This window comes from Phyllobates terribilis, unplaced genomic scaffold, assembly GCF_046119375.1.
Source record: "Phyllobates terribilis strain yellow unplaced genomic scaffold, ASM4611937v1 Scaffold_11__3_contigs__length_659146591, whole genome shotgun sequence".
Taxonomy (NCBI): domain Eukaryota; kingdom Metazoa; phylum Chordata; class Amphibia; order Anura; family Dendrobatidae; genus Phyllobates; species Phyllobates terribilis.
In genome coordinates this window covers 348,404,987-348,875,531 of record NW_027362771.1, presented here as the reverse complement: position 1 = coordinate 348,875,531, position 470,545 = coordinate 348,404,987, and the positions used below count along the sequence as shown (strand labels likewise).

General features: G+C 47.0%; 2 protein-coding genes across 5 annotated transcripts; one reads left to right on the top strand and one right to left on the bottom strand.

The window, feature by feature from the left end:
- Positions 1-40,628: 40,628 nt before the first annotated feature.
- Positions 40,629-269,075, bottom strand: LOC141166305 (long-chain fatty acid transport protein 2-like). Of its 3 annotated transcripts, none has more exons than XM_073652865.1 (11): positions 268,934-269,075; positions 219,336-219,814; positions 216,601-216,810; positions 212,075-212,233; positions 204,786-204,910; positions 204,407-204,601; positions 105,560-105,650; positions 92,473-92,671; positions 59,588-59,685; positions 47,424-47,554; positions 40,629-43,209 (listed from the first exon to the last, which is right to left on the bottom strand). In XM_073652865.1, exons 2-11 carry the CDS (start codon positions 219,811-219,813, stop codon positions 43,033-43,035), a joined length of 1,863 nt encoding a protein of 620 aa, XP_073508966.1. In that variant the 5' UTR covers position 219,814; positions 268,934-269,075; the 3' UTR covers positions 40,629-43,032. The 3 variants fall into 3 exon arrangements, with proteins under 3 accessions (XP_073508966.1, XP_073508968.1, XP_073508965.1); XM_073652867.1 differs by lacking the exon at positions 268,934-269,075 and adding an exon at positions 264,650-264,795; XM_073652864.1 differs by lacking the exon at positions 268,934-269,075 and adding an exon at positions 219,895-219,913.
- Positions 241,560-288,009, top strand: HYKK (hydroxylysine kinase). 2 transcript variants are annotated; one of them, XM_073652868.1, is made up of 5 exons: positions 241,560-241,845; positions 256,580-256,925; positions 264,603-264,745; positions 265,587-265,770; positions 286,824-288,009. In XM_073652868.1, the coding sequence occupies exons 2-5, from the start codon at positions 256,583-256,585 to the stop codon at positions 287,294-287,296; spliced, it is 1,143 nt and encodes a 380-aa protein (XP_073508969.1). In that variant the 5' UTR covers positions 241,560-241,845; positions 256,580-256,582; the 3' UTR covers positions 287,297-288,009. The 2 variants fall into 2 exon arrangements, with proteins under 2 accessions (XP_073508969.1, XP_073508970.1); XM_073652869.1 differs by lacking the exon at positions 241,560-241,845 and adding an exon at positions 241,875-241,984.
- The last annotated feature ends 182,536 nt before the right edge of the window (positions 288,010-470,545 follow it).

The window sequence follows — 470,545 nt, the reverse complement described above, 5'->3', positions numbered from 1 at the left end:
TCCAAACTTGCTACAACCCTTTTAAGAGAGGTATTTGAATAAAATATATAAATGATTGACCCACCATCACACCCTGTACATAGATTATGTCAAAATACTAATTTTAAATTACATGCTAAAAAAAAAACAACAATCCAGTGAAGAGTTCTGACATCCATACAGTGGCGTACCACCAATGGCGGCAGGCCACGCGACTGCTATGGGGCCAGTGAGCTGGGGGGGCCCCATAGCAGTCGCCCCCCTCCTGCACTCCCCGCTCAGCTGCTTGATTGCTGCCGCCCACCGGCACTGTCTTCAGGCATGGCCGCGCGCAGTCCGCTGTGCGGCTGTGTATTGTAGTAATGACACGGCAGGGGCGACACTGCGCCTTTAATTGTGCTTGTGTTGCCCCTGCCGTCATTACTAGCAGACACAGCCACACAGTGCACTGCACGCTACCATGCCTGAAAACAGTGCCAGGGGGCAGAGGCGGCAATCAAGCAGCGGAGCGGGGGGTGCAGGAGGGGGGCCCAGATGAAGAAGGGGTCCTGATGAAGGAAGGCCCTGATGAAGGAAGGCTCCAAGGGGGCCCTGATGAAGGCAGGCCCCGAGGGGGGCACTGATGAAGGGAGGCCCCGAGGGGGGCACTGATGAAGGGAGGCCCCGAGGGGGGTCCTGATGAAGGGAGTCCCCGAAGGGGGCCCTGATGAAGGGAGGCCCTGAGGGGGGCCCTGATGAAGTGCTGTCAATTAAGCAGTGCCGGTGGAGCAGGAGGGGGCCCTGATGAAGAGCTGGCAATCAAACACCACTGGAGGTCCTCCCTGTGGAGATGCTGGGGAAGCGGTGTGGGCCCTAATGGCGAGTGGGCCCCTCTGATGGTCCAGGGCCTGTGATGGCCATCAGACAAGCCGACGGCCCTGCACAGCTGGACAGGACACAGGCCAAGGGGCAGGTGAGTGAGGCTTGTCGCCAGGTTCCCCAATCCCCATATTAAATATATTTCTAATGTGTCTTGTGTGTATGTCAGTGTATATATATTTATGTCTGTTTTATGTGTTTTTAAGAATGTGTTCAAATATGTACGTATGTCTGTATGTGTACTTATCTGTGTATCTGTTTGTGTATGTGCATATCTGTGTACCATGTGCATATCTGCTTACCATGTGCGTGGATATCTGCTTACCGTGTGCGTGCATGTCTGCATACCGTGTGCGTGCATGTCTGCGTACCGTGTGCTTGCATGTCTGCTTACCGTGTGCTTGCCTGTCTGCTTACCATGTGCGTGCATGTCTGCTTACCATGTGCATGCATGTCTGCATATCATATGCGTGTATGTCTGCGTACCGTGTGTATGCATGTCTGCGTACTGTGTGTGCGTGCATATCTGCGTACTGTGTGTGCGCATGTCCACATACTGTGTGTGCATGTCCGCATACTGTGTGTGCATGTCTGCGTACTGTGTGTGTGTACATGTCTGCGTACTATGTGTGTGTGCGTGTCTGCGTACTGTGTGTGTGTCTGTGTACTGTGTGTGTGCGTGTCTGCGTACTGTGTGTGTGCGTGTCTGTGTAATGTGTGTGTGTGTGCGTGTCTGCGTACTGTGTGTGTGCATATCTGCATATATGAAGGATGAGGGGACAGCCTGGGCCCTGTGTTGTATACCTATATTTCTCCGCCGTATCTGTGCATCATGAATGTCGGTATGTATTAAAGGGCCCACTGAGACTCTTTCGCCCGGGGCCCACGAAAACCTGGAGTCGGCCCTGGTTGATAGCAATGATGGAGGAGGGAAAGTCATGTGACACTCTCTCTCCCATCATTCCTCCTCTGCGTCTGACGCAGCGGCGTGATGACGCTCCACGCTCTGTCAGACAGTGGAGCTTGCAGCTGCTGAGGTGATGACAGAGATGCGCTGCAGAGACTGAAGCAGCGGGGAACGAGGAGCGGTACGTATGTATTTATTTATAAATCAGTGAGTACTGATAAAACTGGAGGACTAGGTGCTGCATTTTACCCTATGGTGGAGGGAAGCTGCATTTTACCCTATGGGGGGCAGCATTATACTGCGTGCAGGACCATGGGGCGCATTATACTGTGTTGAGGACAATTGGGAGTGCATTATACTGCGTGGAGGACCATTGAGAGTGCATTATACTGTGTGGAGGACCATGGTGAATGCATTATACTGCATACAGGACCATGGAGAAAGCATTATACAGCGTAGATGACCATGGCAAGTGCATTATACTGCGTGGAGGACCATGGCGAGTGCATTATACTGTGTGGAGGACCATGGCGAGTGTCTTATACTGTGTTGAGGACCATGACGAGTGTCTTATACCGTGTGGAGGACCATGACGAGTGTCTTATACCATGTGGAGGACCATGGCGAGTGTCTTATACCGTGTGGAGGACCATGGCGAGTGCATTATACTGTGTGGAGGACCATGGCGAGTGCATTATACTGCATACAGGACCATGGGGAGAGCATTATACTGCGTGGAGGACCATGGGCAGTTCATTATACTGCGTGGAGGACCATGGCGAGTGCATTATAGTGTGTTGAGGACCATGGCGAGTGTCTTATACTGTGTTGAGGACCATGGCGAGTGTCTTATACTGTGTGGAGAACCATGGCGAGTGTCTTATACTGTGTGGAGGGCCATGGTGAGTGCATTATACTGTGTGGAGGACCATGGCGAGTGTCTTATACTGTGTGGAGGACCATGGCGAGTGCATTATACTGAGTGGAGGACCATAGTGAGTGAATTATACTGAGTGGAGGATCATGGCGAGTGCATTATACGGTATGGAGGATCATGACGAGTGCATTATACTGTGTGGAGGACCATGGCGAGTGCATTATACTCTGTGGAGAGGTGTGGGGCCATTATATTGTATGTAGGCCCATTATACTGCATGGAGGGCTGTGTGGGGGTCACAGTTGGGGGATCATACTGTGTTAGGGTCACTATACTTTGCCTTGGGAGTTGAGGTGGGGTACAATAGGGTCATACTGTGTTTGGGGACACTTTTGTTGGCATCACACTTTATGGGGCAATGAAAAAGGAATCTAGGACTTCAGCAGGATGAAAATTACTATGTAAAGGCTGGAAAGATGTGAGATCTGGTCTTCTGTGACCCCGACAATTATTTACTTTTTTTGGGGGGGGGGGGGGGCAATTAGAACTTCTGCCATGGGGCCCCATGATTCCTATGTACACCCCTGCATCCATATACACAGTATGGTGCCACCCGGTGGGTAAAGTGCACAGCAATGTTGTGCAGGTCCGTATAATGAGTTGAGTGCTGTTGATCACACATGCTCAGTCACTGTCCCTACATATTGTTCCTTTCATATTGATCTATAGATTGTGTGCCACCCCGGTCGGGCCGCTGCGATCACGATACTGGTGCATGGCGGTCCGAGTGCTGTTATGGTCCGACCGGGGGGGCGCGCCAGTCTTTATCAATTGTGGAGGTTAATAATATTTGTGTTGGGATGTTCGGCCAGGTGTGGCCGGGCACTGATGAAGATCCCTGGGAGTTAGGTGATGATGAGCAGTGCCAGATAATTAACCCTTCCCAACCAGGGCTGGCTCCCAGGGAAGTTGGAGCAGGAATGGCGCAGCAGAAAATAATCAGCTCTGGACAGGGTAATAGCCAGTTTGTACCTTTTACTGGAGTTTTTGCAAACAGTTTCAGAAGCTTCTGTACAATTCACATACAGGGTTTTGAACAGACCTGCATGGTGGGGTTCAGATTCTCTGCTGTGAGGTTGTGTAGCCTTCCTGCTGCTAATTATACCTCTGGTACATGATTCATTGGATCCCCAGGGGTCCAAGGTAAACAGTCACTGGATCTGTGATCCCTTCCAGCCAGCAGGCAACATGAATCCTGTCAGAACACTCACTTTCTCTTGCAGCAGTGTCTTTGATTCCATGCGGTTGCTGAGCTTCCGGGAAAAAACTTCACTGCTCGTTATATGAAGACCGAGCAGATTCATGGTTTAGCACAGACCCTGGAAGTCTCCATGCTCTAGCAACTGGACCCTTCCTCATGCAGCTTGTACATGCAGAGAGTACACTTCTCTCCCTAGCACAGGGAACTCCATGAGGCTACATCTTTCCTCACCAAAACTACAACTTCCACTACTAAAGCACTTTCTCCCCTCTCTGCGGGATCGTACACAACTTCCAGGTATGGCAAAAGTGCACAATCCTCCAGTAAGGGATCGGGTAACAATGTGTGATAACAGCAGACAACTTATCCCTCACCATTGCTGGCAATGCATATGAATTATATCACACATGCAGGTGTGGCACCCCAGGGGTCTGGTTTCCACAGTAACGGCAATGTTATGTCTGAGAGCAGGTGGGAGGTCTCTTGGTCAGGGATCCTGTGCATGCCACACCTCCTGCCCAGTCCTGGGAGGGGAAGAACTTCCCCTATATAAACCTAGGGCTGAGGCAGGGTTAGTGAGTAGAGAAGAAGTAGAGACAGAGAAGAGAAGCAGATATAGGAAAGAACATCAGGAGCTCTGTGGGAGCAGTACTACAAGGAGTCAGGGGCTGGCAGCTGCAGAGCTCGCCCTGACTGAGAAGTTATCACCGGACCCGGAGTCCGAGGCTGTGGGGACTAACTCCTATCCAGCAGCAGAAACCGACCGGCAGGGGATTGCAGGTCCTCTGGCCCAGAAACCCGAAGGCACGGTCACACGCGTGGGACCAGCACCGCCGTCGTGGAGCAGAAGCTACTAGAAGGCCCCGAGTCACCGGCCATACGGGTGAGCACCACACGGTACACTCAGGGACGTGGGCTACTTATACCTGCCTCTAGCAAGGTAGCCGGAAGAGTATCGTTAGTTTGGGAGGCCTACAACTCCGCCTGGCCAGGGGAGATCCCATCTGCTCAAGGACTGACCAGGCCCCAATCGCTAGCCAGTACTCCGGGAGGGTCTATCGTTGTCACCAGTAAAGACCCTGAACTACACCGTACCGTCTCTGAGTGGTTCCTGCTACCCCCATCATCCACGTCGGCTGCCCTGAGGCCATACCCCTCCCGTTGGGGGTTATACTATCACGCTGCACAATCCTACCACCGGCCTCAGCGGTCTGCCCTGCAGCAGCAGCTCCTTAGCTGTACTCAACGGGTGGCGTAGTCGTCCAACATCTACCGCTAATACAGCGCCACTTAGTCTGACTCCCTGGGCACGGACCGGATCACCGCCACGAGACTACAACCCTCAAGAGATCCGGCTCCGGGTAAGCTCCCGCGTGCGCAACGCAGCGCGACACAGGCCCAGGGGCGCGTCACAGGCATTTTGTAGCGCTATAGACATGGGCGCCACAATTGCAAGGCAGAAAGACATTACCATTGGCTGTTCTGCAGTGAACACGGGATTACTATGTAGACAACTATCTATAGGGACAGTGACTGCACATGTGTGATCAGCAGCACTAAGCTCATTATATTGACTTGCACAATGCTATACACTTTGAACATGAAGTGATGCTATACTATGTAAGAAAAAGTCAGAACTCTTCACTGGACCATTTTGTAACAACATGCAAACTGCAAATATTATTTTCTTTTATGATGCATACACTGGATGTAATATGTAATGATCCAACTCATTTAGACAAATCTGACAGGCCAGTGTATTCACGAGAAGAGATTTGCTTGTTTGTGCATTGCAAAGCTTTATCACAGCGATCAGAGTTCTGAAAGTGAAAGTCCCATAAAGGGACTAATTAAAAAAGTATCAGCTAAACATAAAAAAAAAAACAATATAAATCTGGTATCACTGTAATCATACTGAGCAGAAGAATAAAGTTGTTTAATCACTTATACCGTACGGGCAATGGTTTAAAAAATAAATAAAACCAATTCTTCACCTGCTGTTGATTTGTTCATTCTGCCTCCCAAAGGTTGCAGTAAGGTGCGGCTCACAATTATCTTGTGCTCTGCGCTGAGGTGTAAATCTCTGAAATACGTGATTCTGACAGAACCCCCGGCAGAAGATTACCTATAATGAGGCAGATGGAGACACTGTGGACGCAGTCTGGCCTATGTTCCGACGGTGTCCATATTTTTAGGCATTCATAAAAGTGTGATTGACCACAGTTTTGTGCACTTCTGAAAAGAAGGACAATGCTGAACAAAGGCCAGACGGAGTCCAGAGTAACTCTGCTGCCTCATTATACTGAATGGATCCCATGGGGGTTTCATCAGAATCACATCTCTCTGAGATTTAGATGGAAACCCCAAAGTAAGTGCTTAGCGTAGAGTGCAGGATAAATGTGATCCAAAATGTTATGTAAAATGTTTCCAACAAAAGCTTCAAATTAAAGAAAGCAAGTCCCCACTCAGGTCCGTCATCTGTAATCTATATAAGGGGCTTCCACGTTACTGGTACCACAAAGTCTCTGGAAAACCAAAGTGGCTCCTCACCCCCAAAAGAAATTCAGCAAATTCTGCGCTCCCAAATCCAAATGCTACACTCCTGTCTGAGCCCCACAGTGTGCCTAAACCACATTAAGAGTCCACATGTTTGGCATTTCTGTAGCGATGAGAACTTACATAATTTACCGGTACATGTCTCCAGAAGCATGAGCTGGGCATCATGTACTGGGCACTACAATATCAGATTTGCAATTTTCACTCAGCAACATCCACTGCTGCTTGTTTCTGGAAAACACCCATGGAGTCAAAGTCATCGCTACACCTGTAGATAAATTCCTATAGGGGTATAATTTCCATAATGGGGACACTTGAGGAGGGATTCTGATCTTCTAGCTCTCAGGGTATGTGCCCACGTTGCAGAAATGAAGCAGAAAATTTCTGCTTCATTTCCGCATGTCCTCTCCCGGAAAAACGCTTTCGGAATTTGGCAAGCGTTTTTCGCGCTTTTATGATGCGTTTGGGACATGCGGAATTGCCTTGCGTTTGCGTTTTTTATTGCATTGACAAGGCAATTCCGCATGCGTGTCCGCAAAATTAAAGGACATGCTGCGGATTTTTTGAGCGCAGCATAAACGCTGCGGAAAAATCCGCAGCATGGACATAGAAATTGCGGATTCTCATTGGGGACCATGGGGGATGGATTAACAAGCGTTTCACAAGCGTTTACGCTGCGGAAATTCCGCAGCATATACGCTTGTTAAACGCTACGTGGGCACATACCCTTAGGGACTCTGTATATGCAGTCCGCAAACTATTCTAGGAAAATCTGTGCTCCAGGAGGCAAATAGCACTCCATCCCTCTAGAGTCTCACTGTGTGGCTAACAAGTACTGTACAGACACATAAGGAGTATTTCCAGGTTCAGCAGAAATTATGTGACCAATTTTTGTGGCATTTTTACCCATTTCCCAGTGTGAAAATGTAAAATCTAAAACAAAATTTTTGTGGTAAAAATTAAATTATTTTTTCTTCACTGCCCAATGGTATAAAATTCTGTGACACATCCTTGGTGTCAGTGTGATCACTGCACCCCTAGATTAATTCATTGAGAGGTGTAGTTTGTAAAATGGGGTCACGTCTAGGGGTTCTGTTCTGGCACCTCAGGGGCTCTACCAGTAGGTCTTGGCACCCACAAACTATAACAGTAAAATCTGCACTGTAATATGGTGCTTCTTCCCTTTTGAGATTTGCACTGTGCCTGAAAAATAGTTCCCCATTACATGTAGTGTATTGGCGCACTCAGGCAAAATTGCACAACAAACTATTAGCCCTTATAAAAATTAAAAACTTGGGGCTAAAACAACATTTTAGTGGTAAAAATTAAATTATTCTTTCTTCACTGCCCAATGGTATAAAACTCTGTGAGTCACATGTGGTGTCAACATGCTCACTGCACCCCTAGATTAATTCATTTGGGGTGTAGTTTGTAAAATGAGGCCACCTTCTGTTCTGGTGCCTCAGAGTCTGTGCCAATGTGACACTCCTAATGTAACTGTTTAAACTGTCTTAACTTGAATTGAATTTATTGTATGTACATGTCCCCGCTTAATTGTAAAGTTCTGAGGAATATGTTGGCGCTATATAAATAAAAAATATTATTATTATGGCACCCTCAAACCATTCCAGCAAAATCTGAACTCCAATATGGCACTTCTTCCCTTCTAAGCATTTCACTGTGTCTCAAAAGTAGTGTTTGACCACATATTGGGTATCAGTGTACTCAGGAGAAATTGCACAACAAATTTTCAACACAACAAAGGACCATTTTCGTCTGCTATAGTTGTGAAAATTAAAAAAAAATTTGAGGCTAAAACATTTTTGTCGGAAAATAATTTTTTTTCATTTTCACAGTTCCATGTTGTAAAATTCTGTGAAGCACCTGGGGGTTCAAGGTGCTCACCATCCATCTAGATACATTCCTTGAGGGGCTCTGCAAACGCATCCGCTATGTATTCCAGACAATTTTGCTAACTAACATTTTTGTGGGAAAAAGAAAAATTTTCATTTTTTCCTTCCACATTGCTTTAGTTCCTGTGAAGAACCATGAAGGATTAATAAACTTCTTGAATGTGATTTTGAATACCTTGAGGGGTGCAATTTTTTGAAATGTTTTGAAAATTGTGCTGATGTATTAATGTGTTAAATGTTCTTTATTAAAGGGGTTTTCCCAGAACAAAAGTTCATTTTAATCAATAGATCTTGTAATGATAATAGCTTCCACAATTGAATGTATTTAAATAAAAAGTTCCTGTGCTGAGATAATCTTATAAATGTGCCCCTGCTGTGTACTGTGTAATGGCTGTGTCTGACCGTGCAGCAACATGGTCTGACCATACCACATCTCCTGGGCAGGGGAGGACGCAAAAGAGTATACAGACATTTCAGCAGGGGATCGCAAATGATTATTTCTTTGAAGTAAAACACTGTTTAAAAACAGGCAGTGAAATGTTTTACCTCACAAAAAGAATCTGCTGTGACCCCCTGCTGTAATTGACTCACCCCCTGGGCCGTGGGGCACTCGGATCCGGGCAGTAGGGGAACGATGGGAGTAGTAGTGGCAACCCGGCTCCGTGGCTCAGGGTGGTCAGGCCAGTGGTAGTCCGTTATGCGCTGATGATTATGTCCGACTACGCCACCCGTGGATTGCGGTTATTAGGAACCGCCGCTGCATGCAGACCGCTGGGGCTGATGAGGTGTGCAGCTAGGGTAGTGTGACTCCCCACGGGAAGAGTGCGGCCCCAGGGCAGTATAATGGATGGTGGGAGTGATGGTGGTGAGAGTCCCAGTACCGGTAGTGCTGGAGGCGCGAAGGAACACACAGACAACAGGTTGCAGTCCAGGGTCTTTACTAAGGCAGGTAAACTGACCCATAAACAGTCCCGGCTAGGAGGGGACCTGGATGTCTGAGAGCAATGGGGAAATTGGCCCTGGTCAGGGTGAGGGTGTAGGCCTACCGTGCTTTCTGTGCTCCTTCTGGCTATCTCCTCCTTATAGGGTAATAGCCCACGTTTCCGAGCTTTCCGTGTACTCTCACCTGTATGGCCTGCGACGTGGGTTCCTTTCTGCTCCCGGCCTGGTACGGCTTTACTGGTCCCTTCTGTTGTGGCAGAGCCTCCAGGCTTCTTAGGCCAAGGAATATACAGTCCCCTGCGGACTGGTTATCTTCTGTGGGATGTGGAATCCTCCCAGCCTCAGACACCAAAGTCTGGTAAATTAAGTCCTTTATCTGCCAGGACAGGCTCACTTCGCCTCTTGTCTCTGGCTTGTGGATCTCCTCCTGCCATACTTCCTCTTAGGTGCAATACAACTTTCTGTCACTGCTCTGCTCCGGGACACGTCTCAGTACTGAGACAGGTCATCCAGTTCTCCCTAACCCTGCCCCCAGCACCAGCTTTTATAGGGGCAGCCTGCTCCCCCTACTGGCCTGAGACAGGAGATACTGCATGCTAATGTTCCCCTGACTAGAGAACCTCCCCCTTGCTCTCAGACACAGCTTTATTACACTTGTGGCATCCAGGCCAGGGTGACACATTCCCCCCTAGTAAAATTTAGTACTCCGGGACTAAACAATAAACAAAGACAAAATACATGACTATAAAACATTATCAGGAAAGTGACGCACAGATTGAGTTCTTAAGGTCACAGTGTGGTCTGTGACCGGGTGTCCATATCACCAATACAACGGGGAGCCTTAACCAGGTGGGGGTCTGTCCTACCCCAAGTCCTTCACAGTCTTAGTTCATTCCTTGGTTAGGCTCCGAACGCAGTCCATACAAGGTCCCGGTTATAAAAAGTCCATAACCTGTGAGTTCTTACGGTAGCTGCAAGAAACTGAAACACAGAATTACCAAACATGCATGTAACTTGGCAAACATTTCAACATTTGGCAACACGGTTATTTACAATTTTAGTGCACTCTATATTCTCCAGCGAGCGGGTATCTGCCCCTTTGTGCTCCTGGTTGACCTCCTTAACCCACTGTCTGGTGGTGGACTGACCTGGCTTTCCCCACTAGCGTTAGGGGTACAGCTACCAGCTGGGTGTACAGGTAGGGCAGGCAGCTGTCTGCGGGTTCTTTGGCTTACCGCAGGCATGGCAGGCTCACTGTCAGCAGAGGGTTGATTCTCCTGGGCTGCTGATACAGGCTCTTCTGCCCCTGGAACCGCTTGCTCCTCTTCACCTTCCGGCTCTGGTGTTGGTTGTTGCTGTGCCGGTTGCAGGAAATGCAGGACGGGTACCACTATGGCATCATTTATTCGAGTCCAGGACTGAGGGAACTCTCCGAGAACGGTGCTGATCATTTCTTCCTTGTCCTCTGCGGGTTCAAGGTCACTCTGATCCTCTTCTGCACTACAGAGTTGCTCGGGGCACCTTTTGAGGTAGTCTCTGGAGACGGTACTAGTGGTTTCTCCTCCGTCCTTGGTGATCATGCACACCTTCGGGTTGTCGTGGTCAGACTGCAGTACGGTGTAGGGTTCCCTTTCCCACTGGTCGTCCAACTTATGTAGCCTTCTTTTTCGCTTTAGGACCTGCTCACCAGGTTCCAGGGTACCAGCAGGGGCGTGTTGGTTGAAGAGTTTTTCTTGCCTCTCTCTCACCTGGGCCAGGCTATTCTCCACACTCTCCTGTACCTTCTTGTACTGCAGTTGCCTTTCCCTATCCCAGTCTGCATCCGGGGAGGTGTCCTCAGGCGTTAGGACTCCCATCTCCAGGTCTACGGGCAGCTTACCTGGTCTGGCTCGCATCAGGTAAGCCGGGGTGCAGTTTGTAGCATTCACCGGGATATGGTTGTATAGGTCTATCAGGTCTGGCAGTTTTTCTGGCCACAGGCTGCGTTCCTCCAGGGGCAACATCTTCAGGAGGTCAATGACTATATTGTTCATTTTCTCACACATCCCGTTGGTTTGTGGGTGGTAAGGCGTTGTCCGAATCTTCTTACAGCCATAGAGGTTGCAGAACTCTTGGAAGATTTCAGCCTCGAACGCTGGACCCTGGTCTGTCAGGACCTGTTCTGGATACCCGTGTGGACAGCAGAAGCATTGTTGGAAGGCTCTGGCCGCTGTTTGGGCTGTCAAGTCTTTTACCGGGACCACCACGAGAAAACGGGAATAGTGGTCATTGATTGTCAGGGCGTAGATGTACCCTGACTGGCTTGGAGCCAACTTGACGTGGTCTAGAGCTACCAGCTCAAGAGGCTGCGTGGTGACGATGGGCCTCAAGGATGTCTTCTGGCTGGCACGGTCCTTCCTCCTTTGGTGACAAGGGCCACAGTCTCTGCACCACTTCTCTACAGCCCCTCTCATGCCGACCCAAAAGAACCGTCCTCTTAGCAGGAACTCCAGTTTCTTCCAACCGAAGTGCCCCGCTCTGTCATGGTAAGCCCCCAGGACCATAGCTGCATCCCGCCTTGGGACCACGACTTGCCAGGTCAGCTCGTGCGTCCGGTGGTTGACAATCCTTCTGCACAGCTTGCCTTCGTAGAGGAACAGCTTGCTCTTATCTTTCCATAGCTGCTTGGCTTCCTCTGGAGCATCCGGATCCATGCGGGCGTCTTCCTGGGTCAGCAGATCTTTCACTAGGCGGATGGCAGGGTCACTATCTTGGGTCTCGGCCCAGCTGTGGTGAGGTAGGGGATTGATCATCACGGTTGTTAGATCCTCCTCCTTCACGCGGTGGGAGTATTGAGCGGCTCCATACCGGTGAAACGCGGGGAGTTCTACCTCCTCCAGCTCTTCTGGGTCTTCGTCACCTTCAGGTAAGTGAGGCATCCTCGATAGGGCGTCAGAGTTGGCATTGGTTTTGCCGGCCCGGTACTTGATCACGAAGTCATAGTTGGAGAGACGGGCCATCCACCGCTGTTCTAGGGCACCCAGTCTTGCATTGTCCTGGTGTGTCAATGGGTTGTTGTCCGTGTACACGGTGAACTTTGCGGAGGCCAGGTAATGCTTGAAGCGTTCTGTCACGGCCCACACCACCGCCAAGAATTCTAGCTTGAAGGAGCTGTAATTCTCTGGGTTCCTCTCGGTGGGCCTCAGCTTCCGGCTGGCGTACGCGATCACCCTTTCTCTGCCCTGCTGGTTTTGGGACAGTACTGCTCCCAGTCCCACATTACTGGCGTCCATGTGGAGAATAAAAGGCTGACCATAATCAGGGTAGGCCAGGATCTCATCCCCCGTGAGGGCCATCTTCAACTGGCGGAAGGACTCCTCTTCCGGTTTATCCCACTTGAAGGGCGGCTTTTGGCTCCTGGACTTAGAATGTCCGATTAGGAGGTCCTGCATAGAGGCTGCCATCCTAGTGAACCCGGGGATGAACCTTCGGTAGTAGCCTACCAATCCGAGAAACTGTCTCACCTCTTTGATGTTCGAGGGGCTTGGCCAGCTCTTGATTGCCGTGACCTTGTCAGGGTCGGGGGCCACTCCTTCCGCGCTTACCACGTGCCCTAGGTACTGGACCTTTGGTTTCAGCAGGTGACACTTCGATGGTTTCACCTTCAGGCCATAGCCTGCCAGGGCTTCGAACACCTCGGCCAGGTGCTTTAGATGGCCCTCGTAGGTTTTCTAATAGACGATCACGTCGTCCAGGTAAAGGAGGACCGTCTCGAAGTTTCGGTGCCCTAGACAGCATTCCATCAGCCGCTGGAAGGTCCCTGGTGCGTTGCAGAGCCCGAAAGGCATACAGTTGAACTCGCTCAGTCCCATCGGGGTGGTGAAGGCGGTCTTCTCCTTGTCAGCCTCTGCCACAGGAACCTGCCAGTACCCGCTAGTAAGGTCCAAAGTAGAAAAGAAGTTAGCTGATTTTAGTGCAGCTAAAGACTCCTCTATTCTAGGCAGCGGGTATGCGTCTTTATGGGTGATACGGTTGATTTGTCTATAGTCTACGCACATTCTCATGGTGCCGTCCTTCTTTTTCACCAGAACCAAGGGGGCTGCCCAGGGGCTACAGCTATCTCTAATGACCCCAGCTTCTTTCATTTCTTTTAGCATGCCCTTTGCGTTCTGATAATGTGCAGGGGGTACAGGTCTGTGTCTTTCTTTTATCGGTGGGTGGCTCCTTGTGGGGATGTGGTGTTCTATCCCCTTTACTCTGCCGAAGTCTAGTGGGTGCTTACTAAAGACTCTCTCGTACTCCTGTACCACCCGGTAGACTCCTTGTTTTTGGTGCAGGGGAGTGGAGTCCGCACCCACATGGAGTTTCTGGCACCAGTCCTCCTTTTGTTTCTGAGAGCCATTACCCTCCGCCTGTGGAGATGGAGGCAAGGGTTCCACGGCCCTGATAGCTTTGTGTTCGACAACAAACAGTTTGGCGAGTGTAGCGTACCTGGGTAAGTGTACTTCCCTCTCCCCAATGTTGAGGATGCGGACGGGCACCCTCCCATGACGGACATCAACCACCCCCCGGGCTGTCAAAATGGTGGGCCTGCTGTCTGAGTACACGGGTTCTACCATGGCTTGGTAGTCTCTACCTCTCAACCCGATTGCAGTCCGACACCAGATCATCATTTCACTTTTGGGAGGCATGGAAATGGGGAATGGGTCACTCAGTCTTACGCTACCGATCTCACCACCAGACAGTTCTACCTGCTGCCTTCTCATCAGGGCTTTTATCTCCTTGTTGAGGACTCTCTGTTGGCTGGAACTAGCATTCACCGCCACCTGTTGTAGAATTACAATTACCTCTGAAAGACAATTTTCAATCACGTTAGTACCCACAGTTATTTTAGAGTGACTTTCACGACGGTCAATGTCCACAATAATCACTCCCTGTGCCGGCAGTTCAACTTTACCGATTTTAATGGTCATCTCCTTGAACACCATCTGCGGCACGGGTAAGCCATTACTGGCGATGATGCTCAAGTTACTGTCTGGATACCGTGTGATATCAGCATCAGTCCAATACTGCTTAAAAAGTACATAAGGGATAGTGGTTACTTGCAACCCAGTATCCAGCAAGGCGCTCACGGGGATACCGTCCAGCACCACGGGTAAAACCGGGCGCCCCCCAACGTACTTATTACGCCAATTATAAGGGCCTGGTGATCTTATGCCTGGGGGTTGGCCCTCTGCCCCAGGTTGGACCCGTTTAAATTACAGTACCTGGAAATGTGTCCAGGCTGGTTGCATTGGCGGCAAATGGGTTGTCCATCCTCTGCGTAGCGGTCTGTGGGCCTCCCTCGGAACGACGGGATCCTCCTCTGTCGACGCCATGGGACATCCTCCGGACTTGAAGCCAGATCGATGGGTCTTGACGGGTCCACTTGTAACGCCTGGACGGTCCTGGTCAACGCCGCGACGCTCCTGGTCAGCTCCTGGACTTGGTGGTGCAGATTTTTCGACGGGGCTTGGTTCAGGGCCTGTGCATCAGCCCCCACGGAGTCCATAGAGGAGGGCGCCGCCTCCTGGTGGTAGGTGAGAGCAGGGCGCCGGGGGTTTATAGCGCCACTTGTTGCGGATTCACGGAGCACCCTTATGGCCCTGTCCTTGAATTGGGCAAAGGTCAGATCAGGGTTCTGAAAGAACATGAGGCTCAGCTGGGTCCTGTGGGCGCTAGACAGCAGACCTTCTATAAACTGTTCTGTTAGTAGCTTATCCGTTTCCTGCACGCTGCCAGGGTCAGCTTGTTGGATGGCCCTCAAGGCTTCCTGCAAATTTAGGGCATAGTCTCTGATGCTGTCCTGTGCCCGCTGCTTACATCCTTAGAACCTCATTTTAATTTCAGCGGAGGTACGTGTGTCAAAGGTACCCCGCAGCCGGGCCAGAATACCCTTCACGGTCCTTTTCTCCTCAGTGGGCCATGATTTTACCTCCCTTTGGGCTGCGCCAGTTAACTGCCCTGTTAATATGCTGACCTTCTGTTCCTCTGTCAGGGGGTAGACTTGGAACAAACTGTACAGCCTTTCCTTAAAGTCAGTTAGGGCATGGGGCTCCCCTGAGTACTTGGGCAGCCAGGCCGCTCCAGGGATGTAGGGCAGGGAAAATGGCATCACCGCTGCTGCAGCTGCGTTGGTGGTAGTGGGCGCCTTTGTATCCGACATCTTCCTCCCCCCTAGTTAAGCGTGGCCTACCTTCCGACGATCCTCTTCTGTAGGCCGCGGCTCCGCTGCTGCTGCTCTGGACGAGGACCTTGCGTCGCATTCTGGTGACGTCAGCGTCGCTCCCTCTCCCTTCCAGGACCTTGCGCAGCGTCGGTGCGTGGGGCGGAGCTTCGGGTCTCGCGCGGTTTGGACGTCCACACCCCTCTTCTTCCCGCGCGGCGTCCTGAAGATGGCATCCGATAAACGGGTAAACGGCTGAAGATGGCGGGAACCGATGGAAGATGGCGGGAGACGGCTGGAAAAGGCGGGAAACGGCTCCGGACATCGGGAAACCTCTTTTCAGGTAAGTGCAAAGTCTTTTTCAGGCACGCAATACCCGTTTGTGGCGGGTTGGTTGCAATCCTGCCGACTACGCCAAAGCTGACTCACCCCCTGGGCCATGGGGCACTCGGATCCGGGCAGTAGGGGAACGATGGGAGTAGTAGTGGCAACCCGGCTCCGTGGCTCAGGGTGGTCAGGCCAGTGGTAGTCCGTTATGCGCTGATGATTTTGTCCGACTACGCCACCCGTGGATTGCGGTTATTAGGAACCGCCGCTGCATGCAGACCGCTGGGGCTGATGAGGTGTGCAGCTAGGGTAGTGTGACTCCCCACGGGAAGAGTGCGGCCCCAGGGCAGTATAATGGATGGTGGGAGTGATGGTGGTGAGAGTCCCAGTACCGGTAGTGCTGGAGGCGCGAAGGAGCACACAGACAACAGGTTGCAGTCCAGGGCCTTTACTAAAGCAGGTAAACTGACCTATAAACAGTCCCAGCTAGGAGGGGACCTGGATGTCTGAGAGCAATGGGGAAATTGGCCCTGGTCAGGGTGAGGGTGTAGGCCTAACGTGCTTTCTGTGCTCCTTCTGGCTATCTCCTCCTTATAGGGTAACAGCCCACGTTTCCGAGCTTTCCGTGTACTCTCGCCTGTATGGCCTGCGATGTGGGTTCCTTTCTGCTCCCGGCCTGGTACGGCTTTACTGGTCCCTTCTGTTGTGGCAGAGCCTCCAGGCTTCTTAGGCCAAGGAATATACAGTCCCCTGCGGACTGGTTATCTGTTGTGGGATGTGGAATCCTCCCAGCCTCAGACACCAAAGTCTGGTAAATTAAGTCCTTTATCTGCCAGGACAGGCTCACTTCGCCTCTTGTCTCTGGCTTGTGGCTCTCCTCCTGCCACACTTCCTCTTAGGTGCAATACAACTTTCTGTCCCTGCTCTGCTCCGGGACATGTCTCAGTACTGAGACAGGTCATCCAGTTCTCCCTAACCCTGCCCCCAGCACCAGCTTTTATAGGGGCAGCCTGCTCCCCCTACTGGCCTGAGACAGGAGGTACTGCATGCTAATGTTCCCCTGACTAGAGAACCTCCCCCTTGCTCTCAGACACAGCTTTATTACACTTGTGGCATCCAGTCCAGGGTGACACATAATGTCTGTATACTCTTTTGCTTCCTCCCCTGCCCAGGAGAGGTGGTATGATCAGACTGTGTTCCATACACGGTCAGACACAGACATTACACAATACACAGCAGGGACACATTTATAAGGCTAAGTGCCCACGATGCAGAAATGCTGCATATTTTTTCCGCATCTCCCTGGCAGGAAAAACGCATGGGGATTTTACATGCGTTTTTCCCGCCAGGTAGAAGCGTTTATCAAGCGTTTTTGCATGTATTTCTGCATGCGGGTTATCAAGCGCTTTTCCAAGCGATTTTAGCATCACTTGGAAAAGTGCTTGACGACTTGGTCACACTATATAAATCCATGCAACTGGCATGGATTTATATAGTGACCAAGTTAATAGTTAAAAAAAAGAATAAAAATGGTAAAAAATAAAAATAAAGATTATACTTACCTTCCGATGGCCCCCGGTGTTTTCTCCGCACCGTCCGGTCTGTTGTATGGGTCGCGGTGGTGTGAAAGGACCTGCGGTGACCGCTGACGTCGGCGGTCGCGTGACCTGTCACATGACTAAATGACGTCATGACAGGTCCTTTCACACCACCGCAACCCATACAACAGACCAGACGGAGCGGAGAAAACACCGGGGGCCATCAGAAGGTGAGTATAATCTTTATTTTTTGTTTTAAATTCTTTTTTTAACAGGCTCTATGGTACTTGGGTCTGGAGGAGAGTCTCCTCTTCTCCATACCCGGGTACCATCCACACATAGAATCGCATAATATCTGTATGTGCAAATGTGCTCACGCGGATATTATGTGTTTCAATGCAAGTCAATGGAGGCAATTACGCTGCGTGTCCGCAAAATTAATGGACATGCTGCGTATTTTTCCGCAATGATAATCAGCTGCGGAAATTTCCGCAGCATGTGCCCAGCACATGCGGATTATCATTGGGGACCATAGGGCACGTATTACCAAGCGTTTTTTTAAGTGTTTTTGCTGCGGAAATTCTTCGGCAAAAACGCTTGAAAAACGCATAGTGGGCACGCAGCCTAAGATTATCTTAGCTGAGGGATATTTTATTTCAACACATCCAATTGTGGAACTCCAAGATCTATTGATTAAAATTAACTTTTGTTCATGGGAAAACCCCTTTAAGTATTTTGTGTGACATAATTCTCTGGTTTAAGTGCATAAAAATTAAAATTTTAACAATTGCTAGAAGCGAGTCTTATCAAACAAATTTTACCACTATAATGAAGTACAATGTGTCACGAAAAAACAATCTCAGACTCACTGTGATCCGTTGAAGCATTCCAGAGTTATTACCTCATAAAGTGACAGTGGTCAGAATTTAAAAATTTGACCTGGTCATGAAGGTGAGAACCTTCTAAGCCATCTATTTAGGCATGCAGGTCATAGAAAGTTGAATAAAATGATACCTTGATATCTGTAATCCAATTTTTTATTCTGGAGTAATCCACATTTTAATTAAAGGGAATCTGTCAGCTGTTTTTTGCTATGTAATCTGATAGAAAAAAGAGAAAAATAGAAATGTGGCACCCTAGGTCTGGTCGCCACAGTGGCAGCAATGTCATGTCTGAGAGCAGGTGGGAGGTTCCCTGGTTGGGGACAATTAGCATGCAGCACCTCCTGCCTCAGTCCAAGGAGGGGAGAAACCTGCCCTTTATAAACTGGATCTGGGTCGGGGTTAGACAGTGAAGTTCCAGAGACAGGGACAGGTCAGCAGCAGGCTGAGGAGTCCCTGTAGGCAGAGGAGGAACACGAGGCCAGGAGGGGAGCTAGAAGAACTCATCCTGACTAGGGACTTGAAAAGCCGGACACTGGAGTCCGAGGATGTGAGGGTTATAAGCCCAGCAGCAGAAAACCACCACGCAGGGGACTTCAAGTCCTCTGGTCCAAGGAAGCCCGGAGGCTCAGCCACACGAGAGGGACCACTACTGCCCTGGAGGGGTGAGAAGTACGGAAGGCCCGAGTCGCCAGTCATACGGGTGAGAACAACACGGCACACTCAGAGACGTGGGCTACCACTACACTACAGCAGGATAGCCAAGAAAGAGTGAAGTCAGCACGGTAGGCCTACAAACTCCCCCTGACCAGCGGGATTTCCCAGTTGCTCTCAGACTGACCAGGCCTCCATTATTAACCTGTATTCTGGACGGGTCCCTTAATACCACCAACAGTAAAGACCCTGAATTGCATGACAGACTCCGTGTGGTTACTGCTGCTCCCACGCACCATCACCACCAACATCCCTATTTACTGCCCTGAGGCTATACTCCTCCCATGGGGAGTTATACTATCCTCTGCTGCACCCACAACACAAGCCTCAGTGGTCTGCCCTGCAGCGGCGGTTCACTCTGACCCAATCCACGGGTGGCGTAGTCGGACATTCAGCATATAGACTGCCATTTAGTTTGACCACCCTGAGCCATGGGACCGGGTCCCCGCCACGCAAGTGCTACAACCCCCAGCATCTACAAAAAGGCCCGGTTCCGGGTATCCCCACACACACACGGCCCAGGGGGCGCGTCAGAAACAAAATGTAATCTGATTGCAACATAATGTAGAGACTGAGTGCTTGATTCCTACAATGTACCTCTTACTGGACTGCTTGGTGTAGTTTTGATAGAATCCCTGTTTTGTCTGATGTAGTGGTAGCAGAGCTAAGACTTCTGGGCTATGAATAAACCCACACACGCCCCTGACTGGCAGCTTCTTGTGTACACTGTGAATTGTCATCAAATTGCTAATCAGTGGCGGGGACTGGGTTACATTGATTAGTCTGACTTGCCTGTACATGAGACCTAGTCATGTTGTGATAATCTCCTGCTGATAAAATACTGATTGTATTAAAACTACAGCACACGGCTTAATAAGACACACATCCAAGTAATCAGCTCCTACATTATGCTGCTCTCAGATTAAAAAGCAAAAAATCTATTGACAGGTTCCCTTTAATATGTAAATGAGCTGTTAAGATCTAAGGGCTGGACACAGATATCCCTGAAAATCTGCCTCTAGGACTTATTTTAAATAACAGGGTGTTACCAGTGTGAGACATGTAATGATAGTCTGCTCTCCTGATCTACATGTCTCACACTTGTAACTCCCTCTTTCATTTAAAATAAACTCTGGAAATAGATTCTAAGGGTGATCCATGCCTAGCCCATAGATCTTAACCATACATTTACATATTATGAAGAATGGGGATTACTCTGGAATAAAATATGGGATCGCAGATATCATTGTATTTAAAGAGGTGGTTCAAAGTCAAGCTAAATGTCATTCAAAATCTCTATCCATTCAGCGCCATAATGTAAGCTGTTTTCTAATATACTTCTATTACCGCAAAGGCTTAGATCACGGAGGTGACAAAGACTAGGTTGAGCACTCCTTTTTGAAGCATGGGGCAACATGGTGGGATGGAAAAATGGGCATTGAAGGGTAGGGGGAGGCAGTGGAGCAGGCACAGCAATGGGGTGACAGCATGAGAGCGATTACAGTAGAGAAGGGGGAGCTTGGGGAAAGTGATAGTGGAGAGGGGGCAGTGTAGGAGGATTGCAGAGTGGAGGTAGGCAGTGGGGAGAGGGAAAAGCATGGGGGTGGACACTAGTTTAGAGGCCATAAAAGGGGACATTAAAGATGTCATAATTCATAAGGGAGGTTGGTGTGGGGCATATAGTTTATAAGGGAGGACACTGAGGCAGTGAAGTGGTAGTAGTTTCTAAGGAAAGATAGTGTGTTAATTATGATTTATAAGGGAGGACAGTATGGCCGTTATAGTTTACTAGCTATTGAGCCCATTCTACGCCCGGGTGGCGAGCATTTTTATTGGTATATGGTCTCCCATGCTGGTATTTGTGCTTCCCAAATCCTGGTATTTGTGCTGCCCCCATCTTGGTATTTGTGCTGCCCCCATCCTGGTATTTGTGCTCTCCAATCCTGTTCCTCCATCCTGTTATGTGCTGCCCTCATCCCTATCCTTTTATGCATGGCACACCTCATCCCTATCCTGGTATGCATGGCACCCCTCACCCCCAATCCTGGTATGCATGGCACCCTTCATCCCTATCCTGGTATGCATGGCACCCCTCATCCCTATCCTGGTATGCATGGCACCCTTCATCCCTATCCTTTTATGCATGGCACCCCTCATCCCTATCCTGGTATGCATGGCACGCCTCATCCCTATCCTGGTATGCATGGCACGCCTCATCCCTATCCTGGTATGCATGGCACCCCTCACCCCCAATTCTGTATGCATGGCACCCCTCACCCCCAATCCTGGTATGCATGGTAGCCCTCACCCTCAATCCTTTTATGTATGGTACCCCTCATCCCCCAATCCTGGTATGTGTGGCCAGGGCCGGCTCCAGGTTTTTGTGGGCCCCGGGCGAAAGAGTTTCAGTGGGCCTCTTTAGCACATACCACAATTCATGATGCTCAGATACGGCGGAGAAATATAGTTATACAACACAGGGCCCAGCCTGCCACCTCATCCTTCACATATGCAAAGATGCACGCACACACACAGTACGCAGACATGCACACACACACAGTACGCAGACACGCACGCACACACACACAGTATGCACACACACACAGTATGCAGACACAGATGCACACACACAGTACGCACGCACACACACAATACGCAGACACGCACACACACAATACGCAGACACGCGCACACACAATACGCAGACACGCACACACATAATACGCAGACACGCACACACACACAATACGCAGACATACACACAATACGCAGACACACACAATACGCAGACATGCACATACAATACGCAGACACGCACATACAATACGCAGACATGCACACACACGCACACAATACGCAGACACGCACACAATGCGCAGACACGCACACACAGTGTACAAACATGTGCATGCACACGGTACGCAGGCATGCACACACATACACACATGAACATGGTACACAGATATACACACAATACGCAGACACGCACAGATACATACACATACATATTTGAACACATTCTTAAAAACACATATAAAACAGATATAAATATATATACACACAGAGGAGAGCCAGGCACTCAGAACACTTAGTGAGAAGAAAGAATTAATTATAAAACCGTCCGATAAAGGGGGTGCCATTGTGGTGATGGACTGCACTTATTATATGGCAGAGATCTATTCCCAATTAAAGGATAGGAACACATATACTCCGGTTACATATAATCCTACATTCGAAATAGCGAGATCTATAGCTAATTTGGTCGAACATTATGTGAATCTAGGAGTAATAGATACTAAATTGGGTGAATTTCTCATAAATCAATATCCAGTAACCCCGGTATTCTATACTCTACCTAAGGTGCATAAAAATTTACAGAGACCCCCAGGCAGACCTATCGTTGCATCTACTGACTCGGTGTTATCACCTCTTGCCATCACATTAGAGAGAATACTGAATCCATTTATTCCCCGGATTAATTGTTATCTAAAGGATACTAAAGATTTTTTACATTCCATACAGAAGATTGGACGAATTCCCCGGGGGAGTATTTTGGTAACACTAGATGTTAATAGTTTATACACTAGTATAGAACATGAGATAGGCATCCAATCGGTATCCGATTTTTTGGCAAAAGAAACTACTTTTACTGATAACCAGACTCAATTTTGTATTGATATTCTAACATTAATTCTTACAAAGAATTTTTTTCTGTTTGAGGATCAATTTTTTATTCAGAAGAGGGGAACAGCTATGGGGTCTAATGTGGCACCCCCATATGCCAACATCTTTATGGCCTATTTTGAGACTACTTTCGTCTATACCCACACTTTCTTTAAAAATTATGTCAGATATTGGAAACGATACTTGGATGATATCTTCTTAATCTAGTCGGGTGGTGAAGAGGAACTTTTTCTTTTCTTTGGAGATTTAAATACTTATCTTTCTGGCTTATGTTTTACGATCCACCATAATAAGTCTTCCATTACATTTTTGGATACATTGGTTACCTTAAATTCTAATGATACTCTTGATACCGATTTATATATGAAACCGACAGATAAAAATAGTCTTCTTCATTAATCAAGTTGTCATCCAAGACATATTAAAAAAGCCCTCCCTCGATCCCAACATTGCAGGATTGCTCGAATTGTTTCAGACGACTCTATTCGAACCACCAGATATGAAGAAATGAATCAGAAATTTAGAAACAGGGGCTATCCTGAGGATTTTCTAAAAATTATTACTCCCACTACTACAATGAGAGATAATGTACGGAGAATGGCATTTGTTAATACATACCATCCTTTCGGTAGAAAGGTTTTCCAATGTATCCTTTCCCACTGGCCAGTACTTCAGAGATCATATCCCACTATATCGGAATTTAAAAATCGACCTCTTCTCTGTAATAAACGTCCTCCTTATATTAGCAATCACTTGGTTAGGGCAGATGTGGGATCCAGTAAACCCAATATCATGCAACGTACCCTGGCCCCTACCCGGAATGGCACATTTCCATGCCTAAGTTGTCTTCAATGTTCAAATATAAATAAAGGAGATTCATTTACTCATCCTCGATCGGGGAAACGTTATTTCATTAAGGATCATTTCACTTGTGAATCCTCCTTTGTGGTATACTTGATAAAATGTCCATGCGGCCTCGGATATGTTGGGGAGACTACCCAACATATCCGAGACCGTATTTCCCAACATAAGTCCACAATTAGATGTGGCCGTACTTTGTTACCTATTCCGGACCATTTTATTTCTAGGGGGCATACAATTGCCAAATTAAAATACCAAATCATAGATATGGTTCCATTGTTACGTAGAGGGGGGAACCCGATTAAAAAACTTAAAGAACGTGAATCCTACTGGATTCACACTCTTCAAACTTTATCCCCCATGGGCCTTAATCGTGAGTACGATATTCATCATTAACTGATGTCTGGTGATTTAAATTTTGTCCATTATTACTATTACTATCATTATTATTGATATAAATTGACATTGGAATTCTCCATAAAATATTATTATGTATTATTTTTTATATATGAGTCTTTTTCAGACTATCCAGTAAAACGTCAACAGGTACAATATTTTCTTAATCTCATCAGTAGTGTTGAGCGATACCTTCCGATATCGGGAAATATCGGATCGGATTGGATCGGACCGATACCGAAAAAGTATCGGATATCGCCGATTCCGATACCGGAAACCAATGCAAGTCAATGGGACATAAATATCGGAATTAAAATAAACCCTTTCTTTCCTTGTAGGTTATTTCTACATGAAGGAAAACAACTAAGAATAATGTAGAATGTATTGGGGGAGGTGGGGGAGACAATAAAGGCATAGAGGTTTAGCCCAGTCAAATGGAATAGCAGGAATTAATATTTTTTTATTATGTTCTGAGTTACGGAAATATTAACTATGTTAAGTATTTTTATATTTTGTCAGATATTTATGTTTCACTACTTCCATGCTCTTCACCTTCTTTTTTACTTCTCCCACACTTTCTCCTTCATCATCCTCAGCATCTTTTTCATCCACTTCTTCTTCACCTTCTTCTTCTTCACCTTCTTCGTATTATTCTTTTTTTTACATTCTTCATATTCTACTTCTTCATCTTCTTCATATTCTTCTTCTTCATCATATTCTTATTTGTGACAGGCATTCCTGTAGTTGTTATCTATAAAAGGTTGGACATTACACCTTTCGTTCTGCCCGTCACAAAAGATTTACAACAGGATTTGTCCGCGTTCAGTTTGGCCTGCAGCAGCAGGTCTTTTCCAGGGGCACCACGAGGAGGAACGGACTCACCCCCATACACTGCTTAGTCATCTTCTGCTTATAATTTAGATATTATCTTTTGCTCTGATTTTTAGTCTTATGCTTAATGTTCTTCCGCTTTTTGTTCTGCAGCTTCTTGTATTTCTGCTTCTTGGTTTTCTGTCTCTTGTTTTTCTGTATCTTGGTGCTTGTCTTCTCTTCTTTGTCTTCTTGGTCAACTTCTTCAGGGTCATCTTCTTGGTCTTCTTCGGGGTGGTCTTCAGGGTCGTCGTCTTCGGGGGTCCTCGTCTTCGGGGTCCTCGTCTTCTTCGGGTTGGTCTTCTGGGTCCTCGTCTTCGGGGTCCTCGTCTTCTTCGGGGTGGTCTTCAGGGTCCTCGTCTTCTTCGGGGTGGTCTTCAGGGTCCTCGTCTTCTTCGGGGTGGTCTTCAGGGTCCTCGTCTTCAGGGTCATTGTCTTCGGGGTCCTCGTCTTCTTAGGGTTGGTCTTCAGGGTCCTCGTCTTCAGGGTCCTCGTCAGGGAGATCCAGAGTGATTACCAAGAACCATTTCAAAAAGCTTGAACTTGGAAATGTAGCAGAAGGTACAAGAAAGCTGAGGAACTACCGAGGACCAGCTGACGGTACTGGAACCCGGATGGATAGCAGAAGGTACAAGAGCCAATGGAACTACCGAGGACCAGCTGATGTTACTGGAACTCGGTTACTAAGCAGGAGGTACCTGTGCCAGAAAGCACTACCAAGGACCAGCAGACGTTGGTGGAACTTGGATACCGAGAAGGAGGCACCTAATCCAAAGGCACTGCCGAGAACCAGCTGACGGTACTGGAACCCGGATGGGTAGCAGAAGGTACAAGAGCCAATGGAACTACCGAGGACCAGCTGATGTTACTGGAACCCGGATGGGTAGCAGAAGGTACAAGAGCCAATGGAACTACCGAGGACCAGCTGATGTTACTGGAACTCGGTTACTAAGCAGGAGGTACCTGTGCCAGAAAGCACTACCAAGGACCAGCAGACGTTGGTGGAACTTGGATACCGAGAAGGAGGCACCTAATCCAAAGGCACTGCCGAGAACCAGCTGACGGTACTGGAACCCGGATGGGTAGCAGAAGGTACCCATGTAAAAAAAAAGTTCAAGGCCGCGAGCCGGCCGCAGTTACCAAAACCCACAGTCCTACAGAGGGTGCTTGTCCTATTGGCACTATGGAACCAGCCTTCATTGCCAGATCCCGCAGCCCACATAGGAGTCACCTAAACTGCAGGCACCATAGAGTCGGCTAACCCGACCGCAACACGACAGGACAACGCATTGGAGGCAAAGTGACGTTGACACTACCCGGAAACAGCTGGCGTGCTGGAACCAGGCTGGGCAGGAGGGAGTACCCGTGCCAAAGACACTGCCGAGAACCAGCTGACGGTACTGGAACCCGGATGGGTAGCAGAAGATACAAGAGCAAATGGAACTACCGAGGACCAGCTGACGGTACTGGAACCCGGATGGGTAGCAGAAGGTACAAGAGCCAATGGAACTACCGAGGACCAGCTGATGTTACTGGAACTCGGTTACTAAGCAGGAGGTACCTGTGCCAGAAAGCACTACCAAGGACCAGCAGACGTTGGTGGAACTTGGATACCGAGAAGGAGGCACCTAATCCAAAGGCACTGCCGAGAACCAGCTGACGGTACTGGAACCCGGATGGGTAGCAGAAGGTACCCATGTAAAAAAAAAGTTCAAGGCCGCGAGCCGGCCGCAGTTACCAAAACCCACAGTCCTACAGAGGGTGCTTGTCCTATTGGCACTATGGAACCAGCCTTCATTGCCAGATCCCGCAGCCCACATAGGAGTCACCTAAACTGCAGGCACCATAGAGTCGGCTAACCCGACCGCAACACGACAGGACAACGCATTGGAGGCAAAGTGACGTTGACACTACCCGGAAACAGCTGGCGTGCTGGAACCAGGCTGGGCAGGAGGGAGTACCCGTGCCAAAGACACTGCCGAGAACCAGCTGACGGTACTGGAACCCGGATGGGTAGCAGAAGATACAAGAGCAAATGGAACTACCGAGGACCAGCTGACGGTACTGGAACCCGGATGGGTAGCAGAAGGTACAAGAGCCAATGGAACTACCGAGGACCAGCTGATGTTACTGGAACTCGGTTACTAAGCAGGAGGTACCTGTGCCAGAAAGCACTACCAAGGACCAGCAGACGTTGGTGGAACTTGGATACCGAGAAGGAGGCACCTAATCCAAAGGCACTGCCGAGAACCAGCTGACGGTACTGGAACCCGGATGGGTAGCAGAAGGTACCCATGTAAAAAAAAAGTTCAAGGCCGCGAGCCGGCCGCAGTTACCAAAACCCACAGTCCTACAGAGGGTGCTTGTCCTATTGGCACTATGGAACCAGCCTTCATTGCCAGATCCCGCAGCCCACATAGGAGTCACCTAAACTGCAGGCACCATAGAGTCGGCTAACCCGACCGCAACATGACAGGACAACGCATTGGAGGCAAAGTGACGTTGACACTACCCGGAAACAGCTGGCGTGCTGGAACCAGGCTGGGCAGGAGGGAGTACCCGTGCCAAAGACACTGCCGAGAACCAGCTGACGGTACTGGAACCCGGATGGGTAGCAGAAGATACAAGAGCAAATGGAACTACCGAGGACCAGCTGACGGTACTGGAACCCGGATGGGTAGCAGAAGGTACAAGAGCCAATGGAACTACCGAGGACCAGCTGATGTTACTGGAACTCGGTTACTAAGCAGGAGGTACCTGTGCCAGAAAGCACTACCAAGGACCAGCAGACGTTGGTGGAACTTGGATACCGAGAAGGAGGCACCTAATCCAAAGGCACTGCCGAGAACCAGCTGACGGTACTGGAACCCGGATGGGTAGCAGAAGGTACCCATGTAAAAAAAAAGTTCAAGGCCGCGAGCCGGCCGCAGTTACCAAAACCCACAGTCCTACAGAGGGTGCTTGTCCTATTGGCACTATGGAACCAGCCTTCATTGCCAGATCCCGCAGCCCACATAGGAGTCACCTAAACTGCAGGCACCATAGAGTCGGCTAACCCGACCGCAACACGACAGGACAACGCATTGGAGGCAAAGTGACGTTGACACTACCCGGAAACAGCTGGCGTGCTGGAACCAGGCTGGGCAGGAGGGAGTACCCGTGCCAAAGACACTGCCGAGAACCAGCTGACGGTACTGGAACCCGGATGGGTAGCAGAAGATACAAGAGCAAATGGAACTACCGAGGACCAGCTGACGGTACTGGAACCCGGATGGGTAGCAGAAGGTACAAGAGCCAATGGAACTACCGAGGACCAGCTGATGTTACTGGAACTCGGTTACTAAGCAGGAGGTACCTGTGCCAGAAAGCACTACCAAGGACCAGCAGACGTTGGTGGAACTTGGATACCGAGAAGGAGGCACCTAATCCAAAGGCACTGCCGAGAACCAGCTGACGGTACTGGAACCCGGATGGGTAGCAGAAGGTACCCATGTAAAAAAAAAGTTCAAGGCCGCGAGCCGGCCGCAGTTACCAAAACCCACAGTCCTACAGAGGGTGCTTGTCCTATTGGCACTATGGAACCAGCCTTCATTGCCAGATCCCGCAGCCCACATAGGAGTCACCTAAACTGCAGGCACCATAGAGTCGGCTAACCCGACCGCAACACGACAGGACAACGCATTGGAGGCAAAGTGACGTTGACACTACCCGGAAACAGCTGGCGTGCTGGAACCAGGCTGGGCAGGAGGGAGTACCCGTGCCAAAGACACTGCCGAGAACCAGCTGACGGTACTGGAACCCGGATGGGTAGCAGAAGGTACAAGAGCCAATGGAACTGCCGAGAACCAGCTGGCGGTGCTGGAGCCCAGGGTAAATACTAAAAACAGAAGAGCCAGAGGTGTATTTGGAGGAGGTTTTAAATCCGTACTACAGTGGATGTGGACAAAGCAGGAGAATTTGCCGGACACACAGCTGGGGATCAGCTGACGTTACTGAATCCCAATAACACTGGAGCAAGCGTTGACTGTGCAGACGGCACTTCTGAGCAGCAACTAGCGGTATTGGAACCCAGGGTAAATACTAAAAACGGAGGAGCCAGAGGTGTAATTGGAGCAAGTTTTAAATAAGTAGCACAGTGAATATGGACAGAGCAGGAGAAATTGCCGTGAACACAGCAGGGGAACAGCTGACGTTACTGAACCCCAATAACATGGTAGCAAGTGTTGACTGTGCAGACGGCACTTCCGAGCGCCAACTGGCGGTGCTGGAGCCCAGGGATAAGAATGAAAACAGAGGAGCCAGAGGTGTAATTCGAGCAACTTTAAAATGTGTAGTACAGTGGATGTGGACAAAGCAGGAGAAATTGCCGTCCGCACAGCAGGAGAACAGCTGACGTTACTGAACCCCAATAACACGGCAGCAAGTGTTGACTGTGCAGACGGCACTTCCGAGCGCCAACTGGCGGTGCTGGAGCCCAGGGATAAGAATGAAAACAGAGGAGCCAGAGGTGTAATTCGAGCAACTTTAAAATGTGTAGTACAGTGGATTTGGACAAAGCAGGAGAAATTGCCGTCCGCACAGCAGGAGAACAGCTGACGTTACTGAACCCCAATAACACGGCAGCAAGTGTTGACTGTGCAGACGGCACTTCCGTGCGCCAACTGGCGGTGTTGGAGCTCAGGGATAATACTGAAAACAGAGGAGCCAGAGGTGTAATTGGAGCAACTTTAAAATCTGTAGTAGTGAGAATGTGGACAGAGCAGGAGAAATTGCCGTCCGCACAGCAGGGGAACAGCTGACGTTACTGAACCCCAATAACATGGTAGCAAGTGTTGACTGTGCAGACAGCACTTCCGAGCGCCAACTGGCGGTGCTGGAGCCCAGGGATAAGAATGAAAACAGAGGAGCCAGAGGAGTAATTGGAGCAACTTTAAAATGTGTAGTACAGTGGATGTGGACAAATCAGGAGAAATTGCCGTCCGCACAGCAGGAGAACAGCTGACGTTACTGAACCCCAATAACACGGCAGCAAGTGTTGACTGTGCAGACGGCACTTCCGAGCGCCAACTGGCGGTGCTGGAGCCCAGGGATAAGAATGAAAACAGAGGAGCCAGAGGTGTAATTGGAGCAACTTTAAAATCTGTAGTAGTGAGAATGTGGACAGAGCAGGAGAAATTGCCGTCCGCACAGCAGGGGAACAGCTGACGTTACTGAACCCCAATAACATGGTAGCAAGTGTTGACTGTGCAGACAGCACTTCCGAGCGCCAACTGGCGGTGCTGGAGCCCAGGGATAAGAATGAAAACAGAGGAGCCAGAGGTGTAATTGGAGCAACTTTAAAATCTGTAGTAGTGAGAATGTGGACAGAGCAGGAGAAATTGCCGTCCGCACAGCAGGGGAACAGCTGACGTTACTGAACCCCAATAACACGGCAGCAAGTGTTGACTGTGCAGACAGCACTTCCGAGCGCCAACTGGCGGTGTTGGAGCCCAGGGTAAATACTAAAAACGGAGGAGCCAGAGGTGTAATTGGAGCAAGTTTTAAATAAGTAGCACAGTGAATATGGACAGAGCAGGAGAAATTGCCGTGAACACAGCAGGGGAACAGCTGACGTTACTGAACCCCAATAACATGGTAGCAAGTGTTGACTGTGCAGACGGCACTTCCGAGCGCCAACTGGCGGTGCTGGAGCCCAGGGATAAGAATGAAAACAGAGGAGCCAGAGGTGTAATTCGAGCAACTTTAAAATGTGTAGTACAGTGGATGTGGACAAAGCAGGAGAAATTGCCGTCCGCACAGCAGGAGAACAGCTGACGTTACTGAACCCCAATAACACGGCAGCAAGTGTTGACTGTGCAGACGGCACTTCCGAGCGCCAACTGGCGGTGTTGGAGCTCAGGGATAATACTGAAAACAGAGGAGCCAGAGGTGTAATTGGAGCAACTTTAAAATCTGTAGTAGTGAGAATGTGGACAGAGCAGGAGAAATTGCCGTCCGCACAGCAGGGGAACAGCTGACGTTACTGAACCCCAATAACATGGTAGCAAGTGTTGACTGTGCAGACAGCACTTCCGAGCGCCAACTGGCGGTGCTGGAGCCCAGGGATAAGAATGAAAACAGAGGAGCCAGAGGAGTAATTGGAGCAACTTTAAAATGTGTAGTACAGTGGATGTGGACAAATCAGGAGAAATTGCCGTCCGCACAGCAGGAGAACAGCTGACGTTACTGAACCCCAATAACACGGCAGCAAGTGTTGACTGTGCAGACGGCACTTCCGAGCGCCAACTGGCGGTGTTGGAGCTCAGGGATTACAGTTCAGGTGGTAGAAACATGAACAGAACAGGAGACCTGGATACTGTTGCCAACCAATTATTTATTCTGGAAGAGGACTGGCAAATTCATGAGAGATCCAGGCCTTGTTCATTTTGAGAAAAGTAAGCCGGTCAACGTTATCGGAGGATAGTCGCATGCGACGGTCTGTTAGTACACCACCTGCGGCACTAAAGACGCGTTCCGATAATACACTAGCAGCAGGGCAAGCTAGCACCTCCAGTGCATACTGACTAAGCTCTGGCCATGTATCCAGCTTACAGACCCAAAACTTGAAGGGAGAAGAGCCGTCTGGGAGTACACTAAGAGGGCAAGACATGTAGTCTGTCACCATCTGACGGAAACGTTGCCTCCTGCTGACTGGAGCTGTCTGTGATGGTGTAGACATTTGTGGCGGCGGGGACACAAAACTTTGCCACATTTCGGCCATACTGGTCTTGCCTTGTGCTGAGGCGCTGCTTCTGCTCCCTCTTTGTGCAGAGCTTCCTCCACTGCCTCGACGCACTGAGCTGCTTTGTAAAGCACTAGCAGCACTGCTCTCGGTTGGAATGGAGAACATGATGGAATGCACCAGTGCGTCTTGGTACTCCCGCATTTTACGCTCCCGGTTCAATGGTGTTATGAGGCTTTGTAAGTTGTCCCGGTAGCGAGGATCTAGGAGGGTGGACACCCAATAATCAGCCGTGTTGAGAATGTGGGCGATGCGGCGGTCGTTTCTGAGGCACTGCAGCATGAAATCAACCATGTGCTGCAGACTGCCAACTGGCCAAGAAACGCTGTCCCCTGCTTGAGGCGTGATCTCTGCCTGCTCTGCATCACCCCACCCTCGCTCTAGATACTGACTACTAGAGCATTGTGTACCTCCCTCCTCTGGACAGATGTCTTCCTCATCCATTGACTCCTCCTCATCCTCCTCACAAAGTGTCCCCTGCCTAGGCCTTTGTGAGGAACCACGTTGCGCAGACTGTAGAGAAGCAGATGGCATTTGTGACTCCTCATCCTCCACCTCTTCCAAAACCTCGTCCCTTAGTGCTTGCAGTGTTTTTTCAAGCAGGCAGATAAGGGGGATAGTCATGCTGACTAGTGCATCATCTGCACTCGCCATCCGCGTGGAATAATCGAAGGCACGCAAAACGTGGCAAATGTCCTTCATAGAGGCCCACTCAGTGGTGGTGAAGTGTGAACGGCGCGCACTGCGACTTGTTTGCGCCTGCTGCAGCTGGTACTCCATTACTGCTGCCTGCTGCTCACACAACCTCTCCAACATATGTAACGTTGAATTCCACCTGGTGGGTAGGTCACATATGATGCGATGTTCCGGAAGACATAATCGGCGCTGCAGAGCTGCAATGCGTGATCTTGCATTGCTGGAACGCCGCAAGTGAGCGCACTCTATGCGGACCTTGTGAAGCAGTGCATCAAGATCCGGATAGTCCCTCAAAAAACTCTGCACGACCAAGTTGAGCACATGTGCCAGACATGGGATGTGAGTGAGGTTGCCTAGGCCCAGAGCTGCCACCAGATTTCGGCCATTGTCACACACTACCATGCCTGGCTGGAGATTCGCTGGCACAAACCACACGTCACTCTGCTGCTTGATGGCATTCCAGAGCTCCTGCGCTGTGTGGCTTCGATTCCCCAAAGAAATTAATTTTAATACGGCCTGTTGACGTTTGGCCACGGCTGTGCTCATATCGGTCATCATAACAGGTAACCGTTCACGGGTCGATGTGGAGGTAGACCGTGACGGCTCCTGCAGCGCTGATTCAGAGGAACTGGAGTATGAGGAGGAGTCAATGTGTACAGACTGGATTCCTGCAATCCTTGGAGTTGGCAGAACACGTACAGCGCCACTCTCAAGATCTGTACCCGGCTCCACAACATTTACCCAATGGGCAGTGAGGGAAAGGTATCGTCCCTGTCCATGCTTACTGGTCCACGCATCAGTGGTCAGCTGGACCTTGCTACTGACGGCGTTTTGTAGCGCATGTTTAATTTTTCCCTCCACATGATGTTGCAGGGCAGGGACGGCTTGCCTGCTGAAATAAAAGCGGCTGGGCACGTTGTATTGTGGGACTGCCAATGCCATAAAGTTACGGAATGTGTCAGTCTCCACCAGCCTGAATGATAGCATTTCAAGGGCCAGTAGTTTAGCAATGCCAGCATTCAGAGCCTGTGCTCGGGGGTGGTTTGCCGAGTATGGGCGCCTTTTCTCCCATGCCTGTGCTAACGATGGCTGTAGACTGGCCTGGGAGTGTGAGGATGACTGGGAAAGTGGTGCTGTGGGTGGAATTACACTGTGTCTCTGTACAACAGTGCCAGAGATTCTTCCATGGCGATCCTGTGAGGAAGCCGAACCAGCTGTGTGTGAGCTGGAGGAAGAGGCTACAACACGAGCTGAAGAGGTGGTAGGTGGCGCTGTAGGTTGGCCTAGGTCTTCAGTGTGTTTGTGTAACTCCACCACGTGCTTGGTCCGCACATGTTTCCACATATTTGTGGTATTAAGGTTGCTGACACTTTTCCCTCTTTTCACCTTCTGATTACACAGCTTGCATTTGACAAAGCAAATGTCATCTGCAACTGTGTCAAAAAAGGACCAGGCACTGCAAGTCTTGGGAGCGCCCGCTTTGGATTTTGGAAGAGCCATGCTCCTAATGGGTGCCGAAGTGGAGGCTACAGGCAACCAAGTCTGCCCCCTCCCTCTCCCTCCTTTTTGGGCCGTTCGGGGAATCTCTTCCTCAGAGCTGCTCCCACCACCTTCCTGTCCCTCACGCCATGATGGGTCAAGGACCTCATCATCTACACCACCCTCTTCAAACAACTGCTTCTCCTGGGTAGTCTCGACAGCACAGTACGCACCAGAAAGTGGCACCTGAGTCTCATCATCAGATGCGTACTGAGGTGTGCTGCTGACCATAGGCACTGGCCCACCCGCCTCTTCAGATTCAGAGAGACAAAACGGTTGCGCATCACTGCATACTACCTCTTCTTCAAATTCTCGAATTCTGCTTGGCTGGCCCCCTCTTTCCAAGCCAAGAGATTCAGAGAACAGAAGTAGAGATGGCTCCTGTCCAGGGCTCTCTGACTGCCTGGGCAATTTGGCAGGTGGTGAAGAGACAGATGGGTGCTCTTCAGTGCTCAGGACCTGAGAGGATCTGGAACTAATTGAAGTCGATGCGTTAGCTGCCATCCATCCGACAACGGCTTCAATTTGGTCCTCGCGCAGCAGTGGGGTACGGCTAGCTCCTACAAAGCTGCGCATAAAGGACTGTTCCCTGGTAAAACTGGGGGATGCTGAGTCACTGGTGCCCGCAGCAGGCACAGAATCCCCACGTCCTCTCCCTGCAGGCACAGAATCCTCACGTCCTCTCCCTGCAGAAACTCCACGCCCACGCCCACGACCACGACCACATGCCTTACTCCCTGCCTTCTTCATCTTGGTAGACTGATAAAGATAGGCAGAAAAGTACTAAGGGCTTAGTGTGCTTATTCCTGAACAGCTGCTAACAGGTATAAGAAACACTAATTTTATAAAGTGTGGACTAGACTTTAATATGAGCTAATGTGGCCTACACAACTGTAAAGTGGAGTGTTTGGTGAACTTTATTTAGGTTTTTTTTGTCACAAAAAGACACTGGATGTGCCTAAAGATGTAATAACGATAGTATCACAAACTTTTTGTAGCTATTACAATGTAGGAAGGTAACCTACAATGCAATAGATGAGGCTGCAAAAAATAGGCTAATACTAATCTGGCTGGGGCTGCAGGGCCCAATGCTGCAGAAAGGCTCCTCTATCTACTCCTATATAGTGTGTTTGGAATCAATTTAGCTGAATACGGATGGAACCACCACACTAATAGGAGATATCAGGAAAAATTATGAATTGGCAATAAAGGACAATGTATGAGGCAGTGACACACACTGAGTGCACTACAACCAGACGGGGTTGAAGCACACACTACAGGGTGAGCTGCACTCACACACCAGACCTTGCAGACAGCGGTGAACAGTACAGATGCAGAGCACTGTGCACTAGTGCTGCAAGACGGAAAAAAATTTCTCTATCTACTCCTATATAGTGTGTTTGGAACCAATTTAGCTGAATACAGATGGAACCACCACACTAATAGGAGATATCAGGAAAAATTATGAATTGGCAAAAAAGGACAATGTATGAGGCAGTGACACACACTGAGTGCACTACAACCAGACTTGGCTGAAGCACACACTACAGGGTGAGCTGCACTCACACACACAGACCTTGCAGATAGCGGTGAACAGCACAGGGAACTGTGCACTAGCACTGCAAGGCACAGTGATTTAGAAAGTAGCTTGGGTAAAGCAGTATAGAGCAAATAGGTAGCTAAAACTGTCCCTCAGAACAACAGCGTCCTATCCCTAACTGAATTCACAGCAGAGTGAGCTCAAAATGGCGGCGGTGGCTTTTATAGTGCATCATGACATCATTTCAGCAGCCAATCACAGCCATGCCATTAGTTAAGATGCCTACATGCCTAACAGGATGTGCCCACACTTCTTAGGATCCTCATTGGCTGAATAAAATGAAAATGTCTCATTGCATTATGGGAACTTCCGATTCCGGTATACGATATTGCAATAGTATCGGAATTAAGTATCGGAATTCCGATACCGCGAATATCGGCCGATACCCGATATTTCAGTATCGGAATGCTCAACACTACTCATCAGGTATAATTTATCCCTGTCATGTTTCCTTTCCTTTTTTTCCCCGTTTTTTCCTTTTTTCTTTTCTCTTTTTCCCTTTTCCTTTTTCATTCTTTCCTTCTGTCCTTGTCTTTATCTATCCCTTTAATTCTATTCTTCTTATTTTTGTCTTTATTTCTCCCCTCTGTCTCCCTCTGATATACCTTTCCATCTCTATGTACTCTTGTTCTGGAATTACTTTGGTCTCTGCTCACGGCGATAGCGCTATTTCCTATACATGCTACTGCACGTGCGCTATATTTATCGGCTTTCCTCGGCTTTTTTCGCCTTCTTTCGTTGCAAATCGGCCCGCGCATGCGCACTAACCTTTCTTCTATTCGTCCACGCACCGGAAATGACTACACACGCCCACCTCAAAGCGCGCACTTATAGCGGTGAGAACATGGGCTCATACAGCGGCATTCTTTGGATCGCACACTTGTGCTACGGGACCCTACTACCACCAGGTAATGCCCCACTAAGATATACCTTATATTTGTTCTATATATTTATTCTATATACTTGCACATCTTCTGTCTTTACTCTTACTTCTGGATATTACCTTTTTTTCTTAAACCTGGGAATAATGAATATCACTAATATTGGAGATAGTCTTTTATTCATATAGTAGTCCCCAATATTTTGTGGAGATATTGGAAATACCTTTATGAATTTTTATTCTTTGACTTTCCTAGGGATATCTGAGAGATCTTTAGAAGAATATTTTATGGAAGAATTATCTATTGATGAATTTTGGATTTTTCTGATGAATTTTTCTGGATAAAAATTTTTTTTTTGTTGATGGAAGCTTGATTGCTAGTTTTTGACCCCTATCCTTATTATTGTTGGTACTATATGATCCAGTAATATAACATAATGATATGAATGAATTAAATATTAAAGTCAATATTATATTTCTGAATTAATAGTACAACATTATATTGCTTGTATATTCCTTATTACATTGACATATTGTAAGCTGATGTTATACTATATGTAAGAAATATGTAAAAAATATGTAATGAATGGCTGAAAATAATTTTCCCTTGTTTTAAATGGTCTTTATGCAGGTCATTATGTCTTCTTGTGGTATATTGATTTCGCTTTTTGTTTTTTTGTTTTCTCTTTTGTATATATACAGATACCTTGAAAAAAGCCATTGTAGGCCGAAACGTTGATGCTATGTATCTGTATTCATGAGTCGTTTAATATGAATAATAAAAAATTCTAAATTGAAAAAATTCTTTACAAATCAAAAATTATTGAGTGCCAGAGTTATTATTAATTTCTTTGGATACTTTATTACTCCTGGCACCGTCTATAAGATAGTGAGCACCCAATCTGAAAATGTATATATACACACTGACATACACAGACATTCACATCATACATGCACACACACATAAGAAATATTTTTTATATGTGGATTGGGGAAGCTCTCTCACCGGCCCCCTGGCCAGTGTCCCATCCAGCTCCTCAGTCATGTGGCAGTGCAGGGCCTCAGGCGTGTCACATGGCCCTGGACCATCAGGGGGGCCAACTCGCCGTCAGGGCCTGGGCCGCTTCCCCGGCATCTGTGCAGGGCCGCCGGTGCTGTTCAAGCCCTGCTCTGCTTCATGCAGCAGCAGTGTGCGGTCAGTGTGCTGCTGCTCCACCAATCAGGCCTAGTGCTGTCACTTTCCAGACGTGGCCGCGCGCTGTGCGCTGTGCGGCTGTGTCTGGTAGTAATGACACGGCAGGTGCGACACACAAGCACAATTAAAGGCGCAGTGTCGCCCCTGTGTGTCATTACTACCAGACACAGCCTCACTGCGCACAGCGCGCGGCCATGTCTTGAAGGTGACAGCACTGGGCCTGATTGGTGGAGCAGCAGCACACTGACCGCACACTGCTGCTGCTGCATGAAGCAGAGCAAGGCTTGAACAGCACCGGCGGCCCTTGCAGATGCCGGGGAAGTGGCCTGGGCCCCGATAACGAGTGGGCCCCCCTGATGGTCCAGGGCCCCGGCACTTGCCCGGGTATGCCGGGTGCTGACGCCGGCCCTGTGTGTGGCCCCCTCATTCCCCAATCCTGGTATATGTGGCCCCCTCACCTCCCAATCATGGTATGCATGGTCCCCTCCCTCCCAATCCTGATATGTATGGTACCCCTCATCCCCCAATCCTGGTATGTGTGGCCTCCTCATCCCCCAATCCTGGTATGCATGGTCCCCTCACCCCCAATCCTGGTATGCATGGTCCCCTCATCCCCCAATCCTGGTATGCATGGCACCTCTCACCCTCCAATCCTAGTATGCATGGTACCCCTCACCCCTCAATCCTGGTATGTATGCTACCCCTCATCCCCCAATCCTGGTATGTGTGGCCCCCTCACCTCCCAATCCTGGTATGCATGGTACCCCTCACCTCTCAATCCTGGTATGTATGGTACCACTCATCCCCCAATCCTGGTATGCATGGCACCCCTCACCCCCCAATCCTGGTATGCATGGCCCCCCTCACCACCCAATCCTGGTATGCATGGCACCCCTCATCCCTTTCACACTGCACAAATACAAAAAAAAACCAATTATACTCACCTTTCTCCCCTGTGCTCCAGCGCTGCTGTGTCCTGTTCTGCCGGAGGCCGGAGGAGGAGTGCGGCGCCGGAGTACGCGCGTGCCCATACCGTGCTGTACGGCACCATTTTGCTGAAGACCCACTGCAAATGTGTCTTCGATAAAATGGCGCCGGATAGCGCTATGCGTATGCGCCGATTTCGACGCCTTCACTCCGCCCCAGGTCTCCGGCCAGAAGAGGGGCGCCACGGCAACGCTCTTCCCAGTCAGGTAAGTATGTAAGTATGGCGCTGGAGATTGCGGTATGCGTTCAGTGTCTACGCATACCGCAATCTCCGGTGCCATACACTCCTCTTACCTGTAACGGTTCCATGCGTTCTTCTCCAAGGCGTGTCGCGCTTGCGCAGTCTATAGAGGCTGTAGACAGAGGGACGCTTGTAGCTTTATATTATAGATAAGGGAGGATGGTCAGTGCCGCTTCTGCCATAAGGCGAGATGAGCATCTTTCCTCATGTGGCGTCTGAGGTGTCTAAAAGCTTAACGGAATAGATCAGGCTGTGTGGAGCAGGCTTAGGGATCTGCTCCACAAGTGGTGGGTGGATGACGGCTATGTTACACAGCCTACAACTCTCTCTAACTGCTGCTGTTAACTATCTTGTTTCCGCTGTCTCTCCCTGACAGCAGCATTTAAATTGAGCGGTCGCTGGTGCACACACACACCTGCTCCTCTCTTCCTCCCCGCTATACGACTGCTGTGTACCGACGGATTGTCATGAAGCTAAAAGAACCATAAAGCGGGGATTTACCCAAATTAGGCAGGATAGGTAAGCATGTAATATATATACTCATCTGATGGGGTTGTGTGGGAAACAACCACAATATGGCATCTAATATCAGCTGCTGCAGCATCCACAAGGATTCAACTTGCCAAGATACCAGGAAAATTGGATTTGATCTGCACTGCTGGATTAGCAGTCAAGGATCCAAGAAGCAAGGATTAATAAAAGTGGTTTATTGTCAACGCGTTTCATCAGACTCCTTCTTCCGGACAACCACATGTACCATTTATTATTTACTTCTTTCTTTTCTACAAGTTATTTATCCATTCATCTGCTCTTTGGACTCCATATCCCTTTTTCTTTCTTTCTGTATTTATTCTTTCTGCTCCACACATACAGTATTCATGCATACCTTTCCTGGTATCTTGATGGGTTGCCGTTGTCATGGCAGCTGGGTACATTCCGGGTAGATCCCGAGATCTCTTCTCCCAAGATCTCAATCTGTGATGCTCCGGCGGGCATTTTCCCGAAGCCCACCGCAGGGCTATGTATGGGAGAGGGAACCTCCACTCACCGCCAAATTCTTCTGAGAGAATGGGGCCCGCAGCATCGCCCCACTCCTGCTGCACTCACCGCCAATCTCCTGCATCTGTGACCCCGCTCCACCGATGCCGCTCCTACCTTCGCATTATAAGACGCACCCCCATTTTCCTCACAAATTTGGGGGGGAATAGTGTATCTTATAATCCAAAAAATACAGTGAATTGCAACTCTGAAAATTATAGTTTACATAATTAGATGTTCCATTTGTCGAGAGATTTATGTAGGGTGCACAATGCGCTAGTTGCAAATACGCATTAATGAACACCTTAATGACATGTCCAATACAGGTATCATTGACGTAAAAAAACATGTCAACATCAACATAAAACCAATGTAAAGTAGCAATGTACTAATAAAGTCAGTTCCAATTTAATGTAGGTTGTAAAGTATTATACATGGAGGGCAATAGTGCAGTATGCATTGTAATTGTGGTCCTCCTATGAAGCGGAGTGTGAGCCCAGCCTGAGCTTCACAGGAGGACTAAGAAGGTAGTCATGGAGTCTTTCAGCAGGCCCCTGATTGCCATGGTAAGTTACCCATCATCTCCCTACTACTGTGTCACTAGGGGCCAATGGGAGCTTGTGTGCAAGCGCATCTGTAAACAGGCCTTTAAATGCCACTGTTGCTAATTGACAGCAGCATTTAAATGGTTAACAGCAGCGTTTGGAGCGATCTCCGGCGCTGCTGTTAGAGAAAGATGCTAGCTTTATAGCAGTCTGAATCTACCGCATATGAAGCAGACTCAGCCCCTTAACCCTCTCCATACAACCCGCAGTGAGCTGTGATGAAAATGTATATGACAGGCCGTTAAGGTATACATAAATTAGGCACAATTCTCACCAAATACCAAGACAACTATATTTAGTGACAGACAACGCTCTCTATGAGAATAAATGAACCTTATTTTAAGGCTTTATTTCGTGTTAAGGCACAGATTATTTTTGAAAACCCACATAAGGAGGAAATTCCAAAATATTAAAAAAATATGTATAACAGCCCACAAATACCACTAAACTATAGAACCACCAAAATGTATTAAAAAGCAGGCAATAATAGTATCCACAATCACTTTATTACTTAACTTTATTCAGAACAATAGACTACAAAATATAAAACACAAAGGACATGATAAAAGATATATTATAAAAAAGAGGCGGGAGGGGGGTGCCATGATTGGAAGTTACAATATTAGATCCTTCAATTTATTAATAATAACAGAAGTTAAATGCACTGTACATGGAAATTGGTATAAATGCAAGATTAATAATGAATAAAGATCTTAATAGACATAATTATACATATCTAGTGACCAGTGACTGCTATTTGGTCACTAGACATTTATGTTTATATCTACTAATATATTTATTCATTATTACCAAATAATCTTGCATTTATACCGATTCCTATATACAGAGCACTTTCACATCTGTTATTATTAATAAATTGAATGATCTAGTATTGTAACTTCCAAACATGGCACATTCCTCCCACTCTTTTTTTATAATACATCTTTTATTGAGCCCTTTGCGGTTTACGTCTATTGTTTTCAATCAATTTAATTAATAAAGTGATTAGTATACTATTATAGCCTGCTTTTTAAATACATTTTGTTGGTTTTACAGCTTTTTTTAACCTGTAATTAATAGATTAAAACAATAGCCAGCAGAGGTGGAAGTAGCTTTTAGGTAAATTTTAATGTTTATCATAGCATTTGATTAATACAATTACTTTCGCATTATACCCCTGGAAATACTTTGTATTCAAAATCAAGCAATATTATCACTGCTTTTTAACCTACAACCCAAATATCTTTTTATTTATTTTCTAATTCTGATCTCTGAAGAACATTTTTATCATATGTTAGTTTCACAGCTGAAATGGAAAAAAAACCTCCATCCAGGTGTCGACCAGATGAACTTCGGCTACAGAAACAAATCATTTAATTATCATGCTTACTTATGTAATGGCAACATATTCTGCATTGTTTATATACATTTTCATCATGTTCCCCATTAGGCCTCACAATACTTTCCCTATCAGTATGTCTGAGGAGTGTAGGTGTAAAATGGAGTACTCAGAGGAAACCCACACAAACATGGGGAGAACATACAAACTCTTTTGAACCCAAGACCCCAGCACTGCAAAGCAACAGTACTAACCACTGAGCCACCAATGTGCTGCCTATATAAAATCAATTGGAGTTACAAAAACAGCGTAATGTAAAGCTATGTTGTTTCTCTAATTCTGGAATAACTCAGAGTTAGTCCTTGGCCCCACTATCAGTATTAGGTCAGTATTCGGTCAGTATTTTTTCTCAAGAGTGGAAGCCAAAACCAGGTGAGGAACAATCAGATAAAAGGTATAATAGAAACAAGTCACCAATTCTGTATTTATCACCCGCTCCTGGTTTTGGCTCCCACTCCTGAGAAAAATTACTGACCAAATACTGACTGTGGGGCCGTGGCCTTATGGAAACAGCATAGCTCATCTATATTTGGATTTTTCTGTAGCCTCCACCTGTGATTGGCACCTAGATGGAGTTACTCTTGTCTCCACCGCGAACGGCTAAGGTGGGAACAACCCTTTAATATTTGAAAAACTAAGCAGTTTTCATCAGTTTTCTGGAGTAAAACTGCTTAAAGGGTCTGTCCAGTCTTTTGGTAAAAGTCTGCAGTCACTCTATGTGACTGAAAACTTCTGAATCCTCCCAGCACGCAGACCACACACTGACCGGATTCTCCGGTGAGACCAGGTGGCCCCATAACTTCGAGTACATGATATGCATATATGCGGTCACAAGGAGACGAGCATGGTCTTGCTCAGTTCAATGATATTGAGCAAGAACGAGCACATGTAGTCGGAATGTGGCCGGAAGTATACAAATTGTCTACTTGTGTTCACATGACCGCCTGGTTTTGCCACAGACTTTGGAGAATCCTGATGATGTGCGGTGCAAACGCTTTGAGGATTCAGACTCTTTTAGCAAAAGATTAGATAACACCTTAAATTGTTGCCAATTTTTTTTTAAGTGGGTTGAGCTTAACAAGGAGGGAGCGTATATGATGGTGTATATTATGATAGAAATATACTCCAGTCCCTTGTTGTGGTGGTGCACAGCAGCTGAAAGATACTTCAAATTCATTAAGTGGTGCACGCCTGAATTTGGAGCATCTTTCTTCAGCGCACTCATTATGAAGACTGGAGTGTAAAATGCCTATATTGAGGATTCAGGGCTTAAATCTTTCTCCACAGTGAATACTAAAAGTTTTAGAAAACCCTTTCATCATTCTAAAGTTTAATTTTTTGTCCTAAAATATCATTGTAAGTCTTGAGATCCAGTAGCCTGTAGGTTCTATCGGTATCATCCAAGAAGTATAGTGGATCTTTAATACAGGACAGATTGAAGCCATCTTTGACCAGTCCCATTTTATATTGCTTGTAAGTGCCATTGACTGGTAAGGCATCCTGTAGGGTTAAACAAAGTGAAACATGTAGTTACAAGACAGCAGTGTCACATTCACTGAATAGATTATATGTAATAAATTAGTTCTTATAAGATTACAGTATGTTTTACAAACAATCCTTTTCTTCAAAGACAAGCATTTGTGATATTTTCCTGAATACCACTGCTTATAATAGAAGATTAAAGAAAATCTATTCCATGGATCTATTCTGAAAAATGAGTCTTCTTATGACATTATATAATATTTTCATTTGGTTTCCACATTTCATACAAATTTAAAACATTAAAACTTGGCAAAATTCCAATAGGTGAAAGGCTCATAACAGCATCATGATTGGGCTTTTACTGGTGCAGACCTAAGCCAACATAATCCCATCAGTCTTATTAGTGCCACTAACAGAGATAATTATTCTAAATTGAAAAGGAGCAGTTATCCATTCTGTTTCTTTTTACTAAATATTTATATTACTAAAAAAAAAGTCTGGAGCATCAATTATAAACAGATTGCATTGTGCCACTTCTACTTCCAAACATGTCGCACATACAGTGGGTACAGAAAGTATTCAGACCCCTTTAAATTTTTCACTCTTTGTTTCATTGCAGCCATTTGGTAATTTCTAAAAAGTTCATTTTTTTGTCATTAAATTACACTCTGCACCCCATCTTGACTGAAAAAACAGAAATGTAGACGTTTTTGCAATTTTAATAAAAGAGAAAAACTGAAATATCACATAATATCATAAGTATTCAGACCCTTTGCTCAGACGCTCATATTTAAGTCACATGCTGTCCATTTCCTTGTGATCCTCCTTGAGATGGTACTACTCCTTCATTGGAGTCCTGCTGTGTTTAATTAAACTGATAGGACTTGATTTGGAAAGGCACACACCTGTCTATATAAGACCTCAGAGCTCACACTGCATGTCAGACCAAATGAGAATCATGAGCTCAAAGGAACTGCCCAAGGAGCTCAGAGACAGAATTATGGCAAGACACAGATCTGGCCAAAGTTACAAAAGAGTTTCTGCATTACTCAAGGTTCCTAAGAGCACAGTGGCCTCCATAATCCTTAAATGGAAGAAGTTTGGGACCACTAGAAGTCTTCCTAGACCTGGCCGTCCAGCCAAACTGAGCATTCGTGGTAGAAGAGCCATGGTTGGAGAGGTAAAGAAGAACCTGAAGATCACTTTGGCTGAGCTCCAGAGATGCAGTAGGGAGATGGGAGAAAGTTCCACAAAGTCAACTATCACTGCAGCCCTCCACCAGTCGGGTCTTTATGGCAGAGTGGCCGGACGGAAGCCTCTCCTCAGTGAAAGCCCGCATAGAGTTTCCTCAAAAACACATGAAGGACTCCCAGACTATGAGAAATAAGATTCTCTGGTCTAATGAGATGAATATAGAACTTTTGGTGATAATTCTAAGCAATATGTGTGGAGAAAACCAGGCACTGCTCATCACCTGCCCAATACAATCCCAACAGTGAAACATGGTGGTGGCAGCATCATGCTATGGGGGTGTTTTTCAGCTGCAGGGACAGGACGACTGGTTGCATTTGAAGGAAACATGAATGCGGTCAAATACAGAGATATCTTGGATGAAAACCTCTTCCAGAGTGCTCAAGACCTCAGACTTGGCCAAAGGTTCACCTTCCAACAAGACAATGACCCTAAGCACACAGCTAAAATAACAAAGGAGAGTCTTCAGAACAACTCTGTGACCATTCTTGACTGGCCCAGCCAGAGCCCTGACCTAAACTAAATTGAGCATTTCTGGAGAGACTTGAAAATGGCTGTCCACCAACGTTCACCATCCAACCTGACGGAACTGGAGAGGATCTGCAAGGAAGAATGGCAGAGGATCCCCAAATCCAGGTGTGAAAAACTTGTTGCATCATTACCAAGAAGACTCATGGCTGTACTAGCTCAAAAGGGTGCTTCTACTCAATACTGAGCAAAGGGTCTGAATACTTATGACCATGTGATATTTCAGTTTTTCTTTTTTAATAAATTTGCAAAAATTTCTACATTTCTGTTTTTTTTTCAGTCAAGATGGGGTGCAGAGTGTACTTTAATGAGAAAAAAAATGAACTTTTTAGAATTTACCAAATGGCTGCAATTAAACAAAGAGTGAAAAATTTAAAGGGGTCTGAATACTTTCCACACCCACTGTATAACTTCATAGTTACATAGTTAGTTTGGTTGAACAAAGATCCATGTCCATCAAATTCAAACAAGAAATGTGAGAGGATAAAGAGAATGGAGCATTGGTATGACCATAATGTAGCATCCAGTCTGCCCTAAAAGAACATATTTTCCATCCCGATCCCACATGTTGATTGATGGAATCAAAATTCAGAATGTTACTGTCTCCTTCTCCATTATCCTGCAGACAGTAAGCCCGCAAGGGCAGTGCACTCTCCTTTCCGTACCAATCTACCATTGTTAGTTTGTTCACCGTATTTTATATTTGTATCTTGTATGTAGCCCCTTGTAATGTACAGCACTATGGAATCAATGCTGCTCTAAAAAGAAAAAAATAATATGTTATTTTCTTCTAAAGAAAAGCATCTAAACAATTTTTTAAACCATTGATGGTCCCAGAGATTAAGAGTTCTTATGGCCTGTCTCTTCTGGACAATGAACTTTTCTTTCCCCAAATGGAGGGAGTCCCCGCTTGATTTTTGAGAGGGGACATAAGGGAAAACATGACATCAGTAAAATAACATTAGATTAAGTGTGCCATTCACAGGATTGACGCTACACAAAAGGCATAACATCTATGTACTGTTATTATAGGAACTCAGAACCAAGAGGGGTATCACAAAGGCTACAAAAAGTGTAATTCCTGAAATCTCCATCTGGTGAGCTTCAAAGCTTGGTAAGATAGCTTGTGGCCAGGCTGGACATTTCTTATTTACTATAGGGAGAATGTGTGTGTGTTGGGGGGTGGAAGAAACAAGATATTTAATATGCAATGTGCTCACCCCGTATTAGCTCACATTCTAGTTACAAACCTATGATTTCAATAATACAATCTAGGCCATCATGGGAACTTGAGCCCAGGATCAGGCACTTAAAAGATGGGTTACACAATGGAAAAGTGTTCACATGTGGGGGTCAGCCTTAGCTGAATGTGATCCATAAACCATTTCTCCAACCCTCAAGGAAACAGAAGAATAACTTTAGATTGAAATTTTTGTGTATTTCTGAATTTTCTTCCTTTTTATTTTATACAGTAACTGTTTTGCTTATCTGTGTATCGCTTTATTTGTTTTCGTTTTATACCTTTTCTTGTAAGCACTGTATTTTTATATTAAAGCTTAAAACTTTAATATGTTTGGTCCTTTTATGCTCTAAAGAATCTATATCCTATCTGAGAGTGTGTGGTCTTTTGACCGTTGGACAGTAATATAGATTTCGGGGACTCATCACGCCATGAGTTTGATGAGTGAAGGCAGCGTGTTGTATATTCAGGGTATGTCGGCTGTGTTGGGGTGTGATTTATGTTCACTTTGCAGCCTAGAACAGAGGTTGAGTGCAGGATTGAGTAAGATGAGATAAATTGACCCTTTTAGTTGCACCCCACATCATGTGCTGAGAAGTGTGTATGTGACTGACGAATTAACATAAAACAGCTTTTTATCATATTTTTTGTATGGGTCATTTATGTACTAGTACAATTTAATTATGTCCCCACTTAGTCGTCTCTTCTCAAGACTAAATAATGTCATATTTCCTCAAAATGAAGATCCTCCATTCCCCTTATCAGTTTTGTGGCTCTTCTTTGTACTTTTTCTAGGTCCAAGGCATCCTTTCTATGAACTGGTGCCTTCAACTGAACTGAATATTCCAGGTGAGGTCACACTAACTCTTTGTAAAGTGGTAGTATTATGTTCCTGTAAATTTTGTTGAGCTTTATCAGTAACTGGTCATCATCTTTACCAATGTAAATGTAAATTGAGAGTGCCCCTAAATAGTCTGATACTGTTGGCACAGATTAGAAATTGCTAGACTCATCAGTTTGTCAGACATGTCCTATTGACAATGCGAATGGTCATTTGTTGTCAATTTATTAATACATTTCCAGTAGAAATAACAGAGGAACAACACAATGTAGAGTTCTGAGATGCTCCTGCAAGTATTTACTAAAATAGACAAATGAAGAGAGCTGACAATTTTTTCTTTAAAGGAGTGATTCACTTTTAAGATGGTCTTACCTGTATTCTTACAAACCGAGGTCTTGCATAATTGGGTAAATATTCAGTAACTTGTGAAAACAGTGCATCCCCATCGAACATTCTTCCTTCTTTAAGCTTGATGGAAACCATCCCAATCCTACCTTCATGATCTAGGACAGGAAAAATGTTAGCATAAACATTTATTTCCATGTGGCCTCTGAGTCGTGTAAGAATGTGAACAATGTGGAGGAATGAGTCATCATTGCTTAGTACAATGACCAGGAAAATGTATAAAGCTGCGCCATCTGTGGGTGATATCTACAAACCTCAGGATTGTTACCTAAAAACAGCTTGGGAGGAAAACGTAGACATGGAAAACACATCTTGCATTGCAACAGAGTTGTGTTACGACTCCAATTCCAAAAAAGTTGGGACGCTGTGTAAGATGTAAAAAAAACACAAAAATGCAAAGATTTGGAAATCTTTTATAGCCATATTTTATAACAACAGCACATAACATACTGTTCAGAAGGTAAAAATTAGACCTTTTCCATTTTATTTAAAAAAAATTACGACACGCGAAACGTGAGGAGGCCCAAGCGAAACGTGCGTTGGGGCTGCAGGTCTGGTGTCAAACAAGGGAAAATTATGGGTAAGAGTAATGGCAATAGATCTTGATATATTTTGAGCAGGATTTCTATTTATACACAGTGTTTCCATTGAGTACTGGGCAGAACTATTGATATGTATGGTCACTGGACTGATTCATTAACTTTTTTGTTACTAGTATACTGCTAATATAGATTTGGACATGTGATATTTATTATTTGCTGCTCATGCATTAGCACTTTCAGACTACCTTACTCCCCATGCCCCTTTTAAGTATGTGCTGCTAACCCCACTCCCTTAATACCTGAGTCTTGTTTCTAATCTTCTTGTCTGTATACCCGTACTATAGGTTACTGTTTATATTATGAATACCAATTAATAAAGAAATATTTTTTCAAACTGAAAGACTACTTTGGCTCCCTATCTTTAGTATTATATTCCATTACTGGAGTGTCTAGTCATTTTATGATGTCTGATATGTGAGGCAGACAAATATTTCTGCTATATACTATGTTTTCTGTTCCGATGTTATTGTTGCAACAGTTATGTTTCCTACATTTGTGTGACATGTGTCCGTTTTTGCTCTCAGACATCGCAATGAGCCATAGAGTTTAACTGAACCATACAGACATTGGATTTAAAAACGAATCCGTGTCTCCAGTCCAGGAAACTCATAGCACATTCTATTTTGCTGATAAGACTCAGCCATTAAAGTCTATGGAGATCAATGTTTATGTGCTGACCCCACTCCCTTAATACCTGAGTCTTGTTCCTAATCTTCTTTTCTGTATATCTGTACTATAAGTTACTGTTCATATTTTGAATATCAATTAAGAAAAAAATATTTTTTATACTGATATAATATTAAAGATAGAGTTCCAAAGTAGTCTAAGAAACATAACTGTATATAAAAAGAGCATGTTAGAAATGCAGAGTCTCTAAAAAGCAAAGACGGCCAGAGGGTCACTAATCTGTGAAGAACTGAGTCTAATAAGCGTGGAACAATTTAAAAAAAATGTTCCTTAACGTAAAATTGCAAACACTTTGAATATACCACCATCTATAGTACATAATGTCATTACAAGATTCAGAGATTCTGGAGAAATCCATGTGCACAAGGGACAAGGCCGATGGTTTATACTGGATGCTCGTGATCTACAACCCTCAGGCGGTACTGCATTAAAAACAGGTATTAATTGCTAGCGCAAATCACTGTGTGAGCTCAGGAATACTTTGAGATATCATTGATCTGTGAACGCTTTTCGCCGTGCAATCCACAAATGCAAGTTAAAGCTCTGTTATGCAATAAAGAAGGCATATATCAACACAATCCAAAAATTCTACCGTTTTCCAAAATGGAAAATTGTTTTGTGGTGAGATGAGTCAAAATGTGAAATTCTTCCGCTGTTAACTGGGGGCTCAAAGAGGAGAGCAACCAGCCAGCTTGATATCGCCGTACAGTTCAAGAGCCTGCATCTATGATGGTATGGGGTTGCATTAGTGCCTAGGGCATGGGCAGCTTATACATCTTGAAAGAGACTATCAATGTTGAGCATTATATAGAGGTTTTATAGCAACTTATCCTCCCATTCAAACAACATCTATTTCAGGAAAGGCCTTGTATATTTCATCAAGACAATGCTAAACCACATACTGCATCCATCACAATAGCATGGCTTCACAGAAGAAGAGTTCGGGAGATGAACTGGCCGCCTGCAGTCCAGGCCTTTGACCAACAGAAAATATTTGGTGCATTATGAAACAAAAAAACCACACAGAAGACCCAGGACTGTTGAGCGACTAGAATCCTACATCAGATAAGATAGGGGAACATTCCTCTCCCCAAACTCCAGCAATTGGTCTACTCACTTTCCAGACATTTACAAACCGTATGCCACACAATGGTAGACATGGCCCTGTTTCAACTTTTTTGAATTTGTTGCTACCATCAATTTCTAGATGAGTTAAGTTGTTTAGAATAAATGGAAAAATGTCTAACTTTCACCTTTTGGTCTGTGTTCTATGTGCTGTTGTGAATTAAATTGTGGCTATATTGAGTGTTCCAAATCATTCCATTTGTATTTTAATTACATTTTATTCAACTTTTTTGGAATTGGTGTTATACATGCAGTGTATATAATGAAAGACAATTTTTAATATCATTTTAACTGACTTGTAACTGTTGATGATTTGTTAGCCTATTTCCAAGGCACAAAGCAGTGTGCTATTGTAGCATCGGCATCTCTGCCTCCTGCCGGGCAGAGACGCCGTTCCCCTCACTGCCGCGGCCCCGGTCCAGCATCTTCCTGTTCTCCTGCTGCTGAGGCGCGCACTGCACGCAGCTTCCCGGGCACTGTGCTTAGGGCGCGCGCGCTCCCTCCCTCTTAAAGGGGCTGGCCGGAGGACTGCCCCTATATTTAGCACCTCCTCCAAAATGGAGGTGCCTGTGTGCTAGGTTGTTGTTTGTGTGCTAACACTCTCCTCAGCCCTCAGGTCCCTTGCCCGCCAGTCTGTCTAACAGTCCTGCCCGCCAGTCTGTCTATCAGCCGAGCCTGCCAGCCTACCTACCCGGAGAACCTGCCAGTTACCTGCCGTGCCCGCCAGCCTGCCTACCCGGAGCACCTGCCAGTTACCAGCCGTGCCCACCAGCCTGCCTAACCGGAGCACCTGCCAAGTTATCTGCCATACCCGCCTGCTCGTTTACCTGGAGTACCCGTCTGGCTATCTAAGCACAGAGGTTCCACCACCCGGATCCGTAACAGTTTGCACAGGCCATGGAATCCGGTGGCTCCCAGGCTTCTTTGCTCTCTGACTTGTACCAGGAGGTCTCTCGTCAGAGATCCCAGCAGGAGACTATCCTGTGCTATCTGCGGACAGTCAACTCCCGCCTGGACAAGCTGTCTACTCCGACGGTGTCCGTCTCTAATCGAGCGGCACCCACTCCGGCGGCACCTCTACCCTGTGGCGCTGTGGCAACCGGCTTTGGACCCCGGCTTTCTGCGCCTCCACGTTTCGATGGTGACCCTGTTCTATGTCGGGGCTTCATAAATCAGTGCACGCTGCACTTTGAACTTCTGGCACACCAGTTCGTCTCCGACTGGGCCAAGGTGGCATTCATCATGTCTCACCTCACCAGAGAGGCGTTGGTGTGGCTTAACCCTCTGTGGGAGAGAGGGGATCCTCTGGTGTCCAATTTCCAGGCTTTCCTCACGTCTTTCTGGAAGGTGTTCGATGAACCTGGATGAAGATCTTCTACTGCCTCCTCACTTCTCCGACTCCGTCAAGGGAGTCTTTCTGTGGGATGGTATGCCGTGCGTTTCTGCACCCTCGCATCTGAGCTGGCCTGGAATAATGAGGCACTGGTGTCCACCTTTTGGGAGGGCTTTTCTGGATGGATCAATGATGAGCTAGCTGGCCGAGACATACCTTCCACCCTGGACAACCTGGTGTCTTTAGCTCTTTAGCTACCCGGATCGACATCCACTTTCTGGAACGTGCTAAGGAGGCGACCCGGGAGAGAAGACTTCCGCGTCTCGCTCCAACCTTCCAAAGGCCTGTCTCGCAACCAGTAATCCCCCGGGTGTCTTCTCCAGAGCCAATGCAAATTGACCAAGCCAAGATGGTCAAGTCTCGCCAGGAGACATGCCGTGCTGAGGGGAGTTGCTTCTATTGCGGCAGTATAGAGCATCTGATCCGTTCCTGCCCGGAGAGACCGGGAAACTCCAGTGTCTAGGACCGCTCGGAGAGGTCATCCTAGGCAAGAGTTCTTCCTCTCCGTCCTTGATTCTGTCCGTTTCTGTGACCAGTGGTGAGACCTGTTTCTTCGAGACTGCCTTTCTGGATCCCAGAGCCGCAGGGAATCTCATTCAACAGGCCGTTGTGGAACGTTATCAGATTCCTACCATACATCTGGCTGAACCTTTGGCGGTTTCCTCAGTGGAGGCGAAACTTCTTCCGTAAACCACCTTGCTGGTCACTGAGCCTGTAACTCTTCAGGTGGGAATGCTGCACTCGGAGAAGATCTCCTTTCATGTGTTGTCCGGTCTCTCTCATCCCCTCTTGCTTGGGCTGCCCTGGTTACAGAGACATGAGCCCGTCCTGAATTGGAGATCTGGTGAAGTGCTCCGTTGGGGTCAGGAATGCCATGAATCCTGTCTGGTTCCGGTTCGTCCTGCTCGACCCCCGTCTACGCCGACTACCCTACCTGGCCTGCCGGCACCCTACTGGTCCTATGTGGACGTCTTTGACAAAAAGGAGGCTGAGACACTACCACCTCATAGGCGGTATTATTGCCCCATCGACCTAATACCTGGTGCTTCACCTCCTCATGGGCGAATCTACCCCATGTCGTTGGCCAAGACCCATGCTATGTCTGAGTACATTGAGGAGAATCTTGCTAGGGGATTTATGCGGAAATCCACCTCTCCAGCTGGAGCAGGATTCTTCTTTGTCAAGATGAAAGATGGCTCGCTTTGTCCTTGTATTGACTATAGGGGTCTAAACCAGATTACCATAAAAAATAAGTACCCCCTGCCTCTCATCTCGGAGTTGTTTGACCGCCTAAAAAGGCGCGAAGATCTTCACCAAGCTCGATCTTCGGGGGGCATACAATCTGGTCTGGATTCATCAGGGAGATGAGTGGAAGACGGCATTCAACACCCGGGATGGTCACTACGAATACCGCGTGATGCCCTTCGGTCTCTGTAATGCTCCAGCCGTCTTCCAGCAGCTAGTTAGTGACATCTTCCAAGATCTCCTGTATTCCTGCGTGGTGGTGTGCCTGGACGACATCTTGGTGTTCTCCCCGGATTTGCCCTCACACCGGAGGGATGTTCGTCAGGTTCTGCTGAGGCTCCGGAAGAATCGCCTGTATGGTAAATACGAGACATGCCTCTTTGAGCAGACCTCCTTGCCGTTTCTTGTTTACATCATTTCTGAGACCGGTCGGCGGATGGATCCAGAGAAGGTGTCTGCTGTCTTAAAGTAGCCCCGACCGGAGGGATTGAAGGCAATTCAACGGTTTCTGGGTTTCGCAACTATTACCTGTAACGGGTCTGGGAGGCGGAACCTCTGAGCAACTATACAAGGGGGCGGTCCTTGTAAGGAAGCGGGTGGCTCCCAGGGAAGACGGGCAGGTAATCACGGCAAGTGACAGGGACAGTCTCTGGGTAGAAGGGCAGGTAGTCACGGCAAGTGACAGGGACAGTCTCTGGGTAGAAGGGCAGGTAGTCACGGCAAGTGACAGGGACAGTCTCTGGGTAGAAGGACGGGTACTCACGGCAAGTGACAGGGACAGTCTCTTGGACAGGCAGGTGGTCACGGCTAGTGACGGCAGAGCCTCCAGGTAGGCTAGCAGGCAGGTAGCAGGTGAGCGCTCCTAGGTGAGCAGGCGAGAGTCTCTGGACAGGCAGGTGGTCACGGCAAGTGACGGCGGAGCCTCCAGGTAGGCTAGCAGGCAGGTAGCAGATGAGCGCTCCCAGGTGAGCAGACAGGAGTCTCTGGACAGGCAGGTGGTCACGGCAAGTGACGGCGGAGCCTCCAGGTAGGCTAGCAGGCAGGTAGCAGATGAGCGCTCCCAGGTGAGCAGACAAGAGTCTCTGGACAGGCAGGTGGTCACGGCAAGTGACGGCGGAGCCTCCAGGTAGGCTAGCAGGCAGGTAGCAGACGAGCGCTCCCAGGTGAGCGGGCAGGCTGGTCCATAGACAGACTGACAGGTGTCGGAAGGCAGACCGTCAGACCGCAGGCTTGTAAGCAGGTAAACGGATATCTGGCAGGTATCAAGCAGGAATCTTGCAGGTGACTGGCAGGTAACAGGCAGGAATCTGGCAGGTGACTGGCAGGTAACAGGCAGGAATCTGGCAGGTGACTGGCAGGTAACAGGCAGGAATCTGGCAGGTGACTGGCAGGTAACTGGAAACAGGACCTGAGGGCTGAAGCAGAGTGAAGGCTTTGCAACAACATTGCTCGGGCACCTCCATTTTGGAGGAGGTGCCTTATATATGGTGAAGTCCTCCGGCCATTGGCCGGGGACTCCTTAGGACGGCGCGCGCGGCCCCTTTAAGAGAGGGGGAGCACGCGCACGCCCTAAGCACCGTGGCCGGGAAGCAGCGCGCGCTGCCAGCAGAGCGGGAGGAAGACGCCGGGCACAGAGCGGAGAGGTGAGGGGAACAGCGTCCCTGCCTAGCAGGAGGCAGGGACTCCGACGCTACATTACCGTCTCTTCATTCCTCATTTTCCTCCCGGACTGCTCCCATCTCTGCTCTCACCCGAAAAGGAGCAAATCCTAGGGAGTGGTCTTCTGAGGAAGAGAAAGCCTTCGTCTCCCTAAAACAAGCTTTATCCTCCGCTCCAGTGCTACACCGTCCGGATTGCAACAAGCAGTTGTTCCTGGAGGTCGATGCCTCCTCCTCCAGGGCCGGAGCAGTGCTCACCCAGAAATCCTTATCCGGGAGAATGGTAACTTGCGGCTTCTTCTCCAAGCTCTTCTCCTCGTCCGAGCGCAATAGGAGATCGAGAGCTGCTGGCCATCAAATTAGCGCTGGAGGAGTGGTGCTACTTGCTGGAGGGGGCTCTGCACCCTGTGGTCATCTACACTGACCATAAAAACCTCGCTTATTTGCAGAATGCCCAAAGACTAAACCCGTGTCAGGCCAGATGGTCACTATTCTTTGCTCGATTCTGCTTTACTCTTCACTACCGCCCGGCAGACAAGAACATTAAAGCTGACGCACTATCCTGTTCATTTTTGTCTACCAACCAGGAGGAGGAGCCTCTATATAACATTGACCCCTCCAAATGAATGACTGTTGCTCCATTTGACCTGTCTCATCTACCTCCTTGTAAGACCTTTGTGGCGGTTCAGGATCGGAAGAAGGTTTTACTGTGGGGTCATTCGTCCAAACTGGCTGGTCACCCCGGCCAGAGGAAGACATTTCTTCTCATTGCCTGACATTATTAGTGGCCCACCCTGCGCAATGATGTTGCGGAATTTGTCCCGGCTTGTTCCTCTTGTGCCCGTAACAAGATACCTAGGCACCTCCCAGCCGGCTATCTTCTTCCTCTTCCCGTGCCTTCCGCTCCGTGGCAACATATTGCAATGAACTTCATCACGGATCTCCCTGTTTCGGCCGGTTGTACTGTCATTTGGGTGGTCGCTGACCGCTTTTCTAAGATGGCCCACTTCATTCCCCTGCCTGGTCTTCCGTCTGCACCGTTGCTGGCTAAGGACTTCATCCATTACATCTTCCGTCTTCACGGCCTACCCCACCACATTGTCTCGGATCGCGGAGTTCAATTCACTTTGCGCTTCTGGAGAGCCACGTGCAAGCTGCTGGATGTCTCCTTGGATTTTTCTTCGGCCTACCATCCTCAGTCCAATGGCCAAGTGGAACGCATCAATCAAATCCTCACCAGTTTTCTTCGACACTTTGTCAACGCTCACCATAGCGATTGGGTTGAACTCCTGCCCTGGGCCGAGTTTTCCTATAACAACCATGAGAGCGAGTTTTCTGCTAAAACTCCGTTTTTTTGTGGTCTACAGTCAACACCCCCAGATTCCGTTTCCGGTCTCCTCTTCAGTGGATAATCCTGCCGTGGAGTCTCTCATCAGCGAATTTTCTGCAATTTGGGAAGACACTAGATCTGCGCTTCTTCAGTCCTCGGAGCTGATGAAGAAGCTGATGGATCCGCCTCTATTCCGTCCGGGAGACAAGGTCTGGCTTTCTTCCAAATATGTTCATCTTAAGATACCATCTTACAAGTTGGGTCCACGATTCATTGGTCCGTTCGAGGATCTGAACCAAATTAATCCGGTGGCTTACAAGCTGAAACTCCCGGCCTCCTTACAAATTCCCAACTCCTTTCACGTGTCTCTCCTCAAACCGGTTGTCCTTAATTATTTCTCTGACGATCCAGGTACCACTCCAGCTCCAGTCTCCACTGAGGACATCTTTGAAGTAGAAAACATTTTGGCCACCAAGAGAGTAAGAGGAAAGACTTTCTTTCTTGTGGATTGGAAGGGGTTTGGCCTGAGGAGAGGTTTTGGGAGCCCAGGGAGAACATTCATGCCCCTCACCTTCATCGGTGTCTCTGCCTCTTGCCAGGCAGAGACGCCGTTCCCCTCACCGCCGCGGCGCCGGTCCGGCGTCTTCCTGTTCTCCTGCTGCTGAGGCGCGCACTGCGTGCAGCTTCCTGGGCACTGTGCTTAGGGCGCGTGCGCTCCCTCCCTCCCTCTTAAAGGGGCCTCACGCTGTCCTAAAGGGTCCCCGGCCAATGGCCGGAGGACTGCCACTATATCTAGCACCTCCTCCAAAATGGAGGTGCCTGTGCAAGGTTGTTGTTTGTGTGCTAACACTCTCCTCAGCCCTCAGGTCCCTTGCCCATTAGTCTAACAGTCCTGCCCACCAGTCTATCTATCAGCCGAGCCCGCCAACTTGCCTACCAGGAGCACCTGCCAGTTACCAGCTGTGCCCGCCAGCCTGCCTATCCGGAGCACCTGCCATTTACCTGCCATGCCCGCCAGCCTGCCTACCCGGAGCACCTGCCAAGTTACCTGCCATACCCGCCTACTCGTTTACCCGCAGTACCCGTCTGGCTATCCGCTTTACCCGCCTGCTTGTCTACCCGGATCACCCGCCAGCCTACCTGCCGTGCTCATCCGCTGTACCAGTCAGCTCCTGTCATCTGACCCGTGGGAGTCACCTGCTCTCACACAAGGTCGGTCCCAGAGTGGCACCTGGTTCACCTGCCCGGTCCCTCCCTGGTTCACGGAGTGGACTAAGCCGCCATGTGACCTGGGTCAGTCCGAGTAGGCACTTAGTTACGCCCCTCTGGTCCCTCCTTGCATCTAAGCACAGAGGGTCCACCACCCGGATCCGTAACAGCTATGCTTAACTGGTCGCTTGCAAAATACATTTATCATAATAAAAAACAATTATTGACATGGCAAAAACATTAAAATAAAATGCTTTATGCTCTTCTACATTTCAGAGTAGTCTACAATACCAACCCATTGTCACTGTGAGGTATAATACATATTGATAAGATGGCCACACACTGGACCTCATCTTCACCTGCCTCTGTTCCCTATCTAACCTCGCTAACTCACCTCTCCCCGTATCTGACCAGTACCTACTCACATTCTCTTCCCTCTCCTTTCTAAGTACACAATCCCCACTACACAAACTTGCACACCCTTGCAGAAATCTCAAACACCTTGATTTACACTCACTTTCAGAGTCCCTTCTCCCTCTTGCAGTCATAGGTTCCTTACACAATGCAGATGCTGCTGTCGCTTTATATAACACCACAACAGCTGCAGCTCTCGAATTGGTCGCTCCCCTCACACATACCAAAGCTCGCACATTCAACAGGCAACCCTGGCACACCAGCCTGACTAAAGAACTGAGGTGGGCTTCCATGATTGCTAACCAGAGCCCCTCACCAATTTCAAGTCCACACTCACTGCTGAAAAACAAACCTGCTTCTAATCTCTCATATCTTCCCTGTCTCACAACCCTAAACAGCTATTCAACACTTTCAATTCTCTCCTCCATCCCCAAGCACTTCCTCCCTCTCCTCTCATCTCAGCTGAAGACTTTGCCTCATTTTTCAAGCAGAACATTGACAAGATTGACAACATCAGAAAAAGTGTTGGCCTACAGTCCCCACAGCCCCTCCTCATAATTACTCATCCTTCTTCTTCCAAAACCAGCTTCTCCACTATTACAGAAGATAAACCTTCCGCTCTACTCTCCAGATCACATCATACCACCTGTGCGCTTGACCCGATCCCGTCCCATCTCATCCCATACCTCATCACAGTCTTCATCCCAACCCTAACCCCTCTCTTCAACCTATCATCAACAACAGGTGTCTACCCCTCATGCATTAAATATACCTTGATCACACCCATCCCAAAAAGCCCTCTCTTGACTCATCCTCTGTGTCTACCGCCCCATATCACTTCTCCATTACGCCTCAACACTACTGGAACAGCATGGCCATCTTGAACTGTCCTCCCACCTCTCCTCCGGCTTCCTCTTTCATAGGTTACAATCTGTCTTCCGACCGCATCATTCAACCAAACATGCCCTAACTAAAGTCACCAATGACCCACTAACTGCCAAAGCTAAACGACACTACTCTGTCCTCCTCCTCCTCCTTGATTTGTCCTCTGCCTTTAACACAGTAGACTATTCCCTCTTACTACAGATTCTCTCATCTCTTGGCATCACAGACTTGGCCCTATCTTGGATCTCTTCATACCTAACGGACAGGACATTCAGCATCTCCCATTCACACACCACCTCCTCATCTCACCCCCTATCTGTCAGTGTCCCCCAAGGTTCAGTTCTAGGACCTCTGCTCTTCTCCATATACACCTTCGGCCAAAGACAGCTCATAGAGTCCCACGGTTTTCAATATTATCTCTGTGCTGATGACACACAGATCTACCTCTCTGGATATCACCTCCATACTAACCAGAATCCCACAATGTATGTCAGCCATTTTATCCATTTTCTCCCCTTGATTACTAAAACTTAATATGGACAAAACTGAATTCATCATCTTTTTCCCTATCTCACTCAACCCCCCAACAGACCTATCCATCAAAGTCAATAGCTGCTCCCCCTTCTCAGTCCCACAAGCTCGCTGCCTTGGGGTTTTCCTTGACTCTGCTCTCTACTTCAAACATCATATCCAAGCCCTTTCCACCTCCTGCCGACTCCAACTCAAAAATATTTCCCGGATCCGTGCATTCCTTAACCATGAATCTGCAATAACACTAGTGCATGTCTTCCTCATCTCCCGCCTTGACTACTGCAACCTTCTACTCTGTGGCCTCCTTTCTAACACTCTCACGCTTCTCCAATCTATCCTAAACTCTGCTGCCCGACTAATCCACCTGTCCCCTCGCAATTCCCCGGCCTCTCCTCTCTGTCAATCCCTTCACTGGCTCCACATTGCTCAGACACTCCAGTTCAAAACCCTAACCATGGCATACAAAGCCATCCACAACCTGTCTCCTTCATACATCTGTGACCAAGTCTCCTGATACTTACCTGCATGCAACCTCTGATCCTCACAAGATCTCCTTCTCTACTCCCCTCTTATCTCCTCTTCCCACAATTGCATACAAGATTTCTCCCATGCATCCCCCCTACTCTGGAACTCTCTGCCCCAACATATCAGACTCTCGCCTACCGTGGATCACTTCAAAAGGAACCTGAAGACCTACCTCTTCCGACAAGCCTACAACCTGCAGTAACTCTCGTTCCACTATACAGCTGTATCACCAGCTCTCCTCTCACTTACTCTATCCTATCCCATCCTTTGTAGACTGTGAGCCCTCACAGACAGAGTCCTCTCTCCTCCTGTACCAGTCAGTGACTTGTATTATTCATGATTATTGTACTTGTTTTTTTTTATGTATACCCCTTTTCACATATAAAGCGCCATGGAATAAATGGTGCTACAAAATAAATAATTTATTTGTACGTTTATATATCCTAAACATGTTTAGTACTTTATTGTCTAGTTTAGATTGATGCTAAAATGATATAAAACTACGAAACTACATTTTTCTTACTCACAAGGCACTTCAACACCAAAAACATTGGCTACTTCAATGAAATCCAACATTGCCACAAAGTTTTCCACTTCTGTTGTTGCCACATTTTCACCTTTCCACCTGGAAAACAACATGTTATATCAACAGACGAAACTTAAAATTCAGTTATTCCTTGTGATCAGTCCACACCGATGATTTCTACTGTCATCTCTACTTTTTATGAATGTGATATGAGTCCTAATTTGGCACCTCTGGCCTTCGCATTTAATATGAATGGAGCTTGACACAAACAGCTTACTCCTGACAAATTGTCTAAGAAAATTAGATAAGAAAAACGAATCTTAGCCCCAACATCCTTGCATAGGTTCTAAACAGTGGACACATGAACAGTAGGCATTATTGAAACTATTGGATTAATAGAAGTCTTGGTACCAATGACAAAGTCAGAGCGAGATGGAAGATTCTTAAAAACAATTTCAGGGATCTAGGAAAGAAGCTTAAGTCCAGGATCCTTAAAGTGGTGTTTTTAGAAATACTACCTGTAACGGGTCTGGGAGGTGGATCCTCTGAGCAACTATACAAGGGGGCAGTCCTTGTAAGGAAGCGGGTGGATCCCAGGGAAGGCGGGCAGGTAGTCACGGCTAGTGACGGGGACAGTCTCTGGGTAGAAGGGCAGGAGGACACGGCAGGTGACGGGGACAGTCTCTGGGTAGAGGGGCAGAAGGTCACGGCAAGTGACGGGGACAGTCTCTTGACAGGCGGGTGGTCACGGCAAGTGACGGCAGAGCCTCCAGGTAGGCTAGCAGGCAGGTAGCAGGTGGACGCTCCCAGGTGAGCGGGCAAGAGTCTCTGGACAGGCAGGTGGTCACGGCACGTGACGGCAGAGCCTCCAGGTAGGCTAGCAGGCAGGTAGCAGGTGAGCGCTCCCAGGTGAGCGGGCAAGAGTCTCTGGACAGGCAGGTGGTCACAGCACGTGACGGCGGAGCCTACAGGTAGGCTAACAGGCAGGTAGCAGGTGAGCGCTCCCAGGTGAGCGGGCAAGAGTCTCTGAACAGGCAGGTGGTCACAGCATGTGATGGCGGAGCCTCCAGGTAGGCTAGCAGACAGGTAGTAGGTGAGCGCTCCCAGGTGAGCGGGCAGACTGATCCATAGACAGACTGGCAGGGCTGGTAGGCAGACTGTCGGACCGCAGATAGATAAGTAACAGGCAGGAATCTGGCAGGTGACTGGCAGGTGACTGGTAACGGGACCTGAGGGCTGAAGCAGAGTTGAAAGGCTTTGCAACAACATTGCTCGGGCACCTCCATTTTGGAGGAGGTGCCTTATATATGGGAGGTCCTCCGGCAATTGGCTGGGGACTCCTTAGGACGGCGCGCGCGGTCTCTTTAAGAGAGGGGGAGCGCGCTCGCCCTAAGCACACTGCCGGGGAAGGAGCGCGTGCCGGAAGCAGCGGGGAGAGAAGCGCTGGAGGACGCCGCGCCAGGAGCGGGGAGGTGAGAGGGACGGCGTCTCTGCCTAGTACGGGGCAGAGACGCCGATGCTACAGTACCCCCCCCCCTTTAGGTCCCCTCTTTTTTTGACCAGATAGAAATTTTTCAAGGAGAAGCGGGGCGTTGATGTTCTCCCTGGGTTCCCAAGTTCTCTCCTCAGGACCAAACCCCTTCCAATCTACCAGAAAAAAGGTCTTTCCTCTTACCCTCTTGGAGGCCAGAATACTTTCTACCTCAAAAACGTCATCAGCGGAAACCGGAGCAGGAGGGGCACCTGGATTATTGGAAAAAGAGTTAAAGACAACGGTTTGAGGAGAGATACGTGGAAGGAGTTGGGAATCCATAGGGTGGCCGGGAGTTTTAATTTGTAGGCCACAGGGTTAATTTGCCTGAGGACTTCGAAGGGACCGATGAATCGAGGGCCCAACTTGAAGGAGGGTACTTTGAGCCGCACATGTTTGGACGAGAGCCAAACCTTGTCTCCCGGACGGAATTGAGGCGGATCCAGACGTCTCTTATCAGCATATCTCTTCATCCGCTCAGAGGACAGAAGAAGAGCGGACCTGGTACTCTCCCAAATAGTAGAAAATTCGCTGACAAGAGACTCCGCAGCAGGGTTGTCCACAGAAACGGAGACAGGAAGTGGAATCCGGGGATGTTGGCCACCGACAATAAAGAACGGGGATTTGGAAGAGGATTCGCTCTCATGGTTATTGTAAGAGAATTCGGCCCATGGTAGGAATCATAGAATCATAGAATCATAGAATCATAGAATGGTAGAGTTGGAAGGGACCTCCTGGGTCATCTGGTCCAACCCCCTGCTCAAAGCAGGATTCACTAAATCATCTCAGACAGATGTCTGTCCAGCCTCTGTTTGAAGACGTCCATTGAAGGGGAACTCACCACCTCTCGTGGCAGCCTGTTCCACTCATTAATCACCCTAACTGTCAAAAAGTTTTTTCTAATATCTAATCTGTGTCTCCTCCCATTTAGTTTCATCCCATTGCTTCTAGTCTTTCCTTGTGCAAATGAGAATAAAGATGATCCTTCTACAATGTGACAGCCCTTGACATATTTGTAGACAGCTATTAAGTCTCCTCTCAGTCTTCTTTTTTGCAAGCTAAACATTCCCAAATCCTGCAACCGTTCCTCATAGGACATGGTTTGCAGACCAGTCACCATTCTGGTCGCTCTTCTCTGAACTTGCTCCAGTTTGTCTATGTCTTTTTTAAAATGTGGTGCCCAAAACTGTACACAGTATTCCAGATGAGGTCTGACCAAAGAGGAGTAAAGACCAATAATGACTTCACGTGATCTAGACTGTATGCTTCTGTTAATACATCCCAGAATTGTATTTGCCTTTTTTGCTGCTGCATCACACTGTTGACTCATGTTCAGTCTATGATCTATTAGTATACCTAAGTCTTTTTCACATGTACTGTTGTTTAGCTCTATTCCTCCCATTCTGTATATGCTTTTTTCATTTTTATTGCCCAGATGTAGTACTTTGCATTTTTCCCTGTTAAAAACCATTCTGTTGGTTGCTGCCCACTGCTCCAGTTTATTTAGGTCTTTTTGAATCCTCTCTCTCTCTTCTCTAGTATTAGCTATCCCTCCTAGCTTTGTGTCATCAGCAAATTTAATCAGTTTACCCTCAATTCCTTCATCTAAATCATTGATAAAGATGTTGAACAATACAGTTCCCAGGACGGAGCCCTGTGGTACCCCACTTGAGACATTCATCCAGCTGGATGTGAAGCCATTTATAATCACCCTTTGAGTCCGATCACTAAGCCAGTTATGAATCCACCTAACAGTTGCCTGGTCCATTGCATACTTGGTCATTTTTTCAATAAGGATGGTGTGAGATACTTTGTCAAATGCTTTGCTGAAGTCAAGATATACTATATCTACAGCATTTCCCTGATCCACCCAGTCAGTGATTCTGTCATAGAAGGAAATTAAGTTAGTCTGACATGACTTGTTAGTTATAAACCCATGCTGACTCTGGTTAATCACTTCATTCTTATCCAGGTACTTACATACATGTTGTTTAATAATTTGTTCAAAAATCTTTCCTGGTATAGAAGTCAGACTCACCGGCCTATAGTTCCCTGGGTCCACCTTCTTCCCCTTTTTGAAGATAGGAACAACATTTGCTCTTCTCCAGTCTTCTGGGACTTCTCCTGTTCTCCAAGAATTTTCAAAGATTATGGAGAGTGGTTCTAAAATTTCTTCTACGATCTCCTTCAGTACTCTGGGGTGTAATTCATCTGGACCTGGAGACTTGAACTCATTTATGTTAGCTAAATATTCCCTCACAATCTTTCTGTTTACAGATAACTTGGATTCTTCTATTCCTTTAAAAGGACAGTGAAGATCAGTTGATGTTACATTTTCTTTCTGAGAGAAAACAGATGCAAAATAGGAATTAAAAAGTTTGGCCTTCTCAACATCCTCTCTTACCATTTCTCCATTTTCATCCTGTAAAAATCCTATAGCATCTTTGACTTTTCTTTTACTTTTGACATACCCCCAAAATCCTTTTTTATTGCTTTTGACATCTCTTGCAAGCCTTAATTCATTGTCAGCTTTAGCTAACCTGATACATGCCCTGCAGGATCTGCAGACTGCATTATAATCTTCTTTAGATATGCCTCCCTCTTTCCATTTAATAAACATTTCTTTCTTTCTTTTTAGCATGTGTTTAAGTTCTGTGTTCATCCATCCTGGTTTCCTTAAATGCTTCCCATTCTTCCTACTTTTCGGGATTGTTAACGATTGTGCTTTGAGAATCTCATTTTTAAAAATTTCCCATCCTTCCTGGACATTTTTGTCCTTAAGGACATCCAGCCATTGGATCCCTCCTATTCTCTTTCTGAGTCTCTTAAAATCTGCCTTTCTAAAATCTAACCTTGAAGTTTGAGTCTTCACATGTCTTCCTCCTCTAGTTATCCAAAATTCTATAATAGCATGATCGCTGCCTCCTAGGGTCCCAGCCACTTTTACCTCCTCAACCATTTCCTCCTTGTTTATAAGGATTAGATCCAAAGTAGCAGATCCCCTTGTTTTCTCCCCTACCTTTTGGAAGATAAAGTTGTCAGCAAGAGAGGATAAGAATTTGCTTGACCTGTTAGTTTTACTTGAGAGAGATTCCCAACAAATGTCTGGATAGTTGAAATCTCCCATGACCACTACGTCATATTTTTTTGAGAACTTGGTCATTTGATACATAAAGAGTTGATCCATATCTTCAGCTTGCCCAGGTGGCCTGTAGTAAATGCCTACAATGGTGTCCTTTCCGTTGTTCTCTCCTTGTATTCTTACCCAAACAGTTTCCACAGAACTCCCAGTCTCTGAAGCTTCAATCTCTGTGCAGATATACGCTTTTCTAACATACAATGCGACACCTCCTCCTCGTTTATCAAGTCTGTTTCTTGCAAATAAGTTGTATCCTTTTAGCCTTTTATTCCAATCATGTGTATCGTCCCACCAAGTTTCAGTGATTCCAATGACATCATATTTCTTTTCCTGCGTTAGTAGTTCTAATTCTCCTTGTTTGTTGCCCATGCTTTGTGCATTTGTATAAAAACATTTTAGTTTGTGATTGGTTTCTCTTCCTCCCATATTTTTATTATTTAAATTGTTTTGTCTTTGTTCTTCCTTTCCACTTCCAGTAGCAGAGATCTCAATAGTATTTGTCAGCTGTATGGCTTTTTCTGGCCTTTTGCTTCCCTTCCCACATTGTTCTAGTTTAAAGCTCTCCTGATGAGTGCAGCAAGGCAATTTCCAAATACATGTTTTCCAGTCTTCGTAAGGTGCACCCCATCTCTAGCAAGTAGTCCATCGTATAGGTAATTCATTCCGTGATCCAGAAATCCAAATCCTTGTTGACGGCACCATCGACGTAGCCAGTTGTTCACCTGTAGAATCTTATTCCACCTCATTGTTCCATGGCCATCCACTGGGAGGATGGATGAGAAGACCACCTGCGCTCCCAATTCTTTCACTTTCTTGCCCAAGTCTTCAAAGTCACTGCAGATGGTTTCCAGGTCCTTTCTTGCGGTGTCATTTGTCCCCACATGTATTAGCAGGAATGGGTAGTGATCTGTAGGTCTGAAGAGTCTTGCTATCCTGTCAGACACATCTTTAATTTTTGCTCCTGGAAGACAGCACATTTCTCTTGAGGTTATGTCTGGTCTGCAGATAGCAGCCTCTGTTCCTCTTAACAGGGAATCCCCCATGACCACCACTCTCCGTTTTTTCTTCACAACATTCTTCTTTCTCCATCCAGGAGGATTCTGAGGGCTTACAAGGTTATTCATTGCTGGCAAAGTCTTATCTTGCTGTATTTCTTCATGGTTCTCCTGCGAGAGAGCCTGGTACTGGTTCCTGAGCAGTATAGGTGCTGACTGCCTCTCTATCCTCCTGCTTCTCTGGGTCACATGCTTCCATTCCTCTGTTTCCTCAGGTGCAGTTCGAATTTCTTCTCTTTCTGAATCATGAAGAGATAATTCTGCTCTGTCTAAGAACTCTTCACCTTCCTTAATGATTTTCAAGGTAGTTAACCTCTCTTCTAGATTTCGCAACTTTTCCTCCAACAGGGACACAAGCTTGCATTTCTGGCATGTGAAGTTTGGCTTTTCCACTGGCAAGTCTGTGAACATGTAGCAGGATATGCAGCTCACCAAATGGCTCCTGGACTCTTCCATGTTCTTACTGTTAATGTTCTGAAAACAGTGAAAAAAGCTTAAAAAAAAAGCTTACCGATGTCCTCTTTTCAGCTCCAACAGCCAAAATCCAGTGTTCTTTGAGCTCACGGAGACTCTTCCCTTACCCCAAAATGCAGTGGGAATATGCAAATTATCTCCTCAGGACTCCTCCCCTGGTTTACCGATGTCCTCTTTTCAGCTCCAACAGCCAAAATCCAGTGTTCTTTGAGCTCACGGAGACTCTTCACTTACCCCAAAATGCAGTGGGAATATGCAAATTATCTCCTCAGGACTCCTCCCCTGGTTTACCGATGTCCTCTTTTCAGCTCCAACAGCCAAAATCCAGTGTTCTTTGAGCTCACAGAGACTCTTCACTTACCCCAAAATGCAGTGGGAATATGCAAATTATCTCCTCAGGACTCCTCCCCTGGTTTACCGATGTCCTCTTTTCAGCTCCACCCAGTCCGAATGGTGTGCATTAACGAAGTGCCGCAGGTAACTGGTCAGGATCTGATTGATTCGCTCCACTTGACCATTGGACTGTGGGTGGTAAGCGGAGGAGAAGTCCAGGGTGATGTCTAACAGCTTACATGTTGCTCTCCAGAAGCGTGAGGTGAACTGAACCCCACAATCTGACACGATGTGGAGGGGCAGGCCATGGAGACCGAAGATGTGGTGGATAAAGTCTTTAGCCAGCTCGGGTGCAGATGGGAGACCAGGCAGGGGAATGAAGTGGGCCATCTTAGAAAAGCGGTCAGCGACAACCCAAATGACTGTACAACCGGCAGAAATAGGAAGATCGGTGATAAAGTCCATAGCAATGTGCTGCCAAGGAGCAGCAGGCACGGGAAGGGGCAGGAGATGGCCGGCTGGTAGATGTCTGGGAACTTCGTTACGGGCACAGGATGAGCAGGCCGCGACGAAGTTTACCACGTCCTTATGCAGGGTAGGCCACCAGTAATGCCGGGTAATGAGTTGGAAGGTCTTCTTTTGGCCAGCATGGCCAGCTAGTTTAGAAGAATGTCCCCAGCGAAGAACCCTCTCCCGATCTGGTACAGCTACAAACGTCTTACCGGGTGGGAGACGAGTCAGATCCAAGGGGGCCACATTCATCACCTTGGAGGAGTCGATGATGTGCGTAGGCTCTTCCTCTTGATCAGAGGACAGGAAGGACCGGGACAAGGCATCAGCTTTGACGTTCTTGTCCGCCGGAAGGAAATGAAGAATGAAGTCGAAGCGGGCAAAAAACAACGACCACCGGGCCTGGCGAGGATTGAGTCTCTGGGCATTTTGGAGATATGCCAGGTTTTTGTGATCCGTGTAGATAATTACCGGATAAAGGGCCCCTTCAAGCAGATAGCGCCACTCCCCCAGTGCCAATATGATGGCTAGCAATTCACGGTCTCCTATGGAGTAGTTGCGCTCAGACGAGGAGAAGATTTTGGAGAAGAAGCCGCAGGTTACCATTCTCCTGGTAGAAGATTTTGGGGTGAGTACCGCTCCGGCTCCGGAGGAGGAGGCATCAACCTCCAAGTAGAATTGTTTATTACAGTCCAGACGGTGCAGGACAGGAGCAGAGGCGAAGGCTTTCTTTAAGGAAAGGAAGGGCTCCTTGGCTTCAGGCGACCATATCTTGGGATTTGCCCCCTTACGGGTAAGCGCAGATATGGGAGCAGTCCGAGACGAGAAGTGTGGGATGAAAAGACGATAGTAATTAGCGAAGCCCAGGAATCGCTGTATCGCCTTCAAATCTTCAGGACGAGGCCATTTTAGAACGGAAGAGAGCTTCTCGGGATCCATTTGCAGACCTGTCTGAGAGATGACATAGCCCAAGAACGGTAGGGAGGTCTGGTTGAAGAGGCACTTCTCGTATTTGGCATAGAGGTGGTTCTGCTGAAGCCTAAGCAGGACCTGACGAACATCCCTTCGGTGTGTGGGGAGATCCGGAGAGAAGACCAAGATATCGTCCAGGTATACCACTACGCAGGAGTACAGGAGGTCACGGAAGATGTCGTTGACCAGCTCTTGAAAGACAGCGGGGGCGTTACAGAGACCAAAGGGCATCACAAGGTACTCATAGTGACCGTCCCGGGAATTGAATGCCGTCTTCCACTCGTCTCCTTGACAGATACGGACCAGGTTATATGCTCCTCGTAGATCCAGCTTGGAGAAGATCCTGGCGCCCTTGAGACGGTCAAACAATTCGGAGATGAGCGGCAGGGGGTATTTGTTTTTTACTGTAATGAGATTGAGTCCTCTGTAGTCAATACAGGGACGTAGCGAGCCGTCTTTCTTTTTGACAAAGAAGAATCTGGCTCCAGCCGGGGAGATAGATTTTCGGATAAATCCCCTAAATCCCCTAGCCAGATTCTCTTCAATGTACTCAGACATGGCCCGGGTCTCGGCTGCAGACAACGGGTAGATACGCCCACGGGGAGGAGTGGTGCCAGGTACCAGGTTGATCGGGCAGTCATATGGTCTATGGGGTGGCAACGTCTCTGCTTCCTTCTTACCGAAGACGTCCGCATAGGGCCAGTAAGTAGCCGGGAGACCTGGTAAATTAGCTGGAGTAAGCGGAGGGCGAGCTGGGCGGACCGGAACCAGGCAGGTCCTATGGCAGTCTGTACCCCATCGGAGTACTTCAACGGATCGCCAGTTCAATACGGGTTCGTGCGTCTGGAGCCAAGGTAGACCTAGCAACAAGGAGTGAGAAAGTCCGGACAGCACATGGAATAAGATTTCGTCAGAGTGCAGCATTCCCACCTGTAGGGTTATGGGTTCAGTGACGAGCAGGATGGTCTCCGAAAGAAGTCTTCCATCCACGGAGGGAATACAGTATCTCTCTACCAGAGACTGGGAGATGAGGTTTCCAGCAGCTCCAGAATCCAGGTGGGCGAGTTCAAAGTGACGGATTTCTCCCTAAGCAATAGAGACCGGTAAAGTCAGAGACGGAGAGGGCCTACTTTTGTCTAGGACGACCTCTCCGAGCGGTCCTAGACACTGGCGTTTCCCGGCTTTTCCGGGCAGGAACGGATGAAGTGCTCCATACTGCCACAATAGAAACAGCTTCCCTCGGCTCGGCGAGATTCTTGGCGAGATTTGACCATCTTGGTCTGGTCGATCTGCATCGGTTCAGGCGAGTGCGCCCGCGGAGTGACTGGTTGAGAGGCAGGTCTCAGGGAAGTAGGAGCAGAGCGAGAAAAGTCTTTCTCCCAGGCAGTCTCTTTGGCACGTTCTTGGAACCGGATGCCAATCCGGGTAGCTAGTGACACCAGGTCATCCAGAGTGGTAGGAATGTCCCGACCAGCTAACTCGTCCTTAATCCGACCGGAAAGACCCTCCCAGAAGACGGACACCAGAGCCTCATTTTCCCAGGCAAGCTCAGAAGCGAGGGTGCAGAACCGTATGGCATATTGGCCCACGGTGAGACTCCCTTGGTGGAGACGTAGCAGAGAGGAGGCAGAAGAGGTTTTCCGTCCAGGTTCATCGAAGACTTTCCGGAAAGCAGCGAGGAAAGACGGCAGGTCGGACACCAGGGGATCCCCTCTCTCCCACAGGGGATTTAGCCATGCCAGTGCCTCCCCAGTGAGATGGGACATGATGAAGGCCACCTTGGCCCGGTCGGAGATGAACTGGTATGCCAATAGCTCAAAGTGCAGGGTGCACTGGTTTATGAAACCCCGAGCTAAAGTAGGTTCGCCGGCAAAGCGTGGAGGTGCCAGAAGCCGAGGTCCATAGTCGGGTACCATGAAGGGACTGGATTGCGGTACCGCAGGAATGGGCACGGCTGGACCAGAGGTAGACAAAGACGAGTCACACAATGCGCCTAGACGAGAGTTAACGGACCGTAGATAGGACAGTACCACTTCCTGCTGAGTTTTCTGATGTAAGACTTCCTAGTGCAGATCGGAGATCTGGGGGCCACCGGGTTCCATGGCCCGAGCAAACTGTAACGGATCTGGGAGGTGGAACCTCTGAGCAACTATACAAGGGGGCAGTCCTTGTAAGGAAGTGGGTGGCTACCAGGGAAGGCGGGCAGGTAGTCACGGCTAGTGACGGGGACAGTCTCTGGGTAGAAGGGCAGGAGGACACGGCAGGTGACGGGGACAGTCTCTGGGTAGAGGGGCAGAAGGTCACGGCAAGTGACGGGGACAGTCTCTTGACAGGCGGGTGGTCACGGCAAGTGACGGCAGAGCCTCCAGGTAGGCTAGCAGGCAGGTAGCAGGTGGACGCTCCCAGGTGAGCGGGCAAGAGTCTCTGGACAGGCAGGTGGTCACGGCACGTGACGGCAGAGCCTCCAGGTAGGCTAGCAGGCAGGTAGCAGGTGAGCGCTCCCAGGTGAGCGGGCAAGAGTCTCTGGACAGGCAGGTGGTTACAGCACGTGACGGCGGAGCCTCCAGGTAGGCTAACAGGCAGGTAGCAGGTGAGCGCTCCCAGGTGAGCGGGCAAGAGTCTCTGGACAGGCAGGTGGTCACAGCACGTGACGGCGGAGCCTCCAGGTAGGCTAGCAGACAGGTAGTAGGTGAGCGCTCCCAGGTGAGCGGGCAGACTGATCCATAGACAGACTGGCAGGGCTGGTAGGCAGACTGTCGGACCGCAGATAGATAAGTAACTGGCAGGAATCTGGCAGGTGACTGGCAGGTAACTGGCAGGTAACTGGTAACGGGACCTGAGGGCTGAAGCAGAGTTGAAAGGCTTTGCAACAACATTGCTCGGGCACCTCCATTTTGGAGGAGGTGCCTTATATATGGGAGGTCCTCCGGCAATTGGCCGGGGACTCCTTAGGACGGCGCGCGCGGTCCCTTTAAGAGAGGGGGAGCGCGCGCGCGCCCTAAGCACACTGCCGGGGAAGGAGCGCGTGCCGGAAGCAGCGGGGAGAGAAGCGCTGGAGGACGCCGCGCCAGGAGCGGGGAGGTGAGAGGGACGGCGTCTCTGCCTAGTACGGGGCAGAGACGCCGATGCTACACTACCACTGCATGAGTATCACTAAGAAGACAGTGGGAGCTTAGGGAGTTAAGTGGCTTAGAAATCGGTGCAGGAAGGGTTTGAGTTCTGCGAGAATTGGGCTGACTTCTCTGTTGTCCACAGGTGATTTGGTTGCTTTTACCACTATGGGTACTGCAAATCCTTCTTAATTATCTGCTGCCAAATTAGTTATAATAATGTATGCACACAGTAAGAGAATCAAAACACTTGAATCTAGCTAGACCAAATGCAGAAGTTCTTCTAATTAGGAAGTACATAACATTTATAGCAAGTCTCTAGGAGTATTTCCAAGAGTGCGTAATATCTTTAATACAATTGGTTAGCCGCAATTATTGCCTTTTATGGTCAGAAGCAGAATATAAAGTAAGCTCCTTAAAAGTCATATAGCATAGGTGTGGTGCAGGAAGCCAACGCCATTTTGGATATCTCCATACAATATTGATATCCATAACACAGGCTCTACAACTGTGCAGCTGTGCTGTGTGAAAGAATGGTTAGACAACTGGAGGAGCTGTTAACCTTGGTTCTGGAGGCAGAGAGGGTGGTTGTGCTAAAAAACAGGATGGATAGAGCATACAGAGTGTAATACAGTAGGGGTTAATGACGATTTAGTGGGGGTAGGCACTAGCAAGGAAAGTAGGGAGCTGAGTAGAGATAATTGTATTAATAGTATTAAATGTCTGTTGGCAAATGCAAGAAGTCTTGCAAAGAAAATGAATGAATTGAAGACTCTAATGTCAGCCACAGATTACAACGTGGTGTGCATTACAGAAACTTGGCTGGAGGAAAGCCATGACTGGGTGACAATTGTGGAGGGTTACACCACAATCAGAAAGGACAGAAAAGACAAAAAAGGTGGAGGGGAGTATATTTTCATCGAATCCAACTTAAGACCTTTGCTCCATAAGGACTTTGGGAGAAGCTGCGACAATGTAGAGGCAGTATGGCTAAATATACATATGGATGGCAATAATGGTAAGCTGATAATTGGAGTTTACTATAAGCCTCCTAAAATAGCTGAATAGGTAGAGGATAAAATGCTGCAACTTATGGAAAAGGCGGCAAATAATATTAGGGTCCTTTTCGTGAGAGATTTTAATTATCCAGACATTGCGATTGTGAGCCCTCGCAGGCAGGGTCCTCTCTCCTCCTGTACCAGTCGGTGACTTGTTTTTGTTCAAACTATTGTACTGTATGCTTTTATCCACAATTCAAGACAATTTCATCTCTCAGTTGATGAACCAACCAGGAGAGATAATTTGCTGGATTTGAGACTGTTAAATAGACCAGGTACAATATCAGATATACAGATCTGTTAGCATTTGGGATGCAGCGACCTTAATATGGTGAGTATCAATGTAATATTCAATAAAATGTTACAAAGGGGAAATGCAAAAACCTGGAAGTTTAGAAAAGTTAAATTCACCTAATAATGGAAGATCTTGGTCAGGTAGACTGTGTTCTTCTTACACCAATTAGCATCCAATGCAGTCTTCCCATTGTAACTCCCTACCCACTCACACAATACTGAGAACACCCAGAAAACATACAGCAAACAATTTACATTTTCAGATGTATTTTTTCCCTCAGTAGGACCATTGTGCAGTTTATGGCCTATCAGTAAATCCATTCTTGAGTAACGACAGCCCCCAGCAGTCTGGTCAAAGCAGATTTTCTTTATTACCCGAAGTTGTTTCTGAATACACTGTATGATCATTTTCACTATAAGCTAAAAGACGTGTGAGTTGGTTTTACCTTAGTTCAAGATAGATGTGAGTAATTGGAATAATCACCTATGCTACCTGAACTCTGAGGGATGTATAGCAGAACCTTCAGAACTACAGAGCATTCTATCAGTAGTGTGGGCTGTTAGCGAAAAGTTTGCCATTATTTTCTTTTGGACAGAATTTGCAGTGTAGACAAACAACAATCCCATAATGGTGGGATGAAAACCCTTCTGTACTCCAGCTGTTACAAAACTACAACTCCTTGACTTGTCTACCAGGGCATGTTGGGATTTTTAGTTTGTCAACAGCTGGAGTGCTGAAGGTTGCTAACCTAGTCTAGGCTGGGAGCCTTAACAGCAGCAATGGATGGGCAGACTGAGCAAATTCAAGGATAAGTTATGGTACCGACCAGGGTGTACTAAGGGGGAAGGTGAGTACCCGACCCCAGCAACACAGGCCATGTGGAAGAATTTCATTTTACTTTCTGGATTCCTGTCCCAGTTACATTTTGTCAAATGGGCCTGATTTGAGAGCAGAGTGATTGAAGAAATCTGCCGGTTAAACCAGGCAAAGAAGATGCACTCTACAATCTACCACCTGTAGGGAAATAATAACAGGGGGCATCTCAGAGTTGCCTGATTACATCTCTTGAAAACCTTGTCAGACCAGAAGAGGGACAGGTAGTTAGACTACATTGCCGAACTGGTACGAGAGTACAACAACTCAGCGAATTCTGCCATTCGTTCTCTTCTTACTGTTATTTCGGAGAAATAGATGATGTCTGCTTGACATGAGGACGCCAGCATGCAGTAAGTGAAGAGTGGTCACCACAGATGTGTATGTAATGGTATGAAAGGGAGATATAGGAGTTTCATGACTTGGTAGGCAAGCAATTAGGCCTCTGTACTTTTACATTCAATCAGTAATTGAAAGAGTTGCCCTGCAGGTGGGAGACCAACAGCACCACTAGAAAGGCAGAACCCACCCCTCTGAAGCTGTATGGCAATGTAGTCTTCATTTACCAATGTTTTAAGTGAAACTTGCCAGCACCCAAAGGCCAATGCAGACCAATTATAGGAAAATGCACATTCACGAGAAGTGCACCAGAATCCACTACAATAAGCACTCCTACAGCAGAGATTACACCTGTGGATGAAGATTGGGGGGCAACACTCCAATAAAGAACCATAACCATTTGAGAGTTGGCAATAGTCTCCTGTGCCAAATGGAGGAGAGGAAGACCGAGATCCTGAGGAAGATGACCATTCTCATGTACGGCACTGACAGTGGCCTAAGTTTAGCAGGCTGATCTCCAAAGGTCACCAGATCCTTGGTCAGGGTGGCTATGTAAGGAAATGGATAGACTTGAATTGAGGCTGTCTGTGCTCTAACCTAAGGCTAACTATTTCCTTCCCTAGCCATCCTGACCATGGGTATGGTACCCTCTGGAGGGCAACCTGCCAAAATAAGGTCACTGTCTAGAATCAAAACTGACAGATTGCTAGATTCTTGGCCAGGATAACCATAGAAGGAGAATCAGCTTGAATAAGAAGTTAGTCAGTGGATAGAAATACACACAAGTGCAGGTCTCTGATGAGAGAGAAGTGAAGCAAAGCGGCTCAGTTGAAAGCTAGTGTACCTAATCAGCAAGGGGAGATTACTGAAGTCTCTGTGAAGCAGAGTAAGACCACGTGGTCCAGTACAAAACATTTTCAAAAATTCTCCAAAACTGGTAAAGCCAGTTCTTGTCAAACAAGAGGAGCCAGTGTGTACATGGCAAAAGGCACAGAGGTTGACTGCAAAGGTTGGTAGGACTCACAGAACATCATTGTGAACTTGGGCTCCAACGTTAATATTGTCTCTGTGTCCAGTTCAGGACGTGCCTTGAGCAGCTCTATCCCCGGCACTCTTCAAACTAACTGCACGCCTTACTGTTATATACATCATTAATGACCTAGAGACTGTGTAGAAACATATCTGGCTATGTGAAAAATTGCAATTTCCACTATACAAGTGTAGCACCCTGAGGATTCGGCTGCTACAGGGGTATTGCACCTCAACCCAGAGGTGTGATATTCCACTCCCGGGTAAGGATGGAGTGTGGAACTGAGCTCGGTAGGCTGCATGCACTACATACATCCCATTTCCGAGGAACAGGCCGACGGTACTCCCACTTAGAAATGTGCAGGTACGACCGAGTCTGTTCCTGGCTGGAGTGGGAGGGGGGTGGTACATCCCAAGTAGTGTAGGGGCAGATAGGGGGAGCAGCCTGGGTAAAGATAGGAGCTCATTGGGTGCTGGTCACCTGAGCTCACACATAGAGGGTGTATATAAGGTGGGCACCAACTAAGAACAGGGTCAGTTGCAGAGAGAAAGTCAGCGAGCAGAGGAGAAGAGAGACCCAGAGTGAGAGAGGAGCAAGAGAGACCCAGAGGGGGGAAACAGAAGAGAGGACTCTGAGACCCCAAATCCAATCCACGGGTGAAGAGCCGGCATCAGGGTACCGGAACCCAAGCTGGTGGGGGCAAAAACACACCCCAGCCAGAGACCGGAGGCCGTGGGCAGCGTCTGCCACGGCCACCCACCACATCCACCCCGAAGGCATACCACGTGGAGGGTCAGGGAACCCAAGGCCAAGGGTCTCCCAACAGAAGGCCCGAGGGAGCTGGACCTGGGTGGATCAATAGTGGGGACGGCCAGAGAAAGGACAGAAGGAGAGCTCAGGGTCACGCTCCGGACTTATTTGGGGGTTGGCTGGATCCAGAACCTGGTGGACGCAGCACGGCTCGGGAGGTCACTCGAAGCTGGAGTGACCGGAACATCAGCAGTGAGTAAACATCCTAAACTGCATAACCCGACTCTGTCTCTGATTGCCGTCTACACTGCATCACCACAACCCCCATCCTCTGCACCTGATCCCCCTGAGGCTATACCCCACCCGTTGGGGGTTATATCACCAAAGCTGCACCTACACCATCAGCCTCAGCGGACCCTGCTGCAGCGGCGGCCGTAGTGACCGCAATACAACGGGTGGCGTAGTCGACATTAAGAACTTATTAACATCTGTAGGACTGCCACATACAACTGAGTTTGACACCCTGGGCACGGACCGGGTCACAGCCACTCGGAAGACTACAACTCCCATCTGATCCGGCTCCGGATATTTCCCCTAAAGAATATGGCCCAGGGGGCGCGTCAACTTTGGCGTAGTCGGCAGGATTACGTGCCCGCAACAACCGGGTACTGCGTGCCTGAAGAAAAGAATGAGTTTACCTCAAAAAGAAGTCTCCTGCCGGTTCCGGAGGGTCCCCGCCATCGGACCCCATCACCAGTCGATTCCAGCCGGTTGTCCGCCATTAACCGCGTTTTCCCGCCATCTGCAGAGTTTCCCGCCACTGGGAAGCGATTCCCGCCATTTCCAAAGGTTTCCCGCCTTGGAAGAGCGGACGCCATTATGGGCGTGCCAGAGGGTGGCGAGAGGCCACCTCCCATCGTGGGCCAGGACCGAAAATGGCGCCAAAAGTGGAAACCGCCCCCACCAACAGAGACTGTGATGCTAGAGGTGTCTGTCAGTGTGAAAGAACTCCCCCTGGAGCTGACAGTCACCAAGTGGCCCCGGGACCGCCCTCGAGGTGGGAGGAGACGAAAGGAGAGAACAAAGATGGGTGCCGCCTGGAGCAGTCTAGAGCGAGCGCACCCGGAGGCAAGAAGCCTGGAGAAGAATATCGGAGGAGCTTACCCGGAGATGGCGAGAAAGCAGAGCAGCACCGGCCCGTTGGCCAGGAGCCTGTTAGAGACAGAGGAAGGAGAGCAGAGCAGCACCGGCCCGCTGGCCAGGAGCCTGCTGGAAACAACGACCCCACTAGGCCTAGTGGAGGTCCTAGCACAGCTCCCCCGAGACCGGGAGTGTGCACAGACCGCTCTGGAGGGCCTCGCAAGGAGGATGGCCCGGGTGCAGCGAGAGACGTTGGCGGAGTGGAGCCGTGAGATGGCCCAGCAGACCGAGACCTGTCAGCGGAGCACGCCACCCGAGACGAGGAGACAGACCGCCTCTGAGGATGGCGCGGGAGGATTGAAGGCCGGAGACGGCGCCGAGAAGGGAGCCGAACGAGTGGAGGCAGGTAAAGGGGACGTCTATACCCCAGACCGGGAAACCGCGTACCTGCCCCAGCTCCCCGTCGCAGAGCCCGAAGTCTATCCTGCCGTGCCCGTCGCTGCAACGTCACCGCCGCAGACTAGGCCTCAAACGGGAGCCGCGACCCCTGTGACGTCACACGCCTCGACCCCGAGCGTGACCAAGCAGGAAGTACCACCAGCCTGGTCGCAAGGCCTAGTACCCCCGGGCGCCGCAATACCAACAGCGCCCCCTACCTCCGCGGAGCCCCCGGCCTGGTCGCAGGGCCAAGTAGCCCAGGGTGCCGCCGTCCTTACGGTGCCCTTCACCTTCCAGATACCCCAGGCCTGGCCGCAAGGCCCGGGCAACCCGGGCGCTACCACCACCGCGCCCATAAGACCAAGAGTGCCGCATCTGGGAGAGGACCTGTACGCCCAGCATACGTGCCCGGATGGGCAGCCATTTATATGGCCACCGGAGTTCCACCATCCCCGACTCCGGAGAGAGAGACCCCTGGATGAACCCCTGATCCCGGCTCCAAAGCCCATAAAGAGGATCTCGCCCCCGCTAGCGGAAGCACAGTTTGAGTGGGACCCCACCGGAGAAGATCTAATGGGGTTCACTCAAGAGACTCGGGCAGCTGCAGCGGAGCGTGCTGAGTGCTGCCGCCAACAGCTCGAGGACTTCGAGAGGGAGCGGAGAGAGAGGCGGGTCCGGGAACAGCAAGCTCAAGTAAAGAGCGCGGAGCAGAAGAGCCGGGCCAGGAGAGACCCCCGTGCAGCGCATAGTCCCCGCACCACCGGGACTGTGATAAAGTTTAACCTGCAGCATGGGTGGGGCTTCATCCGAGACCACCACACCCGAGGCGACGTCTTTGTGACCAGAAGAGACGTGGAGTCCCATCTGCCGGAGGGGCACAGAGGTCGTGACCTTTACATCGGGGACGAGGTCACCTTTACCCGGCACAAGTGTGCCAAAGGACCTTACGCCCTCCATGTGCATCGCCTGACGGAGGAAGAGCTGCGGTGTGAGGAGGAAGAGCAAGAGGACCCGGACGGGTCTGAAACTAGAGCCAAAGGTAACCAAAAAGCAAGAGCAGGAGGACGCCGTCGCTAAGGACAGCGAAGCAGAAGCTGTATATAGTTGCCCGTCGGGGCACAGTAAACTGAAACCGTGAACTGAAACTGAAACTGAAACTGTTGTTGCTAATATAGTCCCCGTTGGGACCAGCAAGTGTGAACTGTTCACCCGTTTACCCTTAATCCCACTGACCGAGGACTGAGAGCGGTCATTCCTCCCCAATACCTGGCCGAGGACTGAGAGCGGCCACACTGTCCCTTGTATATAGTTGCGCGTCCTAAAGCGCCCCCTACCGGTTTTATAGGAAAACCAGTTTTCCAGAAAGACTGTCGCACTTTACCCGGTCACACGTTGCACAGTGACCGGAGGAGGAGCCAGAGGCGACGAGAATGTTTTATAATGTTTTATATATAAATAATGTTTTTATATGTTTTATATGTTTATGCAAAAAAAATTTGTATGTTTTTGGTGTTGTTTATGTCTTACAGCCCGAGGACGTGCTGTGGTTTACCAGGGGGGAATGTAGCACCCTGAGGATTCGGCTGCTACAGGGGTATTGCACCTCAACCCAGAGGTGTGATATTCCACTCCCGGGTAAGGATGGAGTGTGGAACTGAGCTCGGTAGGCTGCATGCACTACATACATCCCATTTCCGAGGAACAGGCCGACGGTACTCCCACTTAGAAATGTGCAGGTACGACCGACTCTGTTCCTGGCTGGAGTGGGAGGGGGGTGGTACATCCCAAGTAGTGTAGGGGCAGATAGGGGGAGCAGCCTGGGTAAAGATAGGAGCTCATTGGGTGCTGGTCACCTGAGCTCACACATAGAGGGTGTATATAAGGTGGGCACCAACTAAGAACAGGGTCAGTTGCAGAGAGAAAGTCAGCGAGCAGAGGAGAAGAGAGACCCAGAGTGAGAGAGGAGCAAGAGAGACCCAGAGGGGGGAAACAGAAGAGAGGACTCTGAGACCCCAAATCCAATCCACGGGTGAAGAGCCGGCATCAGGGTACCGGAACCCAAGCTGGTGGGGGCAAAAACACACCCCAGCCAGAGACCGGAGGCCGTGGGCAGCATCTGCCACGGCCACCCACCACATCCACCCCGAAGGCATACCACGTGGAGGGTCAGGGAACCCAAGGCCAAGGGTCTCCCAACAGGAGGCCCGAGGGAGCTGGACCTGGGTGGATCAATAGTGGGGACGGCCAGAGAAAGGACAGAAGGAGAGCTCAGGGTCACGCTCCGGACTTATTTGGGGGTTGGCTGGATCCAGAACCTGGTGGACGCAGCACGGCTCGGGAGGTCACTCGAAGCTGGAGTGACCGGAACATCAGCAGTGAGTAAACATCCTAAACTGCATAACCCGACTCTGTCTCTGATTGCCGTCTACACTGCATCACCACAACCCCCATCCTCTGCACCTGATCCCCCTGAGGCTATACCCCACCCGTTGGGGGTTATATCACCAAAGCTGCACCTACACCATCAGCCTCAGCGGACCCTGCTGCAGCGGCGGCCGTAGTGACCGCAATACAACGGGTGGCGTAGTCGACATTAAGAACTTATTAACATCTGTAGGACTGCCACATACAACTGAGTTTGACACCCTGGGCACGGACCGGGTCACAGCCACTCGGAAGACTACAACTCCCATCTGATCCGGCTCCGGATATTTCCCCTAAAGAATATGGCCCAGGGGGCGCGTCACAAGTTTAACTGGCAAATGACTCTTAAAAAATGCTAACTTTCACAACTTTTCCCAGTGTGCTTGTCAACCTTACCCAAGTGAGTATCAAGGTAATGCCTTCCTTGACAAGTGGAGTAAATTAATCCTGTATTTAAGCATGTTTATTAGTGTTGAGCGAACATGCTCGACACTGCTCGGTACTCGCCCGAGCCTCACGCTACTCGGGATGTTCGGCGAGCACCGAGCATTTCCGGGTTACTCGGGCGGGAGCTCGGGTCTCCGCCCTGCATGTTTGACGCTCTTTACAGAGCCAATGAAAATGCAGGGATTGCCAGCCAGTGACTGTAATGCCGCAGACATGTTGGTTGTGGGCATTACAGTGATTGGCTGGCCGCACAGCGTCACCTCGAGTATTTAAAACCGGGCGCCGCCATCTTGGACACAGTCGCTCCGGATCAGACAGTGTAGGGACAGCGCTGCTGATTTAGGGAGAGATATAAACTGCGAAATAGTTAGTGTAGGGTCTGTAAAGGCTGCCAGATCAAACAAACAGTCCTTCTCAGGACTAATATCCATCCCAGATATCAGGCAGGCAGGCTGTATAGGAGACGCAGTGGTTATACCAGCAAACGCTGCATTACAGTCCTGTGTGCTGCTCCTGTTGCTGAAATTGCTGGACTTAGCTCCAGGTCTCAGGGGACAGGAAAAATCCTTTTTTTTTTCATCTAAATCCTCTTTTTTTTTCCCTCCTTCACACTGTACAAATACCAGTCCTATTAACCTTTTGGTGTCCCCCCCCTCCCCAAAAAAAAGCATGTCTCTGATTTTTCAGACACAAATATATCTGTTGAAAATAGTCAGGTGTAGGCTAGAGAAACAGAAGTGTTGTTTTGCACTTCCACGGTTCAAACCTCTGTATTATCCACTTTTGGACCATTTGTATCTAAAAAAAAAACTGTTTGAGTGTGTCGCTCACTGTTCAGCCGCAAATATATCTATTTAACCCCTTAAGGACCAGAGCTTTTTCCGTTTTTGCTTTTTCGTTTTTTGCTCCCCTTGTTCCCAGAGCCATAGCGTTTTTATTTTTTAGTCAATATGGCCATGTGAGGGCTTATTTTTTGCGGGACGAGTTGTACTTTTCAACGCCATTACTAGTTTTACCATATCTTGTACGGGAAAACGGGAAAAAATTCCAAGTGCGGTAAAATTGCAAAAAAAGTACAATACCACAGTTGTTTTTTATTTAATTTTTTTACCACATTCACTGAATGCTAAAACTGACCTGCCATTCTTATTCTCCAGGTCATTATGAGTTCGTAGACACCAAACATGTATAGGTTCTTTTATATTTAAGTGGTGAAAAAAAATTCCAAAATTTGGTACAAAAAAAAAAAAATAGCGCCATTTTCCAAGACCTGTAGCGTCTCCATTTTTCGTGATCTGGGGCTGGGTGAGGGCTTATTTTTTGCGTGCGGGGCTGACGTTTTAATTGATAACATTTTGGGGTAGATCCGATGTTTTGATCGCCCATTATTGCATTTTATTGCAACTTTGCGGCGACCAAAAAACGTAATTCTGGCGTTTAGAATTTTTTTCTCGTTACGCCGTTTACCGATCGGATTAATTTTTTTTTTATATTGATAGATCGGGCGATTCTGAACGCGGCGATACCAAATATGTCTATGTAGGTTGTTTTTTTATATATTTTATTTTGAATGGGGCGAAAGGGGGGTGACTTAAACTTTTATATTTTTTAAATTTTTTTTATATTTTTAAAAACTTTTTTTTTTCACTTGTTGCTTGCTTCAATAGTCTCCATAGGAGACTAGAAGCAGCAACTATCCGATCGGCTCTGCTACATACAGGGGACCAGCAGATCCCCTGCATGCAGCAGAAATGGTCCTGTGCTATGAGCACCGACCACTAGGTGGCGCTCATAGCGACCAGATCATGACAACCACAGGCGTCTGCTGCAGACCCTGGGTTGCCATGCCCACCCATCGGTGACTCGCGATCACGTGACGGGGTCGCCGATGGGCGGGGCTTATGACGCGCTACCCGGAAGCGCGCGTTAAATGCCGCTGTCGGAGATTGACAGCGGCATTTAACATGTTAACAGCCGCAGGTGGATCGCGATTCCACCCGCGGCTGTTGCGGGCACATGTCAGCTGTAAGAATCAGCTGACATGTGCTCGGTTCAGTGAGGGCTCAGCGCAGCAGCCCTCACTGAACGGGGGGTACGCAAATGTGCGTACTAATACGGCATGGGTTGCAAAGGGGTTAAAAAAGTCTGGTATACCCCAGTAAACAATAGTAGTGTCTCCTGACTGTTGTGACACAAAAATATATCTGTTGAAAATAGTCTGGTGTAGGCCAGACTAATCCCAGTGTGGTTTTGCAGTTCCACCGGTCAAATCTCTGTACTATCCAGTTTTGGGCCTTTGGTATCTAAAAAAACACAGTTTGAGTGTGTCGCTCACTGTTCAGCCGCAAATCTATATATTTAAAAAAGTCTGGTATACCCCAGTAAACAATAACTGTGGTTTTGCCATCCCACGGTAAAAAATCTCTATTATTCAGGTTTTGGTAATTTTTACGTAAAGAAAAACAGTAGAGTCTCCTGACTGTTGTGACACAAAAATATATCTGTTGAAAATAGTCTGGTGTAGGCCAGACTAATCCCAGTGTGGTTTTGCAGTTCCACCGGTCAAATCTCTGTACTATCCAGTTTTGGGCCTTTGGTATCTAAAAAAACACAGTTTGAGTGTGTCGCTCACTGTTCAGCCGCAAATCTATATATTTAAAAAAGTCTGGTATACCCCAGTAAACAATAACTGTGGTTTTGCCATCCCACGGTAAAAAATCTCTATTATTCAGGTTTTGGTAATTTTTACGTAAAGAAAAACAGTAGTGTCTCCTGACTGTTGTGACACAAAAATATATCTGTTGAAAATAGTCTGGTGTAGGCCAGACAAATCCCAGTGTGGTTTTGCAGTTCCACCGGTCAAATCTCTGTACTATCCAGTTTTGGGCCTTTGGTATCTAAAAAAACACAGTTTGAGTGTGTCGCTCACTGTTCAGCCGCAAATCTATATATTTAAAAAAGTCTGGTATACCCCAGTAAACAATAACTGTGGTTTTGCCATCCCACGGTAAAAAATCTCTATTATTCAGGTTTTGGTATTTTTTACGTAAAGAAAAACAGTAGTGTCTCCTGACTGCTGTGACACAAAAATATATCTGTTGAAAATAGTCTGGTGTAGGCCAGACAAATCCCAGTGTGGTTTTGCAGTTCCATGGGTCAAATCTCTGTACTATCCAGTTTTGGGCCTTTGGTATCTAAAAAAACACAGTTTGAGTGTGTCGCTCACTGTTCAGCCGCAAATCTATATATTTAAAAAAGTCTGGTATACCCCAGTAAACAATAACTGTGGTTTTGCCATCCCATGGTAAAAAATCTCTATTATTCAGGTTTTGGTATTTTTTACGTAAAGAAAAACAGTAATAGTTTCTCCCTCATTGTTCAGATTGTTTAAAAGAGTCAGGTGTAGGCCAGAGAAATAGAACTGTGGTTTTCCTCTTCCACAGTTCTAATCTACTTTTTATTACCCTTTTTCCATTGATAGTGCAAGTGTAAGCTATTTTACTTCCTTTACAATGGGCAAGGCGCGTGGCAAGGGATGTGGAAGTGGACGTTCTGGTGATGGTTCGTGCAGAGGACGGGGCCGTGTCCAAGGTGAAAATGTGCCACAACCAACAGCCACATCTTCTCGCTCCCACTTCTTGACCAAATTACTAGGGAAGCACAGAACAACACCAGTATTGAGAACTGATCAGTGTGAACAGGTTATTAATTGGATAGCAGATAATACTTCCAGTTACCTGGGCACCACCACCTCCGGTCTGTCTTCCACCCGGTCAACTCTTAGTAGCGGTGAGTCTCGACCGCATACTCCTCCTCACCCTGATGCTCCTTCCTCCCACCATGCCGAGTGTCTTCAGACAGCAATTGATCCCACACTTGGACACTCTGAAGAGCTGTTCACTGGTCCATTTCCATATTTGTGCCCCTCACCTGATACGCTTGAAGTGGTGGAAGAGGAGATCCCATGTAGCGATGCCCAAATATTTGAACAGCCACGGCCACAGGAAGTCGACACTGGCAATTTGTTACAAGAGGTGGACGATGACAAGACACAATTGCCAGGAAGTGAGGAGGAGCATCGTGGTGCGCAAGTGGAAGAGGAGGAGGTGGTGGATGATCTAGTAACTGACCCAACGTGGCAGGAGGACATGCAGAGTGAGGCCAGCAGCACACAGGGGGAGGGAGGCAGAGTACCCCAACAGGCAGGAAGTAGCAGTGTGGTGGCCGCAGACAGAAGGCGGGCACCCGTTACCGGTAACACCAAAACGAGGGACGTTGCCAGTACAAGCGGTAGGTCTTCCAGAGTCTGGAATTTTTTTAAAGACTCTGCTGATAAACCCAAAAAGGCCATATGTTCCACCTGCCATGCCAGCATCAGCAGGGGTGACAAAACTACCAGCCTGACCACCACCAGCATGATCAGGCACATTGCAGCAAAGCACCCGACTTTGTGGGGCGAAACCCAGGGTCCACGACCAGTGTCAGCGGGTGTCACCACTGCTTCTTCCACTGTTGTGCGTGCAATAGAACCCCCTGTTGTGTGTGCAAGGCAATCCCCTGTCCATACTGCATGAAAAGATGCCCCCTCCTCTCAGTCTTCACTTGTTATGGCAGTTTGTCAACAAACAGCATCAACGTCCACGTCCCACCGCAGCGTTCAATTGTCCATATCCCAGACCTTTGAACGAAAGCGGAAATTCGCAGCTAACTCCCCACAGGCCACAGTCCTAAATTCGCACATTTCACGACTGCTTGCATTGGTACTCGGTCCCCAGCCGACACTATTCTGCCCGGTGTGCCATCCCCGCACTACACAAGCACGTGTCCCAAAGCATCTGCCGTGCCCTCTACAACGCAGTTACTGGGAGAGTCCACCTGACAACGGACACGTGGACAAGTGCTTGTGGCCAGGGACGGTACATCTCTCTGACGGCACACTGGGTAAACATAGTGGAAGCCGGGACCCAGTCGGACCTTGGGACGGAACACATCCTCCTCACACCGAGGATTGCGGGCCCTATGTCAGTCATAGTTGCCCCCACAGTGTACAGCTCCTGCACATCATCCTCCTCCTCCTCATGTTCAGCCTTCATCTCAGATACCACCACATCAGTTACAAGCTGGAAGCACTGCAGTACGGCCTCCGCCAAGCAGCAACAGGCTGTGCTGAAACTCATAAGCTTAGGTGATAAACCTCACACTGCTTGTGAGTTGTGGACAGCTGTGAAAGAGCAGGCAGATCTGTGGCTGAGACCGCTGAACCTACATCCCGGCATGGTCGTGTGTGACAATGGCCGTAACCTGGTGGCGGCTCTGAGGCGAGGTGAGATCACACACGTACCATGCCTTGCTCATGTGCTTAACCTTGTCGTTCAGCGGTTTCTTAAATCGGACCCCGAGTTGCCAGATCTGCTCGTCATAGTACGCCGCCTGTCAGCTCATTTTCGCAAGTCGGCTACAGCTTCCGCCGCCTTTGCTGTGTTGCAGCAGCGTTTGCAGCTTCTGGCACACCGACTGGTGTGTGATGTCCCCACACGTTGGAACTCTACCCTCCACATGTTGCAAAGGATTTGTGAGCAGAAGAGAGCAGTTGTGGAGTACCAGATGCAACAAGGCCGTCGATATTCAGGTCAGACTCCACACATAAGACCTCAGGAGTGGACCTGGATGTCTGACATATGTACCATCCTGACAAACTTTGAGGAGGCCACCAAGATGGTGAGTGGCGATGACGCCATCATTAGTGTCAGCATCCCACTTGTCTGTCTTTTGCAGCGCTCTCTGCAGAGAATTAAAGAGGAAGCATTGCAGCCAGAGTATGATGAGAAGGATCAAGAAGCCGTAGTGGCCGATTACACACAGCCCAGCCTCATCTCATCCCAACGTGCATTGGGGGACAATGAGGGAGAGGAGGAGGAGTAGGAGTAGGAGGAAGAACAGGAGCTGCTATCATGCGCTGTAGACAGTAGTACCTGTACAAGTGTCATACCGTCGGTTCAGCGTGGGTGGCCTGAGGACAGGGGGGAGGAGGAGGAGGAGGAGGAGGAGGAGAGCATGATCAGTCGTCATCTTGGTGAGGACACGGAAATCTTGCCCATTACCAGTCTGGCACGCATGGCTGACTTTATGTTACACTGCCTTAACCGTGACCCTCGCATTGTCAAAATGTTGGGTGACAGTCATTACTGGTTGGTGACACTTTTAGACCCCCGCTACAAGGAGACCTTTCACTCTCTTATTCCTGAGGTGGAGAGGTCTACAAAAATGGGGCAGTACCAGAAGTCCCTTGCTGCAGAACTCTTAAAAAAATTCCCATCTGAACACGCTAGCGGCAGAGGTCACAGTTCGTTGCCCAACCAAGGCGTACAGGCGAGAGAGATGCAACTCCAATCCAGCAGAGGCAGGGGAACACTGTCAACGTTCTGGGACAGATTTCTGACACCCGCACAGCTTACAGGCCCTGAGGCGTGGGGTACTCTCACAAGGAGTGGAAAGTTTCAAAAGATGGTGAGGGAGTACCTTGCCGACCGTACCAGCGTCCTCCGTGATTCCTCTGTGCCTTTTAATTATTGGGTATCCAAGCTGGACACTTGGAATGAACTCGCTCTGTACGCCTTGGAGGTCCTGGCCTGCCCTGCCGCTAGCGTGTTATCGGAGCGTGTTTTAGTGCCGCTGGGGGAATTATAACTGAAAAGCGCACTCGCCTGTCAACTGACAATGCTGACAAGCTGACCCTTATCAAAATGAACAAGGGCTGGATTGGGCCAGACTTCTCATCACCACCAAATGACAGCAGAGTAACATAAAGTTAAATCCACTGTGTTATTTCGGGAGGTGTATTCACATGCACCGCTTCACACCCACACATGGGTATACACTTCCTCATTTCGGCTGTTTTATGTTCTTCTCCTTATCCTCAGCTTCCACCACCACTATACCACCAGGGTGCCAGCATTGCAAGTTCCTCCGTCCTTATTTTTGTCAGCTTTTGCTTGGAAGGCATAAGCAAAGACTGTGGGAGACCCACTCCCCAATAATGGGACTTATGTTTGTAATATGCTGTACTGCATGGCTCTTGTAAGGGGCATTGAAAGTAGCTCCGTCCTAATTTTTGGAAGCTTTTGCTTGGAAGGCATAAGCAAATCCTATAGGAGACCCACTCCCCAATAATGGGACTTATGTTTGTAATATGCTGTACTGCATGGCTCTTGTAAGGGGCATTGCAAGTTGCTCCGTCCTAATTTTTGGAAGCTTTTGCTTGCAAGGCATAAGCAAATCCTATGGGAGACCCACTCCCCAATAATGGGACTTATGTTTGTAATATGCTGTACTGCATGGCTCTTGTAAGGGGCATTGCAAGTTGCTCCGTCCTAATTTTTGGAAGCTTTTGCTTGGAAGGCATAAGCAAATCCTATGGGAGACCCACTCCCCAATAATGGGACTTATGTTTGTAATATGCTGTACTGCATGGGTCTTGTAAGGAGCATTGCAAGTTGCTCCGTCCTAATTTTTGGACGCTTTTGCTTGGAAGGCATAAGCAAATACTATGGGAGACCCACTCCCCAATAATGGGACTTATGTTTGTAATATGCTGTACTGCATTGCTCTTGTAAGGGGCATTGCAAGTTGCTCCCTCCTAATTTTTGGAAGCTTTTGCTTGGAAGGCATAAGCAAATCCTATGGGAGACCCACTCCCCAATAATGGGACTTATGTTTGTAATATGCTGTACTGCATGGCTCTTGTAAGGGGCATTGCAAGTTGCTCCGTACTAATTTTTGGAAGCTTTTGCTTGGAAGGCATAAGCAAATCCTATGGGAGACCCACTCCCCAATAATGGGACTTATGTTTGTAATATGCTGTACAGTCATGGCCAAAAGTTTTGAGAATGACACCAAAATTATATTTTCACATGATCTGCTGGCCTCTGGTTTTTATTAGTGTTTGTCTGATGTTTATATCACATACAGAAATATAATTGTAATCATATTATGAGTACCAATAGGTTATATTGACAGTTAGAATGAGTTAATGCAGCAAGTCAATATTTGCAGTGTTGCCCCTTCTTCTTCAAGACCTCTGTAATTCTCCCTGGCATGCTCTCAATCAACTTTTGGACCAAATCCTGACTGATAGCAGTCCATTCTTGCATAATCAATGCTTGCATTTTGCCAGAATTTGTTGGTTTTTGTTTGTCCACCCGTCTCTTGATGATTGACCACAAGTTCTCAATGGGATTAAGATCTGGGGAGTTTCCAGGCCATGGACCCAAAATCTCTATTTTTTGTTCCATGAGCCATTTTGTTATCACCTTTGCTTTATGGCAAGGTGCTCCATCATGCTGGAAAAGGCATTTTTGGGCGCCAAACTGCTCTTGGACAGTTGGGAGAAGTTGCTCTTGGAGGACATTCTGGTACCATTCTTTATTCATGGCTGTGTTTTTAGGCAAGACTGTGAGTGAGCCGATTCCCTTGGCTGAGAAGCAACCCCACACATGAATGGTTTCAGGATGCTTTACAGTTGGCATGAGACAAGATTGGTGGTAGCGCTCACCTCTTCTTCTCCAAATAAGCTGTTTTCCAGATGTCCCAAACAATCGAAAAGGGGATTCATCAGAGAAAATGACTTTGCCCCAGTCCTCAGCAGTCCACTCCCTGTACCTTTTGCAGAATATCAGTCGGTCCCTGATGTTTTTTCTGGAGAGAAGAGGCTTCTTTGCTGCCCTCCTTGAAACCAGCCCTTGCTCAAAGAGTCTCCGCCTCACAGTGCGTGCAGAAGCACTCACACCAGCCTGCTGCCATTCCTGAGCAAGCTCGGCACTGCTGGTAGTCCGATCTCGCAGCTGAAACAGTTTTAAGATACGGTCCTGGCGCTTGCTGGTCTTTCTTGGGCGCCCTGGAGCCTTTTTGACAACAATGGAAGCTCTCTCCTTGAAGTTCTTGATGATGCGATAGATTGTTGACTGAGGTGCAATCTTTGTAGCTGCGATACTCTTCCCTGTTAGGCCATTTTTGTGCAGTGCAATGATCGCTGCACGTGTTTCTTTAGAGATAACCATGGTTAACTGAAGAGAAACAATGATACCAAGAACCAGCCTCCTTTTAAAGTGTCCAGTGATGTCATTCTTACTTAATCATGACTGATTGATCGCCAGCCCTGTCCTCATCAACACCCACACCTGTGTTAATGGATCAATCACTAAAACGATGTTAGCTGCTCCTTTTAAGGCAGGACTGCAATGATGTTGAAATGTGTTTTGGGGGTTAAAGTTCATTTTCTGGGCAAATATTGACTTTGCAAGTACAGTAATTGCTGTTAAGCTGATCACTCTTTGACATTCAGGAGTATATGCAAATTGCCATTACAAAAAATGAAGCAGTAAACGTTGGAAAAATTACTATTTGTCTCATTCTCAATACTTTTGGCCATGACTGTACTGCATGGTTCTTGTAAGGGGCATTGCAAGTTGCTCCGTCCTAATTTTTGGAAGCTTTTGCTTGGAAGGCATAAGCAAATACTATGGGAGACCCACTCCCCAATAATGGGACTTATGTTTTTAATATGCTGTACTGCATGGCTCTTGTAAGGGGCATTGCAAGTTGCTCCGTCCTAATTTTTGGAAGCTTTTGCTTGGAAGGCATAAGCAAATCCTATAGGAGACCCACTCCCCAATAATGTGACTTATGTTTGTAATATGCTGTACTGCACGGCTCTTGTAAGGTGCATTGCAAGTTGCTCCGTCCTAATTTTTGGAAGCTTTTGCTTGTAAGGCATAAGCAAATCCTATGGGAGACCCACTCCCCAATAATGGGACTTATGTTTGTAATATGCTGTACTGCATGGCTCTTGTAAGGGGCATTGCAAGTTGCTCCGTCCTAATTTTTGGAAGCTTTTGCTTGGAAGGCATAAGCAAATCCTATGGGAGACCCACTCCCCAATAATGGGACTTATGTTTGTAATATGCTGTACTGCATGGCTCTTGTAAGGGGCATTGCAAGTTGCTCCGTCCTAATTTTTGGAAGCTTTTGCTTGGAAGGCATAAGCAAATCCTATGGGAGACCCACTCCCCAATAATGGGACTTATGCTTGTAATATGCTGTACTGCATGGCTCTTGTAAGGGGCATTGCAGTTCCTCATAATTTTTGGAAAGCCTTCCATTCACTGCTTAGGCCAACAGTGCACAGGAGACCCAGTTGCTATAAATGGAAAAAAAGGTCTAGTTAAGGCCCTCTGACCTCCATGTCATTTCCAAGGGGCATTGGAGTGCCTCGAAATTTTTGGTAGGCATTGCACTCACTGTATGCCCTATAACTGTGTAGCCGAACCGCTCCTTTTGTTACAGAAACATATCCTACAAGACATATCTGGTTGACTGGCCTGATATTGATGTGAATGGTCCCTGTTCCTCCTGCTCTTTCTCCTTTGCCACTACCTCATCCATCATTTATCACCTGAAGCTTTGTTTTAACGGGAGTCATAGAACTTGGATAGTAGCAGGAAAACATCCACCAATCCTCGGAGCAGGTAGGATATGCGCCAAAACGCTGACCACCTCAGGCCTAGCCGCTACTACATACATGCGCTTGCATTCCAACAAAACAAAGCGGATGCTAACTTCTATCATCCTCATCATGCTCCTCATCTTGGCACTCTCAACTCCCCTGATGGAGAAGCCAGGGCCCACCGGAGGAGTCTGGTTGTCTAGTGGGCTCGCCCAATGCTGCCCTAAAGCAGGCCAGGCTAAGAAAAGTGTGGGAAAGGTTACCAGAACAAATAGGGGTGGCTGGGGACCGAGTACAGACACCCGGCCGCCCCCTGGAGGCTGGGGAGCAAGCGGGGACATCCGGCCACCGGGCGGCTGGGGACTGAGTATGGATACCAGGCCGCCGACGCAGCCATGGCGTGGTGGCCAGATTCCACCTCCACATGCCTAAAAGGCCCAATTTATAGTGCAAGCAAGCAAGCAGTATGGTATTGCAGCCTGGGGGTGGGTGGGTGGCAGGCTGCATACTTGCGCTTGCATTGCAATGAATGGGAGAAGTACAATTGAACACTGCCCTGGGACAAGGACTTGAACGGGGATAGTTACAAGTCTGCAACGACAGGTGCAGGGTGGGAGGCATCTTCGCATGTACCATGAACAGGGGGTTGGCATGCACACACTACAGCGGAATAGGCTCTCCTTCCCAGTAATTGCACTGGGGAGGGCACAGGTAATGTTTTGGTATACACGCTTAATCTTATGTATAAGGCACACCAGGACAAATAGGGGCGGCTGGGGACTGAGTATGGATACCTCGCTGCCGAAGCAGCCATGAGGTAGTGGCCAGCTTCGGCCTCCTCCAAACTAAAAGGCCCCATTTCAAGTGCAAGCTAACAGTATGGCATTGCAGTCTGGGGGTGGGTGGGTGGCAGGCTGCACACTTACACTTGCATTAAAAGAAAACAAAGCAGATGCTAACTTCTGTCATCATCATCATGCTCCTCACCTTGGCACTCTCAACACCCCTGATGGAGAAGCCAGGGCCCACCGGAGGAGTCTGGTTCTCTGGTGGGCTCGTCCAATGCTGCCCTAAAGCAGGACGGGCTAAGAAAAGTGTGTGGGGGGATGTTCCAAGGAGAAATAGGGGCGGCTGGGGACCGTTTATGGACACCCGGCTGCCCCCAGGCGGCTGGGAACCGTGTGTGGACACCCGGCCGCGGGGCGGCTGGGGACCGAGCATGGACACCCGGCCGCCGGGCGGCTGGGGACTGAGTATGGATTCCAGGCTGCCATGATGTGGTGGCCAGATTCCGCCTCCACATGCCTAAAAGGCCCAATTTCAAGTGCAAGCAAGCAAGCAGTATAGTATTGCAGCCTGGGGGTGGGTGGGTGGCAGGCTGCATACTTGCGCTTGTATTGCATGGAATGGGGGAGGTACAATTGAACACTGCCCTGGGACTAGAACTTGCACGGGGATAGTTGCAAGTCTGCATCTTCTGATGCGGCAAGGATCACTTATGATGGGCACACTTTTAGACAGTGACCTGGGTGTCAGAGATGCTTCCAGGGGTCTTCCCCATGCTGTCTTTTCAGCACTTTATGCCTGTGTCACACAGCACATGGCCAGATAAGGTTGTAAAATGTTAAAATGACATTTCCCAGTGAATGCATTTGTCACGGTTGAAATTAATACAAAAGTGCAAAAACGCATAAAAAATGCTACTTGTGAACATAGCCCAAGGTGTGGAGGAATATTTTTTTTTTGGTTATTTATTTTACCTTATACACAAGTCTTTACCCTGGAGAAGAAATTCCTTAACATATTTCACAGGAAAGAAGTTTCAGTTTCGTTTTTGAAAATTTTATTGTGAGCCCATAAAAGTGGCTTAATACCTCTGACCACGTTGTTGACAGCAGTGACCTGGGGGTCAGAAATGCTTCCTGGGGCGATCCCCATGCTGTCCCCATGTCATTTGAGCACTGTCACTATCGTTTTGGGCACTTGTTAGGCTTTTAAAAGACTGCCGGGGGTGCCACCGCAAAAATGCTCGGGTCTCCCATAGACTAACTTTGGGCTCGTTGCTCGGGTCGAGCACCCGAGTATCACGGCGAGCTTGGCCCGAGCTTCGAGCACCCGAGCATTTTAGTGCTCGATCAACACTAATGTTTATAAAAGGCTTTTCAGTGGCATTTTTAAATATAAAACATTTATTTCCCTTTGGCCTTTTTTGTTGCCTTTTTGAGTCAGTTATCAAAACACAGCATGCTTAGGTATGGTTTTGTTTTCTGACATTTTCCCATAGGCCTGTCTATAGAATTTTCAAAATGCCAGGAACAAAAGACAGAAAGCAAATAACGATTGAATTAAAAATTGTGTATAAAGGGAGCCCTATATGTTTAAACTGGACTAAATTATGGAATTGAACCAGTATTGATTAGAGACTCTAATATATATTTTATAGCGTCAAATTTATAAAAATATTTACCGAAATGTATCTCCTACACGATCCTGAAAGAAAATAAACCCTTCTTTGTCAACCATGATCAAATCTCCGGTGTTAAAATATGTATCTCCTTTTTCAAGAACATTGTGAAGTTTCTTCTTTTCTGTCTGGTTTCTTTTTCCTACATATCCAATGAATGGATTGCTGGTCAAATGTTTTCCAATCAGTAGTCCAGTCTCACCTAAGACACAGGGATAATATCAACCATTTAACAAATTTAATATAATCATTAAAAGGAAAACTTGGGGTAAATAGATAAACTGTTGTATGCATAGTGCAGGAATGAGGTGACAATACATGACACATCGAGGACAGCACATTGGCTCACTGCTTTGCAGCGCTGGGGTTCTGGGCTCAAATCCCACCAAGGACAACATCTGCAAGGAGTTACCTCTGGGTTCTCCAGTTTCCTCCCACACTCCAAAGACATACTGAAGGGGAATTTAGCTTGTGAACCCCAATAGGGACAGCGATGATAATGTCTGTAAATCGCTGTGGAATATGATGGCGCTATATACAGTAATTGATTAAAAAAAAAATTCTTTCCTTGATGTTTTTTGCACCATATCCCTAGATCTTGCGCAAGGCATAACACTCTACAGTATGTATAGTTCTGCTCGGAGTGTTAATATAATTCCAGTCTATCACGATATTAACAAAAAGCAAAGTAAGCAAATATCATGATTACCTTTATCATGATTTTTTTTGTATGACTATATATGTAGAGAGAAAGAGAGAGAGAGATTTTATTACACTAAAAAAGTCTTTTTTTAAATTTGGTTCGTGCAGCTATATTTTTACCCAACTTTTTTAATTTTTCCTTTGATGAAACTATGTGAGGGCTTTTTTCTTGCAGAATGAGTTCTGGGTTTTATTGGTAGAAATTTGATGAACATAAACATTTTTGATAAATTTTTATTTAATTTTTTTTTACAAGGTAACCGAAAAAGATCAATGCTAGCAATTTTTTTTAACAGCATTTACAGGTGCATCTCACTCAGGGCCGGCTCCAGGTTTTTGTGGACCCTGGGCAAAAGAGTCTCAGTGGGCCCCTTTAACACATACCACGATTCATGATGCACAGATACCGCAGATAATTATATATATAGTACAATGCCGAAGATTTCACTTCTTACATTACATGAGTGATATCTATTGTAAATTGTACAAAAGCTCAGAAGCCGGCGAATCCTCGCAGCGCACAGTGCAGACCGGACAGTATAGTCCTCCACACAGTATTATGGGCCCCATATATTGCTCCATACAGAATAATGACCCCACATAGTTCTCCGTACAGTATAATGGACATCACATAGTCCTCCATACAGTATTATGGGCTCCATATATTGCTCCATACAGAATAATGGACCCCATATGTTCGCTCTAAATTAAGTCATTTTTAGTGAGCGTGGAAGATATTGTCCTCCATTTAAAATGGGCAAGGCACGTGGCAAGGGACGGGGAACTGGACATGATGGTGATGGTGTATGCAGAGGTCGAGACCGTGGGCAAGCTGAAATTGTGCCACAACAAACACCCACATCTTCTCGCTCGACATTCCTGTCCCAATTAATAGGGGACCACAGAACACCACTATTGAACACAGAGCAGTGTGAAAAGGTTATTTGTTGGATAGCAGATAATGCTTCCACTCACTTAGCCACCACCACCACCACCTTGTCTTCCACACGGTCAAGTCTCAGTAGCTGTGAGTATGGATCGCATATTCCTCACCCTGAACCTCCTTCCTCCCACCATGCCGAGTGCCCAGAGACAACTGATCCCACACTTGGACACTCCGAAGAGCTGTTCATTTATAGATTCTGGCCTCTCCCCCGGTCCACTTGAAGCGGGGCAAGAGGAGATCGCATGTAGCGATGCCCAAATATTTGAGCAGCCACGGTCACACGAAGGCGACGGTGGGAAAGTGGTCCAAGAGGTGGACGATGATGAGACACAATTGCCAGAAAGTCAGGAGGAGGACAAGAGTGCGGAAGTGGAAGACGAGGTGGTGGATGATATAGTAACTGACCCAACCTGCCAGGAGGACATGCAGAGTGAGGAGAGCAGCAGACAGGGGTAGGGAGGCAGGAAGAAGCAGTGTGGTGGCTGCAGAAAGAAGGCAGACAACCGTTCCCTGTAACACCAACACGAAGGAAGTTGCCAGTACAACTGTTAGGTCTTCCCGAGTCTGGTTGTTTTTTAAAGACTCTGCCGATAACCCCAAAATGGCTATTTGCACCACCTGTCAGGCCAGCATCAACAGGGATGGAAAAACAACCAGCCTGACCACCACCAGCATGATCAGGCACATGGCAGCAAAGCACCCGACTTTGTAGGCCGAACCCCAGGGTCCAGGAACAGTGTTTGTGGGTGGTACCACTGCTTCTTCCACTGTTGTGCATGGAAGCCAATCCCCTGTCCATGGTGCATGAGAAGATGACTCCTGCCCTGCACCTGTCATTGCACACTCTCAAGTAGCTGCATCAGGAAGCACGTCCACGTCCTTGTCCCAGCGCAGCATTCAGTTGTCCATACCGCAGTCATTGGAACGCAAGCGCAAATACACAGCCAACGCCCCACAGGCCACACTACTAAATTCCCACATTTCGCGACTGCTTGCGCTAGAAATGTTGCTTTTTAGGCTCGTGGAGATGGAAGCATTCCGCAACCTGATGGCGGTGGCCGTTCCTCGGTACTCGGTCCCTAGACACCACTATTTCTCCCGGTGTGCCGTCCCCGCATTACACAAGCACGTGTCTCAAAACATTAGCCGTGTCCTCAACAACGCAGTTACCGGGAAAGTCCACCTAAGCACAGACACGTGGCAAGTGCTTGTGGGCAGGGATGGTACATCTCGCTGACGGCACACTGGGTTAACATAGTGGAAGCCGGGACCCCGTCGGACCTTGGGACGGAACATGTCCTCCCGACGCCAAGGATCGCAGGCCCTAGGTCAATCAGGGGTTGCCCCCATAGTCTACAGCTACTGCACCTCATCCTCCTCAGCTTCCTCCTCTTCTTCAGCCTCCATCTCCGAAATGACCACATCAGTCACAAGCTTGAAGCACTGCAGCACTGCCTAGGCCAAGCGGCAACAGACTGTGTTGAAGCTAATATGCTTAGGTGACAAACCGCACAATGCTGTGTTGTGGAAAGCTCTGAAAGAGCAGGCAGATCTGTGGCTCACACCGCTGAACCTACAGCCAGGCATGGTCATGTATGACAATGGCCGGAACTTGGTGGTGGCTCTGAGGCGAGGCGAGCTCACACACGTACCATGCCTGGCCCATGTGCTTAACTTCGTGGTTCAGCGATTTCTCAAATCCTACCCGAAGCTGCAGGATCTGCTTGTCAAAGTACGCTGCCTGTGTGCCCATTTTAAAAAGTCAGCTACAGCTTCCGCCGCCCTTTCCGTGCTTCAGCAGCGTTTGCAGCTTCCGGCTCACAGACTGGTGTGTGATGACCGCACGCGTTGGAACTCTACACTGCAGATGTTAGGAAGGATTTGTGTGCAGAAGAGGGCAGTTGTTGAGTACCAGCATCAACAAGGCCGTCGGTATTCAGTTCAGACTCCACACATAAGACCTCAGGAGTGGACATGCATGTCAGACATACAGTGGGTAAGGAAAGTATTCAGACCCCTTTAAATTTTTCATTCTTTGTTTCATTGCAGCCATTTGGTAAATTCTAAAAAGTTCATTTTTTTCTCATTAACCCCTTTACAACCCAAGGTGGTTTGCACGTTAATGACCAGGCCAATTTTTACAATTCTGACCACTGTCAATTTATGAGGTAATTACTCTGGAATGTTTCAACGGATCCCCCTGATTCTGAGATTGTTTTTTCATGACATATTGTACTTCATGATTGTGGTAAAATTTCTTCGCTATCACTTGCGTTTATTTGTGAAAAAAACGGAAATTTGGCGAAAATGTAGAAAATTTTGCAATTTTCAAAATTTTAATTTTTATGTCCTTAAATCAGAGAGATATGTCACACAAAATAATTAATAAATAACATTTCCCACATGTCTACTTTACATCAGCACAATTTTGGAATCAAAATTTTTTTTTAGGGACCACATCATATTTAAAATCACTTTGAGAGGTCTTTATGACAGAAAATACCCAAAAGTGACACCATTCTAAAAACTGCACCCCTCAAGGTACTCAAAACCACATTCAAGAACTTTATTAACCCTTCAGGTGCTTCACAGGAATTTTTGGAATGTGGAAGAAAAAAATTAACATTTAACTTATTTCACAAAAATGTTACTTTAGACCCAATTTTTTTTATTTTTGCAGGGGTAACAGGAAAAAATGGACCCCAAAATTTGTTGTGCAATTTCCCCTGGGCACGCAGATACCCCATATGTGGGGAAAAAACACTGTTTGGGCGCACGGCAGGGTTCGGAAGGGAAGGAGCACCATTTGACTCTTTGAATGTAAAATTTGCTTGAATAATTAGCGGACGCCATGTTGCATTTGGGGAGCCCCTGATGTGCCTAAACAGTGGAAACCCCCCACAAGTGACACCATTTTGGAAACTAGACCCCTCAGGCAACTTATCTAGATGTGTGGTGAGCACCTTGAACCCTCGGGTGCTTCACAGAAGTTTATAACATTGAGCCGTAAAAATAAAATTTTCACACTTTCCCACACTTTTGCATTTTCATAAGGGTACCAGGAGAAATTGCACCATGCAGTTTGTTGTGCAATTTCTCCTGAGTAAGCAGATACCCCATATGTGGGGGAAAACCACTGTTTGGGCGCGCGGCAGGGTTCGGAAGGGAAGGAGCGCCATTTGACTTTTTGAATGTAAAATTTGCTTGAATAATTAGCGGACGCCATGTTGCATTTGGAGAGCCCCTGATGTGCCTAAACAGTGGAAACCCCCCACAAGTGACACCATTTTGGAAACTAGACCCCTCAGGGAACTTATCTAGATGTGTGGTGAGCACCTTGAACCCCCAAGTCCTTATAACATGGAGCTGTGAAAATAAAAAAAATAAAACTTTTTCCACAAAAATTATGTTTGAGCCCCAATTTTTTTATTTTCACGAGGGTAAGAGGAGAAAATGGACCCCAAAAACTTTTTTGCAATTTCTCCTGAGTACGCCAATGCCCCATATGTGGGGAAAATACAGTGTTTGGGCACACGGCAGAGTTCAGAAGGGAAGGAGCAGAGTGTGACTTTTTGAACGCAAAATCGGCTGGAATAGAGGGCGGACGTCATGTCGCGTTTGGAGAGCCCCTGATGTGCCTAAATAGTGGAAACCCCCCACAAGTGACCCCATTTTGGAAACTACACCCCTCAAGGATTTTATCAAGGGGTATAGTTAACATTTTGAAGCCAGAGGTACGACACAGAATTTGATAATATTAGGTCATCATATTGAATAAGTTGTCATTAGTCTTGAGCGCAAGTGCTCACTATTTGAGTTTGCATCGGGTACTCAGGTATGCACAATGTATCACGGGTGCTCAAGTGAAATGCTCGAGTCCCCGCCCGCATGTTTCACGGTTATTAGACACCCCAAAAAAAACATGCGGGGATCGCTCGTGCATGGCAGGCAATCCCCGTGAGTTTTTTTGGCCGAGAAGCATATGGGGCGGAGACTCGAGCACCCGTGATACTCAATGCATACCCGAGCACCCGATGCAAACTCAAGTAGCGAGCACTTGCGTTCAACACTAGTTGCCATATCGTCACCTTTTATTTATCTATTTATTTTTTTACTTTTGAAAAAAAAACAACCCTAACCCCAACCCTAACCCTACCCCAGCCCAACCGTAACCCCAACCCTAACATTAGCACAACCCTAACCCCAACCCCAGCCCTAGCGTTTATTTTTTTCGCCGTTCCTAGTGCGGTATAAGTGATTAGACGACCTTATTCTTTGGGTCGGTGCGACTACAGAGATACCAGAATCATATCGGGTTTTTATGATGGACAGCTGTCACACACTAAAAGACACATATTTTGTAAAATCTAGTTTTTGCATCGCCATATTTTGAGAGCTATCATTTTTCCATATTTCGGCCGACAGAGTCATGTGACAGCTTGTTTTTTGCAGGATGAGTTGGCGTTTTTATTGGTGCCATTTTCAGGCACGTGACATTTTTTGATCGCTTTCTATTCCAGGTTTTGGGAGGCAGAATAAACAAAAACACAGTGGTACCACATTTATATCGTTTTTCTATGTTTTGGCGCTTTTACACAATAAAAGCTATTTTATAGAAAAAATTATTTTTTTGCATCGCTTTATTCTGAGAGCTATAACTTTTTTATTTTTCGGCTGATGGAGCTGTATGGCGTCTTGTTTTTTTGCGGGACAAGATGACGTTTTCAGCAGTACCATTTTTATTTATATTTGTCTTTTTGATCGCTTGTTATTCCATTTTTTGTTTGGCGGTATGATGATAAAGCATTGTTTTTTTCTTCGTTTTTTATTTTTATTTTTTACAGTGTTCACTGAAGGGGTTAACTAGTGGGACAATTTTATAGGTCAGGTCGTTCCGGACGTGGCGATACCAAATATGTGTACTTTTATTGTTTGTTTGTTTTTTTTCATAATAATATTTATTGATGGGTACATTATATTTTTATTTTTGGTGGGTTATTTATTTTTTTTTTTTTTTTAATATTTTGACAATTTTTTTTTTTTTTTCACTTTCTGACAGTTTTTTTTTTTGCTTTTTTACTTTGTCCCACTATTGGGACTTTCACTTTTTTTATTCTGATCGCCTGCATAGCATAGGGATGGAGCACCATCCCTGTGCCATGCAGGCAGTCAGCGCTGCACAGTGAGAAGATAGTTTGGTCATGTACTGCGCATGACCAAAAAATCTTCCTGCTGTCTCGTGACCAGGATGTTGTCATGACGACATCGGGTCGTCATGGCAACACCCGGGAAGCCGCGGAAGACAGCGCTGGAGGCCGGAAGAGGAGGTGAGTATTGCGATCACCTCCCCTTAGCCACCGCAGGTAAAATAACAAAGGAGTGTCTTCAGAACAACTCTGTGACCATTCTTGACTGGCCCAGCTATATCCCTGACCTAAACCCAATTGAGCATCTCTGGAGAGAACTAAAAATAGCTGTTCACCAACGTTCACCATCCAACCTGACGGAACTGGCGAGAATCTGCAAGGAAGAATGGCAGAGGATCCTCAAATCCAGGTGTGAAAAACTTGTTGCATCATTCCCAAGAAAACTCATGGCTGTACAAGCTCAAAAGGGTGCTTCTACTCAATACTGAGCAAAGGGTCTGAATACTTATGACCATGTGATATTTCAGTTTTTCTTTTTTAATAAATTTGCAAAAATTTCTACATTTCTGTTTTTTTTCAGTTAAGATGGGGTGCAGAGTGTACTTTAATGAGAAAAAAAATGAACTTTTTAGAATTTACCAAAAGGCATCAATGAAACAATGAGTGAAAAATTTAAAGGAGTCTGAATATTTTCCGTACCCACTGTATGTACCATCCTCCAAAACTTTGAGGACTCCACCAAGATGGTGATCGGCGATGACGCCATAATTAGCGTCACCATCCCGCTTCTCTGTCTTCTGAAACGCTCTCTGCTCACAATCAAAGAGGATGCATTGCAGGCGGAGCACGATGAGATGGAGCAAGGAACCATACAGGGTGATTACACATAGCCCAGCCTCATGTCATCCCAACGTGGATTGGGTGACAATGAGGAAGAGGAGGAGGAAGAACAGGAGCTAGTTTCATGTGCTATAGACGATACTACCTGCACAACTGTCATACCGTCTGTTCAGCGCGGATGGCCTGAGGACAGAGAGGAGGAGGAGGAGGAGAGCATGGTCACTCGTCCTTTTGATGAGGACACGTAAGTCTTGCCTGTTAGCAGTCAGGTACGCATGGCTGAGTTTATGTTACGCTGCCTTTCCCATGACCCTTGCGCTCTCAAAATTTTGGGTGACAGTCATTACTGGTTGGTGACACTTCTAGACCCACGCTACAAGGAGAACTTTATATCTCTTATAACAGAGATATAACAGGTCTACAAAAATGGGGCAGTACCAGAAGGCCATTGTTATGGAACTATTAAAAAAATTCCCATCTGAAACCGCTGGTGGCAGAGGTCACAGTTTTGTTGGACAACCAAAGACTACAGGCGAGAGAGACACAACTCCAATCCAGAAGAGGCAGGGGAACACTGTCAAAGTTCTGGGACAATTTTCTCAGCCCCTCCCATCGCACAAGCCCTGAGGCATGGGGTACTCTCACAAGGAGTGCAAAGTTTGGTAAGATGCTGAGGTAGTACCTTGCCAACCGTACCAACATCCTCTGTGCCTTATAATTATTGGGTATCCAAGGTGGATACGTGGAATGAACTGGCTCTCTACGACTTGGAGGTCCTGGCCTGCCCTGCCGCCAGCGTTTTATCATAGCGGGTTTTTAGTGCCCAGGTGGAATTATAACTGATAAGCGCATCCGCCTGTCAACTGAAAATGCTGACAAGCTGACTCTTATAAAAATGAACAATGACTGGATTGGGCCAAAATTCTCAACACCACCGAATGATAGCAGCGTAACATAAACTAAAATCCAGTGTCTTTTTTTTTTCTAATGGGAATATTTTTTTATGAGGCCCTCTAAGTCTCTTCCAAGGGGCATTAGAGTGCCTCCCAATTTTCGGCAGCCCTTGCATTCACTGCATAGGCCAGTGATGGCGAACCTTTTAGAGACCGAGTGCCCAAACTGCAACCCAAAACCCACCTATTTATTGCAAAGTGCCAACACGGCAATTTAACCTGAATACTGAGGTTTTAGTTTAGAACAAACAACTCATACCGAGAGCAGACGGGGGAAGCAGATTAAGCAGGCATATCAGAGAGCAGGCAGTGCCAACAGAGTAAGCAGGTATATCAGAGAGCAGGCAGGGCCAACAGAGTAAGCAGGTATATCAGAGAGCAGGCAGGGCCAACAGAGTAAGCAGGCATAATCAGAGAGAAGGCAAGGGCAACAGAGAACAGGCATATCATAGAACAGACAGGGGCCACTGAGAGCATGTATATCAGAGAGCAGGCAGGGTCAACAGAGAGCAGGCATATCAGAGAGCAGGCAGGGTCAACAGAGAGCAGGCATATCAGAGAGCAGGCAGGGGCAACAGAGAGCAGGCATATCAGAGACCAGGAAGGGGCAACAGAGAGCAGGCAGGGGCAACAGAGTAAGCAGGTATATCAGAGAGCAGGCAGGGCCAACAGAGTAAGCAGGTATACCAGAGAGCAGGCACGGCCAACAGAGTAAGCAGGTATATCAGGAGGCAGGGGTAACAGAGCAGAAGGCCAACAGGGAACTGACAGCGGCAACAGAGCAGGCATGGGCAACAGAGAACAGACTGGCAACAAAGCAGACAGGGGCAATAAAGCAGGCATAGGCAACAGAGAACAGGCAGAGGCAAAAGAGAACAGGCAGAGGCAACAGAGAACAGGCAGAGGCAAGAGAGAGCAGGCAGGAGCAAGAGAGGGCAAGCAAGCATATCAGAGAGCAAACAGGGGCAACAGAAAGCAGGCAGGGGTTTCAGAGATCAGGCAGGGGCAACAGAGATCAGGCAAGGGCAACAGAGATCAGGCAGGGGCAACAAAGAACAGGTGGGGTGACAGAGAACAGGTGAGGGTGACAGAGAACAGGCAAGGGCGACAGAGAACAGGCAAGGGCAACAGAGAACATGCAAGGGCAACAGAGCAGGCAGGAGAAACAGAGCAGGCGGCACGAAAGAGCAAGCAGGGTGACAGAGACAGAGAACAGGCAGGGGCAAGAGAGCAGACAGGCGAGAGAGAGCAGGCGGCGGCAACAGAGCAGGCGGGGGTGACAGAGCATGTGGGGGCGACAGAGAGCAGGCGTGGGCAACAGAGAACAGGCAGGGGCACCAGAGAACAGGCAGGGGCACCAGAGAAGACAGGCAACAGAGAACAGGCGAGGGGGACAGAGAACAGGCAAGGGCGACAGAACAGGCGGGGGCAACAGAGAACAGGCAAGGGCGACAGAACAGGCGGGGGTGACAGAGAGCAGGCGGGGGCGACAGAGAGTAGGCGGGGGCGACAGAGAGCAGGTGGGGGCAACAGAGCAGGCTGGGGCATCAGAGCTGGGGGGTGACAGAGAGCAGGAGTGGGCGATACAGGGCAGATGGGGGCAACAGAGAGCAGGAGGGGGTGACAGAGAGCAGGCGGGGCGACAGAGAGCAGGCGGGGGCGACAAAGAGCAGGTGGGGGACTAAATGCAGCCACAGACAGGAGCAGGGCACCAGACTGCAGATATAAAGAGCAGTAAAGTGCAGGCAGCTGGCAGAGGAGAGACAGTGGTAAATTGCAGAATCAAGAAAGAGCAGAGATAGCAGAAAGCCAGGTAGAGAGTGTGGAGAGAAAATAGAGAGCAGAGATAGAAAAGAGCAGAGGGTTAACAGGCATAACCCAGTGCCAGGCAGGGAGAGGTGCCGTAGTGCGATCCCCAGTGCAGAGCAGATCAGGTTACTGACAGGCAGTGGTTTCCGTGCGCACTGCAGGATGTATCTCCCCAGGCACCTGCTGCTCTTTTTGTCCTCAGTGGGCACCCGCCCCATCGTCCTCAGAGGTCATGTTCCACTGCTCGCAGTGCAGCCAGGAGCACCTGGCCGCTTGCCCCATAGCCTCCTCCCGCCCTGCTTGTGTGGAGCGGGTGCAGGCTCCGGCTCCATATGCACCCGGCTGGAGGGGAAATCATGCACTGGTGCACGGTGTACGCTGCACTGCCAAACTGTGCAGCTACCCTAGCCCCGGCACTGGTGCTGAGCCAATGGTGCGCCTGCCAACAGGGGCGGCTCTGCGTGCCCCCTGTGGCACGCGTGTCATAGGTTCGCCACCACTGGCATAGGCCAATACTATGGGAGACCCACTTCCTAATAATGGGAACATTTTTTCATGAGGCCCTGTACGTCTCTTCCAAGGGGCATTGGAATGCCTCCCAATTTTTGGCAGCCCTTGCATTCACTGCATAGGTGTTACGGGTCCGGGTGGTGGAACCTCTGTGCTTCGGTGCAAGGAGGGACCAGAGTGGCGTGACTAAGTGCCTACTCGGCCCAACCCAGGTCACACGGCGGCTTAGTCGACTCCGTGAACGAGGGAGGGACCGGGTAATAAACACAAATCAATAATAAATCAGATAAAACACAGTGGACCCACAACAGCAGAAGACATGGCTCCCCAAGCAATCACTGATTGTGGAAACTTCACACTAGACCTCAAGAAGCTTGGATTGTGTGATTCTCCGCTCTTCCTCCAGACTCTGGGACTTTGATTTCCAAATGAAAATTGGAACTCTGGGACTTCAAGCAGCTTGGATTGTGTGCCTCTCCGCTCTTCCTCCAGACTCTGGGACTTTGATTTCCAAATGAAAATTGGAACTCTGGGACCTTGTGGAGTGTGTTAATGACTGCCTTCTGGACATCTGTCAAGTCAGCAGTCTTCCCTATCATTGTGGAGCCTACTGAAACAGACTAAGGGACCTTATTAAGCGCTTAGGAAACCTTTGCAGGTGTTTTTTGTTAATTATTTTAATTTACTGAGATAATGAATATAATGAATTTTGTGTTTTCATTGGCTGTAAGCCATAATCATCAACATTAACAGAAATAAACACTTGAAATAGATCACTCTGTTTCTAATGACTCTATATAATATATGAGTTTCACTTTTTGCATTGAAGAACTGAAATAAATTAACTTTTTGATAATATTCTAATTTAGTGAGATGCACCTGTATATACGTAGAAGATAAATACTGTGACATTTTAATAGTTTGGATCCATCTAGATGCAGTAATGCTACATAATTATATTTTGTTTAGATTTTTTTAAACAAATATTTTTTAACAATACATGCCAAAGACATACTGGTAGGGAATTTAGATTGTGATCTCCAATAGGAACATTAGGGATGATAATGTCGGTAAAGCGCTGTGAAATATGATGACAGTATATAAAAACAATCAAATAAAGAAATAAAAGAAAATAAACAATTTTTAGGGATTTTTTTGTCACTGGTACAAAAAGTTGCAATAATTCTGTATTGAGTCCTGTTACCATTCTGTCAATGAGCCCTTGGCAAAGCAAAATAGTACTAAAATGGCAAATTTGAGAAAGGGACAAGCGGATGTGAAGCGTTCTTCACATGCATTTCCACATGTGGGTTGTCAAGCGCTTTCCAAGCGATTTTAGCATCACTTGGAAATTGCTTGACATCTAGGTCACACTATATAAATCCATGCAACCGGCATGGATTTATATAGTGTGACCGAAAGAATGGTAAAAAATAAAAAATAAATATTATACTTACCTTCTGATGGCCCCTGGTGTCTTTATTCGATGCGTCTCGGCTTGCTGGCAGCTCGCGGTACACTGAAAGGACCTGCCGACGTCAGCGGTCGCGTGACCCATCACATGACTAAATGACGTCATGGCAGGTCCTTGAGTCCACCGTGAGCTGCCGGCAAGCCAAGACAAAGACACCGGGGGGCCATCAGAAGGTAAGTATAATGTTTATTTTTTATTTTATTCTTTCTTTTTACAGGTTCTATGGTACCCGGGTCCGGAGGAGAATCTCCTCTTCTCCAAACCCGGGTACCATCCGCACATTGAAACGCATGGATTCCGCATGTACAGATGCAGTGATGCGAATTCCATGCGTTTCAATGCAAGTCAATGGCGGCGAAAACGCAGCGCTTCCGCAAGATAATTGGTAGTGCTGCGTATTTTTCCGCAATAATAATCCGCAGCGGAAATTTCCGCAGCATGTGCACAGCACATGCGGATTATCATTGGGGAACATGGCAGACCTTCTACCAAGCGTTTTTTAGGCGTTTCTGCAGCGTTTTTGCCGCTGCGGAAATGCTTAAAAAACGCATCGTGGGCACACAGCCTAACCCATTAAAGATAAAACCTACCTTTAGCATGTTATGACATAAAAAATACTATCTGTGCATATCAGACTTCATCGAAAAAATTGAGAAAAAATCATGCATCTTTGCTCCGTTTGCGCTTTTAAGTAGACAATTGTCCATACCTCTTGGTACTCTAATACAGCGTCCTGCAGAATCTCGAATTGCTTCATTTTTTTCCACATCAAATTTAACAACTTCAAAAGGCTGAAAAAGCTGAAAGAAAAACAATTGGGTCAATCAGACTTTACCATGCTGATTTGTAAAGCTTTATTATATCTCATATACTGAATAATATTACTCTTAATAATTAAAATTATTTTATTTTACCTTTTATTCCTAGCTTAAGATGTTAACTAGTGATGAGCGAGCACTAAAATGCTCGGGTACTCTTTGCTCGGGTTGAGCAAACTGGAATGCCTGATTGTTCGGTCCGAGTAAGGTGCCCAATGTAAGTCTAAGGGAAACTCGAGCATTTTTCCGGCCGTTCCCCCCCGGCGGTCTGCAGAGGGCCTAAAAATTGCCCAAATCGATGGGAACAGTGCTCAAATGACATAGGAACAGCATGGGGAAGACCCCTGGAAGTATTTCTGACTCCCAGGTCACTGCTGTCAACAACATTGTCAGAGGTATTACACCACTTTTACAGACTCACAATAAAACATGCAAAAACGAAACCAAAATGGATTTTCCTCGGAAATATGTTAAGGAACATCCTTTCTAGAGTAATGACTTATATATAAGGCAAAATAAATAACCATAAACAAAAAATGTTCCTCCACACCTTGGGCTATGTTTACACATAGTGTTTTTGATGCGTTTTTGCACTTTTGCATTGCTTTCAACCAAGACAAATGCATTCACTGGAAAATATCATTTTAACATTTTACCACCTTATCTGGCCATGTGGTGTGTGACACATCATCAGACACATGCATATAGTGCTGAAAAGACATGGGAACAGCATGGGGAAGACCCCTGGAAGCATCTGACTCCCAGGTCAGTGCCTAAGTGTGCCCATCATAAGTGATCCTTGGCGCATGCGAAGATGCCTCCCGCCATGCACCTGTCCTTGCAGGCTTGCAACAATCACTGTCCACGTCCTTGTCCCAGCACAGCGCTCAGTTGTCCCTACTAGAGATGAGCGTTGTTCTACTCGAACTGTTCGCCAATCTCAAATTCGAGCTGTTTTGGGCGGTGTTCGAGCCGTTCGGCGAACACGAACAATTTGATAAAAATTCGGCTGTTCGAGGTTATGTTCGATAACTGTTCGTGCACCAAAATCATAACTGGATTTTTTCTCAGTAATGATGAAAATTAATGTTAATACGCAGTTTGAGTGTACAGCGGGGTGGGGGGAGGGGCAGGGGATGGATCTCTGCAGGAACAATGAAGATCTCCATTTTTTTTTCTCTTTCCCGCATTTGCAGTGGGGAGGTGCAATCTGTCAGCCTATCAGCAGCGCACACACGGAGCGAAGTGCTTTTTTTCACACAAGCAAGGGCATGTGTCATTGGCAGTGTATGTCACATGTCCTTGCCCTATAAGACCAAGCCATTTTCCCCGTCGCCACCATTTTCTCACTGCTGCAGCTGCGTGTTAGACGGCACCGCTGTTGCTGTGTGCGCTATACCTTGTTAATTTCAAGCCAATTTTCGCACAAATATACAGATAGCTTGGGAGTAGGGAATAGTTGTGATTGCAGTCCTTTTAAGGACTAGGTTACAGCATTTCCTACGACTTTTATCAGGCAGGTCTGTGCTCTTAAATAGATAGGTTGTGGGAGTAAAGACTAAATGTAATTGGAGTCCTTTTCAGGACTAGGTTACATCAGTTCCTATCAGTTTTTGCCAGGCAGGTCTGTGCCAGTGCTGTGCAAGTTTTTTTCACAGCATTTGGCTGAATCTAGCAAAGCTAATCCTTTTTGGCCTATTGCAGAGTGTGTTAGTCAGTGGAGTAGCCTATCAGTGTTGCAAGATATACCACCTGTGTATAGAATACCAATTTTTTTACTGCACCTAGTGAAGTAAAATCTTTTGGGCATAGCATCATTCTATTAGTCCATCTATACTGACCTCCATCAGGTTGCAAATTAAAACTAATTTTTATCTGCATCTACAGTACCTCTGAAAAAATATTTGGGCTTCTAGCTGTGTGTGGGACTTGTTGTATTAGTCCATCTATACTGACCTCCATCAGGTTGCAAACTGAATATATTTTTTTCTGCATCTACCTCTGAAAAAATATTGGGCTTCTAGCTGTGTGTGGGTCTTGTTCTATTAATCCATCTATACTGACCTCCATCAGGTTGCAAACTGAATATAATTTTTTTCTGCATCTAGCTCTGAAAAAATATTTGGCCTTCTAGCAGTGTGTCGGACTTTCTCTATTAGTCCATCTATACTGACCTCCATCAGGTTGCAAATTAAAACTAATTTTTATCTGCATCTACAGTACCTCTGAAAAAATATTTGGGCTTCTAGCTGTGTGTGGGACTTGTTGTATTAGTCCATCTATACTGACCTCCATCAGGTTGCAAATTAAAACTAATTTTTATCTGCATCTACAGTACCTCTGAAAAAATATTTGGGCTTCTAGCTGTGTGTGGGACTTGTTGTATTAGTCCATCTATACTGACCTCCATCAGGTTGCAAACTGAATATATTTTTTTCTGCATCTACCTCTGAAAAAATATTTGGGCTTCTAGCTGTGTGTGGGACTTGTTGTATTAGTCCATCTATACTGACCTCCATCAGGTTGCAAACTGAATATATTTTTTTCTGCATCTACCTCTGAAAAAATATTGGGCTTCTAGCTGTGTGTGGGACTTGTTGTATTAGTCCATCTATACTGACCTCCATCAGGTTGCAAACTGAATATATTTTTTTCTGCATCTACCTCTGAAAAAATATTGGGCTTCTAGCTGTGTGTGGGTCTTGTTCTATTAATCCATCTATACTGACCTCCATCAGGTTGCAAACTGAATATAATTTTTTTCTGCATCTAGCTCTGAAAAAATATTTGGCCTTCTAGCAGTGTGTCGGACTTTCTCTATTAGTCCATCTATACTGACCTCCATCAGGTTGCAAATTAAAACTAATTTTTATCTGCATCTACAGTACCTCTGAAAAAATATTTGGGCTTCTAGCTGTGTGAGGGACTTGTTGTATTAGTCCATCTATACTGACCTCCATCAGGTTGCAAAATGAATATATTTTTTTCTGCATCTACCTCTGAAAAAATATTTGGGCTTCTAGCTGTGTGTGGGACTTGTTGTATTAGTCCATCTATACTGACCTCCATCAGGTTGCAAACTGAATATATTTTTTTCTGCATCTACCTCTGAAAAAATATTGGGCTTCTAGCTGTGTGTGGGACTTGTTGTATTAGTCCATCTATACTGACCTCCATCAGCTTGCAAACTGAATATATTTTTTTCTGCATCTACCTCTGAAAAAATATTGGGCTTCTAGCTGTGTGTGGGACTTGTTGTATTAGTCCATCTATACTGACCTCCATCAGGTTGCAAACTGAATATATTTTTTTCTGCATCTACCTCTGAAAAAATATTGGGCTTCTAGCTGTGTGTGGGTCTTGTTCTATTAATCCATCTATACTGACCTCCATCAGGTTGCAAACTGAATATAATTTTTTTCTGCATCTAGCTCTGAAAAAATATTTGGCCTTCTAGCAGTGTGTCGGACTTTCTCTATTAGTCCATCTATACTGACCTCCATCAGGTTGCAAATTAAAACTAATTTTTATCTGCATCTACAGTACCTCTGAAAAAATATTTGGGCTTCTAGCTGTGTGTGGGACTTGTTGTATTAGTCCATCTATACTGACCTCCATCAGGTTGCAAACTGAATATATTTTTTTCTGCATCTACCTCTGAAAAAATATTTGGGCTTCTAGCTGTGTGTGGGACTTGTTGTATTAGTCCATCTATACTGACCTCCATCAGGTTGCAAACTGAATATATTTTTTTCTGCATCTACCTCTGAAAAAATATTGGGCTTCTAGCTGTGTGTGGGACTTGTTGTATTAGTCCATCTATACTGACCTCCATCAGGTTGCAAACTGAATATATTTTTTTCTGCATCTACCTCTGAAAAAATATTGGGCTTCTAGCTGTGTGTGGGTCTTGTTCTATTAATCCATCTATACTGACCTCCATCAGGTTGCAAACTGAATATAATTTTTTTCTGCATCTAGCTCTGAAAAAATATTTGGCCTTCTAGCAGTGTGTCGGACTTTCTCTATTAGTCCATCTATACTGACCTCCATCAGGTTGCAAATTAAAACCAATTTTTATCTGCATCTACAGTACCTCTGAAAAAATATTTGGGCTTCTAGCTGTGTGTGGGACTTGTTGTATTAATCCATCTATACTGACCTCCATCAGGTTGCAAACTGAATATATTTTTTTCTGCATCTACCTCTGAAAAATATTTGGGCTTCTAGCTGTGTGTGGGACTTGTTGTATTAGTCCATCTATACTGACCTCCATCAGGTTGCAAACTGAATATATTTTTTTCTGCATCTACCTCTGAAAAAATATTGGGCTTCTAGCTGTGTGTGGGACTTGTTGTATTAGTCCATCTATACTGACCTCCATCAGGTTGCAAACTGAATATATTTTTTTCTGCATCTACCTCTGAAAAAATATTGGGCTTCTAGCTGTGTGTGGGTCTTGTTCTATTAATCCATCTATACTGACCTCCATCAGGTTGCAAACTGAATATAATTTTTTTCTGCATCTAGCTCTGAAAAAATATTTGGCCTTCTAGCAGTGTGTCGGACTTTCTCTATTAGTCCATCTATACTGACCTCCATCAGGTTGCAAATTAAAACTAATTTTTATCTGCATCTACAGTACCTCTGAAAAAATATTTGGGCTTCTAGCTGTGTGTGGGACTTGTTGTATTAGTCCATCTATACTGACCTCCATCAGGTTGCAAATTAAAAATAATTTTTATCTGCATCTACAGTACCTCTGAAAAAATATTTGGGCTTCTAGCTGTGTGTGGGACTTGTTGTATTAGTCCATCTATACTGACCTCCATCAGGTTGCAAACTGAATATATTTTTTTCTGCATCTACCTCTGAAAAAAAATTTGGGCTTCTAGCTGTGTGTGGGACTTGTTGTATTAGTCCATCTATACTGACCTCCATCAGGTTGCAAACTGAATATATTTTTTTCTGCATCTACCTCTGAAAAAATATTGGGCTTCTAGCTGTGTGTGGGTCTTGTTCTATTAATCCATCTATACTGACCTCCATCAGGTTGCAAACTGAATATAATTTTTTTCTGCATCTAGCTCTGAAAAAATATTTGGCCTTCTAGCAGTGTGTCGGACTTTCTCTATTAGTCCATCTATACTGACCTCCATCAGGTTGCAAATTAAAACTAATTTTTATCTGCATCTACAGTACCTCTGAAAAAATATTTGGGCTTCTAGCTGTGTGTGGGACTTGTTGTATTAGTCCATCTATACTGACCTCCATCAGGTTGCAAACTGAATTTATTTTTTTCTGCATCTACCTCTGAAAAAATATTGGGCTTCTAGCTGTGTGTGGGACTTGTTGTATTAGTCCATCTATACTGACCTCCATCAGGTTGCAAACTGAATATATTTTTTTCTGCATCTACCTCTGAAAAAATATTGGGCTTCTAGCTGTGTGTGGGTCTTGTTCTATTAATCCATCTATACAGACCTCCATCAGGTTGCAAACTGAATATAATTTTTTTCTGCATCTACCTCTGAAAAAATATTGGGCTTCTAGCTGTGTGTGGGACTTGTTGTATTAGTCCATCTATACTGACCTCCATCAGGTTGCAAATTGAATATAATTTTTTTCTGCATCTAACCCAGCCAATAGTTTTGGCCTAATACCACAGTTTGGCCACTCAGCTCTGCTCGGTTACCATCCATTGTTTTTTTGTGCAAACAACTCCAGAGTTGTGAATTAGTTAACCACCAAAATGAGTGGAAAAAGGCCTGCTGCTGGTGGAAAGGGGAATAGGCGTGTTGGGAAGGGGAAAAAAGGTTGTGTCCGTGGGGTAGGTGTTAAAGCAACAGTAACATCTGCAGAAGAAAGACCATCTTCCAGCCAAACTAAAATGTCTACTTCTTTTAGCGGACAATGTGATAAGATCCCTTTCTTACGGCCACGCCAATCGCTACAAATTCCAGATGAGGCACAAAAACAGCAGGTGCTTCAACGGATATCAAGTGCTCCTTTAAGTGGGCTCTCCTCCACATCAACTTCAACATCACAAATACTCCAGTCCTCAAAGGTGTCACCCAAATCGCACTTGCTTCCTCACAGCTCCCAAATCTCCAGCTGCCCGTCTGAGTATGAGGTAGAACAGATGGTTGAGTCTGCAGAGCTGTTTACTCATACTATAGCCTGGGAATCAGAGGTCGACTCCAGCGCTTCTGTGAATCCAGACGAGGAAATGATCTGCACTGATGCCCAGAATCTTTATGAGTCGGATCCAGGACCAGACGCAGAAGGTTCTGACCATAATGTAGACCCTCATTCCCAAACTGTAACTCCTGTTGGTGGAGACAATGAGGAAGACGATGATAAGACTCAAATACCTGATTGGAGCGACAACTTTAGTTTTTTGTCAGGGCAGGAACAGGTTGGCTCTGAGGACGACGGGTGTGATAACACACAGGGTGATGATGATGAGGTTGGAGATCCCACTTACTGTCAACCCACAGTCAGCCAAGAGATGAGGTCAGCAGAGGAGGTGGAGGAAGATGCTAGTGACGACGAGGTCAGGTTGCGCCTTCCTGGACAGAGACGTAGTACTGGAAGCACGTCAACAACTGCATCCTCAAACACAACTCTGCCTCTCACCACAAGTCGTGGTGGCTCTTCAGGTCGCATGGGTGCTAAGCCTTGCATAGCCTGGGCATTTTTTCAGATCGATAAAGATGACCCAACTCGTGTTATCTGAAACATTTGTCAGCAAAAGCTAAGTAGAGGCCAAAAAATACATAGTTTGAGTACTTCATGCATGAACCGGCACATGGACATGAAGCATAAGTTGCAGTGGGAAGCTCAGTGTGCTACAATGCGGCCTAGCCGGCCGGGCCAACCACCGTCTGCCATATCTTGTGCATCCGCGGCCTCTTCATCCTCTGTGACTGGGGGGACAGCAGTCACACCTGTTTTGGGGCGCAGACCTGCCACCTCTTTACCCGCAACAGCCAGCGTGATTGGCAGGTCATCATTTTCTTTGGAGGTGGTAACAGCAGCTGGTGTTGAGCGCTGTCCGACATCGATAGCACCACCTTTGGATCAAGGCAACCTAACATGTCCGCCTGCATCTTCCTCACAGACCGGCAGTTTGCCGGGGACACCCTTATCAACCCCGTCTAAGCACAATAGCCAGCCCTCGGTCCCTCAGATGTGGACAAGTAAAAGACCATTTCCTCCTAGCCATGAGAAAGCTAAGAGGTTGAATTTCACCATCTGCAAGCTCTTGGCTACAGAAATGCTGCCTTTCCGCCTGGTGGACACAGAGGATTTTCGAGACCTTATGTCCGTCGCAGTGCCCCAGTACCAGATGCCCAGTCGGCACTACTTCTCAAAGAAAGGTGTGCCTGCGCTCCACCAGCATGTCGCACACAACATCACCGCTTCTTTGAGAAACTCTGTGTGTGACAGGGTGCATTTCACCACAGACACTTGGACGAGTAGGCATGGACAGGGGCGTTAAATGTCGCTGACTGGGCACTGGGTAACTATGGTGACAGCAGGACAAGGGGCTGCTGTCCAAGTCTTGCCGTCCCCACGAGTTGTGCGTCAATCCTCTTTATGTCAAAGTTCCTCCACTGCTTCTGCCTCCTCAACCTCCTCTCGGTCTTCCACCTGCACCCAAAGCCTGTCTGGTCATGCCACAAGCTTTCTAACTGCGCAGAAGGGATCCTGCACACCTCCTTACTATGCTGGCAGTAGGGCTCAACGTCATCAGGCGGTTTTTACATTGAAATGTCTGGGAAATGTGAGTCACACAGCTGAGGAGTTGTGGTCAGCTCTGGAGAACCAATTTCATGAATGGTTGTCTCCACTGGACCTGAAACCAGGGAAGGCCGTGTGCGACAATGCTGCAAACCTGGGTGCGGCCCTTCGCCGGGGCAATGTCACACACGTGCCTTGTATGGCTCACGTGTTGAACCTGGTTGTCCAGCAATTTTTAGCCCACTATCCCAGACTAGATGGCCTTCTGCAGAGGGCACGGTCGCTGTGTGCTCACTTCCGCCGTTCGCATCCCGCAGCTCAGCGACTTACATCTCTACAGAAGTCGTTGGGCCTGCCACTTGACCGGCTAAAATGCGATGTGCCTACCCGGTGGAATTCAACTCTGCACATGTTGCAGCGACTGTGGCAGCACCGACAAGCCCTGGTGCAATACGTTCTGACGTATAGCCTGGGCCAACGAGATTCAGAGGTGGGGCAAATCACGCTGGAGGAGTGGTCTCAGATCAGGGACCTATGCACCCTTCTGCACAGTTTTGAAATGGCGACGAAGATGTTTAGTGCTGACGATGCCATTATCAGCATGACTATTCCAGTGATTTACATGCTGGAGCACATGTTAAACAGAATTCGGAGTCAGGTGGTGGCACAAGAGGAGGTGGAGGAAGTAGAGGAGGAGGAGTTGTATGCGGAAGGGCTAACATCTGCAAGGTCCAGACGGTCTGCAGCACCAAGGCGACAGGCATGTGAGGGTGGGGGAGATGGTTTTACCAGGGCGCATGGTAGCAGCCAAACTAGTGAGGAAGGTGCAGGAGCCCAGGAAGAAGTGGAGGATGAACTGATGGAAGACTCATCAGATGAGGGAGACCTTGATCACATTTCTGTTGTGCGAGGTTGGGGTTAGAGGACAGAGGAAGGAAGCATGATTGTTACCTCGCCACCAACACAACAGGGACTTGGTGCTCCTGGATGCGCAACACACATGAGTGCCTTCTTGCTGCACTACCTGCAACATGACCCTCGAATTGTGAGAATTAGAAATAATCCTGACTACTGGGTTGCCACACTGTTAGATCCCCGGTACAAAAGTAAATTTGCAGAAATTATTCCTGCCATAGAAAGGGATGCACGCATGCAGGAGTATCAGCAGAGACTGTTGCAGAATCTTACATGTGCTTTTCCACAAAATACCAGTGGTGCACGTAGTGAATCTCACAGTTCCAACTTGCCAACCGTGGGACCGTCAAGTGTTCAGCACTCAAACCGTAACAGAAACACAGTATCTGGTGGTAACATCAATTTTGCGGAATCATTTTACCACTTTTTTAGCCCATCCTTTGCAAGGCCACAGGAGACAAGAAGTCTGACACATAGTCAACGCCTAGAGACGATGGTACAGGAGTATCTCCAAGTAAACATTGAAGCCACGACTGTGTCACTGGACCCTTGCTCTTTTTGGGCTTCCAATCTGGATAAATGGCCGGAGCTAGCCACTTACGCCTTGGAGATCTTGTGATGCCCCGCAGCCAGCGTTCTGTCTGAACGTGTGTTCAGCGCTGCTGGTGGTGTGCTGACAGATAAGCGCACGCGGCTCTCCACTGATAATGTAGACAGACTCACGTTCATAAAGATGAACAAATCATGGATCCGAAATGACTTTTCTACCCCTGTGTCATCCTGGGGAGAGTAAAAGCTTGATGATTGTTTAAATCACCCTACCAACCGTTTTAAGCTTTCAAATTACTAATCATGTTTATCTGTATCTTGACTGGAAAATAATTTGGGCTTTGTAGCAGTGTGCAGCACTGATCCTATTAGGCCATCTATAATAAGCTCCACCAGATTTAAAATTAAAAATAATTTTTAGCTGCATCTAGCCCGGAAAATAATTTTGGGGCTCCGAGATGCGCAAGACACATAAGTGCCTTCTTGCTGCACTACCTGCAGCATGACCCTCATATTGTCAGAATTCGAAGTAATCATGACTACTGGGTTGCCACACTCTTAGATCCCCCAAACTTTTCGATCAACCTTTTCATTTTAATAAAGACCAAAAAAATGGTCATTTTTGAAATTATAAGCATTAGCAGGTTGTTAGAAACTGAAATCAAACAGTTTTCAACTCAAAACTTTATTCTAGGTGATGTTACATTTTCACATAGGACCCCTTGTTCGAAAGGAGCTTCTGAACTCTCTCGTCCATTGAATTTGTCAGGTTTAGGATGGTTTCTGCTTCAATTGTTTTGCATGAGGGCAGAATACCCTCCCAGAGCTGTTGCTTAGATGTGAACTGCCTCCCGCCATCATAGACACTCCTTTTAATGATGCTCCAAAGGTTCTGAATGGGGTAGAGGTCAGGGGAGCATGGGGGTCACACCATAAGTTTGTCCCCTTTTATGCCCATATCAGCCAGAGATGCAGATGTTTTATGTGCAGCATGAGATGGTGCATTATCATGCAGAAAAATGATCTTGCTGTGAAATACACGGTTCTTCTTCTTGAACCATGGCAGGAAGTGCTGTTTGAGAAAATCCACATACATTATGGAGTTCATCTTTAGCGCCTTCAGGGATCCTAAAGGGGCCGACAATCTCTCTCCCCATGATTCCAGCCCAAAACATTACTCCACCTCCTCCTTGTTGGCGCTGTAGCCGTGTTTGCGTGGGGTGTCCATCAACCAGCCATCCTCCACTCCATCCATCTGGACCATCGAGCACTGCACGGCACTCATCCGTGAACAAAACAGTTTTGAAATCAGTCTTCATGTAATGTTTGGCCCACTGGAGCCGTTTCTGCTTGTGTGAAGTGGATAGAGGAGGTCGACAGGATGGCGTATGCACAGCTGCAAACCTCTGAAGGACCCTGCATCTTGTTGTTCGGGGGACGTTGGAGGCACAAGCAGCTTCAAAAACTTGTCTGCTGCTATGACAAGGCTTTTTTGCCGCTGCTCTTTCAACCTGACGTAATTGCCTGTAGGAAAGAGTCCTCAATTTGCCCTTATCAGCACGCACACGTACTGTGAATCAGCTACATACTTCTTGATTGCCAAGACACTTCATCCTGATCATCGCACAATGTTGATTGTAGTCATGCCTTGACCTAAACACTCCACAATTTGTTGCTTCTCAGCAGCCGACACATCCTTTTTCTTTCCCATTTTGGCAGAAAATGTAGGCTGCTGAATAATGTGAGAGAGCCTTCTTAAGTAGTCTTGCCTTTCATTGGACACACCTGCCAAACTAATTAGCACTGGTGTCTGCAATTGCTTACAGTGATATAAAGAGCCCTGACACACATCACCATCAATGAGTTTAACTGACAAACAAACAAATTCTTCCCTTATCACTCCTAAACACTTTTTGCATAATAATTTGGAACACAGTGTACATGTGCTTTTCCACAAAACACCAGTGGTTCACGTAGTGAATCTTACAGTTCTAACTTGCCAACCGTGGTCTGTATGGAGTTGTTCAATAAAGGGCCCAAAATTAAGATAACATAGATGGGAGAGGTCTCTATGAATAGGAATTCCTAAGTATTTGATACCCTGTGAGGGCCAGGCAAAGGGAAAGTTGGACTGGATGGAATCCTATATGGATTTGGGGAGGGAGACATCGAGGGCCTCAGACTTCGCTGCATTGATTTTAAAATTTGACCATGTAACAAAGTGATCTATTTCAGCCATAACAGCATGGATGGATATATGTGATTGAGTGATATATACTAGGACATCATCAGCAAATAGAGAGAACTTGTACTCGGTGCCTCCCACCTCAATCCACCTAATATTGGGGTTATGGCGAATTGATGAGAGCAGGTGCTCCGTCACTAGGATGTATAAGAGAGGGGACAGAGAACATCCCTGCCTTGTCCCATTGGTGATTGTGAAAGGTGATGAAAATGTTCTGACGCGCCCCCTGGGCCTTGGGACACACGGAGCCGGACCCTTTTTGGTGGATGCTGGTGGTTGTAGTCTCCGTGGCGGCAACCCGGTTCCGTGGCTCAGGGCGGTCAAACCAGTGGCGGAACTATTTATGTGGTTTTGATGTTTAAATGTCCGACTACGCCACCCGTGGATTGCGGTCAGAGTGAACCGCCGCTCCAGGGCAGACCGCTGAGGCTGGTGTTGTGGGTGCAGCAGAGCGTAGCATAACTCCCCACGGGAGGAGTATAGCCTCAGGGCAGTGTATGCGGAGGATGGGGGTGATGGTGCAGGGCAGCAGCAGTAATGACACGGAGTCAGTGATGCAGTCCAGGGCCTTTACTCACAGTTCTTATTATCCAGACCACGTCTGCAGGTAACGGCTGCCCACGTCGTACTGTGCTCACCAGGTGAGGGGCTCAGACAACTCCCAGATAACTTTGGAGTGCTTCACAGGACCCCCTTTGTGTGTCCTTTGTCTGGCCTTTCTTACCAACCCTTCTGTCCGGCTGCCTCGGGCCTCCTCTTGGTAAACTTGGCGCCAGTTTCCCTGACCCTATGTGGTGCCTTCCTAGCGGGTGTAGCGAGGGGCTGCGCCACATAAAATGTCACAGCCTCCTGTTTCTAGCTGAGGGTCGTTTCCTGCCTCCACTAGTTTCGGGGACCGGTCTCCCCCTTTGGCCTGACCCCTCCACGCAGGTGGATTCTGGCGTGCGGTGGCGACTCGCCCGTCCGCACCCCTGAGATCCCTTCGTTCCTCGTTCCTGGAGCCTTCTCCGCTCCTCTTCCTTCCTTCTCCCTCTTCCAGGCATGGGCCTCTGTTACTAGGCCCGCCTCCGGAGCAGAGCTCATGCAGAGCCCCTGCTCCCTGCCACTTCTGCTCAGACTTCTCTGCACTGAACTAAGATGGTGCCCACCTTTTATACTCCCTTCTCAATGCACCCAGGAACTGCTTCCTCCCTGCTCCTGCACTACAGGGTTCCCCTTCCTCAGTGTTCCCTCCCCCCACTCCAGCCAGGGACAGGGACTGTCGTGCCCATCTCAGGGGCATATTGGTTGCCCTGCCCCACGGCAATGTGGTGTAATGCATGCAGGTGTCGGGTCCTGATCCACACTACATCCTTACCTGAGAGTGAGATATCACACCTCTGGGTGAGGTGCAATACCTCTGTAGCAACCGAGCCCTCAGGGTGCTACAGTTCCATTTATCTTCAGCCTAGGTGACGTATTGCGATACAGGGCCGTGATTTTGGCTATAAAAGGGTCCCCTAGACCCCTACCCCAAGCTTTTTAAGAGAATCATATATGGCGTGCCAGGAGACTCTATGGAATGCTTTCTCAGCATCCAACGAGAGTATCTAATTACAAATTTTTAACTGCATCTAGCCCAGGAAATACTTTGTGCCTAGTAGCAGTGTCTGCTAGTCAGCGGATTATCCCGGCTGTTAAGCAAGCTACACCACCTGTAGTTTGGACACTTAATTTTTTCAAAGGAAATGCTTCGGGACCACGGGATACTCAGTGAAGAGCATCAGGAGGCACCCCAAGGCATAGGGGCTGGGACTGGCAGTAGGATGCCTTGCGGTGGACAGCCGAGCTCGATCCTTATAAAAGCTTTTTAACTGCAGCAGCTTTAGTGGACGCTACTGGAGCTGGAATTACGCGGCTGCTGGCATGAGACTTGCCCTCCAATAGATCCTTGTAAATGGATTTAAAGTGTATTCATTCAAATTAGAGAGACAATTTAAATTAAAAAGCTTAGAGCTGCCTCCACCACAGGGGGGCTCGCTCGACCCACCAGCGGACAGGCACCAGTATTGGGAGAGGGGGGCTGGCCATCAGGGTTCACCGCGGCTCTGGCACAAACCCGGCGACACGGAGGTGGCACGGGCAGGAGCGGACTGGCCGTGTCGGCTTCTCACTTTTTGGATTTTAGAAGGGCATGACATGCCTATATCTGTGTCTCCCCCTCCTTTTACTCCTCCACCTCTTTTATTTTCGCATGACTATATGTACTTGTCACTTTTCCATGTGTTAGTTATGTCTTCTGAGCAGTTTGTCAGCTTTTGGACACCTTTGAAGGTGTTTTCTATGTGTTTCTATGTGTTTTTGTTTGCCTGCCATTGGTTTTAACGGTGTTCGAAGGTGTTCGACGAACAGTTCGACGAACAGTTCGGCGAACACACGGGTGTTCGACGAACCGAACCGAACTCGAACACTACGGGGGTGGCTCAACACTAGTCCCTACCCCATTCCTTGGAAAGTGAGCGCAAGTATGCAGCCAGCCACCCACCCACCCACAGGATGCAATACAATACTGGCAAATTTTTGAAAGCTGCTTGCACTTGAAATGTGGCCTTTTAGGCTCATGGAGGTGGAAACTGTCCACAACCTCATGGTGGCGGCCAGATGTCCATACTTGGTCTCCAGCCACCACTATTTGTCCCGGTGTCGTCTCCGCCTTTCACATGCACGGGTCCTACAACATTACCCGTGCCCTCCCCAGTGCACTTACTGGGAAGGACCGCCTAACTACAAACACGTGGACAATTGAATGTGGCCAGGGACGGTACGGAGCCAGTCCACAGCTTGTCGATGAGTTGTATTTCACCACAGCCATATTTTTTAGCTCGGTGAAAGGACTGACTTGGGAAACTGCATCTACTCCAGCTGTCATTTCTCTCAGGAAGTCCTCTAATGCTGGTTGTCGCATAAGCAATGGCAGCCCGTCCAACATCAGCTCGCACTTGGTGGTGTTTCGACACACAAACATCTTTCTTTGCCCTTTAATTTCATGACTACAGGGTTGGGCAATGGCCTGATCTGCAATGCGGTTTCAAAAATAACACGCATAAGCACGTACAATCCACATTAAAAAAGCAGCCATAGAGTGTCCGGGAACCTTCCCATACCAACACACTTTTCTTAGCCAGGGCTGCTTCTTGGCAGGTTTCGACAGGCCCACTAGAGAACCGGAGACTCCTCTGGTCGGCCCTGGCTTCTCCATCGGGAGAGTTTATAGTGCCGAGGTGAGGCTATGATGATGATAGAGGCCACCATCTGCTTAGTTTTCTGTTACTTGGAATGCAAGCGCAAGTATGCAGCCAGCCACCCACCCACAGGCCGCAATAGTAAACTGCCAGATTTCTGGGCAGCTGCTTGCACTTGAAATGTGGCCTTCTAGGCTCGTGGAGGCAGAAGCTTTTCACAACTTAATGGAGGCGGCGGTCGGGTGTCCATACTCGGTCCCCAGCCACCACTTTTTGTCCAGGTGTCGTCTCCGCCTTCCACAAGCATGGGTCCCACAACATTTCCTGTGCCCTTCCCAGTGCACTTACTGGGAGGGACCGCCTAACCACAAACACATGGTCAAGTGAATGTGGCCAGGGACAGCACGGAGCCAGTCCACAGCTTGTCGGTGAGTTGTATTTCACCACAGCCATATATTTTAGCTTGGTGAAAGGACTGACTTTTGGGAAACCGTATCTACTCCGGCTGTCATTTCTCCGTCACCAGGTTCCGCCCATTGTCAGACATGACATCAGGCTGCTGTATTACAGCTTTCAACAACTTTGCAGCGGTGGGTGGTTTGTTACCTAAGCATTAAGCATGTTATCTTCAGCACAGCCTGTTGCCGCTTGGCCAAGCCAGTGTTGCAGTGCTTTCAGCTTGTGACTGACGTGGTCTTTCGGAGATGGATGCCGAACTGAAGGAGGAGGTGCAGGAGCTGGACAATGTGATTACATTGAGGTTACATTGGCTACTCTGTTTTTTACACTAAAGAAAGATCCTATTGTGTTTTTTTACGTTATTTTTTAAGACAAATGCATTCACCGGAAAATGTCATTTTAACATTTTACAACCTTATCTGGTCATGTGGTGTGTGACACATCATCAGACACATCCTGTTTCATTTATGATGGAGGGACTCTGAAAGTCACAAACCTATTTTTATAGGGCTGCCCTTACTATTCTAAAAGGGCCGCTATTGTTAGAGAGCCATCAGCCTGCTATGCTTTGCTGTTCCCATTATTAACGAGTAGGTCTCCGATACTTTTATTGCGTATGCAGTGACTGCAAGGGCTAGCAAAAATTTGGAGGCACTTCAATGCCCCTTGCAAGAGACGTAAAGGTCAGAGAGCCTCCTAAAAACAATGTTCCCATTATTAGGAAGTGGGTCTCCCATAGTGTTTGCCTATGCAGTGAAGCAACGGCTGCCAAAAATTTGGAGGAACTCCTATGCCCCTTGCAAGAGACGTAGATGTGTTGATATGGTACATATGGTGGTGATATGGTGGTGGAGGATGAGGATGTGGAGAAGGAGTTGGACAAGAGCAAATAGACAAAATCAGGAAACATATACCTATGTCTGGGTGTGAAGACAGAGGTGCATGGGAATAGAGTTAGACCTCCCCAAAAAAAAGACACTGTATTTGAGTTTATGTTACGCTGCTTTCATTCAGTGGTGTTGAGAAGTCTGGCCCAATCCAGCCATTGTTCATTTTTATAAGATTCAGCCTGTCAGCATTTTTAGTTGACAGGTGAATGCACCTATCGGTTTTAATTCCACCGGCAGCACTAAAAACCTGCTCTGATAAAACACTAGCGGCACTGCAGGCCAGGACCTCCAAGGCATAGAGAGCCAGTTCATGCCTCGTGTCCAGCTTGGATACCCAATAATTGTAAGGCACAGAGGAATCACGAAGGATGTTGGTACGGTCGGTAAGGTACTCCCTCACTATCTTCCGAAACTTTGCACTTCTTGTGAGAGTACCCCCCACCTCAGGGCCTGTGCGATGGGAGGGTCTGAGAAAACTGTTCCAGAACTTTGACAGTGTTCCCCTGCCTCTGCTGTGACTTCTGCCACCAGCGTTTTAAGATGGGAATTTTTTCACTAATTCCGCAACAAGGGCCTTCTCATACTGCCCCATTTTATTAGGCCTGTCCTTTAAAGGAAAAAGGCACATAAAGGCCTCCCTGTAGCATGGGTCTAGAAGCGTCACCAACCAGTAATGACTGTCATTCAAAATTTGGACAACGTGAGGGTCACGGGAAAGGCAGCGTAAGATAAACTCAGCCATGTGTGCCAGACTTCAAAGAGGCAAGACTTCCGTGTCCTCACCAAGAGGACGACTGACCATGCTCTCCTCCTCCCTGTCCTCAGGCCATCCACGCTGAACAGACGGTATGGCAGTTGTGCAGGTAGTATCGTCTATAGCGCAGGAAACTAGCTCCTGTTCTTCCTCCTCCTCTGCCTCATTGTCACCCAATCCACATTGGGATGAGATGAGGCTGGGCTGTGTGTAATCACCCTGTATGTGTAAGGGGGAAGACCGGGGTGTAAGTACTTTCAGAGCAAGGGATCCGGAACTGCCGGGGCCGTGCCTCTGGTTGCAGGGGGAAGAGAGACTGCGAGCACAGGAGTCAGGTGACTGGGAAGCTGGGGGCGTGTCCAGAGTGAGAGCTGGAAGGTCAAGTGACCGAGAGACTGGGAGCATGGGTAGAGAGAGGGAGAGACGAGAACATTTGCACGGGAAAGCGGAGCTGGTCCCTGCTCAGCAAAGCAGTGTGAGAGGGTCCAGGCTCCTGGCTCCAGGACTGGAGCAAGAGCCGAGTGCAGTGGACCGGAGGAGTCAAGCCGACTAGAGAAGAGACGCAGGGTCGGTGGAGCCGGGCACGTGAGGTGCCGTGTTATGGACTAGGGGCTCAGCGGGTAAAACCAGAGACCACACGCTGCCGCCAGAAGACGGAGCATTGTTTGGGCAGGGAAGCGTGAAGAGATCAACACCGGCCTCAGCTGGCAACTGCCTTGTGGAGGAAAAGAATCAGCTAAGTGTAAAAACTGTCGTTTACAACCGGTTCGACTCTGCTATATCTAGTTAAACTGTGAACTGTCAGTTAAAGACTTTGACCTGCTACTTCCCTTGTTTTCCCCCATATTTTCCCCTGATACTCCCTGCGAGGAGATTTACCCTGTTATTATAAACTTCCCCTGTATTGGCTGCTCTGTGTTTCTGTGTCGCTGCATCTAAAGTACCCGTGTTACATTTGGCATAGTCGCCAGGATGCAGTCATTAGACACAGACACTGCAGAGAAGTCCATCCTGGGAGCCCCTAAATCTAGCTTGCCACTGGGGGCCATGCTCAGAAATCTCCTAAAGTTCACCGGGGACAATATGATGCTGTGGGACTGGATTGAGAGAGTTAGGAGTATGTTACGTATGCATCCGATGACCCCAGCTATGCAAGCCGAAATAGCCTTACTGGCCCTGGACGGCGAGGCCCGACAATCCGTGATGTACCGCCCTTCCCATGACCCGGATACTGTAGAAAAAGTGGTGCGGATACTGGAGGAGATGCATGGGGATCTCACCAATGTAGGAGAGCTGAGGATACAGCTGTTTCACCAAGTGCAGCAGGAGGGGGAGACTGTGACGCAATATGTTAATGCCTTACAGAGGGTGCATGCCTATATCACTAGAAAAGACGACATGGGGAATTTGGGAATGGGCCCCCCTGACGTGATCTCAAGGGACCAGTTTGTGGCAGGCCTCAGGGATGTGCAGCTGAAGCAGGCCTTGCGGGAGTGACTGCGCGCCAACCCACGTATGTCTTTTCTAGAAGTGGGGGCGGAGGCACGTGTGAGAGAGCAGGAGATGGGGGTGACGGCCCTGGCAGGGATGGTCCGGAGTAACGAGGTACCCACCCTGCCTGCAGCTGAACCAGAATGGGCTCGAGAGATGCGAAAGGAGATACAGGAGATGTGGGATGAATGGTCCAATCTCAAGAAGACCCCTGCCCCGACACCAGAGATACCCAGATTGATTGCTCCAGTTTTGGAAAGAATTGAATTCAGGACCACCCTGCAGGAGAGTTCCATAGGGGAGTGAGGCAGCCCTACACAGACAGAGACACAACCTGCTGGAAGTGTGGAGGCGCAGGACATTACGCCAGAGGCTGTACTAGCCGAGGGCGGCCCCTTTCGCGGCAGCCGTTAAACTAGCAGGCTCTGTATTTGGGGGACACAGCCCGGAGCCTGAGGAAGGGGAAAGAAAAAGAGGAAGTCCCAAGGAACTGGTTTCCACCAGCCCGACTGTCTGCGCCGAAATGAGCGGTCGGGCTGTTCACTGCCTGATTGACACGGGATCCCAGTTGACTATGATGACAGAAGCCTACTTCCAACAGCGATTTCCAGAGATAGCGCGGCCTGAATGAGGACCAGTAATTAGACTCACGGTAGCTAATCAATTACCCATCCCGGTCGCAGGGGTGCTGTGGATGAAGATCCGAGTGTGTGGAAAAGATGAGGGATAAAAAGGAGTCGCAGGAGGAACCGGAAGTGGACCCCCGATGACCCTCGGAATGAATGTGCTGAAAGAGATCGGGCAAATCCTGATTAGTGAGCCGAAGGAGATTCCTCTAGACCAGTGGGACCCGCGAACCCCCCAAAGGAGGATCTTTCAACAACTAATCCGAGCTGCCCAGGTTCAGGAGACGTCGAGTGAAGGGAAGATCCTGGGGAAAATAATAGTGCCAGGAGCTACGGTGATCACCTTACCGCCCGGACAAACTGTACTCATGTTTTCCGCACGGGCCTGCACACCTCTTGAGGGGGTCGAAGTTCAGGTAGAACCAACATCGATGGACAAAGTACCCCCCGGACTCTTGGTGGCTCGGACACTGGCCACCATTCGGGGTGGCAATGTAATAGTGCGGTGTGTTAATCTGGGCGAAGATGATCTGACACTCCCTCTGGGAATGCCAGAGAAGTTGGTGCGACCTGATGTGGTACAGCTGTCCGCTGTACGAGGAGACCCCTGGACTCTGACGGTGGGCAGTCCGTGGGCAGCCCCAATTGTCCTGGTCCGGAAGAAATATGGGACCCTGCGGTTCTGTGTGGACTATAGACGACTGAATGCCTGTACAGTACGGGACTCTTACCCACTACCCCGAATCGAAGAGTCCCTGTCGGCCTTAGGGAAGGCAAGATACATCTCCTCCCTGGATCTGGCCAGTGGGTTCTGGCAGGTGCCCGTGGCCGAACATGACCGTGCAAAGACGCGTTCATCTTACCCATGGGACTGTTCGAGTTCAATCGGATGCCCTTCGGCGTGACTAACGCCCCTGGGACGTTCCAGCATCTGAAGGAGAGGTGCCTGGGCGATTTAAACTTCGAGGCGACACTGATTTACCTTGATGACATAATTGTCTAGGATGACATAATTGTCTATGCCGCCACCTTCGAGGAGCACCTCCAGTGACTGAAGCAAGTACTGAGTCACCTACAGAGTCATGGCCTAAAGGTGAAGCCCCAGAAGTGCCACCTGTTCCGCAAACAGATCGAATACCTCGGTCATACTGTGTCCGGTGAAGGAGTCAGGCCCACCCAGGAAAAGGTGGCCGCGGTACAGGAGTGGCCTACCCCGAAGACAGTGAAGGACGTTCGGGCCTTCCTGGGACTTGCCGGGTACTACCGAAGATTCGTGAAGAACTTCACCCGCATAGCCAACCCATTGCTGGAGCTACTTAAGGGAGTGTCGGCAGGCTCCAAGAATCAAGCGATTCGGTGGGGAAGCAGCCAGGAAGAGGCCTTCCGTGCCCTAAAAATGGCCCTGACCGAGGCCCCAATACTTGCCTATGCGGATTTCTCCCAACCCTTCACACTCCACACTGATGGGAGCCTACATGGTCTGGGAGCCATGTTATCCCAAGTACAGGAGGGGAAAGAGCGCGTGATTGCATACGCCAGCCGCTCCCTTCACGACTCCGAGAAGAACCTGGATAATTATAGCTCTTTCAAATTAGAGTTGCTAGCTCTGGTTTGGGCAATGACCGAGAAGTTTGCAGAGTATTTGTCCGGGTCCGAAGTACTTGTAAGAACAGATAACAACCCGCTGGCCCACCTGGAGAATGCGAAATTGGGGGCCCTGGAGCAGCGGTGGGTGGCCCGCATGGCCAGGTACCGGTATAAGATTGCATACTGGCCTAAGGCAGAGAATACTCATGCCGACGCCCTCTCTAGAGTGACATATGATCATGACCGCGATGAAGATTTGGAGGCGGATGAGACCCCTAGTTTCCGAACTTTCATGGGACCGCTGGCCGCGGCGCCGGGACAGATCGGAGATACGTCGGAAGAACAAGTGCTAGGGCGGCCAAGAGATGACTGGATCCGACTTCAACAGACTGACAAAGAAGTTGCTCAATTACGTCAATGGGTGGCTTTGCAGCAAGTCCCCAGTCGAGAAGAGAGGAGTACCCTCTCCCCGGGAGCACTGAAGATGCTGGGACCATGGGAGAGACTGTGTTTGCGAGAAGGGCTGCTGTACCGACGGGTGCAGCTACTGCGATAGTTCGGGACCACCTGGCAAGTGGTGATCCCAGAGAAGATGGTCGGAGTAGTGGCTAAGGAGGCTCATGAACGAGGGGCTCACTTCGGACCAGAGAAGATGTTTCAGTGGTTGCAAAGACTGGTGTATCATCCCCGACTGCGAGCAACAATAGAAGACACTTGTCAAAGATGTCAGAGCTGTGAGCTGGTTAAGCCCCCGGAGCAGCGGGTCCCCATACAAACTATTGTGACTTCTGCCCCCTTGGAGGTGCTGATGATCGACTGTTTGACTGTTGGACCGGCGCATCTCGGGTATGAACATTGCCTGGTAATGACAGACCACTTCACAAAGTTTGCGGTAGTGACCCCGACCAGAGACCAGACCGCCGAGTCCGCTGCGCAGGCCAACTGCCGAGACTTCATTCGGGTGTACGGCTGCCCAAAGAGGATTCATTCCGATCAAGGCGCCTGCTTCCAAGGCCGGGTGATGGAAGAGCTGCACCGGTTGTACAAGATTGAGAAGTCACGGACTACTCCTTACCACCCTCAAGGAAATGGGGCCTGTGAACGCTTTAATCGGACACTGATCCAAATGCTCCGCACGTTGGAGGAAGATCGGAGGATACGGTGGAATGAGTTTGTGGCCGAGCTGGTGTGGGTCTACAACAACCGAGTGAATAGTACGACGGGGTTCACTCCTTATACCTTGCTGTTTGGGCGAAAGGGGCAAGAGATTACCGAGTTAGAGCTGGACCCCGAGGAGGACTACTCACGGATGGGGGTATCTTCCTGGGTTCGGGAACATCGGTATCGACTGCAGACCCTCCGATGGTTGGTACAACAAAAGTTTCAGGAGCTCAAACATCATGAGACAGTGCCTCTTCGAGGGACAGCTCTGAGGCCTGAGGAGTGGGTGTTTGTTCGGGACAGGCGGCCCCAGGGCAAATTCAGTAGGCGGTGGGAATGGACCCCGCACCGAGTGAAGGGCAGGATTGGCGCTGAAGGACCTGTGTATGAAGTTCAACCCGAGGGGGCTGAAAGAGCCCCTACCAGAGTGGTTCATCGTAGTATGCTGCGACCCTGTCTGTCTAAAGATGATGAGGATGGAGAAGAATCACCTGCTTCTAGAGAGGTTCCTGTCACAGTTGCCCCAAGTGACGATGTGGACGAAGAAGAGTTGTTGATTCTACCTCCGAGCCCCAGCACTCTATTACCTGCAGTGCCCAGTGCAGGCGGCAAGGGAACAACATCGGTTGAAGCCACCGGGCAGGCGGAGATTGGAAATCCGAGTGACCCTGCACCCCCCATCGGTCAGACTGAGTTACGCCGGTCAGAACAGACAACAGCAGGAGTGCCTCCTCACCATTACAAACAAGATCAATTCATATGGTACCGTATCGTCCAGGAAGTCCAAGAATGTGAACGTTTGATGAAGGAACTCTCGCCCGTGGAATAGCGAGTTAAAGGAGAGTGGGAGTGTAAGGGGGAAGACCGGGGTGTAAGTACTTTCAGAGCAAGGGATCCGGAACTGCCGGGGCCGTGCCTCTGGTTGCAAGGGGAAGACAGACTGCGAGCACAGGAGTCAGGTGACTGGGAAGCTGGGGGCGTGTCCAGAGTGAGAGCTAGGAGGTCAGGTGACCGAGAGACTGGGGGCGTGGGTAGAGAGAGGGAGAGATGAGGACATTTGCGTGGGAAAGCAGAGCTGGGTCCTGCTCAGCAGAGCAGTGTGAGAGGGTTCAGGCTCCTGGCTCCAGGACTGGAGCAAGAGCTGAGTGCAGTGGACCGGAGGAGTCAAGCCAACTAGAGAAGAGAGGCAGGGACGGTGGGGCCAGGCACGTGAGGTGCCGTGTTATGGACTAGTGGCTCAGCGGGTAAAACCGGAGACCGCCCGCTGCCGCCAGAAGACGGAGCATTGTTTGGGCGGGGAAGCCTGAAGTAATCAACACCGGCCTCAGCTGGCAACTGCCTTGTGAAGGAAAAGAGTCAGCTAAGTGTAAAAACTGTCGTTTACAACCGGTTCGACTTGAACTGTGAACTGTCAGTTAAAGACTTTGACCTGCTACTTCCCTTGTTTTCCCCCATATTTTCCCCTGATACTCCCTGCGAGGAGATTTACCCTGTTATTATAAACTTCCCCTGTATTGGCTGCTCTGTGTTTCTGTGTCGCTGCATCTAAAGTACCCGTGTTACATTTGGCATAGTCGGCAGGATGCAGTCGTTAGACACAGACACTGCAGAGAAGTCCATCCTGGGACTCCCTGCGAGGAGATTTACCCTGTTATTATAAACTTCCCCTGTTTATTAACCCTGTATTGGCTGCTCTGTGTTTCTGTGTTGCTGCATCTAAAGTACCCGTGTTACATATGGTTCCTTGCTCCATCTCATCATGCTCTGCCTGCAATGCATCCTCTTTAATTGAGAGCAGAGAGCGTTTCAGAAGACAGAGAAGCGGGATGATGATGCTAATTATGGCGTCATCGCCACTCACCATCTTGGTGGAGTCCTCAAAGTTTTGGAGGATGGTACATATGTCTGACATCCATGTTCACTCCTGAGGTCTTATGTGTGGAGTCTGACCTGAATACCGACGGCCTTGCTGATGCTGGTAGTCAACAACTGCCCTCTTCTGCTCACAAATCCTTCCCAACATCTGCAATGTAGAGATCCAATGCGTGGGGACACACCAGTCAGTGAGCCAGAAGCTGCAAATGCTGCTGAAGCACGGCAAGAGCGGTGGAAGCTGTAGCTGACTTTCTGAAATGGGCACACAGGCAGCATACTTTGACAAGCAGATCCGACAGATCCGGGTAGGTTTTGAGAAACTGCTGAACCATGAGGTTAAGCACATGGGCCAGGCATGGCACGTGTGTGAGCTTGTGAGCTCGCCTCAGAGCTGCCACCAGGATCCGGCCATTGCCACACACGACCATGCCTGGCTGTAGATTCAGCGGTGTTTGCCACAGATCTGCCTGCTCTTTCAGAGCTGTCCACAACTCTTCAGCATTGTGTGGTTTGTCACCTAAGCATATTAGCTTCAGCACAGCCTGTTGCCACTTGGCCGAGGCAGTGCTGCAATGCTTCCAGCTTGCAACTGATGTGGTCATTTCGAAGATGGATGCTGAAGAGGAGGAAGAGGTGCAGGAGCTGTAGAATGTGCGGGCAACCCTGATTGAACCTGGGCTTCCACTATGTTAACCCAGTTTACCGTCAGCGAGATGTACCGTCCCTGCCCACAAGCACTTGTCCACGTGTCCATGGTTAGGTGGACTTTCCCAGTAACTGAATTGTTGAGGGCACGGCCAATGTTGTGGGACACATGCTTGTGTAATGCAGGGACGGCACACCGGGAGAAATAGTGGCGGCTGGGGACTGAGTACTGAGGGACGGCCGCCTTCATCAGGTTGCGAAAAGCTCCCGTCTCCACGAGCCTAAAAGGCAACATTTTGAGCGCAAGCATTCGCGAAATGTGTGAACCTAGTAGTGTGCCCTGTGGAGCATTAGCTGTGTATTTTGCACTTGCGTTCCAAGGACTGAGGCAGGGACAACTGAACGCTGCGCTGCGACAAGGACGTGGACTTGCTTGCTGATGGTGCTAGTTGAGAGTGTTGCACGACAGGTGCAGGGCAGGAGGCATCTTGGCATGTGCCATGGACAGGGGATTGGCATGCACGTACAACAGTGGAACAAGCAGTGGTGTCACCCACAGACACTGTTGCTGGACCCTGGGGTTCGGCCCACTTAGTCGGGTGCTTTGCTGCCATATGCCTGATCTTGCTGGTGGTGGTCAGGCTTCTAGTTTTGCTACCCCTGCTGATGCTGGCCTGGCAGGTGGTGCAAATGGCCTTTTTGGGGTTATCGGCAGAGTCTTTAAGAAACAACCAGACTCGGGAACAACTAACAGTTGTACTGGCAACTTCCGTTGTGTTAATGTTACGGGGAACGATTGCCCACCTTCTGTCTGCGTCCACCACACTGCTTGTTCTTGCCTGTTGTGGTGCTACGCCTCCACCCCCCTGTGTGCTGCTGTCCTCGCTCTGCATGTCACCTTGCCAGGTTGGGTCAGTGACCTCATCGTCCACCATCTCATCTTCCACTTCCGCACCCTGGTCCTCCTCCTGACTTCCTGGCAATAGTGTCTCATCATCATCCACCTCTTGTGACAGTTTCCCACCGTCATCTTCGTGTGACCGTGGTGGCTGAAATTTTTGGGTATCGTTACATGCGATCTCCTCTTGCCCCACTTCAGGTGGACAGGGCGAGAGGCCCGAATCTATAAATGGAAAAGTGAACAGCTCTTCGGAGTGTCCAAGTGTGGGATCAGTTGTCTCTGGGCACCCGCCATGGTGAGAAGAAGGAGGATCAGGGTGAGGAATATGCGGTCCAGACTCACGGCTACTGAGACTTGACCGTGTGGAAGACAGGGTGGTGGTGGCTAAGTGACTGGAAGCATTATCTGCTATCCAACCAATAACCTTTTCACACTGCTCTGTGTTCAATAGTGGTGTTCTGCGGTCCCCTATTAATTGGAAGAGGAAGGTCGAGCGAGAAAATGTGGGTGTTTGTTGTGGCACAATTTCAGCTTGCCCACGGCCTCGGCCTCGTCCTCTGCATGCACCATCATCACCATCACATCCACTTCCCCGTCCCTTGCCACGCGCCTTGCCCATTTTAAATGGAGGACAATATTTTCCATGTGTAAAGATGTGTGGTTGTGGGTTGTAAGTAATCACCTAGGCAGATTAACGATGCAGCAATATTTTATTGATCACATCCATGGTAATAAGCAAATCCAGGTAAATGTCCAACAGGCAATTCTCTTAGTCCTCAAATTCCCAATCTGGGTTCAGTAGTTCCACTGACTTTGTATAAGGCCATACTCACTGTCTCCATCCTCTTCCTTCCATCCTTCCACCCAACTCTCCTAAAACATGTCTGTCCTTTCTTCCACTGGGCTCAGTCCCCTCCCAGGTCAGAAGTGATCACACCCTCCCCCTTAAACATTCACTGTTCACTCAACAATGAAGAATATTCTAGAAGCCTTCACCTGAGACTGCATGTAAGACCCCCTGTGATGACGGCTCCACTGTGTCTCAATCCAAACTCACCTAATGAGACCATTGGCTGTTGAAACAATGGACTCCTGAGATACAGATTAGTGGAATGCTGGACATTTTACAAGTAAATCTAGTGTACATACTGACAAGTTAGCAGAACTATATAAAACATGACAAGTAAATCACTAATAAAACACAATAATAATATTAACAAAAATGGTTGTCCGTTGCTGGAAAAGTATCATAGTCTTTAGAAAATGGGCAGCTCCTCACATACCTCCCCCACTTTTTCAGCACGGACACGAATGTAAGAGGTCTCGCCTTTATGAGAACAAAACTTTGTATCATCCAGTTTCCTCAAACCATATTCCATGTCGTCCTTGTGAATATACTCCACAGTCCCCATTCCACCCTGGTATATGTCAGTGTAATAGACATCTCCAGCTTCTCTCATATGGTCTTTCAGATCCTGCCAACTTCCCGATGGGGGAAGCCCGAAGACAAGGACTCTGTATTTAGCTCGCTGGATCAGGGGTCTGTCCTTTCCGTGGGGTCCTCCATATCCCCCCCCCTGATCCCCAGTTTGTCCTGGGAAACCCCACGCATGCCCAATGAGAACCAAACTTGTATCCATTGCTACCAACCCCAGAGTGCTGACACCCAGTTAGGGGGTGGTCACTTGGCGGCCTGGTAAAGGAAGCTCTGGGGGGACAGTATCTGGGCTGACCAGGGTGAGGGTAGATCCAGTGTCCCGAAGTCCCTGGGCCTCTTCCCTGATGTAATTTACCTCCCCCAGATTACATTCCTTCATTGTGACAGTCATGGCATTTTGTGTATTACTCACCACAGGTGGGGGGTTAGTCTGCAGATAGTGCCGCTCCCTCTCGGCTGAAGCAGTGAGAACCGGTCTTTGGCTTTGGCTTACGACATTGGCCCAGTGGCACACCAATCCTCGTCCTAGGTTGTGATGTGGGCTAGAACGTTCCCAGCATTCCCTGGCAAAGTGTCCCATGCGTCCACAGTTATGGCAGTTAAGCCTTCCTCGTCCCAACACGGGCCGTACTTGGGGGCTTGGGCAATCTCCCCCTTTGTGAAGTCAGAACTCCCTGCCGTTCCTCATCTGGCAGGTCCATGGGTCTCGATGGCCTCCCTGTAAAATCCTGTTCCTGACTCACTGGGGCTGTACTTCCACGTTGCCCTGGTCAATTAGCAGACCAATCATCAGCCAATCTTGCAGCCTCATCCAGGCTGAGTGGTTTTCTATCTGCCACCCATTCTTTCAAATTTCCTGGGATCTTTGACATAAATTGTTCCAACATAATTATATCCATTACATGTTCTGCTTCCTGAGCCCCCAGTCCTTCTATCCACCGAGTGCATGCCATACGTAGTGTGTTGGCAAACTCCCGATGTGTGTGTGCAGCGGGCTTGTCAGTCTCCCGAAACTTCCTCCGGTAGGTTTCCGGCGTGACGTCATACCTCTCTAGCAATGCACTGCGAATGGTAGAGTAACATCTCTGATCCACCGAAGACAAGTTATTAAAAGCTTCTCTTGCTTTTCCGGTCAGGCCAACACTCAAAAATCTGGGCCAGTCACGGACTGACACCTCATGCAGCAGGCAGAGGTTCTCAAATAACCGGAGATGGTCATCAATATCCGAGGTGTCCTCATTGAACGGTGGTATATCGCGGTACCTTAAAAATGTAGACCCCTCTCTCCTGTTATCCATTGTCCTCTGCACTGGGGCGGGTGGGGGTATCGCTACATGCACACCCAGCAATTTGTTTAACACTGCTGCCCGCTCCATCTCCGTGGCCCGCTCTCCTAGCGCGTCCAGCATCCTCCTCAACTCAGTCGGTCCATCCTCCGTCATCTCTTCTGCCAAGTCACCGCTCGGTAACTTTCCCTGGTATGCTCTCCAGAGATCGGTGATCCCACCGTGCCACCACTTGTAAAGATGTGCGGTTGTGGGTTGTAAGTAATCACCTAGGCAGATTAACGATGCAGCAATATTTTATTGATCACATCCATGGTAATAAGCAATTCCAGGTAAATGTCCAACAGGCAATTCTCTTAGTCTTCAAATTCCAAATCTGGGTTCAGTAGTTCCACTGGCTTTGTATAAGGCCATACTCACTGTCTCCATCCTCTTCCTTCCATCCTTCCACCCAACTCTCCTAAAACATGTCTGTCCTTTCTTCCACTGGGCTCAGTCCCCTCCTAGGTCAGAAGTGATCACACCCTCCCCCTTAAACATTCACTGCTCTCTCAACAATGAAGAATATTCTAGAAGCCTTCACCTAAGACTGCATGTAAGACCCCCTGTGGTGACGGCTCCACTGTGTCTCAATCCAAACTCACCTAATGAGACCATTGGCTGTTGAAACAATGGACTCCTGAGATACAGATTAGTGGAATGCTGGACATTTTTCAAGTGAATCTAGTGTACATACTGACAAGTTATCAGAACTATATAAAACATGACAAGTAAATCACTAATAAAACACAATAATAATATTAACAAAAATGGTGGTCCGTTGCTGGAAAAGTATCATAGTCTTTAGAAAATGGGCAGCTCCTCACACCATGTTCACTACAAATGGCTGGATTTGAACCGCAGTGATATGTGATACGTGTGACGGAAAGCCACAGTTTTAAATAGCTGGTCTGTAGGTTACTATTTTTCGCAGCGACGTTATGTCAATAACTTCACTGACACACTGCAGCAAAATTTAAATGGAGGCCAATATTTTCCACGTTCACTAAAAATATCTGAATTTTTATCGCTGTAATATGGAAAGAATCTGGCTGTATTCTGCTGTGGCAACAAGCAAATGGAGCAGAAAAACAGTGTTCTCTGGATTGATTTTTAACAAAATAAACAGGATTAAGATAAAAAAAATAATTATCCCTGGCCCCTAATACCTGCGGCTATTTGTAGAAATATCTGTAACCGAAGCAGCAGACAGAACTGGAATGGAGACTTGTGCTGTATTATACACTGCAGTCTGCCACATACACTACCTGCCTGCCTAGCTCGGATATATATATACAGTATATATTTATATATATATATGTTGTGGAATACCTAGACTAACAGGACGTTCAATGGACCCTCTTGCTATATGCACTGCAATCTCCTCACCATTTATGCAGTGGCAATCTTCTTCACTTACAGGCAACAGCATAAAGACTCCCTCTGGCGTGGCTATCTCCTCGTCCCTTGTGGACGGCTAAACTACACCTTCCAGGCAGATGTGCACCTTACTCACAGAAATAAGCCTCTTTTCTCATCTTTGTGGTGGCTGTCCTGGACCTCTCTCTTATTGGCAGTACTCATAAAAGATAGGCTGGTCTTCCTCTTATCCAGACATATCACTAGTAGTGATGAGTGAATTTGTTCGAAATCCAAACAACTTAAATTCGACACGAATATGGCACATTCGGTCGGATTCGTGAACGGAAAGGCGAATAAAATTTCTTAAATTTGGGAAAAAATCGGCAACGTTCGTTGAATAAATGTGGGAACGTGATTGCGGGGCAACTACAGCGTTTTTAACAGCTTTACTAGCATAGTGTTTGTGTATGATGAGTGGGGGGACGTGGTAGATGAGTGGGGGGGCTGGTAATAGCTCTGAACAGGTCAGATCAGCGGAGCGCTTGTAATTTTTTTTTCTTCCTGTAGGCGGTAACTTTAAGTCAGGAAAGCGTTGCTAGCCAATCAGAGCGCAGGAAGCATCCACACTGCCCAGACAAAAGGGTATCTGCAATTAGCTGCTGAAATCACATGTCCTCTCTAAATAAAAAGCGGCCATGTTCCCTCAGCACCATTTTATCCATGTCTCTGCTGGAGACAGATGCTGCTGAGTGTGCGCCTGTGTACTGAGAGATATTAGCTAGATAGATGGGCGCTTGTGTGTAAGTCAGATAGTGTAGATAAGTCCTCTGCTGTATACCTGTTCAATTGACCTTGCAGCACATTTTTTTTTCTTGTGCAATTACTGAGATTCAGACAGAAAGAGCAGGGCCCATGCCATAGAACAGTGTTGTGCACCAGTTGTATTGTGCTCCATGCAGAGGTATACCTTCAATCTATTTTTGCACTTGCTAATGTGATAAAGCAAGCAAGCCCTTGTAGGCCACTTTTTGATTTTGTGGGGTTGAAATTCAGCTATCTGCTGAGCTTCTGAGTGCAGAGCACAAAAACCTTTTTTTTTCATTTGCTAATGTGATAGTGCAAGCTGTGTTAGCCCAGTTTGTAATTTCTTTGGTGGGTGAACTTCAGCTGTATGCACAGTAAAACAAATATATTTTTTCTGTTGGCAGGCAGAGGCCACAAAAGTTTTTTTTCTGTCACAAACGTGTTACACTCTGCTATAAGCGACCTATTCCTTTAGTGGCAGTGAAATTCAGCTGTATGCAGAGCTCATGCAGAGTAAACAAATCTATTTTTTACTGTGACTAACGTGATACAGCAGGCTAGATCTGAGTTTGAAATATCTTGGAGCATATGTTCTATGTTATGGCCTCATCCACAGTCAAAAAATACTTTCTTCGATTCCTAACGTTATACAGCGGGGGATATCTCAGTTTGAATTAGTTTGGAGAATATCTCATATGTTATACAGGCCTCATCCACACTAAAAAAATACTTTCTTCTGTTACTAACATCATACACTAGGTACACTAGGGGACATCTCAGGGTGCCAAGAGAGGGTGGTTCACTGCGATCGAGGCAGGGTGGCGATACCAGAAAAACTGTTAGTGAAGGTGTTAGTGAAGGCGAAGAACAAATGGAAGAGGAAGAGATGATGGGCGAGCAACAATCAGAATATGAAAAGGATAATTATCCCCTCTCTGTTCGTGTTTGGCGGGAGGAGACGGAGGAAACAAGCATCAGTGTTACCCAGCCACCAACACAGCATGGGCTTGAACCTCATGAAAGAGCCCGACATACAGGTGCTTCTCACAAAATTAGAATATCATCAAAAAGTTAATTTATTTCAGTTCTTCAATACAAAAAGTGAAACTCATATATAATATAGAATCATGTCATTACAAACAGGGTAATCTATTTCAAGTGTTTATTTCTGTTAATGTTGATGATTATGGCTTACAGCCAATGAAAACACAAAAGTCATCTCAGTAAATTAGAACAGCTTGAAAAATGTTTTTAAAACCCGAAATGTTGGCCTACTGAAATGTACTGTATGTTCAGTAAATACACTCAATTCTTGGTTGGGGCTCATTTTGCATCAATTGCTGCATCAATGCAGCATGGCATGAAGGCGATCACCCAGTGGCACTGCTGAGGTGCTATGGAAGCCCAGGTTGCTTTGATAGCAGCCTTCAGCTCGTCTGCATTGTTGAGTCTGGTGTCTCTCATCTTCCTCTTGACAATACCCCATAGATTCTCTATGGGGTTAAAGTCAGGCGAGTTTGCTGGCCAATCAAGCACAGTGATACTGTTGTTTTTAAACCAGGTATTAGTACTTTTGGCAGAGTGGACAGGTGCCAAGTTCTGCTGGAGAATGAAATTTCTATCTCCAAAAAGCTTGGCGGCAGAGGGAAGCAAGAAGTGCTCTAAAATTTCCTGGTAGATTGCTGCGCTGATTTTCGTCTTGGTAAAACACAGTGGACCTACATCAGCAGATAACATGGCTCCCCAAACCATCACTGATTGTGGAAACTTCACACTAGACCTCAAGCAGCTTGGATTGTGTGCCTCTCCACTCTTCCTCCAGACTCTGGAAACTTGATTTCCAAATGAAAAGCAAAATTTACTTTCATCGAAAAAACAACACTTTTGGACCACTGAGCAACAGTCCAGGTCTTTTTCTCCTTGGCCCAGGTAAGACACTTCTGGCGTTGTCTATTGGTCATGAGAGGCTTGACACAAGGAATGCGACACTTGTAGCCCATGTCCTGGACACGTCTGTGTATGGTGGCTCTTGAAGCAATGACTCCAGCAGCAGTTCACTCCTTGTGAATCTCCCCCAAGTTTTTGAATGACCTTTTCTTAACAATCCTTTCAAGGCTGCGGTTATCTCGGTTGTTTGTGCTCCTTTTTCTACCACACTTTTCCTTCCACTCAACTTGCCATTAATATTCTTGGATACAGCACTCTGTGAACAGCCAGATTCTTTAGCAATGACCTTTTGTGGCTTACCCTCCTTGTGGAGTGTGTCAATGACTGCCTTCTGGACATCTGTCAAGTCAGGCAGAGACGCTGTGCCACTTACCGCCGCGCTCCCAGCCCAGCGTCCTCCGACGCCTCTGCCTCTGTAGCTGCCGGCACGCGCAGCTTCCCGGGCATTGTGCTTAGGGCGGGCGCACACGCACTCCCTCCCTCTTAAAGGGGCTGCGCGCGCCATCCTAAGGAGTTCCCGGCCAATGGCCGGAGGACCTCCCATATAAAGGGCACCTCCTCCAAAATGGAGGTGCCTATGCAAGGTTGTAGCTTTGTGTGTTATACTCTGCTTCAGCCCTCAGGTCCCGCTGCTAGCCTGACTACCAGTCCAGCCCGCCAGCCAGACTACAAGTCCAGCCCGCCAGCCTGACTACAAGTCCAGCCCACCAGCCTGACTACAAGTTCAGCCCACCAGCCTGACTACAAGTCCAGTCCGCCAGCCTGACTACAAGTCTAGTCCGCCAGTTTGTCTACTCTCCAGCCCTCCAGTCTGTCTAAAGTCCAGTCCGCCAGTCTGTCTATGGGCTCTGTCCACCTGCTTACCTAGAAGCACCTGCCTGTTACCTGCCGTGCCTACCAGCCAACCTACCTGGAGGCTCCTGCCCGTTACGTGCCGTGCCTGCCAGCTCGCTTACCTAGAAGCACCTGCCTGTTACCTGCCATGCCTACCAGCCAGACTACCTCGAGGCTCCTGCCTGTTACCTGCCGTGCCTGCCAGCCCGCTTACCTAGAAGCACCTGCCTGTTACCTGCCGTGTCTACCAGCCCGCCTACCTGGAGGCTCCTGCTTGTTACCTGCCGTGCCTGCCAGTCCGTCTGCCCGGATCACCCGTCAGCCTGCCTGCCGTGCTCATCTGCTGTACCGGTCAGTCCCTGCCTTCTGACCCGTGGGAGTCACCTGCTCTCATACAAGGTCAGTCCCCAGAGTAGCACCTGGTCCCTCTGCTCGGTCCTTCCCTGGTCACGGAGTCGATTGAGCCGCCGTACGACCTTGGTCGGTCCGAGTTGATACCTAGTTACGCCCCTCTGGTCCCTCCTTGCACCGCAGCACAGAGGTTCCACCACCCGGATCCGTAACAAGCAGTCTTCCCCGTGATTGTGGAGCCTACTGAAACAGATTAAAGGACTTTTTTAAATGCGTAGGAAGCCTTTGTAGGTGTTTTTTGTTAATTATTCAAATTTACTGAGATAATGACTTTTGTGTTTTCATTGACTGTAAGCCATAATCATCAACATTAACAGAAATAAACACTTGAAATATATCACTCTGTTTGTAATGACTCTATATAATATATGAGTTTCAGCTTTTGTATTGAAGAAGTGAAATAAATAAACTTTTTGATGATATTCTAATTTTGTGAGAAGCATCAGTATGAGTGCGTTCTTGCTGCACTATCTGTAACATGATCCCTGTATAGTTATGATTCGAAATAGTGCTGACTACTGGGTTGCCACCAGGGCCGGCGTCAGCACCCGGCGCACCCGGGCAAATGCCGGGGCCCTGAGCAGGCAGAGGGGCCCACTGGCGGTCGCGCACCCCGCTGGGCTATGGGCGGAGGAGAGCGGTGTCAGCGCCTGCCCTTCCCCCCGCTTGCTCAGGGCCCCGGCAGCCCGATACTTACCTCTCCCCGTGCCTCCGCAGATCCGCTGTCTTCCTGCTCTGCGCTCCCTGTGACGTCTCAGGTCAGAGGGCGCGGTGACGTCTTTACACCGCGCCTTCCCCTGAGTCGTCACAGGGAGCGCTGAGCGGGAAGACACCGACAACGCTGGAGTTCGGAGCCGAGCGGCGGGCAGCGGGCAGCAGGTAGCAGGTGAGGAGGAGGGAGGTGAGTATTTGATTTTTTTTTTAATGTATGGAGGCATGGGGCATTATAAAGAGGGGGGGGGCATCCTGCATGGGGCATTATATAGAGGGGGGGGGACAGCCTGCATGGGGCATTATAAAGAGAAGGGGGGGGGGACAGCCTGCATGGGGCATTATATAGAGGGGGGGGGACATCCTGCATGGGGCATTATATAGAGGGGGGGGACAGCCTGCATGGGGCATTATAAAGAGAAGGGGGGGGACATCCTGCATGGGGCATTATAAAGAGGGGGGGACATCCTGCATGGGGCATTATATAGAGGGGGGGACAGCCTGCATGGGGCATTATAAAGAGAAGGGGGGGGCATCCTGCATGGGGCATTATAAAGGGGGGGGACATCCTGCATGGGGCATTATATAGAGGGGGGGGACAGCCTGCATGGGGCTTTATAAAGAGAAGGGGGGGGCATCCTGCATGGGGCATTATAAAGGGGGGGGGGACATCCTGCATGGAGCATTATATAGAGGGGGGGGACAGCCTGCATGGGGCATTATAAAGAGAAGGGGGGGGCATCCTGCATGGGGCATTATAAAGGGGGGGGGACATCCTGCATGGGGCATTATAAAGGGGGGGGGCAGCCTGCATGGAGCATTATAAGGGGGGGCAGCCTGTATGGGGCATTGAGTCAGCATGGATTTGTAACTAACAAGTCATGTCAGACTAACTTAATTTCCTTCTATGACAGAATCACTGACTGGGTGGATCAGGGAAATGCTGTAGATATAGTATATCTTGACTTCAGCAAAGCATTTGACAAAGTATCTCACACCATCCTTATTGAAAAAATGACCAAGTATGCAATGGACCAGGCAACTGTTAGGTGGATTCATAACTGGCTTAGTGATCGGACTCAAAGGGTGGTTGTAAATGGCTTCACATCCAGCTGGATGAATGTCTCAAGTGGGGTACCACAGGGCTCCGTCCTGGGACCTGTATTGTTCAACATCTTTATCAATGATTTAGATGAAGGAATTGAGGGTAAACTGATTAAATTTGCTGATGACACAAAGCTAGGAGGGATAGCTAATACTAGAGAAGAGAGAGAGAGGATTCAAAAAGACCTAAATAAACTGGAGCAGTGGGCAGCAACCAACAGAATGGTTTTTAACAGGGAAAAATGCAAAGTACTACATCTGGGCAATAAAAATGAAAAAAGCATATACAGAATGGGAGGAATAGAGCTAAGCAACAGTACATGTGAAAAAGACTTAGGTATACTAATAGATCATAGACTGAACATGAGTCAACAGTGTGATGCAGCAGCAAAAAAGGCAAATACAATTCTGGGATGTATTAACAGAAGCATACAGTCTAGATCACGTGAAGTCATTATCGGTCTTTACTCCTCTTTGGTCAGACCTCATCTGGAATACTGTGTACAGTTTTGGGCACCACATTTTAAAAAAGACATAGACAAACTGGAGCAAGTTCAGAGAAGAGCGACCAGAATGGTGACTGGTCTGCAAACCATGTCCTATGAGGAACGGTTGCAGGATTTGGGAATGTTTAGCTTGCAAAAAAGAAGACTGAGAGGAGACTTAATAGCTGTCTACAAATATGTCAAGGGCTGTCACATTGTAGAAGGATCATCTTTATTCTCATTTGCACAAGGAAAGACTAGAAGCAATGGGATGAAACTAAATGGGAGGAGACACAGATTAGATATTAGAAAAAACTTTTTGACAGTTAGGGTGATTAGTGAGTGGAACAGGCTGCCACGAGAGGTGGTGAGTTCCCCTTCAATGGACGTCTTCAAACAGAGGCTGGACAGACATCTGTCTGAGATGATCTAGTGAATCCTGCTTTGAGCAGGGGGTTGGACCAGATGACCCAGGAGGTCCCTTCCAACTCTACCATTCTATGATTCTATGATTCTATGATTCTATGTGGGGGGTAACAGCCTGCATGGAGCATTAAAGGGGGGGGGGCCTGTATGGGGCATTATGTGGGGGGTAACAGCCTGCATGGAGCTTTAAAAGGGGGGGGGCTGTATGGGGCATTATGTGGGGGGTAACAGCCTGCATGCAGCATTATATGGGGGCCAGTATCCTGTATGGAGAGTTATAAGGGGACCGGTATCCTGTATGGAGCGTTATAAGGGGACCGGTATCCTGTATGGAGCATTATATAGGGGACCGGTATCCTGTATGGAGCATTATATGGGGGCCAGTATCCTGTATGGAGTTTTATTAGGGGACCAGTATCCTGTATGGAGCATTATATGGGGGCCAGTATCCTGTATGGAGCTTTATAAGGGGACCAGTATCCTGAATTGAGCGTTATATGGGGGCCGGTATTCTGTATGGAGCCTTATATGGGGGCCAGTATTGCATATGGAGCCTTATATGGAGGCCAGTATTCCGTATGGAGCCTTATATGGGGGCCAGTATTCCGTATGAAGCGTTATATGGGGGCCAGTATTCTGTGTGGAGCGTTATATGGGGGCCAGTATCCTGTATGGAGCATTATATAGGGGCCAGTATTCTGTGTGGAGCGTTATATGGGGGCCAGTATCCTGTATGAAGCGTTATATGGGGGCCAGTATTCCGTATGGAGCCTTATATGGGGGCCAGTATTCCGTATGGAGCCTTATATGGGGGCCAGTATTCTGTGTGGAGCGTTATATGGGGGCCAGTATTCTGTGTGGAGCGTTATATGGGGGCCAGTATCCTGTATGAAGCGTTATATGGGGGCCAGTATTCCGTGTGGAGCCTTGTATGGGGGCCAGTATTCTGTGTGGAGCGATTCACCGGTTTCTGAGCTATTGTGGAATTTACAATAGATATCACTCATGTAATGTAAGAAGTGAAATCTTTGCATTGTACTATATATATATTTCTCCGCTGTATCTCTGCATCATGAATCGTGGTATGTGTTAAAGGGGCCCACTGAGACTCTTTCGCCCGGGGCCCAGAAAAACCTGGAGCCGGCCCTGGTTGCCACTCTGTTAGATCCACGTTATAAGAGTAAATTTTGCCAGATGCTTCTCACCCTGGAAAGGGACCCGCGAATGCTGGAGTATCAAAACACGCTTTTACACAACCTTAAGATAGATTTTCCCCAAGCCAGCAGTGAGGCACACAGAGTTCATCGCAGCTCTACACTTCCAACCTCCAGCACGTCAATTTGTCAACGCCAAAATATTAGCAGCAGCAGTAGTGTAAGTGGCAGAAGCAATTTCTGTGAGTCCTTTCACAGATTTTTAGACTAGCTCGTGCACCTGCACAACAGAGTACAAATCTGGCACGAGGTGAACGACTGGAGAGGATGGTGCACTCCTGACTGCTGGGTTGGCTGTAGTGGAAGAGGTTTTGGTTCCTAATTCTACAATTTCTACTGTAGTGAAATTGATGCCACTTTGCTGGTGTCTGCCACTAATTTTTGGAAACATGAGAATCCTGATTGGGTCTCCATCTATTGGGTTGGCTGTAGTGGAAGAGGTTTTGGTCTCCATTATACTACTTCTAGCCTAGTGAAATTGATGCCACTTTGTTGGTGTTAGGCTCTAATTTAGGGAAATGTGAACACTCCTGGTTAGGTCTCCATCTCCTGGGTTGGCTGTAGTGGAAGAGGTTTTGGTCTCCATTCATTAGTATAGTTATACAGTAGTGAAATTAATTATTTGGTGCAGATATTGTTCTCCACAAGCAGGTACACAAACATAAACTCAAAATTGGCTTTCAATAAACCACCATCAGCCGCCCCATCAAACGCATCTCCTGCTTCTTCCTCCTCCTCTGTTACCATGCCAAATATTGTCACGCAGGTCTCCGACTGCAGAACCTACGGTTGTATATCCGCTCCAGTCAGGCTGAGTGATAGCCCGTCAGCTGTAACAGAAGCCGACATGCCTGCTGTGTTTGTTTCACTGAGCACACCATATGTTTTTTAATCCACTGTAACATCTCCACCTGCACCTCACGGTCTAGCAGTTTGTCTGTTTAACCATACTCCCCCTCTCTCAGCACTGCAGCCAGCCCTCAGTCCCGTAATTGTGGTCACGTAAAAGATTGTTTACTCCTACACATGACAAAGCTAAGAGGTTGAACTCCACTGTCTCCAATCTGTAGGCTACGGAAATGGTGGTCTTAGGCCCTAATTTTTTTAAATGTGAACAGTCCTGATTATGTCTCCATCTACTGGGTTGGCTGTACTGGAAGAGGTGTCGGTCCTAATTACATTATTTTTACTGTAGTGAAATTAATGCCACTTTGCTGGTGTCTGCCACTAATTTTTGGAAATATGGAGAATCCTGATTGGGTCTCCATCTATTGAGTTTGGCTGTAGTAGAAGAGGTTTCTGTCTCCATTAAACTACTTCTACTCTGGTGAAATTGATGCAACTTTGGTGGTGTTAGGCCCTAATTTAGGGAAATGTAAACACTTCTGATTGAGTGTCCATCTACTAGGTTGGCTGTACTGGAAGAGGTGTCTGTCATAATTACACTATTTCTACTGTAGTGTAATTAATGCCAGTTTGCTGGTGTCTGCCACTAATTTTTGGAAATGTGGAGAATCCTCATTGGGTCTCCATCTGTTGGGTTGGCAGTAGTGGGATGGTTGTCGGTCCCCATTATACTACTTCTACTCTAGTGAAATTGATGCCTCTTTGTTGGTGTTAGGCCCTAATTTAGGGAAATGTGAACACTCCTGGTTAGGTCTCCATCTACTGGGTTGGCTGTAGTGGAAGAGGTGTCGGTCCTAATTACACTATTTCTACTGTAATGTAATTAATGCCTCTTTGCTAGTGTCTGCCACTAATTTTTGGGTTTATTGGGTTTGGCTGTAGTGGAACAGGTTTCTATCTCCATTGAACTACTTCTACTCTGGAGAAATTGATGCCACTTTGGTGGTGTTAGGTCCTAATTTAGGGAAATGTAAACACTTCTGATTGAGTCTCCGTCTACTGGGTTGGCTGTACTGGAAGAGGTGTCAGTCCTAATTACACTATTTCTACTGTAGTGAAATTGATGGCACTTTGCTGGTGTCTGACACTAATTTTTGGAAATGTGGAGAATCCTGATTGGGTCTCCATCTATTGGGTTGACTGTAGTGGAAGAGCTTTTGGTCTCCATTATACTACTTCTACTCTAGTGACATTGATGGCACTTTGGTGGTTTTAGGCCCAATTGTTTTCAAATGTGAACACTCCTGATTGAGTCTCCATCTAATGATTTGGATGTAGGGGAAGAAGTGTTGGTCCTAATTATACTATTTTTACTGTAGTGAAATTGATGCCGATTTGGTGGTTTTAGGCCCAAATGTTTTCAAATGTGAACACTTCTGATTGGGTCTCCATCTACTGTGTTGGCTGTAGGGGAGGATGTCGTTCCTAATTCTACAATTTCTACTGTACTGAAATTGATGCCACTTTGCTGATGTTAGGCCTTAATTTAGGGAAAGATGAACACTCCAGGTTAGGTCTCCATCTCCTGGATTGGCTGTAGTGGAAGAGGTGTCGTTCCTAATTTCTACTGTACTGAAATTGATGCCACTTTTCTGGTGTCTGACACTCATTTTTGGAAATGTGGAGAATCCTGATTGGGTCTCCATCTGCTGGGTTGGCTGTAGTAAAAGAGTTGTCGGTCACCATTATACTAGTTCTACTCTACTGAAATTAATTCTTTGGTGCAGATATCTTTGTCACAGGGGTAAACAATGAGACACATGTTCCATATCAAAATTGGTTTTCTTAGTACCGTGGTATATAAAGCAGGGTATATTTCATCTTTTAATTCTTCGGTGCTGATATTGTTCTCCATACAGGGGTACACATTAGTAATGAGAGAGCACAAAATGTGCACAACTTAGTGGTTCAGCAGTTTCTCAAAACCTACCCAGATCTGCCAGAGCTGCTTGTGAAAGTACAACGCGTGTGTGCCCATTTCAGAAAGTCAGCTATAGTGTTATGATCTGCAACAAGTACTAAGGAAAGAAAGGGGAAAGCTATCCCTACAGTAAGACTAAGCTGAATCCCTACGATGTAGCGGGCTGCCTGTTCCTAGCGAACAGACCCAGCTTAGTCTTCGGCTAGTCTGAACGAAGACCTAAAGCATAAAGGGGAGGGGTCCCTAAAAGAACTAAGGACTGGAACAAAAATGGGATACCTCCTAAACAGAGAAGTTGTTGCAGAACACAAAAAGATAAACTGACAAAAAGGTACTAGAGGTCCCAGAAGGACCAAGCGAACTGACAGAGAAAGGCACAGAAGCACCTGGCTAGCAAAACAGTCAAACAACACTGAAGTCCAGCACAGCCAAAAGGGCAGAGCTGGAATATAAAGGCAGATGGTCACGTGACCGCAAAACACAAGATGGAAAAAACAAACAGGAGGGTTACAACAGTACCCCCTCTTTTATGAGGCTCCTTCGGATCCTCCAGGTCCAGGCCTATCCGGAAACCTCTTGTGGAAAGCTCTAACAAGCCTAGAAGCAGAGACATCATCCGCCCTTACCCAGGAGTTATCGTCGGGACCGAAACCCTTCCAGGAGACGAGATATTGTAATCTCCCTCTATGCCATCTAGAATTCAAGATACGAGAAATTTCATATTCGCCGTCTTCCACCAAAAAAGGAACTGTGACAGTGGCATCCCTATCTGATACATCAGCTTTTTTCAACAAGGAAACATGAAACACAGGATTAATCTTCCAGGAAGTAGGGACATCCAACCTAACCGCAGACGGGTTAAAAACCTGAAGCACTTTAAATGGACCCACAAACTTAGGACCCAGTTTTTTAGAGGGAATCCTCAACCGCAAGTTCCTTGAGGACAACCAAACCATGTCACCCACAGTAAACAAAACCTCCTTACGTTTCCTGTCAAAATACTTCTTGGACTTCTTGTTAGCCTCTTGAAGGTTGCAACGTGCATTAGTTCAAACTCTCTCCAAATCACAGGAAAAATTCTCCTCCTCCGGCACCGCCGACCCCAATTTGGAGAACGAACCAAAGGACGGATGTCTCCTAGTACAATAAAAAAAAGGAGAACACCGAGCTGAGGAGGATGTATGATTGTTAAGAGCAAATTCTGCGAGAGGCAGAAACTCAGACCGCACCTCTTGATTGTCCGCCACAAAACAACGCAAAAACTGTTCAACATCCTGGTTCTTTCTTTCAGTCTGTCCATTAGACTCAGGATGATACCCAGATGAAAATGACAAATGGACTCCCAACCTGTCACAAAAAACACGCCAAAAGCGAGCCACAAACTGAGGTCCTCTATCAGAAACAATATCTGTGGGAACGCCATGAAGTGTGACAATCTCCTTAACAAACGCCTTAGCGAGAGTCTTGGCACAGGGCAACTTAATGAATGGAACCAAATGACACATCTTACTAAAACGGTCCACGACCACCCAGATGACAGTAAAACCCTCGGACACAGGCAGATCAGTAATAAAATCCATTGTGAGATGCGTCCAAGGCGCACTAGGAACCTCCAGAGGGCAAAGCAACCCTGCAGCAGGAGTATGTGAAGCCTTTGACCTAGCACACACAGTACATTGACGCACCCACTTGATGACTTCTTTCTGCCATCCAGGCCACCAAAAACTGCGACTGATAAGTCTCTTAGTCTTAGAAATTCCTGGATGACCTGCCAACTGAGACTCATGACACTCCACAAACAAATCTCTCCTATAGGCTCTAGGCACGAACAACATCTCATGGGGAGTGTTAGATGGAGCACCATCTTCAGCTTTCAGAATCCCATTCTTCAAAATGGAGTCCAATGCAGCCACCACAACTCCTTTCTGTAAAATGCTCTCCTCCTCCTCGGCACCGACCGTAGGAGAGGAGCTGCGAGATAAAGCATCGACTTTAACATTCTTAGTACCAGGGATATAGGTAACAGAAAAATGAAATCGAGAAAAAAAAAGTGCCCACCTAACTTGACGGGCATTCAAGCGCTTGGCAGCATCCAGATAGATCAAATTCTTATGATCTGTGAAAACCTGAATAGGAAATCTAGCACCTTCCAAAAAATGACGCCAATGTTCAAACGCGAGTTTAATAGCCAGCAACTCCCGATTTCCAACATCATAATTCAGTTCGGTTTCCGAAATTTTTCTCGAAAAGAAGGCACAAGGATGTACTCCATCCTTGTTCTCCTGAGACAAAACTGCTCCGACCCCCACCGATGAAGCATCGACCTCGACCAAAAAAGGCTTGGTCTCATCAGGCTGAATAAGGATAGGGTCAGAACTGAACCTCTCTTTGAGATACTTAAATGCTTCAATGGCCTCCGTAGTCCACTGGACTGTATTCGCACCTTTCCTGGTGAGATCGGTTACAGGCTTAACAATTACAGAAAAATTCTTAATGAATTTCCTGTAATAATTGGCAAAACCCAAAAATCTCTGTATAGATTTCAAACCAATAGGCCTAGGCCATTCCTGAACAGCCTGAACCTTCACCGCGTCCATCTCAAAGCCCTCGCTGGAGACAATGTAGCCCAAAAAACTAAATTTCTGCACAGCGAACTCACATTTCTCCAGCTTAGCAAAGAGTGAATTATCACTCAATAACTGCAAAACTTCACGTACACTCTGCCAATGGGTCTCCAGATCTGGCGAATAAATCAAAATGTCATCTAAATACACAACCACATTCTTACCAATCAAAGGTCTCAGAATGTCATTAATAAGGTTCTGAAAAAATGCAGGTGCATTGGTAAGACCAAAAGGCATCACCAGATTCTCAAAATGACCTACAGGAGTGTTAAAAGCAGTTTTCCATTCATCACCTTCCTTCACTCGGAACAAATTGTATGCCCCCCCGGAGTTCAATCTTAGAGAACCACTTGGCCCCGACTAACTGGTTAAACAAGTCAGGAATTAACGGCAATGGGTAGGAATTGCGTACAGTAATCTTGTTAATTTTTACGAAAATCCAGACATGGACCTAAACCCCTGTCCTTTTTTTTAACAAAGAAAAATCCAACTGCCACAGGCGACTTAGAAGGTCTAATGTGACCAGCAGCCAGGTTAGTCTGTATGTACTCCTCCAAGGCCTTTCTTTCAGGGATAGTCAGATTAAACAAGCGACTCTTGGGAAGAGTAGCTCCAGGAACAAACTCAATGGCGCAATCATAATCCCTATGAGGAGGTAAAACTTGTGACTCCTCTTCTGAAAAAACCCTCCAAAAATCTTGAATAGGTACAGGTAATTCCCCTTTTTCCACAAACGCAACGCGACCATTACAACATTTATCATAGCACTTCGGACTCCAAACGCCTGAGTTCTGCCTCAGCAGATGAGATTCGATCAAGATCGTCATATAATAGACCAATAGCAGAAAAAAATTCTTCTATAGACCTTAAGCATGGATCATTAGGTTGGAGAAAAAAGGTCCACCCCTGTGGTTCATTGCGCAAAAGTGACATAATAAAACCAATGCGCTGTGATTCATTCCCAGAGGACCTTGGTCTCAAACGAAAATATAACAAACAAGAATTTTTAAAGGAAAAAAAATCTTGCTGTTTACCATAAAAAACATCAGGCAGTCCTACCTTCGGTTCCACAAAATGCGCTCCAGAACAGCTACTCACGTGTTGCTGGAGCTCGGCCACCTCCAGAGACAATCCCTGCAAGCGTTGAGCCAAAACTTGGATGGAAGCCAAACTGATCCCCGAATTTCTTTGCTTTAGATTTTTTTGGGCTGGACTTACGGTTATGATCTGCAACAAGTACTAAGGAAAGAAAGGGGAAAGCTATCCCTACAGTAAGACTAAGCTGAATCCCTACGATGTAGCGGGCTGCCTGTTCCTAGCGAACAGACCCACCTTAGTCTTTGGCTAGTCTGAACGAAGACCTAAAGCATAAAGGGGAGGGGACCCTAAAAGAACTAAGGACTGGAACAAAAATGGGACACCTCCTAAACAGAGAAGTTGTTGCAGAACACAAAAAGATAAACTGACAAAAAGGTACTAGAGGTCCCAGAAGGACCTGGCTAGCAAAACAGTCAAACAACACTGAAGTCCAGCACAGCCAAAAGGGCGGAGCTGGAATATAAAGGCAGATGGTCACGTGACCGCAAAACACAAGATGGAAAAAACAAACTGGAGGGTTCTAACATATAGTTTCCGCCACCCTGGCAGTGCTTCAGCACCGTTTGCAGCTTCCAGCTCATCGACTGTTGTGCGATGACACTACATGTTGGAAATCAACGTTACAGATCCTGGGAAGGATCTATGAGCAGCAGAGGGCAGTTCTTGAGTACCAGCTTCAACACGCCCATCGGCATTCAGGTCAGCCTCCACACATAAGAGCTGACGAGTGGGCATGGATGTCTGACATCTGTGCCATCCTCCACAACTTTGAGGACTCCACCAAGATGGTGAGCGGCGATGACGCCATAATTAGCATCACCATCCCACTTCTCTGTCTACTGAAATGCTCGGTGCTCACAATTAAAGAGGAGGCATTGCAGGCTCAGAAAGGAACTATGCAACCCAGCTTCATCTCATCTCAACGCGGATTGGGTGATAATGAGGAGGAGGAGAACATGGACACTCGTCCTCTTAGTGAGGACAGGGAACTCTTGGCTGTCTTGGAAGTCTTGAAACCCCTCTTTCAGTCCATGGGAAAGCTGTATGAGTTTCGCTTAATAACCTTCAGTGGCCTAAACCGTGGCTTTGCTTATGCACGTTATTTCTCAAAACACTTTGCCGATCAGGCCATTGTCCAACTCTGTAGTGATTAAATTCAATGTGTAAAGAAAGATCTTTGTCTGTGACTAAGCAACACCGAGAAGTGTGAGCTGATGTTGGATGGGCTGCCATTGCTTATGCAACAAGCTGCATTAGAGGACTTCCTGGGAGAAATGACAGCAGGAGTAGATACGGTTTCCCTCTATGCCAGTCCTTTCACCGAGCTAAAGAATATGGCTGTGGTGAAATACAACTCTCACCGAGAAGCAGTGTCGGACTGAAGAACATTGGGCCCACCAGAGGATTTGATTCTGAGGGACCACCTTTCTCCCCCACTAAAGAGCCCCATAGCAGCTGCAAGGTTTGCTCTATGAACTCTCCTGATGGAGAAGCCAGGACCCACCAGAGGATTCTCTGGTTCTCTGATGAGCCCGTCCAACCCTGCCAAGAAGCAGCCCTGGCTAAGAAAAGTCTGTGTGAAGGTTCCCGGACACTCTATGGCTGCTTTTTTACTGTGGACTGGCTCCAGCAATCCATAAAATTGCAATCTATAAGATCCCTTCACTGGCTCCCAATTGCCCAGCGTATCCAGTTCAAACTACTAATACTGACGTACAAAGCCATCCATAACCTTTCTTCTCCATACATCTCTGAACTAATCTCCCGATATATTCCCTTACGTAATCTCCGGTCCTCACAAGACCTCCTTCTCTCCACAATTATTTGTTCCTCACCCAATCGCCTCCAATACTTCTACCAAATATCCCCCATCCTCTGGAATTCTGTGCCTCCACACGTCCGATTAGCCACCACATTCGGATCCTTCAGACACAACCTCAAAACCCATCTCTTCAAGACAGCCTGTAGCCTGCCATTGCCTCACTGCCACCTCAACACCACCAGAGCTAATGCAAGTCCACAACATACTGTCTTCTTCCCCACCATTCTGTACAATGTATGGCCGCAAGTGCGGGGTCTATAAGACTTAAGATGCAATATGGCACCTTAGCAAAGCCCAGTTATGTTCTCCCTCTGATATCTAACAATAACAAACAGCTCATGCTGGAGAAACTTGCACCTACTGCCACTCAGTGTCTTCAGCTCCTTTGTGAGAAACTAATGTTTCCTCAGCCAGTCTACCAAATAAAATTCCTGAGGTACGAAAATTGTGGATGGTTTTGCTTCTGGTACTGGGTGCTAATACCAAACAGTGACATGCCATTCACTGGGTATTCCTGGCTGGTTGGAGACAATCTCATTCCCACAGAAAAGTACCAGCAAACTAAGGAATGATGCCTCTATCATCATGAAAGAGTTTTCTCATTGTCTAGTAGTCTGGTTTTTTATACTAAAGATCCTGCTCATTTTTATAGTTTTAAGTGAGCACGCAAAAACCATGGATTCTGCAGAAGCTCATCCAGGCCGGGATAGTGGCGGAGAAATTGCTGTACCATCAGGTTGAGGATGCGAGCCATGCAAGGCACGTGTGTGAGGTTGCCCTGAAGTAGGGCCGCTACTGGGTTTGCACCATTATCGCACATGGCCTTCCCTTTCTCCAGGTTCAGTGGAGACAGCCATTGCTCAAACTCGGCCTGGAGAGATGCCCACAACTCTTCAGCTGTATGACTGCGATCTGCAAGGCATACTAATATTAAGAATGCCTGATTGCGGTGAGCCGTGGTTGCGCAGTACGGAGGTGGGGGGGATTCTCTCTGTACTATTGGAACATGTGTCTCATTAAGGCAGAAGTTGAGGGCGCAGGTGGAGGCCCTAGAGGAGGTGGAGGATGTAGAAGCACTGGAGGAAGTGTTAGATACAGAGGTTTGTCCCGCAAGCTTTGGGGATTCCAAAACTTGCTGTCTAGTGACACCTTGATGTCTAGTGGTTTAGTTCTCCATCCCCTGGTGTGTATTTGTTTCATTCTCCAACCTTAGCTGTTTAGTAGTTTCATTCTCCAACCCCTGTTTTCTATTAGTTTAGTTCTCCATGTGCTGGTGTGTATTTGTTTCATTCTACAACCTTAGCTGTTTACTAGTTTAGTTTTCCAACCCCTGTTGTATATTAGTTTAGTTCTCCATGTTCTGGTGTATATTTATTTCTTTCTCCAACCCATCCATGCCCACCCCCAGGGGTTAACATCTGGATTCTTTTCGGACCCTACTTCGTCCAGGCCCGGATCAACCGAAAAAAATTTTGGGCATCGCTACACATGCTTTCCCCCTCTTGAGTCTGTGAAGCTTTGGATCAGACCTCTGATGGCCCGGAATAGAATGTGTGAACAGCTCTGCAGACTCGCCCATCTGTGCTTCCCCACAGTCAGTTGGCCAGTTGGAGAGTTGTGACGTGGGTGAAAACGAGGGTAATTGGGGTGCCGCCTCTGAGGACTGTACTGTGTGTGATGTTAAGGTGAGAGAAGAGGAGCAGAGGCCACTGGATACAACGCTTGTCATCTACTGGAGCACATGTTCTTCCTGCCCCTCATCTACAAGGCGTACCGCTGTGCGACTGCCAAAGAAAGGGAGTGGAGTCCAATAACAGAATTTTTCAAAATGCTGCACAATTGCTCACTGCAGTAAAACAAACCTACTTCTCATCTCTCATATCATAAGTGTCTCACAACCCTAAACAGCTATTCAGTACTTTCAAGTCCCTCCTCTGTCCACCAGCATCCCCTCCCTTTCCTCTCCTCTAATCTCAGCTAAAGACTTAGCCTCATTCTTCAATCAGAAGATTGACAACATAGGGCAAAGCTTTTGCTTAAAGTCCCAACAGCCCCTTCTCATAACGACTCAACTCTCCTCCTCCAAAACCAGCTTCTCCACCATCATGGAAGATCATCTTTACTCTCCAAATCACATCTCACCACCTGTGACCTTGACCCAATACCATCCCACCTCTTTCCAAATCATACCACAGTCTTCATCCCAAGCCTAATCCTCCTCTTCAACCTGTCACTAACAACTGGCATCTTCCCCTCATGATTCAAGCATACCTCGATCACACCCATCCTCCAAAACACCTCCCTTGACCCTATGTTTAGCTATCGCCTCATCTCACTTCTCCCCTATGACTCCAAACTACTGGATCAACATGTCTATTTGAATTACCCTCCTACCTCTCCTCCTGCTCCCTCTTTGACCGCTTACAATCTGGCTTCCGACCTCACCATTCCACTGAAACTGCCTGGACTAAAGTCACCAACGACCTACTAACTGCCAAATCCAAGCAAGACTATGCTGTCCTCCTCCTCCTAGACCAGTCATTTGCCTTCGACAGAGTAGACCATACCCTCTTACTACAGGCTCTCATCTCTCGGCATCACAGACTTGGCCCGGTCTTGGATCTTTTCATACCTAACCGACAGGACATTCAGTGTCGCCCACTGACACACCACCTGCTCGTCTTACCCTCTAGGTGTCGGTGTCATCCAAGGTTCAGTTCTAGGACCCAGGCTTTTCTCCATCTACACATTCGGCCTGGGACAGCTAATAGTCTCACGGCTTTCTGTATCACCTCTATGCTGATGACACACATATCTACCTCTGGACCTGATATCACCTCCTTACTAACCCAGTATCCCACAATGTGTGTCCTGTATTTCATCTTCTCTGCAAGATTTGTAAAAATGAACATGGATGAAACAGAATGCATCATCTTTCCACCATCTCATTCACCCCCCCCCCCAACTGACCTATCCATCAAAGTGAATCGCTGCCCACTCTCCCGAGTCCCGCAAGCTTGACTCTGATCTGTCCTTCAAACGTCAGATCCAAGCCCTTTCCACTTGCTGCTGACTCCAACTCCAAAGTATCTCGGGGATATGCACATTCCTCAACCATGAATCTAGAAAAACACCAGTGCACACCCTCATCATCTCCCGCCTCGAATACTACAAGCTCCTGCTCCGTGGCCTCCTTTCTACCACTCTCGCACCTTTCCAATCTATCCTAAATAGTGTTGAGCGAGCACTAAAATGCTCGGGTGTTCAAAGTTTGGGCCGAGCTCTCCGTGATACTCGGGTGCTCGACCCGAGCAACGAGCCCAATGTTAGTCTATGGGAGACCCGAGCATTTTTGGGGCTGCACCCCCGGCAGTCTGTAGAAAGCCTAAAAAGTGCCCAAAACGATAGTGACAGTGCTCAAAAGACATGTGGACAACATGGGCATCACCCCAGGAAACATTCCTGACCCCCAGGTCACTGCTGTCAACAACGTGGTCAGAGGTATTAAGCCACTTTAACGGGCTCACAATAAAACGTTCAAAAACGAAACTGAAACGGTTTTCCTGTGAAATATGTTAAGGAACTTCCTTTCCAGGGTAAAGACTTGTGTATAAGGTAAAATAAATAACCAAAAACAAAAATACTCCTCCACACCTTGGGCTATGTTCACAAGTAGCTTTTTTACGCGTTTTTGCTCTATTGTATTGCTTTCAACCGTGACAAATGCATTCACCGGGAAATGTCATTTTAACATTTTACAATCTTATCTGGCCATGTGCTGTGTGACACATGCATACAGTGCTGAAAAGACATGGGAACAGCATGGGGAAGACCCCTGGAAGCATCTCTGACACTCAGGTCACTGCCTAAAAGTGTGCCCATCAGAAGTGATGCTTTCCACATCAGAAGATGCAGACTTGCAACTATCCCCGTGCAAGTCGTTGTCCCAGGGCAGTGTTCAATTGTACCTCCCCCCATTCCTTGCAATGCAAGCGCAAGTATGCAGCCTGCCACCCACCCACCCCCAGGCTGCAATACCATACTGCTAGCTTGCTTGCACTTGAAATGGGGTCTTTTAGTTTGGAGGAGGCCGAAGCTGGCCACTACCTCATGGCTGCTTCGGCAGCGAGGTATACATACTCAGTCCCCAGCCGCCCAGTGGCCGGGTGTCCACACACGGTCCCCAGCCGCCTGGGGGCAGCCGGGTGTCCATAAATGGTCCCTAGCCGCCCCTATTTCTCCTTCAAACTTCCTCCACACTTTTCTTAGCCTGGCCTGCTTTAGGGCAGCATTGGATGAGCCCACCAGAGAACCAGACTCCTCCGGTGGGCCCTGGCTTCTCCATCAGGGGAGTTGAGAGTGCCAAGGTGAGGAGCATGATGCTGATGATAGAAGTTAGCATCTGCTTTGTTTTCTTGGAATGCAAGCGTAAGTGTGCAACCTGCCACCCACCCCCAGGCTGCAATACCATACTGCTAGCTTGCTTGCACTTGAAATTGGGCCTTTTAGGCATTTGGAGGCAGATGCCGGCCACCATGTCATGGCTGCGTTGGCGGCCTGGTATCCATACTCAGTCCCCAGCCGCCCGGCGGCCGGGTGTCCACGCTCGACCACCAGCCGCCCGGCGGCCGGGTCTCCACGCTCAGTCCCCAGCTGCCAGGGGGCGGCCAGGTGTCCACACTTGGTCCCCAGCTACCCCACAGCCGGGTGTCCACACACGGTCCCCAGCCGCCCCTATTTCTCCTGGGAACATCCCCCCACAATTTTCTTAGCCCAGCCTGCTTTAGGGGAGCATTGGATGAGCCCACCAGAGAACCAGACTCCTCCGGTGGGCCCTGGCTTCTCCATCAGGGTAGTTGAGAGTGCCTAGGTGAGGAGCATGATGATGATGATGATAGAAGTTAGCATCTGCTTTGTTTTCTTGGAATGCAAGCGCATGTATGTAGTAGCGGCTAGGCCTGAGGTGGTCAGCGTTTTGGCGCATATCCTACCTCCTCCGAGGATTGCTGGATGTTTTCCTGCTACTATCCCAGTTCTATGACTCCCGTTTAAACAAAGCTTCAGGTGATGAATGATGGATGAGGTGGTGGCAAAGGAGAAAGAGCAGGAGGAACAGGGACCATTCACATCAATATCAGGCCAGTCAACCACACATGTCTAGTAGGATATGTTTCTGTACCAAAAGGAGAGGTTCGGCTACACAGTTATAGGGCATGCAGTGAGTGCAATGCCTATCAAAAATTTCGAGGCACTCCAATGCCCCTTGGAAGTGACATGGAGGTCAGGGGGCCTTAACTAAACCGTTTTTTCCATTTATAGCAACTGGGTCTCCTGTGCACTGTTGGCCTAAGCAGTGAATGGAAGGCTTTCCCAAAATTATGAGGAACTGCAATGCCCCTTGAAACAGACGTGGATTACAGCATACTAAAAACCTTTTACCCATTATTGGGGAGTGGGTCTCCCTTAGTGTTCGCCTATGCATTGAAAAGGAAAAGCCGACTAAAATTAGGAGGAAATGCAGTGCCCGTTGGAAGAATGGTGGAGTTCGCAGTGGGATAAAAAGACAATATCAATGCCCCTTGAAAAAGTGGTGGAAGTCGCAGTAGCTTAACAAGACGGTTTTAATGCCCCTGGGAAAAGTGGTGGAGGTCGCAGTAGCTTAACAAGACGGTTTTAATGCCCATTTGAGAAGTGATGGAGGTCGCAGTAGCTTAACAAGACGGTTTTAATGCCCCTTGGAAGAGACGTGGAGGTCGCAGTGGAATAAAAAGACAATATCAATGCCCCTGGGAAAAGTTGTGGAGGTCGCATTAGCTTAACAAGACGGTTTTAATGCCCCTTGGAAAAGTGGTGGAGGTCGTAGTAGCTTAACAAGACGGTTTTAATGCCCCTTGGAAGAGACGTGGAGGTCACAGTAGCTTAACAAGATGATTTTAATGCCCCTTACAAGAGCCATGCAGTACAGCATATTAAAAACATTATTCCCATTATTGGGGAGTGGGTCTCCCATAGTCTTTGCCTATGCCTTCCAAGCAAAATCTGCCAAAAATTAGTACAGAGTAACTTGCAATACTGGCAACACGGACCACGGTCACCCTGGTGGTATAGTGGTGGTGGAGGCTGAGGATAAGGAGGCTGAGGATAAGGAGAAGAGCAAAAAAAAGCCGAAATGAGGAAGCGTATACCCATGTGTGGGTGTGAAGTGGTGCATGGGAATACACCTCCAAAAATAACACAGCGGATTTAACTTTATGTTACTCTGCTGTCATTTGGTGGTGATGAGAAGTCTGGCCCAATCCAGCCCTTGTTCATTTTGATAAGGGTCAGCTTGTCAGCATTGTCAGTTGACAGGCGAGTGTGCTTATCAGTTATAATTCCCCCAGCGGCACTAAAAACACGCTCCGATAACACGCTAGCGGCAGGGCAGGCCAGGACCTCCAAGGCATACAGAGCGAGCTCATTCCAAGTGTCCAGCTTGGATGCCCAATAAGTAAAAGGCACTGAGGAATCACGGAGGACGCTGGTACGGTCGGTAAGGTACTCCCTCACCATCTTTTGAAACTTTCCACTCCTTGTGAGAGTACCCCGCGCCTCAGGGCCTGTAAGCTGGGCGGGTCTCAGAAAACTGTCCAAGAATGTTGACAGTGTTCCCCTGCCTCTGCTAGATTGGAGTTGCGTCTCTCTCGCCTGTACGCCTTGGTTGGTCAACGAACTGTGACCTCTGCCGCTAGCTTGTTCAGATGGGAATTTTTTTAACAGTTCTGCAGCAAGGGCCTTCTGGTACTGCTCCATTTGTGTAGACCTCTCCACCTCTGGAATAAGAGAGTGAAAGTTCTTCTTGTAGCGGGGGTCTAAAAGTGTCACCAACCAGTAATGACTGTCACCCAACATTTTGGCAACGCGAGGGTCACGGTTACGGCAGCATAACGTAAAGTCAGCCATGCGTTCCAGACTGGTAACGGGCAAGATTTCCTCACCAAGATGACGTCTGACCATGCTCTCCTCCTCCTCCTCCCCCCTGTCCTCAGGCCACCCACGCTGAACCGACTGTATGACAGTTGTACAGGTACCACCGTCTACAGTGCATGATACCAGCTCCTGTTCTTCCTCCTCCTCCTCTCCCTCATTGTCCCCCAATGCACGTTGGGATGAGATGAGGCTGGGTTGTGTGTAATCGCCCATTACGGTTTCTTGATCCATCTCATCATACTCTGGCTGCAATGCCTCCTCTTTAATTCTCTGCAGAGAGCGTTGTAAAAGACAGACAAGTGGGATGCTGACGCTAATGATGGCGTCATCGCCACTCACCATTTGGTGGACTCCTCAAAGTTTGTCAGGATGGTACATATGTCAAACATCCAGGTCCACTCCTGAGGTCTTATGTGTGGAGTCTGACCTGAAAATCGACAGCCTTGTTGCAGCTAGTACTCCACAACTGCTCTCTTCTGCTCACAAACCCTTTGCAACATGTGGATGGTAGAGTTCCAACGTGTGGGGACATCACACACCAGTCGGTGTGTCGGAAGCTGCAAAGGCTGCTTGCAACACAGCAAGAGCGGCAGAAGCTGTAGCTGACTTGTGAAAATGAGCGGCGTACTTTGTCGAGCAGATCTGGCAACTCAGGGTATGATTTAAGAAACCGCTGAACCACGAGGTTAAGCACAATAGCCAGGCATGGTATGTGTGTGATCTCGCCTCGACTCAGAGCCGCCAACCAGGTTACGGCCATTGTCACACACGACCATGCCTGGATGTGGGTTCAGCGGTCTCAGCCACAGATCTGCCTGCTCTTTCACAGCTGTCCACAACTCACAAGCAGTGTGAGGTTTATCACCTAAGCTTATGAGCTTCAGCACAGCCTGTTGCCGCTTGGCTGAGGCAGTACTGCAGTGCTTTCAGCTTGTAACTGATATGGTGATATCTGAGATGGAGGCTGAACATGAGGAGGAGGATGAGGATGATGTGCAGGAGCTGTACACTGTGGGGGCAACTCTGACATAGGGCCCGCAATCCTCGGTGTGGGGAGGATGTGTTCCGTCCCAAGGTCCGACTGGGTATCGGTTTCAACTATGTTTACCCAGTGTGCCGTCAGGGAGATGTACCGTCCCTGGCCACAAGCACTTGTCCACGTGTCCGTTGTCAGGTGGATTCTCCCAGTAACTGCATTGCTGAGGACACGGCAGATGTTTTGGGACATGTGCTTGTGTAGTGCGGGAATGGCACACCAGGCAAAATAGTGACGCCTGGGGACCGAGTACCAAGGGATGGCCACCGCAATAAGGTTGCGGAAGGATTCCGTCTCCACCAGCCTAAAAGGCAGCATTTCCAACGCAAGCAGTCGTGAAATGTGCGAATTTAGGACTGTGGCCTGTGGGGCGTTGGCTGCGAATTTGCGCTTTCGTTCAAAGCTCTGGGATATGGACAATTGAACGCTGCAGTGGGACGTGGATGTTGATGCTGTTTCTTGAGAAACTGTCATAACAAGTGAAGACCGAGAGGAGGGGGCATCTTTGCATGCAGTATGGACAGGGAATTGCCTTGCACGCACAACACGGGGTTCTATTACACGCACAACAGCGGAAGAAGCAGTGGTGACACCCGCTGACATTGGTCGTGGACCCTGGGGTTCGCCCCACTAAGTCGGGTGCTTTGCTGCCATGTGCCTGATCATGCTGGTGGTGGTCAGGCTGGTAGTTTTGTCACCCCTGCTGATGATGGCATGGCAGGTGGTACAAATGGCCTTTTTGGGGTTATCAGCAGAGTCTTTAAAAAAATTCCAGACTCTGGAAGACCCACCGCTTGTACTGGCAACGTCCCTCATGTTGGTGTTACAAGGAACTGTTGCCCGCCTTCTGTGTGCGGCCACCAAACTGCTTCTTTCTGCCTGTTGGGGTACTCTGCCTCCCTCCCCCTGTGTGCTGCTGGCCTCGCTCTGCGTGTCCTCCTGCCACGTTGGGTCAGTTACTAGATCATCCACCACCTCCTCCTCTTCCACTTGCGCACCACGATCCTCCTCCTCACTTCGTGGCAATTGTGTCTCGTCATCGTCCACCTCTTGTGACAAATTGCCAGCGTCGACTTCCTCTGGCCGTGGCTGTTCAAATATTTGGGCAACGCTACATGGGATCTCCTCTTCCACCACTTCAAGCGGAGCAGGCGAGGGGCACAAATATGGAAATGGACCAGTGAACAGCTCTTCAGAGTGTCCAAGTGTGGGATCAGTTGCTGTCTGACGACACTCAGCATGGTGGGAGGAAGGAGCATCAGGGTGAGGAGGAGTATGCGGTTGAGACTCACGGCTACTAAAACTTGACCGTGTGGAAGACAGACCGGAGGTGGTGGTGGTGCCCAGGTGAGTGGAAGTATTATCTGCTATCCAATTAATAACCTGTTCGCACTGATCAGTTCGCAATACTGGTGTTGTAGTGTGCTTCCCTAGTAATTCGGTCAAGAAGTGGGAGCGAGAAGATGTGGCTGTTGGTTGTGGCACATTTTCACCTTGGCCACGGCCCCATCCTCTACACGCACCATCACCAGAACGTCCAGTTCCACGTCCCTTGCCATGCGCCTTGCCCATTGTAAATGAAGTAAAATAGCTTACACTCGCACTATCAATGGAAAAAGGGTAATAAAAAGGAGATTAGAACCGTGGAAGAGGAAAACCACAGTTCTATTTGTTTGACCTACACCAGAATATTTTAAACAGATATATTTGTGACTGAACAGACAGGGAGACACTATTACTGTTTTTTTTTACGTAAAACAGGCCAAAAGCTGGATAATACAGAGATTTGAACCGTGGAACTGCAAAACCACAGTTCTAATATACTGGCATATACCAGACTTTTCTAAATAGATATATTTGGGTCTGAACAGTCAGCGACACACTCAAACTGTTTTTTTTTATGTAAAAAAGACCCAAAAGTGGATAATACAGAGATTTGACCCGTGGAACTGCAAAACCACAGTTATAGTTATGTGGAGTACACCAAACTCTTTTAAACAGATATATTGGTGTCTGACCATTCAGGGAGACACTATTACTGTTTTTTTTTACGGCAAAAAACGCCAAAAACAGGATAATACAGAGATTTGACCCGTGGAACGGCAAAACCACAGTTCTATATTTCTGGCCTACACCAGACTCTTTTAAACAGATATATTGGTGTCTGACCAGTCAGGGAGACACTATTACAGTATTTTTTTACGTCAAAAAATGCCAAAAACAGGCTAATACAGAGATTAGACTCGTGGAACTGCAAAACCACAGTTCTATTTTTATGGCCTACACCAGACTCTTTTAAACAGATATATTGGTGTCTGACCAGTCAGGGAGACACTATTACTGTTTTTTTTACGGCAAAAAATTCCAAAAACAGGATAATACAGAGATTTGACCCGTGGAACGGCAAAACCACAGTTCTATATTTCTGGCCTCCACCAGACTCTTTTAAACAGATATATTGGTGTCTGACCAGTCAGGGAGACACTATTACAGGTTTTTTTTACGGCAAAAAATGCCAAAAACAGGATAATACAGAGATTTGACCCGTAGAACTGCACAACCACAGTTATAGTTATGTGGCGAACACCAGACTCTTTTAAACAGATATATTGGTCTCTGACCAGTCAGGGAGACACTATTACAGGTTTTTTTTAAGGCAAAAAATGCCAAAAACAGAATAATACAGAGATTTGACCCGTGGAACTGCAAAACCACAGTTCTATTTTTCTGGCCTACACCACACTCTTTTAAACAGATATATTGGTGTCTGACCTGTCAGGGAGACACTATTACAGTTTATTTTACGGCAAAAAATGCCAAAAACAGGATAATACAAAGATTTGACCCGTGGAATTGCAAAACCACAGTTCTATTTTTCTGGCCTACACCAGACTCTTTTAAACAGATATATTGGTGTCTGATCAGTCAGGGAGACACTATTTCAGTTTTTTCTTATGGCAAAAAATGCCAAATACAGGATAATACAGAGATTTGACCCATGGAACTGCAAAACCACAGTTCTATTTTTCTGGCCTACACCAGACTCTTTTAAACAGATATATTGGTGTCTGACCAGTCAGGTAGACACTATTACTATTTTTTTTTACAGCAAAAAATGCCAAAAACAGGATAATACAGAGATTTGACCCGTGGAACTGCAAAACCACAGTTCTATTTTTCCGGCCTACACCAGACTCTTTTAAACAGATATACTGGTGTCTGACCAGTCAGGGAGACACTATTACAGTTTTTTTTATGGCAAAAAATGCCAAAAACAGGATAATACAGAGATTTGACTCGTGGAACTGCAAAACCACAGTTCTATTTTTCTGGCCTACACCAGACTCTTTTGTTACGCTCACGCCCGGACTGACTGGCGTGAGCGTGATTCGTGATCCCACTGTACCATGAACCGAGGAGTGCCTGGAGGGGCGTAACTACAGTACAGACCAAAAGTTTGGACACACCTTCTCATTTAAAGATTTTTCTGTATTTTCATGACTATGAAAATTGTACATTCACACTGAAGGCATCAAAACTATGAATTAACACATGTGGAATTATATACTTAACAAAAAAGTGTGAAACAACTGAAAATATGTCTTATATTCTAGGTTCTTCAAAGTAGCCACCTTTTGCTTTGATGACTGCTTTGCACACTCTTGGCATTCTCTTGATGTGCTTCAAGAGGTAGTCACCGGAAATGGTTTTCACTTCACAGGTGTGCCCAGTCAGGCTTAATAAGTGGGATTTATTGCCTTATAAATGGGGTTGGGACCATCAGTTGTGTTGTGCAGAAGTCGGGTGGATACACAGCTGATAGTCCTACTTAATAGACTGTTAGAATTTGTATTATGGCAAGAAAAAAGCAGCTAAGTAAAGAAAAACGAGTGGCCATCATTACTTTAAGAAATGAAGGTCAGTCAGTGCGAAAAATTGGGAAAACTTTGAAAATGTCCCCAAGTGCAGTTGCAAAACCATAAAGCACTACAAAGAAACTGTCTCACATGAGGACCGCCCCAGGAAAGGAAGACCAAGAGTCACCTCTGCTTCTGAGGATAAGTTTATCCGAGTCACCAGCCTCAGAAATCTCAGGTTAACAGCAGCTCAGATTAGAGACCAGGTCAATGCCACACAGAGTTCTAGCAGCAGACACATCTCTTCATCAACTGTTAAGAGGAGACTTTGTGCAGCAGGCCTTCATGGTACAATAGCTGCTAGGAAACCACTGCTAAGGACAGGCAACAAGCAGAAGAGACTTGTTTGGGTTAAAGAACACAAGGAATGGACATTAGACCAGTGGAAATCTGTGCTTTGGTCTGATGAGTCCAAATTTGAGATCTTTGGTTCCAACCACCGTGTCTTTGTGCGACGCAGAAAAGGTGAACGGGTGGACTCTACATGCCTAGTTCCCACCGTGAAGCATGGAGGAGGAGGTGTGATGGTGTGGGGGTGCTTTGCTGGTGTCACTGTTGGGGATTTATTCAAAATTGAAGGCATACTGAACCAGCATGGCTACCACAGCATCTTGCAGGGGCATGCTATTCCATCCGGTTTGCGTTTAGTTGGACCATCATTTATTTTTCAACAGGACAATGACCCCAAACACACCTCCAGGCTGTGTAAGGGCTATTTGACCAAGAAGGAGAGTGATGGGGTGCTATGACAGATGACCTGGCCTCCACAGTCACCAGACCTGAACCCAATCGAGATGGTTTGGGGTGAGCTGGACCGCAGAGTGAAGGCAAAAGGGCCAACAAGTGCTAAGCATCTCTGGGAACTCCTTCAAGATTGTTGGAAGACCATTTTCGGTGACTACCTCTTGAAGCTCATCAAGAGAATGCCAAGAGTGTGCAAAGCAGTCATCAAAGCAAAAGGTGGCTACTTTGAAGAACCTAGAATATAAGACATATTTTCAGTTGTTTCACACTTTTTTGTTAAGTATATAATTCCACATGTGGTAATTCATAGTTTTGATGCCTTCAGTGTGAATGTACAATTTTCATAGTCATGAAAATACAGAAAAATCTTTAAATGAGAAGGTGTGTCCAAACTTTTGGTCTGTACTGTAGGTATCAACTCGGTCCGACCAAGGTCACACGGCGGCTCAGTCGACTCCGTGAACCAGTGAGGAATCGAGCAGAGGGACCAGGTGCTACTCCAGGTCAGACCCCTGTCACAGCTATTGACCCACACCGGGGAACGCAGGAACAGGCAGGTTAGGCTGGTATACAGACAGGTGGGTACTGGCTGACATGGCTGGTATGAAGACAGGTGGGTATTGGCAGGCACGGCTGGTATGAAGACAGGTGGGCACTGGCAGGCACGGCTGGTATGCAGACTGGCGGGTACTGGCAGGTAGGAATGCAGGTAGAATAGGGACCAGTTCAGACTGGGACACAGGAACGGAGCCGGAGGTGCGGTGGACAGCAGAGCAGAGCGAAACTGCAGATGCGGTGAACAAGCAGAGCAGAACCGCCGGAGCGGTGAGCAAACAGAGCAGGGCGAAATCGCAGATTTGGTGAACAAGCAGAGCGTAGCAAAACCGCAGGTGCGGAGAACAAGCAGAGCGGAGCAAAACTGCAGGCGCGGTGAACAAGCAGAGCGGAGCAAAACCGCAGGCGCGGTGAACAAGCAGAGCGGAGCAAAACCGCAGGAGCGATGAACAAGCAGAGCAGAGCAGAACCGCAGGTGCGGTAAACAAGAAAAGCAGAGCGGAACCGCCAGAGCGGTGAACAAGCAGAGCAGAATAGAACCGCAGGTGCGGTAAACAAGCGGAGCAGAGAGGAACCGCCGGAGCGGTGAACAAGCAAAGCGGAGCAAAACCGCAGGCACGGTGAACAAGCAGAGCGGAGCAAAACCGCAGGCGCGGAGAACAAGCAGAGAGGAGCAAAACCGCCGGAGCGGTGAACAAGCAGAGAGGAGCAGAACCGCAGGTGCGGTAAATAAGCGGAGCAGAGCGGAACCACCGGAGCGGTGAACAAGCAGAGCAGAACAGAGCAGAAGGTGAAGGCAGACAGGACAGGGCTCTGTTCACATGGAACAGACTGGAAAATACAGGAAGATGGTTAGAACACAGGAGGTAGATACGGAGGAAGGGAAAGGGGACAAGCAGAACCAGATACACACAAGGTACTTACAATGAAGTAGCGAGTGGACACAAAACTCACAAACAGAAGTACAGAGACAACGAGTTGGAGTTAGGTGCAGGTTCAGACACTGCAGGAAAAGGGAAGATTCGGACATAGAGACAAACAGGTAACGGGCTAGGACACTGTTCAGACAGCAACTGAACCGGGAACAAGATACAGGAATGAGCCTGGGAACTCAGCCCCCAGGGTGGCGGAAACAGACTAGAAGTCAGAGATACAGGTAGCGGCCCTGGGTACTCGGCCCCCAGTGTGGCGGACAGACTAGAGTCAGGACAAGACCTGGCAACTGGTTTAAGTATCCAGTGACTCACAGCAATAGGCTGGGGATGCATTAGGACTGTGCACACAGTAGCTATAAGAAACAAGCAGAAAGCCGCGCCAACCCCCTAAGCAATCAAACAAGAGACATGGACAGAGCAGGTACTGGAGCAAAGAGTGCAGCATGGACTGACAGGTAAGATTGCGGTCTTGCATGGTGGGAGGTGGTGCACTATGCAAGCACACCGCCAGGGATGTTACATCTTTTAAACAGATATATTGGTGTCTGACCAGTCAGGGAGACACTATTACTGTTTTTTTTACGGCAAAAAATGCCAAAAACAGGATAATACAGAGATGTGACCCGTAGAACTACAAAACCACAGTTATAGTTAAGTGGCGTACACCAGACTCTTTTAAACAGATATATTGGTGTCTGACCAGTCAGGGAGACACTATTACTGTTTTTTTTACGGCAAAAAATGCCCAAAACAGGATAATACAGAGATTTGACCCGTGGAACTGCAAAACCACAGTTCTATGTTTTCTGGCCTACACCAGAGTCTTTTAAACAGATATATTGGTGTCTGAACAGTCACAGACACACTCAATTTTTTTGGGGAGGGGGGGGGGAATACCAAAAGGTTAATAAGACGCATATTTGTACAGTCTGACTGAGGGGAAAAAAAATACAGGATTTAGATGAAAAAAAAAAAAAATTTTCCTGGCACCTGAGACCGGAGTGATAAGTCTAGCAATTTGACCAACAGGAGCACACAGGACTGTAATGCAGCGTTTGCTGGTATAACCACTGCGTCTCCTATACAGCCTGCATGCCTGCCTGATATCTGGGATGGATATTAGTCCTGAGAAGGACTGTTTGTTTGATTTGGCAGGCTTTAGAGACCCTATACTACCTATTTTGCACTATATATCTCTCCCTAACTCAGCAGCACTGATCCTACACTGGCTGATCTGGAGCGACTGTGTCCAAGATGGCAGCGCCCGGTTTTAAATACTCGAGGTGACGCTGTGCGGCCAGCCAATCACTGTAATGCCCACAAACAACATGGATGCGGCATTACAGTGACTGACTGACAATCCCTGCATGTTTATTGGCTCTGTAAAGAGCGCCAAACGTGCAGGGCGGAGACCCGAGCTCCGGCCCGAGTAACCCGGAAATGCTCGGTGCTCGCCGAACATCCCGAGTAGCGTGATGCTCGGGCGAGTAACGAGCAGTGTCGAGCATGCTCGCTCAACACTAATTCTAAACTGTGCTGGTTGATTAATCCACCTGTCATCCCACTATTCCCAGGCTTCTCCCCTCAGTCAATCCCCGTGGGGGTTTCTGTTGCCCAGAGACTCCAGTTGGAAAGCCTAACTTTGGAATACCAAGCCATCGAAAACCTGTCTCCTCCATACATGTGTGACCTAGTCTCCCTGTACTAGTTACCTGCATGCAACCTCTCATCCTTCCAAGATCTTCTTCTCTATTCCCTCTGATCTCTTCTTGTCACAATTGCATACAAGATTTGTCCGGTGCATCTCACCTACTGTGTAACGCTGTACCCCAACACATCAGACTGTGCAAACCTTGAAAAGAAAGCTAAAGACCCACTTCTTGTGACAAGTGTACAATCTGCGGTAAGCCTCACTCCAGCATACTGCTGCACGAATAGCTGTACCCTGACCTACTGTATCCTCACCCATCCCTTGTACATTGTTTGTGCGCCCTCGCGGGCTGGGTCATCTCTCCTCTTGTACCAGTCGGTGACCCCTTTTCACATGTAACGCCCAATGGAATAAATGTCGCTGTAATAATAATAATAATAATTATAGTACTTGTACTCTGGGTCAATTGATGGCACTTTCCTGGTGTCTACCCCTAATTTGATGTGTTTTGGCAGCTTTTGGGCCCATTTGAAAGTCTTGTGTATGCTTTTATTTGTCCCCCCATTGAATCCTATGTTGTTCGGAAATGTTCGTAGAATAAAATTGGTGAATGTCTAAATATTCGGCGAACATTTCCGAACCAAACATCAGAGAAAACTAAATCTGGCTACATTCGTGCAGCCAAGGGCAGCATGATTCGCGTGACAGGTACTTTTTAAGTCGGCTGCAACAGAGGTAATAGTAACCTTTAGCAATCAGCAAAAGGATAAATCAGTACTGGACAGTTCAAGAAATAACAGCAGGGTTTTTTTTTGTAAAAGTCCTCAATAAATCCTAGAAAGGGACAATTTGGAGAAACTTTATTTAGGTCATGTTTGAGGCATAACCTTATCAGGCATTGTTATGTGAGAGCAACGGTTAGGACTGGCTCACACAAGAGAATAACTCGGACGAGTGCTATCTGATATTTTATCAGATAGCACTTGGCTTAATGTTATACTATGCAGGAAGAAAAGAAACAAATCTCCAGTGTTGAAAACTACATGAAAGTAAATAAAACTTTTCCTTTATTTCTTCAATTAAAATGCATCATAGTTTGTACACCACAGAGGAGTGATCAAACTGACGAGTTTCGGCGGTTAAGCCTTAGTCTTGGTATATAGCATATCGACAACCAGCGTTCTTAAATATTCTGCACTGTCATGATCACATGTGAAAGTGAACCTATCACACAAAGTTCCTAATTATTAACCCTTGTTGACAACATAACAGAAAGAATGAACAGCAGGAGGGTTAATAATACATCTATAATAAAGATGCAATAAAAAAAAATATAATATTATGAATACTGTAGGATGAAATCTAGTGATGAGCGAGCATGCTCCTTAATCGAGATTTACGAGCATGCTCGGGTGTTTTTGGAGTATCTTCAGCGGTGCTTGGTGTTATGTTTTCGTCACTCAGTGCTCATGATTTGCGACTGTTTGACTGCTTTGATACATGTAAGGAATGCCTGTTTGCTAGGCATTCCTCACATGTATTAAAGCTGTCAAACAGTCACAAATCATGCACACAGAGAGACTTAAACATAACATTCCAGCACACCGAAGACACTCGGTCGCCGAAAGGATTAATAGAACACGCTCGCTCATCACTAATGAGATCCTGTCATACATTCATGGTTAAGTTTTGCTTACTGTCATGTTGCTTTCAATGCTGGAGATTTTTTTCTTTTCTTCCTGCAATTTACTCCTACCCACACCAGGGCGGCTTCTGGGCTGTGACTGTGTCATATCCAGATTTATCAATTATGGTGAGCTGACTTTTTCCCTTTTTGCAATGTTATACTATGGGGCATTGCAGATCTGTTATTTTTTTCTCATGCTGCTAGTGACTGCACAATTTGGCTCACATGCACCCATTCAAGTCTATGGGTGCATGTGAAACATCGGACTGCACTCGGATGTGAACCCGAGTGTAGTCCAACATCTGCTGACTCAGACAATGGACAAGATTGGTAGACCTAGACCTTTAGGAGGGGAGTACATGGCATTAACATGCATGTGCTTCTCTCCTAAAGCGTTTATTGGCGGGAATAGGTTTTCCCGCCTACGGGTTTCCCGCCGATTCCAGCCAGTCGGTGGGGCATCGCAGGGGAAGATTGTACTTCTCCCCTTTACGACACCAGCTGATAGGGCAGGTTGTTTGTAAACTAAAATAGGTTGGGGGGGATAAAATGGTTAGCAGTGCCGGGGAGCATGTCAGTCCTAGGTGCTGCTGTAAGATAAGTGCTGTCTTACCTGGAATAAAAGGCTTTACTGGAGGAGCTCCACAAGCATATTGGAGAGGAAGGTGCCCTGGCATGTGTAGAACCCTGAGGGCTCGGTTGCTACAGAGGTATTGCATCTCAACCAGATGTGTGATATCTCACTCTCAGGTAAGGATGGAGTGTGGATCAGGACCCCGACACCTGCATGCATTACACCACATTTCCGGGGGACAGGGTGACCGATATGCTCCAAGTAGAGCACGACAGTCCCTGTCCCTGGCTGGAGTGGGGGGAGGGAACACCGAGGAAGGGGGAACCCTGTAGTGCAGGAGCAGGGAGAGAGCAGTTCCTGGGTGCACCTAGAGGGAGGTATAATAGGTGGGCACCATCTTAGTTCAGTGTTCAGTCTGAGGGAAGAAGTGACAGAGCAGGGCCTCTATGGAGCTCTGCTCCAGAGGCGGGCCTAGCCTGTGAGGCCCAGCCAGCACTGAAAGAGCAAGGAGAGAGTAAGAGGAGAAGACAGGGAGCAGAGTCTCAGACTGGGCTCTGCTCCGCAGGCAGGCCTAAGAGAGAGGTCGGGGCCTGGAGGAAGCAGAAGGAAGGAGAAGGAAGGAAGAGGAGTGGAGGAGGCTCCAGGAACAAGGAAGGAAGGGACCCCAGGGGTGTGGACCGGCAAGTCGCCACCGCACGCCCGAATCTACCTGCATAGAAGGGTCAGGCCAAAGGGGGAGACCGGTCCCTTAAACTAGTGGAGGCGGGGAACTACCCTCAGCTAGGCTGAGGAGGCTGTGACATTTCATGTGGCACAGCCCCACGCTACACCCGTTAGGAAGGCACCACATAGGGTCAGGGAAACTGGCGCCAAGGTTTACCAGAGAAGGCCCGAGGCAGCCGGACAGAAGCGAGGTCACTGGCGGGGTAGGACAGGCCAGAGAAAGGACACACAAAGGGGGTCCTGTGAAACGCTCCAAAGTTATCTGGGAGTTGGCCGAGCCCCTCACCCGGTGAGCACAGTGCGACGCGGGAAGTTACAGCCGGCCGGAGTAACGTGGAGTAATGAACTGTGAGTAAAGACCCTGGACTGCATTACAGAGACTCTGAGTCATTATTCCCGCGCACCATCACCCCCATCATCCGCACTCACTGCCCTGAGGCTATACTTCTCCTGTGGGGAGTTATACTACACTCTGCTGCACCCACAACACCAGCCTCAGCGGTCTGCCCTGCAGCGGCGGTTCACTCTGACCGCAATCCACGGGTGGCGTAGTTGGACATTCAGTATATAGACCGCCATTTAGTTTGACCACCCTGAGCCACGGGACCGGGTCACCGCCACGGTGACTACAACCCCCAACATCTACAAAAAGGCCCGGTTCCGGATTCCCCACGCGGCCCAGGGGGCACGTCACATGCCTCCGTCGCTGGCTGGATGGATCGCTGGAAGATATGCCCAGGCCGAGCTCCACTGCGAGAATGATGAAAGGACCAGAAGCTCGGGAGGAGCAAGCCGCAGTAGACGAGCCGGAAGTCGCGATGACATCATCCGGTGGCGTGGCATGCGCACCGGCACCAGTAGTAAAAGGAGGAGGATTTTGTACTCCCCGTTGCTGGTGCGAGCCCAGAGGGCCCACGGGAGAGGGCGAGGATGCTGAGTTGCGGCGGACACCTCACCGGATAACAGGACCAGGCTGGCCTCAGTTGACCACCAGCTAGAGGGAAACATTGCTGGTCCTGATGATGCCAGTCAACAAGCTGGAGAGCCCGCAGTGAGGGATTTCTTCAGGCGAGACCAGACCCAGGGCCTTGCAGCTGAGGGCGGTGAGTATAGTCCTTCTGTTGCACAACACACATTTGAACAGCTGTCACACATGTTATCATCTCTTAGGGATTTACTGCAATCCCCTGCTGATGTTTCTAGGTCAGCTAGCCAGTGCTCTAGGGCCACAGGTGTAGCTGAAGTTTGGAGACACCTGGATAGTGGCCCAGAGACTGGTGGGGGGAGCAGGAGTCCATAGCAACCCCATTAGCATGAAGCTCTAAAGGGGTGGGTGAGGACTGTTACAAGGAAGCTCTTGTATGTCCAGTGTCACCTCTCAGGTATCACTTGCCCATAGCAGTTAAAGAGAAGATTTGGCATAATGAGTTAATGGATAACCTGTGTTTGCTTCCAGCCTCTAAGGAATTTTTGGTGAGGCTGGAAAAAGATGAGGATAGGCGTAGGCCTATACCAAGGTCTTTTAATAAATGACTGCAGGTCTTTTGTATTTACACCAGTGTTATGGGTGAGAAGTTTCCCAGTAAGTGTTCTGGTCTTTTTCAACACGTAGAAATAGTGTTGGAAGCTTATAATAATGTTGGTAGTTTGAGCTGGTATTTTTATTATGAAAAGCTATCAATATATCCATCCCTTAGATGGGGAGATAAGGATGTGGGTTTGTGGCTTAATTTAATGCTGCCAAACAAGCCTAACAATGTGCAGCTTTCTGTCCCAGCTCAAACTACGTTTAGGAAAGGTACATGCTTTGCGCTTAATGAGGCACAATGCAAGTGGCCGAATACTTGTAAATATAAGCACGAATGTTCCTTTTGTGGAGGCTCGCATCCTATGTCCAGATGTTTTAAAAAAGCAAGCTTATCAGGGCAACCTTCCACAAAAGAATACTTTAATAAAGGCATTGACTCCAGTAAATCTGGAGAAAATGCGGCCATGGCTAGAGCGGTACCCAAACTGCAAGATGGCCAAATTAATAATTGAGGGGTTCTCAGAGGGGTTTAGGATTCCCCATTTCTCAGGTAAAAGATGTACATGGGTAAAAAGTGGAGCTATACCCAGAGGTGATAGAGAAGAAATTGATGAAAGAATTAGCAGAAGGACGAGTGAGTGGCACCTTTAAGGAGCAGCCATTTTTGACTTTTCGTCTGTCACCTTTGAGCGTAGTTCCAAAAATGGAACCAAATTCATTTAGATTGATTCACCACTTGTCATATTTATATGGCTCTTCTATGAATGATAGCATTGACAATAGTTTAATTTCAGTCACATACACATCCTTTGATAAAGCTGCTGATGTAGTTAAACGTTTCGGGCCTGGGGCTTTAATGGCCAAGGCCGATATTGAATCAGCCTTCAGATTGTTGCCAATATAACCCCAGTGGTTTGAATTCTTTAGGTTTTCAGTTTAACGGGTTTTTCTATGTAGACAAATGTTTGCCTATGGGATGTTCAGTGTCTTGTTTTTACTTTGAGGCGTTTTCATCTTTTATTGAACGGGTTACGGTGCGGCAATGCACGAGAGGTGGTGTAGCTCATTATTTAGATGATTTTTTGTTTATAGGTCCATGTGATTCAGTGGGGTGTGATGAGCTTTTTTTTACCTTTCAGTTAATCTGTAATCAGTTTGGTATCCCATTGGCAAAGGAAAAGACAGTTTGTCCAACTAGTTGTATAGAGTATTTAGGTATAATGATAGACTTGTAGAGGCGAATTTCGCCTACCAATAGCAAAGATTGATAAATGTAGAGAAGCATTGCTATCAGTAAAATATTGGAATAAGGTGACAGTGAAGGAGGTCGAGTCGTTACTAGGGCTATTGGCATTCGCATCTAGAATAATGCCGATAGGCAGGGTATTTTGTAGGCATCTGGCAACGTATATTGCAGGAATTAGGAACCTGGGGTTTCATGTGCGGGTGTCCAGGGAGGTAAAAGAGGATTTAGAGGTTTGGTTAGAGTTCTTGGAGTCACTTAATGGTCAAGCACTGTGTCGTCATCATTTTATCACAGAGGAGGAGATGAATTTGTACAGGAATATAACCCCAGCGTTAGGTTTTGGTATTTTTTGGAATAGGAAATGGTGTGTGTGCAAATGGCATCAGATGTGGTGGAAAAATGGGGTATTGAATAATTTGGTTTTATTGGAATTGTTTACTATTCTAGTGGTGGCAGTGGTCTGGGGTAGGTAGCTAGAAAATAGGAATATCATTATTAAATCTAGCAGAAAAGGCGTAGTTTTTACTGTAAATTGTTTATCAAATAAATGTGGTTTGGTGGTGCTTTTATGTTTTTAAAATGGAGCATTTGGCTGAAAGCAAAACAGGTTGATAACAATTGTGCTTCAGTGGCTGTATAGCTTTCTTATTTTCAGTTCGAGAGGTTCTTCAGTCTCACCCCCAGCGCCCAAGAAATGGGAGAGGATTGTACGGAGTACCTCTGGGAAATAATTTAATCATGATAATGGAACTGTTGCAACAATCTATGGCTGGTTCAACATGCAAAGGTTATCTGGCTGCTTTGGTTTCATGTTCTAAATTTTGTATTAGTAAGAATTTAGATGTTAGTATGAGTTCTGAACAGACCGTTTTATTATTTACAGTAACTCTTTTTGACAAAGGGGTCGCATATTTCACAGTAGCAAAAACATTATCTGGTATATAATTTTTCATGAAGATTCTCAGTCAACGGCCATGTAATGATTATTTTCAGATCAAGCAGGTGTTAAAAGGTTATAAGAAAGAGAATTTCGTCTGTGACGGCAGATGCCCTGTTTCTCCAGAAATGTTGTTGAATTTATGTACAATTTCATTTTCATGCTGTTATGATAACTTTGAAGCCCTTTTGTTCTCCACAGCACCGGCACTATTGTTCTTTGGACCACTGCGCATATGAGAGCTATTGCCGAGGGGCAGAAAAGGTACAGAAGGTTTGGCTTTTTTTTGGCTAACACGTTGCATGAGAAAAAGATGCAGTAGTGATTTACATAGCCAAATCCAAAACTGATCAAGCTGGTAAAGGTACCTATTTAAAATTGCAATGTTTGGCCTGGAAAGGTATTTGTTCGGTCTACTTAGTTAAGAATTATATAGTGTTACGCCCTACAGGTGGAGATAAGTTTTTGCATCACCGGTCTGGTAAGCCTTTGACACACTTCCAATTTAGGATCATGCTGAATAGATGTTTGTCAAAATTAAATGTGGGTGGTAAATATTTTTCCACTCATCCCTTTAGGATTGGTGCTGCAACAGAAGCTGCCAGATTGGGGTTGAGTATTGAAATGGTTAAAAAGTTGGGGAGATGGGGATCAGGGTGTTATCAATTGTATATCAGAAAGTGATATAAACTAATTTTCCTTTTTTATAGTTTTCATAGGTGTCACAGTATGGATACTGGGATATTCATTTGTGCACTGGGCAGAGTGGAGAGCCCAGCAGCTGTGTTATGGTCCAAACAGTGGCATCCAGCCAATGGCGGCAGACCACGCGACTGCTATGGGGCCCGTGGCCGGAGGTGGCCCGTGAGCCGGCAGGGCCCCATAGCAGTCACCCCCCTTCTGCAACCCCCGCTCCGCTGTTTGATTGCCGCCGCCACTGTGTTCAGACATGGCCATGCACTGTGCGGCTGTGTCTTGTAGTAATGACGGCAGGGGCAACACTGCACCTTTAATTGTGCTTGTGTCGCCCCTGCTGCGTCATTACTACAAGACACAGCCGTACAACGCGCTGCGCGCGGCCATGCCTAACCACGGTGCCGGCGGGCGGCGGCAATCAAACAGCGGAGCGGGGGGGTGCAGGAGGGGGGCCCCGATGGAGGAGGGGGGCCCTGTTGAAGGGAGGCCCCAAGAGGGTCACTGTTGAAGGGAGACCCCGTGGGGGTCTTTGATTAAAGGAGGCCCCGGGGGGGCCCTGTTCAAGGGAGACCCCGTGGGGGTCCTTGATGAAATGAGGCCCTGTGAGGGGCCCTGATGAAGGGAGGGCCCGGGGGGGCCCTGTTGAAGGGAGGCCCCGTGGGGGGCCTTGATGAATGGAGGCCCCAAGGGGGGGCCCTGATGAAGTGCCGCGGTGTCCTCCCTCCGGAGATGCTGGGGAAGCGGTGTGGGCCCAACGGCGGGTGGGCCTCTCTGATGGTCCAGGGCCTGCGATGCCCATCAGATAAGCCGGCGGCCCTGCACAGCTGGACCGGACACAGGACAAGGGGCAGGTAAGTGAGGCTTGTCGACAGATTCCCCAATCCCCATATTAAATATATTTCTAATGTGTCTTGTGTGTATGTCAGTGTGTTTGACTGTGTAAATATATATATTTATGTCTGTTTTATGTGTTTTTAAGAATGTGTTCAAATATGTACGTATCTGTGTGCGTGCATGTCTGCGTACTGTGTGTGTGCATGTCCGCGTACTGTGTGTGTGCATGTCTGCGTACTGTGTGCGTGCGTGCATGTCTGCGTACTGTGTGCATGCGAGCATGTCTGCGTACTATGTGCGTGCGAGCATGTCTGCGTACTGTGTGTGTGCACGTCGGCATACTGTGCGTGCATGTCTGCATACTGTGTGTGTGTGCATGTGTGCGTGTCTGCGTACTTTGTGTGTGCGCGCATGTCTGCGTACTGTGTGTGTGTGCATGTCTGCGTACTGTGTGTGCGTGCATGTGTGCGCACTGTGTGTGTTCGAGCATGTCTGCGTGCATGCATGTCTGTGTACTGTGTGTGTGCATGCATGTCTGTGTACTGTGTGTGTGTATGCATGTCTGCGTGATGTGTGCGTATACGTGCATGTCTTCATACTGTGTTTGTGCGTGTACGTGCATGTCTGCATATGTGAAGGATGAGGTGGCAGGCTGGGCCCTGTGTTGTTTACCTATATTTCTCCACCGTATCTGTGCATCATGAATCGTGGTATGTATTAAAGGGGCCACTGAGACTCTTTCGCCCGGGGCCCACCAAAACCTGGAGCCGGCCCTGGTTGAAAGCAATGATGGAGGAGGGAACGTCATGTGACACTCCATCTCCCATCATTGCTCCTCTGCTTCTGACGCAGTGGCGTGATGACGCGCCATGCTGTGTCAGACAGTGGAGCTGGCAGCTGCTGTGGTGTTGAGAGAGACGCGCTGCAGAGACTGAAGCAGCGGGGAACAAGGAGCGGTAAGTATGTATTTATTTATTTATTTTTGTAAATCAGTGAGTACTGATAATACTGGAGGACTGGGGCTGCATTTTACCCTATGCTGGGGGCTGCCTTTAACCCTATGGTGGGGGCTGCCTTTAACCCTATGGTGGGCTGCATTATACTGCATACAGAACCATGGGGAGTTCATTATACTGTGTGGAGGACCATGGGGAGTGCATTATACTGTGTGGAGGACCACGGGGAGTGCATTATACTGTGTGGAGGACCATGTCGAGTGCATTATACTATGTGGAGGACCATGTCAAGCACATTATACTGTGTGGAGGACCAGGGGGAGTTCATTATACTGTGTGGAGGACCATGGGGAGTTCATTATACTGTGTGGAGGACCATGGGGAGTTAATTATACTGTGTGGAGGACCATGGGGAGTTTATTATACTGTGTGGAGGACCATGGGGAGTTCATTATACTGTGTGGAGGACCATGGGGAGTGCATTATACTGTGTGCAGGACCATGAGGAGTGCATTATACTGTGAAGGACCATAGGGAGTGCATTATACTGTGTAGAGGACCATGGCGAGTTTATTATACTGTGTGCAGGACCATGAAGAGTGCATTATACTGTGTGCAGGACCACGGGGAGTTCATTATACTGTGTGCAGGACCATGGGGAGTGCATTATACTGTGTGGAGGACCATGGCGAGTGCATTATACTGTTTGGAGGACCATGGCGAGTGCATTATACTGTGTGGAGGACCATGTTGAGTGCATTATACTGTGAGGAGGACCATAGCGAGTGCATTATACTGTATGGAGGACCATGGGGAGTGCATTATACTCAGGGGAGTGTGGAGAGGTGTGGGGGCCATTATACTGTATGTAGGCCCACTATACTGCATGGAAGGCTGTGTGGGGGTCACAGTTGGGGGATTATACTGTGTTGGGGTCACCATACTTTGCCCTGGGAGTTGAGGTGGGGTACAGTAGGCAGGGCTGTGGAGTCAGTAAGCCAAACCTCCGACTCCTCAATTTCCATGACACCGACTCCAACTGCGACTCCCTCATACATGTCTCATGTTTATGTGATAAATTTACTGTAGCACAGATTCATCTCCGCTAAAAGTCCAGACCCTTAGATCAGGAATAGGACAGACATTTATAGGACATTTCATAACTGTCCCAAATTCTTATGAAAAAAATATTCCACACAAACTACATTGAACTACTGTACCAAATTTATTATATATTTTAGGAGTCGGTCCATTTTATACCGGGGTATCATACTGTGTTAAGGGGGACACTTTTGTTGGCATCACATTTTATGGGGCTCTGAAAGAGGAATCTAGGAGTTCAGCAAGGAAGAAAATTGCTATGCAAAGGCTGGAAAGTTGTGAGATCTGCTCTTCTGTGCCCCCAACAATTAATTACATTTTTTTGGGGGGGGGGGGGGGCAATTAGAACTTCTGCTATGGGGCCCCATGATTCCTATGTACGCCCCTGGGTCCAAACCTTTCTTTGTCTGCTAATGTAAGAATTTGTTGGTTTAGGATTAAAAGACAAAGATGGGAGGGACTGTTGGAACAGGCTGCCCTGATGGGTGCAAAAGCTTTTTCCCCAGATGTAATCAACGTGCACCTAAGAGGAAACCATATTGGGAAGCTGGGTACAGTGGACTTATTGTTCCAGATGAAAAAGAGTCTTTTAAATCTAAAATTGTTTCATGGGGTTAAAATTATATTTTCTGAAATTGTACCCAGACTAGTTTGGGTTAAGTCTATGGATTTAAAGTTTTGCTAGAAGATACGCAAGAGAGTGAATAGGTCTATGAGTAAATTTATGCCATCTATTGGAGGTTTTTCAGTTCGGCACGTTGACTTGGAGGGAGGTTTGCCAGCAGGGCCGGCACCAGGTTTTTGTGGGCCCCGGGCGAAAGAGTCTCAGTTGGCCCCTTTAGCACATACCATGATTCATGATGCACAGATACGGCGGAGAAATATAGGTATACAACACAGGGCCCAGGCTGTCCCCTCATCCTTCACATATGCAGACATGCACACACACACACACACACACACACAGTACGCAGACATGCACACACACACAGTACGCACGCACACACACAGTACGCACACACAGTACGCAGACACGCACGCACACACACACACACAATACGCAGACACGCACACACACAATATGCAGACACGCACACACAGTACGCAGACATGCACGCACACACACAGTACGCAGACACGCACACACACACACACAGTACGCACGCACACACACAATACGCAGACACGCACACACACACAAAATACGCAGACACGCACACACACAATATGCAGACACGCACACACAATACGCAGACATGCACGCACACACACACAGTACGCAGACACGCACGCACACACAGTACGCAGACACACATAATACGCAGACACGCACACACACAATACGCAGACACGCACACACAATAAGCAGACACGCGCACACACAATATGCAGACACGCACACACAGAATATGCAGACACGCACACACACACAGTACGCAGACATGCACACACAGTACGCAAACACACACGCACACACACAGTATGCTCGCACACACACAGTATGCACACACGATACGCAGACACGCACACACAATACGCAGACACGCGCACACACAATACGCAGACATGCACACACACAATACGCAGACACGCACACACAATACGCAGACATGCACACACACACAATACGCAGACACGCACACACATAATACGCAGACACGCACACACAATACGCAGACACGCACACACACAATACGCAGACACGCACACACACAATATGCAGACATGCACACGCACACAATACGCAGACATGCACACGCACACAATACGCAGACACGCACACACAATACGCAGACATGCACACACACACAATACGCAGACACACACAATACGCAGACACACACACAATATACGCAGACACGCACACAATATACGCAGACACGCACACACAATACGAAGACATGCACACACAATACGAAGACACGCACACAATACGCAGACACGCACACAGTGCACAGGCATGCGCATGCACACGGTACGCAGGCATGCACACACATACACACATGAACATGGTACACAGATATACACACACAATACGCAGACACTCACACACATACACACATGAACATGGTACACAGATATACACACACAATACGCAGACACACACAGATACATACACATACATATTTGAACACATTCTTAAAAACACATATAAAACAGACATAAATATATATCATAGAATTGACGCGCCTCTGGGCCTGAGTCGCGCAGCGTTGTGCACGCGGGAGCCTACCCGGAGCCGGATCGGATAGGGGTAGTAGTCTCGTGGCGATGACCCGGTCCGTGCCCAGGGAGTCAGACTAAGTGGCGGTATATTAGCAGTAGATGTAGGACGACTACGCCACCCGTTGAATGCAGCTATGGAGCTGCCACTGCAGGGCAGACCGCTGAGGCCGGTGGAAGGATGGTGCAGCGTGGATGGTGTAACCCCCAACGGGAGGGGTATGGCCTCAGGGCAGCCGACGTGGATGATGGGGGTAGCAGGAACCACTCAGAGACGATGCGGTGTAGTTCAGGGTCTTTACTGGTGACAAAGATAGACCCTCCCGGAGTACTGGCTAGCGGTCGGGGCCTGGTCAGTCCTTGAGCAGATGGGATCCCCCTTGGCCAGGCGGAGTTGTAGGCCTCCCCAACTAATTGTACTCTTCTGGCTTCCTTGCTAGAGGCGGGTAAAGGTAGCCCACGTCCCTGAGTGTACCGTGTGGTGCTCACCCGTATGGCCGGTGACTCAGGGCCTTCTAGTGGCTTCCGCTCCACGACGGCGGTGCTGGTCCCACGCGTGTGACCGTGCCTTCGGGTTTCTTGGCCAGAGGACCTGAAATCCCCTGCCGGTCGGTTTCTGCTGCTGGGTCAGGGTTAATCCCCACAGCCTCGGACTCCGGGTCCGGTGGTAACTCTTCAATCAGGGCGAGCTCTTCAGCTGCCAGCCCCTGATTCCTTTTAGCACTGCTCCCACTGAGCTCCTGATCTTTCTTTCCTAAGCTGCTCCTCTTCTTCTCCCTAACCCTGCCTCAGCCCCAGTTTTATATAGGGGAAGTCCTTCCTCTCCCAGGACCGGGCAGGAGGTGTGGCATGAATAGGATTCCTGACCAAGAGACCTCCCACCTGCTCTCAGACATAACATTGCTATTACTGTGGAGACCAGACCCCTGGGGTGCCACATTCCCCCCTAGTGAAAGTTAGTACTCCGGGACTAAACATACTTTTGTAAACATAACAAGGTGCAAACAATAACATTCTGATAGAGACAACACATAAGGTGGTCACGGCGTGTCCGCAACCAGGTGTAACTTTTGAGGAAAACAAGGGTGTCCATTTCACCAACACAGGGAGACGTAACCAGGTAGGGGTCTGTCCTGCCCCGAGTCCTTAACAGTCTTTCAGTCCGTCCTGGGTTACGCTCCAACTATATGCACAAAGGATTCCCGGTAAATCCACCAAAGACTCCTATAAATAACTAGAAACACATAATTATACACAAGCAACAATAAACAGGTAAACATTAATGAAATAGCTTGAACATTTAGATCCTCCACCGTATGGGCAGCTGGCCTCTAGTGACCCTAGTGGACCTACGGAGCTGGTTGATTGGTCCTGAGCTACAGGGTATAGGAGCTGTCAAGGGTAAACTGGGCAGCCGTCTACGGACTCTTTGGCTCACTAGGGGTATGGCAGGCTCACTATAAGCAGAGGGTTGATTTTCCTGGTCTGCTTGTGTGGGGCCTTCTGCCTCCTGGACCGGCTGTTCTTCCAGTTCTACCTGTGTCTCCGTAGGCACTTGGGATGCTGGTTGGAGGAACGTGAGGACGGGTACCACAACAGCACCATTGACTTGAGTCCAAGACCGAGGGAAGTCTCCGAGCACAGTACTAACCATATCTTCCCTTTCCTCTACGGGTCGAGGGTCCTCTTGTTCCTCTTCAGGGTTCCGTAGCTGTTCGGGACACTTCTTTAGGTGATCCCGGGATACAATGGCTGTGGTTTCCCCTCCGTCTTTACTGATTGTACAGATCTTTGGGTTGTCGTGGCTTGAGGGCAGTACGGTGTACGGGTCCTTCTCCCATTGGTCGTCCAACTTGTGGAGCCGTCTTTTCCTCTTCAAGACCTGCTCTCCGGGCACCAGGGGAACAGCGGGAGCATACTGGTTGTAAGTTTTCTCTTGTCTTTCCCTAGCTTGACAGAGACTACGCTCCACGCTCTCCTGTACTTTTCGGTATTGCTGCTGCCTCTCTGTGTCCCAGTTGGCTTCTGGTGAAGTGTCCTCGGGTGTCAGGACTCCCATCTCCAGATCAACAGGAAGCTTACCAGGTCTTGCCCTCATTAGGTAAGCCGGGGTACAGTTGGTGGAACCTACAGGGATGTGGTTGTATAGGTCCACCAGGTCGGGCAGCTTCTCAGGCCACAGACTGCGTTCCTCCAGGGGCAATGTTTTCAAGAGATCTATCACCACCTGGTTCATTTTCTCACAAAGTCCATTAGTTTGCGGGTGATAGGGTGTTGTTCTTATCTTCCGGCATCCATACAGGGTGCAGAACTCCTGGAAGACCTCCGCTTCAAAGGCAGGCCCCTGGTCCGTCAGCACCTGCTCCGGGTATCCATGCGGACGGCAGAAGTGCTGCTGGAAGGCTCTAGCTGCTGTGTGAGCCGTTAAGTCCTTGACGGGGACTACAACCAAGAACCGGGAGTAGTGATCCACGATGGTTAACGCGTAGACGTAGCCACTTCTTCTTGGGGTCAGTTTTACATGATCCAAGGCTACCAGTTCCAACGGCTGTCTGGTGATGATGGACCGCAGGGGAGTCTTCTGGCTGGCACGGTCCCTCCTTCTTAAGTTGCATGGGCCACAGTCTCTGCACCACCTCTCGATGGTTCCTCTCATGCCTACCCAATGGAACCGCCCGCGCAGCAGGAACTCCAGCTTCTTCCATCCGAAATGCCCAGCTCCGTCGTGGTATGCCTCCATCACCATAGCTGCGTCTCTTCTTGGCACCACTACTTGCCAGATTAGTTCATGCGTCCGGGAGTTAACCATTCTGCGGCACAACTTTCCCTTGTAAAGGAACAGTCGACTCTTCTCAGCTCACAGTTGCTTGGCTTCCTCCGGAGCTTCTGGGTCAAGGCGTGCATCTGGCCGAGTCAGCATCTCCTTTACCAGACGGACGGCAGGGTCACTGTCTTGCGTCTCCACCCAGTTGTAATGAGGTAAGGGGTTGAACGTAGCGGTTTGCTTACTTCTTACACGGTGGGAATACTGGATAGTCCCATGACGGTGGAACGCGGGGAGCTCAACTTCTTCCAGTTCCTCTGAATCTTCCCCTACATCCGGTAGGTTTGGCATCCTGGACAGGGCGTCTGCGTTGGTATTGGAGCGTCCTGCCCGGTATTTGATTATAAACTCATAGTTGGACAAGCGGGCCATCCATCTCTGCTCTAGGGCACCGAGTCTTGCAGTGTCCAGGTGTTTCAACGGGTTGTTATCCGTGTACACGGTGAACCGGGAAGAAGCGAGGTAGTGCTTAAAGCGTTCGGTGACTGCCCACACCACTGCCAGGAACTCTAGCTTAAATGAGCTGTAATTCTCAGGGTTTCTTTCGGTGGGTCGCAGTTTTCGGCTGGCGTAAGCAATTACCCGTTCTTTCCCCTGCTGGATCTGGGATAGTACGGCTCCTAGCCCGATGTTACTGGCGTCGGTGTAGAGGATAAAGGGCTGGCTATAATCGGGGTACACCAGGATTTCATCCCCCGTGAGGGCCATCTTCAGCTGGCGGAAGGACTCTTCTTCCAACTTCTCCCATCTGAAGGGCGGCTTCTGGTTCTTGGCCTTCCTGGACTGGCCTATCAGGAGGTCCTGCATAGGAGCTGCCTTTTTGGTGAAACCGGGAATGAACCTTCGGTAGTAACCTACCAACCCGAGGAACTGCCTCACTTCCTTTACGCTGGAGGGGCTTGGCCATTCCTTAATTGCGGTGATCTTATCAGGGTCGGGAGCCACTCCGTCAGCACTCACCACGTGTCCCAGGTACTGCACCTTTGGCTTCAGGAGGTGACACTTGGAAGGTTTCACCTTTAGGCCGTAACTTGCCAGAGCTTCAAACACTTCCGCCAGGTGCTTCAGGTGGTCCTCGTAGGTCTTGGAGTAGACGATGACATCGTCCAGGTATAACAGGACAGTCTCAAAGTTCCGGTGTCCCAGACAGCACTCCATCAATCGCTGGAAGGTTCCTGGTGCGTTGCAGAGTCCAAACGGCATGCAGGTAAACTCGCTAAGTCCCATCGGGGTGGTGAATGCGGTCTTCTCCCGATCCGCCTCTGCTACAGGAACCTGCCAGTACCCGCTAGTGAGATCCAAGGTGGAGAAGAAGTTAGCAGATTTTAAAGCAGCCAAAGACTCCTCTATTCTTGGTAAGGGGTACGCATCTTTGTGTGTGATACGGTTAATTTTCCGGTAATCTACACACATTCTCATGGTGTTGTCTTTCTTTTTGACCAAGACTAGTGGAGCTGCCCAGGGGCTACAGCTATCCCTGATTACCCCAGCCTCCTTCATGTCTCTAAGCATCCCCTTGGCGTGTTGGTAGTGTGCAGGGGGTACGGGCCGATACCTCTCTTTTATGGGAGGATGGTCTCCCGTGGGGATGTGGTGTTCTACCCCCTTGACTCGCCCGAAATCTAACGGGTGTTTACTAAACACTCTCTCGTACTCTTGAACCACCCGGTAGACTCCCTGTTTCTGGTGGGAGGGAGTGGAGTCAGTACCCAAATGTAGTTGCTGACACCAATCCTCCATTATTTTCTCAGAGCCGTTACCTTCCTCCGGATGAGATGGAGGCAAGGGTTCCACAGACTGTATAGAATTTTGGTTGATAGTATATAATTTGGCTAGCGTAGCATACCGGGGCAGGTATACTTCCCTTTTCCCAATATTTATTATGCGAACGGGTACCCTCCCATGGCGTACATCAACTACCCCCCGGGCTGTCAAAATGGTGGGCCTACTGTCTGAGTAGACTGGCTCTACCATGGCCTGGTAATCTCTACCTCTCAGACCAATAGCTGCCCGGCACCAAATCATCATTTCACTTTTCGGGGGTATGGCAATAGGGAAAGGGTCACACATTCTTACGCTACCAATCTCACCGCCGGAGAGTTCCACTTGTTGCCGTCGCATCAGTGCCCGGATCTCTTTCTGGAGCACTCGCTGCTGGCTGGAGCTGGCGTTCTTGGCAACCTGCTGTAAAATGAAAATCACCTCTGCAAGACTATTTTCAATCACATTAGTTCCTAGAGTTATCTTTGGGTGACTCTCGCGCTTGTCAATGTCCACAATGATCAGTCCCTGTGCTGCCAGTTCGACTCTACCGATTTTAATGGTCATCTCTTTAAATCCGATCTGCGGCACGGGTTGACCATTGCTGGCAATGATACTCAAGTCGTCGTCAGGGTAGCGGGTTATATCCGAGTCATTCCAGTACTGCTTGAAGAGCACGTACGGGATGGTGGTGACCTGTGACCCGGTGTCCAGTAGGGCACTCATGGGAATGCCATCCAGTACCACAGGCAAGACTGGACGTCCTCCCACATATTTGTCGCGCCAGTTCGATGGGCCTGGTGATCTTTTTCCTGGGGGTTGGCCCTCTACCCCAGGTTGTGCCAGTTTAAAGGACAGTACCTTGCCATATGTCCGGGTTGATTGCAGCGGCGGCAGATGGGTTGTCCGTCCTCGTTGTATCGGTCGCTGGGTCTTCCTCTGGCCGGTGGGGTCCTCCTTGGTCGACGCCACGGGATATCCTCCGGTCCGGATGCCAGCTGGATCTTCCCTGGAGTGGAAACCTGTAAAGACTGCACAGTTCGGGTTAGCGCAGCAACGCTTTTAGCTAGCTCTTGGACCTGATGGTGCAGGTCTGGAGCCGGGTCATTGTTCAAAGCCTGCGCATCAGCCCCCACAGGCCCTGCCGACAAGGGCGCCGCCTCCTGGTGGTAAGTGATAGCTGGGCGCCTGTGGGTCACAACGCCACCCGGTGCCGGTTCTCGAAGCACCCGGATGGCTCTGTCCTTGAACTGTGCAAAGTCCAGATGAGGATCCTGTAAGGCTATGGCCCGCAACTGGGTTCGGTGGACATTGCAATATAGTCCCTCTATAAATTGTTCGGTCAACAGCCTGTCCTCGTTTCCCACGCTGTCGGGGTCGGTCTGCTTAATGGCTCTCAGGGCCTCTTGTAGGTTTAGTGCATAGTCCCTTATACTCTCATGTGCTCGCTGCTTGCACCCATAGAATTTAAGCTTAATCTCGGCTGAGGTGCGGGTATCAAAGGTGTCCCTCAGCCGGGTTAGTATCCCCGCGACAGTCCTCCTCCCAGGTGGCCAGGACTTTACCTCCCTTTGGGCTGCCCCGGTTAGTTGGGCCACCAGGATGCTCACTTTTTGCTCTTCTGTGAGGGGGTACACCTGGAAGAGGCTATCCAGCTTTTCTCTAAAGTCATTCAGGGTATGTGACTCCCCTGAGTATTGGGGTAGCCAGGCTGCTCCCGGGATATAGGGCATGGTGAAAGGCATGACTGCAGCAGCGCTGGCGCTGGCGGGGGTTGAGGCAGTGAAGCTCTCCTCCGTATCCGACATCTTCCTCTCCCCTAGTGGACCATGGCCTACCTTGCGATGATCCTCTTCCGTAGGCCGCGGCTCCGCAGTGGATCGTCAGGGTTGAGGACCTTCCGTCGCGCTCCTGTGACGTCAGCGTCTGCTGGGCTCCTTCCAGGACCTTACGCGACGTCTGGACGTGAGGCGGGGCTTCAGTTCTCACGCGCTTTTGGAGTCCACGCCGATCTTCTTCCCGCGCGGCGTCTTCAAGATGGCGTCCAACGGCGGGAAAACTCCACGGAAGGCGGGAAGAAGGCTGAAAATGGCGCCGGATGGCGGGAATCTTCACCGATGGCGGGAAGAAGGCTGAAGATGGCGCCGGATGGCGGGAATCTTCACCACAGGTAAGTTTAAAAGTCTCTTTTTTCAGGCACGCAGTACCCGGTGGTTGCGGGCACAGTATCCTGCCGACTACGCCAAAAGCTGACGCGCCCCTGGGCCTGAGTTGCGCAGCGTTGTGCACGCGGGAGCCTACCCGGAGCCGGATCGGATAGGGGTAGTAGTCTCGTGGCGATGACCCGGTCCGTGCCCAGGGAGTCAGACTAAGTGGCGGTATATTAGCAGTAGATGTAGGACGACTACGCCACCCGTTGAATGCAGCTATGGAGCTGCCACTGCAGGGCAGACCGCTGAGGCCGGTGGAAGGATGGTGCAGTGTGGATGGTGTAACCCCCAACGGGAGGGGTATGGCCTCAGGGCAGCCGACGTGGATGATGGGGGTAGCAGGAACCACTCAGAGACGATGCGGTGTAGTTCAGGGTCTTTACTGGTGACAAAGATAGACCCTCCCGGAGTACTGGCTAGCGGTCGGGGCCTGGTCAGTCCTTGAGCAGATGGGATCCCCCTTGGCCAGGCGGAGTTGTAGGCCTCCCCAACTAATTGTACTCTTCTGGCTTCCTTGCTAGAGGCGGGTAAAGGTAGCCCACGTCCCTGAGTGTACCGTGTGGTGCTCACCCGTATGGCCAGTGACTCGGGGCCTTCTAGTGGCTTCCGCTCCACGACGGCGGTGCTGGTCCCACGCGTGTGACCGTGCCTTCGGGTTTCTTGGCCAGAGGACCTGAAATCCCCTGCCGGTCGGTTTCTGCTGCTGGGTCAGGGTTAATCCCCACAGCCTCGGACTCCGGGTCCGGTGGTAACTCTTCAATCAGGGCGAGCTCTTCAGCTGCTAGCCCCTGATTCCTTTTAGCACTGCTCCCACTGAGCTCCTGATCTTTCTTTCCTAAGCTGCTCCTCTTCTTCTCCCTAACCCTGCCTCAGCCCCAGTTTTATATAGGGGAAGTCCTTCCCCTCCCAGGACCGGGCAGGAGGTGTGGCATGAATAGGATTCCTGACCAAGAGACCTCCCACCTGCTCTCAGACATAACATTGCTATTACTGTGGAGACCAGACCCCTGGGGTGCCACAGAATCATAGAATCATAGAATGGTAGAGTTGGAAGGGACCTCCTGGGTCATCTGGTCCAACCCCCTGCTCAAAGCAGGATTCACTAGATCATCTCAGACAGATGTCTGTCCAGCCTCTGTTTGAAGACGTCCATTGAAGGGGAACTCACCACCTCTCGTGGCAGCCTGTTCCACTCATTAATCACCCTAACTGTCAAAAAGTTTTTTCTAATATCTAATCTGTGTCTCCTCCCATTTAGTTTCATCCCATTGCTTCTAGTCTTTCCTTGTGCAAATGAGAATAAAGATGATCCTTCTACAATGTGACAGCCCTTGACATATTTGTAGACAGCTATTAGTCTCCTCTCAGTCTTCTTTTTTGCAAGCTAAACATTCCCAAATCCTGCAACCGTTCCTCATAGGACATGGTTTGCAGACCAGTCACCATTCTGGTCGCTCTTCTCTGAACTTGCTCCAGTTTGTCTATGTCTTTTTTAAAATGTGGTGCCCAAAACTGTACACAGTATTCCAGATGAGGTCTGACCAAAGAGGAGTAAAGACCGATAATGACTTCACGTGATCTAGACTGTATGCTTCTGTTAATACATCCCAGAATTGTATTTGCCTTTTTTGCTGCTGCATCACACTGTTGACTCATGTTCAGTCTATGATCTATTAGTATACCTAAGTCTTTTTCACATGTACTGTTGCTTAGCTCTATTCCTCCCATTCTGTATATGCTTTTTTCATTTTTATTGCCCAGATGTAGTACTTTGCATTTTTCCCTGTTAAAAACCATTCTGTTGGTTGCTGCCCACTGCTCCAGTTTATTTAGGTCTTTTTGAATCCTCTCTCTCTCTTCTCTAGTATTAGCTATCCCTCCTAGCTTTGTGTCATCAGCAAATTTAATCAGCTTACCCTCAATTCCTTCATCTAAATCATTGATAAAGATGTTGAACAATACAGGTCCCAGGACGGAGCCCTGAGGTACCCCACTTGAGACATTCATCCAGCTGGATGTGAAGCCATTTACAACCACCCTTTGAGTCCGATCACTAAGCCAGTTATGAATCCACCTAACAGTTGCCTGGTCCATTGCATACTTGGTCATTTTTTCAATAAGGATGGTGTGAGATACTTTGTCAAATGCTTTGCTGAAGTCAAGATATACTATATCTACAGCATTTCCCTGATCCACCCAGTCAGTGATTCTGTCATAGAAGGAAATTAAGTTAGTCTGACATGACTTGTTAGTTACAAACCCATGCTGACTCTGGTTAATCACTTCATTCTTATCCATGTACTTACATACATGTTGTTTAATAATTTGTTCAAAGATATACACAGTCATACACACTGACATAACATGCACAGACATTCACATCATACATGCACACACACATAAAAAATATTTTTTATATGGGGATTGGGGAAGCTCGCTCACCTGCCCCCTGGCCTGTGTCCCGTCCAGCTCCTCAGTCATGTGACAGTGCAGGGCCTCAGGCGTGTCACATGGCCCTGGACCATCAGGGGGGCCCACTCGCCGTCAGGGCCTGGGCCGCTTCCCCGGCATCTATGCAGGGCCGCCGGTGCTATTCAAGCCCTGCTCTGCTACATGCAGCAGCAGCAGTGTGCGGTCAGTGTGCTGCTGCTCAACCAATCAGGCCTAGTGCTGTCACTTTCCAGACATGGCCGCGCGCTGTGCGGCTGTGTCTGGTATTAATGACTCGGCAGGTGCGACACACAAGCACAATTAAAGGCGCAGTGTCGCCCCTGTGTGTCATTACTACCAGACACAGCCGCACTGCGCACAGCGCGCGGCCATGTCTTGAAAGTGACAGCACTGGGCCTGATTGGTGGAGCAGCAGCACACTGACCGCACACTGCTGCTGCTGCTTGAAGCAGAGCAGGGCTTGAACAGCACCGGCGGCCCTGCACAGATGCCAGGGAAGTGGCCCTGGCCCCGATAATGAGTGGGCCCCCCTGATGGCCCAGGGCCCCCGCACTTGCCCGAGTACGCCGGGTGCTGACGCCGGCCCTGTTTGCCAGGCCTATTCAGGAATGATTGTATTCACCTATCTGAAATAGGTAACAATATATTTAACCTGGATTTGCAAGCCATGGTAGAAATGGCCCTGGGTGGGACGGGGCCATGCTTGCCTAATTAATTTAGGCAAGATGGCCGGGTGGGGCTAGTCGTTTGGGGAACCAAACGGACAGCACGTAATATGAAAGGTAAACGGGCTTGAGCTTTGGCTAAGCTGCGGTTGGTTGTAGTTATTTTATTACATGAAGTTTTTGGTTTTACATGTATTAAACAATTGGTTAATAAAGGCGGTGGCCAAAATAAATTTTCCATCAATTCAACGTGTGTTTGTGTGTTCTTTGATTGGATTATAAGGGGTAAATATTGCTTTATTGTGTTTAATATGCATTGTAATGCCATGGTAGACCCAAACCTGTAGGAGGGGAGTACATGGCATTAACATGCATGTGCTTCTCTCCTAAAGGGTTAAATGGCGGGAATAGGTTATATGGCCTATGGGTTTCCCGTTATTCCGGCACGGGGCTAGAGTGCAGGATTGGCTGGCGATTCCAGTCAGTCGATGGGGCGTCGCAGGGGAAGATTGCCAAGAGTGTGCAAAGCAGTCATCAAAGCAAAAGGTGGCTACTTTGAAGAACCAAGAATATAAGACATATTTTCCGTTGTTTCACACTTTTTTGTTAAGTATATAATTCCACATGTGTTAATTCATAGTTTTGATGCCTTCAGTGTGAATGTACAATTTTCAAAGTCATGAAAATACCGCAAAATCTTTAAATGAGGTGTGTCCAAACTTTTGGTCTGTACTGTATATATTAGTAAGTGCCACAAAATCACATTTTTAACACATTTGGTAAAATAGTGATAAAGTGGCCAATCCATTGAAATGCTAAATAGCTTCACTAGAACCAAGGCAGAGTCTTAGGATAAAATTACATTTAACCCCTTACTTACCGGGGACGTATTAGTACGCATATCTGCGTACCGCCGGTTCAGTGAGGGCTCCGGCGCTGAGCCCTCACTGAACCGAGCACATGTCAGCTGATTCTTACAGCTGACATGTGCCCGCAACAGCCGCGGGTGGAATCGCGATCCACCCGCGGCTGTTAACCAGTTAAATGCTGCTGTCAATCTCCGACAGCAGCATTTAACGCGCGCTTCCGGGTAGCGCGTCATAAGCCCCGCCCACCGGCGACCCCGTCACGTGATCGCGGGTCGCCGATGGGCGTGCATGACAACCCAGGGTCTGCAGCAGACGCCTGTGGTTGTCATGATCTTGTCGCTATGAGCGCCACCTAGTGGTCGGCGCTCATAGCACAGGACCATTTCTGCTGCATGCAGGGGATCTGCTGGTCCCCTGTATGTAGCAGAGGCGATCGGACAGTTGCTGCTTCTAGTCTCCTATGGAGACTATAGAAGCATGCAAAAAGTAAAAAAAAAAAGTTTTTAAAAATAGAAAAAAAAATAAAAAAATATAAAAGTTTAAATCACCCCCCTTTCGCCCCATTCAAAATAAAATATATAAAAAAAAAACCCACATACACATATTTGGTATCGCCGCGTTCAGAATCGCCCGATCTATCAAAATAAAAAAAGAATTATTCCGATCGGTAAACGGCGTAGCGAGAAAAAAATTCTAAACGCCAGAATTACGTTTTTTGGTCGCCGCAAAATTGCAATAAAATGCAATAACGGGCGATCAAAACATCGGATCTACCCCAAATGTTATCAATAAAAACGTCAGCCTGGCACGCAAAAAATAAGCCATCAACCAGCCCCAGATCACGAAAAATGGAGACGCTACGGGTCTTAGAAAATGGCGCTATTTTTTTATTTTTTTTTTTACCAAATTTTGGAATTTTTTTTCACCACTTAAATATAAAAGAACCTATACATGTTTGGTGTCTATGAACTCGTAATGACCTGTAGAATAAGAAGGGCAGGTCAGTTTTAGCATTCAGTGAACATGGTAAAAAAAATAAATAAAAAACAACTGGGGTATTGCACTTTTTTTGCAATTTTACCGCACTTGGAATTTTTTTCCTGTTTTCCCGTACAGGATATGATAAAACTAGTAATGGCGTTGAAAAGTACAACTCGTCCCGCAAAAAATAAGCCCTCACATGGCCATATTGACCAAAAAATAAAAACGCTATGGCTCTGGGAACAAGGGGAGCAAAAACGAAAATGCAAAAACGGAAAATGCTCCGGGGCTTAAGGGGTTAAGGGATTCTTGTCAGCACAGAATGACTGTTCAAACTAAGCCCTGACGATTGGAGCTTCATGGCGGGGCCAATTAATTAAATGAACCTTCCTACCCGCTTGTTGTCCCTTTATCTGCACATCTCTCTTCAGTGATTGACAACTCTGGCTTCACAGGGCTAGAGAAGGGAGGAGATAGAGGGAAACTAAGTGGGAAGGTGTATATAAATGTTCAGCCCCGCCGTGAAGCACTGAGCACCTCCACTTGGTTTTAACTGTCATTCTGCGCTGACAGACTCCCTTTAACCAATTTCTGACATTGTGCGTAATAACACGTACCTGTGCCCTGGCTTTATTGACCAGGGACGCATTATTACGCACAGGCGATCAAGCCCGCACACTGGTGCTGCCGGTGTCAGCATTTAGACAGAAGTCCCTCTCTTGGATCGTAGACCCGGCTCAGTCAGCGCAGGGTCCCGATTGTTGCCTTGGTGACCCAATGTCGTCATGATGACATAAGGGTCACCAGGCGCCAGCAAGTTACTTTGATCATGTGCAGTGCATGATCAAAGTAACTTGTGTCTGCAGGGCTGACAGGTTATAATGTATAGCAGTTATCCTGCACTGTTATATATTATAACTGCGATCAGACTGCAGAAAGTGAAAGTATCATAGTGTGACTAAGTAAAAAAAGTGAAAAAAAAGTTGTAAAAATATATATAAAAAATATATATATATGAGAAAAAAACAAACAATAAAAGTACACATATTTGGTATTGCCGCATCTGGAATGACCTGACCTATAAAACTGTCCCATTAGTTCACCCCTTTAGAGAACACGGTAAAAAAAAACAAAAAAACTAAGCAAAAAACAGTGTTTTATCATCATACCTCCAAACAAAAAGTGGAATAAAATGCGATCCAAAAGGCAAATGTAAATAAAAACGGTACCGCTGAAAATGTCATCTTGTCCTGCAAAAAACAAGCTGCCATAGAGCTTCATCAGCCGAAAAATAAAAAACCTATAGCTCTCAGAATAAATCGATGCAAAAAAATTCTTTATGAAATAGTGAAAAAGCTCCAAAACATAAAAAAACTATATAAATGTGGTATCGCTGTAAATGTACTGACCCGAAGAATAAAGCTACCATATCAATTTTACCACACACGGAACGTCATAAAAAAAACAAAAAAACAATTCCTGAATTGTTGTTTTTTGTTTATTCTGTCTCCCAAAAATCGGAATAGAAAGCGATCAAAAAAGTCACGTGCCCGAAAATGGTACCAATAGAAACGTCAACTTGTCCCGCAAAAAGCAAGCCTTTCCATGACTCTGTCAGCCGAAATATGGCGATGCAAAAACAAAAGGGTTTTTAGTGTGTGACAGCTGGTAAACATAAAAACACGATATAAATTTGGTATCGCTGTAATCGCACCGACCCGAAGAATAAAGGTGTCTAATCACTTACACTGCATGAGGAACAGCGTAAAAAATAAATAAAAACAATTCTTCACCTGCTGCCGATTTTTTCATTCTGCCTCCCAAAGATCGCAGTAAGGTTCAGCGCACATTTATCCTGCGCTCTGCGCTGAGCGCTTAAACCGGGGTCTCCGTGTAAATCTCTGAAATACGTGATTCAGACTGAACCCCCGGCGGAAGATTCCCTGTAATGAGGCAGATGGAGGCACAGTGGACGCTGTCTGTCCTGTGAACCAATGGTGTCCATCTTTTTATTAGGCGTGCATAAAAGTGCCATATGCCAGTTTTGTGAACATCTGAAAAAAAAATACACTGCTAAACAGAGGCCAAACGGAGTCCAGAGTAACTCTGCTGCCTCATTATAATGAATGGATTCCATGAGATGTGTTAGGGTTAGGATTAGGTTTAGGATTAGGGTTTGGGTTGTGTTAGGGTTAAGATTGTGTTAGGGTTGTGTTATGGTTAGGGTTGTGTTAGGGTTAGCACTAGGTTTATGGTTAGGATTAGGGTTGTAATTTTTTCAAAAGTAAAAATAAAAAAATTGATGATTATAAGGCGACTAGTGTTGAGCGCAAGTGCTCACTACTTGAGTTTGCATCGGGGGCTCAGGTATGCACAGAGTTTCACAGGTGCTCGAGTTACATGCTTGAGGTCCCTGCCCCGCATGTTTCGCGGCTGTTATACAGCCAAAAAAACATGTGGGAATTGCCTGCCGTACACGAGCAATCCCCACATGTTTTTCTATTTGGCACATTAGGGGCTCTCCAAACGCGACATGACGTCCTCTCTTGATTCCAGCCAATTTTGCGCTCAAAAAGTCACACAGTGCTCCTTCCATTCTGAACCCTGCCATGCACCAAAACAGTGTTTTTTTTCCCCCACAAATGGGGTATTGGCATACTCAGGAGAAATTGCACAACAATTTTTGGGGTCCATTTTCTCCTCTTAACCTTGTAAAAATAAAACATTTGGGGCTAAAAGATTATTTTTGTGGAAAAAGTTTTATTTTTTTATTTTTACGGCTCAATTTTATAAACTTCTGTGAGGCATCTGGAGGTTCAAAGTGCTCACCACACGTCAGCTAATTATTCAAGCAAATTTTACATTCAAAGGCTATGTGCCCACGATGCAGAAATGCTCAGGATTTTTTCCTGAGCATTTCTGCATCTCCCTGGCACAAAAAAAACGCATGCGGATTGTACATGCGTTTTCCTGCCAGGGACATGCGGAAGTGAAGCGTTCTTCACTTGCATTTCCACATGCGGGTTGACAAGCGCTTTCCAAGCGATTTTAGCATCACTTGGAAAGTGCTTGTCAACTTGGTCACACTATATAAATCCATCCAAACAGCATGGATTTATATACTGTGACCGAAAAGAATGGTAAAAAATAAAAAAATAAATATATGCTTACCCTCTGATGGCCCCCGGTGTCTTGATTCCCTCCGTTCTCCCTTGCCGGCAGCGGTACACTGAAGGACCTGCCGACGTCAGCGTCGCGTGACCCGTCACATGACTATGACGTCAGCGCAGGTCCTTCAGTCCATCGCTAGCTGTCGGCAAGTGAAGACAAGGAGAGTGGGGGCCGCCAGAAGGTAAATATAATCTTTATTTTTTTATTTTATTCTTTTTTTCACAGTTTTCTATGGTACCCGGGTCCGGAGGAGAGTCTCCTCTCCTCTAGACCTGGGTACCATCCGCATATTAGAACGCGTGCATTCTGCATGTCCTTATCTAGTGAAGCGGAATGCACGCGTTCTAATGCAAGTCAATGGCGGCGAAAATGCAGCACTTCCGCAAAATAATTGGTAGTGCTGCGTTTTTTTCCGCAATGATAACCCGCAGCGGAAATTTCCGCAGCATGTGCACAGCACATGCGGATTATCATTGGGGAACATGGCAGGCCTTCTACCATGTGTTTTTTAAGCGTTTCTGCAGCGTTTTTGCCGCTGCGGAAACGCTTAAAAAATGCATCGTGGGCACACAGCCAAAAAGTCAAATGTGGTTTTGAGGGGTGCAGTTTTTAGAATGGTGTCACTTTTGGGTATTTTCTATCATATTTTCTGTCATAAAGGCCCCTCAAAGTCACTTCAAATGTAATGTGGTCCCTAAAAAAATGGTTTTGTAAATTTTGTTGGAAAAATGGGAAATCACTGGTCAACTTTTAACCTTTATAACTTCCTAACAAAAAATATTTTGGTTCCAAAATTGTGCTGATGTAAATTAGACATGTGGGAAATGTTATTTATTAACTATTTTGTGTGACATATCTCTCTGATTTAAGGCCATGAAAATTCAAACTTTGAAAATTGCAAAATTTTCAATATTTTCACCAAATTTCCAATTTTTCCACAAATAAATGCAAGTCATATCACTATCATAAAGTACAATATGTCACGAAAAAAAAATCTCAGAATCAGTGGGATCCATTGAAGTGTTCCAGAATTATTACTTCATAAAGTGAGACTGGTCAGAATTGTAAAAATTGGCCTCGTCATTAACGTGCAAACCACCTTCGGGGGTAAAGGGGTTAAGATTGGTGGTAGATAGTGTTGAGCGAGCACTAAAATGCTCGGGTGCTCGAAGCTCGGGCCGAGCTCGCCGTGATACTCGAGTGCTCGACCCGAGCAACGAGCCAAATGTTAGTCTATGGGAGACCCGAGCATTTTTGCGGCGGCACCCCCGGCAGTCTTTTAAAAGCCTAACAAGTGCCCAAAACGATAGTGACAGTGCTCAAATGACATGGGGACAGCATGGGGATTGCCCCAGGAAGCAATTATGACCCCCAGGTCACTGCTGTCAACAACGTGGTCATAGATATTAAGCCACTTTTAAGGGCTCACAATAAAACGTTCAAAAACTAAACTGAAACTGCTTTCCTGTGAAATATGTTAAGGAAGTTCCTTTCCAGGGTAAAGACTTGTGTATAAGGTAAAATAAATAACCAAAAAAAAAAAATACTCCTCCACACCTTGGGCTATGTTCACAAGTAGCATTTTTTATGCGTTTTTGCACTTTTGTATTGCTTTCAACTGTGACAAATGCATTCACTGGGAAATGTAATTTTAACATTTTACAATCTTATCTGGCCATGTGCTATGTGACACATGCATACAGTGCTGAAAAGACATGGGAACAGCATGGGGAAGACCCCTGGAAGCATCTCTGACACCCAGGTCACTGCCTAAAAGTGTGCCCTTCAGAAGTCATCCTTTCCGCATCAGAAGATGCAGACTTGCAACTATCCCCGTGCAATTTCTTGTCCCAGGGCACTGTTCATTTGTACCTCCCCAATTCCTTGCAATGCAAGCGCAAATATGCAGCCAACCACCCACCCACCCCCAGGCTGCAATAACATACTGCTTGCTTGCACTTGAAATTGGGCCTTTAAGGCATGTGGAGGCGGAATCTGGCCACCATGTCATGGCTGCGTTGGCGGTGGGCCCTGGCTTCTCCATCAGGGGAGTTGAGAGTGCCAAGGTGAGGAGCATGATGATGATGATAGAAGTAAGTATCTGCTTTGTTTTATTGGAATGCAAGCGTAAGTGTGCAACCTGCCACCCACCCCCAGGCTGCAATACCATACCGCTAGCTTGCTTGCACTTGAAATGGGGCCTTTTAGTTTGCAGGAGGCCGAAGCTGGCCACTACCTCATGGCTGCTTCGGCAGCGAGGTATCCATACGCAGTCCCCAGCCGCTCGGCGGCTGGGTCTCCACGCTCGGTCCCCAGCTGCAAGGGGGTGGCTGGGTGTCCATACTCGGTCCCCAGCCGCCCCGCGGCCGGGTGTCCACACACAGTCCCCAGCCGCCTGGGGGCGGCCGGTGTCCATAAACGGTCCCCAGCCGCCCCTATTTATCCTTCAAACTTCCCCCACACTTTTCTTAGCCCGGCCTGCTTTAGGGCAGCATTGGACGAGCCCACCAGAGAACCAGACTCCTCCGGTGGGCCCTGGCTTCTCCATCAGGGGAGTTGAGAGTGCCAAGGTGAGGAGCATGATGATGATGATGATACAAGTTAGCATCTGCTTTGTTTTCTTGGAATGCAAGCGTAAGTGTGCAGCCTGCCACCCACCCACCCCCAGACTGCAATACCATACTGCTTGCTTGCTTGCACTTGAAATTGGACCTTTTAGGCATGTGAAGGCAGAATCTGGCCACCACGTCATGGCTGCGTTGGCGGCCTGGAATCCATACTCAGTCCCCAGCCGCCTGGCGGCCGGGTGTCCACTCTCGGTCCCCAGCCGCCAGGGGGCGTCCGGGTGTCCATAAACGGTCCCCAGCCGCCCCTATTTCTCCTTGGAACATCCCCCCACATACTTTTCTTAGCCCGGCCTGTTTTAGGGCAGCATTGGACGAACCCACCAGAGAACCAGACTCCTCCGGTGGGTCCTGGCTTCTCCATCAGGGGAGTTGAGAGTGCCAAGGTGAGGAGCATGATGATGATGATACAAGTTAGCATCTGCTTTGTTTTCTTGGAATGCAAGAGCATGTATGTAGTAGCGGCTAGGCCTGAGGTGGTCAGCGTTTTGGCGCATATCCTACCTCCTCCGAGGATTGCTGGATGTTTTCCTGCTACTATCCCAGTTCTATGACTCCCGTTAAAACAAAGCTTCAGGTGATAAATGATGGATGAGGTAGTGGCAAAGGAGAAAGAGCAGGAGGAACAGGGACCATTCACATCAATATCAGGCCAGTCAACCAGATATGTCTTGTAGGATATGTTTCTGTAACAAAATGAGCGGTTCGGCTACACAGTTATAGGGCATACAGTGAGTGCAATGCCTACCAAAAATTTTGAGGCACTCCAATGCCCCTTGGAAATTACATGGAGGTCAGAGGGCCTTAACGAAACCGTTTTTTCCATTTATAGCAACTGGGTCTCCTGTACACTGTTGGCCTAAGCAGTGAATGGAAGGCTTTCCAAAAATTATGAGGAACTGCAATGCCCCTTGAAACAGACGTGGATTACAGCATACTAAAAACCTTCTATCCATTATTGGGGAGGGGGTCTCCCTTAGTTTTCGCCTTTTCGTTGAAAAGCAAAAGCTGACTAAAATTAGGAGGAAATGCAATGCCCGTTGGAAGAGTCGTGGAGGTTAGAGGTAATTAAAAACAACATTTCAATGCCCCTTGGAAGAGCTGTGGAGTTCAGAGTGGCTTAACAAGATGGTTTTAATGCCCCTCGGAAAAGACGTGGAGGTCCCAGTAGCTTAACAAGACGGTTTGAATGCCCCTTGGAAGAGACGTGGAGGTCCCAGTAGCTTAACAAGATGGTTTTAATGCCCCTCGGAAAAGTGGTGGAGGTCACAGTAGCTTAACAAGGCGCTTTTAATGCCCCTCGGAAAAGTGGTGGAGGTCCCAGTAGCTTAGCAAGACGCTTTTAATGCCCCTCAGAAGAGACATGGAGGTCCCAGTAGCTTGACAAGACGCTTTTAATGCCCCTCAAAAGAGACGTGGAGGTCCCAGTAGCTTAACAAGACGCTTTTAATGCCCCTCGGAAAAGTGGTGGAGGTCACAGTAGCTTAACAAGACGCCTTTAATGCCCCTCAGAAGAGACTTGGAGGTCCCAGTAGCTTAACAAGACGCTTTTAATGCCCCTCAGAAGAGACGTGGAGGTCCCAGTAGCTTAACAAGACGCTTTTAATGCCCCTCGGAAAAGTGGTGTTGGTCACAGTAGCTTAACAAGACGCTTTTAATGCCCCTCAGAAGAGACTTGGAGGTCCCAGTAGCTTAACAAGACGCTTTTAATGCCCCTCAGAAGAGACGTGGAGGTCCCAGTAGCTTAACAAGATGCTTTTAATGCCCCTCAGAAGAGACATGGAGGTCCCAGTAGCTTAACAAGATGCTTATAATGCCCCTCAGTAGAGACGTGGAGGTCCCAGTAGCTTAACAAGACGCTTTTAATGCCCCTCGGAAAAGTGGTGGAGGTCACAGTAGCTTAGCAAGAAGCTTTTAATGCCCCTCAGAAGAGACATGGAGGTCCCAGTAGCTTAACAAGACGCTTTTAATGCCCCTCAGAAGAGACGTGGAGGTCCCAGTAGCTTAACAAGACGCTTTTAATGCCCCTCGGAAAAGTGGTGGAGGTCACAGTAGCTTAACAAGACGCTTTTAATGCCCCTCAGAAGAGACATGGAGGACCCAGTAGCTTAACAAGACGCTTTTAATGCCCCTCAGAAGAGACGTTGAGGTCCCAGTAGCTTAACAAGACGCTTTTAATGCCCCTCAGAAGAGACGTGAAGGTCCCAGTAGCTTAACAAGACGCTTTTAATGCCCATCAGAAGAGACGTGGAGGTCCCAGTAGCATAACAAGACGCTTTTAATGCCCCTCGGAAAAGTGGTGGAGGTCACATTAGCTTAACAAGACGGTTTTAATGCCCCTCAAAAAACTGGTGGAGGTCCCAGTAGCTTAACAAGACGCTTTTAATGCCCCTCAGAAGAGACGTGGAGGTCCCAGTAGCTTAACAAGACGCTTTTAATGCCACTCGGAAAAGTGGTGGAGGTCACAGTAGCTTAACAAGACGCTTTTAATGCCCCTCAGAAGAGACGTGGAGGTCCCAGTAGCTTAACAAGATGCTTTTAATGCCCCTCGGAAAAGTGGTGGAGGTCACAGCAGCTTAACAAGACGCTTTTAATGCCCCTCAGAAGAGACTTGGAGGTCCCAGTAGCTTAACAAGACGCTTTTAATGCCCCTCAGAAGAGACGTGGAGGTCCCAGTAGCTTAACAAGACGCTTTTAATGCCCCTCAGAAGAGACATGGAGGTCCCAGTAGCTTAACAAGATGCTTTTAATGCCCCTCAGTAGAGACGTGGAGGCCCCAGTAGCTTAACAAGACGCTTTTAATGCCCCTCGGAAAAGTGGTGGAGGTCACAGTAGCTTAGCAAGACGCTTTTAATGCCCCTCAGAAGAGACATGGAGGTCCCAGTAGCTTAACAAGACGCTTTTAATGCCCCTCAGAAGAGACGTGGAGGTCCCAGTAGCTTAACAAGACGCTTTTAATGCCCCTCGGAAAAGTGGTGGAGGTCACAGTAGCTTAACAAGACGCTTTTAATGCCCCTCAGAAGAGACATGGAGGTCCCAGTAGCTTAACAAGACGCTTTTAATGACCCTCAGAAGAGACGTGGAGGTCACAGTAGCTTACAAAGACGCTTTTAATGCCCCTCGGAAAAGTGGTGGAGGTCACAGTAGCTTAACAGGACGCTTTTAATGCCCCTCTGAAGAGACGTGGAGGTCCCAGTAGCTTAACAAGACGCTTTTAATGCCCCTTACAAGAGCCATACAGTACAGCATCTTAAAAACATTATTCCCATTTTTGGGGAGTGTGTCTCCCATAGTATTTGCTTATGCCTTCCAAGCAAAAGCTGCCAAAAATTAGGACGGAGGAACTTGCAATGCCCCTTACAAGAGCCATGCAGTACAGCATATTACAAACTTTATTCCCATGATTGGGGAGTGGATCTCCCATAGTATTTGCTTATGCCTTCCAAGCAAAAGCTGCCAAAAATTAGGACGGAGGAACTTGCAATGCCCCTTACAAGAGCCATGCAGTACAGCATATTACAAACATTATTCCCATGATTGGGGAGTGGGTCTCCCATAGTATTTGCTTATGCCTTCCAAGCAAAAGCTGCCAAAAATTAGGACGGAGGAACTTGCAATGCCCCTTACAAGAGCCATACAGTACAGCATCTTAAAAATATTATTCCCATTATTGGGGAGCGGGTCTCCCACAGTCTTTGCTTATGCCTTCCAAGCAAAAGCTGACAAAAATAAGGACGGAGTAACTTTCAATAATGGCAACACGGACCGCGGTCACCCTGGTGGTATAGTGGTGGTGGAGGCTGAGGATAAGGAGAAGAGCATATAACAGCCGAAATGAGGAAGCGTATACCCATGTGTGGGTGTGAAGCGGTGTATGTGAATACACCTCCCGAAAAAACACAGTGGATTTGACTTTATGTTACTCTGCTGTCATTTGGTGGTGATGAGAAGTCTGGCCTAATCCAGCCCTTTTTCATTTTGATAAGGGTCAGCTTGTCAGCATTGTCAGTTGACAGGCGAGTGCGCTTATCAGTTATAATTCCCCCAGCGGCGCTAAAAACACGCTCCGATAACACACTAGCGGCAGGGCAGGCCAGGACCTCCAAGGCGTACAGAGCGAGTTCATTCCAAGTGTTCAGCTTGGATACCCAATAATTAAAAGGCACAGAGGAATCACGGAGGATGCTGGTACGGTCGGCAAGGTACTCCCTCACCATCTTTTGAAACTTTCCACTCCTTGTGAGAGTACCCCACGCCTCAGGGCCTGTAAGCTGGGCGGGTCTCAGAAAACTGTCCCGGAATGTTGACAGTGTTCCCCTGCCTCTGCTGGATTGGAGTTGCCTCTCGCTTGTACGCCTTGGTTGGTCAACGAACTGTGACCTCTGCCGCTAGCGTGTTCAGATGGGAATTTTTTTAACAGCAAGGGCCTTCTGGTACTGCCTCATTTTTGTAGACCTCTCCACCTCAGGAATAAGAGAGTGAAAGTTCTCCTTGTAGCGGGGGTCTAAAAGTGTCACCAACCAGTAATGACTGTCACCCAACATTTTGACAAAGAAAGAGTCACGGTTAAGGCAGCGTAACATAAAGTCAGCCATGCGTGCCAGACTAGTAACGGGCAAGACTTCCGTGTCCTCACCAAGATGACGACTGACCATGCTCTCCTCCTCCTCCTCCCTCCTGTCCTCAGGCCACCCACACTGAACCGAAGGTATGACAGTTGTACAGGTACTACCTTCTACAGCGCATGATACAAACTCCTGTTCTTCCTCCTCCTCCTCCTCCTCTCCCTCATTGTCCCCCAATGCACGTTGGGATGAGATGAGGCTGGGCTGTGTGTAATCGACCGCTATGGCTTCTTGATCCATCTCATCATACTCTGGCTGCAATGCCTCCTCTTTAATTCTCTGCAGAGAGCGTTGCAAAAGACAGACAAGTGGATTGCTGACGCTATTGATGGCATCATCGCCACTCACCATCTGGGTGGACTCCTCAAAGTTTGTCAAGACGGTACAGATGTCAGACATCCAGGTCCACTCCTGAGGTCTTATGTGTGGAGTCTGACCTGAATATCGACAGCCTTGTTACAGCTAGTACTCCACAACTGCTCTCTTCTGCTCACAAATCCTTTGCAACATGTGGAGGGCAGAGTTCCACCGTGTGGTGACATCACACACCAGTCGGTGTGACGGAAGCTGCAAACGCTGCTGCAACACAGCAAGGGAAGCTGTAGCCGACTTGGAAAATGAGCTGCCAGGCGGCGTACTTTGACGTGCAGATCTGGCAACTTGGGGTACGATTTAAGAAACCGCTGAACCACGAGGTTATGCACATGAGCCAGGCATGGTACGTGTGTGATCTCGCCTCGCCTCAGAGCCGCCACCGGGTTACGGCCATTGTCACACACGACCATGCCTGGATGTAGGTTCAGCGGTCTCAGCCACAGATCTGCCTGCTCTTTCACAGGTGTCCACAACTCACAAGCAGTGTGAGGTTTCTCACCTAAGCTTAGGAGTTTCAGCACAGCCTGTTGCCGCTTGGCGGAAGCAGTGCTGCAGTGCTTCCAGCTTGTAACTGATGTGGTGATATCTGAGATGGAGGCTGAACATGAGGAGGAGGAGGAGAAGGATGATGCTCAGGAGCTGTACATTGTGGGGGCAACTCTGACTGACATAGGGCCCGCAATCCTCAGTGTGGGGAGGATGTGTTCCGTCCCAAGGTCCGACTGGGTCCCGGCTTCCATTATGTTTACCCAGTGTGCAGTCAGGGAGATGTACCGTCCCTGGCCACAAGCACTTGTCCATGTGTCCGTTGTCAGGTGGACTCTCCCAGCAACTGCGTTGCTGAGGGCACGGCAGATGTTTTGGGACACGTGCTCGTGTAGTGCGGGGATGGCACACCGGGCAAAATAGTGTTGGCTGGGGACAGAGTACCGAGGGATGGCCACCGCCATAAGGTTGCGGAAGGATTCCGTCTCTACCAGCCTAAAAGGCAGCATTTCCAACGCAAGTAGTCGTGAAATGTGCGAATTTAGGACTGTGGCCTGTGAGGCGTTAGCTGCGAATTTCCGCTTTCGTTCAAAGGTCTGGGATATGGACAATTGAACACTGCAGTGGGACGTGGACGTTGATGCTGTTTCTTGAGAAACTGCCATAACAAGTGAAGATTGAGAGGAGGGGGCATCTTTGCATGCAGTATGGACATGGGATTGCCTTACACACACAACAGGGGGTTCTATTGCAGGCACAACAGTGGAAGAAGCAGTGGTGACACCCGCTGACACTGGTCGTGGACCCTGGGGTTCGCCCCACTAAGTCGGGTGCTTTGCTGCCATGTGCCTGATCATGTTGGTGGTGGTCAGGCTGGTAGTTTTGTCACCCCTGCTGATGATGGCATGGCAGGTGGTACAAATGGCCTTTTTGGGGTTATCAGCAGAGTCTTTAAAAAAATTCCAGACTCTGGAAGACCTACCGGTTGTACTGGCAACGTCCCTCGTGTTGGTGTAACGGGGAATGGTTGCCCGCCTTCTATGTGTGGCCACCACACTGCTTCTTCCTGCCTGTTGGGGTACTCTGCCTCGCTCCCCCTGTGTGCTGCTGGCCATACTTCTATTTCTCTGGCCTACACCAGACTATTTTCAACAGATATATTTGTGTCTGAAAAATCAGAGACACACTTTTTTTTTTGGTGGGGGGGGGGACACCAAAAGGTTAATAAGACGGGTATTTGTACAGTGTGAAGGAGGAAAAAAAAAGAGGATTTAGATGAAAAAAAAAGGATTTTTCCTGGCCCCCGAGACCTGGAGCTAAGTCCAGCAATTTCAGCAACAGGAGCACACAGGACTGTAATGCAGCGTTTGCTGGTATAACCACTGCGTCTCCTATACAACTTGCCTGCCTGCCTGCCTGCCTGATATCTGGGATGGATATTAGTCCTGAGAAGGACTGTTTGTTTGATCTGGCAGCCTTTACAGACCCAACACTAACTATTTTGCAGGATATATCTCTCCCTAACTCAGCAGCGCTGTCCCTACACTGTCTGATTCGGAGTGACTGTGTCCAAGATGGCGGCGCCCGGTTTGAAAAACTGGAGGTGACGCTGTGCGGCCAGTCAATCACTGTAATGCCCACAAACAACATGGCTGTGGCATTACAGTGACTGGCTGGCAATCCCTGCATGTTCATTGGCTCTGTAGAGAGCGCCAAACATGCAGGGCAGAGACCCGAGCTCCCGCCCGAGTAACCCGGAAATGTTGAGCGTGATGCTCGGGCAAGTACCGAGCAGTGTCGAGCATGCTCGCTCAACACTAATGGTAGAGTTTCTCCAATATTTTCACATTTTAAAACTAAATAAGATAAAATATTGCCAGGTCTTACCTTTAGGAAGCAGTTGTATCTGCCTATTGCACATTCTTTCTTGGAGTAGTTGAAAAAGAACACATTGCCTTCCGTTGCCCCATAAACTTCCATTACTCTAATTTTACCGAAACGATCATTGAACTGTTTCAAAACCTCAGGTCTCACACCATTGCCCAAAGCGAACCGTACACTGTGATCCTTGTCGTTGTCTTTCTAGAAAACCGAGAATGATAACGTAATGATAAAATAATGGATGTTCCTACCCAAAGTTTCACATTCACACACAATTCAAACAATTAAAACACATGTGCAGGTATTAAAAAGATGGCTATGTAGAGTGTAAGAAATTTAAACGATTAGGAATGGCTTTTAAAGTACTTAGCCAGACTTTACCTACCTTAGGAGTGTTACATAGATATCGAAGTATCTCCCCAATATATTGGATTGCTGTTACGTTGTATTTTCTGCAATCATCCCAGAACTGACTGGCTGAAAATTTTTTTCTTAGGGCACATACAGCTCCTAATTAAAAAAAAAGAATGAATGCATTTTATGTAGATAGACAATTATTGTATGAATTATAGTGTCAGCATATACTGCATATTGGAAAATTAACTTTGCTTAAGAGAACTGGTACAACTTTCCTCAGTCATTCAAATGTATTCCATGGTACCATGTTAAAAGACCACCATAATGCCTGGATGCTACATAGTTATTATGGAAACTTTCCTTCCTACTTTTCCTCTTTTTGGGGCTCTTCTGACTACAGAATAAACGAGGCAGAGGTAACCAGACTCAAAAAACCAGCAGAGTTTTCATTTTGGGATTCCAGACATATGTGCAACCCTAGATGCATGATAGAGCTGTTAGTAACTGCGTGATCATTTAAAGGGACCAGGGACTGTACTTACGTATTTTGCATTGTCTGTGACACAGCGTAGTTCAGAAATACAAAACTAAAATAACTTTATTCTATACTTCAATGGGCCTGATTCATCAAAGCTTTTACGCATAATAATAAAATGTTGGCGCAACTTGAGCTGCACTAAACTTTTGCGACTTTTGGCTTTGTCTTGGTGTTTTCGCCAAAGTGGGCAGGGTTGGGTCAGGAAGGGGCATGGCAACTGCTGCTCATGAAATTCATGACAAGTGGCGGTGTTCATTAAGCCACAAATCTTACCCCAGCAGTGACTGGAGTAGGATTTGCAGTGAGATGTATACAATGATGTACGCTACTCGTCCAACGCTCCTGAGTCATAAAGAGATGTACTCGTCTACATAAATCAGGAGCATCTGACTCAAGCATGTCTCCTCATCACAACATCGGTTTTGTTGAATCGGGTCCAATATCTGTCTCAGATGTGGAACATCAGCATCCCAATTAAAAAAACAATCTAGCAGTTGTCAATTATAATAAACACTACAGATGGGGACTCGAAGCAGCAAACAGACTCTATACAAAGATATGAACCAGGGCACGAAGAAACCGCAATCATTAGAGTTTATATCAATGTGAGGAAACTGTCACGCACTGTGTAGGAAAGACTAAGTGCAACACAAAGGGAAGAGGGAAGGGAGCCCAGACTCTATGGAAAAGGGGGGAGTGAAGAACTCTTAGGCTGATCTGAAATCACCCTGTCTCCCCTACCATCCATATATTGGTTCTTCACCGCCGCACAGGAACCTACCCCTGTATTTCCCTAGTGCTTGGCCCTGGCTAGGGAAGGGGGGGGTGTGCACTAGTCAGTCCCCACTAAACATTAAAGACAGCACGGTAAGCAGACACAGGTGAAAATAACTTAGCTTGAGTCGACTTCAGAGAGATAACACACATGTCCTCTTTGCTCCAGAGCAGAAGTAAGCAGACTGCACTTGCTCCAAGCTTTCACAAGGGAACATGTGAATATCACCGGTGCCTCCCTATTGCAGACAAAGTATTTAAGCACCCAGGCCACGGTGTTGATTAGCAAGAGGTAGGTAGCCACTGGGATCTATAGTGAAACAGATCTAAGAAGGTGTCTGTAATGCCAAACGAAGAGATCTCCTGCAACCAACAGCAGGGCGACTGTCTGTCACATCTGACACACACGTAACAGAAACAGAGATACATTTTCCATGTTTTTACAGAATGAAAAACTGCATGGCTTCATTCAGAATGGATGCGGTTTTACTACTCAAAAAGCTCCTACATTAAGCAGTTGTCTCCTAGTCTAATAAAAAAGAAACATGGTTGTGTATCCTGGCTCAAATGCAATAGTTTTTACAAACGTGGGGCTAAAAATTTTTATTTTCATGCTGCAAGTTTGTGGTTAAAACCACAGAAATTCATAAGACCATTGATAATAATAATATTTATAAAATAAATTTATCAGTTGTATTTCTTTGTATGTGGTTTCCCGCATTAACTGAGAAGGGTGTGATGTATCAATAAAATTGCCAGCTCGCCACACAAAAGAAAAACCAAGCCCTCACACTAAAATAGTAAAATAAAAAAATAATACATCTTTGGTTTCGCCATAATCATACTGACCTGAAGAATAATGATGCCTCAATTAACTGAGTAAAAATCAAACCCCCCAAAAATGGCTGAACTGCATTCACTGTTTCACGGCGCTTGAAGATATTTATTCCATACACTATATGGTAAGACAACAACTTGTCCTGCAAGCAACAAGCCCTCATATGTTTATGGAAAAATTAAAAAAAGTTATGGTTCTTTGAAAAAGGGGAGGAACAAATGAAAATGCAAAAACAAAAATTGGCTGAATCCTTAAGGGGTTAAAGTAGGCAAAACCTTAGGCTAAACCTTAGGATTAAAGGACCAGGGCCTCCCGACTTTTCCCCACAGATGACGTCGGGGAGAGAAGGAAAAGGGAAGAAGAAATTTAAAAGCATGATCCTTTTGTATCCAAGGGTGATCAACCATACCGCACAACTTTTGAAGACTAGAAAGAGGGACAAATCATGCGGTGCATGTAGCGCGCCATGGCATATTTTGATGATGCCCCTAGCCACACCCATTTACCATTTTTTTCTATCCTGGCAGGAGGAGATGTCAGAGAGGCGGTGGCAGTGAGGGACACTCGTTTGTAGATAGGATTCACAGGTCAAATAGACCTGTGAATCCTATTTGTCTATTGTGTCATATCAAGCTTCCTGATGAACCAACAGCATGGCGAAACGTGTCCAGGCATGGACAACTAGAGGCACATACAACTAATGATAAGTCATCTATATAATTTTTCTAACCACAGTGGACTCCCAGACAGTAAAATGTATGTGTCCTTTATGCATGCTCCTGTATCTAATTTATTTCTAGCATTTAATATATAACTTGAACAGGGTGGGCTAGGGAGAGCCACCGTTGAGTGGGGGTGCCATTTTGTTTATCCAGGGTGCCAACCTCAGCGCCTAAGCAGTATCAGCCCTAGTTGTTTTGCTAGGGACTTGCAGGTATTTGGATTTTGCCTGTGATACAGCTATATATTTTCTTGTAGGATATGTATATGATATCCATCAGTAATCTTTAGGCATACTAGACAGAATATCTATTTTTTATCTACATATTTCTGCACAGGATTTTTTTGGTGTTTTTTAACATTATTCAATAAAGTTATATTTTTAAGGGGTTTATAGTTTCACTTGTGACGCACTACTTCGCTGCTCGCTAGCCCACCCTGAGAGATGGGGGTACTCGGAGCCAGGTCAGGTGTTGGGGGTAGCAGTCTTGGCCTGGACCCGTTCCGTGCCCAGGGTCGTCACATTAAAAATAAGGGCTAGGAGGGACGGTGGTAATCGAGTGGATTAAATGACTACGCCACCTGTGGTTTCTGGTGATCCTCCACCAGCGCTGCATTCAGTCCTCTGAGGCGAGATGTCAGGGCAGCAGCAGATGGTACTACTCCCCACAGGCGGAGCAGGGCCTCAGGGCAGAAGAGACGGAATCAGGGGGAGTCGTAGTGAGTGGTGCGGTGTGGTGTCGCGCTGAAATAAGGGACCGGAGGCAATGGATGCAGTCTTCCAAGCTTTACTCACGTTGTTTGGTGTCAGCTGCAAGGCTTCTCCTTGCTCCTCACGGCGGGCTGCGGCCACCAGGAAGGGGTTCAGCACACTCCGGGTAGTTCGGGTGCAACAATCAGGACCCCTTTGCACCAGAGTGTTCCTAGACTTTCCCACTAGGTCCTCTCCTGTCCGTATGTGGTGCGTGTTACAAGGCTGGGTCTCCCTCTGGACTATGCACAGAACAAGGGTACGGGTTGCGACTCCGCTCCGTCCGTTACCTGGTGGGATCCTCTGAGCCTCCGGGCTTCTCTGACTAAGACTTAAAGTGACAGAGTCAGATATCGGGGGCCGGTACCCCTTTTGCAGCAGGAGTCCCTCTGACTAGGCCAGAATAGTGAGGACAGGTGGCGTATGCTGCTCCGTCTGCATCCCCCTGGGATCCTTTTGCCGGTGGAGCTAGTCTCCTCTGCTCCCCTCCAGGCCTTCTTAGGTAGGGACCTTGACCGGGTAGAGACAGCCGTTAACTCTAGCCCACTCCTCGCCTCAAGGCCAGAGGACGAGGACCGTGTATCCTCAATCAGCTGCAGGTTCACACAGAAAGCCACGTTCAGTGATGAAGATCACAATCAAAGACCATAAGCCTAAGATGGCCGTTTATTAAGAATGAATTTTGTGGTGTAACCTAAAGTGCGTCCTCCACCCTCACCCACTACATGGTTCCCCTATATTTTGGTTCCCCCCATCTCCTCTTATCCCGGCTGGGGCAGCACCCTGGTGCATATAAGCCCCCCCCTAGGTGGGAGAGGTGTAGTGTTGGATGGATGGCTGAGTCCTGAGAGGTGCTCCTTCCTTACCATGGAGAGGGGATATCACACCTCGGTCTGAGGTGCAGTACCCCTGTGGCGACTGAACCCTCAGCGGCGCCACACACTCAGTGAGGGACATTCAGCAGATGCCCAAAACTCCAGGGGTAGACCCAAATCCCGCTATATCTGGGATGTTTAGTATTAGAGATGAGTGGATTGATTCATGGGTTTCTGGTCCAGCAACCAGGTCAGTGGTATCTGGCACTTGGACAGGAGGTCGTGAATCTCTCACCTTCCGGTGTCTATAAAGCTGTGTTCACATGTTGCATAAATACTGTGTTTTTTGTTTTCTGCAGGTGTCTGCACCAAACTATACAATAATATTCTTCTCTGATTATTGCACTTCTGCTGCATTTTGTGACTTTTCTCCCTTATTTGATATATTTTTGGTGCAGATGTGAAGTCACATTTTTTAAGTGTTTTTTTATAGTACAAAAAAGCTTTGATTTTAAAAAAAAGTAACTGCAGTTTTTTTACATGCGTTTTTTTAGGCTCCACATAAAAGCCTCTAGAGAAAAAAAACCACTAAGGCTAAGTGCCCACGATGCAGAAATGCTCCGGATTTTTCCTGAGCGTTTCTGCATCTCCCTGGTAGAAAAAACGCATGCGGATTGTACATGCGGATTGTACATGTGTTTTTCCTGCCAGGGACATGCGGATGTGAAGCGTTCTTCACATGCATTTCCGCATTCGGGTTATCAAGCGCTTTTCCAAGCGATTTTAGCATCACTTGGAAAGTGCTTGACAATTTGGTCACACTATATAAATCCATGCAACCTGCATGGATTTATATAGTGTGAACCGAAAGAATGTTAAAAAATAAAAACTAAATATCATACTTACCTTCTGATGGCCCCCGGAGTCTTTATTCGATGCGTCTCGGCTTGCTGGCAGCTCGCGGTACACTGAAGGACCTGCCGACGTCAGCATCGCCTGACCGGTCACATGACTAAATGACGTCAGCGCAGGTCTTTGAGTCCACCGGGATCTGCCGGCAAGCCAAGACAAGCACACCGGAGGCCATCAGAAGGTAAATATAACATTTATTTTTCATTTTATTCTTTTTTTACAGGTTCTATGGTACCCGGGTCCGGAGGAGAGTCTCCTCCTCTACAGACCCGGGTACCATCCACACATTGAAACGCATGGAATGCGCATCTACAGATGCAGTGATGCGGAATCCATGCGTTCCAATGCAAGTCAATGGTGGCGAAAACGCAGCACTTCCGCAAAATAATTGGTAGTGCTGCGTTTTTTTCCGCAATGATAATCCGCAGCAGAAATTTCCGCAGCATGTGCACAGCACATGCGGATTATCATTGGGGAACATGGCAGACCTTCTACCAAGCGTTTTTTAAGCGTTTCTGCAGCGTTTTTGCCGCTGCGGAAACGCTTAAAAACCGCATCGTGGGCACACAGCCTAAAACTGCACAGCTTAGCAGCGTCTTTAGATGTACAGTTGGTGCAGTTTACATGAAATCGCATCCACTTTCCTTGTACAGTTAAACACAGAATTTCTGTGCAAAAAGAATGCAGCAAAAAAAACACACCATTAATGCTACATGTAAACATGAACTAAATATCCAAGCAAAGTGGATGTGATTTTATGAAATCTCCAGCCCTTGATTAGTCTAAAGACACTTTTGTAATGGTAATGTTCGGTTTGGGTACCTTTTTCTCTATAGGCTTCTATGTGGAGCTTTAAAAAAAACACATGTAAAAATAAAAATCACAGTTGCATTTTTAAGCACAGAATCAAAGCTTTTCTGTGTTATTAAACAAGGATTAAAAATGTGGCATCATATTTGCACTAAAAATGCATCAAATAATTGAGAAAACGCTTAAAAAAAAAAACAACAAAACATCTGAGAAGATTGTTATTGCATCATGTGGTGTGGACACACGCAGAAAACATACAGAAAAAAGGAGTATAAAAAACTCTGGGTTTAATAGAGAAAAAAAAATCAATCACGTCATTTTTTTACTCCATTAAGCGATCACCGAAAATAATCTGATCGCAGTGTTGTGCGGGTCATTATGATTACAGGGACACCAAATATGTCTGTTATTTGCTGATTTGTGATGTTTATTATTTTTTTAATTTAATTTTTGTAATTATTTTTCATTAAGTAATTTTATAGAAAGAAAAAAATCTTTTTATTTTTCCGCTAGAATACAGGTACATAGAAATATAGTGCTATGTACAGATGCATTTCTATGTGCCAGTATAATCTGTATACAAAATTCTCCCATTGATGTCATTGAAAGCTGTCGCTCTTAGCTTTCGCTGTTGCATGCAGGAAGAGGAGGAATAACGTTCATTTACTCCAGGGACCTGTGCTTTCTAATGCTATTAGATTGCAGAATAACCCTGTATCTGCTGGTTAATAGCGTTACCCGACGTGACAGGGAATGGATGAAACAAAGCTGCAAGTTCTCTGCTCCTTCCCGTTCATAATTGTCAATATCAAGGGAATAACTGGCCTGTAATAAAATCTGACTTGCGCTAATATCCCTAAATGCAGATCATGGCCAATGCAAAGCATCTATGCACTGACACCTCAGACTTTATTTGGACTATTCACTGCTCTGACATTAGAAACAGCAAACATATTCAAAGATTCAACAACACGCCCTTCCTGGGATACATGCCTCCCTCCTCTTCCTCTTTGGTTTGTATAAAAGGTTTAATAAAACACTTTTGAAATGACATTGGTATTTTATAGGCATTATTTCACCATCATCAGATTGGAATATACAAGGAGCATACTCTTCAGTGCGGTACAGAAAAATCACCATGTGAAATCAATATGCGTACCTGTCTGGATGCATCCTCGGAGTCCAACGAGCAGTCCAGCACTGTGGTATAGAGGCAATGTAATGTACAATACATCCTCACTTGTAAGTCCACATAGCAAGCCTATTAGGCCACTTCCGAAAACACGGTTCTGTGTTATCAGTGCAGCCTTCGGAAGCCCTTGAAAAAATAAACAGTATTTGACATTTCTCCTATTGCATGGAAATTAGGCGTGTCATAGTTTGTGATGAAATGAGGTGGAATCCTCCTTTAGTATAAGTCATGTGCAGTTTGCTGTGGAAGTACCTATAATACAACGTGTTATATTTGACTTTTGTAAAGGAAATCTGCCATCTGATTTATGCAGAGGGGAGCATAAAGTAGCGACAGAATCTCCAATTCCAGCAGGTATCACATCAGTCAGCTCAACTTTCATGTGGCCTGTGGTCAAAAATCAGCAGAGAGGAGCTCAGAAAAAGACAACTGCCTTTAAGTGAAAGGAATCTGTCAGGTGATTTGGGTGTAGTATCCTAATAGTATCCTGAAATAGGGCTCGGGCAGCCCTTTTATGATATTTAACTTTTATTACTGTATGTGGCCCCTTTGTGTTGCTGTAAGCGCTGGACAAATTTATTGTCTTGCACCGGAGATAGCATATGCAAATACTTAATGCAAATTCACCCCTTTCTCCCACCCCTAATCCCGCCCACCGGTCTCGGTGATTGGCCAAGCGTATAAATGCATAATGTATAGTCACCTCTTTCTCCACCCATAATCCCACCCACACCTCCCGGTGTCACTGATTCAGACCGCTGAATGCACTGCAATCTTCCTACTTGCCGTCTGCTCTCCTGACCTGAGTGACAGTGTGTATTTCAATGCAGCTGTCACTCTCAGGTCAGGAAAGCAGATGACCACTCAGAGGATTTCAATGTGATCCTTCAGCATAAGGCAGTGTGACTCAATGACACCAGCTTAGGGGTGGGTGGGATTATGGGCGGGGGAAGGGGTGAATATGAATTAAGCATTTACATGCTTGGCCAATCACCTAGACCAGCAAATGCATGGGCAGGATTATGGGTGCGTGAAGGGGTGAATATGCATTAGGTACTTACATATGCTTGACTTGCCGGCGCGAGACAATAAATTTGTCCGGCGCTTACAGCAACACAAGGGAGCCACGTAGAGAAATAAAAATTGCATATCCTGAAAGGGTTGCCCAAACCCTATTTCAGGATACTATAAGCATATTACACTCAAATAATTTGACAGATTCCCTTTAAACACATACGTGAAAAATTAATACCGGTGTCATCAGTGTTTTGCACCACTGCGTTATCAGTGTGTTCATTTATACTATCAGTTGTCATTAGTGTTTTTCATGGATGGATAAAGAAATAAATAAATTACAAAGCTTCTCCTATACTTTGCAATGTTAAACACGGACAGCACATAGATGCCTCTGTGTACTGTACGTGTTTTTCACAGACCCATAGACTTGAATTGACCCTTATCATCCATGCTGCCAGAAAAAAAATAGATATATCTATGTGTGTTTTGCACTGATACACAGTCCATGAAAAACACGGAAAATATGAACAGCACCACAGATTATAATGAGTACATGCTGTATCTATAAGGTTCAGACTGTCCTGTACCTGCCCCTGAAGACAATTGTAAAGTGTGTACTGTGAAATGTGGTTTCATTGCAGTGTAATATAAAATGTGAAATGCATAGAATGTTATAAGCTCTAATGCTGCTGTGTGGGTACTATATTGGTAATGCCTAAGTAACTCTGTACATTCAGTTCAGGTTCAGGGAAAGAATAGGATAAAAGTATTTTTGTAGCGATAGATAGGAACTTTAGGACCCAGTGTAGTTACAGATAGATTAAGATAGGCAGTGGTGGGCCTATTAGTGTGTTAGTACAGTGTTAATGTCAGAAAGTAATGCAAGCTGTGTGCTGGAATGTAGGTGAAAGGTTAGATCGTCCCAGCAACAGACTGCAGGAATAGATACAGTTAAATGTTTGGGACCAGCCCAGCATGGGAGGGAAAAAGGTCAAGCAAAAAGGGGAAGCATTTCCTGGTTTTAGTCAGACAATCAGACAGTGTTAGTATGTGAGGTTCGTGTCAAGTTCAGGTTGAAGTGACAGTGGGCTGGAGGTACATGGAGCAACTATCTTTCTGACAGCATGAGGTCATACCGAATTTCCTGCCAACATTCCTGTAACGTCCGGGGAATATGGCTCAAACTAGGCACTGGGAAGTGTGCCTTTTTCCATTCCATACAAAGGAAGCCGGAATGGGAAACGCGTGAGGGAAACGTATCGGATCTTGGGAGTTCTGTTGGGCCGGATAGGAAATCCCTGGGGTTGACAGTAGGATAAAGCATAGGGATAGTCCGAGCTGAATGTAAACAGAGGATTAAAATGTGCTGTATTGATGAAACTGGAACTGGAGGGTGCTCTGGTCGATACTGTGTGTTAAAGATTGTTGTATCTGAACTGTGCAGTAAAGTTACATTTGTTATAACGAACCGTATGTCCGCCGATGTGTGTGCGGCTGATCCTGGACCAAAGGACGTGGATGCCTAAAGTGGGTAAAAGTGAGTACACTGCGTTGTACACAGCACATCATTGATGGACTGGGACACTGTTTATTTGTGGGGTGCCAGAGTGTGGAGAAGCAGCAGCTCACCCATGTCTAGTGCCCTGGGCACCTTTCAACTCCATGAATAAAATGGATACAACACGTACGTGCGACACGGATGTCTGAATGAAGCCTTAGAATGATTTCACTGATGGATTTAGAAGTAATTCATTCTGTACCCTGACTGCACTGTGTTTTACTCCACCCTTCGTGGATCCAGGACCAACTCTCTGCCACTGCTCCCGGTGTTTGTTATTGTCTGCAGCACTGATGTGAAGTTGACAGCTCAGCAGCTCTGAACGACTTGTGTCATTCACTGGGTCAGAGCCGCTGAGCTCAGTTACTGTTTGCAGTACTGTCAAAGTGACGTCAGCGCCGCAGACAATAAAAGACACAGGGAGCAGAGACGGATTTTCACTGCAAGCCCCAGGAAAGGTGACTAAAGCACAGTTTATTGATTTTGTAAACAAACTACAGCTGGGGAAGAGGGGTTTACCAAAACCAGAAAACCCTCTCAAGTTAAAAAAAAGTGCAGATCCTTCATATGCATTCCACATGGGTTTTTAGTGTCACCTAGTGGCCCTTGACATAATTACTCGATACATTGTTTTGCCAACAGTTATGTTCTATTAACTCTTTTTACTGTATATTAATACTATGAATAACTATGAACTACTAATACTATGTATACGAGTCGAATCTATAACCGCAGTTACCTACAGCTATTGGTTAGTGAGAGTTTGCTGTAAATACATTTATACAGCTCCATTTGAGTTTAAAGGGATTTTACCACTAAATATATTTAACACCTATTCATAAGATATGTGATGAATGTCTGATCACTGGTGGTCTCATCACTGGGGCGACTATTGATCATGCCATTCACAGAAGTAAAGAAGAACAGGGCATTGGAAAATCTCTTGATCATGGGGGCCCCAGCAGTGTGACCTCCAGTGATCGACATTTATTTCCTTTTCAATTCTTTACCTAATTTTTATCACTAGCTAAATGAATTCGGATACACTTATCTCCCCACAGTGGAGATATAGCCACAAGAGGGTACCCTAAAGTAACAGGAATTGTTTTATTAAAGTTGGGGCACTTGTAGTAGGGGGGGTTCCACCACAAGGTGATTGTACCTGGAGCCCTTCTGAGTTATTCTTTCACTTATTTTGTGATGGCTGATTCACATGAACAACGAGCTACTATGAAATTTTATTCCCTTCTTGGGAAAAAAAAACACATCAGAAACTATTGTTGCGAGGCACCAATTAAGCTGCAAATCGTTTCATGCCCAATTCATCCGTTAAAATTCGCTGTCAGGATCTCCATGAAATCCCAGTCAACTCCACAAGTTTATCAATGCTCCGACTGCAATCTTGCAGAATGTCTTGACAATTTTTTTTTTTCGATCTATTGCTATTTCACCTCGTTTAGGCCATTTGCACACATTGAGTATTTGGTCAACAATTATGCAGTGTGCACGTGGCCTTAACGTGGAAGAACCATTACTAAACTTGTGTTTTAGGCTTGGGCTACATGGTGACATGCTCAGAAAAGTTGGGCACCAAAAACATATGTGCAACTCGTATGTGCCGTGCAGATTCTTTTGGGTACCTCCTCGTACTTATCAAGCCAGAAAACCACAGCTTCCCTAGACAGATACATGTATATTTTGGAATAATTTAATGGCAAATTTTGGACCTAAAACCTGAATAGTGAACATTCACCGTGATAAAGGCATTTAGAATATAGATAAAGCCCAGAGCTACAAGCTTTGTAACCAGTAAAAATAACTGCACTACTCTAACATGTAACATGCACTAGCAAAGAAGTGAAATAGCTGATTAATCCTTCAGGGGAAGAAAAGTCCCAGTTCTAAAAGGACAACTTACCTGAGGTTCCAGATGTGTAAATATACAAAGCTGGAGAATTTTGTGTAATGGCGGACCTATAAGATTCAGGAATGGGCTCTTCAGGGGCGGCGTCTATTTTGTCAAGTAAACTTTGAACCCCTTCAGTAGGTGAGTCTCTGCTCAGGTAGAACACCTGGACCCCATCTTCTATCAGAGCGGGCAGCACATCCTCCACAGCAGCCTTCAATTCTTCTCGTAAAAAATATATATATATTATGTAGCAGTTAATCTTTTATTTAATTCCAGACTAAAATAACCAACTTTTTAAATGATCCATGAATGCAAATGCTTCACATATACATATACAGTGTGTTGTTCATGAATTTTCAAGCGATAAACTTCATTTCATTCAATTTGTCAAGATTTCTACTTGGCTATTTGCACACAAGCTCTTTTCAGGTGGTTTCCACTGCAAGATCCACACATGGCAGATGCAGTCCTTATATATCAGTGCTATATTCATGCAGAATAAGGGTATGTGCCCAAGATCAGGAGCCGCAGCGGCCAGCTGTTACAGCATAGTGGATGTTATTTCTAGAAATCCCATGTCCACTATGCGTCTCCGTGCACCTGAGGACACAGACATGCGGCGCGTCTTTCAAGATCGCAGCGTGTCAATTTCTCTTGTGGAGTCGCTCGTCTCCGCAAGAGAAATAAGATCACTACAATGTATTGAATGTGTTGAATGTGTTGAATCTGCATGGATCAATGAACGCATGCGGATTCACCTGCGTTCATAAAACGCAAGTATTCTGCACCCAAAGCCCTGCCTGTCCGGATCGTGTGCACATACCCTAACAGAAAAAAATCCTTTGTATGCCTTCATATGATAGAGTCAGAGCCACTGAAATAAAGCAGGGGTCTCATGCATCTTTTCATAACAGGGATGAGGACATGAGCCTTTAGAGAATAAAATATGGTATTATGTTACCAATGCAGCTGTCTGTATGATTTTCTGAGCAGGATACAATTGTATGTTGGGCAGTAGAAATGCCAAGACAACCATGCGATGGCAAGAAAGTATCATGCACTGGTCTTATTTTAGTTAATAGGCTTTGTGCATAATACTAATGCAGCCACACCGCCCAGCTTGGGGTCATGTTCCTCTGTACTGGATTTGAAAGTCAGCTTGGGGAGTTATATCAGAGAGAACAATTAAGCTCTATGCCCCCACAAGGTAGATGTAGATCACTGAACCGCTGGCTGTACCATCTGCGATGGGAACCAGCCATTACTTATAGCTGGGCTCCTGCTGCTTCTGCCATTTTTTAGATGAAAAAAAACAAAGAAAGAAACATATTAAGCAACAGACATTTTGAATTGTTTCATCTGCAACAGCCTACACTATAATACTGTTATTTATCCCAATAAAACAGTGCCAAATGGCGGTGTTTGGCCCATGAAAAAAATGACCCTTACTGAGTACCACGTTTTTAATCTTGATTTCTTTTAGTGCTTCTTAAAGCCCTAAAGTTGCCATTTGAAATGACTTTAGTTTTGTGCCATGTCTATGATCTGCTTTTTTTCAACAACATTAAACAACTGAATGAACATCCTCCGAGCCCCGTGATTCCATAATTTTTGCCAGGGGTTGTATATATCCTGCCTACAACTTTTTAAATATTTATATTATATGATACCTGTTTTATGGGATTCCTTTGCTACTTCTCCTGTTTTTAATCTATTTTAAACATATGTATGAAATAAAGATGTTATAAGCAGCTATAATTCTTTTTTGATCGGATTGATGTTATTACTGAAGTACTGCATTTTGTAGGCCAGTTTTGAGTATCGGATTTTATTGTGTAGTAGTTGTAAAGTAAGTAAACACACATTTATCAAGCAGTTTACTGCAATTATTGGTGTAAACTAAGTGCCAAAAAGTAGCAAATTGCACACAAACTTGCAAAAAGATGCAAACTGCACAAAAGTTTCAATTTCTGTGCCATACTTTCCCACAACTTCTAAACAGATTTTTTAAACTTTACAATAGAAAATATTGCTAAATTTGGCAGAAATCTGGACCAGATTTATGAAGCTGTGTGCATTGACTATCAGGGCAGCTTCTTAAAAAAGTGGCAAAAAAAATTTTTTTTTGCCCACTCGCTTAGTGATATGAAAAAAAAACAACAGACTGAGCTTCATTTACCCTCCCAGGTTCAGAACTGTCTCTTGACTGCTGCCTTGATTTCTGTTGATCATTTTTTGCTGTTTGGTAACATCACATCTACGGCACTGCAGACAATCACTGAGTTCAACAGCTCAGCAAATGTGGATGACTCATTGATTGGCTGCAGTCGTGACCTGTCGACAACACTGCAGCCAATCACCCGACACCAGAGCAACAGCAGAGAGGCAGATCTGACTCCGCAGAGTGTAAGTAAAGCTCAATTTGTTATTTTTCATATCAGTAAGCCTGTGGACAATAGATAGGTGTAGGAGGATAACCCCATTAAACAATAAATTATATACCCCAAAATGATACTTTTGAAATTTATAACTCAAACAGCAAAAATATGACAACTTGGACAGAAAAATAAAAAGGTTTTGGTTCTTGTAATGTATTGGTAGAAAGACTAAATATAAAAATAAAACAAAATAGCTTTTTTCCTAAAGAACCAAAATAGGCAATTCCTAAAAAATACTGGAAATATATAAACACCAAACATAGTACAATTGTAACAGACAATGTATAGACAATGTATACGTCTCACCTGGAGCTGCAATCAGAATTTTAGCCCCACTGCACTGAAAGCAATGAAGAAAGGATTTTGTTCGTATGTTGTAGTTTAGACAAGCCATTGGCCACCCTAGTTTGGCTAGTGCTAACCAAAGCCAGATATATGCAGGTTCATTAGCCATATAGACGGCAACACAATTGTCACTTTTCTTATTTCCATACTGGCGTAAGGCCCATGCTGCTTGATTGCTTTTCAGATCTATGTCCTTGTACGAATAGGCCTGATCTTCGTATAAAATAAATGTCTTGTGAGGTCTTGTGGACACGTGCTGTAAAAAAACATCCAACACTCCAGGCGCAGAACGGTTCTGCACTGACGTTTCCATCTTCTTGAAATAATACATCATTTTTAAGAAGAACTTTAAGTCTTCCCACAGGTATACCGAGAATATCTTCCGAATTATATATACCCCTATAGGGAGTAAGCTGACTATCACCAGCATGAGATACATCCTGCAAAAGTAAGAGCAAAAGATTATCTTACTGCAAACTCATCAATGGATTTAAATATGGAACGAGTTTTCAGATCTTACATATCTTGTACTTTGTCCTCCAGTTCAACCAGTATTATCAAAGACCTATGGTTCAAGTCATACTAGTAACTGAAAATGTTTTCAATAATTAACCAAGCAAAAATGTGAAAAAAAGTTATTTTCTAAATAATTATAAAACTCTGTAGCTTCGTGGCCTGAATCAGTGTCAGACTGGGACTGAAATTCTGTGTACGTGTGTAATATAATTGTGCACTTGTGGATTTTGGCTGATCAGTACCACAAAAAAAGAAAGTGACCAGTATAATCATCACTCTGTGACTGATCAAAATCCAGTATACCAAGACCAATATTACCATAAATATCATTATACAAGTGACAAATAATACCACCCCATCACGACAACTTATTAGTACCACATAGTGACCAAATGATACCACCATTAATACCATAATTACCCATCAATAATACCAACATTTACAAAATCCACAATACCAGGATAGAAAACATCTCTTATATTGCAGTATTCATAATAAATAATACTTTCAGACAGAGGTGTACAGATTACGTTACTGTTATGGGGCCCGACAGTTGGGCGGACCCGGTGCCAGTCACCCTACATTTTTCATCACTACTCAGCTACAGCCTTCTGAGCTTGCATTGTGTGTATGCATAAGGTGTCAAAGGTCAGTAGCTGTGAGCAAGCTGCTCCATGTCGCCTTTGCACATTACAGGAAAATTGTGTCCCAGTCCCAATGTGCTGTCGTGTGTGTGTGGGGGGGTGTCACACTCATTTTTAGGCCTCCAGCCTCCGCTATGTTCTCTTTTTCCAGAGGTATATAGTGCCCTTTGCCGGTCAGCACTGACCCCAGTCATACTAGGTTGGGACCCCGGAACTGAGAGGTCAAATTCTTTTGGCCCATAGGCCAACACAAGAACGACTGCCCAACAGTCCATGGGCATGTTCCAACTCCTCATACACAGTATTTAAGTTTTACAAGTTCTCACCGGTCAAGCACCCAAAGCCTAGTTTCACATGAATCACTATCCTGCGCATTACTTAGATTAGCTGGTCATCTTGGTTAGGACCGTAGAACTCATGTCTGTCAAGGGGATACCGCAACAGAGAGGGGTCAGAAGATCCCGGCATCTGGTTACACGAACCCCTGCACTAATTAGAACTGCGTCACCATCCTATAAGCAGTGCAGGTTTTTCCTTGCTATGTTATTGCAAGGGTTAATCAGTTCTGTTTGTCTCCTGGAGTTCTCCATCCTGAATTGTTTCAGCTGTTCTGTGTTGGCCACTCTCCTCTGGTATATATACTCACAACTGGCACTTGGGAGTTGCCTGTGATAGTTTACCACTACCTGATTTGGAGTTGAATGAGAAGTTCAGTGTTTGGAGCAGGCATTTGGAGTGTTTATCAGAAGATTGCTGCATGGAGTTGTTTTGTGTGTTTTTAGACCTATCTGCTTCAATTTGGTTTGTCCCACCTATTCCTCTCATAATTCCCACTCTATTGTTTTGTGAGTGTATTTGTTAGATTGTAGTTTTCTTTTATCCCTGTCTGTTTCCCCCTGTCTGTCTAGTTTGTGTTATCCTATACACTTTTGTCCCACACTTCCCTGGGTGGGGGTGGGAACAGATAAGAGTTTATAGGAGCACAGTTTTATACGAGACCCCGGCATCTCCACCATCTGGGGTAATCCGGGCGACAGGGTTAGCCTACCGTTCCCCTAGCTCTAGGGACTGGGCAGGTGCCCATTGTCCCTTGCAACTACATGACTATATCCATTCAAGTCTAAGGTACTTTTAAATCATCGAACCTTAGGCCCGCAAAACAATGGCCCATCAGTCCATGGGCATAGTCCATTATCTTCAACTCGGCTAGGACATCGGGTCATCCATTCCCCCTCCCCAAACATTCGTCCTTGAAACAAGGACACAGTTCATAAAGTCCTGACCTTGCTGGAACATTGGGTTGTCCGTTTCCTCCCTTCCCCTTTTGTGAACAAAAGTCCCTTTAATTACACAGTGTTGCCTTTGTGTCTGGCTTGCCATTCTTTGGGGAAAAGTTCGTGGAGAAGTGAAGGGCAGAGTCCATAAGAGCAATGTGCACAATCCATAATGAGAAAAGGGTTTGAAACCCTTTAGCAGTTGGAGGGGGAGACACAAAAACTCCTCAGTGGTTCTGGCTAACACTGGGAATCCCGGTCGATGTTGTGTCTTCTGCCCACAGAAATGCTCAACTGTTCCTCCTCTTTTTTTCACCATGCACCGAGCACAACTTACAGAGCCAACCCTTTACTTCCAGTCACCATTTTTGGATAATGCGACCGTTCTTATACCCACGTTTCCTTGGCGCCAGACTTCCCCATGTATGTGGGGGAATAAGGACATGCAGACCATGGCCAGAGTACCTGGCGCTTCTGTCAGGCCAGAGGCCCTTATACTTGTTGTGGAAGACATGGTTCTGGAAACTGTCTCTCCACTACTCTTGCAAGAACGTTCCACTGGGCACAGGGGTATAGGACTCGGGGGTGTAGGAGCTCTTGCAGTGGGCATCTCCTGCAGTGGTTGGGTGGCCACATGATGGTTCACTTCCTCCGGTTGCGCCACCTGAGGGTTCTCTTCTGGCCACACAAGGGTCACCGCTTCCGCTTACCACCCCTGCTGCCTGTCCTCGTTTATGAAGCGAATGCAGTCCCCTTGTTGCAAAATGGACCTGGAACCGGCACTTACATACACTTGGCTACCGGTCAACCCTCCTGGACGAAGCCGTACCCTTTGCACCATCAAAGTACCGCACGCACCGACTTGTCATCCGGTCACAGACCTCTCCACCTCCGGGGCGCTCCAGCTGGGCCCTTATCCACTTCTCCCACCTTTTCTTCCCTTTGATAACTCTCGCCACCCACTTGGTCTTAGGGGGTCCAGGGCTGGGGCTTCTTCCATATACATTTGTGGTGAGAGGATGGGAGCTGTTTCTTGGACCGGTACATCTTTAGGGGCTTGTGTACTCACTGGCCGGGATGCAGATAGAGCCTTCGGCCACTCTGCCCTGCCATAGGGCCTTGGCCACACTGACACGGCCCCCTCCACTTTGGGATCCGGCTCTGGTCTCAGGACCTCTGCTGGGACCTTAGGTTCAATCAGCCCATTCGGTTTCACCTCCTTCTCTATCTGGGCCATACTCTGCTGCCTGTCTGACCATCCCGGTCCATCTCGGTCCATCATGTGATGCCATAGAACTAGCCATCTCTCTCTACAGGGAACCCGTAGCGCTCCATATCTTCCTGCTTCTTCTCCTCGTTCAGCAACAATGGCGCCGGCCCACTCTGCCGGGGGTTTACTTCTCTGCTGCTCCGCCTGTTCCTGGGATGGAGCTACTTTCGGCTCACCTGCCCGTTTCTAGAGAGTCTCAGCTCACTCTCCATTGGCTCACTTCAATGGGCATGGTTTCTTTTTATTCCACCATGCCCGTTGGGACCTGGTACCGCTCACTACTGGCCGACCTCTCCAGATAGGCCTCTTCCAAGGCCGGATGGATTTTCGCGCTCTTCTGATCTGCCAATGCCCACAATGGGCAGAGCTTCCTCTGCCTCGTGCGCCACCACCCGCCCTCTTGGGCTTAGCTGCCATTGCCATTTTTATTTTCAGAGAAACCTTCCCTGCATCCATCAAGTTTTCTTGATGCATGATTCTATCCTACCGACTATGCCAAATGTAAGGTGCTGGAGGGCGGTTGCCGTGGGCGAGCTGTTGCTAAATTTCACGCTGGCACTTTACAGGAAAATTATGTCCCAGTCCTCTGCCTCGTGCGCCACCACCCGCCCTCTTGGGCTTAGCTGCCATTGCCATTTTTATTTTCAGAGAAACCTTCCCCGCATCCATCAAGTTTTCTTGATGCATGATTCTATCCTACCGACTATGCCAAATGTAAGGTGCTGGAGGGCGGTTGCCGTGGGCGAGCTGTTGCTAAATTTCACCCTGGCACTTTACAGGAAAATCGTGTCCCAGTCCTAATTTTCTGTGATGTGTGTTGTGTGTCACATTCACTTGTAGGTCGCCGGTCTCCGCTGTCTTCAGGCCTCCATCTACAGGAGGCACCGCACATAAATCAGGGGACACCCAGTTAGTTTTAACACATACGTTTACTGGACAGTTCAAGTTCATCAGATTGTAACACACAGTATAGGGCACAACACTTCTTACTTCTTGTTTCCTTATTACACTACATTTTCAGCATTATTATCTGTTCCTCCTGGACTATCTGTACATCTACTGGTTCCATCAGCCCCATGGATTTCCCGTCCAGTTCCGCAGTACACCCAGGATCCATTACCTTCCCTACACGCGGTTCCATGTCCATATCCCCTGTACGCCAAAGGATATGTCAATCTTCATAGTACCTGTACCGTGCCTTGCGCTCCGGACGTTGCAGGAATGTCTGCAGCGAATTTAAGTAAGGCATCCCACTGCCATGAACGATAGATTCTTGCTTTCGCTATCAGGTTGGGACCTCGGAACTGAGAGTTCAAGTACTTTGGGTCCATGGGCCAATACAATTATTTACAAAACGTTGTTGGTGTCTTCAGGGGCAGGAACATGACCATAAAGTCTACCACTCTTACATGTGGACGTATGGCCTTTAGGGAGAGGGATGAGGGGAGAGTGGGGGAAATGTGCATCCAGCTATTTACAGGAGAGAGATGGAATAATGTGCATGCCGCTATTTACAGTGGAGAGACAGTATAATGTGCTTTCAGCTATTTACAGCGGTGAGAGGGGATAACTCGCATCCAGCTATTTACAGGAGAGAGAGGGGTTAATCTGAATCCAACTATTTATAGGGGAGAGAGGGGATAATGTACATCTAGCTATTTACAGTGAAGAGAGGGGATAATCTGCATCCAGCTATTTATAGAGGAGAGAGGGGATAATGTACATCCAGCTATTTACAGGGGAGAGAGGGGATAATGTGCATCCATCTACCGTATTTTTCGGACTATAAGACGCACCAGACCATAAAACGCACCTAGGTTTTAAAGGAGGAAAATAGAAAAAAAAATTAAGCAAAAAATGTGGTCATGATGCCCTGTTGGGAGGGGGTCTGCTGCTGTCGCTGTTGTAGGGGTAATGCCCCCAATTCTGTTAATATCCCCCATCCTGGTATATATGGCCCCCTTCTTCCTGTTATACGTAGCACTCATTCCCATCATGATATGCATGGCACCCCAAACCACCATCCTGGTATGTATGGCACCCCAATACCCCATCCTGGTATGCATGCCCCCCCCTCATCCCTCTTCCTGGTATGTATGGCACCCTTCATCCTGGTATGTATGCCCCCCCTCACACCCATCCTGGTACGTATGGCACCTTCATCCCTTTTCCTGGTACGTATGGTACCTTCATTCCTCTTCCTGGTATGTATGGCACTCTTGATCCCTGTATATATGGCCCCCCTCATCCTGGTTTGTATGGCACTCTTCATCCCTGCATGTATGGCCACCCTCTTCCCTCTAGGTATGGCCCCCCTCATCCATCTTCCTGGTATGTATGGCACCCTTTATCCCTGCATGTATGGCCCCCCTCATCCTGGTATGCTTGGTGCAAAGCATACCAGGATGAGGGGGGCCATACAAATAGGGATGAAGGGTGCCATACAGTGCCTGGTTTTCTCCACACATACAGTGCCTGGTTTTCTCCACACATACAGCTTAGAATTATCACCATAAAGTTCTATCTTCGTCTCATCAGACCAGAGAATCTTATTTCTCATAGTCTGGGAGTCCTTCATGTGTTTTTGAGCAAACTCTATGCAGGCTTTCATATGTCGTTGTTACGGGTCCGGGAGGTGGAACCTCTGTGCAGCGGTGCAAGGAGGGACCCAGAGGGGCGTAACTAAGTATCAACTCGGACCGACCCTGGTCATACGGCGGCTAACGACTCCGTGACCAGGGAGGGACCGAGCAGAGGGACCAGGTACTACTCTGGGGACGACCTTGTAAGGGAGCAGGTGACTCCCACGGTACAGATGGCAGGGACTGACCGGAATTGCAGATGGGCACAACAGGCAGGCTGGCGGGCAGAAGCCTCCAGGTAGGCTATCAGGTAGACACGGCAAGTGACGGCAGGAGTCTCTATTAAGGCTGGCAGGTGGTCAAGGCAAGTGACGGCAGGAGTCTAGGTAGGCTGGCAGGTGGTCACGGCAAGCAACGGTAGGAACCTCCGGGTAGGCTCGACAGGTGGTCACGGCAAGTGACGGCGGGTGCTTCCAGGTAAGCGGGCTGGCAAGCACGGCAGGTAACAGGCAGGTGCTTCCAGGTAAGCGGGCTGGCAGGCACGGCAGGTAACAGACAGGTAACAGGCAGGTAACAGGCAGGACTAGTCAGGCTAGCAGTGGGACCTGAGGGCTGAAGCATAGGTAAGTATACTGTGTGACAACTGTTGCTCGGGCACCTCCATTTTGGAGGAGGTGCCTTATATATGGGAGGTCCTCCGGCAATTGGCCGGGGACTCCTTAAGACAGGGCGCGCAGCCTCTTTAAGAGAGTGGGAGCGCGCGCGCTCCCTAAGCACAATGCCCGGGAAGCTGCGCGCGGCGGCAGCAGGAAGAGGAGCGCTGGAGGACGCCGAGTGGGGAGCGCGCGGAGCGAGGAGGTGAGAGGTACGGCGTCTCTGCCTGGCAGGGGGCAGAGACGCTGATGCTACAGTACCCCCCCCTTTACGCCCCCTCTTTTTTAGGCCAGAAAGAAATTTTTCAAGGAGAAGCGGGCATGAATGTTCTCCCTGGGTTCCCAAGTTCTCTCCTCTGGGCCAAACCCCTTCCAATCCACCAGAAAAAAGGTTTTTCCTCTTACCCTCTTGGTGGCCTGAATGTTCTCTACCTCAAAAACGTCCTCAGCGGAAACATGAGCAGGGGGAGTACCTGGATTGCTGAAAAAAGAATTAAACACAACTGGTTTGAGGAGAGATACATGGAAGGAGTTGGGAATCCTTAAGGTGGCCGGGAGTTTTAACTTGTAGGCCACTGGGTTGACTTGTTTGAGAACTTCAAATGGACCGATGAACTGAGGACCCAACTTGTCAGAGGGTATTTTGAGTCAGACATGATTGGAAGACAGCGAGACTTTATCTCCCAGGCGGAATTGAGGCAGATCCAGATGTCTCTTGTCAGCATGTTTCTTCATCCGCTCGGAGGACTGAAGAAGTGCGGACCTAGTATTTTCCCAAATGGTGGAGAATTCGCTGACAAGAGCCTCCGCGGCAGGGTTGTCCACAGAAGCGGAGATGGGAAACGGAATCCGGAGAAGTTGACCGTAGACCATGAAGAATGGGGCTTTAGAAGTAGATTCGCTCTCATGGTTGTTGTAGGAGAATTCGGCCCATGGTAGGAGCTCCACCCAATCGGTATGGTGAGCATTAACAAAGTGCCGGGGGTAGCTGGTAAGGATTTGGTTAATACGCTCCACTTGGCCATTGGACTGTGGATGGTAGGTGCAGGAAAAATCCAGGATGACATCCAGTAGCTTACAGGTAGCTCTCCAGAAATGTGAGGTGAACTGAACCCCTCGATCCGACACAATGTGGAGGGGTAGGCCATGGAGACGGAAGATATGATGGAAGAAATCCTTGGCCAGCTCCGATGCAGATGGGAGACCAGGCAGAGGGATGAAGTGGGCCATCTTAGAGAAGCGGTCGGCGACCACCCAAATGACTGTACAACCAGCAGAAACAGGGAGATCAGTAATAAAGTCCATGGCAATGTGCTGCCACGGGGCAGCAGGTACGGGAAGAGGCAGGAGGCGACCGGCTGGAAGATGTCTGGGAACTTTGTTGCGGGCACAGGGCGAACAGGCCGAGACGAAGTCTACCACATCCTTGCGCAGGGTAGGCCACCAGTAATGCCGGGTAATGAGTAGGAAGGTTTTCTTTTGGCCAGCATGGTAGGCTAGTTTAGATGAATGACCCCAGTGAAGAACCCTCTCACGATCTGGTACCGCTACAAACGTCTTACCGGGTGGAAGACGAGTCAGATCCAAGGGGGCCACGTTCATCACTTTGGAGGGGTCGATGATGTGCATAGGCTCCTCCTCGTGATCGGAGGACAGGAAGGATCGGAACAAGGCGTCGGCTTTGACATTCTTGTCCGCCGGGCGGAAGTGTAGGACGAAGTCGAAGCAGGCGAAGAACAAAGACCACCGGGCCTGACGCAGATTGAGTCTTCGGGCATTCTGGAGATATGCCAGGTTTTTGTGATCTGTATAAATGATCACCGGGTATAGAGCCCCTTCAAGTAGGTAACGCCACTCCTCCAGCGCCAATTTAATGGCTAACAGTTCTCGGTCTCCTATAGAGTAGTTGCGCTCAGACGAGGAGAAGAGTTTGGAGAAGAAGCCGCAGGTTACCATTCCCCCGGAAGAAGACTTTTGGGTGAGCACCGCTCCGGCTCTGGAGGAGGAAGCATCAACCTCCAGGTAGAACTGTTTGTTGCAGTCCGGACGGTGCAGCACTGGGGCAGAGGAGAAGGCTTGCTTTAAGGAAAGGAAGGCCTCCTCAGCTTCGGGCGACCATTCCTTAGGATTTTCTCCCTTATGGTGAGCGCAGATATGGGAGCAGTCCGGGAAGAGAAGTGCGGGATGAAGAGACGATAGTAGTTGGCGAAGCCCAGGAATCGCTGAATCGCCTTCAACCCCTCCGGACGGGGCCACTTTAGGACAGCAGAGAGCTTCTCAGGATCCATTCGTAGGCCTGTCTGGGAGATAACATAGCCCAGGAAAGGGAGAGAGGTCTGCTCGAAGAGCATAGAGGTGATTTTGCCTGAGCCTAAGGACCTGACGAACATCCCTCCGGTGTGTGGGAAGATCCAGAGAGAAGACCAAGATATCGTCCAGGTACACCACCATGCAAGAGTAAAGAAGATCACGGAAGATGTCGTTGACCAATTCTTGGAAGACGGCAGGAGCATTGCAGAGACCGAAGGGCATCACACGGTATTCATAGTGACCGTCCCGGCTATTGAATGCCGTCTTCCACTCGTCTCCTTGATGGATTCGGACCAGGTTATACGCCCCACATAGATCTAGCTTGGTAAAGATCCTAGCTCCCTTAATACGGTCAAACAACTCGGAGATGAGTGGCTGGGGGTATTTGTTCTTTACCATGATTTGGTTGAGTCCTCTATAGTCAATACAGGGGCGTAATGAACCATCTTTCTTCTTGACGAAGAAGAATCCGGCTCCAGCCGGGGAGGTAGATTTCCAGATGAATCCTGTGGCCAGATTCTCCTCGATGTACTCCGACATGGCCCGGGTTTCGGCCGACGACAACGGGTAAATACGTTCACGAGGTGGAGTGGCGCCGGGTACCAGGTTGATTGGGCAATCATATGGCCTATGAGGTGGCAGTGCCTCTGCTTCCTTTTTACCGAAGACATCTGCATAGGACCAGTAAGGTGCCGATAGACCGGGTAAATTAGCCGGGGTAGGTGGGCGACGAGCCGGGCGAACCGGAACCACGCAGGTCCTATGGCAATCCTGTCCCCACCGGAGTACTTCACCAGATTGCCAGTTCAGCACGGGTTCATGTGTCTGGAGCCAGGGTAGACCTAGCAATAGGGAGTGAGAGAGTCCGGACAGCACGTGGAAGGAGGACTTCTCAGAGTGCAGCATTCCCACCTGCAGGGTTATGGGTTCAGTGACGAGCAGGATGGTCACCGGAAGGAGTCTTCCATCCACGGAGGAGACTGACAATGGTTCAGCCAAAGGTTTGGTGGGAATCCGGTATCTCTCTACCAGGGACTGGGAAATGAGGTTTCCAGCAGCTCCAGAATCCAGGTGAGCAATTTCAAAGTGACGGTTCTCTCCCCAGGAGATAGAGACAGACAAAGTCAGGGACGGAGAGGGCTTACTTTTGCCTAGGACGACCTCTCCGAGCGGTCCTAGACACTGGAGTTTCCCGGTTTCTCCGGGCAGGAACGGATGAAGTGCTCCTTACTGCCACAATAGAAACAGCTCCCCTTGGCTCTGCGTGATTCTTGGCGAGATTTGACAATCTTGGTCTGGTCGATCTGCATAGGTTAGGGCGAGTGCGCCCGGGGAGTGACTGGTTGAGAGGCAGGTCTCTGGAAAGTAGGAGCAAGGCGAGGAAACTTTCTCTCCCAGGTAGTCTCTTTGGTACGTTCTTGGAACCGGATGTCAATCCGGGTAGCTAGTGACACCAGGTCATCCAGGGTGGTAGGAATGTCCCGACCGGCTAACTTGTCCTTAATCCGACTGGAAAGACCCTCCCAGAAGACGGACACCAGAGCCTCGTTATCCCAGGCAAGCTCAGAAGCGAGGGTACGGAACCGTATGGCATATTGGCCCACGGTGAGACTCTCTTGGCGGAGACGTAGCAGAGCGGAGGCTGAAGTGGATTTTCGTCCTGGCTCATCGTAGACTTTCCGGAAAGCAGCGAGGAAAGACGATAGGTCGGACACCAGGGGGTCCTCTCTCTCCCACAGGGGATTTAGCCATGCCAGTGCTTCCCCAGTGAGATGGGACATGATGAATGCCACCTTGGCCCGGTCGGAGATGAACTGATGTGCCAAGAGTTCAAAGTGCAGGGTGCACTGGTTTATGAAACCCCGAACTAGAGCGGGGTCGCCTCCAAAACGAGGAGGTGCAGAAAGCTGGGGGCCTGGGTTGGATGCCGTGGTATTGGTGGGCAGCGGCGCTGCTGGAGCGGGCGTTTCTCGACTTGGGGCGGACACAGGTGGTACAGACAGCGTGTCCAGGTGAGTGTTGACAGACCGCAGGTAGGTCAGGATGGTTTCCTGTTGGGATCTCTGATGAGAAACCTCCTGGTACAGGTCAGCAAGCGAAGGGGCCTGGGGGCCACCGGGTTCCATGGCCCGAGCAAACTGTTACGGGTCCGGGAGGTGGAACCTCTGTGCTGCGGTGCAAGGAGGGACCCAGAGGGGCGTAACTAAGTATGAACTCGGACCGACCCTTGTCGTACGGCGGCTAACGACTCCGTGACCAGGGAGGGACCGAGCAGAGGGACCAGGTGCTACTCTGGGGACGACCTTGTAAGGGAGCAGGTGACTCCCACGGTACAGATGGCAGGGACTGACCGGAATTGCAGATGGGCACAGCAGGCAAGCTGGCGGGCAGAAGCCTCCAGGTAGGCTATCAGGTAGACACGGCAAGTGACGGCAGGAGTCTCTAGGAAGGCTGGCAGGTGGTCACGGCAAGTGACGGCAGGAGTCTCTAGGTAGGCTGGCAGGTGGTCACGGCAAGCGACGGTAGGAGCCTCCGGGTAGGCTCGGCAGGTGGTCACGGAAAGTGACGGCGGGTGCTTCCAGGTAAGCGGGCTGGCAGGCACGGCAGGTAACAGGCAGGTAACAGGCAGGTGCTTCCAGGTAAGCGGGCTGGCAGGCACGGCAGGTAACAGGCAGGTAACAGGCAGATGCTTCCAGGTAAGTGGGCTGGCAGGCACGGCAGGTAACAGACAGGTAACAGGCAGGTAACAGGCAGGACTAGTCAGGCTAGCAATGGGACCTGAGGGCTGAAGCATAGGTAAGTATACTGTGCGACAACTGTTGCTCGGGCACCTCCATTTTGGAGGAGGTGCCTTATATATGGGAGGTCCTCTGGCAATTGGCCGGGAACTCCTTAGGACGGCGCGCGTGGCCCCTTTAAGAGAGAGGGAGCACGCGCACGCCCTAAGCACAGTGCCCGGGATGCTGCGCGCGCCAACAGCAGCAGGAAGAGGAGAGCTGGAGGACGCCGAGCGGGGAGCGCGGGGAGCGAGGAGGTGAGAGGGACGGCGTCTCTGCCTGGCAGGGGGCAAAGACGCCGATGCTACAGTCGTGCACTGAGGAGAGGCTTCCGTCAGGCCACATTGCCATAAAAGCCTGACTGGTGGAGGGCTGCAGTGATAGTTGACTTTGTGGAACTTTCTCCCGTCTCCCTACTGCACCTCTGGAGCTCAGCAACAGTGATCTTGGGGTTCTTCTTTACCTCTCTCACCAAGGGTCTTCTACCACGATTGCTCAGTTTGGCTGAACGGCCAGGTCTAGGAAGACTTCTGGTGGTCCCAAACTTCTTCCATTTAAGGATTGTGGAGGCCACCGTGCTCTTAGGAACCTTGAGTAATGCAGAAATTCTTTTGTAACCTTGGTCAGATCTGTGCCTTGCCACAATTCTGTCTCTGATCTCCTTGGGCAGTTCCTTTGAGCTCATGATTCTCATTTGATCTGACATGCAATGTGAGCTGTGAGGTCTTATATAGACAGTTGTGTGCCTTTCCAAATCAAGTCCTATCAGTTTAATTAAACACATCTGGACTCCAATGAAGGACTAGAACCATCTCAAGGATGATCACAAGCAAATGGACTGCATGTAACTTAAATTTGAGTGTCTGAGCAAAGGATCTGAATACTTCAGTTTTTCTTTTTTAATAAATTTGCAAAAATTTCTACATTTCTGTTTTTTTCAGTCAAGATGGGGTGCAGAGTGTACTTTAATGAGAAAAAAATGAACTTTTTAGAATTTACCAAATGGCTGCAATGAAGCAAAGAGTGAAAAATGTAAATGGGTTTGAATACTTTCTGTACCCACTGTACAGGGATGAAGGGTACCATACATACCAGGAGCCGCGCGGCAAGAACAGTGTGCCGGCTATTAAAGAAAATGAATATTCACTGCTCCCCATGCCCATGGGCATGGGAAGCAGTGAATATTCATTTTCATTAGTAGCGGGCACAGTGTAGGCAGCAGCAGAGGGCTCCTGCCTCCTGTGCCTCGCTATTTATGTGTATTGGACTGTAAGACGCACCCCCCACTTTCCTCCAAAATTTTGGAGGAAAAAAGTGTGTCTTGTAGTCCAAAAAATAAGGTATTTACAGGGGAGAGAGGGGATAACATGCATCCAGCTATTTACAGGGGAGAGACGGGATAAGGTGCATCGAGTTATTTCAGGGGAGAGAGGGAATAATGTGCATCCAGCTATTAACAAGGGATAGCAGGGATAATGTGCACCAACTATATACAGGGGGTATGGTGGTGATAATGTGCAGCCAGTAATTTACAAAGGGATTCGAAGGAAGATAATGTGCATCCTGGAATTTACAGGGGGTTAGGGAGGGGGATAATGTGCATTCAGCTATTTACAGGGGTGAGGGGAGATAATGTGCATTCAGCTATTTATAGGGGGAGAGGGATAATGTATATATCTAAACATGACTCTGCAAAATGTTATATACAAACACCTTAGGCTGATTGCTTTTCCAGCACCCTCCATATGTTTCCCCAACTCTATACAAACTTCATACAGCTTTAAATATCCATAGTATCCTAGACAGTAATAATGCCCCCTGGTTCCCCACACAATAAAAATGCACCTCTATGTGCTTCCATACAACACAGTTTTAGTGCCCCCTCTCTGCCTCCATATAGTAATAGTGTACCCTCTGTGTCTCCATGTGGTAACATTCTGCCACCAATGTACATAGGTGAGAAGTGTCTGAGGAATGTGAGCACGGCTCTGTGTACAAGCAATGGCACATTGTGTTACTCGCTATCCTTTCCTCCTATACTTGACCAGCTGCACATGGTAAACCCGGGAAGGATGATGTAGTGATGAACATTAACATATTTTATTCACAGTACCTTGTGAGATAAAGTAAGATGTCAGGGAATATGAAGGGATAAAGATGAGGTAGAACATGGAAGATGGAGGATAGGGAATATAGGTAACAGGAGAATCCTCTCCTCAGTCCTGATGCACGTGCTGCCAAGATGGCACTGATCACAAGAAAGGATATGAGGAAACAAGATAGGAGTAGTTGCAGAGAGAGAGGCATTATGGGAGATCACAACTATAATACATGAACAACATATTATAACAATGGCCCGTAGATGGCAGCAAAGGGCAACAAACACTGTTAATCATCATATCTATATGTGATAAATGAATGAATTAAGACATATAACATTAGGCTAATGTCCCTGTAATGGCTGAATGCCGATGAAGACAATTAGCTGAACGGTACAGGTAATATTGCCCCATTTAGTGACAGAACTCCCTCCATGCCTTCATATAGTAATCATGCCCCCATTGTGTCTCCATATAGTAATAATTTGTGGCTCTATATATTAATAGTGCACCCCTCCCCCTTAAATCCTTCCATGCCTTGCCACTTAATAATTTTCACGCAGCTTACTCTAGTGGGCTTTGGGTTCAAGACTGGCATATGACATGATGGTCTTGATAAACTCCCCACATTCTCTGTTTCTCCAGTTACTAGTTGCCATTTTTGAAAAAGTGACAGTAGAAAGGACAAAGCTACATTAGTAGTGGTCTTAATTAAACAATATCTGTAAGACCCCAAACTCAATTAAAGCTTATCAAATAATTATATAGAGGATTTAGTCCCTATTAAAATCAGCACCAAACTATACAATTTTTCTCTCACTTGTGCTGAAAATTATCTTTAGTCATTATGCAAATGAAAGTGCTTGATGCAACCTCGGGGCGATCAAGTGGTTATTGCACCATTCCACACCTCAATTACATTTCCTCACTGGCTCCCACTATCTATATTCACTCACGTGCCTAGAGCAAGCATTGCCTGAACAGAAAATTCCACTCCGACCATACTCAATGTCGATGTAGGAGCTGAGCGGATAAAGAGAAATGAAGAACCACATTACCAGGTCATTTCTACTGCATAATGAATACTGTAAAAACAAAACCCCCGAAACAATGATGGAATTGTGTGTTTTTTCACAGTTTTAACACACTAGGATTTTTTTCAATACATTGTATGGTAAAACGAACAATTCATCCGGCAAAAAACAAGTTCTCATATGTCAACGGAAAAATAAAAAAAATTAAAGCTCTTAGAAGAGGGAGAGGAAAAAAAAGAATGTGAAAACATAGAAACTTGCCCTGTCATGAAGATGTTTAATATCAGGATTATTCGGTCATTCTACTTGTAAAGCAATAGTGGAATTCATATACAGTATTCATTAAAGTACCACTACAGTGTTTGTTTTTTTCAGAGCAGGAGTGGCGCTTTAGGTGTAAGTCACCTGCCCCCAGTCATATACTCACCCACTGGTGTCTTTCCTGGTTTTCAGCACCACTCCGGTCCCACGGCGCCATCTTGTGAGCACAGCTTTCGACAGCCGTAAGTCAGAAGCTCCGCTCAGAGCTGTCAATACAAGTCAGTGAGAGCCAAAACGAGGCTCTCATAGACGTGTATTGAAAAGTGACCTCCGGCACACTCCAGCAGTATCTGGAGCGCACCGACAGGTCACTTTTCACAGGAGATAGACCTGAGCGGCGGGGAAACCGATGAAGATAGTGGAAGGTGAGTATATGACAGGGGCAGGGGACTTACATTTAAAGCACTGCTTTAATCATTGTGCTGCCATACTGTGTACAGTATGTATTGTGACAAAGTCGCTGATAGTGTGTCGGAAGGGAGATATGTTTCACTGAGGCTGTTAGCCTCAGTGATCTGAAACATGGAAGCTTCTCTTGCACATTAGGTGCAGAGAGGGCTAACGGCCCAAGTTTACAAGGGCATGTTTTTAGTGGATAGCGAAGTGCAGGGAGGGACGCCATCCACCATGTCTCCAATCTAGGGAGTGGTCTGTGCTTTAAATAGACAGCCTTTACACTCAGGTGTTGTTCAGTGTCTAGAGAAACCTGCTTCAGAGAGAAGCTCGCATGTGCTGTGCTGAACCATGTGTGCCTAATTCTGAGTGGCCTCTGAACAAATGGACTGTAGCCTGTGATGTCGCTGTTACTACTTTGCCTACCCTGCCTGCAGTGTGGACTATCAGCCCTGTGAGGGGCCACAGTCTTGTCCCGTGATCATTAATGGGGTACTGGTGGCAGGACTCCTGGACTCGGGGTGCTTGGTGACTCTCATAAGGGCCATGCTCCCACACCAGTTGATCCCCGGGAAAAACGTGGGTGTGCGGTGCATTCATGGGGACCCCAAGGATTACCCTATTGCCAGAGTGACTATACACACTGACTGTGGAGCTGAGTCCCATGAGGTTGGGGTAGTCAAGGATCTGTTTTACCCGGTGATAATAGGGTGGGACTTCAGACTGTTCTGGGACTTGTGGTGGAAAGCGAGGGTGCCAAGTGTCTCGACCGGGAGCAGGTTACACCATGATGCATCACCATCACAGTCAGAGACAGATGAGTACCCCCTGTGTGTCCTTGAGGGTGACAAAGATGAGATAGTGACCCCGGAGGTTCCGAATTTGGGTGTGTCTTGGGGGAACTTTGGTACTGCACAGATGCGGGATCTTACTTTGAAGTATGCCTTTGACAATGTATCCGTAACCAATGGGGTTACTGAAGAGAGGGGGGCTGACGCCAGGTTCCCATATTTCTCACTCAATGGGTAACTTCTTTATCGGGTCACTAACCCAAAAGGGGAAGTGATAGAACAGTTGGTGGTGCCGGGACCCTACAGATGTAAAGTGTTAGATCTGGCCCATTCTCACATCTTAGATCGGCATCCAAGGGTAGACAAGACTCGGGAGCGGGTCCTACAGAGGTTCTACTGGTCTGGATGTCACCGTGAAATTGTGAACTACTGTAGGTCCTGGGCCACCTGTTAGCTAACGGCTCCCGTATTCTATTTCCGGAGCCCCCTAGTATAGTTACCTATCATAGAGGTCCCATTTGATCGGATTGCCATGGACCTTGTCGGGCCCCTGGTGAAGTCCGCTTGGGGGCACCAATACATCCTCGTAGTATTGGACTATGCAACTCGGTATCCGGAAGCGGTACCATTGAGAAATTCCTCCGCCAGAAGTATCGCCAGAGAGCTGGTGCATATTTTCTCCCGGACGAGTCTGCCAAAGGAGATTCTGACAGACCAGGGAACTCCTTTTATGTTGAACTGGCAGAGAGATTCAACAAGACCTTGAAGTCGATGTTGAAGAAGGTCGTGGAGAAGGATGGGCGAGACTGGGATTGCCTACTGCCGTACAAGCTGTTCTCCATTAGGGAATTTCCCGAGAGCTCTACGGGGTTCTCACCATTTGAGCTACTATGCGGACGACACCCTCGGGGACTTCGGAACATAGCCAAGGAGACCTAGGAAATAGAGGTTACACCTCACCGAAGCATCATCGAGCATGTGGCCCAGATGCAGGACCGGATAGAGAGGGTGATTCATATCACGAAAAAGAGACTTCTACACGCACAAGAAGCCCAGGCGAGGGTCTACAATTGGGCCACAAGGCTGAGACAATTCAGTCCGGGAGACCGGGTGTTAGCGTTAGTACCCACGGTTGAGAATAAGTTTCTGGCTAAATGGCAAGGGCCATACAAGATGGTCGAGAAACTGAGTGAAGTTAATTACAAAGTCCACCAGCCGGGTAGAAGAAAGCCATACCAAATCTACCACATCAACTTGCTTAAGCAATGGCGTGACAGGGAACCGGTGGAAGCTATGTGTTTAGTGGCCAATCCTGAATCCAGGGTCGAGGACGTCACAGTGGCAGAGACACTATCATAACCCAAAAACAACAGTGCTGAGAGCTCCTGCAGAGAAACCGAGACCAGTTCTCAGAATTGCCTGGATTACGCAAGTTGTGGAGCATGAGATATTGACCGAACCGCATGTACGGGTGAACCAGAGACCGTATCGAATTCCTGAAGCCCGCTGCAAGGTGATCTCCAAGGAGGTGAGGAGAATGTTGAGCCTGGGCATTATTGAGGAGTCTAAGAGCATCTGGTCCAGCCTTATTGCTCTTGTACCCAAGCCGGACGGGGAATGGCGCTTCTGTAACAAATACAGGAAGCTAAATGAAGTGTCCAAGTTTGAAGCCTACCCTATGCCCCGGGTTGATTAACTTATTAAGAGGCTGGGGCCTGCCAGGTACACCACTACCCTGGACCTGACCAAAGGGTACTGGCAAATTCCCGGGTGCCAAGGAGAAAACAGCCTTCTCTACCCCCGTCAGGTGTTTTCAATACACTAGGATGCCGTTGGGACTACAGGTAGCCCCAGCTACCTTCCAAAGGGCCATGGACCGGATCCTAGGCTTACATAAGAAATACCTAGATGACATCGTGATTTTCAGCCCAGATTGGGGAACCCACCTACAGTAGGTCCAGGCAGTACTGGATGCCTTTAGAAATGCCTGGTTTACCATAAACCCAAGGAAATGCGCTATAGGAAGAGAAGAGGCGAAATACTTGGGCTACATTGTTGGAAGGGGCGAAATAAAACCGCAAATGAACAAGGTGGAGGCAATCCAGAATTGCCCGCAACCGGCCTCCAAGAAACAGGTATGGGCCTTTCTGGGAATCGTGGGCTATTATCAGCGATTTTTCAGAAATTTCGCCTCAATAGCGGCACCCCTAACCGACCTACTTAGAGGTACGAAGACGGCGATGGCCAAGTGGTCTTCTGAGGCGGAGATCGCGTTCCAAGAACTGAAGCGCACCCTGTGTAACCAGCCGGTCTTGATAGCGCCTGACTTCCATAAAGAGCTTGTGCTCCAGACGGATGCTTCAGCCATTGGCATAGGAGCTGTCTAACCCAAAGAGGTAAATGCGAAAAGAACTATGCAATTGTGGAAAAGTAGTGCCTTGCTGTCAAGTGTTCAGTTGATACCATTAGATACTACCTGTTAGGCTGCAAATTCAGACTGGTCTCAGACCATGCTCCCCTAAGATGAATGAGGGAAAGGATGGGGAAAAATGCCTGAGTGACCAGGTGGTTCATGGCCCCTAGGACTTTAGTTTTTTGGTGGAGCACAGGCCCGGGAAATTACATGCTAATGCAGATGCCCTGTCTAGAATTCCCTGTCTATCGAGTGAAGGTGCCAAAACTTTGGGCTTTGGGCAGAGGGGGGAATATGTGACTAAGTCACTGGTAGGGTGTCGAAAGGGAGATATGTTTCACTGAGGCTGTTAGTCTCAGTGATGCGAAACATGGAAGTTTCTCCTGCACTTTATGTGCAAAGAAGGTTAATGGCCCAGGTTTACAGGGGCATGTTTTTAGGGGATGGCGAAGTGCAGGGTGGGACGCCATCCACCATGTTTCCAATCCAGGGAGTGGTCTGGGCTTAAATAGCCAGCCTTTACACTCAGGTCTTGTTCAGTGTCTGGAGAAACCTGCTCCAGAGAGGAGCTCACATGTGCTGTGCTGGTCCGTGTGTGACTAATCCTGAGTGGCCAGACTCCAGCCGATTTATGGACTGTGTTACATCTTTGCATTTTGTCTTGCCGTTATGCCAAATGGGCCGTGTTAACTTTATGGACTCTAGGGTGATTTATGATGTTTAATAAATCAACCCGAAACTTGCATATAGCCAAGCTTTACCACAGTATATACATACGTGTACCACCACATTAGTTTAATACTAGAGGTGTCTCGTCATTATTTTATGTTTTTTAGTTTTGTGCATTGAGGGTTGTGAACCATTCCCAGTCTTCCTCCAAGTTTTAATTAGCGCTTAACCTGGATCCTTCCTCTTCCCCAGTTTACTTGAAGCCTGGTTAGGCACATATGTCTTGACTTGTAGGACTGACTTATCAAAGCATTTTCAACAGAATTCTGGTGTAAATTGCTTTGAATAGCCACAAAAATCAAAGCTTTTGGCATTTTCATATCAGTTTCTCACAGCTCCACCAAAATGTGTGGTGTGACTCCACAGCTGGTCTGATTCGTCATGAGCTCAGGCATTCCCTACCCCAGAAATGTTATTCCAGTCATGGACTGGAGTAATATTTCTAGTGTGGCACAAGGAGGCACATGCCACTCGTCAAACGCTCCCAATTCACTAACAGGCTTGTGCTTCTTAATGAATCAGAAGCATCTGACTCCAACACACCCCCTCATCAAGACTTGTGAGAAAATCACCCGTCTTGATTAATCGGGGTCATAAAGAGGTGAGACACTAGAATTAGGGTCCATCCAATGAGGTCTCCTTGTCACTGGTGGGTGGCTTATACACTTTTTGATTTAAAAAATGTTATCTACGTAACTCACATTTTTCAAGTGTATAGCAATAGTGAAATTCATGAATTTATTAATCGCAATGTGCTGATACATTTTGTTAGTATATACAGTTATTCTGACATTGATTTTCACAGTAATTATACCTGTCAAGTCTAACAAATCTATTGATTAGTAACCACAATTTATATTGTGAAATAGTCTAATTTACCGTAATTAATGCATAGACCGTTATACATGGACTGTCTGCGGGTCTCATGACCCAAACTTGACAGACTCATATGTGTTTATGAGGCTGTCAAGTTAAGTTTAGGAGACCCGCAGACAGTCCATGCGTCACGATCGGTGTTCTGTGTGGATGCAACATAATAGTCAACATTCTGCCATATTATTTATGAATCGTGACCGAATTCTATAATACTAATATTACAACATGAAATATACCCCCAACTTCCTTTACCTGTGTGTTCAGGGAAGCAAAACATCAAGGATTGACATTTATCTACTCTGCACGTAAGGCTGTGTTCACACTGAGTTTTTTGGAGTGAGTCTTCTCCAAAATTCTCAAAAAGTGCTTCAAAAACTTTTGGAAAACTTTTCCAATTAATTTTTATGGGAAATCCACTTTGCTGTTCATATAAGGAGCTTTTTTTTATTGTAGATTCTTTTTTTTTTCTTTTTACTGAAGTAGAAGTTTTGAAAAATGCCTGGGGAAAAAAGAAAGTGCAATGATACTGAAGGAAACCTCTCAAAACAAGGCACTTTCCAAACAATAGCCTGCAAAGAAAGCTCTAGGAAAAAAACTTGCTCAGTGAAAATTGGTATGAGCATGAACCGCAATGCACAGACTGACTGCAGCTCTCTTAACCCAAGTGTGACAGTCTCATAGAAATATACGAAGCGGTCACGCTCCAGTTGGGGGCCCCGTAGCCAGTCCGTGATTGAACCAAGATCCATGGACATCTGAATGAGCCCTTAGGCTACGTTCCCATGATGTGTACTTAGGGCATTTTTAATGTTGCAGATTTTCTGCAGTTTTTTTTTTTTTTTTGCACCGATTAGCTAAATTAGGTTACTTGTGTTTTTTTCACTGCATTTTTTTTTACATGAATTTTTATCAGATTATTTTTCAGCTGTTCATGTTTTTCACGGATAGCACTCATACCTATGACGGTCTATGGGGCTGTTCACGTCACATTTTTTCTCATGCAAAATCGCAGAGAATGTCTGATAGTCATCTGAGTGTCAGATCAAAATTGGCAATGCAAGTCTATGGATCAGTGAAAAAATCTGGCAGCATTCGGATGCCATCCATCTGATGTCCATTTTTCACTGACAGATAGGAGAAGGTGGGGAAACTTTTTCTTTTTTCATCAGTGAAAATAACTGATGAAAATCAATTGACTGCTGCGCCCTAGGTTGGCCTTATGGGAAATCTGCCCCTAAAGTGACTGCAGATTTTTATCCGAAGACCTGACAATCCCTTTAATTATATCTCGTATCCAGTCTATGTTGTTTTATCAATCTGATATCTATCTGAAAATATTAGGACAAAACTCACTTGCATATTTTAGGAAATACATTTGGTAATGGCTGATTTGTTCTCTGGTAGAATACATCTGTTTGTGCGTGGGGATAATGCCTGACCGCTTAGTGTGTTAATATCCAGAGGAATGTGCTGGATGGTATATGTGCTTTCTCAGGGAGGTTTGGCCTAAAGTTAAAGTCTAGTAGTGTTTCCTTCTTTGTCCAGTATACAGCGTTCAATTCTGCCGTATTGCTTGTAGGGAATCTGCAGCTGTTCTGCTTAAAGGGTTTTTTTTTTGGACAAGAACTCTTTTGTTATTGGATGCATGTAAGGCTCCGGCCCCCTACATCCAGCCACACACTTCTCCGCCGCAGACCCTCTGAATGTTTCCTTTTCAAGTCCTCGGAAAACTGTTTTTAATGTGTTTTTTTCCAGGCAGAGCGACTGACATTAAGCACTGACATTCCAGGTATTGTGTCTTATTACTATTCTAGGATTTTATAACATGGCACAAGAATTATCTGGTTAAACATTTACTGTAATTCCCCTTCCCTGCCCTGAATGTTCTTGGACATTGACATTCATTGACTGCTTTAACACTTGTTGTGGTAAGGCCTTTAGTTTTCACTACAGTCTTAATGAATGCATGATGTTTTGGCTTGTTGGCTACATTTTATGTGATTTGCACAAATATATATGTTGCATTTAGTATTATTGGTTAGCAATAAGTGACTGTGCACACAGCGTGACATGCACGCTAAGTGGTTTTGGACTTTGTGTAGCTGGAATAAATTCAGTAATAAGAAACTAAAGAAAAGAAGGATATAACAGGCACATAATTTCCAACAAGATTTATTCTGTATCTCTGAAAAGATGGGGGTTACTCACCGAATTGCAATAATCTCAGAAGGGGGTAAAAAGTGGTGGTATAGCGCAGTGAAAAGCAGTAAACTGTTGGAGATATAGCTCACATTAGGCCATATGTATGGCATTCTTATATATCTCCCCAGCCAGAAACTAACCCCGGTATGTCACTACCCGGTATGTCATTACCCGGTAATTTCCAGTTAGGAAGATATATAAGAATTCCAGACATATGGCCTAGTGTGCGCTATATCTCTAGCAGTTTACTGCTTTTCACAGCGCTATACCATCACTTTTTACCCCCATCTGAGAGGATTTCAATCCGGTGAGTAACCCCCATATTGTAGATATATTTTACCAAGGACTTCATTTCCTTTTTTCCTTTTTTTCTGTATTCTCATTGATTTCAGTGATTTATGCTATATTAAACCACAGGAGGTGGCTCACAATAGTTGTTTCAATGACTTCCCGATTAACTTTCTATATACATCTTTCATGATGAATTTAATATTATATGATATATAACGTATATAAGGATTAATTATTAGGGTATTGCCTATTATTGGATTAAAATAATACACTATTAATTTCCTAAATAAATAATGTAAGATAATTAATCATGTAAAAATATTTCTCTTTTTTCAGAGATACAGAATGAATCTTGTTGGAAATTAATATTATACTATGCATATCATGAAGAATTTCTGATTTATTGGTATATGATTGTATTTATTTTTGTTTGTGTTATAACATTTGAAAAAGGCCCAGATACATAGGGCCGAAACATCAGGTAAATTTTGGATTCCTTTATGAAACAATAAAAAGGAACTTGTTTTATCTGCATATTTTTGAGTGCCGAATATTTTGTATAATCAATATACGGAGTGAAACCCTTATTCGTGCACCGCCTCCAGAGTGCCATATATCCTAATTATTTTTAGATGATTAAAAAAAATGTAATTTTTAAAAAAGCGCTGTAGGTGGCATGCATGTCAAATGTGCATGCCACCTACAGCGCTTTTTTATACATGACATTTTTTGTTAATAAACTTTAGTTTTTAATCTACTTCTCTGGAATTAGTGCTGGATACACCCTTTTTTGCTGCTATCTTTCTAGACACAATATGTTCACATATCTCATACGTTTTTAGGGAGCTTTATGTAGACAGATTTTAATACATAACACAGGTTTTATTTCAATGTCCTAGAATAGATTTGTGCCAAGGCATGCATTGTTTGATTAAACAGTTTCTTTTTGCTTTTACTAAACTGTAGTTAGCGGCTAGGCCGATGTGATTTACACTGGATTCCTTCAGTTACATAACTACTTCCTGTGCCCTGTACTTCAGTACTTAGCAGTGCAGCTTGTAGATGGCCAGCTGAGAACTTGCTACAATGTATCCAGTGTGTACTCTGGGCTTGTATACATTTCACCTACATTGATACATGGTTGCAAACTAATAGGACAGAGATTTGTTCAACTCATGTATTTTATCCCATTCAGGAATGCAAACTCTGGAGCTATAAGGTTAGGTCGGAGTCTCTGACATCAGGGTGGGAACATTCTTGTTTGTGTTCAAACAGGAAATGTGTTTGTCGGTGATTGAGCAATAGACATACACACTACTTATACGGATTTGGTACTGTGTATTCTACACTTTCTGACATTATACTGTACAGTCATGGCCAAAAGTTTTGAGAATGACACTAAAATTATATTTTCACATGATCTGCTGGCCTCTGGTTTTTATTAGTGTTTGTCTGATGTTTATATCACATACAGAAATATAATTGCAATCATATTATGAGCACCAATAGGTTATATTGACAGTTAGAATGAGTTAATGCAGCAAGTCAATATTTGCAGTGTTGCCCCTTCTTCTTCAAGACCTCTGTAATTCTCCCTGGCATGCTCTCAATCAACTTTTGGACCAAATCCTGACTGATAGCAGTCCATTCTTGCATAATCAATGCTTGCATTTTGCCAGAATTTGTTGGTTTTTGTTTGTCCATCCGTCTCTAGATGATTGACCACAAGTTCTCAATGGGATTAAGATCTGGGGAGTTTCCAGGCCATGGACCCAAAATCTCTATGTTTTGTTCCATGAGCCATTTAGTTATCACCTTTGCTTTATGGCAAGGTGCTCCATCATGCTGGAAAAGGCATTGTTGGGCGCCAAGCTGCTCTTGGACGGTTGGGAGAAGTTGCTCTTGGAGGACATTCTGGTACCATTCTTTATTCATGGCTGTGTTTTTAGGCAAGACTGTGAGTGAGCCGATTCCCTTGGCTGAGAAGCAACCCCACACATGAATGGTTTCAGGATGCTTTACAGTTGGCATGAGACAAGACTGGTGGTAGCGCTCACCTCTTCTTCTCCGAATAAGCTGTTTTCCAGATGTCCCAAACAATCGAAAAGGGGATTCATCAGAGAAAATAACTTTGCCCCAGTCCTCAGCAGTCCACTCCCTGTACCTTTTGCAGAATATCAGTCGGTCCCTGATGTGTTTTCTGGAGAGAAGTGGCTTCTTTGCTGCCCTCCTTGAAACCAGCCCTTGCTCAAAGAGTCTCCGCCTCACAGTGCGTGCAGAAGCACTCACACCAGCCTGCTGCCATTCCTGAGCAAGCTCGGCACTGCTGGTAGTCCGATCCTGCAGCTGAAACAGTTTTAAGATACAGTCCTGGCGCTTGCTGGTCTTTCTTGGGCGCCCTGGAGCCTTTTTGACAACAATGGAAGCTCTCTCCTTGAAGTTCTTGATGATGCGATAGATTGTTGACTGAGGTGCAATCTTTGTAGCTGCGATACTCTTCCCTGTTAGGCCATTTTTGTGCAGTGCAATGATGGCTGCACGTGTTTCTTTAGAGATAACCATGGTTAACTGAAGAGAAACAATGATACCAAGAACCAGCCTCCTTTTAAAGTGTCCAGTGATGTCATTCTTACTTAATCATGACTGATTGTTTGCCAGCCCTGTCTTCATCAACACCCACACCTGTGTTAATGGATGAATCACTAAAACGATGTTAGCAGCTCCTTTTAAGGCAGGACTGCAATTATGTTGAAATGTGTTTTGGGGGTTAAAGTTCATTTTCTGGGCAAATATTGACTTTGCAAGCACAGTAATTTCTGTTAAGCTGATCACTCTTTGACATTCAGGAGTATATGCAAATTGCCATTACAAAAAATGAAGCAGTAAACTTTGGAAAAATTACTATTTGTCTCATTCTCAATACTTTTGGCCATGACTGTATATGGTCATTAGTGATGAGCGAGCGCTACAATGCTCGAGTGCTCTGTACTTGAGTCGAGCAGGTCGGACACTCGGATGGGCTCGACTTGAGTAACGAGTATAATGGAGGTCAATGGGAAATGCGATAATTTTTCCAGAAAACCCTAACAGGAGGGCTGGGGGGGTGTGGGCAGGAAAATCACTGAAATGGATGGAAACAGCGCTCAAGTGGAATAGGAAAAGCAAGGAAAAGGCAGCTGGACGCATGTCTGAATCCCAGGTCGCTGCTAGGAACAATGTTGTCAGAGTATCACGCTACTTTTACAGACTGACAATAAAACATAAAAAACCGAAGAGAAATGGATTTTACAAGAGAAAATGTTAGGAATCATTCTTTCCTATATAAAGATTTGTATATTAGGCAAAATGAAAAAGGAAAAAAAAAATATACCTCCTCCACCCCTTAATAGCCAGGTACAGGACCTACTAGGGACTGTGTAGTCTTTTGTCAGCATTATTATATGTACTGTTTACCATTATACCATATTGTCTGCTCACCTCTACCTGTTTAATCTCATATTGGTTGTTTAGGGATATACAGATTTTAAGTGATATAATGAAATATATGTTTTTCAGGAGGTTTATTTTTTGTCTTTAAGCTGTATTGGAGCACCTACTTGTACCATTATTTTATGTTAGTTATAATGGTAGGAAAATAACAAAGAATATTAGAAAGTTGATTACATTTTCAAAATGATCTTAATGGATTCATGTACATAAATAAAAACAAGTTTCAGTTAACCAGGGTTAAATATATCTATAAATCTGACTATATAGGAGAACATTGCTATATTATACTTACAACTTTCTTATGGAGCCAATTCCCATTCAGCTTTGCAATTTGATGGTTGATCTGCAGTGTCAGTGAGTCATTTAGACCTGGTTCAGATGTCCATATCAAAACTTGTGCCTTTCACATCTGCACATTGAGGATGCGCCTCACTCCATGAGCAGCTCAGCCTGCTTGCCAGCATAGCGGACGAGTGCAGTAACTGCCTGTTATTGACATGCACTAGCCTGGTCCGTAAATTGGACTACACTAGGACATGCTGCGATTTCTTTTCACACACACCATCAGTGAAAGGTTGTTGGTGTGCATCAGTATGCATTTATTTGACTGCATGCAGGGCCGGCTCCAGGTTTTTGTGGACCCCTTTAACACATACCACGATTCATGATGCACAGATGCGGCAGAGAAATATAGGTATAGTACAATGTCAAAGATTTCACTTCTTACATTACATGAGTGATATCTATTGTAAATTCTACAATAGCTCAGAAACCGTTGAATTCTCGAAGTGCTCCGTGCGTGACCTGGGGGGATTCAAAAGTCTGCAGTCACACAGAGTGACACTCAGAGTGACTGCAGACTTATCATTTTAGAACAGATAGTATAGTCCTCCATACAGTATGATGGGCACCACATAGTGCTCCATACAGTATTATGGGCACCACATAGTGCTCCATACAGTATAATGGGCCCCATATAATGCTCCATACAGTATAATGAGCCCCATATAATGCTTCATACATACAAAAAAATCAAATACTCATCTCTCCCCGCTCCCCCGCTGCTCCAGTGTCCTCAGCGTCTTCTGACCCTCTGCATTGCTTGGCACAGAGGGCATGCTGTAGTGACGTCATTGCACCCTCAACACTGAGACGTCACAGAGCTTTGACGCAGAGGGGGGATGATGGGAGAGGGAGCACCACCTGACGACTCCCTCTCCCATCATTGTTTTCAACTGTATCAGCATTGCCATAGCGTGCCACTGTCCACGATGCTGAGTGGGCCCCCTGTTTGTCCAGGGCCCCAGCACTTGCTCAGATGCGCTGGGTGGTGACGCCGGCCCACACTGCATGTACCAACACCCCACCGCCCATTCCAAACTCTCTGACAGTGAGTACTGAACATAACACAGGGTCCTCTCTCCTCCTATACCAGTCAGTATCTTGTATTGTTCAAGATTATTGTACTTGTTTTTGTTATGTACACCCCTTTTTCACACATAAAGCGTCATGGAATAAGCGGCGCTATAATAATAAATAATAATTAATACATACAAGTACTAGGGCACTCTTAATTTCATGGGCTGGATCCAGACAGTAAGAGAAAAGTGAGATGTGGTGGGAGGCTGACTTTCTTGTCATTCTCCTTTTCTCTCATTCACATTCCTCATCACAGTCCCTTTCCCCTGATGTGTGTGCTGCTCTGATCATGCTCTTAAGATAGGCAAGGAGGTGATTGATCCCAGGGTTGGAGGGCTGGCTGCAGGTTACTTGTGCCTTTGAACCTGTGACCCCGCAGCCAGGTGCAATAAATAAAGACAGCAAGAATGGTTTATAATCCGTCAGATTTTTCCAGGCTCAATCACCCTTCATAATGAGAGCATTCTGATCTATGGTTACAATGCCAAACATTGACAGTGTTCAAAACAAACTTATGAATACAATGCGAACCACAAACCCACAGACACTTAAAGTACACATTGAGTCCCCAAATCATTAAGACATGCATTCAAAGTTTCACATCAATAATCTGTCAGCAGCAGGAAACAAAACTGCAATTCCTCACTGCATAGTTATTACAAGCTCTGTTGTATAGGAGGCAGGAGAGTTGAGCTCTGCTAGCAATCAGCTATCACTTATGTAAAATCACACCCAGCTATACTGATATAAATAGCAGAAGATAAAAGAGGTCAGACAGGGAACTTTACAGGAGCAGAGAGAGCATAGAAATATATAAGGAGAATGATACTCTTAAATTATCTTCATGAAAACTCAGAGGTGGGGCTAGCTAGTCAGGAGCACACAGGAGAGGAAGGGGTCTGAAGCACTGAGGAGAAGCAAGTCCTGATGGTAAATGTAATTTTATTTGTGTAAGAATAGGACCACCCATTTTAAGGTGAATGCACAGAGGGGCAGATAGAGATGAAAAAAGACACAATGGTACAAGAAAGAAAATTTATGTTGGGCTATGTTTGTATACTAACAATACGTACTGTATGCATTTACTATGGTTTGTGAAAATTAATGTGAATGCGGAAATAAGAGTGCTTTCACATTGCGTTTAAGCACACACTCAGTGGCCCCGTCGGGGCATACGTCAAAACCCCCGCAAAACAGTATTCGGACGTATGCGCTGAAGGGGACATGGACTATAATGGTGTCGGCAGAGAAGTAGACTGTGTCTGGGTGTCCGCCTCCAGTAGGCGTACACGTCTGAAAATGATGCACAAGAGAGTGCCCGTTCACCCTTCCGGCACCATTATAGTTTATGCCACGACGGGGCCACCGAGCGTGTACGTAATGTGAAATCATCCTAACCCTTTAAAAGGTGCATGATATGTACACAGTATAACATGATCATTCTACATTGGATTCAGCATCATTATAAGGTTCTGTTTTATGTCTTTTATTGATTTTTTTTAAAGAAATTCTAAATGGCATTTTGCCTTCCTAAAAGAAATAGATATAAATAATAAAAGTCTGGCAGCCAACTTAACATTTTTCTTAGCAAGAAAAAAGACAAGTATTGTTCTGCAGCATTAAAATAAATTTATCTCCTGAGCATCAAATACTTGTTTAAGCATCAAGTAACCCAAAAAAAAATCAGAGGATGAGCAAGATCAATATTTACAATAAGAAAGCTTCAGTAATGGTTTGGCTCATTAAAAAAAGTTACATATTACTATAATAAAGGACCCTCTGAAAAGGAAAAGTTCAGTCAGGATAATACACTATGGTAGTACAACCAGAGAGTTGTGGTAAGTGACTTATACTCTGAATTGTCTCCGGTTACAAGTGATGTACCCCAAGGTTCAGTCCTAGGTCCACTATTATTCAAATTGTTTATTAATTTTATAGAAGATGGAATTAATAATATTGTTTCTATTTTTGCAAATGACACCAAACTATGTAGTATATTGTTGTCTATGGAAGACGTTCAAAAGTTACAAGCTGATTTGGACAAACTAAGTGTTTGGGCATCTGCTTGGCAGATGAGGTTTAATGTGGAGAAATGTAAAGTTATACACATGGGCACTGCGAGGAGCTGACCTTGTTCTAAAGACCATTGGACCAATGGACGTAGAGTGGAATCCGCGGTTCTAAGAGATGCAGACTTTTTCCAGCACGGAATACCAGCGGTTACCTCAATCTTATTGTTGTGTTCTATTACATATCTGCTTGCTGTATTTTATTAGAGATTTGCTTGCTCGTCAGTTCAGCCTCAGGAATCAATGGATCCGTTCAGTGACAATAAGCAAGACAGTAAGGAAGACGTGCAGGCTGGATCTTATGAATACGTAAGGCCAGACCTAAGATTGGTAATCAAGAAAAGCAATCATTCCATTGTTCTCCCAGTCACTAGTCCCATTATCTGGATGGGAGTATAGGACTCTGCGGAGCCGTCACTACAGGGGGGTCTCACATGCAGTCCCAGGTGATGGTTCGGCCTGAGAGAATACCTCCACTAATGCACAGTTAGCTTTGGGGAAGAGGGTATGAACACTTCTGCCCATTCAGGGGACTGATTCCAGGGAGGGAGAACAATAAGCCACGTGCTTAGTGAGGAGCAAGGATCTATTGCTGAGGTCCTGATGCCCCTGTATGGAAGGCCTATGGAGTCTGGCGATCGGTTGCTGGCTGGGCTGGATACACATGCTACGGTTGAGGCATCGGTAGTCTGGATTTGAGGAACTTTCTTAAGGACTGTTGCTGTGAGATACATGTGCTTTGGTTGTGTTAGCTGTCGTCTGGAGAAGCGTGGATTGTGACTACGGACTATTCTCTCTGAAGATACAAAATCTGTGGGCCAACCAAAAGTTGTGAGACAGGGACTATCAGCCCCAGGGAGGGGATCTTGTGGACTGGGGGCAATGTATTTTGGCCATCTACCACGGACGGAAGGAATAAAAAATTGTTGCATAGTTAACCTGCCTAGGTGATGATTACAACCCACAATCTCAGATCTTCACAGGCACTAATAATTTGAGGGCATCATATGTTTTAGGCATATTAAATTCAGGAGAATCACTTGTAGCGAAGGCTGTGGCTATACTTGTAGATCACAGACTAACAGCATACAATGTCAATCAGCTGCTTCTGAAGCCAGCAGGATACTGTTGTGAATTAAGAGAGGTATAAACTTGAGGGACAAGGAGGTAATACTACTTCTTTACAAAGGGTTAGTGCGACCTCATCTGGAATACACAGTTCAGTTCTGGGCACCAGTTCATAGAAAGGATGCCATGGAGCTTGAAAAAGGTAAAAGGAATAGCCCCACAAAACTGATTAGAGGCATGGACAATCTTAGTTATAAAGAGAGACTAAAAAAAATAATTTATTTAGTCTTGAGTAGTGAGAAGGGGCAGCACAACAAAGATACTTATGAACTCTTGCAGGGTCTGCACATTTACAGTATTTGAATGTGAGACTGGTTAATTTTATTTATTTATTTAACAGCCCTTGGCTGGATCTCACTTGATGGATAAACGATCTGTAGGAAGATTGATCTTATGTAAGACTAGATAGGTTCACCAGGGTCTTTTCCACCATTATCTTGATTGTATCAAGCCATCATATTGCTGAACTTCCTCTTCGCCTTGTTCCTTCTATTCTTCCGATCATGGTGTTCTTCTCCAGTGATTGCTCTCTTCGTATGTTGTGTCCAAAGTAAGTAAGTTGTAACTTGGTGATCCTTGCTTCAAGTGACATGACTGGCATGATATGCTCCAAAATTGATTTGTTTGTTCTCTTTGCCATCCATGGTATTGATTAAATTCTTCTCCAGCACCACATTTTGATGGCGTTGATTCTCTTTCTGTCTTGTTTCTTTATCGTCCAGGTTTCACATCCATATGTTACTGGTCAAAGTAGTTGTCCGATCAAAAGTGATAAGTCTGCAATCACTCTGTGGCACTGTGCGCTGCAGGGATTTCCCGGTTTCATACCCGGGACTGGAGGGTATGTATAAGTTATACATACAGTACAGACCAAAAGTTTGGACACACCTTCTCATTTAAAGATTTTTCTGTATTTTCATGACTTTGAAAATTGTACATTCACACTGAAGGCATCAAAACTATGAATTAACACATGTGGAATTATATACTTAACAAAAAAGTGTGAAACAACTGAAAATATGTCTTATATTCTAGGTTCTTCAAAGTAGCCACCTTTTGCTTTGATGACTGCTTTGCACACTCTTGGCATTCTCTTGATGAGCTTCAAGAGGTAGTCACCGGAAATGGTCTTCCAATAATCTTGAAGGAGTTCCCAGAGATGCTTAGCACTTGTTGGCCCTTTTGCCTTCACTCTGCGGTCCAGCTAACCTCAAACCATCTCGATTAGGTTCAGGTCTGGTGACTGTGGAGGCCAGGTCATCTGGCGTAGCATCCCATCACTCTCCTCCTTGGTCAAATAGCCATTACACAGCCTGGAGGTGTGTTTGGGGTCATTGTCCTGTTGAAAAATAAATGATGGTCCAACTAAACGCAAACCGGATGGAATAGCATGCCGCTGCAAGATGCTGTGGTAGCCATGCTGCTTCAGTATGCCTTCAATTTTGAATAAATCCCCAACAGTGTCACCGGCAAAGCACCCCCACACCTTCACACCTCCTCATCCATGCTTCACGGTGGGAACCAGGCATGTAGAGTCCATCCGTTCACCTTTTCTGCGTCGCACAAAGACACGGTGGTTGGAACCAAAGATCTCAAATTTGGACTCATCAGACCAAAGCACAGATTTCCACTGGTCTAATGTCCATTCCTTGTGTTCTTTAGCCCAAACAAGTCTCTTCTGCTTGTTGCCTGTCCTTAGCAGTGGTTTCCTAGCAGCTATTTTACCATGAAGGCCTGCTGCACAAAGTCTTCTCTTAACAGTTGTTGTAGAGATGTGTCTGCTGCTAGAACTCTGTGTGGCATTGACCTGGTCTCTAATCTGAGCTGCTGTTAACCTGCGATTTTTGAGACTGGTGACTTGGATAAACTTATCCTCAGAAGCAGAGGTGACTCTTGGTCTTCCTTTCCTGGGGCGGTCCTCATGTGAGACAGTTTCTTTGTAGCGCTTGATGGTTTTTGCAACTGCACTTGGGGACACTTTCAAAGTTTTCCCAATTTTTCACTTTGACTGACCCTCATTTCTTAAAGTAATGATGGCCACTCGTTTTTCTTTACTGAGCTGCTTTTTTCTTGCCATAATACAAATTCTAACAGTCTATTCAGTAGGACTATCAGCTGTGTATCCACCTGACTTCTGCACAACACAACTGATGGCCCCAACCCCATTTATAAGGCAAGAAATCCCACTTATTAAACCTGACAGGGCACACCTGTGAAGAGAAAACCATTTACGGTGACTACCTCTTGAAGCTCATCAAGAGAATGCCACAATTGTGCAAAGCAGTCATCAAAGCAAAAGGTGGCTACTTTGAAGAACCTAGAATATAAGACATATTTTCAGTTGTTTCACACTTTTTTGTTACAGTAAGTATATAATTCCACATGTGTTAATTCATAGTTTTGATGCCTTCAGTGTGAATGTACAATTTTCAAAGTCATGAAAATACAGAAAAATCTTTAAATGAGAAGGTGTGTCCAAACTTTTGGTCTGTACTGTACCTCAGGCCAGTCGGTGCCACCTCGCTCCGCACACTTGTATTGAGAGAGGCCACGCCTGCCTAGTGATGCAGACGGCCAGTGGGCACGTCTGACTAGAAGGCGCGGCCTCACTCAATACAAGTGTATGGAGAACGAGACAACGCCCACTGGCCGTGGATATGTATAACGCATACATACCCTCATGTCCCGAATCTGAAACCGACGATTCTCTGCCCCAATACGCTACTCCAAGGTTGTTGGAGGCCGCCATGGTGTCACGCATGGTGTGGGAAAGACTAGTGCAACACAGAGGGAAGAGGGAGAAGGAGTGGAGACCTCCTAGTCTGGACTAGTGTCACCCTGTCTCAACTACCATCCCTATATTGGCTATTTACCAATCGCTGCACGCGTGCCTCGCCCTGGCGTTCCCAGGCGTATATGGCTAAGGCTAGGGAAGGAATGAGATGAACAATAGTCGATCTCCACTAAACTCTATAGACAACAAGGGTAGACAAACAGGAGGGAATTGCTTAGCTTTAGAAAACTCCAAACAAATGCGCACACGGCCTCAAGCTCCAGAGAGGAACGAAGTTCTGCTCTTGTTAAAGCCTCACAAGTAGTAGGGAATATCGCTGGCACCGCCCTCTCAGACACACCAGGTATTTATACACCCAGGCCAGGGAGCTAATTAGCCAGAGGGGGGGTAGCCACTGGATCCTAGAGACAGCCAGCTTTTAAGAAGATGTCTGCAATGCCAAACGTAGAGATCTCCTGCAACCAACTGCAGGAGACTGTCTGTCACCTCTGACACACCTGTGACACATGGTCCTTGCTATCAGGGTGGACAGACACCTCAGGAAGAGATCAACTCCAATTCTGCCTCCTGTTGTGGAGGAGGTCATGCAGGTGATGTCGGAGGAACCCATGCATTTGGGGGGTGCATCCATTCACACTAGGTTGCTGTCACGGGTATATCAGGTTTGACAGACTGCCATTCTGGATCCAGCTGTAGAAGGTCTCTGCCCTTGGCTTTGCAGACTCCTTCTTGATTCTTTTATCTCTGTTGTTTAGTGGTATCCTTCTCTTGCTAGGACCTAGCAGTGATATCCACCTTCTGCTGCTAATTGACACACCCTTGCTTGATATATAAAAACCCTCAGCGTCTCCAGAGAGCCGCCGGTGATAGTACTATTTTCCCCTGCACAGGCATGGAGTACTAGCAGTCGGCTAGTTTCTTCTTGAAGTTTCTTGGTGTATTACTATCGTCTTCTCTGGTGTCTTCTCAAGCTAAGTGTTTCCCCTTGTCTGTTTTCCTTGTTTGTCTTTAGTTGCAGTGGGGGCTAACTAGTGCTCACCCCTTCCCGTCCCTACATAGGGCCTAGCTCTAGAGACAGTTAGGGATTAGGTATCCTGCTCGGCGACAGGTGCGGAACCTATGTAGGGACGGTAGGGGAGTCAGGGTGCTGTAACATCTGCCTAGGGGTCTCCACTCTCCCTTTCCCTAGTTGTTGGGCTTCCCCCCTTTTCCCATCGTTATACACTTGGTTCTCCCCTCATCTAGTGTGACAGTTGCCTGCGGTTCTCTGTGGGAAGGGGGCTTGTTTTTACTGTGGTTTTATGGATCATTACATCAATGTCTGTCCATCTCGTGTCAAACTTGCTATTCCATCACATAAGTCACATCCCCCTGGTTGTGTGGAGGGAGACGACCAGGGTGTGTACATTTCTTCCATTAATGCATCTTCGTATTCCATTTCTGATGACATAGTGGTGAGTGGGAAGGTTAAGACTGTTCCGGTTTTGGTGGATAGTGGTGCTGGAGTCAGTTTGGTGGATGATCGCTTTGCTCAGACCCATGGTCTTGTTTGTAGGGCACTAGCAAGATCCATTCCTATTTTTGCCATTGATTCCAATCCCTTTGGTCAGAGGAATTTGACCCAAGTTGTACATAATGTGAACTTGCTCATAGGGACTCTACATAGTGAGTTCCTGTCGTGCTACATCTTGGAAGGTCTGCCTGCACCCATTGTCATGGCCCTTCCCTGGCTGAAGAAACACAATCCAGTCATAAATTGGCAGTCCAGAGAAGTAGTCAGTTAGGGCAAATTGTGTGAAAACAGTTGTTTGGGTGCTACTATCTCTGCCGTCTTGGTGAAACCTACCCCTCCTTCTCCGGTGGAGGTAGCTAAGGTGCTACCAGAGAATAGGGGTGAGACTCTACCCATACCCCAGGTTTACTCTAGACCTCAGTGTCCTCCCGGGAGGATTGGTCAGGGGTGAATGTTACCACTGAGACTCCTAAGGGTAGGAGTTTTGTGACTAGGTGGGACACCTCCGATGTCGGTCCTGCAAGGCAAATACCATCTGGTTCCAAATGTATGAGTGGTAATAAATGTTCAGGTCTGGACCTGTGTGTGAATGAGTACGTGTAGGTGTCCACTAAAGCCATCAGGTGGAAGTATGCTTCAGGGACTCTGGGTTCTAGGGTGATAGGTCCATATAGGGTTACGGCCGTCCTCAGCCCTACGACCTTCCAGTTGGAGTTACCACCGGTGATGCTCCATAACTTATTCCACAGGTCGTCACTTAGGAGATTTGTCACGCCTCCGTAGCCTACGTCATTACCATCACCGTCGGTCTGCGTTGGCCGTAACCTTGAGGACCAAGGGTCTACGGAAGTGAATACTGGTGTTTCGTGATGTTCCTGCCAAAAGTTATTTCTGGTCTTGAGGGTCTTGAGGCCCCTCGTAGAAAGGGGGTACTGTCATGAATAATTTGGGGATTCATGGCAGCTCTGGGTATGTTGTAATTTAAAAGTAGGTTTTTCCCTTTGGTCCAGCAAAGGTTAATGTTAGTCTCTTGCTGGCAGCTTTTTGTTAGTGGTCAGCTGATGTTGGTTGGTGCCACTCCCACCTCCCTTTAAATAGACACATGATCTATCAGCTGACTGCCGGTTATAGTTCATTCTATGCTGACCTTTTTGAAGGAGACCGTGGAGAAGCTGTGGTGTTCGTTGCTGTTGCAGCAGTGACATTTTCTGTTGGAAAGCTAAGTGTATTTTATGTTGTTATCTTCCCATTGTTTGTCCTACCTTCCTCGTGTTGTCCTATTGTAGTGGTGAGACTAGTGTCTCGCCTGCCTGTGCACTAGCCAGGTTAAGTCCAGGGCCAGTGAGGGCTTAGGCACATGATCGCGCTTGGGGGGGGAGGACCCGTTTAGGGACGATAGGGGAGCTTAGGGACAGACACAAGTTCGTGTCAGGAGGTTTCCCTTCCCTCGTTCCCTACCGCTAGGGCCTTCCTCCCCCCTATATCATCCCGTTGTATCTGTGTGTTGTGCTGTCCACCAGACATCCCTTTGTCCGCCCTTGACATTAGCATAAAATTAGCTAAATTGTACACAATCTGTTAAACTATAATAATGACAGTTTATATTTTATTACTCTAGGAGATGACTTCTGAAAACGAGACTGGAAATTCACAAATCGCCAGCAAACCAGCTGTCAATGAAGAGCAGGCCATTAATTTGGTAGAGTCACTTTTTGGCCTAAAAGTATCCAAAGTAAAGCCTCTGCCAAGTTACGATGATCAGAACTTCTACATTCAGACCTGGGATGATAGGAGTACTACACAAAGAGAGTATGTTCTGAAGATCTTGAATGGTGAAGACAGCACGAATTCAGAGCTAGTTGAAGTGCAGACGTGTGCCATGAAATTTTTGCATGATGAAGGTCTTCCTACACCAAATGCTCTGTTCACAAAATCTGGTGCCATCATGTCTCTAGAGGCTATTGGTGAGAAATTTCTTCATTCAGTAGTAGTGATTGTACCCAAGTGACCATAACTAAATGCAAATCACGGTAAAAAGATCATAATCAAAATGGTAGAATTGGGACCCATGTCCTAGAACTATAAATTACATATTAATGCATCTTAACATGTATAACAAACTACAAGACAATAAGGCTTATCAGCAGGGAGCGCAAACAACTGCTGATCTGGAGAATTTATGAGGACATCTCTTCATCTACCTATCAGAAGTCAATGTGTTCACAGACCACATTAGTCTACAGCAGGGATGCACAAGCTGTGTGGTATCCAGCAGTCCAGTAGATCGTTGATAAATTGTTGATATCAGACAACCTCTTTAAGGCCAAGTTCACACATTCAGTATTTGGTCAGTATTTTACATCAGTATTTGTAAGCCAAAATCAGGAGTGGGTGATAAATACAGAAGTGGTGACGTGTTTCTATTATACTTTACCGCTGATTGTTCCACTCCTGGTTTTGGCTTACACATACTGAGGTAAAATACTGACCAAATACTGATAGTGGGGCCATAGCCTAAGCCTTAGGCCACGGCCCCACTGCCAGTATTCGGTCAGTGGGAGGGTGGGAGAGTGGGAGCCAAAACCAGATGAAGAACAATCAGAGAAAAGGTATAATAGTGTAACACGGGTACTTTAGATGCAGTGACACAGAAACACAGAGCAGCCAATACGGGGTTAATAGACAGGGGAGGTTTATGATAACAGGGTCAACCTCCAGGCAGGGAGTAACAGGGGAAAATATGGGGGAAAAACAAGGGAAGTAGCAGTTTCACAGTTTAACTAGATGTAGCAGAGTCGAACTGGTTGTAATCGACAGTTTTTTCACTTAACTGACTCTTGCTCCTTACAAGGCAGTTGTCAGCTGATGCCGGTGTTGATTTCTTCAGGGGTCCCGGCGCAAACAATGCTCCGTCTTCTGGCGGCAGCGGGCGGTTTTACCCTCTGAGCCCCTAGTCCATAACATGGCACCTCACATGCTCGGCTCCACGGACCCTGCATCTCTTCTCCCTCTAGTCGGCTTGACTCCTCCGGTCCACTGCACTCGGATCTTGCTCCAAGTACTGTAGCCAGGACCCTGGACCCTCTCACACTGCTCTGCTGAGCAGGACCCAGCTCCACTTTTCCGCGCAAACGTCCTCGTCTCTTCCTCTCTCTAGCCACGCTACCACTTCCCCGGTCACCTGACCTCCCAGCTCTCAATCTGGACATGCCCCCAGCTTCCCAGTCACCTGACTCCTGTGCTAGCAGTCTGTCTTCCCCCTGCAACCAGAGGCATGGCCCCGGCAGTTCCGGATCCCTTGCTCTGAAAGTACTTATACCCCGGTCTTCCCCCTTACACTCCCGCTCTCCTTTAACTCGCCATTCCACGGACGAGAGTTCCTTCATCAAACGTTCACATTCTTGGACTTCCTGGACGATACGGTACCATATGAATTGATCTTGTTCGTAACGGTGAGGAGGCACTCCTGCTGTTGTCCGTTCTGACCGGCGTAACTCAGTTTGACCGATGGGGGGTGCAGGGTCACTCGGATTTCCAATCTCCGCCTGCGCGGTGGCTTCAACCGATGTTGTTCCCTCGCCGCCTGCACTGGGGACTGCAGGTAATCGAGTGCTGGGGCTCGGAGGTAGAATCAACAACTCTTCTTCATCCACATCGTGGCTTGAGGCAACTGTGACAGGACCCTCTCTAGAAGCAGGTGATTCTTCTCCATCCTCGTCATCTTTAGACAGACAGGGTTGCAGCATACTGCGATGAACCACTCTGGTAGGGGCTCCTTCAGCCCCCTCGGGTTGAACTTCATACACAGGTCCTTCAGCACCAATCCTGCGCTTCACTCGGTGCGGGGTCCGTTCCCACCGCTTACTCAATTTGCCCCGGGGCCGCCTGTCCCGAACCAACACCCGCTCCCCGGGCCTCAGAGCTGTCCCTCGAAGAGGCAATGTCTCATGATGTTTGAGCTCCTGAAATTTTTGTTGTACCAACCGTCGGAGGGTCTGCAGTCGATGCCGATGTTCCTGGACCCAGGAAGACACCCCCGTCCGTGGGTAGTCCTCCTCGGGGTCCAGCTCTAACATGGTAATCTCTCGCCCCTTTCGCCCAAACAGCAAGGTATAAGGAGTGAACCCCTTCGTACTATTCACTCGGTTGTTGTAGAAACACACCAGCTCGGCCACAAACTCAGGCCACCGTACCTTTCGATCTTCCTCCAACGTGTGGAGCATTTGGATCAGTGTCCGATTAAAGCGTTCACAGGCCCCATTTCCTTGAGGGTGGTAAGAAGTAGTCCGTGACTTCTCAATCTTGTACAACCGGTGCAGCTCTTCCATCACCCGGCCATGGAAGCAGGCGCCTTGATTGGAATGAATCCTCTTTGGGCAGCCGTACACCCGAATGAAGTCTCGGCAGATGGCCTGCGCAGCTGACTCGGCGGTCTGGTTTCTGGTCAGGGTCACTACTGCAAACATTGTGAAGTGGTCTGTCATTACCAGGCAATGTTCATACCCGAGATGCACCGGTTCAACAGTCAAATAGTCGATCATCAGCAACTCCAAGGGGTCAGAAGTCACAATAGTTTGTATGGAGACTCGCTGCTCCAGGGGCTTAACCAGCTCACAGTTCCGACATCTTCGACAAGTGTCTTCTATTGTTGCTCGCAGTCGGGGATGATACACCAGGCTCTGCAACCACTGAAACGTCTTCTCTGTTCCGAAGTGAGCCCCTCGTTCATGAGCATTCTTAGCCACTACTCCGACCAACTTCTCTGGGATCACCACTTGCCAGGTGGTCCCGAACTCTCGCAGTAGCTGCACCCGTCGGTACAGCAGCCCGTCTCGCAAACACAGTCTCTCCCATTGTCCCAGCATCTTCAGTGCTCCCGGGGACAGGGTACTCCTCTCTTCTCGAAAGGGGATTTGCCGCAAGGCCGCCCATTGACGTAATTGAGAAACTTCTCTGTCAGTCTGTTGAAGTCGGATCCAGTCATCTCTTGGCCGCCCTAGCACTTGTTCTTCCGACGTCTCTCCGATCTGTCCCTGCGCCGCGACCAGCGGTCCCATGAAACTTCGGAAGCTAGGGGGTCTCATCCGCCTCCAAATCTTCATCGCTGTCATGATCAGGCCGTTCATATGTCACTCTGGAGAGGGTGTCGGCATGAGTATTCTCTGCCTTAGGCCGGTAGGCGATCTTATACCGGTACCTGGTCATGCGGGCCACCCACCGCTGCTCCAGGGCCCCCACCTTCGCATTCTCCAGGTGGGCCAGCGGGTTGTTATCTGTTTTCACCAGTACTTCGGACCCGGACAAATCCTCTGCAAACTTCTCGGTCATTGCCCAAACCAGAGCCAGGAACTCTAATTTGAAAGAGCTATAATTATCCGGGTTCCTCTCAGAGTCGTGAAGGGAGCGGCTGGTGTATGCAATCATGCGCTCTTTCCCCTCCTGTACTTGGGATAACACGGCTCCCAGACCATGTAGGCTCCCATCAGTGTGGAGTATGAAGGGTTGGGAGAAATCCGCATAGGCAAGTATTGGGGCCTCGGTCAGGGCCATTTTTAGGGCACGGAAGGCCTCTTCCTGGCTGCTTCCCCACCGCATCGCCTGATTCTTGGAGCCCGCCGGCACTCCCTTAAGTAGCTCCAGCAATGGGTTGGCTATGCGGGTGAAGTTCTTCACGAATCTTCGGTAGTACCCAGCAAGTCCCAGGAAGGCCCGAACGTCTTTCACTGTCTTCGGGGTAGGCCACTCCTGTACGGCGGCCACCTTTTCCTAGATGGGCCTGACTCCTTCACCGGACACAGTATGACCGAGATATTCGATCTGTTTGCGGAACAGTTGGCACTTCTGGGGCTTCACCTTTAGGCCATGACTCTGTAGGCGACTCAGTACTTGCTCCAGTCGCTGGAGGTGCTCCTCGAAGGTGGCGGCATAGACAATTATGTCGTCACAGTAAATCAGTGTCGCCTCGAAGTTTAAATCGCCCAGGCACCTCTCCATCAGACACTGGAACATCCCAGGGGCGTTAGTCAGGCCGAAGGGCATCCGATTGAACTCGAACAGTCCCATGGGTAATATGAACGCCGTCTTCGCACAGTCATGTTCGGCCATGGGCGCCTGACAGAACCCACTGGCCAGATCCAAGGAGGAGAAGTATCTTGCCTTCCCTAAGGCCGACCGGGACTCTTCAATTCGGGGTAGTGGGTAAGAGTCCCGTACTGTACAGGCATTCAGTCGTCTATAGTCCACACAGAACCGCAGGGTCCCATCTTTCTTCCGGACCAGGACAATCGGGGATGCCCACGGACTCTGACTCTCCCATATCACACCATTCTGTAACATATGGGCTAACATCTCCTTAACCTCTTTATACACCTGGGGAGGTATCTGCCGGTACCTCTCCTGCACTGGGGCAGCGCTCCCCGTGGGAATCTCATGGGTAATGGCTTCGGTGCAACCAAAGTCATCCTCATGGCGAGCAAAGACTTCCTGGTACCGCTCCAGCACCTCCTCAACCTGCTGCACCTGTTGAGGTGTAAGTCCCGTCAATTCAGCCCGCATTCATTCTAGGATTCTTCGTCCCCCCTTCGCACTAGCCCGGTGAGATTCCGGCGGCACAGTGACCGCCAGAGTCCCGGGGTCTCCTCATACAGTGGATAGCTGTACCACATCAGGTCGCACCAACTTCTCTGGCATTCCCAGAATCTGGGCTATTTCCGCCCTGGGAGGGAGTGTGAGATCATCTTCGCTCAGATTAACACACCGCACTATAACATTGCCTCCCTGGACGGTGGCCAGTGTCCGAGCCACCAAGAGTCCGGGGGGTACTTTGTCCATCGATGTTGGTTCTATCTGAACTTCGACCCCCTCAAAAGTTGTGCAGGCCCGTGTGGGTAGCGTGAGTACAGTTTGTCCGGGCGGTAAGGTGAGCGCCGTAGCTGCTGGCACTATTATTTTTCCCCAGGATCTTCCCTTCACTCGACGTCTCCTGAGCCTGGGCTGCTTGGATTAGTTGTTGAAAGACCCTCCTTTCGGGAGTTTGCGGGTCCCACTGGTCTAGAGGAATCACCTTCGGCTCACAAAGCAGGATTTGCCTGATCTCTTTCAGCACATTCATTCCGAGGGTCACCGGGGGTCCACTTCCGGTTCCCCCTGCGACCTTTTTTTCCCACATCTTTTCCACACACTCGGATCTTCATCCACACCACCCTTGCGACCGGGATGGGTAATTGATTAGCTGCCGTGAGTCTAATTACTGGTCCCCATTCAGGCCGCGCTATCTCTGGAAATCGCTGTTGAAAGTAGGCTTCTGTCATTGTAGTCACCTGGGATCCCGTGTCAATCAGGCAGTGAACAGCCCCACCGCTTATTTCGGCCCAGACAGTTGGGCTGGTGGAAACCAGGTCCTTGGGAATTCCTCTTTTTCTTTCCCCTTCCTCAGGCTTCGGGCTGTGTCCCACAAACATGGAGCCCGCTAGTTTAATGGCTACCGCGACAGGGGCCGCCCTCGGCTAGTACAGCCCCTGGCGTAATGTCCTGCGCCTCCACACTTCCAGCAGGTCGTGTCTCTGTCTGTGTAGGGCTGCCTCACTTCTCTACAGAACTCTTCTGCAGGGGGGGGGCTGAATTCAATTCTTTCCATAACTGGGGCAATCGATCTGGGTATCTCTTGTGTCGGGGCAGGGGTCTTCTTGAGACGGGACCATTCATCCCGCATCTCCTGTATCTCCTTTCGCATCTCTTGAGCCCATTCCGGTTCAGCTGCAGGTGGGGTGGGTACCTCGTTACTCCGGACCATCCCTGCCAGGGCCGTCACCCCCATCTCCTGCTCTCTCACATGTGCCTCTGCCCCCACTTCTAGAAAATTAGAAAAGTCATACGTGGGTTGGCGCGCAGGCGCTCCCGCAAGGCCTGCTTCAGCTGCACATCCCTGAGGCCTGCCACAAACTGGTCCCTTAAGATCACATCAGGGGGGCCCATTCCCAAATTCCCCATGTCGTCTTTTCTAGTGATATAGGCATGCACCCTCTGTATGACATTAACATTCTGCGTCACAGTCTCCCCCTCCTGCTGTACTTGGTGAAACAGCCGTATCCTCAGCTCTCCTACATTGGTGGGATCCCCATGCATCTCCTCCAATATCCGCACCACTTTTTCTACAGTATCCTGGTCATGGGGAGGGCGGTACATCACGGATTGTCGGGCCTCGCCGTCCAGGGCCAGTAAGGATATTTCGGCTTGCATAGCTGGGGTCATTGGGTGCATACGTAACATACTCCTAACTCTCTCAACCCAGTCCCACAGCATCATATTGTCCCCGGTGAACTTTGGGAGATTGCTGAGCATGGCCCCCAGATTTAGGAGCTCCCAGGATGGGCTGGTCTGCAGTGTCTGTGTCTAACGACTGCATCCTGCCGACTACGCAAAATGTAACACGGGTACTTTAGATGCAGTGACACAGAAACACAGAGCAGCCAATACGGGGTTAATAAACAGGGGAGGTTTATGATAACAGAGTCAACCTCCAGGCAGGGAGTAACAGGGGAAAATATGGGGGAAAAACAAGGGAAGTAGCAGGTAAAAGTCTATTACTGACAGTTTATAGTTTAACTAGATGTAGCAGAGTCTAACCGGTTGTAATCGACAGTTTTTACACTTAGCTGACTCTTGCTCCTCACAAGGCAGTTGCCAGCTGATGCTGATGTTGATTTCGTCAGGCGTCCTCGACCAAACAATTCTCCGTCTTCTGGCGGCAGCGGGCGGTCTCCGGTTTTACCCCGAGTCCATAACACGGCACCTCACGTGCTCAGCTCCACGGACCGTGCGTCTCTTCTCCCTCTAGTCGGCTTGACTCCTCCGGTCCACTGCACTCGGATCTTGCTCCAAGTACTGTAGCCAGGAGCCTGGACCCTCTCACACTGCTCTGCTGAGAAGGACCCAGCTCCGCTTTTCCGCGCAAACGTCCTCGTCTCTTCCTCTCTCTAGCCACGCCACCAGTTCCCCGGTCACCTGACCTCCCAGCTCTCACTCTGGACACGCCCCCAGCTTCCCAATCACCTGACTCCTGTGCTCGCAGTCTGTCTTCCCCCTGCAACCAGTGGCACGGCCCCGGCAGTTCTGGATCCCTTGCTCTGAAAGTACTTACACCCCGGTCTTCCCCCTTACAATAGTGCACCCATTCTGCATTTATCACCCACTCCTGGTTTTGGCTCCCACTCCTGAGAAAAAATACTGACCAAATACTGATAGTGGGGGCCGTGGCCTTATAGTTTTTCCTGCTACTCTTACACTTACCTGTGAGTCACAAGATGCACCAGGGCCTGAATACAGCTGCAACCACTGCCCTCCCTATAGCGACACCACATAGTGCTCAGTCCCTTCCAGTTTTGAAGAAATTGTGTACACCACATTAATGAACATAAAAATGCTAGGAATTAAGAAGTATCATGTATTCCTTACAAATGTGAATATATGATTTAAAAAATAAAAAGACAACATGGCACCTGAATACTACAGTATAATTCCCAGATCTGGTTATGCCTTTAAGGATACAACAAAATATGAAATCATAATCCATGTTGTCCTCATTGCTTTCTAGAAAGATTACAAATTCTGATATGGTAACATAATTTACACTTCATTTTTAGATTATGGAGGTGTCATACAAAAACATATGGTGAGACTTCTGACCTACCTCCCTGGGACGCCGGCAGCTGAAATTACAACCACTCCCGAAGTCTTATTTGAAGTAGGAAAATTAGCTGCAATACTCGATGAAACCTTAACGAAGGTGCGATTAAAATATTGTAAAAGGAAAAGCTAATTCTTCAGATTGATTCTCTACCACACCCAAAATTACATCATTATTTAGCGATCAGGTGGTTTTAGTCTTGGATCACAATGATTTTATAGCTGTAATCCAGATGACTCAGACATTTGCTATCAGTGAGACATCAGCAACAGAAGAGTTTTGAACCTTTCCTATCAGTAAATCTACTGATAATCTTTAAAAGGGCTCGCTCACACTGCCATATAACAGTGCTATCTGATGCTTTATCGCACAGCACTCGGACCAGTGTTATACTATGGGGCAGTACTGATCTGCGATTATTTTCTTATGCCAATTTGGCATGAGAGAGCAATTGCAGCATGCTGTGATTGGCAGCGAGACTCGGCTCACATGCACCCATACAAGTCCATGGGTGAGTGTAAAACATCGGACTGCACTTGGATGTCATCCGAGTGCAGACCAATTACTATAGCCGCCGGCAATGGAGGAGAGGGAGAAATTACTTTCTCCGTTTCCTCCACACTTGTGCTGTGTTTCTCTTGTGCAAGAGGATCGGAGCACTGACACTCAGCTCCCACTCGCAGCAGAGTTTGAACCGAGGGTCATTTGCATGTAGTATCCAATTCTTATAGAAAAAAAGCGTTAGAAACCCCCGTTTTTTTTTTTGTTTTTTTTTTAATGTGATACAACATAAATTAGGATGTTCAGCGCAAATGTCACATAAACTAGTTTTCTGCTATAAATAATTGTATTAACTGCATATCTTTCACAGTAATTCAAGAGACTATTCCCTGAAGACTTGGGACAATGAATAACCAAGCCATACAATTTTACATTACAGAAATTCCAGCATTCATATAAGAAAAGCTTTGATCGTGGGGAGTTTATCTGGAACTTATCAAACACCCCACTGCTGAGAAAATATACATATGCAATTAAAGAGGAAAATTTACGTAAGAAAATAGAAGGAGTTATCAATCAGTTTGAGAATTCTGTGAAGCAACACCTGAAAATGTTCCGACAATGTAAGTTAGATCAAACTGTGGTGAACAATATTATTTATTTTATCCACTTTCACTATTTTAAAGGGAACCTGTCCCTTTAACCAAATATTTGCAGGTTAATAGCAATTTTTTAGTCTGTAGGTTAATAGTATACTGACCCTGCCCAGCGCCCGCACTTAGAGCCTCCACTGCCGGGGGAAAATTAATTTTATTCCCCCTCGGCAGCATTTGGCTTCCAGTTATCGGGGGTGGGCCGGCGTAGCTTCAGTCACAGCTCTGTGCATAAAGCGCAGGGGCTGTAACAGCACCTTTGGCACTGACTGACAGCTGGCCCTAATGTTGAGCTGCTGTCAGTCAGATACAGCTGCCACTCTCTATACACAGTGGTGACTGAATCCGTGCCGGCACCACCTCTATGATTGAACACCGAATGCTGCCGGCTAGAATAATGTTTATTTCCTCCCGGCAGAGGGGCTCTCAGTGCAGGCACCAGGCAGCTTCAGAACGCTATTAACCTGCAGTTTAACTCCTTATCTACAGGTTAATTGCATTTTTTCACGACTGGTTCCCTTTAAAGGGATTCGTTATAGCTCCTATGCCACATTTGCGGATAATAGCTGCACACAAGCAGAATGGAACTTCTCAAGACTGGGGGCTTTGGACCTCTCTACTTTGGGAAATGTTATTTTTGGTAGAATCGTCCTAATTGAAAAGCAGATGACTTGGTGTGCCATAGCTCAACACCAAGCAATCTGCTGTATTCTGCAGTGGAACTTGGCAGCAAGATGTCATTTTCTCACAATAAACATTATCACTTTTCTGCAGGAGTGCCAGCCACATTATAGACCACAGCCATATACAAACTTCACGCTGAGGTTATAATCAGTGGAGGTCCCAGTGGAGGGTCCCTGACTGGTAATAAATGACCTCTGTAAAAAACCCTTTAACTCCAGGATATTTTAATTTTTTTTTAAAAGACAACCTCTATGAATATTACTTATTGGCAACAGGAAAGATTTGATTTACCTAAAGATTGATTAAAACACTTGGGGTATGTACCCACAAATAATATTTCATGCTGATACCGCTCTTAAACCCACCTCAAAAAATGCGCTAACTAAAAGTTCAAAAGAATTGATATGCATTTCTATGAAAAAATGGCATGCTATTCATATGTTTTTTTTAATGTATTTTAACCACTTCACGTTTCCAAAGAGGCCAAGCAGGAAGGGAGCTGACCATACTTCACGCTTTTTTTTCTCTAAAACCACTTTATACTTTATAATAGAAGTCAATGTTAAGACTCAAAAAATACACGGTCTTTTCTTTTTACATTTTGCCAGAGTTTTTTCTTAAAAAACAGCTAGCAGTTTCTTCATTGTTGAATGGAGTAATAAAAAAAAAACACATATAGAAAAACTCCAATAAATTGCTAAAAAAAATGCCACACAAAACAGCAGGAGTTCACAGCTATTTGTTTGTGTCAGGAAACATATTTCACTGCCTGCCTGTTTTATCACAGGAGTGAGTATTTCTTTCTCCTCGCCAGTCCTGTGAAGCCATCATAAATCAAATCAGTGCCATATAAGCTTAGCACCTGCTGGAGCTCTTACTTCACTGATTTGATTTATGATGAGCTCAGAGTGCTGGAAATGTGTCAGAGATACTCGCCCTAGTGATAAAACAGGCAGGGAAATGTGTTACCTGAGAAAGTAGCCACTGTGAGTCTCTGATGTTTCATCTGTATATTCACTTCTCATAAGTGGCTTATGCTTCCTACCCTGGTTAGGAGCTGTGGTATGTGCCATCATGCACTGGAGCAGGTCTGCATAGTTGAACATTGGAAATAACAGTATATAGCAATGGCACATTTATAAGATTGTCTCAGCAGAGAAAAATTTTGATAATACATAAAATAGTGCAACTTATTATTATTCCAAAATCTATTGATTAAAATGTACTATGCTCATGGAACAACCCGTTTAAACTGTTTGAGTAGTCATCATGTTACCACTAACTTGTGATTTGCGTACTTACAGTCATGTGAAGACTAGCTGCTTTGATATGAATGTTCAGCAAAAAAAAAACTACAGCCCCTGCTTCTTTGAGAGAAGCAGAAAATAAGCTCTTTGGCACATGGGCATAAGTATGAAAATCACATATAATTCGTCATGTGTTGACTGCTTGATTTGGCGAGCAGAACCAGATCTCGACAGTGAGTATACACTCTGTTAGGAGAATTAGTTATAAAATAAAGCACTGTAGCACGTCAAATCCTAACAAATATAGATGTAGTAATCCTTAATTTGTCAGACGGCACAATATTTTATTAACATAGCCATATATCATGTTATCCCACAGGTTTTAGATTGTTACATGAGTACAGGATCAGAACCAATAACAGCATAGGAATACAGCACCAGAACCACCATTAGTACATGAATACAGCACCAGAACCACCATCAGTGCCTGGAAACAGCATCTGAACCAATATAAGTACATAAATACAGCACCAAACATTGCCTTTAGTAAATAATATGACAGGAGAACAAATAGGATAAAAATGTAAAACATACAACAATACATAATTTCTTTGAGGAACATTTTTAATTTACACAGAACATAGGTATAATTTTCACAAAAATGTGAGTGGTTTTATAAGTACTCTTATGTTGTACAGATACTGAGATGCGTTCTCTATTACAGAACATAGTTACATTCACAATTCTGATAGTTGTTATTGAAGACATTCAGCAAGCTCATGGACAATTGGACCCATAAGGTTAAATGCACATAGTACGTATTTGCTACAGATTTTCTGTACCGATTTCTATATAAAAAATCTGCAACATAATAAACTACAAGCTAAGTACATCAGATTTTAAAAATTTCATTTATACATTGTTGGGCAGATTTTTAAGTCATCTACATGCCAATCCTTTCAGTTTTATTATTGTGAATTCACCCTATTACTTGAATAAAATAAAGCTTAGAAATGTAAGGGACAGACAAATAGTAATACAGTGCTCAAAAAGTCAATATAAAATAGTTTCAATTATGTGGTCCGACCATGATTTAGGTCAATCAGTCCTTTTACTGCTAAATTTAGCTAGTACCCAGAATACACATACTGTTATTGCAGAAAAAAAGGTTTTCCAATATTGATCTCATTTTTAGCACTTACCTGAGACTCAGTAGATGCTTACTATGTGATTGTCAGTAATAAGTGCATGTAAAATGTTCACAAAGAATCCGTGTCGGAGACCAAAATCTTCCTTTTAATTATTATAAGTCAAACACATTTATTTATACATAGAGCAGACATACAGGATCCAGGATCATCTGGGCTCAATGTGACTCCCTAAAGTAAATATGTGATAGCAAAGTCAGCCCTAACCTGAATAATATCATCGTTATCCAGCTTATGGCATACTCAACTAAATGAACTCTTAGGCTGTGTGCCCACGTAGCGTTTTTCAAGCGTTTATGCTGCGGAATTTCCGCAGCGGAAACGCTTGTGAAACGCTAGGTAATCCGCACCCCATGGTCCCCAAGGGGATTCCGCATGTTCTATGCACATGCTGCGGATTTTTCCGCAGCGTTTATGCTGCGTACAAAAATCCGCAGCATGTCATTTAATTTTGCGGAAGCACAGCGGAACTCCCGCCATTGACTTGCACTGAGACGCACAGAAACCGCGACTGTACATTTTTACAAGCGGCTTCTATGCGTCTCTATGTGCGGATGGTACCCAGTTCTGGAGGAGAGGAGACTCTCATCCAGACCTGGGTACCATTGTACCTGTAAAAAAAGAATAAAATAACAAATAAAGTTTATACTCACCTGTCCGGCGTCTTCTCTCTGAATGCCAGCAGCGCTGAAGGACCTTCGGTGACGTCACAGTCATGTGACCGCAGGCCCTTCACCGCTCTGTCTCGCGATATGCCGGCAGCCGGGAACCAGCCAGGAAGCAGCGCTGCTGCACACGCCGGGGCCTCGGGGGTGAGTATAGCTTTATTTGTTTTAATTTTTACGGTTCACACTATATAAATCTATGCTGTTTGCATGGATTTATACAGTGTGACCTAGTTGTCAAGCACTTTCCAAGTGATGCTATCGCCTGGAAAGTGCTTGTCAATCTGCATGCGGAAACGCATGTGAATCCGCATGTGGATCCGCATGTATTCTGCAGGAAAAACGCATGCACAATCTGCATGCGTTTTTTTCTGCCAGGGAGATGCAGAAATGATGCAGAAATTTTCTGCTTCATTTCTGCATCGTGGGCACATAGCCTTAGGTTATGTGCCCACGATGCAGAAATGCTGCATATTTTTTACGCTTGTTCCTGGCAGGAAAAACGCATGCGGATTTTACATGTGGTTTTCCCGCCAGGTAGAAGCGTTTGTCAAGCGTCTTTGCATGCATTTCTGCATGCGGATTATCAAGCGCTTTTCCAAGCGATTTTAGCATCACTTGGAAAAGTGCTTGACAACTTGTTCACACTATATAAATCCATGCAACCGGCATGGATTTATATAGCGTGACCAAGTAATAGTTAAAAAAAAGAATAAGAATGGTAAAAAAAAAATAAAAAAATTATACTCACCTTCCGGTGTCTTCCCGGTGTCATCTCTGCTGCGTTCGGTCTCTTGCAATGCTCGCGATGGTGTGAAGGACCTGCGGTGACGTCATTGAGTCATGTAATGGGTCACATGACTCAGTGACGTCATGGCAGGTCCTTCACAACAGCGCGAGCATTGCAAGAGACCGGACGGCGTGGACAAAACACCGGGAGGACAATGGAATGTGAGTATAAACTTTATTTTTTATTTTAAATTCTTTTTTTTACTGATTCTATGGTACCCAGGTCTGGATGAGACTCTCCTCTCCTCCTGACTTGGGTACCATCCGCACATTAGAATGCGCCAATTACGCAAGTACAGATGCAGTCTTGCGGAATTGGCGCGTTCTAATGCAAGTCAATGGCGTCGATTACGCTGCGTGTCCGCAAAATTAATGGACATGCTGCATATTTTTGAGCGCAGCATAAAAGCTGCGGAAAAATACGCAGCATGGACATTGAAAGTGTGGAATGGCATTGAAGACCATGGGGGAAGGTTTACCAAGTGTGGCACCCTGCTGTTCACAGGTACCACAGGACCCAGGGTGCATGGATGGACTTCTCCACAAGAGGCCCTAATTACATACAAACACCTCCACCCTTCCACCTCATACCACCAGAGGGAGCCAGTTAGGGATATATATATGAAGGGTGGAGCCAGGCAGTCAGTCAGTTGGAGAGAGTCAGACAGAGTCAGAGAGTCTGAGAGCGTGATGACGCTGAGAGCAGCGAAGACGCAGCACGTCTGCTGCTGAGTTCTGAGGGCCCCGAGTGTGGCCGAAGGCAAGAGGAGAAAGGAAAGAGGAGTTGAGGGGGCAGAGGAGCATCATAGGCTCACTCCGATATACAAACCGGACACCGGGTCCGCGCCTACAGGGTCCCTTTATACCCAGTAGGGATAACCGGCATTCCAGGAGGACTACAAGTCCCTGGCAGACCTGAAGCTAGACCCATTACAGGACCAGGAACCACGAAGGCCCCGGCGACCAGGGATAGTGGTTGCCAGCAGAAGTTCCTACTACCGAGCGACAGGTGAAGGAACAGCACGACACATAAGCTAGGCCCAGTTGCAGGCTGGCCAAGAGCATACAGAGAGGCAGACACGGACCAGGAGGCCTTATACCCGCTCACTGGGGAGAAGTCCTGAAGTGCACCCATCCTACTGAGTACCCTGGACCGTACCTGACATCCGCACCAGTAAAGGTATTGAAGCGAATCCCCTGTCTCTGTCAGTTACTTCTGCTGCGCCATCCCGCCTGCACTACAAGCCCCAGCATCACCATTTACCACCAAACTCCACACTGCCCCGGGGGCCCGCTCCGCCTGTGGGGAGCAGAAACATCCCAGCTGCCATCCCATCACCCCCCCGGAGGTCTGCAGCAGCGCTGGTAGTCCTTACCAGATACCACAGGTGGCGTCACAAACTCTATAAATCCCATATAAATAATCCCCCCTTTTATTGACCGCCCTGGGTCACGGACCGGGCCAGCCACTGTGACATATTCCCCCGTCATCTTCCGGCCCGGCACCAGATTCCCCGCGGCCCAGGGGGCGCGTCAAACTTGTCGTCACGAACAGGATTGTGTGCCCGTTGCCACCGGGTACTGTGCGCCTTAAAGAACTGTGTCGCATACCGTGGTGAAGTTTTCCCGCCAATTGCCGCTGTTTCCCGCCATTGTCCACCATTTTAGAGTCGCTGCGCGGGAAGAAGAGGGGCGTAACCGAGGGAATAGGAGAGGTGTGACTGCTGGAAGCGCGCGAAGTTCAAGCCCCGCCTCGCTCTCTGACGCAGCACCAGGAAGAATCAGGTCCTGGAAGGAGACCGTCGTCTGCGGAGCTGCGGCCTACCCGATTAAAGAAACAGGAGGTAGGCTACGGTTCACTAGGTGGGCGCAACCATGGCCGACGACCAGCAAGGCGCCGGAGCACCGGTTAATGCTCCTGATGCTCAACTTGCGCCCGGCGCTGCACAAACCGGAGCGGCCGCCTCACCAGCAGGGGTCGTGACTCCGTTGCTACCCATGGCCCTGCCGTATATCCCTGGAGCGAAATGGCTTCCCCAGTATGATGGCAAACCAGACTCCCTGTCTTCGTTCAAGAGAAAAATATGTGGTGTACTAGATATGTACTCAATGACTGGTAAGCAGAGAGCTGCTGTTGTGCTGGGACAATTGACTGGTGCCGCAGAGCGGGAAATTGAAACCTGGCCAGCCGCAGACAAGGAATCAGTATCCATTATCTTTAAGAGACTGCAAACTGTCTTTGAACACCGCACTGAGACAGATCTCCGGATGAGGTTCTACCACTGTACCCAGAAACCTGAGGACAGTATCCGGGACTATGCCTGGTGCTTACAGGAAGCCTTGCAGGCCCTGAAACAGGTTAGTCCAGCCAGCATACAAGATGAGAATAAAATGCTGACTGAGCAATTCATCCAGGGGTTGAGGTCCCAGGAGGAGAGCAGAACTGTACGGTGGTGGACTTTAGATCATCCAGACTCCACCTTTGACACCCTGAAGGACATGGCTATTAAGGGTCTACAGCCCCTGGAAACATCAGGGACTGCTATCCAGCGTTACCAAGATGGGGCCACCCCAGTGGCCGCATCACCCACTGCTCCTTTCATTGACGGCTGAAACAAAGATGCAAACAGTGCCCCCTAGCGAGCTGGACAACCTGCGCTCTGAAGTGCGTCAGCTGAGTAAAACCCTGGCCACTGTCCTGAGCACCCTGCAGCTACAGGCGGAGCCCGAGCCGGAAGGAAGCATCCTACTCGCCAACAGCCCTGAGGATGTCCCCTGGATGAGGAGAAGGAGGACAACGCCACCCCGGAGGAGGACAACGCCACCCCGTGGGAGGACCAATGACCAACGTCGCCCTCCAGGAGACTTCATCTGCTACCGTTGCCACAAGGCAGGCCACACAGCGCGGAACTGTCCTTTAAATGGGCAAACCCTGGGGCCGAGGGCCGACACCCAGGAGTAAATCAACCAGGCCCATCAAGCTGGTACCATCGGTTTGTAGGAGGAAGGCCTTTCCTGTCCATCGTGCTGGACGGTATAGCAACACCTGCATTACTGGACACTGGCTCACAGGTAACCATCATACCTGATGTCCTCTACAAAAGATACTGGTCCGTAGATGAACTCCAGCCGCCAGCCCCCAACCTCTCTGTGTATGCCTCTAACGGCCTTCCTCTTAACCTAGTAGGGGTTAAGGACGTGACAGTGAAGGTGGGGAGAGTGGAACTAAAGGACCAAGGACTGATTGTAGTGGAATCTAACCATGGTGATACAGACTTGTATATGATACTTGGTACAAATATTATTGGTAACTGTTTGGGAGAATTGTTGTTTTTACTCCAACATATTGCTGACACTGCCAAACCAGGGCAGAGGAAGGTGCTCCAGAGAGAGATTCGAGCCCTCCTGTACCAGCAACAGGTAAAGCTAACAGGTGGTGAGATTGATAATGTACGGGTGACAGACCCGATACCCATTGTGATTCCCCCAATGAGTGAGATGCTGATTTGGTGTAGGGTAGCAATAGGTCTCAAGGGACAGAACTACCAGGCGGTAGTGAAGCCCTGTAGCTCAGAGCACAGACCTACACTCTTAACTGCTAGAGGGATAGTTGATGTACGCAATGTGAGGGTACCCATACGTCTCCTAAATTGTGGGGAGGAGGAAGTCAAATTGCCAAGGTACGCCACTGTTGCCAGATTGTATACTGTCAATGATGATGCCATACACACAGTGGAATCCTTGACCCCACCAGATACAGTGGAGGACAATGACTCCGAAGCTCAGCTGGAGGATTAGTGTCAACAGCTCCATGTTGGGACTGACGCCACTCCTGTCCATCAGAAACACGGTGTTTACAGAGTGGTTCAGGAATATGAACAAATGTTTAGTAAACACCCACTTGACTTTGGAAGGGTTAAAGGGGTACAATACCACATACCCACCGGTAACCATCCACCAATCAAGGAGCGTTACCGACCCATACCACCAGCACATTATCAGAAAGCCAAGGAAATCTTACACGACATGTAAAAGGCAGGGGTAGTAAGGGATAGCTGTAGCCCTTGGGCAGCTCCCCTGGTCCTGGTCAGGAAAAAGGACGGTAGCATGAGGATGTGTGTAGATTATAGACAGATTAATCGCATAACACATAAAGTCGCATACCCTTAGCCCCGTATAGTGGAATCCCTGGCTGCACTAAAATCTGCCAATTACTTCTCTACACTGGATCTCACTAGCGGGTACTGGCAAGTCCCTGTTGCTGAGGAAGACCGGGAGAAGACGGCCTTCACCACCCCGATGGGACTGTACGAGTTCAACAGTATGCCGTTTGGACTCTGCAATGCACCCGGAACGTTCCAGAGGCTGATGGAGTGTTGCTTGGGACACCGGAACTTCGAGACAGTGCTGCTGTACCTGGATGACGTTATCGTGTACTCGAGGACATATGAGGACCATCTGAAGCACCTGGGGGAGGTATTTAAAGCATTGTCCCGGTATGGGATGAAACTAAAGCCTTCTAAATGCCACTTGCTCAAACAGAAGGTTCAGTACCTTGGGCACATAGTCAGCTCGGAGGGAGTAGCACCAGACCCGGAGAAGGTCACTGCCATCCAGAAGTGGCCTGAGCTGAGAAGCATCAAAGAAGTACGGCAATTCCTGGGACTGGTCGGGTACTACAGGAGGTTCATAAAGTACTATAACAAAAAGGTAGCACCTCTACAAGACCTCCTGGTAGGACAGTCCAAAAGAGGAAAGAGTCCCCCATTCCAGTGGGGCAAAGAACAGGCTGAATCCTTTGCAGTAATGAAGGAAATCCTGACTGGTGAAGAAATCCTGGCTTACCCTGACTACAGCCAGCCTTTCCTGCTGTACACCGACGCCAGCAATGAGCTGTGTTGTCCCAGAAGCGAAATGGAAGAGAGAAGGTAATTGCGTATGCCAGCAGGAAGCTATGCCCTACCGAGAGGAACCCGGAGAACTACAGTTCCTTTAAGCTGGAGTTCCTGGCGTTGGTCTGGGCTATCACTGAAAGGTTCAAGCATTACCTAGCCTCAACTAAGTTTACAGCTTTTACTGACAACAATCCCTTGACACACCTGGAGACAGCCAGGTTGGGAGCCATGGAGCAGCGTTGGGTGGCCAGACTGTCTAATTATCAGTTCACCATCAAGTACCGGGCAGGTCACAAGAACACCAATGCTGATGCCCTGTCAAGGATGCCTCACCAGTTAGACACAGAGGATGAAGTGGATGATTTAGAGGAAGTTGAATTACCTGCTTTCCACCGAAGCGGAGTGGTCCATGAGTAACACGTCACCAGAAGACGTCAGGGAAGGACGCTGAATCCTCTACCCCACCACAGTTGGAAGGAGACCCAGGATAGTGACCCGGTTGTTAGTCTTATCAAAAGAATGATCACCCAGGAAGATTCTCACCTGGAGAAGGATGCTCCTCCACAAGCCAAGCAACTGTGGAATGAAAGAAGCCGGCTGTTCATCTACAGAGAGAAGCTGTGCAGAAGATATGTCAACCCCAAGACCCATGAAATTGTGTGGCAGATTGTTGTACCCAGGACAGATATCCAGATGGTGTTGGAAGCCTACCATGATCAAGCAGGTCACTTTGGCTGGAAGAAGCTGGAAACCCTGCTGAAGGACCGGTTCTACTGGGTTGGAATGCGGAGCTCCATAGAGAGGTGGTGCCGGAATTGTGGGCCCTGTAGCCTCAGAATAAAAAACTACGGCAGCCAGAAAGCACCCTTGCAGTCCATCAAGACAACCCAGCCCCTGGAGATCGTCGCTCTGGATCACGTCAAGCTGTCACCCAGCAGGTCAGGCTACTCCTATGCCCTGAACCATTGTGGATCATTATTCCCGGTTCCTGGTGGTAGCCCCTGTCAAGGATCTGACAGCAGAAACTGCAGCAAGAACGTTCCAAGCATACTACTGCAGGCCCCATGGATACCCGGACAAAGAGCTGACCGATCAAGGCCCTGCCTTTGAAGCCAAGCTGTTTAAAGAATTCTGTCATCTGTATGGGTGCAAGATCCAGACTACGCCGTATCACCCTCAGACCAATGGTTTGTGTGAGAAAATTAACAACATCGTCATAGACCTGCTGAAAACCTTACCCTTGGAAGAAAGAAAAAAGTGGCCAGACAAACTACCAGACCTGGTAGATCTGTACAATCACATACCTGTGAGTTCTACTAATTGTACTCCAGCGTACCTCATGAGAGCAAGACCCGTAAAGTTGGCCATGGACCTGGAACTCGGAGTGGTAGAACCGGAAGCAGATATGTCCACTGAAGACTGGGATACAAATCGGCAAGAGCAGTACATGAGAGTACAGGCCTGTGTCGAAGACAGTCTAAACAGAGTAAGGGAAAAACAAGAAGAACAGTACAATAAACATGCACCAGCAGAACCCTTGGCACCTGGAGAGATAGTGCTAAAGTGGAAGAGAAGAAGTCACAAGCTCGATGACCAGTGGGAAAGAGAGCCCTACACAGTGCTGAATTCCAGATTTGACAACAGTAAAACTTGCCTGATTAGCAAAGATGGAGGAAAAACAACTGCAACAGTCTCAAGAGACCATCTGAAAGTGTGCCCAGGTCTACTGAAGACAACGGAAGAAGAAGTACCTCCTATAGCACTGGAAGAACCCAAGGAAGATGTGCTTCACACAGTTCTAGGAGATTTCCCTGCGGACTGGCCTCAGCTTGATGAAGCAGTGATTATACCCGTAATACACTTCTATCAGCCACAAGAAGAACCTGTGAGCACCCTGGAGGAACCTGCTCAGGAACAGGAAGAGTCCCCAGTAAGAGGAGGATTACCCATTGAGACGGAGCCTGAAGGCTCAGTGGACAGTGTACTTGCCAGTCCCATAGAGAGATTAAGGCAGTTCTATAATCTACCAGCACATACACCTGCTAGATTAACAGAAAGGGTACTCACAGACACTAGTGACACCCCAGTGCTACGAAGGTCCACACGCAGCACACAAGGACAAATCCCTGCCAGGTTTAGGGAATATGAATGAAGTGCCTACCATTGTAAATAGTTACCCAGTTGGGTATTGCCTATTATTTATTGTATAAACTGTCAATAATATGTGTGCATTTAGTTACCCGTCAGGGTACAAAGACTTGTAGGCTGAGGACTGTGAGCAGCCAAAAACTGTTCATGTAAATAGTTGCACTTATCAAAGTGCCACCTTTATTTGACCACAGAACAAAAACCCGTTGGGCGTGGCCAAAGACGTGGTCCAACACCTGGATCACTTATGCCCTGTAGCCACGCCCAGGGCCTACATTGAGGGTTTTCAGGCGGGTCCCTCATGTTTCTCCTGTTACACTTTCATTGGTGAAATGGACACCAGGTTACAGGACTTTCTGTAATTTAATTATTGTTGTTGTTGTTATAATTATAATTATTGTTGTAACCTGTTACAAAATGCTTCAGTCCAGGAGTACTGAATTGTACTAGGGGGGAATGTGGCACCCTGCTGTTCACAGGTACCACATGACCCAGGGTGCATGGATGGACTTCTCCACAAGAGGCCCTCATTACATACAAACACCTCCACCCTTCCACCTCATACCACCAGAGGGAGCCCGTTAGGGATATATGTATGGAGGGTGGAGCCAGGCAGTCAGTCAGTTGGAGAGAGTCAGACAGAGTCAGAGAGTCTGAGTGTGTGCTGACGCTGAGAGCAGCAAAGATGCAGCACGTCTGCTGCTGAGTTCTGAGGGCCCCGAGTGTGGCCGAAGGCAAGAGGAGAAAGGAAAGAGGAGTTGAGGGGGTAGAGGAGCATCATAGACTCACCCCGATATACAAACCGGACACTGGGTCCGCGCCTACAGGGTCCCTTTATACCCAGTATTAGATCCGCAATCAGGGCAGAGAAAGTAGATCCTGGGACAAGGTAAAAAATTAAAAAAATGTTTTTAAAAATATTTTTAAAAAATCACAATATAAAGAATAGAAAAATATTAATCCAATAAATACATATATTTATGTAAAAACAAAAATAAACAAATAAAGTACACATATTTTTTATCGCCACGTCTGAAAAGATCTAATCTATAAAACTATCACCAGTTAACCCCATCAGTGAAGACCATAATAAAGTGGCAAAAAGTATTCTTTTTTATCATACCGTTGAACAAAAAGTGGAATAAAACGCAATCAAAAAGTCAAATGTAAATAAAAATGGTATCACTGAAAACTAGTGATGAGCGAGCGTGCTCGATAGTTGATCCAGCATTGGGGTGCTCGGGCACGCTCGGTATCCCTGGTGCCCGAGTGCCGTGCTCCAGTTCCCACTCCGCATGTTTTGCGGCTGTTTTTCAGCCACTAAACATGTGAGGATTGCCTGCCAATCACTGTAATACCGTAGTCATGTTGGCTTCTGGCATTACTGTGATTGGCCGGCTGCATCACGCCATTGGGTCTATATAAGACCTGGTGACGTGATGTTCGCTACACTGTACCCCGGAAACAGAGTAGGGATAGCTGCTGGAGATGGAAACATTTGCATTACAGGTCTATAGTCAGGGTTTATATCATCTTACAGTCCTGCTAAAACCTATAACCAAAATAGTAATTTTAAGGTTAACTGCACACGTAGCTTTTTTGATGCGTTTTTGCGGCGGAAATGCTGCGAAAACGCTTGGTAATCGGTCTGCCAGCTATTGCAATGGCAATCCTGATGTGCTGTGCACATGATTTGGAAATTTCCGCTCAGAATTGTCATTGTGGAAAAAAACGCAGCATGTCACTTCTGTTGCAGCTGTACTGTTGCAGATTTGCTGAGCTTCAATTAAAGCCAATGGGTGGTGAAACGCTGCAGAAATGCTGCGAGTGGTACCCGGGTCAGCAGAAGCGGAGTACTACTCCCCTCATCCGACCTCCGCTCCCGCTGATAACAGCGAGAGCAGTGTGACTGAGGGGAGCAGTAGTCGAGAACCACTTGCAGTAAAAAAAAACAAAAAAACAACATTATTCTCACCTGTCCGGCAGCCCCCAGTCCTCGCGATGTCCCCCGGCGATGTCTTCAGCTCGGTGGCTGGCGGTACACTGCGGGGAGCGCGCTTGCTCCCGCAGTGTACTGCGCTGCCAGGACCTGCGGTCATGTGAGCTCTCGGCTGAAGATCAGCTGAGAACTCACGTGACCTCACTTTACGGCACCGGTGCTGTGTGGGAACATTCTCAAGAATGTTCCCACCAGTACTGGTGCTGAGGTCACCGGGGCTGATCAGCTGATGAACCCCAGTGACCTCACTCCTACTGCAGCATGTACACTGACAAGAGTGATTTTACACTCCTGTCAGTATACAGTGCTGTCTTCTACAGCAGTGACATCAGTGATTGCTGATGTCACTGTGTAGAAGTGACCCAGTTCGCCGAGGGACAATCGTGACGGCAATAATCGTTGACTACGTCATGACGGCAGAGAGGTGAGGGATGTGGTTGTTTTTTATTTTACTTTTTTTTCAGAAGATTGAGGGATTCTGGGACTGAGAGTACAATAAAAAAAATTTTTTAAAGCCGTGTTTTTTATTTCATTAAAATACTTTATTCTGGCCGTGTATTTATTGAAAAAGCTGCGACAACTTTACTACGTGGTTAGTAATGGGGGCATCATATAGACGCCCTCCATTGCTAACCTGGGCTTCAAGTCAGCCGCCAATACAAGGCTGACGTGAACCCCCAGCCCCATTACCCCACTCGCCACCACTACAGGGCAGTGGGAAGAGCGGAGGCTAAGCGCCATATTTGGGGCATCTTATGGATGCGCCATTTCTGGGACTGCTGAGGGGTGAAATTATTAGCTGCAGAGGGGGCTAGTATTCATGACCCCTTCCCTGGCTATTAATATCAGCCCGCAGCTGTCTGTTTAGCCTTTTCTGGTTAGATTTTACTTGGGGGACCCTACGTTTATTTTTTTCCAGGGTCCCCCTGTAATCTAACCAGTAAAGGCTAAACAAACAGCTGTGGGCTGATATTATTAGCCAGGGAACATTGTTGGCTAATGGCCCCTTCCCTGGCTAATAATATCAGACCCCGAGGTCAGCTTTCCCTCTGCTGGTTATCAAAATGACGCGGGAACCCACGCCATTTTTTAAAAAATTTTAGGCTCTGTGCCCACGATCCAGATGTAGCAGCGCTTTGGAAGCACATTTTTTGCTGCGTCCAAAACATTGCATTCTATTGAACGCAGGTAAATCCACATGTGTTCACTGAACCACGCAGAGTTACTGCATTCAATACATTGTAGTGGTCAAATTTCTGTTACAGAGACTAGCGACTCCGCAAGAGAATTTGACATGCAGCAGTCCTGAAAGAAGCGCCGCATGTCCGTGTCTGCAGGTGATTCACAGCCTCTGATGCATGCATGGTGGACATGGGATTTCTAGAGATCCCATCCACTATGCTGTAACATCTGGATGCTGCGGGTTTGACGCTGTATAAACACGCAGCGTCAATCCTCCAGCGGCTCCTGACTGTGGCCACATACACAAACTCACCCGCAGCATGTCAATTTCTGTAGCGGACATGCTAGTCTCCGCTGTAGATTTTGACAGATTGAAGTGTCATTATATGCGGTGGATTCACATGTACCGACAACAAAAGTGCGGCATTAGAACACCGCATTTTGGACGCAGCAAAAATACGCTGTATCCAAAGATCTGCTGGTTGCCGTTTGTGGGGACATAGCGGCTAACGAAACAGCTGTGAGCTGTTAATAATAGCCAGGGACCATGTTTGTCTAATGGCACCTTCCTAGGCTAAAACTAGCAGCTCACAGCTGCCCCAGAAATAATGGAAATGCTAATGAAGATTGGGTGAATGGGATTAGCTGACACCTAGCTCTTATTTGGTGATGACAAGGTGTCAATCAGACCCTTTCATCACCAAACCTAATTAAAGTAACGTAAAGAGTTAAATAAACACACACACAGAGTAAACACTTTATTTGAAATACAACAGACACATTCTTTAATCATTTAAATTAACCAATATACTCACCCCAGTTCTGACGGTAATCCAAAAAGCAATGTCCCACCAAATAACTTTGGTTAACTCCAAAAAGCATTCATTGAAGTACAAAAACACTTAAAAAAACGCATGTTTTTTTTCGCAGTGTTTTTCCTGCCAAGGAGATGCAGAAACGCTGCAGAAACTTCTGCTTCAAATTCTGAACGTGCGCACATAACCTTAGGGGATCATCCATTCTATTCAATATCAATATCAATGTTAGTCTCACTAGCCAAGAGTCTGGACCACATAATCCTCACCCTGATCCTTCTTCTTCCCACTATGGCGAGTCCAAGGATGTCTCTCGCCCTGCACCTGTTGTTGCATATTTGCAATCACCATCAGCAACCATGTCCACTTCCTGGACCCAGTGCAGAGTTCAGTTGTCCCTACCCCAGGCCTTGGAACGCAAGCAAAAATATGCGGCCACTCATCCACAGGCCCACACACTAAATGGGCACATTTCAAGACTGCTTGCCCTGGAAATATTGCCATTTAGGCTTGTGGACACTGAGGCTCTCCGCAACCTCATGGCAGCGGCCGTCCCGCAGTACTCTGTCCCCAGCCACCACTATTTCGCCCATTGTGCTCCAAAAGTCAAATGGCGCTCCTTCCCTTCCGAGCGTTGTCATGCACCCAAATATAAAGTACATTGTGTCATGAAAAAACGATCTCAGAATCACTGGGATATGTTGAAGCATTCCAGAGTTATTACCACATAAAGTGACACTGGTCAGAATTGTAAAATTTGGCCTGGTCAGGAAGGTGAAAACAGGCTTTAGGACATCAAGATATCCCAGTGATTCTGAGATTGTTTTTTCATGACATATTGTACTTCATGATAGAGGTAAAATTTGTTCGATATGACTTGTGTTTAATTGTGAAAATATTGGAAATTTGGCAAAAAATGTTTACATTTCATAATTTTGAAAATATAAATTTTTATGCTCTTAAACCAGAGAGTTATATCACACAAAACAGTTGGAGACATTTACCACATGTCTGCTTTACATCTGCATCATTTTTGAAACATAATTTTTTTTCTAGAAAGTTAGAAGGTTTAAAAGTTCATCAGCAATTTCTCATTTTTCCAACAAAATTTACAAAATATTTTTTTTAGGGACCACATCACATTTGAAGGGGCTTATTTGACAGAAAATACCCAGAAGTGATGGGATTCTACAAACTGTTCCCCTGCTTTGGTGAAAGGAAAAAATGAACATTTTACTTTTTTTCACAAAAATGTTAATTTAGCCCCAAATTTTGCATTTTCACGAGGGTAACAGACGAAAATGGACTTTAAAAATTTGTTGTTCAATTTCTCCTGCATACGGCGATACCCCATATGTGAGGGAAAACTACTGTTTGGGCGCACTGCAGGGCGGAGAAGGGAGCACCGTTTGACTTTTTGAATGCAAAATTAGCTGGAATAGATAGTGGACGCCGTGTCGCGTTTGCAGAGCTCCTGATGTGCCTAAACAGTGGAAACCCAAAAAAAGTGACATGGAAACTACATTCTTCAAGGAACATATCTAGAGGTGTGGTTAGCATCTTGAACTCACAGGTGCTTTACAGAATTTTATAACGTTGAGCCGTGAATATGAAAAAATACATTTTTCCAGCAAAAATGTTGCTTCAGCACCAAATTTTTTATTGTCACCGTGGTAACAGGAGAAAATAGACCACACAATTTGTTGTGCAATTTTCCCTCAGTACACTGATATCCCATTTGTGGTGCAAATTACTGTTTGGGCGCACAGCACGGCTCAGAAGGGAAGGAGCGCCAATTGAATTCTGGAGCTCAACTTTAGCTGGAACAGATTGCGAATGCCATGTTAGATTTGACGAGCTCCTGACATGCCAAAACAGCAAAAACCTTCACAAGTGACCAGATTTTGAAAACTACATCTCTTGAGGAATTCATCTAGCGGTGTAGTGAGCATTTTTAACCCTCAAGCGATTCACAAAATTGTATAACATTGAGCAGAGTCAATGGGAAATTACCATTTTTTTCCACTAAAATATTACTTTGGCCCCAAGTTTTCAATTTTCAAAAGGGATAACTGGAGAAATTGAGTAACATATTTTGTGGTCCATTTTCTCCTAAGTATACCAATATCTCTTATGTTGTCGAAAACTACTTTTGAGGCACAGTGCAAAGCTCAGAAGGGAAGGAGTACCATATTGTAGTGCACATTTTGCTGGAATTGTTTGAGTGTGCCACACTGACAAAACCCCTGAGGTGCCAGAACAGCAGACACCCCTATAAGCGACCTTATTTTACAATGTAGCCATCTCAATGAATTCATCTAGGAGTGCAGTAATCAAATTGAGACCACGGGTGTGTCACAGAAGCTTACACCATTCGGCGGTGAAGAAAAAACAATTACATTTTCACCACAAAAATGCTGTTTTAGACCCAGATTTTACATTGTTACACGGGTAAATGGGTAAAAATGGCAAATTTGGAACATTTTTCACACAATTTCTGCTGAATGTGGCAACAATACCTTATATTTGGCTGTACTGTACTGCATAGTCACACGGTGAGGCTCGGGAGGGAAGGGGCGCTATTTGACTCTTGGAGAACAAATTATTGTAGAGTAGTTTGCAGACTCCACATACAGAGCCCCTAAGTGTCAGAAGAGCAGGATGTTCCCTCAAGTGACCTTATTTTGGAAATTACACCTGTAAATAAATTCTCAGAGCGGTGTAGTGATGATTTTGAGTCCATGGGTGTTTGCCAGAAACAAGCAGCAGGGAATGTTGCTAAGTGAAAGTGAAAATCTGCCAGTATAGTGCCTATACATTGCAGTGCCTTACATTTTAGTGCCAATACATTGTAGTACTCATACATTGTGCCCAGCTCGTGCTTCTGAAGACTTGCACCCGTAAATTAAGCAAGCGCTCACCGCTACAGTAATGCCAAATGTGGATGCTAACTGCGGTTTAGGCACACACTGGGGCTCAGAAGGGGAGGGGGCATTTGGATTTGGAAGCGTAGAATTCGCTGGATTTCTTTTGGGGGCGAGGAGCCACAGTGCTTTTCCAGAGCCTTCGTACTACCAGTAACTTGGAAGCTACCTCATTCATTTACTATAATGAGGCAGCAGAAATACTCTGTATTCCATATGACCTCTGTTCAGCGGTGTCTTTCTTTTCAGAGGTGCACAAAACTGTGGCCAACCGCGCTTTTATGCACACTTAAAAAGATGGACACCGGTGCTAAACTCCGAACACTGACTTCTCCCGAAAGTCCGTCTTAATGTTCGGAGTTCCGGGGGAAGTCTGGTAGGGAGAGAGAATTTTTAGCTCCAAAATTCGGGTCCCCATCGTTTTTGATGGGGTTCAAATTCAAGTTTGAGTACAGTCCTGCTACCCAAAATGAACTTGGTAGTAAAGTTCAGGTCGAGTACCAGAACCCCAACTTCCACAGGTCTGCTCATCCCTATTTGTAAAATATTTTATCAGAAAAATTTGCTTCTTTATCAGCCAAAATTGATCACGATCAGTCATTATCAAAATTTTCAATTCCTGGGTAAAATCTGTATTCAATGAAGACAGACATTCCAATTTCTGAGATAGGAGATGGCAGTTGCTACAGATACTATTCTATGTAGATAGGAGGAGGGAAGGGCTGGAAAGACACCGGTGGCAGAGTTTCAGCAATGAACAAGACAAGTTTTATACGTTTTTGGAGCAGAAACTGAGCCAGATCTCAAAATTTTTGATGAGTTTTGAGATTTGGAGGAGGATTATTTGAAGAGTTTCTGCTTCAAAAGCTCCTTGAAAAACTCTATGTGCACATTGCCTTAGACTGCTTGTTTCAACTCTGATTAAAACCAACCTTCAGCAGTGAGAAATTTTGGGTCTATAAGGCTGCGTTCACACATTGTGGCAAGTTTTCTTTTAATAATCATAGAATCAATATTCTCATGTTGAACGGCTGCAGCCACTAGGTGGCAATGTCATCACAATACAGGTCTTAGAAACATGCTCCGGAATAGCGAAGATGCTGAGACAGATTTTGGAAAAAGGGGTCATCCACTTATCTGATATTGATGATCTATTCTGAGGACAGGTCATCGATATCATATCAGTCGAGATCAGACAACCGGCACACACACAGATCAGCTGTTATTAGGTGTAGTCGTAAGTTTCAGGGGTTGTCCGGTCCAAATCGATAAGTCTATAATCACTCTGTGTGACTGCAGACTTATGAATTCCCCTTGTGCATGCACTCTGCATTGCAGACATTCGGCAGTTTCAGACCTGGGACCGGAGGGTATGTATGAGTTATACATGGTGGGGGTGGCCTCGCTTCATACACTTGATGAAGCGAGGCTGCGCCCTCTGGTCAGCCATGCCCACTGGTCGGCCACATCACTAGACCGGGAACGGCCTCTCTCAATACAAGTGTATGGAACAAGGACATGCCCATCGGCCGTAGTATGTGTAACTCATAAATACCCTCCGATCCCAGGTCTGAAACCAGTAAATCCCCGCAGCGCACAGTGCATGTGCTGGGGAATTCATAAGTCTGCAGTCACACAGAGTGCCTGCAGACTTATCAATTTGGACCAGACAACCCCTTTAAGATTGAATAGAGCTGCAATGCTCAACATTTGACATGTAGCTGCCGCTGCTGAGTACTGCAGATCAGCTCCAATTCTCTCAATTAATTTTTTTGTTAACAATGTTAAAGCAAATAAACAGTAAAAAATTATAGTGTATTATGTTTTTTTTTTTTTTTTACAGTGGCTATTTGTACATTGTGTACTGCTCTCACAGCAGTTCCAGGTCTCTCAGCTCACAAAATTACAAGTGAGAGGACAGGCGAGGAGCTGTGGGAGGGCACAACCCTTCTTCTTTCTGTGAAGCGAATATGACCGTGATAAGTCTATCACAGCTTTCCCCTATGTCCCGGGTATGTTAACAGCCTCTGCATGGTTATTGTTGTGCTGCCGTAAAGAGGTGGCGCAGTAGAATAAGGCCTGTTAATGACTGCTTAAAAATATGTATTTCATCATACGTTTTCATTAAGGGATTAATAGTTTGATAAGTAAACAGCATATACAAGATATAAACACAAGTTGGTGAATAGGTTCTTAGTTGAGTTAGATTAGTTGGAGTTTATAAGTTGTAGCCATATTGTATAACTTTGTAAAGTGGCCTTGCAACCAATTAGTAGGCTAATCATCCATCTATTTGGAAACAGATTACACGTTTACTGTTTCAGTTTTTTTTACTTTATGTAAATGTATATATCGTACTGCAGCAATATCATTTCCATCTCATTAAGCCCATGAAACAATAAGATGTACCTTTGTAAACTAAATTCAGATTTACATGAGCCATGTTGTTTCTTCTTCCTCATTTCAGGCATAAATCATGGAGACTTGAATGACCACAATTTACTATTAGAAAAAATCAACGTATCCAATGAAAATAACAGGAACCACCAGTACAGAGTGTCAGGAATCCTGGATTTTGGCGACATGAGCTCTGGTTATTATGTTTATGAAGTTGCAATCACAATAATGTACATGATGATTGAAAGTCATGACCCTATTCCTGTAGGGGGATATGTCCTTGCTGGATATGAGAGTGTGGTTCCACTGACAAAAGAAGAAAAGGCGGCACTGTTCAATTTAGTGTGCTGTAGGTTTTCCCAGTCTCTGGTGATGGCAAGATATAGTGTCCTACTTTGCCCAGAAAACGAAGAATATCTTATGATAACTGCAAAAACTGGGTGGAAGCATCTAATGACTTTACTTGATATTGGAAAAGAAGCCATTGAGAAGATCTGGGAGGACACGGCAAAATCATACCGTGATAAAAGACATGAGAACTAAGCTTCTGTTCACAAATGAATGTTCTGTTCATTCATATTACACCAATAGTATCTGAGCGACGCTATTGACTATGATGGGGTTAGTCGGCTTTCTGTCATAGAACCCTTGATTTCATTAGATAAAATAGTGGAGAAGGCTACACCATTTTGTCTGTCATTATTGGCAAAATCTTGCAAATTCAAATATGTGCCGTATATTACCTATGCCAAATGCAGACGTGAGCTGAGCACAGCCTAAAATGAGTAACTGCGGGGATCAGAGTGTCGGTATGGGAAAAAAATTAAGGCAAATAAGAGATATGAATATTAATCCCTTAGTGACAGAGCCAATTGTGATCTTAGTGACCAGGCCAAATTTTTGAAATCTGACCAGTGTCACTTCATGTGTAACTCTGGAATGATTCAACATGTCCCAGTGATTTTGGCTTTATTTTTTTGTGACACATTGTACTTTATGCTACTGGTAAATTTACAGTAGGTTGATATGTATTGCATTTATTTGTGAAAATATCTGAATTTTGGTGAAAAGTTTGAAAAATGTGCATTTTTCAAATGTTCAATTTTGATCTCCTTAAGCCAGTTAGTCATGCTGTACTAAATAATTAATAAATAACATTTCCCATATGTCTAGTTTACATATGCATAATACACTGCTAAAAAAAATAAAGGGAACACTTAAACAACAGAATATAACTTCAAGTACAGTACAGACCAAAAGTTTGGACACACCTTCTCATTTAAAGATTTTTCTGTATTTTCATGACTTTGAAAATTGTGCATTCACACTGAAGGCATCAAAACTATGAATTAACACATGTGGAATTATATACTTAACAAAAAAGTGTGAAACAACTGAAAATATGTCTTATATTCTAGGTTCTTCAAAGTAGCCACCTTTTGCTTTGATGACTGCTTTACACACTCTTGACATTCTCTTGATGAGCTTCAAGAGGTAGTCACCGAAAATGGTTTTCACTTCACAGGTGTGCCCTGTCAGGTTTAATAAGTGGGATTTCTTGCCTTATAAATGGGGTTGGGACCATCAGTTGTGTTGTGCAGAAGTCTGGTGGATACACAGCTGATAGTCCTACTGAATAGACTGTTAGAATTTGTATTATGGCAAGAAAAAAGCAGCTAAGTAAAGAAAAACGAGTGGCCATCATTACTTTAAGAAATAAAGGTCAGTCAGTGCGAAAAATTGGGAAAACTTTGAAAGTGTCCCCAAGTGCAGTTGCAAAAACCATCAAGCGCTACAAAGAAACTGGCTCACAGGAGGACCGCCCCAGGAAAGGAAGACCAAGAGTCACCTCTGCTTCTGAGGATAAGTTTATCCGAGTCACCAGCCTCAGAAATCGCAGGTTAACAGCAGCTCAGATTAGAGACCAGGTCAATGCCACACAGAGTTCTAGCAGCAGACACATCTATACAACAACTGTTAAGAGGAGACTTTGTGCAGCAGGCCTTCATGGTAAAATAGCTGCTAGGAAACCACTGCTAAGAACAGGCAACAAGCAGAAGAGACTTCTTTGGGCTAAAGAACACAAGGAATGGACATTAGACCAGCAGAAATCTGTGCTTTGGTCTGATGAGTCCAAATTTGAGATCTTTGGTTCCAACCACCGAGTCTTTGTGCGACGCAGAAAAGATGAACGGATGGACTCTACATGCCTGGTTCCCACTGTGAAGCATGGAGGTGGAGGTGTGATGGTGTGGGGGTGCTTTGCTGGTGACACTGTTGGGGATTTATTCAAAATTGAAGGCATACTGAACCAGAATGTCTACCACAGCATCTTGCAGCGGCATGCTATTCCATCCGGTTTGCGTTTAGTTGGACCATCATTTATTTTTCAACTGGACAATGACCCCAAACACACCTCCAGGCTGTGTAAGGGCTATTTGACCAAGAAGGAGAGTGATGGGGTGCTACGCCAGATGACCTGGCCTCCACAGTCACCAGACCTGAACCCAATCGAGATGGTTTGGGATGAGCTGGACCGCAGAGTGAAGGCAAAAGGGCCAACAAGTGCTAAGCATCTCTGGGAACTCCTTCAAGATTGTTGGAAGACTATTTCCAGTGACTAACTCTTGAAGCTCACCAAGAGAATGCCAAGAGTGTGCAAAGCAATCATCAAAGCAAAAGGTGGCTACTTTGAAGAACCTAGACTATAACACATATTTTCAGTTGTTTCACACAACTTTTGTTAAGTATATAATTCCACATGTGTTAATTCATAGTTTTGATGCCTTCAGTGTGAATGTACAATTTTCATAGTAATGAAAATACAGAAAAATCTTTAAATGAGAAGGTGTGTCCAAACTTTTGGTCTGTACTGTATATCAAACTTCTGTGAAATTAAACTGTCCACTTAGGAAGCAACACTGATTGACAATCAATTTCACATGCTGTTGTGCAAATGAAATAGACAATAGATGGAAATTATTGGCAATTATCAAGACACACTCAATAAAGGAGTGGTTCTGCAGGTGGGGACCACAGACCACATCTCAGTACCAATGCTTTCTGGCTGATGTTTTGGTCACTTTTGAATGTTGGTTGTGCATTCACACTCGTGGTAGCATGAGACGGACACTACAACCCACAGAAGTTGCTCAGGTAGTGCAACTTCCAGGATGGCACATCAATGCGAGCTGTGGTAAGAAGGTTTGCTGTGTCTGTCAGCGAAGTGTCCAGAGGCTGGAGGCGCTACCAGGAGACAGGCCAGTAAACCAGGAAACGTGGAGGGGGCCGTAGGAGGCAATAACCCAGCAGCAGGACCGCTACCTCCGCCATTGTGCAAGGAGGAACAGGAGGAGCACTGGCAGAGCCCTGCAAAATGACCTCCAGCAGGCCACAAATGTGCATGTGTCTGCACAAACTGTTAGAAACCGACTCCATGAGGGTGGTATGAGGGCCCGACATCTACAGATGGGGGTTGTGCTCACAGCCCAACACTGTGCAGGACGCTTAGCATTTGCCATAGAACACCAGGATTGGCAAAGTTGCCACTGGCACCCTGTGCTCTTCACAGATGAAAGCAGGTTCACACTGAGCACATGTGACAGACGTGACAGAGTCTGGAGACGCCGTGGAGAGCGATCTGCTGCCTGCAACATCCTTCAGTATGACCGGTTTGGCAGTGGGTCAGTAATGGTGTGGGGTGGCATTTCTTTGGAGGGCCGCACAGCCCTCCATGTGCTCGCCAGAGGTAGCCTGACTGCCATTAGGTACCGAGATGAGATCCTCAGACCCCTTGTGAGACCATATGCTGGTGGGATTGGCCCTGGGTTCCTCCTAATGCAGGACAATGCCAGACCTCATGTGGCTGGAGTGTGTCAGCAGTTCCTGCAAGATGAAGACATTGAAGCTATGGACTGGCCCGTCCGTTCTCCAGACCTGAATCCGATTGAGCACATCTGGGACATCATGTCTGGCTCTATCCACCAACCACAGACTGTCCAGGAGTTGGCAAATGCTTTAGTCCAGGTCTGGGAGGAGATCCCACAGGAGACCATCCGCAACCTCATCAGGAGCTTGCCCAGGCATTGTAGGGAGGTAATACAGGCACGTAGAGGCCACACACAATACTGAGCCTCATTTTGACTTGTTTTTAAGGACATTACATCAAAGTTAGATCAGCCTGTAGTGTGTCTTTCCACTTTAATTTTGGGGGTGACTCCAAACCCAGGCCTCCATTGGTTGATAAATTTGATTTCCATTGATAATTTTTGTGTGATTTTGTTGTCAGCACATTCAACTTTGTACAGAACAAAGTATTCAATGAGAACATTTCATTCATTCAGATCTAGGATGTGTTATTTGAGTGTTCCCTTTATTTTTTTTGAGCAGTGTATTTCGAATGCTATTTTATTTTGTTAGGATGTTAGAGGGGTTAAAAGCTTAGCAGCAGTTTCTCATTTTTTCAAGAAATTTACAAAACCTGTTTCTTTAGGGACTTATTCAGATTTAAATGGGCTGTGAGGGGCATATATATTGGAAACTTCCCAAAAGTGATGTGATTTTAAAAATTGCACCCCTCAAATACTTAAAAACTGCTGTCAGAAATTTTTTCATTCTTCAGATGCTACACAAAAATTATTGCAAAGTGGAATGAAAAACAAAAAAATGTAAATGTTACCTCTAAAATGTTGTGTTAGCCCCATTTTTTTCACTTTTATAAGGGATAGCATGATAAAATCGACCACAAAATTAGTTAGGCAGTTTCTTCTGACTGCGCTGATCCTCTGTTTGGAGAAACTGCAGGACTTGGAAGGGAAGGAGCACCATTTGAATTTCGGAACACAAATTTGACTGAAATAGATTGATGCGCCAAGTCGCTTTTTCAGATGACAGACCTGAATGGGTACTTGCTTTTTTTGTGGATTGAGCTGAAGCTTTTACTGGGTACATTTTACATAACATTTTGGATCACATTTATCCGGCGCTCTACGCTGAGCACTTGCATCGCGGTTTCCATCTAAATTTCTGAATGAAGTTATTCAGATGAAAGCCCTGACAGATCCAATGACTATAATGAGGCAGCAGAATTACTCTGGAATCAGTCTGGTCTCTGTTTAGTAGTGTCCTTCTTTTCAGAGGCGCACAAAACTGTGGTTGACCGTGTTTTTATGCACGCTGAAAAAGATGGACACTGCCGGAGAATAGGCCAGATGGCGTCCACAGTGTCTCCATCTGCCACATTATAGGGAATCTTCCGTTGGGGGTTCCGTCTGAATCACATATTTCAGAGATTTACATGGAAACCCCATGTGCACCAAACCAGAGATCTCTGCATCGGCAAAGGCCTCTGTTACTACCGGCGCATGTCAATGACGCCAGGGAGATATTTCTCCCCTGGCACGCACTGGTGATGAGCGCCGGAGCTGAATGCATTTGGGATCCGGGGCAGTTTCGGCATGCGATATCACCATTGGCCCGTATGTGATTATGAATGGATTGTAAGCATGACAGGAGCAGACATCTAACACACTCCCATTGAGAAAGCAGTGAGTGCGAAACACACGTCGGGGTGCTGGTGGTGGCCCTCACTAGTTGGTTCTAACATGAGTAAGTCATCATTTGATGCTTTGTTGCTTCATAAGGATTTTGCCTGACTGCTGGAAGTCTATTAAGACTAATTCACACTATATTCCATGGATGGCTATCTAAGTATTGTAGGAAGCAAATCTGACTTGAAGCTTGTGACGCACCCCTGGGCCTTCGTCGCGCGGCATCGCGCGCACGGGAGCTTACCCGGAGCCGGATCTCTTGAGGGTTGTAGTCTCGTGGCGGTGATCCGGTCCGTGCCCAGGGAGTCAGACTAAGTGGCGCTGTATCAGCGGTAGATGATGGACGACTACGCCACCCGTTGAATGCAGCTATGGAGCTGCCGCTGCAGGGCAGACCGCTGAGGCCGGTGGAAGGATGGTGCAGCGTGGATGGTATAACCCCCAACGGGAGGGGTATGGCCTCAGGGCAGCCGACGTGGATGATGGGGGTAGCAGGAACCACTCAGAGACGATGCGGTGTAGTTCAGGGTCTTTACTGGTGACAAAGATAGACCCTCCCGGAGTGCTGGCTAGCGGTTGGGGCCTGGTCAGTCCTTGAGCAGATGGGATCTCCCCTGGCCAGGCGGAGTTGTAGGCCTCCCAAACTAACGATACTCTTCTGGCTACCTTGCTAGAAGCGAGTATAAGTAGCCCACGTCCCTGAGTGTACCGTGTGGTGCTCACCCGTATGGCCGGTGACTCGGGGCCTTCTAGTAGCTTCCGCTCCACGACGGCGGTGCTGGTCCCATGCGTGTGACCGTGCCTTCGGGTTTCTTGGCCAGAGGACCTGAAATCCCCTGCCTGACGGATTCTGCTGCTGGGTAGGAGTTAGTCCCCACAGCCTCGGACTCCGGTAAGAAATCTTCTCAGTCAGGGCGAGCTCTGCAGCTGCCAGCCCCTGACTCCTTATAGCACTGCTCCCACAGAGCTCCTGTTGTTTCTTCCTATGCTGCTTCTCTTCTCTACTTCTGGCATGGCCCAGGAGCTGGGCCCAGCCGGAGCCACAGCTCCCTGTCAGCCCTCCTGGCTGAACTCTCCCCCTGAACTCTCTAACCCTGCCTCAGCCCCAGGTTTATACAGGGGAAGTTCTTCCCCTCCCAGGACTGGGCAGGAGGTGTGGCATGCATAGGATTCCTGACCAAGAGACCTCCCACCTGCTCTCAGACATAACATTGCTGTTACTGTGGAAACCAGACCCCTGGGGTGCCACATTCCCCCCTAGTGAAATTTAGTACTCCGGGACTAAACATATTTTTAAACATAACAAGGTATAAACAATAATAGTACAATAAGAAAAACATATAAAGATGGTCACGGCGTGTCCGCAACCGGGTGCAGTTTTTGAAGAAAAGCAAGGTGTCCATTTCACCAAAACAGGGAGACGTAACCAGGTAGGGGTCTTTCCTGCCCCGAGTCCTTAACAGTCTTTAGTCCGTCCTTGGGTTACGCTCCAACCATGTACAAAGGATTCCCGGTAAATCCACCAAAGACTCCCATAAATTACTAGAAACACATAATTATTTACAGGATATGGCCGCTCTCAGTCCTCGGCCAGTGGGGATAAGGAATGGCTGCTCACAGTCCTCAGCCTGGTTTAAGATAGGGGCACATGGGGAACAATTCACTAATCCCAACGGGGACCATATTTTAATTAGCAGCAGTCCTTGTACCCTTACGGGTAACTATTTACAGCTCTTTATTCACGCTACTTCCCTTCAGTAGCTATGTCCTCTTTGTGCTCCCTCCTGAGGGTAGTCCTCAGACCCGTCCGGGTCCTCTTGGCTTTCCTCGTATTGGTAGTACTGCAGCTCCTCCTCGGTTAGCTGGGTTAGTATCTCTGCGACAGTCCTCCTCCCAGGTGGCCAGGACTTTACCTCCCTGTGGGCTGCCCCGGTTAATTGGGCCACCAGGATGCTCACTTTTTGCTCCTCTGTGAGGGGGTACACCTGGAAGAGGCTATCCAGCTTTTCTCTAAAGTCATGCAGGGTATGTGACTCCCCTGAGTACTGGGGTAGCCAGGCTGCCCCCGGGATATAGGGCATGGTGAAAGGCATGACCGCAACAGCGGTGGCGCTGGCGGGGGTTGAAGCGGTGAAGCTCTCCTCCGTATCCGGCATCCTTCTCCCCCCTAGTGGACCGTGGCCTACCTTGCGATGATCCTCTTCCGTAGGCCGCGGCTCCGCAGTGGATCGTCAGGGTTGAGGACCTTCCGTCGCGCTCCTGTGACGTCGGCGTCTGCTGGGCTCCTTCCAGGACCTTACGCAACGTCCGGACGTGAGGCGGGGCTTCAGTTCTCGCGCGCTTTCGGAGTCCACGCCCCTCTTCTTCCCGCGCGGCGTCCTCAAGATGGCGTCCAATGGCGGGAAAACTCCACGTATGGCGGGAAGAAGGCTGAAGATGGCGCCGGATGGCGGGAAAACTCCACCGATGGCGGGAAGGAAGCGGAAGATGGCGCCGGATGGCGGGAATCTTCACCACAGGTAAGTTTGAACAGTCTTTTTCAGGCACGCAGTACCCGGTGGTTGCGGGCACGAGATCCTGCCGACTACGCCAAAAGTTGACGCACCCCTGGGCCTTCGTCGCGCGGCATCGCGCGCACGGGAGCTTACCCGGAGCCGGATCTCTTGAGGGTTGTAGTCTCGTGGCGGTGATCCGGTCCGTGCCCAGGGAGTCAGACTAAGTGGCGCTGTATCAGCGGTAGATGATGGACGACTACGCCACCCGTTGAATGCAGCTATGGAGCTGCCGCTGCAGGGCAGACCGCTGAGGCCGGTGGAAGGATGGTGCAGCGTGGATGGTATAACCCCCAACGGGAGGGGTATGGCCTCAGGGCAGCCGACGTGGATGATGGGGGTAGCAGGAACCACTCAGAGACGATGCGGTGTAGTTCAGGGTCTTTACTGGTGACAAAGATAGACCCTCCCGGAGTACTGGCTAGCGGTTGGGGCCTGGTCAGTCCTTGAGCAGATGGGATCTCCCCTGGCCAGGCGGAGTTGTAGGCCTCCCAAACTAACGATACTCTTCTGGCTACCTTGCTAGAAGCGAGTATAAGTAGCCCACGTCCCTGAGTGTACCGTGTGGTGCTCACCCGTATGGCCGGTGACTCGGGGCCTTCTAGTAGCTTCCGCTCCACGACGGCGGTGCTGGTCCCATGCGTGTGACCGTGCCTTCGGGTTTCTTGGCCAGAGGACCTGAAATCCCCTGCCTGACGGATTCTGCTGCTGGGTAGGAGTTAGTCCCCACAGCCTCGGACTCCGGGTCCGGTAAGAAATCTTCTCAGTCAGGGCGAGCTCTGCAGCTGCCAGCCCCTGACTCCTTATAGCACTGCTCCCACAGAGCTCCTGTTGTTTCTTCCTATGCTGCTTCTCTTCTCTACTTCTGGCATGGCCCAGGAGCTGGGCCCAGCCGGAGCCACAGCTCCCTGTCAGCCCTCCTGGCTGAACTCTCCCCCTGAACTCTCTAACCCTGCCTCAGCCCCAGGTTTATACAGGGGAAGTTCTTCCCCTCCCAGGACTGGGCAGGAGGTGTGGCATGCATAGGATTCCTGACCAAGAGACCTCCCACCTGCTCTCAGACATAACATTGCTGTTACTGTGGAAACCAGACCCCTGGGGTGCCACATTTGCACTATAGGGTCAGGGGTTGAAGATAGGGATGACTCATGCAGGGGAAAGAGATTTCTTGTTTCTACATAGAGCAGAGAATAGAGAATTAATTGGATAGAAAGGGAAAATGAGCAATTGTAAGTACACATTGCTATATAATGTGATGACTGCAATATACACACGTTGTCAAAATTGTTGGTACCCCTCCTTTAATGAAAGAAAAACCCTCAATGGTCACAGAAATAACTTGAATCTGACAAAAGTAATAATAAATTAAAAATCTATGAAAATGAACAAATGAAAGTCAGTCATTGCTTTTCAACCCTGCTTCCACAGAATTTTTGTAAAAAATTAAACTCGTGAAATAAGCCTGGACAGAAATGATGGTACCCCTGAAAATAATGTGACAAGAAGGACATGTTAAATCAAGTTGTATCCACTAATTAGCATCACAGGTGTCTACAATCTTGTAATCAGTCAGTGGGCCTGTATATAGGATTACAGATACTCACTGTGCTGTTTGGTGACATGGTGTGTACCACACTCAACATGGACCAGAAGAAGCAAAGGAAAGAGTTGTCTCAGGAGATTAGAAAGAAAATTATAGACAAGCATGTTAAAGGTAAAGGTTATGAGACCATCTCCAAGCAGCTTGATGTTCCTGTGACTACAGTTGCACATATTATTCAGAAATTTAAGATCCATGGGACTGTAGCCAACCTCTCTGGACATGGCCGCAGGAGGAAAGTTGATGACAAATCAAAGAGACGGATAATACGAATGGTAACAAAAGAGCCCAGGATAACTTCTAAAGAGATTAAAGGTGAACTTCAAGCTCAAGGAACATCAGTGTCAGATCGCACCATCCATCGTTGTTTGATCCAAAGTGGATTTCATGGGAGACGACCAAGGAGAACACCATTGTTGAAAAAAAAAAATCATAAAAAAGCCAGACTGGAATTTGCCAAACTACATGTTGACAAGCCACAAAACTTCTGGGAGAATGTCCTATGGACAGATGAGACGAAAATGGAAGTTTTTGGAAAGGCACATCAGCTCTATATTCACAGATGGAAAAATGAAGCATATCAAGAAAAGAACACTGTCCCTGCTGTGAAATATGGAGGAGGCTCTGTTATGTTCTGGGGCTGCTTTGCTGCATCTGGCACAGGGTGTATTGAATCTGTGCAGGGTACAATGAACTCTCAAGACTATCAAGGGTTTCTAGAGAGAAATGTGCTGCCCAGTGTCAGAAAGCTTGGTCTCAGTCGCAGGTCATGGGTCTTGCAACAGGATAATGACCCAAAACATACAGTTAAAAACACCCAAGAATGGCTAAGAGGAAAACATTGGACTATTGTGAAGTGGCCTTCTATGGGCCCTGACCTAAATCCTATTGAGCATCTTTGGAAGGAGCTGAAACATGCCGTCTGGAAAAGGCAACCTTCAAACATGAGACAAATTTAGCAGTTTGCTCATGAGGAGTGGGCCAATATACCTGTCGAGAGGTGCAGAAGTCTCATTGACAGTTACAGGAATCGTTTGATTGCCATGATTGCCTCAAAAGGTTGTTCAACAAAATATTAAGTTAAGAAGAACCATCATTTCTGTCCAGGCCTATTTCATGAGTTTCATTTTTTTTTAAATTCTGTGGAAGCAGGGTTGAAAATCAATGGCTGACTTTCATTTGTTCATTTTGATAAATTTTTAATTTATTATTACTTTTGTCAGATTCAAGTTATTTCTGTGACCATTGTGGGTTTTTCTTTCATTAAAGGAGGGGTACCAACAATTTTGACCACGTGTGTATTAGGAGGATAAAAACATTGATGGGAGTGCATTTATTCTAGAGAGATACTCTGATTCTAGCAATGTCTCACTTACTGGGCTGCTTGCTGTAATTTTCATAAAATCACTGTTTTAGCCGCAGGAGATTATCACTAGATGACTAATAAACCTACTGCCATGTAGTTCTCGATAGATAGGAATGCTGTATAACCCCTCCCCACCACTGATTGGCAACTTTCAGCCTATGCACAGTGTAAACACACAAAGAACACTGGCGGGTCACTTAGTTTCAAACGAGAGTGAACAATAGAATAGACTATCGCGATTGCGTCCACTCAGTTATACTTAGTCAATCTCTAAGTCAATTTATATACCCTTCTTCCATCCGAATTGATATCAAAGGTAAAACCCAGAATCTAGATAATTTTTTCTTCCAGTGTCCAAAGATAAACTAAAGTGACAAAGTGCAAAAAGTGATGTGGTACAGTTATGAACAGCTATATACATATAAATCTTCCACTATTAGATATACCAAGACTAAAAAATCCCTATAACAACTATATAGGCCCAGCAATAGACAAAGCTATACACTCATTCCTGCCTAACAGCGGAGGATGGCACCCTAGTTAAAGATTGCTATGTGGCGCCCCCGCTCACCGGCGGCTCTCCCTCACTAATCCTGTGAAAAGCCCTATCACTATGTTGCATTGCAATCCAAAGCAACCTCCTATTAGATACAGTAAAGATAGACAAAGAAAAAACAATTTTCAAAAGTGGAAGACTTATCTTAGATGCACATTGATGAATATCCCAAGATGATTGCCTCAGATATAAGCCTCAATGTGTTTCCCCATACTCTGGTTCCTCAGGAGGCAGATAGGTACATGGTATTCTCACATGGATATCTGTTACAACGGATTATTCAGTCCGTATTGATGCTTGAGCAGTTTCCTAGTAAGGGTTAGGATCTAGGGCACACCCCCTCCATGATAAGTTTATATAGAACACTCCTCCCAATGATTGGTCCCATGTGGTAATAGTTAATAACTAGTGTTGAGTGAGCACTAAAATGCTCGGGTGCTCGAAGCTCGGGCCGAGCTCACCGTGATACTCAGGTGCTCGACCCGAGCAACGAGCCCAATGTTAGTCTATGGGAGACCCGAGCATTTTTGCGGCGGCATCCCCGGCAGTCTGTAGAAAGCCTAAAAAGTGCCCAAAACGATAGTGACAATGCTCAAATGACATGGGGACAGCATGAGGATCACGCCAGGAAGCATTTCTGACCCCCAGGTCACTGCTGTCAACAACGTGGTCAGAGGTATTAAGACACTTTTACAGGCTCACAATAAAACGTTCAAAAACGAAACTGAAACTGTTTTCCTGTGAAATATGTTAAGGAACATCCTTTCCAGGGTAAAGACTTGTGTATACGGTAAAATAAATAGCCAAAAACAAAAATACTCCTCCACACCTTGGGCCATGTTCACAAGTAGCATTTTTTATGCTTTTTTGCACTTTTGTATTGCTTTCAACCGTGACAAATGCATTCAACGGGAAATGTCATTTTAACATTTTACAACCTTATCTGGCCATGTGCTGTGTGACACATGCATACAGTGCTGAAAAGACATGGGAACAGCATGGGGAGGACCCCTGGAAGCATCTCTGACACCTAGGTCACTGACTAAAAGTGTGCCCATCAGAAGTGATCCTTGCCGCATCAGAAGATGCAGACTTGCAACTATCCCCGTGCAAGTCCTTGTCCCAGGGCAGTGTTCAATTGTACCTCCCCCATTCTTTGCAATGCAAGCGCAAATATGCAGCCAACCACCCACCCACCCACAGGCTGCAATACTATACTGCTAGCTTGCACTTGAAATGGGGCCTTTTAGTTTGGAGGAGGCCGAAGCTGGCCACTACCTCATGGCTGCGTCGGCGGCGAGGTCTCCATACTCAGTCCCCAGCCGCCACTATTTGTCCCGGGAACCGTCCCCACACTTTTCTTAGCCTGGCCTGCTTTAGGGCAGCATTGGACGAGTCCACCTGACAACCAGAGACTGCTCCGGTGGGCCCTGGATTCTCCATCAGGGGAGTGTCAAGGTGAGGAGCATGATGATGATGATAGAAGTTAGCATCTGCTTTATTTTCTTGGAATGCAAGCGTAAGTGTGCAGCCTGCCACCCCCAAGCTGCAATACCATACTGCTAGCTAGCTTGCACTTGAAATGAGGCCTTTTAGGCTTGTGGAGGCAGACACCGGCCACCATGTCAAGGCTGCATCGACGGCCTGGTATCCATACTCAGTCTCCAGCCGCCCCGCGGCCGGGTGTCCACACTCGGTCCCCAGCCGCCAGGGAGCGGCCTGGTGTCCATACTCAGTCCCCAGCCGCCCCTATTTGTCCCGGTGCGCCTTATACACAAGCGCGCATACCAAAACATTATCTGTGCCCTCCCCAGTGCATTTCGTGGGAAGGACAGCCTAACCACAAACACGTGGACAAGTGAATGTGGCCAGGGATGGTCCATCTCACTGACGTCTTCACACTGTGTTAATATTGTGGAAGCCGGGACACAGTTGGACACTGGGATGCAACACGCCCTCCAGACATAGAGGATTGCGGGTCCTGGGTCAATCAGGCTTCAACACAAAGTTCAGAAGGTAGACAGCAGCAGTGGTCGGCCTCCTACACAACGAGTAAATTATTCATATTCATGAGGCCATCCATCTCCTTAGCTTTCTGTTCCTTGGAATGCAAGAGCACGTATGTAGTAGCAGCTAGGTCTGAGGTGGTCAGGGTTTTGGCGCATATCCTACCTCCTCCGAGGATTGCTGGATGTTTTCTTGCTACTTTCCCAGTTCTATGACTCCCGTTAAAACAAAGCTTCAGGTGATGAATGATGGATGAGGTGGTGGCAAAGGAGAAAGAGCAGGAGGAACAGGGACCATTCACATCAATATCAGGCCAGTCAACCACACATGTCTTGTAGGATATGTTTCTGTACCAAAAGGAGCAGTTCGGCTACACAGTTATAGGGCATACAGTGAGTGCAAAGCCTCCCTTGGAAGTGACATGAAGGTCAGAGGGCCTTAACTAAACCGTTTTTTCCATTTATAGCAACTGGGTCTCCTGTACACTGTTGGCCTAAGCAGTGAATGGAAGGCTTTCCAAAAATTATGAGGAACTGCAATGGCCCTTGAAACAGACGTGAATTACAGCGTACTAAAAACCTTCTACCCATTATTGGGAAGTGGGTCTCCCTTAGTGTTCGCCTATGCATTGAAAAGCAAAAGCTGACTAAAATTAGGAGGAAATGCAATGCCCATTGGAAGAGTCGTGGAGGTTAGAGTGGTTTAAAAAGACGGTTTTAATGCCCCTTGGAAGAGACGTGGAGGTCCCAGTGGAATAAAAAGACAATATCAATGCCCCTTGGAAGAGTGGTGGAGGTCCCAGTGGAATAAAAAGACAATATCAATGCCCCTTGGAAGATTGGTGGAGGTTACAGTGGAATAAAAAGACAATATCAATGACCCTTGGAAGAGTGGTGGAGGTCGCAGTAGAATAAAAAGACAGTATCAATGCCCCTTGGAAGAGTGGTGGAGGTCCCAGTGGAATAAAAAGACAATATCAATGCCCCTTGGAAGATTGGTGGAGGTTACAGTGGAATAAAAAGACAATATCAATGACCCTTGGAAGAGTGGTGGAGGTCGCAGTGGAATAAAAAGACAATATCAATGACCCTTGGAAGAGTGGTGGAGGTCCCAGTGGAATAAAAAGACAATATCGATGACCCTTGGAAGAGACGTGGAGGTCACAGTAGCTTAACAAGATGATTTTAATGCCCCGTGGAAGAGACGTGGAGTTCAGAGTGGTTTAACAAGATGGTTTTAATGCCCCTTGGAAGAGACGTGAGGTCCCAGTGGAATAAAAAGACAATATCAATGCCCCTTGGAAGAGTGGTGGAGGTCCCAGTGGAATAAAAAGACAATATCAATACCCCTTGGAAGATTGGTGGAGGTTACAGTGGAATAAAAAGACAATATCAATGACCCTTAGAAGAGTGGTGGAGGTCGCAGTGGAATAAAAAGAAATTATCAATGCCCCTTGGAAGAGTGGTGGAGGTCCCAGTGGAATAAAAAGACAATATCAATGACCCTTGGAAGAGACGTGGAGGTCACAGTAGCTTAACAAGATGATTTTATTGCCCCTTGGAAGAGACGTGGAGTTCAGAGTGGTTTAACAAGATGGTTTTAATGCCCCTTGGAAGAGACGTGAGGTCCCAGTGGAATAAAAAGACAATATCAATGCCCCTTGGAAGAGTGGTGGAGGTCCCAGTGGAATAAAAAGACAATATCAATACCCCTTGGAAGATTGGTGGAGGTTACAGTGGAATAAAAAGACAATATCAATGACCCTTAGAAGAGTGGTGGAGGTCGCAGTGGAATAAAAAGAAATTATCAATGCCCCTTGGAAGAGTGGTGGAGGTCCCAGTGGAATAAAAAGACAATATCAATGACCCTTGGAAGAGACGTGGAGGTCACAGTAGCTTAACAAGACGATTTTATTGCCCCTTGGAAGAGACGTGGAGTTCAGAGTGGTTTAACAAGACGGTTTTAATGCCCCTTGGAAGAGACGTGGAGGTCACAGTAGCTTAACAAGACGCTTTTAATGACCCTTGGAAGAGAGGTGGAGGTCACAGTGGAATAAAAAGACAATATCAAGGCCCCTTGGAAGAGACGTGGAGGTCCCAGTGGAATAAAAAGACAATATTAATGACCCTTGGAAGAGACGTGGAGGTCACAGTAGCTTAACAAGATGATTTTAATGCCCCTTACAAGAGCCATGCAGTACAGCATATTAAAAACATTATTCCCATTATTGGGGAGTGGGTCTCCCATAGTCTTTGCTTATGCCTTCGAAGCAAAAGCTGCCAAAAATTAGGATGGAGGAACTTGCAATGCCCCTTACAAGAGCCATGCAGTACAGCATATTAAAACATTATTCCCATTATTGGGGAGCAGGTCTCCCATAGTCTTTGCCTATGCCTTCCAAGCGAAAGCTGCCAAAAATTAGGATGGATGAACTTGCAATGCTCTTACAAGAGCCATGCAGTACAGCATATTAAAAACATTATTCCCATTATTGGGGAGTGGGTCTCCCATAGTCTTTGCCTATGCCTTCCAAGCAAAAGCTGCCAAAAATTAGGACGGAGGAACTTGCAATGCCCCTTACAAGAGCCATGCAGTACAACATATTAAAAACAATATTCCCATTATTGGGGAGTGGGTCTCCCATAGTCTTTGACTATGCCTTCCAAGCAAAAGCTGACAAAAATTAGGACGGAGGAACTTTCAGTGTTGGCAACACGGACCACTGTCACCCTGGTGGTATAGTGGTGGTGGAGGCTGAGGATAAGGAGAAAAGCAAAAAACAGCCGAAATGAGGAAGCGTATACCCATGTGTGGGTGTGAAGCGGTGCATGGGAATACACCTCCTGAAATAACACAGTGGATTTGAATTTATGTTACTCTGCTGTCATTTGGTGGTGATGAGAAGTCTGGCCCAATCCAGCCCTTGTTCATTTTGATAAGGGTCAGCTTGTCAGCAATGTCAATTGACAGGCGAGTGCACTTATCAGTTATAATTCCCCCAGCGGCACTAAAAACACGCTCCGATAACACGCTAGCGGCAGGGCAGGCCAGGACCTCCAAGGCGTACAGAGCGAGTTCATTCCAAGTGTCCAGCTTGGATACCCAATAATTAAAAGGCACAGAGGAATCACGGAGGACGCTGGTACAGTCGGCAAGGTACTCCCTCACCATCTTTTGAAACTTTCCACTCCTTGTGAGAGTACCCTGCGCCTCAGGGCCTGTAAGCTGGACGGGTCTCAGAAAACTGTCCCAGAATGTTGACAGTGTTCCCCTGCCTCTGCTGGATTGGAGTTGCCTGTACGCCTTGGTTGGGCAACGAACTGTGACCTCTGCCGCTAGCGTGTTCAGATGGGAATTTTTTTTAACAGCAAGGGCCTTCTGGTACTGCCCCATTTTTGTAGACCTCTCCACCTCAGGAATAAGAGAGTGAAAGTTCTCCTTGTAGCGGGGGTCTAAAAGTGTCACCAACCAGTAATGACTGTCACCCAACAACGCAAGGGTCACGGTAAAGGCAGCGTAACATAAAGCCAGCCATGTGTGCCAGACTGGTAACGGGCAAGACTTCCGTGTCCTCACCAAGATGACGACTGACCATGCTCTCCTCCTCCTCCTCCTCCCCCCTGTCCTCAGGCCACCCACGCTGAACCGACGGTATGACAGTTGTACAGGTACTACCGTCTACAGCGCATGATACCAGCTCCTGTTCTTCCTCCTCCTCCTCCTCCTCCTCTCCCTCATTGTCCTCCAATGCACGTTGGGATAAGATGAGGCTGGGCTGTGTGTAATCGCCCGCTACGTCTTCTTGACCCATCTCATCATACTCTGGCTGCAATGCCTTCTCTTTAATTCTCTGCAGAGAGTGTTGCAAAAGACAGACAAGTGGGATGCTGATGCTAATGATGGCATCATCGCCACTCACCATCTTGGTGGACTCCTCAAAGTTTGTCAGGATGGTACATATGTCAGACATCCAAGTCCACTCCTGAGGTCTTATGTGTGGAGTCTGACCTGAATATCGATGGCCTTGTTGCAGCTGGTACTCCACAACTGCTCTCTTCTGCTCACAAATACTTTGCATCATGTGGAGGGTAGAGTTCCAACGTGTGGGGACATCACACAGCAGTCGGTATGCCGGAAGCTGCAAATGCTGCTGCAACACAGCAAGGGTGGTGGAAGCTGTAGCCGACTTGCGAAAATGAGCTGACAGGCGGCGTACTTTGACGAGCAGATCTGGCAACTCGGGGTACGATTTAAGAAACCGCTGAACCACGAGATTAAGCATATGAGCCAGGCATGGTACGTGTGTGATCTCGCCTCGCCTTAGAGCCGCCACCAGGTTACAGCCATTGTCACACACGACCATGCCGGGATGTAGGTTCAGCGGTCTCAGCCACAGATCTGCATGTTCTTTCACAGCTGTCCACAACTCACAAGCAGTGTGAGGTTTATCACCTAAGCTTATAAGTTTTAGCACAGCCTGTTGCCGCTTGGCGGAGGCAGTACTGCAGTGCTTCCAGCTTGTAACTGATGTGGTGATATCTGAGATGGAGGCTGAACATGAGGAGGAGGATGATGCGCAGGAGCTGTACACTGTAGGGGCAACTCTGACTTACATAGAGCCCGCAATCCTCGGTGTGGGGAGGATGTGTTCCGTTCCAAGGTCCGACTGGGTCCCGGCTTCCACTATGTTTACCCAGTGTGCCGTCAGGGAGATGTACCGTCCCTGGCCACAAGCACTTGTCCACGTGTCCGTTGTCAGGTGGACTCTCCCAGTAACTGCGTTGTTGAGGGCACGGCAGATGTTTTGGGACACGTGCTTGTGTAGTGCAGGGATGGCACACTGGGCAAAACAGTGTCGGCTGGGGACCGAGTACCGAGGGATGGCCACCGCAATAAGGTTGCGGAAGGATTCCGTCTCCACCATCCTAAAAAGCAGCATTTCCAACGCAAGCAGTCATGAAATGTGCAAATTTAGGACTGTGACCTGTGGGGTGTTGAAGGGAATTTGAACGCTGCGGTGGGACGTGGACGTGGACGTTGATGCTGTTTCTTGAGAAACTGAAAAACAAGTGAAGACTGAGAGGATGCAGTATGGAGAGTGAATTGCCTTGCACACACAACAGGGGTTTCTCTTATACGCACAAGAGCGGAAGAAGCAGTGTTGACACCTGCTGACACTGGTTGTGGACCCTGGGGTTCGCCCCACAAAGTCGGGTGCTTTGCTAACATGTGCCTGATCATGCTGGTGGTGGTCAGGCTGGTAGTTTTGTCACCCCTGCTGATGCTGGCATGGCAGGTGGTACAAATGGCCTTTTTGGGGTTATCAGCAGTCTTTAAAAAATTCCAGACTCTGGAAGACCTACCGGTTGTACTGGCAACGTCCCTCGTGTTGGTGTTACAGGGAACGGTTGCCCGCCTTCTGTCTGCGGCCACCACACTGCTTCTTCCTGCCTGTTGGGGTACTCTGTCTCCCTCCCCCTGTGTGCTGCTGGCCTTGCTCTGCGTGTCCTCATGCCATGTTGGGTCAGTTACTAGATCATCCACCACCTCCTCCTCTTCCACTTCCGCACCACGGTCCTCCTCCTCACTTCGTGGCAATTGTGTCTCGTCATCGTCCACCTCTTGTGACAAATTGCCAGCGTCGCCTTCCTGTGGCCGTGACTGTTCAAATATTTGGCCATCGCTACATGGGATCTCTTCTTCCACCAATTCAAGCGGAGCAGGCGAGGGGCCCAAATATGGAAATGGACCAGTGAACAGCTCTTCAGAGTGTCCAACTGTGGGATCAGTTGCTGTCTAACGACACTCGGCATGGTGGGAGGAAGGAGCATCAGGGTGAGGAGGAGTATGCGGTCGAGACTCACGGCTACTAAGACTTGACCGTGTGGAAGACTGACCAGAGGTGGTGGTACCCAGGTGACTGGAAGTATTATCTGCTATCCAATTAATAACCTGTTCACACTGATCAGTTCACAATAGTGGTGTTATTGTGTGCTTCCCTAGTAATTCGGTTAAGAAGTGGGAGCGAGAAGATGTGGCTGTTGGTTGTGGCACATTTTCACCTTGGCCACGGCCCCGTCCTCTGCACGCACCATCACCAGAACGTCCGGTTCCACGTCCCTTGCCAGGCGCCTTGCCCATTGTAAATGAAGTAAAATAGCTTACACTCGCACTATCAATGGCAAAAGGGTAATATAAATGAGATTAGAACCGTGGAAGAGGAAAACCACAGTTCTAGTTCTCTGGCCTACACCAGAATCTTTTAAACAGATATATTTGTGTCCGAACAGTCAGTGAGACACTCAAACTGTTTTTTTTTATGGAAAAAAGGCAAAAAGGTGGATAACACCCAGATTTGAACCGTGGAAGAGGAAAACCACAGTTCTATTTCTCTGGCCTACACCAGAATCTTTTAAACAGATATATTTGTGTCTGAACAGTCAGCGAGACACTCAAACTGTTTTTTTTATGGAAAAAAGGCAAAAAGGTGGGATACACCCAGATTTGAACCGTGGAAGAGGAAAACCACAGTTCTAGTTCTCTGGCCTACACCAGAATCTTTTAAACAGATATATTTGTGTCTGAACAGTCAGCGAGACACTCAAACTGTTTTTTTTTTATGTAAAAAAGGCAAAAAGGTGGATTACACACAGATTTGAACCGTGGTAGAGGAAAACCATAGTTCTAATTTCCTGGCGTATACCAGACTTTTTTAAATAGATATATTTGTGTCTGAACAGTCACCCAGACACTCAAACTGTTTTTTTAATGGAAAAAAGGCAAAAAGGCGGATAACACCCAGATTTGATCCGTGGAAGAGGAAAACCACAGTTCTAATTTCCTGGCGTATAACAGACTTTTTTAAATAGATATATTTGTGTCTGAACAGTCAGCGAAACACTCAAACTGTTTATTTATGGAAAAAAAGCATAGATTTGAACCGTGGAACTGCAAAACCACAGTTCTAGTTATCTGGCTGAAACCAGACTCTTTTAAACAGATATATTTGTGTCTGAACACTCACAGACACACTCAATTTTTTTTTTTTGGGGGGGGGGGGGAAATACCAAAAGGTTAATAAGACAGGTATTTGTACAGTCTGACTGAGGGAAAAAAAAAAAAGGAGGATTTAGATGAAAGAAAAAAAGGATTTTTCCTGGCCCCTGAGACCTGGGGCTAAGTCTAGCAATTTGAGCAGCAGCACACAGGACTGTAATGCAGTGTTTGTTGGTATAACCACTGCGTCTCCTATACAGCCTGCTTGGCTGCCTGCCTGATATCTGGGATGGATATTAGTCCTCAGAAGGACTGTTTGTTTGATTTTGCAGGCTTTAGAGACCCTACACTACCTATTTCGCAGTATAAATCTCTCCCTAGCTCAGCAGCACTCTCCCTACACTGTCTGATCCGGAGCGACTGTGTCCAAGATGGCGGCGCCCGGTTTTAAATACTCAAGGTGACGCTGTGCGGCCAGCCAATCACTGTAATGCCCACAACCAACATGGCTGCGGCATTACAGTGTCTGGCTGGCAATCCCTGCATGTTCATTGGCTCTGTAAAGAGCGCCAAACATGCAGGGCGGAGACCCGAGCTCCCGCCCGAGTAACCCGAAAATGCTTGGTGCTCGCCGAACATCCCGAGTAGTGAGATGCTCGGGCGAGTACCGAGCACTGTTGAGCATGCTCGCTCAACACTATTAATAATTAATATTAATAACTATTAATAATTAAAGTTCCATGGCGCCATCTAAAATAGCGCCACCTCAATTAGACCCTTATGGTGGTGTGTCTGTTACACCTCACATTCCATACAGTGTGCGTTCCAAGCACTGTAACGCACAACTTCCGGTCCATGTGCGTAATTTCCGGTTCGAGTGTACAATTCGCTCCACATGTAATGAAAATACTCTAGAGGTTACCTCAAGTATTTTATCTGACTGCAATCAAACATGGAGGATGCATATACCAAGATATATCATGGGTATCTATAACAGTTAAGACAACCCATAGATTATGGCAAATGTATTTTTATATAAAAAATGTTCCTACCAGAGGGATAAAACGCAAATGACTAATTTCAAATCCTACAGAAATGGGGCAAATGATAACTGTTCACCTTTTCTGAACACTGGGACCGGAAGTCACAGTGACTCTCCAAGTGCCTGCGCAGAACAAAATTAAAGTCAGTTCCCATAAAAGTGTGAAAAAGTGCAGAGGAGTAACAGCAGGAAGAATACGCAGGCGTGGCATTCTGGCTGCGCACCTGACGCAACAGGCACACAGCGAAGAGAGTGGAGGAGAAATGTAATATAATGAAGAGAGAAGGCAGCATACACCCCATAGCCTAAAATTGTTAGAACTATCCTGTTAGGTTTTTTCTATCTTGCTGGTCACATGACCTTTTTTGCCTATTTAGTCCTGCTCCGCCCTCCTGGCCTTGCTGGACTTCATTGTAATTTCTACTCTTAAGCTAGCCTGGTGCTTAGTTACCTTTCTCTGTTTAGCTAGGTCTTCGGACCTTTATGTTCTATGTTGTGTGTTTGTCTTTTACTGCTACTATTTCTGCTAGGAGGTGTCTAACTTTATCCCAGTCCCTAGTTCTTGTAGGGATCCCTCCCTTGCATCTATAGGTCTTCGTACAGACTAGCCGAGGACTTTAGCGGGTCTGATCACAGGATCAGGTTCCCCGTTACATCGTAGGGATCTAGCTTAGTTCTATTGTAGGGACAGATCTCCTTTCTTTCCTTAGTGCTTGTAGCAGGTCATAACAAGAATAAATAATTAACATAAAGCGATAAAAGATGATTTTTACAGAACAAGGCATCATCCATGAGGCACACAGGTAGAACTAGTTTCAGCTGTCTACAACCAGTATACCCATATTAATAGCTCAACTCACTCAAATGGGGTGACAGATTCGTCTTAAGTTAATACTAAAGGTGGGCGAACACTTTTGTTTTTATTTTTATTTTGGCACTTAAATGCTGCTGTAGATGCATTTAAATAGTTAACAACTGTGGCCACAACTCAGGTCTAGCCTTGGCTGTTAAGTATCTGGCATCTGTCTCTAAAACAGCTGGCATTAGCCATGTGTGGAGGGAGCGCAGCTCCTCCACATCCGGTCCACTCCAGTGCAGGATGTACAGTTACGTCCATATGTGAGAAGGGGATAATATTCATATATTCACTACAGATCCAGTCTCCTGTGTCACACCCTGTAGTGAGTTTCCGGATGAATAGCCTCATAGGCATTTCATATATGCCTATGAGGCTGTTCATTCAGGTCAGATGACCTATGTTCGGTCCGAAATTGCAATCTCTGCACTGATTGTGAAATGCGGAATTGTGAAATTGGGTTTAAGTATAGATCTGTGAGCAAAAATTCTCATTATGGCTTTACATGAGTTTATTATAAAGGTTTACATTTAGTGAACAAAAATAGTGAGATAAACATCTTTTGACCTCATCAATCCGAGTGCACAAGGTAAGTTACAGGTTCTGCAAATAAATACTTAAGATCTTTATCTCCTCGTTTTCTTATCTTTCTATTCTTCTATCTGTGCAGGTTACTGACCTCAGAGAGTCATAAAGATAACAAATATAGCAACATATTAGGGCAGATTTACCTATTCTATCTAATACATAGACAGTGTATATTTAGACTAGACAGTCTGAAAATATGCCAGATTTTTCAGTGCTTCATGCTGGATGATACAGTAAATGTAAACACTTCCGTTTAACTCTACTCCACCTTTTGGCTGATTTACTTTTAGATAAATTTGAGCAAATGAGATTCTCAGGGCCCAGGTATAGTGGCCACTTCATAAGTCCATTGCTGCGAGACCAAAGCCCGCCAGACCAAAGCCTGGCAAACCTCCTATCTGCCAGCATCCCTGACACCTCTCCTGACTAATAGGCTGGTGTGACGTCATTGTTGCAGCATGATACACACATAATATTGGTGGGGCCTACTAATCAATAAAGGAGCTGGGGATGTTGACAGGTAGGATGACGTTTACATGGTTTTGGTTTGGTGCCCATGGACTACTAATGTAATCACTGGAACACAGTCCTGAACATTTTTTTCTACTCATCATCTATACATGTGATGCCCAGCTGCTCTTGGTATCACAGATCCTGGAAGAGTGCATTGATGGATTCCTCCACAAGAGGCCCCCATAAACATTCACACATCTCCACCTTCCTCCTCAGACCAGCAGAGGGCGTCCGTTAGGGATATAAATAGGGAAGGTGGAGCCAGGCAGTTCAGTCTAGCCAGAACAGAGTTCCTGCTCACAGAGAGGGACAGAGTTCTCAGTTCAGTTCCTGCAGAAGTTTGTCTGCAGAGGTAAACCCAGTCTAGACTCAGTTGTAGCTCAGTTAGAGCTTAAGGTGTGCCGGCGCCATAAGATCGGTCAAGCGCGGCAAGCTGCCGTTAGTGTGTATAGCCTAGTGAGGGCCCAAGTAGGCCGAAGGCGAGTGGAGAGTTAGTACATAGGGGGCAGAGGAGCTTAACTGGCTCACCCCGAAGAAGTTACTGGACACCGGGTCCGAGCTTACCGGGATCTCTATGACCCAGTAAGGCATAACCGGAATCCCTGGAGAACTACAGGTCCCAGGATCGCTAAAGTGCTGATACGTAACAGAGCCGGGAAACACATAGGCCCCGCAAGCTGAGGAGCGTGTATTCCAAGAAAAGGCCCTACCACAAGGCCAGAAGGCAGGACAGAAACAAAGTTAGGCCTAGCTCCAGGCAGGTCAGAAACTTACTACGCAGAGGCAAGAAACAGGAGGCCCTACACCCGCTCATTGGGGAGGATCCTGATATGCACCTTTCACCCTACAGTGCTCCGGGACGTGCCTGAATTTCCATCAGTAAAAGGTACTGAAGTGACTATCGTGTCTGTCCCTGTTCTTGCTCTGACCCGGCTGGGTCTCACCTGTCCTGCATCCCCCTCTCCGTATGCTGCCCTGAGGTCCAGCTCCACCTGTGGGGAGCTATACCATCGAGCTGCCTTATCATCGGCCTCAGTGGACTGCGCAGCGCTGGTGATTCTCACCAGAAGCCACAGGTGGCGTCACGAACTTTCATAAAACTAAGAAATCTATTAGCCCCTTTTTAAAGAGTGACCCCAGGGTACGGGCCCGGGAGTCGACCACCGCGACATCCCCAAGGCAAAGGCCCGGGTACCGAGTCATCCCCATCCCCTGGGCTAGTCATACACTTAGACTGATTTTTTGCACAAAACTTTTAGCGCATGTTAACTTATATTAAACAGCATTTCCCAGCAGTGTGTCTAAAAAAATTGACACCAAAAGGATGTTTTTATTGCAACACCATAACTGTGGTTTACATAATAAAATGCAGTTTGAGCTATATTGGAAAGACAAAAAAAAACAAGGAGATCATTTCTTAGAACAATTCAAAAGTTCATAGAGGAAAGGAAGCTATGTGGATTTTAAGCATCCTTTGAGAAAGCCATTGTACATGAATCTGCTGGGCTTACCATAATAACCATAATATTGTGTATTGACAGATGATAGTCAAATGACTAGTGATGAGCGAGCATGCTCGCTACTGCTCGGTGCTCGGCCGAGCATTTCACTGCTCGAGATGCTCGAACGCTCGCCTAGTATTTCCGGGTTGCTCTGGCGGGAACTCGGGTCTCCTCCCTGCATGTTTGGCGCTCTTTAGAGAGCCAATGAACATGCAGGGATTGCCTGCCATGCACTGTAATGCCGTAGCCATGTCGGTTGTGGGCATTACAGTGATTGGCTGGCTGCACAGCGTTATCAGGTCTATATCAAACCTGGCGCCGCCATGCTTGTCACAGTCACTAAGCATCAGACAGTGTAGGGAGAGCTGCTGCTGCGTCTGGGACAGATTTGATTGTGTATTAGGTAGTGTAGGGAGAAATAACGTAGATTACACATATCCATATTAACAAACAGTCCTTCTGAGGACTAATCCATCTGCAGAGATATCAGGCAGGCAGGGTGTATAGGCAGGCAGTGTATATAGCAGACTGCAGAGCATATAGCACAAGAGGCTCCATTCCAATTCTGCCTTTTGCTGCTGTTAAATATTTCTATACAAAGGCCCAGGTCTCAGGGGCCAGGAATACTTTTCTTTGGATCTTAATCCTCATTATTTTCTTAAAAAGCAATCCAGAGAACACCGTTTTTCTGCGCCATTTGTTTGTTGGCACTGCAGAATACAGCCAGGTCCTTTCCATATTAGAGCGCTAGAAATCCAGCTATTTGAAACTGCATTTTCTCCGTCAAACGGATCACATATATACGTTGTCAGAAAATACTGCCATTTCTGGCCTCCATTAAAAATTTCCTTTAGTGTGTCATTGAAGCAATTCACACCAGTTTGCTGTTCAAACTACTTACCTACAGGCCAGGGATTTAAAACTCTGTTTTCTCCGTCACACGAATCACATATACGTTGTCAGAAAATACTGCCATTTCTGGCCTCCATTAAAAATTTATTTTAGTGTGTCATTGAAGCAATTCACCGCAGTATGCTGTTCAAACTACTTACCTACAGGCCAGGTATTTAAAACTCTGTTTTCTCCATCACACGGATCACATATAAGTTCTATCCAAACTCAGTCATTTGTAATGAGTGTGGAAGATACTGTCCTCCATTTAAAATGGGCAAGGCACGTGGCAAGGGACGGGAAACTGGACGTGATGGTAATGGTGCATGCAGAGGCCGAGGACAAGGCCGTGGGCAAGCAGAACTTGAGCCACAACAAACACCCGCACCACCATCACCCTGTCTTCCACACGTTCAAGTCTCAGTAGCCGTGAGTCAGGACCGCATATTCCTCACCCTGATCCTCCTTCCTCCCACCATGCCGAGTACACAGAGACAACTGATCCCACACTTGGACACTCTGAAGAGCTGTTCACTTTTCCATTTATAGATTCAGGCCTCTCGCACGGTCCACTTGAAGCGGGGCAAGAGGAGATCGCGTGTAGCGATGCCCAAACATTTGAGCAGCCATGGTCACACGAAGGCGACAGTGGGAAAGTGTCACAAGAGGTGGAAGATGATGAGACACAATTGCCAGAAAGTCAGGAAGAGGACCAGGGTGCGGAAGTGGAAGATGGTGGATGATATAGTTACTAACCCAACCTGGCAGGAGGACATGCAGAGCGAGGACAGCAGCACACAGGGGGAGGGAGGCAGAGCAGCCCAACAGGCAGGAAGAAGCAGTGTGGTGGCCGCAGACAGAAGGCAGGCAACCGTTACCAGTAACACCAACACGAAGGAAGTTGCCAGTACAACTGTTAGGTCTTCCCGAGTATGGTTGTTTTTTAAAGACTCTGCCGATAACCCCAAAAAGGCCATTTGCACCACCTGCCAGGCCAGCATCAGCAGGGGTGGCAAAACGACCAGCCTGATCACCACTAGAATGATCAGGCACATGGCAGAAAAGCACCCGACTTTGTGGGCCGAACCCCAGGGTCCAGGAACAGTGTCTGTGGGTGGCACCATTGCTTCTTCCGCTGTTGTGCATGCAAGCCAATCCCCTGTCCATGGTGCATGCAAAGATGCCTCCTGCCCTGCACCTGTCGTTGCACACTCTCAAGCAGCAGCATCAGGAAGCACGTCCATGTCCTTGTCCCAGCACAGCGTTCAGTTGTCCATGCCCCAGTCCTTGGAACGCAAGCGCAAATATGCAGCCAACGCCCCACAGGCCACACTACTAAATTCTCACATTTCACGACTGTTTGCGCTCGAAATGTTGCCTTTTAGGCTCGTGGAGACGGAAGCATTCCACAACCTGATGGCGGTGGCCGTCCCTCGGTACTCCGTCCCCAGCCGCCACTATTTCTCCCGGTGTGCCATCCCCGCATTACACAAGCACGTGACCCAAAACATTAGCCGTGCTCTCAACAACGCAGTTACCGGTAAAGTCCACCTAACCACGGACACGTGGACAAGTGCTTGTGGGCAGGGATGGTACATCTCGCTGACGGCACACTGGGTTAACATAGTGGAAGCCGGGACCCAGTCGGACCTTGGGACGGAACACGTCCTCCCGACGCCAAGGATTGCGGGCCCTAGGTCAATTAGGGTTGCCCCCACGGTCTACAGCTCCTGCACCTCATCCTCCTCAGCCTCCTCCTCCTCTTCAGCCTCCATCACCGAAATAACCACATCAGTCACATGCTGGAAGCACTGCAGCACTGCCTCGCCCAAGCGGCAACAGGCTGTGCTGAAGCTAATATGCTTAGCTGAAAAAACGCACAATGCTGAAGAGTTGTGGACAGCTCTGAAAGAGCAGGCAGATCTGTGGTTCACACCGCTGAACCTACAGCCAGGCATGGTCGTGTGTGACAATGGCCGGAACCTGGTGGCAGCTCTGAGGCGAGGCGAGCTCACACACGTACCATGCCTGGTCCATGTGCTTAACCTTGTCGTTCAGCAGTTTCTCAAATCCTACCCGGAGCTGCCGGATCTGCTTGTTAAAGTACGCCGCCTATGTACCTATTTTAGAAAGTCAGCTACAGCTTCTGCCGCCCTTGCCGTGCTTCATCAGCATTTGCAGCTTTTGGCTCACAGACTGGTGTGTGATGTCCCCACGAGTTGGAACTCTACACTGCAGATGTTGGGAAGGATTTGTGAGCAGAAGAGGGCAGATGTTGAGTACCAGCATCAACAAGGCTGTCGGTATTCAGTTCAGACTCCACACATAAGACCTCAGGAGTGGACATGGATGTCAGACATATGTACCGTCCTCCAAAACTTTGAGGACTCCACCAAGATGGTGAGTGGCGATGACACCATAATTAGCATCACCATCCCGCTTCTCTGTCTTCTGAAATGCTCTCTGCTCACAATCAAAGAGGATGCATTGCAGGCGGAGCACGATGAGATGGAGCAAGGAACCATACAGGGTGATTACACACAGCCAAGCCTCATCTCATCTCAACGTGGATTGAGTAACAATGAGGAAGAGGAGGAGGAAGAGGAAGGACAGGAGCTAGTTTCATGCACTATAGACGGTACTACCTGCACAGCTGTCATACCGTCTGTTCAGCGTGGATGGCCAGAGGACAGAGAGGAGGAGGAGGAGGAGAGCATGGTCAGTCATCCTCTTGGTGAGGACACGCAAGTCTTGCTTGTTAGTAGTCTGGCACGCATAGCTGAGTTTATGTTACGCTGCCTTTCCCATGACCCTCGCGTTCTCAAAATTTTGGGTGACAGTCATTACTGGTTGGTGACACTTCTAGACCCACGCTACAAGGAGAACTTTATATCTCTTATTCCTGAGGTGGACAGGTGTACAAAAATGGTGCTGTACCAGAAGGCCCTTGTTGCGGAACTATTAAAGAAATTCCCATCTGAAAATGCTGGCGACAGAGGGCACACTTCGTTGGACAACCAAGGAGTACAGGCGAGAGAGACACAACTTCAATCCAGCAGAGGTAGGGGAACACTGTCAAAGTTCTGGGAAAGTTTTCTCAGACCCTCCCATCGCACAGGCCCTAAGGCATGGGGTACTCTCACAAGGAGTGCAAATTTTGGGAATTTGCTGATGGAGTACCTTGCCGACCGTACTAACGTCCTCCACGATTCCGCTGTGCCTTATAATTATTGGGTATCCGAGCTGGATACGTGGAATGAACTGGCTCGCTATGCCTTGGAGGTCCTGGCCTGCCCTGCCGCCAGCGTTTTATCAGAGCGGGTTTTTAGTGCCACTGGTGGAATTATAACTGATAAGCGCATCCGCCTGTCAACTGAAAATGCTGACAGGCTGACTCTTATAAAAATGAACAAGGGCTGGATTGGGCCAGACTTCTCAACACCACCGAATGATAGCAGCGTAACATAAACTCAAATCCAGTGTCTTTTCTTGGGAGGTGTATTCCCATGCACCTTTTCACACCAACACATAGGTATACGCTTCCTGATTTTGGCTATTTGCTCTTGTCCTCCTCCTTCTCATCCTCCACCACCATATCACCAGGGTGACCGTGGTCCATGATACAACACCCACATAATTTTTTTAAAGGGTGTTTATGATGCCTGTAGAAAATTTTTTTTATACAGTATGTTCATGTATACCCCCCAGGGGTAAATGTTTGTCAGCCCATACACTTAGTGCATGGGCATTACAAGTATAGGAGGCTCGCTCCTTTCTAATGGGAACCTTTTTTTATGAGGCCCTCCTCCACGTCTCTTCCAAGGGTCATTGAAGTGCCTCCAAATTTTTGCCCGCCCTTGCATTCACTGCATAGGCCAACACTATGGGAGACTCTCTCCTTTCTAATTGGAATTTGTCGTTACTGTGGCCCTGCTCGATGTGTCTTTAAATTCTTAGTGTTTTTTTTTTCCTAAAATTGGTCAGCCGTTGGACTCACTGCATACCCTATAACTGTATAGCAGACCCTCTCCTTTCTAATGGGAGCATGTCATACTTGTTACTGTGGCCCTGCTCTGTGTGCCTTTAAATTCTTAGTGGGGTTTTTCCTAAAATTGGTCAGCCATTGGACTCACTGCATACCCTATAACTGTATAGCAGACCGTCTCCTTTCTAATGGGAATTTGTCTTTACTGTGGCCCTGCTCTATGTGTCTTTAATTTCTTAGTGGGGTTTTTCCTAAATTTGGTCAGCCGTTGGACTCACTACATACCCTTTAACTGTATAGCAGACTCTCTCCTTTCTAATGGGAACATGTCGTACCTTGTTACTGTGGCTCTGCTCTATGTGTCTTTAAATTCTTAGTGGGGTTTTTCCTAAAATTGGTCAGCCTTTGGACTCACTGCATACCCTATAACTGTATAGCAGACTCTCTCCTTTCTAATGGGAACATGTCGTACGTTTTTACTGTGGCTCTGCTCCGTGTGTCTTTAAATTCTTAGTGGGGTTTTTCCTAAAATTGGTCAGCCGTTGGAGTCACTGCATACCCTATAACTGTATAGCAGACTCTCTCCTTTCTAATGGGAACATGTCGTACCTTGTTACTGTGGCCCTGCTCCGTGTATCTTTAAATTCTTAGTGGGGTTTTTCCTAAAATTGGTCAGTCGTTGGACTCACTGCATACCCTATAACTGTATAGCAGACCCTCTCCTTTCTAATGGGAACATATCGTACCTTGTTACTGTGACCCTGCTCTATCTGTCTTTAAATCTTTAAATTCTTAGTGGGGTTTTTCCTAAAATTGGTCAGCTGTTGGACTCACTGCATACCCTATAACTGTATAGCAGACCCTCTCCTTTCTAATTGGAACATGTCTTACTTGTTACTGTGGCCCTGCTCTGTGTGTCTTTAAATTCTTAGTGGGGTTTTTCCTAAAATTGGTCAGCCATTGGACTCATTGCATACCCTATAACTGTATAGCAGACTCTCTCCTTTCTAAATGGAATTTGTCGTTACTATGGCCCTGCTCTATGTGTCTTTAAATTCTTAGTGGGGTTTTTCCCAAATTTTGGCAGCCCTTGCAGCCACAGCATGGGCATTACCACCGGCTCCTTTATAATGGGAACATTTTTTTTACTGAAACCCTCCTCTATGTCTCTTCAAAGGGGTATTTGGTTGCGTCCAAATTTTTGGCAGCCCTTGCAGTCACTGGATGCGCAATAACAGTATAGGAGACCCACAAAGCATAGCCGGCTGATGGCTCTCTAACAATAGCGACGTCCGACTGCTGGCCTTTTAAGAATAGTAAGGGCCGTCTGATGGCCCTATAAAAATAGGCTTTATGACTTTCAGAGTCCCTCCATAATAAATAAAACAGGATGTGTCTGATGATGTGTCACACACCACATTGCCAGATAAGGTTGTAAAATGTTAAAATGACATTTCCCGGTGAATGCATTTGTCTTAAAAAATAACGTAAAAAAAAACAAAACAATAGGATCTTTCTTTAGTATAAAAAACAGCGTCACCAATTTAACCTCAATGTAATCACATTGTTCAGCTCATGCACCTCCTCCTCCATCTCTGAAATGACTACATCAGTCACAAGCTGACAGCACTGCAGCACTGCCTTGGCCAAACGGCAACAGGCTGTGCTGAAGATAACATGCTTAATGCTTAATTGACAAACCCCCCAGCACTGCAGAGCTGTTGAAAGCTGTAACACAGCAGCCTGATTTGTGGCTCTCACCGCTGAACATACAGCCAGGCATGGTCGTGTGTGACAATGGACGGAACCTGGTGATGGAGAAATGACAGCCGGGGTAGATACGGTCTCCCTCCATGCTAGTCCTTTCACCGAGCTAAAGAATATGGCTGTGGTGAAATATAACTCCCACTGAGAAGCTGTTTCAGATTGAAAAACATTGTGCCCACCAGAGGATTTGATTCTAAGGGATAACCTTTCTCACCCGCTCAAGAGCCCCATAGCAGCTGAAAAGTTAGCGCTATCATGAACTCTCCTGACGTAGAAGCCAAGGCACACCAGATGATTCTCTGATGGGACCGTTCAACCCTGCCCAGAAGCAGTCCTTGCTAAGAAAAGTGTGTGGGAAGGTTCCCGGACACTCTATTTTTACTGAAAAGGAAACTCACGCAAACACGGGGAGAACATACAAAGTCCTTGCAGATGTTGTCCTTGCTGGGATTTGAACCCAGGATCCCAGTGCCACATGGCTTTAGTGCTAGCCACTGATCCAATGTACTGCTGTTCACCCTCTAATATCTAACATAGAAACTGGAGAAACTTGCACCTACTACCACTCTATCTTCAGCTCCTTTGTGAGAAAATGTATTTGGGCAGCCACTCAGTCTACCAAATAAAATTCCTGAGAAGGTAAATGAGGATGGCTTCGCTACTGGTACTGGGGGCAGTGCTAATACCATGACGTTGTACCATAGTTTGCTGGAAATATTCCAGACTGGTAGGAGGCAAGCAAATTCCCACAGAAAAGTACCATCAGTAATGTTCAGGCCCCATTTCAAGTGCAAGCAGCTTTAAAGGACTTTCTGGGAGAAATGACATGCAAGGTAGATACGGTTTCCCTCTATGCCAGTCCTTTCACCGAGCTAAATACAACTCTCAGCAAAACAAGTTGTGGACTGGCTCCGTACCGTCCCTGGCCACATTCACCTGTCCACGTGTTTGTGGTTAGGCGGTCCTTCCCAGTACGTGCACTGGGGAGGGCACGGGTAATGTTGTGGGACCCGTGCTTGTGGAAGGCGGAGGCAATACCGGGAAATATAGTAGGGCTGGGGACCGAGTATGAAAAGCTTCCGCCTCCATGAGCCTAAAAGGCCACATTTCAAGTGCAAGCACCTGTCAAAAATTTGGCAGCATAGTATTGCAGCCTGTGGGTGGGAGGGTGGCTGCCTGCATACTTGTGCTTGCATTCCAAAGAATGGGGTAGGGACAACTGAACGCTGCAGTGGGACAAGGACGTGGACGGTGATTGTTGCAAGTCTGCAACGACAGGTGCATAGCGGGAGGCATCTTCGCATGCGCCAAGGATCACTTATGATGGGCACACTTTTAGGCAGTAACCTGGGAGTCAGAGATGCTTCCAGAGGTCTTCCCCATGCTGTTCCCATGTCTTTTCAGCACTGTATGCATGTGTCTGAGGATGTGTCACACACCACATGGCCAGATAAGGTTGTAAAATGTTAAAATGACATTTCCTGGTGAATGCATTTGTCTTGGTTGAAAGCAATGCAAAAGTGCAAAAATGCATCAAAAACGCTACGTGTGAACATAGCCCAAGTTGTGGAGGAGTATTTTTGTTTTTGGTTATTTATTTCCTTATATACAAGTCATTACCCTGGAAAGGATGTTCCTTAACATATTTCCTAGGAAAATCCATTTTGGTTTTGTTTTTGTATGTTTTATTGTGAGTCCGTAAAAGTGGCGTAATATTCTGACCACGTTGCTGACAGCAGTGATCTGGGAGTCAGAGATGCTTCCAGGGGTCTTCCTAATGCTGTTCCCATGTCATTTGAGCACTGTTCCCATCGTTTTGGGCAATTTTCAGGCCCTCTGCAAACCGCCGGGGGGAGCCGCCTGAAAAATGCTCGAGTTTCCCATAGACTTACATTGGGCTCGTTGCTCGGGTCAAGCACCCGAGTATTCCAATTTGCTCGACCCAAGCAACGAGTACCCGAGCATTTTAGTGCTCGCTCATCACCCCAAATGACCTATCTAATATACAGTATAAAAATAAATGTAAGTATGCCCTAGCGTGTCTTGTGTCGGTTTGTAAGAAAATTACTGCTGCCATGTGGTGGGATGATCAGAAAATACACTAAGGAACTTAAATATGTAGGCCAATAGAGAAGGACTTGGAACCTAATTGTTTATACCATAGAGTACGATGTGGCCCAAGAGGTGGGCTTTAAGGGAGACAGTCAGCTCCCAGATCAAAGTAATGTGCAGAAATGTATAGTGTGATGTGGCCGATACTATATAGTATGGGTAGGGGAGAAGGAAGCCTTGTCATCCAAATTCACTCCAGGGTGCCCAATACTTGACAGCATAGTGGAGAGCGGCTCCTGCTACACTAATCTGCTACACTAATCTGCTACACTAATTGATTGGCTCAGCTGCTCCAGATTCAAAAACCTGTAGTTGGCTGTTTCCTGATTGATTCACCGGCCACATCGATGTGCTGTACAGGAATGCCTAGCGTGATGCGAACACTACCATGCATTCAATGCTCACATCAAAGCACTGTACAGGAGTATACAGTGTGATATGGGTGGTAGTAAGCAAAAGGGTGTCCATGGTTAGCAACTCTTGTGCCAAGCAGTTCCTACTGCCCAAGCACAGGGTTTGGGGATTTTAAGATGTTCGCCTCTCAGATCAGTGGCTTTTGTTCCCAGCAGATTCTGCTGCACTCAGCTTATACGTCAAAGATTTGTGGAGAAGGGTGGAGAAGAAGGCCACATCATCCAGTTGCACTGCACTGTGCCCTCCCCTCAGCAGTGTAGCAGACAGCATCTGCTCCTCTGCATTCAGCATCCACATTGAAGCGTGGTATAGGACCTCCACACTGGTTTATCCTTGGTATTTTGTGTATTTGAAATAGCAGATGCCTTTGCATTACAACTATTATTTCTAATTACAATAATTTTTGTGAGCACTGGATATTATATATATATATATATATATATATATATATATATATATATATATATATATTACATTTGTTGTCCTGGTGTAGTATCCCAGTACCCAGTCTACTGCTTAAATCTGCATTGTAATTTGTACTTTGCTGCCATCTACAGGTAAATGTTAGCATATGAAAGTTAGGTGATTAATTTCCTCACAATAAGCTGCAATAGAAACGGCTGGGAGGAGCCTCCCAGCTCAGTGCACACTAGTGATAGGCAGTCCGGCTCTTTTTTGTGATCTGGCTTTTCTGTCTCTGCTCACCAAAAAGAGCTGGCTCTTTTGGATCCTAAATGGATCCCTATTAAATATGTGTTCACCATACAGGGAAAAGAGACTTCCTGTTTCTACATGGAGCTTAGAAGGATTCAGCCATTCTGTTTTTAATCACATGATATCATAGACCTAATGGAAAACAGAAGAATTAACTGGGTAGAAGGGCAAAATGAGCAATTGTAAGTACACAGCGCCATATAATATGATGATTGCAATATATTAAGAGGATACAAATGTTGATGGGAGTGCTTCTTTAAAGGGAAAGCCACTTCCACAGAGCTCAGTACTGTGGAGACTTACAACTAAGTATTGTGCCCTCTGTAGCGTCGGCGTCCCTGCCTCCTGCTAGGCAGGGACGCTGTTCCCCTCACCTCTCCGCTCCGTGCCCGGCGTCCTCCTCCTGCTCTGCTGGCAGCGCGCGCTGCTTCCCGGCCACTGTCTATGGATCTGATTGCCCGCTCACCTGGGAGCGCTCATCTGCTACCTGCCTGCTAGCCTACCTGGAGGCTCTGCCGTCACGTGCTGTGACCACCTGCCTGCCCAGAGACTCTTACCCGCTCACCTGGGAGCGTCCGCCTGCTACCTGCCTGCTAGCCTACCTGGAGGCTCTGCCGTCACCTGCTGTGACCACCTGCCTGTCCAGAGACTCTTGCCCGCTCACCTGGGAGCGTCCACCTGCTACCCGCCTGCTAGCCTATCTGGAGGCTTCGCCGTCACTTGCCGTGACCACCCGCCTGTCAAGAGACTGTTCCCGTCACTTGCCGTGACCTCCTGCCCCCCTACCCAGAGACTGTCCCCGTCACTTGCCATGACCTCCTGCCCTTCAACCCAGCGACTGTCCCCGTCACTTGCCGTGACCTCCTGCCCTTCTACCCAGAGACTGTCCCCGTCACTTGCCGTGACTACCTGCCCACCTACCCTGGGAGCCACCCGCTTCCTTACAAGGACTGCCCCTTTGTATCGTAGCTCAGAGGTTCCACCTCCCAGACCCGTTACAGTTTGCTCGGGCCATGGAACCCGGTGGCACCCAAGCTCCCTCGCTCTCGGACCTATGTCATGAACTGTCCCGTCAGAGGTCCCAACAGGAGTCCACCCTGAGTCATCTGCGGAATGTCAACTCTCGCCTGGACACTCTGACTGCTCCACCAGCAACCACCGCTAGTGTCATGACTCTCAGCCCGGCAGCGCCGCTGCCTACCAATACCATGGCATCCTGCCCCGGACCCCGGCTTTCTGCACCTCCTCGCTTCGGAGGCGACCCCAGTCAAGCTCGGGGCTTCATAAACCAGTGCACCCTGTCCGACCAGTTTATCTCCGACCGGGCCAAAGTAGCCTTCATCATGTCCCATCTTACGGGGGAGGCACTGGCTTGGCTAAATCCTCTATGGGAGAGAGGAGACCCCCTGGTGTCCAACCTGCCAGCCTTTCTCACGGCTTTCCGGAAAGTCTTCGACGAACCCGGACGGAAGACCTCATCCGCATCATCTCTGCTACGCCTCCATCAAGGAAATCTCACCGTGGGCCAATATGCCATACGGTTCCGTACCCTTGCTTCGGAGCTGGCCTGGGATAATGACGCCCTGGTGTCTGTCTTTTGGGAGGGTCTGTCCGGCCGTATTAAAGATGAACTCGCCGGTCGGGACATACCTAACACTCTCGACGACTTAATAACTCTTGCCACTCGGATTGACATCCGGTTCCAGGAACGCGCCAAAGAGGTCACCCGTGAGAGGAGGTTTCCACGTCTAGCCCCTACCTTTCAGAAACCTGTCACTTCTCCCGCTACTCCCCAGGCGCACTCACCTGAGCCTATGCAGGTCGACCAGACCAAGATGGTCAAGACCCGTCAAGAGTTACACCGAGCCGAGGGGAGCTGCTTCTACTGTGGCAGTAAGGAGCACCGGATCCGTTCCTGCCCAGAGAGGTCGGGAAACGCCTGTGTCTAGGATCGCTCAGAGAGGTCGTCCTAGACAAGAGTAAACCCTCTCCATCTCTGTTGCTGTCGGTCTCTATCATCTGCGGGGAGAACCGTTATTTTGAACTAGCCCAACTTGACTCTGGAGCTGCCGGAAATCTCATTTCTCAGTCCCTGGTAGAGAAATACCGCATTCCCACCAAACCTCTAGCTGTACCCTTGTCTGTCGCTGCCGTAGATGGGGGCCTCTTACCACATCCCATCCAACTCATCACCGAATCCATAACCCTGCAGGTGGGAATGCTGCACTCTGAGAGCATCTTCTTTCATGTTCTGCCTGGACTCTCTCACGCCCTCTTGCTAGGCCTACCTTGGCTTCAGAAACATGCACCCGTGCTTGATTGGCAGACCGGAGAAGTCCTTTGCTGGGGACAGGACTGCCATAAGACTTGTTTAGTTCCCGTCCATCCTGTCCGTCCTTCTCCTACCCCAGCCAATCTACCTGGTCTTCCGGTTCCCTATTGGTCTTATGCGGACGTCTTTAATAAAAAGGAGGCAGAGACATTACCCCCTCATAGACCATACGACTGCCCAATCCACCTGATGCCCGGCGCTACTCCTCCCCGTGGGCATATTTACCCTTTATCCGCTGCTGAGACCCGGTCCATGTCTGAATATATTGAGGAGAATCTGGCCCGGGGATTTATCTGGAAATCGACCTCCCCGGCGGGAGCAGGCTTCTTCTTCGTCAAAAAGAAGAACGGCTCACTCCGTCCCTGTATAGACTATAAAGGCCTTAACTAGATCACGGTGAAGAATAAATACCCCCTTCCGCTCATTCCGGAATTATTTGACCGTCTGAGGGGGGCTAGAATCTTCACCAAGTTGGACCTCCGTGGGGAGTATAACCTGGTCCGTATCCGTCAGGGGGATGAATGGAAGACGGCATTCAACACCCGGGACGGCCACTATGAATATCTGGTAATGCCCTTCGGTCTCTGTAACGCTCCGGCCATCTTTCAAGAGTTGGTCAATGACATCTTCCGGGACCTTCTCTACTCCTGCGTAGTGGTGTACCTGGACGACATCTTGGTCTTCTCTCCGGATCTTCTCACTCACCGGAGGGATGTTCGTCAGGTCCTGCTCAGGCTCAGGCAGAACCACCTCTACGCTAAATATGAGAAGTGCCTCTTTGAGCAGACCTCGCTTCCGTTCTTGGGCTACATAATCTCTCAGACCGGTCTACGAATGGATCCTGAGAAACTGTCTGCCATCCAGAAGTGGCCCCGACGAGAGGGGTTGAAGGCTATTCAGCGGTTCCTGGGCTTCGCCAACTACTATCGCCTCTTCATACCGCACTTCTCTTCCCGGACTGCCCCAATCTCTGCGCTCACCCGTAAGGGCACTAATCCCAGAGAATGGCCGCCCGAAGCAGAGGAAGCCTTTCTTTCCTTAAAACAGGCTTTCTCTTCCGCCCCGGTGCTGCATCGTCCGGACGGCAACAAACAATTCTTCCTGGAAGTGGACGCCTCCTCCTTTGGAGCCGGAGCGGTACTTACCCAAAAGTCGTCTTCCGGAAGAACGGTAACTTGCGGCTTCTTCTCCAAACTCTTCTCCCCTTCTGAGCGCAATTATTCTATAGGAGACCGAGAGTTATTGGCCATTAAGCTGGCACTGGAGGAGTGGCGTTACCTGCTCGAGGGGGCTCTTCACCCGGTAATTATTTACACAGACCACAAGAACTTGGCTTACCTCCAGAGCGCCCAGAGACTTAACCCGCGCCAAGCCCGGTGGTCCTTGTTTTTTGCCCGCTTTGATTTCGTTCTTCATTTTCACCCGGCAGACAAAAACATCAAAGCTGGCGCCTTGTCCCGATCCTTCCTGGTCTCTGATCTAGAGGAGGAGCCTAAGCACATCATTGATCCAGCCAGAGTAATGCAGGTGGCCCCCGTGAATCTAAATCGTCTCCCTCCCGGTAAGACGTTCGTAACAGTACCTGATCGGAAGAAGATCCTACACTGGGGTCACTCGTCTAAACTAGCTGGCCACGCCGGTCAGAAAAAGACCCTCCAGCTTATTACCCGGCATTACTGGTGGCCTACCCTGCACAAGGACGTAAAAGACTTTATTTCAGCCTGTGTTGTCCTGCGCCCGCAACAAGGTTCCGAGACATCTGCCAGCCGGTCGCCTCCTTGCTCTTCCAGTACCTGCTGCCCCGTGGCAGCATATAGCTATGGACTTTATAACAGATCTCCCTGTCTCTGCCGGCTGTACGGTCATTTGGGTGGTCGCTAACCGCTTTTCCAAGATGGCTCACTTCATTCCCCTGCCGGGCCTCCCGTCTGCACCCGAGCTGGCTAAAGACTTTATCCGCCACATCTTCCGTCTCCATGGCCTGCCCCTCCACATCGTGTCGGATCGTGGGGTTCAGTTCACCTCACGCTTCTGGAGAGCCACATGTAACTGCTGGACGTCACCCTGGACTTCTCCTCCGCTTACCACCCACAGTCCAATGATCAAGTGGAGCGGATCAATCAGATCCTGACCAGTTACCTCCGGCACTTCGTTAATGCCCACCATTCGGACTGGGTGGATCTCCTACCATGGGCCGAGTTCTCTTACAATAATCATGAGCGCGAATCTTCCTCCAAATCCCCGTTTTTTGTAGTCTTCGGTCAGCATCCTCGGATCCCATTTCCCGTCTCCACCTCGGTGGACAATCCGGCTGCGGAATCTCTCGTTAGCGAATTCTCCTCCATTTGGGAGAGTACCCGATCCGCACTCCTTCAGATGTCCGAGCGGATGAAAAGACGCTGACAAAAAACGCCTGGATCCTCCACAATTCCGTCCTGGAGATAAAGTCTGGCTCTCGTCCAAGTATGTCCGGCTCAAGATTCCTTCCTACAAGTTAGGGCCTCGGTTCATCGGCCCACTGGAAGTTATCAAACAAATCAACCCAGTGGCTTATAAATTGAAACTCCCGGCCAACTTGCGGATCCCTAACTCCTTCCATGTATCTCTCCTCAAATCCCTGGTACTTAACTCTTTTTCCAAGTCTACAGGTACGCCTCGTGCTCCGGTTTCCGCTGAAAACGAGTTTGAGGTAGAGAACATTCTGGTCACCAAAAGGGTAAGAGGAAAGATCTTTTTTCTAGTGGATTGGAAGGGGTTTGGTCCTGAGGAGAGAACTTGGGAGCCCCGGGAGAACATCCATGCCCTTCTCATCCTTGATAAATTTCTGTCTGGCCTAAAAAAGGGGGGGGCTAAAGGGGGGGGGGTACTGTAGCGTCGGCGTCCCTGCCTCCTGCTAGGCAGGGACGCTGTTCCCCTCACCTCTCCGCTCCGTGCCCGGCGTCCTCCTCCCGCTCTGCTGGCAGCGCGCGCTGCTTGCCGGCCACTGTGCTTAGGGCGCGCGCGCGCTCCCCCTCTCTTAAGGGGGCCGCGCGCGCCATCCTAAGGAGTCCTCGGCCAATGACCGGTGGACCTCACCATATATAAGGCACCTCCTCCAAAATGGAGGTGCCCGAGCAATGTTGTTGGATAGTCTATCACTCTGCTTCAGCCCTCTGGTCCCGTTACCAGTTACCTGCCAGTTACCTGCCAGTTACCTGCCAGATTCCTGCTTGATACCAGCCTGATACTTGTCTATCTACTTGCATTCCTGCGGTCCGACAGTCTGCCTACCAGCCCTGCCAGTCTGTCTATGGATCTGATTGCCCGCTCACCTGGGAGCGCTCATCTGCTACCTGCCTGCTAGCCTACCTGGAGGCTCTGCCGTCACGTGCTGTGACCACCTGCCTGCCCAGAGACTCTTACCCGCTCACCTGGGAGCGTCCGCCTGCTACCTGCCTGCTAGCCTACCTTGAGGCTCTGCCGTCACGTGCTGTGACCACCTGCCTGCCCAGAGACTCTTACACGCTCACCTGGGAGCGTCCGCCTGCTACCTGCCTGCTAGCCTACCTGGAGGCTCTGCCGTCACCTGCTGTGACCACCTGCCTGTCCAGAGACTCTTGCCCGCTCACCTGGGAGCGTCCGCCTGCTACCTGCCTGCTAGCCTACCTGGAGGCTCTGCCGTCACTTGCTGTGACCACCTGCCTGTCCAGAGACTCTTGCCCGCTCACCTGGGAGCGTCCACCTGCTACCCGCCTGCTAGCCTATCTGAAGGCTTCGCCGTCACTTGCCGTGACCACCCGCCTGTCAAGAGACTGTTCCCGTCACTTGCCGTGACCTCCTGCCCCCCTACCCAGAGACTGTCCCCGTCACTTGCCGTGACCTCCTGCCCTTCAACCCAGAGACTGTCCCCGTCACTTGCCGTGACCTCCTGCCCTTCTACCCAGAGACTGTCCCTGTCACTTGCCGTGACAACCTGCCCGCCTACCCTGGGAGCCACCCGCTTCCTTACAAGGACTGCCCCTTTGTATCGTAGCTCAGAGGTTCCACCTCCCAGACCCTTTACACCCTCCATAAGTAACATAAAGCTTCTGTGCCTCATCGAAGCTGTCAAAAGTATGATTGTGCACCTCTTAAGCAAGGTGGCTCAGTGATTAGCACTGTTGCTTTGCAGCATTGGGGTCCTGGGTTCAAATCCCCCCAAGAACAACATCTGCTAGGAATTTGTATGTTCTCCCTGTATTTGCATCAGTTTCCTCCGGTTTCGTCCCACACTCCAAAGACATACTGATAGGGAATCTAGATTGTGAGCCCAAATGGGGGCAGAGCACATAATGTCTGTAAAGTGCTGTGGAATTAATGGCACTATATACAGTACAGACCAAAAGTTTGGACACACCTTCTCATTTAAAGATTTTTCTGTATTTTCATGACTATGAAAATTGTACATTCACACTGAAGGCATCAAAACCTTGAATTAACACATGTGGAATTATATACTTAACAAAAAAGTGTGAAACAACTGAAAATATGTCTTATATTCTTGGTTCTTCAAAGTAGCCACCTTTTGCTTTGATTACTGCTTTGCACACTCTTGGCATTCTCTTGCTAATATCCTGTTAATTTTGTTGTCATCCAAAAGATTGTCACGCACAGTGTGGGAAAGACTAAGTACAACACGAAGGAATGAAAAGAAGGAAGCCCAGACACTAGGGAAAGGGGGAGTGGAGACCCCTAGGCAGATCTAATAACACCCTGCCTACCCTACCATCTCTATATTGGTTCCACACCAATCGCCGAGTAGGAAACATAAGACCAATAAAGGGGGGAAAACTTAGCATGAGCAGACACCAGAGGGATAACACCAAACGTCCTCCAAGGGCAACAGAGAGTAAGCTAACTGACTGCTATAGCTCTAAGCCTTCACAAGGGAAAATGAGAATATCACCGGCGACTCCCTGAATCAGACTGAGAGTTTATAAACACCGAGACCAGGGTGTGTCAATCAGAGCAGGAGGGAGGTTGCCTCTGGGTCCAAAAGTCAGAAGGATTAAGAAGGGGTCTGCAATGCCAAACGTAATGACCTTCTGAAGCTAGATGCAGAGCGACTGTCTGTTACATCTGACACACCCATGTCACAGATAGCATCTAAAGGGCAATCTAACTAAATGGCGTCTGACATTGATGCTCATACGCAATAGAGGTGTAACACTGAATTACTCCATGCCAAAAAAAATTGCACCACACAGAAATCCATCGACATTTGGTAAAGGTTTACAGCCATGATACAGTGAGGTGATGGGTATCAACAATGGTGAAAATAATGTGAAAGACCAACCACGTTCTGGGTGACTCTACGCAACTGTCAACTCTCAAAATGAAGACCACTTCGATCAGCTCATCTCCACAAATCGGCAAATTATGACCAGAGTACTGTGTACAGAGCTCAATATCAGTTTTCATGCACTGGAAAAATGTTGGGTTAACACAGTTTGTGCCAACTGTGTCCCACTCATGCTTTTACAGGACCAGAAAGAATATAAAATACAAGTCTATCAGTACCTGCTTGACCAATGAGCACATTGCAAAATAGACTGTCCCACCACATCCACCAGATACTCTGGAACTGGCGCCTGCAGACTTCCATCTCTTTAACCCTAGAACGCATACCTGGGGCCTCGCAGGCCCGCCCTGTTAATTATTTTCTATTTTTAAGCAAGATTACTTTAGTTAGAATTTTGAAACTCTAGGTATTCCTCAGGTATATAGTTGTTTGTCATTTTTGTTTGAGTTATTCCATGTTATTTGCACACGGGCCTAAAAGGCCCCAGGTATGTGAAAGTGTAGATTTTTATGGTCATGCGTTCTAGGGTTAAGCCAATGAAAGTTGGACTCTTTGGGACAATGAAAGTTGGACTATGTGGGCAATATTTTCCAGACAATGATGCTGTCATTGCAGGTGTAAAAAAAGGTGGCTTGTCTCTGCTTGTTCGGATTTTTATGACCACGGTATGCAGGCTGTTGTTCAATACTGGCAATAATGTATAACCATTGGTGGCGACTATTATGAAAAATTACGTTATGTAGCTGAAGTCTTGCTCCGTTCAACTGAGTTATTTTGCTCTCTGTATATGTTCACTTTCCATGTGAATAAACAGGATGCATTACTTTTGGATCAGCCCTTGTATCACAACCATGCAATAGCAGAACATATATTTTTTTATTACATGGGAGCATTTTTGTACATCAATGACGCTTATCTGAAAAGGAACTTGGGACATTGCTTTAACCCTTGGATTAACGTCAGAACTGGGGTGAGTATATTGGTTAATTTAAGAATGTGTCTGTTGTATTTCAAATAAAGCGTTTTCTCTGTGTCTGTGTCTTTATTTAACTCTTTACTTTACTTTAATTAGGTTTGGTAATGAAAGGGTCTGATTGACACCTTGTCATAACCAAACAAAAGAGCTAGGTGTCAACTAATCCCATATGCCCAATCTTCATTAGCATTCCCATTCATATAATTTCTGGGGCAGCTGTGAGCTGCTATTTTTAGCCTAGGAAGGTGCCATTAGGCAAACATGGTCCCTGGTTATTATTAACAGCTCACAGCTGTTTCATTAGCCGCTACGCCCCCATGAACAGCAATAAGCAGCTCTTTGGACGCAGCGTATTTTTGCTGCGTCCAAAACGCGGTGTTCTAACGCCGCACTTTTGTTGTCGGTACATGTGAATCCATTGCATATAATGACACTTCAATCGATCAAAATCGGCAGCGGAGACTAGCATGTACACTACAGAAATTGACATGCTGCAGGTGAGTTTAGGTACATGGCCATGATCAGGAGCCGCTGCAGGTTTGACACTGCGTGTTTATACAGCGTCAAATCTGCAGCATCCAGATGTTACAGCATAGTGGATGGGATCTCTAGAAATCCCATTTCCACTATGTGTGCATCAGAGGCTGCGAATCACCCATGAACACTGACATGTAGCGCGTTGTAGCATCGGCGTCTCTGCCCCCTGCTAGGCAGAGACGCCGTCCCTCTCATTTTCCTGTTCCGGGCGTGGCGTCCTCCAGTGCTCCTTCCCTCGCTGCTGCTGGCGCGCTCTCCTTCCCGGGCACTGTGCTTAGGGCGTGCACGCGCTCCCCCTCTCTTAAAGGGACCGCGCGCGCCGTTCTAATGAGTCCCCGGCCAATAGCCAGAGGATCTCCCATATATAAGGCACCTCCTCCAAAATGGAGGTGCCCGAGCAAAGTTGTTGCAAAGCATACTCACCTCTGCTTCAGCCCTCAGGTCCCGTTGCCAGCAAAGAGACTCTTACCTGCTCTGCCGTCACTTTCCGTGACCACCTGCCTGCCTGCCAAGAGACTCTTACCCGTTCTGCCGTCACTTCCCGTGACCACCTGCCTGCCAGCCAAGAGACTCTTACCTGCTCTGCCGTCACTTGCTGTGACCACCCGCCTGCTCACCCAGAGACTGCTACCCTCCTGTTGTGTCCACCCGCTACACCGGTCAGTCCCCGCTATCTGACCCGTGGGAGCCACCAGCTCAATTACAAGGTCGTCCCCAGACTAACACCTGCCCCTCGGGGTCCCTCCTTGTTCCAAGGCACAGAGGTTCCACCACCCGGCCCCGTAACAGTTTGCTCAGGCCATGGAATCCGGTGGCATCCAAGCTCCCTCGCTCTCTGACCTATACTGTGAAGTCTCCCGTCAGAGATCCCAACAGGAAGCCATCCTGAACCATCTGTGGAATGTCAATTCCCGCCTGGACACACTGACTACTCCATCGGCATCCGCCGCGAGTCGCATGACTCCCGTCCCGGCAGCGCCGCTGCCCACCTATACCATGGCATCCAGCCCCAACCCCCGGCTCTCTGCACCACCTCGTTTTGGTGGAGACCCCGCTTTGGCGCGAGGTTTCATAAACCAGTGCACCCTGCACTTTGAACTCTTGGCACATCACTTTACCTCCGACCGGGCCAAAGTGGCATTCATCATGTCCCATCTCACTGGGGAGGCACTGGCTTGGCTAAATCCCCTGTGGGAGAGAGGGGATCCCCTGGTATCCAACTTGTCAGCTTTCCTCACAGCTTTCCGGAAAGTCTTCGATGAACCAGGATGAAAGACCTCATCTGCCTCATCTCTGCTACGTCTCTGCCAAGGGAGTCTTACCGTGGGCCAATATGCCATACGGTTCCATACCCTCGCTTGTGAGCTTGCCTGGGATAACGAGGCTCTGCTGTCCGTCTTCTGGGAGGGTCTTTCCGGTCGGATTAAAGATGAACTTGCCAGTCGGGACATTCCTACCACCCTGGACGACCTGGTGTCACTTGCTACCCGGATTGACATCTGGTTCCAGGAACGTACCAAGGAGACCACCCGTGTGAGAAGGTTTCCCCACCTTGCTCCTACCTTTCAGAGACCTGTCTCTTCTTCAACCACACCCCGGGCGCACTCACCCGAGCCCATGCAGGTCGACCTGACCAAGAAGGTCAAATCCCGCCAGGAGTCACGCTGGGCCGAGGGGAGCTGTTTCTATTGTGGCAGCAAGGAGCACCTGATCCGTTCCTGCCCGGAGAGGCCGGGAAATGCCGGTGTCTAGGATCGCTCGGAGAGGTCGTCCTAGACTAAAAAAAGTCCTCTCCATCCCTGACTCTGTCTGTCACTATCTCCTGGGGAGAGGATCGGCACTTTGAGATCGCCCACCTGGACTCTGGAGCTGCTGGGAACCTCATCTCCCAGTCCTTGGTAGAGAGATACCGTATTCCCACCAAGCCTCTCGCTGAACCTTTGTCAGTTGCCTCCGTGGATGGAAGACTCCTTCCGGAGACTATCCTGCTCGTCACTGAACCCTTAACTCTGCAGGTGGGAATGCTGCACTCTGAGAAGATCTCCTTCCATGTGCTATCCGGACTCTCTCACTCCCTGTTGCTAGGTCTACCCTGGCTCCAGACACATGAACCCGTATTGAACTGGCGATCCGGTGAAGTACTCCGGTGGGGTCCAGACTGCCACAAGATCTGTCTGGTTCCGGTCCGCCCCGCTCGCCCTCCGCCTACTCCAGCTAATCTACCGGGTCTCCCGGCTCCATACTGGCCCTTTGCGGACGTCTTCGGTAAAAGGGAGGCAGAGACATTGCCACACCATAGGCCATATGATTGCCCAATCGACCTGGTACCTGGCGCCACTCCACCCCGTGGGCGTATCTACCCATTGTCCGCGGCCGAAACCCGGGCCTTGTCTGAATACATTGAAGAGAATCTGGCTAGGGGATTTATCCGAAAATCTATCTCCCCGGCGGGAGCCGGATACTTCTTTGTCAAAAAGAAAGACAGCTCGCCACGTTCCTGTATTGACTACAGAGGACTCAATCAAATCACAGTAAAAAACAAATATCCCCTGCCGCTCATCTCCGAGTTGTTTGACCGTCTCAAAGGCGCCAAGATCTTCTCCAAGCTAGATCTACGGGGAGCATATAACCTGGTCCGTATCCGTCAAGGAGACGAGTGGAAGACGGCATTCAATACCCGGGACGGTCACTATGAGTACCGTGTGATGCCCTTCGGACTCTATAATGCCCCCGCTGTCTTTCAAGAACTGGTCAACGACATCTTCCAGGACCTCCTGTACTCCTGCGTGGTGGTGTACCTGGACAATATCTTGGTCTTCTCTCCGGATCTCCCCACACACCGGAGGGATGTTCGTCAAGGTCCTGCTTAGGCTACGGCAGAACCACCTCTATGCCAAATACGAGAAGTGCCTCTTCGACCAGACCTCCCTTCCATTCTTGGGCTATGTTATCACCCAGACAGGCCTGCAAATGGATCCCGAGAAGCTCTCTGCTGTCCTAAAGTGGCCCTATCCTGAGGGGTTGAAGGCGATACAGCTATTCCTGGGCTTCGCCAATTACTATCGTCTTTTCATCCCACACTTTTCGTCCCGGACTTCTCCCATATCTGCGCTTACCCGTAAGGGGGCAAATCCCAAGGTATGGTCGCCCGAAGCCGAGGAGGCCTTCCTTTCCTTAAAGAAAGCCTTCATCTCTGCCCCCGTCCTGCACCGTCCGGACTGCAATAAACAATTCTACCTGGAGGTTGATGCCTCCTCCTCCGGAGCCAGAGCGGTACTCACCCAAAAATCTTCTACCGGGAGAATGGTAACCTGCGGCTTCTTCTCCAAAATCTTCTCCTCATCTGAGCACAACTACTCTATAGGAGACCGTGAATTGCTACCCGTCAAATTAGCACTGGAGGAGTGGCGCTATCTGCTTGAAGGGGCTCTTTATCCGGTGATCATCTACACGGATCACAAAAATCTGGCATATCTCCAAAATGCCCAGAGAATTAATCCTCGCCAGGCCCGGTGGTCTTTGTTTTTTGCCCGCTTCGACTTCATCCTTCATTTCCGTCCGGCGGACAAGAACGTCAAAGCTGATGCCTTGTCCCGGTCCTTCCTGTCCTCCGATCAAGAGGAGGAGCCTACGCACATCATTGATCCCTCCAAGGTAATGAAGGTGGCCCCCCTGGATCTGAATTGTCTCCCACCCGGTAAGACGTTTGTAGCAGTACCAGATCGGGAGAGGGTTCTTCGTTGGGGCCATTCTTCTAAACTAGCTGGCCATGCTGGCCAAAAGAAGACCTTCCAGCTCATTACCCGGCATTACTGGTGGCCTACCCTGCGTAAGGACCTTGTAGACTTCGTCGCGGCCTGTTCATCTTGTGCCCGTAACAAAGGGCCCAGACACCTACCAGCCGGCATCTCTTGCCCCTTCCCGTACCTGCTGCTCCATGGCAGCACATAGCTATGGATTTTTTCACCGATCTTCCTGTTTCTGCCGGGTGTACAGTCATTTGGGTGGTCGTTGACCGCTTTTCGAAAATGGCCCACTTCATTCCTCTGCCTGGTCTCCCATCTGCACCCGAACTGGCCACATGTAAGCTGCTAGACGTCACCCTGGATTTCTCCTCCGCTTACCACCCACAGTCCAATGGTCAAGTGGAGCGGATCAATCAGATCCTTACCAGTTACCTCCGGGACTTCGTTAATGCCCACCATTCCGATTGGGTGGATCTCCTACCTTGGGCCGAGTTCTCTTATAATAACCATGAGAGCGAATCCTCTTCCAAGTCCCCGTTCTTTATAGTCTGTGGCCAACATCCCCAGATTCCAGTTCCCGTCTCCGCTTCTGTGGACAACCCTGCCGCGGAGTCTCTTGTCAGCGAATTTTCTACCATTTGGGAGAGTACCAGGTCCGCTCTTCTTCAGTCCTCCGAGCGGATGAAGAGATATGCTGATAAGAGACGTCTGGATCCGCCTCAATTCCGTCCTGGAGACAAGGTTTGGCTCTCCTCCAAACATGTGCGGCTCAAAGTACCCTCCTACAAGTTGGGTCCTCGATTCATCGGACCCTTCGAAGTTCTCAGGCAAATTAACCCAGTGGCCTACAAATTAAAACTCCCGGCCACCCTACACATTCCCAACTCCTTCCACGTATCCCTCCTCAAACCCGTTGTCCTTAACACCTTTTCCGATAATCCAGGTACTCCTCCTGCTCCGGTTTCTGCTGAGGACATCTTTGAGGTGGAGAGTATCCTGGCCACCAAGAGGGTAAGGGGGAGAACCTTTTTTTTCTGGTGGATTGGAGGGGGTTTGGTCCTGAGGAGAGAACTTGGGAACCCAGGGAGAACATCAACGCCCCGCTTCTCCTTGAGAAATTTCTCTCTGGCCTAAAAAAGGGGGGCCTAAAGGTGGGGGTACTGTAGCATCGGCGTCTCTGCCCCCTGCTAGGCAGAGACGCAGTTCCTCTCACCTTCCTGTTCCGGGCGCGGCGTCCTCCAGCGCTCCTTCCCTCGCTGCTGCCGGCGCGCGCTCCTTCCCGGGCACTGTGCTTAGGGCGCACGCGCGCTCCCCCTCTCTTAAAGGGACCGCGCGCGCCGTTCTAAGGAGTCCCCGGCCAATAGCCGGAGGATCTCCCATATATAAGGCACCTCCTCCAAAATGGAGGTGCCTGAGCAAAGTTGTTGCAAAGCATACTCACCTCTGCTTCAGCCCTCAGGTCCCGTTGCCAGCCAAGAGACTCTTACCTGCTCTGCCATCACTTTCCGTGACCACCTGCCTGCCTGCCAAGAGACTCTTACCCGTTCTGCCGTCACTTCCCGTGACCACCTGCCTGCCAGCCAAGAGACTCTTACCTGCTCTGCCGTCACTTGCCGTGACCACCCGCCTGCTCACCCAGAGACTGCTACCCTCCTGTTATGTCCACCCGCTACACCGGTCAGTCCCCGCTATCTGACCCGTGGGATCCACCAGCTCAATTACAAGGTCATCCCCAGACTAACACTTGCCCCTCGGGGTCCCTCCTTGTTCCAAGGCACAGAGGTTCCACCACCCGGCCCCGTTACACGCGTCTTTCAGGACCGCAGCATGTCAAACAGAAATTTGACCACTAGAAAGTAAGTATTGAATGAGATAAATCTGCATGGTTCAGTGAACACATGTGCATTTGCTTGCGTTCCACAGAATGCAACTTTTTGGACACAGCAAAAATATGGGTCCAAAGCGCTGCTACGTCTGGATCATGGGCACAGAGCCTAAAATTTTAAAAAAAATGGCGTGGGCTCCGGTGTCATTTTTATAACCAGCAGAGGGAAAACCAACCGCTTAGTAGCCGGGGAAGGGGCCATTAGCCAAAAATGTTCCCTGGCTATTAATATCAGCCCAAAGCTGTTTGCTTAGCCTTTACTGGCTAGATTACAGGAGGACCCCAGAAAAAAATTATGTAGGGTCCCCCTATAAAATGTAGCCAGAAAAGGCTAAACAGACAGCTGCGGGCTGATATTAATAGCCAAGGAAGGGGCCATGGACAATATCACCCCCCAGCAGTCCCAGAACTTGCACATCCATAAGATGCCATATCTGACGCTTAGCCTCCGCTCTTCCCACTCTCCTGTAGCGGTGATGAGCGGGGTAATGGGGTTGGGGTTCATGTCAGCCTTGTATTGGCGGCTGACATGAAGCCCAGGTTAGTAATGGAGGGCATCTGTAAGACACCCCCATTACTAACCGCGTAGTAAAGATTACAATGCTTTTTCAATAAAAGACACGGCCAGAATAAACTATTTTAATAAAATAAAAATACATACAATTTTAATAAATTTTTTATTATACGCTCAGTCCCCGAATCCCTCGTCTCCTGAATAAAAAATAAATAAAAAACAACCATATCCCTCACCTGTCTGCTGTCATGACGTAGTCCATTGGATTGTCCCTTGGCGATCCGGGTCACTTCTAAAGAAGTGATATCAGCAATCACTGATGTCACTGTGTCACGCAAGGTGTGGGAAAGACTTAGTGCAACACAGAGGGAAGAGGGAAAGGGAGCCCAGACACTAGGGAAAGGGGGGAGTGAAGACCTCCTAGTCTGGTCTAGTGTCACCCTGTCTCAACTACCGTCCCTATTTTGTTTCTTCACCAATCGCCGCACGCGTGCCTTGCCCTGACTTTCCCTGGCGTATGGCTAAGGCTAGAGAAGGAAGGAGATCAGCACTAGTCAATCTCCACTAAACTCTATAGACAACAAGGGTAGACAAACAGGGGAATTGCTTAGCTTTAGACGACTCCAAACAAATGCAGACACGGCCTCAAGCTCCAGAGAGGAGGAAGTACTGCTCTTGCTAAAGCACCTCGCTCTCAGACACACCAAGTATTTATACACCCAGGCCAGGGAGCTAATTAGCCAGAGGGAGGTAGCCGCTGGGTCCTAGAGACAGCCAGCCTCTAAGAAGATGTCTGTAATGCCAACCGTAGTGATCTACTGCAACCAACTGCAGGACGACTGTCTGTCACCTCTGACACACTGCTGTAGAAGACAGCAATGTACACTGACAGGAGTGTAAAATCACTCCTGTCAGTGTACATTGCTGCTCAGGAGTGAAGTCACTTGGGTTCGTCAGCTGAAGATCAGCTGATCAGCCCCCGTGACCTCATACTGTATCAGTGATACGTGGGAACATTCTTAGGAATGTTCCCACGCAGAACCGGTGTCGTAAAGTGAGGTCACGTGAGCTCTCAACTGATCTTCAGCTTAGAGCTCACGTGACCTCAGGTCCTGGCAGCGCAGCGATGTACACTGCTGGGAGCGAGCACGCTCCCGGCAGTGTACCGCCGGGCTGAACACATCGCGAGGACCAGGAGGACACCAGGGGATGCCGGACAGGTGAGCATAGTGTTTTTTTTTCCTTTTTTTTTACCAAAGTGCGAAGTCCCAGCTCGGCTGAGGAGACTACTACTCCCCTTAGCCGCGCCGCTCTCGCTGTTATCAGCGGGAGCGGCAGTTGGATGAGGGGAGTAGTAGTCCTCCCCTGCCGACCACTCGCAGCTTTTTTGCAACGTTTCCACGGCCCATTGACTTTAATTGAACCGCAGCAAATCCGCTTGTATAAATAATATACCTGCAGATTTGCTGCTGTTCAATTAAAGTCAATGGGAGGGAAACGCTGCGGAAACGCTGCATAGAAAGGACATACTGTTTTTTAAAATGCAATGGTAATCCTGAGCAGAAATTTCCACATCATGTGCACAGCACATCAGGATTACCATTGCAATAGGTGGCAGACCGATTACCGAGCATTTTCGCTGCGTTTCCGCTTGGAACAACCACCGCGAAAGCGCCTCAAAAATGCTACGTGTGCACTTAACCTAAAAGACAGAAACCCAGAAGCCAATGCTTGATTTTGTCGATCTCACATACACTATGTCTCCTTTCCCATTAGCCTATAGAATGTAAGACCACAAGGACAGGGCTCTCTCTCCTCTGTACCAGTCAATAATTTTTAGTTTGTTCACTGTAATTTATATTTGCATTTTGTATGCGACCCCTTCTCATGTCCAGCATCATGGAATCAATGGTGCTCTAAAAATAAGTAAGTAATAATAATAATAATAAAAAATAACTTATTATGGTGCTGTTTAATATTGTGGTAGGAAGCGTCTAGGGAAATGTCCTTCATTTCAGTTATGTCTTTTCTTTTCTTTTTTTTAAATGTTAGATGACTAATTTTAAACATCTCTAATTTTAGGGAATGCTAAACAAGTGTCAGCTCATCACCTTGTCTGATCTGTTGTACAATTATCCCTTTTAAAAATGCACAAACATAATGTAGAAAAATCTAAAAAATGCCTTCTATTGACCCTGCCTTAAGAGTAAACCTTCCAGTGTAACCTGCACTGTTAAATCTACAGGAATTACAAGTATTTTTGGTTGATAATTGGTCTTCATTTCACTAAGAATATTTTATGACAAATTGCATCTCCATGACTCATGTACTGAACTATAAAGATAAGGTATTAGTATAAATGAAACAATTCTGTACGATATTTTCTTACCTGTTTGTGTGCTTTATGATTTCACATATTTATATGCACAATAGTGGGACTGTATTTCCTATAAGTTTTTTTCATGTGTTTGGAAGACAGAATGAACACGACCAAAAAAAGATTTAAAAAACTGCTAATCTGTCATTGTTTGCTTTTTGTTAGAGCACAGTCAGACAGCCGTATAACACAGATGACGATCGCATCGCAATGATTGGATTGGCTCTTCTGACCCGAGAGTGACAGCTGCCTAGAAATGCATGCTGTCACGCTCGGGTCAGGAGAGCCACCGGCCAGTCCAAGCAATGCAATGCGATCGTCGTCCGTGTTATATGGCTACATGATGACTGTTATGGTATATTGCAGTACATGGTATATGTTCAGTATTTGGCCAGTATTTTACATCAATATTTGTATGCCAAAACCAGGAGTGGAACAATCAGAGGAAAAGTATAATAAAAACAATTCACCACTTCTGTATTTATCCCCAGCTCCTGGTTATGGCTTACAAATATTGATGTGAAATACTGAAGAAATACTGAACGTGTTGTGACAAAGTCACTGGTAAAGTGCTGGAGGGGAGATATGTTTCACTGAGGCTATTAGCTTCAGTGAATTAAAACCGTTAAGTTTCCTCCAGCATTTCTACATTTCTACATTTCTTTACTGATCTTGATTTAGATTAAAAAAAATCCAAAGCCACAAGGATATCTATTCCAAAGGAAAGTGAGATGAAAAGCGAAAGACCACTTGATTTGGTGCATACTGACGTATGTGGACCCATGAAAGTGACTACATCAGGAGGCAATAGATACATGTTGACTTTTATAGACGACTACTCAAGATACACAGTCACATACTTAATTAATAACAAAAGTGAAGTTTTTGATAAACTTGTAGACTATGTAACAAGATCAAGTAACAAATTTCAAAGGAAGCCAATTGTCATCAGAAGTGATAATGGAGGTGAATTTACAGGTCACAGAATAGAAGACTACTTAAGACAAAATGGAATAGAACACCAGAAAACTGTTCCATACACACCTGAACAAAATGGAGTAGCAGAAAGGAAAAACAGAACTCTAACAGAAATGATAAGATGTATGCTGACGGATTCCAAACTACCAGAGAAATATTGGGGTGAGGCAGCAATGACAGCTACATATCTACAGAACCGACTTTTTTCCAGAAAACTGATGAAAACTCCATATGAACTGTGGCAAGATATGAAACCAAGTGTCAATCATTTAAAAGTTTTTGGATGTAAAGTTTTATATTCATTCAAACATAAAAACGTTCCAAACTTCAAAACAGATCCATGGAAGGAATATTCGTTGGATATAGTGAAAATTGCAAAGGATATAGAATCCTAGATCCCAAAACAGACAGAGTTACGGTGAGTAACAGTGTGACATTCATTGAAGATTTAAATGAAGACATTATGATTTCAGTTGAAACAAAAAATGAGAAAAACAATAGTGACATAACTGAAGAAATATCTGATGAGAAAGAAGTAGAAATCAATGAAGAACAAAATACTGAAAGTGAAGAATCACAACTACAAACAGACACAGAACCAAGACGTTCAATGAGAGAGAACAAAGGAAAACCACCAAAACGTCTCTCATACAAGACAAGCATAAGAAAAATCTATGAGCCTACCTCTTGGGAAGACATATCTAAACTTCCTGAAGAAGAGGCTAATAAATGAATAGAAGCAACAGAAACAGAAATTAAATCCATGCATGATTCAAATACATGGACACTAACAGATTTACAAGAAGGAAGAAAAGCCATAGGATGTAAATGGATTTTTAAAGTAAAATACCAAGCAGACTCGTAGCTAAAGGGTATTCTCAAAAATATGGAGAAGACCATGATGAGACATTTGCTCCTGTTGTCAAACACACTACAATAAGAACTTTACTTACTGTTGCAGCAATGATACAGATGGAACTGAGACATCTGGATGTAAAGACAGCTTTTCTGAATGGAGATTTAACAGAAGACATTTACATGGAACAACCTCCAGAATTCAAAGATGAAAGAAATCCAAACAAAGTTTGCAAACTACAGAAAAGCATATATGGTTTAAAGCAAGCAGCTAAAGTGTGGAATGACAAAATCACGGAAGTACTTACAAATGAAAAACTTCAAAGAAGCAAAGCTGATCCAAGCTTGTACACAAAAAGGCTGATTAATAGATGGATTTATGTACTCATATATGTAGACAACATTTTGATTTGTTTTAAACAAGAAAGGGATAAAGAAAACATTCTAAAAATCCTGAAGCAACATTTTGAAATCAAAGACTTGGGAAATGTAAAACAGTACCTAGGAATACAGGTAGAAAGAGAAGAAGACGGAAGTTTCCTACTGAATCAAAATCACATGATTCAAGACATAACAGAAAAATTTGTATTAAAGGATGCAAAAACAGTAAAGTCTCCAATGGAAACTAATTATCTCAAAGGAACAGTGAAAAAAATATGCTACCAAATAATGAAGAATACAGAACAGCAATAGGAAAACTACTGTATCTAGCGACCGTTACAAGACCAGACATCGCAGCAGCAGTAGGAATCCTGAGTAGAAAGGTATCAAAACCAAATAAAGCTGATTGGAATGCCGTGAAGAGAGTAATGCGTTATTTGAAAGGAACTAGCAATGTTAAGCTGAAATTACCCACAAGTGATAATTGCATTTTAACACGATATGTTGATGCAGATTGGGCTGGAGATCCAACTGACAGAAGATCTACCAGTGGACATATTTTTTTTCTCTCAGGTGGACCAATAAGTTGAACAAGTAAGAAACAGTCAATTGTGACACTGTCTTCAACAGAAGCAGAATATGTTGCCGCAGCACATGCGAGTCAAGAAGTACTGTGGTTAATGCAATTGTTGACTGGTAAAAATTATGGGTATTTATTTTATTCTTAAATCTGAGTTCTATACATCAGCCATCGTGTCTAGTTGACATGCGCTATTTGTGTGTATATTTTTAGTTCACTACCATATGTAGAACAGGTGTGCCATACGACTGGCTATAAAAGACCATGGTACAGAAAGGGGGGCTCTCTTGCTCTGCCCACCCCACAAGACACAGAAGAATCTTCATGCTGAGAAGCAGCTGACGTAGGCCTGGACACGTGCTGGACAAAGACATGATATACCAGCCAGGATCCAAGGAAAGATGGGTGAATCTCAACAATTAAGCTAATTATGGACAAATGGACAATTACTTTATAACTAATTATTGTATGTACCTGCTGCAATCTGATTCTTTTTAATGGACAATCCAAGAATAAATAGATACATTTTTTTATAAGAAAATCTTGATATTGATACTTTGCGAAGTCCTCAGTAGAAGATAAATAGTACAGAAAGTAGTATTCTTTTACATTGACAGAATTAGGACAACCACAGTTGGAACCAACAAAACTAAAAGAGGACAATCAAGGATGTCTTGTTCTTGCTCAGATGGAAAGAGTCAATCCAAGAACCAAGCATATTGATGTGAAATATCATTTCTTGAGAGATCATCAGGAACAAGGAGTCTTGAAGTTAGAGTATTGTCCTACTGAAGAAATGACAGCAGACATCTTCACGAAGGCGTTGAATGCTGATAAACACCAGAGACTAATAAAAAAGTTTGGTTTGATTGAATAAGTCCTTATTGTTGAGAAAGGGTGTTGGCATATACAACAGATTAGGACTTATTATAAGTGAAAGGAGGACTTTATACTAACCAGACAGCAGATGGCGATAGTGTGTAAAGTTATATGTGTGGGAGGAAAGCTCTTAATTGTTGGTTGTTTTTACTTCCTGTGTTTTTTTTTCCTGAATGTGTTATGTCAGCAGCACATGGACTGTGTGACACTGAATTGTATCTCATGTTTAACCAGTATGAAGTAAATACTGTTTACTCAAGATATCTTGCTGATTGAAGCTCTCGTAAGTACAGTGGTGACTGTAAGAAGATGCACTGTGCGACATTTCCGACATGCACAAAGCTATATGGAGCCATGATCACACGGGCTCTTGCTGACTGCTGCCGCGATCAAGTGCGGGTGTCAGCTCTATGTGATTGGTCCTAGCAGAGAGCAGAAGCTGAGATGCCTCCTTCCTGCCTGTTAGATGCTGATCTAATGCTCTGATCAGGGCAGGGAAAGTTGATGTCCCATAATGGGACAATGAATAAATAAAGTAAAAAAATGTTAATAAAAATTATAAAAATATAAAAAAAATCACAAAATAAAGAACAAAAAAAAAACAATATATCAATCCAATAAATACAAATATCTGTGTAAAAAAATAACCAAAAAAGTACACATATTTGGTATCGTCGTGTCCAGAACGACCCGACCTATAAAACTGTCCCACTAGTTAACCTCTTCAGTGAACACCGTCCAAAAAAAAAAGAAAGAAAAACAAGGCAGAAAACTATGCTTTATCATCATACCGCTGAACAAAAAGTGGAATAAAACACGATCAAAAAGACTAATGTAAATAAAAATGGTACTGCTGAAAACGTCATCTTGTCCTGCAAAAAACAAATACAGCTCCATCAGCGGAAAAATAAAAAAAGTTACAGCTCTTAGAATTTTTTCTATAAAATAGTTTTTATTGTGCAAAAGCGCCAAAACATAAAGAATCAATATAAATGTGGTATCGCTGTAATCGTACTGACCCGAAGAATAAAGCTGCCTTACCACATGTGGAACAGCATAAAAAAAAACTCCAAAAAACAATTCCTGAATTGCTGTTTTTTGTTCATTCTGCGTCCCAAAAAACGGAATAGAAAGCGATCAAAAGATGTAATTTTTCCGAAAATGGTACAATAAAAACGTCAACTCGTCCCCCAATAAACAAGCTGTCATATGACTCTGCCAGCAGAAACATGGAAAAATTATATGTATCAAAATATGGCGATTCAAAAACTTGTTTTTACAATAAAAAACATCTTTTAGTGTGTGACAGCTGCCAATCATAAAAACCTGATATAAATCTGGTATCGCAGTAATCGCACCGACCCGAAGGATAAAGTTGCCTAATCACTTATACTGCACAAGGAACAGCGTAAAACATAAATAAAACTAATTCTTCACCTTATGTTGATTTATTCATTCTGCATCCCAAAGATCGCAGTAAGGCTCAGCTCACATTTATCCTGCACTCTACGCTGAGCGCTTACACTGGGGTTTCCATGTAAATCTCTGAATTACATGATTCAGACGGAACCCCCAGCAGAAGATTCCCTATAATAAGGCAGATGGATGCACTGTTGACACCGTCTGGCCTATGATCTGGCAGTGTCCGTCTTTTTATTAGGCGTGCACAAAAGTGCTGTCGGCCAAAATCTGAACTCTAATATGGTTCTTCCTCCCTTCTAAGCTTTGCACTATGCCTCAAAGGTAGTTTTTGACCACATATGGGGTATCTGTATACTCAGGAGAAATTGCACAACAAATTTTGGGGTTCATTTTCTCCTGTTACTCTTGTGAAAATGCAAAATTTGGGGCTAAAAAATATTCCTGCAGGAAAAATGTGATATTTTTCATTTTCACGGCTCAATGTTATAAACTTTTGTGAAGTTCCTGGGGTTTCAAGGTGATCACCACACATCTAGATAAGTTCCCTAAGAAGTCTAATTTCAAAAATTGTTTTCATTGTTTAGGCACGTCAGGGGCTCTCCAAACGGGACATGGCGACCGCTAATTATTCCAGCAAATTTTGCATCCAAAAGCTCAAATGGCGCCTCTTCACTTCCAAGCCCTGCCGAGTGCCCAAACAGTGGTTTTCCCCCACATATTGGGTATCGGTCTGCTCAGGAGAAATTGTAAAACAAATTTGGGGGTCCATTTTCTTGTTTTCTCATTTTACCATTGTGAAAGTAAAACAAAAATTGGTCTAAAGTAAAATTTTTGGGAAAAAAAGTTAAATGTTTGTTTTTTATTTCCACATTCCATTAATTCCTGCGAAACACCTGAAGGGTTAATAAACTTCTTGAATGTAGGTTTGAACACCATTAGGGGTGCAGTTTTTAACCCTAGAACGCATACCTGGGGCCTCGCAGGCCTGCTAGGTTACTTGTTTTCTATTTTCTGCAAGAATACTTTAGTTAGAATTTTGAAACTCTAGGTATTCCTCAGGTATATAGTGGTTAGTAATTTCCAGTTGTTCATATATTTTTATGTTATAGGCATTTCGGTAAAACAATTCTTTTTTGAGACTACCCCATATTCACATACCTCGGGCCTTTTATGCCTGTACTTGGTTTACATGTAATCCTCAGTCTTTTTGTCTGTACTGTTACTTAGAAGGAAAACATATCGCTTCAGGAAGAAAAAAAACAATGAAATATATAACAAAAGAGGAAATATATGCTTATATTGCCCTTACTCTTCTGGCAGGGTATACAAAATCATACGATGTTCCAATCAGAGAATTATTTCTGAACCCTTTTTCAGATCCACACTACAAAGCTACAATGTCAGTCAATAGATTTGAGAATATTCGGAGAAGCCTTCGTTTTGATGATAAGAGAACTCGTCCTGTGAGGTTAGAAACAGATAAATTAGCCCCTATTCGCTACATCTGTAATCTTTTCATCAAAAACTGTACAAAGCTTTACCATTCTAATGACAATGTGACAGTGGATGAGCAACTTCTTGCCTTTAGGGGACGTTGCAAATTCATTCAGTATATGCCCAGTAAACCTGACAAGTACAGCATAAAAATTTTCTGGATGTGTGATTCTACAAGCTATTATGGAATGAATGGTCTGATTTACTGTGGCAAAGAAGCTGATGCTCCAGTCCAGAAAGACCTATGTTTTGACATAGCAAAAAAACTTGCAGTACCAATTATCAATTCTGGAAAAAATATAACAATGGACAACTACTTTACCAATCTTGAACTGGGCAAATTTTTGCTTCAGAAAAAACTCACACTTGTTGGTACTATGAGGCCAAACCGCCGCAAAATTCCTCCAATCATGAAGCACAATCCCAAGAGACCACTTTATGAGAGTGTCTTTGGTTTCTGCAATCAAGCGACAATGGTATGTTATAAAGCAAAGAAAGATAAATCCGTGATATTACTGAGTACAATGCATCATGATGGAAGTATTGACACCGATGACAGGAAACAGAAACCTGAAATCATACTGCATTACAATAAAACAAAAGGAGGTGTGGACAAGATGGATGAAATGATTGGAGATTATTCGTGCAAGAGGCAGACAAAACGTTGGCCCGTAGTCATTTTTTTTAATATCCTTGATGTGTCAGCCCTCAATAGCTATATTGTTTATAGTGAAACTCATCCAGAATTCCATGCCAATAGGAAGGACAAGAGACGTCTATTCTTGACGGAACTTTGCTATTAACTTTTGATGCCTGCCATGATGGAGCGAAGCAACACGAAATGCTTGCCAAGGCAAATTACGGAAGCTATGATCCGATGTGGTATACATTTTCAGGAACATCCAGAGCCAAGAGAAAAAAAAAGAAAGCGCTGTTATATTTGTCCAGCAAAGAAGGAAAGGAAATGTGAGTGTTTCTGTACTACTTGTGGACAAAATGTATGCAAGGAACATTCTTCCGAAAAAATAATATGTGAAAATTGTTGGGGTAATAAGCAAAGTTGAAAAGGAAAGTTTTTGAAAAGAAATATTCCTGCACTATGTTTACTACAACTTTTAAATAAAAAACTTTTAGACAAAAAAATCATTATATATACAGTACAGACCAAAAGTTTGGACACACCTTCTCATTTAAAGATTTTTCTGTATTTTCATGACTTTGAAAATTGTACATTCACACTGAAGGCATCAAAACTATGAATTAACACATGTGGAATCATATACTTAACAAAAAAAGTGTGAAACAACTGAAAATATGTCTTATATTCTAGGTTCATCAAAGTAGCCACCTTTTGCTTTGATGACTGCTTTGCACACTCTTGGCATTCTCTTGATGAGCTTCAAGAGGTAGTCACCAGAAATGGTTTTCACTTCACAGGTGTGCCCTGTCAGGTTTAATAAGTGGGATTTCTTGCCTTATAAATGGGGTTGGGACCATCAGTTGTGTTGTGCAGAAGTCAGGTGGATACACAGCTGATAGTCCTACTGAATAGACTGTTAGAATTTGTATTATGGCAAGAAAAAAGCTGCTAAGTTAAGAAAAACGAGTGGCCATCATTACTTTAAGAAATGAAGGTCAGTCATTCCGAAAAATTGGGAAAACTTTGAAAGTGTCCCCAAGTGCAGTTGCAAAAACCATCAAGCGCTACAAAGAAACTGGCTCACATGAGGACAGCCCCAGGAAAGGAAGACCAAGAGTCACCTCTGCTTCTGAGGATAAGTTTATCCGAGTCACCAGCCTCAGAAATCGCAGGTTAACAGCAGCTCAGATTAGAGACCAGGTCAATGCCACACAGAGTTGTAGCAGCAGACACATCTCTACAACAACTGTTAAGAGGAGACTTTGTGCAGCAGGCCTTCATGGTAAAATAGCTGCTAGGAAACCACTGCTAAGCACAGGCAACAAGCAGAAGAGACTTGTTTGGGCTAAAGAACACAAGGAATGGACATTAGATCAGTGGAAATCTGTGCTTTGGTCTGATGAGTCCAAATTTGAGATCTTTGGTTCCAACCACCGTGTCTTTGTGCGACGCAGAAAAGGTGAACGGATGGACTCTACATGCCTGGTTCCCACCGTGAAGCATGGAGGAGGAGGTGTGATGGTGTGGGGGTGCTTTGCTGGTGACACTGTTGGGGATTTATTCAAAATTGAAGGCATACTGAACCAGCATGGCTAGCACAGCATCTTGCAGCGGCATGCTATTCCATCCGGTTGCGTTTAGTTGGACCATCATTTATTTTTCAACAGGACAATGACTCCAAACACACCTCCAGGCTGTGTAAGGGCTATCTGATCAAGAATGAGAGTGATGGGGTGCTACGCCAGATGACCTGGCCTCTACAGTCACCAGACCTGAACCCAATCAAGATGGTTTGGGGTGAGCTGGACCACAGAGTGAAGGCAAAAGGGCCAACAAGTGCTAAGCATCTCTGGGAACTCCTTGAAGATTGTTGGAAGACCATTTTCGGTGACTACCTCTTGAAGCTCATCAAGAGAATGCCAAGAGTGTGCAAAGCAGTCATCAAAGCAAAAGGTGGCTACTTTGAAGAACCTAGAAAATAAGACATATTTTCAGTTGTTTCACACTTTTTTGCTAAGTATATAATTCCACATGTGTTAATTCATAGTCTTGATGCCTTCAGTGTGAATGTACAATTTTCATAGTCATGAACATACAGAAAAATCTTTAAATGAGAAGGTGTGTCCAAACTTTTGGTCTGTACTGTATATATATATATATATATATATATATATATATATACATACATATATATATATATATATATATATATATAAAGAATTATATAGAATGCATATATTGGGCGTTTTAAGCCGGTGTAATTACTTTTTTTTGTTTTATGCACATAATTATAATGTCACATCTCAAATAAACTTTGAAAAGTATTTCTATTTGAGTTACTCCATGTTATTTGCACACAGGCCTAAAAGGCCCCAGGAATGTGAAAGATTTCTATGGTTGCGCGTTCTAGGGTTAAAATGATGTCACTTTTGGGTATTTTCTGTCATATAGATCCCTCAAAGTCACTTCAAACGTGATGTGGTCCCTAATAAAATGGTTTTGTAAATTTTCTTGTAAAAATTAGAAATTGCTGGTTAACCCTTTTAACCCTGCTGTTCTGTTCGCATTTACTATACACTTGTAGTGTTCAGGGTCACTATGACCCGGCTTATTAAACCTTGATTTTAGACACTCTAACTCAATTTTTTTATACTTTTTGCTTACTAGACTGTTTGTGAACATGTTTGGTAGTAAAAAAAAAAGAAAAATGAAATAGAAATCTTTTTTTTTTTTTTATTCAGAAAAAACAGAGCAATGAGCAAAACGAAAATAGAAAACTACACATATTTTGTAAAAAAAAAAAAAACAAAACAATCAAATCAAACATTTTGTGATAAAAAATTAAAGATAATAAACATTACAATGTGAATATATTTACATGATCATATAAATTTACGGATTCTTGCATGAAAAACAATACACATGTTTTTTGCATAGAAATGTTTTACAGCCAGAACATGTTATACTCGTCTTGTTGTCACAAGTAGAAGGGCAATAGCTGCATCTTTTTCTTTTGATGCCGGAAGAGGCCATGGGGGTAGAAGCGCTTGTGGAGGCCATGGCTTCACTGTCCTGGGCATAGAATCATAGAATCATAGAATGTAGAGTTGGAAGGGACCTCCTGGGTCATCTGGTCCAACCCCCTGCTCAAAGCAGGATTCACTAAATCATCTCAAACAGATGTCTGTCCAGCCTCTGTTTGAAGACGTCCATTGAAGGGGAACTCACCACCTCTCGTGGCAGCCTGTTCCACTCATTGATCACCCTCACTGTCAAAAAGTTTTTTCTAATATCTAATCTGTGTCTCTTCCCATTTAGTTTCATCCCATTGCTTCTAGTCTTTCCTTGTGCAAATGAGAATAAAGATGATCCTTCTACAATGTGACAGCCCTTGACATATTTGTAGACAGCTATTAAGTCTCCTCTCAGTCTTCTTTTTTGCAAGCTAAACATTCCCAAATCCTGCAACCGTTCCTCATAGGACATGGTTTGCAGACCAGTCACCATTCTGGTCGCTCTTCTCTGAACTTGCTCCAGTTTGTCTATGTCTTTTTTAAAATGTGGTGCCCAAAACTGTACACAGTATTCCAGATGAGGTCTGACCAAAGAGGAGTAAAGTCCGATAATGACTTCACGTGATCTAGACTGTATGCTTCTGTTAATACATCCCAGAATTGTATTTGCCTTTTTTGCTGCTGCATCACACTGTTGACTCATGTTCAGTCTATGATCTATTAGTATACCTAAGTCTTTTTCACATGTACTGTTGCTTAGCTCTATTCCTCCCATTCTGTATATGCTTTTTTCATTTTTATTGCCCAGATGTAGTACTTTGCATTTTTCCCTGTTAAAAACCATTCTGTTGGTTGCTGCCCACTGCTCCAGTTTATTTAGGTCTTTTTGAATCCTCTCTCTCTCTTCTCTAGTATTAGCTATCCCTCCTAGCTTTGTGTCATCAGCAAATTTAATCAGTTTACCCTCAATTCCTTCATCTAAATCATTGATAAAGATGTTGAACAATACAGGTCCCAGGACGGAGCCCTGTGGTACCCCACTTGAGACATTCATCCAGCTGGATGTGAAGCCATTTACAACCACCCTTTGAGTCCGATCACTAAGCCAGTTATGAATCCACCTAACAGTTGCCTGGTCCATTGCATACTTGGTAATTTTTTCAATAAGGATGGTGTGAGATACTTTGTCAAATGCTTTGCTGAAGTCAAGATATACTATATCTACAGCATTTCCCTGATCCACCCAGTCAGTGATTCTGTCATAGAAGGAAATTAAGTTAGTCTGACATGACTTGTTAGTTACAAACCCATGCTGACTCTGGTTAATCACTTCATTCTTATCCATGTACTTACCTACATGTTGTTTAATAATTTGTTCAAAGATCTTTCCTGGTATAGAAGTCAGACTCACCGGCCTATAGTTCCCTGGGTCCACCTTCTTCCCCTTTTTGAAGATAGGAACAACATTTGCTCTTCTCCAGTCTTCTGGGACTTCTCCTGTTCTCCAAGAATTTTCAAAGATTATGGAGAGTGGTTCTAAAATTTCTTCTACGATCTCCTTCAGTACTCTGGGGTGTAATTCATCTGGACCTGGAGACTTGAACTCATTTATGTTAGCTAAATATTCCCTCACAATCTTTCTGTTTACAGATAACTTGGATTCTTCTATTCCTTTAAAACGACAGTGAAGATCAGTTGATGATACATTTTCTTTCTGAGAGAAAACAGATGCAAAATAGGAATTAAAAAGTTCGGCCTTCTCAACATCCTCTCTTACCATTTCTCCATTTTCATCCTGTAAAAATCCTATAGCATCTTCGACTTTTCTTCTACTTTTGACATACCCCCAAAATCCTTTTTTGTTGCTTTTGACATCTCTTGCAAGCCTTAATTCATTGTCAGCTTTAGCTAACCTGATACGTGCCCTACAGGATCTGCAGACTGCATTATAATCTTCTTTAGATATGCCTCCCTCTTTCCATTTAATAAACATTTCTTTCTTTCTTTTTAGCATGTGTTTAAGTTCTGTGTTCATCCATCCTGGTTTCCTTAAATGCTTCCCATTCTTCCTACTTTTCGGGATTGTTAACGATTGTGCTTTGAGAAACTCAGTTTTAAAAATTTCCCATCCTTCCTGGACATTTTTGTCCTTAAGGACATCCAGCCATTGGATCCCTCCTATTCTCTTTCTGAGTCTCTTAAAATCTGCCTTTCTAAAATCTAACCTTGAAGTTTGAGTCTTCACATGTCTTCCTCCTCTAGTTATCGAAAATTCTATAATAGCATGATCGCTGCCTCCTAGGGTCCCAGCCACCTTTACCTCCTCAACCATTTCATCCCTGTTTATAAGGATTAGATCCAAAGTAGCAGATCCCCTTGTTTTCTCCCCTACCTTTTGGAAGATAAAGTTGTCAGCAAGAGAGGATAAGAATTTGCTTGACCTGTTAGTTTTACTTGAGAGAGATTCCCAACAAATGTCTGGATAGTTGAAATCTCCCATGACCACTACGTCATATTTTTTTGAGAACTTGGTCATTTGATACATAAAGAGTTCATCCATATCTTCAGCTTGCCCAGGTGGCCTGTAGTAAATGCCTACAATGGTGTCCTTTCCGTTGTTCTCTCCTTGTATTCTTACCCAAACAGTTTCCACAGAACTCCCAATCTCTGAAGCTTCAATCTCTGTGCAGATATACGCTTTTCTAACATACAATGCGACACCTCCTCCTCGTTTATCAAGTCTGTTTCTTGCAAATAAGTTGTATCCTTTTAGCCTTTTATTCCAATCATGTGTATCGTCCCACCAAGTTTTAGTGATTCCAATGACATCATATTTCTTTTCCTGCATTAGTAGTTCCAATTCTCCTTGTTTGTTGCCCATGCTTTGTGCATTTGTATAAAAACATTTTAGTTTGTGATTGGTTTCTCTTCCTCCCATATTTTTATTATTTAAATTGTTTTGTCTTTGTTCTTCCTTTCCACTTCCAGTAGCAGAGATCTCAATAGTATTTGTCAGCTGTATGGCTTTTTCTGGCCTTTTGCTTCCCTTCCCACATTGTTCTAGTTTAAAGCTCTCCTGATGAGTGTAGCAAGGCGACTTCCAAATACATGTTTTCCAGTCTTTGTAAGGTGCACCCCATCTCTAGCAAGTAGTCCATCGTATAGGTAATTCATTCCGTGATCCAGAAATCCAAATCCTTGTTGACGGCACCATCGACGTAGCCAGTTGTTCACCTGTAGAATCTTATTCCACCTCATTGTTCCATGGCCATCCACTGGGAGGATGGATGAGAAGACCACCTGCGCTCCCAATTCTTTCACTTTCTTGCCTAAGTCTTCAAAGTCACTGCAGATGGTTTCCAGGTCCTTTCTTGTGGTGTCATTTGTCCCCACATGTATTAGCAGGAATGGGTAGTGATCTGTAGGTCTGAAGAGTCTTGATATCCTGTCAGACACATCTTTAATTTTTGCTCCTGGAAGACAGCACATTTCTCTTGAGGTTATGTCTGGTCTGCAGATAGCGGCCTCTGTTCCTCTTAACAGGGAATCCCCCATGACCACCACTCTCCGTTTTTTCTTCACAACATTCTTCTTTCTCCATCCAGGAGGATTCTGAGTGCTTACAAGGTTATTCATTGCTGGCAAAGTCTTATCTTGCTGTATTTCTTCATGGTGCTCCTGTGAGAGAGCCTGGTACTGGTTCCTGAGCAGTATGGGTGCTGACTGCCTCTCGATCCTCCTGCTTCTCTGGGTCACATGCTTCCATTCCTCTGTTTCCTCAGGTGCAGTTCGAATTTCTTCTCTTTCTGAATCATGAAGAGATAATTCTGCTCTGTCTAAGAACTCTTCACTAGTGTTGAGCCACCCCCGTAGTGTTCGAGTTCGGTTCGGTTCGTCGAACACCCGTGTGTTCGCCGAACTGTTCGTCGAACTGTTCGTCGAACACCTTCGAACACTGTTAAAACCAATGGCAGGCAAACAAAAACACATAGAAACACATAGAAAACACCTTCAAAGGTGTCCAAAAGCTGACAAACTGCTCAGAAGACACAACTAACACATGGAAAAGTGACAAGTACATATAGTCATGCGAAAATAAAAGAGGTGGAGGAGTAAAAGGAGGGGGAGACACAGATATAGGCATGTCATGCCCTTCTAAAATCCAAAAAGTGAGAAGCCGACACGGCCAGTCCGCTCCTGCCCGTGCCACCTCCGTGTCGCCGGGTTTGTGCCAGAGCCGCGGTGAACCCTGATGGCCAGCCCCCCCTCCCAATACTGGTGCCTGTCCGCTGGTGGGTCGAGCGAGCCCCCCTGTGGTGGAGGCAGCTCTAAGCTTTTTAATTTAAATTGTCTCTCTAATTTGAATGAATACACTTTAAATCCATTTACAAGGATCTATTGGAGGGCAAGTCTCATGCCAGCAGCCGCGTAATTCCAGCTCCAGTAGCGTCCACTAAAGCTGCTGCAGTTAAAAAGCTTTTATAAGGATCGAGCTCGGCTGTCCACCGCAAGGCATCCTACTGCCAGTCCCAGCCCCTATGCCTTGGGGTGCCTCCTGATGCTCTTCACTGAGTATCCCATGGTCCCGAAGCATTTCCTTTGAAAAAATTAAGTGTCTAAACTACAGGTGGTGTAGCTTGCTTAACAGCCGGGATAATCCGCTGACTAGCAGACACTGCTACTAGGCACAAAGTATTTCCTGGGCTAGATGCAGTTAAAAATTTGTAATTAGATACTCTCGTTGGATGCTGAGAAAGCATTCCATAGAGTCTCCTGGCACGCCATATATGATTCTCTTAAAAAGCTTGGGGTAGGGGTCTAGGGGACCCTTTTATAGCCAAAATCACGGCCCTGTATCGCAATACGTCACCTAGGCTGAAGATAAATGGAACTGTAGCACCCTGAGGGCTCGGTTGCTACAGACGTATTGCACCTCACCCAGAGGTGTGATATCTCACTCTCAGGTAAGGATGGAGTGTGGATCAGGACCCGACACCTGCATGCATTACACCACATTGTCGTGGGGCAGGGCGACCAATATGCCCCTGAGATGGGCACGACAATCCCTGTCCCTGGCTGGAGTGGGGGGAGGGAACACTGAGGAAGGGGAACCCTGTAGTGCAGGAGCAGGGAGGAAGCAGTTCCTGGGTGCATTGAGAAGGGAGTATAAAAGGTGGGCACCATCTTAGTTCAGTGCAGAGAAGTCTGAGCAGAGGTGGCAGGGAGCAGGGGCTCTGCATGAGCTCTGCTCCGGAGGCGGGCCTAGTAACAGAGGCCCAGGCCTGGAAGAGGGAGAAGGAAGGAAGAGGAGCGGAGAAGGCTCCAGGAACGAGGAATGAAGGGATCCCAGGGGTGCGGACGGGCGAGTCGCCACCGCACGCCCGAATCCACCTGCGTGGAGGGGTCAGGCCAAAGGGGGAGACCGGTCCCCGAACTAGTGGAGGCAGGAAACGACCCTGAGCTAGAAACCGGAGGCTCTGACATTTTATGTGGCGCAGCCCCTCGCTACACCCGCTAGGAAGGCACCACATAGGGTCAGGGAAACTGGCGCCAAGTTTACCAAGAGGAGGCCCGAGGCAGCCAGACAGAAGTGTTGGTAAGAAAGGCCAGACAAAGGACACACAAAGGGGGTCCTGTGAAGTGCTCCAAAGTTATCTGGGAGTTGTCTGAGCCCCTCACCTGGTGAGCACAGTACGACGTGGGCAGCCGTTACCTGCAGACGTGGTCTGGATAATAAGAACTGTGAGTAAAGGCCCTGGACTGCATCACTGACTCCGTGTCGTTACTGCTGCTGCCCTGCACCATCACCCCCATCCTCCGCATACACTGCCCTGAGGCTATACTCCTCCCGTGGGGAGTTATGCTACGCTCTGCTGCACCCACAACACCAGCCTCAGCGGTCTGCCCTGTAGCGGCGGTTCACTCTGACCGCAATCCACGGGTGGCGTAGTCGGACATTTAAACATCAAAACCACATAAATAGTTCCGCCACTGGTTTGACTGCCCTGAGCCACGGAACCGGGTCGCCGCCACGAAGACTACAACCACCAGCATCCACCAAAAAGGGTCCGGCTCCGGGTGTCCCAAGGCCCAGGGGGTGCGTCAGAACATTTTCATCACCTTTCACAATCACCAATGGGACAAGGCAGGGATGTCCTCTGTCCCCTCTCTTATACATCCTAGTGACGGAGCACCTGCTCTCATCAATTCGCCATAACCCCAATATTAGGTGGATTGAGGTGGGAGGCACCGAGTACAAGTGCTCTCTATTTGCTGATGATGTCCTAGTATATATCACTCAATCACATATATCCATCCATGCTGTTATGGCTGAAATAGATCACTTTGTTACATGGTAAAATTTTAAAATCAATGCAGCGAAGTCTGAGGCCCTCGATGTCTCCCTCCCCAAATCCATATAGGATTCCATCCAGTCCAACTTTCCCTTTGCCTGGCCCTCACAGGGTATCAAATACTTAGGAATTCCTATTCATAGAGACCTCTCCCATCTATGTTATCTTAATTTTGGGCCCTTTATTGAACAATTCCATACAGACCACGGTTGGCAAGTTAGAACTGTAAGATTCACTACGTGAACCGCTGGTGTTTTGTGGAAAAGCACATGTACACCGCGATCCAAATTATTATGCAAAAAGTGTTTAGGAGTGATAAGGGAAGAATTTGTTTGTTTGTCAGTTAAACTCATTGATGGTGATGTGTGTCAGGGCTCTTTATATCACTGTAAGCAATTGCAGACACCTGTGCTAATTAGTTTGGCAGGTGTGTCCAATGAAAGGCAAGACTACTTAAGAAGGCTCTCTCACATTATTAAGCAGCCTACATTTTCTGCCAAAATGGGAAAGAAAAAGGATGTGTCGGCTGCTGAGAAGCAACAAATTGTGGAGTGTTTAGGTCAAGGCATGACTACAATCAACATTGTGCGATGATCAGGATGAAGTGTCTTGGCAATCAAGAAGTATGTAGCTGATTCACAGTACACACGTGTGCGTGCTGATAAGGGCAAATTGAGGACTCTTTCCTACAGGCAATTACGTCAGGTTGAAAGAGCAGCGGCAAAAAAGCCTTGTCATAGCAGCAGACAAGTTTTTGAAGCTGCTTGTGCCTCCAACGTCCCCCGAACAACAAGATGCAGGGTCCTTCAGAGGTTTGCAGCTGTGCATACGCCATCCTGTCGACCTCCTCTATCCACTTCACACAAGCAGAAACGGCTCCAGTGGGCCAAACATTACATGAAGACTGATTTCAAAACTGTTTTGTTCACGGATGAGTGCCGTGCAGCGCTCGATGGTCCAGATGGATGGAGTGGAGGATGGCTGGTTGATGGACACCCCACGCAAACACGGCTACAGCGCCAACAAGGAGGAGGTGGAGTAATGTTTTGGGCTGGAATCATGGGGAGAGAGATTGTCGGCCCCTTTAAGATCCCTGAAGGCGCTAAAGATGAACTCCATAATGTATGTGGATTTTCTCAAACAGCACTTCCTGCCATGGTTCAAGAAGAAGAACCGTGTATTTCACAGCAAGATCATTTTTCTGCATGATAATGCACCATCTCATGCTGCACATAAAACATCTGCATCTCTGGCTGATATGGGCATAAAAGGGGACAAACTTATGGTGTGACCCCCATGCTCCCCTGACCTCTACCCCATTCAGAACCTTTGGAGCATCATTAAAAGGAGTGTCTATGATGGCGGGAGGCAGTTCACATCTAAGCAACAGCTCTGGGAGGGTATTCTGTCCTCATGCAAAACAATTGAAGCAGAAACCATCCAAAACCTGACAAATTCAATGGACGAGAGAGTTCAGAAGCTCCTTTCGAACAAGGGGTCCTATGTGAAAATGTAACATCACCTAGAATAAAGTTTTGAGTTGAAAACTGTTTGATTTCAGTTTCTAACAACCTGCTAATGCTTATAATTTCAAAAATGACCATTTTTTTGGTCTTTATTAAAATGAAAAGGTTGATCGAAAAGTTTGGGGGATCTAAGAGTGTGGCAACCCAGTAGTCATGATTACTTCGAATTCTGACAATATGAGGGTCATGCTGCAGGTAGTGCAGCAAGAAGGCACTTATGTGTCTTGCGCATCTCGGAGCCCCAAAATTATTTTCCGGGCTAGATGCAGCTAAAAATTATTTTTAATTTTAAATCTGGTGGAGCTTATTATAGATGGCCTAATAGGATCAGTGCTGCACACTGCTACAAAGCCCAAATTATTTTCCAGTCAAGATACAGATAAACATGATTAGTAATTTGAAAGCTTAAAACGTTTGGTAGGGTGATTTTAACCAATCATCAAGCTTTTACTCTCCCCAGGATGACACAGGGGTAGAAAAGTCGTTTCGGATCCATGATTTGTTCATCTTTATGAACGTGAGTCTGTCTACATTATCAGTGGAGAGCCGCGTGCGCTTATCTGTCAGCACACCACCAGCAGCGCTGAACACACGTTCAGACAGAACGCTGGCTGCGGGGCATGACAAGATCTCCAAGGCGTAAGTGGCTAGCTCCGGCCATTTATCCAGATTGGAAGCCCAAAAAGAGCAAGGGTCCAGTGACACAGTCGTGGCTTCAATGTTTACTTGGAGATACTTCTGTACCATCGTCTCTAGGCGTTGACTATGTGTCAGACTTCTTGTCTCCTGTGGCCTTGCAAAGGATGGGCTAAAAAAGTGGTGAAATGATTCCGCAAAATTGATGTTACCAGCAGATACTGTGGTTCTGTTACGGTTTGAGTGCTGAACACTTGACGGTCCCACGGTTGGCAAGTTGGAACTGTGAGATTCACTACGTGCACCACTGGTATTTTGTGGAAAAGCACATGTAAGATTCTGCAACAGTCTCTGCTGATACTCCTGCATGCGTGCATCCCTTTCTATGGCAGGAATAATTTCTGCAAATTTACTTTTGTACCGGGGATCTAACAGTGTGGCAACCCAGTAGTCAGGATTATTTCTAATTCTCACAATTCGAGGGTCATGTTGCAGGTAGTGCAGCAAGAAGGCACTCATGTGCGTTGCGCATCCAGGAGCACCAAGTCCCTGTTGTGTTGGTGGCGAGGTAACAATCATGCTTCCTTCCTCTGTCCTCTCCCCCCAACCTCGCACAACAGAAATGTGATCAAGGTCTCCCTCATCTGATGAGTCTTCCATCAGTTCGTCCTCCACTTCTTCCTGGGCTCCTGCACCTTCCTCACTAGTTTGGCTGCTACCATGCACCCTGGTAAAACCATCTCCCCCACCCTCACATGCCTGCCGCCTTGGTGCTGCCGACCTTCTGGACCTTGCAGATGTTAGCCCTTCCGCATACAACTCCTCCTCCTCTACTTCCTCCACCTCCTCTTGTGCCACCACCTGACTCCGAATTCTGTTTAACATGTGCTCCAGCATGTAAATCACCGGAATAATCATGCTGATAATGGCATCGTCAGCACTAAACATCTTCGTCGCCATTTCAAAACTGTGCAGAAGGGTGCATAGGTCCCTGATCTGAGACTCCTCCAGCGTGATTTGCCCCACCTCTGAATCTCGTTGGCCCAGGCTATACGTCAGAACGTATTGCACCAGGGCTTGTCGGTGCTGCCACAGTCGCTGCAACATGTGCAGAGTTGAATTCCACCGGGTAGGCACATCGCATTTTAGCCGGTGAAGTGGCAGGCCCAACGACTTCTGTAGAGATGTAAGTCGCTGAGCTGCGGGATGCGAACGGCGGAAGTGAGCACACAGCGACCGTGCCCTCTGCAGAAGGCCATCTAGTCTGGGATAGTGGGCTAAAAATTGCTGGACAACCAGGTTCAACACGTGAGCCATACAAGGCACGTGTGTGACATTGCCCCGGCGAAGGGCCGCACCCAGGTTTGCAGCATTGTCGCACACGGCCTTCCCTGGTTTCAGGTCCAGTGGAGACAACCATTCATGAAATTGGTTCTCCAGAGCTGACCACAACTCCTCAGCTGTGTGACTCACATTTCCCAGACATTTCAATGTAAAAACCGCCTGATGACGTTGAGCCCTACTGCCAGCATAGTAAGGAGGTGTGCAGGATCCCTTCTGCGCAGTTAGAAAGCTTGTGGCATGACCAGACAGGCTTTGGGTGCAGGTGGAAGACCGAGAGGAGGTTGAGGAGGCAGAAGCAGTGGAGGAACTTTGACATAAAGAGGATTGACGCACAACTCGTGGGGACGGCAAGACTTGGACAGCAGCCCCTTGTCCTGCTGTCACCATAGTTACCCAGTGCCCAGTCAGCGACATGTAACGCCCCTGTCCATGCCTACTCGTCCAAGTGTCTGTGGTGAAATGCACCCTGTCACACACAGAGTTTCTCAAAGAAGCGGTGATGTTGTGTGCGACATGCTGGTGGAGCGCAGACACACCTTTCTTTGAGAAGTAGTGCCGACTGGGCATCTGGTACTGGAGCACTGCGACGGACATAAGGTCTCGAAAATCCTCTGTGTCCACCAGGCGGAAAGGCAGCATTTCTGTAGCCAAGAGCTTGCAGATGGTGAAATTCAACCTCTTAGCTTTCTCATGGCTAGGAGGAAATGGTCTTTTACTTGTCCACATCTGAGGGACCGAGGGCTGGCTATTGTGCTTAGACGGGGTTGATAAGGGTGTCCCCGGCAAACTGCCGGTCTGTGAGGAAGATGCAGGCGGACATGTTAGGTTGCCTTCATCCAAAGGTGGTGCTATCGATGTCGGACAGCGCTCAACACCAGCTGGTGTTACCACCTCCAAAGAAAATGATGACCTGCCAATCACGCTGGCTGTTGCGGGTAAAGAGGTGGCAGGTCTGCGCCCCAAAACAGGTGTGACTGCTGTCCCCCCAGTCACAGAGGATGAAGAGGCCGCGGATGCACAAGATATGGCAGACGGTGGTTAGCCCGGCCGGCTAGGCCGCATTGTAGCACACTGAGCTTCCCACTGCAACTTATGCTTCATGTCCATGTGCCGGTTCATGCATGAAGTACTCAAACTATGTATTTTTTGTCCTCTACTTAGCTTTTGCTGACAAATGTTACAGATAACACGAGTTGGGTCATCTTTATCGATCTGAAAAAATGCCCAGGCTATGCAAGGCTTAGCACCCATGCGACCTGAAGAGCCACCACGACTTGTGGTGAGAGGCAGAGTTGTGTTTGAGGATGCAGTTGTTGACGTGCTTCCAGTACTACGTCTCTGTCCAGGAAGGCGCAACCTGACCTCGTCGTCACTAGCATCTTCCTCCACCTCCTCTGCTGACCTCATCTCTTGGCTGACTGTGGGTTGACAGTAAGTGGGATCTCCGACCTCATCATCATCACCCTGTGCGTTATCACACCCGTCGTCCTCAGAGCCAACCTGTTCCTGCCCTGACAAAAAACTAAAGTTGTCGCTCCAATCAGGTATTTGAGTCTTATCATCATCTTCCTCATTGTCTCCACCAACAGGAGTTACAGTTTGGGAATGAGGGTCTACATTATGGTCAGAACCTTCTGCGTCTGGTCCTGGATCCGACTCATAAAGATTCTGGGCATCAGTGCAGATCATTTCCTCGTCTGGATTCACAGAAGCGCTGGAGTCGACCTCTGATTCCCAGGCTATAGTATGAGTAAACAGCTTTGCAGACTCAACCATCTGTTCTACCTCATACTCAGACGGGCAGCTGGAGATTTGGGAGCTGTGAGGAAGCAAGTGCGATTTGGGTGACACCTTTGAGGACTGGAGTATTTGTGATGTTGAAGTTGATGTGGAGGAGAGCCCACTTAAAGGAGCACTTGATATCCGTTGAAGCACCTGCTGTTTTTGTGCCTCATCTGGAATTTGTAGCGATTGGCGTGGCCGTAAGAAAGGGATCTTATCACATTGTCCGCTAAAAGAAGTAGACATTTTAGTTTGGCTGGAAGATGGTCTTTCTTCTGCAGATGTTACTGTTGCTTTAACACCTACCCCACGGACACAACCTTTTTTCCCCTTCCCAACACGCCTATTCCCCTTTCCACCAGCAGCAGGCCTTTTTCCACTCATTTTGGTGGTTAACTAATTCACAACTCTGGAGTTGTTTGCACAAAAAAACAATGGATGGTAACCGAGCAGAGCTGAGTGGCCAAACTGTGGTATTAGGCCAAAACTATTGGCTGGGTTAGATGCAGAAAAAAATTATTTTGAATTTGCAACCTGATGGAGGTCAGTATAGATGGACTAATAGAGAAAGTCCGACACACTACTAGAAGGCCAAATATTTTTTCAGAGGTAGATGCAGAAAAAAATATATTCAGTTTGCAACCTGATGGAGGTCAGTATAGATGGATTAATAGAACAAGACCCACACACAGCTAGAAGCCCAATATTTTTTCAGAGGTAGATGCAGAAAAAACTATATTCAGTTTGCAACCTGATGGAGGTCAGTATAGATGGACTAATAGAACAAGTCCCACACACTGCTAGAAGCCCAAATATTTTTTCAGAGGTACTGTAGATGCAGATAAAAATTAGTTTTAATTTGCAACCTGATGGAGGTCAGTATAGATGGACTAATAGAGAAAGTCCGACACACTACTAGAAGGCCAAATATTTTTTCAGAGGTAGATGCAGAAAAAAATATATTCAGTTTGCAACCTGATGGAGGTCAGTATAGATAGATTAATAGAACAAGACCCACACACAGCTAGAAGCCCAATATTTTTTCAGAGGTAGATGCAGAAAAAAATATATTCAGTTTGCAACCTGATGGAGGTCAGTATAGATGGACTAATAGAACAAGTCCCACACACTGCTAGAAGCCCAAATATTTTTTCAGAGGTACTGTAGATGCAGATAAAAATTATTTTTAATTTGCAACCTGATGGAGGTCAGTATAGATGGACTAATAGAGAAAGTCCGACACACTGCTAGAAGGCCAAATATTTTTTCAGAGGTAGATGCAGAAAAAAATATATTCAGTTTGCAACCTGATGGAGGTCAGTATAGATGGACTAATACAACAAGTCCCACACACAGCTAGAAGCCCAAATATTTTTTCAGAGGTACTGTAGATGCAGATAAAAATTAGTTTTAATTTGCAACCTGATGGAGGTCAGTATAGATGGACTAATAGAGAAAGTCCGACACACTACTAGAAGGCCAAATATTTTTTCAGAGCTAGATGCAGAAAAAAATTATATTCAGTTTGCAACCTGATGGAGGTCAGTATAGATGGATTAATAGAACAAGACCCACACACAGCTAGAAGCCCAATATTTTTTCAGAGGTAGATGCAGAAAAAAATATATTCAGTTTGCAACCTGATGGAGGTCAGTATAGATGGACTAATAGAACAAGTCCCACACACTGCTAGAAGCCCAAATATTTTTTCAGAGGTACTGTAGATGCAGATAAAAATTAGTTTTAATTTGCAACCTGATGGAGGTCAGTATAGATGGACTAATAGAGAAAGTCCGACACACTACTAGAAGGCCAAATATTTTTTCAGAGCTAGATGCAGAAAAAAATTATATTCAGTTTACAACCTGATGGAGGTCAGTATAGATGGACTAATAGAGAAAGTCCGACACACTACTAGAAGGCCAAATATTTTTTCAGAGGTAGATGCAGAAAAAAATATATTCAGTTTGCAACCTGATGGAGGTCAGTATAGATGGATTAATAGAACAAGACCCACACACAGCTAGAAGCCCAATATTTTTTCAGAGGTAGATGCAGAAAAAACTATATTCAGTTTGCAACCTGATGGAGGTCAGTATAGAAGGACTAATAGAACAAGTCCCACACACTGCTAGAAGCCCAAATATTTTTTCAGAGGTACTGTAGATGCAGATAAAAATTAGTTTTAATTTGCAACCTGATGGAGGTCAGTATAGATGGACTAATAGAGAAAGTCCGACACACTACTAGAAGGCCAAATATTTTTTCAGAGGTAGATGCAGAAAAAAATATATTCAGTTTGCAACCTGATGGAGGTCAGTATAGATAGATTAATAGAACAAGACCCACACACAGCTAGAAGCCCAATATTTTTTCAGAGGTAGATGCAGAAAAAAATATATTCAGTTTGCAACCTGATGGAGGTCAGTATAGATGGACTAATAGAACAAGTCCCACACACTGCTAGAAGCCCAAATATTTTTTCAGAGGTACTGTAGATGCAGATAAAAATTATTTTTAATTTGCAACCTGATGGAGGTCAGTATAGATGGACTAATAGAGAAAGTCCGACACACTGCTAGAAGGCCAAATATTTTTTCAGAGGTAGATGCAGAAAAAAATATATTCAGTTTGCAACCTGATGGAGGTCAGTATAGATGGACTAATACAACAAGTCCCACACACAGCTAGAAGCCCAAATATTTTTTCAGAGGTACTGTAGATGCAGATAAAAATTAGTTTTAATTTGCAACCTGATGGAGGTCAGTATAGATGGACTAATAGAGAAAGTCCGACACACTACTAGAAGGCCAAATATTTTTTCAGAGCTAGATGCAGAAAAAAATTATATTCAGTTTGCAACCTGATGGAGGTCAGTATAGATGGATTAATAGAACAAGACCCACACACAGCTAGAAGCCCAATATTTTTTCAGAGGTAGATGCAGAAAAAAATATATTCAGTTTGCAACCTGATGGAGGTCAGTATAGATGGACTAATAGAACAAGTCCCACACACTGCTAGAAGCCCAAATATTTTTTCAGAGGTACTGTAGATGCAGATAAAAATTAGTTTTAATTTGCAACCTGATGGAGGTCAGTATAGATGGACTAATAGAGAAAGTCCGACACACTACTAGAAGGCCAAATATTTTTTCAGAGCTAGATGCAGAAAAAAATTATATTCAGTTTACAACCTGATGGAGGTCAGTATAGATGGACTAATAGAGAAAGTCCGACACACTACTAGAAGGCCAAATATTTTTTCAGAGGTAGATGCAGAAAAAAATATATTCAGTTTGCAACCTGATGGAGGTCAGTATAGATGGATTAATAGAACAAGACCCACACACAGCTAGAAGCCCAATATTTTTTCAGAGGTAGATGCAGAAAAAACTATATTCAGTTTGCAACCTGATGGAGGTCAGTATAGAAGGACTAATAGAACAAGTCCCACACACTGCTAGAAGCCCAAATATTTTTTCAGAGGTACTGTAGATGCAGATAAAAATTAGTTTTAATTTGCAACCTGATGGAGGTCAGTATAGATGGACTAATAGAGAAAGTCCGACACACTACTAGAAGGCCAAATATTTTTTCAGAGGTAGATGCAGAAAAAAATATATTCAGTTTGCAACCTGATGGAGGTCAGTATAGATGGATTAATAGAACAAGACCCACACACAGCTAGAAGCCCAATATTTTTTCAGAGGTAGATGCAGAAAAAAATATATTCAGTTTGCAACCTGATGGAGGTCAGTATAGATGGACTAATAGAACAAGTCCCACACACTGCTAGAAGCCCAAATATTTTTTCAGAGGTACTGTAGATGCAGATAAAAATTAGTTTTAATTTGCAACCTGATGGAGGTCAGTATAGATGGACTAATAGAGAAAGTCCGACACACTACTAGAAGGCCAAACATTTTTTCAGAGGTAGTTGCAGAAAAAAATATATTCAGTTTGCAACCTGATGGAGGTCAGTATAGATGGATTAATAGAACAAGACCCACACACAGCTAGAAGCCCAATATTTTTTCAGAGGTAGATGCAGAAAAAAATATATTCAGTTTGCAACCTGATGGAGGTCATTATAGATGGACTAATAGAACAAGTCCCACACACTGCTAGAAGCCCAAATATTTTTTCAGAGGTACTGTAGATGCAGATAAAAATTAGTTTTAATTTGCAACCTGATGGAGGTCAGTATAGATGGACTAATAGAATGATGCTATGCCCAAAAGATTTTACTTCACTAGGTGCAGTAAAAATATTGGTATTCTATACACAGGTGGTATATCTTGCAACACAGATAGGCTACTCCACTGACTAACACACTCTGCAATAGGCCAAAAAGGATTAGCTTTGCTAGATTCAGCCAAATGCTGTGAAAAAAACTTGCACAGCACTGGCACAGACCTGCCTGGCAAAAACTGATAGGAACTCATGTAACCTAGTCCTGAAAAGGACTGCAATTACAATTAGTCTTTACTCCCACAACCGATCTATTTAAGAGCACAGACCTCCCTGATAAAAGTCGTAGGAAATGCTGTAACCTAGTCCTTAAAAGGACTGCAATCACAACTATTCCCTACTCCCAAGCTATCTGTATATTTGTGCGAAAATTGGCTTGAAATTAACAAGGTATAGCGCACACAGCAACAGCGGTGCCGTCTAACACGCAGCTGCAGCAGTGAGAAAATGGTGGCGACGGGGAAAATGGCTTGGTCTTATAGGGCAAGGACATGTGACATACACTGCCAATGACACATGCCCTTGCTTGTGTGAAAAAAAGCACTTCGCTCCGTGTGTGCGCTGCTGATAGGCTGACAGATTGCACCTCCCCACTGTAAATGCGGGAAAGAGAAAAAAAAATGGAGATCTTCATTGTTCCTGCAGAGATCCATCCCCTGCCCCTACCCCCACCCCGCTGTACACTCAAACTGCGTATTAACATTAATTTTCATCATTACTGAGAAAAAATCCAGTTATGATTTTGGTGCACGAACAGTTATCGAACATAACCTCGAACAGCCGAATTTTTCTCAAATTGTTCGTGTTCGCCGAACGGCTCGAACACCGCCCAAAACAGCTCGAATTTGAGATTGGCGAACAGTTCGAGTAGAACAACGCTCATCTCTACTCTTCACCTTCCTTAATGATTTTCAAGGTAGTTAACCTCTCTTCTAGATTTCGCAACTTTTCCTCCAACAGGGACACAAGCTTGCATTTCTGGCATGTGAAGTTTGGCTTTTCCACTGGCAAGTCTGTGAACATGTAGCAGGATATGCAGCTCACCAAATGGCTCCTGGACTCTTCCATGTTCTTACTGTTAATGTTCTGAAAACAGTGAAAAAAGCTTCAAAATGCGCGCGGTTTACCGATGTCCTCTTTTCAGCTCCAACAGCCAAAATCCAGTGTTCTTTGAGCTCGCGGAGACTCTTCACTTACCCCAAAATGCAGCGGGAATATGCAAATTATCTCCTCAGGACTCCTCCCCTGGTTTACCGATGTCCTCTTTTCAGCTCCAACAGCCAAAATCCAGTGTTCTTTGAGCTCGCGGAGACTCTTCACTTACCCCAAAATGCAGTGGGAATATGCAAATTATCTCCTCAGGACTCCTCCCCTGGCATGTTGATGGATGCTTTGTACCAGGCCTGCTGCTGCTTCTGTTCTTGGTGTAACTTTTCTGTTCTCAATATAAGGCCTAACCAGTGACTTCCCCAGTTCTTCTATAAATAGTCTTCTTTTATGGAGTTTGCTGGGGTTCCAATTGGGATTGATTTCCCTCCACAACACAAAAGAATTATAGGCTGACAAATCCAGAATGTTGTAAAAGAGAATCATTGGCCACCGATTTGATTTTCTTTTGCAGGAATATGTACCAATGAGTTGGTCTAATGTGTCTACACCACCTTTGGTTGCATTGTAGTCCAAGATCATATTTGGTTTTCTATCTTCCCGTGTACTTACTTCATTATCATGGTGGTTAGTACTCATTAGTATGAAGTTTTTATTTTTTTTTGGCACATACACAACAACTGTTGTATTTGGAGTAAAGTAAAACATAGAGCTATGTACACTTCTTTTCCCCAAAATACCTTGTGGTAGTTCAGGCTTGTTTCTTCTGATCGTACCCAACATGGTAAGTTGTCGCTTTAGTAACATTTGCCCTAGTTGGTATGAAGTAAAAAAATTATCACAAGTTACATTTTGACCTTTGAGACCATTCGTCAAATCAAGGACAACTCTCATCCCCTGATTTTTTTCAACTCTTTGTCCTGGTATTTTGCCAGCATACACCTGTGCATTATAAAGGTAAGAGCTTGTGCTGTCACATAATGCCCATATTTTTATCCCGTACTTCGCCGGCTTGCTTGGTATATACTGACGAAATGGGCATCTACCACGAAATGAAACTAGTTGCTCATCAATGGTTACTGCTTCCCCAACGTTGTACAATTTTGGCAGAATTTCTACCCATTTGTCCCAAATGTCTCTAATGGGGGCAAGCTTATCTATACGTCTGCGTTCATTTCGATCTATTTTATCATCAAAACGCAATACCCGACAAATGTTGTGAAACCTTTGAAGGGACATAGTTCCTCTAAATATTGGTCGACCGCTGTCAGTATTCCATAAAGATTTAGTAGATTCTCCGTATGACCTGTATACGCCTGCTAAGAGCAGCAGACCAATAAAAGCATTTAGAGCACTCAGGTCTAAATTGTTCCATTTCTCACCGTACACTCAGTGTCCTTCAATGTTACTCATTTGTATGATAATATTTTGGATATTCAAATTTATGAATAATGCAAATGCAGATTCAATATTGGATATTCGTGAAATTGCATATCTGGTAGGGCCAGGACTAGCACTTATTATATTTGCAGAGGATCTTCTGCCAGCCTGAGCAGGAGGCTGCAAATTCCACCTTATTTCCTTATTTTTAGAAAGGATTTCTTCCGTCTGATTTGTATGGGGATCAGGTTCCTCATCAGTTTCTATTTCCGAGGTTTCTACATTTTCTTCCACCTCACTAATGTAGTCCTTTTCACTCACGTCTTCCACTGGACTGTCATCTGAATCAGAGATATGCATGAACTCCTCTAATTCAGCTTCACGCCATTTGCGTCGACGCATCATTTTGAAATGATGTGGTAGACAACACTGTAATAAAAAAAACCTTTGTAAGTAAACAATAATAATAAAGTCTGAGAAAAAAAACAGCTTCAAAAACAATAAGAGCTTCTATACTACATCAAAGCATACCAGTGCTCAATATCCAGCAATCTATCATGCTAAGTGTAGAGCAGTGTATCACACAGTAATAACACTAATTACATGTAATAAAATAAAATAAAAGTATTCCTTTACAATATACAATCTATCAACAGAATTGATTAGGAAAAGCATAACAAGCAACATACCTGTAGAAAACAAAGATACTGCCTGGAACAGAGATATCCTGGAACAGAGGTATGTACACAGCTGCTGTCCAAAGAAACTGAAAGGTAAAATGTCTGTGCTAGCATATGTGTACTGATAAGAGCAGAGAAGATAAGAACCCTTCTGAAAACAAGCAGATAAGCCAGGAAGACAGACTTACTTAGCAAAAAAAAATTATTTGCAAGACTTTACAGCTCAGCTTTACAAAAAAAAACGTCTTAGACAGCGCGTTCTGAGCAGTCCGTTCTGCGCATAATATACAGGTGTAGTGCACACCTAGTGATCTCTCCGGATGCACTCTACATTTTAGAATAGACTGTGCACCAAAAATAATCAATATAAAGCCATTTTTATGGTGCGCAGATCTCAATGCATACCCCCGGTAGAGCGCGTGTACGACCCCATTGAAATAATTTAGGAAATAAATCAATTGATATACAATAGTAGATGCAATAAATAGACCCAACTGAGGTTATAACTCCTTTATTTCACTGAAAATATGGCCTCACAGCTGTAAAAAGCGATGTTGGGTCACTATGACCCGAACACAACAAGTGTAACTTTTTGCGTGTAGCAAAAAGTAAACGAAAAAAAAAATAAATAAAAATACTCATAGGTAGGTCCCCCCAAATGAGGAAAAGTCAAGGAGTCTCAAGTTTTAGAGACTTACAGAAAAAAATCTACAGGGCCGCAAAAAGTCTGTTCGGGTCACTATGACCCGAACAGAACAGCATTAACTTCTTAACAAAAAAAATGTTTCCAAAATTGTGCTGATGTAAATTAGAAATGTGGGAAATGTTATTTATTAACTATTTTGTGTGACATGACTCTCTGATTTAAGGGCAGAAAGATTAAAAGTTTGAAAAATGCAAAATTTTCACAATTTTCACCAAATTTCTGATTTTTTCACAAATAATTGTAAGTCATATCAGATACATTGTACCACTATCATGAAGTACAATATGTCATGAAAAATAATCTCAGAACCACCGGGAACCGTTGAAGCATTCCAGAGTTATTACCTCATAAAGTGACACTGATCAGAATTCAAAAAATTGGCCTGGTCAGGAAGGAGAAAACCAGCTTTGGGCTGAAAGGGTTAAATATCATGGAACCACACAGCCATCATACCATATAGGAATCAGACACATTCTGTCGCCTAGAGATTAATGTACTTTTGTGTGAAAAATATGAATTAATCCAAGAACAACATTAAATGACCTTGTGAAGCTGAAGTGGGAAATACAGTGGGTACGGAAAGTATTCAGACCCCTTTAAATTTTTCACTCTTTGTTTCATTGCAGACATTTGGTAAATTCTAAAAAGTTCATTTTTTTCATTAAAGTACACTCTGCACCCCATCTTGACTGAAAAAAACAGAAATGAAGACATTTTTGCGAATTTATTAAAAAAGAAAAACTGAAATATCACATGGTCATAAGTATTCAGATCCTTTGGTCAGTATTGAGTAGAAGCTAGTACAACCATGAGTCTTCTTGGAAATGATACAACAAGTTTTTCACACCTGGATTTGGGGATCCTTTGCCATTCTTCCTTGCAGATCCTCTCCAGTTCCGTCAGGTTGGATGGTGAACGTTGGTGGACAGCCATTTTCAGGTCTCTCCAGAGATGCTCAATTGGGTTTAGGTCAGGGCTCTGGCTGGGCCAGTCAAGAGTGGTCACAGAGTTGTTCTGAAGCCACTCCTTTGTTATTTTAGCTGTGTGCTTAGGGTCATTGTCTTGTTGGAAGGTGAACCTTTGGCCAAGTCTGAGGTCCAGAGCACTCTGGAAGAGGTTTTCATCCAGGATATCTCTGTACTTGGCCGCATTCATGTTTCCTTCAGTTGCAACCAGTCGTCCTGTCCCTGCAGCTGAAAAACACCCCCATAGCATGATGCTGCCACTACCATGTTTCACTGTTGGGATTGCATTGGGCAGATGATGAGCAGTGCTTTGTTTTCTCTACACATACCACTTAGAATTATCACCAAAAAGTTCTATCTTCGTCTCATCAGACCAGAGAATACTATTTCTCATAGTCTGGGAGTCCTTCTTGTGTTTTTGAGCAAACTCTATGCGAGCTTTAATATGTCTTGCACTGAGGAGAGGCTTCCGTTAGACCACTCTGCCATAAAGGCCCGACTGGTGAAGGGCTGCAGTGATAGTTGACTTTGTGAAACTTTCTCCCATCTCTCTACTGCATCTCTGGAGCTCAGCCACAGTGATCTTGGGGTTCTTCTTTACCTCTCTCAACAAGGGTCTTCTCCCATGATTGCTCAGTTTGGCTGGACCGCCAGGTCTAGGAAGACTTCTGGTGGTCCCAAACTTCTTCCATTTAAGGATTATGGAGGCCACTGTGCTCTTAGGAACCTTGAGTAATGCAGAAATTCTTTTGTAACCTTGGCCAGATCTGTGCCTTGCCACAATTCTGTCTCTGAGCTTCTTGGGCATTTCCTTTGAGCTCATTCTCATTTGGTCTGACATGCACTGTGAGCTGTGAGGTCTTATATAGACAGGTGTGTGGCTTTCCAAATCAAGTCCTATCAGTTTAATTAAACACAGCTGGACTCCAATGATGAAGGAGTAGAACCATTTCAAGGAGGATCACAAGGAAATGAACTGCATGTAACTTAAATATGAGTGTCTGAGCAAAGGGACTGAATACGTATGACCTTCTGATATTTCAGTTTTTCTTTTTTAATAAATTTGCAAAAATTTCTACATTTCTGTTTTTTTTCAGTCAAGATGGGGTGCAGAGTATACTTTAATGAGAAAAAAAATGAACTTTTTAGAATTTACCAAATGGCTGTAATGAAACAAAGAGTGAAAAATTTAACGGGGTCTGAATACTTTACGTATCCACTGTAGATACAAGAGCATTGATAGCAATAGTAAAATGTATCCTATATCTACATGACCTAAAGGGACACTCAGCAAGAAGAAAGCCACTCCTCCAAAAATGCCATAAAATAATCCAGGTTACAGCTTGCACAAGGTGACAAAGATGTTACTTTTTGGAGAAATGCACTTTGGTCTGATGAATCAAAGACTGATCTGTTCATCCATAATAACAATAGTTATGTATTGGGGAGAAGAAGGAGGACAGGAAGCCAAAGAACACCATCCCATGTGTGAGCATAAGGGTGATAGCATCATGTTGTGGGGGTGCTTTGTGGAAGGAGAATCTTTTACACTTCCCAAAACAGATGGTATTGTGAGGAAGGAAAATTTCAGTTGTGCTCAAAAGTTTAGTTTACATAACCTGGCAGAATTTTTCCTTTCTTGGCCTTGTTTCAGAGAATATGAATGGTAACAAAAAAACCTTTTTCTCCACTCAAGGTTATTGGTTGGGTGAAGCTATTTATTGCCAAACTACTGTGTTTTCTCTTTTTAAATCTTAATGACAACCAAAAACATCCAAATGACCCTGATCAAAAGTTCACATAGACAGATGATTTTGGCCTGATAACATGCACAGAATTTGACACAAATGGGTTTGAATGGCTACTAAAGGTAAGATCCTCACCTGTGACCTGTTTGCTTGTAATTAGTGTGTGTGCATAAAAGCTGAGTGAATTTCTGGGATCCAGACAGACTCTTGCATCTTTCATCCAGCCACTGACATTTCTGGATTGTTAGTCATGGGGAAAGCAAACGAATTGTCAACGGATCTATGAGAAAAGGTAGTTGAACTGTATAACACAGGAAAGAGATACAAAAAAATATCCAAGCAATTGACAATGCCAGTCAGCAGAGTTCAAACTGTGATTAACAAATGGAAAATCAAGGGCTCTGTATAAACCAAACCACGGTCAGGTAGAAAGGCCAGCAAAAATTTCGGCCACAACTGCCAGGAAAATTATTCGGGATGCAAAGAAAAACCCACAAATAACATCAGCTGAAATTCAGGACTCTCTGAAAACTAGCGGTGTGGCTGTTTCAAGATGCACAATAAGGAGTCACTTGAAGAAAAATGGGCTGCATGGTTGAGTCGCCAGAAGAAAGCAATTACTGCACAAATGCCACAAAGTATCTCACCTACAATACGCCAAACAGCACAGAGACAAGCCTCAAAACTTCTGGAACAAGGTAATTTGGAGTGATGAGACCAAAATTGCACTTTTTGGCCACAACCATAGACGTTACATTTACAGAGAGGTCAACAAGGCCTATGATGAAAGGAACACATTTCCTACAGTAAAGCATGGAGGTGGACCGCTGATGTTTGGGGGATGTGTGAGCAACAAAGGCACAGGAAATTTGATAAAAGTAGAAGGAAAGATGAATGCAGCACGCTATCAGCAAATACTGGAGGCAAATTTGCATTCATCAGCCCGGAAGCTGCACATGGGACGTACTTGGACCATCCAACATGACAATGCTCCAAAACACAAGGCCAAGTCGACCTGTCATTGACTACTGCAGAACAAAGTGAAGGTTCTGGATTGGCCATCTCAGTCTCCTGACCTCAATATCATTGTGTCATTCTGGGGAGATCTCAAGCGGAAAGTTCATGCTAGACAGCCCAGAAATTTACAAGAACTGGAGGCTTTTTGCCAATAAAAATGGGCAGCTTTACCATCTGAGAAAATAAAGAACCTCATCCACAACTACCAAAAAAGACTTCAAGCTGTCATTGATGTTAGAGGGGGCAATACACGGTATTAAGAACTGGGGTATGTGAACTTTTGATCAGGGTCATTTGGTTGTCATTAAGATTTAAAAAGAGAAAACACAGTAGTTTGACAATAAATGGCGTCACCCAACCAATAGCCATGAGTGGAGAAAAAGTTTTTTCATTATCATTCATATTCTCTGAAACAAGGCCAAGAAAGGAAAGATTCTGCCGGGGTATGTAAACTTTTGAGCACAACAGTATGTCGAGATATTGAAGAAGCATCTCAAGTCACTAGCCAGGAAGAAAAGCTTGGGGAATGAATGGGTCTTCAAAAAGCACAATGACCCCATCACAAACTCCTGATTAAATAGAAAATATATTGGTAGAAATGAAAAAGTGTGTGAGAGCAAAAAAAAAATCCTACACCAATTATATTAGGAGGAATGGGCCAAAAACTCATTTTGTGAAGCTTGTGGATGGCAACCCTAATGCTTCACCCACGTCAATTTAAAAGCAATACCATTCAGTATTATTAGTTGTGATATGGTGAATTTGTGATCTTACGGCTTCTGGTAAGGCTGCTTGGGGAAAGGTCAGGACAGGTACCACGATTGCTTGGTTCACCTGCGTCCAAGACCGGGGAAATTCTCCAAGGATGGTTTGGACCGTCTCTTCCACCTTTTCTGTGTGATGGGAGCTGTTTTGGTCTTCCTCTTGGTGCCTCAATTGATCAGGGCATATCTTTAAGTGGTCTCTTGAGACTGCCGCCGAGGACTCTCCTCCATCTTTACTGATGAGGCATACCTTGGTGTTGTCGAAATTTGAAGGTAAGACGGTGTATGGCTCAACCTCCCACTGATCGTCTAATTTGTGATCTCGTCTCTTCCTTTTGAGTACCTGTTCTCCAGGTGACAAGGGAACTGCAGGTGCGTGCTGATTATTAGCTCTTTCCTGCCTCTGTCTCGCCTGGGACAAGCTTCTCTCTATACATTCTTGCACCTTGAGGTATTGTTGCTGCCGCTCCGTATCCCAGTCTGCATCTGGTGATGTCGTCTCAGGTGTTAAAACTCCCATGTCTAAGTCAATGGGTAACTTGCCAGGTCTTGCCCTCATCAGGTAGATGGGTGTACATTTGGTGGAGTTCATCGGGATGTGGTTATATAGGTCTACCAAATCCAGTAACTTCTCTGGCCACAGGCTACGCTCTTCAAGGGGCAGCGTCTTCCACAGGTCTATTACTACCGGGTTAATTTTCTTGCATAACCCGTTGGTCTGGGGATGATACGGCGTCATCCTTATTTTCTTGCAGCCGTACAAGTTACAGAACTCCTGAAACACTTCTGCTTCAAAGGCTGTGCCTTGGTCGGTAAGCACTCGTTCAGGGTAACCGTGCGGGCGGCAAAAGTGTTGTTTAAACGCTTTGGCTGCCGTCTTAGCCGTCTGATCCTTCACTAGCACTACTACCAGGAACCAAGAGTAGTGGTCTACTATGGTGAGAGCGTAGACATAGCCTGACCGGCTTGGGGCTAGCTTCACGTGGTCCAAGGCTACCAGTTCAAGTGGTTGTTTGGTGACTATGGGCTGCAGGGTGTTAGGCCGGTACGCAGGAGAAGCGCTTTCTCGTGGCGTCCAGCCAGGCCCTTTCCTGCTGGTCAGTAATTGTCAGAATTTAGGTTCAGTTCTAGGGATTCTAAGTGTGGTTTCTGCATTTCTGCTCATATGCTGCTAAGCCACGCCCCTTGCGACCATGTGCCACTAAGCCATGCCCCTTGCAGATATGTGCTGCTAAGCCACACACCCTGCTGTCTGGTACAGCGTGGTTGGTTGTCCTGCGGGGCTGGGGCTGTCTCTAATGTATTTAAGGGCTCCGTGGGCTCCACCCCGGTGCCTAGTCTATCTCTTTCTATCCTGGGGTGAGGTCTCTGGCAGTAAATGCAGTGTGTGAGAGTCGTTGTCAAGGGTTCATGCTGAAAGCTCCCTAGTCATCCTAGCCATCAATTAGGGCTAGGGGAATGCTGTGAGCAGCACGCTCTACCGTATCGGTTCACAGAGAGGTCCTTGCTACCGATCCAGTATTCCAGGGTCCGCCATTGTATGCGTGGTTACACTGCAGAGATCCTCCTCCTCTTTAGGAACTTAGGTTCCAGGCCTTTCCTGGCCAGCAGCTATTGGCAGCTCTATACGCCGCCATCTAGTGCTCAGGCGTTTTATGCTGCCAAATCCTTCCTGCTCTGCACAGCGGTGTCTTGCAGTACCGAAGTTTATTAGTTTAGTTTCTGGAGTGTTGTTAACTCCCAGCATTGTACCTTGTTTAGTTACTACTAGTGTGTGCACTTAACACACTAGTTCATTTCTTTCTCTGTGCTTAGCTGAACATTCCTCTGGGACTCAGCTGCTGCAGCTCCTCTGCAGTCCGGTGGACCCCGACGTGTCCTTTAAGTTTTATTTTATTAAAGGACACGCCAGCATAACACAGGGGAGCCCTCTGGCTATCACGGTCTTTCCGTCTCAGGTTGCATGGACCACATTCTTGACACCATTCCTCATGCCAACCCAGTAGAATCACTCACGTAGCAGGACTTCCAACTTCTTCCACCCGAAGTGTCCTGCTCCATCGTGGTATGCCTCTAAAACCATTGGTGCATCCCGCTTCGGGACTACCACCTGCCAGACCAGTTTGTGTGTCCAGCAGTTGATGCTTCTCCGACACAGCTTTCCCTCGTAGATGAACAGCTTGCCCTTCTCCTTACACAACTGTTGGGTCTCCTGTGGAGCATCTGGACCAGGGTGCGTGTCAGCTTGTGTCAGCAACTCCTTTACTAGTCAGACAGCCGGGTCGCAATCCTGTGTCTCTACCCATCAATGGTGGGGCAATGTGTTAAACGTGGCCTCTGTGTTGTCAGAGCGCTTGTCCCTCACACAATGGGAGCACTGGGTCACCCCGTGACGATGGAAAGCCAGTAGCTCTATCTCCTCCAGCTCTTCCGGGTCTATTCCCCCATCTGGCAAGTCGGGTATCCTGGACAGCGCATCAGTGCATATGGTAAACTCATAGTTGGATAGCCGGGCCATCGATCGCTGCTCCAGCGCACATAGCTTTGCCGTTTCAAGGTGGGTCAGCAGATTATTGTCTGTGAAAATGGTAAACTTCCCTGAAGCCAGGTAGTGTTTGAAGAGCTCCTTTACAGCTTAGACTATGGCTAGAAACTCCAACTTAAAGGAACTATAGTTGTCGGGGTTCCTTTCCTTTGGACGGAGCATCCTGCTGGCATAGGCAATCACTCTCTCTCTGTCTTGCTGTACCTGGGACAGCACCGCTCCCAATCCCACGTTGCTGTCATCCATATAGAGTATAAAGGGTTGGCCATAGTCGGGGTAGGCAAGGACTTCAGCCGAGTGAAGGATTCTTCTTCTTTTTTACCCCACTCGAACGGAAGATTCGAGTTCTTGGCCTTCTTGGACTGGCCCACTAAGAGGTCCTGCATGGGTGCCGCTATCTTGGTGAAACCCTTGATGAATCTAGTGTAGTAGCCTACCAGCCTGAGGAACTGCCACACTTCCTTGATAGTGGAGGGTCTTGGCCAGTCCTTGATCACGGTGACTTTTTCAGGATCTGGTGCTACACCTTTGGTGCTTACCACATGGCCTAGGTACTGCACCTTGGGCTTCAACAGGTGGCACTTGGACGGCTTTACTTTCAGGCCAAAATCGGATAAGGCCTCGAACACCTCTGCTAGGTGCTCCAGGTGGTCTTCGTAGGTCTTTGAGTAGACGATTACGTCGTCCAGGTACAGCAGAACGGTTTAGAAGTTTTTGTGTCCATTAACCGCTGGAATGTTCCCGGGTCGTTGCAGAGTCCGAATGGCATGCAGTTGAACTTGCAGAGGCCCATTGGTGTCGTAAACGCGGTCTTCTTTCTGTCCGCTTCTGCCATGGGAACCTGACAATACCCACTGGTGAGATCTAAAGTGGAGAAATAGCTAGCGGATCTCATTGCAGCTAATGATTCCTCAATTCTGCGTAATGGGTAGGCGTCCTTATGTGTAATGCGGTTAATCTGCCTATAATCAACACACATCCTCATTGTACCATCTTTCTTTCTAACGAGGACTAATGGAGCTGCCCAGGGGCTACAACTATCTCTGATCACCCCAGCCTCCTTCATCTCCTGTAACATTCCCTTGGCACATTGATAATGAGCTGGGGATACAGGCCGGTACCTCTCTTTAATGGGCGGATGATCTCCTGTGGGGATATGATGTTGGACCCCTGTTACCTGCCCAAAGTCTAGTGGGTGTTTGCTAAAGACTCGCTCATATTCTTGGACCACTCGGTACACCCCATGCTTTTGTTTCGAAGGGGTGGAGTTAGTGCCTACTTGTAGCTTCTGACACCAATCCTCCATCTGCCCCTTGGAGCCATTGTCCTCCGCCTGTTCGGACGGAAGCAAGGGTTCCACTGCCTTTATTGCGTTGTTACTGACAGTGAACAGCTTAGCAAGGGTGGCATACAGGGGTAAATGGACCTATTTCTCCCCACAATTCAGTATGCGTAGCGGTACTCTCCGCTTGCGGACATCGACTACCCCCCTGGCCGTCAAGATGGTGGGCCTACTATCATAGTACACAGGTTCTACCAGGGCCTAATAATCTTGACCCCTAAGACCTATTGCTGCCCGACACCATATTAACATTTCACTCAGTCTGACACTGCCGACTTCTCCACCAGACAGCTCTACCTGTTGTCTCTGCATCCAGGGCTTTGATCTCCTTCTGCAGAACTCGCTGCTGACTAGAAATGGCAGTCTCTGCGACCTGTTGCAATAAAACAATAATTTCCCCAAGACAAGTCTCTATCACATTGGTGCCTAAGGTTATCATAAGATGGCTTTCTCGGCAATCAATATCTACAATAATCAACCCTTGTGATGGCAATTCTACTCGGCCAATCTTTATGGTCACCTCTTTAAACCCCACCTCAGACAAGGGCTGACCATTGCTGGCAAAGATGTTAAAGTGTTCATTTGAACTGCGGGTAATGTCTGAATCAACCCAGTACCGTTTAAAAAGGATATATGGCATCGTTGTCACCTGGGAACCGGTGTCCAGTAACGTGTTCACCGGGATGCCATGAAGCACGACAGGCAGGACGGGTCATCCTCCCACGTACTTGTCTCGCCAGCTTTGTGGGCCTGGTCGTCTTACTCCTGGGGGTTGACCCTCTGCCCTAGGGGTTGCTCGTTTAATTCGCAGAATCTTGCAATGTGCGCCACCTTTTGACAACGGCGGCAGATGGGTTGTCCTTTCTGGTCGTAGCGATCGCTGTCTCTCCCTCTGGTTGGTGGAATTCTTCTCTGTCATCGCCACGGGATGTCATCTGGACTGGAAGCCAGCTGGATCCTTTCCTTTGGAGACACTTGCATGGCCTGCACGATTTTGGTTAGTGTAGCCACTCTTTTGGTCAGCTCCTGGACCTGAAGGCGTAGGTCTGCAGAGGGGTCATTATCTAGGGTCTGCGCGTCAGCCTCCACAGCTGTCGGGGAAAAGGACGCTGCCTCCTGGTGGTATGTGATAGCTGGGCGCTGGAGAGGTGCAGTGCCACTTGGAGTTGATTCTCGAAGCACCCAGATGGCCCGGTCTTTAAATTGCGCAAAGTCTAGGTCAAGGTTTTACAGAGCCATAATGCGCAGCTGTGTCCGGTGAGCGTTAGACAGGAGCCCCTCAATAAACTGTTTGGTTAGCAATCTGTACTCGTCTCGCACACTGTCGGGGTCTACCTGTTTAATAGCCCGCAGTGCCTCCTGCAGGTTTAGAGCATAGTCCCGTACACTGTCCTGCACCCTTTGTTTGCACCCGTACAACTTCATTTTAATCTCCGCTGCTGTGTGGGCGTCAAAGGTATCCTTCGATCTGGCCAGAATTTGCTTAACAGTTCTTTTGTCCCTGCCCGGCCAGGACTTCACCTCCCTCTGGGCTGCACCAATTAGCTGCGCTATAAGGATGCTGACTTTTTGTTCTCAGACAGGGGGTACACTTCGAACAAACTATGCAGTCTCTCCTCAAATTCGCTCAGGGTGTGCGACTTCCCTGAGTACTGAGGCAACCACGCTGCCCTTGGGATATATGGCATGGATAAAGGCATTACAGTTGCTGTGGCCGCGCACGCAGCTGGACCCTCTTCTAGGTTGGGCATCTTCCTCCCCCACTAGTGAACTTCTGCCAGGTCGTGGATTTCTGCTGCCGTACCAGTCTGCTGCTCTGCAGGCGAGAGGGATCGCTTACCCGGCGGTTCCGGATCGGGGCCTCCTGCTTCCCCTTGGCTGACATCAAATGACGCGATTGTACAGTTCAACAAAGTCTATGGCACACAGTACCCGGTTATACCAGGCTACGACAATCCTGTCCGTGACGCCAAAAATGACGCGCCCCCTAGGACCGTGGGGTATTCGCCACCAGGTCGGTCGGTTCCTTGGAATAGTCACGGGGGCGTGACCCGGTCCGAGGCCCTGGGCAGTCAATAAAAAGGACAGTTTATTTAGGGAAAAGTTTTGTGACGCCACCAGTGGTATGTGGCTATAGGTGTCCGCCGCTGCTGAAAGAGACCGCTGGGGCTCTTGGTTACGCAGCTTGGATGGATTTGCTCCCCACGGGTAGAGCGCGGCCCCAGGGCTACCAGTACGGTTTATGTAGGGGATTGTGGATGTTGGGGTGCAGGACTAAGGGTGCAGATAATGACCAGACGACACAGGAATGGTGGTTTCCTCTACCTTTACTTGATGTTTGATGATGCAGACCAGGGCACTGGTAACAGAAGGTAATGGAGATCTGTGCAGCCTAGAAGCAATTTGGGATCCACCTTGTCAGGTGGGGGTGTAGGCCTTCCTTCGGCGCTGTCCTCTTTGGCCCTGCTGCCTAAAGCTATGCTGCAGCCATCTTTCCTGAGTGATCGTTATTTCCTAGCCCGTATGGCAGGCAGCTCAAGCCTTTTACAGATGTCGCTCCTTCGTGGCGGCTCCGGGCTCTAGTATGCTGCTGAGCCACTGGATGTTTGGTGGGGCCAGGAGACCTGCAGTCTCCTGCCCTCCGGATTTAGCTGCCGGGACTTCAGTACCCGAGCAACCACGGACTCCGGTGTCTGGTTTATGGCTCTTTTCTCTGGGGCGAGCTTGGTCACAGCTCCCCTCCCCAGGTTCTCCCTCGTCTTTCAATCACTCTCCTCCATCCCCAAATGACTCTCCTAACCCCTGCCTCCGGGCCTCAATTTAAAGTGGAAGCCAGGAAAAGTGTTGGATGCTGGTGTTACCTGATAAGGGGACCCCTCCTTTCTTCCAGGCATGGCATCACCCCCTGTGAGGGAGGCAATGCCAATGTGGCAACCGGACTCCTGGGGTGCCACAATACTTTGAGGGGTCAGGGACTATAGGGTACCTTTTCATACTGAGTGGGGGCTGTGGGAGCATCATACTGAGAGGACATCATAATATTTGGGAGTCTGTGGGGGCAATGATACTGTAAGGCAGTATCATACTGAGTGATGACTGTGAGGGAATCATACTGAGTGGGGGCCATCAAACTGACAGGTGTGGGAGAATTGTACTCAATGTGTGTGTGGTGCCATTTTTGATAGCATCAAACTCTATAATGGCCATGAAGGGGCTTCAACAGGAGCATAATTACTGTGTACATGCAGCAATACATGTCTCTCTCCCTGTTTAGAAAAGGTGAGAGATATGACACCTCCTCTTTTGGCATTTTTTTTTAGAGGGGAGGGGGGGCCCAATTAAATCTTTGACTATGGGGCCCCATGATTTTTATGTAAACCTCTGCTGGTTACCTCTTTTTCATTCTGCTGTTGCCATTACCAAGTGTTGTGCTTGCTTCCAAAGTGTCCAAAATACCTGCTGCAGTTGCACAGGGAGTGCAGTGGAAAGTCTTTAACTTTATTGCCCCACATCTCCCACTGACACAGGATGGACCAGCGCTGATGATGTTTGATGTGCATTCATCCCTGCTCTAGGTAACAGTGAATAAGCAGCCGTGAATGTGTGGTGATGATGGTGTCTGTCTATGCATCAGTAATATATAAAGAAATGCTACATCTGGAATGGAGGGTTGTTTAAAAGGATTCTCCAGGGATGCTCGGCGCTCCTCAAGTATTTCCGGGATGCTCGGGCGAGGTCTCCTCCCCGCATGTTTGGCGCTCTTTAGACAGCCAATTAACATGCATGGATTGCCTGCCACTCACTGTAATGCCGTAGCCATGTTGGTTGTGGCATTACAGTGATTGGCTGGCCACATAGCATCATCACTAGTGATGAGCGAGCATGCTCGCTACTGCTAGGTGCTCACCCGAGCATCTCACTGCTCAAGATGCTCGGCGCTCGCCGAGTATTTCCGGGGTTGCTCAGCGGGAGCTTGAGTCTCCTCCCTGCATGTTTGGCGCTCTTTACAGAGCCAGTGAACATGCAGGGATTGCCTGCCACTCACTGTAATGCCGTAGACATGTTTGTTGTGGAATTACAGTGATTGGCTGGCCGCACAGCTTCATCAGGTCTATATCAGACCTGGCTCCGCCGTGCTCGTCACAGTCACTCCGGATCAGACAGTGTAGGAAGAGGTGCTGCTGAGCTAGGGACAGATTGCTTGTTTCTAGTTAGTGTAGGTGTACCAAACTATATTAGAGACACATATCCATCTCAACAAACAGTCCTTCCGAGGACTAATCCATCTGCAGAGATATCAGGCAGGCATTGTATATAGGCAGGCAGGCAGGGCATATAGAAGACTGCAGTGCACATAGCACAAGAGGCTCCATTCCAGTTTTGTCTGCTGCTGCTGTTAGATATTTCTAGAAATAGGCCCAGGTCTCAGGGGCCAGGAATAATTTTTTTAGTGATCTTAATCCTCATTATTTGCTTAAAAAGCAATCCCGAGAACACCATTTTTCTGCGCCATTTGCTTGTTGGTACTGCAGAATACAGCCTGGTTCTTTCCATATTACATTGCTAAAAATCCAGCTATTTAAAACTGTGTTTTCTCCGTCACGTGGATCACATATACATTTTCAGAAAATACTGCCATTTCTGGCCTCCATTAAAAATTTGTTTCAGTGTGTCAGTGAAGCAATTGACACCAGTTTGCTGTTCAAATTAGTTACCTACAGGCCAGGTAATTAAAACTGTGTTTTCTGCGTCACACGGATCACATATACGTTTTCAGAAAATACTGCCATTTCTGACCTCCACTAAAAATTTCTTTCAGTGTGTCAGTGAAGCAATTGACACCATTTTGCTGTTCAAAATAATTAACTACAGGCCCGGTATTTAAAAACTGTGTTTTCTCTGTCACACGGATCACATATACGTTTTCAGAAAATACTGCAATTTAAATTAATAAAAATTTTCAGTGTGTCAGCAATGTTTTTGACACCGGTTTGCTGTTCAAAATAGTTACCTACAGGCCAGGTATTTAAAACTGTGGTTTCTCCGTCACACGGATTACATATAACTTCGCTCCAAATTCAGTCATTTGTAGTGAGCGTGGAAGATATTGTCCTCCATTTAAAATGGGCAAGGCGTGTGGCAAGGGACGGGAACTGGACGTGATGGTGCATGTGACTCGCCCCCTGGGCCGTGGGGCACCCGGAACTGGGCTTCAGTGCGATGCTGGGAGTAGTAGTGGCAACCCGATCCCGTGGCTCAGGGTGGTCAGACCAAATGCTGTGGCAGTCAATTTGTAGAGCTATGAATGTCCGACTATGCCACCCGTGGATTGCGGTCAAGGATGACCGCCGCTGCAAGGCAGACCGCTGAGGCTGGTATTAGTGTGTAGCACAGGGATAGGATAACTCCCCACGGGAAGAGTATAGCCTCAGGGCAGTGTAAGAGGATGCTGGGGGTGATGGTGCAGGCGCAGCATAGATCACACAGAGTCCAATGGTACAGTTCAGGCCCTTTACTCACAGTTGAAATCCAAGTCACTTCTGTCAGCAATGACTGCCCAAGCCGTGCTGCGTCCACCAGGTGAGGGGCTCAGTCAACCCCCAAGCAGTTCAGGAGTATGGCACAGGACCCCCTTCTATCCTTTCTCTGGCCTCTCGTGCCCCACCAGTGACCATGCTTCTGTCCTGCTGCCTCGGGCCTTCTCTGGTGAAACTTGGCGCCAGTTTCCCTGACCCTATGTGGAGCCTTCCTAGCGGGTGTAGCAGGGGGTCGCACCAATAGATGATCACGACCTCTGGTTTTTGGCTGAGGGATGATTTACCTCCACCAACTTGGGAATCCGGTGCCCTTCTGCGGCCTGACCCTTCACCCGATATAATGCGGGCTTGCAACGGTTGCTGTCTGTTCTGCTCTCTTAGGGTCCGTTCTGCCTTCTTGTTTCTGGAGCCTTTCTACTCCTCTGTCTCTCCTCTTTCCTTCCTTCTCCTTCTCCTCTTCTCCTCTCTGGCTCGGGCCTTCTCTCCAGGCCTGCCTCGTGGAGCTGAGTTCAGGCTGAGCCGCAGCTCCCTGTCAGCTCTGACTGAGCTGCTACTCTGCTCTGCACTGCTCTGCTGCTTAAGATGGCCCCCACCTTTTATCTGATTCTCTGTGTCTGAGCTCAGGTGACCTGCACCCAATGAGCTCCTTCCTATGCTCCAGAAACCGTCCCCTTCTGCTCCTACATCACTGGGTTCTCTCCCCCCTCCCCACTCCAGCCAGGGACATGGTCAGTTGTGCCTGCAATTATATGGGAGCACCGTCGAGCTGTCCCCCGGAAATGGGAAGTGTGTAAGTGTATGTATGCAGCTAACTGAGCACTGGTCCACACTCCATCCTTACCTGGGAGTGGAATATCACACCTCTGGTTGAGGTGCAATACCCCTGTAGCAACCGAACCCTCGGGGCGCTACATTCCCCCCTGGTAAACCACAGCACGTCCTCGGGCTGGAACAGAGCAGAAGACAATTCAAAAACATGCAAGACATGCAAAACTTTCTCAAACTTTTTTTTACATTAGAAAACGGCCAACATTATGCAACTCCCTTTATGGGAAACACTTTCTCTTTTCCAACAGTTTTCTTTACTAGACGTTATAAGGCATTTTTAATATTACCGGAACTTCTTTTACCAACAACATTTTCACTATTATGTAACTCTTTTAGCAGCATATAAAACTTTTCAGGTAAAACATTTTTTTTTTTTAAGTAAATTCTCTTCTTCACTGGCCACTGTGCAACTTGCGACCAGGTGTCCATTTTTTTTCAATAAAGTGCATAACTTTCAGCAAACTTTCAAACATGAGGGACTCGCTCGTAAACCCTCAACGTAGGCCCTGGGCGTGGCTGCAGGGCATAGGTGATCCGGTAGTTGGACCACACTTTCGGCCACGCCAAACGAGTTTTTGTCCAGAGGTAGACATTGCAGTACTTTTATAAAACCAATAGGGGGCGCTTTAAAAAGCGCAACTATTTACAGGGGTTGGCGGCTCCCAGTTCTCGGCCGGATGGGAAAGGGGAATGGCTGCTCTCAGTCCTCAGCCAGGTGGGGAAGAGGGATGGCTGCTCTCAGTCCTCAGCCAGGTGACTTGGGGGTTAACTTCAAACGGGCAACAGTCCCAACGGAGGCAACAAAAACAGTTCCTTGTACCCTGTCGGGTAACTACTCACACTTGCTCATCAGTAGTGGTATCCTCCTGATGCTCCTCCTTCCTCCTCATACTGATCTTCAGATCCGTCCGAGTCCTCTTGGTATCCGGGTTCTGGTTCGGGATGCTGCTCCTCTCTTATCCTCTGGACATGAAGGGCATACCATCCTTTCAGGCCTCGGTGTCGGGTGTAGGACACCAAGTCTCCTGGAAACAGATCCCGTTCCAGGTGGCCTTCTGGCAGGTGGCTCTCCACATCTCTACGGGTAACGAACACATCCGTGTCTGTGGTCGAGTCTCGGATGAAACCCCATCCCTGCTCCTGCTGGAACTTGACTACGGTCCCGATGATTCTGGGACCTCGCGCAGCCTGGGGGTCTCGCCAGACGCACATCTTCTGCTCCGTGCTCCGGGCCTGCAGCTGTTCCTGCCTCTGTCGCCATGTCCGCCTCTCCCGCTCGAACTGCGCCACCTGTCGGCGACAGAACTCCCGTCTACGGGCTGCGGCCGCCCGCGTCTCCTGCGAAAACCCCATGAGGTCCCCATCTGTCGGGTCCCATTCATATTGGACCTCCTCGACCGAGAGCTGGGGAACTTCAACGGGCCGTGGGTCAGGCGGGGGTGGAAGCAGAGGAGCTCCGGTCTCTGCGGGCAGGCTTTTTCGGAGATTGGGGTGCACCCATCCCTCCGGTACAGGGACGGGCTCTCCATGCGGACCAGACAGTTGGGCAAACAGGTCCACGCCCAGGGATGGTGGTTTTGAGACCGGGGGTGTACGTGGTTGGGAGGTGCCTGGGGTGGTCGGGCCTTGCGACCGGGCCTGTAGCGGGTCGCTTCCTTCCGCGCTCGGGGTCAGAGGGCACGACGGGGGGCGTGTTTCTGCGACGGAGCTTGTTGCTTGCGACCTAGGTGTTTGCGGCGGGAGCGTGGAAGCTGCAGCGGCTCCCAGGACTTCTGGCTCTGCGACGGAATCCAGCTATAAGGCTACGGTGTCAGGACCCGGGGCAGGGGCGTCCGCCTTACTTGCCTCCTCTGCAGCGTCGTCCTCAGCCTCCGGTCTCCTCTCTCCGTCCTCAGGGGCAGGCGCGCTGTCAGGTGCTGGCAGTGTCTCTTGCTGCCGGGCCGCCTCCTCTTTCCACCCGGCGATGACGTCCCTCTGCGCTCGGACCATCCTCCAGTCCAGCTCCTCCAGCGCAGTCCGCAGGACCTCAGGGTCTTCTGCGGGGAGCTGAGCCATCAGCTCCGTGAGGCTGTACGGGGCCGCCTCGGCCTGCAGCAGGCCGCTTGCCAGGGTGCTGGAGTTGACGCTCCTCTCCATCTCCGGGTGTGGTCTGGCGAAACTGATCCAAACCACACCCTGCCCCGCGGTTTTCTTCTCTTTCCGCCCCTGTTGGGGGTGGTCCTGGGGCAATCTGCTGACAATCACTCTCAGGGGCAGCCCCCCCACCTTGATGGACATCTCTACAGCCGCACTCATGGCTGTTGGGGGTGGGCTCCTTCTTTGGCGACATTCTGGGACCTGGCCTACGATGGGAGGTGGCTTCCTGTTGTCTTTTGGTGCGCACATTATGGTGTCTGTTCTTCTGGGGCGGGCGCCATTTTTAATACAGTGAAACAGTCTCTTTTCAGGCACGCAATACCCATTTGTGGCGGGTTGGTCACAATCCTGCCGACTACGCCAAAGCTGACTCGCCCCCTGGGCAGTGGGGCACCCGGAACCGGGCTTCAGTGCTATGCTGGGAGTAGTAGTGGCAACCCGATCCCGTGGCTCAGGGTGGTCAGACCAAATGCTGTGGCAGTCTATTTGTAGAGCAATAAATGTCCGAATACGCCACCCGTGGATTGCGGTCAAGGATGACCGCCGCTGCAAGGCAGACCGCTGAGGCTGGTGTTATTGTGCAGCACAGGGATAGGATAACTCCCCACGGGAAGAGTATAGCCTCAGGGCAGTGTAAGAGGATGCTGGGGGTGATGGTGCAGGCGCAGCATAGATCACACAGAGTCCAATGGTACAGTTCAGGCCCTTTACTCACAGTTGAAATCCAAGTCACTTCTGTCAGCAATGACTGCCCAAGCCGTGCTGCGTCCACCAGGTGAGGGGCTCGGTCAACCCCCAGGCAGTTCAGGAGTATGGCACAGGACCCCCTTCTATCCTTTCTCTGGCCTCTCGTGCCCCACCAGTGACCATGCTTCTGTCCAGCTGCCTCGGGCCTTCTCTGGTGAAACTTGGCGCCAGTTTCCCTGACCCTATGTGGAGCCTTCCTAGCGGGTGTAGCAGGGGGTCACACCAATAGATGATCACGACCTCCGGTTTTTGGCTGAGGGATGATTTACCTCCACCAACTTGGGAATCCGGTACCCTTCTGCGGCCTGACCCTTCACCCGATATAACGCGGGCTTGCAACGGTTGCTGTCCGTTCTGCTCTCTTAGGGTCCCTTCTGCTTTCTTGTTTCTGGAGCCTTTCTACTCCTCTGTCTCTCCTCTTTCCTTCCTTCTCCTTCTCCTCTTCTCCTCTTTGGCTCGGGCCTTCTCTCCAGGCCTGCCTCATGGAGCTGAGCTCAGGCTGAGCTGCAGCTCCCTGTCAGCTCTGACTGAGCTGCTACTCTGCTCTGCACTGCTCTGCTGCTTTAGATGGCCCCCACCTTTTATCTGCTTCTCTGTGTCTGAGCTCAGGTGACCTGCACCCAATGAGCTCCTTCCTATGCTCCAGAAACCGTCCCCTTCTGCTCCTACATCACTGGGTTCTCTCCCCCCTCCCCACTCCAGCCAGGGACATGGTCAGCTGTGCCTGCAATTATATGGGAGCACCGTTGAGCTGTCCCCCGGAAATGGGAAGTGTGTAGGTGTATGTATGCAGCTAACTGAGCCCTGGTCCACACTCCATCCTTACCTGGGAGTGGAATATCACACCTCTGGTTGAGGTGCAATACCTCTGTAGCAACCGAACCCTCGGGGCGCTACACATGCAGAGGCTGAGGCCGTGGGCAAGCTGAAATTGTGCCACAACAAACACCCATATCTTCTCGCCCAACCTTCCTGTCCCAATTCCTAGGGGACCGCAGCACACCACTATTGAACCCAGAGCAGTGTCAAAAGGTTGTTGGTTGGATAGCGGATAATGCTTCCAGTCACTTTGCCACCACCACCACCCTGTCTTCCACATGGTCAAGGCTCAGTAGCAGTGAGTCTGGACTGCATATTCCTCAGCCTGATCCTCCTTCCTCCCACCATGCCGAGTGCCCGGAGACCACTGATCCCACACTTGGACACTCCGAAGAGCTGTTCACTTTTCCATTTATAGATTCGGGCCACTTGAAGCGGGGCAAGAGGAGATTATGACGCGCCCCCTGGGCCGTGAGGTACTCGGTAGCCGGGCCGGTCGTTGGGGCTGGGGATGTCACAGTGGCTGTGACCCGCTCCATGACCCAGGGCAATCAATGAAAAGGGGAATGATTTAATAAAGGGGATTTAAAGTTCTTTTAATGTTTGTGACACCACCTGTGGAATACAGCTAAAAGGAGCCGCCGCTGCGGAGCTGGTCCTCTGGAGATGTTGTTAATGCAGCAGAGTTGGTTTAGCTCTCCACAGGTAGCGCTTAGCTCAGGGCAGTGTAGATGTTGTAGATGTTGAGGTAGTGGTTGTGGTGCAGTGTAGTGTAGGGGGTCATTTCGCAGCAGTAATAATTCACAGAGACAGTGGGGTGCAGTCTTCCAGATTTACTCACAGTTCTCACTTTGCTCCTTGTTCCAACTGCAGATCATAACTTCCCACGTCGTGCTGCGTTCACCCGGCAGGGGTTCAGTAATCCCTCAAGTATTTCAAGAGTGCCTGACAGGACCTCGTCCTATATGCCCTTCTCAGCCGTCTTCCTGCACTGGCTTTCACACTGCTTGCCCTGCGCCTCGCAAACAGTGTCCCAAACCGGTATCCTCGGATCTTTCTGGGCCACCTGGAGTTCCCTGGATCCTATGTGGTTACCTTTTTGGCGACTTGAGAGCAGATGTGGCTCCTGCAGAGCTCCTGCTCCCACTCACTGTCCTCCTCTGACTGGAACTCACTGAACTGCCTGAACTCCCAAGATGGCATACCTTTTTATATCCCCCTTCTCAAGTGCTCCCATGAACTTCTTCCTCCACCCACACCCACTACATGGTTCCCCCTACTTTGGTTGTCCCCACTCCAGTCAGGGACAGGGCTCAGCAGGAGAGCAATGCATCTTGCCCCTTCTGCTGGTCTGAAGTAGTGTAATGTTGGATGCAGGTGTTTGGGTTCCCGGGCTGCACTCTATCATTACCTGAGAGTGAGATACCACACCTCTGGGTGAGATGCAGTACCTCTGTGGCGACTGAACCCGCAGGTGCGCCAAATACCCCCCTGGTAGAACACAGCACGTCCACGGGCTGAAACAGAGTAAAACAAGGTTTTAGACATACAATTTTTAGAATACATTCGCATATAAGATCATGAACATACTTTTTCTTCCCTTTATGGGAGGCACATTTCTTAAACGTTACACGTTACTATATAAAACTTTTTTTTTTTAAAGAACATTTTTCTTCACACATATAAAACATTTCTCATATAAAACATTTTTAGCAGGCTACAGCGCGATCTGTAACCGGGTGTCCATTCTTCTGAACAAGGTGCAATTCTGATGAACATGAGGGACCCGTCCGAAAACCCTCAACGTAGGCCCTGGGCGTGGCGGCCATGCCAAGCGGGTTTTTGTTCTGTGATCTTTTAATATAAACCAATAAGAGGCACTTTAATAAGTGCAAACTATTTACAGTTAAAAGTTTTTGGCTGCTCATTGTCCACAACCTATCAGTCCATGTACCTTAACCAGGTACACTAAACAAATAAGCATAAACTTTTTAAACACACACTTTTAACTTTGCACTGCTGTCGTACCCTTCCGGCTAACTATATACACATCTTTAAACAGGGAGTTCAATAGTGGTGCTCCCTCCTGGAAAACACCTGGTTGCTGCAGGCTGACCCAGCCGGGTCATCAGCCTCAACCTGCAGGGGCATATCCTCCTCCACTACCCTGTATACATTCAGGGCATACCAGCCCCGCTCATCTCTGTCCCTGGTGTAGGTGACTCGGTCACCGGGGTACAAGTCTCGGTCGGGATGTCCCTGTTGGAGATGGGACTCCACGTCCCGCTGATTCACGAAGAGGTCGGTGCCAAGCTGTAACTCATGGATGACCTCCCATCCTCCATCCAGGTCAAACTTGACCACCACTCCTTCGGCACGTGGCACGGGCGTGGCCGACTTTGCCTTGCGGGCCCGGGCCTTCTCCTCCATGTTCCTTGCCTCCATTCTCTCCCAGCGCACCCCCTTCTCCAGCTGCGGGAGCTCCCGCCTACAGTGCTCCTCCCGACGTGCTGCCTCGTTCCGGGTCTCCCAGGCAAAACCTATGAGGTCCCCCCGCGGGTTATCCCACAGGAATTGGTCTTCCTCTCCCCTGTGGGCGACCAAGGGCTCAGGAGCGGGCAGCAACAGGAGGATCTGATCCTCTACCTCCGCGGACCAGTCCCAGGCCGTGCACCCGTACACCCATCCAGGTGTGGGGGCAGGCGGCTCTTGAAGGGGGCCTAGGAGCAGGTCCGCTTAACAAGCGCCCGGGGTTGATGGCTCCGGGCCCAGGAGAAGATCTGGGGCGTGAGCGCCCGGGGACGGAGGTTCCGGCAGGGGGACCAGGGATGGGGCAGCGTCAGCAGCGTCCGGGATAGGGACTTGGCTCCTACCTGCTCCCGCGACTGACACCTCCTGGTCTGTGTGCGGCTCTGCCGGGCCAGGGTGCTGCCGAACACTTGCAGCGCCGACCGGGTCGCCAACTTCTCCACTAGCTCCGCTTTCCAGGCAGCAATCGCAGCTTGCTGGGCCACTTCCATCCTCCTGCCCAGTTCCTGCATCTTGTCCCGGATGAAGCTGGTGTCCTCCAGGGACAACTTTGCTAGCACCCCCTCCACGGTGAGGGGTTCTGCCACGGGCTGCAGGCCACAAGACAAGGCTTCTGACTGACCTCTCTCCATCTTGCCTGCCGGGTGCGGTCTGTCTAGACTGCTGGAGACTCCGCCCTGTCTCCAAGATTTCTTCTCTCCTCTCCCCTTTCTGGGGAGGTCCCATGGCTGCTTGCTGTCGGCCACACCCGGAGGCGGCTTCCCCAGACTGATGGACAGATCCAGGTATATGGCCACAGGCGCAAGGGGCAGGTTGCGCTTTTGGCGCCATTCTGGGACCCGGCCCACGATGGGAGGCTCTTTGTTGTCCTTGATAAGGCACATAATGGCGACCGTTCTTCTGGGGCGGGCGCCGCATTCAGTATAGAACACAGTCTCTAGGCGCACAATACCCGGTGATAACGGGTGGGTTCATATCCTGTTCGTGACGCCAAATATGACGCGCCCCCTGGGCCGTGGGGTACTCGGTAGCCGGGCCGGTCATTGGGGCTGGGGATGTCACAGTGGCTGTGATCCGCTCCGTGACCCAGGGCAGTCAATGAAAAGGGGAATGATTTAATAAAGGGGATTTAAAGTTATTTTAAAGTTCGTGACGCCACCTGTGGTATGCGGCTAAAGGGAGCCGCCGCTGCGGAGCAGATCCTCTGGAGCTGTTGTTAATGCAGCAGAGTTGGTTTAGCTCTCCACAGGTAGAGCTTAGCTCCAGGGCAATGTAGATGTTGTAGATGTTGAGGTAGCGGTTGTGGTGCAGTGTAGTGCAGCGGGTGATGGCGCAGCAGTAATAATTCACAGAGACAGTGGGGTGCAGTCTTCCGGATTTACTCACAGTTCTCACTTTGCTCCTGGTTACAACTGCAGATCATAACTGCAAACGTCGTGCTGCGTTCACCGGGCAGGGGTTCAGCAATCCCTCAGGTATTTCAAGAGTGCCTGACAGGACCCCGTCCTATATGCCCTTCTCAGCCATCTTCCAGCGCTGGCTCTCACCCTTCTTGCTCTGCTCCTCGCAAACAGTGTCCCAAACCTGTATCCTCGGTGTTAGAACTCTCCTGTTAGGTTTTTTCTAGTTTGCTGGTCACATGACCATTTTTGCCTATTTAATCCGGCTCCGCCCTCCTGGCCTTGCTGGACTTCATTGTATTTTCTACTCTTGAGCTAGCTTGGTACTCTGTTACCTTTCTCTGTTAGTTTTGCTAGGTCTTCTGACCTCTATGTTCTATGCTGTGTGTTTGTCTTTTACTGCTACAATTTCTCCTAGGAGGTGTCCAACTTTATCCCAGTCCCTAGTTCTTGTAGGGATCCCTCCCTTGCATCTATAGGTCTTCGTACAGACTAGCCGAGGACTTTAGCGGGTCTGATCGCAGGATCAGGTTCCCCGTTACATCGTAGGGATCCTGTTTAGTTCTATTGTAGGGACAGATCTCCTGTCTTTCCTTAGTGCTTGTAGCAGATCATAACAGTAAGTCCAGCCCAAAAAATTTCTCTAAGGAAAGACCTCCAGTTTCCATCATGTTCTTGGTTCAAGATTTGGCTCAGCGCTTGCAGGGACTCTCTCTGGAGGTGGCCGAGCTCCAACAACACGTGAGTAGCTGTTCAGGAGCACATGTTGTGGAGCCAAAGGTACGTCTGCCTGATCTATTTTTTGGTGAACAACAAGATTTTTTTTCTTTTAAAAATGCTTGTTTATTGTATTTTCGTTTAAGACCCGGATCCTCTGGTGATGAATCACAGCGCAAAGGGTTCACAATGTCACTTTTGCGCAAGGATCCTCAGGGATGGGCTTTTTCTCTCCAACCTAGTGATCCGTGCTTTAGATCAGTGGATAGTTTTTTTTCTGCTTTGGGTTTGTTGTACGATGATCCTGATCGTGTCTCATCTGCTGAGTCTGAATTGAGACGTTTGAGGCAGGGATCAGGTAATGTGGAAAAATATTGTTCTCACTTCCGTCGGTGGTCTGCCCAGGTGGGGTGGAACGATTCAGCTTTGAAAAGTTTGTTTCTTGCGGGGCTAGGTGAAAGGGTTTAAGATTTGCTGATTGCTTATCCCACACCTGGAAACTTGTAGGAGGCTATGCAATTAGCTATACGGGTGGACAGGAGACTGCGTGCAAGGGTTAATGAGAGCAAATCCTCTGCTATGTCAGCTCCGAGTCTTGAGAGGGTCTGTGCTGACAAAGGAGAGCCGATGGAGATTGGGGCGATGACACCCCGCTCTCGGGAAAAAGACCACAGGCTTTCTGAAGGTTTGTGCTTCTATTGCGGAAATTCTGGTCATTTTATTAAGAACTGTGTGCTTCGTATGAACAAAGAAAAAAAAATGGTCAGTTATGCACGTATAGCCTGTTTAAATACTAAGGGAGTATTCCTATCTGCTACTACCGCTGCTCAGGAAGAATTAATTGAATTTCGGGTATTTGTGGATTGTGGTTCTACTCTGAATGTGATTGATGGGGGATTCTTGGAAAAACTTAAATTAAAACCCAAACCTTTGTCATCCCCTATTGCTGTGGTTTCTGTTGATGGCTCTCCCTTGAAGAGTGTTACTCACAAGGTCTGTGAGTTTCCCCTCACTATTAATGGTGTTCATCAAGAGAATTTGGATTTGGTAGTATTGAATAATTTGCCTTCTCCAGTAATATTGGGGTTGCCCTGGTTAAAATTGCATAATCCTGTACTGGATTGGTCTACCAATGAAATTAAGTCCTGGAGCCCTAAATGTTATGACAAGTGTTGAAGCGGACGTATTGCTGCGGTGGAAAAAGGGGAATTACCTGTACCTATTCAGGATTTTTGGAGAGTTTTTTCTGAGGAGGAGTCACAAATTTTGCCTCCCCATAGAGACTATGATTGTACCATTGAATTTGTCCCTGGAGCGACTCTTCCTAAAAGTCGTTTATTTAATCTTACTATTCCTGAGAGAAAGGCTTTGGAGGAATACATACAGACAAGCTTGGCCGCAGGTCACATTAGGCCTTCCAAGTCTCCTGTGGCTGTTGGACTTTTTTTTGTTAAAAAAAAAGATGGCGGTTTACGTCCTTGTCTGGACTTTCGTGAGATTAATAAAATTACTGTACGCAATCCTTACCCACTGCCATTGATTCCTGATTTGTTTAACCAGTTAGTGGGGGCCAAGTGGTTCTCTAAAATTGATCTCCGGGGGGCATACAATTTGTTGCGCATGAAGGAGGGTGATGAATGGAAGACTGCTTTTAACACTCCTGCGGGTCATTTTGAGAATCTGGTTATGCCTTTTGGTCTTACCAATGCTCCAGAATTTTTTCAGAATCTTATTAATGACATCCTTAGACCTTTGATCGGCAAAAATGTGGTTGTGTATTTGGATGACATTCTGATTTATTCGCCTGATCTGGAGTCTCATTGGCGGAGCGTACGTGAGGTTTTACAGTTATTAATGAACAATTCGCTTTTTGCTAAGCTAGAGAAATGTGAGTTCGCTGTACAGAGAATTAGTTTTTTGGGTTACATTATCTCCAGTGAAGGTTTTGAGATGGACCCGGTTAAAGTTCAAGCTGTGCAGGAATGGCCTAGGCCTATTGGTTGAAATCGATACAGAGGTTTTTGGGTTTCGCCAATTATTACCGAAAATTCATTAAAAAAATTTCTATTATTGTCAAACCGCTGACCGATCTCACTAGGAAAGGTGCTAATGCGGTTCAGTGGACTTCTGAGGTCATTGAAGCTTTTGTGTTTCTAAAGGAGAGGTTCACCTCTGCTCCCATCCTTATGCAGCCTGATGTGACTAAGCCGTTTTTGGTTGAGGTTGATGCTTCTTCTGTGGGGGTTGGTGCGGTGTTGTCTCAGGAAAGCAAGGATGGAGTACATCCCTGTGCCTTTTTTTCAAAAAAATTTTCTGAGACTGAATTTAATTACGATATTGGTAATCAGGAATTGCTGGCTATTAAACTCGCATTTGAACACTGGCGTCATCTCTTGGAAGGTGCTGAATTTCCCATTCAGGTTTTCACTGATCATAAAAATCTGATCTATCTTGATGCTGCCAAGCGCTTGAATGCCCGTCAGGCTAGGTGGGCACTTTTTTTCTCGCGGTTTAATTTTTCCGTTACTTACATCCCGGGTACAAAGAATGTTAAAGCGGATGCTTTGTCTCACAGCTTTTCTCCCGTGGTCAGTGCTGAGGAGGAGGAGGAGAGCATTTTACAAGAAGGTGTTGTGATTGTTGCTTTGGACTCCGTTTTGGAGGATGAGATTCTTAAAGCTCAGGAGAATGCCCCATCTAACACTCCCCATGGGAGGTTGTTTGTGCCTAGGACCTTTAGGAGAGATTTGTTTGTTGAGTGTCATGAGTCTCGGTTGGCAGGTCATCCAGGAATTTCTGAGACCAAGAGACTTGTGGGTCGCAGTTTTTGGTGGCCTGGATGGCAGAAGGAAGTCATTAAGTGGGTGCGTCAATGTACTGTGTGTGCTAGATCTAAGTCTTCGCATGCTCCTGCTGCGGGGTTGCTTTGCCTTCTGGAGGTTCCTAGTGCACCTTGGACACATCTGGCTATGGACTTTATTATTGACCTTCCCCCCTCTGAAGGTTTCACGGTCATCTGGGTGGTCGTGGACCGTTTTAGCAAGATGTGTCACTTGGTTCCCTTCATCAAACTGCCTTGCGCTAAGACACTCGCTAAGGCCTTTGTCAAGGAAATTGTCAGACTACATGGCGTTCCTACTGACTTTTGTTTCTGATAGGGGACCTCAGTTCGTGGCTCGTTTTTGGCGTGCCTTTTGTGACAGGTTGGGAGTTCATTTGTCGTTTTCATCCGGATATCATCCTGAGTCTAATGGCCAGACAGAAAGAAAGAACCAGGATGTTGAGCAGTTCTTGCGTTTCTTTGTGGCAGACAATCAAGAGGGGTGGTCTGTGTTTCTGCCACTTGCTGAATTTGCTCTTAACAACCATACATCCTCTTCTGCTGGGTGTTCGCCTTTTTTTTGTTGTTCTGGGAGACATCCGTCTTTTGGGTCATTCTCCAAATTTGTATCGGCTGTGCCTGAGGAGGAGAGTTTTTCCGGTGATTTAGAGAGAGTTTAGACGGATGTGCGTGATAATGTTCAGGAGGCTAACAAAAAATCTAAGAGGTACTTTGATAGGAAACGGCAAGAGGTTTCGTTTGCTATTGGTGACATGGTTTGGTTGTCCTCTAAGAATCTGCGATTGAGGATTCCTTCGAAAAAATTGGGTCCCAAGTTTGTAGGGCCCTTTGAGGTGCTTCAGATAGTTAACCAATCTGCTGTTAGGTTGGAGGTTCCTACCTCCTGGAAGATTAATCCGGTCTTTCATGTTTCTCTGTTGGAAAAAGCTGATGTGTCGGTTGGTGACGCCTCTGCCACTGTTCCTCCGGTGGTGGAGGACGGGGAATATGAAATTTCCCGCATCCTAAATTCTAGACGGTATAGAGGGAGTTTGCAGTATCTCATCGCTTGGAAGGGTTTCGGACCCGAGGATAACTCATGGGTGAGGGCGGATGATGTTTCTGCTTCCAGACTTGTCAGAGCGTTTCACAGGAGGTTTCCTGATAAGCCCGGTCCTAGGGGATCCGGAGGATCCTCTTAGAAGAGGGGGTACTGTTAGAACTCTCCTGTTAGGTTTTTTCTAGTTTGCTGGTCATATGACCATTTTTGCCTATTTAATCCGGCTCCGCCCTCCTGGCCTTGCTGGACTTCATTGTATTTTCTACTCTTGAGCTAGCTTGGTACTCTGTTACCTTTCTCTGTTAGTTTTGCTCGGTCTTCTGACCTCTATGTTCTATGTTGTGCGTTTGTCTTTTACTGCTACGATTTCTGCTAGGAGGTGTCCAACTTTATCCCAGTCCCTAGTTCTTGTAGGGATCCCTCCCTTGCATCTATAGGTCTTCGTACAGACTAGCCGAGGACTTTAGCGGGTCTGATCGCAGGATCAGGTTCCCCGTTACATCGTAGGGATCCAGTTTAGTTCTATTGTAGGGACAGATCTCCTGTCTTTCCTTAGTGCTTGTAACAGATCATAACACTCAGATCTTTCTGGGCCACCTGGAGTTCCCTGGATCCTATGTGGTTACCTTTTTGGCGACTTGAGTGCGGATGTGGCAACTGCACCCTGAAAGTACAGAAGCCTCCAGTTTCTAGTTGAACTTTGTAATTCTCACTAGTTAGGGGCCGGTCCCCTCTGCGGCTCGATCCCTCCACCGCCTGGTAGATTCGGGCGTACGGGTGGCCTCCAGCACAGCCCATACCCCTGGGATCCCTTCTTCACTCCTGGAGCCTTCCTTTCTGTTCCTCTCCTCTCCTCAGTCATTATCACCTCCGGGGCCTCTCACTAGGCCCACTCCGCCTGAGCAGAGCACCAGCAGAGCTCCTGCTCCCACTCACTGTCCTCCTCTGACTGGAACTCACTGAACTGCCTGAACTCCCAAGATGGCTTCCCTTTTTATATCCCCCTTCTCAAGTGCAACCTTGAACTTCTTTCTCCACCCACACCCACTACATGGTTCCCCCTACTTTGGGTCCCCCCACTCCAGCCAGGGAAGGGCTCACAGGAGAGCGACGCATCTTGCCCCTTCTGCTGGTCTGGAGTAGTGTAATGTTGGATGCAGGTGTTAGGGTCCCAGGCAGCACTCTATCCTTACCTGAGAGTGAGATACCTCACCTCTGGGTGAGATGCAGTACCTCTGTGGTGACTGAACCCGCAGGGGTGCCACAATTACATTTAGCGATCCCCAAATATTTGAGCAGCCACGGTCACACGAAGGCGACGGTGGGAAAGTGTCACAAGAGGTGGACGATGATGAGACACAATTGCCTGAAAGTCAGGAGGAGGACCAGGGTGTGGAAGTGGAAGACGATGTGGTGGATGATATAGTAACTAACCCAACCTGGCAGGAGGACATGCAGAGCGAGGACAGCAGCACACAGCGGGGGGGGGAGGCAGAGCACCCCAGCAGGCAGGAAGAAGCAGTGTGGTGGCCGCAGACAGAAGGCAGGCAACCGTTCCTCGAAACACCAACACGAAGGAAGTTGCCAGTACAACTGTTAGGTCTTCCCGAGTCTGGTTGTTTTTTAAAGACACTGCCGATAAACCGAAAAAGGCCATTTGCACCACCTGCCAGACCAGCATCAGCAGGGGTGAAACAACTAGCAGCCTGACTACCACCAGGCACATGGCAGCAAAGCACCCGACTTTGTGGGCCGAACCCCAGGGTCCAGGAACAGTGTCTGTGGGTGGCACTACTGCTTCTTCCACTGTTGTGCATGCAAGCCAATCTCCTGTCCATGGTGCATGCGAAGATGCCTCCTGCCCTGCACCTGTCATTGCACCCTCTCAAGTAGCAGCATCAGGAAGCACGTCCACGTCCTTGTCCCAGCGCAGTGTTCAGTTGTCCATACCCCAGTCCTTGGAATGCAAGCGCAAATACGCAGCCAACGCCCCACAGGCCACACTACTAAATTCCCCCCATTTCACGGCTGCTTGTGCTCAAAATGTTGCCTTTTAGGCTTGTGGAGACGGAAGCATTCCGCAACCTGATGGCGGCGGCCATCCTTCGGTACTCGGTCCCCAGCCACCACTATTTCTCCCGGTGTGCCGTCCCTGCATTACACAAGCACGTGTCCCAAAACATTAGCTGTGCCCTCAACAACGCAGTTACCGGGAAAGTCCACCTAACCACGGACACGTGTACAAATGCTTGTGGGCAGGGACGGTACATCTCGCTGACGGCACACTGGGTTAACATAGTGGAAGGCGGGACCCAGTCGGACCTTGGGACCGAACACGTCCTTACGACGCCAAGGATTATGGGCTCTAGGTCAATCAGGGTTGCCCCCACAGTGTACAGCTCCTGCACGTCATCCTCCTCAGCCTCCTCCTCCTCTTCAGCCTCCACCTCCAAAATGACCATATCAGTCACAAAATGGAAGCACTGCAGCACTGCCTCGGCCAAGAGGCAACAGGCTGTGTTGAAGCTAATATGCTTAGGTGACAAATCACACAATTCTGAAGAGCTGTGGACAGCTCTGTAAGAGGAGGCAGATCTGTGGCTCACACTGCTGAATCTACAGCCAGGCATAGTCGTGTGCGACAATGGCCGGAACTTGATGGCGGCTTTGAGGCGAGCTCACACACGTACCATGCCTGGCCCATGTGCTTAACCTCAAGATTCAGCAGTTTCTCAAATCCTACCCGGAGCTGCTGGATCTGCTTGTTAAAGTACGCTGCCTGTGTGCCCATTTTAGAAAGTCACCTACAGCTTCCGCCGCCCTTGACGTGTTTCAGCAGTGTTTGCAGTTTCCTGCTCACAGATTGCTGTGTGATGTCCCCACGCATTTGAACTCTACACTGCAGATGTTGGGAAGTATTTGTGAGCAGAAGAGGGCAGTTGTTGAGTACCAGCATCAACAAGGCCATCGGTGTTCAGTTCAGACTCCACACATAAGACCTCAGGAGTGGACATAGATGTCAGACATATGTACCATTCTCCAAAACTTTGAGGACTTCACCAACATGGTGAGCGGCGATGACACCATTAATAGCATCACCATCCCACTTCTCTGTCTTCTGAAATGCTCTGTGCTCACAATCAAAGAGGATGCATTGCAGGCGGAGCACGATGAGATGGAGCAAGGAACCATACAGGGTGATTACACACAGCCCAGCCTCATGTCATCCCAATGTGGATTGGGTGACAATAAAGAAGAGGAGGAGGAGGAGGAAGAACAGGAGCTAGTTTCATGCACTATAGATGGTACTACCTGCACAACTGTCTTACCGTCCGTTCAGTGTGGATGGCTAGAGGACAGAGAGGAGGAGGAGGAGAGCATGGTCAGTTATCCTCTTGGTGAGGACACGGACGTCTTGCCTGCTAGTAGTCTGGCACGCATGGCTGAGTTTATGTTATGCTGCCTTTCCCATCACGACCCTCGCATTCTCAAAATTTTGGGTGACAGTCATTACTGGTTGGTGACATTTCTAGACCCAAGCTACAAGGAGAACTTTATATCTCTTATTCCTGAGGCGGACAGGTCTACAAAAATGGGGCAGTACCAGAAAGCCCTTGTTGCGGAACTATTAAAAAAATTCCCATCTGAAAACGCTGGTGGCAGAGGTCACAGTTCATTGGACAACCAAGGAGTACAGGCGAGAGAGACACAACTTCAATCTATCAGAGGCAGGGGAACACTGTCAAAGTTCTGGGAGAATTTTCTCAGCCTCTCCCATCGCACAGGCCCTGAGGCGCGGGGTACTCTTACAAGGAGTGCAAAGTTTGGGAAGATGCTGAGGGAGTACCTTGCCGACCGTACCAACATCCCCTGTGATTCCTCTGTGCCTTATAATTATTGGGTATCCAATCTGGACACGTGGAATGAACTGGCTCTCTATGACTTGGATGCCCTGGCCTGCCCTGCCGCCAGTGTTTTATCAGAGCGGGTGTTTAGTGCCGCTGGTTGAATTATAACTGATAAGCGCATCCGCCTGTCAACTGAAAATGCTGACAGGCTGACTCTTATAAAAATGAACAAGGGTTGGATTGGGCCAGACTTCTCAACACTACCGAATGATAGCAGCGTAACATTAACTCAAATCCAGTGTCTTTTTTGGGAGGTATATTCCCATGCACCTCTTCACACCCACACATGGGTATATGCTTCCTGATTTTGGCTATTTGCTCTTGTCCTCCTCCTTCTCCTCATCCTCATCCTCCACCACAATATCACCAGGGTAACCGTAGTTGTTGATGTAACACCCACATAATTTTTTTAAAGGGTGGATATGATGCCCGTAAAAATTATTTTTATACAGAATGTTCATGTATACCCCCCAGGGGTAAATGTTTGTCAGCCCATATACTTAGTATATGGGCATTACAAATATAGGAGACCCGCTCCTTTCTAATGGGAATATTTTTTATGAGACCCTCCTCCACGTCTCTTCCAAGGGGCATTGGAGTGGCTCCCAATTTTTGGCAGCCCTTGCATTCACTGCATAGGCAAACACAATGGGAGACCTACTTCCTAATAATGGGAACATTGTTTTCAGGAGGCCCTCCTCTAAATCTCTTCAAAGGGGTATTGGGGTGCGTCCAAATTTTCAAAATGGTATTGGGGTGCGTCCAAATTTTGGGCAGCCCTGCCACTCACTGCATACGCAATAACAGTATAGGAGACCCACTCTTTAGTAATGGGAACAATAAAACATAGCTGGCTGATGGCTCTTTAAGAATAGTGAGGGCCATCTGCTGGCCCTTTGAGAATAGTAAAGGTCGCCTGATGGCCCTATAAAAATAGGCTTTGTGACTTTCAGAGTCCCTCCTTCATAAATGAAACACGATGTGTCTGAAGACATCTCACACACCACTTGGCCAGATAAGGTTGTAAAATGTTAAAATTACATTTCCTAGTGAATGCATTTGTCACGGTTGAAAGCAATGCAAAAGTGCAAAACGCATCAAAAACGCTGAGTGTGAACATAGCCCAAGGTGTGGAGGAGTATTTTTGATTTTGGTTATTTATTTTGCTTTTTATACAAGTCATTACTCTGGAAAGGATGTTCCTTAACATATTTCCCAGGAAAATCCATTTTGGTTTCGTTTTGGTATGTTTTATTGTGAGTCCGTAAAAGTGGCATAATACCTCTGACAACGTTGTTGACAGAAGTAACCTGGGAGTCAGAAATGCTTCCAGGGGTCTTCCCCATGCTGTTCCCATGTCATTTGAGCACTGTTCCCATCGATTGGGGCAATTTTTAGGCCCTCTGCAGACCGCTGGGGGGAGCCGCCTGAAAAATGCTCAAGTTTCCCATAGACTTACATTGGTCTCGTTGCTCGGGTCGAGCACCTGAGTATTCCAATGTGCTTGACCCGAGCATCGAGCACCCAAGCATTTTAGTGCTCGCCCATCACCAGTCATCAGGTCTATATAAGACCTGGTGACCCTATGCTCGTCACAGTGTACCCCAGAAACAGGCAGAGTAGGGAGAGCTGCTGCTGAGTGAGGGAGAGAATTGTTGCTTGTTTTAGTCAGGTATTCCACAGCAATATATACATCTAAACTATCAGTCCTTCTGAGGACTAATTCAGCTGCATATATTACTGGTGAGGGTGATAGCAGGAGTTAGGCAGGCAGGGTTTTTAGACACTGTATACAGTACAATTAGGTCCAGTGCACGTTCTGTCTGCTGCTGCTGTTACAGATATCCATAGTCTACATATCAGGGATATTTTTTTTTTGCTCTTAGTCCTGATTATTTGCTTAAAAAGCAATACTGTACTACATTTTTCTGCTCCATTTCCTTGTTAGCAGAATACAGGCAGATTTTTTTTAATTTTATTCGCATTGCTGTATTGTGGAAGCAGAGAAACTTTTCCATCATCACACGTGATTCCATATTACTGCTGTAATAATCGTGACATTTTTTGGAGCATGCCAAATATTTCACTCCATTTAAAGTCAGCCAGCTGTGTTTTATTAAACCTATTCACACTTGGTCACTGACCAATACCACATCTATAAGGCCACTTCCTAAAACCGTGGTCATCAGACGTGATCCTATATTACTGCGATAATAATACAGACATTTTGTAGATTGTGCCAAATATTCCACTCCATTTAAAGTCAACAATCTGCAATTTGTTGAACCTATTCACACTTGGTCGCTGACCAATACATATCTATAAGGCCACTTCCTAAAACCGTGGTCATCACGCGTGATCCCATATTACTGCGGTAATAAAACAAATATTTTGTAGAGCGTGCCATATATTCCACTCCATTTAAAATGGTAAAGGTGCGTGGCAGAGGAAGCGGATGTGATGGTGATGGTGCACGCAGAGGCCGAGGCCGTGGCCATGGGCAAGATGAAACTGTGCCTGCTGAGGGAGCACAACAAACACCCACATGATGTCGAACTACCTTCCTGTCCAATTACTTGGGGGCCACGGAACACTACTCTTGAAGCCAGAGCAGTGTGAAAAAGTTGTTGGTTGGATAGCAGATAATGCTTCCAGTCAGTTTGACCCACTACCCTGTATACATTAAGGGCATACCAGCCCCGCTCACCTCTGTGCCTGGTGTAGGTGACTCGGTCACCGGGCTACAAGTCTCGGTCGGGATGTCCCTGTTGGAGATGGGACTCCACGTCCTGCTGGTTCACGAAGAGGTCGGTGCCAAGCTGTGACTCACGGATGAACCCCCATCCTCCATCCAGGTCAAACTTGACCACCACTCCTTCAGCACATGGCTCAGGCGTGGCTGACTTTGCCAAGTGCTTGTAGTCAGAGACGGTACATCTCGCTGATGGCACACTATTTAGTATAGTAGAACCGGGACCCGGTACTCCTCTGTTTCTCTTGTGATCGTTTCTTTTCTTTTTCCTCTTTTCCTTTTTCTTTTTTTCCTTTCCTCTATCCTTTTTCTTCTCCTTATTTTTTCTTCTCCTTTTTTTTTCTCTTTCCTACCCCTTCTTTTCCCCTCTCTTTTTCATCTGGCCTACAAGAGGAGCTTTTGAATTAATGTTCATTTATATATTTTTATTATTAATACTACATTTATGTCTATATACAGAGTTATACACCTGACCTGCTTACAGAATAGATTCTATGTGGAGCTCATGGCCCCTATTATGTCAACACTATCACCTTTATAATTGTATATTATGTTCATTTTTATTTGTGTTGATGTTTGTTCCATGTCATGGATACACAGAATTTTATAAAGATTTTTTCATCATTTATAAGTATTTTGCTTGTAGCTTCTATGATGATCTTATCTGTTGATTTATTATACACAGATAAACCTTGAGAAAGGCTCTGAGAGCTGAAACATTAACGTTGGTTGAAAATCTGTCCTACGATGTGGGCAATAAAATTTTTTTTAAATATTCAAGTGTCATCGCGAACTTTATAGTGTGCCTTGGTGCTAATTTTTTTCGAATAGTGGTTTTGCATCTTATAGGCACCACTTAAAGGGAGTAGCGCATATCCTTTTACGTGCTATATAGAACCGGGACCCAGTCGGACTTTGGGACGGAACATGTCCTCCCAGCGCCGAGGATTGCGGACCCTGGGTCAAACAGGGTTGCCCCCACATTGTAAAGCTCCTGCATGTCCTCCTCCTCAGCCTCCATTTCAGAAAATGACCACATCAGTTGGAAGCTGGAAGCACTGCAGCACTGCCTCAGCCAAGCGGCAACAGGCTCTGCTGAAGCCAAGATGCTTAGGGGACGAACCGCACACCTCTGAAGAGTTGTTGACAGCTGTAACAGAGCAGGCAGATCTGTGGCTGTCACCGCTGAAACTACAGCCATGCATGGTCATGTGTGACAATGGTCGGAACCTGGTGGCAACTTTGAAGTTAGGCAACTTCACACACGTACCATGCCTGGCCCATGTGCTCAACCTAGTGGTTCAGCAGTTTCTCAAAACCTCCCTGGAGCAGCCTGAGCTGCTTATAAAAGTACGCTGCATGTGTATGTGTACCCATTTTTCAAAGTCACCTCCAGCTTCTGCCACCCTCGCCGTGCTTCAGCAGTGTTTGCATCTTCCAGCTCACCGACTGGTGTGCGATGTCATTACGTGTTGGAACTCAATGTTGCATATGCTGGGAAGGATTTGTGAGCAGCAGAGGGCAGTTGCTGAGTACCAGCTTCAACACATCTTTCGGTATTCAGATCAGCCTCCGCACATAGGAACTGATGAGTGGGTATGGATGTCAGACATCTTTGTCGTCCTCCAAAACTTTGAGGACTCCATCAAGATGGCGAGCGGCGATGATGCCATAATTAGCATCACCATCCCGCTTCTCTAACTTCTGAAACTCTCGCTGCTCACAATTAAAGAAGAGGTATTGCTGGCGCAGCACGATGAGATGGAGCAAGGAACAATACAGGGTGATGCTACACAGCCCAGCCTCATCTCATCCCAACGCGGATTGGGTGCTCATGAGGAGGAGGAAGAGGATGAGGAGGAACAGGAGCTGGTTTTCTGGGCTACAGACAGTACTACCCACACCACATTCATACCGTCTGTTCAGCGTGGATGGCCTCTGGAAAGGGAGAATGAGGAGGAGGGGATGAGGAGAGCATGGACAGTCGTCCTCTTGGTCAGGACAGAGAAGACTTGGCTGGTAGAAGTCTGGCACACATGGCTGACTTTTATGTTCCTCTGCCTTTCCCGTAACCCTCACCTTGTACGCATTTTGGCCGACAGTAATTACTGGTTGGTCACACTTTTAGACCCATGCTACAAGGAGAATTTCCCGTGGTGGAGAGGTCTAGTAAAATGTTGCAGTACCAGAAGGACCTTGTTGCGGAATTATTTTAAAAATTCCCACCTGAAAACACTGGCGGCAGAGGTCACAGTTTCTTGGACAACCAAGGAGTACAGGCGAGGGAGACACAAATACGATGCAGCAGAGGCAGGGGAACACTGTCAAAGGTGTGGGACAGTTTTCTCAGACCCTCCTAGCGTACAAGTCCTAATGCGTGGGGTACTCTGACAAGGAGGGAAAAGTTTTGGAAGATGCTGAAGGAGTACCTCGCCGAGCATACCAATGTCCTTCGTGATTCCTCTGTGCCTTATAATTATTGGGTATCCAAGCTGGACACATGGCAAGAACTGGCTCTCTACGGCTTGGAGGTCCTGGCCTGCCCTGCCACTAGCGTTTTGTCAGAGCGGGTTTTTAGTGCCGCTGGGGGCATTATAACAAATAGGTGCATCCGCCTGTCAACTGAAAATGCTGACAGGCTGACTCTTATTAAAATGAACAAGGGCTGGATTGGGCCAGACTTCTCAACACCACTGGATGATAGCAGCGGAACATAAACTCAAATCCAGTGGCTTTTTTGGGAGGGTCTATTCCCATGCACCTATTCACACTCAGACATGGATACACGCTTCCTGATTTTTTCTATTTTCTGTTGTCCTCCTCCTTCTCCTCATCCTCCACCACCATATCACCAGGGTGACCGTGATGCAACACCCACATAATTTTTTGTAAGAGTGTTTATGATGCCCGTAGGAAATTTTTCTAGAAGCCTACCTCTAATATTCTGTATGTTACACAGTATGTTCTGTTCATGTATACCCCCCCAGGGGTAAATGTTTTTCAGCCCATGCACTTAGTGCATAGGCATTACCAGTATAGGAGACCCATTCCTTAAAATGGTAACAATTTTTTTAATGAGGACCTCCTGTATGTCTCTTCAAAGGGGTATTGCAGTACGTTCTAATTTTTGGCAGCCCTTGCAGTCACTGCATACGCAATAACAGTATAGGAGACCCACTTCTTTAAAATGGGAACATTTTTTTTTACTGAGGCCCTCCTCTATGTCTCTTCAAAGGGGTATTGGAGTGCGTCCTAATTTTTGGCAGCCCTTGCAGTCACTGCTTATGCAATAACAGTATAGGAGACCCACTTCTTTAAACTGGGAACATTTTTTTTACTGAAGCCCTCCTCTTTGTCTCTTCAAAGGGGTATTGGAGTGCGTCCTAATTTTTGGCAGCCCTTGCAGTCACTGCATACGCAATAACAGTATAGGAGACCCACTTCTTTAAAATGGGAACATTTTTTTTACTGAGGCCCTCCTCTATGTCTCTTCAAAGGGGTATTGGCGTGCATCCTAATTTTTGGCAGCTCTTGCAGTCACTGCATGGGCATTACCACTCCCGCTCCTTAATAATGGGAATTTTTTTTTAAATCAGGCCCTCTATGTGTCTTCAAAGGGGTATTGGGATTTTCCAAATTTTAAGCAGGCCTTGAATTCACTGCATATGCTATAACAGTATATGAGACCTGCTCTTTAATAATTGGAATTTTTTTTAAATCAGGCCCTCTATGTCTCTTCAAAGGGGTAGTGGGGATTTTCAAAATTTTGGGCAGGACTTGCAGTTACTGCATACGCAAGAACAGTACAGGGAACCCGCTCCTTAATAATGGGATCAAGAAAGCAAAGCCAGCTGATGGCCCTCTAACAATAGTGAAGGTCAACTGCTGGCCCTTTAGCAATAGTAAAGGCCTCCTGATGGCCCTATAAAAATAGGCGTTGTGGCTTTCAGAATCTCTCCTTCATAAATGAAACAGGATGTGTCTGATCATGTCTCACACACCACATGGGCAGATAAGGTAATAAAATGTTAAAATGACATTTATTGGTGAATGTATTTTTCACCGTTGAAAGCAATGCCAAAGTTCAAAACCACATCAAAAAGCTATATATGACCATAGGCCAAGGTGTGGAGGAGCATTTTTTGGGGTGTTATTTATTTTGCCTTATATGCAAGTCATTACCCTGGAAAGAATAATCCTTAACATTTTTTCCCAGGAAATCCACTTTGCTTCCAGGGGTCTTCCCCATGCTGTTTCCTTGTCATTTGAGCACTGTTCTCATTGATTACAGCAATTTTTAGGCCCCCTGCAGACTTCCGGGGAGGGGGGGGGTCACCCGAAAAATGTTTGAATTTCCCATAGACTTACATAGGGCTCGTTGCTCGGGTCGACCATTACGATTTGCTCAACCCAAGCAACGAGCACCCGAGCATTTTAGTGCTTGCTCATTACTACTAATTAGTTGGGGTGCCCCTGTAAACTTGAAGGCAACTGCGTATATATCGAGTTATGCCAGGTATTGTGGTAAATATGTAATTCTGTCAAATCTAGTTTCTAAAAACAATTGCTGCGGGTTTTCCCAATGTGAATATTTCTTTCACTTAGCAACAGTACAGCTACCATAACATGTTCGTCTGTAAATTTCTTTCACTGATTCCATTACAAAATTGTTCAAATCACATTTAAATGCATTTCCTTCTTTACTCAAGACGAAGGTTTCAAATTCTGTAGTTTTTGAGGTGACTAAGATGACACAATAAAGATTTTGTCAGAAAGGTTAATAATAGCCAAAATGCGTTGTGTCATTTGAAATGTATTCAATGGATGTACGTCCTGTATATTATACCTTTCCAGTCTATTTACCTCTACCTCTATGTATGGCCATTAGTGGCCCCTGGTTAGTACACATTGCCATGGGGACATGATGTTCATAGGATTTCCTATTACTGCACAGATCTATGCTATCAGATATTAAAAATCATCTGTCATTAAACACAAATTCTACTGTGTGATTTCCCAATTTAAGTGGCAATACTGCAAAGTTCTAGCCTCATCTTCATCTCCCACCAACAATTGCTGTTTGAGAACAAGTGTCAGAATATACAGAATAAAATGTACATTACATATATTTTTTATGGTTATACCCTAAAGGGGTTCTTCAGTTTGAGCAATTCATACTTGTTAGAATGGTCCCTTAAAAATGCAGATTACAAATATGTCCCCTGCTAGAACCAACAGCAATCAGCTGTCAACTTTGGGGAAACTTGCCAGTAAGTAATTCACTGGAAGGACATCAAAACTCCAGGATGCAGACAGGCCCAGTAATCAGGGGCGGACATAACATTGGCGAAAGCTGTGATGTCTCATAAGGGCCCAAGAGGTTCTAGTTACTGTCAAAGACACATAGGTGCATCATGTGTTATTGAACTGCAAAGGGCCTATATACTCTTCTTGCACAAGGCTCTCTTCAGACTGTGTCTCCACCGCTCAGAGTGATAAAAGGCGGAGGAAGCACAGGTGCAAAATACTAATGAACAACCACTCATAAGATTTGTGGAGTAAGGAACCCTACCACTCATCATGAATTTGACGTAATAATTTGTGGTGTAATTAATGCTGCCACTCATCATGAATTTGAAGTAATAACTTGTCTTATGTCAGGATCTGAGCCAGCACCATACCAGGCAAATGCCAGCTATAATACATACAGTAGATACATCGGCCTGGAACTACAGTGGCCGAAGCGCGTGCCGGTCGCTAAAGTTTATACATCACTGTCAGTCTCATACATCTGCATTTAAATGGCATGATCGCCTCTGTGCATGGTCACTGACTTCCACCAGCAGGGAACCAATGGGTTCGCAAGACAGCTGGGGGCCTTCAGTAGTTGCCGCCATCTTGGTCCTCCCATGAATCCTCCCATCCTGTGGGTGGACTTCATAGAAGAATGTCTTTTTCACTATAAATTCCAAAATGATGGCGCTGCAGTAGATAGGATAAGTCAGCAAAAACAGGTTTAAGTTCCCTAAAAAAAAACATAGAATTGTCCAGTTGTGCTAAAAGCTGCAAGTTCTTATCCACAGTTCAGAACAATTACCTCTCTCAGCTGGAAGTTGGACTGACCAGGGGAGGTAATCTGCTGGATCTGGTTCTATCAAATAGACCAGTTACTGTTTCAGATCTACAGGTATGGGAGCATTTGGGAAACAGCGACCATAATATGGTACGTTTCAACGTAATATTCAATAAAGCATTTTATCCATGCTCACCAACAAACCATCTGTTCCAGGGATCTTTCAACAGGGCAAAAATCAAAGTTCATCTAATTAACTAGTGTAACATAAAATGAAGTAAGCCTGCATCTGAGCAAATTAACCATTGATAAATCCCCCAGCCCAGATGGTATTCATCCACAGATACTGAGGGAATTAAGCTCAGTAATTTACAAACCACTGTATCTCATATTCTTAGGCTATGTGCCCACGATGCAGAAATGAAGCAGAAAATTTCTGCATCATTTCTGCATCTCCCTGGCAGAAAAAACGCATGCAGATTGTGCATGCGTTTTTCCTACCAAATACATGCGGATTTGAAGCGTTCTTCACATGCGTTTCTGCATGCGGATTGACAAGCGCTTTCCAGGCGATTTAGCATCACTTGGAAAGTGCTTGACAAATAGGTCACACTATATAAATCCATGCAAACAGCATGGATTTATATACTGTGACCGAGAGAGTGGTAAAAATAAAAAATAAATATATACTTACCCTCCGATGGCCCCGCGTGTGTTGCTGCGCTCGCTCCTGTCTGCCAGCTGATCGCGGGACACTGCACTGAAGGGCCTGCGGTCACATGACTGTGACATCACCGCAGGTCCTTCAGTCCTGCCCGCAAGCACAGGGAAGGAGACCGGGGGCCGTCGGAAGGTGAATATAAACTTTATTTTTTATTTTATTCTTTTTTTTACAGGTACAATGGTACCCAGGTCTGGATGAGAGTCTCCTCCCCTCCAGACTTGGGTACCATCCGCACATTGAAACGCATATAATCCGTGAGTACAAATGTACTGACACGGATTATGTGCGTCTCAATGCAAGTCAATGGCGGCGATTACGCCGCGCTTCCGCAAAATTAATGGACATGCTGCGGATTTTTGAGCACAGCATAAACGCTGCGGAAAAATCCGCAGCATGGGCATAGAACTTGCGGATTTCCCCTTGGGGACCATGGGGGGCGGATTACCTAGTGTTTAACAAGCGTTTATGCTGCGGAAATTCCGCTGCATATACGCTTGAAAAACGCTACGTGGGCACTTAGCCTTAGACTCTCTGGTAACAGGGGTAGTGCCACAGGATTGGAGGATAGCTGACGTGGTACAGATATTTAAGAAAGGTAAAAAGGTGGATCCAGGTAACTACCATCCGGTAAGTCTGACATCAGTAGTGTGCAAAGTTTTTGAGGGCATCATAAGAGATGACCTACATAGTTATATCGCACAGAATAATATAATAAATGATAATCAGCATGGATTCGTGAAAAATAGGTCATGTCTAACCAACATGTTAGGGTTCTATGAGGAGGTAAGTGCAAATCTGGATGTTGGTAATGCGGCGGATGTGATTTATCTGGACTTTGCAAAGGCATTTGATACTGTACCACATAGCAGCCTTATACTGTAGCTACAGAAGCAAGGACTTGGGGGATCTATATGTAGATGGATAGTGAATTGGCTAAATTATAGGAAATAAAGAGTCGTCATAAATGGTACGTTCTCTAGATGGGATATAGTCAGCAATGTGGTGCCGCAGGGATCTGTGCTAGGACCGATTCTTTTTAACCTCTTTAATAATGACTTAGTGGATGGGGTTGAGAGTAAAGTGTCAGTTTTTGCTGACGACACCAAACTATGCAGGATATTAAAATCTGATCTCGACGTTACAATATTGCAGAATGATCTGGATAAGATGACTGAATGGACAAACACTTGGCAGATGAGGTTTAATGTAGATAAATGTAGAGTAATGCACCTAGGACAGAGTAATCCTATTGCTGCATACAGATTAAATGGGAGTATACTTGGGACTACAGAACAGGAGAAGGACTTGAGTATTCTGGTTACAAGTAAGCTGAGCAGCAGTACTCAATGTCAGGCAGCAGCTGCAAAAGCAAATAAGATTTTAGGATGTATAAAAAGAGAAATAAAATCCCACGATCCTAAGGTACTGTTAACCCTTTATAAATCACTGGTGAGGCCACATCTGGAATATGGTATCCAGTTTTGGGCTTCACATTTTAAAAAGGATATTCAGAAGTTAGAGTCCGTTCAAAGGCGGGCAACTAGATTATTACAAGGGATGGAAGGCCTTTCATATAGGTTGAAAAAGTTGAGTCTGTTTAGCTTACAAAAACGATGCCTCAGAGGAGATCTCATTTACATGTATAAATATACAGTACAGACCAAAAGTTTGGACACACCTTCTCATTTAAAGATTTTTCTGTATTTTCATGACTATGAAAATTGTACATTCACACTGAAGGCATCAAAACTATGAATTAACACATGTGGAATTCATTTCCGGTGACTACCTCTTGAAGCTCATCAAGAGAATGCCAAGAGTGAGCAAAGCAGTCATCAAAGCAAAAGGTGGCTACTTTGAAGAACCTAGAATATAAGACATATTTTCAGTTGTTTCACACTTTTTTGTTAAGTATATAATTCCACATGTGTTAATTCATAGTTTTGATGCCTTCAGTGTGAATGTACAATTTTCATAGTCATGAAAATACAGAAAAATCTTTAAATGAGAAGGTGTGTCCAAACTTTTGGTCTGTACTGTATGTGTAGTCAGTACAAAGGACTAGCACATGACTTATTCTTTCCAAAGACCATACTAAGTGTAACGGGTCCAGGGGGTGGAACATCTGTGCTACGGTGCAAGGAGGGACCCAGAGGGGCGTAACTAAGTATCCACCCGGACCGACCCTGGTCGTACGGCGGCTAGCGACTCCGTGACCAGGGAGGGACCGAGCCGAGGGACCAGGTGCTACTCTGGGGACGACCTTGTAGGGGAGCAGGTGACTCCCATGGTACAGATGGCATGGACTGACCGGAATAGCAGGTAGGCACAGCAGGCAGACTGGCAAGCGGAAGCCTCCAGGTAGGCTATCAGATAGAGACGGCAAGCGATGGCAGGAGTCTCTACATGGACTGCAGGTGGTCACAGCAAGAGACGGCAGGAATCTCTAGGTGGTCACGGCAAGTGACGGCAGGAGTCTCTAGGTGGACTGCAGGTGGTCACGGCAAGTGACGGCAGGTAACAGGCAGGTCACAGGCAAGTGCTCCCAGGTGAGCGGGCTGGCAGGCACGGCAAGTAACAGGCTGGTAACGGGTGAGCGCAACCAAGTGAGCGGGCTGACAGATGCGGCAGGTAACAGGCAGGTAACAGGCGAGCGCTCCCAGGTGAGCGGGCAGACAGACAAGGCAGGAAACAGGCAGGTAACAGGCGAGCGCTCCCAGGTGAGCGGGCTGGCAGATTCGGCAGGTAACGGGCAGATAACAGGCTGGCAGGCAGGACGTGGAGTCAGGCTAGCAGCGGAACCTGAGGGCTGAAGCAGAGATAAGTAACTGTGCAACAACTTTGCTTGGGCACCTCCATTTCGGAGGAGGTGCCCTATATATGGGAGGACCCTTGGCTATTGGCCGGGGACTCCTTAGGACGGCGCGCGCGGCCCCTGTAAGAGGGGGGGAGCGCGCGTGCTCCCTAAGCACAGTGCCCGGGGGACTGCGCGCGCTGACAGCAGGAAGAGAAGGAGAGTGGGGAGCACGGGGAGAGAGGAGGTGAGAGGGATGGCGTCTCTGCCTGGCAGGAGGCAGAGACGCCGATGCCACAGTACCCCCCCTTTACGCCCCCTCTTTTTTAGGCCAGAAAGGAATTTTTCAAGGAGAAGCGGGGCATGAATGTTCTCCCTGGGTTCCCAAGTTCTCTCCTCTGGGCCAAACCCCTTCCAATCCACAAGAAAAAGGGTCTTTCCTCTTACCCTCTTAGTGGCCAGAATGTTCTCTACCTCAAAAATGTCCTCAACGGAAACCAGAGCAGGAGGAGTACCTGGATTGTTGGAAAAAGAGTTAAACACAACTGGTTTGAGGAGAGATACAAGGAAGGAGTTGGGAATCCGTAAGTTGGCCGGGAGTTTTAACTTGTAGGCTACTGGATTGATCTGTTTGAGAATTTCAAATGGACCGATGAACCGAGGACCCAACTTATAGGAGGGTATTTTGAGTCGGACATGTTTGGAAGAGAGCCAGACTTTATCTCCCGGGCGGAATTGAGGCGGCTCCAGACGTCTCTTGTCAGCATGTTTCTTCATCCGCTCGGATGACTGAAGAAGTGCGGACCTTGTATTCTCCCAAATGGTGGAGAATTCGCTGACAAGAGCCTCCGCGGCAGGGTTGTCCACCGAGGCGGAGATGGGAAACGGAATCCGAGGAAGTTGAACGTAGACCACGAAGAACGGGGATTTTGAAGTGGATTCGCTCTCATGGTTGTTGTAGGAGAATTCGGCCCAAGGTAGGAGCTCCACCCAGTCGGTATGGTGAGCGTTAGCAAAGTGCCAGAGGTAGCTGGTAAGGATTTGGTTGATTCGCTCCACTTGGCCATTGGACTGTGGATGGTAGGCGGAGGAGAAATCCAGGGTGACATCCAGTAGCTTACAGGTAGCTCTCCAGAAACGTGAGGTGAACTGAACCCCTCGATCCGACACAATGTGGAGAGGTAGACCATGGAGACGGAAGATATGACGGAAGAAATCCTTGGCCAACTGAGATGCGGACGGGAGACCAGGCCGAGGGATGAAGTGGGCCATTTTAGAGAAGCGGTCGGCGACCACCCAAATGACTGTACAACCGGCAGAAGCTGGGAGATCAGTAATAAATTCCATGGCAATGTGCTGCCACGGGGCAGCAGGTACAGGAAGAGGCAGGAGGCGACCGGCTGGAAGATGTCTGGGAACTTTGTTGCGGGCACAGGATGAACAGGCAGAGACGAAGTCTACCACATCCTTGCACAGGGCAGGCCACCAGTAATGCCAGGTAATGAGCAGGAAGGTCTTCTTTTGGCCAGCATGGCCGGCTAGTTTAGATGAATGACCCCAGTGAAGAACCTTCTCACGATCTGGTACTACTACAAACGTCTTACCAGGCGGAAGACGAGCAAGATCCAAGGGGGCCACATGCATCACTTTGGAGGGGTCGATGATGTGCATAGGCTCCTCCTCTTGATCGGAGGACAGGAAGGATCGGGACAAGGTGTCTGCTTTGACATTCTTGTCCGCCGGGCGGAAATGTAGGACGAAGTCGAAGCGGGCGAAGAACAAAGACCACCGGGCCTGACGCGGATTGAGTCTTTGGGCATTTTGGAGATATGCCAGATTTTTGTGATCCGTATAGATGATCACCGGGTATAGAGCCCCTTCAAGCAGATAGCGCCACTCCTCCAGCGCCAATTTAACGGCTAACAGTTCCAATGGAGTAGTTGCGCTCAGACGAAGAGAAGAGTTTAGAGAAGAAACCAGGTTACCATTCTCCCGGATGAAGACTTTTGAGTGAGCACCGCTCCGGCTCCGGAGGAAGAAGCATCAACCTCCAGGTAGAATTGTTTGTTGCAGTCCGGACGGTGCAGTACTGGGGCAGAGGAGAAGGCTTGCTTTAAGGAAAGGAAGGCCTCCTCAGCTTCGGGCGACCATACCTTGGGATTTGCTCCCTTACGGGTGAGTGCAGATATGGGAGCAGTCCGGGAAGAGAAGTGCGGGATGAAGAGACGATAGTAATTGGCGAAGCCCAGGAATCGCTGAATCGCCTTCAACCCCTCCGGACGGGGCCACTTTAGGACAGCAGAGAGTTTCTCGGGATCCATTCGCAAACCTGTCTGGGAGATAACATAGCCCAGGAATGGAAGAGAGGTCTGCTCGAAGAGGCACTTCTCGTATTTTGCATATAGGTGATTCTGCCTGAGCCTAAGCAGGACCTGAAGAACATCCCTCCGGTGTGTGGGAAGATCCGGAGAGAAGACCAAGATATCGTCCAGGTACACCACCACGCAGGAGTAAAGAAGATCATGGAAGATGTCGTTGACCAATTCTTGGAAGATGGCGGGAGCATTGCAGAGGCCAAAGGGCATCACACGGTATTCGTAGTGACCGTCCCGGGTATTAAATGCCGTCTTCCACTCGTCTCCTTGACGGATCCGGACCAGGTTATACGCCCCACGTAGATCCAGCTTGGAAAAGAACCTAGCGCCCTTAAGGAGGTCAAACAACTCAGAGATGAGCGGCAGGGGGTATTTATTTTTGACCGTGATCTGATTGAGTCCTCTATAGTCTATACAGGAACGTAGCGAGCCATCCTTCTTTTTGACAAAGAAGAATCCGGCTCCGGCCGGGGGAGGTAGATTTCCGGATGAATCCCCTAGCCAGATTCTCCTCGATGTACTCCGACATGGCCCGGGTTTCGGCCGATGACAATGGGTAAATACGCCGACAGGGCGGAGTGGCTCCGGGTACCAGGTCTATCGGGCAATCATATGGCCTATGAGGTGGCAGTGTCTCTGCTTCCTTTTTATCGAAAAGGACTGCACGCGCCGACAGCAGGATGAGAAGGAGAGCGGGGAGCACGGGGAGAGAGGAGGTGAGAGGGACGGCGTCTCTGCCTGGGAGGAGGCAGAGACGCCGATGCTACACTAAGGACCAGGGGGCACTCATTACAGGTGGAAGAAAGGCGATTCTGACACTATAACAGCTTTCCAAAAAGGGATGAACGATTTCCTCGACACAAATAACATTGTGGGTTACAGGTAAATTAGACAAAACATTACACCTATAGTAATACATTTAATACGATAAATGTATTGCAAAGCAAAGGATTAGCCCTGACAAGGGCTATTCGTATTATGGTTCAGCTTCAGCGCTAGTATTAGAGATGAGCGAACCTTTGAAGGTTCAATTCGTTCCAGATCGGCGAACTTCCCAATGTTCGCCGAACAATTCGTCAAACAGTTCATCGAACATATCCGAATCCCATTGGATTTAGTGGGAGGCAAAACCAAACGCATACACAACACCTTCAAAAGGGCCCAAAAGCTGCTAAAACAGCTCAAATTAGAAGCATACACCATGAAAAGTGGCATCAATTGACCCACAATACACATTTTATAATGGCATAGCAGCAGTCAGCCATGGGCACTGCATGAGGTATGAGGGTCTGGGCCAGTATTTACAGCTTTGAATTTAACTTCAAATTAAGAAGAGGTGGGAGAGGGATTGGTGTAGGCCTGCTGTGCTGGGAACCTTGATACCACACGCTACATCTCAAGCTGCTTTTCTGCTCAGCCACACTCAGGTGGCACAAACATCAGTTTCGTAGAGTACTATTGCTACAAATATTTAAGGATAATAACACAGATAGTTGACTGAAAGTAAGTGGAGGCCTGCCGGTCTGGGAGCCCTACTGCTACAGGCAACACACATGACAGAGTCTCCACATTTCCAAAAATTAGGGGCAGACACCACCAAAGTGGCATCAATTTCATCAGAGTACAACTAGTATAATGGGGCACTGACACCCCTTTCAATAAAGTCAACCCAGCAGATGGCCCTATCAGCAGTCTCCACGTTTAAAAAAATTAGGGCCATACACCACCAAAGCGGCATCAAGTTCACTAGAGTTGAATAGTATGATGGGGACTGACACCCCTTCCATTACAGTCAGCCCACCAGATGGAGACCCAGTCAGGAGTCTCCACATTTCCAAAAATTAGGGGCAGACACCACCAAAGTGGCATCAATTTCACCAGAGTAGAACTAGTATAATGGGGCACCGCCCCCCCCCCCTCCACTAGAGCGAACCTAGCAAATGGAGACCCAATCAGGAGTCTGCACATTTAAAAGAAATTAGGGCCAGATACCACCAAAGTGTCAACAATTTCACTAGAGTAGAACTGATATAATGCGGCACTGACACCCCTTCCACTACAGCCAACCCAGCAGATAAAGACCCAATCAGGAGTCTCCACATTTCCAAAAATTATTGTTATCATCATCAGCACCAGCAGCAGGCACAGAAGCCGCAACAAAGATTTCACAGACTGCAATAACGTGAGATCAATGCAGCACACTAAAAATGACACTATCGCCCAGTCTGCAATTGGGGCGCAAAAGTCATATTTCTGAAAGTTAGGTGGTCTACACTTCTAGAGGATGGCCAGATGCTTTTATCCATCAGGACACCACCAGCCGCGCTGAGATAATGCTAGCTGACAGGCCTCCAAGGCATGACAGGCCAGCCCGGGCCATTCTTCCATTTTTGAAGACAAAAATGTAAAAGGGTCCAAACCCTCCCTGATGGTATTGATACTGAGCTCCTGCACCATCTCCTGCACTATCCTCTCCAGTCGTTCACCAAGTGTCAGACTTGTACTCTGTTGTGCTGGTGCACAAGCTGGTCTAAAAAATGCGTGAAAGGACTCACAGAAATTGCTTTTGACACTTACGCTGCTGCTAATGTTTTTGCATTGACGAATTGACGTTCCTGGGGTTGGAAGTCTAGAGCTGCGATGCACACTGTGTGCCCCACTACTGTCTTGGTGAAAACCTCTCTTAAGGTTGTCTAAAAGCATTTCTCGATACTCCAGCATCCCTTTCCAGGGCAGGAAGCATCTGGAAAAATTTACTCTTGTTACGTGGATCTAACAGAGTGGCAACCCAGTAGTCAGCACTATTTTGAATCCCTACTGTACAGGGATCATGTTGCAGATGTGCAGCAAGAAGGCGCTCATGTGTCAGACTCTTCCCTGAGGTCCAAACTCATGGTGTGTTGATGGCTGGGTAACACTGATGCTTGTGACGCGCCCCCTGGGCCGTGGGGTACCTGGTGCCGGGCCGGTAAATGCTGGGGGATGTCACAGTGGCATTGACCCGGTCCGTGACCCAGGGCGGTCAATAAAAAGGGGTTATTGATAGAGGATTTATTGTGATTGTATAAAGTTTGTGACACCACCTATGGTATGCAGCTAGAGGAGCCGCCGCTGCGGAGCAGGTCCTCTGGAGCTGATGTTACTGCAGCTGGGATGGTGTGGCTCTCCACAGGTAGAGCATAGTTCCAGGGCAGTGTAGATGTTATGGGTTATGCTGGGCGTTGTAGTGCAGGGTTTGATGGCGCAGCAATAATCAGTCCACAACTTAATGGTGGTTTCCTCTTATCTTTACTGGTGGTGATTAGACAAGCTGGGACTAGGATACTGGCTAGTAGTGGAAGTCCGGGCAGCCTGGAAGCAACTAAAGAATCCTCCTTGCCAGGTGAAGTTGAGGCCTTCCCTTTCCACTAAACTCTTTGGCCCTGCTGCTTGTAGCTGTGCTGTGGCCCTCGTCCCTGAGTGCAACGTTTCTGTGCTCACCCGTATGGCAGGCAGCTCGGGGTTTGCTGGTGCGTCGCTCTCATGCGGTGGTGCTGGACCCTCTGTGCTGCTGAGCCTCCGGGCGGCTGCTGGGGCCTGGAGACCTGCAGTCTCCTGCCCTCCGCTTTCTGCTGCTGGGCCTTCAGTGCCCCACAGCCTCGGACTCCCGTGTCCGGTTCTTCTGTGCTGGTTCTTCTGGGGTGAGCTGCCGCGCAGCTCCAGTCCCCAGCTCCTCTCTCCTCGACATCCTGACTTCAACTCCTCACACTAAGTCTAACTAACCCCGCCCCCAGATCCCAGTTGCCAAGGGGAGGAACTCCCCTTGCTGGTCTGGAGCCAGGAAAGTGTTGCATGCTTAGTAAAACCTGATTAGGGGACCCCTGCTTGCTTCCAGGCATGGCATCACCTCTTGTGAGGGAGGCAATGCCACTGTGGCAACCGGGCCCCTGGGGTGCCACATTCCCCCCTAGTTAACTTCAGTACTCCTGGACTGAGGATACCTTTTAAAATTAACAATTGACAAGAACAATTCACTTTACAAAATAGTTCACAAAGTCAAAAATTACAAAAAGTCAACAAAAATTGAAAGCAGTCACTGCGGCGTGTAGTCCTTACGCCACAATCCTGGTAACTGTAATTTGGCTGGTGGGAACCGCATCAACCCACTTTGTGCATCGTCCCTGGGCGTGGCTTCAGGGCACTCTTTCATTGGGCCTGGTCTTCAGCCACGTCTGCGGTTTATTTTCTAGGCCTATTAGTAACTATATTCAATATTGTCCTGACCACACCTAGTCCTGTGGTTCAATTGTCCATAAATTCAACAAATATACTTTTCCAAGACTATTTAACGGGTACAACTATAAACAACATACACTTTAGTTCTCTTATACTTTATTTTCTCAAGCAAGCAGGGAGCTGACCTTTTGTACTCCTGGTCGATCTACGTAGTACATTGGTGGTCACTGTCCTACCCTGGTCCCTAGTATCTACCCCTGGTGTGGTGGGTTCAGTGTGAACTACACTACAGGTAGTCTGAGGTAACACCGGTAGGCTGGGTAATTTCCTACAAATTCTTTGGCTCACCATGGGTACGACAGGTTCACTGCTAGCAGAGAGCCAATTCTCCTGGTCTGCTGATGATGAAACCTCTGTCTCTGGGGCCGACTGGTCTTCCAGCTGTTCTGGGACTTCTGCAGCTTCCGGTGAGGCCGCTTGGAAAAAGGTAAGGACCGGTACTACAATTGCACTGTTCACCTGCGTCCAAGACCGGGGAAATTCTCCGAGGACTGTCTGAACCGTTTCCTCCACTTTTTCTGTGGGCCGAGGGCTGTCTGGGTCTTCTTCTGTGTGTTTCAACTGTTCAGGACATATCTTCAAGTGATCTCTTGAGACTGCCGCTGAAGTTTCTCCTCCATCTTTACTGATGAGGCACACTTTGGTGTTATCGTAATTTGAGGGTAGGACGGTGTATGGCTCAACCTCCCACTGGTCATCTAACTTGTGAACTCGTCTATTCCTCTTAAGTACCTGTTCTCCAGGTGATAAGGGAACGTCAGATGTGTGCTGATTGTAAGTTTTCTCTTGCTTCTGTCTCGCCTGGGACAAACTTCTCTCAACACATTCTTGCACCTTGCGGTATTGTTGCTGCCGCTCGGTATCCCAATCTGCATCTGGGGAAGTCGTCTCTGGTGTTAGGACTCCCATGTCCAAGTCAATGGGTAGCTTACCAGGTCTTGCTCTCATCAGGTAAGTAGGTGTACAGTTGGTGGAGTTCACCGGGATGTGGTTGTATAGGTCCACCAAATCTGGTAACTTCTCTGGCCACAGGCTATGTTCTTCAAGGGGCAACGTCTTCAACAGGTCTATCACCACCTGGTTCATCTTTTCACACAACCCGTTGGTCTGGGGATGATACGGCGTTGTCCTGATTTTCTTGCAGCCGTACAAGTTACAGAATTCCTGGAACACCTCTGCTTAAAAGGCTGGACCTTGGTCGGTAAGCACCCGTTCAGGGTAACCGTGCGGGCGACAAAAGTGCTGTTGGAACGCTTTGGCTGCCGTCTGAGCCATCTGGTCTTTTACTGGCACTACTACCAAGAACTGGGAGAAGTGGTCTACTATGGTTAGAGCGTAGACATAGCCTGACTTGCTTGGGGCTAGCTTCACGTGGTCCAAGGCCACCAGTTCTAGTGGCTGTTTGGTGATGATGGGCTGCAGGGGAGCCATCTGGCTGTCACGATCTTTTTGTCTCAGGTTGCATGGACCACATTCTCAACACCATCTCTTGATTGCTTTCCTCATGCCAGCCCAGTAGAATTGCTCAAGTAGCAGGACTTCCAACTTCCTCCACCCGAAGTGTCTTGCTCCATCGTGGTACGCTTCTAAGACCATTGACGCATCCCACCTCGGGACTACCACCTGCCAGACTAGTTCATGTGTCCGGGAGTTGATACTTTTTCGACACAGCTTTCCTTCGTAGATGAACAGTTTGCCCTTCTCCTTCCACAACTGTTGGGCTTCCTGTGGAGCATCTGGATCAGGGTACGAGTCAGCTTGCGTCAGCAACTCCTTGACTAGGCGGACAGCCGGGTCGCTATCCTGCGTGGGGCAATGGGTTGAACGTGGCCTCTCTGTTGGTGGAGCGCTTGTCCCTTACACAGTGGGTGCACTGGGTCACCCCATGACGATGAAAAGCGGGTATCTCTATCTCCTCCAGCTCTTCCGGATCTTCTCCCCCATCTGGCAAGTTGGGCATCCTGGACAGCGCATCAGCATTTGCATTTTTATGCCCTGCCCTGCCCTGTGGTAAACTCGTAGTTAGACAGTCGGGCCATCCATCGTTGCTCTAGGGCACCAAGCTTCGCAGTCTCCAGGTGCGTCAGTGGGTTGTTATCTGTGAAGACTGTAAATTTGGAGGAGGCAAGATAGTGCTTGAAGCACTCTGTTACAACCCAGACTATGGCGAGAAACTCCAACTTGAAGGAACTGTAGTTGTCGGGGTTCCTTTCCATGGGCCGGAGCTTCCTGCTGGTGTAGGCAATCACTCTCTCTCTGCCTTGCTGTACCTGGGACAGCACTGATCCCAATCCCACGTTGCTGGCGTCTGTATGAAGTATAAAGGGTTGGCCATAGTCGGGGTAGGCCAGGACTTCGTCTCCGGTAAGAGCCATTTTCAGTCGGGTGAAAGCCAAACTTCACATGCCAGAAATGCAAGCTTGTGTCCCTGTTGGAGGAAAAGTTGCAAAATCTAGAAGAGAGGTTAACTACCTTGAAAATCATTAAGGAAGGTGAAGAGTTCTTAGACAGAGCAGAATTATCTCTTCATGATTCAGAAAGAGAAGAAATTCGAACCGCACCTGACGAAACAGAGGAATGGAAGCATGTGACCCACAGAAGCAGGAGGATCGAGAGGCAGTCAGCACCCATACTGCTCAGGAACCAGTACCAGGCTCTCACGCAGGAGAACCATGAAGAAATACAGCAAAATAAGACTTTGCCAGCAATGAATAACCTTGTAAGCCCTCAGAATCCTCCTGGATGGAGAAAGAAGAATGTTGTGAAGAAAAAACGGAGAGTGGTGGTCATGGGGGATTCCCTGTTAAGAGGAACAGAGGCCGCTATCTGCAGACCAGACATAACCTCAAGAGAAATGTGCTGTCTTCCAGGAGCAAAAATTAAAGATGTGTCTGACAGGATATCAAGACTCTTCAGACCTACAGATCACTACCCATTCCTGCTAATACATGTGGGGACAAATGACACCGCAAGAAAGGACCTGGAAACCATCTGCAGTGACTTTGAAGACTTAGGCAAGAAAGTGAAAGAATTGGGAGCGCAGGTGGTCTTCTCATCCATCCTCCCAGTGGATGGCCATGGAACAATGAGGTGGAATAAGATTCTACAGGTGAACAACTGGCTACGTCGATGGTGCCGTCAACAAGGATTTGGATTTCTGGATCACGGAATGAATTACCTATACGATGGACTACTTGCTAGAGATGGGGTGCACCTTACGAAGACTGGAAAACATGTATTTAGAAGTCGCCTTGCTACACTCATCAGAAGAGCTTTAAACTAGAACAATGTGGGAAGGGAAGCAAAAGGCCAGAAAAAGCCATACAGCTGACAAATACTATTGAGATCTCTGCTACTGGAAGTGGAAAAGAAGAACAAAGACAAAACAATTTAAATAATAAAAATATGGGAGGAAGAGAAACCAATCACAAACTAAAATGTTTTTATACAAATGCACAAAGCATGGGCAACAAACAAGGAGAATTGGAACTACTAATGCAGGAAAAGGAATATGATGTCATTGGAATCACTGAAACTTGGTGGGACGATACACATGATTGGAATAAAAGGCTAAAAGGATACAAATTATTTGCAAGAAACAGACTTGATAAACTAGGAGGAGGTGTTGCATTGTATGTTAGAAAAGGGTATATCTGCACAGAGATTGAAGCTTCAGAGACTGGGAGTTCTGTGGAAACTGTTTGGGTAAGAATACAAGGAGAGAACAACGGAAAGGACACCATTATAGGCATTTACTACAGGCCACCTGGGCAAGCTGAAGATATGGATGAACTCTTTATGTATCAAATGACCAAGTTCTCCAAAAAATATGACGTAGTGGTCATGGGAGATTTCAACTATCCAGACATTTGTTGGGAATCTCTCTCAAGTAAAACTAACAGGTCAAGCAAATTCTTATCCTCTCTTGCTGACAACTTTATCTTCCAAAAGGTAGGGGAGAAAACAAGGGGATCTGCTACTTTGGATCTAATCCTTATAAACAGGGAGGAAATGGTTGAGGAGGTAAAGGTGGCTGGGACCCTAGGAGGCAGCGATCATGCTATTATAGAATTTTGGATAACTAGAGGAGGAAGACATGTGAAGACTCAAACTTCAAGGTTAGATTTTAGAAAGGCAGATTTTAAGAGACTCAGAAAGAGAATAGGAGGGATCCAATGGCTGGATGTCCTTAAGGACAAAAATGTCCAGGAAGGATGGGAAATTTTTAAAAATGAGATTCTCAAAGCACAATCGTTAACAATCCCGAAAAGTAGGAAGAATGGGAAGCATTTAAGGAAACCAGGATGGATGAACACACAACTTAAACACATGCTAAAAAGAAAGAAAGAAATGTTTATTAAATGGAAAGAGGGAGGCATATCTAAAGAAGATTATAATGCAGTCTGCAGATCCTGCAGGGCACGTATCAGGTTAGCTAAAGCTGACAATGAATTAAGGCTTGCAAGAGATGTCAAAAGCAATAAAAAAGGATTTTGGGGGTATGTCAAAAGTAAAAGAAAAGTCAAAGATGCTATAGGATTTTTACAGGATGAAAATGGAGAAATGGTAAGAGAGGATGTTGAGAAGGCCGAACTTTTTAATTCCTATTTTGCATCTGTTTTCTCTCAGAAAGAAAATGTAACATCAACTGATCTTCACTGTCCTTTTAAAGGAATAGAGGAATCCAAGTTATCTGTAAACAGAAAGATTGTGAGGGAATATTTAGCTAACATGAATGAGTTCAAGTCTCCAGGTCCAGATGAATTACACCCCAGAGTACTGAAGGAGATCGTAGAAGAAATTTTAGAACCACTCTCCATAATATTTGAAAATTCTTGGAGAACAGGAGAAGTCCCAGAAGACTGGAGAAGAGCAAATGTTGTTCCTATCTTCAAAAAGGGGAAGAAGGTGGACCCAGGGAACTATAGGCCGGTGAGTCTGACTTCTATACCAGGAAAGATCTTTGAACAAATTATTAAACAACATGTATGTAAGTACATGGATAAGAATGAAGTGATTAACCAGAGTCAGCATGGGTTTGTAACTAACAAGTCATGTCAGACTAACTTAATTTCCTTCTATGACAGAATTACTGACTGGGTGGATCAGGGAAATGCTGTAGATATAGTATATCTTGACTTCAGCAAAGCATTTGACAAAGTATCTCACACCATCCTTATTGAAAAAATGACCAAGTATGCAATAGACCAGGCAACTGTTAGGTGGATTCATAACTGGCTTAGTGATCGGACTCAAAGGGTGGTTGTAAATGGCTTCACATCCAGCTGGATGAATGTCTCAAGTGGGGTACCACAGGGCTCCGTCCTGGGACCTGTATTGTTCAACATCTTTATCAATGATTTAGATGAAGGAATTGAGGGTAAACTGATTAAATTTGCTGATGACACAAAGCTAGGAGGGATAGCTAATACTAGAGAAGAGAGAGAGAGGATTCAAAAAGACCTAAATAAACTGGAGCAGTGGGCAGCAACCAACAGAATGGTTTTTAACAGGGAAAAATGCAAAGTACTACATCTGGGCAATAAAAATGAAAAAAGCATATACAGAATGGGAGGAATAGAGCTAAGCAACAGTACATGTGAAAAAGACTTAGGTATACTAATAGATCATAGACTGAACATGAGTCAACAGTGTGATGCAGCAGCAAAAAAGGCAAATACAATTCTGGGATGTATTAACAGAAGCATACAGTCTAGATCACGTGAAGTCATTATCGGTCTTTACTCCTCTTTGGTCAGACCTCATCTGGAATACTGTGTACAGTTTTGGGCACCACATTTTAAAAAAGACATAGACAAACTGGAGCAAGTTCAGAGAAGAGCGACCAGAATGGTGACTGGTCTGCAAACCATGTCCTATGAGGAACGGTTGCAGGATTTGGGAATGTTTAGCTTGCAAAAAAGAAGACTGAGAGGAGACTTAATAGCTGTCTACAAATATGTCAAGGGCTGTCACATTGTAGAAGGATCATCTTTATTCTCATTTGCACAAGGAAAGACTAGAAGCAATGGGATGAAACTAAATGGGAGGAGACACAGATTAGATATTAGAAAAAACTTTTTGACAGTTAGGGTGATTAATGAGTGGAACAGGCTGCCACGAAAGGTGGTGAGTTCCCCTTCAATGGACGTCTTCAAACAGAGGCTGGACAGACATCTGTCTGAGATGATTTAGTGAATCCTGCTTTGAGCAGGGGGTTGGACCAGATGACCCAGGAGGTCCCTTCCAACTCTACCATTCTATGATTCTATGATTCTATGATTTGCCTTCTGGTTTACCCCATTTGAACGGAGGTTTCGGGTTCTTGGCCTTCTTGGACTGGCCTACCAGGAGGTCCTGCATGGGTGCTGCTATCCTGGTGAAACCCTTGATAAATCTCCTGTAGTAGCCTACCAGCCCGAGGAACTGCCGCACTTCCTTGATAGTGGAGGGTCTTGGCCAGTCCTTGATTATGGTGACTTTTTCAGGGTCTGGCGCTACTCCTTCGGCGCTTACCACATGACCTAAGTACTGCACCTTGGGCTTCAACAGGTGGCATTTGAACAGCTTTACCTTCAGGCCAAAACCAGATACGGCTTCAAACACCTAGGCCAGGTGCTCCAGGTGGTCTTCATATGTGTTCGAGTAGACTATTACGTCGTCAAGGTACAGCAGGACAGTTTCGAAGTTCTTGTGTCCTAGGCAGCACTCCATTAACCGCTGGAAGGTTCCTGGGGCGTTGCAGAGCCCAAATGGCATGCAGTTGAACTCGCTGAGGCCCATTGGTGTTGTAAACGCGGTCTTTTCTTTGTCCGCCTCTGCCACAGGAACCTGCCAGTACCCACTGGTGAGATCCAAAGTGGAGAAATAATTAGAAGATCTTAGTGCAGCTAATGACTCCTCAATCCTGGGTAATGGGTAGGCGTCCTTATGTGTAATGCGGTTAGTCTGCCTGTAATCAACACACATCCTCATTGTTCCCTCCTTCTTTCTAACGAGAACTAATGGAGCTGCCAAGGGGCTACAACTATCTCTGATCACCCCAGCCTCCTTCATCTCCCGTAGCATTCCTTTGGCACATTGATAGTGAGCTGGGGGTACAGGCCTGTACTTCTCTTTAATTGGCGGATGATCTACCGTGGGGATATGATGTTGGAACCCTTTTACCTGCCGAAAGTCTAGTGGGTGTTTGCTGAAGACTTGTTCATACTCTTGGACCACCCGGTATACTCCATGCTTTTGGTGCAAAGGGGTGGAGTCAGTGCCCACTTGTAGCTTCTGACACCAATCCTCCATCTGCCCCTTGGAGCCATTATCCTCCGCCGGTTTGGAAGGGGGCAAGGGTTCCACTGTCTTTATTGCGTTGTTACTGACAGTGAACAGCTTAGCAAGGGTAGCATATCGGGGTAAATGGACCTCTTTTTCCCCACAATTCAGGATGTGTATCGGTACTCTCCCCTTGTGGACATCGACCACCCCCCTGGCTGTCAATGATGGTGGGCCTACTGTCAGAGTACACGGGTTCTACCAGGGCCTGATAATCTTGACCCCTAAGACCTATTGCTGCTCGACACCATATTAACATTTCACTCCTAGGGGGCATTGCAATGGGGAACGGATCACTCATCCTGACACTGCCAATTTCCCCTCGAGACAGCTCTACCTGTTGTCTTTTCATCAGGGCTCTGATCTCCTTCTGCAGAACTCGCTGCTGACTGGAACTGGCAGTCTGCGACCTGTTGCAACAAAACAATAATTTCTCAAAGACAATTTTCTATCACATTAGTGCCTAAGGTTATCATGGGATGACTTTCTCGGCGATCAATATCAACAATAATCATTCCTTGTGATGGCAATTCTACTTAGCCAACTTTTATGGTCACCTCTATATACCCCACCTGAGGCAAGGGCTGACCATTGCTGGCATAGATACTAAGATGTTCATCTGGACGGCGGGTAATGTCTGAATCAGTCCAGTATTGTTTATAAAGGATATATGGCATCGTGGTCACCTGGGACCCAGTGTCCAGCAACGCGTTCATTGGGATGCCATCAATCACGACAGGTAGGACCGGTCGTCTTCCCACGTACTTGTCTCGCCAGCTTTGTGGGCCTGGTCGTCTTACTACTGGGGTTTGGCCCTCTGCCCTAGGGGTTGCTCGTTTTAAACTGCAGAATCTTGCAAAGTGCCCCGCCTTTTGACAGCGGCGGAAGATGGGTTGTCCGTCCTGGTCATAGCGATCGCTGTTCCTCCCTCTCATCGGTGGAATCCTTCTCTGTCGTCGCCATGGGACATCATCTGGACTGGAAGCCAGCTGGATCTTTTCCTTGGGGGACACTTGAATGGCCTGCACGGTTTTGGTTAACGCAGCCACACTTTTGGTCAGCTCCTGGACCTGAAGGCGCAGGTCTGCAGACGGGTTATTGTCCAGAGTCTGCGCGTCAGCCTCCACAGGTTCTGGGGAAAAGGATGCCACCTCCTGGTGGTAGGTGATAGCTGGGCGCCGTTGGGATGCAGCGCCTCCTGGTGTTGATTCCCGCAGCACCCGGATGGTTCTGTCTTTAAATTGCGCAAAGTCCAGATCAGGGTTTTGCAGAGCCATAATGCGCAGCTGTGTCCTGTGAGCGCTGGACAGGAGCCCCTCAATAAACTGCTCAGTTAGCAGTCTGTCCTCATCTCGCACACTGTTGGGGTCTACCGGTTTGATGGCTCGCAGCGCCTCCTGCAGGTTTAGAGCATAGTCCCGTACACTGTCCTGCACCCTTTGCTTGCACCCGTAAAACTTCATTTTAATTTCTGCTGCGGTGCGGGTGTCAACTTCAACCGGGCCAGAATTTCTTTTACAGTGCCTTTGTCTCTGCCTGGCTAGGACTTCACTTCTCTCTGGGCTGCACCGATTAGCTGGCCTATGAGGATGCTGACTTTTTGCTCTTCAGACAGGCGGTACACTTTAAACAAACTGCGCAGTCTCTCCTCAAAGTCATTCAGGGTGTGCGTCTCTCCTGAGTACTGGGGCAACCACGCCGACCCCGGTATATATGGCATTGATAACGGCATTACAGTGGCAGCGGCCGCGCCTGCGGCTGAACCCTCCTCCATGTTGGGCATCTTCCTCCCCCCTAGTGAACCTCAGCCAGGTCCTGGGCGTCTGCTAACGTACCAGTATGCTGCTCTGCAGGCGGAGGGATCTCGTACCCGGCGGTTCCGGATCGGGGCTTCTTTCTTCCCCCTCGGCGGGCGGCAAACCACGTGATAACACAGTTCAATAAAGTCTATGGCACACAGGACCCGGTTATACCGGGCTTCGTGAATCCTGTTCGTGACGCCCGACGGGGATCATGTTGCAGATGTGCAGCAAGAAGGCGCTCATGTGTCAGACTCTTCCCTGAGGTCCAAACTCATGGTGTGTAGATGGCTGGGTAACACTGATGCTTGTGACGCGCCCCCTGGGCTGTGGGGTACCCGGTGCCAGGCCGGTAAATGCTGGGGGATGTCACAGTGGTGGGGACCCGGTCCGTGACCCAGGGCGGTCAATAAAAAGTGGTTATTGATAGGGGATTTATAGTGATTGTATAAAGTTCGTGACGACACCTGTGGTATGCGGCTAGGGGAGCCGCCGCTGCGGAGCAGGTCCTCTGGAGCTGATGTTACTGCAGCAGGGATGGTATGGCTCTCCACAGGTAGAGATTAGCTCCAGGGCAGTGTAGATGTTATGGGTTTTGCTGGGCGTTGTAGTGCAGGGTTTGATGGCGCAGCAATAATCAGTCCACAACTTAATGGCGGTTTCCTCTTATCTTTACTGGTGGTGATTATGATGCGCCCCCTGGGTCGTGGGGTACTCAGCAGCCGGACCTCTGGTTGCTGGGGGATATCACGGTAGCTGGCCCGGTCCGTGACCCAGGGCGGTCAGTAAAAAAGGGGGACCTCTATTTATATAGGGTTTTTGGAATAGTGTTCGTGACGCCACCTGTGGATTGCGGCTAAAGGGTGCCGCCGCTGCGGAGCAGTCCTCTGGAGCTGGTGTTACGGCAGCAGGGATGGTGTGGCTCTCCACAGGTAGAGCTAGCTCCAGGGCAGTATAGGGGTAGATTACGCTGGGCGTTGTAGTGCCGTGAGGGAGAGATGGCGCAGATGAAAGAAGGGACGGAGGCAGTGCAGGGCAAGTCATCCAAGTTTTTACTCACAGTTCTTATGACGGCTCCACTGGTGCACTGTACAGGTGTCAACCTCCCACGTCGCGCCGCGTTCACCAGGCAGCGGTTCAGCACTTCCTCAGGCAGATTAAGAGTACCTGACAGAACCCCACTTTCTTGTGTTCCTAGCTAGACTGTCTTCACGCTGGGTCTTTCTCCCTCCTGCCCTGCGCTTTCCACTCTCAATCCCGCTCGGGTGCTCTGAAGTCCCTCCTGTCTCGTCGGAGTTCCCGGACCTGCTTGACCCTCATGGGGATTAGAATGAGGCTTCGGCAACTGAACTATATAAGCCAGAAGCCTCCGGTTTTTCCAGCCAAGACTTGAAGTTACACGACTGGTCCAGGGGCCGGTCCCCTTCTTGCGGCCTACGATCCCTCTGTCTTCTGACAGATTCGTGGCGTACGGGTGCCATCCTGCACTCGCTGTACCCCCTTGGATCCCTTCTTAGAACGGAGCCTACTCCTCTGCTCCCCACCTGGGCCTCTAGGACTGGGTCCTACTTGTGGAGCAGAGCTCCTAAAGAGACTATGCTCCCGGACTGACTTCACTCACTCCTCTTACTCAACTGCCACCTTAAGATGGCTTCCCTTTATATATCTCACTCTATAGTGCTCCCCTAAACTACTTCCTCCATCCACACCCACTACTAGTTCCCCCTAACGTGTGCTGCAAGAGCCGTGTGCTGCAAGAGTTGTGCTGTGTGTGGAGAGAGCTCCTGGGAAGGGAGGAGAGCCAGGCGGAGGTGACCGAGCGGACCGGGAGGACCAGTAGGAGGCGACTGGAGGGACGAGCGCAAGAGAGCGCTGTGGCAGCGTGCAGTGCCGGCCAGCGGAGGGTGCCAGGTGGTGGTGACCAGGAGGTGATCAGGAGGACCGGTAAGAGGCGACCGGAGGGACAAGCACGCTGTGATAGCGTGCAGTGTCCCTAGAGGAGGTGAGTGAGGGGCAGGAGGCCGCGATAAGCGGCCCTACTGAACCCAAGTGTGTACTGTACTGTATTGTATTTGTATCTGTATTGTAATTGTATTGTATTCCCTAGTCCATATTTAATTGATTACCCCCGTCCATATTTAATTGATCACCCCCGTCCATATTTAAATTGATTCCCCTGAACACCCCCGTCCATATTTAACTGATCCCTCTGACCACATTAAATTGACCCCCCCGTCCTCATTTAATTGATCCCCGACCACCCCCCGTCCATATTAAAGTGATCCCCCTGACCACATTTAAATGATTGACCCCCCCAGCCCATAATTGATTGATCCCCCTTGTCCTATTTAATAGATTCCCCTTGTCCACTTTTACTCATCCCCAGTCCCTATCTATTTGCCTTATCCCCCACCATATTTAATTAACCCCTGTCCATAATTAATTGATTGATTCCCCAGACCACAATTAATTATTTCCCCAGTCCATATTTATTGATATTATTGATACTTATTGATCCCCAGTCCTTAGTTAATTGACCCACCGTCCATACCTATTTATTTGCTTTACCCCCATCCTATTTAATTAAACCCCCTGTCCATAATTAATTGATTGATTCCCTAGTCCACAATTAATTATTTCCCCAGTCCATACTTATTGATCCCAGTCCATAGTTAATTGACACACCGTCCATACTTAATTAATCCACCTGACCCACTCAGCTGATCCCCCGTCCATACTTAATTGATACTTAATTGATCCCCCGCCCATACTTAACTGATCCCGCGCCGATATCTAATCGATACACTTGCACATCCCTAATTGATCCCCGTCCATACACCTATATATAAATAATTGTGTTTTGTACTTGTACATATATACTGACTGTATCCCCATATTTAGAATGACGTCCATGTTGGCCGGAGCCGTGCAGTGTACATCTTGCGCAATGTATGCATTCCCTGAGCTACCGCTCAGGGATCCATACTGCTGCGAGAGATGTGAGCATATCGTGCACTTGGAGGCCCAAATCCTGGATCTAAGTGCTCAGATAGCGGTACTGAGGAGCATCGACAACATGGAACGGAGTTTGCTGCTCACCGAGCAGACACTCAATGGGTCAACACTGGGGGTGGAGCTTAGTGGGGAAGCGCAGGCTGAACAGGCAGGGAGCTGGGTAACAGTTAGAAGGGATAGAGGGAAGAAGTATAGGAAGGCTGGTTCAGAACCGGCATTATTGGAGCACGACAGATCCTCTGACCGCCGGGGGAGTGTATGCTCCAGTAATGAGGGGGAGGGGGGAAGTGTAGGGCAGGCTAGACAGGTCCTGGTAGTGGGTGACTCTATTATTAGGGGGACAGACAGGGCAATCTGTCACAAAGACCGGGATCGCCGAACGGTGTGCTGCCTCCCTGGCGCTCGAGTCCGGCACATCGCGGATCGAGTTGACAGGTTACTGGGTGGGGCTGGCGAAGACCCAGCGGTCATGGTCCACATTGGCACCAATGACAAAGTGAGTGGTAGATGGAGGGTCCTTAAAAATGATTTCAGGGATCTAGGTAGGAAGCTTAGGGCAAGGACCTCCAAGGTAGTTTTCTCAGAAATACTACCAATCCCGCGAACCACACAGGAGCGCCAACGGGAGGTTAGGGAGGTGAATAAGTGGCTAAAGAGTTGGTGCAAGGCAGAAGGGTTTAGGTTCATGGAGAACTGGGCCGACTTCGCTGTCGGCTACAGGCTCTACCGTAGGGACGGGCTGCACCTCAATGGGGAGGGTGCAGCGGTGCTGGGGAAGAAGATGGCTAATAGGTTGGAGGAGTTTTTAAACTAGAGACGGGGGGGGGGGAAACCAAGGAAATAGGTGGGATGTGAGGCAAGCAAGGGGGAAGGGGAGAAGTGAATATAATGAGGGTGGAGAGGGGGGTGGGGATAGTACAGTTAGATCGTTAGAGAAGAATAGGATGCTAAATAACCCCAAAGTTTTATCTTGCATGCTGACCAACGCAAGAAGCCTGACCAATAAGGCGGATAAGCTGCGGGCGCTTATATCGGAGGAGAGGTATGACATCGTAGGTATAACAGAGACTTGGCTAGACGATAGCTACGACTGGGCGGTAAATTTAACAGATTATAGTTTATTTAGAAGGGACCGGAAACAGGGGAAGGGCGGAGGAGTCTGCTTATATGTAAGGTCACGTCCAAAGCCCAGACTAAGGGAAGATATAGGAGAGGGAGAAGAGGGGGTCGAGTCCATGTGGGTAGAGATAGAGGGGGCAAAAAATAATAATAAAATATTACTGGGGGTCTGCTATAAGCAACCTAATATAACAGAGGAGAATGAGAAACTGCTATTAGGACAAATAGACAAAGTAGCAAAACATAATGAGGTGATTGTAATGGGGGACTTCAACTACCCGGATATTGACTGGGAAACAGAAACCTGTAGATCGCAGAAAGGAAAAAGGTTCTTGACAAATATCAAGGATAATTATCTCTCCCAACTAGTGCAGGAACCAACGAGAGGGAAGGCAGTGTTGGACTTAATATTGACTAATAGGCCTGATAGAATAACTGAAGTACAGATAGGGGGGCACCTAGGTAATAGCGATCATAATATTATCAATTTCAAAATGCCCTTCAGTAGGGTTATCAATAAGGGAACAACTAAAACATTAAACTTTAGGAGGGCGAAGTTTGATCAGCTGAAAGAAAACCTTCAACTTATAGACTGGGACAAAGTTCTTAATCAAGGAAATACGAATAGTATATGGGAAACCTTCAAAAGAATTCTGAATACTCAGTGCGAGAGGTATATACCGTATGGGAATAAAAGGGCCAGAAATAAGAGGAAACCAATATGGTTGAATAAGAATGTAAAAGGGGCGTTAAATAGCAAAAAAGAGGCATTCAAGAGATTAAAACAGGAAAACAGCAAGGAGGCACTAATGTGTTACAAGGAAAAAACGAGAACCTGCAAAAAACAAATAAAAATAGCAAAGGAGGAAACAGAGAGACGTATTGCTAGGGAAAGTAGATCAAATCCCAAACTGTTCTTTACGTATATAAATAGTAAAAGGATTAAATCGAATAATATTGGACCGATAAAAAGTGATGAAGGCAAAATCATAGAGAAAGATGAGGATAAAGCTAATCTATTAAATAAATTTTTTTCGTCAACTTTCACAAAGGAAAAAGAACTAACAGGCGAAATGAGAAGTGACAAACTTAATCCTCCACTAAGTATGACAAATCTAACCCAAGCTGGGGTACAGAAACGCCTCAGTAACATTAAAATAAACAAATCACCAGGACCTGATGGCATACACCCACGGGTACTAAGGGAACTAAGTAATGTGATAGACAGACCGTTATATCTTATATTTAAGGACTCTGTTGAGACTGGGTCTGTACCACTTGATTGGCGACAGACGAATGTAGTGCCAATATTCAAAAAGGGAGCAAAAAGTAACACCGGAAACTATCGGCCGGTGAGTCTGACGTCCGTTGTGGGCAAAATTTTTGAAGGCTTTATTAATCTATTAACCCCGAACCAACATGGATTCATGAGGAATCGCTCCTGCCAAACAAACCTGATTGACTTCTACGAGGAGGTTAGCTCTCGAGTAGATCAGGGGGAACCAGTGGATGTCGTGTATCTCGACTTCTCAAAAGCGTTCGATAGCGTGCCACATAATAGGTTGGTATACAAAATGAGAATGATGGGGCTGGGGGAAAATGTCTGCAAGTGGGTAGCTAACTGGCTAAAGGATAGAAGGCAGAGGGTGGTTATAAATGGAATATACTCAGATTGGGTAAGCGTCACTAGTGGGGTACCACAGGGGTCTGTACTAGGCCCAATGTTATTTAATATCTTTATTAACGACATAGTCAATGGGATAAATAGTAAAATATCAATATTTGCAGATGACACAAAGTTATGTAAAACAATTAATACAAAAGAGGATAGTGAAGACCTACAGAGGGATTTGGATAAGCTGGGTAGGTGGAGCATTAAATGGCAAATGAGGTTTAACGAGGAGAAATGTAAGGTCATACATATGGGAAGGAAAAATGGAAGTCACCAGTACTCACTGAATGGGAAACCATTGGGGAATTCAGAGATGGAGAAGGACTTGGGCATCTTGATTGATAGCAAACTAAATTGGAGTGCCCAAAGTCAGGCCGCTGCTGTAAGGGCAAACAGGGTAATGGGATGTATCAGAAGAGGTATAGCTGCAAAGGATGAGAACATTGTTCTTCCACTGTACAAAGCACTGGTCAGACCACACTTGGAATACTGTGCTCAGTTATGGGCCCCAATATATAGAAAGGATATAAATGAGCTTGAAAAGGTACAAAGGAGGGCAACAAAATTAATAAGGGGAATGGAGGGACTGCAATACCCAGAGAGGTTGGCAAAACTAGGACTATTCAGCCTGGAAAAGAGAAGGTTGAGGGGGGACATAATAAATGTGTACAAATATGTTAGGGGACAGTATAGAGACCTTGCCCGGGATTTGTTCAAAAGGAGGGATATTACGGTAACAAGAGGGCACTCACTAAGACTGGAAGAGAAAAAGTTTCAGCACCAGCATAGGAAGGGGTTCTTTACGGTAAGAGCAGTGAGAATATGGAATTCACTGAGTGAGGAGACGGTAATGTCGGATTCACTAAACCAGTTCAAGCGGGGACTGGATGCTTTTCTAGATACCAGGCAGATTTCTGCATATACTTAAAAATAGAATAAAATAGTAGGTTGATACAGGGATTTATTCTGACTGCTGGTTTCAGAGTCGGGAGGGAATTTTCCCTCAGGTGAAGATTGGCTAAATCATTTGGGGTTTTTGCCCTCCTCTGGATCAACTTTAGCAATTACAGAACTAACAGGTCGAACTTGATGGACGCAAGTCTTTATTCGGCTTTACTAACTATGTAACTATGTAACTATGTAACGCTGGGTTCCCCCCACTCCAGCCAGGGACAGGGCTCAGCAGCTGCGCACATGCATGTTGCCCTTCCAGCCGGCCTGGAGCAGTGTAGTGTTGGATGCAGGTGTTGGGGATCCAGGCAGCACTCCCTCCTTACCTGAGAGAAGGAGATACCACACCTCTGGGTGAGGTGCAGTACCCCTGTGGCGACTGAACCCTCAGGGGCGCCACAATTAGACAAGCCGGGACTAGGGTACTGGCTAGTAGTGGAAGTCCGGGCACCCTGAAAGCAAGTAAAGAATCCTCCTTGCCAGGTGAAGTTGGAGGCCTTCCCTATCCACTAAACTCTTTGGCCCTGCTGCTTGTAGCTGTGCGGTGGCCCTCATCCCTGAGTGCAACGTTTCTGTACTCACCCGTATGGCAGGCAGCTCGGGGTTTGCTGGTGCATCGCTCCCACGCGGCAGTGCTGGACCCTCTGTGCTGCTGAGCCTCCGGGCGTCTGCTGGGGCCAGGAGGCCTGCAGTCTCCTGCCCTCCGGTTTCTGCTGCTGGGCCTTCAGTGCCCCACAGCCTCGGACTCCTGTGTCCGGTTCTTCAGTGCTGGTTGTTCTGGGGTGAGCTGCCGCGCAGCTCCAGTCCCCAGCTCCTCTCTCCTCGACATCCTGACTTCAACTCCTCACACTAAGTCTAACTAACCCCGCCCCCAGATCCAAGTTGCCAAGGGGAGGAACTCCCCTTGCTGGTCTGGAGCCAGGAAAGTGTTGCATGCTTAGTAAAACCTGATTAGGGGACCCCTGCTTGCTTCCAGGCATGGAATCACCTCTTGTGAGGGAGGCAATGCCACTGTGGCAACCGGACCCCTGGGGTTCCACACTTGTTTCCTCTGTCCCCTCCCGCCAACCACAGAGAACAGAGATGGGATCGTTATCCTCTTCATCTTATGACTGTTGCTCGCCCATCACCTCTTCCTCCTCGTCCGCCTTCATTTGTTCCTCGGCTCCTGTACCTTCACTAACAGTTTGTCTGGTAACACAAGCCACGCTCTATCGCTGTAATACACCCTACCTTGGCACCCACCTGTGTGACAACAGTGTGGAACTTAGAGACATTGTTATCCCTTCTGCATCCTCTTCTGCTCCTCCTCTTCCTCTGGGACCACCACCTCCTCCCGCAGACTATTCAAAGTGTGCTCCAGCATGTAGATGACCGGAATAGTGATGTTGATGATGGCATGGTCAGCGCTAACCATCTTAGTAGCCATTTCAAAACTGTGCAGAAGGGTGCAGAGGTCCTTAATCTGTGCCCACTCCACAAACATGATTTGCACCACGTCCGTACTGCGTTGGCCCAGGCTATACGACATGAAATACTGTGTCAGGGCCAGTTTCTGCTGCCACAGTCACTGCAACATGTGCAGAATGGAATTTAACCATGTTGGCACATCACATATCAACCGGTTAACTGGTATGGACAAAGACCTATGTATCGTTGCAAGTCAATGACTTTCTGACTGCGAACGGCGGAAGTGAGCATACAGTGAACGTGCTTTCTGAAGCAGCGCATCCAGGCCGGGATTGTGGCGGAGAAATTGCTGTACCACCAGGTTGAGGACGAGAGCCATGCAAGGCACATGTGTGAGGTTTCCCTGGCATAGGGCCTCCACCAGGTTCCCACCATTATCGCACATGGCCATCCCTGGCTCTAGGTTCAGTAGAGATAGCCAGTGCTCAAACTCAGCCTGGATAGCTGTCCACAACTCTTGACCTGTGTAACTGCGATCTCCAAGACATATTAATTTTAAGACGGCCTGATTGTGGTGAGCCCTGGCTGCGCAGTACGGAGGTGGTGGGAATTTGCTCTGCACTGTTGGAACGTGTGTCTCATTAAGGCAGCAGTTGAGGATGCAGGTGGAGGCCTTAGAGAATGTGAAGGAGGCAGAAGCAGTGGAGTAAGTGTTAGATACAGAGGTCTGTCCCACAAGCCTTGGGGATTCCAAGACTTGTTGAGAAGCCCCTTCCCCATCTGCCCCCACAGCCACCAGAGTCACCCAGTGCCCAGTCAGCGAGATGTAACGCCCCTGGCCATGCTTACTCGTCCAGGAGTTTGTTGTGAAATATACCCTGGCAGACATAGATTTAGTCAAAGAACGGGGTGATGTTGTCTGCGACATGCTGATGTAGCGCAGGCATAGCTTTCTTAGAGAAGTAATGGCGATTGAGCAACTGGTACTGGGGCACTGCGACGGCCATCAGCTTTTGGAAATCATATGTATCCACCAGGCGGAAAGGCAGCATTTCCATGACCAACAGATTGGAGATGGTGGAGTTCAACTTCTTAGCTTTGCCATTTGTAGGATGAAACAATCTTTTACGTGATCATAGCTGCGGGACCGAGGGCTGGCTGCTGTGCTGAGAGAGGGTGGAGTAGGGTGAACACGACAAACTGCTGGACCATGAGTGAGGTGCAGGCGGAGATGTTGCGGTGGATTGAGAAAGAAGTGGTGTGCTCGGTGAAGCAAAAACAGCAGGCATGTCCACTTCCATTACAGCTGACAGGCTATCACTCAGCCTGACTGGAGTGGGTAAACAAGTGAAAGTTCTGCGGCTGGAGACCTGTGTGGCAGCACTTGGCATGGTGACAAAGGAGGAAGAAGCAGCAGATGCGGTTGATGGGGCGGTCGATGGTTGGTGAGGCCCTCTGGTCTGTATTTTATCGCAGATTGCCAGACTAACGCATGTTGATCACGCATGTGCAATGGTTTCAGTGTGCCGAGCCGGCCGGCTCCTGTTCTTTTATAATCCCTGATGATGTCAAATGACCAGTCAATAACTGTAATGCCACTATCAAGATGGCTACGGCATTGCAGTGACTCACAGGCAGTACCCGCATGCTTTTTGGCTGTGTATCAGGCGCCAAACAAGCGGGGCGGGGATTCAAGTTTGAAATCGAGCAAGTTTGAAATTGGAACTACTAATGCAGGAAAAGGAATATGATGTCATTGGAATCACTGAAACTTGGTGGGACGATACACATGATTGGAATAAAAGGCTAAAAGGATACACCTTATTTGCAAGAAACAGACTTGATAAACGAGGAGGAGGTGTTGCATTGTATGTTAGAAAAGCGTATATCTGCACAGAGATTGAAGCTTCAGAGACTGGGAGTTCTGTGGAAACTGTTTGGGTAAGAATACAAGGAGAGAACAACGGAAAGGACACCATTGTAGGCATTTACTACAGGCCACCTGGGCAAGCTGAAGATATGGATGAACTCTTTATGTATCAAATGACCAAGTTCTCCAAAAAATATGACGTAGTGGTCATGGGAGATTTCAACTATCCAGACATTTGTTGGGAATCTCTCTCAAGTAAAACTAACAGGTCAAGCAAATTCTTATCCTCTCTTGCTGACAACTTTATCTTCCAAAAGGTAGGGGAGAAAACAAGGGGATCTGCTACTTTGGATCTAATCCTTATAAACAGGGAGGAAATGGTTGAGGAGGTAAAGGTGGCTGGGACCCTAGGAGGCAGCGATCATGCTATTATAGAATTTTGGATAACTAGAGGAGGAAGACATGTGAAGACTCAGACTTCAAGGTTAGATTTTAGAAAGGCAGATTTTAAGAGACTCAGAAAGAGAATAGGAGGGATCCAATGGCTGGATGTCCTTAAGGACAAAAATGTCCAGGAAGGATGGGAAATTTTTAAAAATGAGATTCTCAAAGCACAATCGTTAACAATCCCGAAAAGTAGGAAGAATGGGAAGCATTTAAGGAAACCAGGATGGATGAACACAGAACTTAAACACATGCTAAAAAGAAAGAAAGAAATGTTTATTAAATGGAAAGAGGGAGGCATATCTAAAGAAGATTATAATGCAGTCTGCAGATCCTGCAGGGCACGTATCAGGTTAGCTAAAGCTGACAATGAATTAAGGCTTGCAAGAGATGTCAAAAGCAATAAAAAAGGATTTTGGGGGTATGTCAAAAGTAAAAGAAAAGTCAAAGATGCTATAGGATTTTTACAGGATGAAAATGGAGAAATGGTAAGAGAGGATGTTGAGAAGGCCGAACTTTTTAATTCCTATTTTGCATCTGTTTTCCCTCAGAAAGAAAATGTAACATCAACTGATCTTCACTGTCCTTTTAAAGGAATAGAGGAATCCAAGTTATCTGTAAACAGAAAGCTTGTGAGGGAATATTTAGCTAACATAAATGAGTTCAAGTCTCCAGGTCCAGATGAATTACACCCCAGAGTACTGAAGGAGATCGTAGAAGAAATTTTAGAACCACTCTCCATAATCTTTGAAAATTCTTGGAGAACAGGAGAAGTCCCAGAAGACTGGAGAAGAGCAAATGTTGTTCCTATCTTCAAAAAGGGGAAGAAGGTGGACCCAGGGAACTATAGGCCGGTGAGTCTGACTTCTATACCAGGAAAGATCTTTGAACAAATTATTAAACAACATGTATGTAAGTACATGGATAAGAATGAAGTGATTAACCAGAGTCAGCATGGGTTTGTAACTAACAAGTCATGTCAGACTAACTTAATTTCCTTCTATGACAGAATCACTGACTGGGTGGATCAGGGAAATGCTGTAGATATAGTATATCTTGACTTCAGCAAAGCATTTGACAAAGTATCTCACACCATCCTTATTGAAAAAATGACCAAGTATGCAATGGACCAGGCAACTGTTAGGTGGATTCATAACTGGCTTAGTGATCGGACTCAAAGGGTGGTTGTAAATGGCTTCACATCCAGCTGGATGAATGTCTCAAGTGGGGTACCACAGGGCTCCGTCCTGGGACCTGTATTGTTCAACATCTTTATCAATGATTTAGATGAAGGAATTGAGGGTAAACTGATTAAATTTGCTGATGACACAAAGCTAGGAGGGATAGCTAATACTAGAGAAGAGAGAGAGAGGATTCAAAAAGACCTAAATAAACTGGAGCAGTGGGCAGCAACCAACAGAATGGTTTTTAACAGGGAAAAATGCAAAGTACTACATCTGGGCAATAAAAATGAAAAAAGCATATACAGAATGGGAGGAATAGAGCTAAGCAACAGTACATGTGAAAAAGACTTAGGTATACTAATAGATCATAGACTGAACATGAGTCAACAGTGTGATGCAGCAGCAAAAAAGGCAAATACAATTCTGGGATGTATTAACAGAAGCATACAGTCTAGATCACGTGAAGTCATTATCGGTCTTTACTCCTCTTTGGTCAGACCTCATCTGGAATACTGTGTACAGTTTTGGGCACCACATTTTAAAAAAGACATAGACAAACTGGAGCAAGTTCAGAGAAGAGCGACCAGAATGGTGACTGGTCTGCAAACCATGTCCTATGAGGAACGGTTGCAGGATTTGGGAATGTTTAGCTTGCAAAAAAGAAGACTGAGAGGAGACTTAATAGCTGTCTACAAATATGTCAAGGGCTGTCACATTGTAGAAGGATCATCTTTATTCTCATTTGCACAAGGAAAGACTAGAAGCAATGGGATGAAACTAAATGGGAGGAGACACAGATTAGATATTAGAAAAAACTTTTTGACAGTTAGGGTGATTAATGAGTGGAACAGGCTGCCACGAGAGGTGGTGAGTTCCCCTTCAATGGACGTCTTCAAACAGAGGCTGGACAGACATCTGTCTGAGATGATCTAGTGAATCCTGCTTTGAGCAGGGGGTTGGACCAGATGACCCAGGAGGTCCCTTCCAACTCTACCATTCTATGATTCTATGATTCTATGATTCACCGAGTAACGAGAACATCCGAGCACCCAGATACTCGAGTGATATCCGAGTATCACCGAGCACGTTCACTCATCCCTAGTCAGAAGGTGTCTATTACAATATTTGATAGTCACAGAGTCTTGGAGGAAAGATAGGGCTCTCTTCATCTCCTTTCAGGGACCTAGAAAGGGATTAAAAGTATATAGGGGGACTTTAGCAAGATGGATCAGAGAGGCCATCAAGATAGCCTATATGGGGGAAGGAAGGGCTGTTCTAGATGGTCTGAAGGCTCACTCCACAAGAGCGATGGCAGCATCCTGGGTAGAGAGTTCAGATGTCTTCATCGAACAGATCTGTAAAGCAGCAACAAGGTCTTCCCCTTCTTCCTTTTATAAGCACTATAGGCTGGTTCTTTTCTGATCTCACATTTGGGAGAAGTGTTCTACAGGCTGTGGTACCTCCCTAGAATTAATAATTCTCTCATGATGCTGTCATGGGTGACAGAAAAATACGAAGTTACTTACCGGTAATGTGTTTTTTTGGAACCCATGACAGCACCCTTATATTCCCTCCCGTTACTAAGTTGTTTTTTTATTTTTCTTGTTAGTAGGTTTCACTTGATGGTGAAAGTAAAGAGATTGTATATAAATGTGTGTAAACTAACTATTGGAGGTCCTCTCATGCTCTGTAATCCAACTGATGCGGGGAGAAGTGCCTCCCCTTTTTATCTTGAACGTTTCCTGTCCTTGAAGGTTGGATCCCCTCTCTTGTAGTCATGGTTTCCGAAAAAACATTACAGGTAAGTAACTTCATATTTCTCTATTGTTGAATAGAGATAAAAAAGGACTGGCCTTATTTGAATTAGTTCACTAGCATTTTTTATTGTTTGTTTGTGTGCATTTTTTTAACATCTATTTTCGACGCTGCGTTTTTGTCTCTTTTTGGTGTGTGTCATGCTTTAAATGTGAGATTTTTTTTATACTTCCTGGCATTTCACAAAATTTTATTGATATACTTGGATGCAGAAACATATGTACGTTTTTTACCTGCGGATTTTCCACATCTAATGCAAGTCTATGGCGGAAATCCGCACAGAAAATTCAGCGTACTCAAAAGAGAAGTTGACATGCTGTTGACTTGAAACATGCACCGCCAGTCAGTTTACGTGGAGTGAAAAAAGAAGCACAGTGGGCATGAGATTTCTATAAATCCCATCCACTTTGCTGGAACTGTAATACGCTGCATTTTGACACAGTGAAAATACGCAGTGTCAAAAATGCACCAAAAGCTCATGGTGGGATTGTAGCCCAAGCCACGGCCCCACTTTCAGTATTTGGTCAGTATTTTTTCTCAGGAGTGGGAGCCAAAACCAGGTGAGGAACAATCAGACAAAAGGTATAATAGAAGCAAGTCACCAATTCTGCATTTATCACCCACTCCTCGTTTTGGCTCCCACTCCTGAGAAAAAATACTGACTGAATACTGACCAAATACTGATAGTGGGGCCGTGGCCTTATACTTTTCCTTTGATTGTTCCACTCGTGATTTTGGGTTACAAATTCTGATGTAAAATACTGAACGTATGAAGTAATATGTCACCCACCTGCCCTCTGTATCGCATGTGTTGTCATACCAATGTTATTAGAGTATTGTATGCTATACAGGAAAAAAAGCAATAGTTCCAGGATTTTGGAGAAAAGTGTACCACAATATGTTCCATTTGCAATCATACAGATCCTGATATGAAATATAAGAAAGAGAACAATGCCTTGTGAAATCGGTCTGCACTGTCGGAAAACGATCCTTTTATACAATAAATGTGTTAAGGAGCAAAAAACTTTGTGTACTGTACTGTTTGATCAAGTTCTGTCCTTATCACAAATCACATGGTTCTTGTCAAAAGAAAACTCCTCCTTTGCCTGGGGCCAGTTTCAATGTTCTTATCTGTCAATCTAGGTATCTGGGGTCACTGACGTTCTTGTATGTCGAAGAGCAAGTATATATAAAAACTGGAATTTCCTGACATTGACAACATACCAATTATAGCTAAGCACAACTAGAACAATGACGGTATTATGGTGGATTCAAAAATGGAGTATTTTTTCTGCCATCAATTTGTTGGCAGCGCAACCATGCCTTACATGTGGATTTTGATTTGTATTTCCACAGACATGCTATAGATTACCCCCCTTTGCACTGGATTTCTAGATTCCATGTAGACAAATCCATGGCGGTCAAATGTGCCGCATTCAGAGGTTTTGTCATAGTATTATTTCTTTCCTGTAGATCTCTTCTTTGCTGCCGTATAAACCATTACTAGTAGAATCATAGAATCATAGAATCATAGAATGGTAGAGTTGGAAGGGACCTCCTGGGTCATCTGGTCCAACCCCCTGCTCAAAGCAGGATTCACTAGATCATCTCAGACAGATGTCTGTCCAGCCTCTGTTTGAAGACGTCCATTGAAGGGGAACTCACCACCTCTCGTGGCAGCCTGTTCCACTCATTAATCACCCTAACTGTCAAAAAGTTTTTTCTAATATCTAATCTGTGTCTCCTCCCATTTAGTTTCATCCCATTGCTTCTAGTCTTTCCTTGTGCAAATGAGAATAATGATGATCCTTCTACAATGTGACAGCCCTTGACATATTTGTAGACAGCTATTAAGTCTCCTCTCAGTCTTCTTTTTTGCAAGCTAAACATTCCCAAATCCTGCAACCGTTCCTCATAGGACATGGTTTGCAGACCAGTCACCATTCTGGTCGCTCTTCTCTGAACTTGCTCCAGTTTGTCTATGTCTTTTTTAAAATGTGGTGCCCAAAACTGTACACAGTATTCCAGATGAGGTCTGACCAAAGAGGAGTAAAGACCGATAATGACTTCACGTGATCTAGACTGTATGCTTCTGTTAATACATCCCAGAATTGTATTTGCCTTTTTTGCTGCTGCATCACACTGTTGACTCATGTTCAGTCTATGATCTATTAGTATACCTAAGTCTTTTTCACATGTACTGTTGCTTAGCTCTATTCCTCCCATTCTGTATATGCTTTTTTCATTTTTATTGCCCAGATGTAGTACTTTGCATTTTTCCCTGTTAAAAACCATTCTGTTGGTTGCTGCCCACTGCTCCAGTTTATTTAGGTCTTTTTGAATCCTCTCTCTCTCTTCTCTAGTATTAGCTATCCCTCCTAGCTTTGTGTCATCAGCAAATTTAATCAGTTTACCCTCAATTCCTTCATCTAAATCATTGATAAAGATGTTGAACAATACAGGTCCCAGGACAGAGCCCTGTGGTACCCCACTTGAGACATTCATCCAGCTGGATGTGAAGCCATTTACAACCACCCTTTGAGTCCGATCACTAAGCCAGTTATGAATCCACCTAACAGTTGCCTGGTCCATTGCATACTTGGTCATTTTTTCAATAAGGATGGTGTGAGATACTTTGTCAAATGCTTTGCTGAAGTCAAGATATACTATATCTACAGCACTTCCCTGATCCACCCAGTCAGTGATTCTGTCATAGAAGGAAATTAAGTTAGTCTGACATGACTTGTTAGTTACAAACCCATGCTGACTCTGGTTAATCACTTCATTCTTATCCATGTACTTACATACATGTTGTTTAATAATTTGTTCAAAGATCTTTCCTGGTATAGAAGTCAGACTCACCGGCCTATAGTTCCCTGGGTCCACCTTCTTCCCCTTTTTGAAGATAGGAACAACATTTGCTCTTCTCCAGTCTTCTGGGACTTCTCCTGTTCTCCAAGAATTTTCAAAGATTATGGAGAGTGGTTCTAAAATTTCTTCTACGATCTCCTTCAGTACTCTGGGGTGTAATTCATCTGGACCTGGAGACTTGAACTCATTTATGTTAGCTAAATATTCCCTCACAATCTTTCTGTTTACCAATAACTTGGATTCCTCTATTCCTTTAAAAGGACAGTGAAGATCAGTTGATGTTACATTTTCTTTCTGAGAGAAAACAGATGCAAAATAGGAATTAAAAAGTTCGGCCTTCTCAACATCCTCTCTTACCATTTCTCCATTTTCATCCTGTAAAAATCCTATAGCATCTTTGACTTTTCTTTTACTTTTGACATACCCCCAAAATCCTTTTTTATTGCTTTTGACATCTCTTGCAAGCCTTAATTCATTGTCAGCTTTAGCTAACCTGATACGTGCCCTGCAGGATCTGCAGACTGCATTATAATCTTCTTTAGATATGCCTCCCTCTTTCCATTTAATAAACATTTCTTTCTTTCTTTTTAGCATGTGTTTAAGTTCTGTGTTCATCCATCCTGGTTTCCTTAAATGCTTCCCATTCTTCCTACTTTTCGGGATTGTTAACGATTGTGCTTTGAGAATCTCATTTTTAAAAATTTCCCATCCTTCCTGGACATTTTTGTCCTTAAGGACATCCAGCCATTGGATCCCTCCTATTCTCTTTCTGAGTCTCTTAAAATCTGCCTTTCTAAAATCTAACCTTGAAGTTTGAGTCTTCACATGTCTTCCTCCTCTAGTTATCCAAAATTCTATAATAGCATGATCGCTGCCTCCTAGGGTCCCAGCCACCTTTATCTCCTCAACCATTTCCTCCCTGTTTATAAGGATTAGATCCAAAGTAGCAGATCCCCTTGTTTTCTCCCCTACCTTTTGGAAGATAAAGTTGTCAGCAAGAGAGGATAAGAATTTGCTTGACCTGTTAGTTTTACTTGAGAGAGATTCCCAACAAATGTCTGGATAGTTGAAATCTCCCATGACCACTACGTCATATTTTTTGGAGAACTTGGTCATTTGATACATAAAGAGTTCATCCATATCTTCAGCTTGCCCAGGTGGCCTGTAGTAAATGCCTACAATGGTGTCCTTTCCGTTGTTCTCTCCTTGTATTCTTACCCAAACAGTTTCCACAGAACTCCCAGTCTCTGAAGCTTCAATCTCTGTGCAGATATACGCTTTTCTAACATACAATGCAACACCTCCTCCTCGTTTATCAAGTCTGTTTCTTGCAAATAAGTTGTATCCTTTTAGCCTTTTATTCCAATCATGTGTATCGTCCCACCAAGTTTCAGTGATTCCAATGACATCATATTCCTTTTCCTGCATTAGTAGTTCCAATTCTCCTTGTTTGTTGCCCATGCTTTGTGCATTTGTATAAAAACATTTTAGTTTGTGATTGGTTTCTCTTCCTCCCATATTTTTATTATATAAATTGTTTTGTCTTTGTTCTTCCTTTCCACTTCCAGTAGCAGAGATCTCAATAGTATTTGTCAGCTGTATGGCTTTTTCTGGCCTTTTGCTTCCCTTCCCACATTGTTCTAGTTTAAAGCTCTTCTGATGAGTGTAGCAAGGCGACTTCCAAATACATGTTTTCCAGTCTTCGTAAGGTGCACCCCATCTCTAGCAAGTAGTCCATCGTATAGGTAATTCATTCCGTGATCCAGAAATCCAAATCCTTGTTGACGGCACCATCGACGTAGCCAGTTGTTCACCTGTAGAATCTTATTCCACCTCATTGTTCCATGGCCATCCACTGGGAGGATGGATGAGAAGACCACCTGCGCTCCCAATTCTTTCACTTTCTTGCCTAAGTCTTCAAAGTCACTGCAGATGGTTTCCAGGTCCTTTCTTGCGGTGTCATTTGTCCCCACATGTATTAGCAGGAATGGGTAGTGATCTGTAGGTCTGAAGAGTCTTGATATCCTGTCAGACACATCTTTAATTTTTGCTCCTGGAAGACAGCACATTTCTCTTGAGGTTATGTCTGGTCTGCAGATAGCGGCCTCTGTTCCTCTTAACAGGGAATCCCCCATGACCACCACTCTCCGTTTTTTCTTCACAACATTCTTCTTTCTCCATCCAGGAGGATTCTGAGGGCTTACAAGGTTATTCATTGCTGGCAAAGTCTTATTTTGCTGTATTTCTTCATGGTTCTCCTGCGTGAGAGCCTGGTACTGGTTCCTGAGCAGTATGGGAGCTGACTGCCTCTCGATCCTCCTGCTTCTGTGGGTCACATGCTTCCATTCCTCTGTTTCGTCAGGTGCAGTTCGAATTTCTTCTCTTTCTGAATCATGAAGAGATAATTCTGCTCTGTCTAAGAACTCTTCACCGTCCTTAATGATTTTCAAGGTAGTTAACCTCTCTTCTAGATTTCGCAACTTTTCCTCCAACAGGGACACAAGCTTGCATTTCTGGCATGTGAAGTTTGGCTTTTCCACTGGCAAGTCTGTGAACATGTAGCAGGATATGCAGCTCACCAAATGGCTCCTGGACTCTTCCATGTTCTTATTGTTAATGTTCTGAAAACAGTGAAAAAAGCTTAAAAAAAAAGCTTCAAAATTCAGCTCCAACAGCCAAAATCCAGTGTTCTTTGAGCTCGCGGAGACTCTTCACTTACCCCAAAATGCAGTGGGAATATGCAAATTATCTCCTCAGGACTCCTCCCCTGGTTTACCGATGTCCTCTTTTCAGCTCCAACAGCCAAAATCCAGTGTTCTTTGAGCTCGCGGAGACTCTTCACTTACCCCAAAATGCAGTGGGAATATGCAAATTATCTCCTCAGGACTCCTCCCCTGGTTTACCGATGTCCTCTTTTCAGCTCCAACAGCCAAAATCCAGTGTTCTTTGAGCTCGCGGAGACTCTTCACTTACCCCAAAATGCAGTGGGAATATGCAAATTATCTCCTCAGGACTCCTCCCCTGGTTTACCGATGTCCTCTTTTCAGCTCCAACAGCCAAAATCCAGTGTTCTTTGAGCTCGCGGAGACTCTTCACTTACCCCAAAATGCAGTGGGAATATGCAAATTATCTCTTCAGGACTCCTCCCCTGGTAATATTTTCTTGCATATATTTATACATTTACATAAACTTTAAAAAAAGAAATGTGAAATAATTTGTGACTTAACATAACTGATGACATACAGGTAGAGGTTTTTTAGGTTTCAACATTTTCATTGTATAAGGCCACGGCTCCACTATTCCAGTATTCGGTCAGTATTCAGTCAGTATTCGGTCAATATTTTTTCTAAGGAGTGGGAGCCAAAACCAAGTGAGAAAAGGTATAATAGAAGCAAGTCACCAATTCTGCATTTATCACCCACTCCTGGTTTTGGCCCCCACTCCTGAGAAAAAATACTGACTGAATACTGACCAAATACTGATAGTGGGGCCGAGGCCTTAAAATCTTAATTGTTCACTTTACTAGTGGGGGGGGGATTTGTGCTAGTTCTCTAATAGACACACAGACTATAATTACACCATAGTAATGACAGCTCTGGTTTGTGAAGGCATGTTCTCATGAGTTTATAAAAATAAAAACAAAAAAATATATACAAAAAGCCCTGATTCTTCAAGACAGGTGGAGTCAGACCCTCTTGATTCAGGAAGAGGTACATGCCTTTTCATGAATCTGGAGTGTCCGACGAGTGGCGTGCATCATCCCAGAAATCTTATTTCAGTTCCCTGACTGGAGTGAGATTTCTGGTGTAAAACTTGTGATGAATTATACGAGCTGTGGCGTCATGCCCCCACCAGGCCCCCGTCCCCCCATGTTTTACCTACCTGGGAGAAACTGACGTGAAAACGCTAAAATTTGCTACATTTTTGAGCAAGGATGAATTACGCCAAAATTTTGCAATTTTTCAAAGGCATTTAAGCTAGAATTCTGGCAATATTGCCTTGTTCAATTGGGGCAATAGTTCAATTTTCATACAGGAAAAAAAACATGATTTTTTCTTCATATTGTCATCTGTACACAATCCATCTATATTTCATCAGTGTTTATATCAGCTCAGCAGTTAATAAAATTTACAAGACCAAAAACTGTTTCCATGTTAATTGCAATATATCCATAAAAATGTAATGCTATAAAGTGGATCTGTAAGGGATTCGATTTTGTTCAATACACTTCAGTGCCTGTATGGACATTTGGTCTGGCTGAAAAAACATCTGAACAACCAAACTGAATAATTGGTCTGAATGTTCTCCATGTGATGTTAGTTTTTTTTTTTACAGCGAGCACTCAAACCAAAAATACAGACACATGAATGTATCCCAAGGGTAAGACTAAAGGCGTGGTTGGCCACATAGCCATAACTCCACTCACCGTGATGGCCGATGGCTGTATAATTTGTAATGTGCACACACCCTCAGGCTAAATTCAAACAGGCACTGAACTTTGCTGTCCTGTCTGACTTTGCGAGAAGCTTTGTGTGCTTGTCTATATAACAGACAAATGCCTGAGCTGTCTTCCATTTACATGCACTAGCCTTGTAAATTGGCCCAAACTTCAGCATGCTGTGATTTTTTTTTTACTATTATTTTACATCGGCTAATATTACTCCGTGTGCTGTATATGTTCAGGTCCATTGCACACTCAAAAGGTAAAAAAGTGGTCATGTGAACTTAGCCTTAGGCTTGTGTGGCACCCCTGAGAGTTCAGTCGCCACAGAGGTACTGCATCTCATCCAGAGGTGTAGTGTCCCCTTCTCTCAGGTAAGGAGGGAGTGCTGCCCGGAACCCCAACACCTGCATCCAACACTACACTGCTCCAGGCCGGCTGGACGGGCAAGATGCAATGTGTTTCCTGCTGAGCCCTGTCCCTGGCTGGAGTGGGGGGAACCAAAGGTATGGGGAACCAGTAGTGGGTGTGGGTGGAGGAAGTAGAGTAGGGGAACACCGTAGAAGGAGGTATATAAAGGGAAGCCATCTTAGGTTAGTGAGGACAGTTCAGTAGAGCAGTCAGTGAAGACAGTCTGGGAGCAGAGTCTCCTTAGGAGCTCTGCCCCACAAGTGGGGCCTAGTGCTAGAGGCCCAGGAGGGGAGCAGAGGAGGAAGGCTCCGTTCTATTAAAGGGATCCCAGGGGGTACGGCAAGTGCAGGATGGCACCCGTACGCCCCGAATCTGTCAGAAGACAGAGGGATCAGGCCGCAAGAAGGGGACCGGCCCCTGGACCAGCCGTGTTACTCCAGGTCTCGGCTGGAAAAACCGGAGGCTTCTGGCTTTTATAGTTCAGTTGCCACAGCCTCATCTTAGTCTCCGTGAGGGTCAAGCAGGTCCGGGAACTCCAGTTTGACAAGAGGGACTTCAGAGCACCCCAACGGGACTGTAAGTGGGGAAGCACAGGGCAGGAGGGAGAAGACCCAGCGTGAAGTCGGTCTAGAGAGGAACATAAGAAAGCGGGGTTCCGTCAGGTACTCCTAACTAACCTGAGGAAGAGCTGAACCCCCGGTCTGGTGAACGCAGCGTGACGTGGGAGGCTGGCACCCGCGCAGTGTATCAGTGGAACGTACATGAGAACTGTGAGTAAAGACTCGGATGACTGCACCGCACTGCCTCCGTCCGTTATTTCAGCTGCGCCATCTTTCCCCCTGCACTACAACACCCAGCACAACCAACACCATCTACACTGCCCTGGAGCTAGCTCTTCCTGTGGAGAGCCACGCCATCCCTGCTGCAGTAACATCAGCTTCAGAGGACTGCTCCGCAGCGGCGGCTCCCTTTGGCCACATTCCACAGGTGGCGTCAAGAACTTTATAAATCCCCTATAAATAGAAAACCCCTTTTTATTGACCACCCTGGGCCACGGACCAGGCCAGCCACTGAGATATCCCCCACCAGCATCCAAATGCCCGGCTGCCGAGTACCCCATTGCCTTGTTGGCGCGTCACTTGAGTCACACGATTGTATAAAAAAATTGCTCCGATGTTGATCCAGAAAAGTGGGACGAGTTTCATGCGAGTACAATGCAATTTTTCTCATCTAGGACCCGCAAGACATGCATATTGAATCCGTATGCAATGCGTTTTTAACAGCATATTTTACGTACCGTAATTCTCTATGTAATTTGAAGCTAGTTTGTAAAACTAATAAAGCAATCTTATATAAATAGATAGATAGATAGATAGATAGATAGATAGATAGATAGATAGATAGATAGATAGGCTTGAAAAAGGCTGATTTCAGCCGAAACGTTGCCACAGCTCTTACTGAGCCAATAAATCATCTATTTTGGAGTGCTGTTTCTACTATTTTTTTTTCATATGTAAGAAGGTTTGGTATTTACCTGGAGAACGGGCACCCGCCCATCTACAATTTGTTTGCTTGTGCTGCTTTTTCTTCTTTTTTTTCCCTCTTTTTTTCCTTTTTTTTCTCCCCTTTTTTTTCTAGATGGATGGATGGATAGATAGATAGATAGATAGATAGATAGAATAGCTAGATGTCCTGTAGATATATAATGTCACAAGCCCCCTACATATAATAAACTTGCACTCTTTACTACCTTTCATTTGGCTCTAAAGGGTGTTTCGCCTTATTTAACCTATTAAATAAATACATAATTGAAAAAAATGACGTGGGACCCCCCCCCCTATTTTTGATAACCAGCAAAGGTAAAGCAGACAGCTGAAGGCTTATATTATCAGGCTGGGAACGTCCCTGGTTATTGGGCTCTTTCCAGCCTAAAAATACCAGCCACCCCAGAATTGGCGCATCACATTGGATAGCTAGCTAGATATGGAATAGATAGATAGCTAGATAGATATCCGTGAGAAATATAATTTGTCCCTTGCATGTTTAGCTTACTGTACATGCATTAAGCTAATAAATAAATGAAAAAAGGACATGGGGTACTTATGTCACCGCTCATCAGAGTCTCTGGCTCACGCTGAACTCAGCAGTAAAATCAGGACGTGTTAAGGGGGTTTAAGACAACACAGTGAAAAATGCTTGACTTTTGGATATGGGACGGACCCTCACTCCATCTTAAAACAACCATAACTACAGTAAACCTCAACACTGGAATAAATACACAAAACCCATTATTTTGGTTGTCAAAATGGCCACAGCTTTTATTTAAATCACAGGATTAAAACAATCACAGTATGAGTCAGGTGCAGTGCTAGTACATTGGGATTTACCAGTACTGTGATATCCCCAGCTGTCTGACATACAGCACCAGGACACACAGACATAAAGCACTGTCTTGCCATTCATGCAGAGCCAGGAAACTTTCAGGGCACCAATGACCCTATTATCCTCACTCCTGTGCTTAACCACTGTATCTGCCCCTGATTGACGTTACATTTACAACATCCTTGAGGCTGGCCACCAAAGTTGAGCCTCTTCACCACCATGAGTTTTTACATCCACTGATAGTTAAAATGAGCCCACCTTAACTTGTCTGCAACTTCCGCCTGACTCCGAAACCGCCATCAAAGAGGCCATTTGACACCTTAAATGGACTCGACTGCCATCAACCATGCCTAATAAAGCCATCAGCCAGTTCTACATACTCTGGAAGGTCTGTGCATAAGGCTAAGTGCCCACGATGCAGAAATGCTCCGGATTTTTCCTGAGGGTTTCTGCATCTCACTGGCAGAAAAAAAGCATGCGGATTTTACATGCATTTTTCCTGCCAGGGACAAGTGTAATTGAAGCGTTTTGATCATGCAATTTCGCATGCGGGTTGTCAAGTGCTTTCCAAGCGATTCTAGCATCACTGGGAAAGTGCTTGACAACTTGGTCACACTATATAAATCCATGCAACCGGCGTGACTGTAAAAGAATGGTAAAAAAATAAAAAATAAATATTATACTTACCTTCTGATGGCCCCCGGTCTCCTTATCCGATGCGTCCGGTCTTCCCGGTGTCTCGCGGTTGTGTAAAAGGACCTGCCATGACATCATTTAGTCATGTGATGGGTCACGAGACCGCCGACGTCAGCGGTCACGTGACCCGTCACATGACTAAATGACGTCATGGCAGGTCCTTTTAGACCACCGCGAGCTGCTGGGAAGCCAGGACGGATCGCTATGGAGACCGGGGGCCATCAGAAGGTAAGTATAATATATATTTTTTATTTTAATTACTTTTTTTTACAGGTACTATGGTACCCGGGTCTGGAGGAGAGCCTCCTCTTCTCCAAACCCGGGTTCCATCCGCACATTGAATCGCTTAATATCCGCATGTGCACATGTAGTGATGTGGATATTATGCGATTCAATGCAAGTCAATGGCGGCGAAAACGCCGAGATTACGCAAAATAATTGGTAGTGCTGCGGATTTTTAAGCAATGATAATCCGCAGCGGAAATTTTTCCGTAGCATGTGCACAGCACATGCGGATTATCATTGGGGAACATAGCAGACCTTCTACCAAGCGTTTTTTAAGCATTTCTGCAGTGGAATTGCCTCTGCGGAAATGCTTAAAAAACGCATAGTGGGCACACAGCCTAAAAGTAACAAAATTCCAGAGCAGCGACAGATTAATTTACACAATGCAAATCTACCAAATTGTGATAGTACGGTAACTAAAGTGAAATAATAATCGCTAAACATCCTGTAATGGTGATCCCATAATGGGAAATGTGTAAAGTAAACCACAATAAAGGAGGCAGCCACAGTGTGAATACCTGTATAATAACTTCTGCTGTGCCTCAAAACTATTTTACTGCAGCCAGTTCTAATAATTCACCAATTCACAGTTTTTGGTTCTAGCAACCACTATTATGTACAGTAGCTGTGCAGTAATAATTTCTTAAACCCACTTACTACTAACCGAAAAGTGATGAGTATATACGTATAAAAGAGAAAGATATTATAAAGAGAGAGTATTTAAAAGCTATATACATATAACATCAATATTAATAACTGAACATTAAATAATTTTCATAATATTGGGAATCTAGACTGTATTCTCCAACGGAAACAGCGCCGACAACACCTGCAAAGCGCCACAGAATCAATGGCGCCATACAAGTGAGCAAAACAAACAAAATAAATAAATAATATTTGAACATAGTAATTGAAGTAAAACCTACAGCAGAAAAAGTCTACTAAGGCATTATTAATAACCCTGCCACTCCATTGTTAATTGTTTTCCAGGCACTTGATGACATTTACCCTAGCCACTAGCTCAAGGGCACCGGAGATAGGCATATAGCCCTTTGAGTTAATGCACTTGATTACTTTACCCTTAGTTGCTTCCACCAACTCTAGGGCACCCAGGATAGGCATATTGCCCTTCATGTTATTGCACTTGATTACTTTACCCTTAGTTGCTCCCACCAACTCAAGGGCACCCGGGATAGGCATATTGCCCTTCATGTTATTGCACTTGATTATTTTACCCTTAGTTGCTCCCACCAACTCAAGGGCACACGGGATAGGCATATTGCCCTTCATGTTATTGCACTTGATTACTTTACCCTTAGTCGCTCCCACCAACTCAAGGGCACCCAAATTTGGTACATTGCTCTTCATTTTAATGCACTAGATTACTGCATTGTCCCGACGACAACCTTGAAAGAAACAGGAGTTGGTCAATATGAACAGTCAAAATCCGTACCTCAGAATTCTCAAGTCACATGAAAAAAGAAGCTCCTTGAAGCTACTGATTTTATTGAAAAACATGCCTATCTCTTTTTCCTCTCCCCTCCAGCTGCTGTTTCTAGCTCGGAGGAGCCAATTTATTCTGTAGGCATGCAAAATATGATTTCCATGACCCCAGGGACTTTACCCTAACAGAGTCTTATAAGATATAAATGCTTCTGGAGACCAGGGGGCCATATCGTGATGGCTACCCTTCCACACCAGGGGGCCATATCCGAGATGGTTACTGGTTACTCCTCCACACCAGGGGGCCATACCCGAGATGGTTACCCCTCCATACCAGGGGGCCATACCCAAGATAGTTATGACGCGCCCCCTGGGCCGTGGGGTACTCGGCAGCCGGGCCTCTGGTTGCTGGGGGATATCACGGTGGCTGGCCCGGTCCGTGACCCAGGGCGGTCAGTAAAAAGGGGGAGATATATAGAGGATTTGGAAAGGTCGTGACGCCACCTGTGGAATGCGGCTAAGGGGTGCTGCCGCTGCGGAGCAGTCCTCTGGAGCTGGTGTTATGGCAGCAGGGATGGCGTGGCTCTCCACAGGTAGAGCTAGCTCCAGGGCAGCGTGGGGTGTAATAGATGGTGGTGCAGGGGAGAGACGGCAGGACGGTCCCGGAGGAAAGACGAACACTCATACGGGGGTAAGCTTCAGTACCTTTACTGGTGATGTTGCAGGCACGGTCCAGGGTACTCCAGGCAAAGGGCACACTTTTGGACTCTCCCCAGTGAGCAGGTATAGGGCCTCCTGATCCGTTGCTTTATTCTCTAAGCTTCTGACCTGCCTGGAGCTAGGCCTAGCTTGGTTACTGTCTCTCTTTGCACCTGCTGACCTGGTGGTAGGGCCTTCTCTTTGAAGATCACTCTCCCCTGGATGCTGGGACCTCCGTGACTCCTAGCCCTGGTACTGTAATCAGCGTTTGGTGAACCTGGGACCTGTAGTCCTCCAGGGGTTCCGGTTGTTCCTACTGGGTGTAAAGGGTTCCAGTAGGCGCGGACCCGGTGTCCGGTATATATATCGGGGTGAACCCATCTCATGGGTCCTAGGGTTGACATACCTTCGGCACAGCTTCTCTCTATAGATGAACAGCCGGCTTCTCTCATTCCACAGTTGCTTGCTTCTGCAGACGCGTCCTTCTCCAGGGAGGAACCTTCCTGGGTTATCAGTTCTTTGATACAGCTGACAACTGGGTCGCTGTCCTGGGTCTCCTTCCAACTGTGGTGAGGTAAAGGGTTTAGTGTCTTACCACGATACCTCCTGGAGGTGCGCTGCTCGTGGACCATCCCATTTCTGTGGAAGGCAGGTAGCTCAATCTCCTCCAGGTCATCCACTTCTTCTTCAGTGTCCGACTGGTGAGGCATTCTGGATAGGGCATCGGCGTTGGCGTTCTTGTGGCCTGCCCGGTATTTGATGGTGAACAGATAGTTTGATAGCCGGGCCATCCAACACTGTTCCATGGCTCTTAACTTGGCTGTCTCTAGATGTGTCAAGGGGTTGTTGTCAATATAGGCCGTGAACTTAGTGGAGGCCAGGTAGTGCTTGAATCGTTCAGTGATGGCCCAGACCAAGGCCAGGAGCTCCAACTTGAAGGAGCTATATTTTTCTGGATTCCTCTCGGTAGGACGGAGCTTCCTGCTGGCATAGGCAATCACCTTCTCTTTGCCACACTGCTTCTGGCTTAACACAGCTCCTAGTCCCTCGTTGCTGGCATCAGTGTACAGCAGGAATCGTTGGCTGTAGTCAGGGTAAGCCAGGATTTCTTCGCCAGTCAGAATCTCTTTCATCACTGCAAAGGACTCAGCTTGCTCTTTACCCCACTGGAAGGGGGGGTTCTTGCCTCTGTTGGACTGTCCTACCAGGAGATCTTGCAAAGGCGCTGCCTTCTTGGTGTAGTCCTTTACAAACCTCCGGTAATATCCGACCAGTCCCAGGAACTGACGTACCTCCTTGAGATTCTTCTGCTCCGGCCATTTCTGGATGGCAGTGACATTCTCCAGTTCTGGTGCTACTCCTTCTGGACTGACGATGTGCCCCAGGTACTGAACCTTTCGTTTGAGCAGGTGGCACTTGGAAGGCTTTAATTTCATCCCATACCGGGAAAATGACTCAAATACCTCCGCCAGGTGCTTCAAATGGTCCTCATACGTCTTGGAGTACACTATCACGTCATCCAGGTATAGCAGCACGGTCTCAAAGTTAAGGTGTCCCAAACAGCACTCCATCAATCTCTGGAACGTTACAGGGGCGTTGCAGAGTCCGAACGGCATACTATTGAACTCGCAGAGTCCCATCGGGGTAGTGAAGGCCGTCTTCTCCCGGTCCTCCTCAGCAACTGCTACTTGCCAGTACCCACTAGTGAGGTCAAGGGTAGAGAAGTAATTTGCAGACTTTAGTGCAGCCAGGGATTCCTCTATACGGGGCAAAGGGTATGCATCTTTATGTGTTATGCGATTTACCTGTCTGTAATCTACACACATTCTCATGCTTCCATCCTTTTTCCTGACCAGGACCAGGGGAGCTGCCCAGGGGCTACAGCTATCTCTTATTACCCCTGCTTTCTTCATGTCGTGCAACATTTCCTTCGCTTTCTGGTAGTGTGCTGGCGGGATTGGCCTGTAATGTTCTTTGATGGGTGGATGGTCACCTGTGGGTATATAGTGTTGTACCCCTTTAATCCTCCCTCAAGTGGGTGGTTACTGAATACCTGCTCGTATTCCTGGACCACCCTGTATACACCTTGTTTTTGATGGACTGGAGTGGCGTCAGTCCCAACATGGAGCTGTTGACACCAATCCTCCTATCAAAATACAGCAATGGGGTTTCTAGGGTAACCACACAGTAAAGCAGATAATAAAGCAGGTATAGTGGTGCAAAGAGTTAAAACATAACCTTTAATACGAATAGGTAAAATTATTAATACAAAAGTCACTAGGACCTAAAATCAAGTAAATGCCTGCCTGTGGTAATAAATAACCACACCAATCAATACATCGTTATATACAGGAATTCAACGGTAGATTAACCAGATATAGTCCACCTGTGTTATAACCGAGATTAGTGGCAGATAATAGTGGAGCTGTCAAGACAATGTCTCAGCGCTTACGAACCTTAGTACACTTTATATAATTGTGGTGAGCGCTCAAACCTTATACATGCTAATGGAACGACCTCACCATATAAAATGTCAGTTCTCGCCTTCCAGCTTTAAGACAGCTCCATGTAGTGGGGCATCAAAACCCTCTTCAGCCTCCAACTACATGTGGAACCCTGAAGAGGTTCGTACATCAACCACCCCCTAGCAGTTAAGAGTGTAGGTCTGTGCTCCGAACTAATGGGCTCTATTACCGCCTGATAGTTCTGTCCCTTGAGACCTATTGCTGCTCTACACCAAATCAGCATTTCACTCATCGGGGAAATCACAATGGGTATCGGGTCTGTCACCCGTACATTACCAATTTCACCACCTGTTAGCTTTACCTGTTGCTGGTACAGAAGGGCTCGTATCTCTCTCTGGAGCACCTTCCCTGCCCTGGTTAGGCGCTGTCAGCAATCTGTTGGAGCAAAAACAACACTTCTGCCAAACAGTTACTGACAATATTTGTACCAAGTATCATATACAAGTCTGTATCACCAGGATTAGACTCCACTACAATCAGTCCTTGGTCCTTTAGTTCCGCTCTCCCCACCTTCACTGTCACATCCTTAACCCCTACCAGGTTAAGAGGAAGGCCATTAGAGGCATACACGGAAAGGTTCGGGACTGGCAGCTGGAGTTCATCTACGGACCAGTACCTTTTGTAGAGGACATCAGGTATGATAGTTACCTGAGATCCAGTGTCCAGCAGGGCAGGTGTCGCGATGCCATCCAGCACAATGGACAGGAAAGGTCTTCCTCCTACGAACCGGTGGTACCAGTTTGATGGGCCTGCTTGATTTACTCCTGGGTGTCGGCCCTCGGCCCCAGGGTTTGCTCGTTTAAAGGACAGTTCTGCGCTGTGTGACCTGCCTTCTGGCAGCGGTAGCAGATGAACTCTCCTGGAGGGCGACGTTGGTCGTTGGTCCTCCCACGGGGTGGCGTTGTCCTCCTCCGGGGTGGCGTTGTCCTCCTATGGGGTGGCGTTGTCCTCCTTCTTCTTCTCATCCAGGGGACATCCTCAGGGCTGTCGGCGAGTAGTATCCTTCCTTCTTGCTCTGGCTCCTCCTGTAGCTGCAGGGTGCTCAGGACAGTGGCCAGGGTTTTACTTAACTGGCGCACTTCAGAGCGTAGACTGACCAGCTAGCTAGGAGGCACTGTTTGCATCTTTGTTCCAGCTGTTAATGAAGGAGAAGTGGGTGCTGCGGACACTGGGGTGGCCCCGCCCTGGTAACGTTGGATAGCAGTATCTGATGTTTCCAGGGGCTGCAGACCCTTTATAGCCATGTCCTTAAGGGTGTCAAAGTTGGCATCTGGATGATCTAAGGCCCACCACCGTACAGTCCTGCTCTCCTCCTGGGACCTCAACCCCCCGATGAACTGTTCTGTCAGCATTTTATTTTCACTTTGTATGCTGGATGGACTAACCTGTTTCAGGGCCCGCAGGGCTTCCTGTAAGCGCCAGGCGTAGTCCCGGACACTGTCCTCAGGTTTCTGGACACAGTGGTAGAACCTCATCCGGAGATCTGTCTCAGTGCGGTTTTCAAACACAGTTTGCAGTCTCTTAAAGATGATGGATGCTGATTCCTGGTCTGCGGCTGGCCAGGTTTCAACTTCCCGCTCTGCGGCACCAGTTAATTGTCCCAGCACAACAGCGGCTCTCTGTTTACCGGTCATAGAATACACCGCATATTTTTCTCTTGAATCCGGACAGGGTGTCTGGTTTGCCATTATACTGGGGAAGCCATTTTGCTCCAGGGATATATGGCAGGGCCAGGGGTATCAACGGTGTCATGACCCCTGCTGGTGGAGCAGCCGCTCCGGCCTGTGCAGCGCCGGGCGCAGGTTGGGCATCTGGAGCGTTAACCGGTGCTCCGGCGGCTTGCTGGTCGTCGGCCATGGTTGCGTCCCCCTAGTGAACCGGAGCCTACCTTCTTCACTTTCTTTATCAGGTAGGCTGCAGCTCCACGGGCAACGGTCTTCTTCCAGGACCTTGCGTCGCTCGCGTCTGACGTCAGAGCGTCCTCTGGGCTCCTTCCAGGACCTGATGCTTCCTGGTTCGACGTCAGGGGCGGGGCGTGTCCTGGGCTTCGCGCGCTTCCAGAGGTTACGCCTCCCCGATTCCCGCGGTTACGCCCCTCTTCTTCCCGCGCGGCAACAGGAAGATGGCGGACAATGGCGGGAAATCTCGGGAATGGCAGAAAAACTTCACTACAGTATTACAGTCTCTTAAGGCGCACAGTACCCGGTGGCAACGGGCACGGAATCCTGTTTGTGACGCCAAGGCTGACGTGCCCCCTGGGCCGTGGGGTACTCGGCAGCCGGGCCTCTGGTTGCTGGGGGATATCACAGTGGCTGGCCCGGTCCGTGACCCAGGGCGGTCAGTAAAAAGGGGGAGATATATAGCGGATTTGGAAAGTTCGTGATGCCATCTGTGGAATGCGGCTAAGGGGTGCCGCCGCTGCGGAGCAGTCCTCTGGAGCTGGTGTTACGGCAGCAGGGATGGCGTGGCTCTCCACAGGTAGAGCTAGCTCCAGGGCAGCATGAGGTGTAATAGATGGTGGTGCAGGGGAGAGACGGCAGGACGGTCCCGGAGGAAAGACGGACACTCACAAGGGGGTAAGCTTCAGTACCTTTACTGGTAATGTTGCAGGCACGGACCAGGGTACTCCAGGCGAAGGGCACACTTTTGGACTCTCCCCAGTGAGCGGGTATAGGGCCTCCTGATCCGTTGCTTTATTCTCTAAGCTTCTGACCTGCCTGGAGCTAGGCCTAGCTTGGTTACTGTCTCTCTTTGCACCTGCTGACCTGGTGGTAGGGCCTTCTCTTTGGAGATCACTCTCCCTGGATGCTGGGACCTCCGTGACTCCTAGCCCAGGTACTTTAATCAGCGTTTGGTGAACCTGGGACCTGTAGTCCTCCAGGGGTTCCGGTGGTTCTTACTGGGTGTAAAGGGTCCCTGTAGGTGCAGACCCGGTGTCCGGTATATATATCGGGGTGAGCCTGGTATGCTCCTCTGCCCCCTCGCTACTTCTTCCTTCTCCTCTCGCCTTCGGCCCACTCAAGGCCCTCACTAGGCCTTCACACATGCTGTAGACCTTGGCTCGCCCAAGCAAAGCAGCCAGCGTGCTGCTCTCTGAGCGTCAGCACGCTCTCTGCTCAACTCTGAGCTCTGTCCCTCTCTGTCTTTAAGCAAGAACTAATCTCAAACTAAAACTGAGCTGCCTGCCTCCACCCTCCCTTTATATATCCCTATCAGGGCTCCCTCTGCTGGTCTGAGGTGGTTGGGTGGAGGTGTGTGAATGTGTGAGGGCCTCTTGTGGAGAAGTCCATCCATGCATCCTTCTGGGTTCTGTGGCACCAATGCGCAGCAGGGCGACACAGTTAACCCTCGACACCAGGGGGCCATACCTTGATGGACACCCCTTCAAACCAAGGGTCCATACCTGAGATGATTACCCCTCCAAACCAGGGGTCCATACCTGAAATGGTTACCCCTCCAAACCAGGGGACCATACCTAAGATGGTTAACGCTCCACACCAGAGGGCCATACTGTTATGAACACCCCTCCAACCAGGGGTCCATACCTGATATGGTTACCCCTACAGACCACATTATAAGTAACTTCAAGGACCCTCTAAAAAGCAGAAACAAATAACTGCTCCTTTTTTTTGTAGATTTATTATATCCATATAATGACCAGTAACAGTATACCCAAATGACCAGTGTACCCACATGACTACTGACCAAATGTAGGTATCTTTCACTAATGAACACTAACGTTAAGAACCCTTTACCCCTACAACCATTTACCAAAAACAGTTCCTGAAATGTATGATATGTGGGATAAGTGAGGATGAAACACCATGTGTGTATATATACAGTACTGGCCAAAAGTATTGGCACCCCTGCAATTCTGTCACATAATACTCAGTTTCTTCCTGAAAATGATTGCAATCACAAATTCTTTGGTACTATAGTCTTCATTTAATTTGCTTGCAAGGAAAAAACACAAAAGAGAATGAAGCAAAAATCAAATCATTGATCATTTCACACAAAACTCCAAAAAAGGGCCGGACAAAAGTATTGGCACCCTCAGCCTAATACTTGGTTGCACAACCTTTAGCCAAAATAACTGCGAACCACCGCTTCTGGTAACCATCAATGAGTTTCTTACAATGCTCTGCTGGAATTGTAGACCATTCTTCTTTGGCAAACTGCTCCAGGTCCCTGATATTTGAAGGGTGCCTTCTCCAAACTGCCATTTTGAGATCTCTCCACAGGTGTTCAATGGGATTCAGGTCTGGACTCATTGCTGGCCACCTTAGAAGTCTCCAGTGCTTTCTCTCAAACCATTTTATAGTGATTTTGGAAGTGTGTTTTGGGTCATTGTCCTGCTGGAAGACCCATGACCTCTGAGGGAGACCCAGCTTTCTCACACTGGGCCCTACATTATGCTGCAAAATTTGTTGGTAGTCTTCAGACTTCATAATGCCATGCACACGGTCAAGCAGTCCAGTGCCAGAGGCAGCAAAGCAACCCCAAAACATCAGGGAACCTCCGCCATGTTTGACTGTAGGGACCGTGTTCTTTTCTTTGAATGCCTCTTTTTTTTCCTGTACTCTCTATGTTGATGCTTTTTCCCAAAAAGCTCTACTTTTGTCTCATCTGACCAGAGAACATTCTTCCAAAACGTTTTAGGCTTTCTCAGATAAGTTTTGGCAAACTCCAGCCTGGCTTTTTTGTGTCTCGGGGTAAGAAGTGGGGTCTTCCTGGGTATCCTACCATACAGTCCCTTTTCATTCAGACGCCGACGGATAGTACGGGTTGACACTGTTGTACCCGCGGAATGCAGGGCAGCTTGAACTTGTTTGGATGTTAGTCGAGGTTCTTTATCCACCATCCGCACAATCTTGCGTTGAAATCTCTCATCAATTTTTCTTTTCCGTCCACATCTAGGGAGGTTAGCCACAGTGCCATGGGCTTTAAACTTCTTGATGACACTGCGCACGGAAGACACAGGAACATTCAGGTCTTTGGAGATGGACTTGTAGCCTTGAGATTGCTCATGCTTCCTCACAATTTGGTTTCTCAAGTCCTCAGACAGTTCTTTGGTCTTCTTTCTTTTCTCCATGTTCAATGTGGTACACACAAGGACACAGGACAGAGGCTGAGTCAACTTTAATCCATGTTAACTGGCTGCAAGTGTGATTTAGTTATTGCCAACACCTGTTAGGTGCCACAGGTAAGTTACAGGTGCTGTTAATTACACGAATTAGAGAAGCATCACATGATTTTTCAAAGGGTGCCAATACTTTTGTCCACCCCCTTTTTTAGGTTTGGTGTGGAATTATATCCAATTTGGCTTTAGGACAATTCTTTTTGTGCTTTTTTCATTGAAGACAAATTAAATGAAGAGAATAATACCAAAGAATTTGTGATTGCAATCATTTTCAGGAAGAAACTGAGTATTATCTGGCAGAATTGCAGGGGTGGCAATAATTTTGGCCAGCACTGTACGTTACAGTTTACAACCACGGTATACACAGGTTGATACTGGAAAATATCCCATCATATGGTCAGATATAGTCAGTGATGGACATTATTGTATTATATAGTGTAACAATAAATGAGAAGAAGCCGTCTGCTCCTTTGGTTACAGAAAGGCTCTGTAATCACCAGCTGCACATAAATAATAAGAAATATAACATGTAGGTCTAGTATTAACTGCATGCAGCAATAGGTGTACAGTATGTGCGGAAGACTACAAGGTCTGTACCCCAGTCAGTCACACTACCTACACATTATACCTGATAGACAGGGCTGAAATCTAGGCCCATGATGTGTCCTCCAGAGTTATTAGTGCCTACTCACTGCCCCACCATGTGCCGAGTTATTCCCCAAATATTTAATTATTTTATATGAGAAAACATATATGATAAGGCTCCAGGTAATCCACTCAGGCTTGTGGTATCCACCATCTTAGGTAAAGTAAAATAAGCACATGGTGGGTATACACTGCTCCTGCAAAGACATGAGGAAGACAATATAAAGAAGCAGGATGGATATAACAGGCAGGTTAGCATGTAAGATGACTAAAGGCTCCCATAGCTAAAGAGATAAAGCACTGAGCTGGAAGTCATGTACAGATTATATATATAGGATAATAGACTTGTACCACAGGATCTGTATGCACAGCATGATCCGTATATAGCAGAGATGGAGGTCACATACACATGCCACATATATAGTGAGGAGTGATAACCTGGATACATAGGATCTGTATACATGATAAGTATACAGCACAGGGATGAATCTTTACCCTGATCACACATATAGTGAGGAGAATACCCTGGATACACAGGATCTGTATACACCGCATGATCCGTATATAGCAGAGATGGAGGTCACATACACATGCCACATACAGGTGCATCTCACTAAATTAGAATGTCATCAAAAAGTTAATTTATTTCAGTTCTTCAATGCAAAAAGTGAAACTCATATATTTTATAGTATCATTACAAACAGCGTGATCTACAGTACAGACCAAAAGTTTGGACACACCTTCTCATTTAAAGATTTTTCTGTATTTTCATGACTATGAAAATTGTACATTCACACTGAAGGCATCAAAACTATGAATTAACACATGTGGAATTATATACTTAACAAAAAGTGTGAAACAACTGCAAATATGTCTTATATTCTAGGTTCTTCAAAGTAGCCACCTTTTGCTTTGATGACTGCTTTGCACACTCTTGGCATTCTCTTGATGAGCTTCAAGAGGTAGTCACCTGAAATGGTTTTCACTTCACAGGTGTGCCCTGTCAGATTTAATAAGTGGGATTTCTTGCCTTATAAATGGGGTTGGGACCATCAGTTGTGTTGTGCAGAAGTCTGGTGGATACACAGCTGATTGTCCTACTGAATAGACTGTTAGAATTTGTATTATGGCAAGAAAAAAGCAGCTAAGTAAAGAAAAACGAGTGGCCATCATTACTTTAAGAAATGAAGGTCAGTCAGTCTGAAAAATTGGGCAAACTTTGAAAGTGTCCCCAAGTGCAGTTGTAAAAACCATCAAGCGCTACAAAGAAACTGGCTCACATGAGGACTCTATATAATATATGAGTTTCACTTTTTGTATTGAAGAACTAAAATAAATTAACTTTTTGATGATATTCTAATTTAGTGAGATGCACCTGTATATAGTGAGGTGTGATAACCTGGATACATAGGATCTCTATACATGATAAGTATACAGCACAGGGATGAATCTTTACCCTGATCACACATATAATGAGAATACCCTGGATACACAGGATCTGTAAACATGAGAAGTATACAGCACAGTGATTAATCTTTACCCTGATCACACATATAGTGAGGAGAATACCCTGGAAATACTGGATCTGTACACACAGCATGATCAGTATGTATTACATAGAAGGTGTTACATACTGGTCACCAGACTCCATACATGGGAAGAAGGGGGGTAACCAGCACACAGCAGGGTCAGTATACACTGCACTGACATGACCGTGTACGGCCAACCCGGGTTCCACCGTTCTGTATGCCCCCTCCCATCTTACCGCCCTCACGTACCTTAACAAATAAAAACACTGCACCTGAAATTTTCTTTGGATAAATTTGGCCACAGCGGCCATTTTATTAACAAACAACATTAACATATAAACATTATTATAAAATAAATAAGAAGGGAGGGTTCTTGGAGTTAAAAATAGATCTGGCATAACTAAACCAAAATCGAACCACCATGTTACCCTCAGCCGTCCATCACCAGCTCAAGGGCACCAAAAGCTCCCAGGGTAAAACCCCGTCCAGAACCCCAAAAACCAAATGCCAGATCACCCCGCTTAATCAAGCCACTGCCTGTAAATTTCCAATAACTTTCCACCGACACTTCTGTGCCAACTCCAAGAACCCCACCCCCCCGCCAAGCCACTGTGACAAAACTTCTTACACAACTTTACATACACTTTTTAATATAACCCATTATTATACGCAACATCAAATACCCCTTTATTTCTTCCACGATAAAAAAAAACACCCTTTTACCATTAATCTCAAAAGATACCAACAGAAAAGAGGGTGGGTGGGTGGGAACTTTTCCCTATGACTTCTTCTCTGGACTGCCCGTTTTCACGCACTTTTCCCTATTATACCTCTCCCCCCCCTACCCCACCCCCATCCAAATGCCCGCCCCTCCAAACCTATACCCAATCCCAATCATTGGGATTCAAAAATTGCACCCTCCTGGCCCATCTCGGTCATGTGGGGCTTCCTTCTAGGTTCCCATGCCTCCAGCCCCCTTCTTGACCGTGTACGGCCAACCCGGGTTCCACCGTTCTGTATGCCCCCTCCCATCTTACCGCCCTCCCCTACCTTAACAAATAAAAACACTGCACCTGAAATTTTCTTTGGATAAATTTGGCCACAGCGGCCATTTTATTAACAAACAACATTAACATATAAACATTATTATAAAATAAATAAGAAGGGAGGGTTCTTGGAGTTAAAAATAGATCTGGCATAACTAAACCAAAATCGAACCACCATTTTACCCTCAGCCGTCCATCACCAGCTCAAGGGCACCAAAATCTCCCAGGGTAAAACCCCGTCCAGAGCCCCAAAAAGCAAATGTCAGATCACCCCGCTTAATCAAACCACTGTCTGTAAATTTCCAATAACTTTCCACTGACACTTCTGTGCCAACTCCAAGAACCCCACCCCCCGCCACAAACGAACAGCCCTGACCACCTCAGGCTTGTGAGCGCCCCAACACTGCCAAAGCCCTCTCAATCCCCACCTGTATAGCCAATGCCCATAAATCAATTCCAATATCGTTCAGATGCACACCATCCTTTGCCCAAAAATCTCCAACCCCTGCCTCAAGATCAAGATGCCGAACACTTACTCCCCCGTTCCTACCAACAAAAGCTGCTATGGCTCTATTCAACTTTACTCGTGCCCTATTAATGCCCTTCACTTATCTGGCCTCCCTCCATTTTTTTCTCAGCACAATGTCAGACCAAACCGTCAACACCCCAGGAAAAGATGTCCATAACCTTAAAAGATCAATTCGAATATCCCTCATCAATTCCCTAACCGGCCGAGCCCCAAATCATTCCTCCCCATATGCACCACCAAAATATCCGGTGCCCGGTCCAAACGAGCCACCTTATGGAATTCAGGCAGCACCCTTCTCCATGCCATCCCTCGAAAACCCAGCCACCGGACCACTACTTGCTCTCTGCTAAAACCCAATTGCCTACCGTTTGGCCTCACATCCGCCCGCAGCGCCCCTCAATGAATGAAAGAGTGTCCAAGAATCCAGACTAATAACGGGACGCCACCTGCAACAAGACAACCAAAAAGGTATTCACTTCTGGACAAGATAAAAAACACATAAGCCCGCACACCTAATGCCGTACATAGAACAAATAACGATCAGAACTCCACCTCCCAATGCGTTTTATCACGTCCTTGCCTAAACCCAAACCATCTGCTTCTGACGCCCCACCGATTCTGAAAGAATGCGACACGTACACCTCAGGGCTAAGGCCCAACTCCAGGATCCCTTTCTTAAACACTGCAATGAATTGAAAACGTGACAAAAACTCTCCATTTTCATGACACAATAATGGGCCCTTACGTCCCGACCAAACCTGCCAATACGCCATTAAACATCTCCTAGGACAAATAAAAGATCCATTAACATCACCCAATACCACTCGCTTGCCTCTGCCCAATTGATTCGTCTTCCCCCTCCTAATCCAAAATTCAATGCCCCTATGCCGACCGCTCACGTCATCAGCAAACAAACCCCCAACCTTATTCCTACTTGGTGCCACCAACTCACCTAATCTTAGCGCGCCAAAAAATGCCAATGAAAAAGCCAACCTAAACAGTGTGGCTTCAAAAACTGAACAACAAATCTTATCCAACACAAAATCCAACCGCTCTAAAATACTAAAAGTCACCGGTCTTCGTTTATCCAACACTTTACCTCCTCTCCTAAAGCCCCTAAGTTCTTGCTTCACTAAAAAGGACTTTGTAACATCTTTTATCCCCTGCAATTTAAAAACGAATGCCAATCCTGCGACAAATTTACTAACCTTTGAAACAGACCATCCAATCTCCGCTGCCCTTCCCACAAGAAACAACACTGCCATCTCTCTATATCCATCACTCTCCACCACACCCCACTGCAGAATCCAACTTTGCCATACTCGCCACGATGCCTCGTATGATGCCCAGGTCTGCCTCGTAACCGTCCCGCTCCTCCATAACCAGTTGCCACAAATGCGAAAGGCATTCCGGTCCCACGTCCTCTGCTTCTGGTGCTAGCGCCCGAAAACGGTCCCACTGAAAACGAGACAAGGCATCTGCTATGGAATTTTGTACACCTGGAAGATGGACTGCTGTAATCCAAGTGTTCAAATTAAGACAACAAAGAACTAGTTCCCTGAGCAGCCAAATCACAGGCGGAGATGAGGCCGACAAGCTGTTGATGACAGATACCACTCCCATGTTATCACAATGAAACCGAATTCTCCTGTTGGCAAAACACTCACCCCAAATAGTAACCGCAACAACAATAGGGAACAATTCCAAAAACGCTAGGTTCCTCGTAAGACCCCTCTCCGTCCACCCAATCGGCCATGCTCCAACACTCCACCGCCCTTTCCAGTAGGCCCCATAACCAGCACTTCCTGCAGCATCCTTAAATATCTCACAATCAAAACTGCTTAAAAATTCCTGCTGGATTAACAACCTGCCATTATAACTTTCCAAAAACAACTTCCAAACCTTCAGATCCTCCTTGTGTTCCTTATTTAAGCAAATGAAATGATGGGGCGCCCGCACTCCTGCTGTCGCGCCTGACAACCTGCGACAAAATATTCTGCCCATTGGCATAATCCTGCACGAAAAATTAAAGCGCCCTAACAGCGATTGTAGCTCCCTCAGGGTCACCTTGCGCAACCTCCCGACTCTATCGACCTCCTGCTTGAGCAAACTCAATTTATCTTCAGGTAATCGACACTCCATCCTTTCTGTATCAATTACAATGCCCAAGAAACTTAGGATTGTGCAAGGGCCTTCCGTCTTTTCTTCTGCCAATGGTACGCCAAAATGCTCTGCTACCCACACCATAGTACCTAATAAATTCCTACACAACAACGATTGCGGAGGGCCTATAAACAAAAAATCATCCAAATAATGAATGACTGACTTGACTGATGCCAGGTCCTTCACCACCCATTCCAAAAAGGTACTAAACGTTTCAAACAAAGAACAAGAAATTGCACAACCCATTGGCAAACACCTATCCACGTAATATGCCCCATTCCAAAAACAACCTAACAACGGGATGCTAACAGGGTGAACTGGCAGCAACCGAAAAGCCGACTCGATATCAGTCTTAGCTAGCAACGATCCTGACCCATATCGCCGTACCCATTGCACCGCCGCATCAAATGATGTATATTCAACTGAACACAATTCCTGTGCAATGCCATCATTCACCGAGAGCCCCTTCGGATACGACAAATGCTGACTCAAACTAAACTTATTCAGCTCTTTCTTGGGCACAACCCCCAACGGCGAAATAATCACCTTGCTGTTAGGTAATTCCCGAAACGGTCCAGCCATCCTTCCCAATTCCACCTCCTTAGCCAATTTCACACTAACCACTTCCGGATGAAGGGAAGCTGACGTCAATTTTTTTACTGAAAAGGGGACCTTGTGCTCAGGAGGAGGGATTCTAAAACCTTCCAAAAACCCATCCGAAATGACCTTAGCCTTCAACTGATCCGGATACCTACTTAGAAAGGGGGTCATCGCGTGCACCCTCACCGGAGTCACCCCCTTGACCGGTACCCACTGTCGGCTTTCCCTTACCCTTCTTAAAGCATTTTGATGCTCTGTGTGAGCTTCCATTACAATGGGAGCACACGTGTTTGAATTTAAAGGAGCTCCCGTACTCGCATTGGCCATCGTTAAATTGCCAGCAAGTTCCCACTTCCTTCTTAGTGCTTTGTGCCCCGCTGGCATGCTCACCGGATGCAGGGTCCCCTGAGGGGCTCTGCAGCCTGCGCCTGCTGCCCGTACTGACCATCTCTGGGGGAAGGCCTCTCGGGGGGGCCGCGTCCTCCTGGCGATTCTTCCGGATCCCAACGGGGATTCTTCTTCCCCGGCATTCCCCAGCAATCCGGACAGCTGGGACTCAAGCCACCCTCCTAGCCTGGATCTGGCAGTCTCCCTCAGCCTGGCGATAAGGGACTCCACGGACTCCATAATGGCCAGGAAAGTGTCCAAACTATTGGAAAAAGGGTAAGGTAATTTTTTTTTCTTTTTGTGTGGTGCTCCAGAACTTTTCCCTATGACTTCTTCTCTGGACTGCCCATTTTCCCGCACTTTTCCCTATTATACCTCTCCCCCCCTACCCCACCCCCATCCAAATGCCTGCCCCTCCAAACCTATACCCAATCCCGATCATTGGGATTCAAAAATTGCACCCTCCTGGCCCATCCCGGTCATGTGGGGCTTCCTTCTAGGTTCCCATGCCTCCAGCCCCCTTCTTTATGTGCAGCCTCTAATCATTATACATATACTGTAAAATCCCCCGGGTGCTCCCCTCTCACCAGTCTCTAGTCTGCACAGCTCCACCATAGAGAGCATGGTAATGGCAGACACTGTATGTGCCCATGCTCTGCATTATCATACATATACTGTAACATCCCCGGCTGCTCCCCTCTCACCAGTCTCTAATAATTGTGTCCATGCTCTATCCTCCACTATTACAGTAATGGCAGACACTGTATGTGTCCATGCTTTGTCCTCCACTATTACAGTAATGGCAGACACTG

Excerpts from the sequence above, each read along its gene's own strand:
- LOC141166305 (XM_073652864.1), bottom strand. Across the intron at positions 212,234-216,600 it reads TTACACATCTGGAACCTCAG|GGCTTCCGAAGGCTGCACTG; the intron begins GTAAGTTGTCCT and ends TATTTTTTCAAG. Across the intron at positions 204,911-212,074 it reads CCGAGGATGCATCCAGACAG|GAGCTGTATGTGCCCTAAGA; the intron begins GTACGCATATTG and ends TTTTTTAATTAG.
- HYKK (XM_073652868.1), top strand. The coding sequence starts at position 256,583 with ATGACTTCTGAAAACGAGACTGGAAATTCACAAATCGCCAGCAAACCA. Across the intron at positions 264,746-265,586 it reads TCGATGAAACCTTAACGAAG|AAATTCCAGCATTCATATAA; the intron begins GTGCGATTAAAA and ends TTTACATTACAG. Across the intron at positions 265,771-286,823 it reads CCTGAAAATGTTCCGACAAT|GCATAAATCATGGAGACTTG; the intron begins GTAAGTTAGATC and ends TCCTCATTTCAG.